General features: G+C 37.8%; 2 protein-coding genes and 1 pseudogene across 6 annotated transcripts; 2 read left to right on the top strand and 1 right to left on the bottom strand.

Moving 5' to 3' along the window:
- The first annotated feature begins 40,554 nt into the window (after window positions 1-40,554).
- DPP4 (dipeptidyl peptidase 4) lies at window positions 40,555-127,847 on the top strand. Of its 3 annotated transcripts, none has more exons than XM_062187382.1 (26): window positions 40,555-40,982; window positions 41,443-41,530; window positions 67,080-67,175; window positions 68,560-68,651; window positions 69,939-70,019; window positions 77,041-77,093; window positions 77,188-77,260; window positions 78,751-78,871; window positions 83,138-83,298; window positions 84,774-84,886; window positions 93,891-94,026; window positions 96,024-96,068; window positions 98,439-98,546; window positions 98,812-98,879; window positions 99,833-99,886; window positions 100,264-100,385; window positions 102,079-102,126; window positions 102,367-102,465; window positions 104,710-104,779; window positions 107,109-107,303; window positions 110,191-110,245; window positions 110,806-110,905; window positions 114,814-114,878; window positions 124,773-124,845; window positions 125,109-125,182; window positions 126,755-127,847. In XM_062187382.1, the coding sequence occupies exons 1-26, from the start codon at window positions 40,977-40,979 to the stop codon at window positions 126,854-126,856; spliced, it is 2,298 nt and encodes a 765-aa protein (XP_062043366.1). In that variant the 5' UTR covers window positions 40,555-40,976; the 3' UTR covers window positions 126,857-127,847. The 3 variants fall into 3 exon arrangements, with proteins under 3 accessions (XP_062043366.1, XP_062043360.1, XP_062043373.1); XM_062187376.1 differs by having other exon boundaries at window positions 67,077-67,175; XM_062187389.1 differs by lacking the exon at window positions 41,443-41,530 and having other exon boundaries at window positions 40,556-40,982; window positions 67,077-67,175.
- Window positions 127,848-135,871: 8,024 nt separating this feature from the next.
- SLC4A10 (solute carrier family 4 member 10) lies at window positions 135,872-365,217 on the bottom strand. Of its 3 annotated transcripts, XM_062199976.1 has the most exons (26): window positions 365,143-365,217; window positions 335,544-335,625; window positions 307,962-308,108; window positions 281,369-281,507; window positions 263,115-263,275; window positions 253,637-253,825; window positions 243,236-243,327; window positions 242,224-242,313; window positions 228,274-228,431; window positions 225,404-225,491; window positions 212,675-212,821; window positions 206,540-206,640; window positions 202,678-202,852; window positions 201,972-202,105; window positions 200,654-200,899; window positions 184,736-184,841; window positions 178,943-179,104; window positions 177,420-177,533; window positions 172,884-173,045; window positions 164,912-165,163; window positions 162,418-162,486; window positions 156,630-156,803; window positions 155,653-155,775; window positions 145,942-146,009; window positions 142,694-142,810; window positions 135,872-135,938 (listed from the first exon to the last, which is right to left on the bottom strand). In XM_062199976.1, the coding sequence occupies exons 1-26, from the start codon at window positions 365,185-365,187 to the stop codon at window positions 135,872-135,874; spliced, it is 3,408 nt and encodes a 1,135-aa protein (XP_062055960.1). In that variant the 5' UTR covers window positions 365,188-365,217. The 3 variants fall into 3 exon arrangements, with proteins under 3 accessions (XP_062055960.1, XP_062055969.1, XP_062055964.1); XM_062199985.1 differs by lacking the exon at window positions 242,224-242,313; XM_062199980.1 differs by lacking the exon at window positions 365,143-365,217 and having other exon boundaries at window positions 243,236-243,324; window positions 335,544-335,619.
- Window positions 365,218-386,529: 21,312 nt separating this feature from the next.
- LOC133766256 (leucine-rich repeat protein SHOC-2-like) lies at window positions 386,530-388,136 on the top strand (annotated as a pseudogene).
- The last annotated feature ends 137,610 nt before the right edge of the window (window positions 388,137-525,746 follow it).

The raw sequence follows: 525,746 nt of genomic DNA, 5'->3' as shown, positions 1-525,746 counted from the left end.
ACCATCACAAAGAAAATCAACATCTGGGCCAGAGCTGTTTTAGGACATCATTAGTGGCTGCTGTGACTTCACAGGAGACCTTGGGTTCCCCAGATTTCACTGCAAGGTTAAGGATCAGATCAGGAGCTGAGGAACAGTGGCTTAGATAACCCTGGCCCTCCTCTCCAAGGCAGACATAGCTGAGAAAGCAGCTTCATTTGCATAGCACGCTTATTATATTTGTCACAGCAGTCACTTTCTTGCCAAAATATCTTTTGACCACCAACCAATTCACGGGCTATAGTCTATGACTAAGCTACAAGAATTTTCCCATATCTGATTATCAATAGAAGCATTGTCACTGTTGTAGAAAGATAACATCAACAAAGAACTGAAAGGGAGACAGTTATAGGTTTTTTAAAGAAAGTTACTTGTCCTTCGGTTTTTATTGGCACTGTCATGACTTCAGTAACTTTATTTAGCATATGTTTTTAAAATTATATTTCTTATAAGACTTATAATCAAATTTTTAAGAGTAAACTGAGCAGATGTGCTTAACACAGTGCAGGTGATGTGAGGAAACGTGGAAAAAAAAAAAACATGCTTTGATGTTTTCTTTGGATAAGACAGCATATCAGGGAAGATATTTACAAACTCTTGATGCACCTGTTTACCTAAGCAGGAAATCTACAGTTCAGCTCTTTGCCCCAGTTCTACATCTAAAGAGGGCAAAGCCTGAGCAAAAATGAGGGGGGATTGAGATTAGAAATGAGTTTAACCAAAGATTCAGAAGTAGAATTTTGGTTGCAGTTTTCTGGACAGATTTGATTTATAACAGAAATCATAAGGTACTAGACTGTAGATATATTTTTGTTTCTTTAGAATAAATTAAATATCTCATAGGTGGATCCATTTCTGATTCTTTTTTAAAATTATTTATTTATTTATTTAAAGGGCAGAGTTACAGAGAAATAATGAGAGACAGAGAGGAACAGATCTTCCATTTGCTAGTTCACTCCCAAAATGGTCTCAATGGTTGCAGCTGGGCCAGACTGAAGTCAGGAACCAGGAGCTTCATCTGGGTCTCCCATGTGGGTGCAGGGACCCAAGGACTTGGACCATCTTCCACTGCTTCCTCCACTGCTTTCCCAGGTATATCAGCAGGCAGCTGGATTGAAAGTGGACTCAAACCTGTCCCCATATGGGACGCAGGCATTGATTGCAGATAGCAGCTTAACCCACTGTGCCACAGCATCAGCCCCATTTCTGTTCATATATTCTAGCAAAGCCTTGTGCATGTACATGGGCATGCACATGTGTGCCTAAGTGTGTGTGTGTGTGTGCACGTGTGTGTATGTTTCTAAAAAGCTAGGAAGAAAGAGAATCTTTCTCACTGTGGTGAAGAAAATTCAGGAGACTTATTTCCAGAGGCTATAAATCATGGTGGCAGCAGCCATTCCACCTGGACAGACAGGGCAAATCTCAATAAGTGAGGATGGCTGTAGCTGTTATAACTGATACGATTCCCTCTGCCTCCATCCCCAGATTGCTCTTACTTGCTGTTAGCTTTCTTTTTCACTTTTTCATGTGATGTCTATGTTTCAACACTCCCCAGATATCCTCGTGTCCACTTCCTTATTTTCCTCATGTCTTGCCCAAATGTCACTGCTTCAGTGGGCCTTCTCTGACTATCTCATTAAAAACTGTAACCCAGGGCCAACGCTGTGGTGAAGCGGGTTAGGCCTCTGCCTGCAGTGCCAGCATCCCAAATGGGCGCTAATTCAAGACCTGGCTGCTCCACTTCGGATCCAGCTCTCTGCCATGGCCTGGGAAAGCAGTAGAGGATGGCCCAAGACCTTGGGCCCCTGCACCCATGAAAGAGACCCAGAAGAAGAAGCTCCTGGCTCCTGGCCTCGGATTGGCACAGCTCCATCCATTGTGGCCAACTGGGGAGTGAACCAGTGAATAGAAGACCTCTTTCTCTCTCTGCCCCTCCTTCTCTCTCTGTGTAACTCTGACTTTCAAATAAATAAATAATTCTTTAAAAAAAAAAAAACTGTAACCCTTTCCTTTCTAAATCAACATTCTCTCTTCCCTTTGCATCTACCGTTTCCTTTGCACTATTTGTCTTTTGAAATGTAACATTGGATACAACCAAAAGAATATGCATAACATATGCATATATATATATGTATGTATATATATAAACTCATAAAGCATACTAACAACTCTTGTGAAGTCCACCACTAACTTAGGAATGGAAACATTTTGATCACAATTTTTCTTTTTCTCAATGGATGCCTGACATGTGCACCAAAGAGAAAGTCCACAAGAGTACATATAATTGTAACACAAGATTGAAAAACACAAATACTCATCAACCAAAGAATGGATATATAAATTATGATATATTCACACATCAGCAGAAATAAATGAACTATGTATACACACAACCATGTATGAATAAATCTTGGAAACTTAATATGTAGAATAATAAAGTACCAGAAAACCAAATAGAATGCTATGTCATTTATGCAAAGCTTTCTAAGATAGGTTTTAAAATGTTATTGTTGGCCGGCACCGCGCCTCAATAGACTAATCCTCCACCTGCAGCGCCAGCACCCTGAGTTCTAGTCCCGGTCATGGCACCGGATTCTGTCCCAGTTGCCCCTCTTCCAGGCCAGCTCTCTGCTGTGGCCCAGGAGGGCAGTGGAGGATGGCCCACGTGCTTGGGCCCTGCACTCGCATGGGAAACCAGGAGAAGCAGCTGGCTCCTGGCTTTGGATCAGCTCGGTGCGCCAGCCACAGCAGCCATTGGGGGGGGTGAATCAATGGAAAAAAGGAAGACCTTTCTCTCTGTCTCTCTCACAGTCCACTCTGCCTGTCAAAAAAAAAAAAAATGTTATTGGCATTAAGCTCAATAAATTTAAAACAATGAATTATATTTATCAACTTTATCTTAGCTTATTGTTCACATTGTACTATTCCAACTTCAATATGTGAGAATAATGTCTTCTAAATTCATGTCAATTTTAAAAAAACTCTTAGTCTCTAGAAACATGAAACTATAGTTTCCTAATGGGAAACAGGAGTCAAACTTGACATTTTTTATTCCTTGCCCACCATATAAAATTCATCACCAAATCAGGTACTTTGCTTTTGGATAACGATCCTGAATCTGGCTCCAATTCCCATCCCAAATTCCCATCAATCACTTCCTTAAATCAGGTTTTCCACTTTGAATTCCAGACATTTCATAGTTTTCAAACTCATCTTCTCATTTCAATCTACTCATACAGTGTCCTTCTCTGAGTTATCTAGGAGATTAATTTTTGTTTGCCTTTTATTTGAATGATAAACTTCAAATCAATTTAATACAGGTTGAATAGCCTTTATTAAAAAATCCAAAATGCTCCAAAATCTGATTTATTTTGAACACTGACACGATGTCACAAGTGGAAATTCCACATCTGACCTCACAAAACTAGTTGTAGTAAAACACAGGTGCACTGATGGCTTTTGGCACAACAGTTACACCACTGAGAACACCCACATTTCATATTGGAATGCTTGAGCTGAACCCTCAGCTCTGCTGATAATTCCAGCTTCCTGTTAATGTGCACTCTGGGTGGTAGAAGGTGATGGCTCAAGTAATTTGGTCACTGTCACCCACCTGGGAGATCCAGATTTAGCCTGACCCAATCCAGGCTGTTGCAGGCATTTGGAGGTGCAATAGCAGATGGAAGATCCCTCTCTCTCTTTGCCTTTTGAATAAATACAATAAATAAACATTTTTAACAAAATACTCAAACTTTAAAAAAGTAGATACATTGAAATATTGTAGAAAATTACATTATATATATACTGTATATATGTACATATATATAAAATTGATATTGGAGATGACCCCCTAAAATATATATGCCTGCGTACTTCATCATTATATATATGTGTGTGTGTATACATATATATATATATATATATTTTATATGTGAAGGTATATATGAATAAAATGAATTTTGTGTTGAGATTTGGGTTCCATCCCCAAAATATCTTATTTGCATGTATGCAAATATTCCAAAACCTGAAAAAATCTGAAATCCCAAACACTTCTGGTCCCAAACATTTCAGATCAGATATACTCCCTCTGTGTGAGAATAGCTGATTTATCAAATACTTTGAACAGGCAGAGCTCAAACCTGAAGCATTTTTTCCCCTAGCTTCTGCATTCTGTGGTGCTAGTTTAAAACTTTTTTTCTGTTTGCTTTCCAATCATGTCCAGGGCAGTTCATATTAATACAGTTAAAACTTCGTTCAAATAGAATTCCTTCCCTTGTGTAAAGCTCACCTCTGGGGAAGAAGAATAGTGTGGCCATCACCTTTCTTTTGGTAGCTCCACATCCCAGGGGAGGGAGGTGGGTGGAGGAGTTATGGAAAGGGATGACTGATTCGTACCTAGTGATGTTGTGCATCTCTCTTAGTGGTGCTTCTTCTTTATCCACCATTTTTTGTGGCAGGGATTGATACTGCCTCTTTTGGGTGTCACAGTATAAAACACTTTAAAATGCAATGTAATTTTACTTGGTCCTGGGTCTAGAAGGCCTGATGTATCTCAGCTGACCTCAATCCATTCACCCAGCCATATCCTGGGCTTGACTCATGCTAGTCAATTATTGAATTTTCAGAAAGTCTGTGACCTGCTTTTTAATTCATTAGTATCTTGAAATTAGCCATGGAGGGTGAATTTACACTACAGAATTTGGAAAACATTACATTAGTCTACTTTTTCTCTCTGGGAGAGTCAATCACTAAATATACTAGTATTTACTAGAGCCTTCATAGCTTTCCTCTCCTCTCCACAGCCATCTACTCTGTATCTTCCTGTTGTTGGGGCTTTTGCATCTGCAAGCTAGCTCTTTGGGGTGGGATACAGAGAAGATGGATGAAGCCTGACTACTGTACAAAGTGTTCAAGTGACTCACAAGAAAATCATACATCCTTCCCACATCAAAGGGTACAAATGCTGACAGTTGCATTGCTGGCTCATAACTCAACCCTGTCATATCTCACAACATCTCTGCTATTTCTGCTCAAATTAGGATATTAGCAAATCTGCAATCAATTGCCTAAGAGTTCAGAAGATAAATGTTGCTCTCCTTTCCTTTAGGGAATTCTCAATGTCTAGAAACAATTCTCCTGGGGCTCCCTCCCCACTTAGAGAGAAAAGAAGGACTAACATCTCCTACAAACACTATACTTCCAAGGTCTTGTCTTTCTGATGATTTGCTGTAGCAACAATTTTCAAACGTCTTGCTCTCAAGACCTTTTCACCCTCCTAAAAAATATTTACGACTCCAAAGACCGTTTGTTTACATGGACTATATCAGTTGAAATTTATCTTATTAGAAATTAAAAATTAGAAATGTTTAAAAGATTTATTTATTTGAAAGGATTGGGTAGGGAACAGGGAAAGAGAGTGGGGGGAGAGATAGATAGAGTGAGAGAGAGAGAGAGAGATAGGTCTTCCATTTTCTGGTCCACACCCCCAAAGACCACAAAGGCTGAAGCTGGACCAGGTCAAAGCCAGGATTCAGGAATTCCATCTTGTTCTGCCACATGGGTGCAGGAGTTTAAGGACTTGGGCTACCATCTGCTGCTTTCCCAGGTACACTGGCAGGGAGCTGCCAGTATGCCAAAAGACATTCATATGGAAGGCAGGTCTCCCAGACAGCCTCTTAATCTACTGATCCGCCACAGCACTAGTTCCCCAACCCCGCCCTCACCAAAAAAAACAAAAAAATTAAAAGATAAAAGTACACACATTCTATTGTGAGGAGTCCGACGGGTTAATAAGCAGTCAGGGTGGTCCCAGTGCAATTTGGGGTGTAGAATGCTTGCTTTCCCTCAAAAGGTTATCTTAAGCAAGAACAAAGTATTCCTCCTCCTCCTCCTTCCTTAGGAATCTCCAAATTACCATGAGAATAGCAAGGGAGTAGTGAATTGCAGCCTCCTGAGCTCACAGTTTATTGTGAAAACAAGTTACCTATCCCACTCTTCTGGATAGATTTTTTTTTCAGATTTTATTTATTTCTTTGAAAGTCAGAGTTACACACAGAGAGAAGGAGAGGTAGAGAGAGAGAGAGAGGTTTTCCGTTCACTGGTTCACTCCCCAATTGACCGCAACGACTAGAGCTGTGCCAATCAGAAACCAGGAGCCAGGAGCTTCTTCCGGACCTCCAGTTTTTTGTTTTATCATGACCAAGCCAGATAGGATAAAGGATTGTAATTAGGTCTTTTGTTGGGTTTTGTCCCTGCCTTGTAACTGAACGTCAATCAAAACTGTGTTTAAAAACTCAATTGCCGGCCGGCGCTGCGGCTCACTAGGCTAATCCTCCGCCTTGCAGCGCCGGCACCCTGAGTTCTAGTCCCGGTCTGGGCACCGATCCTGTCCCAGTTGCCCCTCTTCCAGGCCAGCTCTCTGCTGTGGCCAGGGAGTGCAGTGGAGGATGGTCCAAGTCCTTGGGCCCTGCACCCCATGGGAGACCAGGAGAAGCACCTGGCTCCTGCCATCGGATCAGCGCGGTGCACCGGCCGCAGCGGCCATTGGAGGGTGAACCAGCGGCAAAAGGAAGGCCTTTCTCTCTGTCTCTCTCTCACTGTCCACTCTGCCTGTCAAAAATTAAAAAAAAAAAAAAAAAAAACTCAATTGCCAAGGACCATTTCCGGTTTTTCTTTCTTGGGAGTCCCCCTCCATGCTGCTCTGGCTGTAGCTCTTTGGGTCTAGTAAATCTTGCTTTTTAAATCCCTCTGCGTGTCTTCTTGGAAATTCTTCTTCCATGTGAGACAAAGAACTGAGGTTATAATAATTTCTTTACCACCGTTTTCCTGTAACACTATTAGCCATCAGGATGATAACAGCATCTCATTTCATGTCACCTCTGGAAATAGTCACTGTACATTCTTAAAAGAATCAAAGTGAAGCAAATAATGTCTTAGCATAATGATAGGGTTTTGGCCTCATAAAGCTCCCATGTGAAATTCTCAGAGCACTTTAGAATTTCCCATTAACTGTTAGGACATAGTTCCCTATGGTCCTCTGGAGTTTCTGCATGCTTCGCTGGCATAGATACCAACTGTGTTTGCACAAGATTACATTTTCAAGGATATTTGTATAGTGAACAATTAGAAAAAATAAAGAGTACCTCTCTCTGAGAAAAAAGGCAGGTTGGTTTATTGTTAAGAAATAAAGATATGTTTCCCTCCAGGACAAAGTTCATTATAAAAGATTCAAGTTCTACAAGCTTGGATTTACTTTCCTATAACACGCTCCACTGAACACACAAATGTCACCTGAAACTATTCATGTTGCCATGTGAGAAACTTAGAACAAAATTTATGATATTCTAGTTACTGTTATGGTTGCAAATAATAGAGTGTTGTTTGTCTCTGACCTACAAGTCTCATGTCTTCTGCCAGATGATTTTCTAACAGGATAATCTATTAACTTGTAGTAAAATGAAGTTTCAGATCCCACATAATTCTTGACATTGACACTTTGAGAACCATGGTCTTGTGAATTTAATAACATATAAACTCAAAAAATTGGTCATAGATACATCATGGATGAACTCTGGGTTTGGGGGAGAATGGAGCAATAATTGTTACATTTCATTTTGTTATATCATTGTATTGTGATAAGAACATAATACAATATTATAGAGGATACTGAATATTGAAATTTCATAAAACTTAAAAAAAAATTCTCAAAAATTCTAGAAATTTGAGCTTGCCTCCTTAAATACAATTCTTATATCACACTCTTAAAATAAAGTGGCTCTATACTCTTTCTAAATAAGACTTTTCCGGGACTGCTGTTAGAGCATAGCAGGAAAAGCCACCACCTGCAACAGGGGCATTCCACATGAGTATTGGTTCAAGTCTCCACTTCCCATTCAATTCCCTACTAATAGCCTGGAAAAAGCAGCAGAAGATGACCCAAGTCCCTGGGTCACTGGCACCCATGTGGGAGACCCAGATGAAACTCTCAACTCCTGGTTTCAGCCTGGGCCAGTGCTGGCTGTTGAGGCCATCCAGGGAGTGAACCAACAGATGGAAGATCTCTCCCCATCTCTCCATATGTCTCCCTCTTTCTCTATAACTCTGACTTTCAAATAAATAAATAAATAAATCTTTTTAAAAATAAGAGTTTTCAATTAATAACTGTAATTTTATATTTTATTCATTTCATCTTAACGTTTCTGTTTTAAAAAATTATTTTATTATGAAAAATGAAGTGCTTATGAGACTAGTAAGTAGCCCCTATTCTATGGAAAAGTCATTGTCCCTGTCATAACTCTCACTTCTATGCTTACTCTGTTGATATGGCAAAGACAATTATGTACTTTTATACATTAAAGTTGTATAATACTGTTGTAATATTTTTTGCAATTTTTATAAGTAAAATTCCTCATTAATGCAAGTATAATTTAAGTCATACAATATAATTAATTCATAAAATATATTTAAGTTGTACAATATAATGGTCTTTAATATATTTCACAATTATGTAACCATAATCACAATCTAATTTTACGATGTTTTCACCACTCCGAAAAAGAACCTAACATTGATTGGTAATCACTTCCTATTCTTCAGAATAAGTCCAGAGTAAGACTTTCTAAATGACTAGGTCTTCTTATTCTTAGATTTTGATATCAACAAAAGCTCCATTCACTTAAGTACATAAGAATTCAAGATAATTTATTTATAATTAATCAGATATTTCCAACAGCTGAATTTACAAATAAAGAATCTAAAAACATTTTTCTTTAATGAATCTAATATGAAAGTTTCCCATGAAAATGTAAATACATTCAAAAATACTGTTAAACTTTTCCATTTTGAATTCATTAGCTATTACTAGGTAACATGTTGTCTCATAAGTCAGTGATTTCAGTGATAATAGAACTATATCATCTCACATAATTTTTTGTGATCAGGAATTTAGGAATGTCTTAGATGAGTATTTCTGGCTCCAGTCTCTCATGAAGTTGTAGTCAATCTGTCAGTCAAGGCTTCAAAGCATCTGAAGGTTTGATTGATAATGGGGGATCCGTTTCCAAGATGGTTCACTCACATAGTTGCTGTGGCAGGCTAAATAATGTCCTCCTCCCCAGCAAAGTTGCCCATGTATTAATGTGTTAATATGCTCTATTACATGGAAAAGTGGCTTTGATGGAGTGATTATATTAGTATCTTGAAATAGGAGATGATCCCAAATATCTATGTGTGCCTACTACAAGCACAACAGCACATATAAGAGGGAAATAAGGGGACTGAGAGTAAAAGATAAGAAGACAGAAGCAAGAGAATGGAGCAATGCAATGAAGGACTCATGACCCAAAGAATGCAGAGAGCAGCAGGAGCTGAAAAGGGGAAGAAAACAATTCTCCCTTTAGAGTCTCCAGGAGAAACCAACTTCCCAGCCAACACCTTGACTAATCTGATGAGACTGAGTTTTGGATTCCTGTGCTGCATAGCTGTAAGATATTAACTTGTAGTGTTTTAAGCCAATGAGTTTATGGTAATTTACTACAATAGCAATAGGAAACTAACGCAATTGGCAAGTAGGTGCTGATTTTTGGCAGGAGGCCTGTTTTTTGCCACACGGATGTCTCCTTAAGGTTTCGTAGCTCTATTCAACACATGGTACTAGTTTCTCCAGAGCAAGTGATTCAGGAGAACAAGGAGGAAGCTACAATGTCTTTAATGATCTTATCTTGAGCATAACACTGCATTGTGCTTGAATATACTACGGCTTATATAGGTGAGCTCTGCTCAAGTTGGGAGGGGATTATGCAGGACATGACTTCAAGGAAGTGAGAATCATTTGGGTCTATCATGGAAGGCAGCTACTACACACAGCAAATACTGAAGTCCTAGTTTACAGAACCCTTATGTCTTACAGAGCAGTCACTCTGTCTGATTTTCAAGCCATTAAAGAGTATTAACCAGAAATGGACAGATGTTCAACAAAGGTGAAGATGGGGAGTGAGGACTTTAGGCCACAAGACTCCCAGCCTGACTTCCTGACTCCCAGCCATCAGTTCCTACCCTATTGGATTAAAGATGGCTCTATGGGTATTCATTTTCCCATACCAGAAGGTTGTGCATGCATGAAAGCCAAGCTGGTCCTCACAAGGTCCCCAAACCATGATGCCTGAGTAGCCTTGGGGCAGGAAGCAAGATATACAATGAAGGATGCCAATGAAAAAGTGCTGTCAGATTGCACCTGTGGGAGGCTGGTAAATTGGTGTGGAACTAGTGGTCAAAATCCTGGCTTAAAAGGATAAGAAGATTTGGAGTTATTCACAAGTGGTGTTCAATATTAGCTTTTTGGCAGGATGGGTGATCTGCTACAGGCTGGTGAAATAGATGGATATCCAGATGGCAAAGTGCCACCTTGATTGTGCTGAGCATGCAATGTGGTTGGCAGAGTAATGCATGCTATATGTTTCTCCATGGGAGCTCATGGCTTTCTGTCTTCCATGGGAAAGGAGAGAGTGGTCTTTTGGCCTCATATATATATATATATATATATATATATATATATATATATAATCTTCTATCTGCTGGTTCACTCCCCAAATGGTGGCGATGGCCAGAGCTAGGCCGATCCGAAGCCAGGAGCCAGGAGCTTCCTCCAGGTCTCCTACGTGGGTTCAGGGGCCCAAGGACTTGGGTCATCCTCCACTGCTTTCCCAGGCCATAGCAGAGAGCTGGATCAGAAGAGGAGCAGCCAGGACTAGAATCGGTGCCCATACGGGATGCCAGCGGCAAAGGCGGAGGATTAACCTCTTGCGCCACAGTGCCTGCTCTGTTGGCCTCTTCTTAAGTCCTAAATGGTATACTGCATACCTTAACAGTGAGTACTCTACAATGAGAGATAATTACCACCACATTTGTCCTCAGCTTTTGGACTTAACTGCCAAGTTTAGAGCCTGTAGGGGGAAAAAAAATCTCAGTTATTTTTATGTTAATAAGCACGTTGTGCATCATCCAAATGCTGGCCATGTAGCCACAAGGTTGGTTTATCTGGTGTCTCAACTCTGTGATTGTAACCTTTGTGATAGTTTTTTAAATGAAAGGGCTCAAAATTCTTTGACACCCTTCCCATCAAGGGGTCAAGAGGTGGGGTCATGCTTTCTATCCTTGAACCTGAGTGGATGTATGGGTCACCATAACCAATAGAGTACAGTGGATGTGACATTGCACGACTTCCAAAACTAGGCTGGAAAGTGTGAGGCACCACTGTACTGTGTATGACATTGCCATTATCTCTACATTCCCAGCATGTGGCAAAGGATTTGGACTGAAGAAGTCTCTTAACAAGTGTTTATTGAATTAATGAATTAGTAAGGCTATGATGTGGATACACAAAGCATATAACTGGCCTTCTTCAAAGTTCCTCAGTTTTTATTTTTTAAATGCTCCCTACAGTTGTTTTATTTCTATCTTTGATAATTCAATCCTTCCCCTTCACCCCCATATTAATTTCTTGTGATTTGTCTTTCTCTAAGCAAAGTAGATATTTGTATTGCATTTTTGTTTCATTGAATCTTGCAAACATTTTAGTAAATTAGGGCAGTAGTATTCTATCTTAAAACGAAGTTTGTTTTAGTATGTTTTATTTTTATGTACACAATTTGGGGGCAATTTAATTTACAAAATAGGATACATTTACAGCACACGGTTTTAAATGTTCCTTTCAGTTTGTAATGATTTCCTAAATTCCTGTACACTATTTGTATGTATCCTGTCAGTCAAATTTATTCCATATAAGAGATTAATAGAGGAATGCAACACTATAAGCCTTCCAGTTTCTTGAATGATTTTTAGTATTCTGTAACACTTTTTTGTAATTAAGATTTAAATACCCAATCCCTTAAGACTTGCCATACAGAGAGCTGTCAATCAAAGAATTGGCAGGCTCTATGAACCGCATGATGAAGTCTTTATCCCTAGTCTCTGATGCCTTCAAGACCAGCTTTTTCGAGCTGATCCTTCATTTCACATGTCTTAGAACTCACTCACACTTCTTATGCTTGGAAATGTAACACACAAAGTGACAACGTAATCCACAGCTAATAAGTTAGCGGCTATAAAAATGAACAACCACATTAACTTGCCAAGCATGGAGGATGGAGGTGTTACACTGTACTCGTGTATATGTGTCTGCCAGGGCAGTGGTACATATGCCTTTGGAGATGCTTCTAAGTTATGCAGAGAAGCCGACAATAATTCTTGAACTTTGTTGTCAGGATCCAGTTTCATTTAAGAGCCAAACCAACAGCATCAAAACACTTGGCCAAGATTAGCCACAATCCAGCCGGCAAGGAAAACACACAAAACTAACCCTTGAGTTCTAAAGTTTGAGGGAATAGCTATCTCTGTACACTCTGATGTGACCTAGTTTAGGGTATGTGCTTTCACCAGAAAACAAAGAGCAATAAAGGGACATTTAGAATTTTTTCTGTGTATCTTCTAGCTCATTATGCAGTTAGGTAAAACAAACTATCATTATTTAGAGATAAAATTAGTATGAAATTTATGTCATTAGTTTAAGTATAAAAATATAACTCATGTATTTTCAAATATTCCATTTAAAAATTTAAAATTCCAGGTCTTATTCAGCCACAAATATTAAAAGTAATCCATAATGAAATTCAATAGCAGCCTAAAATTTGAACTCCTTACCCTAAAATAGGTCTTTGTCCATTAAAGTCTAATTTTAAGTTTATTTATCTTATATAATAGGATAGAGTATTTGACACCCAGCAGTTTAAATATTTATGAATAATTGATCTATACATGTTATAGTAATGTATTACATTTCTGAGTTTTATCCTTAATACAAATTCCCAGCCGGTGCCGCGGCTCACTAGGCTAATCCTCCGCCTGCAGCGCCGGCATCCTGGGTTCTAGTTCCAGTCGGGGCACCGGATTCTGTCCCGGTCGCCCCTCTTCCAGTCCAGCTCTCTGCTGTGGCCTGGAGTGCAGTGGAGGATGGCCCAAGTGCTTGGGCCCTGCACCTGCATGGGAGGCCAGGAGAAGCACCTGGCTCCTGGCTTCGGATCAGCGCAGTGCGCCGGCCGCAGCACGCTGGCAGCAGCGGCTATTGCGGGGTGAACCAACGGAAAAGGAAGACCTTTCTCTAAGTCTCTCTCTCTCTCTCACTGTCCACTCTGCCTGTTAAAAAAAATACAAATTCCCTTACCCTCTTCTTGCTGGTGTGATTTTTAAAAATTTATATAAGCCTGTGATTACATAAATGAAGGAGGAGGCTGGTCCACTGACACAGTGAATATGGATGTAAGTGTAAGCACAGGTGCATGTTGCGAGAGGAGGCAAGTTCATATTTCCAAGTGCCTATTGTAGCACATAGTTCAATTGCTTCTTTTAATAATACAAGGACCTTACAAGTTACACATATTACATTCTTATACTGATTCATATGTCAAAATTCAGGAAGATTGGATAAATTATCTAACCTGATAGGGCTGGTAAATTATAAAGCTGAGACATGAATCAACATCTAATTAATGGCGTGTTCATTTTATAATTCTACATAATCTTTTGATGTACAGAAAGTAGAGTGCAGAGCAATATGGCAGCTGAGTAAGAGACTTTGGTGGTCATCTCTCCACAAAGACATCCATTTGAAGAGCTATTCATGCACCAGTTCATCTTCACAATAGCTAAGGAAGCTGGATGAGAAACGCAGTGTTGGATTCTGGCATAATAATAAGAAAAGATGCACTGAAGCAGGAAAGAGCTGCTTATGTCACCCCTTCCTCAGCTCCAAGTAGTGCAGCCTGGAAAGGGATACTTTGCTTCCTGCTTAGAAGAGGGAAAGTGAATTTAGTTCAGATCTTATATTTGAAATCCAGTACTAGGCTCACTATGGTTAAACACACAACACACACACACACACACACATACAAACAGTGCCCTGCAGGGTACCAGGGCTGACACCCCTAGGACCACACGTACAAGCTGAAATAGCTAGATAGCTAAAGGACCACTTCCTCTACCCTTCTCCCAACCTCCAGCGGACAGCAGAGCAAAAATCCAGTTCCTGAGGAATAGGGCAAGAAAGGGAGAGGAGAGGAGAGGGGAGGAGAGGAGAGGAGAGGAGAGGAGAGGAGAGGAGAGGAGAGGGGAGGAGAGGGGAGGGAAGGGAAGGGAAGGGGAGGGGAGGAGAAGGGAGGAGAAGGGAGGGGAGGGGAGGAGAAAGGAGGGGAGGGGAGAGGAGAGGAGAGGAGAGGAGAGGAGAGAAGAGAGATCTCAGAGCTGGGCTACTTTTGAGATTCAGCACTTGATAAAGCCCAATGGCCTCCATCCCTGGCCAGCTCACACACAGACTCCAGAGTTTAGAAATCTGTGCAATGGTGGGACTGTCTTGTTTCCACATGTATCACTTCCAGCTTCACATCAGCCTGACATATACCCCAGAGACTTCATAGGTCATGATGACAGTGAGAACCAGGTGTGAAACAAATTTCTGCCAGCCTGGGTAGCCCTGGAGCTACTTTTATCATCCTCCCCAAGCCTTGGGCAGCCAATAAGGAATCGGTGGACTCTGTATTGAGCTGAGTACTGAAGTAGTAAAATCAATACCAGACCCACATGAGGCTTGTAATTTTATGTAGCAAAAAATAGTCCATCCCACTGAGGCACAGCACTTGGTGCTGGGTAAGTGTAGAGGCTCCTAGGTCCCTGCCTGCCTCATGTGGGTCTGGTGTGCATCTCCAAGAATGCACAGGAGAGGCAGGTGTTGCAGCCCAGTGGACTGAGGCACTGCCTGTGACACTGACATCCCTTATGAGCACTAGTTTAAGTCCTGGCTGTTCCATTTCTCATACAGCTCCCTGCTAAACTGTTACAGCCATCTGGGGAGTGAACCAGCAGATGGAAGATTTCTCACTATGTCTCTCCCTCTCTGTGTAACTCTGCCCTGTAAGTAAGTAAGTAAGTAAATAATTTTTTGAAGATTTAAAAAAAAACAAAAAGGAATTCACAAGGCCTGGTGGATGTGTGAATAAGGTGTTCCCCAACATTGTGTCTACCGGGGCAGCCAAAGGGCTACTACCTTTATCATCTTTTCCTCATCCTTAGGCAGGAAGCATGTCATGGACTCAGTGTCAGGTTTGGTAAAAATCTAATCCTGAATAGATCCTAATTGTTCCTGCCCTCAGGCCAGTGTTAGTGGAAAGAACCTCTGGACCTGCCTAATACCAAATAGAGCCTTAGGTCCCAGTTGATTGGACTTAAATTTCTCCCAGCATCACTTGGGCTAGTTGCAGCAGCTTTGGGCTATGAGTTGACCTTATCAACAAATAGACCACAGCAGTGCGGGCTTTGATCTCACTTCTGTGCTGCATTAGGTAGGCTGTGGGCACCAGATGTGATCTAGTATCACAGCACTGGTGGCCAAAAGTCAGAGTACATGGGCCTACTCTCATCCTGGGGGGAGGCTCCCCCAGTTCGCTCTCAGAGGCACACCAACTACAGATTTGGAATAAATCTGAGCTCAGGATGTCACTGCAGCAGTGACCATAGACCTGCAGTGGAGTTCTGGGAAAGCTCCACTCACACCACCATCTACTGCTGACGCGGTGGAGTACCCAGAGGCTCAGAGCTTAGAATTTCTGTGAAGACAGCCACAATTGAGGTAAAATTATAAAGACTTGAAAAAATGACTAATCTTTCAATACACAAATGATGACAATCGCCAACAAGTATTAAAAACTTTCAGGGAACAATGACCTCATCTAACAAACACAAACCACCTAGAATATGACATCAAATGCTTCAATGAAGAAGTAAAAATAGATTTTTAAAGAAATCTCAATGATCTTTAACAGAATACAGAAAAAATGATTTAATCCTCAAGCAGAGAGAGAGACCTGGCAGAGAGATAGAAGTAATTTTAAAAATAAAATAGAGGGGCCAGCGCTGTGGTGTAGCAGGTAAAGCTGCAGCCTGCATTGCCTGCATTTCATATAGGTGCTGGTTTAAGACCTGGCTGCTCCACTTCTGAGCCAGCTCTCTGCTATGGCCTGGGAAAGCAGTAGAGGATGGCCCAAGTCCTGGAGCCCCTGCACTCGTGTGGGAAACCCAGAAGCTCCTGGCTCCTGGCTTCAGATCAGTGCAGCTCTGGTTGTTGCAGCAAATTGGGGAGTGAACCAGCAGATAGTTCACTCTTTCACTGCCTCTTCTCTCTCTGTGTAACTCTGACTTTCAAATAAATAAATAAATTTTTAAAAAATAAAAATAAAATAGAAATCCTTCAACTGGAAATTACACTGGGAAAGATTTAAAATATGATAGAAGGTAATGATAGCAGAATTGATCAAACAGAAACAAGAATAAATGAGCTTGAAGATTATCCGAAAATGCGAGTCAGAGAATAAAAAAGAATCAAGAGGAATGAAGGAAGTTTACAGAAACTTTGAGGTATTATGAAAAGAGAAAACACTGAGTGACTGGGGTACAAGAAGCACTGGAAAATGCCAATGAGTTGTGGAGCATATTCAGAGATACTAACAGAAAACTTTCACCCTAGAGAACAATGTAACTATCCAGGCAGAAGAAGGTCAGAGGCCACCAGTCAGATTCAATTCAACCAAGTCTACCCCAAGACATAGTATAATTCATCTTTCCAAAGTTGAAAATAAATAAAGGATTCTCAAAACTACAAGATAAAGGAAACAAATAACCCATACAGATTATCTGAACAGACAAATTCAGAATGCTCTAGCAGAGAAAACACGGTATGTAAAACACTTGGCAGTCTTCAGCATGAAGACTAAAAAGCAAAAGAATGAAAAAGAATTACATATATACATTAATATGCTCAGATAGGCAAAATAAAAACATCTAAAATGAGATATCAAAAAATTTAAAAAAAAATTTTTTTTTTGACAGGCAGAGTGGACAGTAGAGGGAGACAGAGAGAAAGGTCTTCCTTTTTGCCGTTGGTTCACCCTCCAATGGCCGCCGTGGCTGGCGCGCTGCGGCCGGCACACTGCGCTGTTCCGATGGCAGGAGCCAGGTGCTTATCCTGGTCTCCCATGGGGTGCAGGGCCCAAGGACTTGGACCATCCTCCACTGCACTCCCTGGCCACAGCAGAGAGCTGGCCTGGAAGAGGGGCAACCGGGACAGGATTGGTGCCCTGACCGGGACTAGAACCTGGTGTGCCGGCGCCGCAAGGCGGAGGATTAGCCTACTGAGCCGCGGCGCTGGCCGAGACATCACAATTTAAAAATGTAGGGAGGAATGGAGTGCAAGTCCATGATTATTTTTTAGTGCTTATTATCTTTTTTGGTTATTTGTTATCTCATTTTTATAATCATTGTAAGTAGGTATCATTTCAAAATAGCTTATTATAGCCAAAAGATGCTTGCTGTAAGACACATGCTAACCAAAAAACAAAAATCTACAATAGATTTACCAAAAAATAATAAGCAAGGATTCAAAACACAGTACTAGAGAAAATTATTTAACCTCAAAGGAAGAGTGTAAGAGAGGAAGAAAGAAAGAAACTATAATAAAATCAGACAAGTATCAAAATGGCAGTAGTATAATTTTGCCTACCAATAACTGTGTTAATTGGAAATGGATTAAATTCTCCAATTGAAAGATATAGACTCACTATATACTGGTTACAAGAAACTCACCTCATTTTTAAGGACATATGTAGACTGAATGTGAAAGGATGGAATAAGATATTCCATGCAAATGGAACCCTGAAGAAAGCAAAATGAACCATAATTCTATGAAACAAAACAGGATTTTAACTAAAAGTAGTAAAAATAGACATGGAAGGTAATTGGAAAATAATAAAGGATTCAGTTCAGCAGGAGGAAATAACACTTATAAATATATGTACACCCAGTATCAGAATATCCAAATTCATAGAACAAATATTAATAGACCTAAAGGGAGAGTTAGACTCCAATTCAATAATAGTAGGAGACTTCAAAATCACACTTTCAGAAACGAACATTTCACCCAGATAGAAAATCAACAAAGAGACAGTAGAATTAAACTGTACCATATATCAACTGGACCTAACAGACATCTAAGAATGTTCTAAGAATGCTCAGCTATAGAGTATAAATTTTTTTCATTAGCACATGTAATATTCTCCAGGACAGATTATATGGTAGGTCACAAAACAATTCTCAACAAATTTTAAAAGCTAGAAATTATATTGAGTATCTTTTCTAACTACAATACAATAAAATTAGAAATCAATAATAAGAAAAACTTTGGAAACTACACATATGCATAGAAATTAAACAAATTACTCCTGAACAATTAACGGATTGAGAAAAAAATTACAAAGGAAATTTTAAAGTGTCTTGAAACCAATAAAAATGAAAACACAACACATCAAATTTGTGGGATATAGCAAAAGCAGTACTAATAGGAAAGCTTGTAATATTCAAAGCTTACATCAAAAGATAAGAAAACTATCAAATAAAAACTATATTTCTGTACCTTAATGAATTGGAAAAACAAGAACAAATCAAACCCCAAATAAGAAAAACAAAAGAAATTTTAAAACTTGGAGCATAGGGTCTGGTGTTGTGGTATAGCGGGTAAAGCCGCTGCCTGCAGTGCTGGCATTACATATGGACACCATTCAAGTCCTGGCTGATACACTTCCAATCCAGCTTTCTGCTGGTGGCCTGGGAAAGCAGGAAAAGATGGCCCAAGTCCTTAGACCCCTGCACCTGCATGAGATACCTGGAAGAAGCTCCTGGCTCCTGGCTCCCGGCCCAATTGTGGCCAATTGGGGAGTGAACCAGTGGATGGAAGAATGGGGAGTGAACCAGTGGATAGAAGACCTCTCTCTCTCTGCCTCTCCTTCTCTCTCTGTGTAACTCTGACTTCCAAATAAATAAATAAATCTTAAAAAAAAAATTGGACCATAAATAAATGAAATTAAAAACCCTCAAAAATCTATGCAAAAAGTCAATGAAAAGAAGAGTTGGTTCTGTGTAAAGATGAACAAAATTGATGCCCTTTAATTAGATTAACAAAAAAAAGAGAGAACATTCAAACAAACAAAATTAGACATACAAAAGGAGACATTACAGCTGACATCACAGAAATACAAAGGATATTTAGAGATAATTTTGGTTAACTTACAGCAACAAATTTGATGACCTAGAATAGACAAATTCTTAGACACATATACCTTTTTAAAATTGAGTCATGAAGAAAAAGACCAATAATTAGTAGTGAGATTGATTCAGTTAGAAGTCTGGGGCTGGCATAATGGTGTAGGGGGTAAGAGTTCCTGGCTTCAATGCTGACATCCCACATGGGCCCCGATTTGAGACCTGGCTGCTCCACTTCTGATCCAGCTCCCTGTTAATGCATCTGGGAAAGCAACAGAGGATGGTCTAAGTGCTTGGGACCCTGCATCCACGTGGGAGACCCAAAAGAAACTCCGGGCTCCTAGCTTTGGTCTGGCCCAGTCCTGGTCATTGCTGCCACATGGGGAATGAGCCAGTAGTTGGAAAACCTCTCTGCCTCTCTCTCTCTCTCTCTCTTTCTGTCTGTCCCTCTCACTTTGTAACTCTGCCTTTCAGATAAATAGATAAATCTTTTTTTTTTTTTAAAGCCTCCTATCAAAGAAAAGTCCAGGACCAGATGGCTTCACTGCTGAATTCTATCAAACATTTAAAGAAGAATTAACATAAATTATTCTTAAGTTATTCACAAAAAAATAGAAGAGTAGAAAAATTTTCCAAATTCATTCGTCAAGACCAACATTTTTTTGATACCAACACCAGACAAGGACACAACAAGAAAAGAAAATGACAGGCCAAAATTCTCAACAAAAGACTAGCAAATCAAATCTAACAGCACATTAAAAAGATTATTCACAAAGATTATGTGAAATTCATCCCAGGGATGCAAGCATACAACATACATTAATTATAATAAACTTGATATATCACATCAACATAAAAAAGCATAAAATATAATTGTCTCAATAGATGCAGAAAAGACATTTGAAAAAAGCCAACATCCTTTCATCATAAAAATTCTGAACAAATTAGGAATAGAAAAAAAAATACATCAACATAATAAAGCTACATATAACAATGGCTTTCCAAATTGGAAATGAAGAAGTCAAATTCACTTTGCAGATGACAGATCTTATATATAGAAACCGCACTACTTTAAAAAAAAAAAAAAAAACCCTATTAGAATTAGTAAATGATTTCAGTACATTTGCAAGCTAGAAAGTTAACAAAAGTCAGTAATGTTGTTATGCACCAGTGGTAATTCATCTGAAAAAGAGTTTAAGAAAGTAATCCCATTTCCAACATTTACAAAATAGATGCATACATATGTAGAAATAAATTTAATTATAGAAGTAAAAAATCTCCACAATGAAAACTTTAAAACACTGATGAAAGAAATTGAAGAGTACACAAAGAATTGGAAAGACATCCCATGTTCATGGATTGGAAGAATAAATATAATTAAAATGTCCATATTACCCAAAGCAATACACAGACTTAGTGCAATCTCTCAAAATAACAACAGCATTTTTCACTTTCTTAGAAAAAACACTACAAAAATTTGTGTGGAACTACAAAAGACTCTGAATAACCAAAGAAATCTTGAGCAAATAAAATAAAGCAAGGGACATTATACTACCTGGATTTAAATTTAAATTAGATCACAAAGCTGCAATAATTAGAAGGAACAGGCCATCAAGGAGAGAGGCGCCTTTCTCTGAAGGGAGGAAGAAACCTCCACTGTGACACGGCCTTGAACAAGTTCAGAGTCGGTGAACTCAAGGGACTTCCATAGCCTAGACAGCTCATAGCAAGAGTCTCGGGTGATTGCTGACGTCACAAATAAGAGTGCCAATTGTTAAATCAACAACGGGAGTCACTGGGTACATGCTCCCCACGTAGGATCTCTGTCCTTAATGTGTTTTACTATGAAACTTTAAAACACTACTAATCGAACAATACCCTCTACCTTGTGTGGTTGTATGAATGCAGCCTGTTGAAATCCTTGCTTAGTATATACTAAGTTGATCTTCAGTATATGAAGGTAATTGAAAATGAAACTCAATAAAGGGTGGGATGGGAGAGGGAGAGGGGAGGGCCACGGGAGGGAGGGAGGTTGGGGGGGGAAGCCACAACAATACAAAAGTTGCACTTTGTAAATTCACATTTATGAAATAATAAATAAATAAATAAATAAACAAAGCTGCAATAATTAAAGAAGTATTCTATTGGTATCAAAACAGATACATGGATCAATGAAACACAATAGAAACCCCAGAAGTAAACCAACACATCTACAATCAACTGATCTTTCACAATGGTGCTAAGAACATGCAATGGAAAAAAAGACTTTAATAAATGGTGCTAGAGAAACCAAATATCCACATGCGGAAGAATGAAACCAAACTCCTATATTGCACCATGTACAAAAATTAATTCAAAATGGTTTACTAAATGTAAGACTTGAAACTTTGAAATTCTAGAAGAAAACATCAGGGAGATGTCTCAGGACACTGAAGAAGACAAGAATTTTTTTTAACAGACCCTAAAAGAATAGAAATCAAAGGAAAATAGACAAATAGAATTTTTCCTCAAGAAGCAAAGAGCTTTCACCCAGCAAAGTAAACAGTCAACAGAATGAAGGGACAATGTACAGAATGGGGAAAAATATATACAAGTTACATATATGACAAAGGGTAGTTACCAGAATAAATAAGGAACTCACGCAACTAAATAGCAAAAATATCCAAAGAATCCAAATTTAAAATGGGCAATGTATGTAAACAGATATTTATCGAAGGAAGTGATATAAATAGCAGACAGGTACATGAAAAAATACTCAATATCACCTTTCATCAGGGAAATACAAATCAAAACTGCGATGAGATGTCAACTCACTCCTGTGAGATTGATTATTACCAAAACAACAAAGCGAACAAGTGCTGATGAGGATGTGGTGAAAGGGAACCCTTGCACAGTTCTCGTGGAAATGTAAATTAGCACAGTCATAGTGGAAAACAGTGTGGTAGTTTCCTTTAAAGATAAAAGTAGAACTGCCATCCCATAACTGGGTGTTCCTCCAAGGGAAATGAAGCCCATCTACCAATGAGATATCTGCACTCCCATGTTTATTGCAGTACTATTTGCTTTTATTTTTTAAATATTTATTTATTTATTTGAAAGTCAGAGTTACACACAGAGAGAAGGAGAGGCAGAATGAGAGAGAGAGAGAGAAAGAGAGAGAGAGAAGTCTTCCATCCGCTCATTTACTCCCTAGATGGCTGCAACGGCTGGAGCTGCACCAATCTGAAACCAGGAGCTAGGAGCTTCTTCCAGGTCTCCCACATGGGTGCAGGGGCCCAAGCACTTGGGACATCTTCTACTGTTTTCCCAGGTCATAGCAGAGATCTGGATTGGAAGTGGAGCAGCTGGGACTCAAATTGGTGCCCACATGGGATGCCAGCACTGCAGGCGATGGCTTTACCCGCTATGCCGGCCCCTGCAGTAATATTTTCAATGGCTAAGAAATGGAAACCTAAGTGATCATTGACTATTGAATAAATAGAGAAGATGCAGTACATAAGCACCATGGAATACTATTCAGTCATTAAAGAGGACAAAATTTTGTCATTTGCAAAAGCATGGATGAAAAGTGAGATAAGCCAAGCACAGAAAGACAAGTATTACATTATCTCCTTCATATGTAGAAATTTTTTTAGGAGGATACTGAAAGAAGGAAGCTTATTTCATGGAAGTTAAAAGCATAACAGGATTTATCAGGGGATGGGGAGGTGAGGTGGGAGGGAGAAATGGGTAAAGTTTGATTAAGAGGAACTAACTTATAGTTAGATAGGAGTAGAAAGTTCTAGTGTTCTGCAGAAAAATAGGGTAACTCTAGAAAATGATAACATACTATATATTTCTCTGTTAAAATGGTGGTGTCGTGTAGAGGGCAAAGGCTTCGCCTGTGTTGCCGACATCCCATATGGGTGCTGCGTGTCTTGGCTGCTCCTCTTCTGATCCAGCTTTCTGCTATGACCTGGGAAAGTAGCAAGAGATGGCCCAAGTGCTTGGGCCCCTGCACCCACATGGGAGACCTGGAAGAAGTTCCTGGTTCCTGGCTTCAGATATGCTCAGCTCTGGCTGCTGTGGTCATCTAAGGAGTGAACCAGCTGATGGAAGACCTTTCTCTCTGTCTTTCCCTCTCTCTGTCTGTAACTCTATCTCCCGAATAAATAATCAAATGTCTTTAAAAAACAAAGAAAACTAGAAAAATAAGATTTTGAATGTTTTCACCACAGAAGAATGTTAAATGTTTGAGTATATAGTCCATATTTATCCTGTTTGGACATTAATCAGTGCATATATGTATAGAGAAGTCACATGGTACACTGCCTACATGTACAATTTTTATGTCAGATAAAAGTAAAATGAGAAAAAAGTACAGAAAAATAAAGCATACTGTGAGTTCTTTAAGGATAGGTGCTCTAACACTGTCATATATTTCTATGCCTGTCTCTCTGTGTATATTCATTCATTTATTCAATCAGTCACTCAACAAGCCTGCATTCAGTGTCTGCTGTTTTCCAGCACTATGTTGGGCCATGGAAGTGCAATGGTGAACAACACAGACAAGAGACCATGCCCTCAAGAAGCTCTCAGACTACAGAAGGTTGCAGAAAAAGCAAAAAAGACTGTACTATAGTGTAGTCAGTGCTAGAAGGGGAAGACAATAAAGGTTTAAAGAAACCTAGGCATTGGAGAGCTTGGAAGGTAGTTTGGAAGAAGCACCTAAGTGAAGTGTTTACAAATAATCAGGGACTATACAGGCACAAGAAAGTGGCGGTGTTGCTGGGGGTAAGGGTTCCTGAAGGAGGATACTGAATGAAAGATGCCTAGGTTAAAGACAGAGTAGAGCTAGGAAGATGGAGATGATGGGAACGGAGGTGATGTTGTAAAGGAATTTATGTATAGGCATGTTCAAGTAATTGGAAACAACAGACTCACATTTGCATTCCAAGGAAATGTCTCCAAGCAGAGTACAGGAAACTGTAGAAGGCATGGGGGATGGAGAAGGAGGCGGCAGTGAAGCAGCAGGCTAAGAGAAGCAGTGGTAGTTTGTGATCCTAGTGATAGAGAGCCTGGGAAATGCACAGTCTGAATGGAGGAGTAGATGTGGCAGAAGGGAGCTACCAGAAGTTTCTCAAGACTACAGGGAAGAAAGCACTGAAACAACCAACACACGTCAAACGCCATCACACGAAATTCCATGGGAGATAATTCTAAACAATCACTCCTCAATGATGAAAACCAGGAATTTTCATGAATCCTAAAGTTTGTCTTTCCTAGAAAAAGGCTGCCTCATCCAGACGGAAAACCTCTGATAAAGACATAGATAAACATTCTAAGATGTTTATCTTTAAAAGAGGTCAGGGATCTTAATATGATATCCTTAGTTTGATAAGGGAGAAGCCATTCTTTTCTCTGTAGTCATGATACAGTCATGCTGATGTCTCACTTTCTTGTTTTCCACCAAATTAAGTTTTACTCCATATTTAGTGAGCCTATGAGGTTCCTCCTTGTGGTTATACTGTACCATGCCATAAAATACTAATTAGTTTATTCATAAAGATTGCACATAAAGTCAAGAAAAGTATTACCCCTTTAGATATTCAAGAGTTATGAATTATTAATATACCTGGGAGCAAAATATAAAGGGAGGATAATTAGTTTTGAACATTAGCCAGGACTTTACAATCTAAAAATGTTTCATGTATTTGTTGGATTCTTATTCTAGCAGGTAATTAAAATTATCAGTCATATTGCATTAAATTTACATGTTATCATTTTTATTCACTCACAGAGTAAATAGTTCTGAAAGCATTTCTTCTTGAAATAGTGCATGTTAGGCCGGCACCGTGGCACAGTAGGTTAATCCTCTGCCTGTGGCGCTGACATCCCATATGGGTGCCGGTTCTAGTCCTGGCTGCCCCTCTTCCAACCCAGCTCTCTGCTGTGGCCTGGGAAAGTAGTAAAAGATGGCCCAAGATCTTGGGCCCCTGCACCCACATGGGAGACCTGGAACATGCATTTGACTCCTGGCTTCAGAACGGTGCAACTCTGGGTGATGCGGCCATCTGGGGAGTGAACCAATGGAAGGAAGACCTTTCTCTCTGTCTCTCCCTCTCACTGTCTGTAACTCTATCTGTCAAATAAATAAATAAAATCTTAAAAAAAAAATAGTGCAGTGTATTAAATGTTTGTGTCCACCAGAATTCATCTGTTGAAACTCAAGGTGGTGGCATTTGGAGATGAGACCTTTGGCAGGGGAACAGGTTGAACTCTCATGAATGAGATTAGTGCAATTGTAAGAGGCCAAGAGCTAACTCATTCTCTCTTTGTCATGTGACAAGTCAGCAACTCCACAGAGGACCCTCCTCATATACTAATGTTGCTGGCACTCACATTTTAGACTTCTAGCCTGCAGAACTGTGAGAAATGACTATCTGTAGCTTATGATTTTCACTAAGATAACAAAGAATTGTTTGATTTATATTTCACAGTTTGAATAAACAACTGTTATTTGAATAAACTTTCAATAAAGCTTATTTGAAACTAAGTAAATCTTCAAAGGGCAATTGCTAAATATAAATGGCCTGTTTACTAATCAATGCTTTTCAGAAAAATAAGAGAGGAGAACTACTAAAAATTGTTTAAAAGCAATGTCTTCAGTAGAGTATAGGATAAAACAAGGTCTCTTGGGAAAAAGGAAAAGATCCATTGATTTTAATCTGAGAATCTGACTTGTTTCAAAACATTCCTCTCTCAAAACAGCTGGAAGGCCTAAATGAGATAGTAGGGCCTTCGGGGTCGAGATGCAGACAGATTGGTCCTTGAGTCTCTCAGACAGGAAGAGTTTAGATCTGCTGTGGGCAAAGCTCCAAGGACTAAAGATTGCCACATTTGCCACTAAAGCTAGCATAGCAGGTATTCCACAAGATCTATGGGTAGAAACTCTTGTCAGTTATACCTTTTTATTATTATTATTCATTTGAGAGGTAGAGTTGCAGACAGTGAGAGGGAGAGACAGAGAGAAAGGTCTTCCTTCCATTGGTTCACTCCCCAAGTAGCCGCAATGGCCAGAGCTGTGCTGATCCAAAGCCAGGAGCCAGGAGCTTCTTCCTGGTCTCCTATGCAGGTGCAGGGACCCAAACACTTGGGCCATCTTTCACTGCTTTCCCAGGCCACAGCAGAGAGCTGGATTGGAAGAGGGGTAGCCAGCACTAGAACCGGCACCCATATGGGATGTCGGCGCCGCAGGCAGAGGATTAACCTACTGTGCCATGGCGCCGGCCCCCTGCCCGTTATGCCTTTTATGAATTACAACTATAGAAAACTTTACATAGGTTTAGCAATACAAATAGTTCTAATTTCTAGATCTATTCTATCCATATATGCATTCCTGGTTTTTGAGAATCCTGAGTAGGAAAAAATTTATAAATGTAAATTAGAAGAGATGATTATTGTCCTCGTTGGGTAGAAAGATGAACAAACATTAAAGACTTCCACAATTACTTTCCTCCCTAAAGGTATTTACTGTTGTAACACACCTAGGTAGCACCTCCCCTCCCAATAGCCCAAACACCAGCTGTGCAGTAAATACTTCTTACAGTCCCCTTTTAGAAAATGAGTCCATCTGTTAAACTAATCCAATCCCTTCACTCTAATCAAAAACTCTTTGGATTTGGGGAATCTACCTTAATCTATCTTGGTATACTGCAGAAATTAAGAAAAATAATGCTAATAAAAACATAACAGACTATCTTTTAAATTCTTAGAAAATAGACATAAAAGATACTGTGCATTTTCCACAAACTTTTTGGAAATTCTTCACAGTATGAATTTCAACTCCACTCCCATTCATTGAGCTCTCCATGTTCCCATTAGCAAGTGTTTTTGATATTTTCTATGCCTCTTTAATCTTTACAATTCTACTTGCAAAGTGCTTCTCAAAAATAGACATTCAAGCATTGCCTGCCTGAATAAACGATTTGCCAAGATCTTGGGGCAGTAAGGACCTCAATTCCATGGTATATCTATTACATCAGAATGTCTTTCAAATTTTAGCAGGAATGCCTGACATAAACACACATATCCAAAGTTTCCAGGGATTCTAGGGAAAGTTCACGATGTATTTTTTTAATCTACTGGGAATTTGAGTACTCATTAGAGAAGAAAATATGCAAGATACAACTAACCACCCAGAAAAAAAAATCATTAGTTTTGTATTCCTTCCCCAATGCATGGGTCAACCGGATCTGAGGATACTCGGTCTGTAATGTTTCACTGAAGCTCAAGAAGCCTGTTCCTGTATCCTTAGTCTCAGCTCTTCAAAGGGCATCTAGGCCATTGGCTCATTCCTCTCCTCAATGAGGCTGGTGGACATTTGTTCAGTATCCTTCCAACCAAAATCCATTAGTGCACAGTCCTGCAGGCCACTGGAACAGTGACCCACTGTCTTTTCCTCTCCAAATTTGCCTGAAATTATTTTTAGTATTGTGGATTATGTTTTTCTATAGTTTTGCCATTTTTGTGTCTTTGCTTTTCCTCCTGTTTCTCCATGTTGTGTAATATTCCTTGGAGTTTTCTTTTTCCAAATGATCTCTGATGATTCAGCCCTCCACCCACACACTAACATGAGCTGGGAAGCACTCCTCCCTGCTTTCCTGACATACAAAGCTCATTATCTCTGGAGTCAGTTTTGTTTTTCCAGCTGTCACATAGCAGCTGACCAGATCAGTTTCTACACACTGAAAATGGACATACAACAAAGTGTGTTATGGTTCACTTGAGTGAACGCAGGATGTCAACAGAGCACAAAAGCAAAATGGAACTCATTGAGCATCAAGGAACCTAGGCAGAGAGATGAGATTAATAATTATATTATGTGCCAGGTACAAGGTGGAAAGATGGAATAAAACTGAGTCCCTGCCATTGATTCAGAAACGAGAGACACAATTCCATCAGCATTCATTTGGTGAGTTTGTACATACTTAATAAATAGTTCTTATTGCCAAATATTATTCCAGGCCCTAGAAGTACACCAGTGAAAAACACAGACAAAATCCTTGGAGATTATTGGATGCAAAAATGCATGGTAGGCAATTAAATGGGCTTTGGAGTCATGGCTCCTGGGTTGAAGGCTAGCTTTATAATACTGGGAACAATGTTTGTTTTTCCTATGCCTCATTTTCCTCATCTACAAGACAATTCATGACAATGTTTCCTACTTCATAGGGTTGCTATTGAGGATTAAATGAGCTAATACAAATAAAGGACTTAGAAGAATACCCAGTACATAGCATAGAGTCCAGGAATCTTAGCTATTATCACATTGTATAATTGCATTAAAGAGTAATGAATGTTTTGATGTAAAAAAAAAAAAAAAGCACAGGGCTTTCTGGGAGCACACAGGCAAAGCACCTCACTAGGAAAGATGGTAGGCAAGATGCCTGCCTCTTGCCCTGGGTTCCTGAATGTTCACTGTTAACCAGGGCCTCACCAAATGGGAAACAAAGAAAACAGAATTCCAGGCATACAGCAAATAGTGTTTGAACGTTCAGAAGCAAAAGAGAGATTGATTGTATTTAAATTTTTATAAAGCCAATAGGTCAGTATAGGTGGTAGGAGGTTGTGGAAGAACCAAGAAAAGTAAGATTAAGCAGAGATCATAATAAGGGATTCAGACTTTGTTCTGTAGTGGAAGAAGTCATTAGTTGAAAGCAGGAAAGTACAGGCTGCCTTGGAATGAAACGACATGGGAGAGGAGAAGCTGATCAGGAGAGGCTGGGAAGCAATCTGAAATGGAAGGGAGCAAGACCTGAGTGAAGGTAGGAGACAGGGGGCAACAGAGATTAGGGGGTCTGATGTGTAGGGAAGGAGTGATGCCTACCAGGGAGGTTTCAGGCTTGGGCTTCAGTTTGGGTTTCAGGCTTGGGCAATGTGTTAAGTGATACCTCTCACTGGAAGGCATGAGGATCATGATGGAAAAGCATCAAATTTGGTGAGTGTGTGTGATGAGGCCATATTAGTGCTGGTACTTATCAACTCATTCTGGCTAAAATCATTGGATAGGCCTCGAAGTCATCTATGTGGGAAACAGCAGGAGACTTAGAATCCAGAAAAGAGATCCTTACTAGGGATATATGTGGAGAAATGAACATACAGATCCAATAATCCTTGCTTGTGCACAATTTCACTTACTTCAGTTTCACTTACACAGTCTGAAAATAAGTGGAAAAATAAGTGGAAAATTCCAGAAATTAAAAATTCATGTTTTTTTGCACACTTTTCAGTACTGTGATAAAATCTCATGCCTTCCTGCTCTGTCCTCTACATGTGAAGCATACCTTAGTCCAGTGTAACCATGCTTTGTGTGGTACTCACTATTAGTTACTCAGTGCCATCTCCGTTATCAGATTGACAGTCATGGTATCCTGTCATAATATACATGTGTCATGATATGACTGTAATGGTATGCATGTGTTCTTGTAACTCCTATGTAATAGTAGCCTAATGCTGTGATTCAGCTCACTTCGTGTCACCCCACAGACACCATGTCATCTCACATCATCACAAGAAGGACAAGTGCAGTCCAGTGAGACTGACGTTGGTGGGTGAAGATTATATTCTCATAACTTTTCTAACAATTTATTTATTTGAAATATAGAGATACAGAGAGATCACATAAATTGTTATACATGTTTATTGTGATAAACGTTCTATTTTATTATTTGTTATTGTTCATCCCTTAGTATGCTTAATTTATATGTGAAACTTTGCTACAGGTATGTTTGTGAAAGCAAAAAAGCATGGTGTCTATAGGGCTTGGTACCATCTGTGGTTTTAGGCATCCACTTGGGGTCTTGGAACTTATTTCCCACAAATAAGGAGGGACTACTGTACATCTGAAGGCTTGAGAGTAGCTGAGTTAACTCAGTAGTTATCTCATCAAGTCTCTACAACTCTGGGAATTAGGTTGTTAAAAAATAGCCAAGGGCATATAATAATTGGATAGCAGACCCAGGCTTGTCTGACTACAAATCTTCACTCTTTTCTATTCCCCCTGCTGCCTTCCAGGTGGCATGGTGAGTGGCTGGAGGAAGCAGTTGTCTCTGTGCTGCCAGCATTGGCACATGGCTCAGTTTACTCCAACCCAGCACTGCTGTAGTATCTAGAAGTGCAAACATTAATAAAGTATGGTTGCTGCGTTCAAAGCAGATTAGGAGAGACAGGAAGTCAACAGATTACTTCAATCAAATATGCTCAGGACAGTGAAGGAGATATGAGCAGAATGTATTTGGCATGACCTTTTAGAATCAGGAACTGAGGCCACCGTTGTGGTACAGCAGGTAAAGCTACTGCCTGTGAGGCCGGCATCTCATATGGGCACTGGTTCAAGTCCTGGCTGTTCCACTTCTGATCCACCTCCATACTAATGGCCTGGGAAAGCAGTAGAAGATTGCCCAAGTGCTTGGGCCTCTGCCATCCACGTGGGAGACCAAGAAGAAGCTCCTGACCCCTGCTTTGGCCTGGCTCAACTGTGGCCATTGTGGACACTTGGGGAGTGAACAAGCAGATGGAAGACCTCTCTTTCTGTCTCTGTAACTCTATCTTTCAAATAAATTAATTAATCTTTGGGAGGAAAAAAAAAAAAGGATCAGGAAGGCCCTGCCAGTCTTAAAAGTCTTGATAAAATGCATAGGTAAAGCCTATCAACTTCCACTGAAGACTTTGATAGTTTAGAAGGAGAGGACGAGGTTGAGCCTTTGCCTGAGGGGAAATATCATGGATATTTAGCATGCAGGGGGCATTGAAAAAGAAGTAGCAAGACCTTGGAGGGAAGCAGTTGGGTAGGCACCTAGGGAAAAAAGTCAGGAAGACCACTGCACTCTGGACATCAGACCCATGTCCAGTGGATTACTGTGGCTTCCCAGAATTCTAAACTTCCTCCAAACATAAGTTTAGAGGGCCAGTAAGGCCTCATTACTTCTAATATTCAGTCTTGAGGATTGCTATAAGCCCAAGTAACTTAACAACTGAACTCTGGTTTGTAAATTCTGTGGTCCTGGTTGGATGTGCTTTTGTTCACCTCTCTGACCAGCACACAGCCTGGCAAAGTAGCCCCTTAGTAAGTATGAATCACCTTCCAGCCTCTCCTGAGAGCATTTCTAGTTTATTTGCAAACACATTAATGCTAATACTCAGTTGGTCTTGGCAACCATTTGGGGAGTGAACCAGCAGATGAAAGACCTCTCTGTCTATAACTCTGTCTCTCAAATAAAATATAAATAAATCTTTTAAAAAAAAGATGGTAAATTTTGTTATGTATATGTTAATATTTTATTTGTTTTTATTAAAAAAAGATTTATTTATTTGAAAGGCAGAGTTACAAGGGGTTGAGGGGAGACAGAGAGAAAGAGAGAGTGATCTTCCATGCACTGCTTCACTCCCCAAATGGTCACAAGAGCCACTGGTGGGCCATGCAGAAGCCAGAATTCTGGAACTCTGTCCGGGTCTCCCACATGGGTAACAGGGACCCAAGTACTTAGACCATCTTCTGCTGCTTTACCAGGCAAATCAATAGAGAGATGGATCTGAAATGGAGCAGCAAGGACTTGAACTGGCACTCATGTGGGATGCCAGTGTCTCAGGCAGCTTAATCTGCTGTGGTACAACATAGGCCCCAGCAGAATTTTTAAAAATAGAAATGAATGGCAAACCTCTTTCACTCTACTCCAATAATTAGCATGAACTTTTCTATCTTTCCTATCACTGATGTTCATAGAACAGCACACCATAAAATCAGGAGACCTTCTTATATATGGTTTTGTGATTATATGACTCAGAGAATATGTGGTTCTCTCACTTGGCAAATTAGATGCCCCTTTTTAGTTTAATTTGAGTTCAGATTTTTTAAAAATTATTTTATTTATTCAAAAGACAGATTACAGAGAGAGGTAGAGTCAGAGAGAGAGGTCTTCCATCATCTGGTTCATCCCCAGATAGCCGCAACAGCCGGAGCTGTGCTGATCTGAAGCCAGGAACCAGGAGCTTCTTCTGGGTCTCCCATGTGAATGCAGACATCTTCTACTGCTTTCCCAGGCCATAGTAGAGAGCTGGATCAGAAGAGGAGCAGCCAGGACTAGAACTGGTGCCCCTATGGGATGCCGGTGCTGCAGGCCAGGGCTTTAACCTGCTGTGCCACAGCACTGGCCCCTTAATTTGAGTTCTGAATCCAGCCCTATTCTACCAATTCTTGCTCTTTCTTTTCCTAAATTGTAGAAACCACAGCCCATCTCTTCCTCTACAGTTCTAACCCTGATTCCTACTCCGTAAACAACCACCACACACCACATCAACCAAATGTTTACATTGTAGAAAACACTAAGGGGAAGGTGACATCATTGCTATGGTCATTGTGTGAGAACCAGGGGCCTATACATTGTCTCATAAAGTCATCTAATTATTTAACTCAGGAGGCTGATATAGGCAGATTATGGATATTAAAAAACACACAAGATATCCAAAGGATACATCAGAGCCAGAACACCAAAGTCTCCTCACATATTGGTTGGTGTCTGCTCTGACAGGTGGGAAAAAACTTATATTGAGCACTGTGTGAGAAGAACCCTTTATTTTGGCATTGCCCATCTTGGAGCAAAGCAAAACACAATGACCATTTCTGGGAAATAGTTTTTAGAGTTACATGTCAACAAATATAAACAATTCTTTAACAAGTTGTACAGAGAGGCAGCTGCTGAATTAATTTTACAGCATCCAGAGTTTGTCAACTCCCACTCCATCACTAACTTTCCTTTCTCATCTATCTAGCTGACAATGTTGCCTGACTCTAACATGTAAAGTTCAAATCTGATTGAATTCTTTTCCCAGGCAAATGATTCAATAGTTTTCTAATACAAAGTATATATTCAATTTAAGCCTGAGGGATAGGTGCATGGCCACCCTTCATTCCCCAGTGCTTTCTAAAATACATTGTATCTTGGCAAAACTCAACTGACAGATATCCTCTAAAGATCTTCCAGGTTTCTTACTCAGGTCTTCATGCATTTGTTATTCTTTGGGCCTGAAACTTTTTCCTTTCATACATTGAAAACCATAGGATTATCTAGCTAGCTAACATTAGCCTATCTCTTGGAAGAAATAAATTTTATTGTAAATAGGTTCCACCAGTAGTATAAGCAGGATAATCTTCCAATTGTGATTGGTTGGTAGAGAAAGGAGAAAATTGAAAAGAAACAGATGGAGTCAATGTGGAAGTCAACCTGGAACAGGTGAAATTTGATCTGAAGTCCAAAGGAGATGAGATGTGGGGTTGGACCTGAGGGTAGCAGGAAGTCATTGCTACATGGGTGGGTCAGAGTTCCCTAATCAGATGGAGGGCAAGCGTCCACTGAACTCAGGAATAAGTGAGTGTCTTTGCACTGCCTTTACTTATTCTCCAGAGATGAGGGCAAGGAGCAAAATCCATTCCTTCCCTTCCCCTACCTGCTCCTCCCATCCTGCCAGGTATCATCTTCCATCTCTCCTTCTCTCCACATGCAAGATCCAGCTTCTTTCACGCTTCCAGTCTAAGCCCCCAAGAACACAGAGAAGAGTTTATTTTGTTAACTTTTCCTCACTTAGTATTTTTTTTTTCCATTTGCTCAACTGAGAGTTGACTATTGATATATTCAAGCACTTTACTAGGCACTGGAGAGAGAATAGTCAGGAAAGACAAAGGCATTTCGAGTTTCTACAAGGAGACAGGTTAGCTAATAATAAGAACTCTAATGGAATTTAGTTATTTTCATTTGGGTTCCATTCTCCTTTCTCTCCTTCTCCTTCAGAGGCTGACCCCTGTGGAGAACATTCTCTCTTATCCAAATATATTTTTATGTTCTCTGTCTTCAGTTTAGCTTAGGCAATGGAATTGGAACACACCAGAGAAATATTGAGAGTGGAGAAACAGACAGAGCTATTGATTTCTCCTGCTAATTTGCTTCTTTGTCATATTACTGTCTATCTGGTGCTGGTTACATCTCTCTATGGCTACAACTCACTTAAGGTAACCCCAATTCTAAGACTCAAGTTCCTAGAAGGGACTACTATCATACACAGTTGAAGGAACAGTGTGGTAATCCAAGTGTTTGGCTTGCAAAAAAGGTGGCTCATTTATCCTGAAATACTTAAGAAGGGAGTAAATGGGCAATATTCTAAATTATGGTTGGATTCAAGCAATAAGAAACATTCCATGTCTTGCAGGCAGAAATCTGACTTAAATTTCCATAATAGGAAATCGTTGCCTCTGTTTTAGTCTTTCTTGCCACTATAAAAGAATACTCAGGCTGGATAAATTATAAACAAAAAAAGGTTGCCTGGCTCATGGTTCTGGAGGTCTGGAAATCTAAGATCGGGGGCCACATCTGCTGCAGATCTTCTTGCTATGCCATAATACGGCAGAAGGGATCACAAGACAAGACAGTACGGGAGTATAAAAGGCGTTTTAACTCTCCTCTTTCACAACTAACCCACTCTCTCAATAATGGCCTTCATCCATCATGAAGATAGTGCCCTTTGGCCTAATCACCTCTTAAAGATCCCACTTCCCCTTTTTTTTTTTTTTTAAAGATTTATCTATTTATTTGCAAGTCAAAGATACAGAGAGAGAAGGAAAGGCTAGAGAGAGATCTTCCATCCACTGTCTCACCACCCAAGTGGCCATAAGAGCCAATGATTAGCCAGGTCAAAACCAGGAGCCAGGAACTTTACCTGGTTCTCCCACGTGGGTACAGGGTCATCTTCCTGTGGCTTTCCCAGGTGCATTGGCAGGGAGCTGGATTGGAAGTGGAGCAGCCAGTAATCCAACCGACCCCCATATGGGATGCTGGCATTGAAGGTGGTGGCTTACCTGGCTACACTACAACACCAGTCCCAAGATTCCACTTCTTAATACCATCACCATCGCAATTAAACTTCAACATGACATTTGGAGAGGTCATTCAAACCACAGCAGTTTCTCACCCAGTTCTCAAATTCAGACTAATTAATAGACCCAAAATGCCTTGTTCAAAATGGTGGTCATATATTTTTGAAGAGAGACCTAAAATGCTATATCACAGAATACAAGTTAAATTTTCTTCTAAGTCTCCCCCAGAAGAACACATGAAAAATTTGAAAATACCATATGAAAGTTGATATGCCCAGACCTGCCCACAGTTATTAAACATGGACCCTAAAATTACCATCAATCAAGTGGCTTAAAACAACACAAATTTCTTACCTAGAGGTCAGAAGTCTAAAATATGTCCTACAGGGTTAAAATCAAGGTGTCACCAGGCTTGGTACATTTTGGAAGCTCTAGAAGAGAATCTGTTTCCCTTATTTCTCTAGGTCCTGGAAGCTGCCTGTATTCCTCTGCATTTATTCTCTGCTCCATAAGGAAAGACTGAAGTCTCAAAGGCCAAGTTGAAGCCCTCAATGCTGTCTCTCCACATAAATATGTAAAGCAAAAAGAGACAGTTCATCCCTGGGTATATGCAGACATTAACAATTATGCAAAAATTCAAAAGACATAGAGGTGTTGGTTCTCCAGCCCATATTCAATTTGCCTGTTCTGCTTGTGCAAAAGCAAGATGCATCATGGAGAATAACTAGGACAATTTCAGTGGCTATTTCAGATGTGGTTCTATCTGTCACTATTAACCTGCACTTGTTTTCCCTTGAGTTTTATTAATAAGGAGTATCTAAAATAATTTACCTTAACTCGACAAGAAAACAATGAATTTTTGCTATCTTATTTCAGACTGATGTCAACTATCTTGTTCTCTGTCACAATGTGGTCTTCCAAGACATTGATCATTTTGATATCTGATAGAATGCCACATTGGTCCATTACTTCCATGATAATACATTAAATGGATCAAATGAACAGTAAGTAACAGATTCCTTACTTCAGTTCCTTGTTTTAGAAAGACAAACTTGGACATAGGATAGATTATAAAAATCACAGAACATTTTATGAACATTCAAGAGATAGAGTGTGAAACATCTCAGAATAGCCCTTCTAATGTGAAAGGTAAGTCAAGGTTAGCCACATTTTTTTTTTTTTTTGGATTTTGGGGACACCATATACTCTTACCACAATTAAGTGTACTTCTCCAACCCTTTGCTCAGTAACCTAAATGTCTATTTTCAATGGATCCTGGAGCAAGATAGGACTCTGCAACTCTAGGAATAGTGCAAGTTGCCCTGCTATTTGAGTGTTATGACATAGCAGACACAACAGCAGTTAATAAAATTGTCTATAGCAGCTAGAGATACATGGCCCAGTAGGAGAGTCATGGAGCAGAACCCTAGTATTTCAGGGCAAAGTCATGCTCTCCTCCAAGTTACTGGTTATCTGCTAGCATATAATAAATTACCCTGATGTTTTGGGGACCGTCTTGGAGTCTGGCTATAACCACCAAAGACTCTTCACAATCTGAAAAGCAGCAAGTGTCTTGCTCCTTGGCTCAGGTGGAGACTGAAAGCATAATCATGAAGAACAAAGGTATCAGTATGTGAGGGCTGCTGTAACAAAGTACCAAAACTGGGTGACTTACACAACAGAAATCTGTTGTCTCACAGTTCTGGAGACTACACATCTTAAATTAAGGGTTTAGCAGGGCTGGTTCCTCTGAGGGCTGTGAGGGAGGCTTCTGTTCTAAACCTCTCTCCCCTCGGCCAGAAAATAGCCTCTTCACATCATCTTGCCTTCATGCATCTTAGTGTGTTCACATTCCCTCCTTTTATAAGAATACTGGTCATATTGATTTAGAGGCCAAACTAATGACCTCATTTTAATTTCATAACCCATATAAAGATGCTCTTTCCAAACAAGGCCATATTCTTCTAGATTAGGACACAAACATATACTTCTAAGGGGGACAAAATTAAATTTACAATACCAACTTGGAGCCAGCGTTGTGGTGTAGTGGGTAAAGACGATAGGGTGCCTGTGACAGCAGCACCCTATCTGGGTGCCAATTCGTGTCTTGACTGTTCCACTTCTGATCCAGCTTACTGCTAATGGCCTGGGAAAAGCAGAAGAAGGTAGCTCACTATTTAGGTCCCTGCCACCCACATGGGAGACCAGAAAGAAATTCCTGGCTCCTAGCTTCATCCTGGCCCAGTCCCGGCAGCTGTAGATAGAAGATCTCTCTCTCTCTTCTCTCTCTCTCTCTCTCTCTCTCTCTCTCTCTCTCTCTCTCTCTCTCTCTCTGTAACTCTTTCAAATAAATGAGTAAATCTTAAAGAAAAATGCAACTTACTTTAAAATCTAGCTACCCATAATGAATAGGGTGTTACTTAATCCAACATATAATAAAATTGGATATGTGCAGGAACATTCTATTATTAAGTAAAAATACTATCTATATTATATAAGATGAGCCCAGCTCCACGAGGCATGAGAAAATCATAAGTCAGGGAACTTAAGTGTCTAAGATGCCTTCTCCAACTGCTTCACTGTCTCTCCCTCAATACACACCTATAGCGTCGTGGGAACTTTTCTATAACCAGACAACAAAGGAAGGAGAAGAGTCAGCCTTAGGCAAAGTAAGCTGGTATAAGTAAATAAGTGGATGGCTGATGCATCAAAGTCCTTCTCAGAAACGACCTGAATAGGGTAGAAAGCGAAATCTTAATGACGGGCAGAGCTTCGAGCAGTACATCTGCTTTTCCATTTTGTGTGGAAAAAAAGATGGTCTGATATAAAATCCACACTGACTCATAAAGGATAGCTAATGTGTTGGCCAGCTGGTTCCTCAAGGACTTAGAAAAACAAAATTGAAAGACTAGGAGGGGGAAGAGGTCAAGGTGAGGGAAGCACATGAAAGAGTCTCTCAGACATGTGAAGATGTTTGTGTCTCATGGCATGCCCTCCAAAGAACAAGAGGACCTGCCCTATGGTTGTCAGCAAACCTCCTCTCAGCTTCCCTGGGGCCTGCTGAATGTACAGTGTCGTGGTGCAGGCATGCGGCATAAGCACAGGCTCAACCATATGGGCTTCCTTTACCAAAGGCTGATATGGCTACACCCTTACCAAGTGCCCAAACTACCAAGAGCAAAGGACAACACAGACCGCTCCTATGGCACCATTGCCTGTAGTCCTCACTGGAAGACCGGTCTTCAGCGCTTCAGCTCATGGTCTCCAGGAACTCTGCTGACTTACCTTCCTCAGCAGTTGGAAGAGGGAGGTGGGGATGGATTTGAGACATTCTTGTAGAAGCAGAACTGAAAGGAATTTGTGGCAGTCTTAGTCATTTTATGATGCTACAACAGATTACCAAAGACTGGGGAACTTATGAAGAAAAGAAATTTATGTCTGGAGGCTGGGAACGCCAAGGTCAAGGAGGCTGCATCTGACAAGGGCCTTCATTCTGCACATGCCCATCATGGCAGGTAGAAGAAAAAGAGAGGCTTAGTCAGCAAGAAAGCAAGCAGGGAGACAACTCTTACAGTGACTAACCAAGCCCCACAATGATGACATCTAACCATCCCCAAGGGCGGACTCCCCAGGGCTTAATCCCTTCTTAGTAGGGTCTCATCCCCAAACACAGTTGCACAGGAGGTTAAATTTCCAGCACATGATTTCTAGGGGTACACTTTCAAACTGCAGCTGTGGCTGAGAGAGCACCACAGGAGAGTGAGGAAGAAAAACAAAACTATGAACTAAAGTTCATAGTTCTTGTGACTAGTGCATGGGGACACTTTTTATGAAGATAGAGATTTTCTGAGAATGATGCGAAAGGTTGATGAAGAAGACGCAGAGTTCAGTTTGAGCATTTGGAGCTGAGAGTGAGTGAGTGCATTTATGTATCATCAGCAAGGGGAAAGGGGGAAGGGAGAAGTCTAAATTTAGAAGCATGAAGGCTGGAAATTGATCTTATTCATAACCATGTGTCAATGCCCCCACAGCGTCCTGCATTTTTAATCTTTTGCCTCTAACTCCTGACAGAGAGCCTGTTGCTTGTCAGCTGCAGCAAACAAGCTGCAGAAGTCTTCTGGGGGAAGGAGTTCTTATCTTCACTCCAGGAAATAATCATAAAGTGTCCCAAAAGGCAAACGTTTACCTTTGTATTTTATACTAAAAGGCCAAGGGCACTCCCGCCACCAGTCTTGTCCCACTTTATTGCCAGCACCAAGAAGAGAGTCCTGTACCTTGTAGCTTCTCAAATATTTGTGGTTGAGTGGGATCAGTGGAAGGATGCGGGGATGAAAGAATGAACAATCCTGCAGGGCATAATGGTGGCAGAAGCCTTGTGAGAATTTTCCCCTCCCCAGAACTTTTGGACAAGACTGAAAGAACTGTGGTTAAGAACATGAGCTCTTAACTCGGACTCCACAACTCCCTAGCTGGGTGATTTGTCCAAATTACTTACCCTCTCTGTGCATGCCCTCCTCCCTGTGAAATAAACACAGTCAAGGCTCAGAGCAGTAATTGGGGGAAAGTCTGAAGTAAGTGGCAGTGTTATTATTTCCGGCATCTTGACACGAACCTAAACCTGGGAGACATGCATTCCCAGAGGTGAGCAAATCCTCATCCTCCACCTCTAAGGGAATAGCATTTTTTTCTCCCTTCTCCTCCCAGACAGCTTTTTTGTTTTTTGAAGGTTTTTATTTAATGAATACAAATGAATACAAATTTTCATATGTACAGCTTTTAGGGATATAGTGTTTCTTCCACCCATTCTCACCCTCCCACCCCCACTCCCATCCCACCTTCTACTCCCTCTCCCATTCTATACTAAGTAGAGTTTTCAACTATTTGCACCCTCACAGACACACAAAGTATAAAGTACAGTTTGAAGACAAATTTTATTGTTAATTCTCATAGTATAACTCATTAAAGACAGAGGTCCAACGTGGGGCGCAAGTGCACAGTGACTCCTGTTGTTGATTTAATGACTGACACTCTTCTTTATGATGTCATTGCTCACCGGAGGCTCTTGAAATGAGCTGTCAAGGCTATGGAAGCCTTTTGAGTCCACAAACTCCGTGGGTTTTTAGACAGGGCCATATGCAAAGTGAAAGTGCTCTCCTCCCTTCAGAGAAAAGTACGGCCTTCTTTGATGGCCCCTTCTTTCCACTGGGGTCTCACTCACAGAGATCCTTCATGCAGAAGAGTTTTTGCTACTATGTCTTGGCTTTCCATGCCTGAAATGCTCTCATGGTGTTTTCAGTCAGGCCTTAGGGGCTGATTCTGAGCCAGACAGCTTTTGATACCCTAACCCATGCCCTTGTTCACTGGCAAAGGACGGAGGACGGAGGGCCTGGGTCTCAGCTGCAACTTCCCGCAGTGAGCTGTGTGTTTCCCAAGCTTCTGGGCTTAGCTTCCCTCGAGTATCCAAGAAGGGCTGAGCGCCACGTACTCTTCAGCTCAAGTGTGGCTGGCCTCCGGTCTGCGAGTCCGATGCTAGGCGCCCGGTCGCCTCCGCCCCCTCGGCACGCCGCTTCTTCACCTCTCACTCTTCCGCCGGTGCCCTGGGCTCCCCGCACCCTGCGCTCCCCGCACCACCCCGGGGAGGCGCCTCGGGTGGCGTCCCCAGCCAGAATGCCCGCGCCCGGAGCGCGACGCACCTTCTCCGGGGCAGCCCGCCGGCGGCGCCTTTAGACCGAGCGCTCTGGGCGCTCGCTCACTAATGTTTAACTCGGGGCCGAAACTTGTGAGAGCCGGGTGACTCCGCGGCCGGGGAGCAGCGGAGCGGGACGTGCGTCTTGGCGGCTCGCGGTGACTTGTGCACGCGCCCCTGATCGGAAAGCTCAGTTCCGAGGAGACGCCGACAATGAAGGTGAGTAGAGTGCCTCACCCTCCCGCAGTCCCAGGTCTAGCTGTGGCTGTCCACTGGCCAGACTCGCCCCAAACCGCCCCAAAGCCCGCTGAAGGGGCCCTGGGACTGCCAGCAGGCGGAAGCCTCCGGGGCCACGCTCTGACAGGTGTAAGCACCTCGAAGAGCTCTGGCTGAATTCCCTGACTCCTGTGGTTTCTGCTAAGACCTACGCTCCACCGAGCCTTGGAAGTCCGGGAGAGCCACCCACAGAACGCACGCCCAGAAGGGTAGGGGTAGAGCAAACAGCGGTTATGTGCTCCGAGGCCACAAGTTTAAGGGAAGTCTGGTGCACCCCCCTCGCGGAACACGCGCCCACCTGCAAATTCCGCTGCCTCCGGAGCAGCCAGAGCCCCGACCCTGTCCTGCAAGCTGGGGGGCCGAACGCTTCCCTCTAATTGGACATGATCTGCCCGGCTTGCAGACGCCATGGAAGGTGCTCCTGGGACTGCTGGGTGCTGCTGCTCTTGTCACCATCGTCACCGTGCCCGTGGTTCTGCTGAACAAAGGCAGTAAGTTTGAAACGCTTAAAAAACATGAGACAGTTGGCTGCCAGTCTTACCACACTGAGGGGAACAAGGGACTTGCTGGGGGCTTGGACTAGGGCGCCAAGGTGTAGCTGAGAAGGCTTCCCTGGCAGCGCTGGGCTGCTGGATGCACTCGTCAGGGTCTCAAGTGTTTAGGCTGTGAGCCTTACAAACGCCACATTCTTTATGTTTTGTTATGTACTTCCTGAAACTGAGGGGAAGTCAAGATCTCTTTTTATTAAGTTTACGTTTAATTTTAAAAGTTTTAAATTTAAATATAATTTTTTTAAAAAGTTCATGGTGAGCTTTTCAAAGAAAAAGAAAAAAAGACAATGCTTAAAGATCCCAAACAAGGCAGTTAGGATGTCTAAAGGGGAGAGAGGGTATGAGAAAGAACACCCCAAAATACAGTTTTGAGAACAGACAATGAACAGAGATCCCAGGATATTTTCCTTCTGAAATGAGAAAAATTCATCAACTGGAGGATCCCATGTAGGGAAGTAACTGTTTGACCAATTTAGGAAAGTTGCAAAGCTAAAACATGATGTTGATGTGCATGATAATATTCAGCGGGGGCTGGAATTTGTGATGTTCCGATGGGTTCTTTCGTTTCAAGTCCCCTGCATGTCTTTTTAGCTTGCCTGAATGTTCAGTTAATTCTGGTCTTTAATATATGACTCTCAGATCATGGAGGGTTCGCTATTAGGTATAAGTAAGTGAGAATAGCTACTTTGGGTTTCCTCTGGTCCTACTTTCCTTTTCAACACTTTCATTTCAGTATTACTTGTTTCTAAGTTAGTCAGCTAACTGAAGCATTCTCTTTGGATAGTTTAGGCAGTTAGGAAATGTATAGTCAGTGCTTTCATATCCAGGGAGTCTTATCCAGATTTGAAGGTGGCAGTTCAGAATTACTTGGCAGAATTATCAAAAATGCTTGCCCTGCAATTTCAGGACCAAGACAAAGGTGCCAAAGGTTAAGCAACAGAACCAGTTGATCTGTTGTAATTACATTGGTTACTTCCATTCTAGACTATCAAATGACATATGTCAGGTCCATTTATGTTTGACTTTTATGAACTGTTAATTGGTAACTATTTTCATCAAGTGATACTTTGTATACTCAAAGTGTGCTCCGTTGATTATATCAATATTTATAGGACTCACATTATGTTCCTCCAGTTTTGCTAGCTGCTATGACTACAAAGGTAATATTTTATAAATAATGAAGGTCCCTGGCCTCAAGAGGTTTACAGTCTAGTAGGGATATGCAAACATATCTGCTGGAAAGTCATGTGGATAGCCTGTCCGTCTCCAGTGCATCTCTTCGGCATCTCTGGAAGGAGTGATAAAACTGTAATCACCAGAACTTCTCTTCAGAAAAGTTAGGGGAATATTGGTCTTTGAAAAGCCACTTGAGATGGGCGGTAAAACAGTGTAGAGAACTGGGATGTACGGCTGACTTGTGTGGGCCTTGTTTGAGTTCACAATGTGGATTCTGTTTTGCTGGACAGAGTATACAGACAGGAGAGCATGCCTGGCCATTTCTCCTAAATAGTGCCTAATCTCTTCTCACAATGAAATGTGAACAGATTTCAAGAATGTTCGTAAGAGGCTCAGGTGTCTCCATCTAGCTACTTTCAGGATTCAAGAAGATAATCTAGAAAGGCTTGAACAATCTGCCCTGAGGGTTAGAAAAGCTCTCCTGGAAAAGCCAGGAGGACTTCTCAGGTAACTTTTGAGAGGAAGTTTGAATAGTTACCATCAGTTTCTAGAGATAAAGTTTTCCGGAAAATGTGAATGCCCTGTGTGACAACACAGAGACTGAAGATTACATCCTCTACTCTGGGATTCTAAAAAGACCTGGGGCCAGAGGGAAGGGTGGGCAGCAGGAACAGGAGTTTGGAATCTGTGCCACACAGAACTATTGCAGACTTCTGAGGGTGCCTGAACTCCTGGGCATGAAAGGAAGAGCTAGGTTGAAGTGGCGAAGGCTGGATGGGGAAACAAGAGAAATGGCCCGGGTCACTTACGATGCAAATCAGAATTTGGAAACTTTGGAAACATAAATGATTGGATTTTCATAACTTGTAAAGCACTGGGTGGGGAGGGGAAGGGTTGCTGAGGACGTGTCTTGGGCACCTGTGTGGAGATGTGGTTTCATGGTAGCTTTATTTACTCTTTTTTTTTTTTTAACAACTTTTTTTTTTTTTTTTTGACAGGCAGAGTGGATAGTGAGAGAGAGAGACAGAGAGAAAGCTCTTCCTTTTTGCTGTTGGTTCATCCTCCAATGGCCTCTGCGGCCGGATCATCGTGCTGATCCGAAGCCAGGAGCCAGGTGCTTATCCTGGTCTCCCATGCCGGTGCAGGGCCCAAGCACTCGGGCCATCCTCCACTGCCTTCCCGGGCCATAGCAGAGAGCTGGCCTGGAAGAGGGGCAACCGGGATAGAATCTGGCGCCCCAACCGGGACTAGATCCTGGTTTGCCGGCTCCGCAAGGTGGAGGATTAGCCTGTTAAGCCACGGCGCCAGCCTTATTTACTCTTATCACTCTAGTTATTTCTCTTCTTATATTCTTAGTTTGCATGTCTGTATATCATCAACTTTCCTCGCCTGCCTTACCATAAGGTACAAAGATGAAAGCTCAGGAATGCGGAATTTTCACTGAATCAGCAATATCATTCCTGAAAGGGAATGTTCTTTAAAAGAATCCAAGTCATCCCCCAAGAAGATACCTCCACATTATCAACAGGAAAGAAGAAAGGAAGGGAGGAAATATAAAAGAAGGGCTAAAGGGTAAGGAGAGGAGAGCAGGGAAAGGCAAGGCAGGAGGCAAGGGAAGAGAAGGGTAAAAGGGAGGTTTGATAGAAAAACAAAACAAAGACTCAGATTCTGCAGAAAGCGAAGAACTAAACAGCCAAAAGGAAGGAGGAAGAAATCAGAAAATCCAAGTTTATCCCCTGAGAGATTGGTTGGTTTAAGAGAAGGTCAAGTGTTTCCATGTGGAAATCTGACTTTAGCGGAACTATACACACCGAGACAGAGGTGGAAATCTTCATGGCTTAGTGGTACTGAAACCTTCTCACTCAGTATTCATGATTCCTTTATTTCCTCTTTTATGTCACACTATATGCTGAGATCGTAAATATTTTATTATGTGTCAAATAGTTTATTACAGAATTTTATTATGAGGTAGATAAATATCTTGTTTTCTTTTGTTCTTTTTATTGCCTTGGTAGTAAGTTTCCTTGATACCCTCTTTCTGTTCCTAAGCAATTGGACTGCTCATTCTTCTACCAGTAATGAAAGAAACCCAAATGTGAAGCAGACAGGAATGATCAGGGAAAGAAAAGATAACATCAATGAAGTTTGCCAGTGGAAGACTAGACTGTCTTCCCAGTTTAAAAGCAAAGAAACAAGGCTGAATGGGAGCTTTGTATATTTCAGAGGACAGTTTCTAAAAAGTGTGCTCTGTCAAAGCTCTAGCTGATTCCAGTCAGCTCAGCTAACTGTTGTCAACCTTTGTGGAGTGCTCATGAGCTCAGAGGCTGTTCTTTTTCAGGACAGTTACTTCGGCGTTTGGTTTCCTAGTCATAGCATGTGCTTTAACTTTCTCTGTTTTAGAGATCTCTGCCTGTCTTCTCAAAAGGAATCAGAAAGAGATCACTTAAAGCAACTGACTGGAGCTGGCTCAGTGTACTTCAAATTTTATGACTTAAGAAAGTGCTGAGGCCTACAGGGAATGTGCTTGTAAATAATATGCAGGTGCAGCTTGCTTGTGGCAGACAAAGCATGCAAGGATGTAATAGCTAATGAGTATTCACAAGGTGCCAGGTGTTGGGCTGAGGGATTTTAATATATTTCTTATTTAATCCTTGAAGCAATTCTGTAAGAGTGGTACTACTATCATCTTCATTTGTATGGCAGATTTGCAGAAACTTTGAGGTGGTGCTTTAGTTGTCTGATTCTGCTTAATAAATTATTCCAATTCTTGGAATAATAAAAATGCATTATCTCATAGTTTCTGTGGGTCAGGAATTTTGGACTGGCTTTGCTATTGTTCTGGCTAGGGATTTCTATGAGTTTGCAGTCAAGGCATCATCTGAAAGCTTGGCTGGACCTGGAGGGAACTTGTTCAAAGTTCCACAGGATGGAGATTCACACTTAGGCAGTGTGACTCTGGATTTGATTCTCAGTGCTGTACGATTCCCTATCATTCTGTTAGCTTGTGATCAAGCACAAAATCAACTTGGTCATATTAGCACAATTGTTATAACTGCTCATTTTCATAGCTGTATTATAATTTCATGACCACTAATCCCTATGTGCTGAGTGTTCTGAGTAGGGAGCCTATAGCTGATGCCTCCAGGCCCATAGGAAGATGTGGAAAGACAACAAATTTCCTTCCCAGGATTGACATTCCATGCCTTTCAAATGGTCTTATTGACTATTATAAGCAGGAATAATAAGTCCAGACTTACTTAGTTGCATTAAATTGTACCTGCTTCATTTCTGATGCAAATTATATGATTTCATTTGATCATCACACAATAATAGATGTCTGAGAGTTATATTAATATCTTGACTTGCTATACTTGAAGAAACCAAGGCACAGGAAAGTTTAGAAGCTTGCAAGTAGTACTGGATCTTGGAAATCTCAATCTTTGACCTCTGGCCTTCCCTGAGCCTTCTGCTTCCCATAAATGACTGCTTTAGAGAAATGCATTGATAGTAATTTTCTGAGTTAATGTTCAGTCACAGCTTTATAGCTGGATGCTGACTCTCTCATTACTGTTGTAAATCAATGTCTTGTAAATATTTTTACCTTGAGTCTTCACAACTCCTTTATGGCTTCCCAAAGAGGGTGTGTCTTCCAATTTGAGAGTAAGCTGAAACCACAAAATACAAAACTGAGGAGTTTAGTATTTTATTCTTTACCAACTGTTGTATTTTCAGGTTTATAATGCACTTCTGAAGTATATCTTCCTACAAAGTTCTTAAAAACTGAAATATAAACCATTGGCTTTCTCTAACTGTACATTTTAATGTGCACATTTCTTCATTATTTAATACACTGGGTAAACAAGTAGATCCATGAGCTTAGGTCACATAATTCAGCATCTAAGGCCCAAGAAAAGGAGGTAATTTAAGGCAGAGCCAAAGCCATTAGGGATATTTGTCCCTGCCGTTCTGAAAGCCATGGTGGTTTTCAGGAGCGGCCGCCTATGCAGTGAGTATTATCATCTCCCCCTTCTGACTTAACATTGAATCCCCAAAAACTGAGTAAGGTGGTTCCCGTAGCCCCAGTGTCATCTCTGGGGGCTGGGACTATCTTTTCTTATTTCCCTCAGTTGTTTAAAGGGCTTCTCTGAACAGCCTCAGGCCATGAATTTCATGTATGACTCTTATTTCTCAGTGGTATTTATTCATTTTTTTAATTCCAGCCAGGAAACTCTTTTAGTATGAGATTTAAAACTTCTTCAGGGCCAAGATCCTATAGTGGCCAGAGGCAATATTTGTCATTTCAACAATTTTTTTTTAAACACATATTGCACATCAGGTGTTCCTATAGGTGTGGAGAAGGCTGGACTCCGGACTTTTACAGTGCATGGGGCAGGTAGATTGCAGGCAACTGCAGAATTAATCTCTTGCAGTAAAAATCAGTATAACAAAAGCAAAGTGGGATGGAGAGCACTAGAGGACATAGAAAGGAGGTTCTCTCTAATTGCAAGTATGACTTTGAGTCACTGGAGCATTTAAGCATAATGCAGCATGATCATATTTCAAAAAACATGTCTGATTCCTGTGTGGTTAATGGCTCGGGTTGAGGGGTGGTTTGTTTAGATGAATGATACTGGTAGCTTGTACAAGGGTGGTACCACTGAAGATGGTTTTTTATAAGTGGAATGTGTTTTGGAGCTAAGACAGTGTACAGGAATGTGGAGAGTGGGGGAAGAAGAGAGAAAGATGATTTCTTGAACAGCTGACTGCATAGCAGAAGTGGAGAATTTTCTCTTGCCTCTAATGGCTATTTCCTTCCCACAAGAGCTAATCTTAGAGGTTTCTCCAGACTAAGTCCTTTGTCCTGCTGTATCAGCCTTCTCCTTAGAAAGCAGAATCCTTCTACATCATATTCAGCTAGCACTGGCTTTCTCCAATTTGGCAAGTATTTATTGAGCATTTCTGTATGCAGCCACTTTGTTGGTCCCTAGTGATATAAATATGATAGCTATGGCCCTTGACTTCAAATAATTCACATTGTTAAAGAAAACAGAAACATTCATTTGTTCATGCAGTGAAGGACATGATTACCAATTACCTTGTGAAGGACCTGAAATTCTTCCAACTCTTAGCTCGCCTTCCTCAAACTGTGGTCTGTTTTCTGAGCATCCCCAGCTTGTCCTATGATGCTTGAAGGTGGCTGCTGCAGCTCATCATATCACAAGCACATCGCTTGCCCACGCAGGGCACAAGACTCGGTTGTTCATTCATGGTCTGTTATATCAGAGAGTAAAACCTTTTCCAGAATTCCCCCAACCTAAGACATGCTTTCCCTCAGGTACTATTGGCTAAATTTGTGGCACTTCACCATTTCTGAACTAATCACTGGCAAGAGTGTTAATTGCTAAATTAACAACAGGAATCATTGAGAATTAACTGAAAACTTGTTCTCAAACAGTTGTGTGTGTGTGTGTGCAAATGTTGAACTCTTTACTTAGGATAGAGTTGGTCTTCTGTGTATAAAGTTAATTGAACGTGAATTTTAATAGAGAATGGAACTGGAAATGGGAGAGGGAGAAGGAGGTGGGATGGGAGTGGGGGTGGGAGGGCAAGTATGGTGGGAAGAATCACTATATTTCTAAAATTGTACTTATGAAATTTGTACCCATTAAATAAAAAGTTTCTTTGGGTAAAAAAATTAGAGTTGCAAAATTATCACAGCAATTTAAGACTTGAAGTAATTAATGATCATTAAAATATTAATAAGGAAATCAAATAAGTAAAAGCAAACAAAATAACCTCATAATACCTTGAAGATATGTTAATTTGACATGGACAAAAAGAGTCTAGTTGGTGACTCAAATCATTTTTGTAAAATTACTGGTGAAGAAAAATTAATATGAATAGTAGTGATTTCTTTACAATCTAAATGATTTGACTATATTAAAAGGAAAATCCAGAACCCACCATATCAAATGGCCCTAATTTATTTTCCCTAGCTGCACTCTTACCCACTTTCCTGGTAGACTATTCCATAGTCTAGTATAGATATATAGTATAGTATCGATAATATTTCATGAATACTATTTCTTCAAGCCTCCAACACCCCTCACCATACTAATTCTCAACTAAGGAGCCCACTTAATTTAATGAGGAAATAAAGCCATTAGAAGACAACCCCTTCCATTCCTAACAGCCTGTCTATACAACTACCTCTCTCCTAGGACATCAGATAAGCCGTCTGGCTTCTACCTAGAATCAGGCTGTCTATTGTGCACTGCATCCTATTTTCTTTGTTTACCTAAAGACAAGGCTGCAGCTATTCCCCACTGAATGACATCCTCAGTTTTTCCATATCTGTTAGATCATAAACACACTATAACCTCTCCCTAAATAAAGAAGAAAAAATAAAAGAAAACCTCTTTGTTTACCCCACATCCCTATCAATGAGTCATTCCCTGTTTCTGTTGTATTTACTACAAAGTTGCTCTAAGTCAGGGTGGGTATTAGGGTGCAGTGGGTGCCACTGCCTGGGATACCCACATCTCATATCAAAGTATTTGTTCAACTCCCAGCTTTGCTTCCCATCCTGCTTCCTGATAGCAAAAGACGGCTCAAGGACATTGGATCCCTGCCACCCACATGGGAGATCTGGATGGTGTTCTTGGCTCCTGCCTTCAGTCTGGCCCAGTCCAGGATATTGCACTCTTGCATGCATTTAGGGAGTGAGCCAGCAGATATGTGATCTCTCTCTCTCTCACACACACACACTCCCTCCTACTCTCCCTCCCCCTCCCCTTTTCTCACTCTCACTCTTTACTCCTCTCTTTCTATCTCTCTCTACTCTCTCTATCCCTCTGCAGTCCTTCTCTCTTAAATCCACTGGAATAATGGCTAGTCCACTATACCATTAAAACTGCTGCTTTTTTCAAAGTCCTGGTTGTCCTTCATGTTGCCAAATACCAAGCTCAGTTCTCACTTTTGTATCACATGACTTGAATCGGTTGTCCTTCTCCACTGCCACTTTGGGTCACTACTCTCCTGTTTTTCCTTGTAGCTCACTGTGTGCTCCTTCCCAATCTCCTCTGACTTCTAACCTTAGTTTACTCCAGGGCTGTATCCTCCTCCCTCTTTACAGTGGATGACAACATCCACTCCCATGACCCTAACTACTGTCTATAACGTGACAACAGTCACATTTTTCTCCAGCCTAGACCTTTTTTCTAATCTCTAGGTGCATATATCCAACTGGATCCTGAGCATCTCTATTTGGATGTGATGGTGGCATCTTACATTGACATCTCCCAAAACTCTTCATTCCCCCATAACATTCCTTCCTTAGTACATCCTGGGATTTGCAAATAGCAACTCCAGGGTTTGTAGCTGCAGAGGTTAGTGTCCTTATCTATCTTTCCTTCACAAGTAACATCCAATTGACCAGCAATTCTACAATCTTTATCTTCAAATTCTTTCGGAATTTGACCTACCTAACCACGTCTACTGCCACTACCCTGGTTCATGACACCATTACCTCTCACCTAAACTTGTGCAAAAATCTCCATTTCATTTCCTGCCTCCCTATGGCATAATCTCAACACAACAGGAAAGGTGATTGTGGCAGACAGAATTCTAAGATGACCTCAAGATTTCCTCCCCTTCCCTCCTATGTTTCAGTCTCTGATACTGTGACTATGATGGATTTTCTGTCTGTGGTTAGGTGGTGTTATGTGGCACAGTTGCCTCTAAGAAAGGGAGATAACCTCCATGGGCCTGACTGAATCACATGAGCAGAGTTCCTCTGGCTGGTCTCAGAACAGACCTGAGAAGGAATCCTCATGCTGCTGCTGTTGACTTGGAACATAGATAAGCCATGCAGCAAGGAGTGTGGCCAGTGTCTGGGAGGTGAGAGCAGCCCCCAGCTCATAATCAGCAAGTAAATGGGAACTGCTTCCTCATGACCTCAAGGAACAGATTTCTGCCAAAAACCTGTGTGAGCCTGGAAGCAGACTTCTCCCCAGAGCCTCCAGCTGACAGCCTAGTCTGGCCAGAGCCTTCATTTTAGCATTACGTTACCCTTAACCGAGAACCCAGCTGGACGACAGACCTACAGAACCCTGAGCTAATACATGGGTGCTGCAATAACACACTAAGTTTGTGACAATTGTTAGAAACATTAGAAAAGTAATACAGTGATATATAAACCTGAGCTAAATCACATCCTCCTCTGTCCACCGCTGTTCACTGACTTCTATCTTTCAGAGAAAAACCAGGGTTCTCACATTGGCCTACGAGACCTGGAGATGTAAGCCCATAACATGTCCAAGTTCCTTTCCTATTCTCTCTTTCTCCCCCTTGACATCCATCCTGCCCCAGATGCTTTGTGCCTGTGCTCTTTCTGTTGGGAGTATTCTTCTTAGCATGTTCCATTGCTCACTCCCTTACCTCTTTCAGGTTTCTGCCCAGTGGGGACTTTCTCATCCATTCTGGTGAAAACAGCAACCTCCCAACCCTGACATTCCTCTTCCTTTCCCTGCTTCATTTTCCTTGTGGCACTTGTTATCACCAAACGTGGCATTACTTATCTATGTTTGTTCATAACATCTCCCATCAGTAGAATGTAAGCATCATGAACATCGGAATATTTCATGTTTTGGTCACTGTCGTGATGTAGTGCCTAGAACATTGAATAACAGAATGTGTGCCAAATAAATATTTGGGAAATTAAAGAAATTATCTTGGAGGCTGGTGCCGTGGCTCACTTGGTTAATCCTCCATCTGCTGCGCCGGCACCCTGAGTTCTAGTCCCGGTTGGGGTGCCAGATTCTGTCCCAGTTGCTCCTCTTCCAGTCCAGCTCTCTGCTGTGGCCCGGGAAGGCAGTGGAGGATGGCCCAAGTGCTTGGGCCCTGCACCTGCATGGGAGAACAGGAAGAAGCACCTGGCTTCTGGCTTCGGATCGGTGCAGCTTGCCGGCCATAGCGGCCATTTGGGGGGTGAACCAACAGAAGGAAGACCTTTCTCTCTGTCTCTCTCACTGTCTAACTCTGCCTGTCAAAAAAAAAATTATCTTGGAGCTCATGCTAGAAAATTATTTTTGATGAATATTTTTATGTCACTGAAATTCTCATTAAATTGTGTATATCCACAAGCATGGAGTCTAATCATCCAATACTACATCATGTATATCTTCTATTCATAGAATCAGTGCTAGAAGCTATCTGATACAGATACATGACATTCATGCCCATATATATTTATAGTATGGCTAAGAAAATACCTCAGATTAAGCGCTTAAGTAGAAAAAATGATTAAGGAAAATGAGGAAAAAATAAGAATAGATTGATTAAGGAACTATTCGAGAAGGATGAGGAGGGATGATGAGAAAAAGATGGCCACATATGCAGATTATTTATTTGCGAAATTTTTCAATAAGCCCAGGAAGAGAAATAAAGAGATGGCTGGAGGAGGCAGCAGAGTCTGGCAAGTATGTAAGATGGTGCTCCTTCTGTGTGCTCACAGACAAGGCAGATGTAAGCAATGGAGAGACTGGAGATGTGTGAGAGGAAAAGATGAGGTGGAAATGATGTTTCTTGGGAATCAGGAAGCATCTAAGGCATGGGGATCTGTCAGGCACCACCTTTCCCTCTCTGAGTCCTAATGAAACGGTTAAAGAAAGGCAGGAAGCAGAGAAATGATGAGTGTAATAGAAATTAAGCCCTTTATGGTGGCTTCAGCTGTAAAAAGAAATCCTGGAAATTTTTGTTGGGTAACTTTATATTCTTTTCAAAATGTGTCCTCTCGGGTCTGAGTTATTCAGCATTGTGTGTGTTTAAAATCCAAGCAAGGGGACCAGCGCTGTGGTGCAGCAGGTTAAGCCACTGTCTGCAGCACCAACATCCATGTGGGTGTCGGTTCAAGTCCCTGCTGCTCCTTTTCTGATCCAGCTCACTGCTAATGCGCCTGGGAAAGTAGCAGAAGATGACCCAAGTCCTTGGACACAGTGGCACTCACATGGGAGACTTGGAAGAAGCTTCTGGTTCCTGGCTTTGGCCTGGCCCAGCCCTGATAGTTAAGACCATTTAGGGAATGAACCAGTGGTTGGAAGATCTCCCCTGTCTCCTCTGTCTATCATGCTGCTGTACCTCTTTCAAATGAAATAAATAAATCTTAAAAAAAAAAAAAATCCAAGAAAGGTGGAGTGGAGGAAGGGAGAAATAAAGAAAGAAAAGTAGCCTGTACTGAAATTTATATAACTACATGTTTAAGGAAAAGATGATGAAAGTTGTTGGCTTCAGCATGGGAGAAAGAATGAGGTGGCACAGATTCCTTTCCAGGAAGCCACAGAGTTGTCATCCCTAACACAATCCAAAGGGAACAGACTGAGGTTTGTAGAGAGACGGGGCACCTTTCTGACCTAAAAGCACTAGAACTGACCCAAATCCACATAATGCTACTGGCCTGCCTATTTAAGTTAGCTGCAATCATTGAATTAACACTTCTATAAACACCAATGCATCTCCACCAAGTCACAAAGAGTGCCAGTGTGATATTTACCAAGTGTCATCACTCTTCCAAATACTTTTTCATTTATATATTCATTTATTTAACAAAGATTAAATACTTTTTTTCAGCTTTTGACTAGGGCCCAGCATTGTGGCTCAGTGGGTTAAGGTACCACTTGTGACACTGGCATCCCATGAGTGCCAGTTTGAGTTGCAGCTGCTCAACTTCCAATGCAGCTTCCTGCCATTGTGCCTGGGAAGGCAGCAGAAAATGGCCCAGACGCTTCCACCCATGAGGGAGGCCAGTATAGAGATCCTGGTTCCTGGCTTCACCTGGCACATACTTGGCTGTTGTGGGCATTTTGTGAGTGAAGCAGCAGATTAAAGTTCTTTCTGTGTCTGTCTCTCTGTTGCATTCATTTTAAATAAATATATAAATATTTTTTTAAAAGAAAAGTTTTTTAAAAGTAAATAAAATTTTTGATTACTATGTAATACTTAAACATTTTCATGGGATACAGTATGGTATTTCAACATATATATACAGTGTAAACTGCTCAAATAAGGTAATTAACATTTTCATTTCCTTATTTTTCTTTGTGGTTACAGCCCATCAGCTCCTACTTTCCAGGTCTGGTACAGAATATAATACATTATTGCGAACTGTAGTTGTTGGACAACCAGTACCAAAACACAGACAAAAGTAATAGATGCTGATGTTCCACAGCACCCGGAGCCAAAGATGCAAAGAGGTTTAGAAGAGAGGTTGTAACCACAGCCTTGGAGCCACATTGCCTCCTGTAAATGAGGCTTTGGTGCATACTGATTGTGGGATTTGAGTACAGTTATAGCTATGCCTGTGTGTGCCTTTGTCTCCTTATCTGTAAACAGGAAATGAGAATAAAAGAAATAACTGAACTGACAAAAGTAAACAATGCCTACAACAGTCCAGCACATTAAAAAAACTTTATAAGAATGTATAATTATTATTCTTTACATGATTTTTCACTTTCTTATTCCTTTTTTTCTAAGATTTTTTTTTTTATTTGAGAAGCAGAGCTAGAGAGATAGAGAGAAAGAGAGAGATATCTTCCATCTGCTGATTCACTTCCCAAATGCCGCAATGGCTGAGGCTGGGCCAGACCAAAGCCAGGAGGCTGAAACTCCATCCAGGGCTCCCACGTGGGTTCAGGGGACCAAGGACTTGGGCCATGTTCTAATGCTTTTCCAGGCACATTAGCAGGGAGCTGGATTAGAAATACAACAGCTGGACTGGAACCAGCCTTCTTATGGGATGCAAATGTTGCAGGCAGCAGCTTAACCTGCTGTGCTACAATGCCAACCCCCTTTCTAATTCCATTATAGCCTTAGAAACAGATCGTGTAATAACATTTACCTGGTATTCTTGACATTTTTGCCAGGAGAATACTGGAAAATGATTAGTTTCTGCAGCTGTTTTGTTTTCCAGTGATTGTGTCTCCTCATGTATTGTATGGCAAACATTTGTCACCAAGAGTAGTCTGTTGATTATGCTTATCAGTCTTTCTGGAAAGTTCCACAATGAGTCAGTATTAGAACTTTCAACTTCCCTAAATGCTGATGTTCTGTATAATCAGTTCTCTCTCTAACACAGGCTGATTATTCTTGGCTTGCACTGTAACAGCTTCCATTGATGTCTCTCTACAACTACTTTAAAGTATTTCTCAAGAGATACCAGTCCTTTGCCAGACTGCATACTTCATGGGCCTGTGTCTCATACTTAAGAAATTTGCATCTTTCAACTCTTTCTCATTATTCTGGAATATATTGCTCTGTGTCAGTCACTTCAGTGGGCCCAAAAGTCATGTAAATATTAGTTAAGGCCATTATTATTATACCAGTCTTGTTTATTCCCCAGAAGAAACTTATCAAAGTGAGAAGGGGCAATTATAATCAGAGGAAAAATAGCAATTTTAATTTCAAAAGGCATAAGCATACTGCTACCTTGTACAGTGCCAGCTTCCTGTGTGTGTGGAGCCTCCTGTCTCTTCTCTTAGGCTGAGTGACTCTGGCAGTACAAAGGAGTGTGGTACAGGTAGCCCCGCTAGCCCCGTCTACTCTGTCAGCAGCGATAGCCACCATCATCTTGACCTGACTATTGAGACATGACTATTCCACCAACTTTCATTTTTTTTGCTGCATATGGTGGAGACCTGTGCTGATATTCTTATTGTTTCAAGGCAATCAAAGTTCCAGTCTCAACATACATCCTTCAAAACCGATCTAGGGACTTTTTTTTTTTATGTTGCTCATAATTCTAAAAAATATCTAGGTGAGGTTATAAAACTGGCATCTGTTTTTATAAATAAAGTTTTATGGGGATACAGTCACACTCATGCATTGACACCCTGGCTTGGCTGCTTTCAAGCCATAATGGCAGACTTGAGTAGTTGCAAGGAGACCAGAGACTGTATGGCTCACAAACCATTTAAGAAAATAATTGCCAACCCAGATCTAGATGTTGAATCCTTACAACTAAAAGATACCCTCCTATTTATAGGTAAGATGAATAAACCCTTGTATCATGTAGGACACAGTGACAAATATAGAGATCACACTGTTGTGAGAATAAGTATCTCAATTTTTATTCTAAGTTCTTACCCCCACAGAGATGAAAATTCAAGCCTGAGGCATAAATACAGTGCACAAGTGAGAGCAGGATATATTTAAGAGCGAGAGAGTGAATATACATTTATGTGTGAGTGTGGGCCACCCCACACAGAGAGATCCCTGTCATAAGTGGGCTGGAGAGTTGCTTCTGAGGAGGGAATGTGGGAGGAGGCCAGGGGAGGATCCAAAACCAAAAAACCAAAACCAAAAAAGGTATTCCCATGTGTAACAGAAGTAATAGATGCAGAAAATAATTACAGGAGTATAACTACTCCTGTAATTATTTTCACGTTACAGATTAAATTATGGGGTAGGGGGTGATGCCCTAATTGAATATACAGTAGAGTGGAGTCTGGCAGGGTTTAGTGTGCATGAGGCTTTCATGGAATTTCATAGCACTTCCACATGGAGTTTAAGTTTCATATGGCCATCATGGCGTCTCCTCCTCCCTAGTCCTGGACGAGACATAGGTGCATCATAGGAAAGTGGGTGTGTACTGAAGTGTTAGGTAAGAGGTGGAGTTAAAGCACAGGATTAAGAACATCTTTTGGCTCACCTATTTAGTGCTGACATGGAGGAACTAAATATCTCAGTAGAGCGATTTAATATAAAGATTGGTTACACAGATAAAAGCTAGAGGAATTCTGGAATAACTCAGAGACAGTCTTTACATGAAGGAATCACCTCTAGAACTTGGGAACAAGGAGGAAGGGCAATACAGATTGTTGGGCTCTAGACTCAGAGGTGTATAATGCACCCAGCTGCCTCTACTTTCACTGAGGGGTGTGTCTGGAGCAGGTGCTCCTGCTGGGTGCATGCTAGCAAGATCAGCAAGAAAGAGGAAGGGAGTTTTCCTTGCTCTGCTCCTCATGTATAATCATTCTCTTTTCCTCTCTGTTATCAAAACCAAACAAGAATCCTGCAAATGCAAGGATTTTGGAAATACTGCTGTAGATACCCCTTTCAGCATTACTGAGCAAAGAAGGATAGAGTTGGACCGTTAAGACAGTAAGTAAATGAATGGCACAGGCTTAGAAAAGTCAACTGACCTAATAATAGTCAGTGGCAGGCCAAACCTGAGACTCCTGCCCAGTCTGTCTACATTTACCCAATGTTCTTCCTGCTCTACAGAAACTTGGAATGTATATGCTAGTTCTTGGAGCTGTGAGTTACTTTTTTTGGTATTGCTTATCTCTTATCAATTTTTTTCATTCAACAGCTATTTATTGAGCACCTGTTATGTGCCAGGCACTGTCCTAGACTGTAGTTGTGGCATTGTGGTGCAGGAGGTTAAGCCACCCATTGTGTTATTAACATCCCATATCTGAGTGTCAGTTTGAGTCCTGGCTGTTCTGCTTCCAATCCAGCTCCCTGCTGATGTGCCTGTGAAAGGTGGTGCAAGAGCTTGGGTCCCTGATACCCATGTGGGAAACCAGGATGGAGTTCTTGGCTCTTGGCTTCAGCTTGGCCCAGATGTAGCTGCTGTGGCCGTTTGGAGAATGAACCAGTAGATGAAAAGATTCTCTCTCTCTCTCTCTCTCTCTCTCTCTCTCTCTCTCTCTCTCTCCTCTTTCTCTTAAGTAGATAAATAAATAAAATCTAAACAAAACAAAACAGAATCTGTGCCGGCTTATATCCAATCATGGGGGGCATACAGTGAACATGATAATAAGTAAAATATATGGTGTATTAGATGGTATTGTTGCTGAGAATAAACAAAGCCAGAAGGGCAGTAGAAAACGCCAAGGGAGGCTGAGCAGCAGGGCTGGTCTGAGAAGGAATGCAATAGTAAATAAGACTTGACAGAGGTGGGGGAACAAGCCTTGTTCCTTTGGGGAGGAACACATTCCAGGCAGAGAATACAGCTACGCAAAGTTCCTAAAGCAGGAATGAGCCTGCTGTGTCTAAGGAACAGCTGGGTGGCCAGTAAAGATGAAATGGAATGAGAGAGTAGGAGGTGGCAAGGGTAGAGCCGTGCCTGTGTACTCCATTAAGTTGTTTCCTATTTACAAATTGTTGATACTCTAAACAATTCTCCTTGTACCATTTGTTTGACATTTCAGGGCAGACATTTGAAAATACAATAACATTCTGAACTTGGATCGTAGGGTAGGTGCTTAGAGTACACAGTCGCAGCATTCTATAGGCTCTAGCTCATGACAGTTTGCTCATCAGAATCTACTTGATATACTTGCAATATATACTTACCTTTTGTGAAGGCAAATGTGCTGATTGTGATTATATGGGTAATCTAATGCACCTTGCGTGTGGTACTCAGAGAAACAGCATTCTTCTTAAATCCTCTTAGTGCATTAAGTCAGTTGTTTCTCTTCATTCTGTAGCTGCTGACTTGCTGTATGGATGTCAGGCAAGTTGAAGGGAGAAAGTGATGTTCATTAGCAATTAATAAATGATTAGGTTGCCTTTCTTCTAGATGTTTTCTCAAAGAGCCTTATTCTGTCTTATTAGGATTACTTGCTATTTTGAACATAGTGAAACTTAATTGGCTATTATTTCACTGCAGTTAAATTCTTAATATCAGCACCACTGTTAGGTGTTCCAAGGGAGAGGATCTTTTTAAATTCATTTTTGTATTCTGATACCTTGCACATGATTGGAACAAAACAATAATACACACTATAAAATATCTGCAGGGCTTCTTAAATTCTAAGTTTTGAGCTGAGTATATTACATATATTATTTTATCATCACAAAGCCCCATATGCTTAAGAATGCTATTTTTTCATGGTACAGAGTAAAGAATTGAGACTTTAGAAATTGTCCTTGTGCTACTATAACAAAATACCATGGACTGGGTAATTTATAAGCAATAGAAGTCTATTTTCTCACAGCTCTGACTATGTACTCCCATGGCAAAAGAGTGTAAGTGCCTTAGTTCCTTCCAGACTCTTTACAAGACATGAATCTACCCAAGTGGGGAGAGCTGCAGGAGTTAAGTTTCCACATCTCAATCTGGAGACATTCATCCCCAATGTTCACTTCGGAAATTCACCCCAAAATTCATGTCCTTCTGTCATGTAAAGTACTTCCATTCCATCCCATCAGCCTCCAAAGTCTTGCCTGGTCTATCAGTAACTCAAAAGTCTATATTCTACAGTCCCATCTAAATCAGTTATGGAGAAGTGTGTTGTGGAGTAGCAGATAAAGCTGCTGCTTGCAAGGCCAGCACCCCAGAGGCTTGCATTCCATATTAGAGTGTTGATTTGGGTCCCAGTTGCTCTGCTTCTGTTTCAGCTTCTTGCTAATATGCCTGGGAGTGTAGCAAATAAAGGCTCAAGTGCTTGGGCTCCTGCCACCCATGTGGTAGACCTGGGTAGCATACCTATTTCCTGGCTTTAGCCTGGCCCAGTTCTGGCTGTTTTGAGCATATGGGGGGTGAACCAGTGGATGCAATATCTTTTTCTCTCTCTCCTCCTCACTCTTCATCACTCTGCCTTTCAAGTAAAACAATTTAAAACATTAAAAAATATAATGATGAGACAGGCATAGGATAAACATTGCCATTCTAAAAGGGAGGAACAAGCAAGAAGAAAGGAGTAACAGGTCCAAAGCAACTCCCAAACCATCAAGAGAAATGATATTATGTTTTGAGGCTTGAAGATAGTCTTTGACTCTAAGCACCCCTTCCAGCTACATGGGGACAGGGCTGGTTGGCCAAGGCTCCATGGGCCCCACTCCCATGGACTTGCTGGGCACAGGCTATGCTGATGGTCTCACAGGTTGCAGTCTTGTGCTCTACAGTTCTGAGATCTCAGGGGCAGTCCTGCCCACTCAGTTCCAAATAGGCATGGCCCTAGTGGGGACTGCCTGCAGTGGCTCCATCTCTGAAGCAAGTCTCCTTTTCAATCTAGATGGAGTCGGCCATGCCACTACAGGTTGTGCACCTGTGTACCACACTACATGGATGCCATCAAGATTTATGGCCATCTTCCAGAGTGGCTGCCTGAGTCATATTCACACTTTCTTGAACCACATATGGGGCATCCCTGAATGGGGAGCAGAGAGTTGTGGCAGTACTGGGCAATGAATGCTGTGGTATCATGGGTGCCCAGGACTCCTCTTTTGATATGGTTCTGACCCCTATGTTCTGAGCATGGCTGTGTCTATGATGAGAAAGAGAATACCAGTCTCTGAAATGCCTTTTGGGGTATTGTGTTCTTCTGTTGTCTTGATGAATAATTCTATGGCTTGAGTGTTCCCCCCAAAATCCATGTCTTAGAAACTTAATCCTCAGTGCAAGTGTTTGGAGATGGGATCTAACGAGAGATGGGGTAGTGAGGGCTCCACCCTCATAAGTGGATTAATATTATTGTGGGAATGGATGTGTTACAAAAGCAAGTTCAGCCCCTTCTTGTCCTTTATCACACTTTCGTGTGATTTCTTCCATTTTGTTATGACACAGCAAGAAGGTCCTCAAGAGATGTAGCCCCTGTATTGTAGACTTCTCAGCCTCCAGAACCATGAGTGAAATAAACTAGTGTTTATCAGTTCCTCAAAGCAGACAATGGTAAGTAGCTTGTGACTTCCTTCTAGACATACACATCTCCTGGTCAAACAATTATTTGGCTACACCCTTGGTATTCTTTCCAAATTCATCTTTTTTGCCTTTAAAATCTAATCAAACTCATACTTTCCAAATATGTAAGTTCTGCTTCCCTTTTGGTTGTAAGAAATTCTGTCCTCAATTCATAGCTCTCTTTTTACTTTTTTACTGTAGGTAAGCAGGAGAAGCCATGGAATGCCATGAACACTTTGCTTAGAGTTCTTCCACCAATTATTGCAGTGGATAGCACTTAATATCTGCCTTTCACAAAGTCTGAGGGCAAATAGATCAGCCAAGTTCTAGGACTCTTTGTAACCAGAGTAGCCTTTCTTCCAATTTTCAGTATTTGTTTTTTCCATCTGACACCTCACTGGTGTGGCCTTTACTCTCCACATTTCTGCCACCATTCTGACCATGACCACACCACATATATAAATTCTAAGAAGACTGAGCCTCTGTCTATGGTGATCCTCTTCTTCAGAACCTCCACCAGAATCACCCTTAATGTTTCAATCAAGATCATTTGGATTTTTTTTTTTCCCTAGCATGCACTTCAAAACAGTCTCAGCTCCTACCATTTACCCAGTTCCAAAACTTATTCCACTTCTTCTAGGAACTTGTTAGAACAGCACTTGACATCTATGATACTTGTTTATGTATTAGTCCATTTATTCTGCTATAACAAAATGCAGCAGACTGGACAATTTGTAAAGAAAAGAGAATTATTTCTCTAATTGTGGAGTCTGAGAAGTCTAAAATCAAGGTACAGGCATACTCAGAGTATTGATGGTGTCTTCTCATGGACCTCTTTTCACATGGAGGGGGAAGGTATTCTGTTCATGAGACTGAGTCTTCATAACTTAATCACATCTCCAAAAGCCACACTTCTTAACATCACAATGGATATTAAATTTCAACATGAGACCGTGGCTCAATAGGCTAATCCTCTGCCTAGCGGCACCGGCACAACAGGTTCTAGTCCCGATCGGGGCGCTGGATTCTGCCCCGGTTACCCCTCTTGCAGGCCAGCTCTCTGCTGTGGCCAGGGAGTGCAGTGGAGGATGACCCAAGAGCTTGGGCCCTGCACCCCATGGGAGACTGGGAGAAGCACCTGGCTCCTGGCTTTGGATCAGCTCGGTGTGCCAGCCGCAGCATGCCGGCCGCAGCGGCCATTGGAGGGTGAACCAATGGCAAAAGAAGACCTTTCTCTCTGTCTCTCTCTCTCACTGTCCACTCTGCCTGTAAAAAAAAAAAAAAAAAAAAAAAAAAAAAATTCAACATGAATTTTGAAGGGGACTCCATCATTTAAACCATAGCGAAAGTCTGATAATTTTCCCAAGGCACCAAAGCAATGTATAAGCCTGGGCTCAAATCCAGGACCCCTGATTTCAAAGCTTCCAGCTACTGGTCCTCACCCCCTTTTGCCTTCCCCAGCTTCTTCCCCACCACAAATTAGACTGGCTGTAGCAGGCAGGCCAAGGCTTGTGTGCTGCTTGCTTGAGAGGATTTCTTCTACTTCCCAATCTTTCGTCACAGAGCAAGACATGACCTGACAAATGGGTCTCAATTACTTTTTTTTTAAAGATTTTTTTTTTATTTATTTGAGAGGTAGAGTTACCGACAGTGAGAAGGAGAGATAGAGAGAAAAGTCTTCCATCTGCTGGCCTACTCCCCAAATGGCCACAACAACCAGACCTGGGTCGATCTGAAGCCAGGAGCCAGGAGCTTCCTCCAAGTCTCCCATGTGGATGCAGCACTTGGGCCATCTTCTACTGCTTTCCTGACGCGTAGCAGAGAGCTGGATCAGAAGGGGAGCAAGCCGGGACTAGAACCAGTACCCATATGGAATGCTGGCGTTGCAGGTGGAGGAATAACCCGCTAAGCCACAGCGCTGACCCCAGGTCTCAATTACTTGTACAGTTTACATAAATTAATTGATGGCATCACCAGGTTTTATACACTTTTTCTAGGGTGTTAGGTACCCAGACTTTTAAAAATGCAAACGTCAGTTTGAAGCACCAATCAGGGTTCCAGCCTTCAACACTGGGGCACAGGGAACCAATATCATGCCAAGCCTAGATGTCATCTGAAATCATTTTCTATTTGTACAAGCTCTGTAAATAAGTATTTGTTGAATTGATGGAGATGGGTGGTAGCCTGCATATGCTGCTGGATACAATAACTACAGGATATAAGGAAACTTTCAATCAGTTTCTTCTGTCTTCTTGATTTTTCTTCCTGCGTTCCAACGTGAATGCTGCCATTTTACTAGAACAAATTCTGAAGTAATACTTATTGGATTCTGTATGCCTACCATAGACACAAGCATCCATGTGGACTGTTAACTGCTTACTAGGTGGAACACAGAAACCAACCAGATGTCTCCTTTGCTTGTTTATGACAACATCATGTGTTTATGACCTCTACAGAACACATTTATTTTTAGATGTATTTCATTACCATTAACCAAAAGGATTTATCTTTGTGATATAGAAATATTTTATATCAGATTTTAATAAAAATAAAATATGTTCATTATGAATGGATACAAAAGCATTCAAAATATTCCGTAATTGTTCAGTGATCATTGTCAAAGCAAAGAATATTCCATAGAACTAGACTATTTTCTTATTTGGATCTTTCTGGGATTACTTTATTCAGAGTGATTTTGGTCCTACAATAAGGATTCATTAAGATACTATAAAGCTTTGATGACAATTTATTACTAGCCTGAGCCATTTTAAATGCTACCATTTTACCTCATTTGGCTGATAAGAATGGTGTCTTCATATGGTTCAACCTAATAGTTGCTCTAGCTAAAGAAATAATGTTGTTAACCGTTTTATTTTTAAATAAAAGATTTGAATCTAAGAGTTTCTGTATAAGCTGATGGGTAACATATGATTAACTGCTTTACTTGGCTAGCACCATGCTTTGAACTGATAAGTCAAATGAACGACATGTCCCAGGCCGCACCAGGAAAACCACACAAGCAGCCAAGGACCTTCATCTGTTGCCACAGCAGTACCCTGTCAGTGAGCAAGTAGACAAGGAAGAAGAAATATGAGCGTGTCCTATAAGAGTTTGACAGAATAGGTTGTAACTTGGCAGCAAGCTATGAACTTGCTAAAGGTCAAAACCTGGACTTGGCACTCACATCTCACAGAACTCGCTTATCTAGATGTTTCAAAACTGTCTTCCAATGTGCCCTGCTTATCAAATGGCAAGGCAAAAAAACAAGGAACATTTGTTGCTCTGCTTGCTCCAATTTAGCCGTGCTGCTCTGGGACTGAGTAACTAATACATGGAAACCAGGTTGCAGGGTTATTGTAAAGTAGCTAACTAAACTTAGCATAAGCTCAAGTTAGGTGTGGGTCTTGCAAGGATGTCCCAGGCTATAGCAAGAGTGTAACATCAGTGTTCGTATCTGGGACATCAGTAGGTGGATTTCAATTCAAAGGAGGCCCTCATGAATAGCAGGCAGTCTAACCTGGTAGAGATGACCTATGGACTGCTGAGTGAGTGAATCAAATGTCTGAGAATGGCAGGAGAAATAAGTGTTCAGTGAAGATCATATTGTGAATGTGAAAAGCAGCCTGCTGAGCAGCAGGTGATAGCAAAGGAATTTGCCTCAGTTACTTTAACATTCCAGATATAAGTGTGTTGCCCTGAAAACCAGTGCAAATACCTTTATGTGACATATCATTTAAATGAGACAGTGCCATGTGTTATCTATTAAAGCTATTCAGTTAATTTCCTTCTTAGAAATCTGGAATGGCCGGCGCCGCGGCTCACTAGGCTAATCCTCCACCTTGCGGTGCCGGCACACCGGGTTCTAGTCCCGGTCGGGGCACCAATCCTGTTCCGGTTGCCCCTCTTCCAGGCCAGCTCTCTACTGTGGCCAGGGAGTGCAATGGAGGATGGCCCAAGTTCTTGGGCCCTGCACCCCATGGGAGACCAGGAGAAGCACCTGGCTCCTGCCATCGGATCAGTGCGGTGCGCCGGCCGCAGCACGCTACCGCGGCGGCCATTGGAGGGTGAACCAGTGGCAAAAGGAAAACCTTTCTCTCTGTCTCTCTCTCTCTGTCCACTCTGCCTGTCAAAAATAAAAAAATAAAAAATTAAAAAATTAAAAAAAAAGAAATCTGGAATCAGTGATAGAAGTTCTATGTTGATAGGTCTGCTTTATTATATATTCATATGTATGTGTATTTATATAAACATATATATGTACACACATACACAAGTTGTTCTATCCCTTTTCCATAGGTCTATCTCAGCATCAACATTAGCAGACAGTATTATGACTGTGAATGTCTAATAACCACTTTTATTTCAAATTATACTAATTTCAAAATGGATCTTTTTGTCCATTTTAAACTAAAAGCTCTTGAGAGCAGGTCTGTCTCCTTGAGTACTTTTCAAATAGTGCTCACTTTATACCTATTTGATGTATGAAAAAAATGGTTGGATGCACACAAACAATTGAGGGCATGTAGTGAACAAATTCAGACCCATAGTTTACTATCGTCAATGTGAGTTTCAAATAATATTTCCTGTAGTACAAGTTTTATCTTTTGTTTGAACATCGGCAAGTCCAGGTACTGATTTTTATCCAGGTGTTATATTTCTCCTAACAAACTATTTTCTTCCTAACTTTCAGTGGTGAAATGCAGGACTAAATTGAAAGAAAAAAAAAAACACTAGGTTAAAATAGAATCAATAAAGTAATAAAGTGAAAATTGTATCTATTGAAACAGAAGGTTTTATAGACAGGAACAAGACTATTATCAGCTAAGACCTGAAGAAATAAGATCTTAAGACTATCTTTTGAAACAGCATTTCATGTAAGAGAATTACCTTCCCACCGGCTGTGAGAAATTAACAAGAGGAAGTGAGCTGCAGAACTGCAGTTATACACGTTAGCATGGTGGCTGACTGTGTGAGTGAGTGTTTCTGGGAAAAGTAGAGGATTTAGGAAAAGACTTATAACGCTTTGGCATCGGTGCACAAGCTCTGGGACTTGAGAAGAGGAATCTCATTGTCCTGATTATGCTTCCAGAATAATATCCTACATCAATCAACAAGAACATCTTTGTGTCCACCCTGGCACTGAACAGTGTTAGGTGCTGAGGGTTAATGCAAAGAATAATAATAATAATAACTACAACAACAAAACCAAAGCCCTGTCTTCAAAAATACATGGCCTAGCCATGAAAACCACACAGTATGGAAGAGTGATTATCAACATAAATCATTAAAAAATAAGAGCCAAAGGGTAAAATAGTAGCAAAAGTTCAAGAAGAGGGAGTTGAAGTCTTTATGAGCAAGGTCGGAGTTGAAAAAAATGCAGTGAATTGTGGAAGCCAGGGAAGCACTTAAGGCCACTGCAGAAAAGTGGCTTAGGACAAGGAACAGTACCATGTGTTATCTATTAAAGCTATTCAGTTAATTTCCTTCTTAGAAAACCTGGAATCGGTGATAGAAGTTCTGTGTTGATAAGTCTGCTTAGAGAAGTGGCTTAGGACAAGGAACAGAGGCAGAAAAGCTGAAGAAGATTCCCTGGGTTCAGTGAGCCGATCACGTGACAGGATGGGAACATTGCTGCAGGTGGGAGTGACCCTGAGTGCTGGAGGAGAGTTAGTGGAGGGCCGAGATGGCCAGGCTGTGGAGTGTGGATCTTCCTGTAAGCAGAAGGGAACCATTCAGAGCTTCTGAGGTTGAGATGACCAGGAAGAAAATGGGTTTTTAGAGCAATCATTCCTGTAGTGATGCAGGTGGATTGGAACAGGAGACCTCCTGGCAGTGAAGCCTGGCAAAAAGATTTCCAGGAAGAATCACAGATCAATTAGATGAGGGCAGTGAGAAAAGAGAGGAAGACATCAAAAAATAATTTTCAGATTAGGAATTTGGGTCACCAGTAGCAGACTATAGGTGACAAAAACTCCACAGATACAATTGAAAGCAGTGATGGAAACAAACCTCCTTGAATTAATTGTGTGATCAGCATGTCTTAAATGTCTGAGGACAAGGCCTCAGAAAAGAGTGACCTAGCCCTGTGCTGTCCACCCCAGTGGCTTTTAGCTACACAGCCACATGTACCTGTTAACTTAAAGTGTGCCAAGTCAAATGAAAATATGCTGTAACTACAAACCAGTGTTCTAAGAGTTAGTGCAAAAAATTTAATGTGAAAGATCTCATTGATAACATTTAAATATTGATTATGTGTTGAAATGATAATATTTTGGATATATTGGGCTAAATAAAATATGCTATTAAAATTAATTTCACCTTGAGTTGTTTTTTTTTTTAAATATGGCTCTTAGAAAATATAGGCACATGAAGTTTCTACAGGACGTTGCTGACCTAGTTCTCCATGACACTCGAGAAACATCCTTAATATGTGGCAGTGAAACACATACACACCTGCTTTACTTCATATTGCCTGTCTGAAATCTTTCAAAAATGTCCCTTGCATTTTTGAGCATATTTCTGCATTTTGTGAGTGGGGTATACCATAGAGATCCATTTGTTTATCTTATCAGAAGAGTAGGTTATTCAATCTTGTTTTTGAACGTTTGGCTCTTTTTTCCCAACCAGCAGATGCTGCTGCAGGAGACAGCCGCAGAACTTACACTCTAAATGATTATTTAAAAAACACGCTTCGAATGAGGTCCTACTCCTTGCAGTGGATTTCAGGTAATGATTTTTCTGAGGGGAGTCAGATTCTTCATTAATGTTCATTTCAGTTAGGTTGACTTGTGAAGTATTTTTATGTATTAAAAAGATTATCATTCTTGGGGCCGGCGCCATGGCTCACTTGGTTAATCCTCCACCTGTGGTGCCGGCATCCCATATGGGCATTGGGTTCTAGTTCCGGTTGCTCCTCTTCCACGCCAGCTCTCTGCTGTGCCCTGGGAAGGCAGTGGAGGATGGTCCAAGTGCTTGGGCCCCTGCACCCGTGTGGGAGACCAGGAGGAAGCACCTGGCTCCTGGCTTCGGATTTGGGGAGTGAACCAACGGAAGGAAGACTTTTCTCTCTGCTCTCTCTCTCTCTCACTGTCTACAACTCTACCTTTCAAATAAATTTTTTTAAAAAAGGAAAGATAAAAAGGCCGGCGCCGTGGCTTAACAGGCTGATCCTCTGCCTTGCGGAGCTGGCACACCGGGTTCTAGTCCCAGTTGGGGCGCCGGATTCTATCCCGGTTGCCCCTCTTCCAGGCCAGCTCTCTGCTATGGCCCGGGAAGGCAGTGGAGGAGGGCCCAAGTCCTTGGGCCCTGCACCTGCATGGGAGACCAGGAAAAGCACTTGGCTCCTGGCTTCAGATCAGCAAGATGTGCCGGCCGCAGCGGCCATTGGAGGGTGAACCAACGGCAAAAAAGGAAGACCTTTCTCTCTGTCTCTCTCTCTCTCACTATCCACTCTGCCTGTAAAAAAGAAAAAAAAAAGATTAAAAAAAGATATAATTCTTTTTTTTTTCTTTTTATTTACTTACTTTCATTTATTTGAAAGAAAGAGCGAGATCTTCCATCCATGGTCTACTTCTCAAATTCCACAAGAGCCAGGGCTGGGTCATACCGAAGCTAGGAGCTCAGAACTCAGTCAGAGTCTCCCATGTGGGTGGCAGGAACCCAATCACTTGAGCCATCATCTGCTGCTTCCCAGAGAAACCTGGAATTGGGAATGGTCAAACCTAGGTACTCTGTATGGATTGTGGGCATGCCAGGCAGCATATTAACTGCTGTGCAAAAGTTCTTTGCCCATCCTTGTGTTTTAAAGCTCTGTGAAGAGGAAGTTTTTTCTTTTTTCTCATTAGAAATGCAAAGGTAAGGGAGACAGAGAAAAGCCTAAGTATTCCTCTGATATGTGCTATAAAAAGTTCAAAGTGAATTGAAACCTTCACAATAGTGATAGAAAAGCAAATGAGTGTTAGTATAATATTCATGCTCATGTTTTGTCAGCTTAAAAATGCATATTTAGTGCTGTGTGAGCTTAAATCTCAAATTCTATGGCACAATTTTTGGCTTATGAAGATGTTCAATAGCAACTTGAAATATTGATCTGATGATTTTCTCTCTTTAGATCATGAGTATCTCCACAAACAAGAAGATAATATCTTGCTCTTCAATGCTGAATATGGAAACAGCTCTATTTTCTTGGCGAATGTTACATTTGTATGTTTAATCACATAATTAATTCATGCCTGATGTCCTGATGTCCTGGGGATGTTGTTCATTACCTTTCAAATCATGACTGCTGTCCCTTCTCATCCTGTTGGACTCCTGCAGCGTACGGCACAGTGGATCTTTCTCTCCTTCTTGAAACGCTCCCTGCCTTGGCTACTTTTTAGTCTCCTTTGATGATTTCTCCTCTTTTGCCCACATTTTTAAATGTAAGTGCTCCTTGGGTTTCTGCCTTCACTTGCTGGCCTCTATCTGCATTTTGCATGTCCTCCTTCCATGAATTCCAAGCACTTCCACAGCATCTGTGCTCTCCTTTCTGGCCTTGAGTCTCATATACACTCATTTCACACTAACCTCCACCTGGGATCCAAACTTCAGTTTCCAGTAGCTTCTGGCTGCTGCACGTAAATGGCCTGCAGGCATTTTAAAATTAGTATCCGAAGCTAATCTAGTTGTCTTCACTCTTCTTTGTCCAAGAAAATGAAAGCATCTCAGTCCTCTTCCCAAATTTCTAATCTTAGTAAATAGTCAATTCTTCTCCAAGTCACTGAAGCTGCAAACCTCGGAGTCACCCCTGACTCTTCCAAAATCCCCTGTAATGAGCTACTGAACAACCTTATTGATTCACCTTCTTATGTCAACTGGCTTGCAGATTTTCATTTCCACTGTGTAGTCCTGGTTCAAACCCCATTTCAACTTGTGGCTAAGTATTTTAACTTGTCTTCTTCTCCATTATGGAGGCCAGACCACTGTGTTGTAGAAGTCCAGGCTGATGGAACCCCTCCATACTCCCTTCTTAGGTCATTCACCATGCCACCAGTTACTTGGTAAAAGAAATATGATGCTGTCACTTCCATATGCATAAAATAGGACGTCGTAACATGTCATATCTTTCAATATATCTTTCCAGTTATTTTTCTAATTTGATGTCCTCTTACCTTCCACTGTGACTGACATGCCCCATACTATATCCAGTTTACACACAATCCTTAAATATTCTCTAAACAAGCACATTGTCTCCCAAACCTGATTTTTTGCACCTGCTGCTCCTTCTATTGAGACACTTTTCTCTCTGTTCCTGATCCCGACCCCCAGAACTGTCTTTCCCTTAGAATTAATCCTCCCCGACGTGGCTTTCTAACAGTGATCATCCTTCATGATATATTGGGTGCACACGGCACAAGCCACATGTGTGACACAGTACCCTCTATGTTGAAAGCACTCTGGTGGCAGTTAAATTGAGTTGTTCAATCTTTCTTTTTTCTACTTGATTGACAGGATGAGTTTGGACATTTTATAACTGATTACTCAGTTTCGCCTGATAGACTGTTTCTTCTCTTAGAATACAACTATGAGAAGGTAAAAAAGTGCTTTCTTATTATGATCTTTAAAGATTCCTATATGTGTGTTATTTTATATATCTGATTTTATTTTATATATTTTATATATCAGATATATTTCATATATCTGATTTCATGTGTATATATTTTAATATTGATACCTAAATAATACATTTGGTACTAAAAACATTAATTCAACATCAAAAAGTCATTCTCACTCATGAAAGATAAACCCAGCCCATATTCAAATACTAAGAACATAAACAATACTACATTATAGGTATTAATGATATAAATTAATAAACAGTTACAATAGGAAATTGTTTTTAAAGTTTACATGTCTGATTTATATACATTATGTGTTGTAACCACTAGTTTTCTTTGTCTCCCCTTTGCATATGGTTAAGACCTCCACTAAATATTTGCCTTAAAAAAATAAACTTCCCATCCTGCAGAAGAGACTCTGCAAGTCAACCCAAACCCCTCCCAACCCTCACATCCCAGCATAGAGACCTTTTGTGATGGGAGCCTCTGTGCCAATCACAAAGGCCCTACCAAGAACACTCAGCTGCCCCAAAACACCTAGTACCACACCCAGTTCTCGAAGATTAGGCAAAGGTTATGGCTTAATCACACATCCTCTTTATGTTTTGGGATGGATGGGAGTCATGAGTAAATTTAACTGCAGCTTTGTTTACTCACATATTTGGCAACAGTTGTCAAGTATAGGGTGTTTTAAAACATGTAAGAAAAATTAAAACACCTGTGGCAATACTCTGCATTGAAACCAAAATGAAAAGCTGGGAATTCCTATCCTTGACTCCTTTTTTCTGGGATACATAATGTGGAGTGGCCTTATCTCGCACACCAACACTGCTGTACTCAGGCCAAGCAAAGCATTCCCCACTCCACTTACCATCTCAGGGTGGTGACTCTCCGTCATACTGTTTACCCTGGATCCACTGTGCCGGCCTCCATTTCCTGCCGTGAAGACTCTCTGACCATGTTCTGATAACCTTGTTAACTATAAAAGAATCAGAGTCTGATGCCAACTTCAATGCATCTGTTCCCTGTCAGTGTATTCATTTGCTGAATTCAGTGCTTCTTACTCTTATCTATAGAATAAATCACTTGAGAATATTTAAAACATTTCCAGTGCCCAGGTTCAATCCACAGGTTGATAAATTGAAACATCAGGGCTAAAGCATTTTTAAAATATTTGTAGATTATTCTAATGGGAAACTAGGATTGAGTATCACTGAGTAATAGTTGTCTGTGTTAAAAAACAAAAACAAACAAACAAACAAAAAAACAAAACAAAAACAGAATATGAAGTTAGAAGTGAAATGGAAAGGAAATACCAGCTCATTTTACTATTTAACCAGATTTGACAAATGCCATTTGATGTACACTACTGGATGTGTGAGTATTTCACTGATAGGCCTTAGTTAATAACCACCATCATTGATGTGTGTTTGTTGTGTCATTGACATTTGCGTGTTTAATTGCTCTTGATGTTTTCACTCTGTCCCCTCCCTCCTACCATCCTTGCTTCAGGTGATATCTAAAGTGCTTCTTCTAAAACCTTACAGACTATGATGCATCTGTGCTTCAACTCCTCAGTGGTTTCCCCATCACACTCAGAATATGATGTCACTCTAACTATGGCATCCACAGGGTCTGCATATCGGACCTCAATGTGCCCATCTTAATCCACCTCGTACCTCCCTCTCCTATACTCATGTTGGGCAGTGTTTCTCACTTCTATTTGCACCTCAAAATCACTTGGAGAGGTTTTTAAAAAACACTGATGTTAGTGGCCTACCCCAAAGCACTAACCATATAGCCGTGGGTGATGCCCAGACACAAGTAGATTTGAGGGCTCCCAGGAGAGTAAATGAGCCAAATTTGAGAACTTTTAAGTGCACAAGCCTTTTTCTTCTCCTCAAATATTACTCTCATTTCCTCCTAAGGGACAGATTACTTGCTGTGGCTGCCTCCTGGAACCCCACCCCCTACCCCCATCATCATGTGGATCTTTTCGGTTGTTTCAGGTCTACATTAGACCACTTTATCTAATACATATTCCCCCTTCTACTCTGTTCCTCCCACCACCCACAACTCTCTATCCATCACATTAGCCTGTGCTCTTTTTTATTTAATATTTTGTGATCTTTTGTTTTCTTTTTTATTTTTTTAATTTACTGCTTGCCTTTCTTAGGACCAATTTCCCTGTGTTTTCGCTACTCCTATACCTCTACCACTTAGGAATGGAGCACATAACAGATGCAGAAATAAAACAAGCAGCATCTTAGCTGCTGCGCAAAGCGTCCACCCTATGCAGAGTTCTTTAGATGCCTCTCTATGACTTCTTTATGACTGAGTTAGTACATTTAGAATGATTGTTACTTCCAAGCTACAAACAAGTGAGTAAAAAGTAAGTAAATAAATGAACAAGTATTATACGATCTGGTATGGATGTTCTTCCAGTGTCTCTGCTGAGTGTCTAATTATCTGGAGATGTCTTCTGTTAGGTGTTGACAATGCTCTTGAATTCTGCTAAGAGGTTCACATACATTTTTGTGCTCTTAAGATCATTGCAATCTTTATCCTCACTTCCCTAAAAAGAAAATTGAAGCTTAAAAGCAATTTACCCAACAGTGCACAGTGAATCCAGGGCTGAATCCAGGTTAGAAGAGCCCAAAGTTTGTGCTCTTAAACATGATCTTTCCTGTCTTTGCACTTCAGCTTCTCTTGGCTATAGTTCTTTACCACTAATGTCATCCGAAGAATCATCTTTTCCATAAGCCTTTCTTCCTCCCCAAGGCCTAGTAGATAATTCCTTCTTCATCATATCTCTTGGCATGTCCTACTGGGATTCTTCTATTGTGATTTACTTGTCCATTCCCCCATTCACCTATGAACACCTCAAGGAGAGGGACCCTGTGCTATCCAGTAATGTCTGATAGATTACAGCTACCCATGTTTACAGAGTAAGTAGACTGATGAATCTGTTTCAAAAGATGAAGTTAACATGTCAAACATCTTGGCTATCCTCTTACACCCCATGATGGTTTTGTCATCCTGGTGTGATCTCAGTCCTTCTTAATATTCCTAGCCTATACCACACCTTTTGGCTTTGGCAAATATTACACTTGAAGGTTGCCCAGAAACAATCATGGGGTGTGTCAGAATAATTCAGGATTCAGGAATGTACGACTTGCAAAAACTGGGAACTTAATAAATATTTGTTGACATGAGGATGTAGGAGGATGAGAAGTGATAAGCAGTTAAGGTTAGGAACTCTGGCTTTGTGTCTTTGCTCTGTGGCCATGTAATTGGATGTCCTTGGGCTACCATTTCATTTATCTCATCCTTGTTAGTACAATTTGAATTTTGTAAAGATTCATTCATTTATTTGCAAAGCAGAGCACAGAGAGAGGTGGGGGAGAGACAGGAAAACAGGGAGAGAGGAGAAAGAAAGAGAATCTTCCATCTATCAGCTCACTCTTCAAATGGCCATAACATCTAGGGCTGGGTCAGACTGAAGTGAGGAGTCAGGAACTTCATCCATGTCTATCATATGATTGGGAGGGGCCCAAGTACTTGGGTCACCTGCTACTTTGGGGAGCTTTAGCAGGAAACTGGATTAGAAGTAAAGCAACCAGGACTCAAACCAGCACTCTGAAATGGGATGCTGACATTGCAAGCTGTGGCTTAACCCACTGCACCACAAAACTTCTTAACTGGGTTTATTTTATCAGAAATCTACTATGTAGCTAGTCTACACTAGTCTAAACTCAAGATATCTAAAGATGAATAAGACATAGTTTCTTACTTGTAGTAGTATGGTTGGAAAGACAGACATATGGAGGCTGGAATTGTGGTGTAGTGGGTTAAGCCACTACCTACAATGCCAGCATCCTACATGGGAGCCAGTTGGAGTGCCAGTAGCTCCACTTCTAATCCAGCTCTCTGCTAATATTCCTGATAAAGCAGTGGAAGATGGCCCAAGTGTTTGGGCTTCTGCTACCCACGTGAGAGACCTTGATGAAGCTCCAGGCTCCTGGCTCCTGGCTTTGGTCTAGCTACTCCTGGCCATTGCAACCATTTGGGGAGTAAACCAGCACATGGAAACTCTTTCTGTGTCTCCCTTTGTAACTGCATTTCAAAAAAGTAGAATAAGTCATTTAAATAAAAGGAAAGGCAGACATATAGACAAGTGATTTCTTTTAAAGTATATTTAATTTGCATGTATATCCATATACAAATATTTCCATAAATGCAAATGTAATCATATGCGTACTTTTTATCTTAAGTCTTATTATTTTGCTTTTGTCTCTTGGCTCTGTGGAGTCTACTGCTATCTATCCATATTGTATATTTTTCTCCTTGATCAAATAACCATGAAAATGTGTAGGCATTACTTCTAGTTATTATTTGTTCTATTATTTTTATTATTTTTTGGAATCCTATTTTACATACATTTTGGTAATTTATATACATTTCTCACTCAATAATACCCTGTAGTACTATGTCCAATTTATTTGACACAGTTCTAATTCATTTTTTTAAATTAATAGACTACTTTTTTTAGAGCAGCTTTAGGTTTACAGAAAATGAGCAGAGAATTCTTGTACACTCCTTCATCTTTCCCTCCCCAATTTCCCTACTAACATCTTGCATAGTGTGGTATTTTTGTTATTTTGAGGAGTCAATACTGATATATTATTATTAACTAAAATTCATACTTTACATTAGGGTTTTACTGTGAATTTTGACAAATTTTTAAGGACATGTGTCCATCATCATTGTATCACACAGAATAGTATCAGTTCTCTAAAATCCCTCATGCTCTAACAGTTCATCCATCTCACCATTCTAATCCCTGCAGTGACTGACTGTTTTAGTATTTCCATTGTTTTTCCTTTTCCAAAAAGTCAAATGATACTACTTCAAAAAGTTTATGGGGATTAGAATTAAAAGATAATTGGTGCAAAAATGTTTGGAAATACATGCATACTAGGAGGTCTTTAATAATTCTTGAGAAATATGTATCATGAATAAACAATGCATGAATTTCAAAAATTTTTGCACAAAAATAAACATTTTAATTCCACTTTCTACAGTGGTTGTAATCCTACGTTATGTAAGCTGTTCAGATTGGCATTATTTCACTTTGCAATACATATATGGGATTCCTCCACATTTTGTTATCATGGAATAATATTGCATTTATCAATCTGCCTCAGTTTGTCTATCAGTTCACCTTTTGAAACATATCTTCATTTCTTCCAAGTTTTGACAATTGTGAATAAAGCTATTGTAGACATTTCTTGTGTAAGTTTTTTGTGGGTGCAAGCTTTCAACTAATTTAATTTTCTGGTAAAGTCATTTGGATTTGATATTTTCTCTATGTAGAGGTTTTTCTTTATGGATTTAATGTGTTCGTTAGATGTAAGAATACTCAGATTTTCTTGTTTCTTATTTGGTAAATTATTTTGAAGAATTTATTTTTGGATTTTCAAAATGTATTGGAAAAATGTTTATAATTATCTTTCATAAGTTGTTAATGTTGCCATAGTCTGTTATCTTTTTTAAAAAATTTATTTTATTTATTTGAAAGACAGAGTTACAGAGAGAGGTAGAGACAGAGAGAGAGAGAGGTCTTCCATCTGCTGGTTCACTCCCCAGATGGCTGCAATGGCCAGAGATGAGCTGATCCGAAGCCAGTAGCCAGGAGCTTCTTGCAGGTCTCCCACATGGGTGCAGGGGCCAAAGGACTTGGACCATCTTCTACTGCTTTCCCAGGCCATAGCAGAGAGCTGAATCAGAGGAGGGACTAGAACTGACGGCCATATGGGATGCTGGTGCTTCAGACCAGGGCTTTAACCCGCTGCACCACAGTGCCGGCCCCACCACAGTCTGTTATGATGTCTCATTTTCATTTCTGATGCTGTCTGTCTGTACTTTGCTTCTCCTCCCTTTTACAAGGTTAGCAATTTTATTCATGTTTTCCAAGAACCAATGTTTGGTTCAACTGATTTTTCACTATTGTATGTTTTCCACGTGATTACTGCCTTCTATTACTTCTTTTCTTCTAAGTATTTTGGTTTTAAGTTGACTTTCAATTTTTAGCTCACTGATATGGCTATTTAGGATATTGATGCGTGACTATGAATTTTAACGTTATTATTTATATTGCTAGATATCTTTAAAAAATTTTAATACTTTACATCGTCATTAACAGTATACAAAAGTAAATATTTTGGCCGGCGCCGGGGCTCAATAGGCTAATCCTCCGCCTTGCGGCGCCGGCACACCGGGTTCTAGTCCCGGTCGGGGCACCGATCCTGTCCCGGTTGCCCCTCTTCCAGGCCAGCTCTCTGCTGTGGCCAGGGAGTGCAGTGGAGGATGGCCCAAGCCCTTGGGCCCTGCACCCCATGGGAGACCAGGATAAACACCTGGCTCCTGCCATCGGATCAGCGCGGTGCGCCGGCCGCAGCGCGCTACCGCGGCGGCCATTGGAGGGTGAACCAACGGCAAAAGGAAGACCTTTCTCTCTGTCTCTGTCTCTCACTGTCCACTCTGCCTGTCAAAAATAAAAAAAAAATTAAAAAAAAATTAAATATTTTCCACATAATTACTGACAATAGAATCATGTATTATTTGAATATTTTAACAGAAAGATGAGCAAAAAATGAAAATTGCACTTTACTAAGCAGATGATCTTAACACACTATACCAAATGCTAGGAACGTTTGTGCAAAAAGTGGTATTTGGACCCAACATGGTGCTGGGAAGGCTCTTTATAGAGAGTGATGCTAGAGCTAGGTTATTGATTAAGTCCAGAGGAGTTGGCATCAAATGCAATATTCCAAAAATCTAGGAATCTAGATAATTATAAAATATAATAAAATTTGAGAATTCTACATTTATTTATTTATTTATTTATTATATCTATCATCTGGAGGTTCTATAACAAGTGGCCAAACTATTATGAATCACAGAAGCCTGAAGTATTTGTTTTCTTTTTTTAGCAATGGAGGCATTCTTATACAGCTTCCTATAACATTTATGACTTGAATAAAAGGTTAGTGATTTTCTCTTGAAGTCTATGAGGTTATTATAGGAAACCCTATCATGAGTTACTCTTTGGATAATGTTTCTTTTTTACTTTTTTCCAGGCAGCTGATTACGGAAGAGGGAATTCCAAACAACACACAGTGGATCACATGGGCACCAGAGGGTCATAGATTGGTTAGTAACTCTCCTGATGTCAGAGAAATATTGGCTCATACTTTTTTTTTTTTAAATGATTTATTTGAAAGAGTTACACACAGGGAGGAGAGGTATATATATATGTATATATATATATATATATATATATAGAGAGAGAGAGAGAGAGAGAGAGAGAGAGAGAGGTCTTCCATCTGATAGTTCACTCCCCAGGTGGCCGCAACAACCAGAATTGCTCCCATCCAAAGCCAGGAGCCAGGAGCTTCTTCCAGGTCTCCCACATGGGTGCAGGGGCCAAAGGACTTGGGCCATCTTCTGCTTTCCCAGGCCGTAGCAGAAAGCTGGATCAGAAGAGGAGCAGCCGGGACTAGAACCGGAACCCATATGGGATGCCGGCGCTTTAGGCCAGGGAGTTAACCTGCTGTACCAACAGCACCGCCCCCTCCGCCCCCCATTGGCTCATACTTGTCATATGCAGAAGCTACTAACTCAAATACAAAATAGATATCTTGGGCCGGCACCAAGGCTCACTTGGTTAATCTTCCACCTGCGGCACCAGCGCTGGCATCCCATATGGGCGCCGGGTTCTAGTCCCGGTTGCCTCTCTTCCAGTCCAGCTCTCTGCTATGGCCTGGGGGGGTAGTGGAGGATGGCCCAAGTGCTTCGGCCCCTGCACCCACATGGGAAACCAGGAGGAAGTAGCTGGCTCCTGGCTTCGAATCAGCGCAGCGCCAGCCGTAGCGGCCATTTGGGGAGTGAACCAACGAAAAGAAGACCTGTCTCTCTGTCTCTCTCTCTCTCTCACTGTCTATAACTCTATCTGTCAAATAAAAAAACAAACAAAAACAACAACAACAAAAAACAAAATAGACATCTTAAGAAACGAATACTTTGTTACAAAATATAGTGTTATTGTCCAAGACAATCTATTTTTTCCTAGTCTAACACAACAAATACAATTGAAAGCTTCTGAATTTCTATTAGGGAATGGGATAGATTTTCCCTGGGAAAATGCTCACTAAATTCTTAAGTTTCTGATTTCTGTGTCACTATAGATTTTCATGTTCTACAATGCTGGAAGAACATCAGGAGTTTAAAGCATTTAAATAAGACAGTGAATTGTTTACTTGCATTCAAACTTTTCCTCTTGAGAATGCACCTGCATCCCTTCTACTAAACCTTTCCAAAAGAAATGCACAAGCATGTATCGTCCTGTAGAAGTGGCCATCTTCCAGGTCTTTAATCAACCTTAACATTCAAATGGTGGTAGCTGTAAGTTTCTTATTTTTAAACTGGTAGGATTGTTTTTAGGATTATTTTTGAGATTATAGCCTGCATACTTAACAATTTAAGAATGAGGGAGAAGGAGGAAATAAATGACTCTTCATTCTCTATTTGAACATCTAACTGTAGTCATCATGACAGTGTGTAAGTAAATGTTTTTGAAATTCCAGGATAAAATATATTATAAGAGATTATTATTGACACCATTACTTTTTTTATTTTTCTAGGCATATGTTTGGAACAATGATATTTATGTGAAGCTTGAACCAAATTTACCAAGTCAGAGGATCACATGGACAGGAAAAGAAGATGTAATATATAATGGAATAACTGACTGGGTTTATGAAGGTAGAGATTTTAAAGCTTATTCAAGTCAGAAAATTTATAAGCTTTTAAAAACATATAAGCCTGTTTTAGTACTAGTTATAGCATCACTTAACATTAGACAACACATTAAGGACAGATCCCACATGAGATGTAAGTACACAGTGACTCCTGTTGTTGACTTAACAATTTGACACTCTTGTTTATGGCGTCAGTAATCTCCCTAGGCTCTAGTCATGAGTTGCCAAGGCTATGGAAGCCTTTAGGGTTCGCCGACTTTGATCTTATTCTGATAGGGTCATAATCAAAGTGGAAGTTCTCTCCTCCCTTCAGAGAAATGCACCTCCTTCTTTGATGGCCCCGTTTTTTCCACTGGGATCTCACTCGCAGAGATCTTTCATTTAGGTCTTCTTCTTCTTCTTCTTTTTTTTTTTTTCCAGGGTGTCTTGGCTTTCCATGCCTACAATACTCTCATGGGCTTTTACACTTTGTGTTTCTGTGTGGGTGCAAACTGATGAAATCTTTACTTAGTATATACTGAATCGATCTTCTGTATATAAAGATAATTGAAAATGAAAAAAAAAAAACAAAACAAAACAACCTGGTGTTAAATTGGAAATTGCATAGAAAATTAATTAATTTTTTTAAAAAAATATTATGTAGGATCTCTGTCTTTAATGTGCTGTACACTGTTATTTAATGCTATAACCAGTACTCCAACAGTATTTTTTCACTTTGTGTTGCTATGTGGGGGCAAACTGTTGAAATCTACTTAATATATACTAAACTGATCTTCTGTATATAAAGAGAATTGAAAATGAATCATGATGTGAATGGAAGGGGAGAGGGAACGGGAAAGGGGAGGGTTGCAGATGGGAGGAAAGTTATGGGTGGGGGGAGCCATTGTAACCCATAAGCTGTACTTTGGAAAGTTATATTCATTAAATAACAGTTAAAAAAAAAACACATAAGCCTTTCTTTAAAATGGGGACATTCAACAAAATTCAAAATAGGTTACATTTTAAAAAGTGTCATCAGATCTCCTTTGGAAGTCACAACACCAGGTGTCTCAAAGACCAGGAATGTCCTCACCGTAACTACTGCCGCTTCTGCCCTCCTTGTCTCACAATGCTACTCTTGTCTTTGTTTCCTTCCACAAAGGGCCCTTCTGTGTAAGTAGCTGTTCTGTCTTGACTGGGCTGTCAAAACCTCCAGATTAAACATCAGCTGTTTCTCTAACCAGGCCTACCTAACCTAAGAGTTCCTAAGGAAATCTAACACTCAAAAAGATTATAAAATATTGTCCAGAGGTGGGAGAGTCAAGGGGAAGAAAATGTCTGCTCTATAGAGAGTTTGTGTTCATTTGAACTTGCACAAATCATGATTTCCAGCTTTTAAAGAAGAAAAAAATAATTAGAAAGGCTCAGGAAAAAGTAAGTAAAAAGGATGAGTACAAAGTGAATAAAGGGGCCGGCTCCGTGGCTCACTTGGTTAATCCTCTGCCTGCAGCACCGGCATCCCTTATGTGTGCCAGGTTCTAGTCCCAGCTGGAGGACCAGGAGGAAGCACCTGGCTCCTGGCTTCGGATTGGCACAGCGCCGGCTGTGGCAGCCATTTGGAGAGTGAACCAATGGAAGGAAGACCTTTCTCTCTGTGTCTCTCTCTTGCACTGTCTATAACTCTGTCAAATAAATTAAAAAAAAACAACAACAACAACAACAAAGTAAATAAAGTGTTCAAACAGAATATTCTTTTTCAGGTTAAAGAGTTTTAGAAACTATTAGGAAAATATTTTAGAAACTCAGAATATGTTTTCTATAAGGGTTACCTTTGTCTATAGTTGCCGAGATGAAAGGCATTTTAAGGCTGTTCCAAACCTTTGACAAGATTGCCTCATACTTATTAGAAAGACTCATTCTGGTTTCATTCCTATTATTTCTTCTTTTTAGTTAAAAAAAGGTTTTTCTTCATGACCTAATTTTGCTTCTTACCCAATATAAGTCATGTTCAATTAGTGGATAACATTATAACAACAAATCGTGTTTAACGAAAGGTATAGTGCCATGGCCCAGAAATAATTGCTTTGATCAAAACTTATAATGAAATATACTAACCTTAGTTCTTAGAGGTTCTTTAACACTTGTAGGACAGCACAGCCAGCCTGCAGGATCATCCTCATGAAGAGGATAAAACCTCTTCCCAAAATCATGACCCTCTCGCTCACACCCAGGAGCAGCTTGGTGTCTCTAAGAGAAAAACTTCAGCCAACACTTAACGTTCTTTCTAAGGTAGCTAATGGCAGGAGAGATCTCACCTTGCCTGTTCATGACTAAGTCACTCACATGGGAAAGATGACTTACAGCTCCGGAGTGGGCTTTTCTCTAAAAACTGATTCATCAGGGGTAGGTGTACACTTTGTGCAGTGGTTAAGATGCCACCCCACGTGGGACATATTTATCCTACATCAGAGTGCCTAGATTTGAGTCCAACTTTACTTAATGAGAGAGAGAGAGAGAGAGAGAGAGATTGAGACTTCATTACCTAGAGAGAAATTATTGCATTGTTAATATGGAAAACAAAGGTTCTATATTCCACCATAAACACTAATTCAAAACAAAGAACACTTCTTGTATTTGCACTTGCAAGTAGTTTTGAAAAAATCTTGCTCTGTGTCTGTTTTCTGTCATTTCAACTATGTTGCAGACAAAAATCGAGGGGTAACTGATATAAGGAGTGAGACATCAACTCAATATGTGAGGATGCTTTTAAGCAGAAAACTTCGACATGGAGTCCCAAGATCTGAGTGCCAGTTCTCATCTCACTCAGTCTCTCTAAACTTCAGTTTCCTTCTCTGTAATTTGGGCCATGAATGGGGTCATCTAGGGGTCTTTCTGAAGACTAAACTAGATGTGCTCTGTAAATTTTAAATCTCTACTTAAATGTAACTTAACAGGAGAGCAGGCTGCCTTGCTAGGAAGTAGGTTTTCTGCTTCTAGAAATGCTGAGTTAGAGCTAGAAAGGCGCGTGGACTTAAGTCTGACAGCTCTGGATTAATTTTTGGTCCTGTCAATTATTAGGCATGTGATCCTAGGCAAATTTCTTTTCTTTTTAGGCCTGCCTCACTTTGTCCATCTGTAGAATGGGTTATTGTGAGCATTAGCTTAAATAATAGATGTCAGTTCTTATCAATGTTTAGTATATAGTTAGCACTCATCAAATGTCAGCTATTGAAATCATTATCAAATTGTATTATTGTTATTAATTTTACTATGACAAGGAGTGCCACCACTGTTATTATTATTGAAAATGCATTTGGAAGCAACCTGTGAAGAGACCTTCATCAATAGAAAAGTGCTTGGGATATATCAATTTCTAACCCTAAGATTCTAGCTGCTTTTCTTTTGTTTTTCACATTTACACTCACATCATGACATGAGACTTAGAGATTAATAAGGAGTCTCCACCCAATCTACTTGGATCCTTCATCCCTAGTTAGTGAAAGTGGTGCTGACATTTTGAGATACTTGAATGTCCCACACATTGACTCTATAATTAGCATAGGAAGGAGTGACCTTTGCCAGAGTTTGAGAATAAGCCCAACAGTGCACTGGAAAGCAAGACCTTTTCTTTCATTTGCCTATCTCTTTGACCCTTTTCCCTCTCCCATCCTATATACCAGAGGAGGGCGTTAATCCAAGGGAGTCATCAAGTTTGCCCAAGGCTGGGCAAAAGGGATGCTTCTCAGTAGGGGTCTCATGGAGTTCCTTGCCATTCTAAATCCATCCTTCCCACACCTAGTTTGTGCCAAGAGTAGTAAACTCTGGGCACCATATTGGTTTCATAGCCTGGAGCTACACACCACCCACCAGTACCCTGTGGGCTCAGTACAAACTGAGCCCAGTTGGGGAGAGTGTGTTGGCATGTGGACTGTTTGAAAAATTAGAAAGGAGAATCAGCCTCCTGTGTGAAATTTACTTTTAGTATGTTTTGAGGCATAAATTTAGAGGATTATAAGATAAAGAAAAACTGTAGAGCTTATATTAAATATTGCGTGCTAAAATATTCTAAAATGGTCCAACGGGTTACTTATTTTTACAATCCAGATATATCCTTGTAGATTTTATTTTTATTCATTTGTATTACTCTGATTTTGGAAGCCCAGCAAATGCAAAGTGATTCATTAGTTGAACTCTACTGTAATTACTAAAGCTAATGAGAACAATATTTTGAATGCCAAAGCCAATTTATCAGCTATTTCTTGTAAGACAACAATTTATGTCTTTTTTTCAGAGGAAGTCTTTAGTGCCTACTCTGCTCTGTGGTGGTCTCCAAACGGCACTTTTCTAGCATATGCCCAATTCAACGACACCGGAGTCCCACTTATTGAATACTCGTTCTACTCCGATGAGGCATTGCAGTACCCAAAGACTGTGCGGATTCCATATCCTAAGGTCTGTGCTCCTTTTTGTATAGTGTTTCTGTGATTTGATGGGAAGAGAATGGTTTCATGTAATCCCTTCCTGCTAATGAAAATATTGTCAGTCTCTCTTCAACAGCTTGCTGTGATTACTCTTGCTGAAGTCAACAGCATCTGGCAATTTTAAAGTATTTTTATTATCCCAGGAAAGAGTGTGATTTAAGGTTTTTGTAATTTCTCCAAAAACTTTGAGGAATGACAAGCAGTAAAAGATGGGGAAAATGCTTTTGAAAGAGGTAGGGGGGAATGAAAATGTTTGAATGGAAGATAAGAGAGGCTTAATTGAATCAGAAGCTCATCTCATTTGTAGAAGTTGGAATGTGCCCTAGATGAAGTTGAAAAGCTTGGTTATGTATCAGTTTGTATTACTAATTAACAGGATACAGTACATGACTAGTTTTGGTGGTTCTATTATAGACTTGGCACTAATATCAATTTTGCATGTCCTACATTTGTAATAATAGTGGAACGTCTTGGTATGCAAAGCTGATTTTCCCCTCCCAGGATTTGTGTTTATTAAAATTGAAGAGATCTGTTAAGCAGTTTAAGCCAAGGAGAGGGGGATTTAGAAGCAAACCAGGGACTCTTCCTAGTACCATACTAATAATGGCCACAGCACTGTCTGTAGGAAAAAATCTACTAGCAAAGTGTTTTTGCTGTAAGCCATTTGGAAAAAGAGATTTTTATTTTTACCAACTCAATTTGCTTTATGAAGAGCTGCCATTTTAGGAAGAGAGGAAGTAAAAAGAAAAAAAAAGATCAGAGACTAAATATGGAGATGTTTTCTGTGGAATGTTATTTTTTGATGAGCAAAATTGGCAAAAAAAACTCATAAAATGTTCTCACTAAAAATATCATATTATTTCTAACTAATCTGTCAATTGAAGATCTATGTGTATATTTAGAAAGGTTTTATAGGTTTCTGTCATAATATTGACTGTAAAGTTCCAACATAGCGAACCTGAATTTGGAGTGTAAATTGTGGCTTTCTAATTAGCATCATTGGCTCTCGGCTCAGGTACTAATTTTCCTGATGGATTGTGTCTTTGGCAGAACCGAAGGTGTTCTTCATGGTGACAGCCATCAAAGACTTGTCTTGTGGAGTCAGGATATATATGCAAATAATAGAATTGATTTTCAAAGGTTTATCCTTGCTTGCACAAAATGTATATATTATAAACATATCAACATTCATTATTTAAACAGAAGTGCTTTGGACCTTCATACTACATAGATATGCAAATATAACTTTCATATATAAATAAATATATTATATTTCTGCCTGAACATGAAAGGTTATATTGTTCCTTTTATTTTTATTTATTGGTTTGAATGTGTCTGATTGGCATAATTTTATGGCCACAATGCAGATGTTTTTGTGCAGCTTTAAATTTGTACAGCAATGTTACTTTTTTGTCAACACCAATTCTGTGATTGTTTTTTTCCTAGGCAGGAGCTGTGAATCCAACTGTAAGGTTCTTTGTTGTAAATACAGACTCTCTGAGCTCAGTCACCAATGCCACTTCCGTACAAATCACTGCACCTGCTTCCATGCTAATAGGGTAAGACTCTTCACCAGAATTCTTAGGTTCTGAACAGTTTCACACTCCCCAGAAAGAACATTTCCAACAGAATGGCAGCATCTCATTGTGTCACTCAGCCTGGCACTCATTCATTCTTTAATTTAGCAAATCTCTTGAGCCCTTACTTCCTGTCTGGGCACCATTCTAATGGTGGGGGTGCATCCGAAACAGAGCAGCAGCCTTCCCAGTGTCATGAAGCCTGCACTCAGATTAGGGGGGGCAGACAACTGCCAGATAATTAAATAACAATATAAAATGTCAAGTGATAATAGATGTTGTGAAGAAAATCAAAGCAAGGCAAAGGTGATGGACTAACCTGAGAGGACAGAGAGGATCTAAGATTACCAGTGAGCAGTGATGCGAGGAAAGGGTGGGGCCTGGCCACAGGAAAACCTGGGGGAACAGCAAAGGACAACGGAAGAGCCAGTGCAAAGGCACTGCAGAGGGAACATGCACAGGGCCTTTGAGGAGCAGCGATGAGTCCACAGGGCCTGGAGCCTTCTGAGTGAAGAGAATGGTGGGGGATAAGGTCAGACTAGGTCATCTCTAGGCCCGAGTAAGACCTAGAGAAAGCCTAGGGGACAGTGGACTGAATGCAGAAACTGCCAAGGTCATCCTGATCCCCAAGATGTCACTTGCTTAAATAATCCTGGGTAGTTTAAAATTCTCCATTAGGTACCTTCAGCCCCTTGTTTATTTTCCGGCAAAGATGCCGCCATTTTAGTTGCAATGTGTGGCTATCAAGTAGCTCTTTATTCATTTCCATTACTAGTGTTTGTTTTGGTATTGTTTTAAATGAGTACCTACTGAGCAGTCACTCTCTGCCAGGCACAGGGCGTTAGCACATACTTTATCCCTTTACTCTTTATTTTTTTGAAAGAGAGAGAGACAGAAAGACAGAGAGACAGAGACAGAGAGACAGAGACAGAAAAGTTTACTCCCTAAATGGCTGAAACGGCAAAAGCTAGGCTGATCTGAAGTCAGGAGCCAAGAGCTTATTCCTGGTCTCCCACATGGGTGCAGGGGCCCAAAAACTTGGGCCATCTTCTACTGCCTTCCCAGGCCATGGCAAAGGGCAGAATCAGAAGAGGAGCAGCCAGGACTCCAACCAGTGCCCATGTGGGATGCCCGCGCTGCAAGTGGCAGCTTTACCTGCTGAGCCACAGCTCTGGCCCTCACCTACCATTATATACCCACTTCTCAGATGGGAAAATCAGGCCTAGAGGATGACCAAGTAGGAGTCTGCATTCAAGCCTGTCTTTCTGACTTGAAAGAAAGAACTCTCAAACACTCTGCTGTGCACCTCCCTGTGTGGGAATACAGCTGCTGCCCTCAGACTGCTGCATGAGAACAATACAGATGCACCTGTTTTCTCTGGGGTTACATTAACTATCAGACATGCTGTGGACTGCTCTGTGGTCAGTAATTCATTAGCTTGGCTACAAGTAACTACAAACCTGTTCATTCAAGTGCGGGTTGTTGATTATGTGTAAAGTAACAGATTCTTTCTTTTTTTTTTTGATCTGAGTTTGTCCAACAAGTGACACTTTACCCAGTTTCTAAAATCTGTCATTTGGTCCTGCCCAGCTACCTTTTAAACATTGATTAAGTGCCCACTGTTTACATTCCCAAATGTCCATAGGGGGACTTCTGTCCTTCTAGCACTTATTACCAGGTATGATATAAAACAGGCAGATAACTGACCTCAAGAGTGAGAGTACAGTGGCATAAATAACAGGCTGGAGGCATCCTGAGGCGAGGAGATGGGTTTTCCATGATCCCAGGGATCAAAGAAACATCCTGAAGAATGTGCAGATTGAGCAGACAGGGTTCCAGCAGGGCACAGTGAGGGGGGAGGGCACCGAGGTGGATAAACAGAGTGTGGGAAAGTGCAGGTTTTTCCAGGAAAAGCCCAGTAGTGCCTGGTGTGGCCTCTTGGTCTCTAACCAGCATCTGCCTTCAGGGAGGATGAGCCACGAGCACCTGCTATGAAAAACATTCCATTTGGAAGCAGCTTTAGGCCTCACTAGTAGTTCACAAACTTTTTATGCACCCAGAAACCTCTGTTTGAGTGAGACATGATGCAGAAGTGCAGTATCAGAAAACAAATGGAAACATCAATGCCCAGATCTGACAAGCCTGGTTCTTGTCCCCTCTCCTTCCGCCAGGGGTCCTAGGAGATTAGACAAAACCAGGAAGGGGCCCAGAACACAGCCAAAACACCACTGGGCGACACAGAGAACTGAGGCTCAGAGAGCTGAAGTCATTTGCTCAAGGGCACATGGCAAGTTAGTGGGGAACCTGGGAACAGAACAGAGGCCTGCACCTGCCAGACCAGAATATTGGAATACTGGAGTCAAAACATGTTGATCACTTCCTCTGGGCTGAGACTGTTTGGTGTTCTGCTCCAACTCTCATTTATTCCCACAAGCACCCTGTGGTGTCATTTTCACAGCCATTTTACAGGCAGAGAGACGAAGTCTTTCCCACTTAAAAATCATTTTCCAAGGCACAGTTATGTAGTGCTGAGTTCAGAAAGCTTGAAGAATACTAAGGGTTTCTTCTTGCCCTATGTCAATTAATCATTAAGTCTTTTTTCCATGTAGTTCTTTTTTTTAGAGTTTATTTTTATTTATTTGAAATTCAGAGTTACAGAAAGAGGAGAGGCAGAGAGAGAGACAGAGGTCTTCCAATCCGATGGTTCACTCCCAAATTGGCCGCAATGGCCGGAGCTGTGCTGATCCGAAGCCAGGAGCCAGAAGCTTCTTCCAGGTCTCCCATGCAGGTGTTGGGGCCCACGGACTTGGGCCATCTTCTGCTGCTTTCCCAGGCCACAGCAGAGAGCTGGATTGGAAGTGGAGCAGCCAGGTCTCAAGCCGGAGCCAATATGGGATGCTGGCATTGCAGGCAGTGGCTTTATTTGCTATGCCATAATACTAGCCCCCAAAACTTTAGATTGTTTTTTGGGAAAGTGTTCTCATATACAATGCTGCACCATTTTCTGGCCCCATCAAAAGATCCAGGAGGACCGAGACAACCCAGGCAGGCTATATTTCTCAGTAAACAACCTGGCCCCCCGACAGTGTTCCTCACAACTCACTAGTTCCTGGAGTGGGGCCTTTGCCAGGTTCAGGAGCTCTCTTCCTTCTGCGCATGTTCCTCCCACTGATTTTCCCATTAGGCCATGTCCCTTTACCACGCAGATTCCAGCCCCCAGATATTACAAGGGGATGAAGCTGGTATGTGGTTTTGCTAGGCTTTAGCAGTAATGAGTAGGGACAGGGTGAAAGCATTGCTTGTTTGATGGTGCATGGGAGAGATGAGCATCTGGAACACAATTCTAACAACCAGGCCTGCTAGGAACCAGGACAAGCGTCCCTGTCATCCTCACTGATGTTATGCGAACATTATTTAGAGTTATTAAATTGATCATTTGCATTGACTCCTCACAATGCGAATATGAGAGTTCAAAGTGTTTAGAGAAAATAGCATATAATGTAAAATCGTAACTCTCCTGCTTTATTTAGAACAGTGGTTATGTTGATTACTGCAATAAGAGAAGTTCTACAGGGTAGGGACCAATCAGAATAGGGTTTCCAGTGCCAAGCAGGATGTCCATCATGGAGCAAGTGTCCAGCCAATATTTGTAAAATAAATTAATAGATGTGTGGTTGGATGAATGGATAGCTAGGTGATTTTTGTGTAGAAAGAGACTTCACACAGCACCAAGGAGAGTCTTCAAAATGACCTTGCATAGCAATTGTTTTCTGCCTCTTCCCAGCTGTGTGTCCTGAAGCTAGAGGTTTGGAGAAGGCCGGTTCTACTGAGGCGACCCCACCCAACATCTGCTGAATGACTCGGGGCCCATCACACCCACATCATGACATGTTCCAACCTGGATCTTTCTGCTCCTGAGAGACTCAGTAGATAAATCTTACTCTGTCTTGTCTGGACAGCTGATAGCCCTTGGTCAAAAAACAAACAATCCCCCCCCCCAAAAAAAAAAAAAAAAAAACCAGGGGCACCAAGGCCTGAAACTGTCACACAAGAGAGGAGTTAACTGAACTGAGAACCCCTAGAAATTCAGGCCCCTGTGCCCGAATTGGTGCTATTGGTGCAGCATCCTCAGACCTACTCCATCTCACCCCGCCCATTCCTCTTCTCAGCGATCTGTCGGCAGACCAGGGAGGGTTGGCATCCCTGTCAGAGCAGAGGGTGGCACAGAGCCCACGGCCAGCACTGGCTGTACGCCCGCTTCCTTGGGTGATTCACTGAATTAATCACTCCACAGTCTGCAGTTGCTCTGAGTAGCATTTTTCCCTCCAATATTCTCAGTAATATATACCTTACTTTAAATATCGTTAATGCACCAAAGAAACATTTACACAAATTAGAGCCATTAATACCGCCCAAAATTTTTTATTTAATGCCTACTGTTTGCAAGGCAAGGTGCTAGGATAGGCAGTCATTTTATAAGGGAATTTGTCTCTTTTACTGTATTCAGATATGATTTGTTTTATAAAAGTTAGTTTACATACAACTCACCAGGAATAAGTAGATTTAATTGAGTGAGGAATTTTATGCTTCAAAGCAAGAAAATGAAGTTAGCTAGCAATGTTCCCCAAAGGGATGGGTGGAGATTCTAGGATAGGAGCAAGTATGAGTGGGAAATCTGAAGCCAACTTTTGATTTGAATCCTAACCCAAATACTTCCCAGGTGGGTGATCTTGGACAAGTTACTTAACCTGTCTGCAATTCTATTTTCTCTTCTGCAAAACATGAACTCCGCAGTCCATACCTCATAGGGTGGTCATGAGCTTTATGCCAAGCCCTTGGAACAGTTTGGATACATAGTATAATCCACATGGGTGTGAACTCTCACCATGTCCAGAAATTACCTCATTGTTTTCTTAATAAAATGGCCTGTTTCCCCCTTGGAGCTAGAAAAGCCTGTTGAATCCCTGCATCTAGCCTAGGAGAAGCAGTCCAGTCTCATGAAAGGCCCAGCTGCAGGTGCAGTGTCTCTTCCACCTTCCCCCAACCATTCTGTCATGAAAGTCTAGCCTCTGTTTTGCAGAACAAAATCAGCATGTAGTGTGAAAAGCATTGTTGATAATCCTGCTTCTTGGATTCTTTTTGTCTTCAGCAAGGACTTAAGCCTTTCAGTAAAAAGTACTACTGAACCATTGGTTTATATCTTTTTCATGAATCTTTAACATTTCAGAGTGGTATGGCCTTGGCTCAGGGCTGTGATTGAAGAGAAGAATGTTTATGAGATAATCCAAAAAGTACTGCTGGCTGCACTAGTGAGCAGCTTCTGCTGAACACTCACAGAGTGCAGAGTACACACTGGGTCTCAGGGAGTGACAAAGGTAGTGGAGGATCCAGGTTCATTACCCTTTGATCTAGGATGCACGTGAGTTTCCTGGCCAGCTCCCAAAATTTCATTACTCAATGTCTTCAAGTGGGGAAAGTTGCTTTTTTTTTTTTAAGATTAATTTATTTTATTTGAAAGTCCAAGTTACACAAAGAGAGGAGAGGCAGAGAGAGAGAGGTCTTCTATCTGCTGGTTCACTCCCTAGATGGCCATAATGGCCAGAGTTATGCCGATCCGAAGCCAGGAGCTAGGAGTCTCCTCCAGGTCTCCCACACAGGTGCAGGGACCCAAGGACCTGGGCTATTATCCACTGCCCTCCCAGGCCATAGCAGAGAGGTGGATCAGAAGTGGAGCAGCCAGGACACAAACCAGCACCTATATGGGATGCCGGCACTGCAGGCAGCAGCCTTACCTGCTATGCCTTCAGTACTGGTCCCAAAAAGTTGCTTTTATAGTGCTTATTTCTGAACTGGCAGTATAGTTTATGGCTTTTAGTAGATAAAGCTATTTCATATTAATCATAGAAAGATTACTGCCTCAGCTGTCTCCTCCCCACGGGAATGCTGTTTCTGGGGCCTGTCTTCCTACCGTATGCCCAAGGAACCCCCAGAAACTGTACCTGTGATGGGAAAGAGCTATATAAATTTCATCAGATTTTCTAAGGAATTTTTTGATGCTAAAAAGCAAAAACAACTGACATAGAACAGAAAACTGGTACAGAACAGGGTCCATGTGCCAATTCTAACCTGTCACCTGTTATTTTAATTTTCTCTTTTTTTTAAAAAAGATTTTATTTATTGATTTGAGAGGTAGAGTTACAGCAGTAAGAGGGAGAGACAGAGAGAAAGGTCTCTGTCCACTGGTTCACTCCCCAAATGGCTGCAACGACCAGAGCTGGGCCAAATCAAAGCCAAGAGCTAGGAACTTCTGGGTCTCCCACACGGGTGCAGGGGCCTAAGCACTTGGGCCATCCTCCACCCCTTTCCCAGGACATAGCAGAGAGCTGAATCAGAAGAGGAGCAGCCAGGACTCGAACTGGTGTCCATATGTTATGCGGGCACCTACTGCACCACAGCACCGGTCCCTTTAACTTTTTCTTTACTTATTTGGATGGCTCAGAGATTGAGGTAGAGACAAAGGCAGACAGATATCTTCTGTCTGCTTATTTACTCCCCAAATGCTCACAACAGCCAGAGGCAGGCCAGGCTGAAGTCAAGAGCCCAGAAGTCAATCTAGGTCTCCCATGGTGGGGAGAGGGCAGGAACCCAACTACTTGAGCCTTCATCTGCTGCCTCCCGAGGTGCACAGTATCGGAAAACTGGAATCTGGAATGGGAACAGGACTCAAACCCAGGAACTCTGATGTGGGACATTGCCTCCCAAGTAGCGTCTTAATTACTGCACCTAATGCCTGCCCTGTCACCATTTTTGTGTGGTCCACAGTAAGAATGATTCCCACATTTTCAAATGGTTGGGATGATAAGTCAAAAGAACACATTTCATGAAATGTAAATTATATGAAATTCAAACTTCAGCTTTTCATTGGAGAATAGCTCCATTCACTTGTTTAGTATCTCTGACTGCCTCTGTACTACAAAGACAGAGTTGAGTAGTAGAGGAAGAATATGTGAGCCACAAAAATTAAAATATTTAGTCTTGGCTTTTCTGGGAAAGTTTGCCAACCTCTGTTTTAGAAAATTAATTTCAAAACCTTTATCCTCTATCCTGTTTTTCATTTCTCCATCTTCTTTCAAAGGACTTATTACCTGTTCTGGGGCAGATTTATGTGCCTTTCCATCTTCTTATTTAAATCCTCTGCATTGGGCAAATTCAGAAAAGTTCAAGTAGATGAGGCACCCTTGCCTATCAGCACGTGAAGAGGCATTTGCACTTCAGACCTGTGGTCGGGAAGTCTGTGATAATTGCCGTAAGACTGGTGTGGGATAGAAGGACTGGGTTTCCAAGAAAATAGCATGGGCAATGGACATTGAAGCTAAGACCTAAAAGAGCTAGCATATGGCAGTCACTTTGCACTGAAGAACAAAGGTGTACAAAGGTGGCAGCAGAGAAAGCTGTTGGGGTGATCATGAGACTACCACCTGCGAAGACTAGAGAATGACATAGATCCTTAATAACCAAGAAAAAAAAGACGTAAGTGGAAAAGAGTCCTCTCTGGAAATGTGCTTTGCTCTGGGCCTTAGCACCTAAACCTGCACAGAGGCCCTGTGTCCCCTTATGCATAAACACTTTAAGTGCCCTCAGCCATAAAAGTGAAGCTGTGAGGGAACTGAAGGGCTTTATCTAGAAGCTGATTCATCCCAAGTACTCAGTAAGCATTTGTTGTGCAAGAGAGTAAGATAGGACCTGATCTGTGAATTCTAAGGACAGAGTTCCTCGGGGACATGAGTCAGGAGAGGAGCATTTCCTTTTCCTCAATGCTGCATTCCACAGATCTGATGAGAGCCTGTTTTGTGTCAGGCATTTTGCTAGACCTGGCGGATACCCTGTGACCATGATAGTTGTGGACTTGCCTTGAAGACCTTCCAGTCAAACAAGGAGAGCAATGCAAGAAGAGGAGGGGATGGGCACACCAAGTGAAGGAAAGAGCCTGAAAGGGCTTCAGAGCATTTGGTAGTGGGGAGACAACCAAAGAACATGGCAGGGAGGGAGAGGATGGAAAGTCTCTTAAAATCCTTCTGACAACAGAGAGAAGGCTTTGATCAGACATTGGATTAGAGGGATTTAGGAATAGTGATCCAGAATCATACTGAGGAATGAGAGGAAAGCAAAATAAAATAAATAAAAAATGGCATGAAAATAAACTATCCAGACCAAATATGTTAGGAAAGCTAACAGAAAGTAGATTACAAATTCCATGCATTTCTCTATAAATCAGAAGGTGGTTCCAAAAATTCTTAAAGGTATGTGTTTGGGAGGACGCACTGCTAGAGAAATTGCTATTTACATAAATTTGTGCTGAAATGCCACCAGGTTTCTTAATTTCTTCACATGGTTCATGTTTTGACTCTTGAGAAATGTTTTTATAGAATGTAATCTTTGATTTTCAAAGTGTGGAGGTGTGAGTCAATCTTTCCCCATTTAAAAATAAAATTGCAAAAAGGGTCACCTGTAATCTCACCCACGTAGGAAGAATTTTCTGGAGAAGCGTGTCAAATTACTAGAACACACTCAAATCTTGGCTGGTACCACTGGCCTCACAGTATTGTTCCCGCAAGACAGCAGAAAGGAGATGGGAAAATATCACCCTTGACTTCCTGGAACCGTCAAAGGTCAAGTTGAGGACTTGACAAGTCTTGAGTACATAGCTTGAGTCACATACATTAGACCAATGAAGGATGCTGCTGTGGTTTTTCCTTTTGGCTTTAATTTCCATTCAGTAAATTGCACTTTATGCTTGAGAAAATGGTATTAAATGGTTTCATTAACCATTAAAATTCTACTTCCCATTGAGATTGATTTCTTTACACAGGATAAAATGTCTATTTGTACCCAAGTCTGGAAATATTAATATGCTCTCTCTCTTTTGCTCTCTCTCACCCTCTCCTTTGTTCCTCCTTCTCTCACTCTTACCTTTCCTTCCTTCCAGGGATCACTACTTGTGTGACGTGACATGGGTAACGCATGAAAGGATTTCTTTGCAGTGGCTCAGAAGGATTCAGAACTATTCAGTCATGGATATTTGCGACTATGATAGGTCCAGTGGAAGGTGGAATTGCTTAGTGGTAAGACTGAATCAGGATGTTCTGCTTCTAAATCAACATGGGATCAGAGGGCTCAATGAAATCAAGGAGGTTAAAGGTTAAGAAGCAGGAAATAAGGTTTGAATTTCTCTTTGTGACCCTGAGGCAGTGTGGGTAAGCCTTGACTTAACTGTTAGCTAACCAGATAGCCTGTGGTGCTTCTAGTTCACCCTACTCACTGTACTGTTTTAATCATGGCTACTATCAGTTGGGAAGGGGACAGGGGAGGGAGTGGCTGGAAACCGAGAAAATAAAATCTGATGTCATTGTTCACAACATCCAAAAGGGCCAGGGGCTGCAAGCCGAGTTAAGTATGTTTTAATAGAGAAAATCCAGGGAAGGAGAAATGACTGGCTAACTGTATGTGAAATGAAACAAACATCAGGAGGCCACAAGTCCATGGCAACACTGTGACTATTGTTAAGCAGGAAACAGCTTTAGAACTTAAAAAGATAACCCCAAGACTGAGGGGAGGGGGGTGGGCAACACTGAGGCAGAGTCAGTGTTAATCCAGCCTTGAAGGAGGTTTCAGGCCAGAAGGCTGCAAAGTCCAGTCAGCCTGGTAGATCAAAATTAAAGACCTGCTGGGAGTCAGCAGCCTCAGCAGGGGCAAAGTCCGAAAGAGGTTTGCAGGCATCCGTGTCCTTCTCTGACAGTGGAATCTGGGCTGACACATGACTCCTGCTCTGTTTAGACTGGACACAGAGTAGCTTCTTTCCTCAGAGAGCTTAAGCACCCCATATCTTGATTTGTATATTCATTTATTTATGCAACAAACATTGACTGTCTATTACATTCCAAGCTCTGTGTTAAGAGATGGAAATTAAAAAAAAAATTGAGATAGCATGCATATTACCCAAGTGTTTCTGTTATAATAGAGTACCATTATACAAATAAATAATCATGGGTACTATTTATTGAACACCTACTGCATACCATGTGGAGATGGAGCCTCTGCAAGTTTAAGGAGTCTGTGTCCCATGGGACACAGCTAGAATTCAAAATCTACAAAAACCGAGCTCTTTGCTTCCTGTCAATTGAATCATCATAATATTGGAGTATTGTGCCATAAAAAGGTTTAAGCAAAGTACACAGATATTGTAGGACTGAAGAAGGCAGTCAGTCCTACTGGAGGCAGATGAAATGGAGCAAGAAAATGACAGGAGAGAAACAGAGAAGTCTGGCATGAATTGCGTAAGTGGGCAGATAAGGACAAAAAACCTACATAAGCCTAGGGTGATACAAAGACATCAGTGCAAATACCATGGAGCATGCAGTAACTGGAAGTCTGTATACCTCAGGGCTGGAGGAGAGGCACCATACTGAGAACTAAGGGTGGAGACACAGGCTGAGGCCCTGGTGCCATTATGAGGAGTTTGGACTTAACCTTGTAAGAAATGGGAAGATGCTTGAAATTTTACAATAAAAGACTATCATAACAAAATAGAACTGTCTGTCAGCAAATGAGGTCAGCAAGGAGCTGAGCAGGGTGATGAATCAATGGGAACAAGAGTGACAGGAGATCCAGTAATGACCAAGATAAAGTGCTGAGAACATGGACAAACATACCATCATCAGTGGAGAAGCAAAGAAGTGGGCAACAGGGGCTAGAGGGAGGTGAGTGTGAGAAGATGAGGAATATAGAATGATTCCCAGGTCTCTGGTTTAGAGGAATAGGTGCCATTATCAAGGAGAGGAATGCAAGGTTAGGAGCCAGTGGTAGGAATTGAGGAGAGAAGATGAAATTATTTTCAGTTCTGTGCATGTTGAATTTAACACCACTGGAGTTTCCAGGGCAGAACTCTAGGCAAGAGAGGTAAATGATCCTATATAATTACATGAAAAATACTAGCATAAATAAAAGCATATGAATGAAGAGAGTTTTTAAGCTATTTTGTACAGTTTTATTTGTAATACCAGTAAAGTACAGCTTTCATCATTTTCCCTTTGAAACAGTCCTTGTGTTTTTCACTTCCTAGGCACGGCAACACATCGAAATGAGTACTACTGGCTGGGTTGGAAGAGTAAGTGTTATGAGTTATGGGATTTTGCATACTATGGGTCAGCTACTTGGCGCTATTTCATAGCTGAATGTTCCACACTGGGGTCCTATGTTATTTGTTATTAATAGCAGTATTAGTTGACCTATTTCTCAAAATATTTAGAATGTTCCCTTTAGATATCTAGTTACGTAGACCACATAAGCATACTCAGTTGGAAAGAGTAAGGGGACAAGTGAAACACAAGAGCAGAGCAGACAAAACAAAACACATGCTCTAACCAAATTGTAGCTCCTAGTAAGTTAAAAAGCAACCGTTGCTGAAAGGCAGCCAAGATGCCGAATGTGCTCTTTGACCTCATGTTTGAAGTTGTATGCTTTAAAGGCAGAAAACACGGTTTCCATCCACAGTCTTCACAAATACAGAAGGAGATGTAACAACAACCAGCAAAACTCAGCAGCAACTGCATGATGCCGGCTATACACATTTCTATAGAGGAATTTATGCTCTTGTGGGTTCACGCTTTCTAAGGCACCCAGATGCAGAGCTCTCCCCAAGAAAGCATGGAGCCCCTCAGAGACATCTCCTGCTTCTCAGTCTCACTGACTTATATTTTCTTTGTGCAAAATCACCAACCATGTTGCTTCAAGACCAAGGAATGAAACTCCAGCCATCAAGACACATTGAATGAAAGATGAAGAATGAATCTCATCTAATTTTCCTGACTACCTCTATCAATCGCCATTTACGAGGGAAGCCAAGTGACACAAGAACTGTAAAGAGCTCACATCTCTTGGGTCCTGGAGGTGAGGCTCCCAGTTCAGGAAGACAGCCCCCTCCTGCTAGGTCTGGAGCTCTCGTAGCACTCACACGTCCTTTTTCTTCAGGCATTGATTGGGCAGAGGGGAGAGGTTTGCCAACATGAAAAGTGGTTTCCTCCATGGCAAGAGACACGCTACACTTCCTCACGACTCTTTGAAAAAAATATGTTTTTTCCTCTCTGTATTTAACCAGACAGATGCCACTTTTCACACATTTCTACTAGGCACAACTCCATCCAGGGGAAACAGGGAAATGTATTAAAAAGATAAGGCTGTGAACACAGGTCTAGAGAGGGGAATGTGTTTCAGAGCTCTGTAATGAGAACACCAAGTGTACTGCACGCCTCAGCTTGCTCCATAAATGAATTCGCTTTGAATCACTAAATAGAAGAGGGAAGCATTTTTCTTCCTTCCCAAAATGGGAGCTGATAAGAGAGGAAACATCGAGGGTGAAGTGAACCAACAATTTTAAAAGACCATCTTATACCTGCTCCCAAATGTAGCTAGGAAATTGAAATCATAACACGACACACTCCTTTCAGGCTGGGATAGACAATCTCCTACTTAAAATACAATATGTTCTCAGTACTATCTTTTTATTAAACTGCTTAAAAATGGGCAATTTTTTTCTGCATTTCTTAAACTATTTTTTGTAAATTATTGATCATATTTAACAAAATGAGAAGGCTTATAATAAAAATAACTACATAAATGTTTTCATACAAAATATAGGACAGACATTCCTTATGGTGTCTAGTCTAGAAATGGTTAAAGACTGTCTGACTTTCAAAAAGAAATATGTGTAAAAACAGGAAAGAAAAATTTCCCCAAATTACAAACTACCTCCAACCTGAAACAGTCAAAAATAATGTGTCTGTTTCAAGAAATCACATTTGTGACATGGAGGAAAATGTATTTCTTCAAAGAAAGACAAATGGTATTTTCACATACTATAGCCAGAAGTCATAAGTATTCTCCATAGACACCTTATGTCCCAAATAACAGTAGCCACTTCTATTGATCAGGTTTCATATGCAAGCCTCTTTGGTGTGGTCCTTTCACTCCTTCCTCACAAAAACATCACCCATGAGTATGGTCTACTGGTCTTCATTTTATGAATTAATTATTTATTTATCTGAAAGGCAGAGTTACAGAGAGAGAGGGAGAGGCAGAGAATTCTTCTGTCTCCCCAAATGACCACGGTGGTCAGAATTGGGTCAGGCAGAAGCCAGGAGCCACAGGCTTCATCCCAGACTTCATGTGCACTTGGGCCATTTTTCACTGCTTTCCAAGGTGCATCAATAAAGGAGCAGCAGACTTAAACAGGTACCCATTTGGGATGCTAGGATAACAGGTGGCAGCATTACTCACTATGCCACGACACTGGCCCCTTGGTCCTCTAAAGTTTAGGGAGGAATTTTCTTCCTGAGACTCTAGTTTCACTTGACAAGTAAATGAAGCCAGGGGGTTGAACACTGACATTGGGAGGACTCTCAAAAACTAAAGTTGGCACTGAGATGACATTACTATGACATAATAGGCTTTGTTGCTGTTATTCTCTATTGTTTTCTAGTTTAGACCTGCAGAACCTCATTTTACCTCAGATGGTAACAGCTTCTACAAGATCATGAGCAATGAAGAGGGCTACAAGCATATTTGTTATTCCCTAATAGACGATCAAGTGAGTGTTCTTACATAATTTATTTCAGGTTGACCTCCTTTTTTTAGGAAATTAACATGGGATGGAAATCATTTGGCAAAGTTGATCACTGTATACAAATAATCTGGCTAATTCAAGTTCCTTAATGGTATTTGAGGTGCAGTGGAGTGAAGTGGGGAGACTCAACAAGCCCCAAGGCCGCTTAAATTTCTGATATAAATAATTTATTCCTCCACATAACTTGGATTGGAGAAAGTCTAAAAATTTATTTTTCAAATCCTATCAGAGTTGTACATTTATTACAAGAGGAGCTTGGGAAGTTATTGGAATAGAAGCTCTCACCAGCGATTATCTGTGAGTATTTTAATAATTGGTAGGATATAAATGTACTCATCGTAATCACGCCCTCTTTGCCCAGAAGTAGGGGAAAATTTCTTGCAAATAAAGAGTAGTCTATTTGGAATGTGTTCAATACTTTTTTCCTTTTCAACATACGGAAGCCTTAATGATTTTCACATATGCTTAGCAGATTTGATACCATGCCACGAAGCAGCTCTACCTCTAGCTTTTACCTGCTTTATATTACAAGAGCTGTAGCCTCTTTTACATGAACATTGTGGAATTCTGAACTAGCATTCTGGGGGGCGTTTTGTTAAATTTCAGCTGGTGCTGAATTTTTGGAAGGCTTGGAAAGGCAATTTTAGCTGTCCATGTGTATGTCTCATCCCACCTGGAAATTGGAAAGCTTTACAGAGGCTGTCCAGTACCATAAATGAGTTGGTGGAAAAAAGCATTGTTATTTTTATTAGGATCTTAGGCATTTCTGTGGTCTTTTCTTGGTCTCTCCATGGAGGAATTCTTCCACTGCAGAAAGAACCTATTTTGAAGTGGCTCTGCTACCCTCAGGAAGATGGGGCCCTTATCAGCATGTAGCTTGTGTTTTAAAACAGAAAATATAGGAGACATGACAGATAAATGGGGTCTCAGTTTTAGGCCAGTTGTCTACTCTTATTTTTCCTACAGAAGACTTCCTTTGAGTTTTTGCTTGTTACATTAATTAGGGAAGAAATGCCTAGTTTCATGTATTTCAGTCTGTTGAGGAAAAGACTTTCCTATGAAGAGAAAATGGAGGAAAGTGGTTTTTGGTGGGTGGCAGGGCAGAGAAGCATCAGTGGGCGAAGGGCAAGTACAAGCACACCTGCACCTGCACATGCAGCAGCACTTGGCATTTGAGTTCGGGAGAATGTTTTTGATGTTTTCAGCAAACATAATTAATACATATTTTTTTTTGTTTTTTTTTTCTCCAGCTACTACATTAGTAATGAATATAAAGGAATGCCAGGAGGAAGAAACCTTTATAAGTAAGAGTTCTGTCAGGTTGCTGCTTTGATTTTTTTTTTAGCAGATAAACAATTTCTAGACTCTCTTCATTCTTTCTTTTGCTTCTAACAAAGTGAAACTGTCACTGTGCACTTTTATTTCTTAGTAAATCAGTGTGCACGTCACAAAGAGAATGACTTTATTAGGTGTTTTGCAATATTTCTAAACAATGGTAGGTTTGGGGTTATTATTAATTCATGTATTTATTTCAGGTTTTTTTTTTTTTTTAAGTTTTGAGGATTGCTTTGGCATGCTGGTACCTTTGAAAATAACATATGGAATTATTCAATTCTGTCCTCTCATTTTTCCTTCCAGCCAGCACTTAATACCCCTGTATTAAATTATGTTGATTTTACAGAATCCAACTTACCGACTACACAAAAGTGACATGCCTGAGTTGTGAGCTGAAACCAGAAAGGTGTCAGTACTACTCTGTGTCATTTGGTAAAGGGGCAAAGTATTATCAGCTCCAGTGTTCTGGTGAGTCTGAGCTGCCTGGAGGGCCAGTCTCCCCTGTCCTCACGTGTCTCCCTGTGTGTTCCTTACCTCCCTCAGCTGCCATGCTGATCTTTCCACTTACCGGCTCAGGTGCCCTCCTCTGTCCCCACAACCTTCTTGCCATTGCCCTTGTCCAGTCTTCTCAAGTTCGAGGATTCCCCTCCTGCGTGCAGTTTGGGAAACAGTCTGCTCTGCTCTGTTCTCTCCATTTGATCTTAAGGATTTTTTGAAATCACCTCGGTTCGCTTCTCTCCATTCACATTTAAGTTCCTTCCTAACCAAGGGACTTGCATGGCTTGCTTGGCTGGCTTTAGGTTGAGCACACACACACACATACATGCACACTCATGTATAACAGCACTTGTGTGTAGCAGAAGCTCTTCATCCTTATATACACACGTACCGTGGATTTTCTTTAAGATGATTACTTTATGCAATTGCCCTTTAAATGAAAAACTGTATGTGATGGTGCTCACTGCTCCATATTCTGTTGCTATTGCTATTGTTTATTAAAAATGATGAAACCTGGGCAAGGAGGGGCAGAGAGACTTAAACAGGTCATACAGTTAGAGGCATAACAGGCTGTAAACACAGGCCTCTATCTCCCAAGTCATTCCTTTGAAACACTGAACTAGCTTACTTCTCCACATGAGAGGAAGAATGAATATTCTGAAAATAATGATCAGTGGCAGAAAAGCAGTCTCCAAACCAGTTTTGCGGATCTTTCCTCGCTAATATTTTTGTGTGTGTTTCTTAGTGGTTCTTCACTATGGCTGTTTTTATTCACCATTCCTTGGGCATGAGCTTTATGATAAGCACTATACTAAAAGCTTTATAGTCGTGATCTTACTTCATCCCTAGGAAAACTCCACGAGATAGGTATTGTTATCCTTATTTTGCATGTGAGGAAACAAACATAGATATGTTGTCCTGTCACACAGCAAGTTAACCGGGATTCAAACCTAGATCTGCATAGTGCCTTCACTGCTGTTTCAATCACATATAAAATTAATATTATCATCCAAATGCATCAAGATTAAATAGCTCACAAAGTAGCTTTTCTATACATTACCTTCGCACTCTGCACCACCACAGTTGGGATAAATAGTGAAGATATGGGCTTGTGAGAAAAACACTTTCGTATGCCAGAAAGGAATTGCTTATCCAAGTCAGGCACTGCAGATGTGCGCCTGGCTCCCGGACTCTGCGGGGCTGAGACCACAGAGGGGAGACCTGCCCCTCCCCAGGTGAGGCCGCCTCCATGGTTCTGCCCCCGGGGCTGGGAGGAGGGCAGGGCCTGAGAGACAGTGTGGGCACCTCTGGATCTGGAATTGAGAATGGGAGGGGCAGTAGCTCTCATTGCAGCTCACTGGTGAAGAAATTGGTTACAGAGATGATAACATGTCCAAGACACCCAACAGGGCAGAGATTAACCTCCCACTTCATTCTCTTGAGCCCCGTATCTTTCTAGCAATGATTCTTATGCTCAAATTGCAGTAATTTTAAAGGGAAAAGGGAAAAACAGGTGACTAAGTTTTATTAAGCTCTTTATTGACTATAATATTTATTTTGTGCTCTATCAAAGCAAAGTGGTGACAGATAATCTTTGAAAAGTCGCATATGCTATCTTTTTTATACTCATTGAAAACGTAGCTTTCTCTGATTCTGTTAACAGGCCCCGGTCTGCCTCTCTATACTCTGCACAGCAGTGTGAATGATCAAGGTATTTTCTCATATTTCATCCTCTGTTTGCTTTTTAACGAACTGCATGTGAATAGGACCAACATGTCCTTAGCATTGTGTGATTTTCTTTGACTTTTAGAGTCTTAAAAATGACTTGAACACAAGGTCTATAATCTGGGTACATATAGTCTGATCAGTGAATCATTATTTAATTTTTATTGTTTACATAACCAAATTCTTCACATCGTAACAAAGTACTCCCGTTTGTGTATTTGTTAAGAACTGAGAGTCCTAGAAGACAATTCAGCTTTGGATGAGATGCTGCAGGATGTCCAGATGCCCTCAAAAACATTGGATTTCATTATTTTGAATGAAACAAGTAAGTTAAATTTCTGCTGGATCAGTACTTTTCAAGGAAACATCAATAAAATATAATGATGCAGTAATCTTGCCTGAAAATATGCATTTTATATTACACATAAATCTAATTTAGGTTATTTTCCTATGAATTATTATGTCGTAAGAACTTCTAGTTTCACATTCTTTTGTCTTAAAATGCAAAGTCATTCTATGAAAAAATTATTCTGTCAAGAGGAAAAGTATTTGGAGAAAATACAGTATTGCTAGTTCAGTCCCTGTTAGTAATTCTATTCTACTAGTAAAATTAATTATACATTTACCATAACAATATCCTAAACTAGTTCACCTTAAACTGGGAGAGTGAAAATATCTGTGACAATTGTATAAAAAATTAGAATTGGCTAAAAAATGCTGAAACTTCAGTCTTGGAAGAGAAAAATGTTTACTTTTTCCTAAGCTTCCTTCTCTCCCATAGTGGGCTTCACCTCTGACCTGAAAGCCTGATCATGGATTATATTCAGAGATCACTAAGAATAATGAATTTCTTTGTATAGAAAATCTCCACTAAGAAGTGGAGGATCCATCAGAAATTTGAGATTTGTTTTAAATGTAGAGTAATAGTAAATATTGAACTCATCCATTTTTAAATTAGTACTGGAAAGTGTGGGGCATGTCTGAAGAACAACTTCAGGCAGTGCTACCCAGACTGAATGTGCATGTCAGTTACCCAGAACCTGATTGCTAACATGCACCCTGAATTCAGCCAGTGTCCAGAATTTTAGTCGGTGTCTTTAATAAGCTTCTAGGTGATGCCAGTGCATGTTGTTGGCTCTTGAGCCACACATGAGAGGCAAGAGCCTAAGAGTTTTCTGGAGCTAATATGGACAGCCTGTGCAAAAGACATCAGATCCTGTGATGCAACCTTCTATTTCAGTTGGAAAACAGTGGGAAGACTGAAGGTCAGGGAAGCCATACAATTAGATGAAGGGACTCCCAGTTATGGGAGAGTCCCACTGGGAAGTGGTTATGACCATTCCACCTGCAGAAAAGAAGGGCCTGGAGGGGGAAGAGGGAGATAAGGAATGGGGAGGGTGGAACTATGGGAGTAGAAAGAGCCTCCCAAAGATTGTACATCTTTAAAAACATGGAACTAAAACACCTTCTAACCAACTATTACTGATGCAAACAAAGCAGAGAGCAAAAGGTGAGTTAGGCATATTCATTAAAAATATCACAGTCATCTGATAGTTTCATGTTCTATTGAAATTATAATAGAGATTAAATTTTGTTCTTGCAAGTATGTGTAATCAGAAGACAAAATCATCAGCAAAATACAAATAGAAATCTGTCTACATAAAATTATACTTTTTTATCTTCCTTTTTGCATCAACTAATTGTAATAGACAAACAAAAAAGAAAATAATTGTTAGAAACACCTCTAGAAATATAAATATATATATATATATAAAAATATATAGAAATATATTTTTGATAGAAATTTCAGTAGAAATAATCATTGAAATATGGGAAAAGTCTTATTTTTAAAGCTGTGTTAGTCTAACTCATCCTTAATTTGAGAATAAAGGAAATTTATTCATTATTTAGGGAAAAATTTTATTAAACTAATGTAAAAGCAAGTACAGAGAATTAAATAGATCTGTGGAAGACCATACAGAAGGTACACAACACTTTGCTCCATTTAAACCCAATTTCATTCTATGAAACACAACTGAAAATGGGAATTCAGTTTTGCGGTCTGGGATGGCAAAAAGAATTACAAAAATGTTATTAAATCAGAATTTTAAAATAGAGTTGAGGCCAACTAAAATTCTAAACAGCTTCAAGAAAATTCAAGACGGGGAAAACATTTTGGAGGAAAATTTAGAACATAAGCCATAAACAAACTAGATAAGTAGATCAGATGCCAAAGAACAGACTCATAAAAACAAAACATTAGAAATTCTAAGATGCACTTTTATTTTTTAAGGCACCAATGTGTTTAATGAATACATCAGAAACAACTTTATTGTTTTAACATTAACTAGTATTTTAACCGGAAGGAGAATGTTTTTGTACCTTAACATGTAAATCCAAGCAGTTCATTTTTTTTTTCTGTTCTAATTTAACAAATTGTTAAATTCCAGATGTAACTTATCACCAAGAGATAAGGAATGAAATCTTGTGCTAATGATTGTTTTTTAAGAATGTAATCTTGTATTAATATTGTTTTTAAAGTCACTAATGAATCTTTCTGTTTGTTTAGAATTTTGGTATCAGATGATCTTGCCTCCCCATTTTGATAAATCCAAGAAATATCCTCTACTATTAGAAGTGTAAGTATTCAAGAGCAGAGAGCAATTTAGAAGTTAAGCATCATAGATATATGTTAGTCCAGTACAGCCTACTAAAAGTAGGGTCAACTACATCCTTTTTGTCCTTTTGATTTCTGACCATTGTTTCCTCCTTCTGTTTTGCAATCACAGATCCCAACCTGTGTTTTCTATCATCTTCATAATAAAATGGTACCCATCTTCTGTCATATGGCTTGTGAGTTTTCTTTAGTTTCTTTCCAAGAACTTCAAGGGAATTCCAGAAGATGCTAGCATGCCCACTTTCATCCTTACCTTGTAGACATTTTAGCAAGAGATGAGGATGAGGACTGTTTCATTCAGACTTGCCCAAGCAGCTCCCCTTAGTTATCTTCATGTCATTAAGACCTCAAGTTTCTCTTCTAGCTCCTGAAATACCACTGCCTAATATTTTTTGTTCCCCTTTTTGATGAAGAGAAATGATGTAGGAGAGTATTCATTGCAATCCAAACTTCTTGAGGACCACAGAAAGTTTCAAAATCACAAGTCTTTGAACAGCAAATGTGAATTTGTATGGATTCTAAATATGACAGCTTTGTAAAATGTTCTTTATGAATTATTAGGAATACACTTGACTTAAATCCTTCTAAACTTGCCCTGTTCTTACCTATCATGCCACAATGACACACTTTTCCTGTGCTGGCTTGCATTATTTCCCTTATTGAAGATAAAACAAACCAACAAATGTGCTAGGTGTTGTTGGCTTTCCACACTTTGCCTTATTTTATTCATAGGACAAACCAGTGAGGTGAATCCTTTGGCCCATTATATGGAAGAGGGACTGAAGCTCAGGGACACAAAAAAGGTGGGAGGCACAGATATTTGTATCAGGAGCAGCTTTATTCTGTTATAGTCACGGTTCCATGAAAACTAAACGTGAAAGCACAGAGGGAAAGACAAGAATTTTAAACTTCTAGATGTGCTATTTCATTTTTCATGCAACCTAATTTTGATTTCATGAAGTTCAACTCATTAGTGACACTGAATTGTTTGGGCATTAACTCCAATACAGAAATAGGATTCTTTAGGCAAAAGAGTGATTTTTAAAAAATCTCCTTTAACTCCTCAGTAAGTAATGATTAAACCTTTCACTAAAAAATTACAAAAAAAGGTAAATTTAGTGCCTATTTCTGTTCAGTCACTTTCCTTCTTTTCCTTTCCTGAGAGGAATAGATCTTTGTTTTCCGACTTAAAAAATAATAATCTTGTTTAATCTTGAGGGTTAGGTAACTTGATTCATACTAGATATTAAGGCAATTTATCACTACCAAATTTAATGTCATGAATAGACCAAGGCATTTCATTTCATATGTTGTTGAAAATGCTTGCTTTCCCAAGACATTCTCCTTTTTAAAGCTTGAATGTTGCAGTTTTTAGTTGTCAATGAAAAAATGTAATATTTTGTTTAAAACTAAAATTCTTTCCACTGCGATCTGAAAGAAGAAATAGGAAACATTAGCAAAGGCAAGCAGGATTTGTCCTGTGTGGGGAGCAGTGAGCAGACCAGTGGGAGAAATCGGAAAGATCTGTGTCCAGGAATCCTGAGAAAGGTGCAACGATTGCATATTTAAATGAGTTGCAGTGATCTATAGGGAGTTTCTCTTGACAAACAGAAGTGAGAGAGCTTGATGCCAACTGCACAAACAGCTATATTTGGGGTAGAGCATAGCCTGTGAAGACTGCAAGAACAAGAGAGTTAATCTTGTTTACAAATAGAATATTGAACAATATATCTATTTTTCAATACAACATACTTCTTTATCCATTAAAGTTTTAAGTAATAGTGTCCATGCAGACTTTGGTCCTTTTCACAGTGACTCCTGCACTCATAGTGTGAGCCACTCTAAGCTGGGTCCTCCAGGCAGTGTGAAAGATGATGCAGCAGTCAGAGTCCTTAAGGAATTAAACGTGTAGTCTAGGAGTTTCTGGGAGCTGAGACGGAAAGATATATTCAAAGCTGCATTGATAGTTATCATCATTTTTTCCTTACTATTACTGCAGTATTTGAATTGGAGAAATTTCTCTTTGACTTTTGAAGTTATACAATACTTAAAAAGTGTTGGCTTATGAAATCTGTTTGATAGCAATCTTCAAAGATACGACTGATAGGCATCTGTGAAGGAAAACACACAGCCACCTTTAGAGAACCTGTTCTGGACACCCTAGTAGCTGACATGCTTTCAGGTTCCTGAAGGGAAAAGATGCACATTTCTTGTTAACAGGAAAAAGAAATGCAAGTACTCCTCATTTGATTCAGGAAAATGTTGAGGGCTAACAATTTGGATTTTCACAGATATGCAGGTCCCTGTAGTCAAAGAGCAGATGCTATCTTCAGACTCAACTGGGCAACTTACCTTGCAAGCACAGAAAACATCATAGTAGCCAGCTTTGATGGCAGAGGAAGCGGTTACCAAGGAGATAAGATCATGCACGCAATCAACAGAAGACTGGGAACGCTTGAAGTTGAAGATCAAATTGAAGCAGCCAGGTGAGTGACTAGGATATGAATTTGAAGGTTGTCTAATTTTTCACCCCTCGGTTTATATTTTAAGGTTGTAAAAGTGTAAAGAATTTAAAATTTCCTGCAATGAACTTGTAATCTTTCATCTTTGTAGTAGGTTGTAAATGAAGATATTATGTTTAGATAAAAATGTATGTAAGTATAGATTAACATAAAGTTTGAAAAAAAGCATTCCATAAACTTTTCTCTGTATGTCACTCTAGAAATGGAGTTGACATATGTGCTAACACCTTCTAAGAACAGAGACTCAAAATTCATCAAACACAAAACTGCAGAGTAAATGTTCCCCGAGTAAACATCTGACTAAACAAGCAAGCCCATCTTTTACCGTTAAGGATCAGTAGAGGAGCCCAGTGTACTTTTATACCATAAGGCGTGCCAACTATGAAACTCCAGAGGTAGCTCCTAGAGTCCGAATGAAGCTGACTTCTATTTTAGGGCAACCATAGAGTACAACCATGATGGGTCACAATTAGAACAGCCTCATTTAGTATGAATCACATTTCATTCTTTTTTTTTTTTTTTTTTTTTTTGACAGGCAGAGTGGACAGTGAGAGAGAGAGAGAGAAAGGTCTTCCTTTGCCGTTGGTTCACTCTCCAATGGTTGCCCCGGCGCCGGCCCAACATTTCATTCTTATACAATCCACTTATGGGACTATAAATAGAAATGATCCGGCATAAGAGAGATTCTAATCATGAGTGATAGCTATCTTGTAATAGGCATGATGTGGGAGTTAGTGTTTCACCTGCAGGCATTGTTGTTGAAACTACGCAGCAGCCCTGGGAGGAAATTCTTACTCCTTATTATTTTACAGAAACTGAGACTCTTAGGTGAGATAATTTGCTGAGGTGAATTGGGATTTGAATACAGCATTCCAACTTTTACATTCACTTACTTGCAACTGGTAAATGGGAAATGTAATCTTTGAGTTTCCAACTGCATGTATATCTGGAGAAGCACAATAAGTGGAGTGGTTTAAAACAATGTTGTGTGGCCGGTGCTACGGCTCACTAGGCTAATCCTCCATCTGCGGTGCCGGCACCCCGGGTTCTAGTCCCTGTCGGGGCGCCGGACTCTGTCCCGGTTGCTCCTCTTCCAGTCCAGTTCTCTGCTGTGGCCTGGGAGTGCAGTGGAGGATGGCCCAAGTGTTTGGGCCCTGCACCCGCATGGGAGACCAGGAGGAAGCACCTGGCTCTTGGCTTCGGATTGGCGCAGCGCCGGCCGTAGTGGCCACTTGGGGGGTGAACCAATGAAAGGAAGACCTTTTTCTCTCTCTCTCTCACTGTCTAACTCTGCTTGTCCAAAAAAAAAAAATGTTGTGAAACAATAGACTTATGAAATGCATAAAATTCTATGAATAATTACATGGATGTAGAAAATGCCTTTAAGAGAAAAAAACAACTGAAGAAACAGAAGATGGGAACTTACTAGCTATTCCAGAGTGGATGAAATTCTTTGATACTGAAGGGAATGATTAGCTATTTTTCTGAACAATTGAAAAGGAAATTTAGATTAGAAAGGGCATAAACCTGTTCAAAGGTTAAGCTTTTCTATTTGAAAATAAATTTTTAATCTATCTAATCTGGTGCTCTGTGACAAAGCTCATAGTTTTCAGGGCCTCTCAAAACTGATCTACAAAAACCCAAAAATTATGGAATCGTGTATCCATAGTATGATTCCAGTTATGAAGGTAATGAGATAGAGCATACTTATACAACTGAACACCATTCCTGCAATTACAAAGAACGATACACAACAACATGGTTGAATCTCACAAAGACCCTGCTGAGTAAAAGAAGTCAGACAGAAAAGTGTACATCCTGCCTGATCCAATTTATATAATGTTCAAAACTGGGCACAAATACAGGTGTGATTTTTATGGAATCCAATAAAAGGGAAAGATTGCATCTTATCATTTTGCAAAGAGGAAAATGACATGGACACATGTCACAGGCCACAGTTTCCAGGATATGTTCACTTTGTAAAATTTTACTGAGTTGTACACATTTCTATATGTGTGTGTGTGCTTTCATTTTAAAATGTTTACAGGAGAAGGTGACGAACTGAACATTATTTTTATTTATCTTTCTAATATTGCTTAACTCAGCAGCCTAGGACAAACGTCATCAATTCAAAAAATAAAGGATGCTCTCTTCACTTCCAATACTACAAAGGATCCTGGTTTGCTATTTTTTTAAGTAAAAAAAGTACTGTTAGTGTAAAGCTAATATTAAGAAATAAATACAAAAAGTATTTTTCTCAATGCTTTACCTGAATTGCAATCCTGAACATAGTTTAGTAACAACAGCTGCTTAATCCATCAAGGAAAAACTGCTTTCTATTAGATGCTGCTGAACTAGCTAATCAACACTCAGCCTAAAAGGGGTTTTTCAGTCAATGGTGTTTAAGTTCCAGGTAGGGGATCAAGGACCTCTAAGTCCTACCCAGATATTCTCCAAGCCCTTATCTACCTTCATTGCAGGGACAGGCTCCTCAAACTGGAAAACATCTGGAGAGATTTAAATTCAAATATGTAAAGAAAAGTGCATCATCTGGGCTGAAAATTTCTATATAAAGCTGCGAAAAAAACCTGCCAGGATTTGTTTTCTGTGAATCACACACACACACACACACACACACTAGTTTTTATGGACTCCAACAAGAAGTACACCTTGGATCTTAAGGTGAAATGATAGACATTTATGCAGGATGCTTTGATTATTGGCAGTGATCTTAATTTGCAATAGAATGAAATAGAGGATAAATGGTGGTAAGTCCTCACATTTATGCAGTTATGTTAGTTTTCTGTGCACAGAGCTTTAGTGATTTGTGGGTTTCTTCTGTGTGTTTTAGACAATTTTCAAAAATGGGATTTGTGGACAACGAACGAATTGCAATTTGGGGCTGGGTGAGTAGTTGTTTGGTGAATCTGTAAGCATTCTTCCGTGAATATAGTCTAGAACCTGTCAATTTCTGATCTGTATGTAAATATTAGGTGAAAATTCTGTCTATCAAGTCTTGGATCTCTGGGCAATATAATCTTGGAGTCTCTATGAGCCTGTTTTACACCTCTGTTATGATCAGAGGAGAAGGTGAAGAAAGGAGAGAAGAGAGAAGGAGTATAAAGGCGAGGGAGCAGGGGAAGGGGAGATGGAGACATTTCCTCATGAATCAGTCAGTAAAGATTTTGTGTTTGTTTTTCTTTCTTTAACTGATACTACATTGTCACTAGGGTCAGCAAAGTTTCCATGCTTTTCTCTCTACTGTTACCAAGAGAAGGGAACAGGGTTCTAAAAGTGTCGTCTTTAGATACTGTCCAATTAAGGCCAATTTAAGCCTTCTCTATCATGATTTCTGTCTCTAAAGAGGCACAGTATATAAAGATGTGAGAAATGTGGAAACTGTGGTTCACTTGCCATATGTCCTTATTCTTTTACCTCCATAAAAATAACTGTTTCCATTCCTTAGTCCTACGGAGGCTATGTAACCTCAATGGTCCTGGGGTCTGGAAGTGGTGTGTTCAAATGTGGAATAGCTGTGGCACCCGTGTCCCGATGGGAGTACTATGGTATGTAATTGCTGTCAGATACAAAGAAATGCTGAGTGGTGACCTTAACAGCTGAGTAACAAAGCCATTCTTTTGTGAATTTCAGTGCTTTTCCAGTGAATAATAAACTGATTCATCTTAAGAGGTTCTTTATAGATACCTACCATAAGGTCATCTCCTTTATTATGCCACTGTGCAAGGCTGGGTGGTGTTATATGTTATCTATGCTTTTAGTTTCTTCTCAACAAATTTTGTTTTCAAGTTTCAAAACAGCTCCAATGCTACATTTTTGCAAATAAACTCTTCCTTATATTTAACTCTATTTTCTAAACTTCACATATAAGCAGAATAACAGAAGTACATATGTCTTTCCCTTTAGAGTAAAGGTCAAATATAAGTAGGGCTTTAAATGGAAAGAGGAAAGTCAAGACAGGGGAATTTCTTGGGGGTTTTGGTTTTTTTCCACTATCTCTTAGTAGGTGAAAGCTACTCTAGAACATTTTCTTCATCATTGAGAAAATATTCTACAAGGCATCATATATGTGTAAGGTCTGCAATTCCCAAGAGGGAAGAATTAGGTAGTTGAAAGCTAGGTAGGAAGGAAAAGTCTGAGGTGCTAAGGAGAGGGATTATTTTCCTGCACTTCTTACCCCATTTTAAGTATTTTATGTGGTGTAAGGACAGAATCATTGATTATGAACATGTTCATTAAATATTTTATATCCTGATACGTGGAAGTTACCAATCCTATGAAAAACTCTCTTTTAAAGTCTCTCTATTCACAAAAAGGCAATGTAAAAAATACATTTCTTTCTGTCAAAACCAATTGGTGGACAAAGTTTCCATTTGATCTGCAGACAATGGATTTGTTTTCACATAATACTTTGCTTACTAGTAATTGTTCTATTGGATGGCTTGTTATTGGAGACCTCTGGTGGTCAATAAAATAATACAAACAATCTTTGCAAGTTTAAAAACATGTAATGATAAGAGGATTTCATTAATATATATGGACCAACCTAAACCATAGGAACTTTCTAGACTTTATATATATATGTGTGTGTGTGTGTGTAAATCTAAAGAGTTTTACTGTATATAAGGAATATGTAAATGATATTTCAAGGCATATTTCTAAAAGTTTAAAACTGCCTTATGCAGTTAAGCATAATTTTTTAAAATGTTATTTTTAAAAATTTCAGATCTTTCATATATAACATTGGCTTGTTCAGTAAGAGAGGGGTATTGTGTTCTAAGATAAGCAGAATTGAGGTCTTGCAGCTGATTGGGAAATTTTATTTTACCCTTGAAAACCATTTTTCCATGGCGGGCATTTTGCATGGTAGTTAAGATATTTTAAGAAACCCGCATTACCCATTGGAGTACCTGGGTTTGATACCCGGCTCTGGATCCCCATTCCAGCCTCCTGTTGATGTCTCCTCCCTGGGAGTTAGAAGCAATGAGTCAAGTAATTGGATTCCTGCCATGCACATGGGAGATCTGGATTGAGTTCCCAACTCCCAGCTTCAGCCTGTCCCAGTCCTGGCCATAGCAGGTATTCCAATCAGCAAATGGGAACTTCTCTTTGCCTGTCTATCTATCTGTCTCTCCAAATAAGTAAAAAAAAAAGAAAGAGAAAGAAAGAATGAAAGAAAGGAAGAAAGAAAGAAAGAAGAAAGAAAAGAAAATTTAAGAAAGAAATACTTGTACAATTACAGTAAAAAACATATATAGTACAATGATAATATATCATTATATATATATCATTTTTTGTAACCTGCTCACCATTAGGAGACAGCTTTCAAAATAGTTATTTCAAATTGCTGAAGTTACATTGGAATTTGGACATGCATTTCCTCACTATTATTTAAAGGCAAATATACATGATGTGTGATTTATTTTTATTGGGTAACATATATTTAATAATCCATAATATCTATACCAGTTATGCAACCTATTTTCCACCATATTTGTAGATAAAAGTATTTATGTCACTTCAGCAGACCAGATATTAATATAATTTGTTTCATTATTATAACACAAAATTATTATTATTTTTTTTAACTTTTATTTAATGAATATAAATTTCCAAAGTACAGCCCATGGGTTACAATGGCTTCCCCCTCCCAAAACTTCCCTCCCACCCACAACCCTCCCCTTTCCCGCTCCCTCTCCCCTTCCAATCACATCATGATTCATTTTCAATTCTCTTTATATACAAAAGATCAGTTTTGTATATATTAGGTAACGATTTCAACAGTTTGCCCCCATATAGCAACACAAAGTGAAAAAAAATACTGTTGGAGTACTAGTTATAGCATTAAATAAGAGTGTACAGCACATTAAAGGCAGAGATCCTACATATTATTTTTTTTAAAAATTAATTAATTTTCTATGCCATTTCCAATTTAACACCAGGTTTTTTTTTTTTTTTTTCATTTCCAATTATCTTTATATACAGGAGATCGATTCAGTATATAATTAGTAAAGATCTCATCAGTTTGTACCCACGCAGAAACACAAAGTGTAAAAATACTGTTTCAGTACTAGTTATAGCATCACTGCACATTAGACAACACATTAAGGACAGATCCCACATGGGATGTAAGTACACAGTGACTCCTGTTGCTGACTTAACAATTTGACACTACTGTTCATGGCGTCAGTAATCTCCCTAGGCTCTAGTCATGAGTTGCCAGGGCTATGGAAGCCTTTAGGGTTCACTGACTTTGATCTTATTCCGATAGGGTCACAGTCAAAGTGGAAGTTCTCTCCTCCCTTCAGAGAAAGGTACCTCCTTCTTTGATGGCCCCGTTCTTTCCACTGGGATCTCACTCACAGAGATCTTTCATTTAGGTCTTCTTCTTTTTTTCTTTTCCATGGTATCTTGGCTTTCCATGCCTACAATGCTCTCATGGGCTCTTCAGCCAGATCCGAAAGCCTTAAGGGCTGATTCTGAGGCCAGAGTGTTGTTTAGGACATCTGCCATTCTATGAGTCTGCTGTGTATCCCACTTCCCATGCTGGATCTTTCTCTCCCTTTTTGATTCTATCAGTTAGTGTTAGCAGACACTTGTCTTGTTTGTGTGATCCCTTTGATTTTTAGACCTGTCGAAGCCATCGAATGTGAACTGAAATTGATCACTTGGACTAGCGAGATGGCATTGGTACATGCCACCTTGATGGGATTGTATTGGAATCCCCTGGCACATTACTAACTCCATCATTTGGGGCAAGACTGATTGTGCATGTCCCAAACTGATAACACAAAATTATTAAACATTTAATTACTATAACACAACAATTGAGGTTTCTGTACAAAGTGAGCGAAAACAAATGTTTAACTTGCATCATGATGAAATAGCTGAGCCAGTATGGGAATGATAAGTGAGTTCTTTCTTGTCCCCAGCTTGCCAAAAATAAAAATAAAATATGTTTCAAGTAAGGGACTAATAACTGAGCATTTTTAGGAGTCTCCAAAACTAGATTATGATAAATTAGAGAATATACTTGTGTCAGGACCAAAAATTCAAGGCAGTGGAGGCATGAACTGACCTCCTGATTAAGATTATTGGAGAGGGTCATAAAATAATGTGATGATTCCTGGCCACTTATCACTTCCCAGGTGACTTTTCTGCAGGTGAATTGTTGGTTGGGTCTTAGATCACTCAATTTGATCTCCCTGCAGCTCCATCATAATTGATGAGTGGGAATGGATCAGGGCTGCGTATGGAAAGATAGTAGTCTGAGCAGGGGTCTGGGAACCAGGGTCTGTAGCTACATTAATAAGCCCAGTCTGGAGGAGCTACTTCTGAGAGTAACAGTGGACACCCACACCTGAGTTAAGACATAGGAAAACACCTAAAGTAATCAATAGAAGGAAAATCATTTGTCACTATATGCATTAAGCTTTTGCTCTTTTTCCCATCACAGACTCAATATACACAGAACGTTACATGGGCCTCCCAACTCCAGAAGACAACCTTGATCATTACAGGGTAAGAGAGGAGAAACTATACCCATTTTTATCATCTATTTATAAGCAGTTTAGAGGCCTTTTTTAAATGTATCTATTCTAGAAAATATATATTTTTGATTTCCAACAAAATTCTTGTTAAAAAAATAACGCAGGTGGTTTAGAGATTCTCCAATAGCTTCCCTTACTATATTCTGCATAATTACAGTCTTTATCGTATGCTATATAGGTCACAATATGCATTCATTTGGAAATACAAAGCAACACCAGATAATTACTTTAATTATAAAAATTGCAGTTTAGAAAACATGTCAAATTCAACATATTCCTCTAGAGCCCAGAAAACTCTCTAAACCTTTCACTATGTATTAAAATTTCTTATAATATTATCATAATTAAGTTTTGTATATACAAGCTGATAATATTCCCACTCCTAGCCAGATACTTAGGTTTTTTTTTTTGTTTTTTTTTTTACAAGATTTGAGTAAAGCAGGTTAGGGGTAGGTACAGTTAGCTGGGCACTGCCCTGAACAGTCCTGAATCCAAATTACTGAAGAGCTTCCACTAGGCTGATTGCCTGGATTTAAGAGCAGCAGGCAGGTTGCTCTGCAGAAGAACTGTGGTATTTAGAATATGGTCTGGGTGCAGCCATCATTGACAGCCCCCATGTGCTAATGTGACCAGAACATTCTCTTTGGAGCCACCATGATGATGCTGGAAGTACTAAGGTAAGTACTGGGGACACCTCTCTGTGCTATAATGAAGACAGAAAAGTAACTGTCTTCAAAATGAGCTGATCTGTGGTCTTTCCTAATGTCTCCAATTCTACTTGTCATGTTAGTTGAAAAAACAAGAAAAACCTTAAAATTGACAGTGATAAGATAAACTGTCTTTCATGTAATATTCTCCAAAGGATGCTGACAACCTTTCCCAAACTGGTGGATTAAAAAGAAATAAATGCAACAAGAATAATTTAAGAACATAGTTTCTCCTCATCTGTGTCACGTCTTGCAATACACATTAATACCCTGCACATTCTTGTAAGATGCCACCAGTCATTTTGGATTCTGAAGCCATCTGATCAAAAACAATACAGCTTGAGGGTTTCTAGTCTTGCAACGTAACTGTAGATGATTTAGTTTTACCTGTTATTTCCAGCTTAATCAGCAAAACGTATGTGTGTGTGTTAATGTGCTTCTGCTCATTCCTACATATGTGTTTCCATCTCTATTTTAGAGTCAAGATAGAAAAGTAACCATCTGCAAAGGAAGATGGACAGTTCATCTTCCCCTACAAAGCAGTCCCATAATCCGGTTGTCCCCATTTCTGCTAGTGATCCCATCTGATACTTTGGACTCAATTCTCCCCACTCTTCTGCCACCACATCTCATAGCTGCTTCAGACACCCTTTCCATCTCTGTAAGCTTATTGCTGCTGTCATGAGGCCTATCTCCTGTCCCAATCCGTCCCTTTTAGCTTGTCTTCCCACGTTGCTGTCTATTCCCCACAGAGCAAGGAGACTAACTGCAACCCTTGACACTTTAATGGTGCTTTCCTGTAGATTCCATTGAGTTCTGTCCTCAGTCTCCGGCCAGGTATTCAGCACCCTTCTTAGAACAGCCTTGTCAGTCTGGAAAGCTGTTTTCTCTGAATAGTTTTGAGGCTTTTTATATTGTGCCTTTATTTTCTCTTCCTTGTGCCTGGAGCGTTAGTGTACCCCTCTACCGCCACCTGCATTTGTGCTGCCCTCCCAGAGGATTCATATCCCCTTTTGGATTCCCCCCTCATATTTTTTTTTCTATGTTTCTGTGTTGAATTAATAGTTATTTTGTACCGAATTTGCAACTCTGCAGTGCTAGTTATCTGTGTTTTCCTTAACATTGTGTTCTTTGGATTTCCCTGATATAATGTAAGGGAAACATTGTATATGAGTTATGGTTCTCCATTACTTCTGTCATTTTACAACTGGAATTTTTTTGTTAATGACACAACCAACTTGATTGCTAAAGAACTTTCTCAGGTGTCCCAATGTGCCAACAGCTCCTGAAACCTCGAAGGTGAACTGCCCAGAATCCAAACCACTGAATGAGCATGCCAGATGATATGTCAAAACATTCATTTACAAAATCCCATTCTAAAAAGCCCTGGAATGCAGAAGCACAGGGTCAAGTTTGAACCCTGACACCTAAGGAAGCCCATGGCACCTGTGCTGCTTCCACATAAAACCCTAGCCAGCCGGAGTGTTTCCTCTTCACCAGCCCTCCCTATAGAATTGCATAGGATGAACACTTCTAGTCTGCATTTCAATCTGCATCATTTCCAGTCTTTCCTACAGGCTCCTCTTGCACACACTGATCCCCCACTTCCCCAGCTCTACCCCACCCATGACGGTGGCCATTTCCATCTCTCCCCTTAGGTGTTCGCTACATGAGGTAGTCATGTAAATAGAAGTCACTTCCTACTGCCAATGGCAACACACGCACACTGGGTGCACAAAGTCACTCTTTCGCTTCACTGCACAGATGGCTCCCGAGGACTGTTTAATCCTTCCACGCCAGGAGTCAGGTTTTCTTGGCACAAAATTCATTGCTGGCAATGGACACATTAAAACTGCCAGTACCAGGGAGCTAAAGGTTCCCAATGTGTTACTCAGAGGAATTGTTTAGGAGGGTGACAGTTAAGGTGGGCAGGAGAAAATGAGGCAAATACATCACTGAATTGTCTCCACCGGGGTAAGTTGCTTCCTCTGAACGTGGAGAACTGAATCTAAGTGCCTATTTTTGGTGCACAGCAGGCTTTAGAATAAAGCTGCCCTCCTTTGTTTTTTAAATGAGCCTGTGCTTTTGTCTCTGGCAAGAAGAATACATTCAAAGATTCTATTTTCCTCCGAGGCCCCAGCTGCCCCTCTGGACCCCATCTTTTACTTTTCTTTCCCAGGTTGTTTCTCTCTCTTTCTCTCTGTCTCAGTCTCTCTGTCTCCCTCCCTCCCTCTCGTCCTTTTTGAAAAGACAAAGAAGTACACCACCCTGTGCATTTCAGTGGGTCAGAGGAAATTGTGAAAAAGATTCCCATGTAGTCTGGGCCGGAGATTATTTTCAGTACATTGAGGTTAGGGATTTCCAAAGTATGTTATAAGAAAGGCCTTGATCTTTATAGTAGCCAGAATCATAGTCTTTTGAAAATAATGTAGTTTTTAATAAAACCAAAATGAGAAAATGGATTCATTTTTAGGTCATTGATGACCTGTATTTGCAAGAATTACGATAAACCCACATCACGAAGAGAAGCACAACTTGTGAGATAAAGATCCTATTCACCACTGAGGAAAGGGAACTGGAGGAACCATTCACATATGCGAAAGGAACAAGCAGGGATGTCATGTACGGTTGTTCAGCTTGCACCCTGCTGAAAGCCAGTCTGCACGTTTGCTAAGGTCTGCACCTGGGGGCTTCCTCCAACCAAAGGGAGTTCCCTTTCCTATTCCTTCAATGCTGCCATGTAGATTAGGGGACTCTGGGGCTAACGCATAGACACAATGAAATGGCACAAGCAGTGACTCTGTAAGACTCTTTTTGGTGACAATTACTCACCTACTGCCAAGAGGCAAGGCAAGAACACTTTTCAAGGATACTAGGAGCTCAAAGAGGAAGCAAGACTACCACCCATGTAAAACCTTAAGGAGCTGATCCCAGCAGTGCGCCGGCCATGGCGGCCATTTGGGGGGTGAACCAACGGAAGGAAGACCTTTCTCTCCATATCTCTCTCTCACTGTCTAACTCTGCCTGTCAAATAAAAAATAAATAAATAAAAATTTTAAAAAAGAAGCTGATCCCATAGCTCAAATGGGTAGTCAAGTGTATGAATGAGTGACAAATCTGAGCCAGTGGGCAGTGTAGCTCTATGGAAACATCTCTCTTGCAGTGAGGCTCAGTCCAGAGCAGGCAGAATTGGTGACATGTTTGAGCAAAAAGAATCAGATTCCCAAAGAGATAACCCTCACAACCATTGGAAATCAGCAAATAGCAAGTGCAACAACACCTTGAGGAGTAGGTGCCAGACTGGCATTGATGAATGACCTCTTGTGTGGTCATTTGTAAGTCTCCATCAAAATTGAACACACATTAACACGTGGTAGATTTTGATTCACTCACTTAATGTGCCTATTTAACTGTTTAACTCTTCTAAAGTTGATACTTTGTTGATGAAAAAAAATTTTTGAAGGAACACAAAAGGGAGTATGTAATGAAATACAAACTTAAATAAGATGAAGTAGCCAATAGGTATGCAAAATTGTGGCTTTGGAAATCCAGGAATTCTATACCTTGGGAACATATAGGGGGAGGAAGAGGAAAGGCCATGGAATTAGGGTTTCACCTTCCTGTATACCTCTCAGAGAGAATCTAGCTTTATTTATTTTCTTCGTTTTCTCATTCACTTGTTAAGTGCCTCTATGGCCAGAAACTCTTCGAAGCTCTTGATGGGAATCAGTTCTGCATCAAATCTTCTGAGATAAATATTCTATGTCCATTTTACTGACATAGAAACTGAGGCCCCAGAATATTACATATCATTTGAGGGCTAGGAAAGAGAGAAGGCACTGAGTCCACAAAAGAAAGGTTGAGGAAGATGGAGAGGAAGAACATGAATGCTGTCAATGGGTTACAGAGGAGGAGGAGGCATGGTGGACAAGTGAGTTGCAAGAACAGGGATTTTTCTGGGGAATCTGTGAAACAACAGGTCCAATGAAGTGAGGAATAACACACAAGAAGGGCTGTGGGAAAAGTGGACCAAATTGTGGGTAATAAGGCAGGGCACAGGCTGGGGAGGAAATGGATTTATGAGCAACTCAGAGAGAAGTGTAAGATCAAGGGCAAGAGAAATGGGGCCCAAGTCCTGAGCCTTGTTGCCAAGAGAAGAGGGCAGCCTGGAACACACAGAAGGGACTGATTTAACTTGTAGAGGAGATTTATTTTGCATTTTGCTCAAAATTTGATAGGCTTTTGGCAAGTGTATGAAACAGTCATAGATTTGGCAGTCTTCTGCTAGCAGATTTGAAATGTTCAATCCTTAAGAACTGCTGCATCGTTAGGTTATGCAAAACAGGGTGCAATTTTGTAAATATGCCATCTTGTACTGATTTGACATTTGTTCTATTATCCCAGAATATGCCAAAAGGAGAGAGACCTTCAGATTTAAGCCAAACCTTAACTTGTTTGTTGAGTGCTGATAAAATGTTGACTGCTGTGTGATCTTTAAAGAAGCCAGTGTTGCTTGGTGAGGCCTGAGGTAGAGCCCCCTGTCTGGGGTTGATGGGAGCTCTTTCCTTGGCATCTCCTGGGTACAGTTGTTTGAAAAATATAAACAAGTAAAACATCTGCTCTACTGGGTTGAAATCATTTTTCTTAAACCTTTTCTGTGGCCTCTATTGTGATATTAATGGTGCTCCCCAAAATGACGTAATTTAAGATTATTTACTTGTGCCACCTTGGTTGTAAGAATAATTCATGGAGAAATCTGGAAAACCCAAGATAACATATCATGGAATTGCTGGGCTGTTGTCCCTGAGAGACAATGACTTTTGATTTTTCTACAAGACCTGGAAATAGTGATGATCTGTTGGGCTGTGACATCAAGTGAAATAGAATCTGATGGTAAGGGACATGATGGGCGTGAGGAGTTTCCTTAGCCTCCCTGAACGACAGTTTCCTCATCTGGATAATGGGGATAATCAGACCCACTTTATAGGGTTATTGAAGTGACTACGTGTGATACCCGTGACCTCCATGAATTAAGCTTATGAAGCACAGCAGCTGCCACCACTATTATCTTCAGGAAGCAAATTGTCCTTATGGTTTCTTGATGGCACAAGGGCTGCTTGAAAGTTGTTATACCTTCTGTTTCTCACAGTACTCCCCTACTCTTATCAGCTCCCTCTTTTATTTCAAAAATACAAAGATTTATTTGTTGGAAGGTAACTGAGGAACCAGCATGATCCAACGAGGAGCTACAGATGGTTCTTCTTGGGGACTGAGGGAAAAGCTCCTTACAGAGATACTGTGGAATCGGCACTGCCACTGGACCAATCCTTCCCACTTCTCTTTGCCAGACTGTTGCTGGCAGCGGGGCTCTCCGGAAGTTTCTAGCCTCACGAGCATGCCAACTGCACCACCATTGCATCCTTGCCCATTTATCACTGTGAGCTTCCTTTTCAGGAGTTGGTGATAGACTATTCAGCTTCTAACTTAGTCATCCATTTCTTTTTTTATTTCTGTTTCCATGGTTAGGCAAAGGGGGATCATCCTGTTTTGGTGGGCTAAAAAATAGCACCATTATTTTTTTCTGATCACTAATCATAATTTAATGCATACATCTCTTTCACTGGCTTTATGTGTTACCTTCGCGTCTCAAAGGGCACATACAGTAGACTGCAAAGAGCTTTAATTGGGAAGCCTGGATGCTCAGTCTAGGAGGGAATGATTGGTGGTTCCAGAGACAAGGTAACAGAGCTACATTTTTCTGGGGGAGAAAATGCCCCGTGCAGTCCGAGAGCCCTGCCGTGAATGTGTGCCTCCTGGCTGCCTGTCTCCCTCTCACAGACAGGTCCCTCTGCAGGCGTCTCCCAGTGAGCAGGGAAAGTGTGCCTTTGAAATGGCACACTTATCTTGCAGTTGCAGGGGAAGCTTTTGTTTTATTTTTCTCTTGCTGCATTAAAGTATTTGTCTTTCTTTCTTTGTAGTGTAATATTGTTAATGTAAAACAATTTGCATCATGACACTTTTATCACAGTTTTCGTCTTTTTCTCAGTATGTTGCATTTCTCACCATGTCTAGTTCATCACAGCTACAGTGTGTACATCACAACATTTATCTTAGGCTCAGGGTTTTACTTGTTTATAAAAATTGTCTTCTTTCAGCCTGTATTCACTCCATTTAAGAAAAAAAAAGGCAGCCAGAAAGTGTTTTGGTCCAAACTCCAGTAGTTATCACATTCCTTGCTAACTGTCCTGCGTATTTATATGCCTCCTAACTATTACTCTATGTTTCAATGACATTTCTCAGCTTTATGGCTCAGAGAGGTTGTCGGAGCAGCTTTTGCTGTTCAAGCTGCCAAGTAAGGCAGGCCCATGAGGATTTTGGGGGTGAGGTGAGGTGACACACTTGTATATTTGGGTCAGGTCTCGGTGTCGAAGTTGACTGCCTTCCATGAGCAAAGAACTAAATTTAACTTGGTGGTTGGGGGTGGGGGCAAGGTGGGAGGAAGTCAGCAGAAGCTGAGCATGACTAGCAGAAGAGATCGTGGAAGAGGACTGTAATAGGAGCCATGGCGGCCTGATAATCAGAATATTAATTGTCAGAGTCAGTATTCAAGCCTCAGCCTCTCCAGTCTCCAGCTTCAAACGGTGCATGCCAGGATCTTTCAGGGGCATTTATCTTGACATTTTTTTTTTCTCTGAAGGGAAGATGATTGCCTGGGGTCCTATCACCACATGAAGCTGTATACCACCTCCACAGCCCAAAAATCAGCCTCCCAAATCGCGCAGGGCCATGCACACTAATCTGTCTTCAAATTATGTCAGTGTGAGAATTCACTGTATCTCAGAAGCCAGAGTGCCCACTATTACTGTGTGTTTCAAATTCCAGGATAGTTAATTAACATTTTACTTCACACTCTTCCTTTGCAGGGGGACCACCTCGTAAGCAGCCTGGGATTTTAGTAGCAATGCAGTGCAACACAGGGAGTAGAAGGGATTTTGGTGTCAGACTGGCCAGTGCTGACACTTCTTATCTTGATGCAGGCTACTTACCCTTCTGAATCTCAGTATCTCCACCTAGGAAGCAGGATTGAATAGACCAGTTTCACACAGATGTTGTGAGAATTTGATATGACAGTGTTTTTATAAATCCTTCAAGAGGCTCAGCACAGTGACAGGCACAGAGTAAATGCTGAATGCATGCTAGCTACTGTTATTAACAGCATAATAGATGGGTTGAAAGTAGCCATAAGCTGTCTCAGTAAATTTTGGAATGAACATACTTTATTCTTCCTAGCCCAGATGTTTCCACTTGCCTCTGCAAAACTGGTACTAAATAGAGTGGACAATAGCAGTGCCTAAAGATTTCTTCCACTTACTCATGTAATTTATAAATAATTAGTTCCAAACTAAATATAAGAAAAGTCATGAACAATATAGAAAAATCCCTTTTTGCATGGATTTTATTGCTAAAATATTGATTGACTAGATGAAAAGAATGAATGGATGGGTGAATGATTCATTCATATGGTTGGTTGGAAGGATTCATACATTGATGAACTTATCTGGGACATTTCACCAGATGAAAAGTTTCTCAAAAGTATGACTTTTTAATGAGTCCTAGGTATTTATTGTGAACATTCATAAGTAAATTCTCACTTTGGGTCAGAAATGTATATGGTCAGTCCTAGAGAGAGGGAAGCAGCCTGAACATGAGCGGGAAGGCATTTGCTTTAAGATCCCCTTAGGGGTTGGGAGGACCTTGGGCACCTCCGTCAACAGAAACATTTTGGGAGATTCTGTAAAGTTGGAGGTTTTCCACAAACAATGTGTCACAGACCTCTCATATCAGCATCAGCAATTTAACCTTACAGAGAGGTACACCACTACTCTATCTCTTGATTCCCGTGTCTGAGAGAGTGAGATGAGTTACTCTTATTCCCATTTTACAGAATCAAGGCTCACAGAGCAGCAGGACTCCAGTTGTATAGCTCACTGATATAGAAGTTGAGACTGAAATGCAAACTCTCTGACCTTAGCACCATCCCCTAACTGCTAGGCCATCAAGGTTCCCATAAAAAGTAGTAAACTGATGTGTTAGCTGCAAGTAAAATGCAAACCTTGACTCTCATAAAATTGACTGCTTCACCAACTTGCTACTTCTAACCCATAGCGAGGCTACTGCCTCCTCCGCTGCCCCACCCATTACAGGACAATCAAAGCCCACTGGGGCTTTCTCCTCTCAAACACATTAATTATAATGACTATGTGATATTTTTACCTTCATCCCAACTTTGTAAATATCCCCAAATTAAAATCAGATGATCAGTTCTATGCTTTAAAGCCTTTTTCATCCAAGGTCCCTGTTTCTTATTCTAGGAGCTTTATCTGAACTTAGGCCACAAAACAGTCTCCAAAAAGCTGACCTCCCACCTCCCTCCTTTTTTTTTTTTTTTTAATCCTACTTCCCTGGATGATTGAGGGAATGACTGATCCAATAGCATCATTGCCTCCAATGTACAGAGTGAGGCAGACAACAACCTACTGATTTTCTAAGACCCTTCTTGATCTTTTTCACCCTTTCCCCCCTCCATATGTTACATTTTCCTAGGTTTTAAACATCTGTTCCCAAAGAGGTAATATTTGCTTTTCATTCAGAGCCTAGCAATGTGGACCAAAGTTCACATGACATATTGCAGAGTATGTTTAGTTGCAAATGCTATGTACAGGCTCTTCGAAATGTAGCATGTATGGCACCATGTGACACATGGTTGCCATGGTAATACACTTTTTGGCTGAACTACAGCAGAAGCCCATGGAACATACATTGCTAATATGAGACTCTGCCCTGTGCTAATGCATAGGACACAGCCAATCTGGGATCTGGGTCACAAGGGGTTTCGCATACAGCCTGGGTGGCAGGTGCCCTCTTCCTGCATGTGCAGGGAGGATGTGGCATCCTCCCTTTCCAGTCCTGCCTCCCAGGCACAGGGCATGCTGTGCATTCTGCCATGCATGGAGACAGCATTTGCTTGAATATCGGTTTGCTATATTTTGTATCAAAGGGGGCCCCAGCTGAAAACATTTTATTTTGTAAACTGAAGTGAAAAATCAGTTTATGGCAGATCCTTTTTTGAATAATGACATTCTTTTTCCCAATTCCAGAATTCAACAGTCATGAGCAGAGCTGAAAATTTTAAACAAGTTGAGTACCTCCTTATTCATGGAACAGCAGATGGTGAGTTTCAGTTAATTAGACTTTTTAGTATCACAGACAGGTTTGCAATTTCACTACTGACAAAACAAAAGCATGAGGGGCAAGACTGTTACATTTACTTCAATAAAACAGTGTTGCTTTCCACAACTCACTTGTCTTGGGCTAAATGGGATGCTGAGTCCTAGAACTTGAAACAGCCCCTTCCTTGTGCCTTTCCCATCGGTTGGTATCAGAAAACTGCAATGGCTATTAGCTACTTTTCTGTTTCCTTTCTCTCCCTGCAGATAACGTTCACTTTCAGCAGTCAGCTCAGATCTCCAAAGCCCTGGTGGATGCTGGAGTGGATTTCCAGGCAATGGTATAGCAAAACTTTGTGCAAGGGGTGGGAAGTTGCTGGGGGAGTCTAGTTTCCTCTCTCAGGGCTACTTCTCACAGAAGTACCAGGGGATAGAGAATTTAAAAAAGGTTTTATTTTTCCAATGCTAAGTAGGAGAAGTGATATCTTTGAGCCATCCATAGAGTCATGTTCAACAATTTTAGAGCATTTGGGGTTGAGAAGCTTCATAGCCTGGGAGTGTCAAAAACACTGTTCTATTCATATGATTGTTCAGTCTCTCCCTGTTTTGATTCAACAGTAATCACTTATTCAGTAAATGTGTGGCAGGAGTAATTCTAAAGTGAAATCAACATGATAATACCTCGGCTCAAATTTGAAAATTCATTTCTGTCGTTTATATTACCAGCCATTCTAACAGAGGGATATTAATAATCAGCATGCTTCAGTGTTCAACTGCTATGTTATCTTTTGTTGAATAACCACAGACAATAAAAAAATAGGTTGTTTTATGAAGTCAGAAATGACTAGAGCTGTTGTTGTCTGCACAGAGAATGTTTCCAGGTATTAGGTCAAATTTATTTTCTGCATTAGGGATTTTCAGATTGAGTTATACACACATATATCTAACTATGTATATGTATATGAGTGCTGCATTAAATGTTTCTGCATAAAATGCAGCTTTCTCTTCTGTTTTAACTAGAAAAGCCTACTTAGTCCCACTTTCTAATAATTCATACAGTTTGCTCAGTTCAAATTGTGCCCACTAAACAGAAGTGGGACAGTTTTTTGATACAGAGAAAAACTGGCACATCATTTGGGTCAGATTCTTATTAGAGGTTGTGGTTTATATTTTTAGCATTCAAAGAAAAGACACAAGATACTTTCATTAAATGTGTTTTAAAGTTAACTACATCTCCATAACATATATATGTCCAGCAAAGACTTCTCAGCCATTTAATAAGCTATGAGTTTATAAAATTTTGCCTCTAGGTCATAAACTTCTACATAAACCAGAATATAGGTTTGTTAAATGCCAGTGTAAAATCTAAGTATTTGTAAATAATAGCATTGACTTTTGACTTCCCTATGTTAAACACATATAAGTGATATTTTAAAAGACCTTTCCAGTTTTTTTGTTGATGTACATTAGGAAGAAACTTCTTTTTAAATGTTTATTTATGTAATATAATGTTTCTTACTAAAGAGAAGAGAGATTTGATATTTGACAATATTTAATTTTAAAAAGTGGACTTAAAGGGATAAACATTCCTTGTTAGACATGCTGTGACTCTTTGAATCAAATTTGAAAATGGGTCTGTGTGTTCCAATTAAAATGTACACATCCACTGAATTCACAGTGAGTTCTCTCAGCACCTGCAAAAAGAAGAGCAGAGACTTCTGGAGGATGGAGCAGTGTGCCGGGAAAAGCTCTGGGGAAACTACATAGCCTCTATTACCACATTCCACTTATAAGCTGTTTCAGGGATGGAAACACCCTGTTTTATACCACATTTGCTCAGGAGAACTTATTTGAATTTATTTTTAAGAAAACACAGCTGGCTTCCTAATTTTGACCTTTTCCTCTCTCTCTAGTGGTACACCGATGAAGACCATGGAATTGATAGCAGCACAGCTCACCAACATATCTATACTCACATGAGCCACTTCATAAAACAATGCTTCTCTTTACGTTAGCCATTTACAGCTTATTAAAAACCATTTTCCTTCTCATTATCTCAAAACTGCACTGATGATGATCTTTTTAAAAATACAATCAAATCAAGAAATTTAAAATTACCTTTGTTCTCAAATGTCACGCCTTTAATGATAATAGAGACTTCTGTCTTCCCAATAGATTATTACCATGCAGAAGTTTCAATTATTCGGTCTGATTTTGTTTATCATCTAATACCACTGCCATGTCAGCTGCTGAAACAACAAATGTGAACGTTTTCACGGGAACTTTGTATAGGTTCCCTGGGCAGCATTTTCACTTTTTCTAATTAGACTAGTCCAAATCTTGTTCCCTTCTTTAAAGGGATAGCAACTTGTGGGCAATGATGTCACCAGGACAGGAACCAAAAACAGGACTGAGCAGGGCATGGATGGAAACCCAAGTCCAAGCATACTACCCCGACCAGGCTACTGTCAGCTCCCCTTGGAGAAGAGCTGTTCACAGCCAGACTGGCACAGTTTTCTGAGAAAGACTATTCAAACAGTCTCAGGAAATCATATATGCAAAGCTCTGACTTCTAAGTAAAACCACAGCAGTTGAATAAGCTCCAAAGAAATGCAAGGGAAACTGCCAGCAATGCAAGGCCCCCAGGTGCCAGTTATGGCTATAGGTGCTACAAAAACACAGCTAGGGTGATGGGAAAGCATTGTAAATGTGCTTTTTAAAAATACTGATGTTTCCTACTGCAAGAGGCAGCTTGGAACTGAGATGTGAACACATCAGCTTGCCCTGTTAAAAGATGAAAATATTTGTATTGCAAATCCTAACTCCTTGCATCAGTTTTTCTTATTTCATTTCTTTGAGCATTGTAATTAAGAATATTTTAACTTACTTGGATTCATTTCTAAAAATGGAAAACAAACTGGAATGTTATGTATTATTCTTGTTCTACATTCTACACTTAGTGGAATATCTCTTGGTCATTTAATAAATGTGCCTTCATTTTTTTCAGAGGTAATGAGTTGTGTCTTGAATTGGACCTAAACCACATCAGCATATGAACACATTTTTCCAGAAAGGCTTTTGTTGTTTTTGTTAGGAATCCCAGGCTACCTGTTAAACATGCAAAGAGCTTGGCTTTTGTAAAAAATTAGATACATAAAGATATGCTAAGGTAAGCAGCTCATAAAGTTTTTGTGTAATACATACACAATTTGTTATCATTGCATACCACTTTTGAGAAATCAAACTAATGTTGATTATTGATAAATACATAATTCACAATTTTAGACTAGGGAACCATGATAAAAGTTTATATTATTAGGACAAATAATATAAACAAGTGATAATAAAGATTATCTTGGCAGTTCTGATGGCTCAGAAGTGAAAAAAATGGCCAATTATTTTTTGTTGATGCACCATAATAAAGCATAGATTTTAGATGTTGAATTTGGACTAACAAAGCAATGTCTAGATAACTGAGAAAATATGACTTTTTTCTTTCAAGTGTTTTCAAAGTAGCTTAATTTTTTAAAAATTGGCTTTAATTTAAACTCAGCTTCAGATCACTTGCTAGACAAATTACCCCTGATAAAGTAAGCTACAGCATAAAATTCTAAAAATGGAAGAAATGGGGAAAAAAATTCTACCAGTTCAACATTAGGCTGGTGAGTCACACATAGGAATGAACAGAGGACTGTGTGAAATTCAGCTTTAACTGCATTCATCTTTTCAGAACATGCTTCACCTTAATTAAGCATCACATCACATTCAACCATTAGAACCATAAACCAACATCCAAACCTGCAGAGTTCTTGTGATAATTCTGCTGCTTAACACAGTTCAATTATCATGAATAACTGGCCCAATCTTCGCCGAATTCTAGATCCAGGAATAATGGTAATATATGCTCACATCTTGGACAGCATGACAAGTCATAAAAGCAAATGAGGCCGGTGCCATGGCTCACTTGACTAATCCTCTGCCTGTGGCGCCGGCACCCCAGGGTTCTACTCCCGGTTGGGGTGCCAGGTTCTGTCCCAGTTGCTCCTCTCCAGTCCAGCTCTCTGCTGTGGCCCGGGAGTACAGTGGAGGATGGCCCAAGTCCTTGGGCCCTGCATCCACATGGGAGACCAGGAGGAGGCACCTGGCTCCTGGCTTTGGATCGGCGCAGTGCGCCGGCCATAGAGGCCATTTGGGGGGGTGAACCAACAGAAGGAAGACCTTTCTCTGTCTCTTTCTCACTGTCTAATGCTGCCTGTCAAAAAAAAAAAAAAAAAAAGCAAATGAAATAGGAATTCTCCTTTTATCTTAATTAAAACCATATGCTGCATGCTATCAGATATTTTACATTATGAGATATTATATCAGATATTGCATATCAAGATATTATAAATAAGATCTAAGATGTTGTATAGTATTTATACAATATCAAAATTATACAAATTATCTTTTCTTTGGTTTCTAAACTTGCTAAATATTTTGTCTGGAACCCAAAATAATGAAAAATTCTAGCACACATTTTTCCTGCAATGTAGGTTACAAAGGGCAATGATGTGAATAAAGTCAGCATGGTTTTCATTTTACCTTCATGGGACAAGTTTATTCTCAAATAAGACTTTGAAATTAGGTAATTGGAAAAGGAAGAAACTTGGCAAATACATTAGCAATACTCTTAACCTGAGGGTAAATTTGAAACACATGGGAACTAGCCACACCAATAAGATGAGTTTGTAGCCACTGTGGGCATCGTGGATGGCCACAACTTCTTTCATAAGCAACCTGGCAGACCACACCAGTATCAGGGATACATGCAGCAAAACATGGGGAACACGGTTCACATCTCTTCTATGGATACAAGGTTTGCTTTTTAAGCCACTATCAAAAATTTTAGAAATTTCTCTTAAAATTATTTTTGAACAGTTTAGTTGGAGTCTTTGCTAAAAATGATTCTGTACTTTCATGCTTTCTTAAATAGTAGGCACAGAACGCAGTTCAACACATCCTTGATGACTCAGAGCCACCACTGAGGAGATCAGCAGACGGTATGTCATACTACCTTCTTATTCACAGGGGGTCATTATGACTGTCAGTTCCACCTCTCAGCAATTGCTTCTTTTGCTCTGCTGATGAGTGAATACTGATTTGTAAGTTACTGGATATCCTTTAATATTTAGGATTGGAAAAAAAAAACACCAACAACACAGGCATGACGTTTTTCAAAAATTAAGTAAATTTTGTTGTGCCAACTTTGTGAGTTATTTCAGAAGCATCCAAGAATTATTTTTACCTACAACCTGAGTAACATGGGGTATGTCTTTAGGATGTCTGAAGGATTAAAGATGGTTGAAACTAATGGACAAATGGGGATAGTAAAACTATTTATATCACCACCCAATGAACTCAGCATGGTGTTAATAAGACCAATGTTGTGCTCAGTAGGAATTTATCCTCTTTCTACATGTCATCCTTGTATGACAATATTCTTGGCATTCACAACCAAGAATTTGAGTAAAGTAATAATTTAAAAAATTCCCTTACTGCTACTTGAGAAGGGTATTTTTTGTTGTTGTTGCTTACTGATTTTATACTTCAACAAACGTAAAGTTCCTATTCTAACCATATAGACTTTCATCTGAACCACTCTCCACATTTGTCAAACTATTTTAAAAGTTGTGTGGGTGTCATGAGAAGTGTGACATGATATACCTAAGCTCCTTTTATCCAAAGTTATGGGATTTGAGACTCATGAAAAAAAGAAGTATTTCATTGAGTAGGTTTGGTTTCCGATGTTAATCACAGAAATGTAGATGATGAATAAAATGTAACATATCAAGAAGAAATGTTTATTACTCATCGTAACCAGATTCTGGTTATGGGAGCCCACTGAATACCCAGGTAAGGAAGAGGCTGGTCCCAGCAGGAGACACAGCGCACTGCAGCCCAGGACATGTGGAACGGGCTTGCATTCTTTCCACCTCTGTACCCTAGCGAGGAGCATTTCCTGAAGGGCTCTCAGTCTCTTTGAACTCCAGTGTCTTAATTTGAAAACAGGACAAGATACCTGATCACAGAACTGTTGCATAGTTGTGAAGATTTGCCTGTAGAAAACACCTGGCACCTTCTTTTCCCGTTTCCCCTCCTCCTGCCTTTATGGCTCCATGGACTGCACAGATTCTAGAATTAGGCTTCATGTCTTCAGGTGCTGGATATCTGCCTTTGTTCTGATACTGATATGTCAGTGAGAATCTTTTTTAAATCTTAGTTATTCTTAACAAATCAAGCAGCAACATCTTCTGATATATTTTACTTGATATTCTATCAACAGAATCTGCCCGGGTAAATAAGCAGGGCACAGAACTGGACCCCGGAGAGTCAGGAAGGAGGGCAGCTACCTCCAAGGAACATACCAACAAATGGGAGAAACGAGTAGTATGGCAGAAACCTATGACTACACTCACCAGAAGGCAAGAGGAACTAGACACAAAGCTAGATCCACAGGAAGGATAGAAGAGCTGCTTAAGGTGCAAGGGTGGGAAGTGGAAGGTGGTTTCTGGACTCTGATGACATCCAGATTGGTTGCATCACGTCCTACACTTCGAGCTTAGATTTACTTCAGTGTCTCAGGCTTACTATGCTCGCACTATGCTTTTCAAAGCATTTCCTTGGGGTTGGTGCTGCAGTGTAGCAGGTAAAGCCGCCGCCTGTAATGCCAGCTTTCCATACAGGTGCCAGTTTGAGTCCCAGGTGCTCCTCTTCCGATCCAGCTCTCTGCTATGGCCTGGGAAAACAGTGGAAGATGGCCCAAGTGCTTGGGCCCCTGCACCCACATGGGAGACCCAGAAGAAGCTCCTGGCTCCTGGCTTAGGATCAGTACAGCTCCAGCTGTTGTGGCCATTTGGGGAGTGAACCAGCGGATGGAAGACCTCTCTCTCTATCTCTCTGGCTCTACATCTCTCTGTAACTCTGTCTTTCAAATAAATAAAATAAATTGAAAAAAAAAATTTCCTCAAATACAACTATATTTGTGTGTGTGTGTGTCTATATATATACATATACATATATACATATGATCTTTATATAGAAGAATGATGTATGTAAATTATAATAAAGCTATTGTGACTGGAGTTACTTGTTAAGTATCCAGTATGTCCAAGCTTGTTTGATTTTAATCCCAATAGAAATTTCTAGATCACTCACAGGGAGTTGATTTGATTGCCTAAAAGTCTTCTGGAGGGCAGACTGTGAAGGCAATGATTCCACTCTCAACAGTATGTTCTCTTTTATGCTGCCAGACCAGTATTTTCAAAAAATCACATCTCTCCATTACTCAAAGTTCTTAATGGTTATAGTTCAAACATCTTAGTATAGAATTTAACATCTTTTATAATGTCTCCAACTTGTATTTGTACTTTTCTTACAAGTCTTCATCCTCCTCCTACACCCTACCATATTGGGTTCTTTGTCAGATTCCAAATACACCACATATGAACTCTGCCAGGCTCCAGCTATGCCACACACCTTTACTTTTTATGTTGTGTTTATGTCAGCACTGACATGGGGTTTAGAATCTTTGCAGTTCCTGCAATACATTTCCTTCCCCATTTATATCCTAATTCATGTTATCTCTTCTATGACATTTTCCATAAATTCTGCCCTACTCAAAATTTTATCCCTGAGTTACTCACCACTTTAATCATACCACCAGCTCAGTACAAATCACATTAGATTACAGCCGTATACTCACCCTGCCCTGGAAACAAGGATCATACTCCTGTTTTTAAAATTCCAGCACAGATGGTAGGACTCAACACACCAAGAAACCAAATTGGAGGGACAACTGTTTTCAGTTTGCCATGGCTTCCAATGGAAAACATCTAGATAACAGGTCTGAAAAGTCTTACCTTGATTATAAGGCTTCTGACTACAGCTAGCCTCTCAAAGTAGATACTTAGAGACTCATCACATTATGCAAATTATTCTCATGAAATTTCACATAATTGTAATCTTATTTAATTTCATTGTATGAATATATGAAATATTTATATTGAAAAACTTGGGGAACAATCTTGCAATTATAGTAAAACACAAGGTCACTTCAAAGAGTTCCTAGAAAATAGAATTAAAAGGTAAGTTTATCTGGGGGCAATTTTTTAAAATGTATGCATATGAGGGAGTCTTCAAAACTGCATGGAAAGTACATATAAACTTATATTTTAATTCCATTTCTCAATGAACCTTCTGGAGTACAATCATAGTCAAACACCCAAGAGTAAATAGGCTGAAGTTAAACTGAAACAATAGTAGGTCAGTGCAGATAGGAAACAGAATCAGTCACAATTAAATGAGCCAAGAAAAATCTTAAAATATCCAAGAATTGTGTTGAAATACAGGTTGCTTGTGAATCATTGGTTAAGTGTTTCTATCAAGAAAGGACTTAAAGTACACCCAAGACATATTCAGATAATATTAAGAAAAAAGTTTCCCAATGTTGTAGGCTGTTAAATAGTAGTAATTACAAAGTAAACTCCCTGGTCAAGAGAAAAATAGTAACCAGTAGGTTAGAGTTCTGAATACTACTATCTCTACAAGACATTGCCAATGGCTACAAAAAAATAATGGTCCCATCTCACTGTTGTAGCAAACAAAAAGGAGACAAATTTTAGGAAATGCTTTCCTCATGGTTAAAAATAGAAGACTAAAGAGTTCTAATAATGAAGAATCCTCATATTGACCTTGGAACTTTTTACTATCACTGTAGAGTGTCATATGCACCCAAAACAATATTCTCTGGAAAAACAAGGAAATACATCCTTATCTAGTTCTCATAATTTTCTGTTCATTAACTTCACATTGTTTTAATACCCATGAAATGTCTATATCATCATTTTTTTAAACTGTGGAAGTGTCTAAATTTAAATATTTCAGGAAGTCAAAATGTCCTACACCGATATACTGATCAACATATAGGAAAAACAAAAACAAGACACATTGCATCACAATTTAAAATGTACAAGGAAATTAGTTATGATAAATATTTATTTTCACATAACATTTCTTAGTTGTGAAAAACACAATATCCTAGTCACATTTACACATTACTTAAACTTTGCAATAAATTACATTCAAAATATTCAGTAATTTTGAACAGAATCTGAAATTAGGAGTAAATATATAACACTAATTTTTTCTTATATTTTATATGATTTCAAAATATTAGGATTAACATTGGGATAGCATTAAAATTCACACAAGAACAAAATGACTATAAAAATACTCAGAAATATGGAATTTCATTAGATAGATATGATTGCTTATTCAAATAGGTGATCACGTGAAAAATCTCAATTCGGCGTGGTCATTTTAACAGAAGTTATTAATATATTAAAACACTAGGAGAATGCTTTGGGGACTGACTGGCTAAATCATAAAACAAGGGAAATGTTTACAATGTAGTATCTATATTCTGAAATTCACAAAGGCAACATATTTGGAACAGAAAGTTTCTGTATTTTTCTTCAGCATTTACAAATACAAACTTTTTAAATGGCAAATTCTCCTTGCCACAATTTTTAGATTCACATTCTATCAAAAAAATGGCTCCTTAAAGGATTGTGAGAGCAATTTTTCAGAAGATATCAAAATGTTGAACCTAATGAAGGCTTTCTTGGTTTATTTTCCACATTACTTTAATCACAATGATAATTTTTTTTTCACTTTTCATGTGCACTTCTACACAGAATACATAATGAACAGTTTGTAAAAGCCACAGGGCTCTGAATTATTGTGATGTTGGACACTGAGTATCATAAGGCTGATGACCACTGATCAAGGAACCAAGAGCACTATGAGATTTAGTCCTTATTAACTTAGTCTAAAATGAAATAAAATATCATATTTTTAATAATGCTCAAAATTCTTAACTTTGCTTCCTCTTATATAAGCTGAGTAAAGATGGATTATTTCATATGTATTGAAATATCTACAGAGCCTTCTCAAATAGAATCTTAAATTTCCATTTAAAAGATTGTTTTTCCACAGCATGCATTTAATTAAAAAGTGGAAAAAGATCTTTGAAAGAAAAAAATTACAATTGGAAACCTGTTTGTTTAACATTAGAACATGATTTGGGACCAGTATCAAGCAGTATAGTATATGACCATTAGCAGCAGAACAACTGTACAGAGGTGGAATTTCATGTACAACAATTCACCATGTGGTATTCCATGAGTATGTATGGAATAGGTTTATTTAAGGAACATCTATTGTCAATGGGAGGGAAATTTAGCATCATGTATCTGATAAAGGTTTACATTGAAAATTCCAAAAAATGTTTACAAAGTTTTTCTAAAGCATCTCCTAGAAGCCTAATATTTGTTCACGTACTCATGACTTGAATTTTCAGCAAATATTTCTTGACTCTTTATATCAGTGTCTGATTCTCTTTAACAGGTTGTGAACAGGTTTCTACATATTTTTTCAAATGACTCTAAGTTTCAGTTCCATATAAATTCTTAAGTATTAAATGTATCATATTAAATCAAGGAAATGCATAAATACAATTTTTAAAAAAATGCTTTCAAACTACCTTTTTGATTTGGGTCTTCTGAAATAAGTAACTAATTCTAAGCTAGAAAAAAATAAAAAGAATTAAGACTCCATTTCAAAATTCTTCTGAATGAAATTATCAGGCATCTTCAGGTCACTAAAGTAGGAAAATACAAACTAGGTAAATATGACTTATCTCTTTAAGAAAGCTACTGCTCTCATAAAGCTTACAATGAGAATCCAGTGTTTACAAATGTCTAACATACAGCAAAGAACACAAAGATTCTTGCATTAGCTATTGTATCTGTTCACAACAGTGTCTCACTGCTCAGAAGCTTAAACACAAAAATGAAACAAGTATTGCACTACTTACAGTATGGAGGTGGATTTGGGATGAGAGACAGAATTTACAATACATGATCAAAGTAGATGTATTAATAATTGTGACACTCTTCTCATATTTATGTAAAAAATAAATTGAAGATCAGTCATAGACAAGTCTCCCTGTCAACACCTTTCCCTGAGTCAGCTTTCTTCTCATTTCGGCTTTCGGTGCTATAGGGGGAAGAAGAAGAAATTTATTACTGCAACCCAACCTGGCTACCATGAGCTCTGCTCGCTCAGACACTAGACCCATCAACCCCAAAGCATCACAAGAGCCCTTAGGCATTGCTCTCTCATGCTGCGAAGCATAGATAGATAGCAACAATTAAAATTCTCCGCACTCAGTGAGATACAAACCAAGAACTGCAGAGAGGGGGAAATTAAAAAACACGCTAGAAAACAAAAACCAGACATCTTAAAAACAATTCTAAAAGCATGCAAGATTAATACCATGGTGCTCATTTGGGCAAATGAATCATTGATGATTGCTGAAAATGACAGTCATGCCCCAATCTTAAGACAGTGCCAACATTAGCAAATGACACAAACAAGATGTCACAGTAGGTATTTCCGGGCTCTGCTACAAGTGGCTTATCCCTTGTGCATGGACTGCATCTTGGTCTTTGGGGTGAAGGCAGTGTGTTACACAGGTAAGAGAGGTACATCTTTCCTGGTTTGGAGGATCGGTCACCCAGCACACTTCTCTCCAGATACCTGTGCTAGCTCTGCACACAAACTCCCACGCTGGAAATCAGAGGAATGATGCTTTAAAATCTCATTTCTTGTAGAATAAGCTCATTCCCAAAAGGCTACTGTTTAATCACATCTTACAACCAATTTTACCAACGGGCAAGCTGGTTATAGGACTTGACCACTTTTGTCTTTTTCAATATTTTTCCAATCAATGCATACTTTATCTACTCGCACACTGACATTTTTCTTGGGAAATTATAATGTGCTCACATGCATGAAGCTCATCCCAAGAGTGTATACTTCCAGAGTCGCTCACTCCTCAGCTACTTCTAGCATGTGACAAAGCCTTCTACATCTGAGGCTTCCCTGTGACCCTCCTGGCTGCTTGACACCAAGGCCAACTCATACTCTGAGGCCTTGAGCTACAAGAATCCTCACATTTTTACTGCTAACATCAGCCCTCCATATAATGTATGAGATAACTGATGATGGGGACAATCTCGGTTTTATAACTTTTCTCTAAGTAATAAAGTAGTGAAACTTCATTTTTCTATGGAGCTTCCTTCTTAGTGGTCAATAACTCAGAAACATTCTATGAGTGTGTTTTTTAAATTGTTTTTCCTCCAATTCAAGCTAGAAACAGCCCTTCTCAGTTGTCACCACCACCCGGCACCATCAGGTAAGAAGTGCCGGAGCTTCTGCCATCTATGGCACGCTGCCAGTGCTGAGAGCTGGTGTGAGCAAGTGTCTACGGCACCCGGGTTTATGCCTGCCACACTTCTCAGCACATACTCCTTACAGGTCAGAGCAAAGCAACTTTTTTCCCTTTTCTTTTCTCCTTCCATGAGAAGAGATGACAGTGTGCACATGATGTGTTGAGAGCCTTAACTCTGTATTTTTAACTCCTCTATCTGTAAGACTCACTTTCTTCTTTAAGCTCCATTTATGTGACAAATAACTGCTATCCTGCTTTGCACATTAACTTTTTCTTGCACTTTACCTGGCTGCCAGTCTCTGACAAACAAAGCCCATGAAAGATGGCAGCACAGGGCAGTGGAGGGAGTTCTGGGCTTGGAGTTGGATGTTCTGGGTTAGTTTCCAGCAACTAAAAGTGAGCTGTATGACTTCAACTAATTACTTAATTTCTCTGAGACTTGGTTTATTCAGCTGCAAAATTAGTTTTGTACTTGACAGCCCCTGAGTCCTCTTGTAGCTCAAATTACAGAATTCTGAGGCCAGTATTCTCAACTCCTATAAGTGATTTTGAAAGACAGACTAACAGATCCACCTATAAGAGATTGTGGAGACAGAGACATATGGATCGCTATTGAACCAAAATTCTTATGTGCACAATACTTTGAAACAAAGGAGATGTTCCAAAAGCTTTTGATGAGTAAGTATTTTCTTGGCACCAAGCCAAGAAAAAAGTAATTCAGAATATCAACTTGACCCACAGATTTATTTTCTTCTGACACCCTGCCTTGGTTATATTAGTTGTATATCATAACCAAGAAACAGGATGAGTTTTTTCCCCTCTGAATAAAAAAATGATTTTGGTATTATTATATTTCAGTAAACTATCAAACAGAAACTTTATAACCAGATAAAGACCTCTCTAAAAAATATTCTCAATATGAATCTTTTCCCTGTGTGACTATTGCTGTCTGGATTCCTTATTATATTCATTTTTCTAAGTTCCAATCAATTTTAAGCTTTCATTTTAACAAACAAAAGAAGCTTCAATAGTTGTAGAAAATTCATATTACCTCTTTAATTTGATATATAAAAATTGTAGGGTACTTTTGGGCTGTGGCGTAGTGGGAAAAGCTGTTGCCTGTGGTTCCGAGCATCCCATATGGTTGCTGGTTCATGTCCCGGCTGCTACACTTCCAGTCTAGCTCCCTATTAATACATCTGGGAAAGCAGCAGCAGGTGGCCCAAGTCCCTGGGCCTCTGCACCCATGTGGCAGATGAGGAGGAATCTTCTGGTTCCTGGCTGTGGCCATCTGGGGAATGAACCAATGGATGGAAGATTTCTCTCTCTCCCTCCCTCTCTGTAACTCTGACTTTCAAATACATAACTAAATCTTTTTTAAAAATAAAGGTACCATGTAATGTCTCAATACATGTATACAATTACAGTGTTTAATTCAGGGTAAATATCATCTCCTCAAACATTTATCATATAGTTTTAGCTAAAATATTCATTGAAAATCCTCTTTTATAGTATATATTTGTTATCTATAGTCACTCGACTGTGCAATAAAACACCAGAAATTCTTTCTCTATCTAACTTAAACTTACTATCCATTAATCAATCTTTCCTCCTCCCCACCTATGTCTCAAGTTTCTGATAACCACTTCATTCAATTGTCAATTTTAAGAGATCAATCTTTTCAGAGTGAGATCATGTAGAACTTGTCATTCCCTGACTGCCTAATATCACTTAACATAATGACTTCCATGTTGTCATGAATGACAGAATTTCATCCTTTTTATAATTGAATAATGCTCCATATATATCTCACATTTTTGCTACCTATTCATCAATTGATAAGTACCTAGGTTATTTCTATTTCCTGGCTATTGTGAATAGTGCTACAATAAACATAGGAATACAGATGTCTCTTGACAGATTAGTTTCATACACTTTGGATATACACCCAGGAATGGGGTTGCTGGATGATATTGTACTTCCATTTCCAATTTTTGAGAAACATCTCACACCTTTTTCTACAATAGCTTTCCATTCAATTTTTCTGTAAGCTTTTTGAGGTCCCCTCATACATATAATGTATCTGTAATCCCATGGTAATGAACAGATATTGCATATCTATTTACAAAACAATTACAGTGCAAAGACCAGGAGGGCAAGATGAGTAAGACTATCTCTGACCTCAAGGAGTTACAATTTAAAATATGAAGAAGTAACATTTCAAGAGAAGGAAAAAGTGACCTGATGGTGTCATGCTGCTGAGAAATCTGGGAGAATTTTATCTTTCACTGGCAATAAAATGGTTATTATAAACAATATTTAGCAAGCAGTCATGAGAGGCCCAGCCCTGGGAAATCAGCGTAAATAAGAATTCATGATAGAAGGAAATGGTGAGGAGTGCAGAGGGGAGTAAGGAAGGTGTTTCCAGAGCCTTGTCTCTGCCACCAAGGCAAAACCAAGTGCTGTTGTAGTGTTGACTGCTCCTTCCCAAGAAACTTTGATTGTAGATGTTGGTTTTATAAAACATAGCAGCTGCTCACCTTTTCTGATGCAATGAAGATTTTAATGAGACCTATTCCCACCAATCCATTCCATAAGCTGTGGAAGAGCTTGTCACATGGATGTATAGCATGGTTAAATAAGACTGAAACTAAACATCCTATACATGTGGTAGAATTTACAGTTAGTTCTTAGATACTACATTCATTTAATCTAGAAAAATTATTTTTAGCAACCAAAAGTGAATGAAATCATTGAAAAACATACTGCTATGCTAAGCATCACTAAGAAGATATCTAGGCTTCTCTGGGGCAAGTAGCAAAGTTGGAAAATAACCAGGGGAGTAGTATAAAAGCTACATGGAATCAGTTTTGGTCTCAGGAGACATGCACCCTGGTGACCAAGTCTTTATTCCTATTTTTGCAACTAGATACTCTAGCAGGTAATAACTTTTGACAATTTCTGGTCATCATGCTTCAAAACCTTCCAAGATTCTGAAAGAAACCAATCGATTTGGAAAAGTATTGCTGTTACGAATGTCGGTTGCCTTAGGATCTTTGGAACCCATATTCTTTTTGTCACTGTTATGAGAATGAAACACATTAACCACAAACCAAGTGATGTTTTTCACATGGAAAACTATAGTTTTTTTTTTTTCATATAAAAAGGTAAAGAAAGCTAGATGAACTTTCATTCTACAATCATTTGAATTTCATGTCATTAAGAAAAATATATTGTCCAAAGAACAAGAAACAAGTGGCTATATCAAAAGATAAGGGATGATTTATCTAAAATATGCTTAACATGTATTACATTGTTCATTAGAATCAATTTACTGTTTGAAGAAACCTAGACATGCATTCTTAAAATAACTAGCTTTTTCTGATGAACAGCATCACTTGACTTTATTATTTACTTTAATGGATATCATGTCATAGCAACTTTTGTTTAACCAAAGAAAGAGGAAAAATTTGGAGCATGGATACTTATATTATAGAAGGAAAATAATCTATAATTTAATTATCTCAAATTCTCTATGTATTTCTTATAGCTGGCATTTTGTTTTAAGTACATCAAATTGGATTTTACAATTTTTAAAATTCAGAGAAATGGCCTATTATTAATATGAAAAGGTCTACAAGCACACATTTCAATGGGCTTGAGAAACTACCCTTCTTACAACTCTGATTTTCTTCTAAGAGTGCTAGCAAAACATAGAACTACTCTGAGGATGACTTTCACACTACGAGAGGAACTTTTGGGAAAGGAAGCTAAAGCAAGTTTGGAATAAAATATTGCTTCTGTTTGAACCAAGAGAAGAAATACATGAAAGTCTTAAAGGCCCTGTTAAAAGATAGAAAATATCAACTAAGCATCTTAGAGAGAGCCTATTAGTAACTTATGAGGGTAATTCAAAAAAGATCATGGAAAATGGAATAATTTAGGTACAGAATATTGAATGCTTTGAAACATATTCAGGAGTTTTCATAATATATATTTTCCATTAATTTTTGAAGACCTCTCACATATTACCCTCCTTTGGATTAAGTTTGGGAGGAAGAGAGAGAAAGAGAGAAAAGGAGAGAGAAATAGACAACACCTCAGGTCTTGGGTGAAGACTCTGCACATCCACTATTTGTCTTGTTTACACTGTTTAGTATAGAGATGACACTGAAGCAGTAGCATGCCATTTTGGGGTGACAAAAAACAGAAATAAGATACTTTTCAAGTCTAATGTAGCCTTTTTCTGTAGCCCATTTCCAATTATGTCTCATGAAGCTAGACAAAGCTTGCAGGTTTGGATGCATGATGGTGCATAAATTGACCAGCTTGCAATTTCTTAATTAAAGGGAAAAATTTTACCTTCCCAATCTGCTAATTTGATGCCATTATTAAATATATTTCTGTGAAATTTGTTGATTTATATATGATGCATTTGTATAAGTTGTAGAGGGATAAATGTACTCAGGTTTCAGATCCACATAAATAGCTGAGTAATTCTAAACATACAATAAAACTCAGTCTGATATTGGATCTGTGCCCAAGTCTCTCCATGCCTTTTGCCTCCCCAAAACTCACATAGAGGACAGAGGCTGACTAAGTTTCTAAAATACACCATTTAACATAAGAAAATGCAACCAAGAAATAGATTTGAGGGAGAGGGTCTTACCTTTGGGGAAGCAGCTTCTAGAGTGATTAGGAAGGGGAGCTTATGGCAAAAATGTAATATAAAAATTAAGTAGAAAAAGTTAATTTAAGGTTATGAAAATAAAGGAACTTAATAACTACAGTAAATACTGTTCCAAATCCTCTAACAAGAAGAGATTTTAGCATAACAAGAATTCCTTTTTCTTCGGATCACCATCTAAGACTAATAGTTTGAATTTTTGCTTATAAGTTCTGGAAAATTCAGTTGGAAATTCCATGATGACTCTTGATATTTAAGGATACACTTTCCCCCTCATGCATTTAAAACTACAGGGGTTGTTTACATGTTTGCATTTGGATAAGTAAGGATAGCCAACTTTCAGGATGCTGAAAGTATTGGGGTAATGATGTTGGTAGGGAAGATCTTCAGTCACTTGGAATAGGGGGCTAGAAATACACTAAAAATGAAATCAGCATTGCATGTGCCATGTTGGTTTGAAAAAGGGAAATGAGGCAGTGTGAAATGTGGACAGACATCTAAGGGGATTCTGGGCAGTGGATGAAGAGAGAATACAATACAACCATACTGCAAAAAAATAGGCCAAAATGAACATTCAAAAATGTCATGCATTGGACTCATCTATAGCACCATTTCCCCCACTGTGATAGTTTTGGAGTGACTTTGTAATTTGAAAGGGAGATGTTGAAAAACATATCAATATTTGTCATACTTATTTTACACTTTCAAAAAGAAGTGTTCTGAAGTATTTTGGATTTGAATTTTAAAGAAACCAATATTATTCATTTCTAATGGATTTGGTTATAAAATGACTGAAATGAATATAAATTCTCATGATTTTAATATTCAAACCTTTTAGAAGGAAAGCTTGACTCCTTATCTTTGGAGTTATCAGCAGTAATCAGAAGGTTCCTCCACAAGGCTGTCTTTGACATTTCATCAGAAATATTGATCACAGCTGGGTCATCTCTAAACAGAAATTTACCCAAAATGAAACAATAAGTATTAAAGAAGTAACTAACTGTAGGTATTCAATATAGAAACTAACTGTAAGGCCATATTACTATATAAAGTACTTTTTCCCAAAATTTTTATTGTGGTACAATGCACATAAAATTTACCACCTCCACCATTTTTAAATGTGCAGGTCAGTGTTATTAAATATATTCATAATGTGCAATCACCAGCATTATTCACCCTGTAAAACTGAAACTCTGTACCCATTAAAAAATAACTGCCCATGTCCCTTTTCCCCAGCCCCTGACAACAGCATTTTCCCAAGTCTCTATGATGTTGACAATTCTGAGTGCTTCTTGTAAATGAAGTCTTAAAGTATTCATCTTTTTGACTGGCCTGCACTCTTAAGTTCTTGTCTTTTGTAGCCTATCTCCAGAATTTCCTCCCTTTTAAGGCTGGATAATGTTCCACTGTGTGTGTGTGTAACATTTTGTTTATTATAAAGCATTTTATGCAATTAAAATTTAGAAGTATTGAGTGGTTCTCTATTTTTAAAATCGATGAGAGTTAAATTCTAAAAAAAAGATTCTAGTTGCATAGATATTGGTTTGGGTTGTAATTTTCTGAATTCATTCCAAATTACAGAAAATAATAGATGTCCACTATTTGGGCCTTTGTCCCTCACAGTCTCAGCACTTCTCTCTTCTGCTCAGACACTGCTGCAGCTCCCACTCAGAGTAAGAGCTAAGTCCTTAGAACAGCCAGTAAGGCTTTGTCCTATCTCACTCTGACTTTGCCCTTCTGTCACTGTGTCCCTTACCACTCCTTCCTGCCACAGTGCAATGGCCTCCTAACTGTTCTGGGATCCTGCAGACTTGTGGCTGCCTCAGGACCCTGTCCTTATCCTTGTTCTTCCCTCTGCTGAAATACTGTCTTATATCATTTATTCATTTGTTTATGTTCTGTCCCCCCTCTATTCAACTGGAATATGAGTTTCATGGGGATAAAGATTCTTGAGCATTTGTTCACCGCTGTTTCTCCAAGAGCTATACAGAGTTGGCCACTTGCTACTCAGTTAACAAATATTTATGGAATAAATGAATGCACACTGTATATTTGAGAGACGTTTTTCTAAACAGCTAGGGGGACCTACAATATTAGGGTTATACTATGTCAAGTGGGTTTTTTTCCTACATTTTAAAATGTCACCAATTATAGATAACATTCAGGAGTCTAATCACATTCCCAGGGCTTTAGAAACACTACCAAAGAGCAAGAGCAATAAATCACAGGCCAAGTAAAAGAAAGGTTCAGTAAGAAAGAACATAGCCATGTTTTTACTACATACATGCAGGTAAGATGAAGAATGGGATGGGAGAGGGAGTGGGAGATGCAATGGTTGCAGGTGGGAGGGAGGATATGGGGGAAAAGCCACTATAATTCAAAAGTTGTACTTTGGAAATTTATATTCATTAAATAAAAGTTGAAAAAAAAAAGTCATGGTCTTTAGAGATCAGACGCTGAGTCCACTTGACCCTCATGGTGGTTGTTCACAGTGGGTAACAATACCAACTTTTAAGAAAACCTTGGGTCTCATTCCCTAGCCCATTTTGGAAACATATTCTTTGCTTTCTATAATTTCTCCAAACCTCATTCTGCCTAGAAAGATACTCAAAACATGAGATCAACAAACTTCCAAAAAAGCAAAATGTGGGATACATGCTTTTCATAGTATGTGACAATCTCGTGAGAAGAGTTTAGAACATGCTGAATTAAACAAAATTAAACTTTTGAAAAGAATTTAACACTACTTAGATTGTTTTACCTACCAGTGTACATTGTGCCTCTCCAAACTAGAATGCATGATGGAATATTTTACAAACTAATTTAACTACAAAGCCCTTTTGAGAGTGTGTCCTCATGAGAGTGGGTTTCTACAGAACGCACTTGGGAATATACTGATTCAAAAGAACAATTAACAGTATTCTAAAATTTAAATGTTGTAAAACAGAAAACAGAAAAAAAGAATGAAAACGCCTGCTATTCTTATGCTCATCCTTAAGTGATGGAAAATTATGTTTCCATAACTTCTAGGGAATGGGATTTGGAGTAAGATTCTGAGGATCAAGCATATCCTCTTCTTCTTTTTTTTAGCATATCACAAATTCTCTCCTCAGAGAAAGCTCTGCTTTTCTACTGATATAACCTTTATTTGTCTTTAAGCACTTTGAAACCATAAAATTGGGTCCTAAATCAGTTTCATGGAGATAAACAAACAAACAAACAATGCAATTGTATAAGAAAATGATTTAAACTAAACTAAATCTAGATAGTGACACAGAGAGAGTGTTTTGGATACATATAATGATATTTCAAAGAGTTTTTTTTAAAAGTAGAATAAAAATTAGTTTATTTTCATGTAAAATATTTGAAATCCATGCGTATTTTTCATAATACTCGTTTCCAATGTACTTTTTTGAAGACCTCTCTGTGCATGGGTTTCAAATTTTTTGCAGCCAAATAGCTTATATTTAAGTTCCATTTTTGAAGTACTCTCATAGATGAAATTTTCTTTTTATTACAACTTATAGGCGTTTGCTTTCTCTTGCCATGTCTTTGTGTCTAAGGATGATCAGTATATTCTGGCAAACTCTATAATTATATCCTACAATGACTAATGTGAATGAATCCTTCAACTCAAGAAATAGATTATCTCGTTGAAAGTACCTTTTTAGGGGAAAACTTCAAGTGGAAACATTTATCTGCGAGCAACTTAGTGATACCCCAGTTCATTTATACCAAGTCATATGAATCTTGACTTTCTTTAGGTACTGCCTTTTAAGAATATAAACAGTATCTTTGAAAATCATTAAAAATATGAGCAGAAAACACTTCAGACAATAGCTCCCTGCAGTGCTTCACTCACCCTGGCTCAGCTACTTAGGCCGCATAACTGCATAACTGTAACTGGCAGAACTTAGCACTGAGACTTGAGTGATCCAGTTCCTAGTCCCAGCTGTTTCTATGCCAACAAAACGTCAACCAACATGTAAGGGGATCCACACTGCATGACATTTCTAAATACAGTAAATATCAACACATTTCATCACTTAACTTGGTACTTTATTAAATGTATATCTTACCTGTAGTGCCCTTCCAGTGGGAGCTGCACTGTGCCCTCATCTTCCATGGCCAGCATACTTTGTTCTTCCTGGAAACATAAATGTAAAGTACAGAAAGTGAACCTGATGAGTCTCTATTTTACATTAAAGAAGAAACACAGATTAATGTTTCATTATCTCATTAACCCTAGGACCTTCCACTTTGTTTGCGTTTATTAATGTTAGCACGGGTCCTTTCAAGAAAGCATCAGCTACCAAGAATGTAAGTAATTAATGACAGTCTCATAACACAAAGTAATTTAAATGCTAACAACAATTTCCTGCATGTCACCCAATATAAAACATGGTTAATTTCAAGCAGATTAAAAAAAAAAACTCATTCTAAATTTTACAAGAACAAATGTATGGGTAATATAATCAGCTTTGTTGTTATAAAGTTGAAATTACATTCCCAGAATGTTTTATTAGATTAGGGACATAGAGCAACAGTTCTCAAACTTCCTTTTACTTTAAAATCACATGGTAAGCTTGTTAAAAATGCAGATGATTGGACCTCAGCCTCAGAGGTTCTGATCCAGTAAATTTGTACTAGAGAGGGCACAACAATTTATATTTCTAACAAGTCTCCAGATGATGTTGACTATGTTGGTCTATTATCCACAATTTGAGAACCATTGCTCTAGATTAGAAAGAGATGGTCGAAGATTATCTTCGTATATGAATCAAATTACCAAAGTATCCTGAGCAAAAAAAAAATGAATAAACAAACAAACAAAAAACCAAGCTGCAGGCATCACAATACCTGACTTCAAAGCATATTACAAAGTTATAGTAATTAAAACAGCTTGGTACTGGCATAAAAACTGATACAAAGATGAATGAAACAGATTGGAGAGACCAAAAATGAATCCACATACATACAACCAACTGATTTTTGACATAAGAGCTCAGACCATACAGTGTATTGGAGATAATTTCTTCACCAAATGGTGCTGGCAAAACTGGATGTATATATGTAGAACAATGAAATTAGATCCATACTTCTCACCATATACAAAAATCAACTCAAGATGGATCAAAGACCTAAATATAAGATCTGAAACTATGAAGTTTCTGGAAGACAATATAGGAAAAACACTCTAAGACATTGGTATAGGGGATGACTTCTTGGACAGGACCCCAAAAGCACAGGCAACGAAAGCAAAATCAACCTCAGAACCTTTTACAAAGCAAAGGAAATGAGTGAAGAGTGAAGAGAAATCCAATAAAATAGGAAAAATATTTACACACCACCTATCAGACAGAGGATTAACATTTTGAATATATCAGCAACTTAAAACACTCAACATCAAAGAAACAACCAATCCAGCTGAGAAATGGGAAAAGGACTCAATAGATAGTTCTCAAAAGAAGGAATACGAATAGCCAACAAATATATGAAAAAATACCCTAAATCACTAACCACCAGAGAAATGCATATCCAAACCACAATAAGATATCATCTCGTCCCTCTCAGAATGGCTAAACTCCAAAACACAGAGAATAACAAATGCTGAGGAGGGGCCGGCGCCGTGGCTCAACAGGCTAATCCTCTGCCTTGTGGCGCCAGCACACCGGGTTCTAGTCCCAGTTGGGGCACCGATCCTGTCCCGGTTGCCCCTCTTCCAGGCCAGCTCTCTGCTATGGCCCGGGAGTGCAGTGGAGGATGGCCCAAGTCCTTGGGCCCTGCACCGGCATGGGAGACCAGGATAAGCACCTGGCTCCTGCCATCGGATCAGCACGGTGCGCCGGCAGCAGCGGCCATTGGAGGGTGAACCAACGGCAAAAGGAAGGCCTTTCTCTCTCTCTCACTATGCACTCTGCCTGTCAAAAAAAAAAAAAAAAATGCTGAGGAGGATGTGGACAAAGAACACTTATATATTGTTGACGGGAATGTAAATTACTGCAGCCACTGGGTAAATAACACTGCATAGGTTTCTTTAAAAACTAGAAATAGACCTGCCATATGATCCAGCAATCCCACTACTGCGTATATATCCAAAAGACTTGAACACAATGTATCAGAGATAACTAGACCACCATGGTTATAACAGCACAGTTCACAATAGCCAAAATCTGGAACCAACCATGCATTATCAGATGAATGAATGTGTAAAGAAAATGTGATATAAATACACAATGGAATATTATTCAGCTATAAAAAAGAATGAAATTCTACCATTTTCAGCTAAATGGACATAACTGGAGGACATCATATTAAGTGAAATAAGCTGGACCCAGAAAGACAAATACTGTATATTCTCTGTTATTTGTGGGAGCTAAAATTTAAACAAACAAAAAAAAGAAAGAAATGTCAGTGTATATCAGTATTGCTGCAAATATAGTTTTGTAAAACTTTGTTTTGCAACTTTCATCAAATCAGTGGTTAAGACTGATATACTACTATAGTTTTGATGATATGTGATTACTTTAAAATTTACAGTATATGGGTGAAATGGTCATTTTCCATTCAATTATTGTTTATAGCCATTGTCTATATTCCCACTAAACTAGGACCTTTTTGCTTTTTACTTGTTAAACTTCTTATTTGATGAAGTATTAGGTCTTTTTACTGTACTGTAAATTTAAAATATGTCATCTTAAAAACCAAAAAAAAAAAAAAAAAAAGAAAAGGAGAAGAGGAAGGGAGGGAGGGAGGCAGAGAAAATCCTTATGGTCTTAGGATTGTATCTACAAATAACATTGAATCTGTTAAAAACTTTTTAAAAATTAAAATAAAAAACACACCAATGTGAATTGGTGGAGAAGGAAGCAGAGTAAATGGACTCCTCTTAGATATATCTCAGGCCTTTTATTTTACGCTTCAAATTTCTTCTTAAAATGACAATATGGCACCCTTACCCAAAGTGGAATGCTTTATATATTCATATACACACTTCTTTATAGGTAAAAAAAAAATTTAATTTGAGAAGCAGAAAGGGTGGGGTTAGGAGCATCTGCTCGTTCACTCCTCAAATACCATGTAGATACCAGGAATCCATTTACTGAGCCATCAACTGCTGCCTCCCAGGATCTGGCTGGAAAGAGTCAGAAGCTACAGCCAGGTGTTAAATCCAGGTATTTGGATGTGGGAACAAGCGTCTCAACCACTAGGTCGAATGCCTGCTTCATATAAAACATTTTAAAACTTCATGTATGAAATGAAGATAATCTTACAGCTACTAAACTGAAATGTCCTACTTTAGTTTTCAAATAATGTTGTCATCTAACTTTTTCCATGCACTAAAAAAAGAAAGTTATCTATAGTTCTCATTTAAAGCAATTCTCTTCATATGGGTCAATTAGCATTGTTTGAGTACAAAGAATTATTTAAGGCTGTTTAAAATTGTTAGAATTATTGACTCTAACTCCAGAAATAGAATTTTATCATGTAAAGACATAAAGAAATGGGTGGCCTCCTGCCCTAATGGGAACTGATGAGAGAAAATAGGTATAAGCCTCCTTCCTTATTTCAGGGCTTCAAAGAGCTAAACTGGCCTAAACCAACTTAACCAGCTTAACCTAAATCAGCTGGCCTAAACTCACTTTGGTCCCGCTGGCCTAAACCAGCTGCCAGAGAAATATGACCGTAGGTGGCATTGTTATTCCTACAAGGCAAGGCTGTTCTTCAGGTCTCCAATACTTAGCCCTGCACTGCCACACTCCACTAATGGCATGCGTCTGTTACAACTTTGCAGTCTAGGAACTATCTCTGTTCTCTTTCTTTGCTGTTCTTCAAGGAAAATTCTTCTTTTAGGGGCTGTCATGTGTATTTTATTACCTGTGTATAATGCATGTTCTCCTTGTCATTTGGCAGGAGTTATCAGAACTAATTCAAGGTGAGTAGACAATATCAGTGGTTTGAAATTGTCCATTGAAGCATTTAAGAAGAACTAATCTACATACTAGAATTAGGTATGCCTTAAATGTTGAAATCTTTACCTAATATATACTAAACTGATCTTCTGTATACAAAGAGAATTGAAAATGAATCTTTACATGAATGGAAAGGGAAAGGGAGCGGGAAAGGGGAGGGTTGCGGGCGGGAGGGAAGTTATGGGAGGGGGGAAGCCATTGTAACCCATAAGCTATACTTTGGAAATTTATATTCATTAAATAAAAGTTTAATAAAAAAAAAGAATTAGGTATGCCTTGCAAAAGGGCTAGTAATGATGTATGAAATACAATACATATATCTATTAACTTAGCTATACATTGCAGTGGCCATGGATAAAGCACATGTATCCTTGCAGGTATAAAAGGTTATTTTTTTCTATAGGAGAAGTAAGCTTAACACACACGTAGAGACAAAGAGAAGCCAAGAAGCCATTTAGCCATCAGCATTTGACCTCAAAGGCTGTATAAGTAAAATTAAGATACAAGCAAAATCTGGTCTTTCCTTAGTTGTCCATGGAAAAAGTAAGCCTAGTAAACAGTATTTTTTCTGGGCATTTTAGAATAAACTGTCAAGAAGTCAGACAGAAAGGTTTAATAAATATAAAAGTTAAAAAAAAATTCCAAAGAACTTGATGAGATGAACAGTGCTGTCAATATTTAGGTTACCCTGCAGCAGAAAATGAAGCCTCAAGATTTAATCGAACAGGGAAAAAAAAAAGAAAGAAAGAATTGGACCAAATCTTTGTGAACAATTCTGTTTTTTCTTCAGATGATTTTCCACTTTTCTCTCAAATTGCTTTCAATAATTATTTTGCACTCTGTGGCTTGTTAGCATGCGTGGGCTTTATACTAGTCATAATTCTATCCAAACAAAAACTCATCACCTCTAAAGATAGCATTTCCAAGCCATGCTTATCTGAAGAGAAGGGTGGCAGAGCAGCCGTTGCCTTAAGTGCCAGAAGGAAGCTGGGTGGGCCCCAGAGTGGGGATGGAGGGCCGGCTACATCCCAGGCAGCACTGTGAGGAAGCCAAAAAGTGAGACTTTATGGGGGTGGGGGCAATCAAATCAGGCACTAGCCATCATGACAGACACAACCTATGTCATCACAGTCACACAGGAAGGGAGACAGAGTGAGAGCAACAGAGAGAATGAGAACAAAGCCAGCTGGGTGTCCACCACAGAAGTATCCTAAAATGAGTTCCATTCAGGGCTTCGTTTACACAGCATCCATCAAAAGTATGCTGAGTTCTACAGCATGGTGAATATGTTAAAGGGAAGATGATCAAAGTTTACTCAAGAGTATTTGAGGGGTTTTGTCACTGTGGTGATAGAAATATTTATACTGTGACTTAAATGCCACCTTTTAATTAAAATAGTCAAAGTGTTTTCCAAATACAAAGTAAATAAAGGACATTTTTAATGCTATAACCAGTAAAGGGCAGGGCAACTGAGGCTTAGAAAAATGAATCTCTTCAGTAGCACTTAAACATTTACTGAGCATGTATTATGTGCTAAGCACATAGTGGATTAGGAGAACAATCTAGGAGCTATTAATAAATCCATTCAACTAATAAGTATTAAGCACTATATACAAGAGATATTCTGTTAGACATTGAGATACAACAATGAAAGGGAATCTATACAACCCACTCTCGGAGGATATGAGAAATTACCATGAAAAGAACAGGAGCAGATGTTGTAGAAAGGAAGGAATTCTAGCTGGGAGGAAACAAGTGGACTGAGTACAAAAGGTAGAAGCAGATATGTTCACATGATAGTGAACAGCTAGTCTGGTTGGAGCCAGGCCTGTGTTGAGTAGAAGTGGAAAAATGAAATTGGAGTCACATTCTGGTGTTTTGATAAATAAGGTATTATATATAAATTACATTGTGAATCTGAATTGCACATGTATTTTGTGATAGTGTAAAAATTACAATTCACTTATGTATTTATACATAACTTTGAAAAATAATACATTATTTATTAGAAGTATTTCTTATGATTTCCAACACATAGAAGTGCCAATAGATGAAAACTCAAAGGGAAAAATTGGAGGTGGGACATGGAGGGTCCATGTGGAATTCATATAAACAAACGCAACATCATTTCATCAGAATATTTGATTCTGTATCCGTAATTATAGAAATTATTATTAATACAAAAATTCTGACAGAGTAATGTATATAGAAGATTGTATTCTAGAGATTCAAATTTTATGGCTTTAGGAAAGGATTTACTCAAACTTTAGCATGTGTCAGAATCACCTGGCAGTCTCATTAACACATTGATGGCCCCCCATCCTCAGAGTGAGTCAATGGGTCTGGAGTGGGGCCCAAGAATTTGCATTCTAACAAGTTGCCAGGCGCTGGTTGGCTAATGCAGCAGAAGTTCTAGAGCCATAATTAGGAAAATCACTACTTGGGGAAGAAGAATATAATTGTGCCACAGTAGGATTCAGTTAGAAATGACATTTGTCTGTGTAATAATTAGGCCATGCTTCCCAAACCCACAACAAATCCTGTCCTTTATTTGCAGTAAGATATCCTCTGTAATTTGTTTAATTGCACTTCTTTTTAGATTGCTTTCTGCGTTTTCTTGGCCTTTTCTGTGGTTTGGCTTTACGCAGATCACAAGACCCCACTTGTTCTCTTTCTGTTTTCTCCTATAGTGTCTATGTTAGAATGAATCCTCAGGAAACAAGAAGTATCAACAGCATGATCATTTTCACAGAACTGAATTTCTAGGATTGGTCTAACATTAACCCCTTTGTCCCCCTGCTCAAGAGCAAACATTCTGCTGGGATTTTCTTGTTTCAACAGTAGTCCTTTTGTCAAATGTGTGCAATGTCCCAGAGAATATTTAAGTGAGAAGAAAGGCATGTTGGTGCTCGGAGCACATTTGGACATCCAGAATTTGATTCTGCAGTCTTCCCTTTACACAGAGCAATGTGCAAAATGTCAGGGTTCCAATATTCATTTCTACCCTGATTATAATCCTTTCTTTCTAAAAACCGAAGCATATGCATATGCATATGCATGAAGTACATGAAAATTTGGAACAGAAGCTCTGCGACCTTGGACTGGCCTGTGTAGCTATTTATTCTGCTTAACTCATTATTGAATTTTAAGGTCAAATGAATGTTTTCTCAGTGCCATAAGACCAGAAATGGGCTACTGATAGGAAAACCCTGGAGAATAAAGGGACAAGCTTGTAACTATCATCAAAGAGACAAAAGGTGAGCTCACTTCACATTCGAGTCTCAGGGAGTGGATGCATAACTGCTATTTACCATCTTGCCAGATCATGATCAAAGTGACTCAATTAATTTGAGTAATTGCAGAAATGCAACATTTCCGGAGAACTTGTCTGTTTACCACCTTAATACAGATTCTCCTGAAAGACTGGGCCTTGGTGTAAGATACCAAAAGAGGATCACATTTCTTAGTGGATTCCATAAGCCTCAAAATAAGATATTGAGATTTGGGCAACCAACTTCCAATCAGGGATATAAGTTTTAGTGTACTCTTTCCTAAATCTTTTTACTCTCTTTACTGGTCAGACTGTCTTAACACTAATTCCAAACTAGAAAGTAAAACCTTTAAACCTCCCATTTTCTCTCCAGTTTGATGGAGAATTATCTATTGTTGTACCAGTCAAAACATATTCAATGATTAATTATGGATTATTTCTTGACTGTATTAACGGTTTTCTTGTTTCTTTCATGTACTTTCATGTACACATGAAAGTTTCATCATATTAATCCATTTGAGATATAAAGAATATGTAAACCTGCCTGGTGAATGTATTGCAAGGCACTTTTCATACTTGGATCTGAGAGATTAAGCTGTAAAATTGCCCCAGTGAATCTTTAATCTATGTGTGTATCCTTTCAGAAAGTAAGTTGTAACAAATGTAGTAATATTTAGCTACTTCTAAAATATGTACCATCATAATCAGAAAATAGTAAACATTCATTGGACTACAGTGAGATAAAGTACAAAAAAGTTAGAAGCTCATTTCATAGGATCTCTACCCTAAGAGATTAATAAAAGACACATGGCACACATACATGTAAATTACATAATATGCATTTATAGGAGAGTGCTTTTGAGCAATGAGGATGAAAAATTAAAAACTAATGATTTCCATAAACTTACTCTCTATGTCATGCACAAATAAAAGGAGAATCTGAAATTTCCTTTGAATTATATTCTAGAAAATATTAAACAACATTATAGATTATATATCATTTTTTATCTTGTGATATTCTAAGAACAGGAATGTTTCATAGAATCAGTAAGTCCTATGACAAATGCCATAGAAAAGATGATTACATGGCTGGAGAGGTTGCTAGTCTATTCCACCAGAATAATTTTTACTGTATGGATAATTTAAGGCTTCAGAATTTCTATAGTCTTATATCCATTTTACTTAAATTTAATTTGTGCCGAATCTGTCATATTTTTCTTAAATAGTGTTTGTGGATAACAGCAATTACTAGGAAGGACCCTAGCAAGTAAAGACTATCAAAATTTCCTAGTCAAAATATTATTTTTAAAAAATCTCTAATCAAAATAAGAATATTATATATCAAATTCAGAAAAAAATAAAAGACTAAGAATAAACTTATAATACAATAGTTTAATGTTACATTAATATTGCTAGAAGCATGACTCTATGTATGCCTTGTATAACATTTAAGGAAATTAAAAATATTCATACAGGATTCAGATACATCAGCATGATCAACTTCTACATGAGAAAATCCAGTGTCTATAATGGGATATAATGGAAAAGTAAAGGAATTGCCATTCACATATCATGTAGCCATGCTAGTAGAAAGAGAGTAGAAACCTCATTAGATTTTGTTACCTAATCTGACCTCACTAAATGAGTAAAATCTAGGACCTCTGAAACACTTGGCAATGAATTCCCAAAAAGTCAGAGAGAAAGATATCCATGGTTTGAGAAAATGCTCTGAAGATAGGAAACTGAATGAAATAGAAACATGAAAAATAGAATAATGTACAACTGTAACCAAGTATTTTCTTTCAGTTTCATTTCTATTCACATGAAAACTTTATTTTGATATTTTATAATCGATGGACTCAATCTGCTAAATGTTGAACAAAGCTTTCTTTTTATTTACTATGTTCTTTACAGCTTTTATACACTTAAGAATGTTATGATTAAACACCCTTCAATATGAATTCAGCCTTATATACAAACTTCATATAAGTTATTAAAATTATGATAAATTGTTTTAACATACGAAACTAAAGAGTTGATATATCAGTAGTCCCTGAAAGTAATTAAATCTCAAGGGTTTTTCAGTTACTCAATCTTAAGTCACTTTGAAAGCAAATCTGATCAACATTTTTCCCTCTTAGGCATTTCATCTATTTTAAGAATAACTAATTCTTCTTTAGAATTATTAAAACATTGTTCCTAGAAAAATGCTAGCAGTGATAATGCTTCTTTTATTTCTTCTCATATATTCAACCAAAAAGGAATCTCTGCATGACTATTATTTGGAAATAGTTAAGCATCGGCAAGTTTCAGCCTTGATAAGGGGGGTAAATCAGAAAAATAAGGCTTATAATTCAAATGGTAACTATGTACAAAGTATTTTGAAATTTCTCTAGGGTATGCATTCTTCATGTAAAACTTAAATCTTTATGATTTTTAACTCTAAACTTTCAAAGTAGTTCAGCTGTGGTTGTGAGTAATAACTAACTATCTGAAGATTCAATGCACAGTAATTTAGTGAGATACTGATTTTTGCACTGACTTACTTCTTTTTCGGCATCTTCCAGTTTCTTTTTCTTACTCTCTGGCATTAAGTCATCCAACCAGCTGAGTTCCCGTTTGGTAAATAAGAAGTCCATCAACTTTCTTACGAATACCAGGGCTAAAACCTGAAGGAAATTTACAAAAAATAGCTTAAGGTGCAAAAAATAAAAATCAGAGATATTTCCTTTTTTTTTTTTAATGGAAAGAAGCCAGTATAAAGTAAAAGTAAAATCTGAAGATATAAGTATGAAACATTGTATTATATTTTGCTTCCTTCATTTCCTTTTCCTACTGCATCCCTAGAATAATGGTAATATTTTTTTTACTTAATATAGTGCTCATTTAAAAGACCTATTATGGCTTCCTAGATGTAGATTACAAAATGGCATGAAGCGCTCTCATGTTCAATCAGCTTTTAAGATCATTGGTGCTTTCTTCACCCAGCACTTTGTAAAAAAATAAACTTGTGATTTTTCATTACATATGCAAAAACAAAACCTTCTAAAATGTATTTGACTATGTTTCCTTAAATACATGTTGTTATGAGTTCACACTATATTAAATGTAGAAGGTTCTAACCTATGCTGATAATTTTAAAAATTATTTCATCATTCAAATTCACTATAGTTTTTGAAGTATTTGAAAATTAATCAAATTTCATTTTTAAATAACCCTAACTTTTCAGATTTGCCAGTACATCTTTCCAGTTCAATGTGGAAAATTTACATTTTTTTTCTATCCAGCTTCAGTTAGTTCAAACTACTACAAAGATTCAGAATGACGGAGACAAAATTAATGTGAATCCCTGAAATTCATGATATTCTTCAAATCCTATGTTGTTATTAGTTTTAGTGCCAAAGTTTATTCTGTGGTTCCAAATAATTGGTCAAAATGGCTCTATTGTCCCATTTCAGTTCATGTGTTTTCCAAGAGACCAGAAAACCTGTGGAAGAGAAAAAGAGTGACAAAAGTTTCATACCATCATAGGAAAGACGATAGCAGCTCTTGAAACTTTTATTATCCATAAAAGGCCAAGGCAACTCATCTGAATAACTGTGAAGAGATGGACTTTTCGAAGGGGCACATGCCTTAGATATATAAAATCTGGTTGATGTTTTGCAGGCATCCAGAAGAGCTTTATTCTATCAAAGAGCTAAAACATTAAACAGACTAAATTGCTTTTAGGATTAAGACAATAAAAGTAGAATAAGTAGAAATTTATTAATGTACTGTATTATCTCTTCCTAAAAAAAAAGTGAAGGTAGGATTATGGATATTTTCACTATAAAGAAATGTTAAGTGCCCCATAGGTTAAACATATTTACCCTGACTGAATGTTAAACAATGTTCACATGTAACACAAAATTACATAGTACTCCAAACACTTGCATAAATTTTATGTCTATTAACTTTTTTAAAAGAAATCTGCTTATCAAGGTGAAAGGGGAGTAGAAGTTTAATATAGTCCAAAATTTTAAGTTCATACAATATATCTCGATCACACTGAAGTAGACATTTGGACATTAGGATAATGGGATTATTATGATTATACTGTGAAATATTAACATTTCAGTTAATACCCCATTTTACTTGATTATTGATACAGTTTATAGTTTGGAAGAGTTCAAAATAATAAAGCCAATGCTAAATGGTGCTAACTTGGAGTGGCAAAAAATAAAGTCCCCTCCTGGACTCCCATGATCTGTCCTCTTCTCTGTGGGACTAGTTCACCCATTCTTGTGGCTTCAGTTTTCACACAGCTGCTAACCACTCCCAGCTATTTCCCTCTGCCTCACTTCTCTCTCCTGTGCTCCAAACTAGCATCCAGCTGTTGAACAGGATGTTTTGACTTCCTTATTTTGACTATTTTGTTATTTCCTTGATAATTTGATTCCCAGCAAAATTTCTGATGCTGTCTTCACAAACACAAACATCTTTACCATAATAATTTAACCTAGATTATTTGTTAGTAAAGTGTTTTCCAGAGGAAACTTTGTTAACTCATTTTAGTTTCTTGACTAATTTCCTGTCACTGTCAAACTATATATTTTTCAATTTATTAAAACAACTTCCATTCAATCAATGTCATTTTTGTCAGTTCAGTGTTAATTTCTGTATCAATTTTTCTATAAAGATAGTACTATTATTTTTGGGCTATCTAATGTTGTTAGTGTTGAGGCCATTTATATTTAGCAAACCACAATTTCTCAAATCAAATTTTATAAACTAATTTTCACAAGAAGCTTAAATCTTTAGTCACATTTTACTTACTAACCAACGAAGCAAGTTGACTTTATTAATGTGAATCATTTAATTTTTCTCAGGCCAATTTTTGCAGTCTTGATGTTTCCAACAAGAGGTGATTATTTAGACAATAATGGTTTCAAACACTGATAGGCATGCTCAAAACAATTACATTAGATGATATTTCTTAGCTCACTTACATACTTTATTTATTTTTGACAGGCAGAGTTAGTGAGAAAGAGAGAGACAAAGAGAAAGGTCTTCCTTCCATTGGTTCACCCCCCAAATGGCCTCTACAGCCAGCACGTTGAGCTGACTGGAAGAGGAGCAACTGGGACAGAATTCGGTGCCCCAACTGGGACTAGAACCCGGAGTATCGGCGCCGCAGGTGGAGGATTAGCCTAGTGAGCCGCGGTTTCTTAGCTCACTTATAAGAAGACTATAAATAATTCTTATTAAATATTCAAAAGTATTATGCAAAGAGACAAATGTCCATGGAGTCCACATGATACAGTCAAAACATTCTATCTCACTAAAACCTACTGGTACAAATAATAAGAGTCTTAAATTCAACATAACTTATCCTTCCTCTGTGATCTATTTCATGGTACACCTAACCTTTCTTCTACAACAGAATCAAATGTACTTTAGTCCATCCCCTATCAATTCATTTATTCACATTCACTTGTACCTTTCCAAAACATTTATTCACACCTTCTACACAGAGAACTGTGTGTTGAATCCACCCCTGGATTATCTTTCTCCATATAGTCCATGCACAGGCCATTAGGTCTTTTTGTATTTCTACTTTCTAAATAACTTAAAATTAGAAGCCATTAGGCCGGCGCCATGGCTCAATAAGCTAATCCTCCGCCTTGCGGCGCCAGCACACCAGGTTCTAGTCCCGGTCAGGGCGCCAGATTCTGTCACGGTTGCCCCTCTTCCAGGCCAGCTCTCTGCTGTGGCTCGGGAGTGCAGTGGAGGATGGCCCAGGTCCTTGGGCCCTGCACCCCATGGGAGGCCAGAAGAAGCACCTGGTTCCTGTCTTCGGATCAGCGTGGTACGCCGGCCGCAGCGCGCCAGCCGCGGCGGCCATTGGAGGGTGAACCAACGGCAAAGGAAGACCTTTCTCTCTGTCTCTCTCACTGTCCACTCTGCCTGTCAAAAAAAAAAAAATTAAAAAAAAATTAGAAGCCACTAAACAAACAAAACTTGGTGCATGCTGAAGGTGGAGATAGGGAAGAAATAAAATTAAATCCTCTGTTCCATAACTGAATATTTCTGTGTCTGTAGAACCAATTTTTCCTAGCCACCATTTCTCCATTTGTGAAGCTGTTATTGCATAAGTGTACTTCAGTGTGTGGGTGCTTCAATTGTTATTGTTTAAATGGCACATTTGCTTTACTTGGATTCCTGAAGTGTTGGAACGCATTTAGATGTGGTTATATATCTGAATACAGAAACAGCATTCGTGAGAACACAGTGATCTATTTTTTTCTGCCATGTTTTCCAGTGGGAAACCTGGATAAGGTTTTTAATATTGCCCAGCAATCAAATAACAGATTCTTCCACCTATAGGGTAACAAGTTAACATGTTCCTTGAATTGTTGATAGTTAGTACGTTTAAGTAAATAAATTCTGAGTGTTTCATTTGGTTTTGATCATTTCCTAATATCCATATCCCATTTGCCTATCTAGTTAGTTATAAATTTCAAATATTTTCAACTCCCTGCTTGAGCTTACAGGCTCAGAAAATTTCATTAACCTGTTTCTGAGCATGAGAACGTTTGCTGATGCATGACCCAGCATGCTGTGTTATTTATGCTGTTTAAAACTCACTGTACTTACCTCATGGACCTTTAATAATGTTTTCTTCAATTTTCATTTGAAAGATTCACACCCCAAATAATTACAAAACTTGACATTTTTGTTTAATTCTGAGTTTAAAAGCATGTGAGTAGAATTAGTGGGAAAAATATGTTGAAGCCTATCAAAATGATTCTACTTTGCTTCTTAAACTTCTGCTGCTGATTTATGTGAGCCTGGGGCCTAATAATGAATACTTTTCACTCTCAGATGAAAGTAGCACTTGTGGAACTTTTGCCAAAGGCAAAAAGCAACAAAACAAATAAATAAAATCACTTCAGAACTCTTTCCTATCTGCCTTACCCAAGTCAATTCTATCAAAACACACTTTTTATATGTGAAATTTTAAGTGGGCAAATTGAATATAACTTGAGTAAAATTCTAACACAACAGTTCTCAACCATCTCCCTATTCCAAGATAATGCTACCCAAGGTCAGGATCTGTCTACTCTGGGTGTCCCATGATCCCACATTGAGGTTCGCTTCAGCTTTAACATGCAGCACTCAGTACTCGTGTAAGGCCTAGGTGCTGCTGCTTCCCTCCAAGCCAGAGGCTGCTTAGTTGTTCATGCAGACGTGGAGATCCTTGACCAGGGCCGACTCGCTGTGTCACAGAAAAAGCTACAATTATATTTTCTTTTTAATTGACAAAAAACCTGAACTTTACAACAAAAAGTCTCTATTCTTTTTTTTTTTTCCATAAAAGTTAACTGTTCTGGCAACATAATGTTGTTGCAAAACGAGATTATTCCAAGGCAAATTTAAGTAGAAATCTGTATTAGTTTCCTAAGGCTGATATAATCAATTACCACAATTTGTGGTTTTAAAACAATAGAAATGTATTCTCTCACAGTTGTGGAGGGGAGGCTAGAACACTGAAATCAAGATGTTTCCAAGCTACGCCTGCTGTGAAGGGCCCAGGGGAGAAAAATCTTGCATATTCCAGTTCCTGGTGGCTCCTGGCATCCTTGGTTTGTGGCAGCAAAACTCCAGTCTCTTTTTCCGGATTCACCTGGTCTTCTTCCATGGGACTCTCTGTGTCCTCTTTTCTTCTTTTAAGGATCCCAGTCATTAGATTTAGGGCCCACCCTAAGTCCATGATGATCTTATTGTGTGATCTGTATCTAATTACATCTACAGAGCTCCTAATTCCTGATAAGGTCACATTCTGAGGTTCCAGATACATATGAATTTTAAGAGAATACTCACTATTCAACTGAAAGTAGAATCATAAAATAAAAACTACAAGAAGTTTCCAACAACCTCTGTAAAGATGTAGAATACACTATTAGAGATTTTCAAATGTATCCACAAATTCTTTGATACTCTTCTATTCAAGAGATGGAGTGTAATTTCCTTCCTCTTGTCTACAAGCTGGACTTAGTAGTGACTCAGTTCCAACAAATAGAGACTGTAAGTGACTATGCACAATTTTGTGATTGAACTAAAAAGCACTTCTTAATTAATCCCCTCTCTCTCCCTTTCCCTCTCCCCCTCCCTGCTCACGCTGAGGGCATCAGTTTCTATGTCATGGGGATACAGCATAAGTATAAGTATCCTATGAAGAGATCTTGGGACAAAAAACCTGAGGCCTGCTATCAACAACCAGAGAGAGACTACGGCCTCCTGCCCACAGCTGTGTGATGAGCCAGCTTGAAAGTAAATCTTCCAACACTATCAAGCCTTCGGTTGACTGCTGCCCTGTTTCCATTCTGACATCAACCACAAAAGACAGCTAGAGCCAAAACCACTTAGGTAAATGGCTCCCAAATGTGTGACCCCCCATCCCGCCAAAACTGTGAGGTAAGAAAAGTGTGTTGTTCCAATCTACTAAATTGTACATTAATCTTTACAAAGCAATAGAAAGCTAATATAATACACAAAATATTTATCCAATATTTAAAGCAATGCATATGGTTTCTTTATATTTGAAACTGCCTTACCCTATATATCCTTATTTTAAGATTAATTATAAAATAATTTTATAAATACAATTGTTATAATAACAGAAAACAAACATAAAAGAAATAACATCATCTAGGATCTCATTTTTTAACATATTGTTTTTATTTCTCTACCTCCATTTTAATCTTACTCAAGCTCACAGCTTTCTGAACTTATGACTGATATTCCCTCAATTTGTATTATACCACAAATATTTGTATCATGTTACTTTTGTAGTCCTCGTAATTACCAATTTTCAGTGAATATACCATAGATTACTTAATTATTTTACCCTTATTGGTTTAATTGGGTTGTTTCCAAGATTTTAAAGAGTATATATTAGCATGAAAATCTTTGTGGTAAAGGTGTTTTCATTCTCATGGATAGATGTCCATAGACATTATTAGAGTCTCAAAGACTATTAGTATTTGGGTATCTTGAAATATACTGCCATTCATCTTCCACAAGGGCTATAAAATAGAAACCTCTCAGAGGTTTAACAGACTTAGGGTAAATAGAAGTATCCTAAGATTATGAACCCTAGATGCTAGATTCTTTAATTTTTATAACTCTGACAAGTTTCAAGAAATTAAATTGTGGCCTGAAAGTTGTTCCTCAGCTGATGTACTTTTCTTAGCTGTCACATGACATAGCATCAATAGACCTTCAGATGAGTCACCACAGATGTGCCTGCAGAGCTGTAAGTGATTTACCTGGATTCCCTTTAGAGATGAAGCACCCATATAAAGAAACACTCCATAGAGCACTGGCATGGGAATAAACTGTAAAAGAATAATTAGAGAAAAGGCATATGTTATTTTCAAACAGATTGTGGTTGTGCTATTTTGTACTTATCAAAAAGATAATAGAAAAAAAGCAATTCTTTACTTAATAGAGGGTTAAGCTTATGATTATAAAATACACTGAAAGTATGTCATTGTAAAACTTAAAAGAAAGAATAAGAAAGGAAGGAGGAGGGTGGGTGCAAGGGGGACAGGAGGGAGGGTAGGGTAGGAAATATCACTATGCTCCTAAATCTGTATATACGAAATACATAAAACTTATTCACCTCAGACAAATAAAAATATTTTGAAAATGAATCACTTAAAAGATTATTTTTTATTATTTTGAAGGCAGAGTTACAGAGTGAGAGTTGGGGGAGAGAGATACTCCTCTGCTGGTTCATTCCCCAAGAGACCTCAACAGCTGAGGCTGGGTCAGGCCAAAGCCAGGAGCCAGGAGTTTCATCTGGGTGTCCCACATGAGTGTATTGGTCCAAGGACTTTGGCCATCTTCTGTTGCTTTCCCAGGTGCATTAGTAGGAAGCTGGATAGGAAGTGGAGCGGCAGGGACAGGAACCAGTGCCCATAAGGGTTGCTGGTGTCACAGGTGGTGAGCTAAACTCCTGTGCCATAGTGCTGCCCTCCTTCCCCAAAAATGTATTTTAAAAGCAGTTTAGTACAGAACCAGAAGACGTGAGTTCAAAGTCTAGCTCTGGCACTTTTTAGCTCTAGCATCTTAAGTTGTTACTTAAGCTCTCTTAAGCTTGATGAAGCACCTTAGTTTTCCAGTTTCTAAAATGAGATGATAATAAAATGGTTGTTATATTTTATAGGTCAAAATTTATTAAAACACCATGTAAATAATAGGGACCGGCGCTGTGGCCGAGCTGGTAAAGCTGCCGCTTGTGGTGCTGGCATCCCATATGGGCACTGGTTTGAGTCCCAGCTGCTCCACTTCTGATCCAGCTCTCTGCTAAGACCTGGGAAATCAGTAGAAGATGGTCCAAGTGCTTGGGCCCCTGCACGCACATGGGAGACCCAGAAGAAGCTCCTGGCTCCTGGCTTCAGATCGGCTCAGCTCTAGGTGTTGTGGCCATCTGAGGAGTGAACCAGTAGATGGAAAATCTCTCTCTCTCTCTACCTCTCCTTCTCTCTCTGTGTAACTCTTTCAAATAAATAAATAAATCTTTTTTTTTTTTTTAAGTGAATAATAGGGGTGGGCATTGTGATACAGTGGGTAAAGCCACTGCCTGCAATGCCAGAAACCATACGGGTGCCGGTTGAGTCCTATCTGCTTCACTTTGATCCAGCTCCCTGCTGATGGCCTGGGAAGCTGATGGAAGATGGCCCAACTGTTTGGAATGCTGCCATCCTCGTGGGAGAGCCAAGTGAAGATCCTGGCTCCTGGCTTCTGTGGCCATCTGGGGAATGAATCAATGGATAAAAGATCCCTTTCTCTCTCTTTCTGTCTCTCTCTCTCTGTATGTGTGTGTGTGTGTGTCTATCCCTCTCTCTCTTATCTCTGACTTTCAAAATAAATAATCTTTAAAAAGGATAGGTGAATAATAAAGCTAACATTTAGTTGTTTTAACATTACAGCAAGTATTTGTAAATATTCAGTGATTTCAAATTTTCTTTTATTGGAATAGTTTACCATTATCCTATTAGACAATTACTTATATAACAGAAATTAATTTTTGCAAATGTATAAATAATTAAATACTTGTATAAATAATTAAATACAAGTGAACTTGTGTAAAGTGCCAAACAGGTTACCTAGAGATTCCAAAATGTGGCCAAGTAGAGTGAATTATAACTTAAAACACACTTTACACAATTTAGAAATATCGGCCAAAATTACATAACAAAATAGTTACTCTCTACAAAATGGATTCAATTATTTGAAAAGTGTGAAAAGTAAGGATGTGCAATGATAATGTCTATGCAGTAGTTTTATGGAATACCTAAAATACAAAATTGCGTATGTGACCATAAGCATGGCCATGCTTGTTTCTGTACTTCTATCGCATAGTAGGCAACATTAATTGCTCATACATCTTCCACTGACAAGAAAATGGAAAACTTTTATTTTGTATAGGCTTGTAGGGAATTCAGGTCACAAGTCAGTCAGAAATAATGAGTGACTTTTTTCCATAGCTTGATCATCATTTCAAAATTGTCATAACAATTTATATTCAAATTCTACTTAGCCAAATTAAATTTTTATGCATTTAAGAATTCTAAAATAAAGGACATTACTTTTATCCCTCATGCTAGTAGGAAGTGTATAAACATGGCAAATAAATTAATCCCTTTCATCTTATACTACATAATATTTTCAGATGTATGGCTTGGATTCAAATGAAATTTTTAAACCATGATACATTCTGCCTGCTCTCAAGTTCACAAAGGTAGACTTTATTACCTTCAGAATACTTGTCATAAAGACTGATGAACCCATAAGAATAAAAATCATAAGTCCAGTAACCCTTTGTTCCCGAATGCCGAGAAATTTGGGTTGTTCTCCTGGAGCTGAGCATTCTGATTCCAATTTCAGGCTGTTGACATGAGTGATGGAGAGGACGGTGGCAGCCACAAACCATGGCAGACCCATGATGGAACACACCCCAAGCATGATGGCCACCATCAACAGGTCCAGGTGGTACCCACAGCCTTTCTGTTACAAAAAGAAAGATTGAAAAGGAACTGTGTCAACAACAAAGCTAAGGATGGCCTGGTTGTGAAGAGAAACCACTTCCTGACAATACCCAAGAAGTCCTTCATATCAGATCTTGTAGAGACAAAATCTACTTAAGCATTTAGTCTCCAATTGTTCTCTTTTGCCTCAGGGGTGGCTTTTATTTGGAAGAATAATATCATAGCTCCTGAGATCCCTGATACATATCTTAATATGGTGCTATCTTGCTCTCATTTGTTTCCATTTCAGCTTCTCAATAAAATGATAGCTTTTGTATTCTTTTGTATATTCTGTAATTCTACTCCACTATCACTGATTTTTAGGTATTACAACTGTAAGTGCTTCCTAGGACCAGGCAGGAAACAGAAACGAGGAAAACAAGTGCAGCGGAGTGTGTGCAGACTTCACCGTTGGATTCGATAAGGGCTCCCTGGGGAAAGAATTCAAGGAGAGGAGAGAGAATCATTACCTTCCCCCTCCATTCCACATAAAAATTGAAAGTATAAATCACAGAGGTAGCAAAAAGCTTGGCCTATTTTACATTCCAACTTGTAGTCTTAATTTTTAACAACTACTTCATGACAGGCAGTATTATAAAATGTTTAAAGATGATGGGTTCTGGAGACATCTCTGGGATCAAATGCTGGCTTGACCAATGACTTTGGGCAAATTAAGTTCTTGTGCCTCTTTTTCCCTGTCCAGAAAATGATGATGAAGCGATTACAAGGCACATTTTGGGATTGTTATGAGAGTTAAATAAGTTAACTTAATAAATCATTTAGAATAATATCTGTTTAGTAAGCACCCAGTAGATGCTAGGTATTAGTACATTCTAGCAGTTGAACACATTTCTTTCTTGCACTCATTTTGTTTCGAGGCTCCTCAATAAAGATGTTTCTTCTAAAATTGTTATTTATTTTTTTGCATTATATTTGAAAGGTAGAGAGATGCAGATAGACAGAGTTTTCCGTCTGTTGTTCATTTCCCAAATGCCTGGAACAGCTAGGGATGGGCCAGGTTGAAGCCAGGAGTACAGTCTGGGTCTCTAATGTCGGTGTCAGGGACTCAATTACTTGAGCCATCATCTGCTGCCTCCAAGGTGTGCATCACCAGGACGATGGCATTGGAAGGAGCAGTGGGACTCAAACTCAGGCGCTCTGATATGGGATGCAGGTGTCCCAAGCTGTGTCTCATCTGTTGTGCCAAATGCCTACCCCAAACCATATGTTTCTCAAGGGCAGATAATTTATCATATAATTTCTCAGTGTGTCTCATAGCTGTAAGCACAATCAGTGGTATATAAGCAACCAAGAAAAATCAAAGATTGATGGGGCCAGTGCTGGGGTACAATGGATTAAAGCCCTGGCCTACAACGTCGGCATCCCATATTGGCACCCATCCTCTATGGGCACCAGTTGCTTTACTTCCAATCCAGTTCCCTGCTAATGCACCTGGGAAAGCAGCAGAGGTTTATTCAAGTCCTTGGGCCCCATACTCATGTGGGAGACCAGGAAGAAGCTCCTGGCTCAGCTCCAGCTGTTGTGGCCATCTGGGGAGTGAACCAGTGGATGGAAGGCCTCTCCTTCTCTGTCTCTGTTTCAAATATATAAAACTTTAAAAAAATTAAAGGTTGACTATTTGAAAAGAAAATAAACATTACTGAATTTCTTAGAATTAAAGAAACATGATTTTACAAGATATAGCATTTCCATTTGTTACTGTGATCATGACAGAACTGACTGGTTATTCTAGAAGAATAGTTTTATATTTTAGAAAAAAATATTATCAAACTGCAAGCATTTTGTTGTATAAGTAAGCTTATATATCCTGGGATATGAAATATATTGAGTATTTGTTGCATATTTGTTATGGTAATGCTTCCTTCCTGTTATTTTGCTTTGTTAATTGGTTAAGAAAAGGATAAAGAAAAAATTCTTAATATCAGGTATTCTTCCTTTCCTTTCTACTCTTTCCTACCAAATTATAAAAGTGCAAGAGACAATAGGAGCATATGGGTGATACCCAACTAAAGATCTTTCCTCCTGTGGTTGTCACCAACCCAGTGGACTACTTAATTGGGTCAGCTCAATTGGAGTTATGCTACCAAAATGTCTCAACCCAATTTTCCTGATGAATGTAACTCTGGAATAACTCTGCAAGCAACTAAGGGACAATTTTCACTCACAAGGGCAGCAGTGTGAGAGCAGAAACACCCTGGGGCTGGGACAAACCAAAAGGCCTAGGAATAGGCCTTATTAAGAACCTTAGCCCTTTCTGGGAGACATTTTGGAAGATGCTGCTCTGCACAAACAGAACCCAAACTTTGGTCTATTTAAAGTCAGCCTTGTAAACAACAAGAGGAGTGTCAGTCCTAGGGGCTCTGGACTAATAAGGGTATAGAACATGAAGGGCTTCATTTCTCAAGCCTCTGTTTCTGAGGTATATAATGGGGAGATGGTGTTTCTTGCAGCTATTTTGCAAAGTTGTGGTATTTCTAAGCTTATAGAAGATATAAGAGGTGCCACAGGGGCCAGCGCTGTGATGTAGCTGGTAAAGCCACTGCTTGCAGTGCCAGCATCCCATATGGGCGCTGGTTTGAGTTCTGGCTGCTCCACTTCTGATCCAGCTCTCTGCTGTGGCCTGGGAAAACAGTGGAGAATGGCCCAAGTCCTTGGGCCCCTGCACCCGCATGGGAGACCTGGAATAAGCTCCCGGCTCTTGGCTTCCAATTGGTGCAGTTCAGCCGTTGTGGCCATCTGAGGAGTGAATCAGTGGATGGACGATCTCTCTCTTACCCTCTCCCTTTCTCTCTCTCTTTCTCTCTGTAACTCTTTCAAATAAATAAATAAATAAATAAATCTTTTCTTTAAAAAAAAAAAAAAAAGAGGTGCCATAGGCTGCAACATGAACATTGGAGGAGGACAGAAGACAGCTTACAGCAGAACCAGGACTTTCTAGGGTCCATGTTCTCTACAGCTTGGTAGTATCAGCAAGGTCATTGTCATGATGCTGTTTTTCCATTACTTTTAGTGAGTGTTTTGAAGTACCATACAAATGTAAACAGTGATATTCTGAATTGCAGGGAGTGGATAAAAATTTTTTGGAGGAAATGATTTTAAATTTAGAAATCTGGCTTAGTAATATACAGTATACAATAAAAACAAAAATAAGATTTTCCTCTGGTTATGTTACAAAACAATGGGAGAATCTTGATTTATATAAACCAAAGGTTAACAGCAATTCTGGCATATCCTCTAATTAATCAGCATCCTTTCCTTTGCTCTTCATTTAAAATATCCTTTAAAACTTGGTCTTTGTAACGAAATTATTAGCTGATAGGCACGCAAGCCAAAGGGAAGTATCCCTTTGTCAGAGAGAGAGCTCTGTACCTTCTAACATATTTCTGTACATTTTTTCTCAAGTAAAGACAGAACTAGAGCTTTTATTCTCACATTCATCCATGAATCACGGAAAATGGACATATGGAAGGAAAAGGGAGCATAGCAACAGGTGATGCTACACCAGACCCCACTAAAACCAACATGCAGCAAGACAAGAGGCCAGCCAAGAGGACCATCTGATACCCAGATGCCACTGCTGAAAAAATTCATTTCAAAGCTTGGCAGCAATTTCCTGCATCTGTCAAGTTAACCACATAAAAGACTATAGATTGACATGAAGAACCAGGCTGACAAAGAGGGCAAAAAAGAACATATCAAATGCCATAACCATCGAGAGGATGTGGTGCCAAATGAATGTCGCAAACGCATTCATTTACTCAAGTGATCCCGGATTGTATTGCTGTTTATTAAAAATGATGTCAAAAGAAGCCTGAACTGTCTACAGAAACATGTAGAGAAGCCCATGGTTGTATCTTACAGAAACTTTCTTTTTCTGTAAAATAATATCTTTCTTTTCTTTTCACTCTGAGAGTGTACTCATTAAAAAAAAAAAAAAAACAGGCAGAGATTTTTAATGCTTTTCAAAGAGATTTAGCTCATCTATGCCCATTCTACTGCTTTAGGAAGAAACAAATAAATGCTGAAGAGTATGAATTTACACATATATCTACATTTAATAGACACGATACTTCGCATTCTTAGATTTTACATTTGCAGCTTCTTTCCCTCCTGAATGACCAAAAGAATCATGGAGTTCAGTAAGCTGGAATTTTGCTAATTTTGAGTCCCCTCATTTGGACAGAGTAGTAAGTTCCTCAGCCAGTGGGCTGTGCCTAGACAGCTTTAATGTGTACATAGTAACACTCATAGAATGATAAAAACCATCTTTATTGGCAGGAGAATTGTCATCTAAAAGAAAATCAACTACTAGATCTGGACTTGGAAGGGAAAAAAACACAAAAATACCTAAATTGTTGAGTTTGTAGACAGAAAGAATCAGAGGAGTTCTGAGAGTCCTTGGATATATGGTGAAGACCTTGATACATGATGTGGGGTCTAAGGGACTTGAGACACAAACTAGAAAACATGATTCATTAGCTGATTTCACGTAATATGCTGACCATGGGAAAAAAAAGAGTTTTTAAGTGAGAAAAGAAACTTAGTTAAAGCTGAAGATGTGGTTAACTTGTGGTCTGGGGATATATTAAAGAAACACATCTTTTCGTGAAAATGTAATTCAAATCAAAGCCAGGAGACTTTGCAAACATTTCAGTGAAGCAACAGCCGGGGAGGACAGCTATGGAACAAACCATTATTCTGAGTAAACAATGTTCTGAGAAGGTGATTTTCTTTTCTTTTTTTTTTTTTCTTTTCTTTTTTTTTTTTTTTTTTTTTTTGTTCTTTTGGTTAACAGGAAAATCAGTAGCAGCAGACCACACTATAGTAAAGCTTTATAGAAGACAAGGCTATAGGCCAAAAATAAGTGTTTGGTGTAGATAAATTATATCTTCAACAAAAAGAACTGGCATTCAAAATATTCACATCCAAGGAGGAGGTTGGAGTGTTCAGATTCGTATTGCCAAGAGCAGACTGGTTCTTCTGCTTGTGGTAGTCGCAGTAGAGAATATGATTAAGCCAGATTTGTTCAACTGTTTATGAAATCCAGAGTGTTAAGGGCACAAATATGATCCTTTGACTACTTAATCATCTATTTGTATAATAACAAAGGTCTACTAATACAGCTTCAGATGTATTTTGGTGACAAAACATTAAATGCTTTAGTTCTGCCTTTAATTCTATAAATACAAGTACTTGAAAAGACCACTTAAAAATGTTTTACTGCATTTTAGTTATATATAAAGCAAGAAATTAGCATATTTATTGATTTGGAGCTCTAGAAAGACTGTAAAGTCCAAGATGTAATATAGGCTCAAGAAGACTAAGGAGTAACAAGACTGTGTGGTTTATAAGGTTGAGGGACTTCTAAAGATCAACTTTACAAAATGTCCATAAAGGTAAGATTTCTGCCAGCAAATCTTCACTTACCACCACATTTTGCTTTAATATGATTCCATTAGTATTTAGAAAAAATACTACATCAGTTCTGATGGACTTTACACAGGTCAATTGTTTTGCGAAATTAGTGGGATTTCTGCTGAATTATAAAGGGTAGAAAGTCTTCTATTAAAGGGTGATAATGATTACATGGATTCCTAAAACAAAAGCCTCTTATTTCATTTTTAAAGCACATGTCATACAATGAAATACATACAGCCATTAAAAATGATAGTTCAGGCTTTCTTGTTGATATGATATGATTATCACAATAATTTTCTTTCATGAGAAAGAAACAACATATGTAGTTTGAAATTATATGCCTGGGTATATATCAAAATGTAACTTGTTATCTCTAGGTAATGAAAATTGTAGTATTTTTCATTTTTGTCATTTAACTTTTTACTTGATTTTTAAACCAAAATTATACATTACTTTAAAATCAGAAAAATAGAAATGCCTTCAGTCTTAAAAAATAGACTAGCATGTAGGAAAAGAGCAACAGAATAACACAACATTAACATAAACTATTTACACTTGTTTTACAGATCTATTTAATTAACTATGCAAGTTTAATAATAAGATTGTGGTGATATTTACTTTAGCAGATGCTTGATGTTTTAAAAGCAAATATTTTTAAACTATCAATGGTCATAATTTTTAAATAATTAAAATTTCCAATATTAAAATGCTTAGTTAAGTAGGGGATTTTGTAGCCAATTCATAAACATATGAGAGTAAATTATTCAGTTTTTGAAAAGTTTTCCTGCCCATTGATATTGTGTTGGCAGCTTAAAATCAGCCATAGTGGGAACAGCCATCCCATGGAATTCAGCAAACATTATAAATCAGCCTCTCCCCTTTATATCCACAAAGAGAACTAGTTGTTACACACATACCAACGTGTACATGGAATGTAATATCACATAGTCTTTAATAAATATGTATAATTTTATATGTCTGTTTATTGTTTTAATGTAAGTAAATAAATAGAATGTAAATCCCTTCCCCTCCAGAACATGTACCAGTCAGTACTGGAATAGTTCCTAATACTTCATGAGATATTTTTGTAAAACATATCTTTAAGACTTAAACATTTTGTTTGACAAATAACATTAGTGAATTGAGAAATCCTTTTCAAAAAGATTTAAAATTCTTAAGAAACATTCTACAAAGAGAATGAAGAACACTCTTTTTTAAGGGTAGACACATTTTCTCCAATAAAAACTCAAAATTCCTTCTTAGTAGGAAAATTGCAAACAAATTGCTCTCTGAGATTTATATCATTATTGTATTCCATCAATATTGAACACACTGCAGCCACCATGATAGCTATTCCATGAATCCTCATGCTAGAAAAGTTGAGTGTGTATCCATCATAATGACAGTGACATAAAGGCTTTTAAATCTTTCTCACATACTTATAAAAGCCTATAAACTATTTTTTTTTCTACTCTGGTAATGATTTTTCCTCTAGAGTTTAAAAATATGTGAAGATAGGTGGCAAGCCCCCTATGATATGAATTTGATTCAGATTATTTTTAACCATTCCATGGTTTCACTGATTTTATTTAACATATTTCTGTAAGTGATAGTGGTCACATTACATATCTCAGACAAACTGCACACCAGTGAACAACTTTGATTTCTCACAGTTGCAAAATGGCAGTATCAGAATACAATAAGACATTTACATACTTATTCTTCTTGCAAAAACAAATTTATCAAAAGTTGAAATAAAACTCAAAGATGTCACTTACAAACTATAAGTTGTTGTAATAGTCATTATAGGTAAAATAATAATTAAAGAAAAAGAGAATATCTGAAAGTGTAATTTGTCCCAGTATGGATGCAACATAATTATGCTTGGGGTCAACTAGAGGAATCCTAGGTAAGGCAAGTTGGTAAAGCTGGATTCCACCAGAATAGATTGTCATTTTATTGGAAAATGATAAGCATGGTAAAGTGAGAACTTTAACAATATTTTGTTGTTTATTTGTTTGTTTGTTTTAAGCCCTAAACGGAAGGTCTGAGACTTTACAGCTCAGCCAAATACTACAGTCAAGTTTTCATCTCATCATCAAGACAAAGTATCTTGTAAAACAATGAAAATCATGAATCTCAGATGTTATTTTAACATTTCTCTGTACAAACGAAGACAGAATATAGGCAAAGTCTAAAGAACATCACTTGCTATCTGTTAAATCAAAATTATTTACATTAAATTGGATATTAAAACATACCTTTAGCTTATGCTCTTTTCTGTTGATGATGACAGCTGTGATCTGTTGGTCCATAAAAATTAGAATAGTACACAACAAAGCAGGAATAATAGCAGCTACTACTGTCCACCATGGATTGGGACCTAATGGTGTAACAAACCAGCCACGGTCATCTCTGGTAGGCTGTGAAAAACAAAAAATACATACAGTTATTAGAAGGATTAATGAACATCTCATCAAATTAAGTCTTACAGATGTTTCCAGAAAAGCCCTAATTATAAACCAACAAGCTGAGTGGAATATAATAATGATAATGATAATAATATTCAGAAAGCACTTATAAGGCAGCAGGCACCATCCTAAGTGCCTTAACTACTTTAACTCATTTTTTTCTTCACAATAGCCTAAAGAAAATGACACAGATGAGGAAACTAAAGCACAGAGAATTCCAACAAATTGCCCCATGTTCCAAATTTAGTTGGAGTTAAAGAAGGAATTGGAACTCTGCTAGACCGGCTCAAAGGTCTGTATCTCAATCAATATCTATATTAAATAAAACAATATTCATCTTTACCGTTACTACTGGAAATTTTATATATATTTACAAATAGTATGTTAGGCCAGTGCCGTGGCTCACTTGGCTAATCCTCCAACTGCGACGCCGGCACCCCAGGTTCTAGTCCCGGTTGGAGCGCCGGGTACTAGTCCCGGTTGCTCCTCTTCCAGTCCAGCTCTCTGGAGGATGCTCTTGGGAGGATGGCCCAAGTGCTTGGGCCCTGCACTCACATGGGAGACCAGGAGGAAGCACCTGGCTCCTGGCTTCGGATCGGCACAGCAGCTATTAGGGGAATGGGACAATGGAAGGAAGACCTTTCTCTCTGTCTCTCTCTCACTGTCTATAACTCTCTCTCTCTCTCTCTCTCTCTCTCTCTCTCTATCTCTCACTGTCTAACTCTGCCTGTCAAACAAACAAACAAACAAATAAACAAAACAAATAGTATGTTGACCACTGTCCTAGAACCAAGCTACAAAGATAAAATATCAGAACCTTCTTTCGGGTTAGAATCTGACAGACACATTCTCCCTAAAGCAATTTATACATTCAATGCAATACCAATCAAGATACCAAAGACATTCTTCTCAGATCTGGAAAAAATGATGCTGAAATTCATATGGAGACACAGAAGACCTCGAATAGCCAAAGCAATCTTGTACAACAAAAACAAAGCCGGAGGCATCACAATACCAGATTTCAGGGCATACTACAGGGCAGTTGTTATCAAAACAGCATGGTACTGGTACAGAAACAGATGGATAGACCAAGGGAACAGAATAGAAACACCAGAAATCAATCCAAACATCTACAGCCAACTTATATTTGACCAAAGATCTAAATCTAATCCCTGGAATAAGGACAGTCTATTCAATAAATGGTGCTGGGAAAGTTGGATTTCCATGTGCAGAAGCTTGAAGCAAGACCCATACCTTTCACCTTACACAAAAATTCACTCAACGTGGATTAAAGACTTAAATCTACGACCCGAAACCATCAAATTATTAGAGAGCATTGGAGAAACCCTGCAAGATATAGGTACAGGCAAAGACTTCTTGAAAAAGACCCCAGGAGCACAGGCAGTCAAAACCAAAATTAACATTTGGGATTGCATCAAATTGAGAAGTTTCTGTACTTCAAAAGAAACAGTCAGGAAAGTGAAGAGGCAACCGACAGAATGGGAAAAAATATTTGCAAACTATACTACAGATAAAGGGTTGATAACCAGAATCTACAAAGAAATCAAGAAAATCCACAACAACAGAACAAACAACCCACTGAAGAGATGGGCCAAGGACCTCAATAGACATTTTTCGAAAGAGGAAATCCAAATGGCCAACAGACACATGAAAAAATGTTCAAGATCACTAGCAATCTGAGAAATGCAAATCAAAACCACAATGAGGTTTCACCTCACCCCGGTGAGAATGGCTCACATCCAGAAATCTACCAACAATAGATGCTGGAGAGGATGTGGGGAAAAAGGGACACTAACTGTGTCACTAACCACTGTTGGTGGGAATGCAAACTGGTTAAGCCACTATGGAAGTCAGTCTGGAGATTCCTCAGAAACCTGAACATAACCCTACCATACAACCCAGCCATCCCACTCCTTGGAATTTACCCAAAGGAAATTAATTTGGCAAATAAAAAAGCCATCTGCACATTAATGTTTATTGCAGCTCAATTCACAATAGCTAAGACCTGGAACCAACCCAAATGCCCATCAACAGTAGACTGGATAAAGAAATTATGGAACATGTACTCCATAGAATACTACACAGCAGTAAGGAACAATGAAACCCAGTCATTTGCAACAAGATGGAGGGATCTGGAAAACATCATGCTGAGTGAATTAAGCCAGTCCCAAAGAGAAAAATATCATTTGTTTTCCCAGATCGGCGACAACTGAGCACCAAAGGGGAAACCTGTTGAAGTGAAATGGACACTATAAGAAACAATGACCTGATCAGCTTTTGTCCTGACTCTAGATGTACAATGTAATACTTTATCCTTTTTAGTATTTGTTGTTGTTGTTGTTGTTGTTGTTCTAGTACTAGTGGTTGAACTCTGTAAATAACACACAATTATTCTTAGGTGTTTAAATTTTAACTGAAAAGTGATCCCTGTTAAATTTCAGAGTGGAAAAAGAGAGGGAGGAGATGCACAATTTGGGACATGCACAATCAGTCTTGCCCCAAATGATGGAGTTAGAAATGTGCCAGGGGATTCCAATACAATCCCATCAAGGTGGCATGTACCAATGCCATCTCACTAGTCCAAGTGATCAATTTCAGTTCACATTCGATGGCTTGGATAGGTCTAAGAAACAAAGGGATCACACAAACAAGATAAGTGTCTGCTAATACTAACTGATAGAATCAAAAAGGGAGAGAAAGATCCAACATGGGAAGTGGGATACACAGCAGACTCATAGAATGGCAGATGTCCTAAACAACACTCTGGCCTCAGAATCAGCCCTCAAGGCATTTGGATCTGGCTGAAGAGCCCATGAGAGTATTGTAGGCATGGAAAGCCAAGATACCATGGATAAGAAAAAAAGAAGAAGACCTAAATGAAAGATCTCTGGGAGTGAGATCCCAGTGGAAAGAACGGGGCCATCAAAGAAGGAGGTACCTTTCTCTGAAGGGAGGAGAGAACTTCCACTTTGACTGTGACCCTATCGGAATAAGATCAAAGTCAGCGAACTCTAGAGGCTTCCATAGCCATGGCAACTCATGACTAGAGCCTAGGGAGATTACTGACGCCATGAACAGGAGTGTCAAATTGTTAAGTCAGCAACAGAAGTCACTGTGTACTTACATCCCATGTGGGATCTGTCCTTAATGTGTTGTCTAATGTGCAGTGATGCTATAACTAGTACTGAAACAGTATTTTTACACTTTGTGTTTCTGTGTGGGTACAAACTGATGAGATCTTTACTAATTATATACTGAATCGATCTTCTGTATATAAAGATAATTGGAAATGAAAAAAAAAAACCTGGTGTTAAATTGGAAATGGCATAGAAAATTAATTAATTTTTAAAAAAAATATTATGTAGGATCTCTGCCTTTAATGTGCTGTACACTCTTATTTAATGCTATAACTAGTACTCCAACAGTATTTTTTTTTTTCACTTTGTGTTGCTATATGGGGGCAAACTGTTGAAATTGTTACCTAATATATACTAAACTGATCTTTTGTATATAAAGAGAATTGAAAATGAATCATGATGTGATAGGAAGGGGAGAGGGAGTGGGAGAGGGGAGGGTTGTGGGTGGGAGGAAACTTTTGGGAGGGGGAAGTCATTGTAACCCATGGGCTGAACTTTGGAAATTTATATTCATTAAATAAAAGTTTAATTAAAAAAAAAGAATCTGACAGACACATCAACTATTTCATTATAATGTGGTAGCTGCTATTTTAAACGTGTATACAGGTTATTGTGTGGAGAAAAAAATCATGGCCACATCAGAGGTTCAGGGGAGGGTTTTAATTATGGCTGATGTCTAAGATGAGTCTCAAAGGAATTAATTCTAATCACACAGGATGTCCAAGCCCTGTTTGACAGTTGAGAAAATGAGACTTGGAGAGGGTAACTAGCCCAAATTCACATAAGAACATGGTCAGAATTCTATTACAAATGTATGTCTACCTTTTTTCCAGGTCCTATCCATTGTGTGATGCTGCATCAAGATATTACGTTTCTCTTAGCTTTGAAATGCTTCCTCATCTTTTACGAGTGTAGTACACAGATAGCCCAACTGGGGGATGGACAGAGAATTTTTCCAAGTAATCTTTAGTCTTCTATTCCTATAATTCTCATAATCTTTAACTATTAGACCAACATTTAGTCATGCTATTCACATTTTATTTACTGCACAATTAATCTATATTCCTTATGTTTCCGTGAAAATCCCAAGAACGAAGGTTACAGACATCAGCTAAAAAACGTTACACCTGGAGAGATTAATAGATAGTGATCATGATGATAAATTCACCTTGAAAACACTTGGTACTTGCAATTTTGGAGATGGTATTCCAATAGCATAGTCAATTAAAACCATACACAGAATTGTGAGAAAAACAGCAAAGTCACTCACTATGGATCGAACCTAAAAGTAAAGAAAACACTTGTTACTTGAGTTATAAATATCAAGAAATATCCAGGAACAAAATCTAGAGTAACACTTTATGAACAATTTATGATATAATATAATAATATATGTTATGCATATTATAATATTACCATTAGCTCTGTCTTGCCTGAATATATATTCATGTATCTCTGTCATTGAGATAGATAAATGCTCAACTTTTCTAGAATGAGGCTTTTTGGAAGAGTATCATGGTGGTTGATTTTGTTTCCAATACTTATTTAAAATCTAAATTAATTATGAATCCATGTTATTTGACTATTTATAAGACTAAGTACATTTGGATGGCCAGAATTTGGCTGAATTAATCAATAATATTTTAACATGATGAACCTGAAGCAACATAAAATAGAACTATTCTTACTGAAGAAGCATGGTGGTAGCTGACCTAGGATATGACCATAGCCATTGGATATATGCACAACAGAGTAGATAAATTTTAAATGTATTCTATATTAGCCACTTTTTATAGCCATTTGACACTTATAATGCCATTGCTTGAGTAAATATCCTTATATAATTATCAATAAGATATGGTTCTATTAGTATGTCATTGTGACATATATGCAAAATGTTTGAGATTATTCTTTCTATTCACAAAAAATAATCTTGTATTAATCTTTAATTAATTAATTAATTGGATTTTCATCTTAGTGAAGGAGGAGGCAACAACAACAACAACAAAAAAAAACAGCTCCTTGTAGAAGAAGCACTTGTTGAAGCATTTTCCGAGAGTGAAATTTTGCTCACAATCTATAACCTCACTAATAGGCTTGCTTCCTTTCTTTGATTTCTTTTATTTATTTATTTTTTGTGGAATCAAACATTATAGGTGTTACTTTGCAGTGTTAAATATTGAACTAAGCTGTTTCTCTGTTTACTTTCCTTTCCAAATATGCAGATGCAAACATGGTAGGTTGGGAGAGGGACTGACATCTTAAAAATGAAAAGGAGAATAGTATTCCAAGGAGTCTTTCAGGGCCTTTCCCAAATAGAGAACACAACAGTGGTTCCTCCAAGGTATCTGTTAGGCTGGAATAGTTCCCACTGTTCATTGGGCAAGAAAGTGCCAATCAGTAATGCAGTATGTTCTTTGAATCTCCAAAAACCTAAATGACAAACGTGGTAGATGATCTTTGGGGATTGCAGTTCGGAGAAAATCCTTCAGGGACTGTACATTCCCAGCACTTGTATCACAAAATGCTTTCCCCAAACCCCCACAAATTGGCAGCTCCCTCACACAAAAGTCTTTTTGTAGCTTCAGTTATTTCATCAATTGCTCTTTCTTTTCCCATGAAACACATAGAACTTCATAATCTACTATATGTTAGCTTACATTTCCATTAGGAGAACAATACTTTAAGTACCTTGGTTGGAAAATACCGGCTAGTCTTGAACTGCTTCAGGGTTGCTGAGAGGGTAACCGTGGAAAAGAACAAGATCACCGACCAGAACAGGACGTCTGGGACATAGGGGTGGTCATGGCCGCAGGCTCGGCCAACGTACTCCCCATGCAGTGATTTGCATTCCTGCCCGAGGAAGTAAAGAAGCAAAGCTGTTAGGAAAAAACTGGGTGCATTTCTTTCTGACATTTCTTATCAACTGCAGTTGAGATGCTAAAGGTTTTCATTTTTGGTTCTTGTAGATTTAACAATGTCATTATAATTTCTGAATTCTATTTACTTAGGTAGTGAGCAAAATCAAAAATTCATATTGTGTACAGTTCAACCATGAACCATTTTTTAAATTTTACTTTCACAAATAAAACTAAACCCTTAAAATTAACTGATTTTTTAATTAGGGACTGTTGTACATAAGTTCTTAACACTAGATTTATTGGAAACAAGATATATTTTCTAGTAAGTGGTTCCTAACATCAAACACTATGCCAAGTAATGTAAATACATCATTTGATTGAATTTTCATTCCAAGCTTGTGAAATAGGTAGAAGTTATTATTTATATTAAATTTTTGAGGAAACTGAGGCAAAAAGAGGTTAAATTTGTTGTGGCCTCACTACTGCTGGATGGCAGCAGAACTGTGATTGAAACACAACTCCTATGATGCAAATATTATCGCATATGAAAGAAGAACAATTATTTCATAGAATCACCGACTAAAAACACCAAGAAAGCAAGATAGAAAGGCAGTAAGATAACCATAAAATACAATTGCTGAAATGAAATTATAAATCAAAGATGAGGCTCTTGAACTTAAAGAGCAAATGATGGAACAAATAACTATACAAACAAGGTAAAACTCATCTTTACCTCAACTTGTTCACAACCTTTTTTTTCCCCTCTGGTACTTCATTTCCATAAGCCCTTGAAGAATTCTTTCTAATCACCGCCTTAGCCATGAGGTGGCAGCAAAGTCAAAAGCATTTTCTAAAGAAAAACTAAGCATTTTAAACTGGCCCTGAACAGAAACTGAATTGGGCTGTGGTTCAGAGAGACCTTAGAGAAAAATAGAGACTGAAAGATTGATCACCAACAGAAAGTCCACCCAAATGAATCAAACTTCAGGCCCTGGAATCCTTGTGTAGCAGAAAACAAATGCCTTCCAAAATTCCTAGAATAAATCACAAATAACTACATATCATCCGAAAAGAAGCAAACTAGTAAAATCTATGTGGAACACCTGCCTTGAGCCTAATATTCTTAAGAAACATTGTTAGGATACCTTATAATTTTCTAAAAGAATCTGTCCCCTTTTCCTAATGTAACTACAAATACCTTCCTTGCTAGCTAAAGTTGAATCCCAATTATCCATGTTATGTTAATACAGAGCACAGTAACCTGGCTAATTGAAAAAAAAAAAGCGCTGAAAAATCACCCAGGCCTTAATTATAGCTTTAATTTTCCTATTCTAAAAATTTTATAAAAATAGATAAAGTAGAAAAAAATTAGTCCTTGTGTTTTTCAATCTGTTCTCCTGATCTGGCCAGTATTCACTATGCAAAGGGTTAATAGAATGACTAAAAACAAAACAAACTACAAGTTCAGTAATAAACATAGTATCTGCAATTTGTGAACACCATTGGTGTCTTTTGCAAGTATAAAAAACTTCTCCCTTGGATGTTGTTGGGTCTAGTTTTCAATTCTTAAGAACGTAAGTGTTGGGGCCGACGCAGTGGCTCACTTAATCCTCCGCCTGCAGCACTGGCATCCCGTATGGGTGCCGGGTTCTAGTCTCGGTTGCTCCTCTTCTAGTCCAGCTCTCTGCTGTGGCCCAGGAGGGCAGTGGAGGATGGCCCAAGTGCTTGGGCCCCTGCACCCACATGGGAGACCAGGAGGAAGCACCTGGCTCCTGGCTTCGGATCGGTGCAGCGTCGGCCGTAGTGGCCATTTGGGGGGTGAACTAACAGAAGAGAGACCTTTCTCTGTCTCTCTCTCTCACTGTCTATAACTCTACCTGTCAAATAAATTTTAAAAAAATTAAAAAGTTAAAAAATTAAAAAAAAGAACATAGGTGCCATTAAAGACTCCTAGAGGGGCAGCATTGTGGTGCTGTGGGTAAAGACTTCTATAACTGTCCTATTATCTAAAGTAAATTGCCAGTGGCCTACCTAGTTATTTTAATTTGAAGCCAATTTGAAAGTGTCATTTGTTTTTTCTTCATTTTGAGAGGACAAGATATTAATTTAAAAAGGAAATGTGTGACCTACTAAGTTTAATATTTATTTTCAAGTTTATATTGTTATTCTCAACACACACACAGAGAAAGAGAGAGAGAGAGAGAGAGAGAAAGAGAAACAAGTCCTAAAATTTACAAGTGAATCCAAATCCAAATTCTACTCTTTTCCTTTGAGTCTACCATATGGTTTGACTAACAATGGATACTAAAAAATGCTTGTTGACAAACTGATTTCTACTAATTACTCTTCAAACACATTCTAAGCTTAAATAATTCTATAAGTTGGCAAAAATTATGTTCAATAAAATAAGAAATTAAAGTTGCAGTTAACATCCTGCCCCTTATGTACATATAAGCTAAATATGTAATCTAGTCACTGAAACATTTTTTAACCAATTGCTAGTTAATTGCTTGTGAATATTTTAAATGCTTTCTAAGGATTCCTTAAAACGGCTGGTTTTGAATTATAAAAATATACATATTGAGAATCTAAAAATCTAGCTTGCCATGAAATAATTTAATTAAGCAGTAAATATGTGAGATGGAACTATTTTCAAATAAGCATTAAGTATTTATCAAATATTTAGCACTAACCATGCATACAGCAATTTGGAAGAATCAAAGAAAGATAGTTTTTTTTTACCCTTGCTGAGTTGGCATGCTATAAATTATAATTCTTAAAAATGCAAGAATTCAAGAAAACAATCCAGGATCTTCCAAATAAATATTATATAAAGAGTATCATATCACTATATTTATAATATAGTTATAATAGCCATTATCACAATATTGCATTAATAAAACTCTTTTGAAGACAGTGATGATCATATTGAGAAAAAAACAGTGTAACAATTAAGACAAGTATTTTAATGGTCTTCATTGACTTAAAATTATCACAGGATTTTTTTTTTTATTACAAAGTATTCCCTTTGGTGATACAAGATATTTCTGGTAAAAAATAGCAATTTCTATTGCAAAAACTGCTTTTAACTAATAAAAGATTTCTACCAAGTGTTAACACCTAGTCTAAGAAATTTTAAAATTAAGGAAGAAATCCTACAATTCTATATTTGCTTTGATTGCAAAAATTATTCATTGCATAGTCTAAGAACCTAAGAGTTCTAATATATAAAATGTACTCAGCTACTCCAATCATGCTGTAGGTCTTTCAGAAGGTTGCTATTCGGGATTTCTAATAAATACAATTAACATTATTATTTAGCATTGAATTATTCAGAGAATATAAACACTGAGTAAATTACTATGCCAAATAATAGAATTTTTTTGGGTTTTCCTATTGAAGGGAACTTGAAGATAGGGGAAATAAGCCAGGGACTCTTTATATACAGTTTACAAGGGTGATAAACAGAAGACCCACTACTGAATGAATCCATCATAATCCATGTTGGTTATTTATTTGTGTATGTTTGTATGTATTTATGAGGCAGAATGAGAGAGAGAGAGAGAGAGTACTCCCATCAACTTGTTCACTTCCCAAATGCTCCCAACTGCTAGGGTTATGACCAGCTGAACCAGGATCAAAGCCAAAAACCAGAAGTATAATCCAGGTGCCAAGCACTTGGGCCATCTACACTGCCTTCCTGGGCCACGGCAGAGAGCTGGACTGGAAGAGGAGCAACCGGGACAGAACCGGCACCCCAACCGGGACTAGAACCCGGGGTACCAGCGCCGCTTGCGGAGGATTAGCCTAGTGAGCCGTGATGCCAGCCTCCATTCCCACTCTTAATTTTTACAGAGATTTACTTTCACATTAGATCAGAAGGGTAACCCTACACTAAGCAAGAGTTCCACAAATAGTATGAAAAAACAAACAAAAAAACAAAAACAAAAACAACACTCTTCCTCAACAGAAGAGACAAGGGCTGTAAACAGTCATCAAATCTCAAATGTCCATTTCATTCCAATACATTACACTTTATTATTATCAATTACCCCTGATCTGGGAAAACATAGGATATCTGTATTTTTGAGACTGGCTTGTTAATTATTTTAGTCATCATTTTAAATGGTTCTCTGACTGGATGCAGGCTGGCTAGGCTACTTTTCTAGGAAAAAATTAATGGAATAAAATAAACGTTAATAATAACAGAAGCAAACAAGAGTAAGTGAGTCTTAACTCTAGTTAAAATGACTAGGATTAGAATAAAGGTAATAAAGGTCAAGACAGAATTTTAAATAGCAAGTAAGTAATTCAATTTCAACTCTGAAAGAATGCATTTAATAAGGAATATTGAGAAAACAATGAAAAGATTTGTTCCTACAAAAATCATGTTTAGAGCTTAATAATATCTTTAAAACAAAAAAGATTTCTATGCTCACTTACTAGCCCACTTACTAATGAATTCATATAGTTTTGTGTTGATGGTTACAATGGATGTTGAAATTTACAAAGGTAGAGAAAGTAGCAGAAGCTTAGGATTGTAATGTTTGTTAACTGAGAAGACTAGAAAGAAACAAGTGCCACTTAGATTTTAATATTTATTTAAGGCAGAAAATATTCAGTTTTTCAGATCGTAGGATTTCATTTAACAGAAGGATGAAACTGTAGCTGGGAAAAGAAGGTGTGCAAATACTATAATATATTAAGAAGAATTGAAGAAAGCAGCTATGAGAAAAAAAATTACAAAGTGGAGAAAAGCCAGAGCAAATAAAACAAAAGGTACAGGATCTAACTGTTTAGGTTAAAAATATGTTTCTATTCCCTTTCTTGAGTGGCAGCTCAGAACAAAATAGAAGCAAAGAAACTCTTATTGAAGGAGATGCCAGAATTTTGTTATGAAAAATTACTTTTGTTCTTCCCTAAGACTTCAGTATTTATACTAAAACACCTTAAAAATATCCCCTCCCCCTCAGTATACTCTGAACAGCTGGAACAGTATTACAGTGTATGGTGAAAGTGCTCCAGGTTTTTTACATAGAAGGCAGACTTACTTCTGCCATATGGTTTCATTTAGGTCAACACCACTCATACTAAATGGGCTTTCAGTTCATCTCAGTCATACTCTGCATATGTGTGCTTTTAGACCAATTCAGGCTTACTATTAGAAAAACCTTACTAATAAAAGAAACCCTTAGATTACTGATGAATATCTGATATGGAAACAAAACAATCCCTTTTTTTTATTACTATACATTAAACAACTTTACCCTAGTGGCAATAAGTAGCTTCAAAATGTCAACAAAAACCCCTATAAGTAATAAGACTCAATATTGGCGGAATCAGCGGGGAAAGAAGACCCTGTTGAGCTTGACTCTAGTCTGGCACGGTGAAGAGACATGAGAGGTGTAGAATAAGTGGGAGGCCCCCGGCGCCCTCCCGCCCCCGCGAGGGGGCGGGGCGGGGTCCGCCGGCCTTGCGGGCCGCCGGTGAAATACCACTACTCTTATCGTTTTTTCACTGACCCGGTGAGGCGGGAAAAAAAAAAATAAGACTCAATATGTCAAGATATAATTTTGTGACGTAAGATGTCAAGATGTGACTTACTTTTCAATATTTTACTTACTGACACAGTTAAGTTCTCCCAAATAATGTCAGAGGCTGAAATATTGGATTCCCTCCATTCTTTCAAAGTATCATTGCTGGGATTATGTGGTTCCACACAGTTACATCTGAAAAGGCAAAGTATTGTCTTTTATGAACTAAGTAGCTTTATGTCACTACACCCAAATGAGATGTGAAACATGTCCCGCCTCCCCAGTCACAGCATTCCTCCATCTGACAGGCAAGTAGTTAGGTCATCCTAAATGACTCTTGAACAAACTACTTAAAAATCAAAATTAATATACTGCTGGGATATTAGGCCATTCCAGAGTGTTTCCTAGAATGAGAGTTCTAAAGACAACAATGTGCCCCTAAATTATAAGTCAAAATGAAAAATGATAAGCATCTAAATCTATTTTTATAAAATAAACCCATTTTATCTAATATTGTATAATCACATCAATTAAAATTAATGGAGATATTTAATATTCCAAAGATATTTATAACATTATAATTCACAATTAAAGATACATTGAAGTGAGAATCTAGGTGTCTCAGGATAAACTATTCTTTGCGGTGAATGATATCTTATTCAAAATTAAGCCATTAATCCAAAAATGTTTTTGAGATACTATAAGGAATGCTTGTTTGGTGTAGGCATAGCTTGAAGAAGAAAGATTTGGAAATAAGGTGATTGTTATGTAATATAAAAGATAATTTCTGACCTCATGTTACTTATAAATTCATTAATCAGTGAGAAGAGGATGCAAGCAAAAATAACTGACAAATTAATGGTCTTAGAAGTTAACCTCAATTTGTGAATAGTTGCTTTCTGAAAATTCATTCATAAACCTGAAGAAAACTTTTGCCTTTCCGAAGCATTTTCTTATGGAAAATCACATCTACTACATAATTTGAAAGTTCATTGAATATTGTTTCAGTGTATTAACAGAACTGTAGGCTCTAACTGCCATTTCTAAAGTTATTTCTACAGAAAAATCTCTTACAGTTTTTACTTGGTAAACCTCTCTGCCTGAGCAACAGTGTCTTATTTCTACATCTGGAACTTACTCTGTTTTACTTCACCACCAAACATTCATTCTCTTTTTCTTTTTTTAACTGGCAGAGTTAGAAAGTGAGAGAGAGAGAGAGACAGAGACAAAGGTCTTCCTTTTCCATTGGTTCACTCCCCCAATGGCTGCTACAGCCAGCAAGCTGCGCCGATCCAAAGCCAAGAGCCAGGTGCTTCCTCCTGGTCTCCCATGGGGTGCAGGGCCCAAGCACTTGGGCCATCCTCCACTGCCTTCCCAGGCCACAGCAGAGAGCTGGCCTGGAAGAGGAACAACCGGGATAGAATCTGGTGCCCCAACCAGGATTAGAAACCGGGATGCCGGCGCCGCAGGCAGAGGATTAGCCAAGTGAGCCGTGGTGCCGGCCCAGACATTCATTCTTCAAAGACTTATTGTCTATCAATGCAAGAAACTACTGGAGTTTGAAAGCTTAGACAAGCATGGGTCTTGTTCTCACCAAGAGAGGTTAGAAGATTTCCCCAGTTGGGCTCACTTTTGGCTGCACCACTAAGAGGGCAGAAGATTCTAGTGAGAAAGTTAGTAAGAAAGAATTTTTTTTTTTTTTTTGACAGGCAGAGTGGACAGTGAGAGAGAGAGAGAGACAGAGAGAAAGGTCTTCCTTTGCCGTTGCTTCACCCTCCAATGGCCGCCACGGCCGGCATGCTGCGGCCGGCGCACCGCGCTGATCCGAAGCCAGGAGCCAGGTGCTTCTCCTGGTCTCCCATGGAGTGCAGGGCCCAAGCACTTGGGCCATCCTCCACTGCACTCCCGGGCCACAGCAGAGAGCTGGCCTGGAAGAGGAGCAACTGGGACAGAATCCGGCGCCCCGACCGGGACTACAACCCGGTGTGCCGGGGCGCCACAAGGCGGAGGATTAGCCTGTTGAGCCACGGCGCCGGCTAGTAAGAAAGAATTCAAGGCAATGGGATAAACAAGCAGCAGCTAGCTACCCTGGCATCTATCTCAATGATAGAGAAAGGAGGAGCTCTAGTTAAAGGGGAACTTTGAGAATCAGGGATTCAGCCACAGGTTATTGGTTGTTTGTGGTCATGGAGTATGAAGGTATCTCAAAAGGCTCATGGATGCAGTGGATACAATGAGTTAAGTCACTGCTTGGGATGCTTGCTTCCATATCAAAGTGTATGTTTGAGTCCCCACCCTCTGCTTCCTTTCCAGCTTCTTCTTAATGTGCCTGGGAAGGCAGCAGATGATGTTTGAAGTACTTGAGTCCCTACCACATACGTGGGAGACCTGGATGGAGTTCCAGGTTTTGTCTTTGACCTGACCCAGCCCAAAGCTATTGTGGCCATTTGGGGAGTAAACCAGCAAATGGAAGATTTCTCTCTTCCTTTGATCTCCTTCTCCTTTCGTCACTCTGCCTTTCAAATAAATAACCCATTGTGCACCCCCCCCCCCAAAAAAAAAAAGGATTCATGGAAAATGGAGTTAAAAGATGCTTATTTTGGTGCAAAATAATTTTGAAATCCATGCCTACAGGGATCTTCAAAAAGTTCATGGAAAAAACACACTATGCATGCCTACAGGGATCTTCAAAAAGTTCATGGAAAAAACACACTATGCATGGATTTCAACATTTTTGTGCCAAAATAAGCATTTTCATTTTTTAAAAAAATTTCTTTGTTTCCTAAAATACACTTTTGTGTCAGCTTTATCATTTACTGGTTGTGGGTATAGGGGCAAATTATATAACCACTCTAAACCTTATATGTGCAAAGGAGATGAAATGCTTACCTGCTACAGCTACTGGGAAGAATAAGTAACCTGATATAGATTAAGCAGTTGTTAACACATTTAGGCAACTTTGGAATTGTGGCTACTATCAGCATCACCATCATCATTATTTTCTAGTTTATTATTCAATATTTCACAAAATGTAATAAAACTGTCAACTTTTATATAGCACAAAAGAAACATCAATGTTTTCTTTTTTATGCTTGTATTATTTTTGCTTTGCTTCAAAGTAAGCATATATGATAAACTAAAATGAAAAACAGAGAAAATGACCAATTTCTTGAAGAAGCAATATAACAAGGGGAAAAGATGGACTATACTAGATATATGAGTACCTGATGCACAGATGTGTGTATTCATACATATATGTGCTTTCTATAGCTACTGTACATCTCTCCATATAGAGGTATGGTATGCATATAGATACCACAGACAGGCATGGCAGGAAGGACTTTACATTTTCTAGTGGAGTAATTTCATTTCTACATCTCATCCCTGGCTATACTGGTACAACTGTATTTGAATCCAGCTCTATTTGACCTAAAACTCTTGATCTTTGAGCTATAATGTTCCACCTAAAGATGTAATTTGGTGCCATATTTATCAGGATAGTCAGAAGAACAAGATGGGTCCAGAACAAATGAAGTTAGCTAGATTTCACTATGTGGTCTTCCAAGCTTTCCATAAGGACCTTTCTCCTTCAAAATATTGCCCCAAAGCTCCCTGTAGCCCTGTAGCCCTGTCCTCTATCAAGACAACCATACTACCCCACCATCCTCACCCCCATTGTTCAGTTTTCAGTTTCTTGTAACCACATCTAAACCTGATGGATGGTTTGGTGTATTCACTTTGCTTGACATGTGTACCATTTCCTCAGGGCCATGGCTTGTACTCTCCAAAGTGATTGTACTAGGTTAGTGAGAACAATGGCATAATGTGTTACCCTATTCCTGATAGTGCATTCATGTTTGCATTTTAATAGTGATTTTCTTGAAGTGCTAAGTCAGAAATTTGATGTAAAAATGGCAAGTTCATGGAGGACACATTTTTTGAAGCTTTATTTATTTATTTATTTATTTGAAAGGCAGAGTTATAGAGAGGCAGAGGCAGAGAGAGAGGGAGAGAGAGAGAGAGAGGGAGAGAGAGAGAGAGAGATTTCCATCCTCTGGCTCACTTCCCAGATGGCTGCAATGGCCAGAGCTGAGCTGATCTGAAGCCAGGAACCAGGAGCTTCTTGGGAGTCTCCCTTGTGGGTGCAGGGGCCCAAGCACTTGGGCCATCTTCCACTGCTTTCCCAGGCCATAGCAGAGAGTTCAATTGGAAGAGGAGTAGCTGGGACTTGAAGCAGCAACCCATTTGGGATGCCAGTCCTGCAGGTGACAGTTTTATCTCCTATGCTACAGCAGCAGGCCCGGGACACATTTTTTGAGAGTTGGGCCTATAAGTGGATATTAGTAACATATGCCTCCTTGTCAGCACTAAATCTGTCTCATATCTCTCTTCATGTATAAATTCCAAAGTGAAAAAATGTTTTGACCTAAAATATTTATTTTATACATTGCTGATAGCATGTATACCATCAAATCCGTGTTCTTTACAAAGTCTGCATATCTGATATCTGAAGCTTCAAGATAGTTCTCAGAGGTTTTGTGCTCATACAGGAAGTTTGAGAAAGAATTATGTACCAACTTCAGATAGCTCAAAGTAGAATTCTGAAAATTGGGCTTTTATGTTGTTTTTTATAAAAAAAAAGTTTTATTTATTTGAAAGACAGAGAGAGAAGGAGAGAGAGAGAGAGAGAGAGAGAGAGAGAGAGAGAATCTTCCATCTGCTAGTTTACTCTCCGAATGGCCACAGCACTTAGATCCAGGCCAGGTTAAATATCCAGGAGCCAGAAACTCCATCTGGGTCTCCTCCATGGATGGTAGGGCCCTATGTACTTTGGCCATGTTCTAATGCCTTCCCAGGTGCATTAGAAGAAAGCTGGACTGGAAAGAATGTAGCAGGAACTCCAACTAGAACTCTGATATAGGATGCTGGTGTCAGGTGGCAGCCTAACCCATTGCACCATAACACCAGCCCTGGCTTTTCATGTTTTGAAACATCAAAAGCAGATATTATAAATGAACAAATCAAGAATAAAGTGAGAAAATCCCACTTTCCTGTTTTCTCTCCACATTGATGAACTTAGTTCAAGTTATTTTAGTCCAAAACTACAAAAAGTAAAGGAGTTACAAGAAAGAGATAAAAAGAAAAAGAGAAATGGCACTGTGAAGAGATACATAGAATATGAGTTTGCAACAAGCTCTTCTACTAATCTCATCCAAAATAATTTCTATAGACTCTGGCAATATGATGGAAATACTAAGGCAAAAATTTAAAGATTTATTTATTTGAAAGGCAAGATGACAGAGAAAGAGAGGATACACACAGATAGAGGGAAAGAGGAAGAGAGAGAAATTACATCCCCTGGCTCACCAAATGCCTACAAAAGCAGAAGCTGCTCTAGACCAAAGCCAGGAGGCAGGAACCCTGAGTCTTCCACATAGGCAGCAGAATTCCAAGTACTTAGTCATCATCTGTGTGCCCCAAGTACATTAGCAGGGAGCTATATTGGAAGTGGAAGTGGGACTCAATCCCAGGCACTCATACATGGGACACAGACTTTCCAAGTAGCAGCTTAACCCACTTCACCTGTACCTCCACACATTCCTCTGCACCTGGATTTCTTTAGGTGGATTATATAGCCTTGTGCTAAGGACACTGGATTCTCTATACAGTTTCCTATGTTCATTCTAATCCAATCATTCAGTGAGTGAGCTTGGTCAAATTATTTAATATTTAATCACTTTATGTTTGTTTCCCTATCTGTGAAGTAGAAAAATGATAGTAATCAACGCTGAGGAACTACTATTAGAATAAACATAGATATAATAGTTATTATATTTAATTTAGATAAAAGCACCTAGGAGGGCAGGTGTTGTGGGGCAGCAGATTATGCCAGTGCATGGAATGCCTTCATCCCATAATTGGAGTGCTTGTTTCCAGTCCTGGCTTATTTCTGCTTCTGATCCAGGTTCTTTCTAATGCACCTAGGATATAGCAGATGATGGCTCAAGTACTTGAGTTCATATGAGAGATCTGGATGTGAGAGATCTGGATGGAGTTCTTGTATTTTAGGTTTGGTCTGGCCTAGCCTTGGCTATTGTAGGCATTTGGGGTGTGAATCGGTGAATGGAAGATATCTCTCCCTCCTCCCCCTTTCTCCTCTTCCTTTGTGTGTGTGTGTGTGTGTTTCCCTCTGCCTTTCAAACAAACTTAAAAAGCACCTAGGACAGGAGCTGGCATAACTAAATGCTAATTAGGTGACTGGTGTGACCTTTATGGCTATAGTTGCTATTACTATTATTACTAATACAAGCTTAGGGACTAGAAGATGCAACAATCTAAGGCAGAGGAAATGGCAATATCTGAACTTCTCAACGTTTTTAAAAACACCGGTGTAAAATGCCAATACTTTTGACTTGTAACATTGGATCATTTGGCTTAAAATACGCATTTTACAAAACACATCCTCTATTGCCCTTCACTACCCACAGAAAATCAAGTGCTCTAAGTCATCTTGTTTATACAAATGCTACAAAGTGATTCGATAAACATTGTAATTAAATGTCCTTATCCAGAAGTCTTTCCTTTTGTTTCAGGGCTAATGGAGGTGATCAGTCTTCCTTACAAATGAGCTTGTGACTGTTCTGAAAACATAATTTGGTGGAACTCCCTTCAACATCATTACTAATTTTAGCCCCTGGGTTGCAGATGCTCTCCTTTTGCCTTTGTGGTTATTAATAGAACTTTCCTGTGTGCACTGAACAGTGATGGTTCATTTTTTTGAGTTTACTTTTGTGTCATCTCTTTATTCACTAAATTAGCCACCAGAGCGCTGTGTAGCAAGTTAGGCATTAATGCAAGGCACAACGCTAGAGAATCATGATCTATAAGTAGAAGCTAAACATAGTTTTATGATCATTTGTCTTCTATTTCAAAAAGCATTTTGAATTGCAAAAATAATGACACTATAGCATATTTGTAAAATAAAAAAAACTCTCATAGTCTTTCCACCACCACTGCTATTTTTTTTTTTTTTGGTATATTTATTTCAGTAATTCTTCTTAGGTTATTTTCAACATATTTTTATGAGCATGTAATTTTTTAATCTTTTTATATAATGCTAAATATTTTCCATATTACTACATTACCTTTTGAAAACATTTTAAAAAGATGGAATACAGTTTTTTTTTACTCATTCTATTATTAAACATTTAATTTTCTTATGTTAAGGTTATTTAAATGATACAGTGCCAAACTTTTAATGAATATATCAATTGCTGTAGTTTGGATTTTATTCTTGGAAGAGATTTTCTAAATGTTGTCCTTTTTAGCTAGTATATCATTGAAACATACAGCCACACCATACTCTGAGGAAAATAGCTTTCAAAAATATGAAACATAGGCCGGCGCCGTGGCTCAACAGGCTAATCGTCCGCCTTGCGGCGCCGGCACACAGGGTTCTAGTCCCGGTCGGGGCACCGATCCTGTCCCGGTTGCCCCTCTTCCAGGCCAGCTCTCTGCTGTGGCCAAGGAGTGCAGTGGAGGATGGCCCAAGTGTTTGGGCTCTGCACCCCATGGGAGACCAGGAGAAGCACCTGGCTCCTGCCATCGGAACAGCGCTGTGCGCCGGCCGCAGCGCGCTACCGCGGCGGCCATTAGAGGGTGAACCAATGGCAAAGGAAGACCTTTCTCTCTGTCTCTCTCTCTCTCACTGTACACTCTGCCTGTCAAAAATTAAAAAAATAATAATAAAAAAATAAAAATTAAAAAAATATGAAACATAACTTTGTAAAACATAGTCACTAGCTTATATTAAAAATATAGTCTCTTCATCAAATTCTTAAACTTCTTCTTATCTAAATTTCATCTCCAGTCAGACATATCCTCTCCCTGGCCTCTGAATACATAATTTTGGAAACATTTTCATCTTCCTAGCACCATATACCTTTATGATAGCACTGGTGTCAGCTATAATTAAATGCTCATTTGTATAAAAGTTAATGTCTAACTCTAACTCTTTCTATAGTCAATAAGCTCCATGGGGGCTAGAATCCTGTGTACCTTGTGATTTTTATATCCAAGTATCTGGCACATAGCAGGCAGCCTTGATTGCTAATTGATTGATTTTACAATTTAAAACTATTTTATAGGAAGTATGGTTTTAAATCATTATTTTGACTTTAATATCACATAGAAGAAAGTTTATGAGGTTAAAACTAAATAGGCCTGGGTCTGACTCTCACTTGTAAGCTATTGTCTATGAGATACTGGGAAAATTATTTAACTTTTTGGTAACTTAAATTGATCATTTGTAAAGGAAGTATAATGCTTGTCCCATCATATAATTATGAGGTTCAAATAAAATCATCTATGCGAAGTTTTTTTCATTGCTTCTAGAAATTAGAGGGCATTTCATAATTACTTATTTAATAAATGAAAAATACTTGATAATCTTTCATTCTCTTTCAAAAGTGTTATTAATAGTTGTACATGTTTGTGGGGGACATAGTGTGATTCATGTATACAACATGTACTGACCAAATCAGGGTGATCAATATTTTTCCCTCTTTGACATTACTTTATCTTTTTATCTGGTTTGTTTGCTTTCTTCACACTGCCATTATCTCAGTCAATACACAGAATTCGAACACACCCAAGTGCCAGCAAGGTTGGTTTCCTCCAAGGCCTCTCTCCTTGGTCTTCAGATGTCCACCCTATTGCTGGGTCCTCACATAGTCTTTTCTTTGTGTGTCCAAATTTCCTCTTATAAGTAGAGCAGCCAGACTGGACTGACAGCACCCCTACCCCACCCTGCCTTCAAACGTTATCTCATTTAACCCTTATCTCTTTAAAGGCTCTATGTCTCAATACAGTCATATTTAGAGTTTCTGAAGGTTAAAGCTTCAACATGTGAACTGAGGGAATGGTAGAAGAACAGCTCAGCCACAACACTCAGTGATCTAACTTCAGAGAAAGAAGGAACATCTCTGTTATCACCCTCAGTCTGTTTTCATAATTGAAAAGAACATCCTATCAGATGCACTTCATGCATTTAATTTAAAGCTGCAAAATATTTGGAAGAAATAAAATTAGCCTCCTCCTAGTCACCTTTATGTGAAGTTCTAATGAATTGTGAAGATACTAAGTTTCTGTGTAATAGAGAGAAGACAGACATAATGTGGTGGTGAGTGGAAGCAGAACTGGCCTGGATGCAAACTGCACTGCGACTAGCAATAAGGATTTTTTATAGACCCTATTTTACATCCCTTCACTCACTTTTGAACAATCTTGAAGGCAGAGTATTAATAATGATAGATATTTAGTGGGAAATAAGAACTCTTTTGCCTACAACAGAGAACTATGACAATAGAATGTTTTCACAAGTGAATGTCTTTGTTTTCAGGAGTGTATATATTCTTCTTCATTTGATATTATTAAATAATAGTAACATTTATATGCCAAACACCTTATAATATCAAGAGTTGCATTATTCATAAATGTGCTGAGCTAACTAAATGTGGTTAGTTCTATAAAAATCTAGTAAGAATAGTGTTCAGAGCAACTACCATATTAATTTCCACAGATACAAGGAAGTGTTTCTTCCACTAAGGTCAGTTTTTAGCAATATCTATTTTTTTTAAGATTTATTTTATTTATTTGAAAGAGTTACAGAGAGAGGTAGAGACAGAAAGAGAGGTCTTGCATCTGCTGGTTCACTCCCCAGATGGCCGCAATAGCTGGAGCTGCGCCGATCCAAAGCCAGGAGCCAGGAGCTTCTTCCAGGTCTCCCACATGGGTGCAGGGGCCCAAGGACTTGGGCCATCTTTCACTGCTTTCTCAGGTCATAGCAGAGAGCTGGATAGGAAGAGGAGCAGCCAGGGCTAGAGCCAGCACCCATATGGGATGCTGGTGCTTCAGGCCAGGGCTTTAACCCGCTGCGCCACAGTGCTGGCTCCAGCATTATCTCTACTTAGCACGTCTAATACTATAAAGTATGTAGCTGAGGCACATAAGACATCCAACAAAATTGAGATGAATAAATGAATAATTTATTGATATTTTATATGAGCGGAAATCATTTGCTCAAAAGTTCCCAATGGAATGGCAGATATTCCTTTACCTTGAGTAAAATTATCTAATCATATACAAAGTGCCAATAGTGGTATTACATTAAACTCATAAAGAATTCATGGCAGGTTCCAATGCCATGGTGCAATAGGTTAATCCTCCACCTGTGGCACTAGCATCTAGTCCCTGCTGCTCCTCTTCCTATCCAGCTCTCTGCTATGGTTTGGGAAAGCAGTAAAAGATGGCCCAAGTGCTTGGGTCCCTGAACCCATGTAGGAGACATGGAAGAAACTCCTGGTTCCTGGTTTTGGATTGGCTCCTGCCATTGTGGCCATTTGGGGTGCGAACCAGCGGATGGAAGAATCTTCTCTTTGTCTCTCCCTCTCACTGTCTGTAACTCTACCTTTCAAATAAATAAAATTTAAAAAAATTTATGGCATTATGTTCAGCATGTGAGATAAGTTTGAATGGCTGAAAAGAGATCACAGCATGTATTAGAAAAGACATTTCATTTTTCACCATAATTCATTTGATTAATGGTAAATTATAACTCAATAACTTGTTCTATAAAACATATTATTAAAAAAAGCTTCACAGGGTTTCAGTAAATATAAAGTGAAATATTCAGAGAAACCTTGAAAAGAAAAAATAACTATTTTCTCTGAAATTAAATTTTAGGGGCTGACGTTGTGGCTCAAGAGGTTAAGCCTACAACATCTGCATTCCATATGAGCACCAGCTTGTGTTCTGGCTGCTCCAATTCCATTCCAGTTTCCTGGCAATGACCTGGGAAAAGCAGTGGAATATGGCCCAAGTGTGTGGTCCCTTCCACACACATGGGAGATTGAGACAGAGTTCCAGGCTCCTGGCTTTGGCCTGGCCCTGCACCAGCTGGCCATTGTGGGGAGTCATCCCGCAGATGGAAATTCTCTCTCTCTCTTTCCCTTTCTGCCTCTCCCTCTTTCTCTGTGACTCTGCCTCTCAAATAAATAAATCTTAAAAAAAAAAAAAAAACCCACAACTTTAGTGGAGGCATATTAACTAATATTTTTAGAAACTGAAATTGCTAGTAACTAGATCAATGGTTCACAAGTTTTTAGAGCTATGTATTTCTAAGTACTCTATCAAGAATATACTTGCTTTTATTTTAAATATATTCACTTACAATGGGCTATAAGAATAAGATAATCCAGTGAAATTTTTGAAGGAATATTTTATTATGAATGTTTTCTTAGAAAACTAACTCTGTTGCCTATTTAAAGTGTTTTTTTACTGATGCTATGTGTATCAGTAGATAAGAAGCAGTTATTTAAAGAAATTAGATCAGTGAAATGAAGAGCTGTTTTTTTGGAAAAATAAACAAAATTGATACACCACTGGAAAAACTAACCAAAAAAAAAAAAAATTAAAGAAGACCAAATCAGTAGAATCAGAGATGATTGTAACAACAAATATCAATCAAGAAACCACAAATACCTGCTTAACACTCTCCCTCTAGTAATTTGATAACCATGTAAATTGCTGCGTTTTCATAGCTATTTGACAAGAAGGTAGGAATGATTATTATTTAAGGTTTATGAGTTTGAAAGACAGTTACAGCAAGGGAAAACAGTAGCTGAAAGTAGATATGAAGAATAAATAAATATTGATGACAGGTACTTAACAAATATGTACTGGTATCTCCTAATATCCAAGCTCTCTGAAAGATGAAGAGATACTAAATCTGTCCACAAAAATGTTTGTAACTCATTAAGGTTGTGAGAGCAAAGTAGGTAAACAGTCAACCATTATACTGGTGGATACTACTGCTACTGGGATAGGACTTGAACAACCAGAATACTTCATTCTATTTTTTAGAATTTCTTAGAATTTCTTAGAATCAGAACTACCAAGAAAAAATCCCCACAAACTTGTTACTTATTACTAACCTGACATAGTCATCTTGATCATCTGATATGTAATGTATAAAATATAGATGTATATATTCTCAAAACAAAATAGATTATCTTGACACTTAGTCTTGGCAAAATGAAAGGAAAGCACATATCTTAAAATATAATATATAATGTGGACATTATATATTACCATGTTAAACGATTAGGATGCTAGAGGTGCTAGGAAAAGCACTTAGAAAACCAAAGCCATTATTTATTTCATTGGTGAGCTATGAATTTAAGGAAAACTGATTACAGAAGGCTCAAGCATAATAATAATATCGGAAACATGGATCCTAAACAAGACGACATTTCTCTAATACCTAACACCTGAGCAAGATATATAGCATTATAGACATATTCAGTTTACAAAGATCACAGTCTCAGATACAGCACTCTTAGCTATTACAATTTCTATGAGTTTTTCTAATAAAACCTATGAAAGCATGAGGCTAACAACATCTGAAGTAGACAATATCTGGTGGGCATTAGTATTATTGACTCTTAGAAACTGACTAGTGTGAAAATGTCACAGTGACAGGAAAAAGAAAGCCACTTCATAAACTGGGTTTTGTGTAAAAATATGATATGATACAACATGTTAAAAATAGATGTTATAGCAATAACGGATCTACTTTCTTTAATGCATGTAACTAAAATATACTAATATATCCATTATCTGCATAATGAGAAAGATTGATTTTGCTTCTCTGGAGAACGAGTAAGGACCTGGTCAATTTCATATACACAATGTGAGTTGTACTGGAACCAGGCAATCATGCAGTGAAAACAGAAATGAAGAACCTTGAGAAGTAAGAGTGTCTGGTCAGCAGCACCTTTCCAGGAGACTGTTACTCTGTTTCTGTTACTCTCATCTAGGGTGCCAGACACCACCATACTTCACTGCCCGTGAAGGAAGCCTTTTGTCCCTCTATCTCCCTAATTTAGGTTGAACAGGAAACAAGCAATGGAATGCAGTGATCCACACGTATTTATGCTGTCTTTAAATAATTAGGCTTCAGATGTCCTTACTGATCCAAGTAAAACTTACACTTGAGAGAGTCACTTTTTAAAGAGAGATAAAAACATGGAAAAAGTCAGACCTGTGACCCTCTTGATCATGACTGGCAGGGATCGAGGATACATAAAGCTGTTTTCATTCTCAAATCATCTTCTGTGCATTGGTCTACTCACCTCCACTATTTTTTTGGCTTCTGGGATGTTGCAATCTCATGTTTACCCACTCTCTCCCCATTCTCTCTATTCATTTTCTCTATTTTCATACATGCAAATTGCTCTTCACACACATCTCAATTGCTCTTCTCGTGATATTGCCATTTCCAGCAGGCATCTTCTTTTCCATTTTCTTTGACATCAAAATGATCCATGTCTAATTTCTCTATTTCTTTACCATTTATTCCCTTATTAATTTTTTTTTTGCAAACTGGCCTATCATTCTGCCTCTTCTACGTTATCAAATACCATTTCTTAAAGTTAACTGAACTCTTTCAAAATCCTTTCCCCTTCTGTTTGATTCCCACACCACTGACATCTCTAGAGACTTCCTGATACGTTCTTGCATCTTTCCTTCTACACCCAGACATTACCCATGGTTTCCTCCTTTCCTGGTATTTCTTTCTTACAGTTTGTTGCATTTTTTTTTCATTATTTTACCTTCAAGTTGTGAACATTTTCTGGGGCTCAATCCTTTCTTCTCCAATCGTTTTCTTTCTAGAATAGAGGGTCTTAAACTGTATTTTTAAGTCTGAAGTACATAAGAAGCCGAAGAAAAGTAAACAATTGGCTCTGTGCCACCACTTCAAACAGAGCAGTTCTGTTTTTACCTGTTTTATTTGTTCCATATAATTTCTTTTGTAGGGCTTATTTGTATTTATCAGTGTACTGAAAATTACATCAGCTTTCATTTCATTTCTTATTCACTACTAACTATATGATTTGGGATAAATATTGCCAAGCATTAACAAAACTTTTACATTCAAGTCTGTGCCTAACATTTGTCTAACAGCACATTCTTCATAACCCCAGCTGGTCTTTTTCTTCTGTATTACTTCCTCTAGGAATCTTGGTCTGAACTCCAAATCTGGATGAGGTGCTCTTCTGTTTGTCTACATTGTCAACTCAACTGGAAGCTCATTAAGGACAGAATATCACTTATGATTTCCCTGGTACATGGGATACAATATGCATGAAAATCCAACATGAGATAATTATATATTTTAGCTAGGATACCAAATTCAGTGACACTCTTTTTTCAAGTAAAGATAGTTGAAATCGGCAGGTATCAGGTATCCCTGGGTCTGAAAAAACTACTGTCCTGTCTGCTTGCTTTCTGAGGGTCTCTAACATATACATGCTTTCTTTAACACTGTTCACAACACTCTCACTATTTGTTTTTATTGAGAGTTATTTTGTGTTTCTTTTTCTTGTTCAGAAGTAAGGGTACTCTGTTAAAAGCTATTTCTAAAGACCAAGAATATGTCAAAATACTAACAAACATGTTATAGTTACATCATTCTTAGTGAAATTGTAATACTGGGGATGGTGGTGTGGTACAGCAGGTTAAGCCACCAATTGCAATTCCAGCAACCCAATTCAGAGTGTCAGTTCATGTTCTGGCTGCTCTGCTTCTGATCCAGCTCCTTGCTAATGGATCTAGGAAGCAGCAGGAGATAGCCCAAGTGCTTGGGCCTCTGCCACTCATGTGGGGGACCAAGATAGAGTTCCTGGATTCTGGTTTCAGCCTGGCAACCTTGTATTTCAAATAAATAAATCTTTTCAAGATTTCATTGATTTGGAAGGCAGAGTTACAGAGAGAAATGAGACAGAGATAGCATACAGATAGAGATAGAGATAGAGATAGAGATAGAGATAGAGATAGATCTTCCATCTGCTGAGTCACTCCCCAAATGGCCACAATGGCCAGGGCTGGGCCAAGATGAAGCCAGGAGTCAAGAGCCAGGAGCTTCATCCAGGTCTCCCACATGGTTGCAGGGGCCCAGGCACTTGGGCCATCTTCTGCTGTTTCCAAGATCCATTAGCAGGGAGCTGGGTCAGAAGTGGAGAGCTAGGACTCAAATTGGTGGCCATATAGGATGCCAGTGTTGGGGGTGGGCTTTACCTGTTACACCAAATGCCAACCCCAAATAAATAAAACTTTAGAAAAACCTAAAATGTTGGACTATTTTGTGTGATTTCAATAATATCATCTTCTAGTAGTATATAATATTTAAAAATTTCAAAGGATTTAAGGCCATATCTAAGCCATTTATAGCAAAAACTTTGAAGGTTGATGCAGAGGTTTTAACTATCTCATAAAGAGCATATTGCTGCAAGTATTGGTTATATAAAAATCTACACATATTTTAAAATACTAAAATTTAAATAAAAGAGTCATTTACAGGCCACATATACTCAGTAGACACAGCCTTAAAGGAATTCCAAGCTTTCTAAAACTAGAGAGGGCAATAAGTCAAATCTCATCTTTATTCCTGAATTATAATACCCCCAGTAAGAAATAACTGAATGTAATACCTTTATGTTTTTATCATACTGTCAAACATCAAGTCAATACTACTTAGACCCAAAGTGTTTCGTTTACTTTGCTGCTGTAAATTTGAAATCCTATGTTTTCAGTAGTATATTCTTTATAGTCAATTGAAATAATCTAAACAATGATAGATTTTCCAAAAGCAAAATCTATGTATATTAAAATTGCCTTGGCTAATTACCTACTTATTGTAGGGAAAATTTGGCATATAATGTAACTGTAAAGATATTCTTTGCAGTGATGTTTTAAAGAGAACTCAAGTATCAGATGAGTGGCTAATTAGAAGACTTTTAAAATTCTGCTTAATTCTGTAAGTCCAGAATTTAGGTCATGAGTCAGAGTAAGGCACATTTTGCACTCAGTAACTTCATATTCCCTGTAACAATAGCAATATTTGAGAAGAGAAAAGCCCCATAACCAACAGGAGAAATAGTACTTACGAATATTGAGTCAGCAGTTCCAAATCATTATGCATGTTGACTGGGTATGCTTCACTAAGTTCAAACAATTTCTCCAGGGCCTCATAAATGAAAATAATGCAAATAAGGGAGGCAAAAGCTTCTTCAGTAAACCGGGTGATATAGCAGACAAGAGAACTTGCATCAGTGGCTACAAGTATGATACACAGTGTTGCTGTCCACAGTCCAATACTAGCTCTTAAAGATAGGTATGACAGCCCATATTCCCTAGGAAGACAAAAAAGAAAGAACAGTGGAAAGAAGCAATTTAACAGTGTACCAGTATTATAAACAAATGGGGATAAGGCTAATTCAGGAAGTAGAGGTAAATAAACTTCACATCCCATTAATATTGAAACTCAAGATTTCTCTAAAGGAAACTAAGGGGACAAACCTAAAAGAGGTTTCTCAGTGCTTAGAATTGAATTTTGGCCAGCGCCGCGGCTCACTTGGCTAATCCTCCGCCTTGCGGCACCGGCACACAGGGTTCTAGTCCCGGTGGGGCACCGATCCTGTTCTGGTTGCCCCTCTTCCAGGCCAGCTCTCTGCTGTGGCCAGGGAGTGCAGTGGAGGATGGCCCAAGTCCTTGGGCTCTGCACCCCATGGGAGACCAGGATAAGCACCTGGCTCCTGCCATCGGATCAACGCGGTGCACCGGCCACAGCGCGCCTACCACGGAGGCCATTGGAGGGTGAACCAACGGCAAAAGGAAGACCTTTCTCTCTGTCTCTCTCTCACTGTCCACTCTGCCTGTCAAAAAATTTAAAAAAAAAAGAATTGAATTTTATATTTTATAAATATTATAAAACAATACACATACTCTTTGTTTCTTCTCTTCTATGGGGAGAAATAAAGGACAAAGTGAATCATATCAGCCACTCCACAAATCCTAGAAGTGATGCTGGGAGAAGCACAAATACAGTGAAGAATAAGAAAAGGGCCAGGTGGCACTGTGAAGTAGTAAGCTAAGCCTCCACCTATGGTGCCAGCATCCCATATGCCAGTTGACTCCCAGCTGTTCCACTTCCAATCTAGCTCTCTGCTGTGGCCTGGGAAAGCAGTGGAAGATGGCCTGAGTCTTTGGGTCCTTGTACCTGCTTGGGAGACCTGGAAGAAGCTCCTGGCTCCTGACTTTAGATTGACCCAGCTCCAGCTGTTGCAGCCATCTGGGGAGTCAATCTGCAGATGGAAGATCTTTCTGTCTCTCCTTCACTTTCTGTAACTCTGTCTCTCAAGTAAATAAATAAATATTTAAGAAAAGAAAAGAAAGGGGCCAGGGCCAAGAGTACATAATACTTACTTGCAAAATTTAAACAAAATCTTTTCAAACACCAAAACTGGTCCTGTACTTCCCAATATGGTAAGTGGCTGTCCGCCAAAGAGGGAATAGGCAATGCCGGTCATGGATGCTCCAAAGAGAGATTCGATTGCACTCTGTGTAGAGATATAAATGGTTTCATTGCCTAAGATGTACTGGCAGCCGTTCTAACAAGTGGGGAAAAATACAAAAATATGTGCTTTCCCTTTCACTATGAAAAACATAGCAATTACGGGCAGGACATAGGATAGAAGGATGAGAAAAGGGGCTGACAGTAGGCAGAAAATTAATGATAGTGACGGAGAGGTGTCCTCTCTACCTTCTTATCTCTCTTTTCTGTTGGCTTTCTAAAAGTTTAAATTGATTCAGGATTAGAAATAGGGTCCAGGTAAATGGAAAATGGATCTATTGAGAGGCATGAACCACAGCCTAAATTAGCCTACAATTAAAGGGCAAAGGGTAGAGAATTGGGTGAGAACTTTGTGTAAGACACAGAAGTAGTTCTTCTGAGATATTACCATCCCAAATTATCAATTCCACTAGCCACGCAGGAAATTCATAAAAAGATTATCTGCCAGATCATACATCAAATCTCTTCTCATTAAAGGAACCCACAATTAAATGCCTACTTATCTATGAATCTCAACAATGATTAAGTTTCAAAGTTCAGAGAAAACAAAATACATACTATACGACCTTCAGTTGCCTCTCCCAGCAGTCCTCCAAACGTGATGACAGGAGACATACATGCGCAGTAGAGAAATAGGAAAGATGCTAAGCACTGCAGGCTGAAAGCATCTCTGAAGTCACTCCAGAAGTATGGAGCTTTTCTTTTGATATCTAAAATAAGTCCCCCAAAAATCCTAAGACAGGGGGAAACACAATGGTGAAATCCAACATAAAAAACACACAAATAAAAATGCTGTTTGTTTTGTTTCCAGATCACAGTATGTTTTCTTTCTTTTTTTTTTTTTTTTTTTTTTTGACAGGCAGAGTGGACAGTGAGAGAGAGAGAGAGACAGAGAGAAAGGTCTTCCTTTGCCGTTGGTTCACCCTCCAATGGCCGCCACAGCCGGCGTGCTGCGGCTGGCGCACCACGCTGATCCAAAGCCAGGAGCCAGGTGCTTCTCCTGGTCTCCCATGGGGTGCAGGGCCCAAGGACTTGGGCCATCCTCCACTGCACTCCCAGGCCACAGCAGAGAGCTGGCCTGGAAGAGGGGCAACTGGGACAGAATCGGTGCCCCAACCGGGGCTAGAACCCGGTGTGCCGGCACCGCAAGGCGGAGGATTAGCCTGGTGAGCCATGGCGCCGACTCATATCACAGTATGTTTTCCATCAGCAGAGGTAAGACCACAGTAACCTCCTACATTGTATTGTCATGGTCTATAGGGATGGTTTTGTATTACTCTTACCTCAATTCCTAACTAAATATTGGATCAACAACTTAAAAATTCCAGGTTCGCTCAAACAAGATCAAGGCTGTTCACCAATCAAAATTAGAATAATGAGATTCAAGGATTACTTTAATCTCTGTGCCAATTCCATATCAACCTACTCCTCCTGTGCTCAAGCCTAGTATCGTTAATCACTGGCAGTTTTTTCTAATTGTTTGCATTCCATCTACATGAGCTCATGGATAACAGCACTACTCAGTAAAGACAGATAGGTTCCAAAGTTATTTTCATATTTAGGAAAGTAGGAGGCAACTTTATAATAATAATTGAACTAAACACATGTAATTTGGATTTACTGTTGTCTAGGCATAGCCCAACATCTATCTTCACAATACAAGTGTGATCTTTCTTGGTATAAATTCACTTATTCAGGCTGGCGCCGTGGCTTAACAGGCTAATCCTCCACCTTGCGGCGCCAGCACACCGGGTTCTAGTCCCGGTTGGGGCGCCGGACTCTATCCCGGTTGCCCCTCTTCCAGGCCAGTTCTCTGCTATGGCCCGGGAAGGCAGTGGAGGATGGCCCAAGTGCTTGGGCCCTGCACCCGCAAGGGAGACCAGGAGGAGCATCTGGCTCCTGGCTTGCGATCAGCGAGATGCGCCGTCCGCAGTGGCCATTGGAGGGTGAACCAATGGCAAAAAGGAAGACCTTTCTCTCTGTCTCTCCCTCTCACTATCCACTCTGCCTATCAAAAAATAAAAAATAAAAAAAAAAATTCACTTATTCAAAATATATCCAAAACCACATTGAAACATTTAAAAGAGAATTTTAGTTAGGGGAGTAATAAATTGTGAAATGATGCTTAAAATCTGAGGACTAAATTATTTTTACCTATTAGTAATGAGAGAATGATTAAAGAAGCATTCTTGGGGCCGGCGCTGTGGCATAGTGGATAAAGCCACCGCCTACAGTGACAGCATCCCATATGGGCGCCGGTTCAAGTCTCGACTGCTCCACTTCCAATCCAGCTCTCTGCTATGGCCTGGGAAAGTAGTAGAAGATGGTCCAAGTCCTTGGGCCCCTGCACCCACGTGGGAGACCCAAAAGAAGTTCCTGGCTCCTGACTTCAGATCGGCGCAGCTCTGACCTTTGCAACCAATTGGGGAATGAACCAGCAGATGGAAGACCCCCCTCTCTCTTTGCCTCTCCTTCTCTGTGTAACTCTTTCAAATAAATAAATAAATCTTTTTTAAAAAAAGAAGCATTCTCATTGTTTGTACATTGAGTAGCAACATGTGGCAATCTTTGAATTCCCTCCAAAATGATTGTTCTCTTGAGAAATAAATTCTGGTTGGCCTTGTAAAATGTGTATATTCAGTGCAGCTGAAAATGCTGACTGCTACTTCAATTTTCCTTATGCAATGTAGATATAATAGCTGCATAACAGTAATTCCCTTACTATTACAGAGTTTTAGAATCACTGGATTTTCCTGGTGATTGCTTCCATCAGAGAGATATGGAGCAGGAGAGGATTGAGAAGAATGAAATTCCAATTGAGAAACAAAGATACAGGCCTTTGAAACTCAGAAGAGCTTGCAGATAACCTGTGAAATTTATACACAAAAAGATCACTGTAGGTTCTCTACCTATGTACAGTAAAACAATTGTAATGTGTATAATTGTAATTTTGAGGGTCACTTCTCAATAATTTGTTAATTTGTCACAGTCACAATTCAAAACAGATTAACTCTACTAGTATATTTATGCATTGATTTATGATTTATATCCCACATAATATGCAAAATAATTTGAAGTGGTTATGAACTATTAATTAGTATTTAATATTTATAGTCTTGATATACATTTAGATTAGACCATTGCTTTCTAAATAATTATTTATTAGAGCATACATTAGTCTAAATAGCTGTTATATGACTGTGTAAGAAATGTGCTTTTAGCAGTAAAAATCTAAATCTGGAAGTGGGAGTTCATTACAGAGAACAGTGCAAGAGTAGCCCAGATGTACATCAGGAACTCAGGAGAGAAGATGAGTAATGGATACTTCAAGTCGTGTCAGCAACAGAATCTGTGGAAGAACTCTGGAGAAGCGAAGATACCGGATATTGGTGACCTGGGAGGATTTAGGCAGCAGTAAGGAAAAGTGAACTTTGAAAAAATCTAAGCTATGTGGCATGTTACACCCGAGAGAGAGAGAGAGAGAGAGAGAGAGAGAGACCACCAAAAATAAAAAGACAGCATTTAAAGGTATGAAAGCAAACAGAATGAGTAACGAAGCTTCCAGTAAAGGGAAAAGGAAAATATTATTTGAACCACCTCAAATTTTATATAAAGACTGAGGAAGATGCTAAAGGACGCTTCCTCAGAGACAAAGCATAGTTAAAGGGAAAGAACACAGGAGAATTAAAAAGCACAAGGTTGTCAGCAACTGGAAAGTCAGCAAAGAGGACACATTGCAAGCAGTACAGGAAGTAGCCTTGGTGGGAGGGGAGCATCTGTCCTGCAAAGGCTTTGCAACTGCTTTCAATTATAGGAGGCTGTACACAAACACTCTCTGAAGAGAGATCCACCCAAGGGTTTCTTGATTTTCTGCTCACACATTGCTTGGAGAGAGACAAGCTGTCAAGAAACCATAAAGAACCATTTTAAGAAATAAATTGAAGCTTTCATCTCTTCAAAGATGTGTGATTAGAAAAATAAATCATATAGCTCTTTCAAACCACAGACACAAAAATAAAAAAATTCCAATATATACATCCTACTTGCATTTAATGAGTTAGGGTCTACCAGAGTGAACTCTTGATATTTATTTTTATTTCAATCTTGAACTTGAAGCTTTCAATGGGCTCCTTTGGAAGAATCAATTGACAGTTTACTTATTCTAAGAATCTGTGAAAGCATTTTATGCACATCAAAATAAGATACTAGGTAAGATAAAATGGAATGGTGTATTCACTGTTCTGATTTAACAGTAATGACAAACATTAGTTATAGCAGATAAATTAAATTGTATTTCACTCCCAAAAAGTAAGTATTACATGCATAAAATAAATTTGATTTCAAAATAGCAATTCCCCTGACAGACAAGAATTTTATGTCAGTTGATACTTAAAATCCCATATAATTGATTTTCACTCACCTTCCTGTTCGCTGAAGTTCAGGTCCACTATGTCCTCCGTGGGGTTCAGCTTCCCCATGAGCTGCTGTTCCATTTGGTACAGCAGGAATTTTCCTCTTCTCCTGCAGGAAGTGTTTGAGTGTGTATATGTTTTGTTTTGCTTTGCTTTGTTCTAATTTCAGGCACTAATTGTAAATAACATTTTTTTCCTTGAAGCAATATGCAGAAGGCTAAGAACCCAGGCTCTGTTACTTACTTGCTGGTTGCCTCCTCAAGCTTTAGTTTCTTCCTCTGTTTACTGGGTGTAACAACAGAACCTATCTTATGGTGTAGCTGAGAAAACTGAATGAAGTAAAGGACATTTATTTATTCTTTCAACTCATATTTATTAAGTTCCTTGTGTGTGTCATTCAGTGTTATAGATGTTAGAGTTGCAAAGGTGAGGAAGAAAAAGTATTCTGTTATTAGAGAGAAACAAATAAATTTAAGATTTGAGGTTGAGATTAAGTAGTCTTGAAGAAAAATGAAGTTAGGGAAGGAGAGAGAGAGAGAAAACCCAGGGTGAGAGTAGGAGAGTAGCTTGGAGTGAGGAAATGTTAGGTGTGGCATAGTTGATTCATTAAGCATTAACTATCATAATTATTTTTGAAGTCTATACCCCTCTGGGATTCAAATAATAACTTCCATCCAAGGAACTCAAAGACACTAGCTAAAGAAAGCATTTCGTTGAATTATGACCAATTATCAACCATTTATGTAGTGTTCTTCTATCATAGGTCTTTTCCAACTACCTTTGTCAGTGAGAATTTTTAAATATCAGGAAGTTCTAACTAAAATCCTGTCTATAATGATCTTTAAGCACAGAAATAAGTTCAATAAAACAATTTTGGGAGTAAGTAGTTAGCCTAATGGTTGGGATACCAACATCCCATATCAGATTGCCTGGGTTCAAGTTTTGGCTATGTTTTCTGCTAATGTACACCCTGGGAAGTTGCAGGTAATCACTGGAATAACTGGGTTCCTGCCACATACATGGGCCACCTGGATGGAGTGCCTAGGTTGTAGATCTGGTCTGGCCTAGTCCTGGCTAATGTGGGTATTTGGGGAGTGAATCAGAAGATCGGAATTCTCTCTCCTCTTTCTTTCTCTTTCTCTCTCTCCATCTCTCTCAAATAAACAACTAGCAAAACATTTCAGTACGGCAATTGAGATTTTTACTCGATTGTCATTCCAAAGTACAATCGGTTTCAATGTGAAGAAGAAAAGTGACTCATGAACTGATCTTACATAAAATGGGATGTTTACACATAATGATAAAGATCTAAAACATGGTAAATATAGATTTTGAAATGGGGAATTCTCTTTTTAATATTTTACAATCTTCCCAGACATATGGATAGATACAATGAAACTGAACCTCAAAAATTAAAGATATCTGTTAACTGATGAAAGAACTACCTTTCCAATTATATAGGATACATTAGAGAAAGACTTAGAAGTCCTCCATATCTCCTTCCCAATCACCTAGAGACATATTCTATTGCTTCCACACAACTCAGAAATCAAATGATATTACTTGGCCTTCCAGGAGCAAAGAAAAAGTGCACTTGTGTATGATCAATATCAATGAACACTGTGAAAAAATATAAGAAATATTTTCCCAAAACATTGATATTTTAGGTATTTTTAAAGTGTTATACCCTGGGAATATACTAGTAGACAAATCAGACCTATGGAGCTTACATTCCAAGGGGGGAAGGCAAACAATGAAAAATTAAACAAAGAACTGAATTAATTCAAAAGCATGCTAGAAAGAGTAAGAGCTATGGAAAAAGACAAGTTTAGAGCAAACTAAAGGGGAATGGGAGGTGGTGGGGAGGTGAGAGAGTGGTCAGGCAGGCTCACTGAGAAAGTATCATGTGAGAAAAACTTCAGGGAGGTAAGGAAATTAGGATAATAATGTGGGGATATCAAGGAAGAAAGAGAAGCACACCATATAGTAATAAGGCAGTAAAATGGTGGGAGGGCTTGAAGAACACAGAGCAATGAGATCAGTACAGTTGGAGAAGAGAGAGGAAGAAGGTGATAGAAGGTGACTTATCAGATGTGCAGAGAGGCCTGACTGTGTAGATTTATTAGGCAAAGGAAATGCTTAGCTTTCATTCTCAATCAAGTAGGGGAAATTTTTCAGAGTTTTGAAGTGAGAGGTGGTATAATCTAATTTGGATTCCTCATGAGAACAGATTCTAGTGGCTAAAAGCAGAAACAAGACAACTAGTGAGGAGGTAGTTTCAGTAATCCTAGAGAAAGACAGTGGTGGTGGTAGTAGTGAGAAATGGCATAATTCTGAATAAATGTTGAAGGCAAAACCTACAGAATTCTTTGGCAGAATGGAAGTCAGGTATCAGAGAAAAGAAAAGAAGTTTAGAGCTGATCAACTATAAGTACATGGTTAGCAGTTGGTCAAGATTGAGTGATGCAGATGGAGAAGATCAGAGTTTCTTGTCATATTTCAAGAAACATTATATTGTTTTTAAATATTATAAATGCAAGGAATTATGTGGGTACAGAAGTGAGAAGATCTACAGATCAGTTCAAATTGTCTACATGTTGAGCTTCAGATGTTTATAAGACAATCAAGTGGAGACATTAGATAGGCAGTTGAATAGATGACTCTCAAGTTTAAGGTGGTAAACATATTTGGAAGCAGATTTGAAGCTATACAATTTGATGACTTTACTAAAAGAGTGTGCATAGATAGAGTAGAAAAGATGACTGAGGACTGAGCCTTGCATCACTTCATCATAAATCAGAGAGAAAAGAAGGAAACAGCATGAGAAACAGGCCTGACCAGTAAAGTAGAACCAAGAGGGTCTGGAATGTTGGGAGCTCAGCAACTAAAGTACACCAAGGAAAAGCCAGTTGTCAACTCTGTCAAATACTGTTCACTGGTAAGTTCAACAAAAGGCAGACTGAGAATTGACCATGATATTTGATATTGTGGTCACTGGTGAACTTTCTGTACTTTTCTAATGACATGATGGGGCAAGCCTTATTGATATATGGGTTAAGAGAGAGTTGGAGAGAGGTACTGGTGAGTGGTATTGAGAACATTTCTGTGGAATTATGCTGCAAAGAGGAATGAAGGAGAAGTGGGTGAGTAGCTGGCAAGGCAATCATTATCAAGAAACAACTTTTTTTTTTAAAAAATTAATGTATTTGAAATGGAGAGAGAGACAGAAACAGAGACAGAGAGATCTTCCATCTGCTGGTTCTCCTCATCTCCCCTCAAAATGCCTGTAATGATGAGGCTGGGCGAAGCGAAAGCCAGGAGCCTGGAATTCAGTTTGGGTCTCCTGAGTGGCTAGCAGGGACTCAAGTTCATGAGGTCTCACCAGCTGCCCTCCAGGGTGCACAATGGCAGGAAGCTACCATCAGTAGTGGAGCCAGGACTCAAATCTGAGCACTTCAATATGGGATGTGGACATCCCAAACATCGCCTTAACAGCCAGGTGAATTCTTTTGTTTTACATCAGTGAACTAACAGTATGTTCTTTGCCAATAAAAATTATATAATGCAGAACAAAATAATTATATAGAGGGAAATGAGAAATGGTAATGTCCTTGAATAGATGAGAAAAGTATGGGGTCTAGTGCCTAAGTAGAAGGCTGGCTTTGGATAATTCCTAAGTAATAATATATGGGAAGGCAGAATATGTGGGTGTAGATCCTATCAAGTGAATAGGTATGAGATTGGGAGTCTAGGAAGTTCTTTATGAATTCTTTCAAGTTTCTCAAGGAATTAAAAAGCAAGTCAATATGTTAAAAATGGTCAGAAAGAATTCTGAAGGTTTGCAGAGAAAAGACAAATGTGAAATCATCATCTAAAGAGAATGATAGCTTTTGGGAAGTATAGTTAGATGAACTTGCAATAGTAAAGGAACCACTTGAAGTATTTGGCCATGAATTTGTTTAAAACAGTCAGCATAGTTACATTTTCTTTCAGCTTCAGCTACATCAATGTAAGTCAGGGTAAAGAGTTGTATTCTCACAGGTTGTGGTTTGGATAAACAAGGGAATGGCATGAGAGAAAAACAAAGAAGCTGAGAACACATACAAGGTAGTTGTAATGAATGACAGCAAATTATAGTGCATATGTTCAGGATTACCCCTTGAAGTGACAGCTTACTCTTCTCTTAATCGAAACAAAAAGTTTAAAATTCTGTGACTTTTAACATTTTCAAAAGAATAAAAACCATGGAAATTGCACAAGGGGGAAATTATTATTTGAATAAGTATGTGATCAGTGTGTGTAACATATATTTTAATTTACTCTACTATATCTATTAAGAGAAAAATATAGCTTCATATGATCTATTATTTTATTATAATGTTTTAAATATACTAATGTTGTAAAGAAATAGTTCTATCTCTAATTGAAGCTCATTACATAAGATATCCATTAACCAAACATGTCTACTTAAATTGAAGTTAATTAAAATTAAAAATTCAGTTCTTCAGTGACATTAATTGCATTTCTAGTTCGCAGTATTAGCCTGATTATTAAATAGCATAGATATAGAACATTTTCATCATTACAGAAAGTTGTAGTAGACAGTGGTGATATAAATCAGTATAAACAGATTAAAGCATTTGTTCAAACTCAAATAAATAATGGAAGAACTCAAATGCCTTGAGTTTTAAATTCAATGTGCTTTTTATTTCTGCCTCTCAATACTCAGAATAAAAATTCTGATTCTAGGAAATCTCATAAAATAATGTAAAATAGAAACCTTTCATCCTTCAACTTGCCTCAAAAACACTATTCCTCAAAATGAAAGTGCTTTAAAAAATGTTTGACTTCACCTTTAACATTTGAAGGATAAATTGGTAATAGAGTGACTTTTAAAGTCTCACTCTCAATACATTAATATTTTCAATGATTTTTTCCAAATAACATCAATTAAAGAATTTCTTATTACTTCAAGAAGCATTATATTACCTTTTGCAATATTATTAGCATAAAGATATACATAAGTATAAAAATTAGACAATCTACAGTCCTTAAAATTACTGCTTAAGCAATTTTATTCATTTTAGTAGGAAATCAACTGAAACTGTGTGGTTGCAGTTATAGAAAAAAAGATGAGATAAAGTAAAATTATCTAACAATTATGAAATAATTTCAGGATGAAAATAGAAAAGCAAGATGTTTGTATATTTTCTTTAAATTGACCATGGCATTGAAACAACCTTTTAAGCATTCATGGTTGAGTAGTACACCTGCTAATTTGCCCACCTCTGACTAACCAAAAAAACTTCTCAGTCCAGGGCTGAGTCAATGAGGCAATCTGTCACTGTAGGTAGAACAGCAGAGTCAAACCAGATTGGATTCCACAAGGGCAGGGCCATAGGCAAGGGTGAATAAATGACAGTTGAGATGGTTGTGGGAGGCAGATTAAGCAGAAACAGTGGTGACAATACAAGGAATAGACTTGATATTTGGTCACTGCTCTGAACAGTCACACATGTGGTAAGAAAATGACCCCAAACATTCTTTATTTCAATCTTTCATGATTTTGTGATGGGTAGGATACACGTTTAATTTTAATTAAAATTATAAAATTTTAATTAAATTTAATCTTAATTAAAATTGGGAAAATTTTGCAATTTTATATCATACATCCACTCAAAATTTATATAAGATTTATAATTTTTAAAAGCTCTTCCCAAATTTTACTCTGATTAGCAGTATTAGAATTTTCTACATAACATGAGTATGCACGGCTTTGAATTTTCCCAATACTTGCCAATTTTAAAGTGATGGGCCAGTGATGGGATTTTTCTCAGGCCATATTTTATATGTTAAAATTTTAATTTTTCTCTGGTGTAGTATCTTTCAACTTGGATCTAAAATCCTTTAGCTTACATGGAACTGCTAAATTTAATGGTTTATCATAAAAATGCCAAATTTTTCTGTGAGACATATTGGGTTGTAGCAGAATCGAGGAAAATTTTTAACTTCATGCTCTGCTTTCTTAGAGGTTATAATTTAAATCACTTGAATATTTTGATGGATTGTACTATGTTATGACTTGCATTTAAATAATAACAACATACTGGGATTTTAAAAAATATTTTTTCAAATATACATACCTGGGAAGGAACATTTTTGGGCGGCTCTATTCTAATGCTTGGGTCCCATTCTCCAGGAGGGAGAACAGTAACCTGATCCAGAAATTCGTCAATTCCTGATACCAAGTCATTACGATCTTTAGCTTTGTAAGCAACATCATGAAATACCTATAAAAGGAAAATAAATGCCATTTAGAGTTAAAATCAATTAAAACATAATTTTTTGCAAATGACCGGGTTTCATTGTTTCTTACTGCTGTATTGTATTATATGGAGTACATGTCCCATAATTTCATTATCCAGTCTACTGTTGATGGGCATTTGGGTTGGTTCCAGGTCTTAGCGATTGTGAATTGAGCTGCAATAAACATTAATGTGCAGATGGCTTTTTTATTTGCCAAATTAATTTCCTTTGGGTAAATTCCAAGGAGTGGGATGGCTGGGTTGTATGGTAGGGTTATGTTCAGGTTTCTGAGGAATCTCCAGACTGACTTCCATAGTGGCTTAACCAGTTTGCATTCCCACCACCCACCAACAGTGGGTTAGTGTCCCTTTTTCCCCACATCCTCTCCAGCATCTATTGTTGGTAGATTTCTACAGTATTTTTACACTTTGTGTTTCTGTGTGGGTGCAAACTGATGAAATCTTTACTAATTATATACAGAATCTATCTTCTGTATATAAAGATAATTGGAAATGAAAAAAAAAACCTGGTGTTAATTGGAAATGGCATAGAAAATTAATTTTTTTAGGCCGGCGCCGCGGCTCACTAAGCTAATCCTCCGCCTTGCGGCGCCGGCACACCGGGTTCTAGTCCCGGTCGGGGCACCGGTCCTGTCCCGGTTGCCCCTCTTCCAGGCCAGCTCTCTGCTGTGGCCAGGGAGTGCAGTGGAGGATGGCCCAAGTCCTTGGGCCCTGCACCCCATGGGAGACCAGGAGGAGCACCTGGCTCCTGCCATTGGATCGGCGCGGTGCGCTGGCCGCAGCGCGCTACCGTGGCGGCGATTGGAGGGTGAACCAACGGCAAAAGGAAGACCTTTCTCTCTCTCTCTCACTGTCCACTCTGCCTGTCAAAAAAAAAAATTAATTTTTAAAAAAAAATATTATGTAGGATCTCTGTCTTTAATGTGCTGTACACTGTTATTTAATGCTATAACTAGTACTCCAACAGTATTTTTTCACTTTGTGTTGCTATATGGGGGCAAACTGTTGAAATCTTTACCTAATATATACTAAACTGATCTTCTGTATATAAAGAGAATTGAAAATGAATCTTGATGTGAATGCAAGGGGAGAGGGAGCGGGAAAGGGGAGGGTTGCAGGTGAGAGGGAAGTTATGGAGGGGGGGAAGCCATTGTAATCCATAAGCTGTACTTTGGAAATTTATATTCATTAAATAAAAGTTTAATAAATGAAAAAAAACTTATAATTTTTTTATTTCCCAGTTTTCTCAATCTGATTACAACAATTTAAAAAATAGGCAGCTCTGACTCTAAAATTTGTAATGTAAAAAAATAAATAAATAAATAAATAAAATTATGTCTTTTGCAACAAAATGGATGCAATTGGAGATCATTATGGTTAATTAAACAAGTCAAACCCCCCAAAAAATCACATTTGTGATATCATATCATGATTTGTGGTAGCTAATGTATATGGCACAAAAAAAGTGAATGTGTAAGAGTGAAATTGACATTTTGATTTGATTATTGTTTATAGTCCTTGGCTATATTCCTGTAGAACAGTGGTCATTCTACTTTTTACTTATTGAATACTATATGTAGTGGAGTATTAAACATATGTTTATAAAGTAAATTGAAAAGATGTCATCATGAAAATTTAAAGAAAGGAAGGAGGAGGGAGAGAGGAAGGGAAGTATTGCTATGTGCTTAAAATTTTATCTTTGGGCCGGCACCCCAGCTCACTAGGCTAATCCTCCGCCTGCAGCGCCGGCACACCGGGTTCTAGTCCCGGTTGGGGCACCGGATTCTGTCCCGGTTGCTCCTCTTCCTGTCTAGCTTTCTGCTGTGGCCCGGGAAGGCAGTGGAGGATGGCCCACGTCGTTGGGCCCTGCACCTGCATGGGAGACCAGGAGAATCACCTGGCTCCTGGCTTCGGATCAGCACAGTGCGCCGGCTGTAGCAGCCATTGGGGGGTGAACCAATGGAAGGAAGACCTTTCTCTCTGTCTCTCTCTCTCACTGTCTAACTCTGCCTGTCAAAAAAAAAAAAAATTGTATCTTTAACATACATGAAATCTGTTCTCTTTATGTTAATAAAATATATTTAAATATAAGAGTTTATTTCATTAATTCACACAGATATCTATTTTTCTTATCATTGCAGAATGAACACTGAAATTTCTGGAGGCAAGGAGTGAAGAAGAGGAAAGGAAGCATATTAAATTAGAATTAATGATTTAAGTTGGGCAAAGGTTATCAGTAGGTGAGTAGTTGAGAATTTCTGGAGGAAGTCCTTGCTTTAAAACAGAGATCTAAATTTGTAGCATGATTAGAAATGCATATAATATTTATACTGTGCCATACATAAACTAATTTAAAGCTCAATTTTGTTTCTAAGTTTGAAAAAAATAATTTTATGTTAGTGTCATATTGGATATTCCAGATATATTTTATATATACAGAAAAAATAATGTGTTTTTTTTATTTTCTGCCTATACACACACACTCATGTGCACACACCCACATGCACACTCCCATACTCTATTGTGCTAGTCAGTTAAGTTGTTCACCATTATTCCTGATCTTCTTCTATACATATGAGAGGATTATACTGCTTTGCCTTCTTTAAAATGTGGATTTGCTGTGTTCTGTTTCAGTGTTCACATGTCACTTCTGAATGGAAATGATGAGTACTAGTGTGTGATTTTTCACACTTACCTGTTGTCTGGCTTAGTGACAGGAAATTTAGGTCTAGATAAACTTTCACAAGTCTGTCTGCCTGAGTGACTATAAATAGCAGAGCCCCTCTGCTAGCCGGTCAGGGTCATCCAACATGACAGAAATGGACTTTTTCATGTTAAGCCTCCAAGATCTTTGTTGGTTGTTCCTGCAATATAGCCTAATCTCTCCTGATTGAAGTACAGAGCAATGATATAATAAGTGGGGAAAACCAAAATAAGGATAAATAAGAAAAGTTAATTTATATGAAACATCATTTAAATATTGATGATAATTTTCATGGTTCACATAAGATGAAATGGAACAAATATTTGAGGTTAGGGACTCATATTATTCACTATGCTGGCCTATTTTACAGTGACAGGACATCTCGAAATTTCCAGGAAAATTCTGCTTTCAAATGTTCTATCATTTTTAAAAGACTTGTTTATTTCTTTATTTGAGAGGCAGAATGACCGAGAGAAGGGAAGACAGAGAAATCTTCCATTTACCGGTTTACTCCCCAAATGGCCCCAGCAGCCAGGGCTGGTCAACGCTGAAACCAGGAAATCCATCCAGGTTTCCCACATGGGTGGCAGAGGCCCAGACACTTGAGACATCCTCTGCTGCCTTTCCAGGCACATTAGCAGGGAGAATGATGGGTAGCAGAGCAGCCAAGATTCAAACTGGCACTCACATTTGGGATGCCCACATTGCAAGCAGTGGCCTAATCCACTGCTCTACAACACTGGCCCCTCTCAATTTAACATGCTGCCAGTGTGATAACAATCATTTAAAAGACTTTTTCTTGATTTTCCAATTAGAAACACTACATCAAATATCACACTAGCATGATAAATATAGTTACATTACAATATCAAAAATATACTAATAGCTTAGCTGTATTTTTAGAAGTAGATTTTTAAAATATTAACATGACAAGCCATTTATTCTATTACTAATTTCCTCTTCTAAAGTCTCTAAGTGGCCTTGAAATCTGATCTGAGTACTTAAGAATTGCAAATGTTCTGAGACTAGGATTTTGGTGTAATAAGTCCCAGCATTTGCACTCTCCCAGTAGACCCTGGGGAAGGGCTCATGTACAACAGACAGTCCTGGAGCCACAGCTATTGGTGTCAAAATCCCCAGTATCACTCAGGCTTGCCAGTAGGACAAAGAGACAGCCCCCCTTTATCCCTTAGCACCAAAAATGAGGCCCTGGCTATCACAATCCATAGTGTAACTGTGAAGTCTCTGGGGATTGAAGATATACACCCTAAAAAGCCCACATTAACCTCAGTCACACTTATATTCCCTATGAACTGCTGCAGACTAGAGCACTGTGTTACTTGGACAAGCTGATACTGATTAAAGCAAAGAACTCACTCAGAGGTTATGCTTCTTTGCTTACCTAGAACCAAAGCCAAAGCAACAAACCAAGTGATACCTGCATTCCCGGTAAACAATATGCTCTTTTCTAATAAAACCTACTTCATAAAGAAGAGGGACCATTAGACTAGTCGCATGGATGTTGATGTAGAGAAATAGGAAAGACAAAGAAGCAAGGTATAAGGATGTCTCCAAAAGAACATAATGGTTCTTCAGAATTAGATCATGATCTGAAGGAAATCTATGACATGCCAGAAATAGATTTCAAAATAATGAATGTAAGGAAACTCAATGCAATGCAAGAGAATACAGATAGATAGCTTAAAGAAACAAGGAAATCAATAGCTGACATGAATGAAAAATTCACTAAGAAGATAGAAATTATTAAGTGAACCAAACAGAAATTTTGGAGATGAAAACTTCAATGAATGCAATAAAAAACACAATTGAGAGCTTCAACAGAAGAATAGACCAAGTGGAGGAAAGAATTTCTGATCTGGAGGACATTTGAAATAACCAATCAGGCAAAAATGAAAAGAATGAATAAAGCCTGTGTGAAATATGGGGTACAACTAAGCAACAAATAATTTCTTTTATACAGATTTCTGAAGGAGATGAGAAGGAAAAGGGTGTTAAAATAAGAGATGAAAACTTCGCAAGTCTTAAGATACTTGGACATCCAGGTATAAGAAGCTCAAACTTCCCTTAGCAGATTCAGCCAAAAAAAATCTCCAAGAAGATCATCTAGTCACAATGTCAAAAGTTCAAAAGTGAAGTACAATGAGAAAATCTTAAAGACAGTCGGAGAAAAGCATCCATTTAATATAAAGGAAAACCAATATAACTAACATCAGACTTCTCAGCAGAAACCCTACAGGCCAGCATAGAATGGGATGATACATTCAAGATCTTAAAAGGAAAAAAAAAACTGCAATCAAGAATATTATAACCAGTGAAGCTATACTTTAGAAGTGAAGAAAAAATAAAGTATTTCCCAGGTATGCAAAAACAGATAATTCACTACCACCAGACCAATCTTACAACAAATTCTAAAAGGAATCCTACATTAAAAGTAAACATCATAAAAATGCATGACACTACCAAATTTACCAGTACCATGCTGTTTTGATTATAACTGCCCTGTAGTATGTTCTGAAATCTGGTATTGTGATGCCTCCAGCTTTGTTTTTGTTGTACAAGATTGCTTTAGCTATTCGAGGTCTCCTGTGCCTCCATATGAATTTCAGCATCATTGTTGCCAGATCTGAGAAGAATGTCTTCGGTATCTTGATTGGTATTGCATTGAATCTATACATTGCTTTTGGGAGAATGGACATTTTGATGATATTGTTTCTTCCAATCCATGAGCATGGAAGATTTTTCCATTTTTTGGTATCCTCTTCTATTTCTTTCTTTAAGGTTTTGTAATTCTCATTGTAGAGATCCATGACATCCTTGGTTAAGTTTATTCCAAGGTATTTGATTGTTTTTGTAGCTATTGTGAATGGTATTGATCTTAACAGTTCTTTCTCAGCCATGGCATTGCCTGTGTATACAAATGCTGTTGATTTCTGTGCATTGATTTTATATCCTGCTACTTTGCCAAACTCTTCTATGAGTTCCAATAGTCTAATCTTAGTAGAGTTCTTTGGGTCCCCTAAATAAAGAATCATATCGACTGCAAAGAGGGATAGTTTGAGTTCTTCCTTCCCAAATTGTATCCCTTTAATTTCTTTTTCTTGCCTAATGGCTGTGGCTAAAACTTTCAGGACTATATTGAATAGCAGTGGTGAGAGTGAGCATCCCTGTCTGGTACCAGATCTCAGTGAAAATGCTTCCAACTTATCCCCATTCAATAGGATGTTGGCCGTGGGTTTTTCATAAATTGCTTTGATTGTATTGAGGAATGTTCCTTCCCAAAAGCAATTTATGGATTCAATGAGATACCAATCAAAATAGCAAAGACATTCTTCTCAGATATGGAAAAAATGACGCTGAAATTCATATGGAGGCACAGGAGACCTCAAATAGCTAAAGCAATCTTGTACAACAAAAACAAAGCCAGAGGCATCACAATACCAGATTTCAAGACATACTAAGTAGATCTTCTGTATATAAAGATAATTGAAAATGAATCTTGATGGAGAATGGGATGGGAGAGGGAGTGGGAGATGTGATGGTTGCAGGGGAGAAGGGAGGTTATAGGGGGAAAAAGCTGCTATAATCCAAAAGTTGTGCTTTGGAAATTTATATTTATTAAATAAAAGTTAAAAAAATGCCAAGCTAAGATGAAAAAAAAATCACAGCAGAAATAAATTAAATTGAAAGTAAGCAAAATACAAATGATCCACAAAGCAAAATGCTGTTTTTTAGAAGACCAAAAAAATAGACAAACCTTTAGCCAGACCAACAGAGATAAAACACAAATAAATAAAATCAGAAATGAAAAAGACTACACCCAGCAACACTGAACTACAAAGGATTATAAGAAGCTACTATGAACAAAAATGCTAACAAGTTGGAAAACCTAGAAAAAATGGATAAATTTCTGAATCCACATAATCTATCAAGATTAAATCAAGAATAGGTAGAAAATCTAAGCAGACTCATAACAAGCAATGAATCAAAGCAGTAATGAAGTCTCCTGTCAAAGAAAAGTCCAGGACCTGACAGCTTTACTACTGAAAGACACAACATGAAAAGAAAATACAGACCTATATCCCTGATGGTTGTAGATTAAATTTTTTCAACAAAATATTAGCAAAGGGAATCCAGTACCATAAGATCATATATCACAATCAAATGTGGAATCACAAAAGATTCAGAATAGCCAAAGTGATCCTGAGCAAAAAAAAAAAAATCAATCTGGAGGCAGCACAATACCTGACTTCAAAGCAATCATAAAGCTATGGTAATTAAAATAGCATGATACTGGCATTAAAACTGACACATAGAACAATGGAATAGAATAGACAGCCCAGAAATTAACCCATTTTAGCCAACTGATTTTTGACAAAACTGCCTGGACCACACAGTGGAGAAAGAATAATCTCTGAAATAAATAGCATTGGCAAAACTGAATGAATATATGTAGAAGAATGAAATTAGATCCATTCCTCTCGCCATATTAAAAAAAAAAAAAACTCAAGTTGAATCGAAGACCTACCTTTAAGATCTGAGACTATGAAATTACTAGAGGAAAACATGGGGAAACCACTTTAAGACATTGGTGTTGGTGATGAATTTTCGGATATATCCCTTCAAACATGTTTTTACTATTCTTGGATCTATCATCTTTAATATAGTTTCTTTGAATGAACATTCAAGATTCTTGATAAATCCTGTTGGTATTTCCTTTGGAATTGCATTGAATTCTGCCACCACCATTGTTTGCCTCGGCTGTGGCAAAAGTGTCTTGAGTGGCTTCCCTGCTTTTATCCTTGCTTTTCCACAGTCTTCTGGACACTGCACACAAGTGATCATTTACGAATGTAAGACAAATCATGTCAATTCTCTACTCTAAACCTTCCATTTGTTTCCCTTGCATGACCTATAAATACCCTTCACAGCCTGGCATCTCTTATCTATGACCTCATCACCTCCTGCTCTCTCCCCTTTCATTCCTGCCCAGCTGTTCCAGGCACAGTCCCCCCCTCAAAGTGTTTGCCCTTTTTTATCATTTTGGTTGGGAAGGTCTTCCGTCAGGTATCTGCGTCATTTGCTCCCTTTCCTCCTTTAGGGTTTTTGCTGAAATATCTCTTCAACAAGACTTTCTCTGATCACTTCAATTTGCAGCTTTTCCCATCCCACCTTTAACTCCTTTTCCTGCTTCAAGATTTTTTTCCATAGAACTTACTTTCATGCATCATATATTTTACTTATTTATATGTTAGTCAGTATTTGTAATATATTATTGGCTTAATAAAAGAGACAGTTTTATTTGCCCACTCCTATATTCCCAGCATCTCTAGGAGTATGTGATAAACAGTTCACATTCAATAAATATTTGCTAACTGAGTTAATGAATTAACAAAATGAGGAGGGATTTGTCGTATAGAGACCAAAATCACAATAAAGTCTCTATCATCAAGGCAGTGTGACATTAGCACAGAGGCAGATGATTGATTTTGGAAAGGCAGGCATTTCTATCAAGTGAAAAAGAGATAGACTAATCAATCAATGTTACTGAGCCAAGTGATTATCTATATAAAAATGAAATAGGATCTCTACCCACAGCTCACATATAGATTGGGATTGAGAAATAAGTATAAAACTCATTGAACATACGATAGAATAATAAATTTATGAACTCAGGGTAAATAATAATATAAATCTTAGAGACTTATTACCAAAACAAGAATAGAAAAAATTATAGATGTTCTTCATGGGAAAAAAGAAAGAAGGGGTATTTAACAATGTTATATTGCATATATAATAGAATATTTTGTAAATGATTATCTTACTAACAGCAGTCTCAGTAGAGTAAGAGTGGCAAAATTAGACTGCAATAAGAGATGAAAGCTAAAATATTTAGAACCTAGTAGAGACTACTACTTCAAAATTCTTGAGATTCAAATTTAAACACTTCTTCAACGGAAATGCTATGTTACATAGTGGAGATTCTAACTTTAAAGATGAGGAAGACTTGGAGATTCATTTCATGTGTATTTCTTAAGTAGCTAATATGCACTGGGCATGCTTTCTGATTGAACAGAAAGGGATAGTGTTGACTTAAGATCTTCAAAAGGGAGAAAATTGGCAGCTCAAAAATTCACTATAAAGAAACGTTAAATGCTTGAGGAGATAAATATATTTACCCCAAATAGACATCATACATTATACACATTTAATGAGACATCACATAGTACCCTATACACATATACCATTATACAAATTTTATGACTTTGAAATTTGTTTAAAATAAATGAAAAAACAAAATGAATTCATAAATACTTACTTAGTATTTTTAAATTTTAAGTTCTATATGGTAAATAACAGCATATTAATATGAACTGACACTCTTTTGGGTGCTTGATTTTTTAGAATGTAAAGGGATAACTACATCAGTACAAATGCTCATAATAACAAATCATGATTCATCTCTAGGAAAGCTCAGATGTAAAGAAAATGGATTATTGGATTGATTGTACATAAGATATTTTAACAAATCACATATGCAGTCATTAACTTATTTTTTAAAAATTTGAACTCTTATTGAGCATCAGATATTATGCTAAGTCTGAAAATACAAAAGGAAAAGATAGTCTACCTACAAAGAGTTTACAATACAAACAGAAAAAAGACAGAGGTCAGCTCAACAAATACTAATTTGAGCACTTGGCAACATCAGGGCACAAATGAATTTTAAGCAGCAACTTCTCTAACGAAATTCAATTTGGTAATGCAATGCAATCCACAATTTTCCTACCAAATTAAACTATATAAAACAACTTATTATTCAATTGACTAATAATTAGATAGGCAAAATAACTGTTCCACCTGGGCTTTGAAAAACAAATAAAAGAATTCCTTTCAAAATTTATAAACAAGCTTTATAAATCAGTGTCCTATTATAATTGACATGTCCTATTATAATTAACAGCTCTACTCTCAACTTTTTGGTTGGGTTTCGGCATTTCCATCCCATTACTCATAAAATAATACAAACTGGGGCCGGCGCCACAGCTCACTAGGCTAATCCTCCGCCTGTGGTACCGGCACCCCAGGTTCTAGTCCCAGTTGGGGTGCTGGATTCTGTCCCGGTTGCTCCTCTTCCAGTCCAGCTCTCTGCTGTGGCCTGGGAAGGCAGTGGAGGATGGCCCAAGTGCTTGGGCCCTGCACCCGCATGGGAGACCAGGAGGAAGCACCTGGCTCCTGGCTTCAGATTGGCGCAGCGCACCGGCCGTAGCAGCCATTTCAGGGGTGAACCAATGGAAGGAAGACCTTTTTCTCTGTCTCTCTCTCTCTCTCACTAATTCTGCCTGTCAAAAATAAAAACAAAACAAAAACAAACAAACAAAACCCTGCAAACTGTCCTAAGTTGAGCTAACCTTTAAGACTAAGGAATTCCCGTTTAGTTTTCGTTAGATGGGTGATACTCATTCACAAATCAGGTATCTCTCATTAGTCAAAGAAATTGATGCAAGTCCATTCTCTGTTCTCATTCTAACATGTATACAACATGTATATTTCCCTGTTCTTTGTCTGCTTGATTAGATAAACAGTAACTTTGAAACTGACATTTTCCCACTAAGAAAATCTTGATTTCCCACTTGGGAAAGGGAGAATGAGAAGGTGAAAGAAAACCTGGGCATACATGCATCTCCCTTGACATAACACGCTTCTTTCATATTATATCCCCTATATCTTATAGGTAATGTACCATCCTTATATCTTAGAAGGGGAGAGAGTTTATGTTAGAAATATACTAAAACATGAAATAAATCTTCCTGAAAGTAACAGTATTCATACTTGTAAAATACAAAAAAGAATATTTTTTGTGATACCATAAAAACACATGATATTAGTATGGAAACACTAAAAGCAAAGATACAACGAAAGTCTTTTCATAGAGTTCTAGATCAGGTGTATGGGGCTAATGAAGCTTTTTATTCATTCTCCTATCGTTTCTCAGGTTTAGTAAATAGAATGTTTCTCATTGTAGTGAATTCAATAGTGTCCTCCCCAAATACATGTCAACCTGAAACCTCAAAATATAATCCTATTTGAAATAAGCATATTTGCAAATGTAATTAAGGAAAAAAAAAGGCAAGATGAAATCATCCTGGATTAGGGTGTGTCCTAAATTCAGTGACAGGTATTTATAACATAAAATGTGAAAACGCGAAGAAACACATGGCAGAACAGCACCATAAGCTACCAGAAGCTAGAAAGACTAAAAAGTTTCTTCCTGTAGAGCCTTTGAAGGGAGTGTGGCCCTGCTGATACCTTGATGTCAGACTTCTGTTCTCAAAAACGTGAGATAGGAAAAAAAAAAAAAAGCTTAGTGTTTCAAGCCACACAGCTGGTGGTAATTTTCTATGTCAGCCATCTGAAATTAATGTATTCTTAAGTTGGTTATTTTTGGAAATTGATGAAAAAAATGCTTTTTTTCCAGTTTTTGTTTTCCTAGAAGTAAATATCAATAGCTATTTCACATAAAATCATCAAACATAATTTGAACAGATAAGAATTTAGATTGAATCCCAAGCACAAGTTCAAATTTTCAGATTTCATAAACACAGAAAAAGTAATGTACAATATTCATTGGTCCTTTTTATGGAATTTAAAATACTTTTCAGCTATGTTGAATAAGTAACATTATTAAATTATTTAGATGATATCCAAGAAAATATTAAATTCCATTTGTTCATTTACTTCTGAATTTTAAGTTAATGTGACCTTTTGCATCTGCTCTTTCCTTTAACAGGAAATAAGAACACATTTCTGTATCATGCTGGGGAATATAAATCAAAGAAAACAGTTATATACTACTACATTTATGTTCTGTTCTTATTTTTAAGATCTTACATTTTTGAGGAATATATCTCTGAGAAGTTGATGAAAGCTCTTTCCAGTCCAAAAAAAATCTACATACACATTTGCTTATATAAGAAAATGTGTACGCTTTAGGAGGGAGATCATTAAACCCTTGAAATCTATCTACAGCTCCTCTTAGTTTAGATTCTTAAATTGGGGCCGATGTGGTGGCATAGCACGTACAGCTGCCACCTGCAATGCCAGTGTTCCATTTCAGTGACAGATCATGTTCCAGTTCCCTGTTAATGGCCTGGGAAAAGAAGGGAAAGATAGCCCAAGTGTTTAAGCCCCTGCCATCCATGTGGGAGACCCAGATGAAGCCTCTGGTTCCTGGCTGCAGCCTGCCTCAGTGCTTGTTGCTGCCATCTGGGGAGTGAACCAGAGAATGGAAGATCTCTACCAGTCTCACACCAACTCCACCACCACCACCACCACCACCACCACTCCATGAAACTCCACTTTAAAAAAAATATTCCCAGGTTAAGAACATCTGAATCTACATAAGGCAATTATAGAGATGTGAAAGATATTCTGTAGTTTTTTTGGTGTGATATGTACTATTAGATAAACTATCATTGTTTTTTCCCTTATACCTTGAAAGTACTTTGCTTAAAACATGATTTATAATATTGACAATAATGCTTACTTTGGCAGCACATATTCTATGAGGAATATTAATATATTCAAATTTCATTAAATGAATTTTCTTGATAATATGAAGTTTTAAAATATTATATTCATATGTGCTAATTTATTCTGTGTTCAAAACAAATTTTTCACAAGGAAATTTTATAGTGGAGTATGAAGGCATGGGGGAAATACAGAGAAATCTGATTCAAAGTAAATTATCATGAAAACAGGATCTCCAAAAGTTGTGTGTCCCTACTAGGAGAGAATGATCCCAATAAACTTAAAAAAAATACCTCATCTGTCATTAGGGTTGCGATTGATCTGCCAATCTCATGGTACTGTTGACCCTTTCCTAGAGGTCCCAGAAGAATGAACAAAAATCTGCAAAAAAGGAGAAAAAGAAATGTTTCCAAAAAGAATTATAAAAATAATTTTAGTAGCACAGTATTACTCATCTCAAAGAAATTAATTAAATGATGATTCTGAAATTCTTCCATGGTTTTTAACAGTTCATTATTATTTTGAAACATTTTACAGTGATTGACTCTAATGCTAAAGATCCCTGAGCAATGCAGACATATGGTTATTTTTATCCCAATATTTCCCCATTTAGTTATCTATATAGCTTATGCAGTTGATACTGAGAATTTTAAGGAATTTAAAGTCCTTAGTGGAAGCAGGTGGGAAAGTAAAATATGATTCAACATTTCTGAACTAGAAGGAAGAAAATTCACCTGTATGAAAAATAGAGAATAATTCAAAAGGGGAAAAAGAGGTAACATAGGAGTATAAACAAAAGCAGAATATATGGCCAAAAATAGTAGGTATATATAAAATTTATATTGGCTATAAAAATTATTGTCAGGAATCAAACATTAGTTTGGCAGAATAAAATGAGCTAATAATCTATTAATTCCAATACTAGGGAAATAAAATTAGCAGTTGTACTACAATACTCCATCTAGATTAGCTTGAAGGTCTGGCAAATTCATCATTACAACTTGTACTTTTAAAGAAATCAATATATTCTCTAACTTTAGAGATGTGGTAATTGCCCTGTCTCTGAGAAGGTCAATGCTTCAGGAAAATTGCGAAAATTAAAGTATGCCCTACATTCTGTGGTATAATTCTATGGTGTTAATTTGTTAAATGGTTTATGCTATTAAATGTGAAGACTAATGGCTTTATTAGGTGTTCTGAAGTAACTACTATAATTCAATCCTTCATTTGGTTATGATTTTAAAAGTTTGTATATATTTTTACATAAGGCAGATATTATACAATCATAATGGGTAATGACACTAATTTTTTGTGTCAGTGTTAACTGACTCCAAGTCAATCTGTATTATATAGAAATATCCACTATACATTAAAAACGGAAATAGTCTAATATAGTAGCAGATGATTTATCAACTATCATAGCTTTAAGTAATCTCTTAACCTATGGTATCTTGCTATTTTTCAGGCTTCTATTTCATGGTTATTTTTAAAGCCCTAAAAGATTATTTTATGACATTTCTATGTGTTGCCAATATATTCATGGCATGCCCTTTTGTTCTCCTAAGAAGGGATAATTTGGAACCCCAAATAACATGTTTTATTTATCTTAATAATCTTATGTCTGTCATTATTCTCTTTGTCTAACTTATCTGCCATTTTCACCTGTCTTAACTAAATAGTCTACTCTTTTGATTCTCTCCTTACAGAGTCACTCTATGGTGCCCCTAATTTTTCTTCCATTTTTCTGTACACATTAGCAATGTGTGTAAGAAAAGAGGTTACCTAAACCTGATATTTCTCAAAGGGAGGGCATAAAGTCCCATGATGACTTTTTTTTAGCCCTGCAAATTTTTCTTTTTTGTTCATTGAAATACAGGAACTATTACTGTCGTAAACAGCTACCATTTACTCAAAGTTCATCAGACACCCTCCTAATTGGTAGAATGCAATGACTGCTTTTATTACTGAGAAAGAATTCTAAACTGCTAAAATAATGCCTGTATAATTAGTATATTTGACATCTTAAATCTGAATTCCGGGTTCCCAGAAGCTCTGAATAGTTTATAGGTTGTGCATTAAAAAATATACTCTTAATCACAGTCAGCTGCACTTTGACACACTCAGTTCACCCTTCTCTTTTTAAAAAGAAGTTAGTTTGTATCAGAATCCTCAGTATCCCCTCACCAGAATAGACAGAAACTTCTCTCTATAACCTGAATAGTAACTAGGTTCCTCTCTGAAACCAGAGTCCCACAAAGGAATCTTGAATCTCATTCCAGCCAGCTGAGTCTTAACAAAATGAGGCCTGTCTTGGCTGATCTATTTCATATCTGTGGAATAGCTAATCCGTTATCAAAGCATGAGTGATATCATTTGCTATGTTTTGAGTTAAGAGCAGAGATCTACATAGGGAACTTATTCTACAAACCTAGTTGTCATAGCACCTGGGTGTTTATCATTTTATCTTGGCTAAGGCATTCAATGTTTGGAAGAGGAAGCACTCTGGAATCATGAGACAGCCCTTGTGTCAAACACAAACCTTCAGCATGTAGGAAATGAGGCCCTAGATGATATGTTTCACTGTGTATACAAGACCAGAGTCAAGGCTATCTGTATATAGGAATCATATTTAATGGTGGCAATGGGGGAGAAAACAAGGTTCCTGAATAAGTTACTGGGAACCTGATGTGCCAAGGAAGTCAATATTCAGTTTATTTCATCTTTCTTTCATTCTCTCTTTTTTTACAATGTCTACCCATGGAAGGCATATATTTATAAAAATAGGGAGAACGATAATGTTACTTAATTGCACTAGAATTTTGAAGGTCTACTCTTACATAAGCAAAACTGTAGAAACTGATGTTTGAGCTAGACCACATTCCCATAAAGAATTCTCTTTCATAAGCATATAGTTTAATGCAATCTTTGAGGAATTTACCTAAAACATAAAAAAGGGCTTGTATAGTTAAACAGATCAGCGTACCTTGAGATGAGAAACATGCTTAAAATAAAACACAGACGTTTGAGAGGGAGGAAGAAAGGATAGACGACAACTATTTTGTGTTACTAGCCAAAACTCCAGTGGGAAATGATATTTAATCCTCATTTTTTCCCCAAAACAATAGCTTATGGCAAATTTTCAAAATGCTCTTATACTTTTTACCTGGTTGGAATTGGGACTTCAGCCAGTCCTTGAAGCAAGACAGCTGGCGACAACCTGACAAATGCCACTACAGTTCTATCCAAGAACTCCAATTCTCCCACTAAGATGTTTGACGCTTCAGCACCTGGAGGAATTTTTTTCATAAAATGTAGATCGACCTGTGAGCATTGCAAAGTAAATAAAAGGATATCAAAACTGGAAAGACTGGATAAATCATATCCTAGCAGGGTGCTTCACATAAGATAACCCATCTATATCTATATAAATAGATACACAACATCTCATTTGCCCTTTTGTCTATAATAATAACTTTTCCTTTACTTTTGTGTTATTTTAATTTGACATTAATAAGATGAATACTTCAGTTTTTTATTCATAATTCTTTTTAGAAGAATATTCTTTAGTATCAGCAACCTTGAAATTTTAGGTGGACACTATATGCAGTTAAATTCACTTTAACCGCAACTTAATTAGTATTTGTCAATAGATTTAATATCTTCATAATACATTATCTTAAATTCTGTATCATATATATTTCAATTAATCCTCAAAATATGCATATTTCAAAATAAACATAAGCATGTTTCTCTTTATAGTAAGATTTATGACTTTAGCCTTCATCTTTATTACAATTGCCCTGTATTCTTTACATTCTGTGTGGCCTGATAATTCTTCAACTCTACTTTCTCATCTGAGAATTTAGATTTCACAGAGTAGAGAAAACAAGAATTAAAGTATTAATATTTGGAGCTGCTGAAGTGCCATATTTGATGTTCTGATATGAGATGTCTGTGATTGAAATGAATGCACATAAAACATGAGTGATCTTTAACAAGAGAGGGTATAAGCTGAACAGATGATGTTTGACAAATGAATGTAAAATATCTTTAAGAGCTGATAGCACTTTTGATGAATAGGACCTAAGCACTGACTTCAAAATAAATTTTATAAGGCCTATTTCTTGTTTCTGATTCAACTGAGTTGCTTTTTATGGAACTGTCTTTAGGGGAATAAGAAGTTATGTGCTGTACTAATTGGTTTTATGCTCTGTTAATGAAATGGGGACCAAAGATTGAAGCAAGAATAGCCAAGAGAGAGAGGAAAGAGCTCTGGCAACTATAAGTGAGAGTGAGATTTTTTTAGGCCAAATATTTTTTTTTATGTTTGATGATTTGAGCATACTTTTCCAAGTTTAAAATAACAAATTTTAAACTTTTAGGAGTACCTTAGAAAATCCATAGCCAAGTTAGTAATTGCTTTCTGAAATTGAGACCTCAGTAAATCTATTTAGAAGGCTTATAACTAATTCTATAGCCCAAGATATGGAATATACATTTGATCACAAGGATAAAATATATATATATATAAAATCTGTAGTACTCCATCTATCAAAAAATCACATAGAACCGATATTTTATTTTTTAAAGATTTATTTATTTGAAAGAATTACAGAGAGAAAGGAAGAGACAGAGAGAAAGAAAGAGAGAGAGAGATTTTTTATCCACTGATTCACTCCCCAAAAGGCAACCACAACCAGGGCTGGACCAGCCAAAACCAGGTCTCTTACATGTGTTCAGGGGCCCAGGCCCTTAGGCCATCCTCCACTATTTCCCAATCACTTGCAGGGAGCTGGGTTGGAAATTGAGCAGCTGGGACTAGAAGCAGAGCCCATTTGGGATGCTGGGGTCACAGGCAGCAGCTTTACCAACTATGCCACAGCATAGACTCCCCAATATTATATTTTAAAGGAAAGGAAGAATTATTTAACAAAGCAAAATTGCCTACAAAAATATAGGATAATTATAAATTTCAAATTTTAAATCTACAAATATACCTCCAAATATAAATTTGGAAAGTCAAAAAAATACACATTGGAAATGTTATATAGTAGATAGAGAGAAATGCAAATCAAAACCACAATGAGGTTTCACCTCACCCCAGTTAGAATGGCTTACATACAGAAATCAACCACCACAAGATGCTGGGGAAAAAGGGACACTAATCCACTGTTGGTGGGAATGCAAACTGGTAAAGCCACTATGGAAGTCAGTCTGGAGATTCCTCAGAAACCTGAATATAACCCTACCATTCAACCCAGCCATCCCACTCCTTGGAATTTACCCAAAGGAAACTAAATTGGCAAATAAAAGAGCTGTCTGCACATTAATGTTTATTGCAGCTCAATTCACAATAGCTAAGACATGGAATCAACCTAAATGCCCATCAACAGAAGACTGGATAAAGAAATTATGGAATATGTACTCTATAGAATACATCAGTAAAAATCTGGTCATTTGCAGCAAAATGGAGGAATCTGGAAAACATCATGCTGAGTGAAATAAGCCAGTCCCAGGGGACAAATATTATATGTTCTCCCTGATCAGTGACAACTAACTGAGCACCAAAAAGGAAACCTGTTGAAGTGAAATGGACACTATGAGAAACAATGACTTGATCAGCCCTTGTTCTGACTGTCGAGGAATAATTTAGTATTTTATTCCTGTTAGCATTTTTTTGTTCTACTTAATACCATTGATTGAACTCTTTAATTAACATACAATTATTCTTAGGCATTTAAATTTATCTGAAAAGTGATCCCTGTTAAATATAAGAGTGGGAATAAGAGAGGGAGGAGATGTACAGTTCAGCACATGCTCACTCGGACATACCTCTAATGGTAGAGTTAGAAATGTGCCAGGGGATTCCAATTCAATCCCATCAAGAACATAATCTTTTAACTTATAGGCAACAAAAATGTTTACTTGAATAAGCAAAGTTTCATGAACTTCATTATGTAATATTGTTTAAGATTTAAAGCAAGATTTTAGAGTCAGAGACCATTAGCCAGAGTGGCATGGAGGAGTGCTTTTGTATTTGGTTTTCAAGGTAGGAGAAATGCACACATTAAAAATACTTTAGGCCGGCGCCGTGGCTCACTAGGCTAATCCTCCGCCTTGCGGCGCTGGCACACCGGGTTCTAGTCCCGGTCGTGGCACCGGATTCTGTCCCGGTTGCCACCAGGCCAGCTCTCTGCTGTGGCCAGGGAATGCAGTGGAGGATGGCCCAAGTGCTTGGGCCCTGCACCCCATGGGAGACCAGGAGAAGCACCTGGCTCCTGCTATCAGATCAGCGCAGTGCGCTGGCTGCAGCACGCCAGCCGCGGCGGCCATTGGAGGGTGAACCAACGGCAAAGGAAGACCTTTCTCTCTGTCTCTCTCTCTCTCACTATCCACTCTGCCTGTCAAAAAAAAAAAAAAAACTTTAAAATATAATGCTTTACATTTTTACTATAATGCAGTTTCCCAAGAAGGGAATAAAAGATGTTCCATATACTATTTTCCCCATGAGAAAACATAATAATATAATCTTCATAAGGTTTTCAGGGCCTAGGAGAATGAACAGTTCACCACTCTACCCCACCTGCCAGTGGTATAAACCAATCATATAATATTAATATACTGAACCATATTTTAAAATAAGAAATGATATTTTTAAGAAAATTTATAATTGATAATCAAGATGAAATCTATTAGTAATGCCTGAAGCTTAAATTTGACATAGAAATCTTTCTTTAAACTCATTTATTACTCCACACATGCTGTGGTCTTGAGTATTAAAGTCTGTGACTCAGACAAGTAGTAGTTAAAAAATAACTGCCTTTAGATAACATTTAATTAAATCAGGAAATTAATAGTATATGTTAAAAACAGTCACATTTTATATCAGAAAAGATATGATTTTTTAAAATTACCCATCTACTATGTAATTGATACCAATTATTTAGAAAAGTATTAAAATACAGACAATTTAATTTCCAGAGTAGTAATTGGACTTAAAATGTAATCTATTACAGTTACATATCAAGGGTAGTCATTAAGCTATATTCTTCCTCGAGCAGGCATGTATTTGGGAGATAATAAATAATATACTATCTAACTATATTATATATATGTATATCTGTATATTCTATTAATCCTGGGTAGCTATATATTTTTATATTTTTGTTACTAAATAATCCTTGAAAAATCTTATTTGGCAATATACTTTTTTAATACAATGTTCAAGGACCATGACTTAACATTCATAAGATTGTAACTACCCAAAACAGCCTGGGGACCTAGGTTAAATTAAGATAATCTTCAGGTGGACTCAAACACTTGGAATAGACATAGAAATCCTGGCATTTTATGATCCTCTGAACAAGATCTTGAAGGTCCCAAGCTACACTCTAAAGTCTAGATTTGCACTCAAATCCCACTTTTACACTAAGAAGGGGAAGATCTTTTACTTTTAGACAATCAAAATGTGAATGAAAACAGTTGTATCTCAAGGGAACAAGATTATACAGAAGACCACAGTGGAGATAGAAGTGTCTGGGCAAGGTACATGCCAAGAGATGAAAGAAAAACCGACAGAATTTTAGGGAGAAAGTTTAAGCCCTATTCCCATTTTAAAGTTCAAGAAATTTAAGAGATCCTCAAGGAGAACTTATGTCTGTTTTTTTTGTTTTTTGTTTGTTTGTTTGTTTGTTTTTTTAATTTACTTATTTGGGGGCCGGCTCTGTGGCAGGTTAACTCCCTGGCCTGAAGAGCTGGCATCCTATATGGGTGCCAGTTCTAGTCCCAGCTGCTCCTCTTCTGACCCAGCTCTCTGCTGTGGCCTAGGAGAGCAGTAAAAGATGGCCCAAGTCCTTGGGCCCCTGCACCCACGTGGGAGACCTGGAAGAAGCTCCTGGCTCCTGGCTTTGGATCGGCACAGCTCCAGCCGCTGCGGCCATCTGGGGTGTGAACCATCGGATGGAAGACCTCTCTCTCTCTCTGCCTCTCCTCTCTCTGTGTAACTCTGACTTTCAAATAAATAAATAAATCTTTAAAAAATTTACTTATTTGAAAGCCAGAATTATACAGAGGGAGGAAGAGACATGCAGACACACACACACAACACACACACAGAGAGAGAGAAAGAGAGAGAAATCCACCATTCACTGGTTCACTTCCCAAATTCCCACAAAGGGTACAGCTGGGACTGGCTGAAGCCAGGAGTTTGGATCTCCATTTGGTTCTCCTACAAGGGTGGTAAGGGCCCAAAATATTTGGACCATATTCTGCTGCTGCCCTGGGCACATTAGCAGCGATCTTTTTAGGACATGGAGTAGGTAGGACTTGAACTGGTGCTCATATGAGATGCCTGCATTGCAGGTGGTGGCTCAACCCATTGAGCCACAACTCTGGCCCTGAGAAATGATGTCTTGAGAATAACTGGCCAGTGATCTTGAGTAGCTCTCTTAATCTCTCTGGGATTTGGCTTTCTCATCAACTAATAAGAGGATGTCTAAGGTTTCCTACAGTTCTACAATGTAATAATGCAACTCTTTGTAATACATTTCACATTCTAACAACAGAGGCAGAAGAAAGTCTTCTGTACACAGAAAATTATGTGAAACCTTCTTTGGATCATTTGAAATAGGAAATATATGACCTACATAAAATAGCTGTCTTCTATGGTCAGTTTGTGAAACAAAGAAACATATACTGTCTTGACACATCTGCTTCTTGAATACATTATAAGAAGAGCTAAATCCTGACAGCTAAGATTATCCTTGAATGAGTAAATTTGATGGGCCTATCCACAGAAGGGATTCAATACATGTAGATAACATATAGGATCAAATCACATGAAATAAATAGCCTTTCTTTAACTTCTCTAAATTTGATGGGGTGTGGAAGCTACATATTAAAACTTCAAATACCTAAATGGACAAAGAAAGCTAGAAATTAGCTAAACTATGATAAATTCATTGATAAATTGAAATCATTAAGCTAAAAAATGCTTAACTCACACAACTGCAGTATCTAGCAGTAAAATCTGTTTCCACAATGATAAATCACAACCGTTCTTTCCAAACCCTACTTCTCTACCTTCTCAGGCTATAAAGAGTTCATCCTTTTTTTTTTTTTTTTTTTTTTTTAATTTCAAAACTAAAGGCCTAAATGTTCTTGCAGGATACATTCAACAAATACATCCCAAGACACTAAAGACCCAGTAAAGATCAAAACATATTAAATCCTGGTCTGGCATTTGACACCCCTGTTTCCAGAATAATTAACAACAATATCAGTAGTAGTACTAACATTTTGCTGAGCACTTACTATTTGCTCAGTACTCTTCCAGTCTCTCTTTTTATATTATCTCATTAAACTCTACAATGGAAACTGTAAATAGTTATTAATCATTATTTTATAAGTAAGAAAGCAGAAATTTAGAAAAGTTCTCCAAGATCAGACAGCTTACAAATGATAGAGTGAGGATTAAAGATCTCTTCTTAAAAAGCTATGCGGGGCAGAGCCAAGATGGCGGAAGAGTGAGGGCACACACAACAGTTTGGGAAAAGAAATTTTAACAAGGGTGGAGTTACTGTACCCTTAAGAAGAGACTCAGAGGAAAAAAACTGCAGAGGAAACTCTTCCGGATCTAGTGAATGTGACACGGAGGACCTACGAGGAGAGTAAAGTGGCCCACTTCCCAGCTGCGCCGCGCCGACCCGACCCGACCCGACCCGCACTGAGCCGCGCCACGGACACGGGGGCCACTAGAGTTGGGAAAACAGTGAACCCAGCTACAGAAGCCCACCCACAGCTGGAAGCACAGGTAACCCGAGACATTGGCCGCGAAGGTTAGACTGTGGTCCGAGCTCACGCTGGGAGGAGGGGGAACTACACCAGGCTGACTGGAAGAAAAAAAAAAAAAAAGAGGGGAACCAGCTGGGACACTAGCCTCTCTGCACTCTCCTTACAAACCCCAGAAAGACAAAGAGCAGGGACCAATTTACATAAGAAAAACAAACTCTTTAGCCTAGGCAACACTGAAGAACCAAACAGAGCTCTTTGGCCACACCTCCAAGATGCCAAACAAACGTAGAAACCAAGGTAACAAGAGCAAGGAAGACACTCTCATGCCCCCAAATGAAAAAGGCACCCCAATCCAAGATTATGAAGATGATGAGATAGAAGAAATGCAAGAAGCGGATCTCAAAAAATTGGTAAGATCATTAAGAAGCTCTCAAAAACAAATTCTTAAACTACAGAAATCCTTAATGGACAAGATAGAAAACCTCTCTCGCGAAAATGAAATATTAAGGAGGAATCAAAATGAAATGAAACAACTAGTAGAACAAGAAACAGTGATAGTGATGAGAAACCATAATGAAATGAAGAATTCAATAGATCAAATGACAAACACATTAGAAAGCCTTAAAAACAGAATGGGTGAAGCAGAAGAGAGAATATTGGAATTAGAAGACAGAGAACAGGAAAGGAAACAGGCAAACCAAAGAAAAGAAGAGGAAATTAGAAATCTAAAAAATATTGTTGGGAATCTACAGGATACTATTAAAAAACCGAACATTCGGGTCCAAGGAGTTCCTGAAGGCATGGAGAGGGAGAAAGGATTAGAAGGCCTTTTTAGTGAGATACTAGCAGAAAATTTCCCAGGTTTGGAGAAGGACAGAGACATCATAGTACAGGAAGCTCATAGAACCCCTAATAAATATGACCAAAAGAGATCCTCACCACGACACGTCATAATCAAACTCACCACAGTGAAACATAAAGAAAAGATCCTAAAATGTGCAAGAGAGAATTAGACTCACAGCTGACTTCTCTTCAGAAACCCTACAAGCTAGGAGAAAATGGCGAGACATAGCCCAGGTACTAAGAGAGAAAAACTGCCAACCCAGAATATTATATCCTGCAAAGCTCTCCTTTGATAATGAAGGTGAAATAAAGACCTTTCACAGCAAACAGAAATTGAAAGAATTTGTCACCACTCGTCCAGCCCTGCAAAAGATGCTTAAAGATGTGTTACATACAGAAACACAGAAACACGGTCACCAATATGAAAGAAGGTAAAGGAAGGAAACCTCACACCAAAAGATCACAGGAACCTCAAACCATATATTAGAAAGTATCTTTGGCAAATGGCAGGGCAAAGTTACTCCTTCTCAATAGTCACATTGAATGTTAATGGCTTGAACTGTCCAGTTAAAAGACACCGATTGGCTGATTGGGTTAAGGAACAAAACCCATCTTTTTGCTGCTTACAAGAAACCCATCTATCCAACAATGATCCATACAGGCTGAAAGTGAAAGGCTGGAAAAAGATATACCATGCCAACAGAAATGAAAAAAGAGCGGGCGTAGCCATCTTAATATCGGACAACAAAAACTTTACCACAAAAACTGTTAGGAGAGACAAAGAGGGGCACTATATAATGATGAAGGGATCCATTCAACAGGAAGATATAACGATTATCAATGTATATGCACCTAATTACAGGGCACCAGCTTATTTAAAAGACTTATTAAGGGACTTAAAGGGAGACTTAGACCCCAATACAATAGTACTGGGGGACTTCAATACTCCACTCTCAGAGATAGACAGATCAACAAGACAGAAGATCAACAAGGAGACAGTAGATTTAAATGACACTATAGCCCAAATGGATCTAACAGATATCTACAGAACATTTCATCCTACATCTAAGGACTTTACATTCTTCTCAGCAGTACATGGAACCCTCTCTAGGATTGACCACATACTATGCCATAAAGCAAGTCTCAGCAAATTCAAAAGAATTAGAATCATACCATGCAGCTTCTCAGACCACAAAGGAATGAAATTGGAAATAAGCAACTCAGGAATCCCTAGAGCACGTGCAAACACATGGAGATTGAACAACATGCTCCTGAATGAACAATGGGTCATAGAAGAAATTAAAAGAGAAATCAAAAATTTTCTGGAAGTAAATGAGGATAACAGCACAACATACCAAAACCTATGGGATACAACAAAAGCAGTGTTAAGAGGAAAGTTTATATCAATAGGTGCCTACATCAAGAAATTGGAAAGGCACCAAATAGATGAGCTTTCAAGTCATCTCAAGGATCTAGAAAATCTGCAGCAAACCAAACCCAAACCCAGTAGGAGAAGAGAAATAATTAAAATCAAAGAAGAAATCAACAGGATTGAATCCAAAAAAACATTACAAAAAATCAGCCAAACGAGGAGCTGGTTTTTTGAAAAAATAAACAAAATTGACACCCCATTGGCCCAACTCACTAAAAAAAGAAGAGAAAAGACCCAAATCAATAGGATCAGAGATGAAAAGGGAAACGTAACAACAGACACCACAGAAATAAAAAGAATCATCAGAAATTACTACAAGGACTTGTATGCCAGCAAACAGGGAAATCTATCAGAAATGGACAGATTCTTGGACACATACAACCTACCTAAATTGAGCCAGGAAGAAATAGAAAACCTAAACAGACCAATAACTGACACAGAAATTGAAACAGTAATAAAGGCCCTCCCAACAAAGAAAAGCCCAGGGCCAGATGGATTCACTGCTGAGTTCTACCAGACATTTAGAGAAGAACTAACTCCAATTCTTCTCAAACTACTCAGAGTAATCGAAAAAGAGGGAATCCTCCCAAATTCTTTCTATGAAGCTAGCATCACCTTAATTCCTAAGCCAGAAAAAGATGCAACATTGAAAGAGAATTACAGACCAATATCCCTGATGAACATAGATGCAAAAATACTCAATAAAATTCTGGCCAATAGAATGCAACAACACATCAGAAAGATCATCCACCCAGACCAAGTGGGATTTATCCCCGGTATGCAGGGATGGTTCAACATTCGCAAAACAATCAACATAATACACTACATTAACATACTGCAGAAGAAAAACCATATGATTCTCTCAATAGACGCAGAGAAAGCATTTGATAAAATACAACACCCTTTCATGATGAAAACTCTAAGCAAACTGGGTATGGAAGGAACATTCCTCAATACAATCAAAGCAACATATGAAAAACCCACGGCCAACATCCTATTGAATGGGGAAAAGTTGGAAGCATTTCCGCTGATATCTGGTACCAGACAGGGATGCCCACTCTCACCACTGCTATTCAATATAGTTCTGGAAGTTTGGCCAGAGGTATTAGGCAAGAAAAAGAAATTAAAGGGATACAAATCGGGAAGGAAGAACTCAAACTATCCCTCTTTGCCGATGATATGATTCTTTATTTAGGGGACCCAAAGAACTCTACTAAGAGACTGCTGGAACTCATAGAAGAGTTTGGCAAAGTAGCAGGATATAAAATCAATGCACAAAAATCAACAGCCTTTGTATACACAGGCAATGCCACGGCTGAGGAAGAACTTCTAAGATCAATCCCATTCACAATAGCCACAAAAACAATCAAATACCTTGGAATAAACTTAACCAAAGACGTTAAAGATCTCTACGATGAAAACTACAAAACCTTACAGAAAGAAATAGAAGAGGATACCAAAAAATGGAGAAATCTTCCATGCTCATGGATTGGAAGAATCAACATCATCAAAATGTCTATTCTCCCAAAAGCAATTTATACATTCAATGCAATACCAATCAAGATACCAAAGACCTTCTTCTCAGATCTGGAAAAAATGATGCTGAAATTCATATGGAGACACAGAAGACCTCGAATAGCCAAAGCAATCTTGTACAACAAAAACAAAGCTGGAGGCATCACAATACCTGATTTCAGGACATACTACAGGGCAGTTGTTATCAAAACAGCATGGTACTGGTACAGAAACAAATGGATAGACCAATGGAACAGAATAGAAACACCAGAAATCAATCCAAACATCTACAGCCAACTTATATTTGACCAAAGATCTAAATCTAATCCCTGGAATAAGGACAGTCTATTCAATAAATGGTGCTGGGAAAATTGGATTTCCACGTGCAGAAGCTTGAAGCAAGACCCATACCTTTCACCTTACACAAAAATTCACTCAACATGGATTAAAGACTTAAATCTACGACCTGAAACCATCAAATTATTAGAGAGCATTGGAGAAACCCTGCAAGATATAGGTACAGGCAAAGACTTCTTGGAAAATACTCCAGCAGCACAGGCAGTCAAAACCAAAATTAACATTTGGGATTGCATCAAATTGAGAAGTTTCTGCACTTCAAAAGAAACAGTCAGGAAAGTGAAGAGGCAACCGACAGAATGGGAAAAAATATTTGCAAACTATGCTACAGATAAAAGGTTGATAACCAGAATCCACAAAGAAATCAAGAAAATCCACAACAACAGAACAAACAACCCACTGAAGAGATGGGCCAAGGACCTCAATAGACATTTTTCAAAAGAGGAAATCCAAATGGCCAACAGACACATGAAAAAATGTTCAAGATCACTAGCAATCAGAGAAATGCAAATCAAAACCACAATGAGGTTCCATCTCACCCCGGTGAGAATGGCTCACATTCAGAAATCTACCAACAACAGATGCTGGCGAGGATGTGGGGAAAAAGGGACACTAACCCACTGTTGGTGGGAATGCAAACTGGTTAAGCCACTATGGAAGTCTGTCTGGAGATTCCTAAGAAATCTGAACATAACCCTACCATACAACCCAGCCATCCCACTCCTTGGAATTTACCCAAAGGAAATTAATTTGGCTAATAAAAAAGCCATCTGCACATTAATGTTTATTGCAGCTCAATTCACAATAGCTAAGACCTGGAACCAACCCAAATGCCCATCAACAGTAGACTGGATAAAGAAATTATGGAACATGTACTCCATAGAATACTATACAGCAGTAAGAAACAACGAAACCCGGTCATTAGCAACAAGATGGAGAAATCTGGAAAACATCATGCTGAGTGAATTAAGCCAGTCCCAAAGAGAAAAATATCATTTGTTTTCCCTGATCGGTGACAACTGAGCACTAAAGGGGAAACCTGTGAAGTGAAATGGACGCTATAAGAAACAATGACCTGATCAGCTCTTGTCCTGACTTTAGATGTACAATGTAATACTTTATCCTTTTTAGTATTTGTTGTTGTTGTTGTTGTTCTAGTACTAGTGGTTGAACTCTGTAAATAACACACAATTATTCTTAGGTGTTTAAATTTTAACTAAAAAGTGATCCCTGTTAAATCTAAGAGTGGAAAAAGAGAGGGAGGAGATGCACAATTTGGAACATGCTCAATAGGACTTGCCGCAAATGGTGGAGTTAGAAATGTGCCAGGGGATTCCAACACAATCCCATCAAGGTGGCATGTACCAATGCCATCGCACTAGTCCAAGTGATCAATTTCAGCTCACAATTGATGGCTCTGATAGGTCTAAGAGTCAAAGGGATCACACAAACAAGACAAGTGTCTGCTAATACTAACTGATAGAGTCAAAAAGGGAGAGAAAGATCCAACATGGGAAGCGGGATACACAGCAGGCTCATTGAATGGCAGATGTCCTAAACAACACTCTGGCCTCAGAATCAGCCCTCAAGGCATTTGGATCTGGCTGAAGAGCCCATGAGAGTATAGTAGGCATGGAAAGCCAAGATATCATGGAAAAAAAAAAAAAAAGACCTAAATGAATGATCTCTGTGAGTGAGATCCCAGTGGAAAGAACGGGGCCATCAAAGAAGGAGGTACCTTTCTCCGAAGGGAGGAGAGAACTTCCACTTTGACTGTGATCCTATCGGAATAAGATCAAAGTCAGCGAACTCTAAAGGCTTCCATAGCCATGGCAACTCATGACTAGAGCCTAGGGAGATTACTGATGCTATGAACAGGAATGTCAAATTATTAAGTCAGCAACAGGAGTCACTGTGTACTTACACCCCATGTGGGATCTGTCCTTAATGTGTTGTCTAATGTGAAGTGATGCTATAACTAGTACTGAAACAGTATTTTTATACTTTGTGTTTCTGTGTGGGTACAAACTGATGAGGTCTTCACTAATTATATACTGAATCGATCTTCTGTATATAAAGAGAATTGGAAATGAAAAAAAAAACCTGGTGTTAAATTGGAAATGGCATAGAAAATTAATTAATTTTTTTAAAAAACTATTATGTAGGATCTCTGTCTTTAATGTGCTGTACATTGTTATTTAATGCTATAGTTGGTACTCCAATGGGAGTTTTTTCACTTTATGTTGCTATGTGGGCAAACTGTTGAAATCTTTACTTAATATGTACTAAACTGATCTTCTGTATATAAAGAGAATTGAAAATGAATCTTTATGTGAATGGAAGGGGAAAGGGAGCGGGAAAGGGGAGGGTTGCGGGTGGGAGGGAAGTCATGGGAGGGGGGAAGCCATTGTAACCCATAAGCTGTACTTTGGAAATTTATATTCATTAAATAAAAGTTTTAAAAAAAAAAGCTATGCTCTTTCCAATGAGTCACATTAAAGATTGAGAAGACACTTGGCTAGCACTAAGCAAGAGATTCTAGAAATTTTAATTTGATTATTAAAACAGGAATGCATCAGTGAATGGAAATGCAATGAAGAATAAAAGGATTAAAGGAAGAAAATCTATTTTTCACTCTTTCTGTATTCCTGATTGTTGTGAGGAATCTGAAGATGAGACAGCTGTCTCCAGTTGGCAATATTCCTTTATGTTCCTAGTGACAAAGAGTATTTATGAAGGATGCAAAGATAGGTCACACCACTTAAAAAATTAATATGGAGATAGAAAATTCAATGTAATAGGGTTATATTACTTTTAAAAGTTAAAATATAATAGATTTTAAAGGATGAACTATGTGGTTTATAATCATTATTTTTTGAGGATGTTAAATTTGCCCTTGTTAGACTGTTAATGCTTGTATAAATAAACAAGAAACTTTTATGATTGCTGTTAAGATATTGTTTTAATTTAAGAATGTCAGAAATTAAAGATTTAGGAGTTTGTGACAATTTTATTCCAACTTGCAGATGAATGAAGATGCGATGTTTTAAAAGGTAACTTTTAAAGTGGCAGATGGAATACATTTGAATTGACCTTAATATTTGAATCACATGCCTCCACACAGTGAAATGAGCTTTGAACCACTGTAGAAATATATCCCAAAAATGCCCTCACCTCTCTCTCTTGCTGGTGTGGAGGTCCTTTTTCATGCCTTTGTTTCATCCCACATGGACTAGTTTGCCCCTTTTGTTGGCCTCCCAGTCCCTGCACGCATAATTAACAGACTTAAGCTGGTACACCATGCTCCCACAGAGACTCCGCCAGGCACCAGAGAGCATGCACATAACTAGAATTAGATCATGTAGGCATTGACACGGGGACTCGAACACAGGTCAAAGGTTCAGAACCTCGATTCAGGCTACTTCCTTTATGGCTGCTGCCCATTCCCACCTCTTCCCACTGTTACAATTATTGCTAGTATTAAGGGAATTAGTAAAATATTTCACTGAGTTACTACCCAGAGTTGCAGCCACTCAGATAAGGAGAATGGTCCACCCTCCTTATTTTTGGTCATATTAAAACTCCTCTTTTCAACTCTTACTGTGCCATAATGTAACAACAGTGCATATACAATACCAGGAATATGTTAGCCAAAAGCACATTATATTCACTGACTCATTATTTTCCCAAAACAGATTCTGTCTCCAGTTAGAGGTATCCCTCCACATACTCAGTCCTTAATACATTTTTATTCAAAACTATGTACACTTTTACCTTGTTTGCACAGGATTTCCTTACACTAATGTCTTTCTCTGTATTATAATTACAATGAAGCATTATATTATGAAATGCTTTCCCACAAATAGAGAAAAAGCAATTATGAAAACAAAATGAGCAACGATTTTAAACAATAACTTAAATTTCTTTAATATTCTCTGTAAGGTTCTTGTTCTTGTTATTGGAAGATATACATTCTACCAAGTGGCTGAATCCTGAAGATTATGAGCAAAATCCTGTGGGCTTAATGAAATAAAAATAATAATTTAAAAATTTGACAGTTTAAAGCTTTGGCTAAGAAACAAAAAAAAAAGTACATGTAAAAAATTGTGTCAACACCTTTTAAAATGGGTAGTAATCTCTAGTAGCAATTTAGCAGCTTACTTAGATGAGAGGGAAGAATGCTTACCTTGCTAAAATCAACAGTGCTGTTTTCTCTGCTAACATCATTTTTGTTTTCAACACTGGTTGGAGCAGACTGAGGAGAGACAACCTGACCTGCTAAAAGAGATTGTTATTACAGAATACAAACAATTACTTACATAGTTCTAGACATATTGAGTGAAATATGAACTTCAATTAAAACTAGACTAACAGGTTTCTTAATGAGTTTATGATGTAAGCATGAAAGGTCAATATAAATAGATTTATATCAATATGAAAGTTCTTATTTACCAGTTCCAGATAGAAATGGGAGAATTCAGTCAAGAAAATTGAATTAAATTTACAGATTAAAACTCTAAAATGGTAGTCTACATAGAGAAATCATCTATGAAAATACCTAAATACAACCATGATTTTTCAATAATTTCTAAATACCAATTAAAACTATATAAAAAGACAAGATAGATATCTGTTAAGATTTCAGCTCGGACTGAAAAAATTCAAATGTAAAGCATAAGAAGACAAACATTTATCTGAAAATTGCACAGCATAATTTAAAATTTTTATTGCATCTAAAAAGCCAAACAAATAAGAAAAAGTTATCTGGCAATAACTCTTAGAGATTTCTACAGGTGGGATTCAGTTAAAAGTGTGGTAGCTAGATTCTGGGAAACTTCCACCAACTTCCCAGAAAATCTATGAATATTCCTCCCCTTTATTAGAATGTACCTCCTCTTTCCTTAAACAATCTATGTACTGTTAAACACAGTTTACAGATGGGACCATCCCCTCTACACTCTGTGATGTGAGAAAATATCAATAAATTTGAATTGTGTAAGTTTTCCATTTTTGCAGTTCTTTTCCATATATTAATTTAGAGCTGGGAATGTGACAATGACTAGAATAGTTTAAATCCACCATTCACTATGAAATCTTTTTTTTAAATATTTTATTTATTTATTTATTTGAGAGATAGAATTACAAACAGAGTGAGGGAGAAACAAAGAGAAAGGTCTTCCATTTTCTGTTTCACTCCCCAAATGGTCCCAATGACCAGAGCCGAGCTAGATCTGAAGCCAGGAGCTTCTTCTGAGTCTCCCACATGGAATGGGGGCACAAGCACTTAGGCCATCTTACACTGCTTTACCAGGCCATAGCAGAGAGCTGGATCAGAAGAGGAGCAGCCAGGACACAACAGGCACCCATGTGAGATGCCAGTGCCCTAGGCTGAGGCTTAGCCTACTTCGCCCACTATGAAATCTTATTTGCAATCACAGGCAATCTGAGATCTGTTCACAGTTAACAATTAAATGACAAAAATAAACTAGATTTACTTATTTCAAATGTATCCTTCTTTAACTTTTTATTTTCACTTGCTATTTTTAGGGTGAAATAAGTAATAACAACCTAAATTTGAAGCTGTGGCAAAATACCTCTCATTCTCATCAGTCTTAGACATGGAAATTATTCTCCCCACCTAAGTCTCCTTTCTACCTAACTCTCAATTTTATTCATGGATGCACCTGTAGTCTCATATTCTCAAACTGCTGTAATCTCTCTAAAGTCTATGTGCATATTTTTAAAACAATATTTTCTTTAAATTTTCTCCTCAAAACCCACTTGTTCTTTGCTAGGTAGAAATTAGCATGTGATTAAAAATATTACTTACTTTAAAATGTTACCAAAGTTTTGCTTCTAGACTATAAAACCTCTTAGGCAAGACTCATTTATTAAGTTACACTTTTTGAAGGCTTAAAATTGTTGTATTGCCAGACAGTAATAGGCTTAAGATTCATTTACAACTTAAATATTTCTATGCTAACACTAAGCAAACTAACGTAATATATTTAGTGAAAACAAAAAAATAAAAATAATTTTGAAGCATATTGACCTCAAGCCATGGTCACAAATTCTGATAAGAGTATATTACAGGGGAAAAAAATAAACTTCAAAGAAGTGTCACATAAGCTACATAGGCTATTCTCATTCTCCCATTTCTAACTGCAGTGTGCAGGTGTGACTGTGAACCATTCATTAGCAGCCATTCAATTTACCATTTTAAAAAACCTTTGACATAATGCATTTGTGCTACTAACAGATGTCTTCAATCACCAGTTTCACATCATTTCTCCATATTTTCATGAGTTACAAGGTCAGATATATTTAAACATAAATTTATTTAATATTCTGTAAAACTGAGCAATGAAACTGAAGTTATGAAAAAATAAAACAAAAAAGTATCTGCTTTCTTACAATAATTTATTTCATGTGGTATAAAACTATAGTTGTTTAATTCTGTCAGCAAACATATACAAAAGAAGAGTGAACCATGTGAAAAATCATCAGCTTTGAAAAGATTTAATTGGGTAGAAAATATACTGGAACTTATTTTGAAAATTTTAAATGTTTATGTATTCATTTGTACACTTCAAGCAGAATATGTCATAAAGTAGCTTCAATTCATGCTATATGTTTAAAACACTGACACTTGTATTTCCTCTTGTAATTAATTATAATTAGTATGGCAATATTATATGTACTAATCATAGGGATCAAGATATTTTGAGACTTCTTGTGCTGTGCTATTGTTCTAAAATACAAATTTTTGTAAAATACTATCTTATAAAGTTAATAACCAGGAAGAGATTTAGAAAGTATTTTCTATGACCATTTTCAGGAGTTGTACTAGGTTCCACATATGTCTATTGAATGTATGCTATTAAGGAAAAAAGTATTAAAACTACCAGTCTATGATAGAGGAATATAAACCACAAATTTTATATCTTTTATTTTTTGGAGTAGTAGCTAGTAGTAAATTTAAGTAGTTAAATACATTTAATTGTATAAGAAGTCCTGCAAAGTTTAAAGAACATCTCAAATATTGGTATAATTTCTAAAAATATATAATTCATTCAAGAGAGATATTAAATGTATGGATATTCAATGTATTTTTTGACAATTTGGAAAGAGACAAAAAAAGTATGGGTATTATTAGTTAAAAATGAAACAAGTTTAGTTTGGGTTATTTTGAAAAAAAAAAAAAAAACAGAGAGCTTTAAATAAAGCTTGGAATTTGATTTGCTATAATACAAAATTTAAATTCATATAGGAATCATGGTCCAGAACTACTGGAGACAAAATAAATTAAAATACTTTTTAATTCTATTATCAATTAAAATATTTGTCCTATATTTATCTATTTTATAATTCAGTTACTACCACCATTCAAAAGATGATGGACTTGGATTTCAAATTAAATTTCATTAACTCAAATACTATTATGTATAAAGAATCAATAAAATTAGATTTTGAGTGAGAATATCTTTTTTTTATGATATCTAAAGTAATACGGTTTAAAGAATGACAAATTTTGGTCCAGGATTTTACCTCCAATCAGAAGTGCGTTTCCTAATAGAGTAATAATGAATTTGCTAAGATATTATCTGCCCAGAACAAAATAGTATGAAGTTAGGATTTAGTATTTACATATGTGTGGAAGCTTTATGAATCAGAATTTTATGATTTTTCTAATTACTATCCCATTATTGTAAACATGCTTTTGCTTATTTCTTTGTATTACTTTTACTTTGCCCATTGATCACCACCTATATTTCCTGTAAGCGAATGTCACTGTAATGTTAAATTTCCTTTGTTATTGTAACATCGAAATGAGTTTTAGGTATGACTGTGAAAAAAGGCATTTGAATCAGTAGTCTTAGTCCATGCAGGATAAACTGTTTAGAAACAGATGAAAAGTGAGTTTCATTAGTATCAACTGGATTAGTGTTTAAGACTATTAAGGAATGGGGAATGTCCAGCCCATGGGCCCTATAAGGCCTACAAAATCATTTGGTCTACTCCTGCCAAGATAACATAGTCAAGATTCAACATTAAATAGATCTCTAGCAGGTTAATTTTTAAATTGATAATTTTGTTTGATCCACAAGTGATGTTATAAATATGCAAATGGCCCTTGGCAGAAAAAAGGTTTCCAACATCTGATAAACATTTGAAAAATCAAACATCATCCTTCTCTACCACAGTTTGTTTTCTAGCTTGTTAAATTAAAAGAATTCTTCATCTTAAATACAAATTGTAATTTATTTATATGTTAGAAATTAATGTATGAGTTACATGATATTCATATTAGCATCTGTTTGAATTAGTACTCTGTGAATTATTAATTCATGTTTTTCCTCTGAACTTCCATGTAGGGATCATATATCAGTCACATATAGTTATTAAAGGACATGTATTTTTCTAGGGAAATTTATAAAAGATGTAGGACAAGCATGGGAGAAAGCTGACAGTAATTCAAACTACTGATTAGGGAATGCAAGCTCCACGTTTCTGCTTGCTGTAAATGTTCTCAAGGTCTACTGAGATACTGGCATAATAGCTTCCTTCCTCATAAAGTTTTTGGGGAGGAACATGAGATTACATAAAATGTATTATTTCATAATTTTATGAAATATGAATATTATCAAAGCACCTTTTTGAAACAGTAAATGTGTTCTCAAAGAATCTGCTGAATATTATAGTAATTCATTTAAGTCCTGGCCTATAGTTCTCTTCTTTAAATAAATCATGTACATATGTATTGTAAAAGAGCAGTTTTTAAATTTCTATTTGGCCAAATTAAAATCAATAGAATAACATATCACTTAAGTATATCATTATTTGCAGCTGCGAAATCCACTGTAAATCGCGTGCACTAGAAGGAAACTGGGATGAAGACATGGAGGTACAAAACTATTAACCTAGAGACCAAGCTGGTTTACACTACCTCAGAAACCTTCAACGCATTTAGAGTACCCAAAGGGTAGGAGATGAGGGAGGTACAGAGATGAGATGAGCCTGTTAGAGACAGACACAAGACAGAGCAAAATAAAGAAATATAAAGATGAATGACAAAGTTACATACATGTGTAACAATACATTTATCCATGGGAATAGAAAACATAAAGAAAGAAGGGCTAAATATTTAGAAAATGTTGATTAGGTGAGCTACACTTCAAAACATGAAGCATGCACATAATTAAACTATGAGAAAAATCAGTATGCCTAAAAATCATTAATGTACTAAATAGCACATTTAAACACATCATACTATAAATATGTTTGCTGTTAAGATGTAGTCTAGACATTCAAAAACTCAGTAACAGCAATATAGCCTCCGAACAGACCCATCAGTTGCATCAAAAATGTCATATTGATTTTCTTGGAACAGTGAGAAATGTCTTTATTAAACAATGCTTAATTCCTTCATCTATACAAATCTTTTCATATGTTTTCTCTCAGGCAATTCTAAGAACTATTATTCTAGTTTATTTTCTTCAAAGACAGAACAGTATGAGGGATAAAATTGAAACCTTCAGTATCTTATTTATGAAACTCAGTATTTAACAAACAAGAAAGTATATAAGTATCTAAACACATGTCAACACGAAGCATCCAAAAATAAAAAGTAAAGCATTTGTAAAAGAAATGAATATAAGGCAATAAACCAGACTTCCAAAAACTATAAATACAAGTCATTCACAATACATATGTGTACATTGCTTTAGGGGCTGGAATCTACCCAGGCCTAAACAGTCAACATATACCCAATCCTTCCAAATCTAAATGTTCTCTGAGAATCTGTAGCTTTGAGCAGTAAATTAGAGATTTTCTGCTGTGTAACTCCTCTCAAGATCCTAAATAAAAGCTACAACTAGAAAGTATCTAGATTAGGAAGTAGGAAAAATACATGAAGGAAAAGGAACAGAGTTAGAAATTATTAGTAAGGGACTCAGAGGAATAAAGACACCTACACCAACAAAACTAAGATTTCCAGATTATTTTCAGGAATGTAACATTTATCACAAGGGTGATAAATTTTAAAATAGGTTTGTAACCCAAACATCTCAATATAAATAAACATATGGATTAAGTGATAAATACAACTCCTGGTATATTTTGCTTTCTAGGTCACTTATCACAAAAATCAAATACTTATTTTTAGAAAATCTTTCTAGTTTCAGGGAATTATTTGAACATTTTTGATACATTTATTTTGAGTACTTTCCATCCCTACCATTTAAGGGTTCTAATGTCAAATTAGATCTTATTTTTCTATTATTTTTTGCTGTTGTTTTGCCAAATGTAACTGTCACTTTTTATTGAAACATCAGAATCAGGCATTTTAATTCTCACAGTTTTGATGCTTAATGAAAAGTGAAAGTTAAACACAGCATGGCGGCATTAAAAATGCATGGTGAATCCATAGCATCCTGCCTCTTAGCCCTGAAGAGAATGTGCAGAATACCAAGGAAAGAATTATACAAAACAGTAAACTAATGTATTTGGATGTGAGATTGACAAATCATTTCAAATCACTAAAAAAGGTATGGACAAGAAAGTATGGAGTTGTGGAGCAGAGGAGCAAAGAAAGATACTATTTTGTTCATCTAATCTACACAATGTGGGATATTCACATTTTAAGTACAATGTCTGAATATTTGACTAGAAGGAATATATTACTAAGGAAGTATGCTCTAGGAACAGGCAATTAAGGAAGAAGAAAACCTATTTCATGTGACTCTTTTAGATTTCCTTATGTGAGCATCAGTCATTCGCCAGGGAATTTCTATTGCTTTGCCTCTAAAAGAAAAATACATAGACAAAAGGAGGGAACTTACTTCTAGAAAGAAAAATGTGTTCTGTTTTCAAGTTCCTAGAAAATATTCACTTTACTTAATTCCTATTCTATAATCTTAAAAGAAAAAAAACAACCTCTTTGCATAAAACATTTTAATGTAGAATATTTTTAAAATGTTAAGAATTACCCTTTGGCATGCTTTGAAATCTTTTTGTATCTCTGTATTAATTTGCAACATTAAAATACCTGGCATATTCTGAAATAGATATCAAATCTATATTTATGGTTATGAATTTCACATTGTTTATCTAGTAGAGATTGTCAGATTTTAGAGTTCATAAGTAGATTGAGAACCTTAGTAGTAAAGGTCTTTCACACTTTTCCCCCCACTTCTGTGTAGGAGATTTATTTCTAAATTGGTGAAGTCTATACATATTTTCAGAATTCTCAACACACATAATTATGTAAAGTGTGTGAGGAAGCAAAACAGAGTCATAAGGAAGTGTTATAAGCCTAGGCTTAGAAAACCACTTACTGACAGCATACTCTACAACAATACTTAATTGGATATATGAATCTTGTTATAAATGTTTCCAAGATTTTATTGCCCTAACGTATGCCTCGGAAAGATGTGTGTGTGTTCAGATAAAGGCTGATTGTACAGATGGTGAAAGAAACACTTGAGAACCACTCAGATTCTAGGTTTTGGAAAAACTAAGCCATTTCCTGAATAAGACAAAGGAAGCTCTCAGAAAATCTTGTATATATGTGTGTCTATATGTAAACCTGTGATTCGTGGTTAAAATTCTATCAATTCTTCTTATGATGAACTGAAGGTTAAAGCAGTAAGGCAGTATCTATGTTTGCATGTTATTACAATAAACAATTAATCCAGTGAATTCCATACCCTCTTTCTTCAAAAAATGTAACAAAATTTTTGTATAGTAAACATTAACTCAAGGAAGTTTTGTTTATAAATTTGAGTAATTCACAATATCCTTACCTCTTGAATAAACACATATTTTATTACAGACATATTTTATTGTCTGATTCCAGTAAAAGCAATGAAATAAAGACTAAGGCTTTTTTTCAAATGTGTTTATGTTCTAAGAAAGTTTATGGATATATATTACTGTAAGATTTATTTATTTTAAAGGCAGAATGACACAGGGAGAGGCAGAGGCAGAAGGAGAGGGAAGAGATCTTCCATCCTCTGGGTCACTTCTCAGATTCACTCAAGCAAGTCTAAGCTAGGGTGAAGTCAGAGGCCAGCAACTGCATCCGGATTTCACAAATGGGTGACAGGGGCCCAAATACTTGGACCATCTTCTTGCTGCCTTCCCAGGCACATTAGCAGTGAGCTGGATCAGCAGCAAAGCTTGAATGCTTTGAATGACTTAAATCAGCACTCTGTTATGGAATGACAAGCTTCATAAGCTGCAGCTTAATTCACTACACCACAACACTGGCTTTTCATGAATGTATTTTAATAAGTTTTTATAGTCATGTACACATAAGGCTATAGTCAAAATTGGTAAATATCCCGTCTGTTTTCTTAACATTACCAAACACTAGAATTGTAAGCATAATAAAAAGCACTAAATTTATATCTCCCAGATTATAAAAGCTTTTCTTTGTCATTTTTATTTATCACATGATATAAGGCAATCTGTGATTTAGAATATAAGTGTATTTTAAATATATGACAACATTAAGCAAGTTACACATCCTTAGAGTGGTGGATGGACTCTATAAATAACAAGTTGGCATATATGGTAACACTTTATTTGCACCTTATATATACATAAGTGTAGATTTTTATCTAATAACAATGATTTCAATAACATTTGGTCATTGATAGGTCTTAAAAATCAAATGAATATTTGAAAAATAATTTTGTTGTTAAGAATCTATTCTGGGCCGGCGCAACGGCTCAATAGGCTAATCCTCCACCTGTGGTGGGTTCTACTCCCGGTCGGGGCGCCGGACTCTGTCCCGGTTGTCCCTCTTCCAGGCCAGCTCTCTGCTGTGGCCCGGGAGTGTGGTGGAGGATGGCCCAAGTCCTTGGGCCCTGAACCCTCACGGGAGACCGGGAGAAGCACCTGGCTCTTGGCTTCGAATCAGCGCGGTGCACCAGCCGCAGCATGCTGGCCGCAGCGGCCATTGAGGGGTGAACCAACGGCAAAAGGAAGACCTTTCTCTCTGTCTATCTCTCTCACTATCCACTCTGCCTGTCAAAAAATAAATAAATAAATAAATTTTAAATTAAAAAAAAAAGAATCTATTCTGGGGCTGCTGCAGTTGTGTAGTAAGCTAAGCCTCTGCTACAGCGCCGGCATCCCATATGGGTGCCAGTTCGAGTCCCAGCTGCTTCTCTTCCAATCCAGCTCTCTGCTATGGGAAAAGCATGAGAAGACGGCCCAAGTGCTTGGGCCCCTGCATCTATGTGGGAGGCCTGGAACAAGCTTCTGGCTGCTGGCTTCAGATTGGCCCAGCTCTGGCTATTGAGGCCATTTGGGAAGTGAACCAGCAAATGGAAGACCTTTCTCTCTGTCCCTCCCTCTCTGTCTGTACCTCTTCCTCTCAAATAAATAAATAATTTTTTTTTAAAAAGAACCTATTCTATATTCTGAAGCAAAATTACATCTATGTATCCTAATGCTTTTTTTCTATATTTTTGTGTATATCCAATATGAAAACTGGTGAAAAATTCCTATATAAAGCAGTCTATAGAAAACTCAATTTTCATATATTTATATTTAAAGCATTTCTGAAGCTCTTTTTCACTCCCAAAAGTAGGAGTGAAAAATCTATAAAATATTCCATGCTATCAATATGTGTGCTTTAATCCATTTGTGATATCAGAGTCTTTCCAATAAAGCATTTGAAAATACGTACTGTACTGCTAATTTTTATATTTTAGAACTGGAAAACTTTTATAGCTGATATAATTTAAAAATTCATGTCATCTGCATGGTGATTCATTTTCCTTCATGAGACTAATGGAAAGGATGATGATAAAGGAGATTCCTAAGCAATTTCTTTGATGTAAATGATGAAGAGTTCAACACATGCCAAGGAGAGAACAAAGTACGAGAAGGATAAAATAGTCTGAGGCATAACCATAGTAAGTCACAACTGCTAGAAAATGATAGGAAATGATGATGGTCATCTGTGTTTGTATGTGAAGACAGAAAGCAGGGTGGTACGTAGAATGTTGAAAATGCTACTATGTAAACAGTACTAAATCCATGAACTAGAGTCAAACTTAATTTGTGTAGAGCCACAAGCAAAGCACTGGCTGGTCTCTTTAATTGTTACTGCTGGTGGAATCTGTGCACTGAGTAACATGAAACCCATTTGTTTTTCCCACAAACAATAAGTTTTGATAATTGTCTATTGTATTCAAAGACCATATACAGCATAAATCAAAACAATGCCTTGCATTCTCAAGTTATGCAATAGAGAATCAGGCCTTCTACGGGATTCACTAGTTGCTCTGTATGTTTGCTGCATTTGAACCTGTAAGTTCTTACTTTATATTTTCCCTTTGTATTGTTTGGTGAACCTACCAGAAAACTTAAATGCTTTGTTAAAATTTCTACAATTTTATTCTGGGTAATAAGACTATACATACAGTATATACACATAAAAATAAACAATTCTACAATAATCTGAATTTCAAGAAATCATTTACAAATAAAATATATATTAAATGACATAGAAGCACCCTGATATTTCAGAGACCTATGGTATACAAAAATAACACAACAGCTAAATACTTACCATTCTTATCCATCGAATTTGGTTCTGACTGTTTCTTGCCAATATCAGCAAAGGAGCGGACAATGGGAATCCTGTTGGTAAGTTTTTTCTGATTCTGGTGGTGATGCTGTTTCATCAGTGCCTCATGGACTCTGTGGCGCACATCTTCATTCAGCTGACCTGAGCTCACTTGTTGGTCAAGAACCATATCTAGAGCAGAAAGGCAGGAAGAATATGAACACAGCTGTCATACATGTGCCAGAAGTGAACCACTGATTTCAAATAGGCAGAACCTAAATACTATTATGCATCTTAAGATAGGAATGAATTCTTGGGGGTGGTGGTATTGTGTAAAAGGTTAAGCTGCTGCCAGAGTGCTGGTTGAGGTCCCTGCTGTTCTGCTTCCAATCCACTCCCTGCTAATGTACCTAGGAAACCAGTATAGGAAGGTCCGAGTCCTTGGACCCCAGATACCCATGTAGGAGACCTGGCTGGAGTTTCAGACTCTTGGCTTCTGACTGGACCAGCACTGGCTATTGTAGCCATTTGGCAAGTAAAGCAGTAGATGGAAAATTTTTTTCTCCCTGTCTCTTCATCTCTCTCTGTAACTCAACCTTTCAATGAATAAGTTTTTTAAAAAAACAGAATATAAATAAATAAATAAATAAATAATAGGAATGCATCATTTTAAAAATCTCTAAGTATGTAGTTCAGGCCACCGAAGATTAGAGATGGGACACGGGCACTCCCTTGACTTGCATCCTCTGGTCTGCTTTAACACAAACCAGGAGGAAAAGAAAGCTCGGCATCAGAAGCAATGGGTGGCAGGCCTATTAATGGCTGATCTGTACAGTGATCTGCCCTCAAGGAGACCCAACAGGCCAGTCCACTGCAGTGGCTTTCAATGTGGTAAGCCTGGGCTTCAGCAGAAGTCAGCTTGTGAAGAGCCCTGGCAGCTCTGCCAAGAGTTGGATCACTGGAAATGGACCTGCCCTGGAGTCGAAGGATGCCCAGGTCAGAGCCACAGATCTTATTGGCTCTAAGCTGAAAAGCCCTTCACTCAGCCCAACTTCCAAAGTGACCACTGCAGCTGAGGGGACAGTCAAGTAGGGTCAGCAACTTTGCAGGCAGAACTGTAAATTTCTTGTTAGAGATGCCCCCTGCCTTTACCTGGCCAGCTCTCCTCCCAGGCCAGCCAAGTCATGAAAGTCAACAGAGTGCCTTCCCCTAGGAGGTTCACACCTCCCTTAGGATATACCCCATGTGAAGAGATAGATAGGTCTGGGCCTCTTAACTTACAAGGCCTAAAGCCCACCAGATTATTATCAAGCCCCTTCTATCAGGTTCTATTTGCCTCTCAATCAGAAAACTTAATTGTAGCTTAGACAGCACCTTTCTTAGCTCCTCTAATAATGACTCTGTCCTTTGTTCTAGACCCTGTCTAGCGTACTTGGGCCTCATTCCTTTGTAATCATAACCTCTACTCTACCACCAATGGCTCTACTCCCAACCTGTGTGTACTGATGGTCCTCTTCCCCACTTAATGCTGTATAATTGTTCAGACCTGGTTAATGCCTCTCTTAGGATCATTGGTTACTATCCTCACCCTGTCTTTTATGACCTTGTCTAAATATGATCAGAGTCGGCAAACTTGGAAGGCTTCCATAGCCTTGGCAACTCATGATGACAGCCTAGGGTGGTTACTGGCGCCATAAACTAGAGTGTCAATTTGTTGGGTCAACAACAGGAGCCACTGTGCACTTGCTCCTCATGTGGGATCTCTGTCCTTAATGTGCTGTACATTTTGATTTGATGCTATAACTAGTACTCAAACAGTATGTTTCACTTTGTGTTTCTATGTGGGTGCAAACTGTTGAAACCTTTATACTAAATTGATCTTCTGTATATAAAGAGAATTGAAAATGAATCTTGATGCAAATGGAAGGGGAGAGGGAGCGGGAGAGGGGAGGGTTGCGGGTGGGAGGGAAGTTATGGGAGGGGGAAGCCACTGTAATCCATAAGCTGTACACTGGAAATTTATATTCATTAAATAAAAGTTTAAAAAAAAATCTCTAAGTATGGTGTTATAAACTGAAGAATAACTTTTTCCTATTGAAATGTTACACAAGAAAGACTTGTGCAAATTTTCACTAGAAACCATCCAAATAATTTTAAAGGTATACTAATTCTGGATTATTTTTCAAAAAGATAAATTACATTGAGAAAAAGTTTCTTTGTGTTTTCCAGTACTCACAAGGAATAAAGCTTCTTCCTCTCCCACGTGTAAGGTTTAACCTCAGGCTGATTTTCCTTAGGGTCATAATGTGATTGCCAGTCATGACAAGAAACTTTGTTCGCATCCCGCAAGAGGCCGGCTTTTTGTGACTTTCTCTTAAAAGAAGAGTTATTTTTCTATTGGCCAGAAAAATTTCCAAGTCTACCTGAGAAAGCCCTCTCCAATTTAAACCAATCTCTGTCAAATAAGATATTCAAATGATTGTTTAGACTAATCAAGAACTACCACTCACTCTGGGATTAATTCTCAAAATCAGAGTTCAACAAACTTTTTGTGATGATCCAGATAACACCAGGGTACTTGAAAAAAATTTGTCGTAATGGAAAGAATAGATAAGCTCATGCTGGTGCAAAACAATTTGAAATGCATGTATCAGAAGGGTCTTCAAAACACTCATGGAAAAGGCCTATTAAAAGAAAATTTTCCAGGCCCTCTGGTGTCTGCGCTGTGGGCATAGAGGGTAAGGCCGCCACCTGCAGTGCAGATATCCCATATGGGAGCCGGTTCGAGTTTCGGCTGCTGCACTTCAGATTCAGCTCTCTGCTACGGCCTGGGAAAGTAGTACAGATGGCCCAAGTCCTTGGGCCCCTGCACAGGTGTGTGAAGACCAGAGGAAGCTCCAGGCTCCTGGCTTTGGATGGGCGCAGCTCGGGCCTTTGTGGCCAATTGGGGAATGAATCAGTGGATGGAAAACGTCTCTCTCCCTCTCTCTCTCTCTTTCTCTCTCTCTGCTTCTCCTTCTCTCTCTGTGTAGCTCTTTCAAATAAATAAATTTTTAAAAAAAGAAAGAAAAATTTCAAAACTTTTTCACCAAAATAAACTTTAAAATTATTTTTCAATGAACTTGTTGAAATATCCTCACAGATATTTTAGACTTGTAGGCCATATGATCTCTGTCATAGCTACACTACTTGCCTTTATAGCACAAAAATAGCTGCAGACAACATGTACACAAGAAAGTATGGTTGTATTCCAATCAAACTTTTTTGTGGCCACTGAAATCTGAATTTAATATGATGTTCCCATCACAATTTATTCATGTTGCTTTTACCACTTCTCAACCACGTAATATGTAACCACCATTCTTAGCTCAAAAGACCTACAGAAACAGGCAGCAGGCCATATTTGGAGTATGGGGCGTGGTTCACTCTATCACTTTTCTTTTAGAATAGAAAGACATAGAATAAATAGTGGGGAATCAGCCATAATATATACCTGAAATGTTTGGAAATTAGCCACTATAATTATGCCAAAGGATTATTTGAATTCTGAAAATGAATACTATGTAAATATATAAATCTATATTTTAATTCTTTGGAAATAAGTAATTATAAGTCTCTGAATTAATATGAAGTGAATAAACTGGTAAATTGTTAACATATATCACATTCTACTGAAATATTGCTAAGATAGAAAAATATATAAAATAGGTATTATATACTTCATAATGGAAGTTATAAAGTAGGTTATTCTATCCACAAGCCATGATTAGACTCCCCAGTTTGATATACCAATCAGAATAAAAGCAAACCACACATATGTCTATGATTTTTAATTTCTACTAATGCACAATCTTTCTAGACTTGAGCACTAGTCACTAGGTTCACAGTTTCTCAGAGATAAGGTCTTTATTTGAAAGACTTACATAAAAGACAGTAAAATATTAAAAGAAATAAACCAAACCACTTATTTGCAATTAGTTGCAAAGAAATACACAGTAAACTTGGAGGTATATCTGAATCAAATAATATCTTAATGACAGAACATTTAATCTTCTTGATTTAAGAGATCATATTACTTATTCAGGGGAGACATATAAGTATCAAAGGGAATCTGATCTAGTAATTATTTATACTGCTGTCTTCTCCACTATAATATATATTAGTATTAACCTGAAAGTAGAAGAGGATAATGGACCATCATGGCTTTGGGCCCAGAGTCAGGTCATGCAATATCAGCAGGCTATGATGCCTGCCTAACACATTGCAGTCTGCTAAAGCCCAGAGCCAGGAGCTGGATAATAAGAGAAGAAACAAAAAAAGAAAAAAGATCAATAGATTAATTCTTCTAACACTATTCAGGCTCTAGAGGAACTAGTGGCATTGGTGTGGCAAAAAAATCTCACAAAATGAAAAATCATTTTTTATCTTAATCAGTTAAATATTGCATAACAGTCTATTCATCCTGACTAGTAAAGGCCCCAAGTGGTCATGAATCCTTACAGATATTATATAAATTTAAGCTTCTTTCCAGAATACCATAGAAATGTTTTTGAAAACTCATTGAACTTCAAAAGCTAGTAGGGGAGGAGTAGACAATGTGAAGGCTAAATTCCAAATTTTGATTGCCAGCAACAAGGAGTATGTGTACTAAAACATGAACTATTGGGGCTGGCAGTGTGGCGCAGTGGGTTAAGGCAGCAGCCTGCAGTGCCAGCATCCCATATGGGTACTGGTTCTTGTCCCCACTGCTCCCCTTCCTATCCAGCTCCCAGAAAGCAGCAGAGGATGGCCCAAATTGTTGGGCCCCTGCATCCATATGGGAGATGTAGAGGAGGCTCCTGGCTTCTGGCTCAGATCAGCCCATCTCCAGCCATTGTGGCCATCTGGAGAGTGAACCAGCGGATGGAGGACTTCTCTCTCTATATATATCTAATTCTCTATGTAACTCTGATTTCAAAAAAAAATAAAATGAATCTTGGGGAAAAAAAAAAAACATGATCTATCATAGAATATTTACTTTCCAGGTCAAGGATTGTTAAAACATAGGTATATTTAAAAATATATGATTACCCCATATCCCCATATTTGTGGATTATATTTGAAGAAGAAACTGGATTTTCCTTTGATAGGTTTTTTTTTTTGCTTTTTTTATGTAATAAATGTGAATTTACAAAGTGCAACTTTTGTATTATTGTGGGTCCTCCCCCAACCTCTCTCCCTCCCACGGCCCTCCCCTCTCCCACTCCCTCTCCCATCCCGCCCTTAACAAAGGTTTTTGTGTGGTTTGAAATTATGACTGGTAATTTATCTATGGTATTAAGTTTGGATTTATTTTAATTTTTCACATCACTGATAGAATTAGGCTATAGAATATAGGATACAGAAGAAATATTTACTCTATTGTTCTTTGTAATTCTGAATTTCAAAGGATTAACATAGACCATAAAATTGCTTGTGATCTAGTTTGAGTTCTGGGCTCTTGGCTTTAGTCTACCCAGACCTGACTATTGCCAGCATTTGTGGAATGAACCAGCGCATGGAAGATCTCTCTATCTTATGCTTTTTCTGTCTTTCAAATAAGGTGAAAATAACTAAATAAAAAGTAATATATAAGTATATGATTATTTATTTTCAATACAATTTATCTCTAGGTCAGAGTAAATCATTATAAGAAAATATATCTGGAAAATTTGGAATTTGAAAAGGTTAAGTGATATTTTGAAGGATGAAGTTAATGTTTATTGTGTTCCCTAAAACATTGGAAAATGGATACATTTTAAATTAACTTTATCCAAAAGAAAATCCGACTTTAATTATAACAGAAATTCTTGACAGACCTGCCAGACACAAATAGAATTTTCTGCTACTAAGACTACAAAGCTCTCTTTCAGGAATTATATAAATCTTTTAAAAACATATCAGAACATTGATATAAAAGTTTTTGGTCTTTATATTATAATAACTGGATCATATTCCTCTCTTAGAAAATGTCCACAAAACATTAATCCCACAGAGCATGTGCATTTACAAAATACTAGAATTTAGAGCCCTTAAATATAAGCATTTATATCTAGTTTTGGGGGGCAGACACTTGCCCTAATATTAGGACACTGATTGAGATGCTCCCATCCTATATTGAAGTGGCCGAGTTTGAATTCTGCTTCTACCCCTGATTCCAGCTTTCTGTCAATGTGTTCCCTGAGGGGCAGTAGAGATGGATCAAGTGGTTGGGTTCCTGCCACCTCCACGAGAGACTAGGATTGAGTCCATGGCTCCTGTCTTTAGCCTAGCCCAATGCTGGCCTGGATGTTGCAGGCATTTAGTGATTAAACCAGCATGGGAGATGTCTGTCTGATTGCCTGCCTGCCTGTCTGTCTGTCTGTCTCTCTCTCTCTCTGTGTGTCTCTGTTTCTCTGCCTCCCATATAAATAATTGATTTTTTTAAAAACACACAAAGATGTAGATTTGACTTTTGAAAATTTAAACTAGTAATTAATATTTCAATAACTGCCTAATATATGAGAAAATAATGAGAAATGGGAGCTGAGAAAAAAGTTACAAGTCTTATTGTTAATCATAAATTATCATAAAATAGAATATGACAAATTTATGATTACATATTAATTGGAAGAAATTATTTGCATATCTGCCAATGTCATCTATGATATATTGGTTTCTATTTCTCCTTTATAAACTGGAGAAAATGGCTTCCAACATACATCATAAGTGATATCATATATTATAATAAAATAATAATAGATATGAAAATACCTTCCAAAGTTAGAAGTCCTAAAAATGTAAAGTATACTTACTTATTACACTTTTACTAATGCACTTCAATTGTCATACAGTGAAAACAGCACTGAATAAAAAATAAAAAAAAAATTGCAATCTATTTTAATGCTATTTGATTGAGGACTCAAAAGGGTAAATAAAATCAAAATATAATTACACAGTGAGAGGGAATCTCTTAATAATGACTGAAAAGCATTTTGGTGCAGGATTAAGGCACCACCTCTGATGCCAGCAAACTATATTAATGCCAATTCGAGTCCTGGCTGTTCCACTTCCTATGAAGCTCCCTGATAATGATTTGGGCTCTGCTGCCCACGTGGTAGACACAGAGTTCCTGGCTCCTGGCTTCTACCTGACCTTGCCTTGACTATTATATGCATGTGGGGAGTGAACCAGCAGATGGAAAATCTCTCTCTCTCGCTCTGTCTCTCTAAATCTTTTTTTAAAATCTAATGCAATAATGGTAAACACAAGTATTTACAATATTTTTCTGTGATACTAGCTCTAAACTACTGATATACTCTGGCATTTTATAAGCTTCTCTACACGGAAACTGTTAAATGTTTGGTAGGCTACTTCAGTCAGAAACAAGTAGACTACTTAGAAGAGCAGAAAGAATAATTAAAAAAAACCTAGTTAGGGTATCAAGTCTCCCAATGAGCTACTTACATTGTAAGGATAGACTTAAAGAGAATGTAATTTGTTCGAAAAAGTTATATTTAACACAGTTAACCTTCCCATCTCTGCAGAACTGAGTTTGGGGAAAGGGAGCAGGGTTATGGAGGAAATTTAATTGTAGACAATAAAAATGAACTAAGGTGATAAACAAAAGAATTTTAGTCAAGTTACTGGGAGACTTCCTAGGAGGAAAAACTTGCTGGGGAGGGAAAGCCTTAAAAATTACAGGCTTTAAGAAATGTTTATGCTGTATGAAAGGTGTGTTCTTAGGCTAATTTTGCCAGGTTGAGGAATTCGATAGCTTCATAACATATAGATATTCCAAAACTTACTTGGATGAATCTAGTTTCAAAGGTAATGTCATAACCTGGTTAAGCAGCAGAAATTAACTCCTTAGGGTAAGAATTTTCATCATTTGAATCTTTCTTTCTTTATTTATAAAATAAGGATAGCACTAATAATCCAAGCTGCAAGTTTAAGCATTGAAAAATAATAATATACAAAGTTAAGCATTTCCTAAACCAAAATACTATGAAAAGTTCATCCATTTTATTCTTAACTAAAATACAAAATTTGCTGCAGAAGTTAAAATGCCACTGAGGACATACACATCTCATATCAGGATTCAAATCCTGGCTTGCTTCTGATCCCAACTTTCTGTTAATGTGCACTATGGAGACAGCAGGTGATTGCTCTAATGCTTGGATCCCTGCCACCCATGTGAGAAACGTGGATTGGATTGAGTTGCCAGTTCCTGGCTTCAGTCTGGCGAAACCCTGGTTGTTGCATGAATTTGAGGAGTGAACAAATAAATTGGAGATATCTCTCTCTGTCTCTGTGTCTCTCTCTTTCTCTCTGCCTTTCAAATAAAGTGGTTAAAAAAAAGTCCCTATTTTTTCCCCAACAGAAGTTGTAATTTAATAGAAGGAATAGTGCTCTTGAATCTGGGTCATGAAAACTTAAAGAGTTTCTATTTTCTCATTGAAAGATGGGAATGATCCTTATTTTGTAGGGCTTTTCTAAAGATTGTAACTACATTGGATACACCGTTATCCTGATACAATATTCTCTCATAAATTATTTTTAAGACACACAGAGTATTAGTGGTTTTTTTCCTCATCTCTACCATATAATTGATTATTGAAGTCTCCCATAAGTCCTACTTCACATATATATTGCATATAAGCTTATTTTTTCTCAAACTGTATCTTAAAAACTGCCTTAGTCTTTGTTTTAAAATCTCCTTTTAAAAATTGCCTTAGTCTTGTCTTTGCTTTAATTTTAAAACCTTCTTCAGTCATTTCATTTACAATGTTTAAAAATGTTTCTGGCAGGAGTGGGTGTTGTATTATCTTGTTTCTACCAAAATGTTTGCCTTCCAGATCAAAAGATAGAGGCCTTCTAAACTATTTCTATATCAGTGATACACTTCCTAAATACAGCTACTTTGCTATGCAGCCATAATCAAATGCTAATACAAGTCATTCATCCCAGGGGCTGGGCACAGTATTAAGCTATAAAACATATCTCATCTGTGTGACTTGGCTTCTCTGGAATTCAAGAGTTTGAATTCAGTTTAAAATAAATGGTCATACTTTTCTGTGTCCATTCTCAAGCAACATTTCCCCTATTTTCTTAAATTTTTTTTCATTCGGTTATTTTCTGTCTGAATATTGGAAAGCCAATCTCCAGCTTTACACTTTTCCCCTTCCACTTTCTGTTGCTGACAGTCTAAATGTGGTGGTCAAAAATAGATTCTGAATGGCAGTCAAAATATCTAGGCTCATGTTCTAGACTTGCTGCTGACAAACTAGACCATACGTCTCTGAGATTTAACTTCTTTTACTTCAAACACAGAGGTATGAGAAAATGACTTTTTAGGCCCCATACATGAATCATGTGAATTTGTTTTCCAAAGTTCACACCTGGATGGAATTATGAGAAAAAGGCTGTACCCAAATTCATCTGTGCCCATGGTAGTAAAACAGACTTGGGGGAGAAGATGTACCTGCGATTTCTTCTAAGGTGTTGGCATGCATGTCCAGCAACACAGTTCCATTCAGAGTACAACTTCTCAACTCAAACAAGCTGTGCAAGGAAAGAGTGGCCACATAAGGCTTGCTCCACCTTTCTCCTCCATCTTCCACATCTTCTTCGAATTTCAACCACCTATAAAAAATGAGTATTGTTATCAGCACACTGGATATTATATTGCAGACAAATGATCCTTTACCTCAATAGTAAAAAAGTAGAAATAGGAAGATATTCACATTATTTCTTGGTTTCATATAGCTTGGTTTCACATAGCTGAAGCTAACTCCATTTAACAAGCATTCTTTTTGTAATACAAGTATTTCTGAAAACAAAGAAAACCAGTATTTTGTTGGCATGTCAGCTCTGAAGAAACATTTTAATAAAAATGCTTTAAGAAGTGGTCACGGTGAAACTGTTACAGAATTAATAGAGTATAATTCTTTATGGAAAGTTAATGGTAAGCAAATAATAAAATGAAAGCATACTCATTTTTCATTAGAGGGAAGTCTTATATCTAATGTTTTATTCTCTTGATAATTTTTCCATTCGATTTTTGGAGGAGGCTAGTATAATTTGGGCCCGTTCTTTAGGAAAAATCCTGATTAGGCTTGTTTGGATGAGCTAGTGATAACAATCACTTCCTGGGAACTGAGTACATGAGACAGGATTTCAGAGCCCTATTCTCTGGGTGTCCTGCCATCAGGTGGAAAATAGGAGCATTACTTTGATATCTTGATTCCAGATGGGAGATCACTGCCTTCTTGGACTGAAATGAATAGTGAGTAACACATTGAATTCTTTGTAAGCAAGATAAATATAAGAGATAAGGAGAAACCAAAGATTTCACTCCTCTGGTACAGATCATTCAATCTCTTAAACCTTTAGGGACTTGTTTTCTAATCCTAATTACCTTTCCTACCTCCCATTTTAACCATTTCCCTGATTCCTTCCCTTCTTAGTCATTTTTGATCCTACTTTCCCTCTCTAAGCAATATCACAGGAATTGTCTGTATTATCTACTACTGTTTTGCATGTTGAAATGACCCAGCTCTTAATAGACAACAAGCATGTGAGTGTAACTAATCAGGGAACCCACTGGATGAGCCACATGTAACTAACCAACAGGACTAGTCAGATACGTGCAGAGTAGGAAGGGAAAGCAAGAAAGCTTTGGATATGTCCCTAATGTTCTGGGAGGAAAAAAAGTCATCAGGGATTAAAGAGGAAATCAATGAGGAAGAGTAACTATGCCTGTCAAAAGTTTACAGACAAGAAAGAATAGCTATGCCTATATAGAAGAAATTAGAGGTTAAAAACTATTTGAGCCGGCGCCACGGCTCAATAGGCTAATCCTCCGCCTGAGGCTCTGGCACCCCGGGTTCTAGTACCGGTCGGGGCGCTGGATTCTGTCCCGGTTGCTCCTCTTCCAGGCCAGCTCTCTGCTGTGGCCTGGGAGTGCAGTGGAGGATGGCCCAAGTCCTTGGGCCCTGCACCCCATGGGAGACCAGGAGAAGCACCTGGCTCCTGGCTTCGGATCAGCGTGGTGTGTCGGCCGCAGCACGCCGGCCGCAGCAGCCACTGGAGGATGAACCAACAGTAAAGGAAGATCTTTCTCCCTGTCTCTCTCTCTCTCACTGTCCACTCTGCCTGTCAAAAAATGAATAAAATAACTAAAAATTAAAAAAAAAAAACTATTTGAAGCCCCAAATCACTGGTGGTTTACCTCCAAGGCTTGGGATTTTACAGATTATTCCTTTCTACACAGCTAGAGGTATTTGATATTAGTGATTCTTTAAATTTCCCAGCCCTTTACAGGGCCATACTATCTATAAATCATGTCAGGGTCATTAGCACTGTTCATGAGCTGTAAGAGTCTCTGCCTACCTCTCCGTGAAGAGTAGGATGTCACTACCTGATTCCTTTTAACCTGTAAGACCGTGATTAACTCTGGACAATGAGTCGGGAGCAGAAATTATGCATGTGCTGCTCCCAGACCAGAGTACTTAACTGTGAGACGAGACCCCCTGGTGCTCTCTTTCCCTGACGTGTCATCTAGCAATATTCAAAATTGAGGCTGTGTTCAGCAACTGCAGATGAGCAGAGCCTCCACTGGTCCATGACAGACATGAATCAAGGGGTCATTAAAAAAAACCTTTGTGGTTTTAAGCCACTTAGGTAGAATTTTTTAAAGCATGATTTAACCTATCCCAACTGACACACATCACCATTTTAGCTATTCATATCAGCATAAATCCTAGTTAGAATTACTAATTCTAATGAGAGCGAATACAATTTTAGTAAATACAAAAATACAGTGTCTTGTCCGACTTCAGAGTAAGGTCCTCTCCACATTATGAATGCCAATTTCACAAAGGGTCAACCTGCTGGAAGACATCACAGCATGGAACAGTATTTCAGACAGCACCTTACACTAGTCACAAATGAAAAGAAATGGACGCTTTGTACATACTCTACAAGCAAACTACTGTGTGACCAAGTAAAGCTTTTGAAACTCTTTGGGCCACAGTTTTCTGTTCTGTAAAATGAGACAAATTCAGCATTTGGATAATTTACCAAGATCATCCAGCCAGTGACTTTGTCAAGCCAGGATTACACAAACTACTTTGTTTTTAATTTTGTCTCCCTCTATAGTCTATGCTTGTTTCCTGACATAATACAATTAATTGGGTTGGTCTGTGTCAGCTCAAAGATTTAATGTTAATACATATAGTAAAACAACTGATCTTTAAAATTAAAATTAAAACCTTCTCCAGAGCCAGTCTCAAATTAAAATGTTTTTTATTCTCTTCTTCTCTTGTAACTCTGTCTACATTTGTTTGTTTCATTATTTACTATATAGATTTTTACTGTGTAGATTTTTTGTGTGTGACTAAAACTCAAGCATTTTATTCTGTGGAATAGCCTGTAATGGAACTTTCCACAAGTGTGTCCCCAGGGGAGTGGATTCAACTTTCATTAAGTTTTCTAGCACCTTACACACTGCTGATATATAATGTAGCTTTCAGTGGAAAAAGAATGGCAGCACTTACGTTAGTGTTATTTGAGTGAAGAATCTAGTCAGAGTTGAACTCTGGTTTAACAGACTATTAGGTGGGAAAGAATACTAGGGTAAGGCAAAGCCTCACATTTTTTGAAAGAATGTGTTTTTTTTTTTTTTTATCTATGAGAAAATGTCTTTAAGTAAGTCTTCTAGAGTTACAGTACTTTCACTCCTAAATATGAAATTGCTTCTAAAATGTTGCCTTTAAAATTTTACTCAAGTAAAAAATCCTGCATATTACTAAAAATTCTTGTTTCTTGAGTTTTACTCTATGAACTGACCCATGAAATAATATTGTACATAAGTTGTAATAAGGTAAATCACAAATTTATTTTTAAAATATTTATGAGCCCTATTATCTATGTAAAATGATACATTTAAATGTTTTACTTTTATACAGTAGTGAAGATGATTAAATAAATGGCAACAGGGCCTGCACTGTAGCATAGTGTGTAAAGCTGTTTCCTGTTGTGCTGGCACTCTATATGGGTGCCAGTTCGAGTCCTAACTGCTCCACTTCCTATCAAGCTCCCTGCTAATGTGCCCGGGGAAAGCAGTAGAAGATGTCCCAAGTCCTTGGGCCCCTGTGCCCACGAGGGAGACCCAGAAGAAACTCCAGGCTCCTGGCTTTGGATCGGCTCAGCTCCAGCTGTCACGGCTATTTGGGGAGTAAAGCAGTGGCTGGAAGATTTCTCTCTCTCTCTTCTTCCCTCTCTCTCTCTCTCTCTCTCTCTCTCTCTGCTTCTCTGTAACTCTGACTTTCAAATAAATAAATAATTTTTTTTAAAAAAGTGATATCTGCAACATTTAATCGTGGCCCCCTTAAAATTTTTTAAAAATTAACTTTAAGAATCCCAAGAAGATGTCGATTGTGTGTGTGTGTGTGTGTGTGTGGTTGTATGCACTTTTATCCAATGTATAGATTGACATGGCCTCCAATATCAAGATCAGAACTATTCCATCACAAAGGAAGTCTCTTCTGCTATACTTTATATTCTCAAACTTCACTCCATTTCCGTTCACTGGCAACTACTAATCTATTTTCATGAGTATAGTTTTATTACTTTGAGAATATTACCCAAATGGAGTCATACCATTTGCAACTTTTTGAGATTAACATTTTTTTATCTAAGCATTATGCCTTGAGAACCATACATGGTATGGATATCAATAGTTTGTTCTTTTCTGTTGCTTAGACATAGTCCACTGTATGAGTGGATGTATCAGAGTTTAATCATTCATTTACGGGAGAATATTCAAATTATTCATAGATTTTCCTATTACAAATAAGGCTGCAGTGAACACTCATGCATAAGTTTTTTGCAAACACATAAGATTTCACTTCTCTGGGACATTGCCCAAGAGTGCAATTGCTGGGTCATGTTGTAAATGCATGTTTAGCTTTAGAAGAAACTGCCAAACTTTTCCACTGTGGCTCTATCATTTTACACTCATATCATCAATTTAAGAGCAATCCAATTTCTCTGCACTTTATCAGCATTTATTATTATGACTTTTTTATTTTATCTATTCTATTAGGAAGTCAGTGATATCTCTTATTAGCTTAAATTTGCATTTTCCCAATGATGAATGACATTGGAAATCTTTTTTATGTACGATTTGCCATTTGTATTTCTTTTTTCATGAAATTTCTGTTTGTGTCTTTTGTCCATTTTTCTAATTGATTCATTTTCATATATTAGACTTCGAGAATTCTTTCTATATTATATATATTCTACTTTTGTTGACTATACGGTTTGCAAATACTTCCTTCTCATCCATAGCTTACCTTTTCGTTCTCTTAGTAGGATCTTCCTTAACATGAAAGTTCTCATTTTGATGAAGTTCAGTTTATGACTATTTTCTTTTATCGATTAAGTTTTTGTTGTCATGTCTAAAATGTCATCACCAAGTCCTGAGTCCAAAAAACTATCTCATACTTTTTCTAAAAGTTTCATGACTTCATGACCTAATTTTTACATTTACGTTTATATTTATATTTATAAATTTATTAATTAATATAAATTTAAAGTTTATATTTACATTTAAGTTTTATATTTGTTTATAATCTCATTGGAATTAATTTTGTGTACATTGAGGAGTTTAAAGAATTTTATTTTTTTTTTAACTTTTATTTAATGAATATAAATTTCCAGTGTACAGCTTATGGATTACAATGGCTTCCCCCCCCCAATAACTTCCCTCCCACCCGCAACCCTCCCCCCTCCCGCTCCCTCTCCCCTTCCATTTGCATCAAGATTCATTTTCAATTCTCTTTATATACAGAAGATCAATTTAGTATAAAGATTTCAACAGTTTGCACCCACATAGAAACACAAAGTGAAACATACTGTTTGAGTACTAGTTATAGCATTAAATCACAATGTACAGCACATTAAGGACAGAGATCCCACATGAGGAGCAAGTGCACAGTGGCTCCTGTTGTTGACCCAACAAATTGACACTCTAGTTTATGGCGCCAGTAACCATCCTAGGCTGTCGTCATGAGTTGCCAAGGCTATGGAAGCCTTCCAAGTTCACCGACTCTGATCATATTTAGACAAGGTCATAAAAGACAGAGTGAGGATAGTAACCAATGATCCTAAGAGTGGCATTTACCAGGTTTGAACAATTATACAGCATTAAGTGGGGAAGAGGACCATCAGTACACACATGTTGGGAGTAGAGCCATTGGTGGTAGAGTAGAGGTTATGATTACAAAGGAATGAGGCCCAAGTGCACTAGACAGGGCCTAGAACAAAGGACAGAGTCATTATTAGAGGAGCTAAGAAAGGTGCTCTCTAGGCTACAATTAAGTTTTCTGATTGAGAGGCAAATAGAACCTGATAGAAGGGGCTTGATAATAATCTGGTGGGCTTTAGGCCTTGTAAATTCAGAGGCCCAGACCTATCTATCTCTTCACATGGGGTATATCCTAAGGGAGGTGTGAACCTCCTAGGGGAAGGCACTCTGTTGACTTTCATTACTTGGCTGGCCTGGGAGGAGAGCTGGCCAGGTAAAGGCAGGGGGCATCTCTAACAAGAAATTTACAGTTCTGCCTGCAAAGTTGCTGACCCTACTTGACCATCCCCTCAGCTGCAGTGGTCACTTTGGAAGTTGGGCTGAGTGAAGGGCTTTTCAGCTTAGAGCCAATAAGATCTGTGGCTCTGACCTGGGCATCCTTCGACTCCAGGGCAGGTCCATTTCCAGTGATCCAACTCTTGGCAGAGCTGCCAGGGCTCTTCACAAGCTGACTTCTGCTGAAGCCCAGGCTTACCTCATGGAAAGCCACTGCAGTGGACTGGCCTGTTGGGTCTCCTTGAGGGCAGATCACTGTACAGATCAGCCATTAATAGGCCTGCCACCCATTGCTTCTGATGCCGAGCTTTCTTTTCCTCCTGGTTTGTGTTAAAGCAGACCAGAGGATGCAAGTCAAGGGAGTGCCCGTTTCCCATCTCTAATCTTCGGTGGCCTGAACTACAAGTCTATAGTCACAGGCATGTTCTGTAGTAGTTTTTCTAAGGTAGACAATGCCCATGAGGAAAATTATATTCTCACTTTAAAACTTTCTTTCCCTTTGGTCTGAAAGGGAGGTTTTTTCTACTTACTGTATACTTCGCTGATGGCGAAGTGAATCTAGCTATGAGATTATTATTTGAGTTCTTATTTTGGCTATGCTATTGCAGAAAAATGTTAGCCATCTCTTTTATAAGGTCTAAAGATTAAATTGTGCATCCTACAGATTCCTTCATAATAGAATTAGTTTCCTACCTTGAAGAGAATAGAGAAATGAAAGAACAAGTTGGGCTTAGAATAGAGAAATGAGGGAGCAAGTCCTAGATCACTTGCTGACAATAGCAATATCACATGAATACTTAGCAAACCGTTTCAACCATTAGATAACAACTTAAGAAAACATTTACCAGAAGGTCCAATGCCTTCTATAAATTTTAAGAATCATGTATTTGAAAACACCTCTTAAATATCTAACATGGTGTAGTTTGTTTAGCCAGTAAACTTAAGCACAACCATATAAAATGTTTTTAGTTTCTTTCTACCAACAAGTCTAAAACATATGATACACAGATTCAGGTCACACAAATTAAAATGTATCTTTGATTGATTTTAGCAGCTTAAATTTATGGACAATCTTATCTATAAGCCATTTAAAATAAAACTCTTAATAAAATTTCCCCATGTGGACATACAATATGTACACACATATAATATAGCATAATAGACCAATACATCAATTTTAATAATAGCTTTTAAAATCTTTAACTCTTTTTGTAGATTGCCAATTGATTTGAATTGCTTTTTCTTTTTAGTAACCTCAGTTAACCATACTTTCTCTCAGTTGGTACTGTTAATACATTATTGGCTTCATCTGTTTACAGAGCCATCCCAAAGTACTGAATACAATAAAAGTGGCTGGAAAAAGTCCATAGGAACCTATAGGAGGACAGCTAAACACAGAACCAACAACGCTTTAGTTTTATGAGCAGCAGATATTCAAATTTTTGAAAAATCACGTATTTAAATAGCCCATAGCTCTTAATAAAAATTCAGCTGTTTTTGAACAATTAGAATTTAACAGACATCAAGAGAACATAATAGATTACTTTAACACATTGCTTTAACAGAGCATCAGAGTTTAATTCTATGTCAAAGAGAAATTGAGCTTCCTGTGATCTTTTGCTGTGAGGTTTCCTTCCTTTACCTTCTTTCATATTGGTGACCATGTTTCTGTGTTTCTGTGTGTAACACATCTTTAAGCATCTTTTGCAGGGCAGGATGAGTGGCAACAAATTCTTTCAGTTTCTGTTTGCTATGAAAAGTCTTAATTTCACCTTCATTCACAAATGAGAGCTTTGCAGGATATAATATTCTGGGCTGGCAGTTTTTCTCTCTTAGTACCTGGGCTATGTCTCGCCATTCCCTTCTAGCTTGTAGGGTTTCTGATGAGAAGTCTGCTGTGAGTCTAATTGGAGATCCTCTAAGAGTGATCCGACGTTTCTCTCTTGCACCTTTTAGGATCTTTTCTTTATGTTTCACTGTGGTGAGTTTGATTACAACATGTCGTGGTGAAGATCTCTTTTGGTCATGTTTATTAGGGGTTCTATAAGCTTCCTGTACTAAGATGCCTCTGTCCTTCTCCAAACCTGGGAAATTTTCTGCTAGTATCTCACTGAAAATGCCTTCTAATCCTTTCTCCCTCTCCATGCCTTCAGGAACTCCTAGAACACGAATGTTGGGTTTTTTAATAGTATCCTGTAAATTCCTGACAATATTTTTTAGATTTCTAATTTCTTCTTCTTTTCTTTGGTTTGCCTGTTTCCTTTCCTGTTCTCTGTCTTCTAAGTCTGATATTCTCTCTTCTGCTTCGCCCATTCTGTTTTTAAGGCTCTCTAATGTGTTTGTCATTTGATCTATTGAACTCTTCATTTCATTATGATTTCTAGTCACTATCAGAGTTTCTTGTTCCACTAGTTGTTTCATTTCATTTTGATTCCTCCTTAATATTTCACTTTCACGAGAGAGATTTTCTATCTTGTCCATGAAGGATTTCTGTAGTTCAAGAATTTGTTTTTGAGAACTTCTTAATGTTCTTATCAATTTTTTGAGATCCGCTTCTTGCATTTCTTCGATCTCATCATCTTCATAATCTTGAATTGGGGTGTCTTTTTCATTTGGGGGCGTCATAGTTTCTTCCTTGTTCTTGTTAGCTTGGTTTTTGCGTTTGTTGTTTGGCATGTTGGAGATATTTGGTTTCTTCACTGTGGTGTTTTTTCTTGTTACACTATGGCTCTATATTAAGTGGACTGTCTGCTTTCAATGGAGCCTTAGAGGCTTGAGATGGGTGTGGACTGAGAGCTGTGTTTGGTTCCTCAGGGTTGAGGGTGTGTCAAGGATGACACTCCCAGGTTAGGTGTGGTAAATCTCTCTTTCTTTTTTTGATTTAAAAGGGAAGTAATTCCGCACAGCTGAACGTAATTGGAGGTAGTTAGCAGGCAAATGATATACCCACAGGAGCCAGAGATCGGAAGCTCTTTCCCAAGGTCCACACAGGGAATCTCTGCTGCCCTCAGTGTGGGCTCCAATTCTCCTGCAGTCTCCCACTGGGTTGCCAAGTTAGATGCTAATCTCCTGTTATTTCACCCCTCCCCACAGAGTCAGGTTTTTCTGCTAGGCTCAGGCCTGGTGCAGACCTGAGGTCGCCCTGCTTATGACGTATGTCCAAAATGGCGCCTGCTCTGTCTTGCTCGCCTGTGAGAGGTGAGCGGAGAGAGAGAAACTTGTGTCCGTATCAGTCACTTTTTTTATTTTTTTTTCTCTCTCTTCTAGTTAGCCTGGTGAAATTTTCCCCACGGAGTTTCAAGCCTCGTTCCCTCTAGCCTCCTCTTTCCGCTTGCCTGCTGGTATCTCGGGCTATGGAGGTTCGGCTCACCTCGCGTTCCAGCGCTGGTGCGTTGAGTCTGCCGCTGGTGTCCCGAACTTGGGCTCCCACGCTCTCCACGCAGGTCCACTGTGAATCACTAGTTCCGGAAGAGTTTCCTCTGCTGTTTCATCCCCTACTCTTCCTTGACACTACAGTATCTCCACTTATATTAAACTTTCTCTCCCCCCGGACTAAGTGTGCTTCCTGCCTATTCCGCCATCTTTCCAACTATCGAATTTTATTTTTTTGTCTATAGATTTCCAATAGCCTCAACAGTATTTGTTGAAAAAGTTCCATTTATCATCTTTGTCTTTTGTTAAAACTCAGTTGTATTTGTGTTGGTCTATTTCCAGATTCTCTGTCTGTTCCATTGATCTACGTCTATCTGAACGGACATTTTGAAAACAAACCCAAGAGGTATGTTCCTTCCTTTACATAATTTCCTTCAAACTGGGGGCTTGGTTGTTCTAGAAAAAGCCTACAGTCTGGGAGTTCCAAGAGTTTGGTAGTTAAAATGACGACATACAACTTATATGCATGGATGGATTGATGTATGCATAGGTTTTATGGGTATTATAGGAGGAGGCAGAAGGTACTTTCCATAAAAAGGAACTCACAAGTTACAAATATCAAGTTACTAAAGATACTAAACATTTCAAGATTCAGTGCTTCATGCCAATTCCAGAGTGATGCCAAAAACTTTAAGAGATATTTAAATGAATATTTTAAAGGAATTATAATTGAAAATAATATATATATAAATACATGCATATAGCTATCATTTCTGTTTTTTTTTTTTGTTTTGTTTAATTTCTTGCTTCAGAGATAGGCAGTAGCATAACAGGCAACACACTAGTACCTGTTTCAAGATTTTAGGTTAATAAATATACTGTAAATTACAAAAATACCTAACTGTAGTTAATGATCTAAAGTGCTGTAATATGTTTCAGTTTTTGAATAAACTCTGCTGACATCTGAATAACAAACCAAAGCAAACAGGAAAAACATTAATGACATAAGTTGAGGCAATGCAATTGCATAGACCAATTGCATGATTACTATCTACAGAGGGGGGCAATTGAAATCCTGAGCAGATTATTTTCATTTCCTTCAGTATTTCTGGCTCTGCTTTGATCCACGATTAACACATGGTAGTCTCTTTCTACTAAACAACATTAAATAGGTGCTTTATGAATTCTTTGAGGATTAAGTTAATGATAATCTCTGCAATACTCATATTAAAAATACACAAAATAAAATTCTTCTGTCAATTAGAAATCAGTGTTCTAGACAGTTTAACACCTTGTATGCTGTTGCCACTAAGTCAGTTTAACTTTTCTAAGAACTTTTATTCTGAGTCTACACAGACAGGAAGGAATTGTACCTTGGGGAAGTAACGGGTACGTCATGACAAAACACCTTCTTTTAGGAGAGTTGTGGGACATGGCAGGTGAGGGTGCATAGTTAGAGAGAGGCCAGAGAATAACAAATGTAATAACAGAATTAACTATTTTAATCTTAGGGGGAAATGAAATACATCAAAATCTAAAATTTATACAAATAAATTTATCTTAATCCATGTTATCATCACATTTCACATCCTCCTGAAAAAACCCAGATGACTTCAGCCTTTACTAGTTTTGAATATCTAGTGCCTTCAGAGCATCAGAGGCCTAACTGCTACCCCTGCTTTGCCTCTTCTAAGCTCATTTGTGGGAAGTATTTTTAAAGGGCAACCAAAGTGAGTCAAGCATGTTGTTGCCACGATTTCACAGCTGTGGTAGCTTTGCTCACTTTTCTATTAATAATGTTCTATGTTATTTATAAGCAGGACATTGTAATTGTGTTGATTTCATTACCCTCTTCATATGGCTTCTTTCAGAGTTTTAAAAAGTGAACAGCTGGTTTTCACAAACATTTATTAAATAATTATTCAAAAAATTAGCTTCAAAATTTAAAACTTCTCTTAAGTTTAATTTGGCAACAACAGTGAGCATGAATTATTCATGAAGTGATATGTGACAGGTGCTGTATGATAAAATATCCTTTTTGTTTCAGTTATTAGGAAAGAAAATTATTAATCCCACCTGGAATACTAACAACGCATGAGAGAGCTGTAGACACACACACACACACAGAGAAAATGAGAAGTGCTTAGAATGATTATGCTAATAATTTATTAGAATTAAATTGCATTTGAAAAATCAATCATGAATTAACTAAAATTAGCCTTTTTGATGAACTATGGCAACCAGCACAAAATCACTTCTGCCACTTTAAAACCAACTACATTTCTAAGTTCTCAATAAATACATTCTGTTCTTCCCTGAAGTATTATGTCTCAGCCAAAATTCATCCATCCTCCTCTTCAATGTCTGTTACTATTTTGATTGCTCATCAGATGTCTCTCCGAACCTCAAACAGCTGTACCATGCATAAGGCACCAGAAGAATAGCTAAGAAGACAGGTTCTAATATCATTATACAATGCAAACAACTAACCAGATCATCTCTTTTATTCTTTATAATGAAAAAGAAGTACATTCCAGGGGTTTAGGATAAACAAGTTATTCAACTTAATCCATTAAAACATGATAAAATTTTAGCTGCTCAAGTGTGACAAGTCAAAGAACTAACTTCAGAGTAAGCATTTAGCCTATCAAAGAAGACATGAGTCTGCGTCCCACGTCAGAGTATCTGAGTTTGACGCCTCAGCCCCAGCTCCTGAGTGCAATTTTATGATAATATAGACAGGTGCGATGGATCAAGTAATTGGGTCTCTGCCATCCACATTGGAGATCTGATTGGTTCTGGCTCAGTTCTGGCCTAAGTCCAGCTCTGATTCGCCCATTTAGGGAGTGAGCCAGTGGGTGGGAGTTTCTCCCTTGTCTCTGTTTCTCTTTCTCCTGTTCAAATAAATAAGCACAAAAAAAAAAAAAAACCCAAAAACAAAAACACCTAGATTCTAGTATCACTTCTGCCATCCCCTAGACTTGAGAACGGGCAAATTATAAGTCAATTACTGGTTTCCATTTAATCTGGAAAGTGAAAAATTGCCAACTGTTTTAAGAATAATAGAGTGACTCATGCCAAAATATACAGACCAATCTTCTCAGTTTCACTATGTAGGATAAGGAAAAATAAAGAAATCCAAAAGAAATGCCTCCAAAAAAGTACTTAATAACAGATTACAGTGACTCTAACCAGAGCTGTCTAAGGTTCATAATCACCATAGCTCCCTTCTGGAAACACCTGTTTCTTATAACCAGTGTTAAGATGCTTCTTGCTTAAATGGAGGTGTACATTTTATCTTCCTTATCAACAACTTTTTAACCTTGAAACAGCAAAACTTCTATAACTAATTTGGAAAAAGATCAGATATTGCTTTCTTGTCACCACACAAAAAAAGATAAGAATGTATATTATCTTTAAAATATTCACATAGATTTTGATGTAGTTGAGAAACAAAAGTACAACATTCTTAATTTTAAAATTTGCCAGATCATGTCCAGCAATGGATGAATGGATAAAGAAAAATATTATATAACCACAATGGAATATTATGCGACCACACACACAAAAATGAAAAAAATCTTGAAATGTGTAACAAAATGGATGGACCTGGAGATCATTTTGCTGACTGAAATAATATAGACACAGAAAGATAAACACATTTTCTTTCTCTCTCTCATATATGGAAGTTTAAAAAGGTAGATCTGAACTTAGAATATTGATTACTAGAGGCTAGGAAGAGTAAGAGGAGGAGAGAAAGAGTGATATTGGATAACAAGGGATAAAACAGTCATGTAGGAGGCCTGGCATTGTGGTGCAGCAGGTTAAGCCACTGCTTGCAATGCCAGCATCTGATTTCAGAGTGCCAGTTAGCGTCCTCGATGTCCTCTGCAGATCCAGCTCCCTGCTGATGCACATGGCAAGAGAGCAGAAGATGGCCCAAGTGCTTAGCCCTACCACTCATGTGGGAAATCTGCATGGAGTTTCAGGCTCCTGGTTTCAGCCTGGCCCAGCCCCAGCCATTTTGAACAGATGAAAGATAGTGCTTGCTCTCTCTCTCTCTCTCTCCCTCTCTCTCCCTGCCCCCCACCCCCCCACACACGGACTCTATCTCCCTCTCACTCTATCTCCCTCCCTCTCTCCCTCTACCCTTCTCTCCCTCTCTGGCACTCTGACTTTTAAATAAATAAAAGAAATCTTTTCAAAAATCAAAGAATAAGTTCTAATGTTCACATCACAGTGGGATCACAGTGGGGCAATTATAGTTCACAATACTGTATTAAGAACCAGAGAGGAGCTTGTAGGCTCAAACAAGGAAAGAATAAGGAAACAGAAACACTAATCGCCTAATTTGAAAAGTTCACACTCTGTACATATGTTGAAATATAACATTTTATTCCATAAAAATGTACAACTTTACATGTTAATAAAATTTTTAAAGATAAAAAAATTAAGTAAAAAATTTGCCAGGCTATAAAAACTACTTTAAATTTAATTGTGTATTTAAAATATTATAATAAAAGGCATCATATGTAAATCAGTTAATTCACATAAATTTTTCACTTAAAAGGGTAACTCACATGGAATAACACACCATCCACATAATCGAATTCAAAACAGCCATTAAAAAGATTGTATAAATCTACACAACTTATATGGAATATGTCCCCAATATAGTATTATGTGAAGTGATAAATATGGCTAATGTGAATCACACAATACCTATTCTATAAATTTAGAAAAAGGCAACACTTATATATAAATCTAGGTATTTATGTATATACATATAGATCTAGGTATTTATATTCAAAGATAGGTATTAAAATTCTGAAGGAAAGACATACAAGGAACTGTTACTATGATCACCTTTCTTTTTTTTTTTAACTTTTATTTAATGAATATAAATTTCCAAAGTACAGCTTATGGATTACAATGGCTTCCCCTTCCCACAACTTCCCTCCCACCCGCAACCCTCCCCTCTCCCGCTCCCCCTCCCCTTCCATTCACATCAAGATTCATTTTCAATTCTCTTTATATACAGAAGATCAGTTTAGTATATATTAAGTAAAGATTTCAACAGTTTGCACCCACATAGAAACACAAAGTGAAACATACTGTTTGAGTACTAGTTATAGCATTAAGCCACAATGAACAGCACATTAAGGACAGAGATTCCACATGAGGAGCAAGTGTACAGTGACTTCTGTTGTTGACCCAACAAATTCACACTCTAGTTTATGGCACCAGTAACCACCCTAGGCTCTCGTCATGAGTTACCAAGGCTATGGAAGCCTTCCAAGTTCGCCGACTCTGATCATATTTAGACAAGATCATAAAAGACAGAGTGAGGATAGTAACCAATGATCCTAAGAGTGGCATTAACCAGGTCTGAACAATTATACAGCATTAAGTGGGGAAGAGGACCATCAGTACACACAGATTGAGAGTAGAGCCATTGGTGGTAGAGTAGAGGTTATGATTACAAAGGAATGAGGTCCAAGTGCGCTAGACAGGGGCTAGAACAAAGGACTACTATGAATAAGGGTAAAGGAACATATTTGCTTTTCTATCTTCCTATACTTTTTGAATTTTAAATATTGGCACCCATTAGTTTTGTTGTTTTAATGGTTAACAGGTTGAATAACAGGTACTAAAATGTAGTCAGATGGAAGTAAAAGGGTTTTGGTGTTCCACAGCACAATAGGATGACTATAGCTCAAAATAATGTGGTATAAACTGTATAAGAAAATTAAAGAGAAGTTGGGAGGCTCCAAGTACAAAGACATTAAAATGGAAAGGTTAATTTACTGGTTTCATTGGCTTATACTCTGAATACGTGTTGATATATTGCACTATACTTCATAAAAGTATAAGTATTACATATTAAATCAAAATTTAAAATAATTTTACATAGTTTAAAAATAAATTTAAAAATTGTTAACAGAGATGAAAGTGGTGATAACCATTTCGATTTTCTCCTATTTACTTTTGATATTTTTTAAATAAAGGAGAGCTATAAAGGACACTCAAGGGGGTGGCGCTATGGCTCAATGGGTTAAAGCCCTGGCCCGCAGCACTGGCATCCCATAAGGGCACGGGTTCACATCCCAGCTGCTCCACTTCCATTCCAGCTCCCTGCTAATGCACCTGGGAAAGCAGAAGAGGATGGCCCAAGTCCTTGTGCCCCTGCCCCTATGTGGGAGACCCAGAGGAAGCTCTTGCCTCCTGGCTCAGATTGGCTCAGCTCTGACTGTTGCAGCCATTTGGGGAGTGAATCAGCTGAGGGAAGACCTCTCTCTCTCTACCTCTCTCTCTGTAACACTGTCTTTCAAATAAATAAGATAAATCTTTTTTTAAAAAAAGGAATACTCAAAATACATCAAACAGTAATTAACTAGACCAGTATTATTGAATGGATGGTGGGACTGTGAGTAGGAGGGAGAGTAGGGTGGAAAGTATCACTATGGTCCTAAATCTGTAAATATGAAATACGTGAAATTTGTTCACTTTATATAAATGAAAAAAAATTTTAATTCATTTTCATGGTTGAACATACAATTCCACATTAAATCTATGTAGATAGAGTTAAGGCAATGAGTAAATGCAGACATAAGTTTAGCATGACCCATTATTGGAGTATGTGGCTTTCAGAAAGCTGTTGTTATCTAAGGAGCAGAAACAAGTTCTGTCAATTGGAACTGACCATAGAAGGGATGATAACCTAGTAGAGCAGTAAGATCTGTTTCAATGCTGTGTTTCGGGACATCCGGCTCCCTCTGCTAGTAATACCACCCTCTCTGCTTTTTTGCCATAGGGAACTCCAGTACAACCTTCAAGAATCACCTCTTCCAGGGAAGCTGTACAGAACCCCTCCTTCACCCTTGTGGTTCTCAAACGCTTCACCCCTATGGTTCTCAAACCAGAAACTTGAAGTCAACTGGAAATTTGTTGCAAATGCAGGATCTGAAGTTCTATGTCAAAGGCCTATTTAACCTACATTTAAAAAAAAAAGATTTATTTATTTATTTGAAAGGCAGAGTAACAGAGAGAGGGAGAGACAGAGAAACAGATCTTCCACCTGCTATGAATTACATTTTTGACAAGACTTCAGGTGATTCGTATTCATATTAAATTTGGGAAGCATACCCAAGGTACACCCACATTTTTACAGCATTTACAAGGTATTTGTCTAAATTAAACTTTGAGATTGTTAAAAGCAAAATTTAAGATTTCTGTTGTTGTTCTATAACCATTGTACAAAAGAGATCCTCCATAAATGCTTGCTAAAGAAATAATCAAATGAGCAACAATGAAGGAAAAGCAGAATCTGATTCAAAAATGGACAATGGACCTAAGTAGACATTTCTGAAAAGAAGACATTCAAATGGCCAACAGGTGTATGAAAAAATGTTCAATGTCACTAATCACCACACAAGTGCAAATCAAAACCACAATGAGACATCACCTCACTTCAGTCAGAATTTCTATTGTTACAAAGACATAACAGGTGTTGGCAAATATGTGGAGCAAGGAGAACCCCTTGCTTTGTGGGAATGTACAACCATTATGGAAAACAGCATAAAACTCCTCAAAAATTAAAAATAGAACTACAAATTATCCAGAACACACACACACACACATATACATCCAAGGAACATGAAATTACTCCGTTGAAGTGACATCTGCACTCTCATGTCCATTGTAGCAGGACTCACAATAGCCAAGAAATGACAACAACCTAGGTGTCTATCCACTGATGGATGGATAAAGAAAATGAGTTCATTCATGTGAGTAAAAAACAGTTGATCTCATAGAAGTTGAGAATAGAATGATGGTTACCAGACATAGAGTAGGGGATTAAGGAGGGATGTGGAATTGTTGGTAAACAGGTATTAAGTTATATTTAGATAGGATGCACAGTAGGATGATTATAGATGATATAATGTATACTTCAAAATGCTAGAAGAATTTTGAACATTTTCACCACTAAAACAGGTATATTTTTGACAAGATAGATATGATTACCCTCATTTTGAACATTATACAACATATATAAGTATCAAACATCACATGTACCACATAAATATGTCCAATTTTTAAGTATCAGTTAAAATTTAAAAATATTTTAAATGAAAGAAAAGTAAACAAAATTTGGTTCATTACTTTTTTAGTAGCAATTCATCAGTTATATGGCAATACAGAAATATTACTTGCAAATGATAAGTTAACCGTTAAAAAGATATTTAGAAAAAATAGTATGTTTAAATGTACATACACCCAAGAAATACATTACAAAATATTTTTATTCCTACCAATGGAACATGAAACCCATGATTGTACCTAAAGCCTCTTATGATGAGCTTTGCCTTTCTTTAAAAAAAAGCCTTACATGTGAATTAATATATAAGGTCACTAATTTGGTTGTAAGCCAGCAGATAAAACAATAGAATAAATTACTTTTAGATTTCTTTTGTTTTTCTGTTGACACAAATTATACTACTGTCTTTCTTTAAGACTGCAGCTGTTGCTGGCTCTATCACACTGTTTACTATAATTATTGCTTTCAGATTTCATGGCCTGTATCCCAGGCCAGATGAGCAACTTCAGAAATCAACAACAATCATGGATGTTTACAAAATTATTGCTACTAGGAATCTCTTTTCCTAACAACATGAAAACTCTTTACTATGGCTTCACCTTTCAACAAAAGTCCTCACCTTGCTGTTTCTCGCCACTCAGCATCCTCACCTTCACGCCAACAAATCTCATCCAATTCTGTGAAAAGGTCATGAGGAATGTGTTCTTCGTCATCATCCTCAGTTCCCAGAATGAACTGTACTCGCTGCGACGGGGTATCTAGGTGAAATCAGAGATGCAAACATGTATTACCGTGACTCTAAGCTCACCAGGTTCCAGTCACTACCTGCAACATCACCTCAAATTCACATTTCCCCTGCTCAGCCAGTGCAACACTCAGCTAGTGCAGACACAGGAATTAAAACCAAATTTACATAACATTAAGGCCAGCATAATTTGGGAGCATGAATATTTAAAATGTAATTATATATTATCAAAAATAAAATCAAATATGATCATTTTTTATTTTTATAACATTCATGGCAACTATTTCTGTTTCTCACACATGTATAAACATTTTCTCATCATATATGATATATTCTATGGGTAATATTCAGAAGTGTAGATTATGATAAAATTTACTTACTCTAAAACTATGCTGAATATAATTCACCATATCCCTTCCCTAATCTCTGGCAACCACTGGTCTGGTTTATACTGCCATGGTTTCGTCTTTTCTTAAATGTCATGTAAGTGAAAACAAGGTATGTTAACTTTTTGAGACTGGCTTTATCATGTAGCTTAATGCCTTTGAGATTTTGAGATTTATCTGTATCACTGTGTATATCAATAGTTCATTCCTATAATCCTGAATAACAGTCCATTGTGGGAAGGTACCACATTTTGCTTATGCATGCACCTGCTGAAGGATATTTGAGTTATTTCCAATGTTTTGCAATTATGACTAGAACTACTGTAAGGATATTTGTATAGGTTTTCTTTTAAAAAATTATTTGAAATATAGAGTTACAGAGAGGCAGAGGCAGAGAGAGAGAGGTCTTCCAACTGTTGGTTCACTCCCCAGATGGCTGCATTGGCTGGAGCTGAGCTGATCCAAAGCCAGGAGCCAGGAGCTTCTTCTCAGTCAGCCATGTGGGTGCAGGGGCCCGAGGACTTGGGCCATCTTCCACTGCTTTCCCAGGCCAGAGTGGAGAACTAGATTAGAAGTGGAGCATCTGGGACTCGAATCATCACCCATATATGATGCAGGCACTGAGAGAGGAAGCTTTACCCACTATGCCACAGTGCCGACCCAGTGTAGGATTTTAAGTAAACAGAGTTTTTAATTTTCTAGGGTAAATACCTAGGAATAAGACTGTATGTTGGGGGGCCAGCGCCGTGGCTCACTTGGTTAATCCTCTGCCTGTAGCGCCAGCATCCCATATGGGCACCAGGTTCTAGTCCCAGAAGCTCCTCTTCCAGTCCAGCTCTCTGCCGTGGCCTGGGAGGGCACTGGAGGATGGCCCAAGTGCTTGGGCCCTGCACCCACATGGGAGACCAGGAGGAAGCACCTGGTTCCTGGTTTCAGATCATTGTAGCTCCAGTCATAGTGGCCATTTGGGGGGTGAACCAACAGAAGGAAGACCTTTTGTCTTTTAAACTTTTATTTAGTAAATATAAATTTCCAAAGTATAGTTTATGGATTACAATGGCTTCCCCCCACATAACTTCCCTCCCACCCGCAACCCTCCCCTCTCACGCTCCCTCTCCCATTCCATTCACATCAAGTTTCATTTTCAATTCTCTTTATATTCAGAAGATCAATTTAGTATATATTAAGTAAAGATTTCATCAGTTTGCACCCACACAAAACATAAAGTGTAAAATACTGTTTCAGCACTAGTTATAGCATTACTTCACATTGGACAACACATTAAGGACAGAGATCCCACATGAGGAATAAGTACACAGTGACTCCTGCTGTTGACTTAACAATTTGACACTCTTGTTTATGGCATCAGTCATGAGCTGCCAAGGTCATGGAAGCCTCCTGAGTTCACCAACTCCAATCTTATTTAGACAAGGTCATAGTCAAAGTGGAAGTTCTCTCCTTCCTTCAGAGAAAGGTACCTCCTTCTTTGATGGCCCATTCTTTCCACTGAGATCTCACTCACAGAGATCTTTCATTTAGGTTTTTGTTTTGTTTTGTTTTGTTTTGTTTTGTTTTGTTTTGTTTTGTTTGCCAGAGTGTCTTGGCATTCCATGCCTACAATACTCTCATGGGCTCTTCAGCCAGATCCAAATGCCTTAAGGGCTGATTCTGAGGCCAGAGTGTTGTTTAAGACATCTGCCATTCTATGAGTCTGCTGTGTATCCTGCTTCCCGTGTTGGATATTCTCTCCCTTTTTTAGTCTATCAGTTAGTATTAGCAGACACTAGTCTTGTTTGTGTGATCCCTTTGACTCTTAGACCTCTCAGAGCCATCAATTGTGAGCTGAAATTGATCACTTGGACTAGTGCGATGGCATTGGTACATGCCACCTTGATGGGATTGTACTGGAATCCCCTGGCACATTTCTAACTCCACCATTTGGGGCAAGTCCGATTGAGCATGTCCCAAATTGTACATCCCTTCCCTCTCTTATTCCCACTCTTATATTTAACAGGGATCACTTTTTAGTTAAAATTTAAACACCTAAGAATAATTGTGTGTTAATTACAGAGTTCAACCCATAGAATTAACTAGAACAAAAAAAAAATACTAAAAGGGAAGTATTAAATCGTACATCAACATTCAGGACAAGGGCTGATCAAGTCACTGTTTCTCATAGTGTCCCTTTCACTTTAACAGGTTTCCTTTTTTATGCTTTGTTAGTTGTCACCGATCAGGGAGAACATATGATATTTGTCCCTTTGGGATTGGCTTAATTCACTCAGCATGATGTTTTCCAGATTCCTCCATTTTGTTGCAAATGACCGAATTTCTTTGTTTTTGACTGCTGTATAGTATTCCCTAGATTACATGTCCCATAATTTCTTTATCCAGTCCACAACCACTTAAGAGATGGGCCAATGACCTCAATAGACATTTTTCAAAAGAGGAAATTCAAATGGCCAACAGACACATGAAAAAATGCTCAAGATCACTAGCAATCAGGGAAATGCAAATCAAAACCACAATGAGGTTTTACCTCACCCGTTAGAATGGCTCACATTCAGAAATCTACCAACAACAGATGCTGGCGAGGATGTGGGGAAAAAGGGACACTAACCCACTGTTGGTGGGAATACAAACTGGTAAAGCCACTATGGAAGTCAGTCTGGAGATTCCTCAGAAACCTGAATATAACCCTACCATACAACCCAGCCATCCCACTCCTTGGAATTTACCCAAAGGAAATTAAATTGGCAAACAAAAAAAGCTGTCTGCACCTTAATGTTTATTGCAGCTCAATTCACAATAGCTAAGACCTGGAATTTTTTTTGACAGGTGGAGTTATAGACATTGAGAGAGAGAGAGACAGAGAGAAAAGTCTTCCTTCCATTGATTCACTCCCCAATTGGCCGCTATGGCTGGCGCACTGAGCCGATCTGAACCAGGTGCTTCCTCCTGGTCTCCCATGCAGGTACAGGGCCCAAGCACTTGGGCCATCCTCCACTGCCCTCCCGGGCCACAGCAGAGAGCTGGAGTGAAAGAGGAGCAACCAGGACAGAATCCGGCCCTCAACCCCCAACCGGACTAGAACCCATGGTACTGGCACCACAGGCGGAGGATTAGCCTAGTGAGCCACAGCGCCGGCTGGAAGACCTTTCTATCTCTCTCTCTCTCACTGTCTATAACTCTACCTGTCAAAAAAAAAAAAAAAAAAAAGACTGTATGTTGGAGCCAGCGCTGTGGCGCAGCAGGTAAAGCTGCTGCCTGTAGTGCCAGCATCCCATATAGGCACTGGTTCAAGTCCTGCCTGCTCTACCTCCAATCCAGCTCTCTGCTATGGCCTGGGAAAGCAGAAGATGGCCCAAGTGCTTGGGCCGCTGCACCCGTGTGGGAGACCCGAAAGAAGCTCCTGGCTCCTGGCTTCCAATTGGCCCAGCTCCGGCTGTTACGGCCAACTGGGGAATGAGCTAGCGGATGGAAGACCTCTCTCTCTTCTGCCTCTCCTTCTCTCTGTGTGTAACTCTGACTTTCAAATAAATCTTAAAAAAAAAAAAAAAAAAAAAAGACTGCATGTTATACAGCGACTGTAAGTTCAGCTTTATAAGGCTCTGCAAAACTGCTTTCCAGAATGGCGTTACCATTTTGCATTCCCAGGGGCAATGTATGAGAGCTGCAGTTGCTGAAATTTTCACCTGCACTTGCATTTGGTATTGTCAATTGTTTTTTTGTTTTCTATGTACTGATACCTCATTGAGAGTTAATTTACACTTCTCTGGTGGTTACTACTGACAATTTCTCATGTGTTTATTTGCCATTCATATTTCTTCTCTGAAAACATGTTGAAATGTTTTTCCAATTTTCAGTTGGGTTTTTTGTTCTTTACTACTGAGTTTTGAGAATTCATTATACTTGTATATTTTGCATAAAAAGATTTTGCTGAACATACAATTTGCAAATATTTTCTCTTATGCCCATCTATTGCTTAAGTTTGCATTATCTTAACAGTGTCTTTCACTTACCAAAATGTTGAATTTTGATAAATTTCATCTCATTTTTTCTACTTACATTATGCTTTTAGTTCCAAATTTCAGCACACTTGCCTAAAAATCTCAATTATTTTCTCATGTTCTTTTCTAAGTGTTTTTGTAGTTTTCTATTTTACATTATAAGCTATCGTGTATTTTGAGTTAATTTTGCTATAAAATGAGAGGCTTATTTCAAGATTTTTTTTTCATGTGTATGTCCAAGTGTTCCAACACCAGGTAAAAAGACAACAAATGATAGCCATAGATGAAGTATATTCACCAATAAACTGCCTTGCAGTTTTTTCAAAAATAAGTTGGCCATTCTGGACTATTTTTCTGGACTCCTTTGATCTAGGTCTGTGTTACTTCTGGCTGTTATAACAAAGTAACACAGACCAAATTGCTCATAAATGACAGAAATTCATTTCTCACAGATCTGGAGGGTGGAATTCTGAGATACTCTCCTGAGAGTCCAGATACTCTTCTGGCAAGACTGGCAGCAGCAAAAGAACAGCAGTAAAACCCAGTTAGCCACGAGATCATGAAGGTGAACAAGAGTGTCAAATTGTTAAATCAACAACAGGAGTCACTGTGTACTTATGTCTCATGTGGTATCTGTCCTTAATGTGTTGTCCAATGTGAAGTGATGCTATAACTAGTACTTAAACCGTATTTTTACATTTTGTGTTTCTGTGTGGGTGCAAACTGATGAAATCTTTACTTAGTATATACTGAGTCGATCTTCTGTATATAAAGATAATTGAAAATGAAAAAAAAAAAAACCCTGGTGTTAAATTGGAAATTGCATAGAAAATTAATCAATTTTTAAAAAATATCATGTAGGATCTCTGTCTTTAATGTGCTGTACACTGTTATTTAATGCTATAACTAGTACTCCAACAGTATTTTTTCACTTTGTGTTGCTATGTGGGGGCAAACTGTTGAAATCTTTACTTAATATATACTAAACTGATCTTCTGTATATAAAGAGAATTGAAAATGAATCTTGATGTGAATGGAAGGGGAGAGGGAGCAGGAAAGAGGAGGGCTGTGGGTGGGAAGGAAGTTATGGGAGGGGGGAAGCCATTGTAATCCATAAGCTGTACTTTGGAAATTTATATTCATTAAATAACAGTTTTAAAAAAAAGATCCTACTCTGAGGCTATCAGGATGTTCCACAGGCTGCCATTTTCAACCTACAATGGGTTTATCAGAAATAGTTATAATTTTGAAAATCTTAGGGTATGAGTCTCCAAATTCTGTTCTTTTTCAAAACTGCTTGACTATTCCTTTTACCTTTCCATATAAATGAGATCCATATAAATTTTAGAATCAGTTGTACTCACAAAATTTCTGCAGAGAATATGAGTGGAATTGCATTAAATGTATAAATCAATTTGAGGAGATTTGTACATTAACTGTAATGATTTTTCCAATCCATGGAAACTGTATTTGATTTCAAATCATTCATTCCATCTGGTTTTGTAGTTTTCAGATACAGAATCTCCACATTTTTATTTATATCTAGATATTTCATTTCTTGAAGCCTTTATAAATTAAATTTTGTTTCCAATTTTTCAGTGCTAGTGTATAGGAATGTGATTGATATGTTTGACCTTGTATCCTACAACTTTGCTAATCTTATTATTTCTAGGATTTCTTTTGTAGATTCCTTGGGGTTTTTTGTGATTTATTATTACAAACAATTTTATTTCTTCCTTTCTAGACAAACTCTCTCTTTTTGTACTGGCTTGAAATTTCAGTATAGTACTGAGAAGGGGTGATAAGAACAGCCATTTCCTTGTTCCTAGTCTTAAGGAAAAAAGAACATTCCACCTTTTACCAGTATTATGTTAGTTTTTCTTCATCTGAGATTGCTCGAAGTATATTTCAGTGGACATATAATTTTAGATTGAATGTTCAGATATTCCACTAGATACAGAATTTTTTGTTGACTCTCCTTTGAGCACTTTCAAATGCTGTACCACTTCCTTCTGGCCTCCATGTTTCAGAAGGGAAATATGCCATCCCTGGAGTCATTGTTCCTGAAGTGAATGAATGTTTCTTTCTGGTTATTACAGGATTTTTTTCTTCCTCTTTAATTTTCAGAAATTTTATAATGTTATGTATGGGTGTGATTTTTTTAAAATTTATACTGTTTGGGAACACCAAGCTTCTTGAACATTAAGTTTATGGTCATTTTTTTTTTAATTTGGAATGTTTTTCAGTAGTGAATGAATTTTTCTTTTGCTCTGTGCTCTTTCTCTTCTTCCACTAACTCTGATGGCAGGATCCATTTATAATGATCACTGTATTAGTCAGGGTTCTATATAGAAACAGAATCAATAAAATAGGTACTTAGAAATATGAAAAGGTATTCATTCACTAGAGGAATTGGTTCACAGGATTATGGCAGATTAAAAGTACCACACAGAGAGTCTGTTCATTAGAGACCGTGGGACACTGGTAGAATGGCTCAGTCCAAGTTTGAAGGCCTCAGAACCTAGAAAGCCAAGGGTGTAAATCTCCTTTAAAAGTCCAAAGCCTGAGTAGTTCCATGGGTACCACAGGTGTAAGACTGGAGTTCAAAGGGCAGCAAGCCCGGAGTTCTGATGTCCAAAGCAGGAGTCAGATGTCTCCAAGCTCACAGAACAAGAGACCAATTCTTCTTTCTTTATTTTCTCTAGACCCTCAGGTAATTGATGATGCCTGCCCACATTGAGGATAGGTACATCTTCTCTACTTTGTCCACTCTGACTCACAGGCTAATCTCTTGGAAACAACCTGACACACCCAAAGTAATGTTTTTCCAGGTTTCTAAGCATTCGTTAATCCAATAAATTAAAAACTGAAATTAACCATCAAACCTATCAGTTATGATATTTGACTCTGACAAATATCCCCACAAGTATGTCATACCATCAGTCACCATGATTAATTTAACCAACAGGAGCTAGGAGCATTCTCTTTGTCTCCTACAGCATTTACTTAAGGCTACCATCAAAAGGATTCAGAGCAGAAGGATGGGAGCAACCTATGGTGTATACTTCAACCATACCATGTTCAAGCAATTGAAAAAATTGTCAAGATGACAAAGGTGGGGCTGGCACTATGGTATAGCAAGTAAAGCCACTGCCTGTAGTGCCGACATCCTATATGGGTGCCAATTCAAGTTCCTGCTGCAATACTTCCTATCCAGCTCTCTGCTGATGGCCTGAGAAAGCAGTAAGAAGATGGCCCAAGTGCTCGGGCTCCTGTCTGCATGTGGAAGACCTGGAAGAAGCTCTTGGCTCCTGGCTTCAGGTTGGCCCAGCTCTGGCCATTGTGGCCATCTGGGGAGTAAACCAGCAGATAGAAAAATCTCGATCTCTCTCTCTGCCTCTGCCTCTCTGTAACTGCTTTTCAGATAAATAAATAACTCTTTTTTAAAAATGACAAAGGTCTGTTGTACAAAGCCAGGTGACTTGTTTCTATATTGGCCTTTCCACTTGGCTTGTGCCATTAATTTATGTAGAGTAAAATGTATGATTAGTTGCACAGTCCTCTTCCTTGAACTACAGGGAGGCAGCTGAGGGCAATCCTATTATCCATTAACCCTAGCCAGTGACTTGAGACTGAGGAAAACTGATGTGTTATCATTAGCCCCTTTGGTTAAATTCAATAACAAACTTAACACTTTTTCTAATGTGATGATTTCCACTGGGGATATGACTGCTTGAAAAAACAACAATAATAATAAAATAATAAGTTAGTTATCCCTTCAGAAAGTTTAACTTCACCCCTACTGTGATCTCATTTTACAGAAATCTCAAGATTGATCTGAGGCCTATGTAATCTATTAACATTGTTTGTTAAAACATTCAAAAGTCTCTCTTAATCATCCCTGTGGTGCCTGAGTTTTTGGTAAGAAGGCACAAGATACGCAGTCATGTGCGTTCACTTGAATCCCTGGAAAGCACATGCAGTATACAATGGCTGGGACTCTGAAGAAGAACCAAGATCAGTTGATAGACAGATTGGCAGTGTCTTCAGTGTGGCCTCCAGGCCAACTAGTCAGCTGTAGGATTTTCAGTTAGGATAGTTGAGTCTAATGCTTGTTTTTAGAAGGACTGCTTGAGGACAACCAGTCTAATATGACCTGTTTATCCACTCCATCCCCCAGAATGACTGAGTGATACTATGTAAATGAAAGGAAGGAAGGCAACCAAAGAAGTTAACTGGTTTTCATGAGAAGGTGTAGGAACCCATAGGTATCTCTGTTGTTTCTTATAAACTTCTCAACATTAATAGCAATGGTGATTAGAGTGGGTTCTTGGTGCAGTGGTTAAGACATTGTTTGAGATACTTGCTTTCCATACCAGAATGCCTGATTTGAGTCCCAGTGCTCTCACTTCTGATTCAGCTTCCTGCTAATACACATCCTGAGAAGTAGCAGATGATGGCTGAAGTACTTGTGGCCCTGCAATCCACATGGCAAACTCAGACTGAATTCTGGGCTCCTGACTTTGGTCTGGTCCAGTCCTAATACTGCAGGCATTTCAGAAGTGACCAGGGGATTGAGTATCTCTCTTGCTTTCACTCTCACTCTCCAACTCTCTGGTTTTCAAATAAAGTGAAAATAATACTTGTTTTAAAAGCAACAGTGATCAAACAATGAGCAGAGTCATCTCATAAAGCATCAGAAGTTAGTAGTCAATAAGACTTAAGGCACTCACACAGTTTGGAAGAGCTACACCAAGATATTTTGCTTATGAGGAAGGCTCCAGGGGAAATTTGTATACCTTAAATAAAATTTTAAAAAATTAAAATAAACAGCAGAAAAAAAAGATCAGAAATTTCACTTCAAACACTGAGCTATCAAGTGTATTCCATTCCAGTGTTCTAACTTCACTCTTTTTGCATCATCCCCTACTCACACCTGGACAGTTTATTGGGAAGGTTCAGAAGAGGTAAAATGACATTTTAATAAAATTTACAAAGACCTATTATGTCCCCCACTTTAATCCATTTGAGTCACTGTTGGGGGTCTTGGGAAGAAGTATACTAAGTAAGCACTTAGTATTTTTATATTGTAGGGCCATGTCAAGCCAACTAGAGTATCCTGAATTTACGAGTATCCAGAGTATCCAGAATTTATGAGGGCCCCTATTAGCTGGACTAACATCCAGAGATTAGAACAATTAATCTGGCCTAAGATTCTGTAAGGAGAATAAATAATGTATCATGCCCAAAAATGGTCATGATGGAATCCTGAATTTTTGTCGATTTCACTCCTATAGATTACCTTTTAGGTACTCTATTATTTACCACAGATCAGGTAAAATATATGGTATTTTTTTGGACTGGCTTATTTCACTATGTACAAAGATTTCTAGTTGCTTCTGTTTTGTTGCAAAAGATAAGATTTCATTCTTTTTTTACAGCTGAGTAGTATTCCATAGTGTGTATATATCATTTTTTTAAAAAAAGTTTTAAGACATGCTTCCAGTACATAACAGTACCAGATCCTCCAGAAGATACAAATGTGGAAAACTCATCATATACCTAAACTACAAGTCCATTATTGGAAGGACTTAGGAATAAAAACCACATGACTAATTGAAAAGGCGCATGGCTCAGAAAGCTGAATACATAGAGTAATTTCAAGGGCCACAATGATGTGTCTAGAATTGGATAATCAAACAAACAGCAACATCATAACCTCAGATTAGAGACATCTACAATCAAGATAACATTTATTTAATTCTTGCCTGGTTTTTAACATAAAGACCACTGGATTTTTCCAAGACTGCACCCTGACTATAGGAATTTATCTAAAATTATCTGGTTGATTTTTCATTCTCTAGGGGTGGGGACACATATCAGCATTGTAAACCTACAAATCTAGGACAACAATAGCCCAATACCAGTCAATGCTTCTTCTATGTTTTCCTCTTGATTTTGTTTCTTTCAGATAAAGCTCCAGGAGAGCAAAAGTTCGCTGTGGCAAAAAAAAATTCACTGAAGAAATTTTCAAGATTTTTTCCTCACTGTCATCTCAGAATGGATCAAAAGTTGGCATGATAGTAGGAGAGTAAGAGTGACCAAAAAAGATGAGCCAGCTTTTATTGTTCTTTTGCAACTAGCATTTCGTAATCACTTCATTCATTTCCCAAGAAATTCAGCCAAATGCAAATGATTTTCTGGATTTCTATACACAGTGCTCATGAATTTGCCTGTCATGCTCAGTGTAGGTATGTATCTCTGAAAAATATCATCTGTAAGGAACAGTAAACTTGCCCCTGGCCTTGCTCTATCCCACTGCCCACAGTGCAGATAAACCTAAGTATTAGTTGTTAGAATTGGGTGGTCCTCATACTGCAACCAGACTGTCAAGGAAGTTCTGCTGCATGGAGAAAAGTTAGTCCCAACTATTCAAACACCCATATGGGTGCCAGTTTGAAACCCAGCTGCTCCACTTCTGATCCAGCTCTTTGCTATGACCTGGGAAAGCAATAGAAGATGGCCCAAGTCCTTGGACCCCTGCACCCAGGTGGGAAGACCCGGAAGAAGCTCCTGGCTCCTGGCTTCAGATTGGTGCAGCTCCAGCCATTGCAGCCAATTAAGGAGTGAACCATTGGATGGAAGACCTCTCTCTTTCTCTCTGTCTCTCCCCTTTTTGTGTAACTCTTTCTCTCAAATAAATAAATAAATCTTAAAAAAAAAAAGAATATGGAGAGAAATGTCCTTTACTTACCTCCATAAAATTGCCTTGGTTTTTGTTATTATTTTATCTTTTTTTTTCTTTTAATTTATATTACTCTGGAGCAAAAACTTTCAGAATACTTATGAGATATATGCCAATTTTAAATGCATATTTTATATATTGAAATACAGAAAAAAGCAAAATATCCTCAAACAGTATATTTTATACAACATGGAAAACCATTCCCTTAATGTTATTCCAGTGGGATAAATACTATAGAAAACAAAAAGAGATAGTTCATATGAACTGTAAGTTCAATTACATTTAGATTCACAAAAAGCATAACAATTTTGCTATTTCATTAGCCAAGAGGGGCCTGTGACTGGAAAATTGATCAAATGGTGGAAAGCAAAGAAGTTGCAGTTTAAAAGTAACATAAAAAGATGAGACTGATTTCTGACTGGTTGTTTTGAGCAAATAAAATAGCATGTTGATTTTTAAAATTGCATATTGTGCTTCTGGGTCTGTTTATATTTTGTTCCATCACTTGGTCAATTCATTAATTGCAGATATTGGGCATCTATTTCAGTTCACATAAATGGTGTAGCACAATTACTGTTCTTAAATTGCTTATAATCTGGTTTGGGGGATAAAATGAATACATAATAGCAGATAATGTACAATAATAATGAAGGACTAAATTTCCTGATGCCTGCTGCTGTAAGAGTAAAGAGAAATAAAAATAAATGAAAGCCACATGGGTCATGGAGCATTTCACAGTAGCAGCAGGGATCAAGCCAGGATATGACAGTATTGAGAACATAAAATTTTTGGCTATAAAGTAAAGGAAATTACCCAGGATAACAAGCAACCTTAATGGTTTGGTGTAGGTGATGGATTTAGAAACAGGATAACTCAAGAAATTGTCTCAGAAACTGAAGTTCAAGATAAAATTTCAGGTCTGAAATCCACTACATGCTCTAAAGAGGCAACTTAAGTAGCTGGGTCAGGAGTCAGAAGCAAGGGCAAGCCAGGAGTTTTGACTAAACCTGAAGCATAAGTCAGGGTCAGCAGCAAATCAATAGCCATTTCATCTGAATCAAACAAGAAAGAATTTTAAATGCCAAAGAGAAGAAAAGCAAAATACTCTGTGCTAGACAACCAGGAAAAATCTTTTACTAAATACCTATATGTATAGTATATGGGATACAAAAATATACATGTATTCATAAGGTGTTTCAAAAAGTTCATGAAAAATTAATATTATGAGAAAAGTATACATAGATTTCAAAAAACTTTTTTATCCAAAATGTTTTCTCTTAATTCAATTTTCCAAACATTTTGAAATACTCTAGAATACATACATACACACATTTTTAATATGTATAAATATAAAATATAAATATATCTAAAATATACAAATATACAGATTAAAAAGTCTAAACAAGGATTACATCTTTTTTTTAATTTATTTGACAGATAGAGTTAGACAGTGAGAGAGAGAGACAGAGAGAAAGGTCTTCTTTCCATTTGTTCACCCCCTAAATGGCCGCTATGGCTGGAGCTATGCCGATCTGAAGCCAGGAGCCAGGTGCTTTCTCCTGGTCTCCCATGCAGGTGCAGGGCCCAAGCACTTGGGCCATCCTCCACTGCCCTCCTGGGCCACAGCAGAGAGCCAGCCTGGAAGAGGAGCAACCAGGACTAGAACCCAGCACCTATATGGGATGCTGGCACTGGAGGCAGAGGATTAACCAAGTGAGCCACAGCGCTGGCCCCAAGGATTACATCTTTCTTAACTAACAGTTCACTGAAATTTGTATGGACTACATTTGAACTGTGAGTACCAATATTTCATAAGTTCAAGGAAAAATCAATAATTTAACTATGTAAACAAATCCAAAGAAATGTATTCAAGAGATAAAATGATGTATATATGAGATCCATAAAAGTAAAAAAAAAAAAATCCTAGGGGGGAAGGAAGAGATGATTCTTGTGTGCTGTTTCCAAGAACTAAATAGAATTCTATAACTGGGTTTATCAGACTAGATTGTAGCAAGTGACCAGCATAAACACAAATAAGCAGACCTTCTCAAGCAAAGTGATTCCATTATTGGAAAACTGCTGTGCAATTGAACATCTCATTAAAGAGAAATCTTGTTTCAAAGCAGGAATGTAATTACCAGAAGAAGGCAAAGAAATAATATAGCACTGAAGAGCTGGGCAGAGGAAGCTAAAGCAAGGTCAGGAGTAGGAGTCCTGCAATAATGAGTAGGAGAACTACCGCTATTGAGCTGTTTTTAGTTTTCCCCTGGTAGAAACAGTCTTCCAAGGGGATATGACCAAGCTCCAAGGGAGGAAATTGTGGCTACAAAAGTACTTTCTAAACTACAAAGCACTGTATACATATGATTGATTCTCATTGTAGTGGCAGTGGTGATGGTTATGACAACTTAGACTTAACTGACAGAAATAGATTTTTAGAATTTGAAGCTGTGAGAATGCAAAAATAATAGAGCTATTAATTAAAAGAGTCTTGTCAGAATAAGGAGCCAGCTTTCTAGGATGAGTGCTAAAAAGACAGCTTTCTGATGTGCTGAGTTTGAGATGATTACCAGGTAAAAATATAAAGCAGGGGATAAAGTAATTGGATATTTGACACTGGATTCTGGAAAACAGGACTGAGTTGGAGATAGAGACACAAGTGGCATTTAGCTAAAGAGAGCATAAGCTCACAATGGGTGATTACTCAAAACTTATATAACAGAGTAGAAGATTCAACATTGGGGCAATAATCAGGTTTAAGATTTGAGAGGGGGAAGAAGAACAGACAGATATGTAAATGGGTTGAAACATTAAACAAATGTTAACAATCACCTTCCTTTTGTCATTAGTGTCTAAGCAGAGAATAAGACAAATATCACAAAGTAATGTCAAAGAAGAATATTGATTACCCTGATTGGAACAGTGAACATTGACTATATGTATTTTTATATGAAATGTCAGACTTTAGTCCATAAATATATACAATTATTGTTAATAAAAACTATAAAGTAAAAATGTATTTAAAAATAAAGAGAAAAAACTTCTTGCCTTACCAAAGTTTACATCTGAAGGAGAGAGTAGTGTAACAAAGAATAGAAAAGGATTTCAAAAAGAACAGAAAGTCAATAACATCAGATGCTGTGGAGTGGTCAGTGATAAGTACTGAAGAGAGCAAAAAAATTTTGCTAGCTTATTTTAAATCACACTGTAAGTGCAAAGAACATGCATTACTTTTATAATCAGAAAGAAACAAACTGTTTTCATTTGGAATATAGAATGTATTTTCAAGAAAAGTTTAGTTAAAATAATCAAATTTAATAATCACATGATTTAGAAGTAAGCTACCAGTAAAATCATAATTAGTTATAAGAAAATTCCTTGGCAAACTTCCATCTTTGCACATCACTTTAATTCTTCAAATACTAATTAACCAGGTTCATACACTGCTTGTTCTTTATAACCATTGAAACACTCTTATTTTTGCAGGCCTTGTCTAAAAGTTCTTTATTTTGCTGGCCCTTTCAGCCAATACTCAACAAATATATTGAGAAATACATTTATCATGTTAGCAAAATGAATGATGACAGTAGTGAACCGGAAAATTTCCATTTTAATATGTGATCTTGTCATCATGAAGTGTACAAGCCCCAGTGTATTATAATACTTAGTTTAAGGAAAAAATTCACAAAATGTTTTCTGATATGTATTTCTGGATTGCAGATACTTTTCTTCCTCTTTGTATTTGTTATACTTCAGATAAACCACTAATCAGATCATCTCTTTTCTGAAATCATGAAATGATGACAAGTTTGATGGTTCTGTTTCAAATTCATGTTTTCAGTCTCCTTGAAGTTCAAGAATATTTTCCATTTTTAGTTGATCTTTAAAATTTTGTTTATATTATTTCAATGTCATATACAATATTTCATTTGCATTTCTATATTTTAATTCATTTATATAATTGAAATAATATACTTATTATTTATGCTAATTGATAATCTTATTATAGTGTAATAGATAAAATGAATGCTTCAGTTGAAACACCAAGAATCAGTAGATAATTAGATAATTCTCTCCAAAGGGAATCTGCCTGTGGTGCCGGCACCCTGGGTTCTAGTCCCAGTTGCGGTGCTGGATTCTGTCCTGGTTGCTCCTCTTTCACTCCAGCTCTCTGCTGTGGCCCGGGAGGGCAGTGGAGGATGGCCCAAGTGCTTGGGCCCTGCACCTGCATGGGAGACCAGGAGGAAGCACCTGGCTCCTGCCTTCGGATTGGCACAGCGTGCTGGCAGTAGCGCCCATTTGGGAGGTGAGCCAAGGGAAAGGAAGACCTTTCTCTCTCTGTCTCTCTCTCACTGCCTAACTCTAAAAAAAAAAAAAAAAAAAAAAAAGTATATTCAACTCTCTGTTCCAGAAAACTTAGTAATGTGACAAACTCCTCACCCATTAAAAGGTAACAAGTTAGAAACATTAGCCACATTTTGGAGTAGATTTTTTTCAAAGAGCTACGATATACAACTTCTATCTTCTTATTCCCTTAAAATGGGAGAGCAGTATGAACATCTGCCACTCCCTAAACCCAATTGAATGGAGAAACATAAAGTCTGTCTGGCTACTATTAATGGTTAATTGTCACTTTGAATAATATGCACTCCCCAAATTTATCAGAGTAATGAGTGTGTGGGTGTGTGTGTGTTTCCTGTGAATCACATGTGAGTTTTATATGGGATCTAGAGAAAGGAAGAATAATGAATGAATGTGCAATATAGGGTCATCTTAGGTCGTTTCTAAGAGGCTGCCAGAAATCAATGAGAAGATTTCAGGAGAGAATCTATCACTCTAATTGAATACTAAAGAAGTACAGAGAAATAAGCAGAAAAGCAGAAGAGAGTGCAGGTGAGAGACCTTCCAGGAGAGAATGAGTAAACTCTCAATTTCTTGATAATACTAGAGATTGACATTAGTTTGCCAATAGTAACAGTGAAGTAAGAACTTCCTGGTTTCATCCCCATTAGTTCTCATTCCCTATGTTTCAAATCTGCAAGGATTTGCAACTAGAGTTGGGAATATGATGGATTATTTGGAGCAAGGAAAAGAAAGTTCAAGATGTGTAGTGTATTATGGGTGGTGTAGCCCTCATTTACAATGGGTCTGAGCAAGAGAAGAGGGGGGAAAAATCTTATGGCCATCCAATTTCAAAGTTTTTACTAATATATGAGACTGGAAGTTCTAATTATTTATCAAAAGACTTGAGTTACCTTAGAGTGACCAGAAAAGTTTGGGAAATCTATGAGTTTTCATTCCAGAACCAAAAAGCACTTAACTCACTAAAACGAAAAGTGAAGGTGCAAGACAGAAAGAGTTATGCTATGAAAAGAATCTCACAAGTAGTGATCAATCAATGTAAGTTACATGTCTTCCAAATGAACGTATCTTTTATAACCTTAAATGAGTTGGTAACCTTTAAACTCTATATTTTATGAACACAGTAGCTGACTTGTGAGATTATAAAAATATTTTTAGGAATTTATTAATTTTACTTATTGATCAGATGTTTTCACAGAACAGCTCTTCCATGTGTCATGATAACCTGGTCAAAGGTCACTGTTACTAATTAGCCTTGAATGCAATACAAACAAGAATGTTCAAAAATTGCACATTCCAGTTTTTGAGTGCTATACTTTTTTCAACCAATATGCAGTACTATATCTTATACATGAATATATGTATATGTGTATTTATATATAAATCACAGCACAAGAAGGAAACAGAAACCACATTTATTTGCATTTGCTTCAGTCACTAGTTGGTAAGGATTCCCTTTTAAATGTTAGAAATACAAGATTTAGTGTTATTATCAAATATTTTAAGCAACTTTTCAAAGTTGATTTTATAGTAAAATGAGTGAGAATTAGGTTCATATTCAAGTCTCATAATTTACTGCCTCTTCAAAAGTAGATGCTAATTTTGAATGAAACATAAATGTCTTCATAAATGATATTGATTAATTCCCATAAATGTCAAATGTACTTAAGAAAACCTACAGGAAATCATATACATTTATGATCCAGTTTATCTGAAATACAAACCTGGTAATGTCATTTTCCTAAAAATATATCATTTGAGTGCTGATTAGCTACTATTTGTTCAAACTGATCTCATCAGAATCAAATGAGATAGTTCTAATCAATCTGTTACATCTGTGGCTACATGTTCTAGAAAAAACCATAATAGTCATAAAAAGCAGCATAAATTGTGGTTTTAGAGTTACTAAAAATCTATTAAATATTTGTATTAGATTTACTTGCTACAGGCAGACATAGCAATTTTGTGCTGTCTCACAACCTATCCTGGCTAATTGGTCACTTATGAAAGGTCACATCTCACAGCAGCCACACCATAAAATTTGTATTGTTTCTCATGTCTGTGGAACATTTTATCTCACCCCTGTTTCCAGTGAATTATTTCACTTTATTCAGTATCAATAATCTGGTTATCTGCAACACTACACATCCAGTCCCTCAAAACTCAATTGCAGTATACAATAAGCCTTTAATTTAATAAGTATTTACCCTTATAAAGTATGAGGATTATTCACTACACACCCATAAAATACTAGTCAGAAAATGATCATGAGGAAAAAACACCCTCACAGTTATGAATAAAGAGGATTTGAAAGTGTGAGGTAGAGTGTCAGGTATTCAAAAGACAGTGATAACAGCAGTGTTGCAGAGAATGATAATTTAAAGTAGGACAATCTATTTTATGACAAAATGTATTTTATTTGGGTTCAAAGTAACATGTGGTTCCCTATTTCTGGCTTTTAAGTCTTTAAAATAGAAATGATTTTATCAGTATTAGGTTTTATAAGCATTAGGTTATATTCACAAAACTCATCTAATGCTCATCCTTTTAACATCTTAAAGAAGGATTCAGCTTGTGTTCAAATCAATAAATGTTCAAAATATGTTATTCAATGCTTGTTTCTTATGCAGTGCTAACAAGAATAGAATTTTCTATGTTAGTATAAATATTTCTCCTATGTTCGTAGGTGTTTATTTTTATGACAGTCATTGAAGTCATATTGTAGTATTTTGTCATAATAGAAATCATAATAAGCGTATGGTAGATAGAGATCAGTGACTGCTTCTATATTTGCTAAGACATATAATGGAAATAATGACAATATGGAAGAAATGTGCCTAGAGAATAACAGACATCCACTTATTAGCCTCTTCTGAAATTTGCAGACATATCAAAAGACAACAATCACACTGTAAGAAAATATTTGAATACAGAAAACCAATAAAGGACTTACATCCATAATATGTGAAAAACCTTCACTAGCCAATGAAAAAATGTTTAAAAAAAGCATGTAACTTTGATATGCATTTCATACAGGAAGATATCTAAATAATCAAAAAAACACATGCAAAATTTTTCAACCTCATTGGTAATTAAAAAATTAAAGTGATGAAACATCATTACATACCTTATCAGATGGCTAACATTAAAGGAATGAAATTACCAAATGTTAGGAATGTTGTAAAACAACTTAAACTCTCATGATTTGCTAGTTGAAGCATAAATATATATCCTAACTTTTGAAAACTGTCATTATCTACTAATATTGAAAATATAAATACTGTATGGCTCAGCAATAGTTTCATTCCTATATATGAGAAATGCATATGGACATCAAAAGACATATTCAAGAATGTTCACAGTAACATTATTCATGATAGCTCCTAGCTACATATTATCCCAATGTTCTTCACTAATAGAATTCATAAAAAAGCACATCAGTAATTAAAATAAGTAAACTGCAGTTAAATCCAAAAACATTGGCAAATTCACAAACAGAATATGGACCAAGAAATGCCTCCTGAATAATTTTGACAACATATAAAATATTGGAGTGAGAAGACAGCCAGAGATTCTTTGAAGGAGAAGGGGGAATACTGACTGGGAGTAAACACAGAAGGAATGAGGGTGCTGAAGCAGCAGTCACATAAAAGCTTTTGTTTGTTATTCAAGGATTTGTGCATTTATTGTCTGTGTTTTAAAACTAGGGAACACTGGTAGCTTATAAAAAAAATTGAGACACATCTCAATGTTCTTACATTATAACACAATTGGGAGTTAAAGGAGGAACAGTCAGCCAACAAAAAACATCTCTTTGAAAAGGTCTGCAGCTGGCAACATGTGAAGCACTGGAAACATGTGCCTGTGAGACAAAGGTGCCCATAATACTACAGACAATGCATAAACTTTACATGATATTAAAGAGTACCCTGATACTGAGGTACAGAAAACCCAAGTGCTAACTCTGAAAAAATAGCAAGACAAGTAGGTGACCTACAAAATTGCAATTCATTAAGAACAAGGGCATAAGCTATTAAAGAAACATCTTGGGGCCAGTGCTGTGGTGTAGCAAGTCGAGTTGCAGCCTTTGAGGCCAGTGTCCCATATGGGCATTGGTTCATGTCCTGGCTGCTCCACTTGTGATCCAACTCCATGCTAACAGCCTGGGAAAAGCAGTGGAGGATGACCCAAGTGCTTGGGCATCCGCTACCCATAAGGGAGACCCAGATGAAGCTCTTGGATCCTGGCTTTGGCTTGGCTCAGTGCTGGCCATTTTGGCCATCTGGAGAATGAACCAGTGAATAGAAGATCTCTCCCTCCTTCTCTCTCTGTAACTGATTTTCAAACAAATAAGCAAATCGTTAAGAAAAAAAAAAAAAAAAGCAGCATCCAGATAGTTTTCTGAAAGGTGAAGGTGGACTGAGACTATTTTTTTCTTTTTGTGGAAAACACAATTGAGACGAGATGTTTGCAGACCAAGGACACGATATAGCTGGTGTGGAAATCAGTGAACTCAGGACATAGGAATTTTATGAAGCACAACCTTTCTTACTAAAAAGAACCAGCAGTATGGTCACTTGAATTAACAACAATAGTTAAGGCAGAATAATGACTAAAATGTGCTTAAATGTTGTGATGCAGAAATAATTGATGACTTTTTAAACATACCTTGTTTTGAAAGGTAATTTGCAGTTAATTTGTCCCTGTTTTGTCTAGCAGAGATGTGGAATATTTAAGGAGGAATAATTAAAATTGAAAATATTTAATATATTTCTCATATTCAAGACATTTGATTTTAGAATTTTAAACAGTTGATACATATCTGTACATTTTATTTGGGATAAAAACTTGCAATTGTTTTGTCTTGTATTTAAATGTTATTTGTTTTGTATAGACATTAAAGATAATTTCTGGAAAAGAAAAGGACAATCACTGAAATTTCTGGAGCCAAAATATGTTAGAGTTCTGTGCGGAATACTTCATTGCACTACTGCAGCATTTTTGTCTTCCCAGAGCAAATATTGGCAACTTTGACAAGATTAGGATAGAGGAGCATTGGTGGCTATTAATCCTGGAAACAGAAAACACTGCAAAAATAGTGTTGTCCCTTCTGAGATAAGGGCTTCACTACCACTTGACCACTCTTTCCTAGTGATCAAAATGATGATGCAGGCTCACTGTTTTACATTCCTGATGCTGAAAATTTGCACACAAAGACACCAGCAGAGTCAATGCAATATACATTGTCTTGAAAAGGTTGATGTTTTTGAAGAGTGATATTAAAGTTGGAAAATCAATTATGCTTTTGAAAAGTTAAATCTACTTACAGATAAGTAACACAGACATAAATAAAATCAAGTTACATCAGTATGGATTAAGTTTTAGAGCAATTTAAAATTATGCTAAGATCTGAAAATATAATGGGTGAAATTTTTAAAAAATTCATAAGTCAAGGATTTTTATTCAAAAATGCACATAACACTTTAGAAGAAAGTGCCTACTAAAATGTCAAATTAGCTCCTCTATGGAGGAGAATATGACTGAGGACAACAGATTATACTCATGTGTGTCTTACAGCTTGCAAGAATTTTTTTATAGCCATCAGGTATTACTTTTATAATTAAAACAAGAAAATGCAATTGCATATAACAGAGAAATAGAGTAGAAAAATTGACATTCTTTGTGAAATATGAATCCACTAAACAACTGTAATACTTCAAACAGAGTCAAGATTGTCAAAAAATTATACAAAAGATTAGCTTTCACTATAAATCTTCATTGTATAGTCAAATACTTGCATATTTTTGGTATATTTTTTCTATATCTAATTTTACATGAAACAGAAAATTCTGATGAAAATATTAATACATTTTTTAAAAAAACTCTTTGAAGTCAAATTTTCTACATTTTTTTATTTCTGTTGAAGTATTTGTACAAGTTACTAATATTGGAAAATTTTTGTATAATTCCAGAACTATACTAATTTACACAGTGTCTTTGTGTATCATATTTTAAACAAGCATTTAGTACAGTCTCTTTTTTGTTTATTCTACTGCTTACAGGTCAGCTAATTATAATTGGTATTATCCTATCAGCTTTCCTTTTATATTGTTGGCTGGGAGACTGAGGAAAAAAATCAACATTAAAGTGTTCTGAATTTCCCTGATTCCCTCACATTTTCACCAATTTCAAGTTTATGCTTCAACTTGCATTTTTAAGAGCTCATTCCTGTTCTCAGTTGAAAACATAACTTGAAATTATAGAGGGTCAATAAGGTTTGATGTTAAAAATAATTGCAAAATTTTAGAAGCCTTCTGATAATCACTTTCTGTAAGTGAACTACTGAATGAGTATTTATTGAATGCAGTAGCAAAAGTAGGTTTAACGCACTTGAGGGTATTAAGAATTTTGCCTAAGGTCAGAACATCACCACCATTTTTAACACTCAGCTGAAAGCTGGGTCTATCTTTGGACTCAGTCATTGCAATCTGTGACATAAACATAATCTCTTTGGGCTATAATAAAGGCCCACTCTTTAACATGAATTCTGTGCTAGCATAGTCAGGCTCCTAATAACACTGAATTATATGATTGGGTCATATAACAAAATAAGACTCTGCTGGTGTCTTTGTGTGCAACAAAATTTTTGGAGAGTGACAAAATTGAAACATTTCCTCAAAAGTCTTTTTTGTAAATTGATGCTTTCTGCAGAGATTTGGACCCAAATTAATCCATGTCTTCACAGATCCAAACTTGAATCTACCACCTAAAATTTCCAGATCTCCAGCAGAGAAAAACTGATGCTTCTTTGAATTTCCTTCTATCCTATGTCTAACAGCTGAATTCTTAAAAATTTGTAGGAATTCCTTTGTAAAATTTTCTTTATGATCCTTCCTAGTAAAATTAATATTTAACTGGCCAGAAATTTTTCTTTGAGGCTTTTGTCATAGAAATCACATATATCCTCTCTATGTTGAATATCAAGACACAAATCAAGTGGGGTGGTGTTTAAGACATAGTTTCAGTCTCAGAATGTGACTACTTGATTATCAAGACAACTGAACTGGCCATGGAACACAGATAAAGACAGATTAGTTCTTAAGGAAAAATATTTTAAGTAAAATCTAGGAAGTTCTACTACTTAGAGATCACCAGGGTGGCAGACATTTGTCCCTGGGGGGGAAAAAAAAAACAGATCTTAGTTCTAAATGTCAATAAAGATACTCAGATGGTGAGGGAGGAAAGGAAGTAGTTGGCATCCAAAAATAGTGGCTGACACATTAGAGAGAGAATCTGGGCCACCTGACCTGTTTCCAAGTCTCAGCAAATGAAGAGGCAGAAGCTTCTTCAGATCAATGGCTCTTGATTCTACTTGGATGTTAAATCACCTGGGGTACATTTTAGGAAAACACCCAGGATTAACTAAAGAAGTCTTTGAGGGTGGGACCCAGCATCAGTAATTTTTAAGAGCTCCTCAAAGTATTTTAATACACAACATGGTTTGACAAAGTTTCCAATGACTACTTGTCAAATTTTAACATGTATACAAGTTACCTAAGAATACTGTTAGTATACAGATTCTGATTCAAGATTCTGCATTTTCAACACGCTCAAATGTGATGCCAATATTTCTGGCTCATGCATGGGCCACACTTTGAGTAGATAAGTTTCTCAACCTTAGCTGCACAGTAGAATCATCTGGGGGTACTTTTGTAAAAACACCCATGCACAGAGCTTGGGTATCACTGTTTTTAGAACTCTTGAGCACAGTCAATATTGATAACCACTGTCATAGAAAAACTGACATAATGCATCCAGCTATGGGGAAAAAAAAGAAGACAGAGTAGAGGGAAGAATCAAATGATTATATATATATATATATATATATATATATATATATATAGCTTATTTTAATTTGTTTACTAATACATCTGAGATTATATGAATATATTTTTCAAATGTTAGAAGATGATAAAACTACCATTAAATCTTAATCCATTCCTGGAATCTAAGAGGGAGTTTTGACTAACTATAAGCAGATGGAGCTTGAAAGAAAAAAGTCTACCCAGTTGTCTCTTCACTACACTCCCAACCCTACCTCAAAAAATGTAAAACACCAGAAGTTGTGGGAACCATTTGGCCCATCCTCTAATGTTGGCTCACTGACTCAGTGACAACCACCCTTCTAACATATGAGTACAGGACATCCAGACAACTTTTCTTTTCACTTTCCCTACCAGCAAACATCTACTCCTGGTAGAAGCAGGAGGGTACTTCAAAAGGTTTATGGAAAATGGAATTTAAAAATGAGTTTATTTTGTGGTAAAACAACTTTGAAATCCATGCATTCAAATGATCCTCAAACATGTTCACAGAAACTTTTTTCATAATATGGATTTCATGGATTGAAAATATTTTTACACAAAATAAACATCTTTTAATTCCATTTTCCACAAACATTTTTAAGTATCTTTGTATGCAGCATTTAGAAAAGTTTAATGCCTGTAACTATACAAAGGAGCATACCAGTAGCAGCTTCTCAAAGCAATCTTTGCACATAGCTGGAATGATATAACATGAATACAGTTGTGTCTAGTTTAAAAAGAAAAAAATAGGATTTTATAAATATACTACAATAGGACGATCATAGCTCTGTAAATTACCTACTTCAGCACAAAAAGAAAATGCCTTAAAAACCTAGGGATCCTCAATAGGATCTAAAAACTTTGACTATCCATCAGAAAAGCAAAAAGAAATTAGGAAAGGACAGAAATAAACGTAAGAAAAATAGGAGATAAGAAAGAAACTCAAGAAAATGCAAAAATCAAAACCTATTATAGTAGTAAACTACAGAACTGGTACTACAGATAGTTAAATGGTAATATGAGAGACTGCCTTTCAAACCACAGAAGAACATCAGAAATCCAACATGCAGATAACTCAGATGATTAATATTCATGAAGAGGACAGCAAAGCAAATGGAACAGAACTGCCTATAACAGGACAATACTCCCCAAGTAAAAAAAAAAACCATGAGTTTGTGTAGATTGAGAATGTTTTTTAACACACCTTCCATTAGCCTTATCCTATGAACTTTTTTCTTAATTATGGGACAGAGAAAATTATCCAAACATATTCAGGCTTAAAAGACATAGCCTAGGGGCCAGCGCCATGGCACACTTGGTTAATCCTCCGCCTGCGGCGCCAGCATCCCATGTGGGCACTGGGTTCTAGTCCCGGTTGCTCCTCTTCCAGGCCAGCTCTCTGTGGTGGCCCAGGAGGATAGTGGAGGATGGCCCAAGTGGTTGGGCCCTGCACCCCCATGGGAGACCAGGAGGAAGCACCTGGTTCCTGGCTTCAGATCGGCGCAGCGTACCGGCCGTGGCGGCCATTTGGGGAGTGAACCAACAGAAGGAAGACCTTTCTCTCTGTCTCTCTCACTGTCTATAACTCTATCTGTCAAATTAAAAAAAAAAAAAAAAGACATAGCCTAAAAAAATGAAAAAAATATCAAAGACCACATACCTCTTTGCAACACTTAGTGAAGATACACAATAAACCAATATTTTAGCATATTTAATGTAAAATTATTATACCAAATTTTATATGCAATTAACTTATTTCATCTTTGAACTGTCAAAAGAGGAATGTGGTTTTGAGGGTGGTTGGGTATCTGTTTAAAAAAGATTATCATATTTAAAAACGATGAGGAAAATCCAACTGACAAGATCAATTCAACCAAAAATTGTGTAAGTCTTCTTAAATGGTAAGAGCAAATAAATAAACATAATGGGAAAAACTCTCTTTTCTGTAAATATAATAAGAGATATAGTGGCAGATGGGGGCATGCAGGTCAATATGTTTAATAAGATGGAAATTTTTTCCTAATAATGTATTTTCCCCCTAAACTAGAAAGCAAGGTAATCTACTGAATAATGATGATGGAGAACTGTGAAAAAAGTTGAAAAATAAGTATTTCAAAAACCAAAATAAATCAAAAAAATTGGGAGGAAGTGTTGAAGGTTTGCTTGAGACATGAACTTATAATGATTACAATTAAACCTGTTAAATCACTATTTTTAACCCAATGTGTTGGGTTAGGGAAGCCAGGAAAAGTAGGTATATGGAAGAACCTTAATATTAAGTACGGTTTTAAAAGAGCAGGCAAAGGTATACATAAAACTAAAACAGGGCATCTAAGGCATTTAGCATACTAGGAAAAGTATTACTAAAGTTACAGGCTATTAAATCTGAATAAGATAAGGGAAAAATGACATAACTAGGGACAATAAGATTAGAGAGGTTAAGCAGTTGGACAAACAGGCAAGAAGGAGAGAAGCTATAGTGAGAAAGCAAGGTGACTGAATTAGTGCCTTCAAAGATGGAGGAGCCATGGGTAAGGAAGTGAGCTAAGTGCAATGACAGAGAAGGTCACTGGTAATGAGAAGTTTAAGGAATTGAAAGCCAGGTTCCAGGCTATGTCATGTACATGGACTCTCATGGCATTCAGGAACGGGCAATAACTACAATAATCCACTTTTGGTATTCAATATATACTTTAGAAATAAGAACATTCAAAATAGTAAAATGCACTAAGATTGAAATTTGGGCAGCATCGGCATTAGTGTAAATGGGAACTTTAAAAAGGCATTTTCCACTGGAATTTTAAATATCTTAGACCAATAACTATAACTTGCATAATTATCCAGAGTTTAAAAACTAAGCTTTACTCCATCACTTTGCTTCCTGTATCATAAATCTAAACTCATTTTCACCTTGACAAAGCAGATACACAAGAGAAAAACAAAGATCAAACTCTTTCTCCTACTTCTCCCCAGTCTGCCCAATGTGCTTTATATAAGCATAAACTATTTTATGAAACATTACTGCAAATTATGGACTGTAAAAACAAGTATATTACAGTAATAAATTAATAAAAAAAAAACAAGGAGAAAGATCCTTACCGAATGAAGGTGACTCCCTTCCATCCTCTAATCCTGAGTCTTTTTCTCTGTCTCTCTTTCTGTGTTTATGACCACGATGCCTGTGACGTCGATGGCTTTTTCTCCCTCCCAGGGGCACATGAACTCCAATAAATAGTGTTCGATGACCTTCATTAGGAAATAAATGCACAAATCAGAGTCTAATCTATTCCAAAGCACAGAGGATGATGATTTGCATGAAAATGGAAACTCAAAGTCAATCCACCAAATCATCTTCAAGTGTTTATGATATGATAGTTTACGTAAAGCTTGGAGTTTGGGACTGCATTTTTAGCATACCTAATGAAGACTATCACAATTTGGGTTTATAACACTAAATGCACATGATATTATACACACTTATAATGCAGTTATTTTGTTATATATTTGGTAATCATTTATTTATTAATTGTCTTAATAATATTTTTCTATTCCCCATACTTTAATTATATGATTCTTGTTAAAAAAAAAAAAAAGTTCTATCCTCAACTGTGTTACCACACCAGTTCACTTGCCTTCACATTTAGTGTATGTGAAAAACTCACTATTTCTAACAAAAAAGATTTCACCAAGGTCCCTAATAATGCCAAATCCCAGGGAGCTTTTTCAATTGCACTGTTTCTGGCTGTAGACATTGATACCACTTTTATACTACATTATTTTCTCTTGGCCCTTTTCCTCTTTTTTTTTTTTTTTTTCATATTTTTCCTTTGCCGATTTTTCTTCTGTTTACCTATTCAATGCTGGAGACCTGCAGGGACACTCTCTCAGCCTCATGATTTCAACTACCACAGTGCTGCTGCTGCTGCTGCTGCTCTTACTACTACTACTTCTACTACTACTACTTACTCATATCTTACAGGTTCTGATAGCTGCATTTTGTTGCCAGAAACTATCTTGGACTGTTAACCTACACCTCTGTCCACCTACTAGACATACTCAGCTGGACATCCTTCCCAGAGGCATGTCAAACTCAGTATGTCCATGAAACTAATCCTTTGCTTTGCCTCCAAGTATCAGCTATATATCTTCTATGTCAGCAAATGCACCATCTACCCAGTTATCTCAAATTGTATTCAATTTACAATGGCTCCCAACTCCTTAGCATCTCTTAAAACTAATCACTCTTCAATATCACTACTGATATTATAGTTTGGACCTTCTTGTCTGCTACCAGACTATGGTAAGTCTCCTTAATGTTTTTTTTTTTCCCCTAGTTCCAATCTTATTACATTTGAAACTTATTCTGAATTATGATGTCTTTTTTGAAAAAAATACATGAATCTTCCTGTATTATTCCTTTGCTTTGAATTCATTTATTGCTTTCTGTTGTCTACAGGATATAACTTTAATATTCTATTTTAATATACATTTTAAGTAAATTGTCTGAATATTTTAATGCTCCAAACAATATCTGAACTCTGCCTACTTCAGTTTTTGTGATAAGGTCTTGTACAACAGGCAGGGCAATTTACTCAGGTTCACATGCTAAAAGCCAGTGTATGTTCCCTCACCCCTGAACAGCCAGGTGTTCTCACATTTCTATACTTTTACTTAATGCTGTCCTCACACAGGGTTTAAGAATAGCAATGACTGACAGTAAAATGGTGTCAAAGGCAAGAGTTGACCTGGAAATGGCTAACCAAAGAATCCAGCATGCAGAGGGAGAAACCTAAAAAAAAAAAACAGGTGACAGAAATTATTTTAGGAAATTGAAAGCATCCTGTAGACTACTGTAATGATGGGTCCCTGTCTTTTTTTATATATATATATATTTTGACAGGCAGAGTGGACAGTGAGAGAGACAGAGAGAAAGGTCTTCTTTTTGCCATTTGTTCACCCTCCAATTGCCGCCGTGGCCGGCGCGCTGCAGCTGGCACACCGCGCTGATCTGAAGGCAGGAGCCAGGTGCTTCTCCTGGTCTCCCATGGGGTGCAGGGCCCAAGCACTTGGGCCATCCTCCACTGCACTCCCAGGCCACAGCAGAGAGCTGGCCTGGAAGAGGGGCAACCGGGACAGAACCCGGCGCCCTGACCGGGACTAGAACCCGGTGTACCAGTGCCACAGGTGGAGGATTAGCCTACAGTTCAAGCCACCCAGACTGTGATCATTTTGTTACAGCAGCCTTAGCTGACTAATTCAATGAGGGAGGCCTAAACCAAACTCCAAATCGTAATATTAAGTTTCAGAAAATGGGTAAGCAAAATGGTGAGATTTCTAAAATACTAAGTGCATGGCATTTCAGCTGGAAACTACAGAATCAAATCTAATAAAATGTATATTTTAATAAGGGATATTGGTTTCTTCTAACCTTAACTATAATTATGGGTTAAGCCTCTGGAAACTGCAAGCTAAATGATAAGTTCTATATCCAGATTTCTGTCCTGGTTTGTATCCATTGCAGGCAAGTGAACAATGTTGATTGATTCAATTAATGGATTATAGATAAATAAAATGCACAAAAAGCCCTTTGGCTCAATTTTGGACAAGGGAAACAAATGGAAATGATTTTATATGCTTGTGTGTGTGGTCTCATTTATTATTTTATTTGTTATAATGTTATGTTGTATGGGAGAGTAATAATTAAAAGCATGCTCTCTGAGATTGATTCAAATATTTAAATATCAAAGCTTGCTACTGCCATTATACAACCTTGGAAAAAATCACTTTCCCTTTCTGAGCAAATTACTTGTCTACAAAAAATAGCATCTCATTCAGAAAGTGCTTTTTCCTAATGTTTGAAACAAAAGGATCAAACAGGTAAGTCATATTTCAAGTCTCACAATTAACAAACAAATCTAGTCAACCCCCTTTAGTGTGTGAGCCAGATCAACAGAGCACAGGGAGTTAGAGGAAGTAACCAGGTGCTGTCTCTCAGCTGTCAAGGAAGGAAGTGCTGAAAATGTAGGTTGCACGTGGAGAGAATACTGTCCTCTTGAACATGGGAGGTTGCTTTGCCTCCTATAATTCCTCTCTGTTGAAGCTTTCATATCCCAGGTGGGGATGCTACCTGTCAAAATGAGCACTGCCTCTATGACAGCAAACTGCTTTTTCCCAGCTGTTGCTAAAGCAAGGAATGCAGTGGGGAAAACAGTAGCCAGGTGATTTTAAAACAGTAAAAGACAGAATAGCAAGAAAGATGATGTCTAGGAAAAGATTGAGAAGTAATGAAGATATGGGAGCACAAAAAAATGACTTAAAAAGAATAGTGAACTTCTAAACAGGAAAAATGTGAATGAGAAAGAAACAAGTAATCATAGAAGTTTTATGAGAATAGTAAAACGGCCACAGGAAATATAACAATGATTACAGGTGGCACCCCCATCTGTTTCATTGCATAAAGGAAAAGTTTTATAACTTTTACAACACTGAATAAGAGTATATGTGAAATTACAAGCTGGTAAGAATTATCTTTATTCTCCCATCTCTCTTCAATGACTGAAACCCTTTCAATGAACTTTCCAAGTGTTCCATTTACTTTTCTTGTTCAGAGGAAATTTGCCTTTCTCTGGAGGACACTGTGTCCATTATACTTCTCAGAGGTGGATGCTTCTCTGCCACAGTTCCCATGTGGGCTGCCCCTGGCCAGGCAGAGAATCGGTAAGGCAGTGCTTGCTGGCTCCACATGGCACTTTCAGATCCTATCTCTACTTTTCCTGAAATCCCTCAGATTTTATTAGCCACTAGATATTTTGCTTCATGGTTGCTGATATTTGCTAAGGTTCAAGTAGTTCTCATTCACTTCTCAAACATTTGATCTCTTATCATATTTTTTACAATACTTTAATTAATTTTGCCTTAATTTATGAAATTTTAAAATAGATATACATGATTCTTGCAACACTCTTTCCTTTCAGTTTATTAAACTCCTGTCTTGCAATAATTCTGCATTAAAGGTTTTTCTTTGACAATAACTGCAATCTTCCCATCATCTCAATGTAATGCATTCCACATGGCTCCTGCCTTGTGATATCCTGACCTCTACTATCTTTAGTTCTGTTAAAACCTCAAAGGAAGATCCAGAAACTTAATATTGGAGATGCAGCTTAAGAAAAATAATACAAAATTATGAACATAAAATTAAATATTTATTTAGACTGAAAAAATATATTATAACAAACTACATTATTTATTTGAAAATACATAATTCATTTTTAGTTTTTTTTTTTTAGGATTTATTTATTTAATTGAAAGGCTAAGCCCCAGTGGATTAAGCTACTGTCTGGAGTGCTGGCATCTTATATGGGTGCTGTTATCTCATATGGGTGCCATTTCAAGTCTTGGCTGTACTACTTCTAATCCAGCTCCCCACTAATGCACCTGGGAAAGCAGTGTAAGAAGACCCAAATGCGTGGGCCCTTGAACCCATGTGGGAGACCTGGAAAAAGCTCTTGGCTTCTACCTGGACCAGCCCTGGTTGTTGTGGCCATTTGGGGAGTAAGCCAGTGGATGGAAGATTCTCTATCTCACTCCCTCTCTCCCTCTCTCCCTCCTTCCTTCTCTCTCTCTCTCTCTCTCTCTCTCTCTTTCTCTCTGTAACTGCCTTCTCATACAAATAAAAATCTTAAAAGGCTGCAAGAGCCAGAACTCTATTCAGGTTTCCCATTTGTATGGCATGAACCTAAGCAATTGGGCCATCTTCTGCTGCTTTCCCAGGCACATTAGCAGGTAGCTGAATTGAAAATGGAGCAACTGGGACTTGAACCAACACTCATACGTGATATCAGCATTTCAGGTAGCAGCTTAACCCACTGGGCCACAAAGCCAGTCTCCAAACTATGTATTTTAGAAAACTGACAAAACACCATAAGACCCAAGAAAAAATAATATTTTCATAAGACAGTTAAACTATTCTATAATAAATTTTGGAGCTTAAGTTTTAGGTACCCTCACTTGGATGAGCCTTTTTCTAAGGCCCTGTAGAGGTTTGCACTGTATTCTCATCATCATGCTTTATAGGAAGTTATACTAACCATAACTGCATAAAACCATTGTCTTTTTCCATTTTTTCCCTGTCTCACTTCTCCTTATGACAGGAACACTCAAGTGTCTGTGGACAATATGGGGAACTAAGAGGGAAAAAAGAGTTAAAGATACATTCAGGTTAGGTTTAGGAAGTCATATTTATCTGATTTTCAATCACTCCTATATGTGAACAGATGACTATTATTTATCTTGAAGTAGAAATGGTTTCCAAACCCTTGCATCCACTGTGTGAAACTCATGACAAAAGTACAGGACAGGGAATGATATCACAAAACAAAGACTCATCACAATCTGCCTAGCATTGGAAATACATAGGTAGTAGAGAAGAAGCAGGGTTTGAATTTTACAGAAACAAAAGTTGGTTTCTAGAAAATTATTCTAAATCTTGCCGATAACATATGCAAGAATTATAGCAATTATCTTAAATTTGAATACAACCCTGAAAATTTTTTTATGGATTGTAACTAAGTTTTAAAGATGAAATAAACATTTATGGACTTTCATCAACAGAAATACATTTTAAAGGTGGATGTTTGACTTAGTAGTTAAGATGCTGGTTGGGATACCCACTTCTCATATATATATATCAGAATACCTGGGTTTGAGTCCCAGCTCCACCCTTGAGTCCAGCTTCTTGCTAATGCCTAGGGAAGGAGCAGGTGATGGCTGACATAGGGGTCCCTACCACCTATGTGAGAGACCTGGATTAAGTTCCAGCTCCCAGCGGTGGCCTGGCACAACCTTGTCCACTGTGGGTATTTGGGGAATGAACTAGCAGGAACTATAGAGAAAATAGCTTCAAGTCATTGCATGATTCTGAACTTCTAAAGCAAGAAAGCTGGAATATGGGTTAAAGGTTGAATGAAAAGAAAGAGACCTTCAGAGGGAGACATTTATCTCCAGGAGCCATGTGTTTACATTTAAAAGGAGGATGAAATCCCAGAGCTACTGGTTCACAATTCAAAGCATTTAACCTGGAGAACTTTCCTTTCTCTTCTCTAAGGTTTGTTTTTGTAAGGGAGATAAAGTTTGTTTTCACCACCACCACCACCACTGGCTCCTTCTCCTCTCGCCTCCCTCACTTCCCACACTTGCCAGGAGGCGGAAAGACAGCTATAGAAACTCTCAGATTCATAATTTTAAGAATTCCCTCCTATACACAAAGGTGTATGCCTTATTTCCTGAAGGAAAAGCAATGTGGTTTTGAGCACTTTCAGAATTATATTAAGCATTTTAGTGATATAACAAGTACCAGTACTGAAACCAATTTTTGATGCATCTGAGGTCATAGTAGACAGAATGTTTACAAAATGCAATTCAAGAGATGAAGTTGGGGATCATGGTTAATAATAATTCTTATATATTACTCTCCTTTATTTAGCTGGCAGGAAGGGGGTAAAGCATTTACTGTTAAAGGAACTGTGTGTTTTTTTTTTTTTCCCCATGAACTGAATGTAACACAGCTGGTGCATAATTAAGGCGCTGCAACAGCCATTTAGACATGTCAATCATGGGAAAAGGTCAAGTACATCAAGTTGAATAAGAATGTGATCTTTAATTCCATGGAGACTCTAACAGAGTCAGAAAAAAAAATCAGTTATCACAATTATATCAAAGAATCCTTAAGACCAAAAGAAATTCCAAGAGAAAGCAAGAGGTAGAAAGAAAAAAAGAGATTAAAAGGGTGTGAGTGTCTGTATAGCATTGAGGTATTATTAGGACAAACTGCATTTGTGCTTGTGTTGTTTTGTGAAAATAAAAAGTGTTAAACCATTGCTGGTCACAATTACCTCACCCTGGGGTTTATAATAGCTACAAAACTAAAGGTCTCATGACTGTGACTATCTTAGAAAGTAGAAATTTCAGATGTCCTACAGCTGCTGATCAAAGACACTGTAGTCTGGGAATTACTATTTTAGAAGGTACTATGGCATATTCTCAAATACAAAATTTCTTGGGGTCAGCGCAGTGGCTCAGCAGGTTAAAGCCCTGGCCTGCAGCACCAACATTACATATTGGCACCAGTCTGAGTCCCAGCTGCTCCACTTCCTATCCAACTCCTTGCTAATGCACCTGAGAATACCGCAGAGGATGGCCAAAGTCCTTGGGCCCCTGGACCCATGTGTGAGAACTGGAAGAAGCTCTTGGCTTCTGGTTTTGGCCTGGACAAACCCTGGTTGTTGCAGCCATTTGGAAAGTGAACCAGTGGAGGGAAGACCTCTCTCTCTCTCTCTCTCTCTCTCTCTCTGTCTCACTCTCTCCCCCACTCCCGTCTCCACTCTCTCTGTAACTCTGCCTTTCAAATAAATAAAATAATTTTTTAAAATAAAATTTCTTGCAAGTTTACAACATTGTCTTGGGCAAAATATAGCAATAAAATTAGCTTTGTATTTCAGGATAGCAATATTATTTTTAATTTTGGAACAGAGTAAGTACTCAACATTTCTTGAATAAGTGAGAAAATTCTAATAATACATATTTTCTAAGAAAAATAGACATGAAAATTTACAATTTTACTAGCTTGTAAAACAGCTTAACACTGGATGTGTACAGTGCTCAGAGACCTTGGAGTTCGAGTCAGCCAACCAGATAATAAGGAATGCTTAAAGGACGCAATCTCTGCACCTAAAAAAAAGAGTACCACCCAGGTGTTGTAGAATAAAATTCAGCAACAAAAAACAGCAGCAAATAACACAAGTAAGTAGACAAGTAAAAAACATCAAACAATACCAATCTGTAATAAAGCAAATATTCTTGTGTGGTATTTGCCATTAATGATGTAGCAATTCATAACAAAGTAAACTCAAAGATAACCTGGACAATTTGGGAAAATGTCATGGAGAAGGTGAGACTTGAGTTGGTCTTAAATAAATGGGTTTGGGTCAGAAAGGAAATAACGTAAGTGAAACCAAAAGAGCGATTTGGGGGATATATTAGTCTATTTTCTAATTCTATAACAAAATGCCTGAGGTTGGATAATGTATAATATAAGAGGCTTATTTAGCCCAGTTTTGGAGGCTAAAGCGAATGGAGAGAGCACTGGTCTGGCTCTGGTGAGGATCTTATGGTGGATGGCATCACATGGCAGAAGCATGTGCAAGCAGAAGAGATCACATGAGACAGCAAGTCAGAAAGGGACGAGGGGACCACCCTTCTCTTAGAACAACCCACCCTCACCCACAAGACCAGCAATAAATCCTGCTGAAGACGAAGTAACTGCCTTTTGGTGAGCCCACATTTTAAGAGTTCCACAACCACACTGGGTACCATGTTTCCAGCACATGAATCCTTTGGAGGACAACTCACATTCAAACCATAGCAGGGGAATAATATGCAGCTCATATTAGAGTGGAGGACCAAAGCAAAAGGCAGTAGGTCATATATTTTACAATCACAAAACTTGCAAGTTTATTATTACTTTAAAACATCTTTGTTTTATTGTTCCATTTTGCAAGGAAGAGGGTTAAAATGGACCAACATATGTTCTGGCATACTTTTAAAAATGAAGGCAAAAGGGGGAGGTATTGTGGGGCAGCAGGTTATTCCTCTGCCTGTGGTGCCGGCATCCATGTAGGCACTGGTTCAAGTCCCAGCTGCCCTTCTTCCAATCCAGCACTCTGCTATGGCCTGGGAAAGCAGTAGAAGATGGCCCAAGTGCTTGGGCCCCTGCACCTGCATGGGATACCTGGAAGAAGCTCCTGGCTCCTGGCTTCAGATCAGCACAGCTTTGGCCATTGCAGCCATCTGCAGAGTGAACCAACAGAAGGAAGACCTTTCTCTCTGCCTCTCCCTCTCACTGTCTGTAACTCTACCTCTTAAAAAAGTAAATAAAAAATCTTTTAAAAATGGAGGCAAAAGAGAAGGAAGGGTGTGAGAGTTTGGCAGAGTGAATAGGATGCTACTTGGAACAACACGTCCTATATCAGAGTGTCTGAGTTCAAGTCCTGGCTCCACATCTAATTTTAACTCCCTGCTATTGTACAATCTGGGTGACAGTAATGACAGCTCGAGTACTTGGGTCTCTGCCACCATTTGAGATACCTGGGTTTAGTTCCCAGTTCCCAGCTTTGGCATGGCCAAGTGCTGGCTGTTGAGGACATTTGAAGAGTGAACCAACTGATGGAAGACCTCTCTGTGTCTCAGCCTCTTTGTCTACCTTTCAAATAAAGATAATTTTAAAGATAAGAGACCAAAGATAGTACCCCACTCCCTGCTCAATCACATCATAATTACATTATGATTTCTGAACAAGTGTAACCTTTTACTTCATGGAAATACCTTAGAAAATGTAAAAAACAAAGTTGTCCAAATTTATTCTTGTTTGTATAAATCCAAAAGATCTGTGTACATGCAGAAAATCACCCATTCTGGGAATTACATTAAGGACAGAACACTTTGCTTGGAAGAACTGAGGAGTTATTGAGAAGAAAAATAGAAGATTCCAATGAGAAAATCTGATAGAATTTACCTGTGAAACCAAAAGAATCAAAGGATTAAAACATCTGAAAGCAAAAATTTAAAAAATTTGCATTTCTATACATTAGCAAATAAGAAATAAGCATGGCAGGTATTTCATAAATGACCACATTTTAGTAGGTTTTATGTGGCATTGTGGGACTGGTGCTCTGACACACTGGGCTAATCCACTATCTACTTTGCCAGCATCCAATATAGCTGCCAGTTCAAATCCCAACTGCTTCACTTCTGACCCAGCTCCCTGAAAAGCAGCAGAAGGTGATCCAACTGCTTGGGCCCCTACCACTCACACGGGAGACCTGAATGAAACTCCTGGTTCCTGGCTTCAGCCAGGCCCAGCTTTCATGGTAGTGATAATTTCACAGGTGTATATTTATCCCAAACTCATTGAGTTGTGTTCATTAAATATGTAAAGCTTTTTATGTGCCAATTAAAACTCGATAAACTTTTTAAAAATGGACTTGTTCAAAATCAGATGGAGACTGAACCACAATTCAAAATCATATCCATCAAATTTGTCTAATTTTATTATGTCTAACATTCAGTATATATTCTCTTTTCTAAAAGATTTATTTGAAATGCAGCATTCATAGAGATGGAGAGATGAGAGAAACAGAGAGATAAAGAGAAGGAGAGAGATCTTCCAGCCACTAGTTCATATATAGAAATTGTTTTATTTTTCAATGACTTTACAGGAAACTTTAGATGAGAACAATGGTTTGTACTCTACCTAAGCTGGCAGTAGCCATGGGCTGGAGCTGGCTTATGCCACTTGCTAGAGCCAGTTGTGTACATTTCTAATTCTGAGTATGGCGAAAACACATCAGAGACATGAAACCAGACACAGGACAAGTATTTACTAAGCAAATCCTACATACCAGTTTATCACTGAGGCTATTGGAGCGCTAGGAAGTGAGGGATAGTTGGAGGGTCATTGGATCACCACTGCTTAGTGCCTGGCAAGAACATAAAGATGGAGCTTCCTAATTTTCTATTTAATTCCTCCTCTCCTCCCTCCTCTTTTAGTTAATAACAATCTTCTATACCCAAAAGTTGTCTGATCAACTCACCCTAAAAAGATCGACTTCACTTTCTCAAAACAATTGCTTGGGTAGTTTTGCAATGATGAGGATGTTTAGTAAATGCCTCCATCCAAGTGAAGAATTCAGGCAAGGCAAAAGTATAGAGCTAAGATGATACTGAAAGTGAAATTAGATGTGGCATTCTGTCCTGCACACATTTTAACCATCAGATTTACATAGAACCCAAAGAACCTCCTTTAGAAAAAGCTAAATCCCTTTGTTATTAGATTCAAAATAATTAAACTACTGCTGAAGGAGTGTGTTGCCCTAAATGAAGACAAGCTGCAAGGGATGGGTAACATTTTTCCACTGCCAATTCCCATCAAGCAGAAATACTGTCAGTGAGAGGAGGGTCTGGCCAGATTCACAAATTTAGCAGGAGTCACCAATGTGTGTGTGTCTTGGTAGGGTTGGGGTGCGGGGAGAGGGGATGGCTGTCTGCTGCTGTGTGTCTATAAGGCTAGTTCAAGGCCCATTATGTGACTGATGCCAAAACTATTTTTGAGAAAGATATTTAAGAAACTTACCTTGAAAAGGGAAAGAAGAAGTATGTACGTTTATGATAAGGAAGATGAATGAGTTGGATCACCAAGGAGCAGGACACTTAGAGATCAAGGCAGGATTGTTTCAGTTTATTTGTAGGTGAAGGAAGAGGACTATGTGGCTGACCGAGAGAACACCATACCAAGAACCATGGTAGGAACATGGGGGATGAGGCCTTGTACCACACAATGGTGGGCAGTCGCATAACTCTGGGGGTAATTGCCCTGGATACCACTGGATTTGCTCCTGGTGGTAGAAGGAGCTGCGGCCAGTTGATTAGGTCCAGCATCAAATGTTTATTCAGATCAACTTTGAGAGGTATATCCAGTATACAATCTCTATATTTTTGTCTGTTTTGTTCACATTCTTAATACCTGGAATAATGTCTGGCACTTAATAATAGGCACTCAACAGAGTGTTGTATAAATGAAGCACTCACTCATGAATTGAATTCAGGACCCATTCATTCTCATTGAACAGGCTGTGGACATTAAAGACTGATTCAAACCTTTAGTTTAAATAACCCTATTTTCAGAATACTCACAAAGGCACACTTCTGAATTACTGCATTTAGAATATTAACCAAATATGACCTTTTTTTAGCTCCAGATAATAAAGCCAGATATACTCTTTCCAATAAAAAATTTATATTTAATGGAATTATTTTTCCATATCTACTATAATTCACATCTTTCTTCCTCAAGAAAGATATAAAATGCTTTTATGTGGATTTTAACTGACAGAAACAATATAGGACTTGTTTGAAGTTCTTAATCTATAAAAAGCAAAATATCATTTTTGATTTAAAACTAATAAACTTCTGATCAGTTCTTGTGAGAACTGAAAAATTCAAGATATTTAAACATTAAGCAAAGTTAATATGGAATTTATACTCTGCAGTATATTCTAGAAACATACTTAAAAATCAAAATTTAGAGCTAGGAAATACTTTACAGATTGTCTAGTTGAAAAATTGGTCATTTTAATATTTGAAATATATGTGTTGAATAAGCACACTCACAATTTCTAACATTAAATATTGCTAAGTAACCTTATCCATCACTGGACAATTTTTATAACTTAATAGTTATAACTTATAGTTATAACTTAATAGTATTTCTCATGTGTACTCCTATTTCCATGTAACATAAGAGGAAAAATATACCATATCCATGTAACAATATTTCAAATACTTTATTAAGTTAGTAGTCATGTTATAAACATTTCTTTAGCATTTTCCTCAACTAATATTTCTATTAGGTATATTATATGTCTATTGTAATCATATCTATTATCTTCAATGTATCTACCCTAGGTATACCTTAGGTACTTTTAGGTATAAAGGGTCATAGGACACAGCTGGAACATTGTTGTTGTGCCCAAATAAACCAATTCAGCATTTATAGGTGGAAAGTGAGTCATCAAAGAAGTGAATCATCCAAGAAGAACAATAGAAGAAGAAAAAATAAAAAAAACAAAGACAAATATGGAGACAAAATAACATTTAAAAGATAGATGACAGTTGTCAAAGAACTAAAGAAATAGAACCCCATATTATGTTAATAGGAGTACATGTGAGTATATTCTGGAAGATGGTATAAAAACACATATCAAAATTTTAACTTTATAACATTTTGGTCCAGTGACTGTCCTGAGAACTTTCATAGGGAAGACCATCAAGTGCATAGAGATGTAATGTTCATAGCAGTTTTTTATAAGACAAAAATGAGAAATAATCAAAACACCCATTTGCTAATGAATTCATTAAGCAAAGCAAGGCAAAATCATGCAAAGAAATATGTAACAATTAAAATGGAAAATATCTACATTTATTAAAGGGAAAGATATTGATGATTTTTATTCAATAAGAGCAACTTGAAACATAAAACATGGGTCATGATACCACTTACACATAATTCACTTATAATTATATCCATTTCTCACATATAATTAAGTTAACACTGTGCATAATGCTTGTTTTATTATTATTCTGTTCAGAATATTCATAGCACTTATGTCTGGATGGTGGGTTTCCCAGTTTGTTGCTTTATTTGTCTGCCTTCTCTATATTTTTCTATATTCTTGGATTTTTCTGATTGAGTTAATTTTAATTCAATAATTTTTTAAAATAACAAAACTATTGTAATTTTAGAAAAAATAGAGAGTCTTCAAGAATAGTAAGTAAGGAGAGTAGGAAAAAAATTAAAAATACCAACAGAGTCATGGTCTGAGAAGAGAGGAAGACAAGAGAAGGGGAAAGAGAGAAGGAAAGAGAGACCTGAAAATAAAAGTATGGTCAAAAGTCACAGAATTCAAAAGGGCTGAGGAAGAGTGCCACTGTTGTTATTGATTAAGAGCATATTATAATAGTTACACAGAAAAGAAAAAAAGTAGAAGAAATTAGTGATATAGCATGAGAGAAAAAAAATTTTTCAAACACATAGTATCAATGTCTCAGCTTAGTAAACATGAACTTTGTTTCCATGATCATTATTGTTATTAACTACATTGGTGTTGCTGACCCCACATTTTGGATTAATCCATGTGATTTCATAACATGTCATCTTCACTACATTGTCATCTAATTAAAGCATGGCATTTTTTTCTTCACAAGACACTAGGTTGTGCAAAGGAAAACCACAGGGATAATTTTAAGTAAATTACCTAAAAGCTAGCTAGCACAGGGAATCAAAGCCAAAATTGACAAATGAGGTTACTTCAAGCTAAGAAACTTCTGCACTTCAAAAAAAAACACTCGGCAGTGAAAAAGTAACACTACTCAGCAGTGAAGAAGTGACAGAATGAGAGAAATTATTTGCAAACTATGCAACTGATAAAAGATTAATAACCAGAATATATAAAGAGATCAAGAAACTCAACAACAACAAAACAAACAACCCAGTTAAGAAACAGGAATTTTTAAAGAGAAGAAATCCAAATAGCCAACAGATGTTGCCATGGATTCGTTCTGAGAGGAGGAGCGTGGTGGGGGCAAGAGGCACAGAGTCACCACACAGACCTTGGGAGTCGGGTGAAAGCAGGCCAGAAGCGAGCAGCCCATAGACTCATACAGCGGCTTAAACAGCCAAGGCAGCCAATCTGATCAAGGGGCGGTTTACGCCCTAACCAATCATAGCCTGTTGCCAGGCAGGCTCCATTGCCAGGTGGGTTTCAAAGCCATTCCTGAGTAACTGATGCTCACTTGCCAGTGGCCATCTTGACATGGCCTTCCCATTCTACCACAACCAGACACATGAAAAATGTCAGGGAAATGAAAATCAAAACCACAATGAGGTTTCACTTCACCCCAGTTACAATGGCTCTCATAGAGAAATCAACAAACCAACCCTGGGGAGGATTGGGGAAAAACGTACCCTAATCCATTGTTGGTGGGAATGTAAACTGGTACAGCCACTGTAGAAGGAAGTATGGGGATAGCTCAGAAATCTAAATATAGACCTATCATATGATCCAACTATCCCACTCCTCAGAATTTACTCAAGGGAAATGAAATCAGCGTATGAAAGTTATCTGCACGCTATGTTTATTGCAGCTCAATTCACAATAGCTATGCTTTGAAATCAACCCAAATATCTGCAAACTGAATACCAGATAAAGAAATTGTTTGATATGTACACCATGGGACACTACACAGTGGTTAAAAAGAGAGAGAAAGAAAGAAAGAAATCCTGTTATTTACAACAAAATGGATGGAGCTGGAAAACATCATACTTAGTGAAATAAGCCAGTCTCAAAAGGACAAATACCATGTGTTCTTCCAAGTCTGTGATAACTAATAGAGTACCTAAGAGATAATCTATAGAAGTGAAATTGCCTTCTCTTGACTTTTAAGGAAGAGTTTTTTTATACTATTTGTCAAACTCTTTACTTAGTATAGAGTTAATTATGTGTGTATAAAGTTAATGAAAATAGATCTTAGTAAAAAATAAGAATAGGGAATAAGAGAGGGAGGAGGAAGAGGGGTGGGAGCATGGGTGGAAGGGCAGGTACGGTGGGGAGAATCACTATGTTCCTAAAATTATACTTATGAAATACATGAAGTTTGTATTCCTTAAATAAAAGTTTTCTGGGGGATAAAAAGAATCTAATCAAGGGCTGGTGTTCTGGCATGGTGGGCTAAGCCTCTGCCTGAGGTGCTGGAATCCCACATGGGCGCTGGTTCATGTCCTGGCTGCTCCACTTCTGATCTAGCTCTTAGCTATGGCCTGGGAGAGCAGTAAAAGATGGCCCAAGTCGTTGGGCCCCTGCACCCACTTGGGGGACCTGGAGAAGGCTCCTGGCTCTTGGCTTTGGATCGTTTCAGCTCTGGCCATTGCAGCCATCTGGGGAATGAACCAGCAGATGGCAGACCTTTCTCTATGTCTCTGTCTCTGTCGCAACTCCACCTCTCAAATAAATAAAACCTTTTTTAAAAAGAATTTAATCAAGAAATAGAGTAAATTGATCTTCACAATGTCACCTTCATAGTACTACTTCCACATTATTAAATCATGTAATTAGATAATATACACACTTAAGAATCAGATTTCTGGAAAATTGAAAACAAAAGTATATTATTAATATAAAACCATGTAGTAAATATTGAGATGATTTTATCAAGTGGCTTGTTTTTAAATAATTAAAGGAAAAATTTATTTGCTGTAAAATTCCCTGTTTTAATAGTTTTAGGATTATATGTAGTACATAAAAAGTATTTCTTTTCATCTATTTTATCTCTGAAATAATGACTGGTTGAAAATGTTATATATATATATATATATATATATACACGTGTGTGTGTGTATATATATATATATATATATACACATAACAAAATCTGGCTGACAGGATCTTTGAGAGAATATTAACAATATGGGTTCTCGGAGCCGGAGCCTTGGCTCACTTGGTTAACTCTCCGCCTGTGGCGCTGGCATCCCATATGGGCACCAGTTCTAGTCCCGGCTGCTCCTCTTCCAGTCCAGCTTTCTGCTGTGGCCTGGAAAGTAAGTGGAGGATGGCCCAAGTGCTTGGGCCCTGCATTCGCGTTGGAGACCAGGAAGAAGCACTTGACTCCTGGCTTTGGATCGGCACTGTGCCGGCCATAGCAACCATTTGGGGAATGAACCAATGGAAGGAAGACCTTTCTCTCTGTCTCTCTCTCTCACTGTCTATAACTCTACCTGTCAAATAAAAAATAAACAAACAAACAATATGAGTTCTTGTTCTAAAGTAAGCTGCTTAAAAACAGGCATCCTAAACTAGGGATGTAAAATGTATAACTAGGACTCCCAAATTATGAAACTGAATTTGCAGTCTATCTTAGCCACATATACACATAAGATTATATGTTTGTATCCTCATGCAAACACATGTCTATATGTACTTGGTAATGGTCTAATAAACTATGATCAAATTTAGAAAAATTTTGAAGATTTTTTTCAAATTTAGGTGGAAATACAATACAGTGTAAAAGCAGAGTAAAGATTATCAATTTACCTTGTTCAATAAAGAAACCAGCAGGAATAAGTTGTACATCAAAGTGAATCGACTGATGTGACTCACATACACAAATTATGGGAAACAGTAATTAAAATGAAAAAAGATGAAACACATTGCACACTTATCTGAAAGTCAAACTTTAGGAAGAAAAGTAAATTCCATAACTAAACACTGTAAAAGAACACTGTCTTGGGCTGGCATTGTGGTCAGTGGATTAAGCCACAGCCTGGGACTCCAGCATCCCATTTGAGTCCTGTCTATTCCACTTCACAGCAAGCTCCCCGCTAATGTGCTTGGGAAAGTATCAGAAATTGGCCTAAGTGCCTAGTCCCTTGCCACCAATGTGGGAGACCCAGAAGGAGTTCCAGGGTCTTGGCCTCCACCTGGCCCAGCCCTGGTCATTGTAGTCACTTGGGTAGTGAACCAGCGGGTAGAAGATCTCTCTGTATCTCCTCTCTGTAATTCTGCCTTTCAAATAATAAAATTAATGTGAAATAAAGAACACTCTCGTATTTAGTTGTTATTCCTAGGATACTCATGGGATGAGAACAATTCATCAAGAAATGTGTACAACTGTTAAAGTATAATAAGAGACTGAAATTTACTATGGGTTATACTTTTTCTGAAATATTTAGTATTATCTAGCTCCTTAATTTTCACCCTAAAATATCCAAAGTGTTCATCAGGAAAAATGTGTAATTTATAAATGAATCTTGTGTAATAGTTAGCTACATTTAGTTATTATCAATGGATTAAATATCATCTAGAATTTCACCATCAGTTAACTTTTGACTCCCTATCAATTGCACAAAAGTTAGTTAACCAATAATTGTAGAAAAGATAGTTTGAATAAGGAAGCAACATAGAAGAGAATTTTAAAAAATGATAACACGAGGTTATCATAAAACTAATTTCCAGTAGGAGAGTGGCTTTCCTATTTATGATAATAAATCTCAGCCTAATGAGAATCTGCTAGCTAAAAAACATTTCATACTTTTTGTAAAATTGTTTGGAGACCTATGTAATATAGATACAGACTATCAAATTCCGTATTGCTTCATCACAGGACAGTCTCAACCTTTTTAAAAGTCATTAAAAAATGAGTGAATATGCCCAAGTATTTCTTGTGGGTTTGAATCCCTGCTCTACCAGTGACTAGTCATGTGATCTGGACAAATCATTTAACCTTATGTTTTAAATGTCTACATCTTTAAAATGGATAAAATAAAATGTACAGTACAGTGACATACAGAGCACTAAAACCCACTGTGATTTTGGTGCACCAAATGGAGCCACATACATTCTTTGTTACAACTGCTCAATTCTATCATTGTAATGCAAAAACAGCCATAAACAGAGTAAAATGAATGAATATAATCAGATTCTAAAAAAGTTTTATTACTGAACACGGAAGTCTTATTTGATATAATTTTTATGTCAAAAAATTATACTTTAGTTTTTAAAATGTAAACATCATTCCTCACTCACAGACCACACATAAAGAAGTTACAAAACAAACTTGGCTAATGGTACATACTCTTTAACGCTTGCTATAAGATTTTGGAGGTAAAAGATTAGGAAGCAAAGTTTCAACCCAATTTTTTGGCTTCTTTTCTTTGTTTTATAGCTATTTTTACTTTGATTTCAAAATGCTATAGCATAATTATAGAATCAATATTCCCTTTTTTGGTCTGTAAGTAAAAAAAATACTTGAAATTGTATATTTTTACCATTTCTGGTTATCTTTTAAGGGCTTAGGAATACATTGGGTGAAATAATGAAGGTAAGAGAGTCCTAGAAGTATGTTGTATGATAACTTTGTTCTAAGTATTTTACTTATATTTTAACTTTGAGTTTGTAATATATTAGATGGCCCAAGAAGGTAATAAACAAATAAACTAATTTTTTCCCTTAAGTGGAATGATCAGAAGAATATCAAGACAGGGCATAATTTTCTCTACAAAATCCTTCACTTGAATGTATTTTAAGGGGCCTGTGTTGTGTGGCACATTAAGCAAGCTTCTGCTTGTAATGCCAGCATCCCCTGTGACAGTGCTGATTCAAGTCCCAGCTACTCTGTTTCTGATCCAGCTTCCTGCTAATGCACATGGGAAAGCAGCAGAAGATGACCCAAGTATCTGGGCTCCTGTCACCCATATATGAGACCTGGATGGAGTTTCAGGCTCCTGGCTTCAACCTGGCCCGACCCTGATTGTTGCAATAATCTGTGCCATGAACCAGTCTATGGAAGATCTCTCTCTGTTTCTCCCTCTCTGTCACTCTGCCTTTTGAATATTTTTTTTAAATTCCATAACTGGTACAGCTGCTGCACTTTGTTGAGTCTGAGCTCACACTCATCCTCTAAGATATAACAAGTTTCTGTTGTGGCCAGATTGATAAATACATTGTCTTTAAAGGTGGCGCTATGGAGCTGGTGCTGTGGTGAAGCAGCTGCTGCCTACAATGCAGACATCCCATATGGGCACCAGTTCAAGTCCTAGCTGCTTCACTTCTGATCCAGCTCCTTTCTAATTCTCCTGGAAAAGCAGCAAAAAATGACTCAGGTACTTGGGCTCCTGTCACCCAATGTGGAAGACCAGGCGGGGCTCCAGGCTCGAGGCTTCTGGCTCCTGGCTTCTGCCTAGCCCAGCCCCAGCTGTTGTGGCCATTTGGGGAGTGAGTCAATGGATGGAAGATCTCTCTCTCTCTCTCTTTCTCTTGCCCCCTCCCTAACTCTGCCTTTTTAATAATAATTTTTAAAAGGTGGCACTAATCTCTGCCATTTCACTCTCAGATGCAACACTGATTTTCATTTACTTTTAAGGTCCAGGCAAGTTGTTTCAGAGATTTCTATTCATAATTTACAATAGTTTCTTTTTAATACTGCAACCTAAAGAGCCAATATGAGTGTCCTGAAAACTCCCAAGTGATATTATTGGTACTATTGAGGGACCAAGGGAATGATCAATGGGTATACTGGGTTTCTCAGAAAACAGACTTAGGCATAGGCATTTGTGTGCAGAGTTTGTTGAAGAAAATGTCAGTAGTAACACCTGTGATGGATTCTAAGAAGCAAGATTTGGTAAAAGAAGTTGAATTATGGTGCATTTGCTGTAGGGTTCTCAACTGGTTCGACTAGGAACTGTGAAGCTGAGAAAGTCCTTCAGAAATACCCTAAGTTGAGGCAAAAGGACCAGGCTTTTGAACTCCATCACTGATCATTCACTGAACTCAGCACATCACTAGGAAAGCAGTTCCCATAGGGAAGACATAGGTTCTTTCGGTTGATGGTGATTCTGGAGAAGAAACTCAAGTGTGAACTATACCACTGACAAATAAGAAAATAAAATCTTCAATCCTTAACGTTTCATTGTGACATCCATTACTAGGGTTTCCAGTCTTAGTAAAGAGAAAAACAATAAATTAAAACATTTATGAGACATACTTAGCAGTTGTTTATTGTTTATATAAGATTCAAATTTAACTATGCATCCTGTATTTTATCTGGCAACACTATGTTCTACAAATGTATTGAAAGGCAAGTAGAAGAAAGAATTTTAAGAGTATTAATGCATTTCTCCTTTTGGAATCTTATACTTTAGATACTACTAATCACACACTGACAAGGAAGCCAAAAATATAAAATGGTTAACTTCAATAGTGTTTGCTCTATTAAGAATCTTGAGGTTGTATAATCACAGGGGTTCAATGTCCTTCACTATGTTTTACCTCAGGAAGCAGAAGTAGGATTAGAAAGAGCACTTTAGCGATATTAAGGAGGCCGGGTTGTGGGCAGGACAGTACATAGTACTCAGCAGAGGAAAAGAATGGGAGCAGGGCCAGTGGGAATAGAAGGGTGGGGCGAGGCAGGGAGAGACACCACTAAGATAGATTTAAAGAGTGTACTGGCTACATCTTATACAAAACTAGGAGGTGAACAGAACCAAATGCAATTATACACTCTTGATTGTAAGCAACAGAAGAAGAGGTAAAATGGTACAAGATACAGATAAAACAGAGATGGGTTGCAAGGTAGGGAATATCCAGTCCATGGGCTGTATAATTCTGGCAAAATCCTCTGATCTGGCCCCACCAAGACAACTACAGGCAGGACTCGAAATTCAATAAAATTAATGCTGGCTAATTTTTAAGTTGATAACTTTGTAAGGCCTGACAATGATGTTATAAATATCCAAACAGACCTTGGCAGAACAATGATTCCCCACACCAGAGGGAGAAAAAAAATTACATTTCATATATCATTCAGCAAGATGTACAATGTGTGTGAATAAACTAATATATTATGACAAGCTGTTGTTTTTGAACAGGTGACCACTTTTCACTAAATATATTGCACCTGAGACTTTGAAGATATTTATAACCACCTGGCATTTCTACAAGCTGCACTCAGGATGCTAAATTATACTAGTAACTCTATTAGCTAAGTATATACACATAAATTCTGAGAAACATTAATTAACAAATATCATGTTTTCCTTGATTTATGGTAACTAATATACAGATTCCCAAAAGATGTAATGCAGTTTGATTATTATTTATAGCCCTTGTCTATACAGTAGCTTTACTACTTACTACTTGTTGAATTCTTTATTTAGGGAAGGATTAAGCTTGTGATTATAAAGTAAATTGAATGTATATCTTTGTAAAAATAAAAATAAACATAAGAAAGGAAGGAGGAGGGAGGGAGGTAATGGAAGTCAACAAGGTGCCTCTTTTATGATGCATCACATGTGATGAGATATAGATAGGTCTGAGCCTCATAACTGACAAGACCTTAAGCCCACCTATTATTTTAAAGCCCCTTCTGTCAATCTGTATTTGCCTTTCAATGAAAAAACTTGTTCATGGTCTAGACACTTTTCTTAGGGCCTCTATTAATGACTTTGTCCTCAGTTTTAGATCCTGTGATTTTAGATCCTGTGAGTTTAAATTGCTTGTTAGATTTGTTTCCTCCGGACTTAAAAAAGTAAAATTCTAGGTGGCCATGCACATGAAGCCTCCAATGGAAGCAGTTTCTGCAAGCTGGCACTGCATCCCCCTGGAGAAGCCACCTCCTGCTGCAACTCTGTCTTGACCCCCTTCCCAAAGACTCCCTTTTTAGCATGAAGCAGCCAGAGCAATCATCCACCCAGTTCTCCCAAACAGATGTTAGGGCTTCCATCGCTGGGAGGAGGGAATGTGAGGAGTCAGATGGGTTAATAGTTAGTGGATCCCAATGGAATTTGGGGTGTAAAGTAATTGTTTCCTTCCCCAAACATTATCTTTAGCTAGAACAAACAGGGTACCCTCCTTCCTTTGGAACCTCCAAATTTACCAGGAGAATAGGAGCTCCTCCTGAGCTCCCACCCTTAGCAGGCCAGACAGGATGGACAATTGTAAATGAGATATTGATGGCTTTTTGTCTCCGCCCCAGTGACTGAATGCCAATCTAATTGTCAAGTTTTTTTTTTTCCTTTGAAATTGTACTTAAAGCTGACTGCCACCAGTGCCCTTTGGGTTTTCTTCTCTCCATGCCACTCTGGTTGGAGGTCCTTGATTCTAATAAATACTTTTAAATCTCAAGAAAAAAAAACTGTATATATGAAATACATGAAATTTGTTCCCTTCATATAAATTAAGCAATTTTTAAAAGAAGCTTATATTTCTAGTTCTAAGTCTATCTAATTTTAAAACTTTGTGTATTATCTTCAATACTAAAGAAGCACCTAAAATGTGGGATCCTGTTCTTTCAATTGCAAAGGAAGAGGAATTACCACTGCCATTACACTCAATAATGCCATTTTTGTCACTGGTATTCTCCCACTCACTCATTTTATATTATGCTGCCAGTTGATTTTTCCTGCACCACAACATCCATCACATCATTCTTGCATTATTTTCTGATCTGGGAAATCACCTAGAACCATTAATAGGCCTATTAAATTTGATATGCATTATGGCAGAACCCTCAATAGCATTCTCAAATGCTGGAAATTTTATACCTGTTTAGTGTGGGCTAGAAACAGAATGAGTATTAGAAATTCAACATAACGTTTTCCCTATTTTCCTTCAAAATTCTAAAATGCAAACTTTTCATTCTATGGTTAATTTCAGTCACCAGTGACTTCACAATTATTAGGTTCTTGGGTTAATACACTCAGGATAAACATCAGTAAGCAGAACAAAATTTGGCTAATCCAACTGTGTTCTGCCAAACAGAAATCCCTTTTAAAAAACACCATACACCATCACCAGTATTTCCTAACCATACCCAACAATGCAAAATGTATAAAACACACATACATAAAGTAATTTAAATGATCTCAGTAAGGTTCATTTTTGCGTTAGATGTTTTCCACACAAAAGACCATTTAGTATGTAACTAATTGCTTAGAAATTATTAACTGCTGGGCCGGCACCGTGGCTTAACAGGCTAATCCTCCGCATTGCGGCACCGGCACACTGGGTTCTAGTCCCGGTCGGGGCGCTGGATTCTATCCCGGTTGCCCCTCTTCCAGGCCAGCTCTCTGCTATGGCCCAGGAAGATAGTGGAGGATGGCCGAAGTGCTTGGGCCCTGCACTCGCATGGGAGACCAGGAGAAGCACCTGGCTCCTGCCTTCGGATCAGCGCAATGTGCCGGCCGCAGCGGCCATTGGAGGGTGAACCAATGGCAAAAAGGAAGACCTTTCTCTCTGTCTCTCTCTTTCTCACTATCCACTCTGCCTGTCAAAATAAATAAATAAATAAATAACTGCTAATTTCTAATTATCTGTGTGTATATTACCCATCGCAATCTTTAAGCTCAAGATAATTTTTCCCTGAAATTGAACATATTTCTAGACTCAATCCTTGCTTTGTTAGTTGTGTATGTGTGTGTGTGTATGTGTGTAGTAAGGGTTGCTTTACTTCTTTGCTCAGTGGATTATTTATACTTAAGAACACCTAGGAGGCCAGTGCTGTGGCATAGTGGTTAAAGCCATCTCCTGCGCTAAGGACATCCCATATGGGCACTAATTCAAGTCCTGGCTGCTCCTCTTCCAATCTAGCTCTCTACTATGGGCTGGGAAAGCAGTTGAAGGTGGCCCGAGCGCTTGGGACCCTGAACCTGCGTGGGAGACCCAGAAGAGTCTCCTGACTTTGGATCAGCCAAGCTCTGGCCCTTGCGGCCTCTGGGGAGTGAACCAGCAGATGGAAGATCTTTCTCTGTCTACCTCTCAATTAAAAAAAAAAAATCACCTGGATTGGGCCAGTGCTGGGTACCAGTTTGAGTCCTAGCTGCTTCATTTCCAATCCAGCTACCTGCTAATTGCCTGGGAAAAGCAGCGGAAGATGATCCAAGTGTTTGGGCCTCTGCCACTTATGTGGAAGACCTAGATGAAGTTCCTGGCTTCTTGTGGCCATCTAGAGAGTGAATCAGTGGATGGAAGATCTCTTTATCTATTTCACCCTCTCTCTCTCTCTCTGTAAATGACTTTTTTATAGAAGGTCTTTATTTAATGAATACAAATTCTATATGTACAGCTTTTAGGAATATAGTGGTTCTTCCCCCATTTCCTGCCCTCCCACCCCCACTCCTACCCCACCTCCTACTCCCTCTCCCATTCCATTTTTCATTGATTCATTTTAGTTGATTTTATATACAGAAGACCAACTGTATACTAAGTAGAAACTTCAACTGTTTGTACCCACATAGACACACAAAGTATAAAGTACAATTTGAAGACAAGTTTTACCGTTTGATTTTATATACAAAGGACCAACTCCATGTTAAGCACTGATTTCAGCAGTTTGCACCGCTCCCCCCCTCCCCCAGCATATAGAGTACAGATTGAGAACAAGATTTGCAGTTAATTCTCATAGTACACCTCATTAAGGACAGAGGTCCAACACAAGGAGTAAGTGCACAGTGACTCTTGTCATTGTTTTAACAATTAACATTCTTATTTTTTATGTCAGTGACCACCTGAGGCTCTTGACATAAGCTGCCAAGGCTATAGAAGTTTTTTGAGTCCATTAACTCCATCAGTATTTAAATAGGGCCATATGCAAAATGGAAGTTCTCTCCTCCCTTCAGAGAAAAGTACAACCTTTTTTGATGGCCCCTTCTTTCTACTGGGGTCTCACTCACAGAGATCTTTCATGCAGAACAGTTTTTGTCACTATGACTTGGCTTTCCATGCCTGAAATGCTCCCATGGGATTTTCAGCTAGATCCTAATGCCTTAGGGGTTGATTCTGAGGTCAGAGTGCTGTTTAGGGCATTTGTCGTTCTATGAGTCTGCCATGTGGACTGCTTTCCATGTTTGAACTTTCCTTTGTAATTCTATCTATTGTTATTACCAGATACTTGGTCTTATTTATGTGATCCCTTTGACTTTTAATCCTATTTATATGATCAATTCCACACTTAACATGATCACTTTATCACATAAAATGGAATTAGTACCACCCAGGTTAATGAGATTTGGAATCCCATGGCAAGTTTTTAGCTTTACCCTTAGGGGTAAGTCTGTGGGAATGTGTGCCGAATTGTACAGCTCCTCCCTCTTTTATTACCACTCTTATTTTTAACTGGAATCTATTTTCAATGGACTTAATACACCTATGATTAATTCTATGTTAAATACAGAGTTCAATTAATGGTATTAAGTAGGAAAAAAAGAATAAGTAAAAAAATGAAATAAACTGTTCCTCTGACAGTCAAGACAGGGGCTGTTCAAGTAATTGCTTTTTGTAGTGTCAGTTTCACTTCTATAGGTTATTTTTTAGGTGCTCTATTAGTTATCACAGAGCAGGGAGAACATTTGGTTTTGTCCCTTTGGGACTGGTTTATTTCACTAAGTATAACGTTTTCCAGATTCATCCATTTAGCTGCAAATGGCCAGATTTTTTTTTTTTTAACCTCTGTGTAGTATTCCATAGAGTACATATCCAGTAGTTTCTTTATCCAGTCTTTTTGTTGGTGGGCATTTAGGTTGATTCCATGTCTTAGTATTGTGAATTAAGCTGCAATAAACATGAAGGTCCAGATGACTCGTTTATTTGCTGATTTCATTTCCTTTGGATAAATTCCGAGGAGTAGGATGTGTGGGTCATATGGTAGGACTAGATTCAGTTTTCTGAGGTATCTCCAAACTGTCTTCCTTAGTGGCTTTGCCAGTTTGCATTCCTACCAACAATGGATTAGGGAACCTTTTTCCCCACATCCTTGCCAGTATGTGTTATTTGTTGATTTCTGTATGAAAGCCATTCTAATTGGGGTGAGGTGAAGCCTCATTGTACTTTTGATCTACATCACCCTGATGGCTAGTGATCTTGAGCATTTTTTTATGTGTCTGTTGACCATTTGGATTTCCTTTTTTGAGAAATGTCTGTTTAAGTTCTTTGCCCACTTCTTGCCTGGGTTGTGTAACTCTTTCAAAATAAATAAATAAATAATTTTTTAAAAAGTCACCTAAGTTTCACTTTTCAATAAAAACATAATGAATACTATATAGCTTGCATCTTACTAGGAACAATCTGATATAAAAATATAATGAGATAATTCTGTGTGTTCATTAAATTATGATTGAATATTTGAGTATTGTTTTCTTCCCGAAAATTCATGTATTTGAGACTTATTCCCCAGGATGGTGAGACTGTTGTTGGAACTTTTAAGAGGTAAGGCCTAGCAAAGAGCCTTAAGTCATGGAAGAACTGCTTTTAGAAGGGAATGCTGGTTCTCCTGGAAAGCTAGGTTTTTTTTTGTTTGTTTGTTTGCTTGTTTGTTTTAAATACAGACCTATGAACATTGGTTTTTATTTTTTATTGCATTCTTTGTTGGTTTTTGTTCTCTAGCCTCTTTTTTATTTTTAAATTTTTAAACTTACATAAGGTTAACAAATTTCATGTATTTCATATATACAGATATAAGAGCATAGTGATACTTCCCATCATACCCTTCCTCATGCCTACTCTCTCACCCTCCCTCCTCCTCCTCCCTTTCTTATCATTTTAAAATTTTTACAGTGACATACTTTCATTTTATTTAGTTCTTATAAAAACCTGAGACAGAACCCTGGGTCTGACTTCTTCTTTGGCAATATGACTGCTCTCTTCCTCTACCACTGTTCCTACCACTGCAATATATTTTGAGGTGATGGGGAAGGGAGGGGTTCCTTGAGGTTTGCCAAAACTGTAAGCTAAACACACCTCCTTTCTTCATAAGTAGGCTGCCTCAGGTATTTTGTTTTGGTAACAAAAAGCTGACTAATTCTGTGATGTCATAGCTGTCAATAACCATGGAACCCTTAAGCCAGCTACTATTTTAAGTAATTTTCCTTTAATTTTCATGAAAATTTAGGAAATATATTCATTTTTACCTTCATTTTAACATTTAATTAAACCAAGGTACAGAGAAGGCTCCACAGCAAATAAAAGGCAGAACTGATTTTCAAACCCAGGACAGCATGGTTTCAGAACCTCAAAAGTTAACCACTAGAGCATACTACTGTCTTCCTTCTTATTGAGATGAACACACATAATTGGTGCCCCCACATCTCTCATTTATCTGAGGAAAACTAAAATGACAGCTGTCCTTAATTCTTTTCTAACACTGCCTATTATGACAGCATATTCTTGAGTTATATGCCCCTCCTTTCCTATACTTACCTGTATATAGCACTTGACATGCTACATGCTACTCTGTCATCTTGTTTCTCTTTTAATTCCCTAATTGATTGTAATTGCTTTAAAAAAAGATCCTTGAGAGACAATACACTGTCTGAAATATAGCCCACGCTCAATAAATATTCACTGGATGAATGAATATTTCTCATTTTTTGTAGGTCTGCTTATTGGCATTCCAGACTGCACCAAAGCATATAGACCCATACCACATCAATATTTGCAATTCTCCACCAAGTGACAAAATTCACATTTCTCTTTGACATACTTCTAAAAGCATACCAAACCTATCCTGAGAAAAACAGTGTCTTACCTTCTAAATCCTCTTTCTCAAAGTGTGTTTTGAGAATAGAGCGAGTTCCACCTCTATCCACAACTGCCTCTTCATCATTTCTCTGTAAAACAGAAAGAAGATTGATAACATACTGTCTTAATTTAAAAACATAAACCTTAATATTATTTAATATTTAGGAGTTTAATTCAGTCACTTAAATTTACCTGTATTTGAGTAGACTATTTGATAATCAAGTGTTGGTTTATAAAGGAGAAAATAACTAATTTGACCACACATTTCAGAGAAAGAACGTCATATAACTTTCCATGACATCAAAGGCAGTCAAAAATTGGGCCAGTAATGTGGCATAGTGGGTAAAGCTGTCACCTGCAATGCTGGCATACCATATGGGCACCGGTTTGAGTCTCAGCTGCTCCACTTCCCATCCAGCTCTCTGCTGTGGCCTGGGAAAGCAGTGGAAGATGGTCCAAGTCCTTGGGTCCCTGGACCTGCATGGGAGATTGGGAAGAAGCTCCAGGCTCCGGGCTTCAGATTGGCTTAGCTCCAGTTGTCGGGGCCATTTGGGGAATGAACCAGCGAATGGAAGACCTCTCTCTCTCTTTCACCCTCTCTCCCTCTCCCTCTCTCTCCATCTTTTTGTTTTAATTTTTTTTTTTTTTGACAGGCAGAGTTAGAGAGTGAGAGAGAGATAGACAGAGAGAAAGGTCTTCCTTCCGTTGGTTCACCCCCCAAATGTCCACTATGGCCGGCGTGCAGTGCCGATCCAAAGCCAGGAGCCAGGTGCTTCCACCTGGTCTCCCATGCAGATGCAGGCACCCAAGCACTTGCGCCATCCTCCACTGCCTTCCTGGGCCACAGCAGAGAGCTGACTGGAAGAGGAGCAACCAGGACAGAATCCGGCACCCTAATGGGGACTGGAACCCGTGTTGCTGGCGCCACAGGTAGAGGATTAGCCTAGTGAGCTGCGGTGCCAGTCATTTCTCTTTTTTTTTTTTTTTTCCCCCTCTGCATCTTGGTAACTATGCCTTTCAAATAAAATAAATAAATCTTTTTAAAAAATTCCAGTTGGCATCATTTGTTGGATGAAAAACAGAAAAAAAAAATAGTAAGCCTATCAATTTAGCAACATGCATTTTTATCCTTTCCTTATGAAGAGCTCATGTTAACAAGATGACACTTTGAACTACATAAGGACAATTTGTGAAAATCATTAGCATTAATACCACTAATACTAAGGGAAGGTAAAATATTTCCACTACAGTAAAATGGAGTTGGGGAATCTAACCCCTGGAAACTAATGAGTGGCAATCATTAGGTAAATGATAAACCTAATTACTTTTTTCTATGTAATGCATTTTATTTAAGCTAAAGAGTAAATTATTATTGTGCATATTGAACCTTTATTTAACTTCTCTCTATCTTTTTGACAATTTAGAATGGCTGGGCAAAGATTATGTGCTCTGAACATTGTACACATTCTCAAAACAATATACTTAATAATTGGCATGCAATAAAATAATAAGTAGGAGTTGAGTATAATCCATTTTAACCATGCAAAAATATGCAAAACATAAAACACTGAATGAATTGAAATATAAATTATTTCCAACATTTATCTGGTTGTGAACCCTTATGTAGAAATTCCCTTTAAAATGAATATTCTGCACTAAAGGAGAAATGAAAAGATAAAGATGAATGACACTGCCAGGATCTATTTCTAAGTCTATTTTAGTATATTACAATTGGAAAATGATTTCTGTTTCTTCTTCGAAAGTCAAAGATTATGCTATAGAAGAGGGAAAAAAAAACAAACTGTTCTTATATCCATCAACTACGTTGGAGCATGAAACACTGGAATTAACATTATTTCATTAAGGAAGCATCCTTTGACTAACTGACATAAATGAAATACTGAAATTAAGAGTTATGAGAATCAGGGAAGAAAGAAATTGCTTTCATTTAAGGCCATGGAAAGAATTAAGGGGAGCACGAGGAGAAAGGCCAATGTGTCAATGTTGGAGAATTCTTATAAATAGGGCACATGACGTGAGGATGAAAGAAATGAAAGAATCAATAAATTCAAACTACAAATAGGCATTTTAAAAAGAAAAAATAATTTTCCATTTTTTAAATTTTTATTTAATAAATATAAATTTCCAAAGTACAACTTTTGGATTATAGTGGTTTTTTCCCCCTATAAACACCCTCCCACCTGGAACCATCCCATTTCCCACTCCCTCTCCCATCCCATTCTTCATCAAGACTCATTTTCAATTATCTTTATATACAGAAGATCAATTTAGTATATACTAAGTAAAGATTTCAACAGTTTGCACCCACACAGAAACACAAAGTATAAAGTACTGTTTCAGTACTAGTTATACCATAATTCATAGTACAACACATTAAGGACAGAGATCCTACATGAGGAGTAAGTGCACAGTGACTCCTGTTGTTGATTTAACAACTGACACTCTTATTTATGACATCAGTAATCACCCAAGGCTCTTGTCATGAGCTGCCAAGGCTATGGAAGTCTCCATTGTTTTTGTACTTTTGTTAGAATGATCATAGGTAACCTTGAGAGAGCTAATATACAGGGAAAAAAATGTCAAAACCTAATCAAGCAGAATCTAAAGAGGTAATCTATGAAGAAGAAATGAGGGAAGAAATACAAGTGTTGCCTTGAAGACCATAAAGGTCTTCCTTCCATTGGTTCACCCCCCAAATGTCCACTATGGCTGGCGTGCAGTGCCGATCCGAAGCCAGGAGCCAGGTGCTTCCTCCTGGTCTCCCATGCGGGTGCAGGGCCCAAGCACTTGGGCCATCCTCCACTGCCTTCCTGGGCCACAACAGAGAGCTGGATTGGAAGAGGAACAACAGTGACAGAACAGGCGCCCCAACCAGGACTAGAACCCGGAGTGCCGGCGCAGCAGGTGGAGGATTAACCTAGTGAGCCGCGGCACTGGCGATTTTTCCAATTTCTGCAGATAGATATCTAGGAAATATGTGTGGAGATGGATACTAAGGATATGGTATAATGATACAAAATATACAAAGTTGGCTGAGGTTGAATTTACTGACAGATCCACTAAGCAGAAATCCTAGATTAATTATTATATTCCAGGGTTAGAAAGGGCTCTAATAGTTTGGATGATTGGCTAAAACATGAACCAAAAGATTGGCTATACTAAATGAAGTCAAAATGCCAGAACTACTTTGGTGTACTATGGAAGAGAGTATTTAAAGGCTTAGAGAGATGGGAATGTTAGAGAACATTTATCATAAGATCTGCTTACCCATACCAGAGACACATCATTCACCTTGACTGTGGAAAAAAATTTATGAGAAAAAATTTCTTGAGGTCTGTAGTATCTCTTCTTTGTAAGTCAGGAATTAATAATGGGAGTTGCTATTACCAAAATACAATTTTTAACTGCTATGATAATAATTGGGTCCCAAGCGGAAGTGGCCAACTGACAAAACTTAATCACCAAAGACAAGACAGATGTAGCTACCATTATGCATATAGTCAAAATAGTAATCAGAATAGTCTGATTCACAGAGACCTATGGTATAGGCTAGTTAATTGAAGTATCCCTAGGAGAGAAACAGGTGAGAAGCCTACTAAACTCTTTTTTTTTTTAATAAAAGATTTATTTACGGGGGCCGGTGCTGTGGTGTAGAGGGTAAGGCCACTGCCTGCAGTGCCAGCACCCCATATGGGCTTTGGTTCTAGTCCCAGCTGCTCCACTTCTGATCCAGCTCTCTGCTATGGCCTGGGAAAGCAGTATAAGATGGCCCAAGTCCTTGGGCCCCTGCACCCATGTAGGAGACCAGGAAGAGTCACCCAGCTCCTGGCTACGGATAGGCGCAGCTCCAGCCGTTCTGGCCATTTGGGGAGTGAACCAGCGGATGGAAGACCTCTCTCTCTGCTTCTCCTTCTCTCTCTGTATAACTCTGACTTTCAAGTAAATAAATAAATCTTAAAAAAAAAGACTTGGTGTCTGGGACCATATTTTTAAAAAAGATTTATTTATGTAAAAGGCAAAATTACAGAGAGGCAGAGGCAGAAAGTGGGAGGGGGAGGGGGAGAAGGAGGGAGAGGGAGGGAGGGGGAGGAAGTGGGAGAGGGAGGGAGAGGGGGGAGGGAGAGGGAGAGACAGAGACAGAGACAGAGAGAGAGGTATGGGATGCCGGCACTGCAGGTGGTGGCTTTACCTGCTAAGGCACAGTGTTGGTCCCCTACTAAATTCTTAATTTGATAAGCAAAACAGTTGTAGGTCAAGTGAGCAGAAACCTAACTTGAATTGTCAAAGCAAAAAGTCATGGCTTCCAGATCAATTTCCATCCTTCAACAAATTTACAGACCAAGAACCCTTGGATGAAGAAGAGATCAATTCCACTAGAGGAAAGACCCTGAACACTGCCAAAAATTTATAGTCTTTCTCACAGCCTTCTCCAAAACACTTACCATGTTTTGCCAGGGTGACTGTGCTTGAGGAAATGGAAATAATCAGATTGAATGGGATTAATTGACAATGGCTCTGAACTGTTGCTAAGCAAAGCAGCCTGAAAATGTCACTGTGGTCTGCTCACCAGAGTAGAGCTTTATGGATAGCAGTTAATCAATAAAGTTTTAGCTCAATTTCATCTCACTGTGAGTCTAGTGGATTCCTGAATACATTGTGGTTATTCCCAATTCCAGAATCAACTATATAGAGACACAGTTTTTAGAGAAATCTTCAAAATTAAGAGTAGTTGTCTTTTCAACAATTAGATCTTTTTATATCTGAAGACTAAACGGAAGGGGTCAATACAGAAAAGAACTGAGATGCCACTGAAGAATTAAACAACAACAACAAAAAATCCCCCTGGCTCAGGTGCCAGGAAAGGATATAATAGCTATCTATAGAATAAGCTATTAGCATTAGAGATAAGGATGCTTTTTTCTGAAACTTGGAGAGAAGATTGAGTGAGTTGAAATACAGCCAGAGATATTCTGAAGAAACAAAAGTAATAGTAAGTAGGATGCTTCTACTAAATATCCCTTGGTTTTAAGGGCAAACATCTTCCAACAATGACAGAATGAGCACTTATAGGACTTGAGCCATTTAGAAAAGTAAAAACTTAAATTCCTTTTAAAAATGATATATCAGTTGACATTACTGAGAACTTTTTAGGTATAGTTAAAATAGATAACTACTCCCATGTATTGTAATTTGAGGTGGCCAATGCAAAGAATTAAAAGGGGAAAATACCACAATACTTTATTTATATAAAGCAGTAAAGGCAGTTAAAACTCTATAAGATTAAATTATATCAACTAGCACCAGTAACACACACAGTGACAACATGTTTCAATTAGCTTTTCTGGATAGTTAATTAATCTCTTGGAGATATCATCAGAGAATTAGACACAGGACTGGTAAACAAGGAGGGGAGGTACATGGTTAACTATCTTTCCAACTATTTAAAGGATAGAAAGAATAGCAGTGTTAAGAACACTAAAAATATGTTATACCCAGGTGTCAAAAATGGAGGAAAGTGTACTTAACACATACTCTATTTTATACCAAATAAAGTCTAAAAGTTTCATGGCTGTGAGAAAACCTGAATATTTTATATTATTTTAAATCCTGAAATACAATGTTGACAAAAACTTGGTCTCCATGAAAATCAGGAATTTCATCTTGAGGTTCTTCAACCTGGGAACATCATCTCTCCTGTTCTTCACACACAGCATAAAATACAGTGTGAGGATATGATTATTAGCCTTGGTCCTGAGTCCTTCTGATCACAATTGCTGGAAAAGTCAGAGAAAAATACTTGAAATCAGAGTTAAACAAACACTATGAATAAAAGAAAATTAGAGCAAAATTAAAATGAAATTAGGATTCAGAGGCTCGTCAGCAAAGTTTCAAAATATCTTGGTTTGAGCAATAAAAGCAAGTTGGAATATTTCTTGAATGAGGGAAATGCAAGTAAAAACCACAACGAGGTTTCAACCCATCCCCATTAGAATGGCAATCATTCAAAAATTTAAAAAAAAAAAAAAATCTGGCAAGGGCCAGCACCACGGCTCAATAGGCTAATCCTCCACCTTGCGGCACCAGCACACCAGGTTCTAGTCCTGGTCAGGGAGCCTGATTCTATCCCGGTTGCCCCTCTTCCAGGCCGGCTCTCTGCTGTGGCCCGGGAGTGCAGGGGAGGATGGCCCAAGTCATTGGGCCCTGCACCCGCATGGGAGACCAGGAGAAGCACCTGGCTCCTTCGGATCAGCGTGGTGCGCCGGCCATGGTGGCCATTGGAGGGTGAACCAAAGGCAAAGGAAGACCTTTCTCTCTGTCTCTTTCTCTCTCACTGTCCACTCCGCCTGTCAAAAAAAAAAAAAAAAATCTGGCAAGGATGTGGAGAAAAAGTTCCCCTAAAACAGTTAAAAAAGTGGGAATATAAACTAGTACAACCATTGTAGAACACAGTAAAGAGATTACTCAAAAATCTGACAATGGATCTGCCATATGACCCAGCCATCCCACTCCTCTGAATTTACCTAAAAGAAAATCACAATATGAAAGGGTTACCTGTATAGCCCATGTTTATGGCAGCTCAATTCACAATAGCTGAGATATGGAATCAACCCAGATATGCATCAGCTGATTACTGGCTAAAGAAAATGTTATATATACATAATGGAAAACCATCCAAGCATAAAAAAGAAAGAAATCCTGTCTTTTGCAACAAAATAGATGCCATCAGAGACCTTATGCCTAGTGAAATAAGCCAGTTACAAAAAGACAGATATATGTTTTCTGTGATTTGTGGTAACTAATATATAGAGTAGAAAAAACATAAGCTATATGAGTGAAATTGACATCTTGAGATTTGATTATTGTTCATTATAGCCTTTGTCTTACTCCTGAGAAATAGTGGTCTATTTGTTGAATTCTTTGTTTAATGGAAGAATAAGGTTGTGATTATAAAGTACATAGAAAGTATTCCATCACAAAAATTAAAAGAAAAATAAGAAAGAAAGAAGAGGAAGGGTGGGAATGAGGGAGGGAGACCGAGTGGGAAGTATCATTATGTTCTTAAAACTGTATATATGAAATCTGTTCCCTTTATAAAAATAAATTTAAAATTTTTCCTGAATGAGACAAATGAAAGTTTCAGTCTATTTAGAATCTGTTATTGATACATTTAGAAACCAAATTTATCATCTGTTGAAGACATATTCAAATATATGTCACATTGGCATGCATCACTGTCCTCCAGAGTGTTGTTAGGCAGAATGCCAAGAACCAAGTCATGCATCCATTTTCCAAGATCAGAAGGAGCACTATTCCATTATATGTTACAATAGCAGTCTCCTCTAACAAAATTCTAAAACAGCAAGTCTTATATGTAAAATAAAGTGTTCTACTCCATATAATAAAGTAGTTAATACTTAATTCAGGGACTCTAATCAATTTTCGACCTATACACAATGATTTTTTTGGGAGGCTGGCATTGTGGCCCAATGGGTTAAGCTGCCACCTGCAAAACCAGTTCAAGTCCTGGTTGCTCTGTTCCCATCCAGCTCCCTAATAATTCTCCTAAGAAAGCAGGAGAAGATGGCCCATGTGCTAGGGCACCTGCACCCATGTGGGAGACCTGGATGGAGTTCCTGACCAACACAGTCACGTATTCATTTATGTCATCAAAACAAGTTTCACAAACCAATATTTACACTTTCTTTACTTTAAACAGTGTACTTCATTTTCTACCTTAAAGTATACGCTCATTTTAAAATAATAAACATTGCTAATTAAACCCATGTCATGACTTACTAATGAATTATGCCTGCAAATTAAAAATATTGGTATTAGTATAGATAAAGTCCTGGGAAAGAGTAACAGTAATTAGTCCACACAGAAATCACATATATCTATCCACATAGGGTTATAATTAAATGAACAAACTGTAATTCATTACTTTTCGAGTTAATATTTTTAATTTTTTAAGTGTGATAATGTTAAATTCAGGAATATATGATTTATAATTGCATATATCACATCTTTTATATTTCTTGCCAAATTACTTTTAATTTTTCCCTCTTTGCAAGCCAAAAAAAGGTTTATCCTTTCTAGTTCCACTGAAAACTACTTTCTTAAGGAAGAATAAAAAAGCAAGTTCCACTGGCCTTCTCAAGGAAGAACAGAAAGTATTTTCCACATCTCAGCTCTAGTTAAACTCCACTTATAACTAAAAAGAACTTGTATTCATCTATTTTAAAGACAAACTCCATGTATTTGGCACAACTCAAAAACATTACATAATTTCAGTGATTTTATGACTTCTTTAACAGTAAGACATTTGTGTCTTGGATACAAATGAATGTAAATGTAAACTGGGAATATCTCATCTCCACAAATAATGTTTAAAGAGAAAAGTTTCTGTTGTTGTTTGCCAAACAAATATTCCAGAGCAAAACCAAAAACAGTATAGGGTTGGGAGTGTTTCTTCTAGCTCAGCTTTCATCCATGAAGTTCCCTTGAACAAGTGAGATCTCTCATAGAAGAGCAACTAATATGGGCCAATAAATTTCATTATTAAAATGTTCAGATAAAAATATCAATCATTTTGTCTAGAATATCATTAAGGTTTCTATATACATGTAAAAACAAATGCAATCTGAGTTACTATGACTCTTTCCCACAGTTTACAATGAAGTATAGCTTTTCCAATCTTACAAAATAAAATCTAACAATAATTCCAGGGGCAAGACAATTCAAACTTTTTCATGTCCATTATGTAATCCTTTCAGTAATTCTCTTCACAATCTAGAATGGCTGAACATATGACAAAGCAATAATTTTCAATTCAGAATTATTTGTTCCTTAGAACCATTTCCATCTTTACCTTACTATCCTGTTCTTTTACTTTCAGATCCCCATTTTTATTGGGTTTTGTTTTACCTTCATTATTACCACTGAGTAATATAAGTAAGTATATTTACACAATATACATTCATATACTCTCTGAAACAAAAGATACTACATGGGAAGTATTTTTGTGCCTTATTTTTCTTACATATGTATATAGGGGTGCTTCTTATTCATTTGTATAGCTTTATATTACTCCATGGTATGGATATGCCATAATTCACTCAACCAGTGCCTTACTCATGGACACTTGGATTGTCTTCATTCTTTTTACATTCTTAATTATTACAGTCATTGGCAACAGATGTCCTTGCAAGTGTATAATTTTGTCTTCTGCCAATTTATTGTTTGAAACAGATTCCTGGAAGTGTGATTACAGTACTGAAGAATAGATGAATTTGCAATTCTTTCAGATGCTCCATATTTCCTTCCATTAGGGTCACATCTTCCTGTGTTATTTATAGCCAATTTTTAAAAAGCAACCACTTTATGAACCCTGTTAAATATAAGAGTGGGAATAAGAGAGGGAAGTGATGTACAGTTTGGGACATGCTCAATCGGACTTGCCCCAAATGGTAGAGTTAGAAATGTGCCAGGGAATTCCAGTACAATCCCATCAAGGTGGCATGTACCAATGCCATCTCACTAGTCCAAGTGATCCATTTCAGTTCACAATTGATCACACTGAGAGGTCTAAGAGTCAAAGGGATCACACAAACAAGACTAGTGTCTGCTAATACTAACTGATAGACTAAAAAAGGGAGAGAATATCCAACACGGGAAGCAGGATACACAGCAGACTCATAGAATGGCAGATGTCTTAAGCAACAATCTGGCCTCAGAATCAGCCCTTAAGGCATTTGGATCTGGCTGAAGAGCCCATGAGAGTATTGTAGGCATGGAAAGCCAAGACACTGTGGCAAAAACAACAACAACAAAAAAAAAATGACCTAAATGAAAGATCTCTGTGAATGAGATCCCAGTGGAAAGAACACGTCATCAAAGAAGGAGGTACCTTTCTCTGAAGGGAGAAGAGAACTTCCACTTTGACTATGACCTTGTTCCAATAAAATCCCATCAAGGTTACATGTACCAATGCCATCTCACTAGTCCAAGTGATCCATTTCAGTTCACAATTGATCACACTGAGAGGTCTAAGAGTCAAAGGGATCACACAAACAAGACTAGTGTCTGCTAATACTAACTGATAGAATCAAAAAGGGAGAGAATGATCCAACATGGGAAACAGGATACACAGCAGACTCATAGAATGGCAGATGTCCCAAACAGCACTCTGGCCTCAGAATCAGCCCTCAAGGCATTTGGATCTGGCTAAAGAGCCCATGAGAGTATTGTAGGCATGGAAAGCCAAGACACTCTGGCAAAAAAAAAAAAAAAACCCTAAATGAAAGATCTCTGTGAATGAGATCCCAGTAGAAAGAACGGGCCATCAAAGAAGGAGGTACCCTTATCTGAAGGGAGGAGAGAACTTCCACTTTGACTATGATCTTGTCTAAATAAGATCAAAGTCAGCGAACTCAAGAGGCTTCCATAGCCTTGGAAACTCATGACTAGAGCCTACGGAGATTACTGATGCCATAAACAATAGTGTCAAATTGTTAAGTCAACAACAGGAGTCACTGTGTACTTATTCCTCATGTAGCATCTCTGTCCTTAATGTGTTGTTCAATGTGAATTAATGCTATAACTAGTATTTAAACAGTATTTTACACTTTTTTTCTGTGTGGGTGCAAACTGTTGAAATCTTAATATATACTAAATCAATCTTCTGTATATAAAGATAAAGATAATTGAAAGTGAATCTTGATGTGAATAGAATGGGAGAGGGAGCGGGAGAAGGGAGGATTGTGGGTGGGAGGGAAGTTATGGGGGGAAAAAGCCATTGTAATCCATAAGCTGTACTTTGGAAATTTATATTCATTAAATAAAAGTTAAAAAAAATTAAAAAGCAACCAGTTTAGAACACTATGTTGTGATGTAGAGTCCTACCTAGGTGTTCAAGTGATTGGTTCCAGAACTGCACATGGATGTACAAGTCTCTTAGATAAAATGGCATAGTATTTGTATATATCCTACATACATTTTTTTCTAAATAATCTCCAAATTACTTATACTATCTAATACTATGTAAATAGTTGTTATACTGTGTTGTTTAGAGACAAGAAATAATTTGTACATGGTCAGTACATACATAATTTTTAAAACATATTTTTCATCTATCCTTAATTGAATCTGCAAATGCAGGACCAATGAATACAGAGGGGGAACTATATATTCTTCACTAAGCATTACAGATCCACCTTCCACTCTTCACCATGCTCTGTCTTTATGGACTGTGTTCCCAGGTTTTTTGCCTTCTATCTTTCAATTGAGTTCAGTCATTGAGAGATAACGGTAGGCAATTGGAGGATTGGAGAAGAAAGATGGACTTGTTGGGACACAGTTGAGCCATGGCTGGGTTCTCCTATCAAAGACCAAAGTCTTCTCATTTTACTCTTCTACAGCCATAGCTTTTGCCAGTTTTCATTAACAACTCCACCACCTTCCTCCTTTAGGCCTATGGGTAGCAACAAATTCATGCTGCTATGCATCACCAACCCTAGTTGATCAACCCTAGTTGATATCCCTTTATTCTGCCCACAGCTTTAAAATAGTTCCTCTATTAAACTCTTTTTATCTCCCATTTTGAGTGACCATCTGTTTCCTGCTATGTGTCTGACCTATACTTATGTGTCATATTTATTTTAATGAATAAAAATTCATGATTTTAAATTTTGAGGAAATGGACATGAAATCAAAATGACCACCTATGTACCTGACTTTGACAAAGAAACAACAATTAAAAATCATGCAAAATGAAGGGTAAAGTAAAAAATGGTGAGGAAGAAAATTCATCAAGAAGTTAATCAAAACATTCTCAACAGAATGATTAACTAAAATGCTTAATTTCTGTCAGAAGTTTAAAAAAAGAAGGTACAGAAAAAGCTTCTAGACATGTGAAAGAAGTGAATAACTAATAAAATATAAATATGGAACACTTTTGAAGAAGATTCCCCATAAAAGAGACAGTCTCTATCAATCTATGGATTAGTGTCTTGGTTAATATGACTGAAACATTTTCTAATATCAATTTGAGTAGTAAAAATATAAGAACAGTTGTATTTTATGAGTACGTTCTAAGATCTAGTTTTTAATTGTCTAGTCTTTATTTCCAAGGGCTCCAGAAGTGTTAATTCTCATTAATATTAAAATATTTAATAGATAAGATTAATTTTACTCATTTCACTACACTAAAACATGAAATTTCCAAGCCTGTAACACCTCACTTGCTGTATGATTTTCATATTTAGCTTTACTAATGCTTTCCTATTATTTAATTAAATAACACCTCAGGATTTTGACTTCTTGGTTTTCTATCCATCTCATTACTTTTTTTTAAATTATAAAAATTAGGAAAATTGAACATTTAGATTCAATTTATATTCAACATATGCATCCATTATTTATTCTTCTGTCATTTCACTTTTTCATTATCATGTAAGTTAAAATAAAATACATATACTGAAAGCTCAGCTGCTTAACCTCTAATTGTATTATGCTTTTCTAAATAGGAAAACATGGGAAAGCATCATATCAGAGATTATAATATTTCAATAAATAGTAGTTGAATTGGAATCTATGCCTCAGTGAAGCCTAACTTTTAATTTCATTGGAAATTTCATACTTCCATAAAATTAAAAATCTCATCTTTTTATATTAGTGTATTTCTTTGAAGTTAGGTTTCCAAAATCTAGTATCTATTCTATGATATAGATTTGTCATGGTTTTAATAATAGTTAGCATGTTCCCAAAAGGCCTATGTATTAGAATCTTAGTTCCCAAAGTTTTATATTAATAGTTAATGGATTGGATGGCGCCTTGGCTCACTAGGCTAATCCTCTGCCTCTGGTGCCAGTACTCCGGGTTCTAGTCCCAGTTGGGGCACCGGTTCTTTCCCTGTTGCTCCTCTTCCAGTCCAGCTCTCTGCTGTGGCTCAGGAAGGCAGTGGAGGATGGCCCAACTGCTTGGGCCCTGCACCCGCATGGGAGACCAGGAGGAAGCACCTGGCTCCTGCGTTCGGATCGGCGCAGCGTGCTGGCCACAACGTGCCAGCCACAGCGGCCACTTGGGGGGTGAACCAATGGAAAAAAGAAGACTTTCCTCTCTGTCTCTCTCTCTCACTGTCTAACTCTGCCTGTCAAAAATAAAAATAAATTAATTAATTAATAGTTAATGGATTAATGTAATGGTTAATGGGTTAAGAGTGAAGACTTGATGTAATTGAGGCATTAAGGAGTTCAACCCAGTGGGAGGCCTTTAAGGCATTGTGTGTGCAATTTAAAGGTAGTTCTCAGAAGAACATTGGTTACAAAAGTGATGTTTAGCCTATGTGTGTTTCCTGGCTTGTTGTGTGATCCTCCTCTATCATCAGACACCAGACATATGAACCACCTGATCTGACTGTGAACATCCAAAACTGTAAGGTGAAGTAAACCTTCTCTCTTCCTAAATAGCCCCTTACAATGACCCATCCCATGCAATCAGGGAACTCTGAGCCTCTGACACGAGACACATTGGGTATAGCCCAGGGTCCCAGCTATACCTCGCACCATAGGGTGCAATCACGGAGTTCCCAGTCACGGCACAGGAGGCTTCCACAGTTGTGGTGCAGAGGATGTGCTCTGTCCTGCTAGCCTTTCCTGTCCACAGACACAGAAGATACGTTCCCAGATCCTGCTGCCTGTGGGTGTTCCACCTGGGCAGTTTGAGTCCTGGTTCCTGTGTTATGTTGAGAGGAAGGGGGAACCTCACTGGCCTATGTGGGGGCCCACCTCCCATCAACCCTCCCAGCCAAGCTCAAAGTCAATGGGGAACGTGGATTTTTTTTTTCTCTGGTAAAATACCCTGGTCACATGTGCTAACAAGAGCACATGTGTCAAATGGCACCATCTCCCCTCAGGACTCCAGGCGTCCTTTTGGGATGGGATGGCAAGAAACAAACGTGCTTTTCTTCCATAGAATTAGGCAGGTACCCTGTTCTACATTAGGGTTCCAGTCTGGAATCAAAACAAAGTGGTCCTCAAGGCTCTCCCTGTAGCAGTATCACCAGTGGCATGGTCTGCTGTAATCTACTCTCACCTCACTCTCCAAAGCTGGTACATCCTTCAGCTCTCAGCTAATTCTGGTTTCATGTAAGTTGGGAATTGTTCACTCCTCTTATATTTCCTTGAAGAAATAGAATTGGTGTTATTTCTTCATTAATTTTTATATAATTTGCTAGTGACGTATTGCTATGTGTATAAAGTAAATTCATGTAAATCCATATAAAGCTGCCACCTGCAATACTAGCATCCCATAATGGTACTGATTCAAATGCTGGCTGGTCCTCTTCTGATCCACTGCTGCCAATGCTCCTGGCAAAGCAGTTAACAATGGTCCAAGTGCTTGGGGCCCTGCACCCATGGTGGAAGGCCCAGATGAAGCTCCTGGCTCCTGCCTTCAGCCTGGCCCAGCACTGGTCATTGCAGCCACTTGGGGATCCAGTGAATTAGCGGATGGAAGATTTCTCTCTGTCTCTCCATCTCTTAGAAATAAGAAAAAAAAAAGAATTTTCCAGTGAAACTTCATCTGTATCTATGCATTCTGCTTATTTACATCTTACAGGAGTATGCTGTTTACCTGACTCAGCTGAGCTTTAGTACTATGTGATTTATAATGAATTGATCCATTCAAGGAGGTGGACAGCTTTATATACATAGTTTTTCCAACTATTCCATTATTAACACTGTATGTCTACAGTCTATAATAATTCCTCTTTCATTCTTGATATTGTTAATTTGTCTGCTGTTTTGGGGCCGGTGCCCTGGCTCATTTGGTTAATCCTCCACCTGCGGTGCCGGCATCCCATATGGGTGCCGGGTTCTAGTCCCAGTTGCTCCTCTTCCAGTCCAGCTCTCTGCTGTGGCCCGGGAGGGCAGTGGAGGATGACCCAAGTGCTTGGGCCCCTGCACCCGCATGGGAGACCAGTAGGAAGGGCCTGGCTCCTGGCTGTGGCGGCCATTTGGGGGGTGAACCAATGGAAGGAAGACCTTTCTCTCTGTCTCTCTCTCTCACTAACTCTGTCAAATAAAAAAAAAAATTGTCTGCTGTTTTTATTTTTCAGACTTGTTAAAAGTTTATCAATTCTCTTTCTGAAAGATTTTGAGATCTCCTTACTGTCAGTTTTCTGAAATTTTGTGATAGTTTACCTGCTAATTTTATTTACTGTGGCAAGCACTCGATGAGCTCTCAACATACATGCCCTTCAAACATACCTCAAAAAATTAATGGAGAATAGAATTCAAAGATAAGTCTATTTTGGTGTAAAATTGAATCCATACATCTGAGGGGTCTTGGGAAAAGCCATGAAAAATGCATATTATGAAAAAAAAACTGCACAAATTTCAGAATTTTTTGTACCAAAATAAACTTATGTTTTAATTCAGTTTCTATGAACTTTTTGAAATATGCTCATATTTAAACATTATTTTGGATTATTTTTTCTCTTTTCCATGTTTTCTCATTTTGGAACTTATATTTCATATATCGGACTCTCTGTCTTCTAAAGTGTTCTTTCTGTCCCTATTTTCCATCTTTCTCTCAGTTTCCTTGAAAATCACCTCATTTTTATCTTCCATGCTTTGTGTTTAGTTTTTCATTTCAGCTATCATATTTTTAACTTCCAATAACTTTTATTTGTGCTCCAGTGTTCCTGTACAATAGCATTCTTTTTGTATAATGGATACAATGTCTTGTCTCAGCTCTCTAGGGTATTAACAACAAATTTTGCCAAGTTTCCTCTCCCATCTTACTCTCTGATCCCAACAGATTTTTTCTTTCATTTGTTTTGGTTTTCACCTTTTATGCTAGGAGTTTTCTTCAGAGATCTCATAATCTTTGTTTTTTCAGGTTTAAAAGTATAAAACTAAAAGACTACTCAGTAGCTTCAAGTGTGTAGATGGAGCATATAATCTTTGAGTATTTTGTGAAGTGATTTGGCTTGGCTACTTCAACAGGGGTGCTTTACAAAGTTAATGGAACAAATGAAACTAAAAGAGAAGTTTATTTTGGTGCAAACAACTTGAAATCCATGCACATAAAGGATCTTCAAAGAATAAATGGAAAATAAAAGAATTATGCTTGGTTTTCAAAATATTTTGCAACAAAATAAATATATTTTTAATTGCATTTTCCACAAACATTATGAAGTATTCTGTGTGTCTGGGGTATTCCTCTTGAGCTGGTTAGAGTTCACAAAGACCCTCCAATGTGCCTCCTGGTGTTTGAAGGCATGGCTGGCAGCCTTTAAGATCAAAGTAAAAGAAGAGAAAGGGGATCATAGCATTCTCACTGAATTGAACTGTTTTTATACAGTGCTTTCTGCCCTCAACTGTACCTGGGTTACTCAGTCCAAAAGACTCTTAAATTCCTCCAGAGTATTAAATCCACTCCAGTCTTGTGTAGGAATGGTGGTAGAAGATTTGCCTGACTGACTAAAGTCAGGGAATAAGGGGATCTGGAAATGTGATGCATTTCTAAATCTATTGTTTTAGCAACCTGATTCTTCCAGAGGTACCCAGAGCTTTGGGGATGCTGCAGTAAAAACTAGATTGGTTCTCAGCTTTTGCCAAAGCTGCGTTATCATTGTCCTCTCAGTAGGCCATGACACTTAGCATTTTCTTTTCACTTTTCTACTCACAAAGTTTTGTCATTTTATTTTTCCATTTTTCATTTGCTCCATATTCATTAGTTTTGGCAGACAGAAAAGTCTTGAAATATCCTTATATTTAATCATTTTAATAGCATTTTTGAAGGAAAACAAAGTAGCTGTATGTGTTCTATCTGCTAACTTTACCTAAAATGTACTTCACCTTTATTATGTTTTCAGAGCAATACATCAACCAGAACAATATTTATTCTCATTACTATTATATTACTAATATTTATTCTGCTACTATTATTTACTATAATTGGTAATACATTTTTCTAATATCTAATCCACAGTAAACAACCCCTGAATGAGCTTTAGTAATTTTCTTTTTGTTGCCCTAAAGCGTTTTTAGTATTATTTAATTTATAAAACATTATTAATTAAGGCAGTATTTACTAATCATTTATCATGTGGCAGAATTTGTACTAGGTTAGGTAATGTGGATATTTAAAGATACTTGCTTTCTATGATTTTATGTTCTAAGAGAGAAGACATACAAATATGTTTAGTGTTAAATGTTACACAAGGTATTAAATCAGAAGTCACTTTAATATTCTAATGGATATATAAATAAGCATCTACTCACACTAATTATTCCGCAATAGATCCTTAAAGGACAAACAGGCTAAACAAGAGCATTACAGACAGATAACACAGTCTATGCAAAAGCATGGTAGTATCCATATCTCAAAGAATATAAATTCTTACTTTCAAACCTGCCAGGTTGTTTTTTTTTTTTTTAATATCAAATGGTTATAACATCACAGTAAGGAAAGCATTAATACTAACACTTTTTTCTTGTGGGAAGAAATGAAGACACATTTAAATCAATAGTAGAGCTGGAACTAGAATTAATATTTTGATTTCTGGTTGACATCTGAATGGTCAATCACTGGACAATTTAAATTCTACATTCTGGAACTCTCAGTCCTTTACTTGTCATATTTTTCTTAGTGGTACACATAATAGCAAGATAATAATAATTCACATTCATCAATCTGCAAAACAGATGAATATCAGAAACTTAAAGAGGCTTATACAAAAAACTCCCAGGAACACTTAGGAGATACAGACTGGGCTTGAAGGCAAGTCAGTGCTTTTAGCCATGATGCAACACTCAAAGGTATTTTATTGGTTAAACATAAAATCAAAAATTTCTAATTTAACTTAAAAATAATTTAGGGTCTGATCCAGCCCTACTTACATACCTCAGCTAATATGAATTCCTACTAATATCCAAACTGATATAGGTCATATTTTTCCAAGAACATTTCTTTCTTAATCTCCATTTTGTTATTTAACAAAAAAGATTGTTACGAGGCTGGTGCTGTGGTGTAGTGGGTTAAGCATCCACCTCTGGTGCTGGCATTCCATATGAGTACCGGTTAGAATATCAGCTGTTCCACTTCCAGTCCAGCTCCCTGCTAATGCACCTGGGAAAGCAGTGGAAGATGGCCCTAGTGTGTGGGCCCCTGCACCTATATGGGAGGCCCAGAAGAAGCTCCTGCCTCCTGGCTTCAGATCAATCCAGCTCCAAACATTGCAGCCATTTAGGGAATCAGATGGAAGATCACTCTCTGTCTCTCCCTCTCTCTGTCTGTAACTCTGGCTTTCAAATAAATAAGCAAATTTTAAAAATTGTTAAGCAGTTACATTCCAAGTACTATATTAGTGCTGGTTTTAAAGAAAGAAAAGACAATGAGAGCAGACATTTAGCCTAGTGGTGAAGACACTTAATCTCACATCTGAGTGCCTGGGTTTGGTTCCCAGCTCTGACTCCTGACTCCAAATTCCTGCCAACACAGGCCCTAAGAGGCAGTAGTGATAGTTCAAGTTAATCAGGGTTGTGCCACCCTTATGAAAGACCTGGATTGCATTCCCTGCTCCTGGCTCCAACCCCGGCCCTGGCCCAACCCCAGCTGCTGCAGGCATTGGGGAGTAAACCAGTAGATCAGAGCTCTCTATCTGCTTGTCTGTTTCTCTGTCTACCTGTATCTCTCTCTCTCTGTCCCTTTGCCTCTCAAATACAATAAATAACTCTCAAATATAAAAAAAACTTAAGATTTGTTTAAAGAAATAAAAATACTATCTTTGCCCTTAAACAGTTCAGAGTCTAGACAGAAGAAATCAATGAGTTAAATACAGCCTTTACTGTGCTTTACTTAGGGTAAATACTGGAATCCAGAAGAACATAAGGAAAAAGCTCCTAAATCACTCAGAATGGATGAGGGAATGTTCAATGATATGATGCTTAATCTTAATAAATCTTGAGACATAAGAAAGAGTTATCTGGCAACAACAAAGAGAAATGAGGGGCCAATGTCATTACAGACTGAAGACAGTATTTTTAAAAGTTTGAGACCCTATCTCTTTATAACTAGTAGGATCTAAAATTAAGTTTAACTAAAAATGAGTATGTTTAAATATCACTTCCTCAGACAGGCTTTTCTTGACAACCCCCAGACTTGTTAAATTCTATGTGTCAGATTCATATAGCACCTTTTATTTTCATTTCTCCTGTTATACCCTTCACACTTGATTTATTTTAATCATTAACTCTCTTCTCTACTGGACATAAAGTTGTATCTATTTTGTTCACTATTGATCCACCAGAATTTAGCATCTAAGAAGTGTTCACTAAGTATTAGTTTAGCAAATCACTCAGTGATGAATGTTCATGTAGGGAAACTACAAATGTCTTAGTACAAATGAAATTAAGGGTATACATTGGCATATGGCAGGAGATAAGTGTTAAAGGCTGTTTAAGCAATGTAAAGAATTCTGGAAATTATCTTAAAGGAAATGGGGAACCCCTGAATAAGCTTAAGTAAGAAAATGTCTGTTCATGGTTTCATTTCAGAATGAGTACTCCGGTGGCTGAATGATAAGTGAATCGGTTTGTTGATGAATAAGGGAAAGAAAAACATAGTTAAGAAATGATTAAAATATTTCAATTTGGAATAAATGTGAACTCACATCTAAGTTAAAACAATGGAGAATGGGAAAAGAGGGACAGGTTTTGGACAGGAGTTGGATTTGAGGTTGGGTTAAAGATGTTGAGGGTGATTCTCAGTTCTTCATGCTGTGAAAGACAAAGACTATTTTTGAAAAAAAGGAAAAAGACACAGTACATCTAGTTTGGGCCATACGAAGTTTGAGATAGATACAGGACAAGCTGGTAGAGATGTCTAATAGGATATACTGGCTGGAACACTAGCTAGAGGTAAGCTATAGATTTTAACTATCTGTGTAAAATAGCAGTTCCTAGTCTTGACTGCTCATTAAATACACTTACAATGAGTTTGGGAAATACTGAAATCCATATCTGGCACTTTTGAAATAACTTTGGGGCATCAATGTTATTTAAAAGCTACAAATTTTATTCTGATACAGAGGCACAATTAAGCACCACTGATAAGAAATTTAAGTTATGGCTATAGATTAGATTAATATTTTCAAACAGTGGGTTGTACCCATTAGAGTAGATTGAGAAGAAGTTATCAAAAAGGAGTAGGATAATTACCAAAACCCCCAACAATTATTGAGCATCTATGACAGGGACAATGTTAATGATTGTATACAGAGTGTTTCTAGTAGAAGGAAATCATAAAAGAGTACAAGAGTACCTTAAAAGTTTGTAGAACAATGGAATTAAATTAGACAGCACCTTTCTTAGCTCCTCTAATAATGATTCTGTCCTTTGTTCTAGGCCCTGTCTAGTGCACTTGGGCCTCATTCCTTTGTAATCATAACCTCTACTCTACCACCAATGGCTCTACTCCCAACATGTGTGTACTGATGGTCCTCTTCCCCACTTAATGCTGTATAATTGTTCAAACCTGGTAAATGCCACTCTTAGGATCATTGGTTACTATCCTCACTCTGTCTTTTATGACCTTGTCTAAATATGATCAGAGTCGGCAAACTTGGAAGGCTTCCATAGCCTTGGCAACTCATGACGACAGCCTAGGATGGTTACTGGCGCCATAAACTAGAGTGTCAATTTGTTGGGTCAACAACAGGAGCCACTGTGCACTTGCTCCTCATTAGGGATCTCTGTCCTTAATGTGCTGTACATTGTGATTTAATGCTATAACTAGTACTCAAACAGTATGTTTCACTTTGTGTTTCTATGTGGGTGCAAACTGTTGAAATCTTTATACTAAATTGATCTTCTGTATATAAAGAGAATTGAAAATGAATCTTGATGCAAATGGAAGGGGAGAGGGAGCGGGAGAGGGGAGGGTTGCGGATGGGAGGGAAGTTATGGGGGGGGGAGCCATTGTAATCCATAAGCTGTACACTGGAAATTTATATTCATTAAATAAAAGTTAAAAAAAAAAGATAACATATGTTTTCCATGAACTTTTTTGAAGTACCCTTGCTTAATAAAATAAATGAAAGTTGCATCCAGCATTGTGGAGGAGCAGGTTAAGCCATAGACAACAATGCTGGCTTACATATGGGCACCATTTTGAGTCCTGTCTGCTCCACTTCTGATCCAGCTCCCTGCTAATGCTCTTGGGAAAACAGTAGAATATAGTACAAAAGCTTGGGCCCCTGCCACCCACATGAGGGACCTGGAAGAAGATCCTGGCTCCTAGCTTTGGCTTGGCACAGCCCCAGCCATTGTAGTCATTTGGTGAGTGAATCAGCAGATAGAAGATCTCTCTGTCTCTCTCTGTCTCTCTCTCTCTCTCTCTCTTCCTCCTCCCTCCCTCCCTCCCTCCCCCCATCTGTAACTCTTTTTCAAATAAATAAATCTTTTTTTAAAAAAAAAAAAGAGCTTCCCTTTCCCCACATCCTTACTAACATTTATTACTGTCTTTTGGATAATACCCTTTCTGACAGGGACATCCAATAAAAAGGGAGGAGATACCAATGGCTTTTGTCTCAATTTTGCACTTAATTATATATGGTTAGGATACACTCACTTACATGTGGTTATTGCATGCAGGTTTATAACCTGAAGCAACATCACACAGTGATTAATAGCAAGAGTGCTACGGCTAGACCTCTTGGTTTGAATCCATTATCATCCTATCTTTCACTGACAATTTGAATATTAGGCAAGTTACTTAATTTCTTTTTCAGTGTACTATATGTATTTAAAGTGGGTATGAACACACATATATGTACTAAATGTGTGTATATAGTGTGCTTTAAATACACATGTCTGTGTGTATGTGTGTGTGTGTGTATAAAGGTACTTCAAAACATTTATAGAAAAAATGTAATGAAAAGAAATATTCTGATGCAAAAAAAAATTTAGAAATTCTTTTTTTTGTTTTAGGCTTTTTTTACTATAAATAGAATACATTTCATGTGTTTCATAGATACAGTTCTAAGAAGATAATGATACTGCCACCTGTCCTACCCTCTCCTTCCATTCTTTTCCTTTCCTTTAATTTTTAAAATAATAGGCTAATCCTCCGACTGCGGCACCGGCACACGGAGTTCTAGTCCCTGTTGGGGCACCGGATTCTGTCCCAGTTGCCCCTCTTTCAGTCCAGCTCTCTGCTGTGGCCCGGGAGTGCAGTGGAGGATGGCCCAAGTGCTTGGGCCCTGCACCCGCATGGGAGACCAGGAGGAAGCACCTGGCTCCTGGCTTCAGATCAGCGTGGTGCGCCGGCCGCAGTGGCCATTGGAAGGTGAACCAAAGGCAAAGGAAGACCTTTCTCTCTGTCTCTCTCTCTCTCACTGTCCACTCTGCCTGTCAAAAAAAAAAAGGGGGGGGGAATAAAATAAAAACTACCAGCAAACTGGAAGTGATGGGATCCACACAAGAGTATATTATTCAATAGACTCAATAAATCTCATGAGATTGAATGAATTTGATAAAAGACATGGGTAGAAATAATGGTACACATTTATAGGCAACACATGAAAACCAGTCAAACTCAATTGCCTTCTAGGAAGAGGAGTTTGATGAAGGAATATTCTATTATCTTTCAACTTCTTATTGATATTCCTGTAGTACCATTTTTTAAAGACAAGAAAAAGTCTTTTTAAAATTCTTTTTCTTAAAAAATAAGGAATTTATTAATACATTAGATTCTCAGGGTCACAGCAAATACATGATAATTACTACAACACAATTCTCATCAATTCTTATGTTACTGTGATATTAATGCAAAGAGAATAGTCAGTGTAGTTCATAGATACAATTCTAAGAATATAATATTTTACTACCTCCCCCATCTTTCCTTCTCCCTCCTTTGTTCTTTTTCCCTTTCTTTTTTCCTTCCTTCCGCCTTCCTTCTTTACTTCCTTCCTTCCTTCCTTCCTTCCTTCAAAGGGTCTTTTTTTCCCTACATCATTTATCTGCATTGGCAGAGCATGATGAGGGTGGGGATGGGGATCAGTGTTCAAAAGTTAAAACTCTTAAAGCAATTTCTTCCAGAAATGGTCTATGATTCTAAAACAAATATTTTGGGGATCCCTAACCATGTATATGGCTCTTTCTCAGGAAATGTGAAGTCACAACAATTAGTCAGTATAACCTCAGAAGAATTTCTCAAAAACAGAATTTTCAAACCATGCAGATTTCTACAGGAAAAAAAAGAGATTATTCTCAATTTTTGGGTCTGCTATAGTTCTAAAAATAGTCAGAAGAGCACCTTTGTCTTGTTCTATTTTATTTCACCCTTGTGGAGTCCTAGAGTTTCATTCCTAACATCTTTATATTAGGGAATGAGAATCCAATTTTTTTGATAATTCCTACATACAAACAATACTTTCCTAGATCTGATACCAAAAGTCACATCCCAGCTGTCACATTTAAAGGGAAATCTACTCTTGGATGTTACCCAGCATTTTTACTAACTGCAGGCAATATGAAAATGCCTCTGGTGTATGGAAGAAACATGCAAGATTAGCAATGATAGTCTACATTGTGATTTCTTAATAAACAAAGAGCAAAGCTAAAATATATAGTGACTTCCACAATTAGAGTAATTGCTGTTTCAAATTTTCTCTAATACAAAGTCCTTTTTATTCAAATATTCACCATAGTGATGTGAGCATTCACTGTATTAAAACTATTCCATTAGATTGTCCTTGGTCTAGTAAATGTCAAAAACAAAGCTAAAACTAAATCAGATTATCTACCAATAAAGCAGAGTTTACATCAGGGACAAGCAGGAGGTCTCTTAGCATCTGAAATCTAGGACTGTTGAGTGCTGTGGGTAGACTGAGAAATGCTCTCACATGCAACTCTGATGGGGAATTTTATTAAAACCCTTCATTTTCTGTTTACCCCCTACCTTGTCTACTAACTACTAAATCTACTCAGGAATTTAATTTTCATTTTCTAAGTCTCAAGAGAGTTAGAGCTCTGCAAACGACTTCAAAATATAGAGACTGCTCTTTTGGTTTTGATTTTGTTTTCCCCAAGGAGTAAGTAGATCAGCAAGGAAATGTTCTCAGTTCACAAATCATAATCTAACATTTAATGTTCTACACTGTCTGGTCCCAGCAAATTTTTTCTGTGGCCCTTTGAATCATCCTACCAGGCTACAGCCAGAATGGGCTATTCTGTACCACCCAAGAACATTATTTGCTTCCTACCTCCCTACATTTAATAGGTTGTTCCTTTTCCTAATTTGATCATTTCCCTAACTTGTCTGGTCATCAGGGTCCATTCAGATGCTACTTCCATAGTTCTACATCTTTCCATGTAGCCTCTCTTCTTCTCTCCTCATTCAACGAGAAGTATTCTGCCCACTGAACTCCAGCAGAATAATTTGTTACTATCTCATCTCTGTTGTGAATCTCTATGGTACACACTACTTCTCACTTGTTATAATGACTTACTTGTATTTATGGTTTATAAGTCACTACCTGAGCCTCCTGAAGACAGGGATCTACTGGTTGTTATATTATTGCCCAGCACTGTGCTTACTAGAACATTGCAAAGTTGTGTATGCTTGTTTCTTTGCATTTACAAATTGTGTTGTCCTGAGATTCAGTTGATCTGTTAGCAATTCTTACGAAATAGCTGCATATCGAGAAAATTGAGCAAGAGAAAACAAATTCAGAAATGTCACAAAATTTCAACAAAATATTAAATGAACCAATTGTACTTAGGAATTATTTATAATTTTTAAAGATTTATTTATTTATTTGAAAGTCTGAGTATTACAGAGAGACAGAAAGAGGGGTAGAGAAAGAGATAGCTTTAGCATGGAGCTGGACTGGAAGTGGAGCAGCTGGGGCTCAAACTAATGCCAATATGGGATGCCAGCATTGCAGGCTACAGCTTATGCTGCTATGTCACCATGGAGGCCCAAGTTATTTATAATTTTTAAGCAGATAGACATTTTTACATTAATCACCAGCAATTAAAAATATTATATTCTATTAAATAGGGACTTTGTTTTATCCACATATATGCTATTATATTTATAATATATGTCAATTTAGTCTTTCATCTAGAATCCAGAAACCAATTAATAAACAGAAATACTAACACAAATTGTTTTGTATTCAGTGACAGTTTTTGTTTGAGACATTTCTAATGGCAAAGAAAATAACTCAGATCATTAAATCTAAACTGTATAAATGTGTGTCTATGATTTCTTTAAACCTTGATTTTTAAATCTTAATTTTAACCTTTAACTATAACCAAAAGTGTTCTGAAATTGTTGTTAAATTTGTCCAAAAGCCTAGTAAGCTTTCTGTCTTGAATGAAATAGTTAGTATTACATAGAAAAGCAAGTATCCCTTTTCCATGAGGAATACATTCCAACACTCCATAGTGTGCCTGAAATAGAAAATTGTAACAATTCCTATATATATCATGTTTTTTACCTATGCATGCATACATACCTACATACATACATGTGATAAAATTTATTTTATAAATTAGGCACAGTAAGATTAACAATAGCTTAAAAATGAACAATTATAGGAATATACTATAACAAGAGTTATTTACAGTTTATGAATCACTTATTTCTGAAAGTTTCTACTTAATATCTTTGGAACACAGTTGACCTGGATAACTGAAACCATTGAAAGCATATCAGAGAAGGAGGACTACTGTGGAGTTTAAATCAGTGGCATAAGCAAATGCAAAAAACGTAGTTTTTCATCAATTCACAACTTTTTGTCAGTAAAGATTAGGATTTAATCAGATGCACATATTATTTGTTATAAATTTTTAAGATTAAAGAGAGAGAGAGAGAGAGAAAGGTCTTCCATCTGCTGGTCCATTCCCCTAATGGCCACAATGGCTGGAGTTGGGCCACTCTGAAGCCAGGAGCCAGGAGCTTCTTGAAAGTCTCTCACCCAAGTGCAGGGGCCTCAGCTTTTGGACATATACTGCTTTCCTAGGCCACAGCAGAGAGCTGAATCAAAGAGAAGCAGCCAGGACATGAACTGGTGCCCATATGGGATGCTGTGCCATAGGTGGGGGCTTAGACTACTTCACCACAGTGCTGGCCCCTATTCTTCATACTTTTTAAAGATTTATTTATTTGAATGGCAAACAGAGAGAAGGAGAGACAGAGAGGAAGGGAAAGACAGAGAGATTTTCCATCAGTTGATCACTCCTCCAAATGGTTGCAACAGCCCAGGCTGGGCAAGACTAAAGCCAGGAGCCAGGAATTCAATTCTGGTCTCCCACAGGGATGGTGCGGACTCATGCACTTGAACCATCATCTGCTGTTTCCCAGGCACATTATCAGGGAGCTGGATCAATGGTAGAAGCTACTCATTTGTATTTTTATACTCATTTTTATTTTAGTGTAGTATATGTTTTTGGTTTAATTTATTTGCTAAGGGGAGTGAGGCATGGGGAGCAAAACTATGTATGCCTTTCATTACAAGGCCTGCCAACAGCCCATCCCAGCTCTTAGAATGGATAATAAAGTCTGCCAACAAATAATGTTGACAATAATGCACTTGTTATATACCTGTTACACTTAAAAGAGTTTTACATACATTAATTCAATCTTCCCTGCTCTGATGTAGTTACCATTACTATCCCTATATTACAACTGAGGAAACAGACCTAAGATCATACAGTTGGTTAGGACAGCTAAAATTTGAACCCAGTGAAGTATGGATATTTTGCTATCATTCTATACGGCTTCATATGACTAACAAAGAAGAATTTGTGAATCGATTTCTATTGCTCCAATGCAAGAAAACAGGCACTTCAGGTGCACTACTGACTACCATGCGCAGTTTGGAATTCTGGGGAAACAAGGGTTTGCATGGGCTTACCTATCTCCCTGCTACTTTCAGCAGGCATACTGGTATGAAAAGCAAGAGGATATCAGTCTACTTTCCACCAGCCAGTGGTTAAGCCATACTAGCTCTTTCTAATTCCCTTTCTCAGAGTCTAACGTGAATCCTATTTTCTCCATTTTTTCAGATTACCTAGATGGATAGTCCCAGACCTGCAACTCTTTATTTCCAATATTAACTATGAAATAAATATCCATTTCCATTGCATTTAATTATACCCATCTATCCTGGAATTAGATTGAATTTGAAATGTCCCTATTTTAAGTTGAATCTTGGGGTCTTCGCTTCTGCATCTTGTCAATGGACTATATGTCCACCTTTGCTCTCAAAAATAACTGACAACAATGGCTTATAAAATGTACAGAGTATTTTACTGATTTGCAGTTGATAATACCCTGGTTCAACAAATTAATGTTGCTGTCAATAAAATTATAGAATGCATGATTATACAATTTGACCTACCTTTTATTTATCTATTATCAAGAAATTTATGTAAAAATAATAGTTATACATAACTCATCCTAGGATTCATCAGCTTATAGATGAAAACTCATCATAGTATACCGTCTTTGAACAATCTTCAAAATATGAGTTCCTGGTATACTTTTTCTCATAATCTCCTCAAAAATATGAACAAAATTACCTAGATTGTTGTTTACAGACAGCTAACCTTTAGAAATCTTTATAACGTATGACAAAACTCACATGTAAAATACTACAGACACAAACAACCTTTGTAAAAAGAAGATGACCAATTGTTACCAGGCAGATTTATAATCAATCTTGACATTCAAAAGGTCAAGATCATCTTGTGGAACAGGAAGAAAGATTGACATCACATTTAAATGTCCACAACAGCCTAACCCATCTACTTTTTAATATAATGTATTTTGACACAGTAACAGAAGTTAGTCTCTGGTTAGTTAAAAAAAAAAAAAAAAAAGATAACACTAGACAATAAGTCTTTTTACCTTCCAAAACTGTTGCGATAGTCTTATTTAAATGTCATTTAAGAAAACTAATCAAAAATCTTTATGGTTTTGTTCTTTTGGAAGGTCATAAATGCAACGAAAAATTAACAGGATGCTGTGAAACCCATGCCTGGAGGAATCTCAAAGCAATGCCAAGAAACAGAATGTACTCATGGTGACTAATACATGCAAATACTGGAAATAAATTCTAACAGATTAAATGGGTTTGTAGCAACTAAAAGGTATATTCAAGTCATTCCAAAATTAATCAAGCTTAAGAATATGGCAGTCTTCCCTACTAATAAGAATATAAGCTGGCTAAGCAGCCTGAGTAACATATAAATTATAGCCAATATCACTAGGTAGAATTCTTTCGGTGTGTTTTTAATTAAAAAAAAGGAGAAACTGACTCCTTAACTGAATCAATTTAGTGTTTCAGACTTTGTTAGATATATTCATTTTTAATACTGTGTCATTTACCCTGATGAGGCATTAAATCATAATCATAGTACAGATTTATGAAGAAGAAAGTATGTTTCTGTTGAAAAATGCTACATTTTTATCTATCTGAACTTTTAATACAGAGTATCTAATAAGTTCTCCAAAACTAGGGCAGAACTATATAAGTATAAAAATAAATAAATAATATTTTCTTGAAAATATGAATGTCAAGCCCTGGTGGATTATTACACAAGAATATAATTCTGCGATTATGCTATAGCAAAGCAAAGCTAAATGCATTATACCTTGAGAGAGAAACATAGTTTAAAACAAGCAGAATTTCAAGCCAAAAGTGGTTATATATTTTCAAATTATTTTCAGTGATGATTCTCTACTCTTCGTAGCTAGCATACACAATGTAGTCATGTCCTTTCATTTTGAAAATGAAAGTAAGCCAATGCCGTCTCTCTCTGGGTCAAAAACCTGCAACAAGCTTAAATGTCACAAGCCTTCTTTGTGAAAACACATTTCTAGTTTGTTTTCATCTATAAGCAGTGTCTTAGCAGGTGTCTACGTACTGTTGCATCAGAGTAACAGTATTTCAATAGATCTAAGAAATTAGTACAACCAAAGCCTTTAAAAAGAGTCTAAATAAATACTGCACTATAAATTTCAGGAAATTAGTTTACAGCCCAGATTATGAGAAATACAATAGTACTCACAAAACTTTTATTGCTGTGTGGTATATACTACAATGATAGCAGTAGCATTGATGTCTATGCTTAAGAAATTCCTGATAAAAATTGTTTGTTGTGTATCACATATAAGTAGCTAGATATAATGTATTCTTATCAGTTTTATCAGTTTGTGCTATTTTTATCCCTTGAAGTAAAAGGTGCAATTTAACTATATTTAGGTTAATCTGGAAAATTCTGAAGAGTCTCAAATCTTGCTTTTAGTCACATAGAAAGAATCTCTTCCTTTAATCTCCATCCCCCCATCAAAAAAAACTAAGCACAACTCAAACACATACACATTTAACAAATTCATATTATTTAGCTGCTATCAATTATTATAAATAGGACTTTTTCAAATAACCTAAGGAAAATCTGATAAAAAAAAACAATTACATTGATTGATATATCCTAAATAACAAAGAACCAACAAAAGCAATAACCTACATTCTAATAGGAACACCAAAATTTGCAATGCCATACCTGATGACTTAGAGATTGAAAAGGCTCACAGGTTCCAGACTGCATGACCTTTCTATTTCCAGAAACCCTTAACGATTGCAATTCCTGTCTTAGAAAAGATAATCACAGCCATCTCTATCTCTCAGCATCTTCAGGGCTAGTGAAGGAAATATCAAACAGCAAATCTCTCCATTAGTATCTATTTAAGCCATCACCAAGATAGCAAATCTCATGGACTGTTTATGGTCTCCCCTGTGCAATTACAAACACCCCGTACTAAGAAGGCTGACACAGTTGTGTTTACTGATGCTGCTAATGCTGTCTGAAAACAGTAAGCTTACTGCTTAGAGCAATTCTGCATCATGCACACAGAGAATGAGCCACATCCTGCAGGTTTCCCGCTTCTGCTATTACACAGATTCCACTTGCCAAGGAGAGTTTAATTTTTTTTTTGTCAGTCTTTTAAAAATAAGCAATGATATATGTAATTATCTGTTTTATTTATTGTAAATACCATGTTAAAATGGCAAATCTTAATTATTACACAGGTTTCTTCATACATGAATAAGCTTTAATATAATCATTTAAGGAAAATTGTACTCTTTTAAAGAGATCTCTCCTCCAAATCATGTGTAGCATCACCCACCCAATCTATTAAAATTAGAAGTGCCTAAAAATAAAGAATTTTTATTCTTACAATTTTTGATAACTGTGGATAAATAGGTAAATATATTCATGTTTTAATTTTCAGGAACTGCATTTTACTTCATGTTTTTCAGAACAATATGCTGTAAATAAAAATACATTTGATATTTTAACGTCTCCTTAGAAGTTTAAAATCCAAGAGATAATGTGCTGTTATCAAATTCTAAGACTGATTGGTTATATCTAGGAATGAAATCTATGTAACTTATTGGCATTTTAATATGAATTTTCATTATGTCTTATGCAACAAGATTCTCATAATGCCTTCTTTTATCAGAACACAGTAGAATCAGCAAGTTTTAGGACTGATAGGAACTGGCACTGTGGTGTAGTGGGTAAAGACATTGCCTACAGTGCCAGCATTCTATATGGGCGCCGGTTCAAGTCCCAGGTGCCCCATTTCCAATCCAGCTCTTTGCTATGGCCTGAGAATGCAGTAGGAGATGGCCCAAGTCCTTGGGCCCCTGCACTGGAAGAGACCCAGAGGAAGCTCCTGGCTCCTGGCTTGTTTCAGCTTAGCTCCATCTGTTGAGGCCATAAGGGGAGAAGACCAGTGAATGGAGGACTTCTCTCTCTCTCTCTCTCTCTCTCTCTCTCTCTGTCTCTCTGCCTCTGCCTCTGTCTCTCTGTAACGCTGCCTTTCAAGTAAATAAATAAATCTTAAAAAAAAGACTGATAAAGTAGGCTGATAATAGGGAACTAAGATAATAGAGAATAGAGAACTAAGATCCTCTAAAATTATAATTGTAAATTCTCTTTACCATGCAAAAAAGATGATGTTTTAGAAATATATGAAACAAAAAACCCAAAAAGGACCAAGATTATAATCAACTGAACTAAATTTAAAATTAGGACACTAAGCACAACACATACCCTGAAACCACCCTCAGATCATGTAGACTGAATTAATGCAATTATGAATACTTTATTTATATACCTGTAAAATAAACTAATGGAAATTTGAACATAGCTGAAGCACTGTACAGAAAATGTTTTAGATGAATGCAGACTAATAAAAAATCAGTATAATTTCCATTCTCCCACTCACATATTAGATAGGTATAATATGTATTATCATGGAGATTAGACACAATGAATCTTATGAAATCAGGATTTTTAATAGCTTAATTCACATGAACTCTTTAGAGAAATCAATGCCTTTTTCTGTACAAGTTCAAACATAGAATTTTTTCTTTATTAGATTTATCTATTTATTTGAAAAGCAGAATCGGGGGCAGTGCTGTGGCACAGTGGGTTAAAGCCCTAGCCTGTAGCACCAGCATCCCAAATGGGTGCCAGTAAGTCTCAGCTCTCCTCTTCCGATCCAGCTCTCTGCTATGGCCTGGGAAAGCAGTAGAAGATGGTCCGAGTGCTTGGGCCTGGCCCCTGCACCATGTGGGAGACCAGGAAGAAGCTCCTGGCTCCTGGCTTCAGATTAGCTCAGCTCTGGCCATTATGGTCATTTGGGGAGTGAATCAGCAGAATGGAAGACCTCTCTCTGTAATTCTTTCAGATAAATAAAATAATTCTTAAAAAAAAAAAAAGAAAAAAGAAAAAAAAGACAGAGTTCCAGAGAAAGAGGAAGAATCAGAGAGATCTTCTATCCTTTGGTTCACTCCCCAAATGACCATGGCTGGATCAGGTCAAAGTCAGGAGCCAGAAGCTCCATCCAGGTCTCCCGTGGGTTGCAGGGGCCCAAGCACTTGGGCCATCTTCTGCTGCTTTCTCAGGCATATTATCAGGGAACTGGATCAGAAGTGGAGCAGCTGGGACTCAAACCAGTGCCTATACTGCATGCAAAAATCACAGGTGGTGGCTTAACAACACAACTCTTGCCTCAAGAATTTTGGCTATATATATTCAGTGGCACACCTGAGTGGAAGATCACATGTAGACATGTACAGTCTATCTTATGCATTATTTACCCCCTTGTAGTGAAAATACTCATCTTTTAAGACTGAAGCTTCTCAGAATGACCTTCCTAAGCTACATTATGTCCCATTGAATATTCATTATTGCATTTGGAAAATATTGAGCATCATCTATGTGTCAGGCACTATACAGATGCAATAGACTCCACGACAAGCAATCAAAATTTTCCATCACATTCACACGTGATTAAACTAGCCTCATTTGTTCTAACAGAAAAAAACTAAAAGGAGATATAAGAGCCATACAAGGACATCCTACCATAATCCCAGGATCAGAATGAATCCTCCTAGAAAGCACTGTTAAATTTGAGATGATCCGTAACAGGTCACATTTAAACAATAGTAAATACAGAATAGTTTGATCTTAGAGGGTCTAACCAAAAGCAGAGAGAGAGAGATGAGAAGTCATGGCCCAAACATGGGAAGCTTTAGGATCTAAGAGTTTCAGCTTTATCCTTATAGAAATGAGAAATTATCAACATATCAATTTACTAGTTTTAGATTGGCCTGGCTACATTGTGGACAATAAAATGAGCAAAATAAAACTAGAGGAAGAAAGATAAATTAGGAGAATATTATTTCAGTAAGGTTATGATGACAGCCTGCACCAAATAGTTAACAATAGGTTTGGAGAGAAACAAATGCATTCTAGATATGTGACTCAATGAAAATGGGTAGAATTTGGGGACTGATATAAGCAATGAGGGAAAAAATGTAAAGATTTATTCTCCATCTCCTACATTACAAGGGATCTCATACTACAATCAACATATGTTCATCACTTGCTATGGCTTTTGTTGTTTATCTTTTTAATGTGCATGTGTTTAGTTTTTATTAACTAGCTAAAAAATATTGAGGCAGAATATTTATTTACATTTTTCCTGTGTCCCCTTATAATGCAAATATATTGAACAAAATTAATAATGAATAAATAAATTAGAAATAATAAAATTGAACTTTTAGTACAGATATAAACTTATTGTCATCCTCTGGATGTTATTAATTAGTATACATAATCTAATTTTCTCAGTGCTTTCTTGCCAACACATTTCATTGACTTTTCAATAAAAATACCAACTGTGAAGTACAAAGAAGTTCTTAATGTCTGTATTATCTAGTTGGCAAAATCCACCTATTAGGCCGGCGCCGCGGCTCACTAGGCTAATCCTCCGCCTTGCGGCGCCGGCACACCGGGTTCTAGTCCCGGACAGGGCACTGATCCTGTCCCGGTTGCCCCTCTTCCAGGCTAGCTCTCTGCTGTGGCCAGGGAGTGCAGTGGAGGATGGCCCAAGTGCTTGGGTCCTGCACCCCATGGGAGACCAGGAGAAGCACCTGGCTCCTGCCATCGGATCAGCGCGGTGCGCCAGCCGCAGCGCGCCTACCGCGGCAGCCATTGGAGGGTGAACCAACGGCAAAAGGAAGACCTTTCTCTCTGTCTCTCTCTCTTACTGTCCACTCTGCCTGTCAAAAAAAATTTAAAAAATAAAAAAAAATAAATCCACCTATTACTCAGTTCACTTCATAGTGATTTAACATGGTTAATCAATTAAAAGTCTAAGATAGCCACTTTTCAGGATTTTCCCTATAAAAATATTCATTCATAAAACATGTTACTCATAATAGTATTATTAAGGCATGTGCATAACAGAATGCTTCTACACCTTCCCTAAGAAGCTTATCTAACAAACGGTTAAGACAAGGAAGGAGGGCTAGTCAAAACCTACCTGAAGAAGCCCCTCAGACTGAATGACGAGAGTGAAAAGGCTGCATTTCAGTTTCCTCGGGCTGCTCCAACAAAGCACTATAGCTAGGGTAGCTGATAAATAACTCTAGAGACTGGCAAGTCCAAAATCAAAGTGATAACGGCTTTGGTGGCTAATAAGAGTTGTCTTCTCACTATGACCTCACATAGTAGAAAAGAGCGACAAGGAACCTCTCTGAGGCCTCTCTTAAAAGCACTAATCCCATTCAGGATGGATCTGCCCTCATAATGCAATCACCTCTCAAAGACCCTGCCATCCTAGCGATTAGAATTTAAACATAGGAATCTGGGGGCAAAGGGAACTTTCAAAACTTTACAGGATGAAAAACACACATAATTTGCTGAACATCTGAAAATAATAAAGGGTTACTATTTTTAAAAGAACAAGAGGGTTGAACATTTGGTCTAACGGTTAAGTTGCTGCTGAGGATGCCTCCATCCATATTTGAGTACCAGTTTGACTCCTGGTTCCATTCCAAATTCCAGCTTCCTGATAAAGCAATCCCTTGGAGGCAGCAGCGATGGCTCAAGTCATTGGGTCCCTGCCACCCATGTGGGAAATGTGGAGTAAATTTCTGTTTCCTAGCCCTGCCTGTTTCGGGGAGGGAACAAATGGATAGTTCATATTCTTTCTCTCTCTCTCTCTCTCTCTCTCTCTCTCTCTGCCTGTCAAATTTTTTAAAAATTTAAATGAGGAAGAGCTTTTTAATACTTGTTTAGTTCCTATTTTTTGTGCCCATAGTTTGCATTTTATGCACAATAATTCACAGAAAATGTAACTAAAATTCAACGAAGTTGCCCAAGGTCAACTAGTAGCAGAGCCAAAGCCAGAATTCATAATCCTTGTATGTTCGTTTTGAAGTCTTTCCCCATATAAATGACTGTTTGTAAATTATATATTTTTCTAAAAATACGTTATATGTACATTAATTAAAATAACAATTATTTTAGTACTGTTTTCCATTTTCCTGTTAGATTGAGAAACATAGTGAATCTTCAGGAAAAACCACAGAATCACATTTTTCTGTATTAAAGTTTATGCTTATCATAGACATTTTCTTGTTTATTTAAAAGTTATTTTTGACAATTCCTCTGAAAACACAAATACTGCATTTATATACTACTGCTTATATTTATATATTTCTATTTACCAAATATATACATATTATATTTGTTAAATACTATTGCATTTATACACTACTATGGGTTTTTCTAATTTTTAAAATCTATTTGAAATGCAAAGTAATAGAGAGAAACTGAGATATTCTATCTGCTGGTTCACTTCCCAGATGCATACAATAGCTGGGTCTGAGTCAGGCCAACGCTGGGAATCAGAAACTCAATCTTGGTTCCCCAACATAGGTGGCACTCCTGACACAAAGTAATTGTGATATAATCTGCTGCCTCCCCCAGGATACACATTATCAGAAAACTGGAATGGGAAGTGGTGGCAGAGGCAGGACACAAACCTAGGTACTCTAATAAGGGTTCCAGGTATGTCAAACATCTTAACCACTGTACCAAAACCACTGCCCCTACTACTGCTTTAGAAATGCAAAGCATTAAGTGGGTTTCTATTTTTTGAGATTTATTTATTTATCAGATAGGCAGAGTTACAGAGAGAGAGAGAGAGAAAGAGAGAGAGAACGAATATCTTCCATCTGGTGGTTCACTCCTCAAATGGCTACAACAACCAGGGTTGGGCCAGGCAGAAGCCAGGAACCAGGAGCTACATCTAGGTCTCTCATGGCTTGAAGGGGCCCAAGAACTTGAACCAACTTCTGTTGCTTTCCCAGGTCCATTAGCAGGGAGCTAGATCAGAAGCAAAGCAGCTGGGAATTGAACCTGCACCCATATGGGATGTTGGCATTGTAGATGGTGGCTTTACTGGCTATGCCACAAACAGGCCACAAACAGGATAAACATCACATGATTTCCCTGATATGTGGTAATTAATATAGAATGCCCAAAAAGCATAAGAATGAAGCTGACATCTTATAATCTGATTATTGTTTTCAGTCCTTGTCTTTACTCCTGTGGAACACTGGTCTTCCTATTATTACTTGTTGAACACTTTGCTTAGTAGTGCATTAAGCCTGTAATTATAAAGTAAAGTGAAATTATTTTATTGCAAAAATTAAAGGTAAAAAAAGGAGGGCAAGAAAAGGGATTGAGATAAAGAGAAAATGAGGATAGTAGGAGGGAAATATGGTATGTTCTAAGAATTATACCCAAGAAATATATGAAATCTGTTCTCTTTGCATTAATGAAAATTATTTTAAAAGTAAATCAGTTAAGTAGAACAAAAACTCTTTAATTAACACATAATTATTCTTAGTCATTTAAATTTAACTGAAAAGTGATCCCTGTTAAATATAAGAGTGGGATTAAGAGAGCGAGGAGATGTACAGTTTGGCACAGGCTCACTTGGACTTACCTCTAATGGTAGAGCTAGAAACGTACCAGGGGATTCCAATTCAATCTCATCAAGGTGGCATGTACCAATGCCATCTTACTTGTTAAAGTGATCAGTTTAAGTTCATAATTGATCAAAAAGATAGGATTAAGTGTCAAAGGGATTACATAAATAAGACCAGAGTCTGCAAATAATTGATCGAATTAAAAAGGAGAGAATGATCCTACATGGGAAGCAGGATACACAGCAGACTCATAGAATGGCAAAAGCCCTGAACAGCACTCTAGCCTCAGAATCAGCCCTTAAGGCATTTGGATCTGGCTAAGAAGCCCATGAGAGTTTCACAGGCATGGAAAGCCAAGACATTGTGGAAAAAATTTAAAAAAATTTTTTAAAAAACCCTAAATGAAAGATCTCTTTGAGTGAGATCCCAGCAGAAAGAATGGGCCATCAAAGAAGGCAGTACCTTTCTCTGAAGGGAGGAGAGAACTTCCACTTTGATTATGGCCTTGTCTAAATAAGATTTGAGTTGGTGAACTCAGGAGGCTTCCATGGCCTTGGCAGCTCATGACAAAAGCCTCGAGTACTTACTGACGCCATAAATAAGAGTGTCAATTGTTAAATCAACAGCAGGAGTCACTGTGCACCTGCTCCCAATGTAGGACCTCTGCCCTAAGTGTGTTGCACTATGAGAATTAATGGTGAAACTACTACTCAAACAGTGCTCTATACTTTGTGTGTCTTTGTGGGTTCAGTCTCTTGAAATCTTTACTTAGTATATACTAAGTTGATCTTCTGTATATAAAGATAATTGAAAATGAATCTTGATGTGAATGGGATGGGAGAGGGAGTGGAGATGGGATGGTTGTGGGTAGGAGGGAGGTTATGGGGGGAAAAAGCTGCTATAATCCAAAAATTGTACTTTGGAAATTTATATTTATTAAATAAAAGTTGAAAAGAAAAAAAAACAACATAACATCATAAACAGTTATGCCATAAATATACTATTGTGATGTCATTAAGACATTGTGATGTCAACATCAATTATAATGTCTTTAAAGCCATTTTGATATAATAAATCTGTATTGTAACATCATAATCTGTTGTGAAGTCATAAAATCCACTGTAATATCTTGAACCTACCATTATGACTTCATAATCAATTTTGATAACATAAACCAACATTAAATCATAATCAATTGTGCTGTCATGAAAACCATTGATATCAACAGCAATATTATCATGCCATAAACCAACTATTGTGATGTTTTAAAACATTGTATTGTCTTCATCAATTGTGGTGTCATAAAACACCACTGTGATATTGTAAATGTATTATTGTACAATATACTATAATGTCATAAAAACATTGTAAATCAAAAAAAGTAAATCAGTTAAACTTTCAAAATAGGCAAAATGTATTATGATTCTTCAAAATATTTAATATTTTGCATTAGTATTTCCAATTTGGAAAAATCTATCTCCAGGCAATAGTATAAATTGAGATTTACACAAAAAGATGCTTAGTGCTATAATATTTAGAAGAAGAAAAAATAGGAAAAAGAAAAGTTAAATTATAGTATATTTGATGATGACATTTACATCTTTAATATTGTGAATAAAAGATGCTAATGACAGAGGAAAATGTATATCATAATAGAATATCAAATGAAAAACAAGATCACAACTATTTTTTATTCTTTTTATTATTTAATAAATGTGAATTTACAAAGTGCAACTTTTGTATTGTTGTGGCTTCCCCCCCCCAACCTCCCTCCCTCCCGCGGCCCTCCCCTCTCCCACTCCCTCTCCCATCCTGCCCTTCATTGAGTTTCATTTTCAATTACCTTCATATACAGAAGATCAACTTAGTATATACTAAACAAGGATTTCAACAGGCTGCCCTCACACAACCACACAAGGTATATGGTATTGTTCGACTAGTAGTGTTGTTTTTTGGGGAGCCTGTATCCAGTGACTTCCCTTGTAGATTTAACAATTGGCACTCTTATTTATGGTGTCAGCAATCACCCGAGGCTCTTGCCATGAGCTGTCTAGGCTATGGAAGCCCCTTGAGTTCACCAACTCTGAACTTATTTGTTCAATGCCGTATCACAATGAAGGTTCCTTCCTTCCTTCGGAGAAAGGCGCCTCCCTCCTTGATGGCCTGTTCCTTCTGCTGGGGTCTTGTTCACCAGGATCTTTCATTTAGATTGTTTTTTGCCACCATGTCATGGCTTTCCATGCCTGTGAGACTCTCATGGACCTTTTAGCCAGATTCGAATTTCCCAAGGGTTGATTCTGAGGCAGGAGTGCTGTTTGGGGCATTTGCCATTCTATGAGTCTGCTGTGTGTCCTGCTTCCCCCGCAGGATCATTCTCTCCCTTTTAATTCTATCCTTCATTATTTGCTTACACTGGTCTTGTTTGTAAAATCTCTTCGACACTTACCCTGTCTTTTTTGATCGGTTGTGTACTTACACTTATCACTTTACCAAGTGCGCTGACATTGGTACTTGTCTCCTTGATAAGACTGAGTTGAAATTCCCTGGCACATTTCTAGTTCCACCATTGGAGGTAAGTCCGAGTGAGCCTGTGCCGAGCTATATATCTCCTCCCTCTCTTATTCCCACTCCTATGTTTAACCGAGATCACTTTTCTGTTAATTTTTAAATGCCTAAGAATGATTGTGTATTGATTACAGAGTTCAACCAGTGGTATTAAGTAGAACAAACAGAGCAACAACAACAAAAATACTAAAAGGAATAAAATAGTAAGTTGTTCCTCAACAGTCTAGACAAGGGCTGATCATGTCATTGTCTCTGATAGTGTCTATTTCACTTCAATGGGTATCATTTTAGATGCTCGTTTAGTTGCCATCGATCAGGGAGAACATATATTTGTCCCTTTTGGACTGGCTAATTTCACTCAGCATGATATTTTCCAGCTTCCTCCATTTTGTTGTAAATGACCAGATTTCATTGTTTTTGACTTCTGTATAGTGTTCCATAGAGTACATATGCCATAGTTTCTTTATCCAGTCATCCGTTGATGGACATGTAGGTTGCTTCCATGTCTTAGCTGTTGTAATTTGAGCTGCAACAAATATTGAGGTGCAAATGGCTCTTTTTTTCTCCCCTTTAATACCATTTGGGTAAATTCCAAGGAGTGGGATGGCTGGGTCCTGTGGTAGTGCTACATTCAGGTTTCTGAGGACTCTCCAAACTGTCTTCCATAGTGGCTTTACCAGTTTGCATTCCCACCAACAGTGGATTAGTGTCCCTTTTTCCCCACATCCTTGCCAGCATCTGTTGTTGGTTGATTTCTGTATGTAAGCCAGTCTAACTGGAGTGAGGTGAAACCTCATTGTGGTTTTGATCTGCATTTCCCAATATATATGTTGACCACAATTTCAATTTTGTAAAATATACACTAAAAAATATAGGGAAAGTACTGAATTTCTAAAACATGGCCCCTACTATGACTCCTCTTATAAATATATAACTTATATGCTCATATCTTCTCATAAAAATAGAAACTAGTTTCTAAGTATATTTTAAATTTTTAATTTTATTTTTAGTTGGCTTTTAACAGATTCAACGTGATTTGGTAATATAATTCTAAGAACATAATGATTTTTTTAAAGATTTTATTTATTTAATTTAAAGGTAGAGTTACAGACAGAGAGAGGGAGAGACAGAGAGAAAGGTCTTCCTTCAGCTGACTCACTCCCCAAATGGCTGCAATGGTGGGAGATGGGCCCATCTAAAGCCAGGAGCCAAGAGCTTCTTCTGGATCTTCCACATGTGTGCAGAGGCCCAAGGACTTGGGCCATTTTCGACTGTTTTCACAAATGATAGCAGAGAGCTGGATTGGAAGAAGGGGTAGCTGGGACTAGAACCTGTGCCCATACAGGATGCCAGCATCATGGGCAGAGGATTAACCTACTGTGCCACAGTGCTGGCCCCAGAACATAACGATATTTATTTCCTCCCTCCTTTCCTCTCCCCTCCTGCCTTCTCCTTTTCTCTCTGTACTTTTTTTTTTTTTAGTTTTTGAGATAATATATTTTAAATTTGCATTACAATAAAAAGGCTTAATAGTTCACTGAATAAGAAGCTTAAGAGTACAACAAATACCCATGTCTCATGTGCTTCATTTTTCCATTAATTATGCCTCAAATTTGAGTCTTTCCCATGTCCCATTCATATTTCTGCTTTAATTTTATGGAAATGTTTAAATCTACTTTTATTAGATTATGTAATTTTTTAAAAAAAAATCATTCTTTATGTGCCTTCTATATCACTTATTGTGCATGTATGATTGACTGTTGATTTTCACACTTTACTTACATTAGGCCGAAGCTGGCAGTGACTGCTTTTTGACAAATTAGCTCCTGTACCAGTTTTAGAGTCTGATGAATAAAATGGAAAGAATTTGTGTGGTATGACTTTGTGTCACTATTTATCTAACTCATTATTGGGTCTCATTTAAACTGATTTTCACAGATGCAGGACAATGAGAAGCACTGAGCTGTAGAGTGTATCTACTTCTCTTTTTTGAGAAGTGGTGAAACTACAAAAGGTCAAGAAAGAAGACCTAAGAAATGGTGACAAAGCTGACCATTCCTCTTAAAATCTTAATTATTATGAAATAATCACTGCTGCCTGGAGGAGATGTTGTGGGTGCCTCACACAGAGAGTCAATTTAGAAGAAGTATTTGCACCTTTACAAAGGAACCCCTGAAAAATGCCTTTACCTGTTTAAACACTTATTTTTCTTTTTTTCTTTCTTTTTTTTTTACAGGCAGAGTTAGAGAGAGAGAGAGAGAGATAGAGAGAAAGGTCTTCCTTTCCATTGGTTCCCCCCAAAATGGCCACTACGGCCGGCACGCTACACCAACCTAAAGCAGGAACTTCCTCCTGGTCTCCCATGCAGGTAGGTGCAGGGCCCAAGCGCTTGGGCCATCCTTCACTGGACTCCACTGGACTCTTCCAGTAGGTAATATACACTTAAATTATATTGTAATTCATCTCTACCAACTATAATATTTTAAAGATTTCCCTAATTCAAGAAGTATTTTTCTACAAAATATCATCTAGTAGCTAAAGGTTATCCTATCAAATACAGATATCCCACTTTATTAAATTAATCCCTTATTCACAGATATTTAGGTTTTTGCCACTCTTCAATATTACAAATACCAGTATAAAAATATCTTTGTGTATACAGCCTTATACATGTTCTCTATTTTCTTAGGATAAACTTCAATAAACTTACTAGAACAAAGGATATGAACTTTTTTTTTTTGAAGCTTTATATAAAAATTACCAAATTTCACACCAAAAGGGTAATATCTATTCACACTCTCTAATGGAAATATGTTGGTTCCTTACCATCTTACCAAGACTGGGTTATCACACACAGTCATTGTGTAGAATAATGTCTCAATAAGTTAATGTGAAAATGAAAAAGGATACACATTCAAAGGCTTAAATTACTGATAATTAGAAATAGCATTATATTTACAAGCTTTCTAAAAACAACAACTTAGGATAAATAACCCTTTCTCATTTTGATATTTATAGACTAAGATAATAATGCTGATCTCTGAAGAATATACCAAGGATTGTAAAGCAAAACAACAACCTTTTTGGAGGAATTACTAAAGGTGGCAAAGGAGATTAATTATGATAAATGTAGACTTAGTGTTTATTTTCTCTCTGTGACATTTGTTAAATGAATGCTATTGTGCACATTGAAACAGAAATATTTTTGTAGATTTAGGAAGCTGTTCAAATGGCTATCAGTTATACCTTCCATCAAGGAACCAAGCAGGAGGACCAACAGGACTTCAAAATATCATGTGTAAACACAATATATTTTATGTGTAAACTTACTCCCCTCAAGCACCATTTCAAAGTTAAGTAAATGAGGGAAAATACAAATAAAAATTCATAATGTGTTTAGACTTCAAAGGTATCTGAAAACAGTAAAATAATAAATCTGTAAGTGAAATATTCTGGCAGACAGCATCATTAAAATGCGATCTTGGCGATACTAACATTGTACTTAAACTGATAGTTATGGAAAACCCAAGACATGTTTATATGTTTTTTGTTTTTTGTTTTTTTTTTTTTTTTTTTTTTTTGGACTGGCAGAGTTAGACAGTGAGAGAGAGAGAGAGACAACAGAGAGAAAGGTCTTCCTTCCGTTGGTTCACCCCCCCAATGGCCGCTACAGCCTGAGTGCTGTGCTGATCCAAAGCCAGGAGCCAGGTGCTTCCTCCTGGTCTCCCATGGGGGTGCAGGGCCCAAACACTTGGGTCATCCTCCACTGCCTTCCTGCGCCACAACAAAGAGCTGGACTGGAAGAGGAGCAACCTGAAACAGAACCCAGCACCCCAACCGGGTTAGAACCTGGGGTACTGGTGCCACAGGTGGAGGATTAGCCAAGTGAGCCGCTGTGCCAGCCATGTTTGTGTTTTTAAATGTTAATGTAGACAGAGTCACAGTTCATAAGTGAATATGATTTTTAACAGCAAAAAAAAAAATCTACTAAAAAAGGGATTTGTCAAAAGGTTTCAAAGGTTTGTGGTTATAGGACAGGCAACAGAAGCAGGCTACTGAGTTCACATCCTGGTTTTGACTTTGAGATCAGTATGTAATCCATCTGCCTCAGTTGCTTCTCATGTAGAATGATGATAATCCTAGAAGGGTCGTTGTAAGGATTAAGTGTGCGTTATACATGTGAAACACATAAAGCGGTTTCTATATAAATGTTTGCAATTATCATTCTAAGGAAGACTGACTTGTAACATTATCACAAAAAGGAAAAAAAAGGAAAAACCAAGGATAGAAAATAAGATTAACATGTGTGACTGAGCTGCAGTTTTCAAAATCTGAGGATGGCAACATAGATGCTCCAGATCTATAGGAACAAAATATGTTTTTTAAAAATTCAGGGCTATAACACAACTTTATAATATAATGACTTGGGAATCTGACAAAAATTGAATAAAAATTCAATTGGATTCACCAACTAACATCCACAAGCAAGGTGTTTAAGCTCCTAATCTCAGATTTCTTATCTCTAAAATACACTAATAATGTTAGTGTAGTTATTTGGAAGGTTAAGATAATATATCTAAGGCAGTCAGCACAGTCTACATATATAATTTCAATATGTGGTATCCTTTATTATTATTATTATTATTATCATCTGCACTACGTAGAAAAGAATTGATGGATTACTGAAAAGTTGATAAACTAAAGACAGAGGAGAACATATGTGATAGAAGAAGACCAGTCAGCTCCTCATTCCACATCCAACGGCCACTTCTCTGCCCTCATTATTCTCAACATTGACAGCATTTGCTCACCATTCTGGCACTGGGAAATTACTGCATAAATGTTGCTGCTATATTAATGGCTATTAAGTTGCTAAATTTAACAAATCCATTTATAAAACTTTTATGGCCTTCAGTTTCCCTATCAGTAAAGAGGTAATAATGGTACATATCTATATAGAGTTTCTTGAGGATTAGATGAATGTAAAATATGAACTGGAGTGGGCATATGACCTAGCAGTTAAGACATGCTAAGAGGCCCACATCCCACATCATCCAATATTCCCTGCTCCAACTTCCTGCCAAAGCAGTCCCTAGGAGGCAGCAGGTGATAGACGGTTCAAGTGTTTTGGGCTACTGCCACCCCTTAGGAGGCCTGGATTATGTTCCTAGCTCCTGAATCTGGCCCTGGACCCAGCCCTAACCATTGGATATTCAAAGAGTAAACTGGTAGATGGGAGCTCTCTGCCTGTCTCTGTTTATCTCTCAAATTAAAAAATTAATAAGAATGCCATAGCGGCCATTTGGCGAGTGAACTAACAGAAGGAAGACCTTTCTCTCTGTCTCTCTCTCTCACTGTCCAACTCTGCCTGTCAAAAAAATAAAAAAAGAAGAATATAAAGTCCTTAATTAACAGTGCCTACATCTAAAATATAAGAAATATTTAACAAATGCTATTGTCATTAGAATGTATGCCTTTCTCCCTTATCCTTACAGCTCTACACCTTCTCTATCCATCAAAGCATAACAAAACACATCTTCCAATTAAACTTTCACTGATTACATGCTTCTGTTCTTATCTCTTGTCTCACTCCTCTGAGTTCTTTAATCCTCACATCCAAATTCCTGATTTTTTTAAAAAAATATTTATTTATTTACTTGAAAATCAGGGTTACACAGAAAAGGAGAGAGAGGGAGAGAGAGAGAGAGAGAGAGAGAGAGAGAGAGAGAGAGACTTCCATCCAGTGGTTCACTGCCTAATTGGCTGCAACAGCCAGAGCTGCGCTGATCTGAAGCCAGGAGCCAGGAGCTTTTTCCAGGCCTCCCTTGTGGGTGCAGGGGCCCAAGGACTTGGGCCATCTTCTACTGCTTTCCCAGGTCATAGCAGAGAGCTAGATCAGAAGTGGAGCAGCCAGACCCTCGAACCAGCACGCATATGGGATGCCAGCACTGCAGGCAGCGGCTTTACCCACTATGTCACAGTGCCGGCACCCTGACTTTTTTCATTCATTTGCACTTTCTTTTAGGCATAATTTTTCCATTTTCAAATAGTAAGATCCTTTTGTGTGTGTGTGTGTGTGTTTTTTTTTTTTTTTTTGACAGGCAGAGTGGACAGTGAGAGAGAGAGACAGAGAGAAAGGTCTTCCTTTGCCGTTGGTTCACCCTCCAATGGCCACTGTAGACGGCACGCTGCGGCAGGCGCACTGCGCTGATCCGAAGGCAGGAGCCAGGTGCTTCTTCTGGTCTCCCATGCAGGTGCAGGGCCCAAGCACTTGGGCCATCCTCCACTGCACTCCCAGGCCATAGCAGAGAGCTGGCCTGAAAGAGGGGCAACCGGGACACAATCCGGTGCCCCGACCGGGACTAGAACCCGGGTGCTGGCGCCGCAAGACGGAGGACTAGCCTGTTGAGCCATGGCGCCGGCCCAAATAGTAAGATCCTTAAGACAAAAATGTATCTCTGGTTTATTTTAATATCTCCTTATTGCCTTTAATACAGTTCCCTAGACTTAACATAAGCCTGGAAATATGTAATGAATCAATAAAGGAATGAAGTCATTTTTGAGGTCACTAGAAATGTACTTTTCTATGCTGGAGTAGACCCTCAAAGAAGGGAAATATGTCAGCTGGCCAGGAAACTGTTACTGCCAAATATTTCCTCTATTGAATTCTTGTTCTCTTGAGTGCTTACACTTGCCATATGTAGGAAGTCTATTAAGAAGTTACTACATTTAGGCCAGCGCCGTGGCTTAACAGGCTAATCCTCCGCCTTGCGGCGCTGGCACACCGGGTTCTAGTCCCGGTCGGGGCACCGGATTCTGTCCCGGTTTCCCCTCTTCCAGGCCAGCTCTCAAAAAGAAAAAACCACCAACACTACTTTTCCCTTCTCTCCTAAGGACAGGTGCTGGGAATATATGAGCAATCTAAGTGATGTAAATGAAACAACAACAGTCAATGTTTAAATAATCTAAATAAAGGCTGTTTGCAGGTGTGTTAAAAATCAGTTTCAGTCTGTGACACAGGAAGAAAAGTTCAGAAACAGAAATAAAGAAAGGAGGAAAAACAATCTCTGTTTAATTGACCTTAGGATTCTTACTTTCTCTGTAGTTTAAAGTTATAATATTTATTCAGTCTCCATTTTATTGAACTCCAGATATCTTACTGTTATTATTTTGAAGACAAATGTAACTATCACATCACATTTACATATACAAGTATTTTTGCTTAGCTATAGTTTCACATTCAGTCTTTTTTGTGTATAGATATGTGGAAACTTAGATGGATTATAGAAACATACATAGCACCTAGAATCATAATGGCTGACTACATGCACAAATATAACAAAAACTGTACAATATTGACATTCTAGGATTTTTGAAATAATCTACTTCAATATCATTCATTTACATACAGAGGTAATTTTATACAATAGAGAAAATTGCTTTAGTATTACTAGCAAAGTGAAATTCCACACATTTAAAGTCAGGTTATGAAGGTAGAACCTGTTTTAAATTAATTAAGTGAACTAGAAAACTTGTATCAAAGGTGTTTCTTTCACACAACTCAAATCAAACAAAAATCAGGATTATTGTGGTAATCAGGCTCAGTTTGTTAAACCTCCATGTTTCTCCACTAAAGCCTTGATCTTTCCCAGGTTTCTTTTTCTATTATTATTGTTTTGTGGAAGACTGAGGATGAGATCTGCTCTAAAATAATATATAAAAGTTTAAATTACTTCAAATTAAAATTGTTCTGGAGTTGTTGGCCAATTCAGATCCTCGGTTTTTGCCTGGGCCATATAGAGCAATACCACCAATAAACCACTAAGATGTTCTCTTTTTCTCTTTAATGTTTGGAAATTATAAAGCAGTTTGGTAATTTAGGGGATATCTGTGGTATAAAAAGCATAGCCTGATTTAAGCAAAATGATATAGCACTAACTTGCCGCCTTCTCTTGTTCAAAGAGAACTGATCTTTTGTTTCCCACCTGGAATAACAGAGGTCGTGACAATCATCCATGAAACACTACTTATTGTTTCAGTTGAAACACCTGAAAATAAAAAATTTCCTTTTTGCATTGTTGAAGAAATAGGTAAGGACACTCAGCACAGTTGTTAAGATGCCTGGAAGCCTGTATCCCATATCTGAGTACTGGGGTTTAAGTCCCAACTGTGCTTCTGCTCCAGCTGCCTTCTAACATGCACCATGTGACACAGCAGGTGATGTCTCAGTACAAAGGTCCCTACCACCTACGTGGGAGATTCAGATTGAATTCGGGGCTCCTGGTTTCAGCCTGCCCCAGATATGGCTGTTGTGAGTATTTGGGATGTGAATGAGCAGGTGGAAGATCTCTGTGTCTTTGCCTTTCAAATAAAATGAAAATAATTTTTTAAAATGTAAAAAGATATACAATTTTGTTTTCTCATCAATATTTGTGAAATAATAATACACAGCTACTGAGATTCTTTTCCAGTATAGCACCATTGGAAGCCAAATTGTAGGTAGAACTGTGTTTAGTGAGCCTAAATCAATTAGTAAGATTCAAATTACACACCATATAAAGATGCCCCTTCTATGCATAGAAAGATCAGTAGAGGGGCCCAGTAGGTCAAGCTCTCAGTTCTCTACACTGGACTTGATGGAGCCCCTCATCATTTGCCCTGGCCATCTTTCTTTTTTCATGTTCTCCTGGAAACTGACCATTACTGTATTGGATTGAACAGTTTTTCTTTAATAACATATATTCCATATGGTTTCAATAAGCTTTTTTAGGTTTGGGAGCCATTTGGTCTCTTTAAAGCAATGTTTCATATTAGATAACATAAAATTTGATTTTCCTAACACAGTCTTACTACCTTTTTCTCAAATACTTATGTGCAAGTCAGTGTAACAAAATTCTCCAATAATGCAAAGAGTATTCTTCCCATAATAAAGTAAGTCAAAATGTTCAAAATTCAAAATTTCAGCCCATAAGTGTATCACATTTAATCATTCCTATATTTTTTCTCTAATAATCTCAGTTATTATTTCTGCATACCTATATCAAATTTTTAAATCTATGAAAATTCTAATTTTTGAAAAAGCAGAGGATCACATAACTATCCAATATGTGGTACTATATGTTTACCAGCCCTTCTCTTCTGGGGTACCCAGCCTTTAGGCTACACTTGTGTTTTTCTACCCTCTCTCTTTTAAAGACAAATTTAAGTCTCATCCCTCTAATTGCCCTCAACCTAGGTGACAAATCCCATCTGCAAAGTTCTATGCTGTTAACCTCATTCACTGATATGCTTTATAATATTCATATATGTGTTTTATCTCTTCCTCAAGCTATAAACTCCTAAGGAGAATTTAATTTATATATATGAACATTCAACAAATGTTGTCTATCTCCTTGATGAGATTATAAAACTTCCTGATGGCAGACACCATATTTTATGAGTTTTTTTTTAATTTTTTTTTTATTTATTTGACAGATAGAGTTAGATAGTGAGAGAGACAGACAGAAAGGTCTTCCTTCAACTGGTTCACCCTCCAAATGGCTGCTACGGCCAGTGCACTGTGCTGATCCAAAGCCAGGAGCCAGGTGCTTCTTCCTGGTCTCCCATGCGGGTGTAGGGGTCCAAACACTTGGGCCATCCTCCACTGCCTTCCCGGGCCACAGCAGAGAGCTGGACTGGAAGAGGAGCAACTGGGACTAGAACCCAGAGCCCATATGGGATGCCGGCACCACAGGCGGAGGATTAACCAAGTGAGCCATGGCGCCCGCTCCTATGAGTCTTTAAAATCATATAATTGAGGGGGCCAGCACCGTGGCTCACTTGGTTAATCCTCCGCTTTGTGGTGCCGGCATCCCATATGGGTGCCGGGTTTTAGTCCTGGTTGCTCCTCTTCCAGTCCAGCTCTCTGCTGTGGCCTGGGAGGGCACATGGGAGACCAGCAAGAAGCACCTGGCTCCTGGCTTCAGATTGGTGTAGCTCCAGCTGTAGCATCCATTTGGGGGTTAACCAACAGAAGGAAGACTTTTCTCTCTGTCTCTCTCTCTCTCTCTCACTGTCTAACTCTGTCAAATAAAAAAAAATCATATAATTGAATGTATAATAAGTATTTAGTAATATTTCTTAATGATAAAAATATTAACTTATATCCATAGATGTTTAGCCACTATTTTTTAAAATGAATTCAAAACATTCTTTTTTTTAGGGAATAAACTATTGAGTAAAATCTGTATAAATGGGGTTTTTTAGTTTCTTGATATAAAATAAAAATTTATATTTATGTCTTACTGTATCATATCTAATTGTAGAAATTAAACCATCACTTAGAAGATATATATGTATGTATATGTGCATATGCTCTATATTCACATAAAATCAGATTTATATATTATAGACTATATATTGCAAACTACATATGTTATGAACTATATAATATATATTGTAATGGATATATATATTACATATGTATATATATACACATGGACTATAAGCTGGTCATCAATTTTCTCAAGTTCCAGTTTAAGAAGTTTCATTTTAGGGGCAGGCACTGTGGCACAGCAGGTTAAGCTACCACCTGCGATGCAATCTCTCTTAACCGAGTGCTGGCTGGAGTACTGGTTCTCTATGATTGAGCTCCCTACTAATGCACACAGGAAATTAGCAGAACATGGCCCAAGAGTGTTTAGGGAGCTGATATTGTGGTGCAGTGAGTTAAGCCACTGCCTGCAACACTGGCATCCACATGGGTGCCTGTTTGAGTCCCAATTGCTCCACTTCCTATTCACCTCCCTCCTAATGCACCTGGGAAAGCAGCAGAAGATAGTCCAAGGCCCTAGACCCATGAACCCATGTGGGGAACCTAATTGAAGGTCCTGATTCCTGGTTTCATCCTGACATAGCCCTAGAAAATTGTGGTCACTTTGGGAGTGAACCAGCAGATGAAGACCTCTATCTCTATCTCTCCCTCTCTCTCTAACTGCCTTTCAAATAAATAAAAATAAATCTTAAAAAAAAAAGAGGGTTGGGGGGAGGCCAGTGCTGTGATGTAGTGGATAAAGCCACCGCCTGCAGTGCCAGTATCCCTTATGGGCACTGGTTTGAGTCTGGCTACTCCACTTCTGATCCAGCTCTCTGCTGTGGCCTGGCAAAGCTGCAGAAGATGGCCCAAGTCCTTGGGCCCCTGCACCCACGTGGGAGATCTGGAAGAAGATCCTGGCCCCTAGCTTTGGATCGGCTCAGCTCCAGCCATTGCAGCCATTTGGGGAGTGAACTAGTGGATGGATGACCCCTTTCTCTCTCTCTGCCTCTGCCTCTCTGTAACTCTGCCTTTCAAATAAATAAATTTAAAAAAAAAGGGTTGGGCAGCATCACTTCTAAGGAGGAGGTGGAGGAAGGAGGGGTAGGGAGAAGATGGTAGGGTCAGGGCTTTTGACAGAATTCTGATGAATCATTGATTGACCAGCACCATATTACCAGTTGAAATGCATTATCAGAAACAGGCTTAGTGCTTTTAGATCCAACATGGAACAGATGGATGTTACTCCATAATGATAACTTCTTCTAGCCAACACCTTTTTGACTATGTAGCATCTTTTTCTCTTCATCTTTGAATTCTGATTACTGGCAAATAAAATAAAGGAGTTCATATAGTTTTTCTACACTCTTGAATAACTGTGAGTAGTAGTTTAGGAAGGCCGGCACCGTGGCTTAACAGGCTAATCCTCTGCCTTGCAGCGCCGGCACACCGGGTTCTAGTCCCGGTTGGGGCGCTGGATTCTATCCCAGTTGCCCCTCTTCCAGGCCAGCTCTCTGCTATGGCCCGGGGAAGGCAGTGGAGGATGGCCCAAGTCCTTGGGCAATGCACCCGCATGGGAGACCAGGTGAAGCACCTGGCTCCTGCCTTCGGATCAGCGCGATGTGCCGGCCGCAGCGGCCATTGGAGGGTGAACCAACGGCAAAAAGGAAGACCTTTCTCTCTGTCTCTCTCTCTCTCTCACTATCCACTCTGCCTGTCAAAAAAAAAAGTAGTTTAGGAAAAGAAAAAGACTTTAAAGACAAAGATCCCAAAGTAACATCAGCTAAGGAAAGAGAAAAGGAGGCAAAGCCTCTGGAAGTTTTTGGAAAGGGAGCAAAGTTAAAGAACCTAAGACCAAACAGAAAGATGCCAAACAAGGAAAGAAGGACTCCAGTGCTACCCAACCAGGGCTGGCTTTTTCAGTTGACAATACCATCAAAATGCCAAATCCTGCACCTGGGACTAGATAAAAGTCTAGTAATGCAGAGGTGATTAAAGAGCTCAACAAATGTCGGGAAGAGAATTCAATGCATTTGGACGTATCAAAGAGGTCTACACAGATATTGCCATCATCAATCAAAGAATTGATGTGATTAACAGAACTTTATTTATACAGTAACAAACTACAGCCCCTCCCAGGAGAGGCAGGCTGTCTAGTAAATCTCATGATACTGGCTCCACATGAAAATTCGCTTACCAGTTTGCCTGACTCTTGATAACTTGAAGAAGCTGTGGATGCTTGATTTATGACATAATAATCTAAGAGAAATTCCTCCAGTGGTGAATAGGCTGGATTCTCTCACCACTCTATATCTTCCCTTTAATCATATAACTACTGTGGCAAAGGACATCAAAAACCTGTCAAAACTCAGCATGCTTTATATTCAGGAGAACAAAATCAAACAACTCCCTGCTGAAATTGGTGAATTATGTAACCTCATTACCCTGGATGTAGCCCACGCTCAACATGAACACCTTCCAAGGAGTCTGGAAACTGCATGCAGATAACTAACCTGGATTTGCAGCAAAATGAACTGGTAGACCTCCCAGATACTATAGGAAACCTGTCCAGTTTAAGTCATCTTGGTCTAAGATACAATAGACTATCAGCAATACCCAGATAATTAGCAAAATCAGTGCACTGGAAGAATTAAATTTAGAGAACAATAACATTTCTACTTTACCAGAGAGTCTTTTATCTAGTCTTGTGAAACTGAATAGATTAACTTTAACCAGAAATTCCTTCCAGTTAAATCCAGTAGGTGGTCCATCTCAGTTTCTACTATCTATTCTCTTAACAAGGAACACAACTGAATCAATAAAATCCCATTTGGGATTTTCTCCAGAGCAAAAGTATTAAGTAAGCTGAATATGAAGGACAATCAGTTAACATCTCTTCTCTAGGATTTTGGAACTTGGACTAGTATGGTAGAGTCGAATTTAGCTACTAATCAGCTCACAAAGATCCCTGAGGATGTGTCTGGTCTTCTTTCTCTTTAGGTTCTAATATTATCAAACAGTTTTCTCAAGAAATTTCTCCATAGCCTTGGAAACCTTAAGAAGTTAAGAGAATTGGATCTAGAGAATAAATTGGAATCCCTGCCAAATGAAATTGCTTATCATAGGGATCTGCAGGTACAGTTGAGAACTTAGAACTGTATTTGAATGACAACCCCAACCTTCATAGCCTTCCCCTTGAACTGTCTCTCTGCAGCAAGCCTTTAATCATAAGTATTGAGAACTGTCCATTCAGTCACCTTCCACCCCACCTGTTGCTGGGGGGACCTTTCTTTATCATTCAGTTCCTAAAGATGTAAGGTCCATATCATACCATGGTCTGATACAAATCTGCTGGTCCCAAACATTGTTCAAAAATAGATAGACATTGGCCGGCGCCGCGGCTCACTAGGCTAATCCTCCGCCTTGCGGCGCCGGCACACCGGGTTCTAGTCCCGGTCGGGGCACCGATCCTGTCCCAGTTGCCCCTCTTCCAGGCCAGCTCTCTGCTGTGGCCAGGGAGTGCAGTGGAGGATGGCCCAAGTACTTGGGCCCTGCACCCATGGGAGACCAGGAGAAGCACCTGGCTCCTGCCATCGGAACAGCGTGGTGCGCTGGCCGCAGCGCGCTACCACGGCGGCCATTGGAGGGTGAACCAATGGCAAAAGGAAGACCTTTCTCTCTGTCTCTCTCTCAATGTCCACTCTGCCTGTCAAATAAATAAATAAATAAATAAATAGATAGACATTAATGTTTCATATCTATAATTTATATAGATATTGACATATCTGGCAGATTTAAAAGACTGCATTATGAATTTCTGCTAATAGAGGAATCATAGCCATTTAGATATTTTTAATTTTGTACAAAAGGCTTCAATAAGATTTCTTTGCTGAATTTGAGGATGTTTTTCTGTTGTGCAATCTGATATGCCAATTTGTATAAAACATTTGCAAATAAATTATGATGATACTAAATTTAAGGGACTTGAGGCACTATAGTTAGGTATACTCTCTCTTAGGAAGCATATAATGGGCAAAAACATCATTGCAACTTTTCATGTACATTTTCCCCTTCCTAATTATCAGTTATTTATAGGCCCTGAAGGTAGAATTTTTCTTTAACTTAATTTTGAGAATTGCGATTTAAAGTTTATATATATATATATATATATATATATATATATTTTGACAGGCAGAGTGGACAGTGAGAGAGAGAGAGAGACAGAAAGGTCTTCCTTTTTTTCCGTTGGTTCACCCTCCAATGGCCACAGCGGCTGGCGCATCGCGCTGATCCGAGCCAGGAGCCAGGAGCCAGGTGCTTCTCCTGGTCTCCCATGCAGGTGCAGGGCCCAAGGACTTGGGCCATCCTCCACTTCACTCCCGGGCCACAGCAGAGAGCTGGCCTGGAAGAGGGGCAACCGAGATAGAATCCGGAGCCCCAACTGGGACTAGAACCCGGTGTGCCAGCGCTGCAGGCGGAGGATTAGCCTATTGAGCCGCGGCGCCAGCCTAAAGTTTATATATTGTTTACAGTCAGAGAAAATCACTGGATTTTTCCCCCCTTTGGTTTTGATTTGCTCTGATTTGATAAAATCTAGAGTTTATATCCTTAGCTAAAGAATTTGCATCAACTGGTTTAAATGTTAAAAGACACATGCTTGAGACAGCTGGCAAAGTGAAAAGATACTGGTGAAAGTCTAGAATTCCTTTAATTGTGCTTCTTTGATGAATGTGAAGCAAAATATCTGAAGTGAGTCTTTGGCTAGGGGGAGGATGATGAGACTTTTTGTAGTATAAATATGTTTTCTGAAGTTTGGGGCAACAGCAGCATGTAATGAAAATGAGTTTTGTGATTCCTGAAAGTTGCAGATCCACAAAAACTAGAATAATTTGGTAAAAAAGTACATCAATTACCCATAAACACACATTCTACATATGTATATACCATGCTATATAGATAATGTATTTATTATATCATAAACTATAATAGGTAACTTTAAAGATTTCTCCCTTTGTACAATGAAATAACTGCAATATATGTACATTTCAAGGTTATTTAACAGTGTACTATGGTTTTATATCTTGGCTTGTCTGGTATCTTTCAGTTCTGGAATATTTGTGTCTAAGTACCATATCTTCACACTGTGCTATAATGCTGCTGAACTAAATGCACTTTCCCCACATCTGGGGCACTGGCTTCAAACAATTCAGTTTAGTACCATTACTTTTAATTTCACCTTTTCTTTCTTGGTAGTTGATAGTACAGTTATGGAAAAGAAGCATATTGAATAGAAGCTATTGGTAGTTTAGTGGAGGTTCTTGTAATATGTGCTACTTGATGTATTTTTGCCTTACTACTTTTAAAACTAGCAGTATTGCAAATGTGTACCTCTTATGTAGTCCTCTTACTTTTGGTAGTGCTGGTCTAAGCCAGTTTAATTGTTAGAGACTCACAGAACAAGTGCATTGTAGATATCCAAAAACACACTTCCCATATAATGACTATTACATGTAAATATATATTGCTGCTTATTTTGGTATTTTTTTCCATTTTTGGGCATTGTGTTTTAAACATAGCCATTTCTTTCTCTCTTTTTTTTTTTAATTAAATGTAGAATATTGAGATAGCAATTTGAACTGTTTTACTTTTCCTGGCTCTCAATTTCAGGACTAGGTTTGAGGTCGAACTTCTGTTCATAATTGAAAATTTTATAAGGAGCATCTAAGAAATGGAAGGCAAGTGAAAATATGAAACCATAGAATGCATAAATGTAAAACTATTGTGGCTGTCACTGGATGTTACCAAGTATGATCCATTCTTTTTTCCACCTATTGTGGCTTTTCAGTTAAAATTTTGTTCTTAAAAAGAAATTATGACAGCTCTTAAAAATAAAAAGAGTGCTTAGACTCCTGCCAACCATGTGGGAGACCCCGGGGGAGTTCTGGGCTCCTGGCTATAGTCTAGATCAGCCCTGGCTGTTATGGCCATTTGGGGAATGAACCAGATATGGAAGATCTCTTTCTGTTTCTCTCTCTCCCTCTATCTGTCAGTCTGTCTTTCAAATAAATAAACTAATTCTAAAAACAGGAAAGACAATTAATTCTGCATAGTTGATCGCAGACCTTTCCGTATACTAATGGCATCTGCTATAATATAAATGGACACCAAATAAACAAGGATTTATATGAAGGAACTTAGGAAAAGAGCAGATGAATTGGGCAAGCTCACACACTTGGGAAAACACAGAAGAAATGCCAATGATGCCTGAAATTTTCAACATCAGCTGTCATTCCATAAGGGTCATAATTATTATACTGGATTAATAAATCATATTACTTAAGTAGAACTTTTAAACTCATTTTTTAGATTAGTATACACCACGTATCACTACAAGAAAGTTTTAAGAAGTCTGGAAGCCCAGCATTCTCAGGGCACAGAATGCCAAAAACAAAAAGTCTGAATAACGAATCTGAATGGAAATGCACTAAAGGAAAAAGTGAAACATCCAATGATATATTTATTTTACTTTATGATGTTGCCAAGAGCCTGCTGTGCTTACTGCACAGTTGCCTTGCCCACTAAAGTGTTGACTTAACTAGAAGAAAATACTGCTGCCCAAAAGCAGTAATAGGAAATATAACATCTGGAAAACTTATTTTTAAAGACTATGATTTTCTAATCTTAAATACTAGAACATGAATTATCTGGAGTAGGACAAGTACTTATTTTCATGATTTTTGTCAACCACTTAAATTAACATTACAAAATTATGAATGTAAATTATTCTTCAGTTAGGAGTGGCAGACTAAAGAAAGTACAAAAAAGAGCCAAAAAGGGGGTCGGCACAATGGCTCACTTGGTTAATCCTCCACCTGTGGCGCTGGCACCCCATATGGGCGCTGGGTTCTAGTCCCGTCTGCTCCTCTTGCACTCCAGCTCTCTGCTGTGGCCCAGGAAGGCAGTGGAGGACGGCCCAAGTGCTTTGGCTCTTGCACCCGCATGGGAGACCAGGAGGAAGCACCTGGCTCCAGGCTTCAGATTGGTGCAGCACACTGGCCATAGTGGCCATTTGAGGGGTGAACCAATGGAAGACCTTTCTCTCTGTCTCTCTCTCTCATTGTCTAACTCTGTCTGTCAAATAAATTTTAAAAATTAAAAAAGAGCCAAAAAAGATACTTTCATTAATTCTTTTTTTTTTAAAACAGGCAGAGTGGATAGTAAGAGACAGAGAGACAGAGAGAAAGGTCTTCCTTTGCCGTTGGTTCACCCTCCAATGGCCGCCGCGGCCAGCGCCTCTCGCTGATCTGAAGCCAGGAGCCAGGTGCTTCTCCTGGTCTCCCATGCAGGTGCAGGGCCCAAGCACTTGGGCCATCCTCCACTGCACTCCCGGGCCATAGCAGAGGGCTGGCCTGGAAGAGGGGCAACCGGGATAGAATCCGGCGCCCCAACCAGGACTAGAACCCGGTGTGCCAGCACCGCAAGGCGGAGGATTAGCCTGTTAAGTCACGGCGCTGGCCATTAATTCTTATCAAATAAAAAATTTTCTTTCTCATTAAAAGACAAGCTCTAAAACATATCTTTAAAATACAGTTTTGATCATAAGATAGTTTTGTCTAATACATTTAGAGAACTAGCAAGCGAAATGATATAATTATTGTGGAATTAACTACCCAATCTCTGTGAGTACTAATGCATTTCAAACACTATACAATAAATCTATTTTGAGACTTCATTTAGGTCAATAACTTTATAACAATCATACCAGAAAATATTCTTTATTATTCTACCTTTCTTCTAGACTATAAAATTACAATATTGTAGGAGCTCATTAAGCTAAATAATTATTTCTCAATGACCATTAACACCTAAATTTTTTTAGAAACTCCAAAACAATTTTTATTATGCAAGTAATATATGTTCCTTAGAGAAAACAGAAATATACATCAACAAAAAGAAAAAAATAAAATCACTTAAAGCTATAACTTCCTGAAATAGCCCCTGTCAACAGAATATACTCCTCTGCACCTTATTCTCTGTATACATCTGTGTACACGTAAATTGTAGGTCATGTGATTCATGGTATTTATATTGCTTTTGAACCTGACTTATTTTTATATAGTATACCATGATACACATTTTTTCTAAAGACTTACTCATTTATTTGACAATCAGCATTACAACGAGAAGGAGAGAGAGCAAGAGCGAGAGCGAGAGAATCCATCTGCTGGTTCACTCCCCAAATGGCTGCAATGGCCAGAGATGGGTGGAACCAGAGACAGCAGCTTCTCCTGGGTGTCCCACATGGGTGTAGGGATCCAAGTACTTGGGCCATCCTCTGCTGCTTTCCTAGGTGTATTAGCAGGGAGTTGGATCAGAAGTGGAGAAGCCCACCCACAGACCTAGAAGCAACTCTGGTCTTCTGGCTTTGGCCTGGCACAGCAGTGGCTGTTGCAGCCACCTGGGGAGTGAGCCAGTGGATGGAAGACCTCTCTCACTGTGTTTCCCTCTCTCTCTATAACTCTGCTTTCAAACAAATAAATAAATCTTAAAATAAAAAAAAAAGAAAGGGGCAGCAGGGACTCCAACTGGCACCCATATGGTATGATGGTTCTGCAGGAGGTGGCGTTGCCTGCTATGCCACAGTGCCAGCCCCTACTTTTTTCTTTTTAATTTACATAGTAACCATGTTCATCTTTCAATACCAATAAATATCTTTCTTCAATATTCTTAGTGGGTTCACAAAATTTTCCTGAATGACTAAACTGTAATTTATTTAATTGTACTTTTTGGACACCTAAGGTTTTTGTTTCAGTTTTTGCCATTGTAAAAATATTCCTGAATAAATATCCTTTAGATATTTATATCTCAAACATAACAAAGCCCAAAACAACTTGAAAACCAAGTTATAATCTAGTCAAATTACAACTTTATTGTGGAAATACAGTCCAAAAAACAACTTCAAAGTTTGCTTTGCTTCCAAAAATGGCAAATTCCCCTGGAAGACTAAGGAATCAATTGTTTTGGGGTCTGATACATTCACCTTCCAGTTTCAGTTATGCATAACCAAGGCAGTCTGAACACCTAAATCTTCTAAAACACATGAGTTTTAAACTCAACTTTTAGATAGATAGAAAATGGAGAGATCTTCCTTGGTGACACTATTTAGTGTTTATTTTGAAAAAATTTTAAAAGCTTTGTTTGTAAGTAATTCTGTTCCTGTTACTTAAATCCATTTTCTTTTTTATCACTGACTATATTATCTATTTATATATAAAAATTAATTGTATTGATAGAAAAAGGAACATTATTGACACACACCTTGATGGGTGGACATTGCTTAACTAATGTACACAAGATGTCTTCTTTAGAAAAAGTATAGATTAAAGAGAAAAAAAGTGAAATCAGCAAGTATAATATAACTTTTAAGTTGTTATAACTCACCTAATTACATTAATTAAAGTGAAAGACAATTAATTGACTCAAGTGAGCATTCCAACTTATAAGTTCAAGTTGTTTTAATAATCCTTATTTTTCTAATTCTGTTTATTACAGAAAGCATAGAAAACACAAAGAACACAGAGAGAAAAACTTGAATGGAGATTTAACACATTGTAATGTATGTCCCTCCGATATTTAAATACACACACAGAAATCATGAAAAATATAAAGTATCCAAGAATATCTTGGTAACTTTTATTCAATCTTTCATGAATGTTTTCCAGTATCCTTTAAAAAGTTTTCTGCAATCAAATGCTAATGTCAAGATAGCAATCTGACCGGCGCTGAGGCTCACTAGGCTAATCCTCCACCTTGCAGCGCCGGCACACCGGGTTCTAGTCCCGGTCGGGGCACCGAACCTGTCCCGGTTGCCCCTCTTCCAGGCCAGCTCTCTGCTGTGGCCAGGGAGTGCAGTGGAGGATGGCCCAAGTCCTTGGGCCTTGCACCCCATGGGAGACCAGGAGAAGCACCTGGCTCCTGCCATCAGATCAGCGCGGTGAGCCGGCCGCAGCGCGCCAGCCGCGGCGGCCATTGGAGGGTGAACCAATGGCAAAAAGGAAGACCTTTCTCTCTCTCTCTCTCTCTCAATGTCCACTCTGCCTGTCAAAAAAAAAAAAAAGATAGCAATCTATTATAAAGACATACATAATTAATTAACCAACATGCTCCCAATATTTTACTACAGTAAAGAGTATAATAACATAGTTATTGCATTTAATTTTCCCCAGAAATCTGATTATTTGTTTTGGTTGAACGAATTACTAGAAACTAAACTCATGTGAGGTAAGAAATTAATGCTTCCAGTATATATCATTCAACTGCCCTCTAAGAAGAATGAAACTATTTCATCTGCACCTATAAAGGAATGATAATGCCCTCTCCCTTTAAATTGCTTCATCAATATTGGCTCCATTCAATGATGTAATCTTTAATAAATTGATATTTTAAAAAGTATATTTCAGGGCCAGCATTGTGGCATAGCATGTTCAAGTAATGCGTGCTGGTTCAAGTCCCACCTGTTCCACCTTGATCCAACTCCTGCTAATGACCTAGGAGAAGCAGCAGAAGATGGCCCAAGGGCTTGGGCCCCTGTACCCAAATGGGAGACCCAGATGAAGCTCCTGGCTCCTGGCTTCAGCCTGGCCCAGCCCTGGTTATTACAGCCATTGGGGAGTGAACCAGCAGATGGAAGACCTTTCTCTCTCTCTCTTTGCCTCTGCCTCTCCCTCTCTGTAGCTCTGACTTTCAAATAAATAAATAAACCTTTAAAAATATATATGCATATATTTCAATTTTGTACCCAATGGTAATTCCTATTACTATTAAGTCCATTTGTTTTTTTTTTTAGTTTTTTTTTATTTTTTGACTGGCAGAGTGGACAGTGAGAGAGAGAGACAGGGAGAAAGGTCTTCCTTTTCCATTGGTTCAACCCCCAATGGCCGCTGCGGCCAGCGCACCTTGCTGATCCGAAGCCAGGAACCAGGTGCTTCTCCTGGTCTTCCACGCGGGTGCAGGGCCCAAGCACTTGGGCCATCCTCCACTGCCTTCCCGGGCCACAGCAGAGAGCTGGACTGGAAGAGGAGCAACCGGGACAGAATCCAGCGCCCCGACTGGGACTAGAACCCGGCGTGCCGGCGCCGCAGGTGGAGGATTAGCCTACTTGTAAGCCCTTTGAGAATTGCTTGTTCTCCTTCTTCAACCATAAAGAAATTAACAATGTGTTTTTAAAACTCCCTGAAATTCCAGCCTAAGGAATTTGACTTTAAGATTATTTGTTTATAAAAGTAGTTTATAAACCAAGAATATCAACGCTTTGAGTACCATAACATGAGGCAGATCTTTTTCCATGTTAGTCCTTTAATTTTTAATTTAATTTTGAAATCTTCTTTATATATAAATATATATAAATATATTAATGTATTAATTTATTTGAAAGTTATAGAGTGAGAGGAAGAGACAGAGAGAGAGAGAGAGAGAGAGGTTTCCATATGCAGGTTCACTCCCCAGATAACCACAAGGGCTAGGGCTGGACCAAGCCAAAGCCAGGAGCCAGGAACTTCTTCCTAGTCTCCCATGTGGGAGCAGGGGCTCAAGCACTTGGACCACCTTCTGCTGTTTTTCCCAGACCATCATCAGGGAGCTTGATTAGAAGTGGAGTAGCTGGGACACAAACAAGTACCTACATATATGGGATGTTGGTCTTGCAGGTGGCAGCTTTACCTGCTATGCTACAACACTGGCCATATTTTTTCATTCTCAATCATTTAAACCATAGGAGACTCAGTTTCTACCTTAGTCTTTCTCCTCAAGCTTTCCTTCCTCCACCTTCCTGGTGTAGACTCACCTCTCTGGTTCCAGGACTTCGTGTTTACTATAGTACTTGCTGATCCATTTATCATCACCAGACTATAACCTCCTTAAGGCAGGGACTATGCCTTTCTTAATACTTCAAACCTTTATAGTACATCATCTCTAATAGTGTCCAGTAGATGGCCACTATTTACTAGATGAGTGAAAGAATATGTTATTGCTCTGGTACAATATTCAGAAGATAATTTCTTAATAATAACAATATTAGTTGAAAAATACAATATTAAGTGACTTCACAACATATTCTTCATGTTTAACCTTGAACTTTGCCCTTGGATCATTTGCCAATAATTTTGACCTTGAATCATTTTGATGCATAGTATTTCTGTTTGTAGAAACATGGTAAATTCTTTAGTTTTCCTCATCTAAGAAAAAATGAGTAGTAACACAGTGATCCTTTGATCATGTTAACCTTTCTGAATATACTTTTATGTCTTAATAACAGAAACTTCATGATAAAATCTGTGTAAATATATTTGGAATTAAGAAATTTTTAGTGATAATTATCAGGACCTTTAAAAAAATTGTGCAACTGTTAAAACACAGTTAAGTCAAAGTGCCTGAGATGAGATACCAACTTTAGCACTTATTAGCTATACAATATTGAACAATTTATTTAATCTCTTAAATCTCGATTTCTTCATCTGTAAAATGGGGTTGGTAACAGCTCATACTTCACAGAATGATTCTGAAGATTATATAAGATGTCACATGTAATGTACTTAGCTCAGAGTCTAGAACATAATAAACACTCAATAAATGGCAGTTATTTTTAGATTTTAACTACCTACCCAGTATCACTTAGAAGAATCATTAACCATACTGAATAAATAAATCCCTGCTGGTAATCACCCTGAATGAAGCAAACTGAGTTGCCCAGGTAATAATCAGCTCAACTATAAATCAATGCCTGCAATTTTGTCTGACTTTATGCCTCTTGATGGATTCATATGCAAACCTGGTGCTTATCTTCTCTTCCCACAGCATCTTAACATGCATAGCATCTGATCCCCTCACCAGTTTCCTTTCTGTACTCAGAATCAGCAACTCTAGAAGATGACTGTCTCTTACTATCCTCAGTCCCCTTAATGATTATGCCACAACCTGTATTTTCATTTATGTCATTACATTCATCCTAAATTTGTGAAAATCCAACAACCATTTTTTCCACTATATTAGAACAAAGACATCAACAGAAACTCATTTAGTTTCTTAACTGCCTGTGAGCCAAATGTTTTCATGTAATCCCTGCAACAATCTCTGAGATAAGTATGATTTCTATATTTTACAGTCAAGGAAATTAAGTCACAAGCACATTAAGAACATTGGTCAAAGTCACATAACTACTTAAGTGTCAAAATTCCTTTCCTTTCCTTTTATCAAAACCCTATTGGCAGAAAAATATCATGCTCTTCATTCAAGAACTTGGTCAAGTCCTTTTTCAACCATGAGAAAATCGTGGCTCAAATTCTACCTATAGCTGGTATTGGGTCTTTCACTGAGCTCTCCAGGACACTGTTCCCCAAATTTTTCTCAATGAGCAGAACTAGGAAAAGGAAATACAGCAAATTTAGATAGCAAGAAGGGAAAACACACACACACACCAAAATAAAACTGTGATTATATCAAATAAATTATAATAATAATAAAAAAGTTAGAAACAATACAAATGTTTATTGACACATGAATTAAAAAGCAAAATGTGGTATATTCATACAATGGACTATTATTCAGGTTTTAGAAAAGATGGAATTGATACAACATGAATGAACCTTGAAAATATTATACTAAGACAAGCCAGACAGAATAAAAGGACAAATATCATATGATTCCACTTCTATTATGTACCTAGAGTGATCAAATTCATAAAGAAAGAAATTAGAATGGTGGTAGATAGGATCTAGGGGGAAGGAGAGTGCTATTGTTCAAATGCCCCCATCAAAACTCATATTGAAATATTATGTACATTGCAAAGTATTAAAAGGTTGGACCACACAGGACCATTAAGAGTCACTGGAGCATGAGAACTCTGCCCTGGTGAATGGACTGATCCATTTAAGGATTAGTGGATTAATGGGTTATTGAAGGAGTGGCTTTATTATGAAAGCAAGATCTCTCTCTCTCTCTCTTAGCAAGTCTGTTCCCTCTCTCTATGTAATGCCTGTGCCACGTTGGGATTCTACAGAGAGTTCCTGCCAGCAATAGGGCTCAGATGAGGTTACAAATTACCTAGTTTATAGTCATCAGTTACAGCAACAAGAAATGAGCAAATACAGAGGCAATGGTGAATTATTGTTTAATGGGTACATGTTTCCAGTATGAAATTATGGAAAAGTTCGAGAAATAAATGACAGTGATCGTTGCACAACAATGCAAATATTCTTAATGCCACTGAATTATACACACAGAAATGGTAAATTTAATCTTATATAAAGTTAATTACAATGAAAATACTGACTGTAGTTTCCAGTTCTAATTTTAACTCCAGAGATTATTGTCAGGAATCTGATCTTACTAGTTTCATTTTGTTTTTGATTTTTCCTAGTTAATATTAAAGATTTTACAAAATGATGTTTTACAAAAATTTTTAAAAGTTACAAATCAAACTGTGTCCCTCCTTCAGACCAAGTATCATGATACAGATTCACTGAGGCCATTATACTTTATTTAAGAGCATGACATTTGATTAGAGATTTTAAGACCACAAAAATATCTGAAAACATTTCAACTAACCAACAAAAGAAGACAGAATTAAGAGTGACATTTGTAACTTCAAGGAATGCTATCAAAAGTTTATATGCTTTTTTTCTACTCTATTCTTGAGTTTTCTGCTACAATAAATACCGTCACCCACCATCCTTTCTTTTGAAACTCTCCCTTTGGCTGGTTCTCTGACTGTTCCTTAAATATTCACTCTGTGAATCATTTTTGAAGAAAGGTTCAGTAGTTAACCCTGTGCTCTCCTCTTTATATATATATATATATATATATATATATATATATATATATTCAGTGTTTGAACAATGAATATATATTGAGCTACTCCTAACTATTTGGTACTGTGCTAAGAACTGGAAATATAAAAAACATCCCTTGCCTCAATGTTCTGGTATGGGAAGCATACAAATAAATAGTAAATTTAAAAACTCTTCTTCAAGTTGATCTACCTTCTATTCTGTGTGCCACCCAACATCTGTGATAATCAGCTGCATGGTGGCCACAGTTAAACATGCAACCTGTATTAACATACTTCTGGAGTGCCCTCACTTGAATCTGAGCAAGGCCTGTCACTCACTTTAAGCAAAAAAAAAAAGCATCATTTAAAACAAATTTATTGGCCAGCGCCGTGGCTCAACAGGCTAATCCTCCTCCTTGCGGCGCCGGCACACCGGGTTCTAGTCCCGGTTGGGGCACCGGATTCTATCCTGGTTGCCCGTCTTCCAGGCCAGCTCTCTGCTATGGCCCGGGAAGGCAGTGGAGGATGGCCCAAGTGCTTGGGCCCTGCACCTGCATGGGAGACCAGGAGAAGCACCTGGCTCCTGCCTTCAGATCAGCACGGTGCGCTGGCCACAGCAGCCATTGGAGGGTGAACCAACAGCAAAAAGGAAGACCTTCCTCTCTGTCTCTCTCTCACTGTCCACTCTGCCTGTCAAAAAAAATTATTTATAAAACAAATTTATTTATATAAGTCTGTGTTTTATACAAATCTTATAAAAAGTATGTTACACATAAATTGCATTGTATTTATATAATATAAATTAATCATAAATTATGTTGCATCATTTCTGAGCTTACTTCTTCCAGGTTCCCAGGAGCTTCTACTACTACACTTTTGGGTATCAGGATCTGCCACATATAAAGTCTGTCCACCTTGTAGGAGAGACATGCGGGGAGACCAGGTGAAGGGGCAAGGGCACCAGACTACATAGAGGGAGAGCTTACACGAGACATATCCAACAGCCCAGCTGAGCGTAGCCCACAGCCAACTCCAGATGACTGCAGTCACATGAACTGCAATAAACACTCAAGAGCATCCGGGAAACCATACACTCAGTCAAGCCTAGAAAACAGAACTGTGAGAAAATAAAATGATTGTGTTTAAAACCATTGATTTGGGGGTGGTCTGTTATACAGCCATAGATAAAATACTTTTCACTAAATTCAAGTTCTGTACACTTACTCTTATGCCACCATCTAAATCTTAACATCTAAAACTTGAATTCATTGTCTTCTCCTTCAAGTTCCACCTGACCAACTTCTTTCCCCTGTACTACTTATCATTCTCATTAGCACAGGCCTCAAAAAACAGCGTCTATACTCACTCATGTTACGGTACACCTGTACTAAAGGACATTAGTTCCATGGATGCATTTGTTTTCTACAAAGTATTTGGTAGAAATAGGTGAGTTTTTTTTTTTTTTTATAAAATACACTTTGGAAATATCTTAAGAAAATGGACAAAGACAAGTTGCAGATTAAGGTCAAGAAAAAACAATGAATCTGATTGTCCCTTAAGGTCCTCATTTTCTCAAAAGTCAAAAGCACATATTAAAATATGTATACAATAGTAAACAGTAGAGAAAATATTAATATCAACTCAAAGGAGAGATAGGGATAAATATAAGAATACTAAGAACCAACAACCTGAAACTGGGAGTTTCCCAGCATAAGTCTTTGAATTGGGTCTGCATTCTAGAGACAGAAACTGAGAAGAGGAAGAAAGCCAGGTGATCACATCAAAAGATTTTTAAAAGGTGCTAAAGCTTAGACAATTTGGAAGTAGAGCAGTTACAATGGCTATAAATGTCCTGCATACCATACAAGGCATCATGGCTGGTCAGAAATTGTCCAATGGAGTAAGGCAGCTCCTGAAGGCATTCACTCCTAAAGACAAACAGCTTGTGCCATGAGCATGGGAATATAAGCAGCAAACGTACAGAGTTTTCAATTCAAGAAAAAGTTTACCATGTTTTGGAATGCAGAAGTTTAAGGTTAGAAAATAGATAAATATGGTGTAATTAATGAAAAGCATACTAGACTCAAATTAAGAGGACAGAACTAAGTAGCTATTTCACACTACATGTCACTTAATATTTTTGGCTTCAAATATTCATTTCCAAATTGAACAGCAATTATATAATCCCTTCTGGTTTCAGAATTCTGTGAGTTCCTGATTCTTGGTGACTAATGCTACATGATGATTAAGTCTTTAACAGTACATATCTGATGTGAAGCCATGAGAAATTGAGTCGTGAAAAGAAAGGATGATTCTTAAGTCCATAATAGTCTCTATGGTAGTTATAAATGGATCTAGGTGAATAATGTGTGATCGTGGTAATGATTAGCAAGGGGCATCAACTTATTAATGAAGAAGAGGGAAAGCTGCAATTTGAAATTCCTTGTCACATTGAAGGCCTGGCATTGTGGTGTATCAGGTAAAGCCATCATCTGGGACACCGGCATCCCTTATGGGCGCTGATTCATGTCCTGGCTGTTTCACCTCTGATCCAGCTTCCCACTAATGACCTGGGAAAAACAACAGAATGCCCCAAGTCCCTGGGCCCCTGCCATCCTCGTGAGAGAACAGGGAGAAGCTCTTGGCTCCTGGCTTCAGCTCAGCTCAGCCCTGGCCGTTGTAGCCATCTGGAGACTGAATTAGCAGATGGAAGCTCTCACTTTCTGTCTGTCCCTCTGTCTGTAACTCTTTCAAATAAATAAATATAAATAAAACTCTTAAATAAATCTTTAAGTCACATTGGACAAGCCAATACCAACTATTCTGAACACCTCTGAACTATTCTGAACAGGTTTTGTTATATATTCTACCTTTTAGAAATACATTTGATTAAAATCCCATGAGAGCTATTCCATAAAACTAAAATCTCAGAGGCAGAATTATGTCTATCAATAATCCAGATCTTACTATAGATAATCTAGTCTTAATTTGCTAACAATATGACCAAATCTGTAGGAAAGATATTCAAACAGAAGAAAACTGAGACAAACGCAGTATGATAACTAACATTTAAATTACGAATGTGTGCAATGGGAATAGAGGAAGAAAACAGCTATTGAAGTTTTGGACAAACTCATGCCCTTGTAACTGAATTGTGTAACTATTTATTGTGCAGTCTTGACAAAGTCATATGACTTAATTGGGCCATAAATAAAAAGCTTTAAAAAAGTTTATGGAAAATGCGTGTAGGGAAAAAACTACCATTGGATTTCAAAATGGTTTTACACCAAAATAAACTTATTTTTTGACTCCAATGTCCAGAATCTTTCTGAAGTACCCTCAAGTTTGGACACATTGCATTTGGTTTACCTTTTTTGTAGTTTCTTTGTAATGAGAATCAAATAATGGAATACATATTAAAACCCATTTTAATTCTAAAAAAAATACTTAATCTAATAAATTCTAGATATCAACTGATGGATAAAATTCCAGTTCATCCACATATTTACTAAAAGTCTATTAAATTTGAATGATAGTAGTTTTAGTCTTGAAAAGTCACTGTCAAATAGCAAAAAAATAAATAGATTAACTAATAATTACAAAACTGTGTGAACAGAATGGAGTTCTGTTAGAGCACAGAAATGGGGCATTTAAATTAGACAGAGATGGGATCAGAAATGGCTTCCTAGTGAAAGTGATTGGTCATCCAAGTCTTTTTCTTTTAAAGATTTATTTATTTATTTATTTGATAGGCAGAGTTACGAGGCCAGGAGCAGGGGGAAGTGGAAGAGATTCAGAGAGAAAGATCTTTCATCCACTATTTTACTCCCTAAAAGGCTGCAACGTCTGGAGCTAGGCGAATCTAAAGCCAGGACCCAGGAACTTCTTCTGGGTTTCCCACATGGATGCAGGGACCCACGTGGGCCCAAGTACTTGGGCCATCTTCTGCTGCTTTCCCAAGCACATTAGCAGAGAGCTGGGTTAGAAATGGAGCAGCCGGGACTTGAATGGGCACCCATATGGAATGCTAGCACTGCAGGCAGTGACTTTTCCAGCTACAGCAAAGCCCTGGCCCTTCATCCAAGTCTTTAAGTAAGAGACACACAAAAAGGAAATGCTATATGGAAAGAAATGAAAAATTATGGTGGGTTAGGAAAAAAATGAAAGTAAACTCAGAGTTATGTAGAAAAGTGTATGTGGGCTGGCGCCGCGGCTCACTAGGCTAATCCTCTGCCTGTAGAGCCGGTACCCTGGGTTCTAGTCCCGGTTAGGGCACCGGGTTCTGTCCTAGTTGCTCCTCTTCCAGTCCATCTCTCTGCTGTGGCCCAGGAAGGCAGTGGAGGATGGCCCAAGTGCTTGGGCCCTGCACCCCCATGGGAGACCAGGAGGAAGCACCTGGCTCCTGGCTTCAGATCGGCGCAACACGCCGGCTGTAGCGGCCATTTGGGGGGGGTGGACCAATGGAAGGAAGACCTTTCTGTCTGTCTCTAACTGTCTAACTCTGCCTGTCAAAAAAAAAAAAAAGTGTATGTGCACCTGTCAAAGGGTACAAAAACATGAAGCAATGGATATAGGCCAGGGCTAGAGTAACTCTTAGGTGGGATGCTAAGGAGTTTTGATTTTACCCTCTGAACCAATGGGAAACAACTGGACAATTTTAGTAGGAGAGTGACTTCAAGTAATGAAATCTAGCTATTAGGAAAAATATTCTAATAGGAGAATGAGTAAAAGGACTGAAAAGTAAACTAGAGAAAGTATTTAGATAGCAATTTTATAATACTATTCCCATCCAAAAAAAAAAAGACCTACAGCTGTAGTAAAAAAAAAAAAAAAGCAGAAATTTAGAAAACAAAAATGATCACACAAAGTGACTGATCTAATATAGAATACTAACGAAGACAAGACTTCTAGAGGTAACCTGGGGAACAGGAATATCAGCTCCTTCTTCCTCTACTACTTACAGACCTTCACTTACAATTCAGCCCTTCCATGTTGTTTTGTCTATTTTATATTTCTCATTTTATGCACATTTTTTTCTACATCTTTACACAGACTGTACAATCACTGACAGCAACGGATAGATTTCGAGTTGTACTTTTTGTATCACTTCCATTGCTGAGCATTCTACTAAATACTCAGCAATTGTTAGTATATATTTACTAAAAAGATCTTGTGCTCCATTAAGCAAAACATGATTTATTACTTTAGCCTATGAGCCCGCACTAAGTATATCTGAGCACACTAAATACAATAAGCTTGAAGTAAATATTTTTTGAGCTGGAAAAACTAAACTAAATAAGCCTTAAATTCTTTCCAGTGTGTAAAATATCTGTATCAGGGATGTGTATTTGGCCTAGTGGTTAAACTGATTGTCGAGAAGCCTGCATTCCATATCACAGTGCCTGAGTTCAAATCCTGGCTCCACTCCTTATCTCAGCTTCCTCCTAGTACATTCCCTGGGAAACATCATTGTGGCTCAAGTAGTTGAGTCCCTATCACTCACAGGGGAGACCTGGGTTGAGGTTCTGGCTCCTGGCTCTCTTCTGGCCTAGCCTGTACCATGTCAGGCATTTGGTGAGTGAAACAGAAAATAGGAGCTCTCTGTCTCTGTCTCTCTGTCTCTCTCTCTTTTTCTGTCACATAATACTTATGATAATATAAACTGATAAAGCCACTTTGAAAAATTATTGGACAAGAGAACATAAAAGTTTTAATATCCAATGACACAACAATTTCTCTCTTGGCTTTATATTCAAGGAGAAAGTCTTAATATGTCTTTGAAAAGAACAATGGAAGAATATCAGTTTTATTCATAATAGAAAATTAGAAATAACCCAGTGTCCTTCAATAGTAAGATAAATAAATTAATTGTGGCATGTTCCTACCCTATTATTTCAATGCATAAGAGGCTCCAGAACAAGTAAAACTAATCTATGGTGAAAGACACTGAAATGGTGGTCAACACTGGGAGAAAGAGGGCATTGTCTGGGAAAGGGCATGGGAAAGTCTTCTTGGATGTCAGAAAAGTTGCTTATTTTGATCAGAGTGATGGTTATACAGGCATATTAAATGTAAACATTCACTTAATGTGCACCTAAGATTTAATGCATTCTATTGTATTTATGTATATGGTGTCAATAAAAATTGTAAATATCTATGGTCTTTCTTTTTCTACATCTATAAAAATAACTTTTACTATATTAATTTAAAGTCATGTCTGTGGTAGAATGATGAATACTCATTTTCATGCATTTCTCCCTATACATAGCAAAAATGAGCATGTTTTTAGTTAAGAAAAAGCATTTTGTCCTTCTCCAGGGGGATTCAGAAGTCTTCAGAACATGAATGCAATTTTCGAGTCCCACATTGCACTTTTTCACTTCCCAATTCCCCACATGATTATCTAAGCCAATAATTCAGATTAGGACAGATTTGTGTCCTGAATGGAATTCAGTATGGCCTAAAAGAGGTCAGGTTATGATGAAGGATCTATCTGTCCTAAATTAATCTTAAAATTCACAGTGAAAAAAAAATAAAAGTGAAAAAATTATATATGTGAAAATAATGGGCAAAAAGACCTCCCATTTTTGCTTTGGACATTGAGAGTCTGGGATCCAGCAAATAAGGGGAGGAGAGATCATATCCTCTGATTTCAGGATATACCTTTTACATCCATTACATATGGTAAAAGTAATATTTATTACCATTGTAAGAATCAAATATTTGAGGAACAGAAAATACCCAAGTGCAATATAGTGAAATTCTCAAGATTCATTTCTGACTCCCATTTGCTAGCTGTGCCAAATCATGTCAAGTCACCTATTTCTCTACATGACAGTTTTCTCATCATATAAAATAAAGATAGTGATAGTTTCTGTCACATAACTTATTTTGACAATTAAATGAGATATTTGATGCAAAGCACTAAAACAATGGCTTGTATGTAATAAGTGTTTGACGGATGCTATCTATTACTGCTCGATCATAAGTGTATAGACATTCTGGGGAAACCATGTGAATGTTCATCTAATTCACTGAACTGAACTAAATATTTCAAAGCACTGAACATTCTGTTCTTCAAGAGTAAGATATCCGGAGCAGATGTTTGGCCTAGAGGTTAAGACACCCGTGTCCCACATCAGAGTATCTGGGTCAAATGCCTGGCTCTGGCTGCTGATTCCAGCTTCCCACCAGTGCAGATCCTGGGAGGCAATGGTGATGGCTCAAGTAATTGGGTGCCTGGAAGCAGAGTAGCTGGGTCTCAAACTGGCACCCCAGTATGGGAAGCTGGCATTCCAAGTGACGATTAAGCATCTGTGCCACAATGCCAGCTCCTATAACATAATTGTAAAAATCTGTACCATATGTCTAAATTTGCTGTAAGACATGAAGTAGAAATTTAGGAAAAGAAATGAGAAATTTGACCTATAAACATCAACCAAAAAAACATCAAAAATATAATGAATGACCTGATTATTTGAAATGGCACTTCAGTTTCTGCATCCATGGTCCATGGATGAGCCCATACTCTTCTGAGAAGGAACATAAGCTGGTAATTCTCATCCATCCTGAACCCATGTTATATTTGAAAGACTGCCAGGATCTCTTGAAGTAACACATTTTTACAGATCAGACTTATACAGAAGATAGTTCTTGATTTTTCTGGCAGACTGGGCTCCTTTGATCGTCTGATGATAGCTCTCTGCCCACAGAAGTATATGAGACACATCCATAAAATGTTGTACCTGCAATTTCAAGTGATTCATGGAAACTTGAAATCTAACCATGGTCTCTGCCCCTCAGATTCTTGTCTAGCAGTTTAGCATAAAGGGTGCTTTCCTCACCTGCTTGACTAAAAAAGAGAATTCCAATTTTCAATAAAAATCCAAAAGAAAAAAAAATACATTACTTCATAGAGGGCTTCAAATACTAGTTACACAAAAATAAAAATAGGCATAGAAGAGCAAAGCCTAGATATATGTTTACATTGAAAAAATTTTTTAAATAAGTACCATATGCTTCACATGTTATTCATGACTTTTCAGTAAAAATAAAGAAAATAGCTATATATTTAAATGAACTATTAACTATTTTATATTTGGGTAAAGAAATATAGAAATCATCTAAAAGAAACTATAAGAAAAAGAGGCTGTAGAATTTTAAAAATATAGAATTCTTTGGGGATTAACAAGGAGCTCAGTAAGATCTAGTCAATTCGTTGAATAGATAAGAGAAAAGGAAAGCCAAAGAGGATAAGAGTCTTGAATAAGTCACCTAGCTAATAAATATAGCATACTGGGACTTTAATTTTATATCTTAGTGTTGAAAAAACCTATAAATGTTTTTCAAAATAAAGCAAACTGCTCTGAACCTGATTTTCTGATCCTTGGAAAAACTGTTATTTGAAAAAAGCTACCAGGTTAAGACATGGATCTAGGCAAACATGAGGTGCCATTTCTATATTACTAAATCCCATTAAGCTGCTATAACTTGGAAAGAGAAACAATTACTAGTTGCTTGACCATTTTGAGAAATGTCATGCTTGAAAGTGTTTGCTTTGGTTTTTGAAAAAAATATTTGGATGAAATTAAAAAATCAGTTCCCTAGTACTTTGTATGTTTTTTTGACAACAATGTCAGTTCTTCAATAACAGAGTCCTTTCTGTATCATTCACTGCTGTATTCCCCAAGACATACATAGAGAATTATATAAACTAGGTACTTAACAAAAGTATTTGCATATTTGTAGAACGGGAAGAAGATGATTTTCCCACCAAACCAGGGTACAGATGCAGGTATTTCAAAAAGTTTTATGAAAATTGAATTGACATTTTGAGATCTGATTATTGTTTAAAGCCCTTGTTTATATTCTTGAGGAACAGTAGTTTTTCTACTTGTTATTTGTTGAATTTTCTATTTAGTGGAGGGTTCAGCTTGTGATTATAAAGTAAATTGAAAGTATGTCATTGTAAAAATTTTAAAAAAAGATAGAGGAAGGGTGGGAGTAAGAGAGGAAGAGAAGGTAAAGTGGGAAGTATCACTATGTTGTTAAATCTCTATATATGAAATACATGAAATTTCTTCTGCTTATAAAAATAAAATTTAAAAAAATAAGTTTATTTTGGTGCCAAATATTTTTGAAATCCATACATATGAAGGATCTTTAGAAAGTTCATGGAAAATGTATATTATGAAAAAACTATGCATGAATTTGAAAAAAATGGCACCAAAATAACCTTCTTTTAATGCCATTTTTCTCAAACTTTTTGAAATACTTTTATATACTCAGGCTATGTATATACATACATATGAAATATATACATATTTCTTCATATACATATATATTTCTTCTCTTGACCCCAATGCTATATCTACTTACAATCATCTTACAAAAGCCAAATCTATTTTGTGATATACTTTCAGCTGAAAAACCAGATGTCTCCCCTTCATTACAACAATATTTCCAGAAACAAAGGAAACTTTCTTTTAATCCAGGAAGTTGTTTTTTTGTAAATTACTAGCACAATGTTTAGCAGCAGAAACAACAACAGAAATAATTTTAACACTTACCATCTATTATATACCTTCTATTAAACATAAGTCCTTCAGGACCTACCAGGTGCCGTATTAAATGCACCATCAATTATCTTCACAATGTTGTAAAGTAGGAATTTGTATTCCATTTTGGAGATTCAAATGCTACAGTTCAGAGAGGTTAAGATATTTACAGAAAGGATGGGGCCAGCGCTGTGGCACAGCAGGTTAAAATCCCAGCCTGAAGCACCAGAATCCCATGTGGGCACTGTGAGTCCTAGCTGCTCCACTTCTGATCCAAGTCCCTACTGATGCTCCTGGAAAAGCAGCAGAGGCTCACCCAAATCCTTGGGCCTCTGTACCCACAGGGGATACCCAGATGAAGCTGCTGGCTTTGGCCTGGCCCAACCATGGCCACTGAGGCCATTTGGAAAGTGAACCAGCAGATGGAACACCTCTCTCTCTGTCTCCATCTCTACTTCTTTCTGTAAATCTTTTTTTTAAAAAAAGCTATTTACCAAAAGTCACCCATCTGGATAGAGCATATCTGTGTTTCAAATTCAGGCCTCCTTAAAGTGGCATTCCACATCATTTTAGGACACTGCACTGCTTCCTCAGAAAAATATTTAATGAATATTTTTCCAATGCATGATTCTCACAAGTATATTTTAATCGTTTTAATTGACCATAAATGTAATCTTTATGTTGAATCTTACCTATTTTTAAGTTTAGACTTTTAATTTTAAAAATATGTATGTTAGACAATGAACTAATTCTCATTTTTAAAAACAGTACTATTTAAATTCTTTACACCTAGATTACTGTTTCAACGCTAACTTTTTAATTTTTATGTGGCATTTCAATCCAACAGAGAAGCAAAAATAAATCATTTTTTGTTTAATCATGTGTCAAATCATTCATCACTGCTAGAAAAAGTTTACCAGGTTTTACCTTTTGTAGAATTCTGAAAAAAGATTTGTTCTTACCCTCCCCTCTCCCACCTCCAGTCATTCATTCATTGGAAACCATGATTACAGTGTCTCTGAGGTATTTCTATGAAATATCTCACTGTATACCTTGAACGGATGAAACTGGCTTTCACAACAATTCCACCTACAGCTAGAATCAAGGCACTATATGGTGTGATTTATTTGAAAGAGGAAAACTAAAACTTTGGGGTCACAAAGTGAGTTAGGCCTAATCCAGATACAACCTCAGACTCTTTCAAATAATGCTGTAACTACTTTCTTTCTTAGTCACACCACTGCTTCATACAGATATTAGCTGGATGGTTTGGTGCATTATTTATTATACAATTAATTTGATAGCATCCTTCTCAAGGCATTTTCCCTGTCCAATAGCACCACATTCTCATACCTACATGATGTAAGAACTGGCCTGAAACTCAAAATGCTCCACAATTGTCTGCCCTTTATTTGGTGACTTAAAATAACTGTCCTCATTTCCATAACTGCGCCATCCCAAAAGGCTTTCCTTTGGCTTGTATCTCTGAACACATATTTTTAAATTAACCAAAATAACTACAATTAAATAAAAAAATGGAAACTCCATTCACAGCATTTTACACATAAAAAAGTAAAATTAGAAATTCACTCTGCTATAATTTAGCATCAGGACTTTATACTTAGAATTAGATCAATAATTTAGATCATGAGGTTGATGCCTATGATGCATTTTGCTGAATTGAGAATTGCTTGCTTATATATAATCTTGACCAGATTAAAATCTACATGCATAAAGGTAAGTAATGCCAAGCAAAATTGTTTCCAAGTTTCTGCCACACGGTAACATAAAAACTGTTACAGAAAACTAGTAAGAAATAATTTAATCAGAAAAACTTCAATCACTAATTTGGGGGAAAAAAAGTGGAGGTGGGAGGTGGATTTTGCTTCTTCATTCTTTATTTGAAACTTTAGATTTTTTTTAAAAACAAACAAAACAGGACTCAGCATTGTAGCCCAGCTGGTAAGGCTGCCACCTGTGATGCCTGGCATCCTGTATGGGCACCGTATGGGCACTGGCTGCTCCACTTCTGATCCAGCTCCCACAGCAGAGGATGGCCCAAGTGTTTTGGCCTGTGCCACCCATGTGGGAGACCAGAAGGAAGGTGCTGGATCCTGGCTTCAGCCTAGCCACACCCTGGCCACGTGGCCATCTGCAACCAGTAGATGGAATATCTCACTCTCTCTCTCTCTCTCTTTCTCTCTCTCTCTCTCCCTCTCCCTCTCCCTCACCCTCTCCCTCTCCCTCACCCTTTCCCTCCCCCTCTCCCTCACCCTCTCCTCTCCCTTTCTTCCTTCTCCCTCTCCCTCTCTCTTTCCTCTCCCTCTCCCTCTCCTTGTCTCTCACTTTCTATCTTTCCCTCTCTCTCTGTAACTCTGACTTTGAAATAAATCTTTAAAAAATTAAATTTTGATTGAGCCTATGTTATGGTGCAGTGAGTTAAGCTGCCACTTGCAATACCAGCATCCCAGATGAGTGCCAGTTCAAATACCAGCTGCTCCACTTCAAATTTAGCTCCCAGCTAACATGCCTGGAAAGGAGCAGAAGATGACCTGAGTACCTGGGCCCATCCCACCCACATAGGACACCTGGATAGAGTTCCACGTTCCTGGCTTCGGAATGGCCTAGTCCCAGCTATTACTGCCATTTGAGAAGTGAATCCATAGACGAAAGTGCTCTCTCTCTTTTATTTCTCCCTCCCTCCTTCCCTTTCTCTCACTCTGCCTTCCAAACAAATAAGTCTTTAAAGAGAAAAACATTAAATCTTGAAAAGTACTCTCCAAATAAAGTGCATAAAGCAGAAATACTGGTTATTATAAAATTTACATTTCCTTCTTAAATCATTCCAATCTTGTTTCATCTCTAGAGATGTTAATTGGGCTATCATGCTTAAATAGTCTGGAACAGGTTATTTTACTTCTCAAAAGCCATCACATTTTTAATGAACTGACTCCAAATTATTTTGCCCATCCAACTTCCTATATTCCATCATGTCCTCTACATCTTATTTTGATGGCTTACCTATACTCCCATTCTTTTTTCCCTAAATTTCTTTCAGAAGTCAAAGCTAAGCTCAATGTCACTTCTTTATGAAGCTATTCCATAATACATCCAGTCAAAATTAAAGTCTTTTCCCCACACCAGCATAACAGAATTCTTGCCTAGTCTTTAAGAACCTGTTTTATTTTTTTTTTGTTTTGTTTTTCTTTTTCAGTTCCAAGTACCTTGAAATTCAGAGATAATTTTTAGCTATCCATATGTCCCCACGGTACCTAGCACGACAACTATAGATACTATAAATTCCCTACACTCTGAAATGCTATGAAAAGGTTTAATGTCATTGAATTATTATAAATTTTTGAATTTACATTATATTTATTACTGAAATAGGTCATATGAAATCAAATCAACTGATGATCTTAGCTTATTACATTACAGCTGCTAGAACAAAATATCTGAGACTATGCAATTTATGAAAAACAGAAATTTTGTTTTCCTCACAGTTCTAGAGTCTGAGAAGTCCAACATTGAGGCTCTGGTGGGTTCTGTGTCTGGAAAGGACCTGGCCTCTCTATTTCCAAGGGGGCTCCCTCCTGCCACATCCTCCACAGGGAGGGGATGCTATGTCTTCACAAGGCTGAAGGGTTGGGAAGCAATATACCCCTCTTTTAGACCTTTATTAAGAGCCTTAATCCCATCCAGGAATACTCTTCCCTCATTTCTCATCACCTGGAAAAGGACCTAACTCTGAATGTTATCACATTAGTGATTAAGTTTCAACATATGAATTTCAGTGAATACCTTTGTACTAAATCACTGATATTACCAAAGATCTATGAGAATGTTTCAAAAAGTTCACAGAAAATGGAATTACATATGTTTATTTTGATGGAAAAATTTTTTAAATCCATGCATAGTTTATTCATGATATGCATTTTCCATGAACTTTTGGAAGTACTCTCATATTATAATTTTACCTATTCAGCACCAGATTCTGAGTTGAAGAATACAAAGTGATATTAAAATAGTTCCTGTATTCAAAGGACACTCAACAAGGACCACATGTGTAGCTCACATGACTATAATAGGCTCTTAGAGGAGATAGTGACATCTTACCTTAAAATGATATGAGAAAAGTTTCACAGAAGAGTAAGGATTGATATGGACCCTGGAGAATTTAACTACCTGGCTACAGGAATTGCCATGCCCAAGCAGAAGGAACTGTGGGGACAAAAGTCATGAGGGTAGACAAGCTCACAAAAAAATAAACAGATCATTTTTGTTAAATGAAGGGAGAGAAACTAAATTGGATCAAACTATTAAAAACACTGGCAAAGTTGGTCATTTTGTGTTTATCTGAAAACAAAATTATTAGGGGAATAAATTATGTGGGCATAAGACAAAAACCTAACCAAAAGCAAAGAGGACTCAAAACCTGAAAGATGGGAAGAGTTGAGGGATCAAGGATTCCAATACCCTTGCCTCATTCACTCTGATCCAGATTAACAGATTTTTCCATACTTAGTAAACGAAGAAAGTTAAAGTTCCCTCCTCTCATTTCCAATGACTAGAGCACAGTAAATGTGCAATAAGTGCAATAAGAAGGAAGAAAGGTAGGGAAGAAAAATGAACTGGAATATGAAAAGAAAGGAGGGAGGGAGAGCAAGGAAGCTCTGAACAGTAACAATGTAAAAGGCTCATCTCAGAAAACTAGATACTGAGAAAGCCAGAGACCAAAATGGCAATGATATTATTTATTACTGTGTTTTAGGCACTGCTCTAATCACTTCAAGAGCATAATTCATTTGATCTTTACCACAACACAAGAAGTAATTAGAATTATAACAAATTTATATGTACAAAAACTGAGGATCAGAGAGACAGCAAGATACAAACCAAAAGCAATGGAAACAGGATTTTGGCAAAGACTATTTGACTTCGGATCTGCCATTTATATTGTTGGAAAGGATGCTATGGTTTTCCTCAGCCTTTGGAGAATATATCAAACCATGGCTTCATAACAACTCTAGTCAACTTCACTGAATCACCCAGCTGGAGGCTGGATTGATAATCTAAATTATGACTCAACTCAGTATTTTCTTATTATAGGTAACAGCAACAATAAGCCTCATCTTTAAAACAAAATAAGAGTAGCATACTTTTCTCTGCCTATTCTAAATGAATACTGAGTGTTAATCATATTTTCAAATAACAAATGTGCCCTATGTTTGTTTATAACATATTAGCAATGCTGCTCATCACTATAAAATGATCTCTAAATCCAAACGTTACTCACAGTATTTGTGTACCTAATGAATTGTACCAAAAGTAACTATGGCAAATTAAATTATCAAGTTAATCTTCTTACACTTAAAAAGTGGCAGTTCAAGAAAACATTGATATTAAGTATATATTTTTATTTCTATAATGCAGAACCAGCCTCTTGCACAGCACCTAAAATGCTGGCATCCCATATGAGCACTGGGTTGATCTCAACTGCTACACTTCCAATTCAGCTCCCTGCTTATGTGCCTGGGAAGGCACTTGAAAATGATCAAAATCTTGGGCCCCTGCCACCCTCATGTGAGATCCAGATGGAGTTACCAGCCATTGTGGCTATTGGAGGAGTGAACCAACAGATAGAAGATCTCTGTCTCTCTCTGTCTCCCTTTCTCTCTAGGTTACTTTGCCTTTCAAATCATAAATAAATCTTTATATGTGTATATGTATATATAATAGAAGAGAACTTCAAAAAATTGGGAAAATGGAATTAAAAGATGGTTATTTTGATGCAAAATTGAAATCCATCTAATTGTTCTATAATATGCATTTTCCATGTACTTATTTGTAATCATTGTCATGCTTCTGTGCATGCACACACATACATGTATTCTTAAATACATAAAACAGAAAAAATGACTTTTCCTTTGGATATATTCTCAAATGTTCAGAAAAGGAAATGTTTGTCTAAAAGGTCAAAAGTCCTACATTATCAAATATTCCCAATTTGGCAACAAAAACATTACATCTAGGGGACAGTGTTGTGGTGTAGCAAGTTAAGCAACCACCTGCTATGCTGGCATCCCATTTGGGCACCAGTTTGAGTCCTGGCTGCTCCACTCCCATCCAGCTCCCTGCTAGTGTGCAGGGGAAAACAATGGAGCATGTCCCAAGTACTTGGGCCCCTGTGCCCATGTGGGAAACCTGGAAGAAGCTCCTGGCTCCTAGCTTTGACCTGGCCCTACCCTGGCTGTTGCTGCCATTTGGGGGGAGTGAACCAGAGGGTAGATCTCTCTCTCCCTGTCTCCTACCCCCACCCTCCAGAAATTTGACTTTCAAATAAATAAATATTTTTTAAAAAACATTAAATTTAGCTTGTTTGTCCACAATAATAAAAGTCAGTTGAGTTGATGGACTAGAAACAAATGATTTCATTTGTATACTGGAAATTGTTTTATGGTCATACAGCTTGTGTCTACCATTTCAAATTATATTCAGATGCTAACATCACAAATTCTGACTGAAGGCAAGCTTCAACATGAAGCAGACACAAAATAATTCATTTAAAAGGGGGATTAGACCTACATAAAATTCATAGCATATAGCATGAGATGCTAGAACTTGATAGCATCACACAATGAACATTTAATAATGAATTAAGGTATCAAATAGAACATTCAAATTGAAATAAATGGAAAGAGGAAAATACAGCCTAAGCTCTCTCACACAAACTAAACATAGGAAACCAGGAAAATAAGGATAAATTTGTCCAGTTAAAAATGTAAATGCCCATATTCTGTGATAATAAAAAATTCAAGCAATGTGTTCCAATGATTATATTACAACCTGAATATAGTCCAAGATATAAGAATTCAGATATATTTAAAGAAAGTGATAAATTCCTTGCAATAAAATTTATCTTGGAAAGAAAAATCTGCAGATACCATTGTAGCATAGGGTTGACAAAACACTATCATCTAACATTTTAATTTCTTCTTCAATATAATCAACAAATGATACTGTAGTTCTACTTGAATACTTCTTGCAATGAGGAGTTCACTATTTCTGAGGCTTCCTGTTTCATTATGAACTAAACTGTTTGTATCATGCACTCCCTGGCTCTGGCTTTGCCGCTTAAGGTACATAGAGAATAAACCTAATTCTACATGGATAATTGCAGACAGCTATCATATCTGCCCTGAATAGTCTTCTGCAGGCAAACGTTTGTTGATTTATTCACCTATTCCTTAGTAGTATGTTTGAGTTCTTCCCCTTCTCTCCCACCTGGTTGCATTCCTCTTAAAAGCAGAACTCTGGGTAGATAGTAAGACCAGAACAGAACTCCTGAAAATCTGACATTTCATACTCTAATCAAGGAAGATTTTTTAAAATCTTGAAGTTAGAGTTCCTAATTAGTCAAATACTATATACATGGTACAACCATAAAGTTCCTGTTAGGGAACACACTCATACCAGCACTGCCGCTACAGTACAATGTATTTTTTTTTTTTTTTGACAGGCAGAGTGGATAGTGAGAGAGAGAGAGAGGGAGAGAGAGAGAGAGAGAGAGAGAGAGAGAGAGAGCTGCTTTTTGCCGTTGGTTCACCCGCCAATGGCCGCTGCGGCCGGCGCGCTGTGGCCAGCACATAGCGCTGATCCGAAGCCAGGAGCCAGGTGCTTCCCCCTGGTCTCCCATGCGGGTGCAGGGCCCAAGCACTTGAGCCATCCTCCACTGCACTCCCTGGCCACAGCAGAGAGCTGGCCTGGAAGAGGGGCAACCGGGACAGAATCCGGCGCCCCGACCAGGACTAGAACCTGGTTTGCCGGCGCCGCAAGGCGGAGGATTAGCCTATTGAGCCATGGTGCCGGCCACAATGTATTTTGATAATACTTTTTTAGAAACCACATTCATAGACAGCTTTTAAGTATAGAAGAAAATTAGACTCATTGTCTCATAGTGACACTCTTGTCTGATTGCAATGTCTGTTCTACCATTATTTTTAAACAACAAGAATGATTTTACTCTATTTAGCTACTTTATTTGATATATTTTGCTCTGGATAATTTCTGGTTTTTTTGAAAAACTAAATCCACCCTCACAGCATGAAAATCTGCTACTACAGTCAAAACAGTATGCTATAAGCCCTGAAGACAAGTCCAAAAGAGGAGTAAATATAGTTTGAATGATGGCAGTTATTATTTGAATACACACACACACACATACACACACAGGCATACTTCAAACGTCCATGGAAATGGAATTAAAAGGTAAATTTAGGAGCAAAATATGTTACTTAATGGCTAAGACGCTGCTTGGGTCACCTATGTTCCCTATTGGAGAGCCTGGGTTCCAGTCCCTTCTCTTTTCTTGATTTCAGTTTCCTGTTAATGCATACCGTGGAAGGCAACAGTGATGGCTCAAGTAATTGGGTTCTTGCTCTGCGCTTCAGTCTGGCCCAACCACCCAATACTGTGAGCACCTGGGAAGTGAATCAAAAGATAGTAGAGCCCTTTCTCTCTCCCTCACCCTCTCTAAAAAAATAAAATTAAAAAAATGTTTTCCAAAAACATTTTTAAATCCATGCATAGTTTTTTCATAACACACATTTCCATTTGCTTTTTGAAGTCACCTTGTGTATCTGTACATACATTTCATTTCTCCTCCAACTTTTAAAATTTGCCTTGTATATACATAATACATAAATGTTTCCACAAAATAACTGATACAACTCATTGTAATAGATACACTTCGACTTATTTTTTAAAACTCCCAACATTAGTTTATGGTTACTGATTATAATGGACATGTGACTTAAATGTGAAGTAGGAATGGGTGTGTCTGTTTTTCCTCTTAGAGTCTAAACTTCTTGAGGTCATAGATATTGGATTTCACCTCTGTTTCATCAGCTTCTATAAAAGAATCTGGAGCACAGTGATAATATTTACCAAAATAACACTATATAATTAAACAATTTATCCATATTTCTCCACGTCCCCTTTTATAGCAGGATGAAGAAAATGTGCAGTGGGGTGGAACTGATCCTAATACTCAGATATTACCTTAAAATAGGTAGTTAAAACTCTCAGATCTATTATACTCCCAAATATAATAGCAAATAAAAGGAGCTACATACACATCTACATTTGTCAATAGCGTATCAATTATAATTATGAATATTATTTTTAGGATTTTTTCCAACTGCAACAGTTCAAAAACTCAAATTTTTTTATGTAAGGAATGTTTATTATTCATATCTTAAAACTAAAAATAACTGCAGACCAACCCAATAGTGTCAAAGTAACCAGGCCTATTTATAGAATATAACTTTTAAGCAATGATTTATGCTATTAAATGGTTCACTGCATTTTAAAAATCATTAGCATGAATTGAAATATATTTACATAAATTACATTGTTTCTTTCAAGCTATAGTTAACTAGAATATGCATTTCAATGGATTTCTGGAAGAACTGTAGCATGTTCAAGTAAATGTATAGCAAATCTTTAAGGACTGCTTCCATGTTAAATGTTTCATACTCGTTATTATTTGTTATCTGAGAAATACTAGCTCATAAATTATTCATAATTCTAGCCAGATCTGTTACATCAGGTGTCAGATTAATCTACGAAGTAAAAAGTGCTGAGTTTTACATGAAGTATTCATTAAACTTGGTGAACTCATTAAAGTATGTTAATTAGGTAATAGACAAAGGAACTTGGTATTTGGTAGAGATTGGGCTCCGCTAATACCTTGCTTTGTGCTAATACCTTGGCTGCAGTTTTTTTTTCCCTTTAATGAGCACAGGGAAAAGCTGATTATTCTAACTACAGAAAAACATCGCATGTGATACGTATTGGAAAAAATGCCCCAGGTGACAAAAGGAGACACAGACCAAAGAAACTGGCATTTCAAAGCTTCTAATTTTTCTCTGGTACAACATTCTGTCATGAGAAATATTATCAAAATATTTCAACGTTATCAATTATGATTTGACCAATAACAGCTTTTTGTCTCAAATATAACTGGCCTATATCACCTGTATATGATGCTTATCCCTGTTTTATTACTTTGGTTTTTAGTTTAACACTACAATTTTAAATACTTGAGAGCATGGATGTTCTTTTGCAGTGAAGACAAAAAAAATTCATAAGTAATCTCATTTCAATAAAATATTTATTATTAGATGACTGCTTTTCAAATATTATATTAAGTTTTCCACAGAAACAGCGAACAATTGGATGCTCCCCCAAGCTCTATCTAGTTTTTCTAGCTACCTCAAATGAGACCACTTAAATCACATAAACCAAATTCTATGGCTCAGTGTTGTACGTGAAAGTTTGCTTGTGTAAAATCCTTAATTTTTATAAAACTAACCCAGAGCTTATTCTTGAAAATAAAAATGAATGCTTCTTTTAATCCGTCAAGTATCTTAAGATTTGATCCTCTTCTGAGAATTGAGTGGTTCAGAGTATCTGCCACTGCAGATTCTGCTCTTAACTGAAATCCCCAGAGTCCACCCTAAATGGTAAAACCAATATGTTTATTTTCCATTGGGATTCCACCAACCCTGCTTTTTCCTATTACTCTTCTTTTTTGTAAAAATAATTTCCACTTCACACAGACTTTAACTACAGAAATAAAGGATACCACTAGGATTAGAACGTAAGTGTCACATTCAGTTAGTGATCCAGAGCACCACAACTGGCTCCATTCCAAATACAACTCTGTGCATGCCAGAAGCAGGGCTAGAAGACGAATCTTCTCCTTTTGTCATCATTACACTACACAGTCTCTCAAACATATGGTCCCAAAAACACAAATAAATTTAATAAAGGAAAATAACCTCTTCTGAAAAGTTAAAGTGTGCAATTATTTCATTTGTCATCAATTCCAAGGAGAAAATGTGTCCTCAATCTCAGGACTCATCACAGCAGATTTATTAAAAGCTGCTACTATTTTTGGTACGAATTCATCTTTCCTAGGATGACTTTAGTTGCACTCCTATAATTCTGCTTACAGAGAGAATTTCTTCAATTTTTGAGATAATTTGCATATTAGATGTCATTACAAGATTTTTCTAGGAATATATATTTCAAAATTTAATTGTAGCATATTCATTAAAGTGAAATAAAAATCAAAATATTAAAGGGAATTTTTTGGTGTTGCTTCTGCCTCTTAGATTGTTTCTTAAAGCTTCAAAAACTCACACAAAAATATGTTCACTAAGAAGATCATGTGTGTATATAAGTAAAGACTATGAAATACAGGCCCACTAAGATATTTAACTTTGCCCATAAAAATAACTATGGTACTATATAATTTTCTAATATTACATCAGCTCGACACCCTAAAATATTTAGAACACCAAGGGGATAAAAAGTCCACTTGGGCCGGAGCCGTGGCTCACTAGGTTAATCCTCCGCCTGCGGCGCCGGCATCCCATGTGGGTGCCAGGTTCTAGTTCCAGTTGCTCCTCTTCCAGTCCAGCTATCTGCTGTGGCCCAGGAAGGCAGTGGAGGATGGCCAAGTGCTTGGGCCCTGCACCCGCATGGGAGACCAGGAGGAAGCACCTGGCTCCTGGCTTCGGATCGGCGCAGTGCCAGCCGTCGTGGCCATTTGGGGAGTGAACCAACGGAAGGAAGACCTTTCTCTGCTTCTCCCTCACTGTCTATAACTCTACCTGTAAAATAAATAAAAAATAATTAAAAAGTCTACTAAATTTAGAGATCATCAATATTTCCCATTGTTATTTCTTTTTTTTTTTTTTTTTTGGATAGGCAGAGTGGACAGTGAGAGAGAGAGACAGAGAGAAAGGTCTTCCTTTTTCCGTTGGTTCACCCCTCAATGGCCACTGCGGCCAGCAGGTGCAGGGCTCAAGCACTTGGGCCATCCTTCACTGCATTCCCGGGCCACAGCAGAGAGATGGACTGGAAGAGGAGCAACTGGAACTAGAACCTGGCACCCACATGGGATGCCGGTGCCGCAGGCAGAGGATTAGCCTATTGAGCCACGGCACCGGCCTCCCATATATTTTTTCATTCTCTTTCTAAGTTCTTAATGTTCCAATCACAGAACTAATTATTTCTTTAAGATTGATTGATTGATTGACTTGAAAGGCAGTTTGATAGAAAGGGAGAGACAAAGAGATCTTCCAACCACTGGTTCACTCCCCAAATGCCTACAACAGCCAGAACCAGGAACTCCATTCAGATGTCCTAAATGGGCTTCAGGAACCCAAATATTTGACTCATAGTCTGCTATCTACCAGGATGCATCAGCAGGAAGCTGGATGGATAATGTAGGTAGCCAAAACTCCACCCAGGCTCTCCATAAGGGACACATGAGAATCCCAAGCAGCAGCTTAATCTGTTGCACCACAATATGCACCCTACAGAACTTTTTTCAAAGAGCAATTTTACAGGAAAGTTTGTTTTCAAACAAAAATGATACATCTAAATGACCTAATTTTGTCTAGCAATGGATACCACAGCATCTGAAGACACTAGCATAAATTTATTTACAAGAAGTTACTGTAATGTTCTACATAGATCATTACCTCTAATTACAAATTCTAAAAATGCTTTCATACTGGTTCATTCATTAGATATCAAATTTCCAACTTTACCATGCATCAACATTCCACAATCTACCAAAGTTTAAACACAAATGCTATTCTGGAAAAGCACAAGCCCAACTGACTTTTCAATTGTAGTTCAATGATAATACTGCACTATTCTGTTCATCGCTTAATACTAACTTTCAGAGCATGGTCACGTAGATATCAAAAATTGTCATTCATTTTACTAAAAATCCAAGATTACATGAAAGAGCAAAAAAAGAAAAAAATAATAAAATGTTAAAATTATAAAGCTTCTTGCTTCGGGTTTTCTATGTCCAGTAGAATACTACTACCATTAAAAATATTTCTTAATTTTTTTTGACAGGCAGAGTGGACAGTAGAGGGAGACAGAGAGAAAGGTCTTCCTTTTTGCCGTCGGTTCACCCTCCAATGGCCACCGCGGTAGGCGCGCTGCGGCCAGCGCACCGCGCTGTTCCGATGGCAGGAGCCAGGTGCTTCTCCTGGTCTCCCATGGGGTGCAGGGCCCAAGCACTTGAGCCATCCTCCACCGCACTCCCTGGCCACAGCAGAGAGCTGGCCTGGAAGAGGGGCAACCAGGACAGGATCGGTGCCCCGACCGGGACTAGAACCTGGTGTGCCGGCGCCTCAAGGTGGAGGATTAGCCTGTTAAGCCACGGCGCCGGCCCTAACAGGAGCCACTGTACACTTGCTCCTCATGTGGGATCTCTGTCCTTAATGTACTGTACATTTTGATTTAATGCTATAACTAGTACTCAAACAGTATGTTTCACTTTGTGTTTCTATGTGGGTGCAAACTGTTGAAATCTTTATACTAAATTGATCTTCTGTATATAAAGAGAATTGAAAATGAATCTTGATGCAAATAGTAGGGGAGAGGGAGCGGGAGAGGGGAGGGTTGCGGGTGGGAGGGAAGTTATGGGAGGGGGAAGTCATTGTAATCCATAAGCTGTACACTGGAAATTTATATTCATTAAATAAAAGTTAAAAAAAATTCTTAAATGATGTTTAACATATTACTAATATAATGGAACAAATCTGAGAAATGTTCCTCAAGATTATGTTCCTTTGTCAGAAAAATTTGTTAGGTAGAAAACTAATTTTATAACTATAATATTTTTATTAGTGAAAAATATATGCAGTTTTGAACTACAGAGCCTCCACAATTTTACATAAATATCAAGTTCTTAGAAAATCAGCTGCTGCTTTTTAAAAAATCATAGTACAGTACAGAAATAATTTGACAAGATTATATGGTTTCATCAGTCTCCACAAACAACCTGAAACAAAACTAAAGCACAAATAAATTTCTATTACTGTTCCAACTGTGTAGCATCCTGTAATACAGAAATTTTAATCATATATTCAAAGGGAGTATACCCTCTTTAGTCCTATGGATACTCCACAATCCACCACCTCTGTTAACTACTTTCATAATCTACATTTTCCTCCACTTCATGACTTCTTTCTTTTGTAATAAAGAATAAGTCTTGGCCAGCATTGTAGCATAGCAGGTAAAGCTGACACCAGAATCTTATGTGGGCACTAGTATGAGTTCCAGCTGCTCCACTTCTAATCCAGTTGCCTGCTAATGTGCCTGGGAAAGCAGCAGAAGATGACCCAAGTACTTGGGCCCCTGTACCCAAGTGGGAGACCTGAAAAAAATTCCTGGTTCCTGATTTTGGTCTGGCTAAGCCCATGGCCATTGCAGCCATTTGAGGAGTGAACCAGCAGATGGAAGATTCATTCTTTCTCTCTGTCTCTTCCCCTCCCCCACCTCTCTGTCTCTTCCTCTCGCTTTGTAACTCTGCCTTTCAAATTAAAAAATTAAGTCTGGATTCAAATACATTAAAATGCAGTGTTAGACAATATTATATTCTAATGGAGTTTAATATTCATAGTATCATACCCCAAACTTAGAATATGGTCTTTAAAAGGGATAGTGAGAACACAAACAGGAAAAAAAAATGAGCATTAGTCACCTAGGAGAATTATGTAGGAAAAAAATGGAAATCTAACCCAAACTCCTAAGGAAAAAGATTAATGAGTAAAACCCAAAATAAACAAAGAGATACGTGTCATTCTTCACTACAGATTTCCTTTTTTGGTTTTTGTCTGTTTATTTGATTGCCCTGTTTCTCTCAAATTGACTTGCTAAGTGGCTGATTTTCTCTAGAAAACTTCGTTGCAGTATTTTTTAAATTGCTTCAGTCCTTTCAGAAATGAAACAGAATATAAATGTAACTGGCTTTTACAAAGAGATTTCTTAGAAACTTTCTAAAAGGTAGGTGAGGGACTATAGGCAATAGAATGATACTGTAGTCCCTCATCTAATTTACAAGAGCAAATTGTCATATTACCTAACAGGGCCCTCCCAAGGAACCATCCATTGTAGGGCCTGGAGGAGGGAGGGAACACACCCTATCAAAACTGCCAGGTTCACACTTGTCTTTCTCATTAATTGTTAGTTAAAGAGAAATGACTGGCAACCTAACAGTCATCCTCATATATCAGTTATTCTTTCATTAACATTCACTGCAAAATACAATTGACATTTTCAAAAGCCTTACTTAGGCCGGCACCGTGGCTCAACAGGCTAATCCTCTGCCTTGTGGCGCCGGCACACCGGGTTCTAGTCCCGGTTGGGGCACCGGATTCTATCCTGGTTGCCCCTCTTCCAGGACAGCTCTCTGCTATGGCCCGGGAAGGCAGTGGAGGATGGCCCAAGTCCTTGGGCCCTGCACCCGCATGGGAGACCAGGTGAAGCACCTGGCTCCTGGCTTCGGATCAGCGCGATGCGCCAGCTGCAGTGCGCAGACCGCAGCGGCCATTGGAGGGTGAACCAACGGCAAAAAAGAAGACCTTTCTCTCTGTCTCTCTCTCTCACTAACCACTCTGCCTGTCAAAAAAAAAAAAAAAAAAAAAAAAAGCCTTACTTAATACACAGAGAGAGTGCGAGAGTTTGTCACCTTGTAGATCAGTAGATAATTATTGTTACTGAAGATATGTTTGCTGGTTTGATTCCCAGGTAAGAGAAACTCAGGTCTATGGATGTACAAAGGCTTAGAGTAAGTTTTTACATATGCATGTGACTTTGAAAATCCTGCTATGTGCAAGGTTGAAATGTATTGGTTTCAATTTTAAATATATTAGCATTCACCAAACCAGCAAATCATATAGAAATCTGTAGGCCATGGGTCAAATTGAGAGGAAAACATAGGAAAATCATCAGGGTACTACCAAATAGAAAGCAGTTGGCTTGTATTAGTATTATTACTGATATATTATGTTTGTAATACAGGCTATCAATTTTAAGGTAAAATATTTTCCAATCACAGGAATTATTGACAAATAATGTTTTTAAAACAAAAAAAAACACTAAATCTCTTTAGAAACCTCTTTTGGATACAAACCAATTATAATAAATCACAATTTTAAGGATTGTAAGCCACTTTGCATTTGCCTCCTCAAAACAAAGAAAAAAAAAGATTTGAACAGTAGCATCTTCAAACACCAATAATGAACTTGCTGAAAGAAATCTAACTCACAATAGCCAAAAATGATCTAAAATTTTGGCATTTAGCAATAACCTTAAAAATTCTACAATCAAAATTATAAAACACTGATGAAAGAAATTATCAAGGACACAAAAAAAATAGAAAGTTATTCCTTGCTCATGAATGGGAAGAATTAATATCATGAAAACATTCACAAAAGATTCAAAATAGTCAAAGCAATGCTGAGGAAAAAAAAATCAAGCCAAAAGCATCACAGTACCCGATTTCAAAGCATACTACAAAGGTATAGTAATTAAAACAACATGGTACTGGCATAAAAATCGGCACATAGATTAAAGCAACAGAATAAATAACCCAGGAATTAATCCGCATACATACAACCAATTGAGTTTTGACAAAAGTGCCCAAAACATACATTGGAGAAAAGATAGTCTTTCAGATAAATGCCCTGGCTAAACTGGACATATATGTAGAAGAATGAAATTAAATCCCTACCTCTCACCATTTACAAAAATCACCTCAAGATGGATCAAAGCATGTAGTATGTTTTGAAATCAATTTAAGAACCAAGACTATGAAGTTGCTGAAAAAAGTGTAAGAGAAACACTTCAAGATATTGGCAGGGTCTGCGCTGTGGTGCAGTGGGTTAAAGCCCCAGCCTACAGCATCGGCATACCATATGGGCACTGGTTCAAGTCCCAGCAGCTCCTCTTCTGATCCAGCTCTCCGCAATGGCCTGGGAAAGCAGTAGAAGATGGCCCAAGTCCTTGAGCCCCTAAACCCATGTGGGAGACCCGAAGGGAGCTCCTGTCTCCTGGCTTCGTATCAGGTCAGCTCTGGCCATTGCAGTTATTTGGGGAGTGAATCAGCAGAATGGAAGACCTCTCTCTGAGGCTCTACCACTCTCTGTAACTCTGTCTTTCAAATAAATAAAATAAATATTTTTTTAAAAAAGACATTGGCATAGGTGATGACTCCTTTGATAAGACCCCTAAAACACAAGAAACAAAAGCAAAACTAAACAATTGGGATTCTATCACACTCAAAAGCTTATATCCATCAAAGGAAACAATCAATAGGGTGAGGAGACAGCAGACAGAATGGGAAAAAATATTTGCAGCTACTTATCTGACAAATGATTAGCAAATCTAGCAGAAACTCAAAAATCTCAAAAACAACAACAACAAAAAACAACTGGCAAAGGACTTCCATAGACAGTTCTCAAAAGAAGAAATGCAAATGGCCAACAAATACATGAAGAAATGCTCAACATCATTAGCCATCAGGGAAAAGCAAATCAAAACCATGAGAAGAGATCACCTCACTGCTGTCAGAATTGCTATTATCCAAGAGACAGAAAGTAACAAATCCTGATAAAGATCTGGAGAAAGAGGAATACTTACACACTATTGGTGGCATTGCAAATTAGTGCAGCCACTGTAGAAAACAGTATGGAAATCCCTGCACCTTCATGGAAGACCAGGAAGAAGCTCCTCGCTCCTGACTTTGGATTGGCCCAGCTCTGGCCATTGCAGAAATTTGGGGAGTGAACCAGTGGATGGACAACTTTTCTCTCTGCATCTCCCTCTCACTGTCTGTAACACTGCCTCTCAAATAAATAAATAAAAATTAAAAAATACATAAAATCTTTAAAAATAATCATCTCAAAAAGAAAAAAAAATACAGATAACTATAATACATGGCATATAAGCTACAGGAACACTGAAAACAACGTATAGCATAGTGAAAATGAAGTAAGCAAAAATAATGAATAAAGAAATGGATTCACACAAGGTGACCAATGGTCATGGAGCAGATCTCTAATGTCTGTCACTAAATATAAAGAAGGGGGTGGCACTTATCAAACACCAATAGTGTGCCAGGCACTCAACTAGACTTTGCACATATAATGTCATGTTTAATTCCTACAACCCTTTAAGGAAAAGCTATTATATATTTATGGATAATACTTGCATTCAGAAAAATTAACTAACTAGATCAAAGTGGCAACGGCAGTGCCAGGATTCACACTTGGGTCTATAAACATATAACAGACTGCTTTTCACAAGTAGTTACTGAAATAAAATCTTAAATTTTCTATACTCTTCAAATTTTTTCATTTGTGTGGGTTTCGAGATTTATTTATCTATTTGAAAGACAGAGTGGCAGTGAATGAGGGAAGGAGGCAGAAAGTGAAGGAGAAGGAGAGGGAGAGAGAGAAGTAAAGAGAGAGAGAGAGAGAGAATCTTCCACCTGCTAGTTTACTGTCCAAAGCTTGCAGTTGCCAAGGCTAGGTCAGGCTGAAGCCAAGAACCAGGAACTCCATCTGAGTTTCCCATCTAAATGGCAGCAAGCCAAGTACTTGTACCATTATCTACTGCCTCCCAGGCACATTAGGAGGAAGCTAGACTGGAAGCATGGAATAGCCAAGACATAAACCAGGTACTCCTGTAAGGGATGTATGCTTTCCAAGTGGTACCTTAACCAGTTGCACCACAACATCTGCCCCTTCTGAAAGCATTTTCAAAAAAGTCCAATGTATCATTAAACAACCCTGTATGATAAGAGTACAGTGAATAATATTATTTGTACTTCACAGATACAGAACCTACAATTCAGAGGTTAATTTATCACCCAATTAATGAATACTAGATCCCTGGGACAGATACTATTTGAGATGCCCTCATGTCATATCAGAATTCCAGGCTTTGGGGCCAGTGCTGTGGCATAGTGGGCTAAGTCTCTGCTGTGGTGCCAGCATCCCTTATGGGTGCTGGTTCTAGTCCTGGCTGCTCCTCTTCCAGTCCAGCTCTCTGCTATGGCCTGGGAAAGCAGCAGAAGATGGCCCAAGGGCTTGGGCACCTGCACTCTGCAACCATGTGAGAGACCCAGAGGAAACTCCTGGCTCCAGGCTTTGGATTGGCCCACTGTCAGCCACTGTGGCCATTTGGGGAATGGACCAATGGATAGAGGACCTTTCTCTCTCTCCCTCTGTCTGTAACTCTACCTGTCAAATAAATAAATAAAATCTTTAAAAAAAAAAAAAAGAATTCCTGGGTTTGAGTCTTGGTTTCATTTCCAATTCCAGCTTCCTACTGATGCACAACCTGGGAGGAAACAAATTATGATTTAAGTACTTGAGTCCTTGACACCCTTAAGGAAGATGCAAATTGAGTTCGACTCTTTCTGGCTTAGACTGTCTTTCTGGCTTCAGCCTGGTCCAGCCCTGTCTGTTATGGGCATTTGAGAAGTGAACCAGTATATTAAAAAAAATTGTCTCTTTTTCTCTCTAAAATTGTCTCAAACGAAAGGAAAACAAGTATTTTTTTAAAGGTTTGTCTATTTATTTGGAAGGCAGAGTTACAGAGAGACAGAGATTTCCCATCTTCTGTTTCAATCCCCAAATGGCTACAATGGCCAGGGCTGCGCCAGCCAAAGGCAGGAGCTGGGAACTCCATCCTGGTCTCCCATATGGATGGAAGTTGGGCAATCTTCTGCCGATTTTCCAGGTGCATTAGCAGGGAGCTGGGCCACAAGTGGAGCAGCCCAGACTCCAAGCCGTGCTCATATGGGATGCTGACATCACAGGTGGCCAGCAATGCAGGTTATCGTAGGCTAACCTACAGCACCACGATGCTGGACCCTAGATATATTTTTTAAATAAGTAAAACTAGCCATAAAGAAAAGACTAGACCCCTGACCTTCTGATATATGGTCTTCTTCCTTTGCCTCATAATTTTCTGTACGGTACTTCATACAGACAGTAAGAAGAATAGAATTTAAAAGGAAAAAGAAAGAAAACACACCTGTAACTCGCCTGCAGCTGTCCTTTAACAGTGATAAAACTCCATTTTCTATGAAGGAGCACCTACTTGCCTTCAGCAGTTACTAAAGACTTTCTACTCTCAGCATATTCTGTTCCTTCCTTTTTTTGCAATTCAAAAAGGGTAGAGGGAATTCACTTATATCATGTTACATGGAGGATCTCTCAGTACATTCCTTGGCCTATGTTATTCTCTATTACTCTCTAGTCTCTGCCCCCCCCCCCAAAAAAAAAATAAAAAAAGTCCAACTGCCCTGATTTCTCCATTCTTGCTATTTCATGTGCTTTTGCTAATTTCTCTATCCATAGCTCTCTTTAAATATTTCTCCTGCCTATTTGCTACATATTTTCTCCTAATCCCTCCTTTAATCCTCTTAAAGCATTATCTTCTTTTTGCGTATAGATATTCAGACCGCTCTGACCTGGTTCCTGGTTCTGGGACCCCTCAGATCTCTCAGAGTCACAACATTTGTAATATAAAATAAAAATGTTTTAAACAGTATTTTTTTCTGAACAAAAAAATGAAAAGGCAAATGCTTTGTTATTAAAAAGGTAAACAGGCTTTGGAATATTTCCTTGATATCTAAATATCTGCCAACTAAGCTTTCTTCAAATCAGTATCACTTGCTCATCTTTTCTTGGCGTGCCCTATTTGATTCCCTCATCATTGACCCTGATTATAAGTATACAATTACAAAACTGCCATGACCAAGGTGACTTGAGGGCTACTGAAACACCCTTCTGCCTCAAATACCTCTGATTTGCATGCTTCTGTTCCGTATTATCATCAATAAAATCATTTCTTCTAGTAAAGTCTCATGTTATAACCATGTAAAATCCTAGAAAAATCTAAATATACAGTAGTCATCTGAACCAGGAGAAGGAACAAAGGAGCATAGTGTCTGGCACAAAATGATGGAGTTATATTTATTTTTTGAAGGTTTTTATCTAATGAGTACAAATTTCATATGTACAGCTTTTAGGAATATAGTGTTTCTTCCCCACATTATCGTCCTGCCACTCCCACTCCCATCCCACCTCCTACTCCCTCTCTTATTCCATTTTTCATTACAATTTATTTTTAATTGACTTTATATACAGAAGACCAACTCTATACTAAGTAGAAATTTCAACTGTTTGCACCCACAGAAACACACAAAGTATAAAGTACAGTTTGAACACTAGTTTTACCGTTAATTCCCATAGTACAACACATTAAGGACAGAGGTCCAACGTGGAGAGTAAGTGCACAGTGATTCCTGTTGTTAATTTGCCAACACTCTTATTTTTGAAGTCAGTGACCACCTGAGGCTCTTGACATGAGCTGCCAAGGCTATGGAAGCCTTCTGAGTCCACAAACTCCATCAGTATTTAGACAGAGCCATATGCAAAGTATCTCTCTCCTCTCTTCAGCAAAAAGTGCATGCTTCATTGATAGCCCTTCTTTCCACTGGAGTCTCACTCACAGAGATCTTTCACAGAGATCTTTCTTTTTGCCGCTATGTCTTGGCTTCCCATGCCTGAAATGCTCTCATGGGAGAAATTATATTTAAAGACACCCTTTATGAAAAAGCTAATGAACATCTGGCACAGTGACTAAAATGGCTCTTGGGATGCTATATCAGAGTGCCTGGGTTCCAGTCCTGGCTCCACTCCTGATTCCATCTCCCAGCTAATGCACACCCTGGAGGCAGCATGTGAGGGGTCAAGTATCTGGGTCCCTGCCACCTGCATGGAGTCCTAGATTGAATTCCAGGCAACTGGCTTCAGCAGAGCCAAACCCTGACTTTTTCAAGCACTTGGGAATGAATTAGTGTAGGGGAGTGTCTATCACGGTTTTCTCTCTCTCCATCTTTCAAAAAGATAAAATATTTTTAATTAAAGCTAATAAATAGGATCTCCCAGGTACCAACTTAAGATATATTCCCTTCACTTTTACCTCTTGCTCCTATACCTACAAAAATTATAAAGTATAATAAAATAAAACCATATTTAAATACATAACTAAATACATATTTTTACAGTTTATCATGACTAGTTTTTTACTTACAATGTGCATGGATGATGGCTGTCAAATGAAAGACGAAAAGTCAAATTAGGGGCCGGCACTGTGGCTTAGCAGGTAAAGCTGCCACCTGCAGTGCTGGCATCCTACATGGGCGCCGGTTCAAGTCCAGGCTGCTCTACTGCCAATCCTGCTCTCTGCTGTGGCCTGGGAAAGCAGTGGAAGATGGCCTAACACCTTGGGCCCTTACATCTGCATGGGAGACCTGGAGGAACCTCCTGGCTCCTAGCTTGATTGGTACAGCTCTGGTCATTGTGGCCAAGTGGGGAGTTGGCACAGCAGATGGAAGACTCTCTCTCTCTCTCTCTCTCTCTCTCTGCCTCTCCTCTCTCTGAATAACTCTGACTTTCAAATAAATAAATAAATCTTTTTTTAAAAAGTCAAATTTAAGTCCTTAGAAAAGAACTACCATTTTAAATCTTTATTACACAAAATCTACTTCTTGTAATGATATTTTGACACTTACATTTCATCATTTAAAAGTTGCATAGCAGAGACTGATGCTCTGGCGTACTGGGCTAAGCGTCTGCCTGCAGCGCCAGTATCCCAAATGAGCACTAGATTCTAGTCCCGGCTGCTCCTCTTCTGATCCAGCTCTCTGTTATGGCCTGGGAAAGCAGTGGAGGATGACCCAAGTGCTTTGGACCCTGTACCCGAGAAGCTCCTGGCTCCTGCCTTCAGACTGATTCAACTCTGGCCATTGTAGCCATTTGGAGAGTTAGCCAGCAGGTAGAATACCTATCTCTCCCTCTCTCTGTCTGTAATTCTACCTCAAATAAATAAAATCCTTTTAAAAAATTTTAAAAGGTTTCATAGCAAATAAGATTACAAATCTAAATTGGATTTTATATTTTTTTCTTTTTTGACAGGCAGAGTAGACAGTGAGAGAGAGAGACAAGGAGAAAGGTCTTCCTTTTTGCCGTTGGTTCACCCCCCAATGGCCGCTGCGGCCGGCGCACCACGCTGATCCCAAGTCAGGAGCCAGGTGCTTCTCCTGGTCTCCCATGCGGGTGCAGGGCCCAAGGACTTGGCCATCCTCCACTGCCTTCCCGGGCCATAGCAGAGAGCTGGCCTGGAAGAGGGGCAACCGGGACAGAATCCGACGCCCTGACCGGGACTAGAACCTGGTGTGCCGGCGCCACAGGCGGAAGGATTAGCCTAGTGAGCCGCGGCACCGGCCCTAAATTAAACTATAAATACATGCTATAAATTTTATTTCTGATGGAATAATACAGCCATCTGCATACTCATTGATACTGTCTTTAAAAATTAATTTTATCAAAAATATGGACCCCTGTAAAGCTTTGAATATACATGCATTCACTTTTAGATATTCTAAATAAGAGATACCACTTGAACTAATAAAAATAGTCATTGGGACTTGCTTTTATTTGTCAATATAGATTAAATTTAATTCTATGTCCATGTTCTTCTGTAAATAACATCAACAAATACAAAAACAGATGCAAAACAGATTCCAAAAGTTCATGGTACATGGATTTCAAAAAATTCTGCACCAAAATGAACTCATCTATTTATTGAATTTTCCACAAACTTTTGGAAATACTCATATATTTTAATTTCAACATAAACAGATACCACAGAAGGACTTACATTTCTGGCAATGGAGGGCTAAGTAATTCAGACTAACCCAGTCACTGATAACTCTAAACTCACCTATGTGAACTTAGATAACATAAATGAACTATAAATATCTTTCTAAAATCACAGGAGACCTAACAAGATGATAAGGGCTTATTAGGGAAAATCAAACAGATGAGTTCAGCACTCAGTGTCACTTGCTACACTGGAATGATCAATACCTTTGAGAGGCTGGACAACACTTCTGACAGCCTCTTAGGGTAGACAGAAAAATTTGAAGGACTTTGGTGGTAATTCACATATCATATCAAAATACTGTACCCCAGATATAAACACAAAACTAGAACAAAAAAAGCTTTCACATTGGCTTCAGTCATGTTCAGAATCATCTGGTACCATACAAAATCTCACAGACTGAAATAAGATTTAGACAGTCCAGAATTACTATTTCCATAAACTCTAGGGAGTAGTAGAAGAAAACCATCACACCTCAGGAGGATTGTACCATCACCTTAAACCTTAAATTATTTCTGTGAATAATTTTACAAACCCATGGTCATATTTCATCAGACTGAAGGGGAGCTATAATATCATGTAAGAGGCATCATAAATATTAGACTAGGGGCCGGTGCTGTGGGCAGTGGGTTCACGCCCTGGCTGCTCCACTACCGATCCAGCTCTCTGCTACGGCCTGGGATAGCAGTAGATGGCCCAAGTCCTTGGGCCCCTGCACCTGCATGGGAGATCTGGAAGAAGCTCCTGGCTCCTGGCTTCAGATTGGCGTAGCTCTAGCTGTTGCGGCCAATTGGGGAGTGAACCATCGGATGAAAGACCTCTCTCTCTCCCCCTCTCTCTCTGCATCTCCTCTCTCTGTGTAATGCTGACTTTCAAATAAATAAGCAAATCTTAAAAATAAATAAATAAATAAAAATAAATATTAAACTATAGAAACAGGCCTATCAGTTGTCCAAATCAAATTATTAGTAATAGAATGGTAAAAAAAAAATCTCTATGCTTACTATGATTATGGAAATAAAAATCAAGCTTGACATTTTAAGCAAGGAATTAAACTAAAAACTACCAAAAAATTGCATATTTGTGAAACATTCAGCCAGAAATATGAAACTAAAATCAGTCATGACTTAAGACCTCAAAGAGGCATAAGTCAAAAGAAAATAGCTAGGAAAAAAAAAAAAGGTTGGAGAAACAATCTATAGAAAATACAGTGTAAGTGTACAAAACATAGATGATGTGATAAGATGATTTAACTTACACTGAATTGGAATTCTAGCAGACAGAAATAAAAATTAAAAAGAAATATATGAAAATATAATTGGCTAGCATCTCCCAAAATTAATGAAAAGCATGAAGACACAGTTCAAGAAGCCCAAATAGACTTTGAATAAAAAAATTAAATATTTAAAGGATGGTAAAAGAATCCATAAACATAGGTTGAGAAGAATACTACCGCCTAAGTTAATAAATTAGCTAACATCTAAAAGAACACCAATCTTCAGGAAAACAAAAAAATACATGGGATATTATGGCATGTGTTTACCATAAATGGGACAAAAAGTCATGTTATTTACAAATAAGAGTCTTCTTTTTCAAAAGATTTATTTATTTATGTACTTGAAAGGCAGAATGACAGAGGGATGGGGAGAGACAGAGAATGCTCCATTCATTAGATCACTATTCCCCTCCAACTTTCAGTGGCCACATAAGCTAGAGCTGGGCCAGGTAAAAGCTGGGAGTCAAAAACTTCATCCTAGTCTCCCACATGTGTGGCAGGGGCCCAAGTACTTGGGCCATCTCCTAATGCCTTCCCAGGTGCATTAGTGGGAAGCTGGATCAGAAGTGCACCAGCCAGGACTCAAACCACCACTCTGATATGGGATGAACGCGTTGCAAGCAGCAGCAACTTAACCCTCTGCACCAGAACACTGGACCCACAAGTAAAATTCTTTGTCATTTATTGTCATTGCCATGAATATTGCATATTGGTCCCATATTGATTATAATTTTCCAATTCCATTTTAAGCTCTAATTTCATAGGTATTATTTGTTTACTACATTGATAATTCCCAAATACATTTAATAAATGTATTATATTTATAATAAATGCCTATAGTTATAATATTTGTAATATAAAAGTATTACAGGTTCAATATCTCTTATCCAAAATGCTTGGAACAATAATTGTTTTGGATTTGGGATTTTTTTCATGTTTTGGAATATTTTCAAATACATAATGAGATATATTGGGGATTGGACCCAGGTCTAACATAATTTATTTATGTTCATGTGCAACTTGTATACGTAGCATGAAGGTAATTTTATGCAATATTTTTTAGCATACCTGTGTTTTGACTGTGACCCTTCACAGGAGGTCAGGTGTAGGTTGTTCCACTTCAAGTGTCATGTGGGAATTCAAGACATTTCATATTTTGGAATACTTTGGATTTCAGGTTGTTGGATTAGGGATGCTCAATATGTGCTATAATTTCTTTACAAAACATTTCTCTAGCCAATTATAAAATATGCTCCATTGAAAAAAATAACTCTGATGAAAATTTTGCTTTCTTTATAAATATTCATAGTAATATAAGTGGATTAAATATGAGGAGTAACTTATAATAACTTTACTAAACAAATGGCTTAACTCTAGAAAAAAATCTGGATCAATAAATTATGAAACATTTATTTTATAAATTTTATCTGGAGTAATAGAAAAATAATTAACACAAAGTCCAAAAGGAAGAAGTTAAATTTTCTCTTTGCAGGTCACCTGATCTATGAGCCTGGAGACTACATCAAAAAATGGTTGGAATAAGTAAATGAATTCAGTAAGGTAATGGGATATAAAAAAAATCAACATGCAATAATCATTTGCATTTCTGTACACTAACAATGAAGTAAAAAAGAAATTAAGAAAACAATTCTGTTTATAATAGCATAAAAAGAATCAAATATTTAGAAATGAATTGAGACAGTGAAAGATCTATAGAATTAAATTTTCAAAATATTGATGAAAAAATTAAGACATAAGCAAATGGAAAGACATTTCAATGTTCATGAATATATAGATTAAATTTAGTCCTTATCAAAACCCCAGTGACTATTTTTAACAGAAATACCTGTAGAACAAACAACTCTATAGTTTTTATAAAACCACAAAGGACTTCAAATAACTAAATTAATCTTGAGAAAAAAATAATAAAGCTGGGAGCTCACAATTCTTTATTTCAAAACAGATTATATAGCTATAGTAAATTAAACCTCATGGTACTGTCATAATGATAGACATATAGACCAATGAAACAGAATAGAGAGCCCAGAAATAAACCCACACATATGGTCAACTGATATTCAACAAAGGTACCACATGGAGAAAGAATAGCCTGTTCAACATATGGTGTTGGGGAAATTGGATATCCACATTTAAAACAATGAAATTGGACAGTTGTCTTACACCATACACACAAAAAATCTATTCAAGGTAGACTTAAGATATAAACACAAGATCTAAAACTGAAAACCCCTAGGGGGAAAAAACATAAGAAAAAATCATCATAACATTGGTCTTGGCAGTGATTTATTGGATATGATACCAAAAGCATGGTACCTAAAGAAAAATTGGACAAATGAATCTACATCAAACTAAAAATCTTCTGCATGGCAAAGGAAAAAATCAACAAAGTGAAAAGGCAGCCAACAAAATGAGAGAAAATGCTTGCAAATTATATATCAGAAAAGAAATTAATTTCCAAAACACTTAATAAACTGCTACACTTCAACAGCAATATAATAATCCAACCGAAAAAGGATTAAAAACCCAAAGACATACTTCTCCAAAGTAGACATACAAATGATCAACATTACATAAAATGATGCTCAATGACACAAATCATCAGGGAAACACAAATTAAACCACAATGAGTTATCACTTCACAACTACTAAGAGAGCTGTTTTCAAAAAAGACAAGTGTTAATGAAGATATGGAAAAAACAGAACTGTTAGTGGGAAAGCAAAATGCTGTAATCATGGAAAACAACACTGACATTCCTAAAAATATTAAAAATAGAATACCTTACAGCAATTCCACTTTTGGGTTTATACCAAAAGGAAATAAAAACAGTATCTTGAAAAGATACCTGTATGCATTTATTCACTGCAGCCTCATTCACCATGGTCATTATATGGAATCAACCTAAATATGCTTTACCTGATGCCTAAACAGGTAAAGAAAATGTGGTATTCATATACATCTACAATGAAGTAGTTATTCAGCCTTAAAAGAAGAAGGAAATCTTGCCATTTTCAACAGCATGAATTATGCCAAGTAAAATAAGCCAATCTCAGAAAGACAAATACTGTCCAATTCCTCTTATATGAGATATCTAAAATAGTCAAACTCATAGAAATAGAAAGCAGAATGGTGGTTTTCAGGGCCTGGAGGAGAGGAGAAATGGGAAAATGTAAAATCTCAATTATGCAAGATGACAAAAATTTTAGAAGTCTGCTCTACAGCACCATCCCTATAATTATACAGCCCTGTATTTTGCTTAAAATTCATTAAGAGGGTGCATTCTTAGACAATAAGGTATTTTTTCATCCTGAAAAGTAGCATGCCCTATAATATTTTAAGTCCTAAGTGTTTTCAAAGGAAAAGACCAAAATAGTAGAAAAGTCAGTATATTTTAGATATTATTGCTTCTGAGTTTTTTTTAATCCATGATATATATCTTTCTCCTTTCATTCAAGGTTAACCTTCAAAACAATTTTTAAAAAATTATTAGGAGCCAAATTTAAAGTTCCCAATGCCCAAGGCTGTAAGAATTTCAGCAGGAAAATACATTCCAAAGTATTGTAAGCATGAATCAGAACTGATATAAATAAATTATTGAATAAATAGGTAAGTGGGAAAGAAGGGATAAATTCTCCTTACATAAGTATAAATAAGAATTACAAATGATGTACTTAAATCCATCTTTCCTTCCAGGAAAGAGCGCTTCATGCCCTTCTACTCCCATCTAGTATGAACTAGATTTGAAGAGTGGGCTCTAAAGATCGAGTACAGAAGAGGTAAAACTTGACAAAAAGAGAAATTTGGCAGACATTACTTTTATCAAAGGATCAAGATTAATATCACCAGTGATAAGCAATGTTGATGCCCCATAACACTGAATGTCCCTCTTCTCCAAGCCGTGTAACCATATTCTGACTATGCTAAAACATCAGCCAAACCCAAATTGAGGGACATTCTACAAAATGTCTGGACAATGTTCTTCAAAAGCATGTAAGTCATGAAAAACAAGGGATGGAGGAAACTGTCACAAATCAGAAGAGACTACAGAGACATGACTACTAAAATCAGTGTCTCCTGGATAAGATTCTGTAATGGAAAAAGATATTAGTGGAAAAACTGATGGAACCTGAATAGAATCTATAGTTTAATTTAGAGTAATACACTAGCATTAATTCCTTATTTAGGCTCCTCACTTATGGCAAATGTCCCATGTAGGATGTTTATAATAGAGGAAACTGGGTAAAGAGTGTACGGGGAGTGTGTACTTTTGCATCTATTCTATAAATCTAAACTTATTCCAAAACAAAAAGGTCAGTTTTGCAAAAGTCATTAGGCTTGAAATAATAAAGCTATTTGTCTGTCTTAAACCACTACAAAAAATGTCTTGTTAAGTTAAAGACCAAAAAACTTAATAATACTATACGTATAAGAGCACTATATGTAGTATACATGTACTAGAGTAGTAAAAGTATTGATAAATTTGACCGCCTTACATTGTAAAACTTCTACAAAAAAAAAACAAAAATAAATAGGCAATATAATTTTTAAAGCTGAAAAATAAAATATATATTAGAATCTATAAGCAGTTTATAAGACTCTAGTGGAAAAGGATAGTCTATTTTTAAGTGCACAAACTTATGATCAGGCAAATCACAGATGAAGAAATGGCTAACAAAATTTAGAACATATTCTAAGAAAATAAATTTTTTTTATAAAAATGTTTTAAATAATCAATATTGTTTTTCATTCATCAGAAGGCACAAACAATTGTCACAATATTACATTTGGAAAAAGGCATGGGTTAACAAAAAAAAAAAACAGCCTGCAGAAAATTGGGTCAACCAATATGGAGGGAAATATTCTCAACATCTTGTAAAATTCTTAATATGATAAGGCATCTCGTATCTATTCTAAAGATCAAAGATAAATGTTTAACATAACATTCATCATAAAAATATTGAAAACAAATTATCAAAATGATTAATAGGAAACAGTTACACAGACTGCGTAATATATAAGAAATAGAGGTAAATCAATCATCAACATGTATAGATCTCCAAAACATAAGATTTAAATAAAAAAGCAATTTACAAAGCAATAGCACAATGCCACTGTGGGAAACATTCAGTGTTATGACTACCGTGGGTATGTGCCAAGTCTGGAAGCACAGTCACCAAATGGTTACCAGAAATTAATTCCAGAGAACAGAGAGGGCCAGAATTCAGGGTCATGATGAACTGAAACCTTAGCCTCCCTGCTATTTACAAGTAAATTATATTAATTTTTAAGTATTAGAAATTTATTCTCTTTTGGGGGAGTTTAGAAGTCTTTTTAAAATTAACACTTGCTTTTGCCAGTTACATTTTTTCCATTAATAAGTTAGAGAAAACTAGTCAATACAGACAACTATAAACATATATACATTTCCAAATTACTTCATTAAAATTTGGAAAAGGAAATTACCCACTGAAACCAGTTAAAAACTGTTAAAGGAACCTATCTGAGACCATTTGACATGTCTTCAGAGAAACCAGGCAATTGTACCATTCACAAACAGAGGTCTGGATATTTTAATTGCATTACATAATGTACCAGATGAGATTTATTATCACATTTGATTATAAACAATGGAAAACTTTTATTGACAGATACAACAGAGAGTTACAAAATATTGATAAAGGTGGTTCACATTGCTTTAGATTCTTTTCAAAATGTCAATATAGGCTGCTCATATAGCAAAAATACAGAGATGGAAACTTTTAAGTGACTATATCATAACTAAACAACACAAGAGGAAAAAAATGACAGTTTAATTAGTTTGCTTCCAAAAAATTTTGCTATTATTGTAATGAATTCACAGTTTTTAAAGAGGATGCTGGCTCTTTTAGATCCTACCACACTTACATTTAGAGTGCCCCCTCTCTCATTATCAATTAGGATACACCTAGACAACCTGACATGCCTCTTTCTCTGTAAGTTCATCTGGGTAGCTTAACCTCCTTACCCTCTAACCGTTACCTCCAAACATTCAGAAAAACACATCTTTAGGAAAAAATCTCCAACTCTGTGGACTTTCAAGCAAAAGATACCTAGGTTCCCAAATTTTGACAATTGTGGATAAAGATGCTGTAAACATTTATGCACTTTTTTTGTGTGAATATAAGTTTTCAACTCATTTGGGTTACACCAAGAAGTTTAATTGACTACATTATATGGTAAGACAATGTTCGGTTTCATAAAAAACTGCCGCCAATTTTCTTCACAGTGTCTGTACCATTTTACATTCCCATCAACAATGAAATAACAGTTCCTATTGCTCTACCTACATTTTTGTCAATGTTTGGTGTTTTTAGTGTTCCAGATTTTGACCATTCTAATAGATATGTAATGGTGTCCCTTTTGTTTCTAGTGACATATGATGCCAAGCATATTTCCATATGTTTATTTTTCCAGTCTTTCCTTTTAGTCATAGCCTATACCAAGGCCTGGTGGCCCAACCGACTTCTGTGCAACAGAATGAAAATGAGCCCTTCAGTAACCAGCTGAAAGTGGTTCTATGAAATAAGCCATAATTCTCACATTTTACACCATGTAGCTATTATTCCTAGGACATGGAAATGCTAATTTTGCTTGCTAGAGCAAAGAAAACTGTGTGGATGTTAATAGTAATGTAATAATGGACAATGTAATAACAGCATTTAAAATCATGCAGCCCAACTTACTATTTTTTAAAAGTATCAAATAACTTCTCACACTCTTATTACATTGGAGAATTAATTTAGAATTACTAATGTTTGCTAGAAATTTCTTGTTTTTAAAGAACATTTTGGCCTTTTTATCAATTATTAGATAAGTTTCAGCAATAACAACATTCTAATATCACAAAAATCTCTCCAAAGTTCTCATCAAGGATTCTGCAAGCATAAAAGGGAAACTGAAATTAGCTAAGCCAAATTCTTAATTCTGAATAGCATACACTGGCACAATGGCTAAGGTGGCTGCCTCTGATATGCCTCGCATGCCATATCAGAGTGCCTGGGTTCAAGTCCACTCTCCATTCTGGTTCCCAACTAATGACGCCCTGGGAGGCAGCCTTGATGGCTCAAGTAGTGCAGTTCCTGCCAACCTGTGGGAGACCCAGATTGAGTTCCCAGCTCCTGACTTCAGCCTAGCCTCCTTGCTGTGATCTGGCTCAGCACTCAGCACTGGCTATTGCATGTCTTGGAGAGTTAACTATTGAGTGGGAGATATTCTCTCTGTCTCTCTAATTTTCAAATAAATAAACAAGGTTTTAAAATGGCACATACTGCATGTTTTCAGTGAACATTTGAATGGATGAGTAAGTGAATAACTAACTCTATACCTGTTTTGAAATGTACAGTTGCAGACTCAACCCAGGAAAATCTAAGAGAAGCCTGCATTTCATAGATCCTAAAACAACAAAAGTCAACCAAATTCAGATTCAAGACATATGAGTACCAGTTCTGGGCTTGCCACTAACTTGTTGCATCTTGGCCAGATCATTTAGCCCAACCAACCTTGAATTTGTTTGTTTCTCATTTTTTCCAAAAAAGAATACTGCCTGCCTACCCTACTTCAGAGAAACACAGAGAGACAGAGGCATAAATCATAGACCATAGATAAGGTAATATTTTGAAAAATGTACAAATGCTATTCCACTAGTAAGAGAATTCTTGAACAGTTTTTAAACACCAACCATCATGTTATTTAATGGGTTGGTATCATTGGTCTATTGCAGGTACTGGCAGTGAAGAACTGGTCCATGAGACTGAATCTACCTACCTAATTCAAATCATCTGACCTATGTGACATTTGGATGACAAAAAGAAGATTCACAACATATAAAATCAAGAAAAAGAAATTATCTATCTTTAAATCTTAAGGAAGTCAAATCTATGGTGAAACAGAAAGATAATTAGTATAAGTTAAAATACCATATTAGTTATTTTAGGTTAGTCAAGCTAAGTTTCTCTAATAAAAACACAAGATAATCACTCCATAACTATGTTGTATTTCTACCTTTTTCTAAATTAATCTGTACATTCTTAGTTGGTTTTGAAATTAACTTCATTGACAGGTATCTATAAAACATCAAAATATAAATTATTTTATATTAAATGTTCTAAAATATTGACCAAACACAACATCAACAGTTATTTTTATCATAACAGCTGTGTAATGAGACTTGGACACTGATTTGGACATATCAACTTGATTATCAATTAACATTTCAAATTCTTTGTAGTTTAATCTCTTCTAATTTGGACATGAAAATAAATATATTCCTTGACAATTAGCCTGTCAGGTTGAAATACCTGAAATTAATCTGTTCAATTGCTTGAGGAAGTACAACACTATTAAACATGAAAGGCATGCAAATGTTATTAACTATGTAGTTAAAAGAACATTGGGGAATTACCTAGTTTCAAAATTAAATCAAGGTAATTTGATTATTATTAAATCATAGAGCAACCCAAATTATTAGATTTTATTAATAATTTTCAATTAAGAAGATACTATATATATTGCTATGGGCATTTGGCACAGCAGTTGTGTCACCTTTTTGGAAAGTTTGCATCCCATATCCAAAAACCTGGTTTGAGTTTCAGCTCTTCCACTTCTAATCCAGGTTCCTGCTAATGAGTACCCTGTGAGGCAACAGATGATAGCTCAGGTACTTAGGTCTCTGTCACTCATGTGTGAGACCAGGATTGAGCTCCTGGCTCCTGGCTTTTGCCTGGCTCATCCCTGACTTTTGTGGACATTTGAGGCATGAATCAGCAGATAGACTCATTTTCTCTCACTCTCTCCCACTGTTTCCCAGTCTATCAACTGAAGTGAAAATAAATAAATAAAAATTTTAAAGAATATCCTATATAATCATACCAGAAAAAGAAAAAGTTTAGATTAAAAAAAAAACCTTTCTCTAAAATCTTTGAGCATAAAAGATAATGCCACTGTTATAAGAATAGTTCCTATTTTAGAATTTTGAATAGATGAATGAAGAAAAAGTTAGAAATTATGCTGTCATAAAACTCTTGCCAACTAATATAATGAAAATCCAAGAAACAATATAGCTAAAAACTAGATGAAAGAGAGGATTTCAAGAAACGTGAAATGTTTTTATATCACAGAAGCCAGGCTTTCCATACCTTTTGTCAATATATCAAAGATGAAAATATGTGTGGCCGGGCCAGCGCTGTGGCTCACTTGGTTAATCCTCCACCTGAGGAGCTGACGTCCCATATGGGCTCCAGTTTTTAGTCCCAGTTGCTACTCTTCCAGTCCAGCTCTCTGCTGTGGCCCAGGAGGGCAGTAGAGGATGGCCCGGGTGATTGGGCGCTTGCACCAGCATGGGAGAGCAGGAGGAAGCACCTGGCTCCTGGCTTCGGATCGGCGTAGCTCCGGCCGTAGCGGCCATTTGGGGGGTGAACCAACAGAAGGAAGACCTTCCTCTCTGTCTCTCTCTCTCTCACTGTCTAACTCTATCTGTCAAATAAAAAAAAAAAGTGTGGCATTGGTTATGTCTAATTTTGAAGCAATTAACTTAATTCACAAGGGATAAATCATTTGCTAAAACATGCTCTTGAATCTCTTTTGATTCACACATAAAACTTTCAAATAGTTGATGGGCAATGTAAGGATGTAAAGAAGATCTGCCCCTCCCTCTCTCTCTCTCTCTGTAACTCTGCCTTTCAAATAAATAAATAAATAACTAGGAAGGAAGGAAGGAAGGAAGGAAGGGAGGGAGGGAGGGAGGAGCAGAGGGAGGAAGGGAAGAAAAGAGGGAGGGAGGAGGAAAATCTGAATTGCTCAAACTTTAGAACAGTACAAAGAAGCTGGACTTTAAAGCTAGGGGTCGAAACTGAGTTAATACAAATTTTCATTATGAACATAACCATACAATGCCTCTCTAACCTGATTCTGAACCTAACCCTTATTCTTTAAATTTTTTAAAATATTTATTTATATTCATTTATTTACTTAAAAGGGAGAGAGAGAGAGAGAGAGAGAGAGAGAGAGAGAGAGAGAGAGAGAAAATATTTTCTGTCTGCTAGTTCACTCCCCCAAATGGCTACAATGACCTGGGCTGAGCCAAGCCAAAGCCAAGAGCCAGGTGCTCCATTTAAGTCTTCCATATGGTGGCAGGAGTCCAAGCACTAAAGTAATTTCCTATTGCTTTCCCAGGCATATTAGCAGGGTGCTGGATGGGAAGTACAGCAACCAGGTCTCAAACTCTAGCTCATATGAGACGTTGGCATCACAGGCAGCAGCTTAACACACTATGTCACAATGCCAGGCCCCAACCCTTATTTTTTTAAAAGATTTTATTTATTTATTTGAGAAATAGAGTTAGAGACAGTGAGAGGGAGAGAGAAAGAGAAAGGACTTCCATCCTCTTGTTCACTCCCCAGATGGCCACAAAAGCTGGAGCTGAGCAGATCTAAAACCAGGAGCCAGGAGCTTCTTCCAGGTCTCCAACGCAGGTACAGGGGCCCAAGCACTTGGGCCATCCTCCACTGCTTTCCCAGCCCATAGCAGAGAGCCTGATCAGAAGAGGAGCAGCCAGGACTAAAACCAGCACCCATATGGGATGCCAGCATACAAGTGGAGGATTAACCTATTGTGCCACAGCAGTATCCCCGACTACTATTCTTAATTCATCTGCTTTGCTGTGTTATATATTGATCCCAAAATAACATGGGTTTTCTCAAAACAATCACTAGCACTAGAAGCTATAAACATTTGGCACAATAGCTAAACTGTGCACTTACATTATATACCAGTATTGAATTCAGTGGAAATTTAAACTTCTGTCAAACTTCTTTTAAAAGCATGATTTAATTCACAGAATAGTCATGTGCACTAATAGAAGTTATCTATGCTGAATTACATTGTCACTTTTCCCATAGGCTATGGATAAAAGCATGCTAGTATTAAATGGAAATCTGTATATTATGTTGGTCCATAAAGGTAAACAAGAATTAAGATAAAGTTACACCCTCATTTGATAAGTCTTCACCTCTCATTATTTTGACTAGCTCTCAGTAAAACTGATTTACTTGGTTTTCAGCTTAAATGTTCAGCCAACGCTATATACTTTGGTAATATTAGATTTTTGAAATATATATTTTTGAAAATATAACAAAGTCCAAACAATACAGAGTGTTTTCCTGTGCAGGCTTTGTCCAATATAACCACAGGTGAGTTCCTGTATCTTTATTCACATAATACAAAACCACTATATTAGCTTTTGAGAAAAGAACACATAAATACAAAGTCAGATCAGTGGGAAATAATCACTAATTCACTTATGCAAAACAGGAGGAAAATCAGGGTAAGGATAATAAGAACTATATGTTGTCTTTCCTGAACATTTCCCTTTTAGTAAGTCTTTTTGTTATTATATATATATATATATATATATATATATACACACATATACACATATACGTGTGTATGTAATCCAGATTTTATCAGCTATGGGTAAATATCACCAGAAGTTTTATGATAGGAAAAATATTACTGACATATCTTGAATTTTTAATAAAATTTCATCAAAGACTTTAGCTTCATGGGAGTATATAAAAAAAGTAAAAGATTATTGGAAATTCCTCAAGTCATAAAGTATGAACATAGATGTTCACTTCTGGTCTGACAGACTTTTTTCTTATTTCCTTTTAAGGAGCATTTGTAGATTGATAGCCACTCTATTTTTAGGAATAAAAGATAATTCCTTCTATTCTCAATTGCCTCTCATTGTTAGATGGCTACCTCTAACAAAGCAAATGGTCTCAAACTCCCTCATGCATGGTTACTTACTGTATGAAGCATTAGATGAATGAATATCATTCCTTCTTGTTCTATTGTAGCTTTATTGTCATTTTAAATTGTAGTTCAAAAAGTCACCAAAGTTTTTTATTAAGTAAGTTTCATTTTGTTGAATTTTATATTTTTTTCTCTGAAGAATGGTAGATTTGGACAAAATTTCTAAGAATACCACTGACTTAAAATTTAGTGTGGCCAGCGCTGTGGCATAATGGGTAAAGCCACCGCCTGCAGTGTCGGCATCCCATATGGGCACCTGTTCACATCCCAGCTGCTCCACTTCCGATCCAGCTTCTGCTATGGCCTTGAAGAGCAGTAGAAGATGGCCCAAATCCTTGGACCCCTATACCCACTTGGAGACTGAGAAGTCCTTGGCTCCTGGCTTCAGGTCAGCACAGCTCCGGCCACTGCGGCCAGCTGGGGAGTGAACTGGTGGATGGAAGACATCTCTTTCACTCTCTCTCTCTCTGCCTCTGCCTCTCTGTAACTCTGACTCTCAAATAAATAAATAAATCTTTTTTTAACAAAAAGTCTTTAAAAAAAACTCATCAGTGTCTACAAGGTATCCTCAGAACAAATGGTAAGGCCAAAAACATCATTGTAAAAGTTTTTAGTTTCTTAGTTCAAATAAAGCATAATTTTCTTACTTGTATGACCACATCAAAATGTTGGCTGAACCTGAATCCTTACTACAAAACAAAATTACATAAAATCTAATATCTACATTTTAAAATCTACTAATGAAAATAATTTTAATACAGATCTACCAAATGACCCAGCCGTCCCACTCCTGGGAATTTACCCAAGGGAAATGAAATCAGTTAACAAAAGAGCTATCTACACCTCCATGTTTACTGCAGCTCAACTCACAATAGCTAAGACAGGGAATCAACCTAAACGTCCATCAGCCGAAGACTGGATAAAGAAATTGTGGGGTATATACACTATGGAATACTACACAGTAGTAAAAAAGGATGAAATCTGGTCATTTGCAACAAAATGAGGCAAGCTGGAAAATTTCATACTTAGTGAAATAACACAGTCCAAAAGAGGCAAATACCATATGTTCTCTCTGACCTGTGAGAATTAATAGCACTTCTAAAATGAAAGCTATAGAAGTGAAATTGACACTTTTAGAATCAATGACTTGAATAGTCCTTTTCCTGAATGTCGAGGCACAGTTTTTTATTGTTACTTTTTATTTTAGGATTTCCTTTTTTTTTCTTTATTTTCTTTCTTTTTCTTTTCTCTTCTTAGTACTATATGTTGAACTCTTTACATAACAAAGAGTTAATAATATGTATATTAAATCAATTGGAAAAAGATCACAGTAAAAAAATAAGAGCAGGAATAAGAGAGGGAGGAGGTAGTCTATAACTGTAAAGTAGTGTAGTTCTGCATATAGTTCTACAGACTTACTTCTAAGGGTATAGCCTAAAAACTTGTCATGGGACTCCAAACACATTAAAATCAGTGGTATAAGTGCCATCTTAATTGTTAAAATGATCATATTAAATGTTAAAGTCAACATATGGATAGTTTTAAGTGTAAAAGTGATCATATAAATAACATCAAGTGCCTGGTAAGAATAACAGACAGAATTAAAAAGGAAGGAATCTCCAATATGGGAAGCAGTCCACACAGCATATTTCTAGAATGAAATTTGCTGTAAATAACATTGTGACCTCAAAATCAACATTTAAGGCTTCCTGGTCTGGCTGGAAGGCCTGTGAGAGTGTTTCAGGTATGGAAAGCCAAGACTCTGTGGCAAAAAATATCCTACAGGAAGGATCTCTGTGAGACCTCAGTGGAAAGAAGGGGCCATCAAGGAAGGGTGTACTTTTCTCTGAAGGGAGGAGAGAAATTCCACTTTGCTTATGGCCTGTCCAAATATTGATGGAGTCTGTGGTCACAAAAGGCTTCCATAGCCTTGGTAGCTCATGGCTAGTGCCTCAGGTGATCACTGATGTCATAAATAAGAGTGTCAATTGTTAAATGAACAACAGAAGTCACTGTGCACTTACTCCCCATGTAGGACCTCTGTTCTTAATGAGTTGTACTATGAGAATTAACTGCAAATCTTGTTCTCAAACTGTACTCTATATGCTGTGTGTGGGGGGGGGGGGGTGGGTGCAAACTGCTGATCTGTACTTAACATGGAGTTGGTCCTTTGTATATAAAATCAAACTAAAAATGAACCCTAATGAAGAAGGGAATGGGAGAGGGAGAGGGAGGTAGGATGGGAGCCAGAGTGGGAGGGTGGGTATGGAGGAAAGAACCACTATATTCCTAAAGTTGTACCTATAAAAAATGCATTCATTAAATAAAAACTTTAAAAAGCACAATTTTCTTATAATAAATGATATTGTGACCACAGATGAGAAATAATCTAAATTTAGTAATTTACTAGTTATTATTCTTTACAGAACATTATCTTGTATTTAGTCTGATATTTCCATGAATCTAAAACCTTTTGCAAGTTTTAACTCACCATATAAAAATAAAAGTCTAATAAGTTTTATAAATAGAAAAGAATATGAGCAACTATAAGGAAATGAAAGAGTATCATACAACATGAATACCAAGACATAAAAACGGGTAAAGACATGGGCAAGCATACTTGTACTGCCATCGTAGACATATGAGGGTACTTCAAAAATTCATATAAAGCTGAACTTGATAAGTTTATTTTATTGCAAAATTCTTGAAATTCATAATATTTTTTTCTTTTTTCCCTTAAAAATTTCTAGATAATATTTTTTAAATTTAACATTTTAGTTAGAGGCTTATTGACCTCACTAAATAAAGAGTTCAACAAATAAAAAGTAAAAAGACCATAATACAGAAGAAAAATAGGCAAGAGCTATACACACAATCAAAGGAAAATATGTTCAACTTCACCCATATTAAGTAAATTTTTAAACAGTCACAAAATCATTAAAACTATAGTAGTATATTTAAAACTAGGTTTGACAAAATACTATATTTGCAGGAATATTGATGTACTCTGGCATTTCTTTCTCTCTATCCATCCTTCCTTTCTTCTCTTCTTTCCTTCTTCCTTTCTTCCTAATTTTAGCACTGCATATAAGGGAGAACACATGGTATTTTTCTTTTTGTATCTGGTTTATTTCATTCAATATCATGTCATCCAGTTCTAACCATGTTATTGCAAATGATGAAATCCCATTCTTTTAAATAGCTGAATAATATTCTGTTGGATGGAGATATATCTAGATAAATAGATAGATAGATAGATATAGATACTGAGATAGAGATATCACATTTTATTTATTCATCTGCTGATGGATATCTTGGTTGATTCTGTTTTTTATTGAGAACAATGCTGCTATAATATAGTAAGTCCGGTATTTCTTTGATACAGTAAGTTCATTTCTTTTGGGGATATATCAAGTAGTAGGATTGCTGGGTCATAGGGCAAGTGTATTTCTAGTTTTTAGAAAATTCTTCATGTTATTTTCCATAGTGGCTATACTAATCTACATTCCCATCAAGTGTTCAACATAGTTTTTTTCATAATTCACATTTTACACTAACTTTTTTAGTTCCCTCATACTACCCCAAATCCTCCAATCCTCTGAATTCAAAAGTAGATGTTCTATTCAAATCTATTCACTTTACTCTGAAATGAGTAAAAATGTTCCTTAAATTATTTTATAATACAATAGGATGCAAATAATAGAAATATTTGAAATGGATAAATGAAAAATATTCAAATATCTTACCTCATGCACATATCACAAATATAAGAATCAAATGTATTTACAAGGTAATCTCTTAGTAACCTCAATCTGATCAACTCTTTTATCATATATTAAACAAGTGGATCTTTTGTTGAAGGTTTTATGTACACCATTTCTTTTAAAAAAAAAAGTTTTTAAACTTCAACTCACATTTGGATGCAGCTTTTCATAAAAATATACAAAACATTGCAAATACATAACTGCCAGCAAAATGAATTAAAAATGGCCACAGGCCCTAAGTACTTGGTGGCATAATTAAAATTCAAATTAATTTATTTTGTAATTATTTAAAGAAAATTTGTGCTTATTCTGAATGGTATTCAAGGTATTGATTTTTCAAATGCTAATTATCCAAACTGTAGCCATTAAAAGATAAAAGTCTTGACTTTTACCTTCCTAAAGCTGGGCTGATTTCTGGTCATTTCATCACTCAAGAGTACATGTTTACTATTAAATTCAGTGGAAATGCAAACTCCTATCAAACTTTCAAAGAAACATGGTTTACTTCATCAAATAGTCAAGTGCATTAAAAGAAGACATGAATCACATATTACCTTTTCCTCAGGCTATTTCCTTTCCACCATCCCTAGCTTTGTAAAAATATAGATCCTCAGAAACGAAAGAGAATTGAAATGAGTTTTCCATGAGAAGATTTCATAAATCAAGAGTGTTTTTAATATTTTAATCTGGGTTGGAAAAAATAAAACTTAAGCCAAAGGATTTTGCCTTCTCTATAATAATTTTTAATGAAAGGTTTAAAAAACAAGAGGTTGAAAGCATTGACTTAAAAAGAGAATATGAATTAATTCTGAGTCTTTCTTATTTGTACGGATCTTTTTCATCCTCTGTGATGGATCATCTGCCCAAAGATACGATCAAAACAGTATAAACAGTATAAAATGCTGGAGTTGCTGCTGTGGCGTAGCAGGTTAAAACCCTGGCCTGAAGTGCCAGCATCCCATATGGGCGCCAGGTTCTAGTCCCAGCTGCTCCTCTTCTGATCCAGCTCTCTGCTATGGCTATGGCCTGGGAAAGCAGTAGAAGATGGCCCTAGTTCTTGGGACCCTGTACCCACTTGGGAGACCTAAAAGAAGCTCCTGGCTCCTGGCTTCGGATCGGCTCAGCTCTGACCATTACAGCCATCTGGGGAGTGAACCAGCGGATGGAGGACCTCTCTCTCTGTCTCTACCTCTCTCTGTAACTCTGTCTTTAAAATAAATAAAAATTTTTAAAAATGCTTTTTAGGTCCAACCATGATTGGAACCCTGACTGAAACACCCTGTACAGGTTGAATTCCTGTAATAATTCTTAAAATTAGAGGGAGGAGATGTACAATTTGGGACATGCTCAATTGGACTTGCCCCAAATGGTGGAGTTAGAAACGTGCCAGGGGATTCCAATACAATCCCATCAAGGTTGCATGTACCAATGCCATCTCACTAGTCCAAGTGATCAATTTCAGTTCACAGTTGATCACACTGATAGGTCTAAGAGTCAAAGGGATCACACAAACAAGACTAGTGTCTGCTAATACTAACTGATAGAATCAAAAAGGGAGAGAACGATCCAACATGGGAAGCGGGATACACAGCAGACTCATAGAATGGCAGATGTCCTAAACAGCACTCTGGCCTCAGAATCAGCCGTTAAGACATTCGGATCCAGCTGAAAAGCCCATGAGAGTATTTCAGGCATGGAAAGCCAAGACACTCTGGCAAAAAAAAAAAAAAAAATGACCTAAATGAAAGATCTCTATGAGTGAGATCCCAGTGGAAAGAACAGGTCATCAAAGAAGGAGGTACCTTTCTCTGAAGGGAGGAGAGAACTTCCACTTTGACTATGACCTTGTCTAAATAAGATCAGAGTTGGTGAACTCAAAAGGCTTCATAGCCTTGGCAACTCATGACAAGAGCCTAGGGTGATTACTGATGCCATAAACAAGAGTGTCAATTTGTTAAGTCAACAACAGGAGTCACTGTGCACTTACTCCTCATGTGGGATCTCTGTCCTTAATGTGCTGTACATTGTGAATTAATACTATAACTAGTACTCAAACAGTATGTTTCACTTTGTGTTTCTATGTGGGGGCAAACTGTTGAAATCTTTACTTAATATATACTAAATTGATCTTCTGTATATAAAGAGAATTGAAAATGAATCTTGATGTGAATGGAAGGAGAAAGGGAGCGGAAGAGGGGAGGGTTGCGGGTAGGACAGAAGTTATGGGGGAGGGGAGCTATTGTAATCCATAAGCTGTACTTTGGAAATTTGTATTCATTAAATAAAAGTTAAAAAAAAAGAAAATCATTTCTTTACCTCCACATTTCTTACTTAGTAAAATACTGCCAAAAAGATAATTAATCTAAATAAATTAAAACATTCATCTATTAAATTATATTAATCATATATTAATTTTTTCTAAATTTAAATTGAATTTGATCCTAGAATTCTTGTGCCTTGTTTTCTAAATATGTAGATACATTTTAAGAAGAATATAAATGTGGATTTATAAATTATTAAAACATAATCATCTAATCACTGTTTTATGGAATAATCTGAGATTCATTAAACTTTAAAACCTTTCCATTCCTTTCCAAGACATTTTTCTGAACCAAGGAAAACATCAGGAAATAGTATTTTTCCAAAAAAAGCTGATTCTAATGCCAAATGTTTCAATACAGCTGTGAAAGTTAGATAGTAGAATTAAATCTAAAATACATGGTCCATTTAAAATTAAAAGAACATTGAGAAACAACAGTATCCTATGGAATCCAAACTTTAAGTATCTCTTGTTTTGTCTCACAGGAGACCATATAACCATCTGCAAAGAAGGGAAAATCAGCTTAGTTAGATGAGAAAGGTCAGGCATACGGAATTACATTGCTAAAACTGATAAAGGGTGTTAAATATGTGGAAAAAAGGGAATAATTGTTTTCAATCTTAACAGGGAATTATAAGCTACTGAAAGTAACTTGATGAAAGGTTGATCTCTTTAAAGCTATGTTCTAGGCTGGGTCAGTATATTTAAATGAATATTTTATGGTTAGATATCCTTGGAACATGAGGAGCTTCATTTTTTTTTTTTTATGGACAAAGTAGATTTCAAGTTCATCATTTCTTTGTCTTCATGAACATTTAGCAAAATAATGTATTACCTTGGGGCCGGTGCTGTGGCAGCATCCCATATGTGTGCCGGTTCAAGACTCAGCTGCTGCACTTCCAATCCAGCTCTCTGCTATGGCCTGGGAAAGCAATGGAGGATGACCCAAGTCCTTGGGCCCCTGCACCCACATGGGAGACCCAGAGGAAGCTCCTGGCTCATAGGTTCAGATAGGTTCAGCTCTGGAGGTTGCAGCCAATTGGGGAATGAACCCGCTGATGGAAGACCTCTTTCTCTCTCTCTCTCTCTCTCTCTCTCTCTCTCTCTCTCTGCCTCTTCTTCTCTCTGTGTAACTCTGACTTTCAAATAGATAAAGAAATCTTTCTTAAAAAAAATAATGTATAACCTACAAACAGTCTTTAATGGAGATTCCCACTGTTAGATCCAGAAAACAAAATGTTGTATTTTTTTTTTTTTGAGAAGATAAACAAAACTGGTAAACCTCTAGCCAGACTAACAAAGGAAAAAGGAGAAACACACAAATAAATAAAATTAGACATGAAAAAGACAGTACAACCAACATCACAGAAATACTAATTGATCATAATAAATTACTAAGAACTATATGCTAAAAAACTGGAAAATCTTGAAGAAATGGATAAATTCCTGGATTCAGATAACCTACCAAGATTAGATCAGGATGATATACATAACATAAACAGACCCAAAGCAAGCAATGAGATTGAAACAGTAATCAATAGTCTTCCGGGGCCGGCACGGTGGCGTAATGGGCAAAGCTGCCACCTGCTGTGGCGGCATCCCATATGGGTGCCGGTTCGAGTCTCAGCTGCTCCACTTCTGATACAGCTCTCTGTTATGACCTGGGAAAGCAGAAGATGGTCCAAGTCCTTGGGCCCTGCACCCACGTGGGAGACCAGGAAGAAGCTCCTGGTTCCTGACTTTGTGTCTGCACAGCTCTGGCTGTTGTGGCCAACTGGGGAGTCAGTGGATGGAAGACTTCTCTCTCTCTCTCTCTCTCTCTCTCTCTCTCTCTCTCCCCTCTTCTCTCTCTTTGTAACTCTGACTTTCAAGTAAATAAATAAATCTTTTAAAAAAAATAGTCTTCCATCAGGATAAGTCCAGGACCTGATGGTTTTACTACTGAATACTACAGTACATTCAAAAAAGAAGTAACCCCAATACTCCTCAAGCTATTTCAGAATATTGAGCAGGTGGAACTCTGCCAAACTCTTTTTATGAGACCAGTATTACTTTGATAGCAAAAGCAAAGACAGGACAAGAAAAGGAAAACTACAGACCTATATCTTTAATGAACATAGATGCAAATATTATCAACAAAATATTAACAAATAAAATCCAAAACCACATCAAAAAGCTCATGCATCATGATCAAGTGGGATTTATCCCAGAAACGCAAGGGAGGGTTCAACGTTCATAAATCAATAAACATCGTAAGTCACATCAATAGAATGAAGAACAAAAATCATATTGTCATCTCAATAGATGTAGAGAAAGCATTTGATAAGATTCATCACCACTTCATGATTAAAAAAAAAACTCCACAAATTAGGTTTAGAATGAACATTCCTGAAAATATAAAGGCTATTATATATCACAAGCCAACAGCCATTAACATACTGAGTACTGAAAGCATTTCCCCTCAGGTCTGGGACAAGATAAGGATGTCCACTTTTGCCACTTTTATTCAACACAGTGCTGGAGTTTCAACAAAAAAATTCAGGATGAGAAAGAGATAAAGGGCATCAGAATTGGAAAAGAGGAAGTCAAATTATTCATGTTTGTGGAAAACCCTAAACATTCCATCAAAAAGCTGTTAGAATTGATAAATTCAGTTAAAGTTAAATTGAACAATTCAGTAAAGTTGCAGGTTACAAAACAACCACACAAAAAAGTAGCTTTTTTGTATGCTAATGATGAACTCACAGAAACAGAAATCAAGAAAGAGAAAGCCCATTCAAAAGAGCCACTGGGAAAGCACACACACAAACACAAACACACACACATATTAGGGAATAAATTTACCCAAAGAAGTGAAATATCTTTACAATGAAAATCATCAAACAAAATGGAAAGATATTCCTTGCTCATGGATTAGAAGAATCAATATCACTAAAATATCTATACTATAAAGCAATCTACAGATTCCAAATAATCTCTATCAAAATACCAATGATGTTCCTTCAGAATTAGAAAAGGCATTTCTGGCAAACATCTCCCTCTGGGTTTTATTGTAAATTTTCTCAATTGGGATGTCCCACTTCTTGCACAAAGACGCTGTGATCCTGGGGTGCAGATAATTGAGTTTGGAGGTTCCCAAGGTAATTTGTTTATTCTCCTTGACAAGGCTGATAAGGACTAGACTTTTAGCCAGCCTCAAAGGGCAGGGTTCTGTGAAAAGAAACTGTGTGGTTGGGAAAGATGGAAAACTTGTGAGCCTTAACTGCTCTCACACCTGGGGGAGAAAGGCAGCGAGTCTTAACAAACCATCTTTGTAAAAAGAAAAACCTGGAGATATTATAAGGGAGAGATAAGTAGTTGTCCAATGGACAACGTATTTTAAAATATTTCAGATATCAAAATTCTAGCTGTATGATTTGTTTTGAATGATATTTTTATTTTCAAGAGGGCAAGTTGATAGGAATCTGTCAGCATTCTGCCAAATTCACTGTTTCACTGAAATGTTTAGATTCTCTTATCTACTGTAAGCAAAGTCTGATTATATTGGTGTGTTTTTACAGTAAGGGTTTTGCAACAACTTATATATTTTAATAGAAATGAATTCCTAAACTCCCTTCCCTCTCCCCTGTTTCAGGAATTAAAATTAAGCAGAACAAAAACCCAAGGCACCATTTAGAGCTGTCACTCTCTTTTGTCATGGGAATCAGTTTTCATTAAATTTGAAGCCCTCATGACATCTGGAAAAAGCATGATGGGAAAATATTTCCTGACTTCAGTGTTCCTTTTTAAATGTGAGTTTTCATATCTTTTTGATTATTTTAAAATATTTAAATGCTTTTCTTAATCTTAAAGATCATGTAGATTGGGTTGGGGAGGGATGAAGTATCAGTGAGTCTAAGGATAATGAAATAATCATTGGTTGAAATGGTTTTCTCATCATCCTTTGTTCTGAGCGTTCACTATACCCTGTGAAGTGTCTGTCTTTCTCTTTTTTAATCCTAGTCTTCCACTTGAAAGATTTGATGGTATAAAAAGTTCCACAGGTAGTAAATTTAGATGAGTATTGATACAAAAAAAAAAAGGAAAAACAATGTACTTTTTAGGACTTTTGCATTTTTCTTTTGTAATTGTGTAAAAATGGGGAAAAACATAAAAAGCAGAATTGTAATGTGAAAGCATTTTTTGCTATAATCATTAGTTTTAGAGGCATTGTTAGATTATCATGCATGCATATCATATATGCAAAGTCCATTTCCCACATCTTTCCTCAAGTATCTTCTATTTTAGTCATGAATTCCCTTTTAATCAACTGTAGGTTATTTAAAATAAGTTTCTAAAACTTAAAAACCTAAAATTCATATGGAATCACAAAAGACCCCAAATAGCCAAAGGCTTCCTGAACAAGAAAAATCAAGCTGAAGGCATCACAATATCTGACTTAAAAGCACACTACAAAGCTATAGTAATTAAAACAACATGGTGTTAGGCCGGCGCCACAGCTCAATAGGCTAATCCTTGGGCTGCGGCGCCGACACTTTGGGTTCTAGTCCCGCTCGGGGAGCCGGATTCTGTCCTGGTTGCCCCTCTTCCAGGCCAGCTTTCTGCTGTGGCCTGAGAGTGCAGTGGAGGATGGCCCAAGTGCTTGGGCCCTGCACCCCATGGGAGACCAGGAGAAGCACCTGGCTCCTGGCTTCGGATCAGTGCGGTGCACCGGCCGCAGCGCGCCGGCCGCGGCGGCCATTAGAGGGTGAACCAACGGCAAAGGAAGACGTTTCTCTGTCTCTCTCTCTCACTATCACTCTGCCTGTCAAAAAACAAACAAACAAACAAACAAAAACACATGGTGCTGACATAAAAACTAAGACATAGATCAATGGAAGAGAATAGAGGGCCCAGGAATGAATTCACATACATACAACCACCTGATTTTTGACAATAGTTCTCAGACCATTCAGTGGAGTAAGGATAGTCCCATCAACAAATGGTGCTGGCAAAATTGGACTAGTGTATGTAGATGAATACAATTAGATCCATACCTCTTACCATATACAAAAAAAAATCTACTCAGGATGGATTGAAACCTAAATTTAAGACCTGAGACAATGAAGGTGCTGGAAGAAAATGTAGGAGAAACACTCCAAGACATTGGTATAGGGGACAATTTCTTGGAAAAGATCCCCAAAGCACAGGCAACAAAAGCAAAACTAACCAAATGGGACTGTATCAGACTCAGAGTGTTTACATGGCAAAGGAAATGAACGATAAAGAGACATCCAACAGAATGAGAAAAAAATATTTTTGAACTACCTCTCAGACAAATGATTAATATCTCAAATATATCAGCAACTTAAAAAACTGAACAACAACAAAAAAAAAAAACCAATCTGGCTGGGACGTGGGCAAAGGACTTCAATAGCCACTTGTCAAAAGAAGAAATACAAATTGCCAATAAATATATGAAAAAATGCCCAACATCACTAGCCATCAGAGAAATGCAAATCAAAAACACAATGAGATAGCACTTCACACCTGTCCAAGCCACTAAAATCTAAAACACAGAGAATAACAAATGCTAGTGAGGATGTGGACAAAAGGGAACACATATACTCTGCTTGTAGGAATGTAAATTAGTGCAGCCACTGTGGAAAACATGTGTGGAGATTTCTTTAAAAACTGAAATAGACTTGCCATATGATCCAGCAATTCCACTACTGAATATATGCACAAAAGATATGATACACCATATCAAAGGGATAGATGCACCACCATGTTTATAGTGGCTCTGTTCACAATAGTGAAAATTTAAAATCAACCAAGGTGTCCATCATCAAATAAGTGGATTTAACAAAATGTGGTATATATACATGATGGAATATTATTCAGCTATAAAAAGAATGAAATTCTACTGTTTGCAGCAGAATGGATGCAACTAAAAGACATCACGTTGAGTGAAATACAGAAAGAAAGATATCGCATATTCACCCTTGCCTGTGGGAGCTAAAAGTTAAAAAATCAAACAAAGAAAAAAGAGAGAGGGAAGGTGAGAGGGAGGAAGAGGAAGGGTTGGAGCATAGGTGGGAGGGAAGGTGGGGAGGGGACTATGACTATGTCCCTAAATCTGTATATTTGAAATACATGAAACTTGTATAACTTAAATAAAACTTTTTTAAAAAAGAGCTAAAGAAGAAAAATGAAAGAAATGTCTGTGTGAATCAGTATTGATAAAACTTTGTTTTATACCTTTGTCAACCGAATGGTTAAAAATATTTAGCTTTAATGATCTGATTACTTTAAAATTCATTATATATGAGTGAATGGTGATTTTTCCATTCAATTAGGTTTTTAGCCATTGGTCTATATTCCCACTAAACTATGGTCTTTTTGCTTTTTACTTGTTAAACTTCTTGTTCAGTGAAGTAGTAAGCCTTTTTACTGTAATGTAAATTTAAAATATGTTATCTCAAAAATTAAAAAAAAAAGATGGAAAGAAAGAAAGAAGCAAGGAGGGTGAGAAGGAGGAAGGGAATATCATTATGTTCTTAGAATTGTATCTACAAATCACAATGAATCTGTGAAAAACTAATTAAAATAAAAGTAAAAGCACCAAATTTTTATAGCTATTAGAAGTATTCTGTCAAGTATGTATTATCAGATTTGTGAGAGCCATTTACATTATTAAGTCATGTATTAATAAGGTCCAAACTACATGGTATGCACTCAACAAATTATAAAATTCACTAGGATAATGTTTTGTTCCTGTCTACATGTTGGGTTGTTTTTGTTTGTTTTTTTTTTTTTTTCATCTTAACTATAATCTTGTCTCTGAGCACATCAGAAAAATTTGCATGGGCTTTTTCGCAGGAAAAGTTAATAACAATAGAAATTCATCATTTTATTCATGAAAGAAACAGTGTGAAGCTAAGAATGATGAAATGTGCTTCTTAAATAAAGCTATGATTTCATCCCATCTGGTAGTTGTTACTTAACTACTTTTTATAGCTCTTGCTTTCTCAAATTTGACTGGGTCATCATCTTCGATATCAAAGCCTCATTACTCAAAAAGAAAAAATCCACTAGAAAGAAATGACCTCTAAATAATTTTCTCAGAATTAGCAAGAATAAGCAGTTAAAATAAGAGTTGGGGGCATTCTGGCAATCTAATACATTCAATATGGCAGGAAAAATTCTGATTTAAAAACTTCATGATTAGATTCTAAGGGTCTAATTTTCATGATGAACAGCAAGTCTTGCTAATACTGTTCCAAAGACTTTCTCATTAATTCAAAAGTAAATAGAGTCTCTGGTTATAATGCATCCTCACTCAATCCAACTGAATCCACAGACTAATCTTTGTGATATAGTGGGCTAAGCCTTTGCCTGTGGCATCAGCATGCCATTTGGTGTCAGTTCTAGTCCAGGCTGCTCCTCTTCCAATCCAGCTCTCTGCTATGGCCTGGGAAAGCAGTGGAAGATATAGCCCAAGTACTTGGGTCCCTGCAGCCCATGGTAGAGCCAGAGGAAACTCTTGGCTCCTGGTTTTGGATATGCCCAGCTCCAGCCTCTGTGGCCATTTGAGGAGTGAACCAGCTGATGGAAGACTTTTCTTTTTGTCTTTACCTCTCTCTGTCTGTAGCTATGCCTCTTAAAAATAAATCTTAAAAAAGAGAGAGAGAGAGACACCATTTTAAAGATGGCAATTCTCTCCAAATGGGCCTCTAAATTTGAAACAATACCTCCATACCAAAATCCCTGTAGGTTTTCCACATAAATAGTTAAGCTGTTCCTAAAATTTATCTGGAAATGCAAAGGATCTAGAGTAGCATAAACAATTTTTAAAAAAGAAAAAAGCCAAAGAACTTGCATTACCTGATTTCATTTTTTTCTTAAACAGCCTCAGTCATGAAGACACTATGATTTTAGGGGAATGATAAGCATACAGATCAACAGAACAGAACTGAGAACCAAAGAAAAAAATTCAGAGAAGAATTTGAAAGTTCTCTATAGATAGCAATAATAATGTTTGAGATTGAGTTTCTACTTAACATAATTTCATCATTATATTTCATATCAGTATCAAATTACAGCACTGTACCCCATAAATAAATACATATATTCTACATCAACTTTTTAAAATTAAAGTGAATATTGATTAAAAAAAAAAAAACCTATGTTTAGAGCACCTGACTTTTACCAAAGCTGCCAAGAAAATTTAATGGCAAAAAGTGGTTCTGTCAAGAAATAATACTGGGACAATTTGACATCTATAAGAAAAAAAAATAACTTAGATCTTTACCTCACATTTTACACAAAAACCAATTCAAAGTGGATCAATGATCAAAGTGTAAGATCCAAAACTGCAAAACTAGAGTAAAACACAGGAGAAAGTCTTTGTGTCCTTGATCTAAGCAGAGCTTTTAGATTCTATACAAAAAAACACCCAATAAGAGAAAAAATGATAAATTTGACTTTTTCAAAATTTAAATTTATATGTTTCAAAAGCCACTCTCAAGAAAGTAAAAAGAGAGATCAGAAAGAGGAAATGTTCACAAATCATATTTCTGGCAGGGAACTCACATTCAAAACAAACACAAACCAATAAAAAGGCAAATAATCAATCTGAAAAACAAGTGCTCTCTGCTATGGCCCAGGAGTGCAGTGGAGGATGGCCCAAGTGCTTGGGCCCTGCACCCCATGGGAGACCAGGAGAAGCACATGGCTCCTGCCTTCGGATCAGCGCGGTTCACCAACCGCAGCGGCCATTGGAGGGTGAACCTACGGCAAAAGGAAGACCTTTCTCTCTGTCTCTCTCACTGTCCACTCTGCCTGTCAAAAAAAAAAAAAAAAAACAAGTAAAACATTCAAAAAATTCATTTCATCAAATAAGAGATACAAATGACCTATAATGGCATGAAAAGATGTTCAATGTGATTAGTCTTTAGAGAAATGCAAATCAAAATTAATAGCGTACTAGTTCACATTCATTGTAATAGAAAGACTGTTCCCACGAGAAATATAAACATACGTTCATTGGGAGACAAATAATGAAAATCTGTAATAGCTAAAAGTAAGGAATTATCTAAGTGACATAACCTATTAGTTAACAAAATGCCATACATTTATACAATGTAATATTTTCAGCAATAAAAGCAGCAAGCTTCTGATACATGCTACAAATAGACATATTTCAAAAACATTTTACTTAAGGGAAGCCAGATAAAAAAGACAATCTAGTGTATAATTTAATTTATATGAAACATCCAGAGAAGGCAAATTTATAGAGACAAAAAGCAGATCAACAGAAAGTAGATCAGTCATTGCCTAGGGCTAAGTATGGATGCTAATTGCAAACGGGCTGGAGAAAATTTAGGGGGGTAATGAAATGTTTTAAAACAAGACTGTACTGATGATTGCACAACTCTACAAATTTACTGAAAGTTATTGAATTGTACACTTACAATGGGAGAATTTTATAACTGTATGCTTTACCTCAATAAAACTTTAAAATAAATAAATAAATACAATGATTCCACATTACTCAAAAACAGTAGACATGATCACTTGGAGGACTAAGACTCACTGTGCTCAGGATTATCCACCTTGCAATGTTAGAAGGCATTCTACTTACAGCTGGTGTTAGTTCTCTTTAATAGTTTTAATAATAGTAGATGTGGGGTCAGCGCTATGGCATAGTGGGTAAAGCTGCCACCTGCATTGCCAGCATCCCTCATGGGTGCTGGTTTGAATCCCAGCTGCTGCACTTCCAATCCAGCTCTCTGCTATGGCCCGGGAAAGCATTAGAAGATGGGTCAGAGCTCTGTGAAGGAGCATGTTCCTACCAACACCTGAATTTCTGACTTCTAACCTTCTGACTTCAGAACCATGGGACAGTAAGTTCATGTAGTTTTAACCCATCAGTTTGTTGTACTTTGTGAAGCCAGACATACACCAGGCCATTTCCAAAATCTATAAAAGGAAATAAATACCCCAATTTCAATAAACATTGAGAATCAATTAATTTTTCATGATCAATTTATTAGAACCTTTCTTTATACAATTAAAGGCTTAATAATGACTCCAGAATTAAATGATGGCTGATTACTTCAACAGTATCCCCTGCAGTGACAAAATCTTTTTTGGCAGGGATGAGGGGAGAACTATTTTCATATATTCAATAAACCAAATCAAGTGAGCTTTTCTGTGTATTTTCATTTTCTCTCTCTTTTGTGGTCACACATGATACAGGGAGGAATATCTACTTACTGAATTGAAGAAATTCAAATTTTGAACAATTTTTCTGTGGCTCAAATCTTTTAAATGCAGTTTTGACTTGCTAAACAATTTAGAATATGTGTACTATATGTCCCAACAAAATCATATGATATATTATTAATAACACTATGGTAGCTTCAACATAAAGTTTAAAACACTTCCATTACCAGCAAAATTTCCTTCATGCTCTGCTGTAGTGAACACACACCCCAGCCCTAGGTGACCACTGATTGCTTTCTTCCATTTGTGTCTGTTTTCCTTTTTTTTCCCCATAGAAAATATTTGAAGGAGAAACAACATTGTACAAAAATGTTCTTTAAGCATAGAAATCCCATAAATAGATCCACAGACATGTAAACGAACTGGTCTTTGGCAAGAAAGCAAAGGTAATACAATGCAGAAGTGAGAAACTTCTCAACAAATAGTGTTGAAACAGCTGGACATCCACATAAAATAAAATAAAAAATGAAGCTAAACACAGACCTTACACCAATAACAAAAATTAAAATAGGGTTTGGTAATGGCTTTTTAGATAAAATACCAAAACACAATCCATGAAAGAAAGAACTGATAAGCTGAAATTTATTACAATTTAAAATTTTCTGCTCTGTAAATGACTTTATTAAGGAATGAGAAGGCAAGCCATAGATTGGAAGAAAATATTTTCAAAAGATATATCTAATATGACTATTATTCAAAATACAGAAAGAATGCTCAAAATTCAATAATTTAAAATTGATAATAAGAAAACAAACAATCCAACTAAAAGATTGGCCAAAGATCACAACACTTTATAAAAAAATAAAATAAAATAAAAAATACACAAGGCAAACGGACATATGTAAAGATACAACAGGCCAGCACTGTGGTGCAGTGCGTTAAGCAGCTGCCTACCATCCTGGCATTCCATATGGGCACCGGTTCATATCACTGCTGCTCTACTTCCAATACAACTCCATGTTAATGAGCCTGGGAAAGCAGAGGAAGATGGCCCAATTTCTTTGGCTGCTGCACCCATATGGGAGACCCAAAAGAAGCTCCTGGCTCCTGCTGTTGTAGTCATTTATGGAGTAAACCAATGGATGGATGATCTCTCTCTGTTCTGCCTTTTAAATAAATAAATAAATAAATCTTAAACTAACTATGTATGGATTTAAAAAAAGATACACCACATATATGTCATTAGGAAAATGCAAAATAAAACAATATATATGCATACTATTTCACAAAGACATAATATATGTGAATTATTTTTTAATAAAAATAGCATACCTCAAAGAGAATCTGACACAACTGTTTGAGGTAAGAGAATATATTAAAATTTTAATTTACATTTATTTTATGAAATGATAAAATATGATACTTAACGAACATTGACTATATAGATTCTCAGTGGCAACTTTATAGAAAATCCAATGGTCAGGTGTCATGTGAGATATGAGAAGAGTTCAAGTTTATCTACACAGAAGAATGGGAAGTGGCACCCACATTATCTCCACTCACTTGAAAACATAGCAATGGCAATGGTCAGTTATGGCCAGTTTAGGCTTTGGAAGCAACTATCAATCAAGATTAGAAGGAAATTATGCATTGAAAGTATGATCATATTCTGACTACACTCTCTGACTCTGCTTGGTTCTAGAACTAGGCTCAGATATTTCCTAACTCTCTATAACAACTGTTCAACTTCTTAATCTGACCTCAATATTTTTGTCATAATCTTAATGTCTTTCACCTTTAGATTTTGCCACCAATCCCCAACCATACCATCATATATGTATCCATTTTATTTCTATAGTCACTCACCACTCTAGACTAATAATTCAAGTAATGAAAGTGAAAATAAGGGTTGATTTCTGAGCTGAATTTTGCTTCCTTTGTACTACCATGTGTAGTGAGCATGTTTTCTTTAAATTCTAATTATAATGGGCCCCGGTTCTAGTGCTGGCTGCCCCTCTTCCAATCCAGCTCTCTGCTATTGCCTGGGAAAGCAGTAGATATGGCCCAAGTCCTTGGGCCCCTGCACCCACATGGGAGACCAGGAACAAGCACCTGGCTCCTGGCTTCGGATTAGCATAGCTTCGGCCGTGGGGCCATCTGGGGAATGAATCAATGGAAGGAAGACCTTTCTCTCTGTCTCTCCCTCTCACTGTCTGTAACTCTACCTCTCAAATAAATAAAATCTTAAAAAAAAAATCTGATTATAACTCAAATAAAATAGAAAAACAATATTACTTAGCTAATTCACATGGTCTTCTTGTTACTTTGACATTTTAGTCCCATTTTCCTTTCCCTAATTTAATGATATAAATTTTTTCATAATTTTTTACCACAAATAAGACATCTTGGGCTGGCACCATGGCTCAATAGGCTAATCCTCCGCCTTGTGGCGGGTTCTAGTCCCGGCCGGGGCACCGGATTCTGTCCCAGTTGCCCCTCTTCCAGGCCAGCTCTCTGCCGTGGCCAGGGAGTGCAGTGGAGGATGGCCCAAGTGCTTGGGCCCTGCACCCCATGGGAGACCAGGAGAAGCACCTGGCTCCTGCCTTCGGATCAGTGCAGTGCGCCGGCCGCAGCGCGCCAGCCACGGCGGCCATTGGAGGGTGAACTAACGGCAAAAGGAAGACCTTTCTCTCTGTCTCTCTCTCTCTCACTGTCTACTCTGCCTGTCAAAAAAAAAAAGAAGAAGAAGAAGAAGAAGAAGAAGAAGACAACTTGATAGACTGGGCCATTTGGGAATCTAGAATTAACATTTTAAAATAGGTGATAAATTCCACATTCTATCCTACAATACCAAATTACTTTTAAAAAAATGTGTTTTACTGTAATCCCACATCTCAAGGGAGTTTTACAACTAAGTTCAACTTGAAGTAAGTTCCTTTTAGGATGTTAGATTCTTACAAGGCATCCAAGGTGGCCCCAGTAAATAGCAGCTAAGATTAAATGGCGTATGACAGAAATCTTTGTTATATAGACCTTCTCCTGGAAGCTTCTTCCATGTCCTGGTAATTTAAAAATTGTCAGAAAACTCCTAAAAGCAAATTCAACACTGAACTCAGAAAAAAACAGTGAAGTCGTGAGGCAATTTTCTAAATATCTGGCTTCATACTTTTAAAAGATTGATTTGATCATTATTGACATGATAGCACCATTGTTATTGTTATATGCATTCTTCAGAAATGCCCCTCTCAAAAAGCATGTAACAATGATTAAGCATCTGAGGATAAAGCAGTACTCTCTTAGAAAGTTAAACTGATCACTATCTCTAAACTAGCTGGAATGCCACATCCTCAGCAACAAGATCATATTTGGCTGATAGTAGGCATTTCATAACTAAGTCATTCTTCTGGACATGCTTATTCTATAACTTCAGACATAAGCTACCAAAGCTTCGCTGTACTTTGGGCCTAGAAGAGTGAATTTTATAACCTCAGAGGGCTCAGGGCCAACAAAACGGAATAATGGTTTGTCTAGCAAAAGAAAATTGCTTTGATGCTACCTAAAAAGGACTGAGAAAAAAAGGCAAACATTTCAGGGCCTCCTCCGCTCAAACCCTTCAGATGTATTTTGTATATACTATATGGAGGTAAACCTTCAGAAGTTTAAAATGAGAATATTTTCTTCCATTTCACTTGCATCAGCATTAATACACTCAATGATTGGACATACTTGTCCATTTTTAGGATTTTTCTTTCTCCCTTTCTTCTCTCACTACCTACCTCTGAATGCTCTTATCCCACTTCTCATCTTGGCTTTTAATGCCTTTCCGACTGTCTTTCCAACTCCACTGAAAGTTCCCACAATTATAACTAAAAGAATATACCTCAACATTACAGTGTCCTGGTGTTCCATTTCCCACTTTTCCTTTTTAGGCAGTATTGACAAACCATCTTTTATAGAAACTTGAAACCTAGAATTCATCTCAAAGTCTGTATTTGTACTGACAATTAAATAGCAGCTACATTTTCTTGAACACATACTAAATGTTGGTACTTCATAGAATTGATTTACTCATCACAAAACCCAAAAGATATATACCATTCCCCTCTCATTTCTTGGTTGAAGAAACTAAGGCTTATAACTTTCCCAAGATCATAGAGCAAGTAAATAGCAGTGCTGTGACTTATTAAACTATGCTCTTAATTATTATGTTATATTGCCTCTATAGTGTGTGGGTACTTCAAAAAGCTCTTGGAAAATAGAATTGAAAGACAAGCTTAATTTGGTGCAAAAACTTAAAATCCATGCACAATATTTTCATAGTACACATTTCCATGAACTTTTTGAAGTACCCTTATAATGTTTTGCAGTCATCAGATTAATTTTATAAAACAAGACCTAAAGTATTTCTTCCTCTCTTCCAAGTATAAAGCCTCTAGTCCAGGAACTGATTGTGTTAAGCCTTGTTAAGAACATGATGTACAAAAATGCTGGATACTTTTTTTTTTAAATTTCTGAACTAGTTTTAGAAGACCTACATTCTAGCTCTAGCATCAGCACTATGGGACCTTAGACATGTTATTCAGAGTCTGTGTCTCACTTTCTCTTTAGAATAAAGGGAATAAAATTTGCCTTACATAACATGCTTGTTTTGAGATAGACAACAAGAACAATAACAACAAAAAACACTCATAAAAATCAGATGAGGATGTTGAAAACACCATACAAATATAAAATTGGACCAATAATTCAGCATCCTTTCTGAACTCTCAGGCTTATTTTTCATACAATGGTCTGCTAACATAATATTATTCTTTATTAATCTACATAGTTATTCTGTATGGCCATCATCCCCATGAAATGCAAACTTAACTCTGGCCTTTAAAATTTTTCACAGACTTATTGTAGACCTTCTTTTTCTAATCAAACTTGTGTTTTTATGCTCTCTGAAGTCCAAAACTGGTTGCCCATCTAGCCTAGTAATGACATCCTCTTGTAAATGCCTCTAGTTAATCCTCATTTGGTCCTAAACCCTTTAACTGTTCCCCACAAGTGACATCCATGAGCCTCGTCAAACTGGATTCAGCCGGCTTTTCTAGGACAAGCTCCAACCCCCCACATCTATATATCACAGTTCCTGTGTACAGTTCCTCTTTCATCCTGAGAAGTTCCCTGATGTCCTTGACACTATTTATTCCCAGTAATCACAGACTCCTAATTTAAGTATCTTTTCAAGTTTGGGAAGATGGACAAGTCTCATTTTTGTACAACTCCACTTTGATTTTACACACACTCACACACACACACAATGTCTGTACTTTTAAGCAGGAAAATAACTAACATTCTCTGACACTGCCCCTGCTCTTTATTCAGGCTCCATTCTTGGTGGTGACTCCTGCATTCTTCCCACTTCCCCACTCCCTCCCTGCACAAAACTGGCTTCCTGGGGAGAACTGGGCATGCTCAGTACCACAGCTGATTCCGGGATGCAAACTGAAATCTTTTTTTGCAGCATCTGAGTCTGGAGGAAGAGGTAAGGCCCTGAAAATACAGTGGCCCAAAATATACCTATTACTCCTTTGATTTCCTTTCATTTAAACGTGTGTTCCAAGCCTAGGAAAGGACTTGGAAATTGACACTTCACCGCCAGTCCGTAGTCTTCACTGTGGTCACCGACCTGAGCAACGGAGTGCTAAGCGACAGCCCCTCAGTAAGCTTTGGTGCAGGGAGGCAGGGAGGGGATTTCTGCCCTCCTGAGCTGTGACAGCGCTGATGGATGGCTAGAAGCTAGCGTTTGGCATCTCTATTGCGTCAAGAAAATACTGTGTTTTTTTTTTTTCTTCACTCCTTGAACACAGTAACATCAGCTGCTCCATGCTGAGAAAGATGTTGCCTGAAGATCTGCAAAGTCTGGGAGCCAGAGAGATTGTGGAGAGGATAGACAAATCAATCACTTATCTAAAAATTAAATCTAAGAAGGTGGCTGAAGGATCCAGAGATAAACAGATAGGCTATTTTCAAATGACAATTTAGTAACCTTTCAGATAGTCAACTCTGAATTTTGTGCCTGTCCCCCCAAACCTTCTTTGTACTTGAACCATGATACATTTCCCTTTGAGAAAGAGGGAGACGAACAACACACACACACACACACACACACACACGATCCTTCTGGTTTCTGCGGAGACTAAATCGCTAGAGCTGCAACAGCGGCAGATTCCCTCACCTCACTGCCTGGAGATGTGGCATAGGGAGGAAATTTTTCAGGGTTTAAATGTAATAAAACGGGGCTTCTTAGCAGGGGCCTGAGCCACAGCACAGACTGAGAAATGGAGAAACAGGCAGGGAGGGTGACACACACAGCTGCCCCTGCCGCTAAGCCTAGCCATTTCTTCAAACAGCGGCAAACACGATATTTCATCACCGTGATGCATCCATATTGAGAAGGGGGGAAAAAATCATGTGCTTTGCTTTATGCATTTGTCTCCTGGGATGAGAGGAGACCCTTGTCCGTATGTCGTGGGAGCTATCCACCACCCCGAAAGTACACTCGCTGCATCTAGCTAGCAGACCACTTGCCTAACAGGTTTTGCAGCAAAGCAGTTAATTTATGTGCCAGCAGGTTGTCTCTTACCGTAGGCAGCAGCGGCTCCATTTGGGCTCCCTGGTCTTTCATCTCCATGTTTTGTAATGCGTCTGGAATAAGCACCTTGCTCTGCAGTGTCTTCAGTGCCTTACACTCAGCACAGCACTCGCTCTGCTTAGTATTCGGATCAGGTAGCTCTGAAGCAGGAGGCAATTGCACACTCCAACTCACCAGAGTCACATGGCTTCTACTCACTCGGGCTGCTGGCCAGGTTTTGCACTGAATGCCTTGGATCCCTGGGCCAGTAAGAGATCCCTCGAGCCCTGTATCACTGCCCACACCTGGCTACTGGTGTAAAATACAGCCTGCAATGCTGCAAACTGATGGGCATCATGAATTCCACCTAAGATGCTAACTTCTTACGTAGATGAGTCTGTGCAGGTCTCTAACCAGCTAAGCCTGATTTTGACACTTTGAGGCAACTTCCTTCATTCCCAGAACCTCACAAAAACATAATTTAATGGTGATGCTAATAAGGTTTACTAGATACTCTGCTCTAACTACCTGGGACTTTTAAAACAAATAAGACATCCTTGAAATTGGTCTTATTGAGACTGAACTACTCACTAAAAATAAAATCAAACATTTAAGTCATTGTTGACTCAATAAGATTTGGACAGAAATTTCCAATATTTGAATTTACGTGTAATACGTTTTTAAATAAAAAACTTTATTCTATGATTACCTGACAAAAATGACAGGGAAAGAAAATATTTTGAGAGTAGCAATTTTCAAAACACTAAGGCACTTTGAAAAGACAGTGAGCCTGACAAAAGTAGCCCAAACATATACTGCTTTGTTTTAAAAGTCTCAACAAAGAGAGATAGGGGATTATCTAAATAATCCATGGAACAAAAGAGAGTCAGATAAATAAGCTCTTTTGTAGGCAAAAGTAGCTGATAATTGTCATTTAGTGACTACACATATTTCCTGAAACAGCTTCTGCATCCAGAGTATTTTATTTTATTTTATTTTAATTTTTTTGACAGGCAGAGTTAGACAGTGAGAGAGAGAGAGAAAAAGGTCTTCCATCCATTGGTTCACCCCCCAAATGGCTGCTACAGCCGGCGTGGTGAGCCGATTCAAAGCCAGGAGCCAGGTGGTTCCTCCTGGTCTCCCGTGCAGGTGCAGGGCCCAAGCACTTGGGCCATCCTCCACTGCCTTCCCAGGCCACAGCAGAGAGCTTGCATCCAGAGTATTTTAAATTATGAAACCCGGCCGGCGCCACGGCTCACTAGGCTAATCCTCCGCCTAGCAGCGCCGGCACACCAGGTTCTAGTCCCAGTCGGGGCACCGATCCTGTCCCAGTTGCCCCTCTTCCAGGCCAGCTCTCTGCTGTGGCCAGGGAGTGCAGTGGAGGATGGCCCAAGTGCTTGGGCCCTGCACCCCAAGGGAGACCAGGAGAAGCACCTGGCTCCTGCCTTTGGATCAGCGCGGTGCGCCGGCCGCAGCGCGCCTACCGCGGCGGCCATTGGAGGGTGAACCAACGGCAAAAAGGAAGACCTTTCTCTCTGTCTCTCTCTCACTGTCCACTCTGCCTGTCAAAAAAAAAAAAATTATGAAACCCATTTGTCACTGGACCCCGGACTATGAATATTAAGGCTGCAGAGGGGTAAAAAGCTTTCAGGGATTAAGAGAGGATGCCTGTGGAAAGCCAAGACATGCTGGCAAAAAATATCATACAGGAAGGATCTCTGTGAGTGAGACCTTAGTAGGAAGAAGGGGCCATCAAAGAGGGATGTACTTTTCTCTGAAGGGAGGAGAGGACTTCCACTTTGCTTATGGCCCTGTCCAAATATTGAGAGAGTCTGTGGTCACAAAAGGCTTCCATAGCCTTGGCACTCATGGCTAGAGCCTCAGGTGATCACTGACATCATAAAGAAGAGTGTCAATTGTTAAATGAACAACAGAAGTCACTGTGCACTTACTCCCCATGTTGGACCTCTGTCCTTAATGTGTTGTACTATGAGAATTAACAGTAAAACTAGTCTTCAAACAGTACTTTATATTTTGTGTATCTGTGCAGGTGCAAACTGTTGAAATCTTTACTTAGTATAGAGTTAGTCCTCTGTTTATAAAATTAAACTAAAAATGAACCATAATGAAGAATGGAATGGGAGAGGGAGTAGGAGGTAGGACAGGAGTGGGGATGGGAAGGCGGTTATGGGGGAAAGAACCACTATATTCCTAAAGTTGTACCTATGAAATATTCATTCATTAAATAAAGGCTTTTTAAAAAAAGAGAATGACTGAAAATCATTGATAGTTTACCTTAAAATTTTTACCAAATCGTAAACTTTTAATCAGCAGAATTTAATACAAGCATTTAACTAGCTTTAACAATACAGCAAAATTTTCCAGAATTCTCATAGCAAGTGGAATTATAGAAAACATTTATCTGTTTTCTTTCTCAACATAATTTTTTACAGTAAGTTTCTATTATTTTTATCAGTAAATATTTTAAGCCATAAACATCAACATTTTTGAATGACTACTTTGTGCATGCACATTGAGATGATATCAAGGACTTAGATGACAATGTATCTGGTTAAGCATTTACTGATTCCTGGGTCAATTTGACTCTCCATTATTAGGTTGATGAATATAAGCCTACTTGCTTTCCCATTCAAATGAACATAAACAGCAACCACAAATAATATATTAGAATGAAAATGATAACTTCTCTTTAAAAGATTATGTCAGGGCCAGGGTTGTGGGTTAGCAGGTAAGGTTGCCACCTGTAGTGCCAGCATCCAGTTTAGGTGCCAGTTTGAGTCCGGCCTGGGAAATCCAGGACTCAAAAGTAAAAGTTGGCCCAAGTGCTTGGGACCCTGCACCCCACCCCACCCCACCCCAGGAGACTTGGAAGAAGCTCCTGGCTCCTAGCTCTGGATCAGCAAAGCTCTGGCCATTGTGGCCATTTGGGGAGTAAACCAGAGGATGGAAGACCCCCCCACACCGCCTCTGCCTCTCTATAAATCTTTCAAATAAATAAATCTTTAAAAACATTATGTCTATCCAATTAAGAAGCCTTAAATCGTCCAGTTTACATTCATTCAAAATAAATTTAAATCTAACCAAAAAAATCTGACTATTCTTGGAGTCAAAATGAAAATAAACATATTTTAATTTATCTTCAATATTTTTCTACAAGGTATATTATTAAATCATAGAGGTACTTCGATGGAGCAACCATTTTTTGAGTGTTTATATGTCAGTTATTGTTTCTACCACTACAAATAGGACTTAGCCAGAGTTCCAACAGCAAACATCTTACTGCTAATGATCAAGAAAGTCCAGGTTTCTAAAGTTCTCTGATCCAAGATATTAAATGCTAACCTGATATAGAGAAAGAAAAAATTGTCCTAAATTAATACACTACTAATATACTACCTCAATTAATACACTGTATATTTGGTACAGTGGTTAGGACACTGCTTGGGATGCTTGTATCCCATATCGAAGTCCTTGTTTTTGAGTCCTGGATCCATTTCCAATTCCATCTTCCTGGTGATGCACAGACTGGAAGCAGCAGATGGTGGCTCTAGTTCTTGGGTATCTGCAATTCATGTGGGAGTCCTGAATTAAGTTCTGGACTCCCAGTTTTGGCCTGGGCCAGCCCTGGCTATTGTGAGCACTGGGGAATAAACTAGTGGATAGAAGATCTCTCTCTGTATGTCTGTCTCTATCTCTAACAGTTATTTATTTATTTATTTATTTATTTATTTTTACTTGAAAGTCAAGTTACACAAAGAGAGGAGAGGCACAGAGAGAGAGGTCTTCCATCTGATGGTTCACTCTCCAGATAGCTGTAATGGACAGAGCTTCGCCAATCCGAAGCCAGGAGCCAGGAGCTTCTTCCAGGTCTTCCACATGGGTGCAGGGGCCCAAGGACTTGGGCCATCTTTTAATGCTTTCCCAGGCCATAGCAGAGAGCTGTATCAGAAGTGGAGCAGCCAGGTCTCGAACCGGCGCCCATATTGGATCCTGGCACTTCAGGCCAGGGCATTAACCTGCTGTGCCACAGCACTGGCCCTTCTAACAGCCTTTTAAATAAAATGAACATAAAGATATTTTTAATTAAGAAAAAATTTAATCTAATACCACTCTCTTATAGAGTAACCTATAATTAATGCTCATTACCTGAGAACACATCTATACAATAAATATGCCCCAAAGAAGATAAGTATAAACTGATAACTCCTGGGAAGAAAACCATCATTAAATAGGAGAAATTTTACTAAGAAAACCAGTGAATTTAATAGCTAAACTTCTCCATTGATTTTCAAACTCAGGATGTAAAGAGAAGAAAAATTAAAGGAAATCCAAATTGCATGAGCAGTTTATTTTTAACACATTATCTACCTTGGAGATTCTGATATTTTCAAAGTGGGAGCTAGGAGAAAAAGTAGATGAGGGCATGCTTTTGAAAAATTATTCCCAGGTAATTTTGCATTTCTCAAAGTCCAGAGCTTTTTCCAGTTTAATAATTTTTTTTATCCTAGATGATTAGATATGGATTCCTGTTTAGCCTGCTCTTATTTAGAAAATCAGTGAGGATCTATTAGTACAGTTTGACAGTCATTTCAAACATCACATTAAATATAGCAAGATTGAATTTGTCCAAGCAACTAATGTACTACACACCCTATTGAATGAGATAGTAGTTTGAGTTTTCATTCAGTTGATCCTATTATGCATAAGATACCATGCTACTGATGCTATTTCCATCATAGCAGCAATATTAAAGTGGAATTTTCCTCTCTGAAGAATGAAATAAAAGTAGGGATGGGCCACAAGCCAATCATACAGGGAGGAATTAAAGCAAAACACTAAACAGATGAGCCACCTTCCTTTCCAGCTGCCAATGTCCTGGGCAATAAGAAAGGAACACAGCCACCATGGTGTCCTTCCTTCCTGGATCCATCTTGCATCCTGGGACTCTTGCTGACCTCAACTTTAACTATTGCTAACTATACAACTCAGCTTGGATTCAACACACTTTTCAGTTCCTACATCCTTTTGGTTTTTATATCCTAAGGGTTAAGATTTGTACACTAAAACAATGTTTATCTTAGAGAATAGGTCACCTAATATTTATTGTATTTGAAAGGAAAAAAACAGATTCTAAATGTTACTGCCAACATTGACAGCCATAAAAAACACTTTTTAGTCTTGGTTTATTTCAGTATTGGATTTCTGGCTTAGATCTCAAAGTCCTTTGCTTTGGTCCTGTTTAACATAAAATACTTGAACTTTAGATTGGCAATGAGTTCAGAAATATATTCTTAATATTAATACTATGTTAGTGATATATTGCTAGAACAAGATTATATTTAAAAAAATAAGTATTTTTCATATATAAAAGTGCATCACAGTAATGTTTATATTATTTACTTATGTTTTATACCTTTGTTCCTCTATCCTTTGGAACCTATACAAATGTTCTTAATAATGTAAAGAATATTTTGTGGGGCCAGCGCCATGGTATACTAGGTTAATCATCCGCCTGTGGTGCCAGCATCCCATATGGGCACCGGCTCTAGTCCCGGCTGCTCCTCTTCCAGCCCAGCTCTCTGCTGTCACCTGGGAAAGCAGTGGAGGATGGCCCAAGTGCTTGGACCCCTGCACCCACATGGGATACCAATAAGGGGCACCTGGCTCCTGGCTTCAGATAGGTGTATCTCCGGCCATTGCGGCCTTTTGGGGGGTGAACCAACGGAAGGAAGAGCTTTCTCTCTGCTCTCTCTCTCTCACTGTCTATAACTCTACCTGTCAAATAAATAAAAAAAAAAAGAATATTTTGTAGACTGGCAGACGTATCTGAAAATATTTAGTTTGATTTCACCAATTCAAGGGATACTAAAAATGCTCTTTCTTTATGGCTTAAAAATGATGACATCTAGACTATCAAGGAATAGTTTCCTTGGTTTTTTTTACTCCATTCTTTCTGTTTCTTTTTCTTTCTTGAACTAAACAGGAGAGAGAGGAGGAAGGGGTGGGGAGTGGAATGGAGGGCGGGTATGGTGGGAAGAATAACTATGTTCCTAAAGTATTTATGAGATACATGCAAATGAATATATATATATATACAAAGATTAGATTAAAAATGATGACATCTGGCCACTAAGAGAAATGGTAAGAATGCCCATTCCAAAGTTTCTAATACAATAAGTGACTTCTCTGAGTAATGCAAGAATTAAAAGGTGGCAAATCACACTTCTTTTAAATAGATGCTTTTGGCTCCCAATCTGACAGTTATTCCATCAAGTATCAGAAAACAAATACGTGCAATAAATCATTAAGGCACTCATTCCAATTGGGTTAATGTCCAGGTTTAAGAGATCCTTCAAGTCGTCAGTCCATGACTGTCTTTTTCAATCCTAATTACTGGAAACTTGACCAGATTTTCACTTTTTTCCTCAGTTTATCCCTACAGGGAAATTTACACAAGGACTATTCTATAGATTGAGGTCAGCATCTTCAACAAATTTAACACAGTTCAATAAAAACTTGAGTATCTACAGGGTGTAACCAACTGTATAGAAACAATACATGAATCATGTACTCAAAGAGAACGTTCGTTCAAAACAGAATATTGACAAAGTTTTTAAATTTAAAAAATGTGCAGAAAACAAAAGTAGATCAGAAAATGAAATGACTACTTGAAGTAGTACTTTTCTCTCCCTTCCTGTAGAAAGCTAAAATCCTTAGGGGATTTATTTGGGGGGGATTTAATTTTCCTTTTCTTGTTATATAAACAAGAATTGTATGCATGCCTCAACTGATTACTTCTCCAATTATCAGCCTTTAAGTCTAATTATCACTGGCTTTGTTAAATCATCCTGGATGTATCATTTCTATGCCTAACTTGAAAATAATAAGCATCATACTTATTACAGAATTAATAGTATAGCTAAATAATCCTTAACTTGTCCTTGTTACCTATCAAGTTATGAAGAATTACACAAAAGTGATCATTTCTCATGGTGTCCCATATGTGACTTTATCCATATATTCTCAAATGATGATAAACCAGAAAAATCTCTGGGTTTACCATTGAATTTACACTCTGTCAAAGATGACAAATATTATATATAAAAACATCAAAACTCCTACTAATAGCAATTTCTCAGCTTCATCATCAGCAACCAAACTATTAGTGAATAAAATTATCAGATACATTTTATGTGGTCTTACATTATATAAGAACCTGAATTTTTATTCTGATTTTACTATAGTTTTCAGAGTTCCACAACTTATGTGTCTTTCAACATTACTAATAAGCTTATTTCCTATTTAAAAACTTTTATCTGAAACTGTAATTTCAAGAAACCATAAAATAATTTTATGTTGATTTGTTTACTAATCAATTCTACAGAAGTTTATTAAACATCTATCTTATGCTATATGTTGGTACAAAGATAAATAAGCTATGATCCCTGACTCTAAAAAAGGGAAAATGATGATTATTTCACTGTGCTATGCTGATAAAGAGAATGCATTGCCCAGAATAAAGGAATATTGAGTAAGGATACATTGCCCAACTAATGAGTTAGTAAACGAGTAGAAGAAACCTAAACCAAAGAATGAGTATTATTTAGCCAAGCAAAACAAGGGAAAAATATTATTCCATTAAGAAAATTTTTCAAAATTCACTGCAATAAAAGACAAAAATGACAGGCATTCATATTCCCACCAAGGTCACTATTAACATTTCAGTATGTTTTATTATAGACTACTTTTGAAATTTAAGGGGTAAAGGGTGGTGGTTTCTTTTTATTTCTATTTCCATCACATTTAAAGCAGTGGGATTATTTATCTATGAAATTGAAGTCACTAGAAAAATATGAAATCCATTCAGTTTTTTAAATTCATCTCTTATTTTAATAAAAATTTATCTTACTTCTGTCAGTCTACACCAGGAATGAAGGAAAATTCCAAAGCCCCTACTTGAGAATGGAATATAAATACTGTACTTTCAAAGTTTCCAAACTTATCTGAATTATCTATGATTTTCTCTCTCTCTCTCTCTCTCTCTCTCTCTCTCTCTCTCTCTCTCTCTTCCCAACAACAATCAGGCACTCAACTAATGAAAGCACACATGGTCCTTTCTCAAAGACACATTCCAGCCACTGAAGCCTCTTACTCCTTCCAATTCTTCCAATTCTTTGCAGAAAATCTTCTGATATAGACAGCCTGGCTCTTTGCCTTTTCTTATGATTCTATAATTTGGAATCTCTGTCTATCTCTATTTAGGCTTCCGAAACTTAAAGACATATTTTTCTGTTGCGTTTTGTTATAAAAACATAAAGGTCAATGATCAAATGAATAAACTGAAAAGCATTTAAACTGACGAAGTTTGTGGACTCAAAAGGCTTTCATAGCCTTGGCAGCTCATGTCAAGATCCTCGGGTGGTCACTGATGTCAAAAATAAAGAGTGTTAATTGTTAAAATAACAACAGGAGTCACTGTGCACTTACTCTCCATATTGTACCTCATCTTTAATGAGGTGTATTATGAGAATTAATGGTAACACTTGTCTTCAAACTGTACTTTATACTTTGTGTGTCATTGTGAGTGCAAACTGTTGAAATCTCTACTTATTATAGAGTTGGCCTTCTGTATATAAAGTCAATTAAAAACAAATCTTAATGAAGAATGGAATGGGAAAGGGAGTAGGAGGCGGGATAGGAGTCAGGGCAGGAGGGTGGGGATGGGGGAAAAAAACACTATATTCCTAAAAGCTGTGCATATAAAATTTGTATTCATTAAATAAAAACCTTCTAAAAAAAAGAAAAGCACATAACTAAATTTGGGGGATGGGGAGACCTTGCTTAAGGTAGAACAATATATTATCTTCAATAGTGTTAAAATAGGCAAAAAGTAAACAAATGAAATTTGCTCTTCTATTTCTGGTGAGAAAATTATTTTTAAGTGCTTGAATTTAATGCCACTTCTCAGAAATATAATCATCTCATAAACAAACACAAACATTTATTTAAGTGATTTATTCACTTAATAGATATTTACTTACTGACTACCTCTATGAGCCAAATATTGTGCAAAGCACCAGAAAGACAAGTCCCTGGGCCCAATGAGGTCATAGGCATTCAGGGAGACAAACAGACAAGTCGAAGGACAGTATGACAGGTAAACGAAAGAAATCGAAGTGTCACCTGATCTGTACCAGATTGGAGGCAGAGGGTATCAAGAAAGATTTCCCAGCCGGCGCCACGGCTCACTAAGTTAATCCTCCACCTTGCGACGTCGGCACACCGGGTTCTAGTCCCAGTCGGGGCACCGATCCTGTCCCGGTTGCCCCTCTTCCAGGCCAGCTCTCTGCTGTGGCCAGGGAGTACAGTGGAGGATGGCCCAAGTGCTTGGGCCCTGCACCCCATGGGAGACCAGGAGAAGCACCTGGCTCCTGCCATCGGATCAGCGTGGTGCGCCGGCCGCAGCGTGACTACCACGGCAGCCATTGGAGGGTGAACCAACGGCAAAGGAAGACCTTTCTCTCTGTCTCTCTCTCTCACTGTCCACTCTGCCTGTCAAAAAGAAAAAAAAAAAAGAAAGAAAGAAAGATTTCCCATGGCCGGTGCCGCGGCTCACTAAGCTAATCCTCTGCCTGTGGCACTGGTACCCCGGGTTCTAGTCCCGGTTGGGGCGCCAGATTCTGTGCCGGTTGCTCCTCTTCCAGCCCAGCTCTCTGCTATGGCCTGGGAAGGCAGTGGAGGATGGCCCAAGTGCTTGGGCCCTGCACCCACATGGGAGACCAGGAGGAAGCACCTGGCTCCTGGCTTCGGATCCGTGCAGCACACCAGCTGTGGCAGCCATTTGAGGGGTGAACCAATGGAAAAGGAAGACCTTCTCTCTGTCTCTCTCTCTCTCTCTCACTGTCTAACTCTCCCTGTCAAAAAAATAATAAATAAATAAAAGATAAAAAATAAAAATAAAAGATTTCCCAGAGAAGATATCTGAGATCAACTCTAAACATACAAAAAAATATAAACATACAAAAAAAAATGAACTCCTCTACGCACACACACACGGGGCGGGGGGGGGGGGGGAGGGAGAGAACATTACCAGTAAAGACAGCAGCATATACAAAAGCATAAAAAGTATAACTGTTCCTTAATGCACGGATCAGAAGCAAGGAGAGGTTGGAGTATGTTCCTAGTTTTTCAGTTGTTTATTTTCTTTTTGTTTCTGTTTTGGTGCTCAAAGTTGATCATCTCCAAACCAAAATTAAATAATTAACACAGACAAAAAACTAAATACTTGACTTTCATTTATTACAAATATTATTTTAATTTGGATATTAAAGTAGAATATTTCCTATTTGAACTCTTTTCCTATTATCTTAACTAAGATCACTTCAGATAAATCGATTTAATTTATTCTTTTTTCATAATATGTAATTCTTTCTGATTGTTCATTTAATATATCATCAATGTATGAGATGAAGTAAATGCAGTAAAAATGACTTTATATAAAATAAAATATTAAATCAGTTAATTTTCAAGAAAACATGCATCTTGTAGACAAGCACATCTTAAAGATTATTCATGACCAATTTATGCAAAAAAAAATGAGTGATTTTACAAGTGTTTGATTCAGACGTTGCATATCCACAGACTTTAATTTAGGAAATTTGAATGACAAACATTCTGAATTTTTAGCAGGAGATTCTGATACAAGTGATCCATGCACCCCCTATTCCAAACTTGATTTACATACTTTCTGTGACTCTAAGTACAGTTCACATCTTTCTTAAGAGAAAAATTCTTGGCTTAAATATTTATAATGATTTAGCAGACAATATAGTGCAATAAGCTCTATACTAACAAGTATTTTAAATGAACCCACATGCTGTTCAGTATTAAAAAACAGAAACATGCCATTTATTTAGTGTTTACAAACTCTCAAGAACTGTGCAAAATGTTTTATATAATTATTTAATTTACCTGTCTTAGCAACATTGAGAAGAAAGCACTTTTTACCTACATAGATGAGAAAACTGTAGCCGAGTGAAGTGAAATAATTTGCTGAACTTCACAAAGCTAAAAGCAGCAGAGTCAAAGTTCCAACCAAAGCTATTTGACTACAAAGCACTTACATTTTGCATTATATAATGATCTTTAATTTGCTCCAGTGGCCAGGAGAAATGTTTGCCCCCAATTACCAATTACCACAAAGAGGAGTAAGAGAACCAGATCCAAAATCAGAATTGGTACTATAGTCATAAAGTTTTTAAGATTTATTTTATGTATTTGAAAGGCAGAGTTACAGAGAGAGAGCGAGGGACAGTGATGCAGATCTTCCATGCCCTGGTTCACTCCTCAAATGGCCTCAGTGGCCAGGTCTGGGCCAGGCCAAATACAGAAGTCAGGAGCGTCATCCAGGCCTCCCATGTGGGAGGAGGGCCTCAATGACTTGAGCCATCCTCTGCTATTTCCCAGGTGCATTAACGGGGAGCTCTATCATAAGCAGAGCAACCAGGACATGAACCAGCATTGATATGGGATGTCGGCATTACAGGCAGTCTGCTTAATCTATTATGCCACAATGCTGGCCCCCAGTGAGAAAGTTTAAAAGAATGAACATAGTTAAATATTTTTATCACCACTGATGCAACAAATGCTACTTTATATTTGGGCTTCTTCAAGTTCATTCAGAAAAGACTGAGTGAGAAGCATGTGATCCTACATTTTGACAGAAGATAATTGGGGTAATAAGTACTGGATCAATGTGAGACATTCTGCAAAAGAAATGCCCTGAGTCAGGTGGTGTAGGTCTTCCCTTGGCCAAATAAAACATTGCATGCTTCCTCCATGCCTTCTACTGTGTCTTCTTTAGACTTGATAATTCAGAAATTTCCAGGGAATTCCTAGTCTCAAAGACAGTGAAATATTTATCCCATTGTTATTTTTCTGAAGATAAGAAAATCATTAATTACTTTGAAAAAATATATCTCAATGCCTCTTCCACACTATGCAAGGTACTTGAATGGGGCAAGATTGCTCTCTTTAAAAACTCAACAGTCTAGCAGAGGATACAGACAGGAGAGTAATTACAGTATAATGTGATAGATCCTACAGTGTTGACACAGTGGGAATATGGTACAGAAGAAAGCACTATTGTACCTTTTTTAATCAAAAAATTATGGGAAATAGTTGTCTAATGTTTACTATGTGGTATCTAGCTACTTTCTGAGACATTACCATATTAACTTATTTATCCTTCACATTAGTCTATGATGTATTTTCATCCATTGTACAGATATGAAAACATTGAATTTTCCCAAATGATAAAGCTAGTAAATATCAGGACTGGGATTTAAGTTCAGGCAGGGTGGCCTCATTCCACCTCTTGCCTATTACACTTTATTACTTCTCCTAGTGGGGAAAGCACAGGATTGGAAGTCTCTGTCCCCAAGTAGTTGTTGGACCATAAATTACTTGATCTACAATTTTATTGTATGAATGACAGGGTAGGAGAATATTGAGATATTAAAAATAAGAAGGAAATATTAAAATATTTATCAAAATGATAAAATAAAAATATCTAAATGGGTAAAAGTCAAGTCCTACAACTAATTGGTTGAAAAAAGTTTGGGCATGTCAACCACTCCAAGCCTCAGTATTGACACCATTCTGTATTTTACAATTAAAAAGTGTTCTGAAGTTTCTAAAAATGTCAAAGACTCATAAATTTCAAAATAATATCAAGGGACTAGCACTGTGGTATAGCAGGTAAAGCTGCCACCGCTGCCTGCAGTGCCGGCATCCCAAATGGTCGCCAGTTCAAGACCTGGCTGCCCCACTTCCAATCCAGCTCTCTGTTATGGCCTGGGAAGGCAGTAAAAGATGGCCCAAGTCCTTGGGCCCCTACACCCACATGGGAAGACCCGAAGGAAGCTCCTGGTTCCTGGCTTCGGATCTGTGCAACCCCGGCCATTGCAGCCATTTGGGGAGTGAACCAGCGGATGGAAGACTACTCTCTCTCTCTCTGTCTCTCCTTCACTCTGTGTGTGTAATTCTGACTTTCAAATAAATAAATAAAATATTTTAAAAAATAATATTCAGTAGGAAATTTTGCCAACTCTATGCCTCTGTGTGAATGAATTTAATCAGTTACCTCTCCTACTTTCCTCAACTACATATGTCTTTGAAGAATGTCCCCTCTTTGGCACAACCAAATAGTAACCTAGAGATTAGGTGTTTATTTGCATGTTCATCCATTCATTCATTTGTCCATTCATTCGTTTGATCCAGGACTCAGAAATCAATAACATATTGTGTATGTGATAAATACATGAGTATGAAGTTAATGAAAAGTTCATAGAAAATGAAACTAAAATATGTTTATTTTGGTTTAAAAAAAGTTGAATTCAAAGCATTTGAGGGATCTTCAAAAAGTTTATGATAAATGTTTCTGAAAAACTTATGAATAGTCTTAAAAGAATTTTGCAGCAAAATGAACATCTTTTAATACCAGTTTCCATAAACTTTTTAAGTAGCCTTATAAAAAACATAATATATAAAGAATATAAAGATGAATAAGATATATCAAACCTTCAGGGAGCTTACAGTGTACTTTAAAGTGGGGAAAGATAAACATTCATGTAAATTCTGCATGACAGCATGTAAGGAGTTCAATGGGAGAACTGAAAGAAAGCATGTATTTTAAATGGGAAGCATAGCATGTGTTCAAGATCTATGAAACGTTCTCTGTGGTTGAAATGTGAGATGCATAAAAGAAAGTTGCAAAAAAGAAATATGAAAGTAAAGTCAAGACCCAGTTTATTAAAAGGAGATTGGCTTTATCCTACAGGTGACAAATAATCTTTAAGGATCTTAAGCAAAAAAGTACATGACAATACAGGCAGATAGAAAGAGCATTTAAGAGCGGCAAGATGGCGGAATAGGAAGGGAGCACACTATTTGTCCGTGGGAGAGACAGGTTAATAAAAGTGGAGATACTGCAGGGTCAAGGAAGAGTAGGGGAAGAAACAGCAGAGGAAACTCTTCTGGAACTACTGATTCACAGTGGACCTGCGTGGAGAGCGTGGGAGCCCAAGTTCGGGACACCAGTGGCAGAATAAACACACCAGCGCTGGAACGCGAGGTGAGCCGAACCTCAATAGCCCGAGACACCAGAGGGCAAGCGGAAAGAGGAGACTAGAGGGAACGAGGCTTGAAACTCTGTGGGGAAAAGTTCACCAGACTAACTAGAAGAGAGAGAGGGAAAAAAAAACGTGACCGACACAGACACGAGTTTTTCTCTCTCCGCTCACCTCTCAAAGGCGAGCAAGACAAAGAGCAGGCGCCATTTTGGACATACATCATAAGCAGGGCGACCTCAGGTCTGCACCGGCCCTGAGCCTAGCAGAAAAACCTGACTCTGGGGGGAGGGGTGAAATAACAGGAGATTAGCATCTAACTTGGCAACCAAGTGGGAGACTGCAGGAGAATTGGAGCACACACTGAGGGCAGCACAGATTCCCTGTGTGGTCCTTGGGAAAGAGCTTCCAATCTCTGGCTCCTGTGGGTATATCATTTGCCTAACTACCTCCAATTACCTTCAGCTCTGCGGAATTACTTCCCTTTGGAATCAAAAAAAAGAAAGAGAGAGAGATTTACCACGCCTAACCTGGGAGTGTCATCTTTGACACACCCTCAACCCTGAGGAACCAAACACAGCTCTCAGGCCACACTCATCTCAAGCCTCTAAGGCTCCACCGAAAGCAGACAGTCCACTTAATATAGAGCCATAGTGTAACAAGAAAAAACACCACAGTGAAGAAACCAAATATCTCCAACATGCCAAACAAAAACGCAAAAACCAAGCTAACAAGAACAAGGAAGACACTATGACGCCCCCAAATGAAAAAGACACCCCAATTCAAGATTATGAAGATGATGAGATAGAAGAAATGCAAGAAGCAGATCTCAAAAAATTGATAAGAACATTAAGAAGTTCTCAAAAACAAATTCTTGAACTACAGAAATCCTTAATGGACAAGATAGAAAATCTCTCTCATGAAAATGAAATATTAAGGAGGAATCAAAATGAAATGAAACTAGTAGAACATGAAACTGTGATAGTGACAAAAAACCACAATGAAATGAAGAATTCAATAGATCAAATGACAAACACATTAGAGAGCCTTAAAAACAGAATGGGCGAAGCAGAAGAGAGAATATCAGACTTAGAAGACAGAGAACAGGAAAGGAAACAGGCAAACCAAAGAAAAGAAGAAATTAGAAATCTAAAAAATACTGTCAGGAATCTACAGGATACTATTAAAAAAACCAACATTCGGGTTCTAGGAGTTCCTGAAGGCATGGAGAGGGAGAAAGGAAAAGAAGGCATTTTCAGTGACATACTAGCAGAAAATTTCCCAGGTTTGGAGAAGGACAGAGGCATCTTAGTACAGGAAGCTTATAGAACCCCTAATAAACATGACCAAAAGAGATCCTCACCACGACACGTTGTAATCAAAGTCACCACAGTGAAACATAAAGAAAAGATCATAAAATGTGCAAGAGAGAAACGTCAGATTACTCTCAGAGGATCTCCAATTAGACTCACAGCAGACTTCTCATCAGAAACCCTACAAGCTAGAAGGGAATGGCGAGACATAGCCCAGGTACAAAGAGAGAAAAACTGCCAGCCCAGAATATTATATCCTGCAAAGCTCTCATTTGTGAATGAAGGTGAAATTAAGACTTTTCATAGCAAACAGAAACTGGAAGAATTTGTTGCCACTCATCCTGCCCTGCAAAAGATGCTTAAAGATGTGTTACACACAGAAACACAGAAACATGGTCACCAATATGAAAGAAGGTAAAGGAAGGAAACCTCACAGCAAAAGATCACAGGAAGCTCAACTTCTCTTTGACATAGAATTAATCTCTGATGCTCTGTTAAAGCAATGTGTTACAGTAATCTATGATGTTCTCTTGATGTCTGTTAAATTCTAATTGTTCAAAAACAGCTGAATTTTTATGAAGAGCTATGGGTTATTAAATATGTGCTTATTTTCAAATATTTGAATAATCACCTGTAACAATGTTCAAATTTGGTCTATATTATGTCATGATTTTAAGGAATCTTATTTCAACCAGATATTTTGGATTTTGAGCCTTCTTGGCATTCTTGACAGGCATTCAAAATATTAGAAGTACTGTCAAGATGTGATGTGGTACCAAACTTTAAGTTTCTATAATGGAAAATGCTATTAATACAGATGTTTGAGAATTAAAAAGTCTAATGATCTTGTGTTACTAGACATGATAGTTATCTTAATGAGAAAGCCCCAGAGGCCTAAAGGGTTAAATAATTGTAAAATCCTACAGGTGCTTTCAAAAATACTGTGAAGTAAGCAAGTGCCTCTTGTTGGTTGATGAGTTTATAATTTTAAACATGGCGACTTAAAGTCTTTTGTCATCCACAGTTATATATGATTTGCTGCTCATAAAACTAAAGCGTTGTTGGTTCTGTGTTTAGCTGTCCTCCTATAGGTTCCTATGGACTTTTTCCAGCCACTTCTGTTGTATTCAGTACTTTGGGATGGCTCTGGAAACAGATGAAGCCAATAATGTATTAACAGTACCAACTGAGAGAAAGTATGGTTAACTGAGGTTACTAAAAACAAAAGGCAATTCAAATCAATTGGCAATCTACAAAAAGAGTTAAAGATTTTAAAAGCTATTATTACAATTGCTATATTGGTATATTGTGTTATGTTATATGTGTGTACATATTGTATGTCCACGTGGGGAAATTTTATTAAGAGTTTCATTTTAAATGGCTTATAGATAAGATTGTCCATAAATTTAAGCTGCTAAAGTTAATCAAAGATACATTTTAATTTGTATGACCTGAATCTGTGTATCATATGTTTTAAACTTGTTGGTAGAAAGAAACTAAAAACATTTTATATGGTTGTGCTTAAGTTTACTGGTTAAACAAACTACACCATGTTAGATATTTAAGAGGTGTTTTCAAATACATGATTCTTAAAATTTATAGAAGGCATTGGACCTTCTGGTAAATGTTTTCTTAAGTTGGTATCTAATGGTTGAAACTGTTTGCTAAGTATTCATGTGATATTGCTATTGTCAGCAAGCAACCTAGGACTTGCTCCCTCATTTCTCTATTCTAAGCCCAACTTGTTCTTTCATTTCTCTATTCTCTTCAATGTAGGAAACTAATTCTATTATGAAGGAATCTGTAGGACGCACAATTTAATCTTTAGACCTTATAAAAGAGATGGCTAACATTTTTCTGTAATAGCATAGTCAAAAGAAGAACTTAAATAATAATCTCATAGCTAGATTTACTTCCCCATCAGTGAAGTATACAGTAAGTAGAAAAAACCTCCCTTTCAGACCAAAGGGAAAGAAAGTTTTAAAGTGAGAATATAATTTTCCTCATGGGCATTGTCTACCTTAGAAAAACTACTACAGAACATGCCTGTGACTATAGACTTGTAGTTCAGGCCACCGAAGATTAGAGATGGGACACGGGCACTCCCTTGACTTGCATCCTCTGGTCTGCTTTAACACAAACCAGGAGGAAAAGAAAGCTAGGCATCAGAAGCAATGGGTGGCAGGCCTATTAATGGCTGATCTGTACAGTGATCTGCCCTCAAGGAGACCCAACAGGCCAGTCCACTGCAGTGGCTTTCAATGTGGTAAGCCTGGGCTTCAGCAGAAGTCAGCTTGTGAAGAGCCCTGGCAGCTCTGCCAAGAGTTGGATCACTGGAAATGGACCTGCCCTGGAGTCGAAGGATGCCCAGGTCAGAGCCACACATCTTATTGGCTCTAAGCTGAAAAGCCCTTCACTCAGCCCAACTTCCAAAGTGACCACTGCAGCTGAGGGGATGGTCAAGTAGGGTCAGCAACATTGCAGGCAGAACTGTAAATTTCTTGTTAGAGATGCCCCCTGCCTTGACCTGGCCAGCTCTCCTCCCAGGCCAGCCAAGTAATGAAAGTCAACAGAGTGCCTTCCCCTAGGAGGTGCACACCTCCCTTAGGATATACCCCATGTGAAGAGATAGATAGGTCTGGGCCTCTTAACTTACAAGGCCTAAAGCCCACCAGATTATTATCAAGCCCCTTCTATCAGGTTGTATTTGCCTCTCAATCAGAAAACTTAATTGTAGCCTAGAGAGCACCTTTCTTAGCTCCTCTAATAATGACTCTGTCCTTTGTTCTAGACCCTGTCTAGTGCACTTGGGCCTCATTCCTTTGTAATCATAACCTCTACTTTACCACCAGTGGCTCTACTCCCAACCTGTGTGTACTGATGGTCCTCTTCCCCACTTAATGCTGTATAATTGTTCAAACCTGGTAAATGCCACTCTTAGGATCATTGGTTACTATTCTCACCCTGTCTTTTATGACCTTGTCTAAATATGATCAGAGTTGGTGAACTTGGAAGGCTTCCATAGCCTTGGCAACTCATGACGACAGCCTAGGGTGGTTACTGGCGCCATAAACTAGAGTGTCAATTTGTTGGGTCAACAACAGGAGCCACTGTGCACTTGCTCCTCATGTGGGATCTCTGTCCTTAATGTGCTGTACATTTTGATTTAATGCTATAACTAGTACTTAAGCAGTGTGTTTCATTTTGTGTTTCTATGTGGGTGCAAACTGTTGAAATCTTTACACTAAATTGATCTTCTGTATATAAAGAGAATTGAAAATGAATCTTGATGTGAATGGAAGGGGAGAGGGAGCAGGAGAGGGGAGGGTTGCGGGTGGGAGGGAAGTTATGGGAGGGGGAAGCCATTGTAATCCATAAGCTGTACACTGGAAATTTATATTCATTAAATAAAAGTTAAAAAAAGAAATTAAAAAAAAAGAAAGAGCATTTAAGCTACAATATGGAAAATATTAGAGCAAGACCTGAAGCAGAGACTAGTTAGTAAGCTAGTAAGAGTTTATAAAATACTGAATCATAAAGCTACAGCAATGACTGATAAGAAATAGTTCTAAGAGATACAGGAGAGAAAAATAAACATTCATTCTTCACTACTCAGGTGCAGAGAATGAAAAAGGAGATGTCTGGGATTGATGCCATTCATGGCCAGACATGACCATACATAAACAATAAAAGCAGTTTTACAGTACACCTGAAAAATTCTGTTAAGAACACAAGCTTTGCAATAGAAAGCATCATTTGGGGCCAGCACTATGGCGTAGCAGGTAAAGCCGTTGCCTGCAGTGCTGGCATCCCCTTTGGGCACCCGTTCAAGACCTGGCTGCTCCACCTCTGATCCAGCTCTTTGCTATGGCCTGGGAAAGCAGTAGAAGATGGGCCAAGTCCTTGGGCCCCTGCACGCACATGAGAAAACTGGAGAAGCTCCTGGCTCCTGGTTTCAGATTGGTGCAGCCTCAGCTGTTGCAGCCAATTGGGGAGTGAACCACCAGATGGAAGACCTCTCTCTCTCTTTTTCTCTCTCTCTCTCTCTCTCTGCCTCTCCTTCTTTATGTAACTCTGCCTTTCAAATAAATAAATCTTTTTTTTAAAAAAAAAAGCATTATTTAATATCTATGTGACCTTGGGAAAGTTTTTTAACCTCCTGAAGTCTCAGTTTCCTTAACTACAAAATAAAGTTAAAAAAAGAATTAGAATTATTCCAAGATTAAATTAGTTAACACAAATGAAGAACTTAGAATACTGTCTGGTAAATGGTAACCCCTCAACAAATAGTGGCTATTGTCATTATTTTACTGAGTTTTAGGTAGCTACAGGACATCCAAATGCAGGTGATCAGAAGATATTTGGAAATATGGCTTCGGAAAAGAAGAAAATCTGAATAAGAGTGGTGTTTCTTTAAGAGTTATTTAGAGATAGAAAAACTCAATAAATGGATCTCTGAGTAAACACAAACATTTTAAAGACTTCCAGATTTTTTACTTATCCACTCATTATCCTAAATTTTTGTTTCAACTATTGCTGAAAACAGTGTATTGGTCTAAAGAATTTTCTCAACAAGTCAAAGCATATCCAAATCCCTTATAATAATTCTTACAGTCTTCTTATTATTTTTATTTGTATCAATCTATGTTGATATTCTATTCATCTATTTAAATTTTCCTATAAAACTGTAATATCCTTTAGAACAACACTCAACTGGGCTACATATATACTAAAATATTTCTGATACACAAATAGTGTAAACATTATGGATGACTGAGATATATGTATACTTTTGACTCTCATTTAAGACTATTGGGAACCCATAGGCAGTGTGAGTTCCAGGGTAGGGGGGGAAGTAGCCAAAGATGGGTTCTGAAAAGGTCCTTATATGGGCTGCAGTGGGTTAAGCTGCTGCCTGGGACAGTTTTTCTAGACCTGACTGCTCCACTTCTGATCCAGTTCCCTGCACATTTATCTAGGAAAGCAGCAGAAGACGGCTCAAGGGCTTGGGCCCACATCCACGTGGGAGAACTGGAAGAAGCTCCAGGCTCCTGGCTTTGGCGTGGCACAACTCTAGCCATTGAGGCCATTTGGGGAATGAACCAGGGGATAGAAGGTCTCTGTTTCTCTCCCTCTCTCTGTAACTCTGCCTTTCAAATATATGAAAAACAAATATTTTTTTTTTAAAAAAAGCAAAGGTCCTCATCCTTTGGCATCCTTCTGGAAGCACCATTGGCCACAGAGTTCTTCTAAATGTAAATGCAAATTTAATGGTCTACTTTTTAGATATGTCACGGTTTACCTAAATGATTAAAAAGTATTTCTCATCAGTCTTGTCTTTCTGCTTTAGAGAGAGTAAGAGACTCAAGAAATCCGATGACACTTTTCAGGCCTAAAGCAAGGACAATCAGAAATACAGGGATGTTTGCCCTAAAAGAAATGTGACATTCAACATGTGAGTTACTGCAAATAATATTGAAAGATTGAGAAAGAGCTTTATTAACAAGTGAGTAGTTATCATGCCCCAAGATATCACTGCTCCATTCAACTGTGTTGCCTGTGGGAATGTCTGTGAGAACAGGAGTTTGGTCTGCCATGTGCTATTCCAAAATAATTCTCATTAATAAAAAGCAATAACTAAAAATGAAATATGCTATGTAAATCCAAGTGATTAAAATCAAACAAAGAATGTGTGTTTGAAAGATTAATACCTTATTGCTTTCATGTATAGTTTTTATTTTTAAGTTATTATTAGAGATAAAACAATGATATTCTTCTTTAGTAAACCAATTTTGTAGAAAACAAACCTACTCTGACTACTACTGACTCAGTGGAAAATTATTCTAACTATAATATAATTTATGCCCTTTTCAAAAATTATTTCAGCACTTTATATGTGCCAGATACTAACTCACTGCCCTTGGAACTGAAGATATATTAGGGAAACAAAACATTCAAAATTACCAGTTGGATCAAGGGGAATGAAGGTGGTCTACATCTCCCATGTTAATTACAGCAACAAGAGAAGAGCTGAGATGAAATTTTGGTGAAGAAAAGAAGGAAGTGAGGTAGCTATGTAGGTCAGTTTTTCAGAAAAAGGAAACAAGTGAGAGGAAAAGACAAAAGCAAGCAAGAAAAGAAGTGGAAAAACTAGATAAGAATCAAGAAGCAATAAAGGTTTGGATAAGGTGAGAAATGGTGAGATTCTGAATGTGTTTCTGCAGGTGGAGTCAGCAGCATTTGCTGAAAGATGGAATGCTAGGTACAAGAGAAAAAAAGAATAACACCAGAGTTTTGGCCTGAGAGAATATAAAGATGGAACTTCTATTACCCAAGACAGTTGAATACTGAGAATTGCCCGTGTATTTAGCAACAAAGAAGATATTAGGGACTTTCATAAGAGCATTTCAATGGATTGGTAGGGGACAACTGAAGAAACAATAAGAGAAGGGAAACTGTGGTATAGGTAATTACACTCCAGACATTTGGAAAACAAAAGAATTATGGTAGGAGCGGCAGGGAAAACTGAATTCAAAAAAGGAAATCAGTTATTGTTTACATTGCAAAGCATACAAGTGAAGTGAAAATACATAACTTATCTTGTCCTTTCAAAATATTTCACCATATCCTATTTGTATTTCTTTTTACCTCCTTCCTGTCTCAATTTAGTAAAATAATGAAGTAATTTGATTCATTTGATCAAATTAGAGCAATGTAACAATAACACCTCAAAGTAATTGCTAAAGACATGAAAAAAACAAGTAGAAAATGTTTTTTATCAGAAAGAAAGGGGCAGGACATTCACTTGGGAAAGTTAGTGGTTTGATCAGCAATAAAAAAGGAGTTATTTCCTTTATTAAAATACCAGATTACATAAGAAGTACACAAATATTTTTAAACTGTATCATAGTATCAGTTCTCTCACCATGAAATTTTAATTCCCGTGGTCTAGTAGACATAGATCTGCTGGAGACAGGAAGCAAAGAATACCATTCAGCTGAATGAATGAATGAACCATTATGGTAAACTAAATATAATTACCAGAGTCAGGTCAGGACATCAGGAATAGCAACAATGTGGCTCTCTTCTTAAGGGCATGGAAGTTTTTTGTTTCTTGTTTTTCCCACCAAGAGTGAAAAAAGATACTGATTTAAGGCTTCATTCAAAAGATTCCACTAGAGTGTGGGTTCCATGACAATATGGACTAAGCCAATCCTGTTCCCTGCTTTCCCAGGAAAACAGGGAGTCTGCCATGGTGCTGAATGCACCATAACAACTCAAATAAATGTTTCTGAATGAAATGAATAAATAAATGAGCAGTATCTTAACCCTATGAAACTAGGGTGGTTTTTTTTTTTTTTTTAATTCTTCAGCTAAAGACAGCAGAAGAGATGATTTATTGTACATGTGTTATATTCTGCCACAGCTAATAACAGAACTGGTCTGGACTGTCACAGGCCCAGAGCAAAGGACCATCGGGGTGGTTTTGGTATCATCAAAGTGGGCCTCAGAGGTGGTTTCTGTAAAGCGTTGGTGATAGGTTTTTTAGATACTTTGAGACATGTTGTAGATAGTAGCAGGCAGTCCAAGAACTTGTACCAGTGTCCTGGGATCTGGCATATCTTACTTCTGCTCCTTTGGCCACCATGGGTACACAAGCCAGCAGTTTACTTGGACCTCTGTCTCATCTTTCTTCTTCTACACTTCAACCTGTGCACTTGCTTCTTCCTCTACTTGGCTAGCACAGTGCAGAGGTTTCTAAGAATATGGTGCTAAAGCTGAGAACCCTATGAAACTATATTGAACCATGAATAACAGTCTCACCTAATAAATCACTTTTATAATAAATAAGCACCACACCTAACTGTCATTGTACCACATGTATAGAACACTTTAAAGACTACACATGTGTTATCTACTTTGAGTATCTAAACAAAACAGTATTATCAACCTCACCAATATATTTGGTGAAGAAATTCAATTTGACCTTGTTGGTTTTACCAAAACTTCCAAAACAGGGTTTCTAACAACTACTATTTTTAAAGTAAGACTATTTTACTGGGCCAATGCTGTGGTGCAGTGGGTTAAGCCTCTGCCTGCAGTGCTGGCATTCCATATGGGTACCAGTTCAAGTCTTAGCTGCTCCATTTCCCATCTAGCTCTCTGCTAATGTGCCTGAGAAAGCAGTGGAAGATGATACAACTGCTGCCACCCACGTCACAGATCCCACTGATCCCCTGGCTTGAGCCTGGCCCAGCCCTGGCCATTGGGCCCATATGGGGAGTAAACCAGTGGGTAGAAGCTCTCTCTGTCTCTGCCTCTGCCTCTCCCTCTCTCTGTGTAACTCATTCAAATAAATCTTTAAAAAAAAAAAAAAGACTATTTTGAGACAATTATCATTAGGGAATCTGAAAATTTGCCACAATTGCAAATGTTGGTGAAGATTCAGATGTGTACTGCTTAAACTATGTAAACTGGATTAATCTTTAGCCTTTGATTGAAGGAAATATTGCCTACATATATTCATATATTGTCAATTAAATGGTATTATTTATGACTAAATAACACAGACTTTTAGAAACATAATGTTCAATATCTCAATTTTCTTATCTGGGTAATGGAGATTCAACCACATCTGTGGGTAGGGGTGAGAAGTCCTCTGAAAGATTTCTGTCAGTCATCTTGGATAGACTTTTTATGGAACTTGAAAAAACTCCTCTGAACTAAGAATTGAGGATTTAGGACTCTAGTCCCAGGATTCCTAAACATTTCTCTTTAGTAAGGATTCACCTTGCCCTGCTATGTGATGTTACATGGGAGCAAATTGAGATGAGGAAAAATTACAAGGCTGTGTTTATTCATCAGTATTGAACTATATTGAATCTGTTAAAAACTAAAAAGACCTAAAAATAAATAAAAATTTAAAAACACAAGGTGATAAAAAGCATAAAAAAAAACAGCAAGAGAGAGAATAGAATATATATAAATTTCATTGGGATGATTTCTTGGCCTTTGGCTAAGATCATGTATGAAAGTTCCATTGGTCATCCTACACATTCACTGGGTGTATGAATCTATAGAAAAATATGTACCTGTCTGCAGGATGGAAGTTTAAAGCTGTATTTTGGATGTCATGGGGGGTCTATTGTTTTGCCAGTCACAAAGAGCATTTCTTTCCTTCTCCTGGAAAATGTCCTGCCTAATCTTTTAGCCAGAGTTTATGGTCCAGAACTGTGTATCTCTCCTTAATATGTGGCAGTCAGTATCTATATCTTTCTCCTACATTGTTAACCTTGATGTCAGACAAACTTAGATACCATGCCTCCCCAGTGGAGCATAATAAAGCATTAGAGCTGATGGAGACCCTTTCTCACATGAAAAAATGCTTGTAGTATTATGAATCTAAATAACAAAAAAACTAAACAAAGACATAACAAATGTCAAATAATAATTCTTCCTATATCTATTATACAGACAGAGTCTAGTACTTCCTGTGATTTGATTACTAAAGCCAATAATCCATTTTCCTAAGCAAGTTTAAACTGAATTTCTGTCTCTTACAATTAAAAAAATCTTGCTCAATAGAGGCATTAAAAAATGTGCCACTTCATTTATTGTCACAGCCTGGCAAGGTCTACAAACATAGTGATTACATTTTGATAGGAAAGCTGAAACTTAAAGAAGTATCTTGCCCCAAGGTCAAAAAGATACTGAATAACAATGCTGAGGTTTAAATCCAGATATTCTGATGCAAAAAGCCTGTTCCCCTTCACTAACCACTAATCTGTGCTAAAATTATTCTATTATGGGCACTTTGAGTTACTGAAATACTTACAAAATATAATCAAAAGACACTGATGGACTAATCTCTAATAATTGGCAAAGTTTCTCTTCAACATAATTTTCTTTTATAATTTATTTGTTATACAGGTAGAAAGACAGAGAGAGAGCTCCTTTCTGCAGGTTCACTCTCTCAAATGCCCATGATACACAGGGCCAGGTGAGGCCAAAGCCAGAATCCTCTAACTCAAGCCAGGTCCCCCATGTGGGCAGCAGAGACCATAGTATTGGGCCATCACCTTCAAAATGCATTAGCAAGAAGCTGGAACTGACAGCAAAGCCAGGACTCATACCCAGGCACTCCAATATGGGATGCAGGTATCCAAAGAGTCAGCTTATTCACTCTGCCAAATTACTACCCCTACTAATTTTCTACTCTATGCTAGGTACTGTTCTAGGTAATGAGAATATAAGCGGGGAAAAGTAGTCAAAAATAAGAATATAATAAGTACCAAATATAAGTACACACACAGAGAGAGAGACAGAGAGAGAGAGAGAGAGAGGGAACACATAGGAATTCAGAAGAAAAAATACCAGTTCTGACTAAGATTATAGGGGAAGATTTCACAAAGAAGATGACAAGGAGAAAATATTTCCACAGGCAGAAAGAGAAGAATACAGCATTTTATTTTCAGGGCATTGCCTGAATAGAGAAGGAAGAAAAAGGGATAAATAAGGGATTAAAAATAGCTAGACTGAATAATAAGGTTATAATTGGGCAATTACAATGATGAAGGTAAAACATAAGTCAAATCATTTGTTCTAGATTTAGGGTATTTTCCACTAAATGACTTGCCTTTCCTTATCATCCAGGTCTCAAGCTAAAAGTCCATTTTCTAGAAACCTTCTCTGAACACTATCTAAAAAATCAAATCTTAATTTATATTAATCATCTTCAAATTAATTTATTTACTCTGTATTTCCTCCTACTATAAGATAAATTGCTTCTGCTTCTAACCATTATGGAGTAATGGTTGATGGAATTTATCATCCCACATGAGACCACATAAAACCTGGAAAAAACTGGAAAAACAGTGGTTTGGGGACATTTGATATCAGGCAATGCATATCAGTGATTCTTGAGAGACAGAAATGAAGTGAACCCTTTAAACACCTGGATACTGCCTAGGAAAATGGCTATAGCACAGGAAGGGGAAGTCCAAGCAGAGCTTGGGCTGAAGAGGTAAATTTGGGAGTCCAGACGGGCCAAGATAACTAGGGTTAGCAAAGAAGACATCAATCAGGAGAGAGATGCACAAAAGAAGTACAGGGCTTCTTTCAGCCTTCCACTGGATAATGATTAGCAAGAAGAACCTAAGGCAGACTGGGTAAATAGCCCAAAAGGAGCAGAGGAAAAACCATCAGAACTGAAGCAGAGCTGGTAATACTGCATGTTCCTTTCAGCCAGAATGGAAAACCTTGCGATTCACAGGGCATTGGATAGAGTACTCAAATACATTGCCTCAGGAGTGAGCCAAAATTAGGACTATAGTCCTATAGTCATCGCTGTTTCTTCCTAACCAAGCTTGAGAGGAACTTTTGGGAGAAAACAAAAATCAAGCTGCTTCTAAATAACTTAACTACATCCTGGAAACAAAGCTCAAGAATATTTAAAGGAATTTTTAAAAAATTCAATACCCAATAAAGTATATTCCCAATGTTTAGCAACTAATAAAAATTAAGGTTGGGGGGCCAGCGCCGTGGTCACTTGGTTAATCCTCTGCCTGCGGCGCCGGCATCCCATATGGACCCCGGGTTCTAGTCCCGGTAGCTCCTATTCCAGTCCGGCTCTCTGCTGTGGCCCAGGAGGGCAGTGGAGGATGGCCCAAGTGCTTGAGTCTCTGCACCCGCATGGGAGACCAGGAGGAGGCTCCTGGCTCCTGGCTTCAGATCCGCGTAGCTCTGGCTGTAGCGGCCATTTGAGGGCGTGAACCAACGGAAGGAAGACCTTTCTTTCTGTCTCTCTCTCTCTCACTGTCTAACTCTATCTGTCAAATGAATTAAAAAAAAAGGGGGGGGGGGATTGGGTATTTAGTATAGCATGCTTCATACTTAGTAAGCCATGCTTCAGATGCCCTCATCTCATATAAGAGTGTCTTGGTTCAAGTCAAAGCTCCACTCTCCATCCCAGCGTCCTACTAATTCACACCATGGGAGGCAGTACATAGTACCTCAACTAGTTGGGTCCCAACCAGTCACATGTGAGAGACAGAGTTACAGACAACTGGCTCTAGCCTGGTCCACCTCTGGCTGTTTCAGGCATTTGGGGGAGTGAACCAGCAGATGGGAGATCTGTCTCTGTCTACCTCTATTTGTCACTCTGCCTTTCAAATAAATTAAAAAATAAATAGCAACTTATAATTGTCAGGCATAGGAACAGGAAAATATAATACATAATGAAGATTAAAGTTATCAATCAAAAATAGACTCAGAATTGAAAATTATCAATTACTAGAAAAATATAAATACAATTATCATAACTACATTGCATATTTCCAGAAAGTGGAAAAAAAATTTTTCCTAACTTTTTATTTATATATGGTGAACAAATTTCATGTATTTCATGTATAAAGATTTAGGAGCATAATGAAAAATTCTTAATCTTTTTGGTTAGAGTCAAGGACTTCACTACTATACTTATAGAAATTATGGGGTGGGGGGGCTGGCATTGTAACGCAGAGGGTTAAACCCTGCCTGCAATGCCAGCATCCAATAAGGGCACTTGTTTGAGTCCCATCTGCTCTACTTCCAATCCAGCTTCCGGTTGGTGTGCCTGGAAAAGCAGCAGAGGATGGCCCACATCCTTCTGCCCTTTTACCTAAGTAAGAAACCTGGATGGAGTTCCAGACACCTGGCTTCCATTTGGCCCAGTGCCAGCGTCATGGCCATTTGGGGGCATGAACTAGTAGATGGAATGATGGATGATCTCTCTCCTTCTCTTTCTTTCTCTCTCTCTCTCTCTCTCTCCCTCCCTCCCTCCTTCCATCCCTTCCTCCCTCCCTCCCTCCCTCCCTCCCTTCCAGAAAATATATGGAGAACACTTCACAACTTATTCTATAAGGCCAGTATCACCCTAACTGCAAAGCAATACAGTGATATTATGAGAAAAACAAATATTCTAGATTAATATCCCTATGAAGTACAGACAAAATTCTTCAAAAAATAGCAAACCATGGGGCCATTGCTGTGGTGCAGCAGGTTAAAGCTCTAGCCTGAAGCGCCAGCATCCCATATGGGTGCCGGCTCTAGTCCCGGATGCTCCTCTTCCAATCCAGCTCTCTGCTGTGGCCTGGGATAGCAGTAGGAGATGGTCCAAGTCTTTGGGCCCCTGCACCCACATGGGAGACCTGGAAGAAGCTCCTGGCTCCTTCAGACTGGCGCAGATCCAGCCATTGTGGCCATCTGGAGAGTGAACCAGCAGATGGAAGACCTCTCTCTCTGTCTCTACCTCTCTCTGTAACTCTGTCTTTGAAATAAATAAAAAATAAATCTTAAAAAAATAGCAATATAAAACTAGAAACATATTTTTAAAAGGGATTATCTGTATGACCAAGTGTGATTTATTACAAGAATGCAAGTTTAGTTTAACATCTAAATATCTTCTACCTATGAAATACATGAAACCTGTTCACTTTATATTAATAAAAATTTTTTAAAAAGAAAAAGGAAGAGCAGGCAAAAGATACGGGACAAAAAGAAATAAATGTTTTGAAGTTTACAAAAAGAGTAATGAAGAATCAATCAAATGTTTTGACTTTTTAAATTAAAAAAAAATCCAAATATGAGGGCTGACGCTGTGGCACAAAGTGCTAAGCCACTGACTCCGGTGTCAGCAATCCATTTAGGCACCGGTTTGAGTCCCAGCTGCTCCACTTCCAATCCAGCTCCCAGCTAATAGCCTGGAAAAACAGCAGAGAATGTCCCAAGTGCTTGGGTCCCTGCACCTCTGTGGAAGACTTGGAAGAAGCTCCTGGCTTGTGGCTTCAATCTAGCCTAGCTCCGGCCACTGCAGCCATTTGGGGAGTGAACTAATGGATAAAGATCTCTCTGTGTCTCTCCCTCTCTCTGCATAACTCTGTCATTCAAATAAAATAAATAATTTTTCAAAAATATTTATTTATTTTATTTGAAAGGCAGAGAGTTACAGAGAGGCAGAGGCAGAAAGGATGGAGGATCTCTGTCTCTCCCTCTCTCTGTGTGTAACTCCGTCTTACAGAGAGGCAGAGACACAGAGAGGGGGAGAGGGAGAGAGAGGGAAAGAGAGGAAGGGAGGGAGGGAGGAAGGAAGTCTTCTATGTACTGGTTCACTCCCTGAATGGCCGCAATGGCTGGAGCTGGGCCAGATTGAAGCCAGGAGCCAGGAGCTTCTTCTGTCTTCCACATGGATGTAGGAACCCAAGTACTTGGGACATTCTCTGCTGCTTTCCCAGGCTATTAGCAGGGAGCTGGACTGGAAGTGGGGCAGCCGTGACTTGAACCGGCAGGATGCCAGTACTGCACACAGCGGCTTTATCCTCTATGCCAAAATGCCAGCCCCATAAATCTTTTTTAAAAAAATACAAATATCAATTAAATTAATGTAATTCAGTAGGTTAACAGAATAACCAAAAAAATCACCTCAACAGATGCAGAGAAAGCATAACAAAATATAGTACAATACCTATTCATAATAAAATCTCTCAACAACTGGGAATATAAGAGAACTTCTGGGCCAGTGCCATGGCTCAATTGGCTAATCTTCTGCCTGTGGCGCCGGCACCTCGGGTTCTACTCCCGGCTGAGGCACTGGGTTCTAGTCCCGATTGTTCCTCTTCCAGTCCAGCTCTCTGCTGTGGCCCAGGAGGGCAGCAGAGGATGGCCCAAGTGCTTGGGTCCATGCACCCCTATGGGAGACCGGGAGGAAGCACCTGGCTCCTGATTTCGGATCAGCGCAGCACCAACCGTGGCGGCCATTAGGGGAGTGAACCAATGGAAGGAAGACCTTTCTCTCTGTCTCTCACTATATAACTCTACCTGCCAAATTAAAAAAAAAAAAAAAAAAAAAGAGGGAACTTCCTCAACTTGACAAGAGTTGTTTAGGAAAAACCTATAGCCAATACCATCCTTAACAGTAAAGAACTAATTCTTGTCCCCTAATATCAGGAACAATATAAGATGTCCACGTTCACATTTCTACTCAATATTTCTTGCAATTAGAAAAGGAAACGTAATAAAAGGCATCTATATAGAAAAGAAATAAGTAAAATTATGTTTATTTTTAGATAACATAGAAATAATCAAAAGTATCCAATTTAAATAAAATCCCAAAATACCTACTATAAAATTACCAGAACTAAAAATGAATTCAGGGAGCAGGCATTTAGCCTACTGGCTGGGACGCCAGTTAAGAAGCCCACATCCCACCTCAGAGTACCAAGGTTTGATTCCAATCTTTGGTTCCTGATTCTAGATTCCAGCTAATTTAGACCATGGAAGACAGCAGTGATAGCTCAAGTAATAGGGTTCCAGTCACCCATGCAGGAAACCTGGATGCTGTTCCCAGCTTTGACCTCAGGCCAAGTTCAATCTTTTTTGTTTGTTTTTTGTTTGCTTTTTTTTTTTTTTTAATTTGACAGGCAGAGTTAGACAGTGAGAGAGAGACAGAGAGAAAGGTCTTCCTTCCATTGGTTCACCCCCCAAATGGTCCTATGGCGGGTGCTGTGCCGATCCGAAGCCAGGAGCCAGGTGCTTCCTCCTAGTCTCCCATTCAGGTGTAGGGGCCCAAGCACTTGGGCCATCCTCTGCTGCCCTCCCGGGCCACAGCAGAGAGCTGGACTGGAAGAGGAGCAGCTGAGACTAGAACCCAGCGCCCACATGGCCGGTGCTACAGGTGGAGGGTTAACCAAGATAGCCACAGCGCCGGCCCCAGGCCAAGTTCAATCTTGTAGACATTTGGAGAGTGAACCAACAGATGGGAGCTCTCTCTGTCTCTGTCTTGTGTGTATGTGTCTCTCCAAGATTTTTTTTTTTCAGATTAATTTATTCATTTGAAAGGCAGAGTTACAGAGACAGAGGGAAAGACACACACACACACACACACACAGAGATCTTCCATTCGCTGGTTAATTTCCCCAAATGGCTCTGCCAACTGGGACTCTGCCAGGCCAAAACCAGAAACCTGGAATTTCATCTGGGTCTCCCACATGGGTGGTAGGGTCCCAAGCACTTGGGTCATCTTTGCTTCTTTACCAAAACATTCTCAGGGGCTGCACTGAAATTGAAACAGCTGGGACTTTACTGGCATTCATATAAGATGCTAGCATTAAAGGCAGTGGTTTAACCTGTTGAGCAACATCAGCCTCAATTTTTAAAAATTTTTAAATGAAGGTCTTTAAAGTTATAAAGCAAAAAGGTTATGATTTTATAAGAAACAAAGTTAATATACACCATGCCATGCCCCAAAGAAAACTATATTCAACATTTCTTGGATGAGGCCAAACAATATAGGACCTTGCAGAACAAAATTAGAATTTCTGGCCCAACATTGGGTTAAGGACACCCTGACTATAACCCCACCCAACCCCGTTGAGCCTATAGCTCTCATACCTTACTGTTTCTCTTTGGATAGTGTATCTTTAATGCATTCATTTGTTTTATCTCTAACAGAATACTGCCGATCCATCTACAGATAGTCATGAGCCAGGGCTTCCAGCCTGTCATGTTGGATGATCTATTCAGCCATCTGGACCACAAAAGACAATCATTTCCCAGGCCATTTCAGAATGCCATGGACAGACAACGAGAGAATACCCATAACCAGTTCTATGCCCATATGCCAGCTCGAAGAAAATATATAAGATGGACCTTCAATCATGCTACCCACATAAAATTATTGATTACTTCTCTTGGGAGGGGAGAATGTTACGGTAGCTAGGTAGATATTAGCCTATGTGTGATAGAAGGGCTGAAGAAAAATGGGAATTCTTCTGCGGCTGAATGAAGGAAGAATATAGAAGCAAGCCTTGGAAGCAGACCAGTATTTATACATCGGAAGTCTTGTCCTTGTTCTTAACCTTACTAGATGGGTTCCAGCGGTATCCCAATGACACCTTAAAGGAACCTTCTCTGCCACACACCATGGGGCTATTAGTCCATTATGAGTTCTGGGAGGAATTTCAGGAATTCCATGTCCAGGAAGCCCTCCACCCACTAATGTCTCAGAAGGTGGGGGAGGGAGGAAGCAGGCCCATACCCAATTTCTATAAAAACTTCAGTCTGAATGCAGATTGGGCTGTCAGTTCTTTCCTGAGGTGCCCATCTGACCTGTCAGGTACATTCTGTTCATTAAATTTGTCCAGCATGCTTACTGCTAAAAATAATAATAATAATAATAATAATAATAATAATAAAATGCACAAATCAATCAACTGCTATATACTAGCATAGGCAATCTAAAAATAAAAAGGATTCAATACCAGTGGTATCAAGGAATAGTCATAACAAGTGCATAGCTTATACACTGAAAACTACAAAACACTGCTGAAAGAAATTAAGAAGATCTAAATAAGTAGAAAGACATTCTATGTTTATAGATCAGAAAACCATTGCTAGTATTAAGATGGCATTATCCCCAAATTAATCTGTAGATTTAAGGCAATTCCTATCAACCTAGGAAATGTATTTTGCAGAAATTGACAAAGCAATCCTGAAGTTCACATGAAAATGCAAAGAAAAAGACAATATATTAAATAACTGATAGCCGAAGTGACTTGGGAATATATACTTCCTAATTTCAAAACTGCACACAAAGCTGAGGTAATCAAGACAACGTGATAGCAGCATATGAAGGACATATAGATCAATGGGATAGAATTGAAAGGCCAAGAGTAAACCCTTACATCGGTGGTCCAATTTTTTTAAAGGTGTCAAGATAATTCAATGCTGAAAGTAGAATCTCTTTGATGAATCGTTCTAAAACAATTAGATACCCACATACAACAGAATTCATATGGATCCTTGCCTTATACTGCACATGAAAGTTAACCAGATACAAACCATAGACTTAAGTGTAAGAACTGAAATTATAAAAATTTTAGAAGAACGATTTATAATCTTTGTGTACAAGCAATGATTTCTTCAATCGGGCACTAAAAGAACAAACAATCAAAGAAAAAATTCTATAAATTTATGACATTTATGTTTCAAAAGATAAGAAAGTGAAAAGACAAGGATCTGTGTATTATATATCTAATAAAAGATATCCTTAATACATATATAACAAACAATTTTTAAAACTCAATAAGAAATAGGAAGAATGTTTGAAATATATATTTCCCCAAAGAAGATATGATAATGGCCAGCAAAAACATTAAAAGATGCTCAACATCCTTATTCTTCAGAAAAAGTAACTCAAACCATAATGGCATACCATTTCACACCCAATAGAGTCAGTATAATCAAAAGACCATTAAGTGTTGGCAAAGAAATAGAGAAGCTGGAGTCTTCATATTTCTGTAAATGGTAAAAGTACCTCAAAAATTATTTCAGCAATTTCTAAAAATGTTAAACACAGGTTTACCATAGAACCCAGGATTTCCAATTATCTATCCAGAAATATAGCTACCTCAGTGATCAACCCATATATCTCCCTCAAAATGAAAACATCAATCCAAAGACTTGCATGCAACTATTAATGCCATCATAATTCTCACTAAGCAAAAAAGGAAACAGTACAAATGCCTGAAACTGACTAGTGAATGCTACAATGTGAGATATCCATAAATGCAAAGAAAGGAAATACTGATCATGATACATAAGAATGAACCTCAAAAATCTTACGCCAAGTGAAAGGAATCACACATAAAAAAAGTACTATATAATTCTAGTTCTACAAAATGTCAAGTAAATTAAATTTATAGAGGCAGAAAGTACATTAACGGTTGCCTAAGGCTGAGGGATGCAGAAATGGGGCATGAACAGCAAATGGAAAGGAAGTTTCTTTTCAGGTGACAGAAACATTTTGAAACCAGAATGAGATGTTAGCTGCACATCTCTGTTAATCTAATAAAAATCACTGAGCTGCATTTTTTAAATTGGTGAACTTATGGTGTGCAAATTATACCTCAATAAAGCTATTTAATATAAAATAAAGGTAAAATATATTATAGTTCTGACAAAATACAAAATCTTCAAAAGCCATCACTGGCCAACTGTAACTGCAATAAACATTAATGGGAGTTCCTCAGGCAAAAAGAAAAATATCACATAAGAAGATGGATTTGCACAAAGGATGGAACAGGTATTTATAAAACAATCTTTCCTTATTTTTCAAATTCCTTATTTGATCAGTTGCTTAAATAAAAATAGCATATCAGTGTAATGTGGAGTTTAAAACATAGGCAGTACTAAAATACATGACAAAAATACCACAAAAGACAATAGAGATTAAAGTACACTATTATAGGCTTTTTTATTTTTATTAATATAAAAAGAACAGATTTCATGTATTTCATAGGTACAGTGCTAAGATGACCATACTTCTCTTCCTTTCTCCATCTCTCCCTCCCTCAATCCCCCTCCTCCCTTTTCTTCCTTTAATTTTGCAATAACATACTTTTAATTTACTTTATAATCACAAGTTAATTCACCACTAACCATAATGTTCAACAGGTAAAAAGTAGAAAGACCACTGTTCCACAGGATATGGACAAGGAATATAAGAGACAATCAAATCATAAGATGTCAGTTTCATTCTTGTACATCATGTTTTTTGTATTCTATATTAACTACTACATATGAGAGAAAACATATGACATTTGTCTTTTAGAAACTGGCTTATTTCAGTAAGCGTAATGATTCTAGTTGGATCCATTTGTTGCAAAAGAAAGGATTTCATTATTTTATGGTTGAGGAGTAGTCCACTGCGTATGTATATGACATTTTATTTATTCAGTCATCAGCTGATGGATATTTGGGTTGATTTCATATCTTAGCTATTGTGAATTGAGCTTCAATAAATATGGGGGTACAGATAACTGTTTCATAAACTGATTTCACTTTGGGTAAATTCCCAGGAGTGGGGTAATGAGTAAGATGGCAGATCTACTTGCAGATTTCTAAGGATCTCCACATTGTCTACATTCCTATCAAAAGTGTATTATTGTACCTCTTGATCCACATCCTCAACACACATATTGCTTTTTAATTTTTGGATGATAGCCATTCTAAATGCAGTGAGGTGAAACTTCATGTGGTTCTTATTTGCATTTCCCTGATGGCTGGTGATCTTGGACATTTTTTAAGAGTCTGTTGGCCATTAGAATATCATCTTTTGAAAAATCCTGTTCATGTCCTTTGCCCATTTCTTAACTGGATTATCTGCTTGTTGTTGTTGAGTTTCTTGCAGGGGATCCACTCAGTCCTGCTAGCCTGCCCCATCCATGAACAGAGCAGAGGCATTCCCAGAGTCAGTGGCCTGTGGGTGTTCCACCTTGGCAGTTTGAGCCCTGGGGCCTATGATAGGGTAGGGAAATGGGAGCACCTCACAGGCCTAAGTTGGCACCCTATTCCTTGCCAACCCTCCAGGCCAGACTCAAATTCAGTGTGGACGATGAATTTATCCTTTCAATAGAATCTCCAGTTGAGTAAGTGTGTGAACTGCAGCCACCTCTAATATTCTTAGTAAGACTACATTTCTTCCCATGAGTCACTGGGCACCCTTGAAGAGGGATTGGTAGAAGGCAATGTGCTTTCACGTCACAGTGTTAGGTGGGCAACCTACTCTCCCCACCTGCTGCTAGTGCTCCTGGCTGGGCTCAAAGTCAGTGTGGTTCACAAGGTTCTCCCATATGGAATATCACCAGTGACACAAGCTGCCACAAACTCCTGTCACCTCACTCCAAGAAGATGATGTCTCTTCCAGTCCCAGGATGCGTAAGTTGCTAGTGGTATCCTCACTCACTGCTGTGTTTATACTGGCCACAATGCTCCATAACGTTTCAGTTCTGCAGAATTTCCACTGCAAACTTCCCTCCAACTCTCCTCCTGGGAATGCAGTTACTCCACTTTTATTCTGTTATCTTCTCCTGGTCAAAACCAGTACATTGTTTGCCTATTCAGCCATCTTGGATCTCTATTATAGGCTGTTATATGAAAACTGAAAAATGTAACTAGAGAGTAGACTGTATGTTAAAAATATGTTTTGTGAATACTAAAGCAAACAACAAAACAGAGATAAAATATCAAAGTCAACAAAATAGCACCATGAAAATTATACAGATATGCAGATAACTGCATGTACCACAGAACCTATACCACACATATATACATATTGGCATCTCTTGAAATTATCATACAAGTTTGTGTCACTTAATAAAGATAAGGGAAATAGTCAACCTAAAAGCATCTTTTAATTTGATTAAAGGATTTTATTTAAGCCACACAATTTTAACTGTAATAACTCTGAAAAATACCCTGGAAATAACACTTCAGAGCTTGTTACTTCTTGTGGGTTGCTGATGTTTGCTGGGTGACTTTGAACTATTTTTGTAAAGCCTGTATTCTAGGCCATATCTGACCACTGAAGTCAGTTGCATTAGCTTAATGGTTTACTAGTGACTTGAATGACAGTTCCTTAAATGCCTGAAATCTAAAACAAAAAGAAACGCAAAAACAAAACGACAAAACCTTCTCCATCCTTTGCAGATTGGCTATGTGTTGGGGCTCTGCTTAGCAAGGTTTTTTACAATTCAGCCCTAGCCTCACAGCTTCCTTATCAGGAAGTCAACTAGGTTAAAACTTAGTGTTTGCTCTAGTTATGTCTAAGGATTTATTCAGTCTTAGGCATGTGTACAGATTTCTAAGTTCCCTAGGATATGCAAGAGCTAGTCAAAAAGTTCATGGGAAATGCATACTATGAAAAAACTATACAAAAGATTTCAAAAATTGTTTTACACCAAAATAAACTTATCTTTTAATTCCATTTTCTATAAACCTTTTGAAGTACCTAAATCTTTTTTTTTTATGTAGAGTATACAAATTTTATGTATTTCATATATACAGATTTAGGAACACAGTGATACTTCATACACTACCCTCCCGCCCATCAATGCTCCTACACTTCTTCCTTCTCCCTCTCCTATTCCTACTCTTAATTTTTACAAACATCTATTTTCAGTTTACTTTATAAGATTAAGCTTACACTAAGTAAGGAGTTTAACAAATAGTATGAAGAAAAAAACACTGTTCTCAACAGCAGAGACAAGGGCTATAAAACAATCATCGAATCTCAAAATGTCAATTTCATACCCATACATTACATTTTTGGTACTCTGTTAGTTACCACCTATCAGGAAAACATATTATACTTGTTTCATTGGGAGTTGCTTATTTCATGAAGTATAATGGCTTCCAGTTGCATCCATTTTGTTGCACAATACAGGATTTCACTTGTTTTATCTCCAAGTAGTATTCCACAGTGTATACACACCATAAATTCTTTATCCAGCCTTCAACTGATGGACATCTGGGTTGACTCCATATCTTAGCTATTATGAATTGATATACAATGAGCATACAAGTACAGATAACTCTTTCATATGCTGATTTCATTTCATTTAGTAAATTCTCAGGAATGGGATTGCTGGACCACATTGTAGATCTATTTTCAGTTTTCTGAGATATCTCCATATTGTCATCCATAATGGCTATTCTGTACTAGTTTATATTCCCACCAATAGTAGATTAGGGTACCTTTTTCCCCACATCCTCCCAGCATTTGTTGTTAGTTGATTTCTGTATGACAGCCATCCAAACTGGGGTGAAGTGAAATCTCATTGTTGTCTTGATTTGCATTTCCCTGATGGCTAGTGATCCTGAGCATTTTTTCATGTGTCTGTTGGCCTGTTCAAGCCCTTTGCCCATTTCTTAATTAGGTTGTTTGTTTTATTGGTGTTGAGTTTCTTGAGCTTTTTATAGATTATGGATTTTAATTCTTCATTAATTGCATAGTTTGCAAATAATTTCTCCCATTCTGTCAGTTGCCTCTTCAGTTTGCTGAGTGTTTCTTTTGCAGTACAGAGGCTTCTCAGCTTGATATAATCCTATTTGTCAATGTTGGCTTTGACTGCCTGTGCTTCTGGAGTCTTTTATAGGAGGTCTTTGATCATGTCAATGTATCGCAGTTTGCCCAAAGTTCTCTTAAAATTTAATGGTATTGGGTCATATATTTAGGTCTTTGATCTATTTTGAGTGGATTTTCATGCAAGGTGTGAGGTAGAGGTCTTCTTTAATACTTCTGCATGTAGCGATCCAGTTTTCCCAGCACCAATTGTTGAAGAGGCTATCCTTGCTTTATCAAAGGTAAGTTGGTTGTTAGCATGGATTAATTTCTGGAGTTTCTATTCTGTTCCATTGGTCTGTATGTCTATATTTTTGCCAATACCAGGTGTTTCTGATTGCCTTTGGTAGTATGGACATTTTGATAATATTGATTCTTCCAATCCATGAACATGGAAGAATTTTCCATTTTTTTGTGTCTTCGTCTATTTCTTTCTTTAATGTTTTATAATTTTCATGTTCTTTGACATCTTTGAAGTATTTCAATCTTAGCAAAAATTTTTCGCTTAGATTATTAGTTCAAAAGGTTTAGAATACAATGTCAACCTGATATTATCATTGAGGCCAGAATGCAGCACCATTTTTTTTTTTTTGACAAGCAGAGTTAGACAGTGAGAGAGAAAGACAGAGAGAAAGGTTTTCCTTTTCCGTTGGTTCACCCCTCAAATGGCTGCCACGGCCGGCGCGCTGCATGGATCCAAAGCCAGGAGCCAGGTGCTTCCTCCTGGTCTCCCATGTGGGTGCAGGGCCCAAGCACTTGGGCCATCCTCCACTGCCTTCCCGGGCCACAGCAGAGAGCTGGACTGGAAGAGGAGCAACCAGGACAGAATCCGGCACCCCAACTGGGACTAGAACCCGGGGTGTCAGCACCACAGGCAGAGGATTAGCCAAGTGAGCCATGGCACAAGCCGTAGCACCATTTAAAATAGTAAAACTTGGGGCCGGTGCTGTGGCGCAGTTGGTTAACAGCCTGGCCTGAATCACCGGCATCCCAAGTGGGCACCAGTTTTAGTCCCAGCTGCTCCTCTTCCAATCCAGCTCTCTGCTATGGCCTGGGAAAGCAGTAGAGGATGGCCCAAGTCCTTGGGCTCCTGCACCTGCATGGGAGACCCGGAAGAAGCTCCTGGCTCCTGGCTTCGGATGGGCGCAGCACACCAGCCATTGCAGCCATCTGGGAAGTGAACCATCGGATGGGAGACCTCTCTCTCTCTCTTTGCCTCTCCCTTCTCTGTGTAACTCTGAATTTCAAATAAATAAATATTTTTAAAAAATAAAATAACACACTTGATCTTAGCCAAAAGGCAGAGAAGCAATCGGCGCCGCTGCTCAACAGGCTAATCCTCCGCCTTGCGGCGCCGGCACACCGGGTTCTAGTCCCAGTTGGGGCACCGATCCTGTCCCGGTTGCCCCTCTTCCAGGCCAGCTCTCTGCTGTGGCCAGGGAGTGCAGTGGAGGATAGCCCAAGTGCTTGGGCCCTGCACCCCATGGGAGACCAGGAGAAGCACCTGGCTCCTGGCTTTGGATCAGCGCAATGCGCCGGCCACAGCAGCCATTGGAGGGTGAACCAACGGCGAAAGGAAGACCTTTCTCTCTGTCTCTCTCTCTCACTGTACACTCTGCCTGTCAAAAAAAAGTAATAATAAAAAATAAATAAAATAAAATAGTAAAACTTGTCACTGAGGACTTCAGAGTCCTATTTTCTGAGTTTGAATTGGCACTAACCATCATTTACTAGCTACGCGTTCTTTGGCAGTTTCAGTTCTCTGTCTCACATTCATATTTGCAATAAGATGCTATAAGCTGAATGTTTTTGTATCCCCTCAGAATTCATAGGTTAAAATACTAACTTCCAAGGTGATCATATTAAGGATAAGAGGAATTTGAAAACAGGTCAGTTAATGAGGGATCATAAGAGATTAGTGGGATTAATTCTCTTATAAAAGAGATCCCAAAGATATGCTTGTTCTTTCCATCAAGTGAGTTTACAGCAAAAAGATAGCTGTCTAAGGAGATGAGTTCTCACCAGATACCAAACCTGCTGCCATCTAACTTGCAGAACTTTGAGAAATAAATTTCTGTTTTGTGTGAGCCTCCCAATATGTGGTGGTTTGTTATAAAGCCCAAATGTATTAAAACAAAACAGTAGACAAACAGAAGAATGAAATAAATTTAAGATAATTAAATAACTCAGAGATTTGAAAGGATTAATGAGGAAAAAAACTTAGAAATGTGACTGACATTAAGTGCTTAATAAGTGTTATCTAATATTATTATTGAATTACAGCTATAGTCCTCCTCAAAAAGAAGACAGATGTCCTCAAATATCAAATAATAAAAGTTTTAAAACTATGTAGGGAGAAAACTGCAATGGAAATTCCACAGAAGGAAGAGGAACACTCTGGAGCTACAAGGGTATAGATGTGCAGCATGAGCACAGACACAACATAGGACTCCAGCAGCTGACAGCGTGAATGCCAGCTTTGGAAAGTGACGTGAGACCACACTACAGCAGCGATATACAATGGCGATATAGCTGCAGGAAGAGCCTGGTATAATTCGGGCTTGGAGCCCTTTAGGATACAGGTTACCTGCCAACCTAGAGGGAAAAAAGGGGCATATTTCTCTCTCCCCATCTCTCCAACAATGGCATCCCAGTATCAGGATGAGAGAGGGCAGGCACCATGTTGAACATATGTAACAGCTGCTCTAGCTCATGTCAGTGTGCCCAGAGACCAGCCAAGAGGAGATACCTTAGTCTGGCTGGGAGGATTAATGGGGGCTGGGCACCCATGTAAGACTGTGAGGTGCCCCTAGCCTCCCAACTCATCACAGGCTCTGGGGCTCATTCAGCCTAAGTGGCTCTCTCAGGCAGCTGGCTCTGGAAATGCCCATGCCTCTCTGTGGACAGGACAGATTATTGGGGCATGGTGGATCCTCAACACCCCATGACTGTGAGAGCTTTATGTGCTGAGGCTGTGGGAACACTCTGACTGCATGAGAGGGGACAGGATGTAGCTGTACCTCATGTGAGCAGCTCCACATGCTCAGAGTTCCCTGATTGCCTGGGTGGATTATTGCAATGGGATCTGTGTTCCCACTGAGGACTGCACATGTCCTTTGTGTGGTTGTTAAGCAGTGTAGATAAGTATTGAACTGACTGAGTACTAACACTAAAGCATTGATCATTTTGGAAAAGAGAAGGTGAGGGTGTGACTACACCAACAGAGCTGATCAAACCGCCCCTCTGATAAAAAAAAAAAAAAGAAGAAGAAGAAATCTACCACACCCAACTTGGCTTTCACCCTAGATACTCTCCCTGGAGCACTGAACAGAGCTCTTTGGCCACACTCAGCTCATGCCTCTAGGTTTTAACTGAAAAACCAGATACTCCACTAAGCCAAAGAGTCACAGTAGAATTAAAGGTAAAACTTGTCTTCAAACACTACTTTATATTTTCTGTGTCTGTATTGGTGCAAACTGTTAAAATCTTTACTTAGCATAGAGTTGACCTTCTGCATAAAAAGATAATTTAAAATGAATCTTAATGAAGAATGGGATGGGAGAGGGAGTAAGTGGTGGGATGGGAATCAGGGTGGGAGGGCAGGTATGGGGAGAAGAATCACTATATTCCAAAAGCTGTACCTATGACATTTATATTTATTAAATAAAAGCTTTCTTTAAAAAAAAAAAGGAGTCATAGTACAAAGAAAAAGCCATCAGAGAAAAAAGCCCAAGTATCTCCACAAATGCCTAAAAATAAATGCAAAAATTCAACAAACAAGAATAAGGAAGACACATGACCCCCACCACCAAGGAACCCAATGACACTTCAATATCAGAATGTGAAGATGAAGAGATTGATGAAATATCTGAAACAGAAGTCAAAAAAATTAATCATAAGATTATTCAGAAGTAATCAGAAGCAAATCCATGAATTAATGATCAATGAAATAACGAGCTGTTTTTTGAAAAAAATAAACAAAATTGATACACCATTGGCCCAACTTAACAAAAAAAAAGGGAGAGCAGACTGGAATCAATAGACTCAGAGGTGAAAATGAAAATGTAAAAACGGATACCACAGAAATAAAAGAATCATCAGGAATTACTACAAATGGCTGTATGCCAACAAATCAGGAAACCTAGAAGAAATGGATAGGTTCCTGGATACATACAACCTACCAAAATTGAGCCATGAAGACACTGAAAACCAAAACAGACCAATAACCATGACAGAGATTGACTAAGTGACAAAAAAAACAACAACAACAACAAAAAAGCCAAGGATGGGTTGGCTTCAATTCTGAGTTCTACCAGAAATTTAAAGAACAAATTCCAATTCTTTTGAAGTTATTCAAAACAATTGAAAGGAAGGGAATCCTACCAAACTCCATCTATGAAGTCTGCATGATCTTAATTCCTAAACCTGAAAAAGATACAAAGAGAACTATAGACCAATTTCCTTGACAAACATAGATGCAAAAATCCTCAACAAAATACTAGCTAATTGAATTCAATAACATACCAAAAAGATCACTCAGCCAGACCAAGTGGGACTTATCCCTGGTATGCGGGATGGTTCAACATTCACAAATTAATAAATATGATGTGTCACATTAACAAACTGAAGAAAAAAACCATATGATTATCTCAACAGATGCAAAGAAAGCATTTGATAAACTCCAACACCCTTTCATGATGAAAATCTTAAACAAATTGTGTATAAAAGGAACATCCCTCAAGACAATTAAGGCAATCTATGATAAACCCAAAGTCAGCATCTTATTGAATGGAGAAAAGTTGGAAGCATTCTCACTAAGATGTGGAACAAGACAAGGATGCCATTCTCACCATTACTATTCAATATAGTTCTGGAAGTTTTTGCTAGAGCCATTAGACAAGACAAAGAAATCAAAGGGATACATATTATAAAGGAGGAAGTCAAATTACCCCTATATGCAGATGATATAATTCTATATATGGGTGATCCAAAAGACTCCACTGAAAGACTGTTGGAACTCATACAAACATTTGGTAAAGTGGAAGGATATAAAATTAACACACAAAAATAAATAGCCTTTGTATACACAGACAATGCCATGGCTGAGAAAGGACTTTTAACATCAATCCCATTCACAATAGCTCCAAACAGAATAAAAACCCTTGGAATAAATTAAAGGAGAAATGAAAGCTCTCCATGATGAAAATTACAAAAAAAAATAAAGAAACAAATAGAAGAATATAGAAAAAAATGGAAAAAATCTTACATGTTCATTAATTGAAAGAACCAATACCATAAAAATGTCTGCAATACAATAAGCAGTTTACAGATTCAATGAGATTCCAATGAAAATACCAAGGATAGTCCTCACAGATCTAGAAAAAACTATGCTAAAATTCAAATGAAAATGCAAGAGATGCCAAAAAGCTAAAGCAATATCTTTGTTTGTTTGTTTTGATAGGCAGTGTTAGATAGTGAGAGAGAGAGAGAGAAAAAAAAATGTCTTCCTTCCTTTAGTTCACCCCCCTAAATGGCCGCTACGGCCAGCGCTCTGTGCCAATCCAAAGCCAGGAGCCAGGTGCTTCTCCTGGTCTCCCATGCGGGTGCGGGGCCCAATGACTTGGGCTATCCTCCACTGTACTCCCAGGCTAAAGCAGAGAGCTGGACTGGAAGAGGAGCAACCAGGACAGAACCAGCGCCCCGACGAGGACTAGAACCTGGGGTGCCAGCGCCGCAGGCGGAAGATTAGCCTAATGAGCCGCAGCACCAGCCAGCTAGAGCAATCGTATACAACAAAAACAAACCCTGAGGCAGCACAATATCAGATTCCAAGAAATACCACAGGGCAAAACAGCCTGGTACTGGTGAAAACAGATGTATAGAACAATGGAACAGAATACAAACACCAAAAATCAATCCATGCATCTAAAACCAACTTATCTTTGCAAAGGAGCTAAAATCAATCCCTGTAGAAAGGACAGTGGCTTCAATAAATAGTGCTGGGAAAATTTGATCTCTGTATGAGGAGGTATGAAACAAAACCTACTTTATACCTTACATTAAAATCCACTTAAGGGACTGGCACTGTAGCATAGTAAGTTAAGTTTCTGCCTGCAGTGCCGACACCCAGTACAAGGGCCAGATCAGGTCCCAGCTGCTCCTCTTCAAATCCAGCTCTCTGCTATGGTCTGGTATTGTATTGGAGGATGGCCCAGGTGCTTGAGCTCCTACACCCACATGGGAGACCCAGAAGAGGCTCCTAGCTCCCAGTTTTGGACTGGCAGAGCTCCGGTCATTGCAGCCATTTGGGGAGTGAACCAGAGGATGGAAGACCTTCCTCTCTGTCTCTCCCTCTCTCTGTAATTCTACTCTCAAATAAATAAATAAAATCTTTTTTTAAAAATCCACTTAAAATAGATAATGGATAATAATAATAAATAATCTTTTTTTTTTGCTTAGGGATTAAGGTGATGCTGGCTTCATAGAAAGAATTTGGGAGGATTCCCTCTTTTTCAATTGTTCTGAATAATTTGAGAAGAATTGGAGTTAGTTCTTCTTTAAATGTCTGGTAGAATTCAGCAGTGAATTGATCTATTGAATTCTTCATCTCATTATGATTTCTCGTCACTATCACAGTTTCATGTTCTACTAGTTGTTTCATTTCATTTTGATTCCTCCTTAATATTTCATTTTCACGAGACAGATTTTCTATCTTGTCCATTAAGGATTTCTGTAGTTCAAGAATTTGTTTTTGAGAACTTTTTAATGTTCTTATCAATTTTTTATCTCATCATCTTCATAATCTTGAATTGGGGTGTCTTTTTCATTTGGGGGCATCATAGTGTCTTCCTTGCTCTTGTTACCTCGGTTTTTGCATTTGTTGTTTGGCATTTTAGAGATATTCTTTGTTTTTTTCACTGTGGTGCTTTTTCTCGTTATACTATGACTCTATATTAAGTGGACTGTCTGCTTTTGATGGATCCTTAGAGGCTGTGATGGGTGTGGTCAGAGAGCTCTGTTTGTTTCTTCAGGATTAAGGGTGTGCCAAAGGTGACTCACCCAGGTTGTTCTCTCTCTCTTGCTCTCTCTCTCTCTCTCTTTTTTTTTTTTTTTTTGACTCAGAAGGGAAGTAATTCCACACAGCTGAGTGGAATTGAGGGTAGTTGATGTATGAAATATGGCCCCTGTGGGTATTCACCTGCTCTACCCCTGGGACCACACAAAGAGTTTATGCAGCCCTCAGTGTGGTCTCAAATTTCTCCGCAGTCTCTCACCGGGTTGCCAAGGTTACCGAGTTTCTGTACTCGGTGAGTTCTCTTGCCTACCCTCAGATTTTCAGAGTCTCAGTTCATTAGCTCCACACTTTCACTAGGTCCTAACCTCCTGTTATTTCTCCCCACCAGAGTCAGGTTTTTCTGCTTGGCTGATGGTGGGCATCACTTTATGTATGTCCAAAATGGTGCCTGCTCTTTGTATTGCTCGGCTTTGTAAGGTGAGTGGAGAGAGAGGGTAGTGTCCGTGCAAGTTCCCCTTATTTATTCATTTTTTTTTCTCTCCTCCAGTCAGCCTGGTGAACTTTCCCCAGCGGGGCTTCAAGCCTCGTTCCCTCTAGGCTCTTTCTGCCTTTCCCCGCCAATGTCTTGGGTTACCGAGGTTTTTGTCTCACCTCCCCTTCCAGCGCTGGCACGCAGACTCCGCAGCTCGGCTTCCATGCGGTGGGTGACCTTGCTCTCCCTACAGGTCCTCTGTGTCATATCCACTAGATCCAGAAGAGTTTCCTCTGCAATTTTTTCCTGAGCCTTTTCCTGAGACTACAGTAACTCCACTTTTATTAAACTATCTTTTCCCGGACTATCAGTGCATGCCCTCACTATTCCACCATCTTGGCTCTGCCCGAGAGCAAGTTTTACAGTTATTTCTCATAGTACAACTTACTAAAGACAGAGGTCCTACATGGGGAATAAGTGGAACTCCTGTTGTTGATTTAACAATTGACATTCTTATTTTTGATGTCAGTGACCACCCAAGGCTCTTGACATGAGCTGCCAAGGCTATGGAAGCCTTTTGAGAAGATGGACATATAATTTAATTATTAGTCAGACTAATATAAAACACAAAAACAAAATCAGTAGCATCATTATACAGAATTAGCAAATTATCTAAAAAAGAAATCAAGAAAGCAATCCTATTACCAATAGCTAATAAAAAGTTAAATATTTAAGAATAAGTTTGATCAAAGAGGTGAAAGATATCTACAATGCAAACTACAAGAAATTGGTGAGGGGCCAGCGCTGTGGCACAGCAGGTTAATGCCCTGGCCTGAAGCACTAGTATCCCATATGGGTTCCGGTTCAAGACCTGGCTGCTCCACTTCTGATCCAGCTCTCTGCTATGGCCTGGAAAAGCAGTGGAAGATGGCCCAAGTCCTTGGGTTCTTGCACCTGCATGGGAGACCTGGAAGAAGTTCCTGTCTCCTGGCTCCTGGCTTTGGATCAACGCAGTTCAGCCATTGGGGCCAACTGGGTAGTGAACCAACAGATGGAAGACCTCTGTCCCTCTCTCTCTCTCTGCCTCTCCTCTCTCTGTGTAACTCTGAATTTCAAATAAATAAATAAATCTTTAAAAAAAGTAATTGGTGAAAGAAATTCAAGAGGACATGAAAAAGTGGAAAGACATCCATGTTTGTTGATTGGAAGAATCATGATTGCTAAAATATGCATATTACCTAAAACAATATACAGATTCAGTGTGATTGCTATCAATATACCAATGACATTTTTCACAGAATTGGAAAAATGAATTTTTTTGAAAATTCATATAGAAATACCAAAAAACTTGAGTAGACAAAGCAATCTTGAGCAAAAAGAACAAAACAGGACCTGTTATACTACCTGACTTTAAAATACACTACAAAACTTTACTAATTAAAACAACATGGTATTGGTTAAAACAGATCCACAGCCAATGAAAGTAAACCCATGAATCTATAAACACCTGATCTTTGAGAAAAGCAGAGAAAATACAATCTTTTCAATAAGTCATGCTGCAAAAAGTTGATAGCTTGGGCCCCTGCATTGCCATGTGGGAGATCTGGAAGAAACTCCTAAATCTTAGTCATGGTGGCCATCTGAGGAGTGAACCAGCAGATGGAACATTCTCTCTCTTTTGCTCATTCTCGTTCTGTGTGTGTGTGTTTGTGTGTCTCCCTCTCGCTCTGTAACTCTAACTTTCAAATAAATCAATTTTTAAAAAGACTAAAAATAGAACTACCATATGATCCAGAAATCCCACTGCTGAGTAAATATCCAAAGAAAATGAAATCAGTGTGTTGAAAAGGCATCTGCACTCCTATATTTACCACAGCGCTGTTCACAATTACTAAAAAATGAAAACATCCTAAGCATCCATCAACTGATAAATGCATCAAGAAAATGTGAATATATACAATGGAGAACTATTCAGCCACATAAAAAGAATAAAATCTTGTTATTTGTGATAACATGGATAGATTTTCAGGTTATTATGCCACATTATCTCACTCAAATGTGAAATCTTAAAAAGTTGATCTTGCACAAATTATATTGCATGGTGGCTGCCAGAGAATGGAGAAAGTAGGTGAGGGAAGAATGAAGACAGGTTTACTAATGGGTACAAATTCATAGCTTAATAAGAAAAAGGAGCTCTGGAGTTTGAGAGGCAGAGCAAGATGGGGGCTGAGTAAGATGCTCCACCAATCTCCCTGAAGAGCTATTTGAACAGCTATTCACAAGTCAAATGACCTTCACAAGAGCCAAGGAAATTATATGAGACACAGTACCTGGTTTTAGTATAATAAGAAGAAAAGACACATTGAAGAATTCAGGAAGAAAACAATCACCAAATCATCCCATCCATAGCTGTAAGCAGCATAGTATCTCAGTCTGAAGAAAGACACTTTTCACTTGAGGGAGGAAAAGTCTTTAGACCAGACCTTAGAATTTAAACCCCGTACCTACTAAAGTGAAATCTAGAGTCATACATGGCCCTAGGGCTTCTATAATCTCAAGCTATTCAAAACCATTGGAAGATAGGGACTCCTCCCAAACTCCTTCTATGAATCTGGCATCACCTTAATTCCTAAATCTGAAAAAGATACAACAGAGAAAGAGAACTATAGATCAAGTCCCCTGATGAACATAGACGTAAAAATCCTCAACTAAATAATAGCCAATCAAATCCAACAATACATCAGAAAGATCACTCATCTAGACTGAGTGGAACTTATGCCTGGTATGCAGGGATGCTTCAACATTTGCAAATCAAAATGTGATACATAATATTAAAAAACTGAAGATCAAAACCACATGGTTATTTCAATAGATGCAGAGAAAGCATCTGATAAACTACAATACCCTTTCATAATTAACCAAATTGAGTATAGAAGGGACATTCCTCAACACAATCAGGGCAATTTATGACAAACTCATAGCCATTATCTTATTGAAGTGGGAAAAGTCGGAAGCATTACTACTAAGATCCAGAACCAGACAAGGATGCCCACTCTCACAATTGTTATTCAATATAGGCCTAGAAGCTTTACCCAGAGCTGTTAGGCAAGAAAAATAAATCAAAGGCATACAAATTGGAAAGGAGGAAGTCAAACCATCCCTATTGGCAGATTATAGGGTTATATTTATAGGGGAACCAAAAGACTCAACTAAGAGACTATTGGACTGCAAAAGAAACAGGAGAGTGAAGAGGCAACCGACAGAATGGGAAAAAATATTTGCAAACTATGCTACAGATAAAGGGTTGATAACCAGAATCTACAAAGAAATCAAGAAACTCCACAACATCAAAACAAACAACCCACTTAAGAGATGGGCCAAGGACCTCAATAGACATTTTTCGAAAGAGGAAATCCAAATGGCCAACAGACACATGAAAAAATGTTCAAGATCACTAGCAATCAGAGAAATGCAAATCAAAACCACAATGAGGTTTCACCTCACCCTGGTTAGAATGGCTCACATTCAGAAATCTACCAACAATAGATGCTGGAGACGATGTGGGGGAAAAGGGACACTAATCCACTGTTGGTGGGAATGTAAACTGGTAAAGCCACTGTGGAGGTCAGTCTGGAGATTCCTCGGAAATCTGAATATAACCCTACCATTCAACCCAGCCATCCTACTCCTTGGAATTTACCCAAAGGAAATTAATTTGGCAAACAAAAAAGCAGTCTGCACCTTAATGTTTATTGCAGCTCAATTCACAATAGCTAAGACCTGGAACCAACCCAAATGCCCATCAACAGTAGACTGGATAAAGAAATTATGGGATATGTACTCTATAGAATACTATACAGCAGTAAAACACAATGAAATCCGGTCATTTGCAACAAAATGGAGGAATATGGAAAACATTATGCTGAGTGAAATAAGCCAGTCCCAAAGGGACAAATATCATATGTTCTCCCTGATCAGTGACAACTAACTGAATACCAAAAAGGAAACCTGTTGAAGTGAAATGAACGCTATGAGAAAAGGTGACTTGATCAGCCCTTGCCCTGACTGTTAATGAACAACTTAATATGATATCCCTCTTAGTACTTTTTTGTTTGTTCTACTTAACACTATTGGTTGAATTTTGTAATTAATACACAATTATTCTTAAGTGTTGAAACTTAACTGAAAAGTGATCCCTGTTAAATATAAGAGTGGGAATAAGAGAGGGAAGAGATGTACAATTTGGGACATGTTCAAGCTGACTTGCCCCAAACAGTAGAGTTAGAAACATACCAGGGGATTCCAATTCAATCCCATCAATGGGCATGTACCAATGCCATCTCACTAGTCCAAGTGATCAATTTCTGTTCACAATTGATCATAATGATAGGACTAAGAGTCAAAGGGATCACATAAACAAGACTAGTGTCTGAAAATACTAAAAGATAGAATAAAAAAGGAAGAGAACGATCCAACATGGGAATCGGGATACACAGCAGACTCACAGAATGGTGGATGTCCTAAACAGCACTCTGGCCTCAGAATCAGCCCTTAAGGCATTTGGATCTGGCTTAAAAGCCCATGAGAGTATTGTAGGCATAAAAATCCAAGACACTCTGGCCAAAAAAAAAAAAATGACATAAATGAAAGATCTTCGCGAGTGACATCCCCGTGGAAAGAACAGGTCATCAAAGAAGGAGGAACCTTTCTCTGAAGGGAGGAGAGAACTTCCACTTTGACTATGACCTTGTCTAAATATGATCAGAGTCGGTGAACACAAAAGGCTTCCATAGCCTTGGCAACTCATGACAAGAGCCTAGAGTGATTACTGATGCCATAAACAAGAGTGTCAATTTGTTAAGTCAACAACAGGAGTCACTGTGTACTTACTTCTCACGTAGGATCTCTGTCCTTAATGTGCTGTACATTGCGATTTAATGCTATAACTAGTACTCAAACAGTATTTTTCACTTTGTGTTACTATGTGGGTGCAAACTGTTGAAATCTTTACTTAATATATACTAAATTGATCTTCTATATATAAAGAGAATTAAAAATGAATCTTGATGTGAATGGAAGGGGAGAGGGAAAAGGAAAGGGAAGGGTTTCAGGTGGGAGGGAAGTTATTGGGGGGGAAAGCCATTGTAATCCATAAGCTGTACATTGGAAATTTATATTCATTAAATAAAAGTTTAAAAAAAGAAAGAGATATGGGTATTCAATTACAGGAGGTCCATAGAACTCCAAATACATACGAATAGAAAATATACTGCAAGATATTTTGGTCAAACTTTAAAATGTACAACACCAAAGTTCTAAAATTTGCAAGAGAAAAGCAGCTAGTCATGTTTAAGGGAACCCTCAAAAGATTAACAGCAGGTATTTCAACAGAAACATTTAGGCATGGAGGGAATGAAATGATATAGTCAAATTTCTGAAGGGAAATAACTGCCAATCAAGAATAGTTTAGTTACCAAAGTTATCTTTCATAAATGAAGAAATGATAGTCCATGGCCAACATCATATTGAATGGAAAAAAACTGAAAGCATTTCCACTAAGATCTGGAACAAGATATAGATATCCACCCTTATCTCTCTTATTCAACATAACTCTAGAAGTTTTAGTTGGAGCAATTAGGGAAATGAAAGAAATAAAGATATGTAAACAGGAAAGAAGCAAGTCAATTTATCCCAGTTTGCACATTACAAAATATGAACTTTAAAAATTCATCACCAGCCAACTATAACTGCAAGAAATGTTAAAAGGAGTTCCTCAGGAAAAAGGAAAAGTATCAGATGGGAAGGTGGATTTACAAAAAGGATGAAAGTGTATTGGAAATCTTCAAAAAAAGGTTAAATGTAAAATAATCTCTTCCTTGTTTTTCAAATTGCTTATTTTATAACTATTTAAAACAAAATAGCACAAGTATACTAATAAGTTTATAACATAGACAGTAATAAAATATATGACAAAAATATCATACTATTCTCCATAATGGCTGTGCTAATTTTGCATACCCACCATCAGTGTACAAGGATTTTTTCCAAATCATCATTAGCATTTGTTGTAATTTGTTTTTTTTAATAATAATCTTTCTAACTGGACTGAAATGGTACTTCAATATGGTATTGATTTGCAGGTCCCTATTCCTAGAGAAATTGAGCATTTTTCATATATTTATTGACTATATTTTTTCTGATAAATATATATTAATGGTCTTTGCCCAATTCTTAGCTGGATTGTTTGCTTATTTGTTGCTAAGTTTTTTGAGTTCTTTTTATATTCTGGACATTAATCTTCTACCAAATGTACAGATGTACAGTTTACAATTATTTTTTCCCATTCTGTTGGTTTTCTCTTTCCATGTACTATTTCCTTTGCTGTTCAGAAGCTTTAAGTTTGATATAACCCAATCATATATTTTTTGTTACCTTGTTTTGAGTTCTTATTTTAAAAAACACTACATATCCCAATGTCTTGAAGTGTTTCTCTTGTTTTCTTCTACTAGTTTCATAGTTTTAGGTCTTATATATTTTCCCCATTTTACCTATAGTTTTGGGCCTTTCTCTCTGTCTCTCTCTCACACTGTCTGTAACTCCACCTGTCAAATAAATAAATAAAATCTTTTAAAAAAATCATAAAAGCCTGGTACTGGCACAAAACTATACATATATACCAATGGAAAACAATAAAAACCCCAGAAATTAATTCATGCATATGCAACCAATAATCTTTGACAAATGAGCTAAATTCACTCACTATAGAAAGAAGTCTTTTCAACAAACAGCATTGGAAAAATTGGAATTCTGCATGCAGAAATGTGAAACAAGACCCCTACCTTATATACTATACAAAAATCAACTCATAATGGATAAAGAATCTAACTTATGACCTGATACCACCAAATTACTAAATGAAAACAAGAATATTGGCCTAGGCAAAGATTTATTGAATAAGAGTCCAGAAGCACAGGCAATTAAAGCAAAAACAGTTAAATGGGTTGTATAAAGCTAAGAAGCTTCTGCACAGCAAGGAAAAACATTCAAAAAGTGAAGAAGGAACTGACAGAATAGGAGAAAATATTTGTTAACCATGCATCTCATAGAAGATTAATATCCAGAATTATAAGGAACTCAAAAACCTCAACCACAAAACAAACAATCCAGCTAAGAAATGGGCAAAATATATTAACAGGCATTTTCAATGGATGAAACACAAATGGGCAACAGATTCCTGAAAACAGGCTCAGTATTACTAGCCATCAGAGAAATGCAAATAAAAACCACAATGAGGTTTCACCTCATTCAGGTTAAAATGACTCTCATAAAGAAGTCAAAACACAATAAATGCAGGCGAGGATGTGGAGGAAAAGGTACCCTAATACATTGTTGGTGAGAATGTAAACTGTACAACCACTATTGAGAACAGTATAGAAATTCCTCAGAAATCTGCAAATAGATCTACCATATGACCTAGCCATTCTTACTCCTGGGAATTTACTCAAAAATTGAAATCAGCATGTGAAATAGTTACCTGCACTCCCATGTTTATAGCAGCTTAATTCACAATAGCTTAGATATGGTATCAACCCAGATGTCCATAAGCTGATGATTACATAAAGAAAATGTTATACACACACACACACACACACACACACACACACACACACACATATATATATATATATATATAATGGCAAGTACTCAGCCATTTTAAAAAAAAGAATGAAATACTGTCTTTTGCAACAAAATGGATGCAACTGTAAACCATTATGCTTACTGAAATAAGCCATGTTTTCTCTGATGTGTGGTAGTTAATATAGAATCCAAAAGAAATTACATTGAAACTGACATGATATTATTTGATTATTGTTTATAGTCCTTGTCTGATTCCTGTGTAACAGTAATTGACCTTTTATGTGTCAAACATTATGGTTACTCGTGCATGAAGTGTGTGATCAAAAAGTAAATTGAAAAATATGTTATTGTGGGCAGGCACCATGGCTCAACAGGCTAATCCTCTGCCTTGCGGCACTGGCACACTGGGTTCTAGTCCTGGTTTGGGTGCCGGATTCTATCCCGGTTGCCCCTCTTCCAGGCCAGCTCTCTGCTATGGCCTGGGAAGGCAGTGGAGGATAGCCCAAGTGCTTGGGTCCTGCACCCACATGGGAGACTAGGAGGAGCACCTGGCTCCTGGCTTCGGATCAGCATGATGCGCCAGCCGCAGCGGCCATTGGAGGGTGAACCAACGGAAAAAAGGAAGACCTTTCTCTCTGTCTCTCTCTCACTATCCACTCTGCCTGTCAAAAAAAAAAAAGTATGTTATTGCAAAATTAAAGGAAAGAAAAAAGAAAAGAATGAAGGAGGATTGAGGGAAGAAGAGAGGTACAGAAGTATGATTATTTTCTTATAATTGTATCTTTGAAAAAAAATTACATCTGTTCTCTTTATATTAACAAAAAAGAAATGCAAAAAAGATTATGTAATGATAAAAGGGTTAATTCATCATGAGAGCATATTAATTGTAAAAATACACATCCAACCTAAATATAATAAAGCAACTCCTAAATGATCTGAAGGGAGAGGTAATCTGAAATACTATAACGCTATGGGACATCAATATCCACTTTCAATAGTGAACAGATCATCTAGACAGGACATTAATTCATAAACACTAGACTTGAATTATACTTTAGAACTAATATACTCAAAAAAGATAAAGACAGCAGTTCATCCAACCAAAGTAGAATACACATTCTTCTCAAGTGCACAAATAATATGCTCCAGCAGAGACCATATGTTAGGTCACAAAACAAATATTTTATTTTTTAACTTTCTAAAAGATTTATTTATTTATTTATTTGAATTTAGAGTTACAGAGAGAGAGAGAGAGAGAGAGAGAGAGAAAGGTCTTCCATCCACTGGTTCACTCCCCAAATGGCCTCAACAGCCAGAGCTGTGAGCCAGGAGCTGCTTCTGGGTCTCCTAAGTGAGTGCATGGGCTTAAGCACTTGGACCATCTCCTACTGCTTTCACAGGCCATAGAAGAAAGCTGGATCAGAAGAGGAGCAGCTGGGACATGAACCGGCACCTATACGGGATGCCAGTGCCACAGGCAGAGGCTTAGCTTACCATGCCACAGTCCCATCCCCATAAAACAAATATTAACCAATTTATGAGGGCTGAAATCACATCAAGTGCATTTTAAAATCATAATGCCATGAAACTAGAAATCAATAACAAGATAAAACTTTGAAATTAAAAAACATTAATCATATTAAACACATATGTGGAAATTAAACAATATACTCCAAAATGACCTATGAATCATAAAAAAAACATAAAAAAGAATTAAAAATACTTTGAGGTAAGAAAAATGTAAATACAACATATGAAAACTATGAGATGCAGCAAAAGCAGTCATAAAAAGGAAGCTTATAGGAATAAGTGCCTATGTAAAATAAAGGGAAGAAATATCTCAAACAATCTAGCATTACGCTTCAAGGAACTGGAAAAAGAACAAACTAAGTTCAAATTAGCAGAAGGATGAAAATAACGAAGAGTAAAGTAGAAATAAATGGACAATAAAAACAAACTTTAAAAATTGAACAAAACTAACAACTAGTTTTTTTGAAAAATGTAAACAAAATTGGGGCCAGTGGGGTGGTGTAGTGGGTAAAAAGCTGCCATCTGCAGCACCAGCATCCCATATGGGTGCCAGTTGGAGTCGAGTCCTGGCTGCTCCCTCTTCTGACCCAGCTCTCTGCTTTGGCCTGGGAAAGCAGTGGAGAATGGCCCAACTCCTTGGGCCCCTGCACCCATGTGGGATATCTGGAAGAAGCTCCTGGCTCCCAGCATACAATGGAGCAGCTCTGGCCATCTTGGCCATCTGTGGAGTGAACCAGCAGATGGAAGAACTCCCTCTCTGGTTAGACATGCTCAAATCAACAAATGTGTCACACAACATTAACATGTTTAAGTGAAAATCATATGCTCACTCAATAGATGCAGAACATTCATTTGCAGAATTCAACACCATTTGGTGACAAAAATTCTTAGTAGAGTAGGTATGGAGAGAACATAATTCATCACAATAAAGGACTAATATGACAAACCTTTAGTAACATCACTCTCTTTTTTAACCCAGAAACCACTTTTTAAGGTATATAAACTTCATATATTTCATAAATACACATTTAGGGACTTAGTGATTCTTCTCACCCTACCTGCCCTCCCACCCTTCTTCCTCCTCCCTCCCCTATTCTCATTTTATTTTTACTAAGATCTATTTTCAATTAACTTTTTATACATAAGATTAACCCTACACTAAGTAAAGAGTTCAACAAAGATTATGAAAAGCAAAACATTCCTCAACAATTGAGACAAGGTCTGTTTAACGTCATCACATCTCAAAGTGTCAACTTCACTTCTATTTATCTTTTAGGTACTCTATGAGTTACCACAGATCAGGGAGAATATATGGTATTTGTATTTCTGGAAAGGGCTTATTTCACTAAGTATACGGTTTTCCAGTTGCATCCATTTTTTTTTTGCAAATGATAGGATTTCTTTTTTCTTTTTTTTTTTTTTTTGCTGTTTTATTATTTAATGCTCAACATAACTAGCCACCAGGGAAATGCAGATCAAAACCATAATTTGATGTGATGCTCCTCAGTTAAATTATTTTCTTTTTTTATGATTTTTTATTTAGTAAATATAAATTTCCAAAGTACAGTTTATGGATTATAATGGCTTTCCCCCCACACAACTTCCCTCCCCCTCGCACCCCCCCATATCCCGCTCCCTCTCCCATTCCATTCACATCAAGATTCATTTTCAATTCTCTTTATATACAGAAGATAGATTTAGTACATATTAAGTAAAGATTTCATCAGTTTGCACCCACACAGAAACACAAAGTGGAAAATACTGTTTCAGTACTAGTTACAGCATTACTTCACATTGGACAACACATTAAGGACAGAGATCCCACATGAGAAGTAAG

The sequence above is a fragment of the Lepus europaeus genome, chromosome 1 (genome assembly GCF_033115175.1).
Source record: "Lepus europaeus isolate LE1 chromosome 1, mLepTim1.pri, whole genome shotgun sequence".
In the NCBI taxonomy this organism is placed as follows: domain Eukaryota; kingdom Metazoa; phylum Chordata; class Mammalia; order Lagomorpha; family Leporidae; genus Lepus; species Lepus europaeus.
The sequence above is the reverse complement of the archived record's forward strand: the minus strand, read 5'-3'. Positions and strand labels throughout refer to the sequence as shown.

What these genes read in the sequence shown, in the direction of transcription:
- DPP4 (XM_062187376.1), top strand. An exon ending in GAAGGTGGAATTGCTTAGTG is followed by an intron (nt 94,027 to 96,023) that starts GTAAGACTGAAT and finishes TTCACTTCCTAG; the next exon opens with GCACGGCAACACATCGAAAT. An exon ending in GAATTGCAATTTGGGGCTGG is followed by an intron (nt 110,246 to 110,805) that starts GTGAGTAGTTGT and finishes TCCATTCCTTAG; the next exon opens with TCCTACGGAGGCTATGTAAC.
- SLC4A10 (XM_062199976.1), bottom strand. Translation starts at nt 365,187, where the DNA reads ATGCAGTCTGGAACCTGTGAGCCTTTTCAATCTCTAAGTCATCAG. An exon ending in CACCTTAGAAGAAATCGCAG is followed by an intron (nt 253,826 to 263,114) that starts GTACATCTTCTC and finishes TTTCTGCTCTAG; the next exon opens with ATATGGTTCTTGACCAACAA. An exon ending in AAGTACCAAGTGTTTTCAAG is followed by an intron (nt 173,046 to 177,419) that starts GTGAATTTATCA and finishes TGTTTTTCACAG; the next exon opens with CCTACCAGAGATGACCGTGG.